Source organism: Anolis sagrei, chromosome 4 (assembly GCF_037176765.1).
Source record: "Anolis sagrei isolate rAnoSag1 chromosome 4, rAnoSag1.mat, whole genome shotgun sequence".
NCBI lineage: Eukaryota > Metazoa > Chordata > Lepidosauria > Squamata > Dactyloidae > Anolis > Anolis sagrei.
In genome coordinates this window covers 37,718,088-38,294,803 of record NC_090024.1, presented here as the reverse complement: position 1 = coordinate 38,294,803, position 576,716 = coordinate 37,718,088, and the positions used below count along the sequence as shown (strand labels likewise).

The 576,716-nt window shown below is 38.5% G+C and overlaps 6 protein-coding genes across 15 annotated transcripts; 4 read left to right on the top strand and 2 right to left on the bottom strand.

Moving 5' to 3' along the window:
* Positions 1 to 125,885: 125,885 nt before the first annotated feature.
* Positions 125,886 to 435,896, top strand: RALYL (RALY RNA binding protein like). 7 transcript variants are annotated; one of them, XM_060775547.2, is made up of 10 exons: positions 125,886 to 126,058; positions 126,955 to 127,041; positions 274,876 to 275,154; positions 380,458 to 380,533; positions 386,757 to 386,789; positions 404,856 to 404,903; positions 406,730 to 406,893; positions 416,956 to 417,069; positions 420,472 to 420,644; positions 430,955 to 435,896. In XM_060775547.2, exons 3-10 carry the CDS (start codon positions 274,899 to 274,901, stop codon positions 430,970 to 430,972), a joined length of 882 nt encoding a protein of 293 aa, XP_060631530.2. In that variant the 5' UTR covers positions 125,886 to 126,058; positions 126,955 to 127,041; positions 274,876 to 274,898; the 3' UTR covers positions 430,973 to 435,896. The 7 variants fall into 7 exon arrangements, with proteins under 7 accessions (XP_060631530.2, XP_060631528.2, XP_060631529.2 ...); XM_060775545.2 differs by having other exon boundaries at positions 126,239 to 127,041; XM_060775546.2 differs by lacking the exon at positions 126,955 to 127,041.
* Positions 435,897 to 468,858: 32,962 nt separating this feature from the next.
* On the bottom strand, positions 468,859 to 477,727 carry SLC7A13 (solute carrier family 7 member 13). Its single transcript, XM_060771692.2, has 4 exons — positions 477,007 to 477,727; positions 474,464 to 474,595; positions 472,896 to 473,260; positions 468,859 to 469,092 (listed from the first exon to the last, which is right to left on the bottom strand). The coding sequence occupies exons 1-4, from the start codon at positions 477,725 to 477,727 to the stop codon at positions 468,859 to 468,861; spliced, it is 1,452 nt and encodes a 483-aa protein (XP_060627675.2).
* Positions 477,728 to 485,647: 7,920 nt separating this feature from the next.
* On the top strand, positions 485,648 to 509,677 carry LRRCC1 (leucine rich repeat and coiled-coil centrosomal protein 1). 3 transcript variants are annotated; one of them, XM_060775550.2, is made up of 19 exons: positions 485,648 to 485,779; positions 488,034 to 488,239; positions 489,175 to 489,240; positions 490,343 to 490,510; positions 490,964 to 491,133; positions 491,685 to 491,885; positions 492,805 to 492,998; positions 493,637 to 493,832; positions 494,452 to 494,600; positions 496,677 to 496,881; positions 497,346 to 497,485; positions 497,648 to 497,849; positions 503,910 to 504,095; positions 505,790 to 505,964; positions 506,484 to 506,647; positions 507,049 to 507,257; positions 507,516 to 507,653; positions 508,309 to 508,444; positions 509,338 to 509,677. In XM_060775550.2, the coding sequence occupies exons 1-19, from the start codon at positions 485,727 to 485,729 to the stop codon at positions 509,458 to 509,460; spliced, it is 3,081 nt and encodes a 1,026-aa protein (XP_060631533.2). In that variant the 5' UTR covers positions 485,648 to 485,726; the 3' UTR covers positions 509,461 to 509,677. The 3 variants fall into 3 exon arrangements, 2 of the variants coding, with proteins under 2 accessions (XP_060631533.2, XP_067323478.1); XR_009631458.2 differs by having other exon boundaries at positions 485,671 to 485,779; positions 508,355 to 508,444; positions 509,338 to 509,409; XM_067467377.1 differs by lacking the exons at positions 507,516 to 507,653; positions 508,309 to 508,444; positions 509,338 to 509,677 and having other exon boundaries at positions 485,671 to 485,779; positions 506,484 to 506,674; positions 507,049 to 507,106.
* Positions 509,678 to 514,749: 5,072 nt separating this feature from the next.
* E2F5 (E2F transcription factor 5) lies at positions 514,750 to 531,991 on the top strand. Its single transcript, XM_060775554.2, has 9 exons — positions 514,750 to 515,045; positions 521,559 to 521,668; positions 523,239 to 523,400; positions 523,933 to 523,976; positions 525,961 to 526,025; positions 527,047 to 527,308; positions 528,330 to 528,518; positions 528,891 to 528,935; positions 531,300 to 531,991. Exons 1-9 carry the CDS (start codon positions 514,893 to 514,895, stop codon positions 531,407 to 531,409), a joined length of 1,140 nt encoding a protein of 379 aa, XP_060631537.2. The 5' UTR covers positions 514,750 to 514,892; the 3' UTR covers positions 531,410 to 531,991.
* Positions 529,402 to 537,027, bottom strand: RBIS (ribosomal biogenesis factor). 2 transcript variants are annotated; one of them, XM_060775552.2, is made up of 5 exons: positions 536,941 to 537,027; positions 534,390 to 534,514; positions 533,639 to 533,755; positions 532,011 to 532,116; positions 529,402 to 530,072 (listed from the first exon to the last, which is right to left on the bottom strand). In XM_060775552.2, exons 2-4 carry the CDS (start codon positions 534,501 to 534,503, stop codon positions 532,048 to 532,050), a joined length of 300 nt encoding a protein of 99 aa, XP_060631535.2. In that variant the 5' UTR covers positions 534,504 to 534,514; positions 536,941 to 537,027; the 3' UTR covers positions 529,402 to 530,072; positions 532,011 to 532,047. The 2 variants fall into 2 exon arrangements, with proteins under 2 accessions (XP_060631535.2, XP_067323477.1); XM_067467376.1 differs by having other exon boundaries at positions 534,390 to 534,506.
* A 4,913-nt stretch (positions 537,028 to 541,940) lies between these two features.
* On the top strand, positions 541,941 to 555,947 carry LOC132774957 (carbonic anhydrase 13-like). Its single transcript, XM_060775555.2, has 7 exons — positions 541,941 to 542,163; positions 547,611 to 547,808; positions 548,413 to 548,531; positions 551,370 to 551,465; positions 552,033 to 552,095; positions 552,611 to 552,766; positions 554,054 to 555,947. The coding sequence occupies exons 1-7, from the start codon at positions 542,133 to 542,135 to the stop codon at positions 554,165 to 554,167; spliced, it is 777 nt and encodes a 258-aa protein (XP_060631538.1). The 5' UTR covers positions 541,941 to 542,132; the 3' UTR covers positions 554,168 to 555,947.
* The last annotated feature ends 20,769 nt before the right edge of the window (positions 555,948 to 576,716 follow it).

Below are 576,716 nucleotides of genomic sequence, written 5' to 3'. Positions count from 1 at the left end.
ATTTTAGATATTTTGTTAAATTTACCTATAGCTCTATGGCTATACATTCAACTACAGAATGCATGTAGAAGCCACGCAGAGTAATCTTTTACACCATATTGGAAAATACCATATTTGTTGGCACAAAATTAAATGGGGTCAGAATACCTGCCATTGCTACTATAACACAGTAACTTCCATTGCCACTTCCAGTGTTGTTATATATATATAAACCCATACTAGAAGTTGATGAATGAGCTCTGACACAAGCACTACACAATCAAGGCTACATTTCGTAGAATGTTCTATAGAAGAAGTAATAATGTGGTGCAGAGAATAAGGGCAATGTTTACTTTGTGACTGTGAAAGTGTGGCTCTATTGGCTAAAGCTGCCAGATAAATCCCAGAAAACCTATATAAAAGCCAAGATGCACCAGCCCTCCAGTGGTGTCTGCTTTATTCAGAACTGCTAATTATAGGAAATTTTGGCTGAAAGAGATTTCTACAAGCGATCTCACCTGCTTCTATACATATTAACATACAATTTCAATAGAGAATATAGCAAATTAATGTTTTGAGTTGTGTAAAGATGATTAATATATATTTGCCATCTTTACACAAGTATAAATAAAATTTACTTTCTATACCCTATATTGCTAAAACTTATAGAAACAAATAAAGTTTTGAAACTAAACACAGATGATGAACTTATGAAAGTCTGCATGATAGGATGGATCTGAAATTTTGAACATAATATTCAAAAGAGTGAATGGGAAAAAATGTGATCCAAAGATTTAATTTATTTTATGTATCATTAAAAAAAATCTCTATAAGATTATGTATAAGATGATGTATTGATAGTACCTTACCTCAAATATGTTATAAAACTGTTTATGAATGTTTCAAATCAATATCAAGAGAAGGGGGGCTCTTTTTTTCCATATACAGTGGACTTTTAAGAAGGTAAAAAGTTTTCAGTCTAAGGCTTACATAGTTTTCAGTCTAAGGGCCAGACTGTAGCACAGCTGGTTAATCATCAGCAGAAATAGACCGTAAGGTGCAAGTTTGAAGTCCGAATCAGATTGAACATCCACGTAAGCAGTTTGAAAAGAACTGAGCTGTGCGTAAAGAAATTAGGCACCGCTTTAGTTTTTTTTTTTTAATCATCTTTATTGAGAATTTTTCTTAAAAGTGAATATAAGTAAAATAAAGAAAAAAGAAGAAAAAGAAAAAGAAAAAGAAGAAAGAAAAGAAAAAAAGTAATAATAAAAAGAAAAGAAAAAAAAAGAAAAGAAAAGACCGCTTCGACTCCCTGGTGTCTTCTGAGGATCTTCTGTCCTTTCTTCTTCTAAGAAGAAAGGAGAAAAAAAAAAGCATGTATAGAAGGAAAAATAGTGAAGTAAAGTTCTTTATTTTCCTTCCAATCTCTTCGTTCTATCCCCTCTCTTCTTCTATGTACCCCTCTTATTTCCACTTCTTTTCTACTTTTTTAGATCCAAGTCTCTTTTTTCTTTTTCCTTAGGTACTCGATGACCTCCTTCCAATCTGTTTCTTTTCTTCCTATTTCTTTGTTTTTCAATAATAAAAAAGTCAGTCTATCCAAGTTGCTCATGTCCAGTAACTTTATTACCCATTCTTCTTCCTCTGGTATCTCCGTTTGTCTCCATTTTTTTGCAAAACATATTCTTGCAGCTGTGAGTGCTAGAAATAGTATTTTATCCTTCTCTTTTTCAATACTGTTGTCATACATTCCTAATAAGAACAGCTCCGGTTTCATTGGCATCTTTATTTTTAACATATTTTGAATTTCTTTTTGTATCATCCTCCAGTAATCTTTCGCTTTTTCACATGTCCACCAAAGGTGGAAGAAGGAACCCTCCTTCTTCTTGCACTTCCAGCACATCGAATTTGTATTATTATATATTTTCCCTAATTTTTTTGGTGTTAAATACCACCTTAATGCCATTTTAATCCAGTTTTCTCTAAGCTCCGTGGCATATGCATATTTTAGTCTTTTTTTTCCAAATTTTTGTCCATTCCGTTTGTTTAATATTTCTTCTTAGGTTTTCATTCCATCTTCTCATATAATTTTTGTCTTCTTTGGTTTCTAATTGCCATTCTAATAATTTTTTGTATATTTTTGTTATTAATTTCTTTTCTGTTTCCAAGATTTTATCCCAAAAATCTTTCCCTTTTGAGAAGCCCAATTCTTTATCTGTTTTGTATTTCTCTTTGATTTGCCAATATTGTAGCCATGATATTTTTTTATCTATAGTAATTAGTTCCTGCTGTTCTTTTAGTATTAGTTCTCCCTGATGAATTTTTAAGATTTTTTTGTATTTTGGCCAATCGTTCCACCCCATACATCTCCTTTGGCTAGCCTCAAGCGGTGATACCCATAACGGTGTTTTTGTATAGAATTTCTTTTTATATTTTTCCCATATTTTTAAAATTGCGGATCTCACAAAGTGATTCCCAAAAATTTTTTCCTTTTCCTTCCCTTTATACCATGTGTAAAGATGCCACCCTCCCCTAAGGTCTATTCCTTCCAAAGTCAGTAACTTCTTCTTTTTTAACAATGCCCAATCTCTTGCCCACACTAGAGCACTTGCCTCATAATAGAGTTTGAGGTCTGGAACTGCTAATCCTCCTTTTTCTTTTTGTTCAATTAAATTATTATAATGAATTCTTGGTTTTTTATTGTTCCAGATAAATTTCGTTATATCCCTATTCCACTCTTTAAATAATTTCATATTTCTTATTATTGGTAAATTTTGAAAGATAAATATCATCTTCAGTAGTATCTTCATTTTTATTGTTGCCACCCTTCCTAGTAAAGATAAATTTTTGTTTTTCCATTTCTCCATCTCTTTTTTGATTTCCTTCCATTTATTGAGATAGTTATTTTGTAACAGATGTAAGTTCTTCGCTGTGAGGTTAATTCCCAAGTATTTTAATTTTGTTACTATTTGTACATTCCATTTTTTCCCTATTTCCTCTTGTTCTTTCTTATCTATATTTTTTGTCATTGCTTTTGTTTTTTCCAAATTAATTTTAAAGCCTGCTACTTCTCCAAATCTTTTTATTTCATTTAGCCATTGATCCAATTTATTTTTTGGGTTTTCTATTATACAGATTATATCATCTGCGAAGGCTTTGTACTTATACTCTTGTCCTTGAATTTTCGCTCCCACCAGATTTTTTTCTTCTCTTATTTTTCTCAATAGTACCTCTAATGTTAATACAAATATTAAGGGGGACAGGGGACACCCCTGTCTTGTTCCCTTCTCTATTTTTATTGTTTCTGTTTCCTGACCATTTACTATCACTTTAGCCTCCTGATTTTCATATATCGCTTCCACCGCGTTTTGGAAGTAAAAGCCCATATCTATTTCTCTAATTAGATGTTTGAAAAAATTCCAGTTTACGTTATCAAACGCTTTCTCAGCGTCTACTGCCATGAACATTACCTTTTTTTGATGATTAATTTCAAAATATTCAATTAGATCAATTATAGTCCTGACATTCTCTTTTTGATATCTATTGGGTAGGAATCCTGCCTGATCTTCATCTATATATGCTGCAAGTACTTTTTTTAGTCTATCCGCTAGTATATTACTAAAAATTTTGTAATCTATATTTAGTAGGGATATGGGTCTATACAGGATAAGATATAGATGGGAGCGAGAAGAAGGTCTAATGGTCACATACAGAGACCAAAGATATTGGATCAAGAACATAGAAAGAGCAAAGGAATTCTTGGAGAAGATAAGAAGAGAGGAGGCTCAGAGAGAAAGAGAGCTGAGGAAGGAAAAAATGAAGAAAAGAGACAAAGAAGAGAGAGAAGGGAATGGAGAAAATGAGAAGGAAGACTATAAAGAGGACAGAGATAAACAGGAAAACAACAATAATCAGAGCAAATCGGAAGGAAAAGACTATAGAGAAGGAGGACAAGGAAAAGGAGGTGCACAAGGAGGTGAGACAGAAAAGGAAAAGGAAGAAGGCAAGGACGGAAAGGAGTTAGAAGAGGAGGAGGAGGAAGGAGAAGGAGAAGAAGGAAAGGAAGACACATCAGAACAAAAAAGACAAGAACAAGAAAGACAAGGATGAATGAGTTAAGAATATACACAAACAATATTAATGGGATTAATGCGCCGGGAAAAAGAAATAAAATCTTTAATAGACTGAGAAAGAAAAAGTTTCATGTCGTGGCGTTACAAGAAACACACATAAAAAAAGACCACATAAAACATTTAGAAAATAAAGGATTAGGAAAAGCATTTATAGCTGCCGCTCAAGAAAAGAAAAGGGGGGTGGTTACATATATAGATACAAATATCCCAGCGGAACTTGCTTTTACGGATGAAGAGGGCAGAATGATAGGAGTTATCATCAAAATCAGAAATCAAAAAATATTAATCTGTAATATCTATGCTCCCAATGATTCGAAAACAAAATTTACAGAAAAACTTAAGAGAAATATAGAGGACCAATCCTATGACCAATTAGTATTATTAGGGGACTTTAATGGGGTAATTGACAGAGATTTAGACAGAAGCAAACAAAATTATGCTATATAAAAAAGTAAAGACAAAGGTAACCTCCCAAAGACAATGATAAGGCTACTAGAAAAATTAAAATTAAAGGATGTATGGAGAATTAAGAATGGGGACAAAAAGGACTATACATACTATTCGGCCAGATTCCAAAACTGGTCAAGAATTGATTTGGTATGGGTATCATCGCAAATTTTAGGGAAAGTGACAAATATACAAATCAAACCCAGATTAGATTCGGATCATTGCCCCATAGAATTAAAAATAAAATGGACAGAAAAAATAAGGAGATGGAGACTCGATGAGAATCTAATAAAAAAAGAAGAAGATATAGAGAAAAACAGAAAGATACTAAAAGAGTATTTTGAATTAAATGACAATGGGGAAACAAATATAATAATGCTATGGGAAGCAAGTAAGGCAGTGATCAGAGGGAACTTTATACAACAAAAAGCAATAAAAAATAAGCAAAAAAATCAGAAAATTAAGGAAATTATGGGAGAAATAAAAAAGGAAGAAGAAAACCTAAAAAGGAACCCAAAGAAAAAAGAAATAACAAGAAAATTAGACTATCTACACAAACAACTAGAACATCTAGAGTTAGAAGAGAGAGAGAAACAGATAAAATATATAAGGCAAGATTACTTTTTAAATGCAAACAAGTCAGGTAAGTGGCTAGCAAACAAATTAAGAAAAAAGAAAGAAAAAACATACATAGAAAAGCTAAAAAACGAAGATAGGATATATACGCAGGAAGAGGAAATAAGAAAACAATTTTTTGATTTCTATAGAAAATTATATCAAGACGAAAAGATTGAACAAGAAAAAATCCTCCAATATTTAGGAAAGCAGAAAATACCAAAAATATCCGACGAACAAAGGGAAATCTTGAACAAAGAAATCTCAGAACAAGAAATAGAAACAGCAATAAGAAATTTAAAACCTAACAAAGCTCCAGGCCCTGACGGCTTATCCTCAGGTTATTATAAAACATTCCAACAAGAATTGGTGCCCTATTTAAAGGAAATAATGAACAATATAAGAGTAAACAAAGAAATTCCAAATTCATGGAAACAAGCAAACATATCGGTAATACACAAGGAAAATTCTAACCCAAAAGAAATTAGGCACCGCTTTAGTGGGGAGGTATTTTACGACACCATTAAAAAATGCCGGCAATCAAAGAATAAAGGGGGGAAATTCTATGATCAATAAGGACTCATCGTCACAGCGGATGGTGCAACAGCACCCCCCACCCCCCATGGCCAGTATCGAGCATAACCTCCAGGCCCTGAAGTTGGAAAATGCCGAAATACCTTTGTCTGTCTGTCTGTCTACTGTTTACTGTGTATATGTGCATTGTTATCCTCCCTGAGTCCCATTCAGGGTGAAAAGGGTGGAATATAAATACTGTAAATAAATAAATACATAAATAAACCTCAATTCCAAAATTTTAAAAAACAGGGAATGTTTCTGCTGAGAAGTATGGATTACTTCTTTAATATAGGATAACAGCTGCAAGAACATTGTTTTCCCTTTTTCTAGAATGGATCAGAATGCTTCTTCCTGAGAGATAGTGGTGTCTTTGTGGACAACCTTAGGTGGAAACATTTTGGTCCTATATGAGCTTGGTATAGGATAAAACTCTACTCGTATACCCCCCCTCCGCCCATGTGTGAAAGTGACCTAATCATGCTGGGTACACCCCATGGCCACTTAATAGCCAGGAGACAGCAGCCTTTCTGCAGCTGGATGCATGCAGTACTGCAGAGGCTACTTCATCCTCCTGTATACTGTTGGACTGCAGCTCTCAGCCACTCTAGCCAACACAGTCAATTACATGATCTGGCAGGTCACATAATTTCCACCCCTGCTTTTTGTGTCATCCATCCCTACCCAAAGCATTCATCTTCCAAGGACCTACCTGAGCAGATACCTCCTCCAGGTCAGTCTGAGGTTCAGCAAAGTTGTTCTCCAGAGCAACAGGATTCTCAGAGGAGGAGAAGGTGGTGGAAGTAAGATCACCAAGCCTTGGAAAAGACCAAGACTCAGACTGATGGCAGACCCCCCCCCCCTTTATAGATGTAGCAAAAGGGGCTTGCACTTGCAACTGTGAGATGTGATTTTGCTAGTGTACAGAGGCTCCTGGGTGATCTCACATTTTAAATAGTATCTGTGATGTGGGCATTTGCTGAACCAACTAAGGCAGAGTGTACGTGTTCATTATTCACTGGTAGAAAATTTAAAAGTCCACCTCTAGGCCTGACCTGGCTACTGTATCTGATTTATGGACTGTTGCTCACTCTGCTAACTCAACCATTTGGACTCTGTTTGGATTTACGGCTTTTGACCTTGGACTGTTGGATATAAGGCATTTCTTGTTGCCATGGTTCCTGGACTCTGAATCAGTGTGAAAACAGGATATTTGATTTGTCTGAATAAGTAGCCTAATTATCTCTGTTTTTAGTGTATAACAGACAATTTTGGGTGACCTTACTTTGGGCATAACTGGATGAGGACCAAGTAAATGACCAGGCTGTTGTCCTGAAGAGCCAGGTACAATTGGGCAACCAAATCCACACCAGACAAAATTGCATCAATGTTTCCTGTACAGCTGCACATTTTTTGTTCTGACCACAGATGTTTTACCATTTTAAAGGAATTCGTAGACACTTCTCCAGCTATTCAATTAAAGAGAGGAACTACATGTACAATGTCTGTTTTCATGTGCAAGCCGGTTTGATGACTGCACAGACCTCGTCCCCAGGCAGATCAGAGCAGTATATAAGGGTATACAAAGAGATTCACTCCCGTTCTCTCCTTTGCAGTCCGAAAAAACTCCCTTAGCTTCTTGTTTTTGAATTTTTATCAAAAAAGAGACCTGATTTTGCATTTTAACCAAAAATCATCAGTCTAGCCACACTATGTGTCTTTAAAGAAGCATGTTTTCTACTGGAGATTTAGTAGGCAAACTTAATGCTGTATTATTCAAATAGGGATAGCATACTCTAACGCAGGCATGGGCAAACTCCGGCCCTCCAGGTGTTTTGGACTTCAACTCCCACAATTTCCAACAGCTGGTAGTCTGTTATGAATTGTGGTAGTTTAAGTCTAAACACCTGGAGGGCTGAAGTTTGCCCGTGCCTGCTCAAAAATGTTTCTATGCATTGTTCTCTATATAACAGGAATTTGCTTTTATATAAATAGATATATTAAATTGTAAAAACAAAAAAGTAATGACATTAAATAATGTCTCAGAAAGCAATACAATGCCAACAGAAATGTGATTTCTACTACAATTAAAACAGAATACCTTCTGGATGAAATTTTGATGTATCTGACTGATACTGTTCCATCCATTCAGCTTTGGCTAAATGTTCTATAGTCAGTTATATAAGAGGTGAGTATCTAATGTCATATATGTACATATCCTTTCAAAGCATAACAAAATCATAATATAGTTTAGTTAAAAGACCACAGGTCCAGAATATTAGGAGATGTAATGGAACGCTATTATAGAACAGTAAAAATATCTCTCAGTTAGCATTCTCATGGCATGCTGAATTCTAAACATAAAGGGGAAACTGTATTTCTTCAGTGTGAGTGCTACTAGTAGAAACATAAAGAATGTGATATGGCATACATTCCACTCACCTGTCATAGACAAATGAGGTCCTGCAGAGACATTATTCCAACACACATGTGCACTCCCCATGCAGCCGCCAAGACCCTATATCAGAGTTGTGTAGTATAGAGGACTGCCAATTTAGTTACACTGTCTCCTTCCTCCAAAGTTCTCAGAACTCAGTCTGGCTCATATGGGATGATACAGTATTTTAGATAGTCAGGCACAAGCCATGTCTAGAAATGGACCAGAAGCCACAGAAGCTGTTTCGACAAGGAAGTCACATGATTCAATTCCAGTATGCAAAGCATGGGAAATCTTTGATTGTGATACTGCCTGGTTGAAAAGATGAGTTTCTGAGGGTAGCCTCATCAAGATTAAACTACAGGGACAGAGCGCCTTCATCACAGTTACGTTTTTATTTTCAAGAAATGGCTATTGGTTAGAGTAATTGGAACACTATAAATAATATTGTAGTGTCTTTTAAAAGAAGTAGTAAAATATAAATGCTTTTTTGTGTGCTCTGCACTGAACATTGTCTGATTTTACTTAAGATTCTAGTAGAAATTTATTTCTGGAATGATGGGGACTAATTGCCTTTCCTAGCAGAAGCCATTAGTTAAAATGGAAGGGACACAAACACATACAATTTAATCACTACCCAAACTAGAGGGGAATAGATTCTTTCTGTGCAAAATAGGGGGTGGGTGGATTTTACATGAAAAACAAAGACAGTAGCCAGCAAAGTGAAGCTGATCAAACTCGACATGAGTTAGCACCCTTAGAGTTAGCAGGCAATAGGGACCTAGAAACAGAAAATAATTCAGAGAAGTTCCTCAATCTGTTCTGTTTGAGAACAATAATTATCACATTTAAGAAATTAATCTACATTTATTTATATCTTGTCTTTTATTTATTTGCTTCCCTGTCACCAGAAGTTTAGTCATTTAGTCTTGGCCAGCAGTTGTCCTCCAAAATGCTTAAGAATAATTGAAGATATTTAGGAATCAGACAAACCCCTTTACTCATCTAGTCCAAACCCTTGCTGATGCTGGGGATCTCTCTGTAATAGATGACCATTTAAAATCTCCCAATAAGTGTCCACCCACTCCCTGAAGAGCTGTCTTCACTCTCTCACTGTTGAATAGCTCTTGCTTTATAAATTGGGGATGTATTCCTTCTCTAGATTTCTTCTTGGAGGAAGTAATTGTCTTTATTGCTGCAAGAAAGTCTATTGAAAAGTAGACAGTTTTCAAATTGTGTTTGAAATTTGAGACTTATTTTGGACCAAATCAATGCATGGATGTTTTCCACAAAAAGCAAGAAAAATGTTTTAAAAATAGCATTTTATGTGTAAAAACGTGCAAATTTTGTACAGAAGAATATGTGCTGAACTACAATGATTCTCATCAATCTAGGATTCTTCTCTTCAAGAATTCTTAATACACAAAATCATGTTTTAACCATATTGAGGGAATATTTTTTAATATTGTTTCCATCCCTATTTGAGGTGTGATTGCATATGTTTCTAATCTCCTTTATTTTATTATAAATCCATAGGTGTGTGTCCTATCCTCTGAAGCTACAGAAAATATCATTTTTCACTTGACTGTGTTTGAAACAGATGTTTGAAGATGGACATCGTAAGAACACATCTTCACTGACCTACTGAATCAGTTTCATATTGACACTTTGAAGAAAGTAGTTTCACCCTGCGGGTGATTGTATAGAAAATCCTGGAACCAGTCTGAGGCCCAGACCACACTGCACTGATGAGCATTAAGGGCTTTCTTTTGCACACTTTCATGGGAGTTTGTTGTCTGGCCCTCATGGCATGAAGCTCGCTTCGAACTACAGGTAAGAGGTGATTCAAGCAATCGAGGTTACCAAGCCAGGCGATAATGGGGGGATTCACTCTGGATCACTACACCCAACACCGGATTTGCCATAATCCATTACAAATCCCCCGCTATCACCAAGCTTAGTGATCTTAATGTGATGAGTCTCTTAGTCTGCAGTCTTCAGGCCATTCATGTCAATGACTTTTGATCTGGAACAAGAACGTGAAAAGTATATGCAGATTACTTCTCGCACACCCAACTGCAGACTGTATTCTCCATTGCTGAAATCCCAAGTTAACTGAAGATAAAATACAAACTGGTTTCATAACACTGCAATAAAAATGGCAAGGTCATCCTTTTATTCCTTACATGTTTTATTATTATGTTTTTCCATAATAACTCATAAATAATAGAACCATTGTAATGAATCTCAGCTATTGAGTTGGCAACGATGTTTAATAGGTGTAATTGCTTTACTATTTTAACCCAAATTTGATTTTTAACAAGATGATACAACTTATATTTGCCCAGCAAAGTTTTTTCTCTAGTCCATCATTCTGCAGGATCATAAGTATAGCTATATACCTAATAAAAACAGGTTTGACTCCTGAATGACTAACAGGATATTGGCTGGTACGCAATAATATTACATTACTTAAAATTATGTAGGTAACTTTGACATACCACATTTGGGAGGCTGAGTGCAGTAGATTTTTAAAGGATATTTGTACTATACTTTTGCTCCAAGGAGCTTCTGTAACTTTCACAGAGAAGCATGGAGAACAGTTTCATGTAATGAACATTATAATAAAAACATACCTCATTTCATAAATTCAGGATATCATGGTATTTATTTGGGCCAGAATTCTGTGCAGGACTTACATTTTCATAACTGGATTTATATCTGTGGAAAGTAGAACTGGCGAGTTTTTTAACATCCATATCCAGCAGAGTGCTGTTGCTACATTGTTACAAAGATGATTGTGCATCTATGCACATCAGATACTCTTGCAGGTGTTCAAATATACATCTTTACAATTTAGTAACAGAATTATTAGCACCTCTGCTATTTAGCTAAGTATACATAAAGATACTTTTAAGTAAAAGGTGTGGTAGGATTATAGCATACTTATTTGTTTCTTTAATTTTTATCCTGCCTTTTTATCACAAATGAAATCTAGGCAGCATACAATAAAATAACACATATGCATGAAATGAATACAGTGGTTCCTTGACTTGCGAGTTTCATTTGTTCTGTGACTGAGCTCTTAACTCAAAATGCTCTTATCTCAAAGTAAATTTTCACATTGAAATTGTATTAATTTATTCTAGACCCCAGAGCCCTCCCTTTTTTGTTATGTGTTTTTAAATAAGAAATGTATTTTATAAATAACAAATAATGTATAAATGCATATTCACGTGGAACATAAAAAGATCAACATTAAAATAGTAGAAGCACAAAGTTGTGGAAAAGAAGCATATTTGAGGCAACAAAATATGTGTTGGCCAGTCTAACAGCAAAGCAAAACCTGCACATTCACATGGAACAATAAAAAAAGGATAAACTTTTAAATAGTAGAAGCACAAGATTCTTGTAAAAATTGCACAAGTAAAAGTGTGTGTAAAGATGAATATCCAGGACAGAATAAGAATTCTGTTGGTGTACCATCCACCCCATTGCTCAATGGTCTTCCTTTTTTTATAATTTACTAGCCGTCCCCTGCCATGCATTGCTGTGACCCAGTCTGTATCTTCCTTCTTGAGCTGGCTGAATTGGTCTCAGAAGTGGTGTTGGCTAGTTATGCTGAAGGACTTCAATATGATGGTGATTAGAGTTTGGACAATTTTTTTTCCTTTTGTTGTCATACTTTCTCAACTTAGGAACTCCCTGACTAGGGAAGCCAGAATAGCCCCCTCCCTGTTGTCCTTCTGGCAACAGGCTAAACATTTTGTATAGGCAGTCTTTTAAAGATGAAAGATTTTGAGACCAAGCCAGTGGGTTCTGTGTTTTATGTACTTTAATATATTAATTGAATTGTTTTATTCATTTGAACTATCTGGAGCCCCCAGTGGCGCAGTGGGTTAAACCCCTGTGCCGGCAAGACTGAAGACCAACAGGTCGCAGGTTCGGATCCGGGGAAAGGCAGATAAGCTCCCTCTATCAGCTCCAGCTCCTCATACGGGGACATGAGAAAAGCCTCCCACAAGAATGATAAAAACATCAAATCATCTGGATGTCCCCTGGGCAACGTCCTTGCAGACAGCCAATTCTCTCACACCAGAAGTGACTTGCAGTTTCTCAAGTCGCTCCTGACACCAAAAAAAATTGGTTTGAACTATGTATTTTTAATATTTATATGTTTAATTTTGTTTTATAATTTACTAGCCGCCCCCTGCCATGCATTCCTGTGGCCCAGTCTGTGTATATGTGTTTTGTGTATGTATATGTGTGTTTATGTATATGTGTGTTTATATATTTGTGTATATGTGTATGTGTGCGTTTGCATGTGTGTGTGTGTTTGTGTGTGGTTTTGTGCATGCATTGTAATGTAATATTTTGGGGTTTTTTTTTTACTTTTTAAGTTTCTTCTAATGCGTTTTTCAGTGTTTTTTGAGTGATGGTCACTCGTTGGCCTGATAGGTATATTGTGTCCAAATCTGATGTCAATTCATCCAGTGATTTTTGAGTTAGGTTAATCCCACAAACAAACATAGGGGAATAGGGGAATGGCAGTGTGGTAGGCATGATTACTACTAGGTATCCCTTACTATGGAGTGGAGCCAAGAGAGTATTGGAGCACTGTTTTACAATGACTCTGGTCTTTCTTAAATGGGTGGACTTGGAAGCCTGTTCAACACTCTGGTCACTTTCCAATGGTGTCCTTCAAGGCCCGGTTGTCCCACGCTATTTAATATTTAAAGGAAACCACTCAGAGAAGTCATCTGGAGTTTTGGGTTTTGTGCCATCAGTCTGCTGAAGACTCAGCTCTGTCTCTCCATTCTATCCAGTTCCAAGGAAGTGGCTCTTGTACTAAACCAGTGTCTGCTGTCAGTAATGCAAAAGCTGAGAGTTAATAAATTGAAACTAAATCCTGACAAGACAGAGATGCTCATAGCGAGTCAGGGTTGAGTAGAGTGAGGCAAATAAGGAAATAGGATTTCCTTAACTAGGACTAAAAAAATAGATTCACAGATTTCAGGAATATGGCCAACTACACCCATTCCTTTTAAAAATCAGACCTGGCTATAGTGGCACATGCCTTGATTGCATCTCATTTGGACAGTTTTATAGTGGTCTGTGTGTAGCCTTTGGAAGTTGTTTTCAAGCTGTCCATACTTTTTTTTCTTGAGTAAACTATAAATCTCTAATTCTCTCATTCTAAATGCAATCTCTTGACAATTAGCAGTCTTTGTTACATGAACATTGAAATCAAATAAAACATTATCATTGCTACATGTTTTAGAGAGGAGGAGGCAAAATGTGGTCATAACAAACATTGAAAAGAAATATTGTTTCCACATTAGTTCGCAGATTTTAAGATTGACGATGACTACTTTGATGTTAAAAGCCCTCTTCTTTCATATTGTCACCTGAATTACCAGACAGCTGCAGCCCAACAATTTTGTGTTTGATGTCAGAAATCTATCTTATAAATGGATTTGTGTCACTACTCCTGCCAAATTCTTCAGCAGAATAGATTTTCAGAAGATACCTCTTGGGAACTTCTTCCTAAATTTACCACAGTTATTTGAATGAGAAGAAATGAAAGTGGGGGCATTTTCTTATTATGCATATAAGAAGATATGAGTTATATTAATTAAGTTTGCTTTTTCTATTTTATTTTTGTTCTCCACTCATAAACATTGCTCAGTAATCTATATATCTTACTTCATTAAGCATGCTTAAATACAAATTAATAGTTAACTCTTTCCATCCATATTGAAGAATTTCCTCCATAGATTTGACTAGATTCTGTTAACAGGAAGCTCTGCATATTCACAGCATACACAAAAAAAACTTTGGATTGTGACCTTTAGTAACAAGTTTTGGAGAAAGATAAAGGCAAAGTAATTGGTGAAGGGCTAGTTCACTAAGCGGAAACCACAGAAATGTTCACTGTCACAAAAGAAATCTATCTTAAGTACAAAAATTATCATGTCTTGAGAGTCTTTGAAATGCATGCATAAAAACATTTCACATCCATGAAAATCACTCTAGAAATCATTGGATTGAAAAAAGTAATTTTAATGTTGAATGGTAAGAGGAAATGAAACAAAACTGGAAATATATATCAGCCTTTATTGATAAGATATTCTCTAATATTATTGTCTCTAAAGTATGGTTCTCCCATTAAATTTATATGTGGTAAGCTGCACACATTATTGTGACCAGTAGAGTTTGAACTTCACCTCTCAGTATCTGGAAGCTGAAATCCAAAAAGTAATGTTTCTAAGTTCTGTTAAACAACATACTTTTCTTCATATTCTTGCAGATCCACAACTCCATATCTTCCAAAATTCAATATATCTTACCACCCTCAAAAAAAGCTTATATTTATATGTCTCCATTTTAATTAACTGTGTTGTGTTGCATTACATGTTTAATTACATGTTCTCACTTTAGATATCATCTTTAATAGATTGTCCCTTTTACAGATGCAAGAATAAATATAAAACAAGGGAGAACTTGCAAAGCATTTATTCATAGCTGTGAAAAATAAACATGCAAAGAAGTATAAATAAGGATTTATTCTTCTCTCAAACATTAGTAACAAGTCTTCTATCCTTAACCTTATGGCTTTAGACTGCAAATGTAGCTTCAGATGATGGAATACTCTGACAGATTATAGTCTAATATTTTGCCCTATGTGTAATTCAATAGTAAATGTTTAGGCTCCTGCAATTTTGTCTGCTTCACTGTACAGTCCCTAAAATGGCTATGGAGCTGGAAAGAGAAGAGGAAGTGCACATAATGTAATTTTCATTTGTTGTTGTTGTTTGTCCAGTTGCTATTTCACACAGCTAAAACACAGAAGCAGCATAGAAAGAAAGACTTCTTTCCATCCATCCAAGGCATTTGTGTCTGCGAAGTAAGCATAGATTTGATCTAGAGTCTAAATTGTGCCAAATAGAAGTGTCTTTACCAGACAAATGATGGGATCCCCATTTAGGCATTCTTAATTTGCAAGTACAGAGGTTGAAGGGAATGCATGTTCCAGATCCAATTCCCAAATGCTAGCATCCTTATATTGACAGGAAAGGTCTACAGTGGCATTTTATACATTTTATTGGCTTTATAAGCCTATCTGCAAGGTAATTGTAGCCAAAGCCCAATGCATTGAATTCAGGGTTTGTGATCTCATGAACCTGTGTGATAATACCTTCACAAACCTTTCCTGACAACACATGCTGGTCAAAGGTGTGGGGTGCACAGCATCCTTCATCTTTCTCTATGCTTATAAATAGTGAACATCTGAATTGGGATTCTGTCTTGGAAACATTATTTTCCATTGCATAATAATATTTGCCTTTCCCTTGAGGTGGTATAACCTGCACGAAGTCTTGCAACATATTTTAGACAGGACTTACAATCCTGGGTGAGATAAGCCATTTCATTACCGTCAATTGATCCTTGTAGTTGGAGTGATTTGTTCTTCAGTGTGAACTGTAGTATTTTACAAGGTACAGTATATAACGCCAACAAATTTATTCCCTCTATACTTTACTTTATTAAATGTAGTATTGATTATTCTTTTCTTTTATCTCTCTTTCTAATTCTGTAAATCTTTCAAACAATGATTTTCAAAGTGAATTATATTGGAACAAACCTTCCTCAGGCTATTTAGAACTTTGTGATTTCAGAGAAAGCCAAAGTTGGGTGTTCCTTTCTATCACTTTCTTTCAGTTTTATTAGCTAGTTAAATCATGAGAAACTGAGCATGAGGTTTCCAAGGAGATCAATCCACAAAAGATTTATTCAAGAGGTAAAACATAATAGGTCCCTGACCTAGGGATCTATTGCTTGCATGAAAATATATAAGCTACTGATAAGACCAACATATTTTTTTTCTAGAACATTCTTCTGATCAGTTGTGATATATTATATAAACAATTAGAAGCATCTTCTGCCATTTTTAAAATTCTCAATCAATAGTCTCCAAACAAACAAAAAATCTCTCTGCCTTCTGTGGAAATAGAACTGTTCCACAAAAGTCCTGGTCTAACACCCAAATCACTACACTATGCTTACCTGAATGCCCCTTCTAAATATAAAAATGTAATGTAAGTGATTAGCATTAGATGTGTTTGAATTACTAATGTATAAAAACCACTGTTTACATATATTATTAATTCAAATATATCAGATGGAATATGAATTTACAACAGTGTGACGCTGTGACACAAAGGACTCTTTAGTACAAGCATCATACATACCCAAAGCTTCAGATGTTGGAGTTGTTCTATGATAAGCACAGTTAAGGCCTTGTTTAAAATATTCTGTTCTTCTGTTCTGTGACACACAGGTCAAGCTGAAAAACATATAAAAATACCATCAAATAAAGGCTTGTGACAAAAATAATTGGGGAAAATATAACCTGCTTATCTCCATATGACCGCTTCATTGCCAGTGCTTGAAAGAGAGGTGAAATATCACTTCCATTCTTCTTACATTGGTGGTTCCAAGAGTACATTCACATATGAAGCATCTCTGAATCTCTTTTGTTACAGACTATATCTCATTTATGAAAGATAGATTTTGACCATCTAGGACAGTAATTCTCAACATGTGGGTTCACAGATGTTTTCACCTTCAATACCCAGAAATCCTAACAACTGGTAAACTGGCTGGGATTTCTGGGAGTTGTAGGCCAAAACACCTGGGGACCCACAGGTTGAGAACCACTGACCTAGGAGCAACCTTTAAGGACAATAAAATTAATGTTCTTCTACCCCAAACCGGTTCATTTACTGTAGATGTGAATGTCTGCCACTGGCATTCTGTGTAGTCTTGAGAGAATCACTGAAAGTACTTCAGAACTTTTAAAGTCTTGTTGGTTTCTATGGGAGGCTTAACTATGTGTCCAAATGTCTTCCTTCAATGGATCAATAAAGCACATAACTTTAGCTAGGACCTGTCCTCTGTCTCTACAGCACTTGATCATTGTAACCAGCTGCAATTCCTACCTCACAGGGGTTCATGTGAGTTAATTAGTTAAATGTTTGTACAGCACTTTGAAATGTGAAGGTCTAGATTAGTGCCAAGTTTTATTATTATGAAACCCATTAAAACACAATGCATTGATCAATTAGCTCAAATCAAAGAACATGTAGCTGCAAAGGATCTAATTAAAATTTGAAAAATAGAATTATTGAAAGCTACTGAAATTCTGCACCACCTCTCATTTCAAATTAGCAGAGATCTATTACACACTGCCTTGCCCTATATTTCTCATGTCACAGGCTGAGCAGCTTGAGGTTTGCAGAAAGCCAATATTTTCCTTTATTTGTTTAAGAGCTCATTAAACTGACTGAAAGGCCCTGTTCTGCAAAACCAAATGGCTTTTATATAAAGTGCCATGAGATTGCTGCCCAGTATAAAATGGATGACCAGGCATGGTATATTTTTCCCATTCATTAAAAGTGATTGTAATTGATATTTTAACTCAGCAAAAGTCTGCATCGGTTCAGCTAAGAGCAAACAGGTTATGTGCAATCTCACACAAGTTTACAAAATCTTGCTGTTATGTCATCATTAATGTCGTTATCATCATCATCCACAAGTTGTCAGGAGAGATGTGTCAAAACTGTGGTAAAATGTCATTGATTATGTTCATAATAGTTGTATGGGTGTATTTTTCTGTAAGTTTGGTTCTTTCTCATTTGTGCATTTCACTAATTTAAAACTTTGTACATTTTGTGAGGGGTTTTTTTTTTGTTTCTACCAAAAATGAGCTGAACAAAATATTCAACCAACTGAACAAACACTTCCAAAGTAATTTGCTTGCTGCTCTCTGGGGAATGAATGGATATTCAAAAATATTCAAATAATAAGTTAATGATGGGTTTTCCAAGTGTTAGGGAATCCTTGCAATTCAGGAATTATTCTGTGTGGAAAATGTACAATTTTTATTTATTTTTATTTATTTTATTTTATTTTATTTTATTGCAGAGAGATTATTTTCCATACAGCAATCAATAAATTAGGTTTTCTCTACAGAACTGGCATTTTCTGCATAAAACATCACATCATTTTTTAGCAAAATTAATCCAAAACTCCAAATAGCCTTTCAAAAGTTTTCAAGGATTTTCCTAAACCAGGGGAAGGGGTTTAAAATAATTTGTTCCAAGACTAAAGTTTGCAAAGATTTATGTATGTTCAATGTCTAATGTTATCCCGAGTTCTTGTGTCTTTGTGTGCAGAATTAAGGTCAGTATAGGCATAACTTGGTTAGCTTTATTGACTTCAGCCTAATATCCATCCAAGTGTGAAAACTTGTACAGAGAATCTATATAGCTGGTTCACCACAGCTATGAATTATCTTGGTGCTGTAGGGCAAGGGCAACTGATGGACAGTACAGTATTACATGTCAGAGTGCAATGAATCTACACTTCCAAACCATAAAAGAACAAATCAAGTTGCCAAATCAGGACAGATATAATGTTCTCCTGATACAGAACCCTCCTCACACCCATGTATGCACATCTTGCAACAGCACTCAAGTGATCATCATTCTGACTAACTTGTGAAAGTGTTGGGGAAAGTTCAAATAATGAAGGGGAATATTTCAAATAATAAACGAGAACTATATTGTGGGCAACTTATTTGAACACGTTGGCCCAAATGCACTGGAAATCATCATTAATTCCAATTGAGAAATAGATCAGGTGACAGACAGACAGCACAGGCTATTCAATCAAGAGAATGGAGTGAGAAAGAAGTTGACTAGACCAGGGCTTCTTAAACCTTTCCCATTCTCACCCCCTTTCTGAATGAGAATTTTTCATGTGACCCCAGGTATATATGTATATAAAATAGGGATAAAAACCAAACATTTCCTAATTATAAGTCAGCACCTGCACGTCTTGCTAAACATGCTGATTTTTCTTTTTATTAAATACAGCTGAGGCAATTTCTGCAGAGGCCACTGTAAACACTGCATGTTGTTGCTAACAAGACTGTTGCCAATTTTTTCACAACCCCAACATTGAGCTATGGGGACCCCATTTGGGATCATGATCCACAGTTTAAGAAGCAGTAGACTAGAGGACCTGTCATAATAGAATGAGATCTTTTTTGCATATAGGTAATACTTTCCAATGTTCTCGATGTTTACATTCTGTCATTGTTTATTCCAGAGATGATGTGAAGGAGCAGAATCTGTCAATCAAATGAGCATCCTAGATAACAAAACACTACCTCACAATTGCTCAGGTCTTTGAGCTTGGCCGTCATTGGCACCAAGCATTAGATACTACAGAAATGCTGCCATATGAAGACAAATACATGCTACTGCTGTTGTGAGGTCATAGAGATTTGGGGCTTGAAAAACTACCAAAATTGACATTAGAAGAGAGGAAGGGAATTACAAGAAATTGCTCCTCTCTTCCTGATATCCATAGTAGAAGGACTGTAACTGGATTCCACCCCCCCCCCCCAAGATCTTCTTTTCAGTGATTTACAATTGTGAAACCTAATATTATTTTGCTTACTGTCACTTCTTTACCCTTCATATATTATCCTGAGTTGTGCTTTACATAACACTTACAAGCAACAGTCAAAATATATCCTTTGATTATGCAGTATTTCTCTTTCAATAAAACCGAGCATCATGTTTACTTTCTTTTCTAGAACTGCATATTAGACTGAAAGCATTATGTATTTTCAGCAATTGCTCCCTAATCCCTTTTCTGCTAAGCATGCTGAAGCCTGTCTCTATGAAAGAGATAACTTTTTTCCATTGACTCTTCACTCTAAGATGTACTACTGTGCTTATATCTTATTGATACTACATTCATCATTTGTTTGCCTTGGCATTTAAGCGGTTTAAACATAATATATACATTCATTCCTTTTCATGTCTATATAAAGCAAAAAGCTTTGATATTTCTTACCATGGAAAAATTAATGGTTTGAGTTCATTCTATTTGCCACTGTAGCCATATCTTTTTGTTTTCATTTATGACTGCAATTTGAAATATTTTCAAAATAAAATGCCTACGGAATGCTGCTGGTAATGCAGTTCCACATCTTTATAGGAGTATGTAATACTATGACAACTTTATCATCACTTCTCTGTTCTGCATCCCTCAGTATTCACTCTCTTTGAGCCAAAGAAACCAATCACAGTCCATTTCTACCAAATGTACAGACCCAATGTTACTTTTTTGATTACAACTTCCCAACCTCCCCCCACCTCCCCAAACTGCATTCCTAGTACAAAAGAGAACAATGCTCCTCTACTCTTAATAATTGTGTTGTTGTTATGTGTACTCATGTTATTTTCAACTTATGGTAAACCTAAGGTGAAACTAACTCAGGAATTGCCTAGTGATTTTCCATAGTTGAGTGGAGGCTTGAATCCCAATACTATCCTGCTCAATACTCATGTCACTGCACCACACTGGCTCTCATTATACTTAGTTAGAAGATGGCATTTCAGAAGGTGTAGCCTGCATGATTAGTAGCATGACTTATGAAGGTTTCCAAAACCTGTTCTTTTGTAGCTCTGTGAACTAAGAGGTATAAGAATCAGAATCTTCCTATAGTCAATAAAAACCTAAACACACTGCTCCAAATTAGAAAATGTGAAATGTAACCTTTTTTTTCCAATATGGTTACAGGCTCAAGAGGTGGCTACTGTCCTTATATTTATCTTACATTTAAACTAGCAACTTCTGAGTTCTTGTTTGTCCAACTGATCGTTCAGGAGTCAACCCATGAACATTACTGCACTGATTACATCTCCCTCCATTGGGCCAGTGGGATCACATGCCAAGAGTGCTCCATCAGCCATGCTGGATATAGTTGGCTCTCAACATTTCCAGGTTTGACTTTTGTGAATTTGATTATTAATATGGAATCTCTAGGTTACCCCACGCAATGCTTTGATCAATTTATGTCAGAGGTTGACTACTAAATTGTGCTGGAAGACTTAGAGAATCCTAGAGAAAGTATCATTGTAGGAATGTCTAAGTACTCCTGCGCAGTATTTACAATGTTGTAAACTAGACTTTTGCTTATAAATGTTGATATTCATATTTATGATTGTAGAACCACTCCTTCTATGGTTCTGAAACTGCAATGCAGTGATTGTGAGGTGGCTGGATGTGTCACCTTTCAACACACTCCTCCCCATTGCCACATAATCCTTCCACTTGGTGCATTTGCCTGGTTTTAAGGTGAGTTTATGGGGAATGGACAAGACACAGATTGAGCTATGTCATCATCCCTATTTTTTTATTTTAGAAATATTACTTGACAATTTATTTATTTATTTATTTCAGTCATTTCTACCCCGCCCTTCTCACCCCCTAGGGGGGACTCAGGGCGACTTACAATTTGGCACAATTCGATGCCAACAGTTACAATAAGATGCAATAGCAACAACACAATAGTTAAAACAAACAATTACTACAGTGCAATACACTACAATCAACTAAAAACCGCTCTATAGCCCGCGTTCATCGAGTTCTAAAATCCGTCAATCCATTTAGCATTGCCACAATCCCAATCAGGCTCCCATATGTAAACAAACTATTTGGGAAACAAGATATAATCTATTCCATTGACCAAGGAGAGGAGTAAACAAAAAGCAAATCATGCACATAGGGAATTCTTATTGAACTCTAAAATCTAATTGGATTAATTCAAGCAGTTGGATTAATTTCTGGAATTATTATTTTAAAAATAAGGGCATGCTTTTTTCAGTATTTAAGAAGATTTGTAGCCTTCCTTTTCTGCTGCCAATTTGGAACTGTTCCCCTTCCACAGTTTTATTTTTCCCTTTTTCTCATGGGTTCTCCCTTCCAATAAGAGAGGCTGTCAAATTATGAAAACAGCTATTCTGATGCCAAATTCTAGTGTCTCTTTCTGCAGACAAATGGGAATAGTCCAGGGAGGATGTGCTGTGGATGCAGCAATGTTCCACAAAATCCTTAATTGTAGCTGGACAGGTACTGAATAGTCTACACCAAATGTCTCTGATGGCATAGAATCAATGGTAAAGAGGAGTTGATCATATAATTATTAGAAAATAGACATTTGGTTTTGACTGTCAATGTCAATCTAGTTAAATAAAATATAAAAATCATCTACATTTATACTTTCTGCAGTATTGCATACTACAAGGCAAGCCTGATCTACTTAAATAAACATATAAAAGTATGGTCTAAACACCTCACTTCTGCAAACTATAGATTTATTTTCCTAAGAGTTTACTAGAGAAATATTGTATTGTGAGAATTGCTACTGATAAAATGAATACTTTGTATATAACAATGCAATATATTAAGAAGCATATTACTTGGAATAGTGCACTTTCCATAGCAATAATCATCTCATTAATTTTTTAAAAAATGAGTCTATTTATAAAAACAACTTACAATTCTGTTTGGGTGGTGTTTTTTGTATTGATCCTCTAGTTCTTGTACAATCATGCTAAAATGGATGATTTCTTTCACTGAAATACTGTTATTACAAGTAACTACCATGCTATCTAACTAATTGTATTAATTAATTGATTGATTATTATGAAAACATTTGCATTACTCTGTCATCAGTTGGCTGTTATTTTACCAAAGGTCTTTTCTGGTATTTTGTTTAGTAAGACCAACATTTATTCAAAAGACATAACTAGCAGTTACTTGGACATCAACTAAAAGAATTTGGGAGTTGCATGTGGCTTCAATCTAAACTTTATTATTTTGATCTTATTATTTTGATCTTTCTTCTTTCAGTCCTGATGAAATCTTTAAAAGTGAACTGAGAACATTTGCAAATTTCCTCATTAAATTATTGCTTTCCAAATGGTAAAATATGATTTCAGCAATGCTACTGCCAGATAGATTTGTAATGGATTCAGCCATCAAATCTGAAGAATATTCATAAGTAGTAGAGAAATTGCAAGTGGGAAGCCACAGGGCCCTTCCAGACAGGGCCCAAACTGTGGGCCCTGTTGAACTTTTACCTGAGGCATCCAAATGAAACCTCAGGTAAAAGAGGATTAATTTGGGACAAAGCAGGAAAACCCTGCTGTGCTGGCATGGGGACACCGCCCAGAACAACCCAGGTTTTTCTTCAAGTGTGGGGACTTTAACCCATAATGAAGCAAGTTTCTTAAACCCGCTTTGTTGTAGGTTTAAACCCTATCTGGAAGTGCCCACAGGGTTCTGTTCTGGATACAAACTGGGACCGGCAAGGGTGGGGGGATTAACTCAGAGGACTAAACCAAGATTCAAGGTGACCTAAACTGATTGGAAAACCACAGTAGAGAAAATGTATTTCAACAGGAATAAATGAAACTACTGCATTTAGGAAGGTTATATTAGTTTGGAGAGTGTGGTCCCTAGAGCAAAGTCTGGGTCGCCTGGACACCTCCAGCAGTCCCCAATATTTTGAAAGAAATCATACTCTATACCCTAAGTGCCCCTTAAGTGATATGGGGGTTGTTTTATTACCCTAGGTTATTTCAGGCTCCAACAACACCCTTTTCCCAAGAAGAATTCATAAAGAAGTTGACTCTAAGCCACATCCCACAAGGCAAACCTGTAACAGGAGGAGATCCTGTTTCTCCTATGCAAATGCTTAGATGCCAGTAAGAGGAAAGTAACTTGCAAAAAAATCCTGCTCATCAACAGTGAAAGAATCGTTATTTGTATCTATAAACTGATTGCACTGAATATATCAATTGCTGAGTAATAATTAGTAAATAAGAATCAGTTAACCTGGGAAAAAATCCCAACACTGCATGCTAGTGCCCCAACAGTGCATGTTAAGTGAAGAAGCAAAGCACACTTTATCATTGTGTTTAAGTTTGGGCACAGCAAAGTAATTTCTTTGCGTATACTCTTCTCTATAAAATATTTGGAAGCAGTTTCATATTAACACTTTGACCTATATTAGAGATAAATTATCTCTCTCATTTGCTATCATACTTGAATATTATTAATGCAGTTTATAGAGCATTTTATTAGATTAATATGTGCATCAGCAGAATTGGCAGATGTGTTTACAAATCAGACATAATGCTGTTACAAATCAGATATAATTACAGGATTACATACTCTGCAATAAATCCATTGATGGGAAAGGGAATTAGATTCTTCCTTAATCACATTTCCTCTCCATAGGATCTAAAACTCCACAGCCATAATCATGCTTGCAGTCAGCAAGTGCTACTAAACCAACTCAGTCAGTTAAGTACGACTGCTGCATAAACTTTCTATCTGGCACTCATTAAAACAGGAGGAAAATCCTTCTTTAGACTGCATGCTTTTTGACCAAATGAAATTAATTTCATGAACCAATTTGCAGATCCACTTATAAGTTTTTTATCCATGCACAACTAAATTCACAGACTTTGTTCAGTAGATGAAACAAGTGACTTTTTCATTTATTAATATTTTGCTTCTGAAAATTCACATTTTGTGGCATTTCACTTCCTGCGGGTTACAGAAAAAGAGTTACTGATTAAGCAAACAACACATTTTATTCTTCCCCATAATGTTATAGCATATTATACAAATATTCTGATTTGGCAGAGACTTTCTGGAGCAATTTTTCTACTGATCAATTTTTTCAGCTGGTCTTAAAATGTCCCAGGTTCTCTCTTCACTTTCCACTGTCCTCCTTTATCCTCAGTTTATTTCTAAGTGCCAAAGTAGTTTGAACTCAATTAATTCAGCAGCAAGGAGAAAGACAGGAGGGGCGGATTATTGTCCTTTTTGCTAAATTTAGGCCAAAAGAAAAAAACCTGCTACAGTCATCCTAACCTTGCTCCATAAATAATTTTTGCTGCCTAAACTACAATATTGTAGTTAAGAGATAAGGAATTTTCTCCCAGGATAAATCAGTTCATCTCCTGCATGGCTGTCAAATTTTGTATTGAATTCACCCTCCTTGATCTCATCTCTTTCAGTCCTTAGAGGTAGTCCTCCCAGTTCCTATTGGAGACCTTCCTGCTGCTAAGTCAAAGGCTATTTGGCTGTGGGGTAAAACACTGGGGAATGGTAAGTCTGCAGCAAGTCTTGGCTCTGGGGATAAGAAGATGACTCTAAGAAACTCTCACTTCTTGCTGGTAATTGGTTCCCAATTCTGGGCCTCAGGTGTAGCACATCTGTGCCAAGTCTCATTGTTGGTGCTGATACTATGAGTTCTACCTGTGGTCACAGTGAGATGTCCTGGGCTCAGATCCTTCAGACAGATTGACAATTCTAATGTGGTATAAGACATAGCTGACTGACTCTGTGAGACCCATCTGGGCCTTACTTGGGTGGTAGACCCTGAAAAGCAGCCCTGTTGAGGTCAGGCAAAACAATGGTACTGTAACCTCCTAATCCTCCAGAGATACAGTCTTAGTTCATGATACAGACAGGTAAAAGTTGTCATTCTAGTCATGTTGTTAAATAGAGAGATTCAAAAAATGTGGGGGTTTTTTGTCATGTCAGGAGTGTCTTGAGAAACTGCAAGTTGCTTCTGATGTGAGAGAATTGGCCGTCTGCAAGGACGTTGCCCAGGGGACACTTTTTATAGCTTTATCTTATACATCTGCCTTAAGATGAGATGTCATATGGTCCAATAGCCACCCAGTTGAATAAGCACAAGCCTCTTACCTGTAATTAATTTATGTAATATTGCAACAGCAGGAACAGGTGGGGGCATTATTTCCCATTGAAAGCTGACGTATTTCTCTGCCTTGGATGAAAAGGCTGACATGGCTGGCTATATAAAACTCCATTTTATACTCTTGCTCTTAGTACAGGCCAGTAACAATGAGTAATGAGCATCTGCCTTCAATTCTGCCAATCAGTCCACCTCCTGTTCACTTGGCTCCTTGGGGATAAGAGGCTTTTCTTGCCTTCTTTGACTAACTTAGTTTTGCTCCTGTTGCCTCTGGTGTAAGTGGTATCTCCCCTGCAGGGATCCACAGAGGTTGTAGATAGTCCTGGCTGCTGGTTTTTTAATCCACTCCCTCAAGAGATGTATTGGTCTGCAGTTTAAGTTGTCAAAAAGAAGAGGAAGAAGAAGAAGCTATGAAGATATGGGCTAGAACCTTTCTTCCATGAAACCCCAGCTGTGAAATGTCCTGTCCTTGGAGCTTTGATTGCAGCTAATGGTGGCTCCATTCCAGTGCTACATTAATATATCTTATTACCAAGGTCTTTGCAGCTTAATAATTTTGTGCAAATCTGCACAAGCTATTTTAATAGGTTAATCTGTTTTAATATGTGACAGTCTGCTTAATTGTTTTAAATTCAAAAACTCTTCAATTGCTTGTATGCACTCTTGAGATCCATCCAGCCTCCAAAGAAAGATTTTCCAGCAAATTCCTAAGCAGCGAATTCAATTGTTGAACAGGTTGAGGCATATATATCTAACTATAGGTAAAGATAAAGGTTTTCCCCTGACATTAAGTCCAGTCGTGTCCGACTCTGGGGGTTGGTGCTCATCTCCATTTCTAAGCCGAAGAGCCGGCTGGTGGGGACGAGGGACAGGGCCTTCTCGGTGGTGGCCCCACGACTCTGGAACTCTCTCCCTCTGGAGGTCAGAACCGCCCCATCCATCCTAACATTTAGGAAACGGGTGAAGACGTGGCTGTGGAGTCAGGCCTTCGAGGAATGAGACAACACCATAGGACTCTGGATGGAAGTGGATATAGATCCATCTTATTTAGGACGACTGACCACTGTAGTTTTATATTTAGTGTTTTTAAAGTTGTTTTGTAATTTGTGATATATGCTATTTTAATGAATGTATATGTTTTTATGGCTGTAAACCGGGCCGAGTCCCTCAACGAGGTTGAGAAGCTTGGTATACAAAATTGTGAAATAAATAAATAAATAAATAATTGTCCGTAGACATGTCCAAGGTCATGTGGTCGGCATGACGGCATGGAGTGCCGTTACCTTCCCGCTGATCTACTCACATTTGCATGTTTTTGAACTGCTAGGTTGGCAGAAGCTGGGGCTGACAGCGGAAGCTCAGCCTGCTCCCCAGATTCTAACCTGCGACCTTTCAGTCAACAAGCTCAGCAGTTCAGCACTTTAACCCATTGCGCCGCCAGGTGCTCCATATCTAACTATAACACATGCCATTTCCACACAGGGAAATCTGTATCAATGAAGGGAGATCTGTCTCATGTTGGATAGTGTCCACCCTGTTTTTCTCAAGGGAGATATGCTACTGCAATATAACATTTGTTTTAGAAGAATTTTCCCTTGCAAACCATTCCTACTATTTTTTTGCTTCTTTTACTCCCATTGCAGATCTCATTGCAGTCACAGTTTTGACATAATTGAATCTAGCCTGCTTCTTTTTCCCTGCTGTCTCAGAAATTAAAACATTTTCATCTTTTCCATGCAAGCTATAACCAGTTAAGTTTTATGAAATGGCAACCAGTGCAGTTTTAATTTGTGTATCTCACTGAAGTGAGAATGTAAGTGTCAGTATATCATTTTCCAGGGCATCTATATCTTAGCTATAAGGGTTTTGAAAAATAAATTACTTTCAAGATCCGGTTACTGCTTTTCCTTGTTATATAAATAAAATAGCATGTGACAAGCCTCTACACATACAGTCATACTCATAGTAGTCGTTTTTAAAAATAAAGCATAAACTAGGCAAATTAAGCACTTCCCCACACAAGAATTGTTGTGGAATGCTATGCATCTTTTATTCAGAAGAAAGTCCCAGGGAGTAGAATTAACTCCGAGTATTTCCAAGGTTAAGAATGAAGCATTAGACATGTCCCTCATATATATAGAAAGAAACAAGAACATAAATTCTTAATTATCACTGGATGACTAGTAACAGTAGAATTCAAGGAAGTTCTTCTGTTGGTGCAAGTAGTCTCAAGAGGAGAAAAGAAGACAACCTTTGCACATAATAAATCTCTATTTGTAGAATTTTCTGCACAGAGACTAGAATTTGCTGCTCCAGCATTAATATTTCTGGAATGAAGTGTTGCTTTCCACACAGGAAATTTTGTTGTTTTTTTTTTTTTGTACAAACCAACCACGTGCAAATTTTGCACAGAGTTAAGTCCCAAAATGCAAATTTCCTTGTCAATACAGGATTCTTCTTGTCAGAATTTCTCATTCCTGGCCTACTTTCCAAATATTTACTAATGTTCTTTACATCCATATACAAGAGATTATAAATTGTCTTGCCCCTAGCGACTCCATTTTAGAAAGTTAAAACACACTTACTTCCCCTTACGCTTTGAGCCCTGGAGGAGAAAGCTAGTTGAATTGAGTTTAAACCTTGCTCCCATTCCACTTCTTGAGCTTCTAGACCAGTGGTTCTCAACCTGTGGATCCCCAGATGTTTTGGCCTTCAACTTCCAAAAACCCTAGCAGCTAGTAAACCAGCTGAGATTTCTGGGAGTTGTAGTCCACAACATCTGGGGATCTACAGGTTGGGAACCACTGTTCTAGACCTAAAGGGTGATTCTAGTGACCCACCTTTCATCAAAGGCACTGAAAATTGCCAAGTCTCCACTCTGTCTTCATCTGATAAAAGTGTTCAAAAAGCTAATTATTCACAATTATATGTCAATTTTACACATAAATAATATGTAATGCAAGTTTAATGAGTCCAATAAAATTCTTTTCAGCGACCACCCAACCATAACTGTCCCACCCAACCCTAACTGAAGAATTTGTACAAAGTAGATCAAATACCCTTTCTCTTGTCAAGGCCAAAAAAGCAGTAAAATTTCTACTAGGCCACCAAAAGCAACCAGATGATACCTAGGATGGATGCGAGGCCAAGAAACTGTCAAAGGCAATGGAAGAGGGGCAGAGCTGGGTGTTACATCCACTCATTCCATCCCCTTTCCTACTCTGCATTGCAGCATATGGTGATTAATTTAAAAAGATATAAATGTTGTTATTTATAACTTAGGTGGTGATCATTGCTAATGTGGATGTGGATGATAAAGCTTGCTACTATATATACTCAATATTTTTACAAGTTTACAGTAGAAATAATATGGATTATTATTATTTTACAGACTGTATACTATTCTGCAGTTGAGCTCTATTCCATTTATAAATATAATATTGAAATAAATGAATTTGATTATTGTTTCTGTGTTGATCGGTTGCGGTTGTCATACAATGGCTGACATTCCTTTAGTGACAGATACAGTATATCAAAAGTCACAATACAAAATATTTCCAATAGTACAACAGACAGCAGTGAAAGTGGCTTACATATAGAGCAACATTATGCACTATGACTATGTGCTGAACTTTGAAATTGTGCATCATGTATTGTGTCCTTCAGTTGCCCATTAAGAATTGAAGTTTTGTGTCTCATGCATAATAGCACATTGCACAATGGCACTCATTCATTGGCATGTATTTCACCATATTACTTTTATGCAAGGGGATTGCATCGTGTTGGCGCAGTATAGCTGAATGCAGATATTTATGCTGAGGAAATGTTGGATGGCAGCCATTATAAGTTTTATGCTTTCGTTGTCCTTCTGCTGTCCTTTTAAATGTCTCTTCCAATACCCCCTTCCTCTCAGTCCCAAGACAACACTTAACATTGGCAGCTTCTATTTAAACTGATTTTACAAATAATTAATGAAGACTGTTTAGCTTCAAACTCCATCTTCCCCTGAGAGAGGGAAACATATAAAGTGGTAAGATGGGGCTCCAGCCATTTGTGTCACTCATAATTCGTACATGTTTTCCAAATATTTCAAAATGATGAATATTCAGTGTTCCAGGCCTCAGCACTTGAAAAGATTACAGCTATGGACAAAAGACTTCCTCTCTTCAGATCACAGACTTGGGTAAAAATTAATTGTTCAGTTCTATCATAAAATTGGCACAACCAGTGAACCACCCCAAAAAATCCATTTGCCAACAAACTTTGCTATTAAACTAAAAAGTTGGTATATTTTTAAAACAAGCTTTTTGCATGTATAGCAACCGTGGGGTTTTTTTCTTCCCCCTCTTATGTCTCAGTTGTTCTGGTAACATCCAAATTACTTTTTCAGTACCTATTTAGATATGAGTTGTTGAAAGAAAAGTGCATGCTGCATCACCCTTGATGGCAGTTTCACAATGTGTAAAATATAAAACTAATCAATTAGGGTTTCAATTGCAATCGTCTTTCAGACACATAGAGAACAGAGATTTGCATCTGATAAATTACTGTTGTGATTTGTCTGGGGTTTTGAATTTCATCATTGCTATAAAATTAAAATACAAAACTTGCTCCAAGGCAGAATGTCATCACTTTAGAATCTAAAACTGAAAAACCATCAACTCTTACCATTAACAAAAATGGAGTATTCTATCAAAATAATTCAATCAAGAAGCAAAAATAAAGTAATTCACAACTGAAAAAAATATATCTAATGGATTTTGAAACTAACAATTATTATGTTTTCTCCTTCCATTGATCTTTTTCTGACTCTTTCATTGCTGATGCAATCTTTAAAAGTGAGCGGAGAACATGGGAAAATGTCCTTAGTCTCTGATATTTAGGTGCAAGATCCAGAATAGTGCTGTGGTTTGAATGTTCGACTATGGCCCCCAAACTGCCATATAATCCAGTACAAAACAGATGATCCAGTACAAAATGAATAATCTGTATTTTATATTCCAGTGTAGAAGGGACCACATTATCTACTTTGAACTGGATTATATGAGGCAAGGATAAGTGCCTTCTGAACAAATCTTGCCAAGAAAATCCAGGGATAAGTTCACATCTTAGAATTGCCATATGCTGGAAAGAACTTGAAGGGACACAACAACAACACACTTAAGTTGCAAACTTCACATTTTTAATTAGTAAATTAATTGATAGCAGTTTTTATGGATTAATGGGAGTAGGTAATTATATCAGTCGGGCTGAATTCAAAGAAATAATATTCGATTGTGATATACTACTAGTGTGTTATTGTCATTTGGAACAAATCAAAGAGTATTAACTAGCCAACAAGTGATAGCTTTATCTATTAAACTATGACGTCCCCGGTGGTGCAATGGGCTAAACCCTTGTGCTGGCAGGACTGAAGGCTGACAGGTCAAAGGTTCAAATCCGTGGAGAGTGTAGATAAGCTCCCACTGTCAGCTCCAGATCCCTATGCAGGGACATGACACAAGACTATCACAAGGATGGTAAAACATTAAAACATCCAGGCACCCCCTGGGCAACATCCTTGCAGACAGCCAATTCTCTCACACCAGAAGTGACCTGCAGGTTCTCAAGTCGCTCCTGACACGAAAAATCTATTAAACTGTTAGTTATTGTAGTTGTTCTTCACTAAACCATGATTATGCACAAACAAAACCCTATCGCCTGAGGCTGCTAACTTATGCATGTTTACCAAAAGTGAGAGTTTATTAAATTTACTTTCAAGTATCATTATGGCATTGCACTAAGAATCAGCAACACTATGCCTAATTCTATGCAAAGTAACCCTACTTTACACTGTGGGTTTTACTTGCAAGAAGATGAAGATAAGATTGCTTTATTATAGTACCACACATATGATTTTCTAGTGAGTTAAATGCTCACATGAGCAGAGCCTGCACATAAATAAACAAATAAACCTTTCAAAGTACATAAAATGATTTGATCATTGGTAACACAGCCCTATATACTGTGTGTATGTATGTATTTACTACATGTATGTGTAACATAAAAGGAAGTCTCAATGTGTTTAGTAGGGCCCATTCTCTACAGAATATATTTATTTAGGGATGTATCCTAAATAGCTTAATCTTAAAATTGGGAATTGGGAAATAAAAAGGTATTTCAGCAGTACTGAACTAATCATGGCATAAGTGACTCATTGAAAAAAGGGTGATGCCTCCCTATAAATAACATACAATACATGAAGTAGATTCATTATCTTACTGACATGGAAGCTACCTGGCTACTTTTGGTAGGCACTCACTTCTTCTAGCAGAGGCATCCAGAAAGAGCCACGGAAGATGAGCAGGTAAATAGATGATTCTTCAGGTAACCTGGTCATAAGCCACTCTTGTCACAGATTCATAGAGTTGAAAGAGATTGTAAGGGCCATCCAAGCAAACCCTTTGCCATGCAAGGATACGCAATCAAGTGTGAGTCTCAACCTAGGAATTTGTTTGATAACATATCAGCTCTCTGGAAGAAACGGTTAGTCTTTCCCTTGCTTTTAGATATTAATTGAGACACATTAAATTATAGCAGTGAGCAAGTGTGGATGATAAAATGGCAGAAGCCCCAATTCATATTCATATTTAATTATGCATAAATATAACGTTACCACAGACTTAATAGTCTGTAAAAAATTCATCAGAATACAGTTTACAACCTTTGCCTAGCAATTTGCTTCCTGTTTTGAAACCTGTCTGCTTTGTTACTCCTTCATCGGCCATGCAGTAACTTTTCCTAAATCTGTTAGGAAAGGTAAATACTACATCATCTAGACAGCAATCTGCATGATTATACCTAGTGAAGCAGCACACTGTCTGGAGGATAATTAAGCTATAAACATGTCTACATAGTTTTAGTCATTGCAGTCCCGGGATGAATGGTTGATTTTCAGATGAGCAAAGAAAAGACTGAAATAAACAGTTACTGCATCTGCTCCTATGAGCAGGTGGATATATGGAAGACAGCCATTTCCAAACACCAATTACACTATCCAAGAATTAATTTTATACTAGGGATAGCTCAGAGATAGCAGAAGCTTTTTTTTTTTTTTTGAAATTATTTAATGATGCAAAATCTTATTTCCTCTTAAATGGATGAGAAAGACAGCCCACACTACCAGTGTGATTTTTTTCAACTCTATGACTCTGTGACAAGAGTGGCTTACCTGAATTATGCACTCCTATGAGGCAAGGGACTATGAAACTCATCACATTAGCTGTCTAACACAGGTGGCAGTGGGGGGATTTGCTGAGCATCACAGCAAATCCATGGGGGCGCAAGGGAATACATTGCCCCATGGCCCGCAGAATAGCAGCACTGCCATCCCCCCACACTGTCTCTTTCGTGTGCTCTTTGCTCCATCACAGGATGCTTCCAGAACAGAATCCCACCAAATGTAGCTGTGCATTTTGTGAAAGCATCTGTTGGGCTCCATCCAGGAACTGCACTCTCAGCATTCTACAATGAATCTGAAAGGCCGTGTGATGAAGTCGTATGCTGTTGGCAGCAGTGCTGCTGGTAGGGTGTACCATGTCACATAGGCATTTGCTGAGGAGTCAGACTCAATGTCCCAAACAGCTGCTGGACAGCAGTATGTGAAACTGGCAGAGGATCTCTCAGAGAGAACAGCAATGACACCATAGCTGACACTTAGTACAAGTTGAACATCCCTTATCCAGAATTCTGAAATTTGAAATAGACCAAAATCCGAAATTGTCCACATGGGTAGCTGAGGGCCGTTCCAGACAGATCCCGTATCATGGGCCCTTTTGGACTTTTTCCTGAGGCATCCAAACAATGCCTCAGGTAAAAGTGATGTAATTTGAGACAAAGCAGGTAAACCCTGCTTTACCACACCATTGTAATACAATGTAATACAATACAATGTAATGTAATACAATGTAATACAATGGTATGGTTGCTGATTACATGATAAATAAATAAATAAATAAATAAATAAATAACCCTGCTTTGTCCCAAATTACTTTGATATTTTATTACTTTGATATTCCACTAATGGAGTATATCACCCTGTGGGGACTGATCCCCAGGTAGTCCTGGGACTACCAAGGGGTCAGTCTCCACACCCATCTCGCTTATTTGGACTTCCAAAAGTCTGGAGATGCAATGAGGGCTTACTTTCTGACACATGAATAAATTGATCCAGGTTTTGGGATTGAAAAAGAGCAGTTTTTAAAATACTTAAAAGTAATAAATAATAAAACATAAAACAGTTATCCAATTAATCACAGAATTTTGGGGCAGCACGTATCACTGGGTGACATCTATTGACCAATAGGCATTACTGCTCACTCTCATCCAACCATCTGCTGGCTAATTCTCACATATCCCTCTGTTACTTTCATTTCTAGATTATGAATTATGGTGCAAAGTAGATGTAACATCCCTATGGGCCAGGGTTGTCTAAAGGCCATTAATGACTAATTGCTTAGTTATAACCTGTTATGCTCACAAAGCATTTTTTAACTTTTTGATTACAATTCTCAGACTCCCTCAGCCAAAAAATACCTCAAAGTAGACCAGAATGCATCAAACCAAAATCAAAATGTAGCTACTGCCCTCTTTGTGTCTATATTAATGACAACCATTCAATGTGCCTATGCCCAAAATGTTTGACAACTGGTTAAAAATATAGGAAGTGGAAAGATAAGTAGAGTTCTAGACAGCTTCGATTTTAGCCAGCTCTCATCTGGAAATGAAATGGTGCAGCTTGCTAGGGAGTTAGGTGGCCTACTTGGCCTCTGCTTCAGCTCCACAGTCTTGATATATACAATTAAAGTCTCAGTTAAAGAAATATGCATTGGAGGCACTATAACATTTAAGCAATCAATGAAAACAGCTCAGCATTATCTATTTCCCATGTAGTACAATTTCAGGAACTATCCCTTATCAGATAAACTATCATACAAACTTGCACCACATTTTAGATTTTGTGCATTGAACTATGGACCACTAAGAATTGCATCCCAATCTAGAAATACCAGAAATATAGACTGAATTTGAAGGCTGCAGTTTGACCTATTTCCTGAAAATATTAGGATGGATTTGTCACCATCCCCTTCCCTGGTTTGTAACAGACTCCATCCCAATTATTACAGAAAGCAGCAAGGTGGCAGGTGAATGTAAAGATTAATCCATTAGAGTGAACATGTTTCTATTTCAAAGTTTGTTAATTTTCTTTCTACTTTGTCAGTTCTAATTTATCACCCCAAACTGAAATGCAATAATTGTACTGGTGTTTAAATTCTAGGATGTAGCCAACGTGGCATTCCAGTTATGAAACTGCTTATAGTGACATTTGTTAATATATTACAAGGTAACACATGTTTGGATCAGGCTTCTGACATGTTAAATTAAATCAAAAGAAAAATTAGGGAAGACAGCTCAGTTGATCTTTTGCAATTATGTTGCAAATGCAAATTAGATTTTTAAAAAACAAATTAAATGGAAATGTTATTTTCACCGGTAACTTCTTTTTTTAAAGTTTGCAAAACTTAAACTATAACATTTGATTTTGTGTGTGTGTGAATGCCTCTATGTTTTTAACTACTATGCTCTGTTTGGGAATGGATCTGTATACCATTAATATTCATTGCTATTTTGAAATTATAAAAGTCTTTTGGACAAACAGGGTTTGTTTTAGCAGCTGAAAGAAATATGAGCTATAACAAATGTAGCATTTTTTCAGTAAGGGTCACCAGAGAGAATCAGGTTAATTCATATACATAACGAAACACTTGTTTTAAAAATAAGAACAACCTCAAACAATGTAAAAACTTAACTCCATTCTCAATGACTATGTAGAAATATTCCCCTGGAGTAATGTTTTGGCATGTCTATTTAAATCCACATATACTGTATTTACTTGAATCTAATGCACATCTTTTTTTTACTTAAGTGCTTAGCCAAAATTGAAATGCGCATTAGACTCAATTGTATATTACAATCATGTACTAAAAGGTGCCTTTGCCCCTCCATCACAATGAAACTAGAAAACCTTCCAGCCTCTGCCTGATGGTGGAGCAGGAGCTTCTCTCACCAAGCTTTTCTCCTTTGTCTCCCAGCTGATTGTCTCCCAGCTGAGAGAGGAGGAGTAATTGCACCCCTTCCCTCCCTGGTCATTTCTCCCCATTCTTCCATTATGAGAAACTGAGAAAAAACAGAGGACTTCTCCTCCTCAAGCCATTTCTCCCCCGGTCTCCCAAATTGGGAAACAGAGGTGAAATTGAGCTGCTTTCCCTCCCTGGGAAAGAGAGAAGAGAGTCAAAAGATGAAGCCAAACCTTCCAAAGCCCAGCCTTCTTCCCCAGCTGGGAGGGAGGGGGGGGAATGAGAGGTAGAAGCTAAAGGGGCCCCACAACTTCTCCCAACTCCTTCCCCTGAAATATAACCTACCATTGAGGGTTTCCCTTTCGAACATTAACTAGCACTGACCTTGCTTAGTTTCCAAGATCAGATAGGGCTTTCCTGTCCCACTTTAAAAGCTGCAGAGTTCTGGGGCTTTGTTCAATGAGCCAAGGACTTCTTTTGTTGAAAATGGGAAAGTCCCTTCCTAAACTATAAGCCAAGTCTAGGACCCCAGCACAGCCTTCCGAGGATGTCTCTACACTACAGGATGAATGCAGTTTGACACCATATTTAATTGCCATGGCTCAGAACTATGCAATCCTGGGAGTTGTAGTTTGGTGAGGCACCAGCATTCTTTAGCAGAGAAGGCTGAAGGACTTGTAAACCACTTTCCCCATGAATCCATAGCATTGAGCCATAGCAGTGAAAGTGATGTCGGACTGCATTAATTCCAGTGCAGATTCAACCGAGGACTTTAGAAACACCTAAGATGCTCCTATACTGTAAGCTTGTATGTTTTCTAGTTTGGAGAAGCACCAGTCCTCTTCGCCAGAGAAGCCTGAAGAGCTTGTAGAACTACAACTTCCAGGATTCCATAGCATTGAGCCAAGGCAGTTAAAGTGGTGTCAGGCTGCATTCATTCTATAGCATAGTTTAACCTAAAGAAGTTGAGACAGGATAAACAGTAGAGGCTCCTTGAGGGAAGGGTTACCTATTTCTCTTGTTTTCTTTTCAATTGTTGGAAAATTTGGTGCCCTAACACTTTGGTTTTTAAAGAAGCAGCTCTAAGCAGGCAGCAACTGTACTGCACATCTTTTCTGGCCAAATTTGAAAATTGAACATGATTTTCCTCCTTCTTGGTAAGGGGTTGGACTGGATGGCCCATGAGGTCTCTTCCAACTCAATGATTCTATGAAGTTTCAAAAAGTGCACTTTTTGCAGCTGTTCATATTTACCAACAAATATGTCTTTTGGTTTTAGGGTTTTGAAAATTGAGGTGCACATTACATTCAATGACACACTAGATTTAAGAAAATATGAGTATATTATGGGGCATAATGAAACATTCACTAGAAATTAGAGGTTCTTTAGGGATCAAATGTCTACTGATGATCTCTGTGCCAGAGGCTATTTAGGCCACAGTTCTATAGATTACGTCCCAGTGATTACGACCCATTGAATTTGATGGACATGTATGTTGCATCATGAAAGAGGAAAATGTGCTACAGTGGATCTAACAAAGAATTAATTCAACCCCTGTCTCAACTAAGGGGAGAAACATTGAACATTTCTCATGGATACTTTTGCGATGAAGGATGTGTCTATTTAGGGACCTCCTTACAGCAGTCCAGTAAGAGATTTCCCGATGTAGGCATATCTTTGGGCAAGTGACAATTAGACCTCATAAAGAGCTAGCCAATCCTACTGTGGCCCATTAGCCAGGCCCTTTCTTTTGTCTGTGTAATTTATGCATATGCTGTAACAGGAAATAATGAAGCATTACTTAGCGTACATTTAAGAGCTAGATTGCGTTAGCCTTAATTTGGCCTTTTGAGATTATTTTTAGCCCTCCATTTTTGGACTCAATTTAACACATTGCAGATTGTGTAAAGAAAGAAAGTTCAGCACATTTTAAAATCCAATTTTACAGTCTTATAAAATTGCCAATTATAGCTTTTTGATGACAGTTCTGATACAATAAGTTCATCCCTGTTTGCATCTTGCTATATTAGACATATCAATGCTGGTAGTTCATTTCAGTAGTGGTTTTTTCTCCACCTTTAGTCATGAATTGGAGAATGTGCTAAAAGAGAAATTCATCTGACAGTGAACATGCATTGCTCCTGTTTTTATCTCCCATATTAATCATTCCCAACATGAATTTATTTATTTATTGTATCAGGAGCGAACCAAGGATACAGTTGTAATGTATTTTTTTTTTGAAATGATTTTTATTAAATTTTCCACAAGTCCACACAAGGAAAGAGGGAGAACAATAAACAAGAAGAAAGAACAGTAGGAAAGGGAGAGGTACACACAAAAACAAAAAACAAAAAACAAAAACCCAACAATACCTAACTAACATCTAATACATACAATACAACTACTCAAACTATTCTAAAATGACTTCCACTCCAGCCTCAGGATCTTTTCAGAATATTTCTTCACCTTAATGTCTATTCTCATCCCATTGTTTTTTCAACTTTCTTTTCATAATCATATATAGGGGACCAATCTGTCCTCCTTAAAACTCTTCCATCATTTCTTCTCAACAAAAAAGTTAGTTCGTCCATGTCTCTTATTTCTTTAATTTTCTTCCACCACTCCTCAATACTCGGAACTTCGCCATTCTTCCAGTATTTGGCAAAAACCATCCTAGCCGCCGTTGTGCAATAGGTAAATAATTTATCTTCATTCTCATCCAGTTTAAAGTCATCATCTGTAAATCCCAGAAGATAGTATTCAGGTTTCTTCTTAAAACTTTTCTTTAATATTTTTTGCATCTCCTCATGAATAATAGACCAGAACTTTGTTGTCTCTTTACATGTCCACCACATGTGGTAAAAAGTGCCTACTTGCTCACTACATTTCCAGCACTTATCTGATACATTTTGATACATATGACTAAGTCTGCTCGGGGTCAAATACCACCTATAAAACATTTTATACCAATTTTCTTTTAGATCCATAGCATATGTATATTTTAACTTTTTATTCCATATCATTTCCCATTCCCCAAAGTGAATGGGCCTTCTTATATTTTCCGCCCATTTAATCATAGAGGTTTTCACCTGTTCAGTTTCTGTCATCCACTGGAGCAATTTATTATATAATACTGTAACCGTTTTCTTTTGCGTTTTTAGTATTCTATCCCATGTATTCTCCTTCCAATCGAAACCTATTTTTTGGTCTTGTTTAAAATATTCTTTAATTTGTAGATAATTTAACCAAGTTATATTGCTAAATAAAGTCTTTAGTTGTTCAAATGATTTAATCTCCATTTTCCCTTTCACTAATATATCCTTGTATCTTGGCCATGTCCTCCATCCTAGTAATCTTCTTTGATGCGCCTCCATTGCTGAAATCCATAATGGTGTTGTTTTATAAAAAAGTGCTTTATATCTCATCCATGTCCGTAATAGGGAGGCTCGCACAAAATGATTACCAAAACTTTTCTCCTTCATCTCTCTATTGTACCATATATACGCGTGCCATCCCACTCTTAGATCATAGCCTTCTAAGTTTAGGCATTTTTCTTTATCTAAAGTCATCCAGTCCCTGATCCAGGACAGTGCACAAGCCTCATGATAAGTCTTCAGATCGGGGAATCCCAATCCTCCTCTTGTTTTCTTATCTATTAAGTTTGTATAGTTAATTCTTGGTCTTTTTCCTTTCCAGACAAATTTCATTAAGTCTTTCTTCCACTGTTTAAACAAAGTTTGACTTCTTATTATCGGTATATTCTGGAACAAGAACATAAGTTTTGGTAATACATTCATTTTTATCAAGGCTATTCTGCCCAGAAGAGATAGTTTCAACCGCTCCCAGTTCTGTAAGTCCTTTTGAACCTTCTTCCAAACTGATTCATAATTGTTCTTTAAGAGTTGTCCATTTCTAGCTGTAATCCAGACTCCTAGATATCTAATTTTCTTAACGCCTTCTATTCCAACCTGTTGTTGGATCTTTATTTGTTTCTCCTTATTCACATTCTTAAATAAAAGTTTAGTTTTCTTCATGTTCATCTTAAAACCTGCCACCTTTCCAAAATCTTCTATTTTATTTATCCAACTTTGTAAATTTTTCTCCGGGTTTTCAATTGTACCTATTAAGTCATCTGCAAACGCTCGTATTTTATATTCAAATTTACCGATTTTTGCTCCTTTAATCTTTTCATCTTCTCTAATCTTCTTCATCAGGATCTCCACTGCCATAACAAAAATCAATGGAGAGAGTGGGCAACCTTGTCTCGTGCCTTTTGTAATTTCAAATTCTTGAGTCACTTGACCATTCACTTTCACTTTAGCCTTTTGAAATTCATAAATAGCATTAATTGCATTGTTAAATTTCTCTCCCATGTCCAACTCTTGTATCAAAATCTTGAAGAAATCCCAATTCAAATTATCAAATGCTTTCTCAGCGTCTATTGACAAAAGGGCAAATTCTTTCTGATGATTGGTCTCATAATATTCCAAAAGATCTAGAACGTTGCGTATATTTTCTTTCATGTGTCTATTTGGTAGAAAACCTGTTTGTTCTTCTCCAATCCACTTACTTAAAAAGGATTTTAATCTTGTGGCCATAATATTTGCAAACATTTTATAATCCGTATTTAACAAGGAGATCGGCCTATAATTTTTAATATCGTTTTCCGGTGATCCTTCTTTATGTATCACAGTTATTTCTGCCTCTTTCCAGGAGTCTGGTACCTTTCGATGTTTCAAAGCTTCATTCGCTATAACTTTAAAAATGGGTATCAACTGCTGTTTAAACGTTTTATAAAATCCTGCCGTAAACCCGTCCGGTCCCGGAGCTTTATCTGCATTCATTTTGCTTATAGCTTTCTCAATTTCCTCTTCTGTTATTTCCTTATTCAATTCTTCTCTGTCTTCGTCTGTTATTTTATCCAACTTCATTTGTCCAATATATTCCATAATATCCTCCTTCTTTATGTCCTCCTTTGTATATAATTGTGTGTAAAAAGTCCGAAACTCCTCCAAAATTTCTTTATCCGTTTTCACGTCCTTGTCCTTGGTACTTATTTTAGCAATATGGTTAATTTGCCTCTTTTTCCTCACCTGGTTTGCCAACCATTTACCCGGTTTATTAGCATTTTCAAAAGCCTGTTGCTTTAAATATTTCATCTGTCTTGATTGAAATTCCAACTCCACATAATTTTTTTCCTGTTTCAATGTCACCAATTGTTTCTCTATTCGTTTAGATGGGTTTTTCTTTAATTCCAATTCTTTTGCTGCTATTTCTGCCCGTAGCTCATTTATTCTTTTGTTTCTTTCTCTGTTCCTTCTTGCTCCTTGTTGAATAAAGTGCCCTCTCAAAACTGCCTTAAAGGCATCCCAAACCACTCGTGGCTCCATTGAATCTAGTCTATTTATTTGTAAATAGTCCTGTATTAATTTCTTAAAATACTCTTTATCTTCTTCCGTTTTTATTAAATTCTCGTTTAGTCTCCATTTTCTATGATAATTTTTTTGATTTACGACCATTTCCAGAGGGCAATGATCTGATAAGTCTCGTGGCAAAATGTTAATCTCTTTCAATTTAGTAGAGAGGTTCTTGGTAGTCCAAACCATATCTATTCTAGACCAGGATTGATGTCTATTCGAGAAGAAGGTATAGTCTCTTTTATCTTTATTTCTACTTCTCCATACATCTTCAAGATCAAAATCTTTTTGCAAGTCCATGAATTTCTGAGGGAGTTTCCCTCCCTTAAGTTTCTTTTTCTTCAAACTTTTATCCATATGACAATCGACGACCCCATTAAAGTCTCCTGCCAAAATCAACTCATCAAACTCTATTTCTTTTAACTTGGTATTTAGGTATTCAGCGAACTTTCTCTTCGGTCCATTGGGGGCATATATATTACAAACCAATATTTTGGAATCTCCAATTATTATTTTCACTGCCACACATCTTCCTTCTGTATCTCTAAATGCCAATTCTGAGTCTATTGAGTCCTTTATATACGTAACCACTCCTCTTTTCTTTTTTTCATAGGCCGAATAATATTCCTTTCCTAATTTTTTGTTCGGAAGGTGTGCCACATGTTTGTCACAGATGTGTGTTTCCTGTAGCATTATTACATCAAAATTCTGTTTCTTCAAACTCCTCCATACTCTCTTCCGCTTCTGAGGGGAATTCATACCATTGATGTTGTTCGAAAAGCATTTTATTTGTCTCTCCATCATGTTATTTTTCCTTTTCTAGTCCCAATCCTGTTTCGCCAAAAGCCAATTCCGCTGTTGCAGTTGCCGATTGTTCCGAACTCTGGCCTCCTTTTTCTTCCTTTTTCCGTGGTGTCATTCTCTGTGGTTTTGGTTCTTTTCCTAAAAAGCCGTAATCCTTTGGTGATTTATATCTTGCCTTTTTTGCCTTTACTCCTTTCCTTGGTGTAGATAGTCTTCTTTCTTCACCTTCCTCTACCTCTACTTCCTCTTCCTCTTCTTCTTCTCCTGATTCTTCTTCTTCTTTCTCTTCTCCTTGCTCTTCATCTCCTTCCTTCTCTTTCATAAGCTTTTCGTAAAAAATCTTGGCCTTATGTTCCGTTGTCAACCAATATCTTTCTTCCTTGTATGTCACCATTATCCCTTCTTTTCTTTCCCACCTGAACCTTATCATTCTTTTCTTCAATTCTTCTGTTAAGAAAAAATATTTTCTTCTTCTTGCTAAGGTCGCCTGTGGGAATTCCTTCAGAACCGCAATTTTCTTTCCTTTATAAAAGATTGGTTTTTTATTATTATTGTAGAGCATCATCATCTCGTACCTTCTTTCTTGTAAATTTCACTATCACATCTCTGTCTGTCTTATTTCTTCTAGAATAAAATGATGATATCCTATAAACTTGATCCACTTCCTGTTCTAATTCATCTCCCTCGCATTCCAGGCAATCTGCCAGAATTTTGATTATCAATAATCTTATGTCTTCTTTATCGTCTTCCATTATATTTCTAAGTCTCAACTGGAAATCCATTTGCATTTGCAGTAGTCTTTCTTGTTCTAATTCCATTTTTTCCCTTTGTCTGTCCAGTCCTTTTATTTTCTGTGTCATCTCCTTTTGCGTTCCTTCGATTTTCTCTTTGGAGGCTTTCAATTCTTTTACTTCTCCATCCAACTGTGTTATTTCTTTCCTTATCTGTCCAAATTCCTCTTTTATTTCTGTTTTCATTACTTTAAATTCTTCTGTCATTTTTGTAATTATACCTTCTTGTTTCTTATAGTATTCTTCATGTTTAGTCTTCACTTCCTCCTTCAATTCTATTTTCAATGCGTCTTGTTTCTCTGATATCTTTTTAATCTCTTTTAAAAGGTTGTCCATTTTAGGATTTATATCCATTGATCCTCTTCGTGACTCTGCTTTACCTGGAGTTATCATTTCCCAATTGCCTCTTATTTCCCAAAGATCTTTGTTCTAATTACATCTATTATCAATTATAATATTGATTTTCAAGGCAGAAGTCTATCAATTAATTATTTGAATTCGTAACCAATAGTAATATAAGTCAGTTTCTTACTTCTTAGAGATCTTCAATTCAATTATTAACAGGTTATGAAACTAATTCATTTACTCATAATATATCCACCTACTAAGATTTAAAATCTAATACTCTAATTAATTTTAATTAATGTTATTTATTTAATTCTAATTTCCCCCCTTATTTAAGAGAATGTAAAAAACCACTCTACTTAATGATATGACATTATATTATCTAAAATCAATTTCGTATAGTAATATATTGACTACAATAGGTTATCAATTTGTTAAAAATATGAATATGTGTGAGAGATCTAAAATTGCTGCTATGCAGTAAATAAAGATATAAAATTTCTAATAGGAAACACAAACTTCTTCCTCTTTTCCTCCACTTGGGAGCGCCAAAATATTAGATTAATCCTTTACTTATCTATCTCTCTTTATGTTTGTTCCTCCAATGGTTATTTATCATCCAATTCTCCTCCTTATTTTGATGCCTTTCGTCTACTTCTCTTCCTGGTCCAATGTCGTCTTCTTCTCTTCCTGGTCCGTCGTCGTCTTCTTCTCTTCCTAGTCCGTCACCGTCTTCTTCTCTTCCTTGTCCGTCGTCGTCTTCTTCTCGTCCTTGTATCTCCTCTCCGTCACTTCTATTAATAACTCTTGCCTTTACACCACCACTTTGCTCCTCCGGGTCTCGCTATCTTCCGAATACACAAATTCCTTCTCTGCCGGTCTATAGCGTTTTTTCTCTATGGTCCAAAATGGCGGCAGCTTTCCTTCCGCCCCGTCACTTCCTCTTTTCACTCCTTGCCGACCCCTCTTGATTCCTCTCTATTTCTTGGTCCACCCCTGTCTCCCGCCTTCCTGTTCCTGCTCCGTCACTTCCTTTACTTCGTGCAGCCAGATTGTTTATAGAGAAGGCTGGGATAGACTCAACAATAATGGCGTCAAGGTCGGTGTTGTTTATCTTTATTTCTTCCGTCTCAGGTTCCCAAGGGAGCCTCCACTAGGATTACGTGGGGGGCTCTTTATCCTCCTTACTTCTTTTATGGTAGATTATAATACATATAAAAATTAATTTCCATAGATCGGCTTATTTTCCATTAATTTGATCGATTTTCGCCAAATTTCCACTCATCCAGATTAGTCCATTTTGTCCAATTTATCAGATCACCTAAGTATAGTTTATAATTTATGCTTCCTTGATTATCCTTATTCTCTGTTTCTTTATTCTTTGTTCTTATTATTTATTTCCTTGTCTTCCTCTTCCCTCCGTTCCTCCCTTCCTTCAAATATTATTAATTTGGGCACCTTCTCCCGTTACCTGGGGTTGGGGTCTTTCTTTTTTCCTTCCCCCGACGGGGGTTTCTTCTATCTTCCTTTTCTTCTATTTTGGAGTGGGTTGGCGGCGGTTAGACAAGCCTCGCGGCTTGATCCTTGCGGGGTGGTTCGCTTCCCCTTCCCGCTCGGACCCTCTCGACCTCTCCTCCTTGAGGGGGGAGAGATCTTTGGGGTCTCAAGCGTCTTTGGGGTTCACGACACCTTTGCACTCAATCCGGCAAAGGGGGGAGCTTTTTTAGCTCTACCTAACCACCACAACGCTGGTCCTCGTCGGGAGCTCCCTCTCGACGAGGCTATCCCGTCGCCATGTCCACCGGACATGTAATGTATTTTTAAAAACCCACAAAGTTTAGAAACTTGGAATTATATGGGGAACATGAGAGATGCTTCCACACAGGACTGAACACATCCGGGTGTCCCCTGGGCAACGTCTTTATAGAAAACTAATTCTCTAACAACAAAAGTAACCAAAAGTGACTTGCAGCATGCAACCAAACAACATGAATTAACCTATAGCAACATTCTACCACTGTAGTTGTTTTGAGAACTGTAGAAATGCATGGAAGCATGATGTCCTTCAAACAGCTTGGGAAACACCTTAAGAGACAAAAAAACCTCGGCACAGAATGTATGCTTCAGTTTCTCACCAAATACTTTAAACTGCTTCCTGAAAAAGAAAAGTCTTTTTTTTACTGCACATTAGCTGAGATCAGAATAGTTAATTTAAAAGGTCTCAACAGTTATTCTGCATACCCAGAGGGATTATTTTTCTTTGAATATCAGATCCTTTGTGCCCTATCAAAAGCTCTAACTGAAATTTCCCTAAACACCAACAATAGTTTTCCATATAAAACAACAGCTGGCATCCAGCAAACATAATTCTAAAACCCAATTGGGGTCTTTGAAACTGTAATGGTTTGCAAAATGCAATGATGATGATGATGATGATGATGATGATGACGATGATGATGATTGTAATGACAACAATGACAGCACAGCAATAACTTTCTATCTGAAAACACAGAAGCATAGCCAAGACTAAGAAATAATGAGATATGTAGCTCAAGGAATGTGTGCACACATGTATACACATAAATACAATGCAAATCGATGGTATGCCTTATAATATCAGAAATTTTTTAATGGATGGCAAAGAAGGAACAAAAAGAACTGGATTCAGTATGTGTAACTGAAGATTTTTTTAAAGTTTCACTCTAGAGAAAAGTGTCTAATACTGCACCAGGATGGATACAAAGAAAAAGCCTAGCCAAAATAAGAATTAAAAAATGACAAGAAATTAAGATGCACACCATAAAATAAAACATTTAGAGAAGCCATGGCTGGTTCCCTCTTGACTAGGGGAAGAGTAAAGATGGGAAGAATTAAAATGGACAGAACAGTAAACTCTTCTAAATCCAAATGTAAGATAAAGCTTAATTAGTGTCCCTATCTTCAGTGAACATTTTCACCTAATAAAATGAGGCAGGGGAGATGCCAGTGGGGGAAGGACATCTCACAACATTTTCACAACATTTGTTCTAGGATTAGAAAGTGAGTCTATCCATCACTCCTTCCCTTCCTTATGATTCTCAGTGTAGACATTTGCATAGAAATGACATTTTCAGGCCCCTTCCACACAGCTGTATAAAATCCACATTGAACTGGATTATATGGCAGCATGGATTCAGATAATCCTGTTCAAAGCAGATATCATCGATTATCTGCCTTGATATTCAGGGATCCCTTCCAGATAGACCCTATATCCTAGGATCTGATCCCAGGTTTTCTATTTATCCCAGATTATCTGGCAGTGAGGACTCATATAATCCAGTTTAAAGCAGAAAACTTGGGATCAAATCCTGGGATATAGGGCCTGTCTGGAAGAGCCCTGAATTATATGGCTGTGTATAAGGGCCCTCGGTGGCATCCTTTGTTTGCCTGCTGTTCCAAAGCATGACTTGCTAATGATTTCTTCTGTCTCCAGCTTTGCTTCTGACAATCTCAAAAAAAGATCCACTTTACCTTTGATACCAATGTAAGTGTTTTGACAAATCCTAATTTAGTTCAGTGTTCAAGGGCCCCTCCACACAGCCATATAACCCAGAATATCAAGGCAGATAATCCACAATATCTGCTTTGAACTGGGTTATTTAAATACACACTGCCATACAATCCAGTTAAATGTGCATTTTATACAGCTGTGTGGAAGGGGCCCAAGATTCATCTCAAACTGAAGCACATTCCAAACAGTTTGTGAACCTTTTTGAACATAGTTTCTTGTCAATATTACTGTACTCATAGAAAATAATATTTGGATGAAACGCTTTCTTGCTTAACCTAGATAGCAAACTCAGTCATTAAAAGGAGATGCTCTTGCTCTTGTTCTGATGCAGCACTGAGAGGTATGCGGCAAAGGTTTTACTACAGATTTAAATTGGTTGTTAGATATTGTTCCATAGCTGCATGGTGCGTGCAATTTGTAAAGGCATTCTTGCTTCAAAAAAATAATGATTTATACTTCAAATCTCCTGAGACATTCACAAAACTACACACACAAGCACTACCCCCACAAATAAATCTTGATGTGAAAATTCTTTATCATAACTCTACATAATAGCTTTTGAAACAGGTCTCTTTCTCACAAACTTACAAATGTTTAAATGAGCTGAGTGAGAGAAATGCATACAGGATAGGATTTTTTTTGTCAAAAAATTCAATTCTGTCAAATTGGAACTGATGGTCTCTGAAACAAATCTGAGGCATTTAGAGATATGACAAATTCTCCTCTGTGAATGAATTTTTCAATATTTTCTGAGAGTACTTGATATTACACTGTCATTGATAGGAAAGTATGCCAATTGCCATGGTATTAGTATACTACTTAGTGCTCAAGTCTACCCAAATTAGATGGCCGTAGTTTGAGATCTAAAGTTATCATTTTATGGTAGTTATTTCTGCATATTCATTAGAGGTGTGCACAGTACCAGTTTCTCCCATTTCATCCATTCTTTCATTTATTTTGTTCCGGGCAGGAGCACAAAACAGGAACCTCACTCCTCGAATGAAAATAAGCTTGAAACAAAAGAAAGCAAGAGTGGCAACCATTTCCTTGCCTGCTGTTTGGCCCATGTGGCTTTCCTCATGCAGCCCACAGAGAATTGCAATCTGCTATTTCCCTCTGAGCCCTGCCTATTGGACCAATCGGAGGAGAAAAACGCAGTCCACCTAGCCTGCTTGCTTGTCTCGCTTCACCCACTGTCTGAGGGGAAAGTATCACAGGAGGAATGGTATCTTTAAAGCCCTGTCTTTAAACTCAATTCTCTTCTGCAGACAGAGGGGAAAAATCACAGAAAAAGTGGTATCTTAAGTCCTGTCTTTGAACCCAGTTTTCTCCTGCAGACCGAGGGGAAGAATCACAGGAGGAATGGTATCTTAAGTAACTCTGATGCTTTTAATCCAGGTCATAATGATGGATATAAGGGCAATCCATGCCATTGCCAAAAATGATGGGAAGGGGAGGGGAATTCCCACCCACCCCTCCATTGCCACCAGTTAAAGTGAAATAGTGGGGCTGGGCACTGGGTTGTGTGTATGGTGTGTAGAATACCTTTGACATTTGGCAGGAAATAATGGTGCCCTGCCCTGTCTCCCTCCTTCTACCGCTCCTGGAAAAGTTAAAGGGCAGGATCGGGGGGGGGGGGGTGTTTTTAAAGAGATTTTATTTATAGAAAGAAAAAAAATCCCTAAAAATTAGGGGATGACCCAAACATTCTAAAATTTGGTGGACTAAAAGTGGGAAATGTGCCCTCCATGTGTGATGATTTTCACCCCTCTAGCCTTAAAATTGAGGGAAAGGGGAGCCCGGGGAAACATGCCCATAGTGGCCAATCGGTCAAAAATTTTAGTATTTTCAGTCATAGAATGAAAATGCCCATTCAGAAAGGCGCCCATTGTTGGGAGGTGCTCTAAAATGAAAATGGGGGCATTACCAATGAAAGAAACAGAAACTGATAGCAATTCTATATAAATGCACAATACTAATATTCATTTCTCTGCTATTGGGAAAGGAAATGTACAACTTGATATGTTCACAGAAGAGGCAACTGCTTTGATCTTTCTTAAATACATCAGGGCAAATAATCCCACATTATATGTGTTGATATGAAGAGGAATGTAAAACAGTACAATTCCTGTTTTTTATTTCATTGTAAAAGCTATGACATTATCAGTAATAAAAAAAAAAGCTGATGTTCCTTACTGTGACAAATAAAAGTGGCCAGGAATTTTCAAGGTTTATGAGAGATTTCAGGTAGACTAAAAACTGAAAAGAAAAAAAAAACAAGCAGAAACGGGATACTTCTTTACTTTCCTTTTGTCAGTTTCAATGTTAACCCTTCTTAAGAAGATTGTTTGCTCTTTTAATTTAAAGCTATGAGTTATAGCTCTACAGGCTGATGATTTTGTGCTTGAAACATAATGTGTTTTGTAAGCTGAACCTATGCAATCACAAATAAACAACCCTGAGTTCAGAGCTGGCAAAGTTCTCATATATCTCTGCTCTTTGTAGGCATGGCTTTCATAATGAACTCCAGCACTTCAAAATTACTACCACACCACTATGTGTGTTTCTGATTTACAAGTTGAAACTCCCTAAAGTAATTGTACTGTGATTTTTTTCAGTTGGACAACCAGATACAGTTTTAAGATTCTGACCTCCCAGAAAATGAATTGATATTTTATTTTGATTTGTGTGTTGTTGTTGTTGCATGCCTTTAAGATATTTCTGAGTTATGGTGATTCTAAGCCAACACTATCACAGGGGTTTCTTGGCAGAATTTGTTCAGAGGAGATTTGTCTTTGCCTTCTTCTGAGGCTGAAAGGATGTGGCTTGCCCAGGGTTATCCAATGGGTTCCCAAGGCCAAGGAAATATTCAAACATTGGTTTCCATGGCTTTAGTTTAACATTTAAGCCACTACATCATGCTGACTTTCTGATTTTTAAGGCAATGATAAACAACACACACAGCAATGCAGTTTGACTAGTAATCCTTTTTCTCTTATAAACAGAGGCAAAATAAGTTTTGTATTTTTAAAATAGGGGAAACTGGAGTTTTGTTCTGCTCACTTTGGACTAGAAAATTGTGCCCTGCACTTACATACATATATGTCACTAATGAGATCCTGCTCAATTAAACTGAACTTTATGATGAACTTTAAATGAGCTAGCCAAGATTCTGAATGTATTGTGGAGATAGGACTCAGCTCCTTGAAAATGTCTTCAAACTTTGAACTAAAAATGAGAGCATAAAAGTAGAAAATGTTTATGTCCAACCAACCCTTGAGTCTCCAGGTGTCCCATTCAATGCATCTTACTTTATCTTGAGTCTATTCCTTGTTTCAGAAATTATTTTTTTAAAAAACCCTTGGATTAACTGGATTCATTCAATGTAGCTGTTCTGAGTTGATGCTATTGCCTGGAATCAAGTGCCTCTTGATAAATACTATGCTGTTATTAATTAGTCCTGGGTGATCCTTTGTGGGGGGAAATGAAAATGACAGCTCAGCACCCAGCAATCAACTGCTCTGGGTTTAATCAATAGTGAGTGCTTTATAGCATCATAATATTAACTAAGCACCATTTTGCACTAAATTGAGCTGATTCTGTCATGTCTCAAACTTCTATGCAAAACAGAGAAATGGGAGACCATAATCAAATCCAAGGCTTGCTGATATATTAACATTACATGAATAAGCATATAATAGTGTGAGTACAAAATCTGATGTATAATCAAGCAACCCACTTAATGGTGAAGATGTCTACAATGGCATTGCAGTGGAAGTGCTGTGAATGATGAGACACATTGTCTCCTGGAAGGAAACATTGCTATTGATTGAGAAAATAATTTGACTACATATCCAGATCTATTTGTATTTTGTTGGCTGGCCTCTACGCTGGTCAACATGGCATCAAAACATAAGATTCTTAGAGGCAATAGTGATTATCACAAACATTGAACAGAGTATTTCCAGCTCCTCTTGGGATAGTAGCCAACCAATGCAAACATTTCTCAGTGGCCAGCTGCATCTATATTACTCTATATAATTTCTTCCTGCATAGTGTACTTTTTTTACTATTATCTCAGGATTGGAGTAGTATTTATATGAACATTTACAATAATAATAATAATAATCATCATCATCATCATCATCATCTTTATTTATACCCTGCCACCATCTCCTCAAAGGGACTCAGGGCAGCTAACATGAGGCCAAGCCCAAATAATTACAATAAAGCAAAATAAAATATGTACAAAACAGACAATAACATCAAATAAAGATGCTTAACAATAACCTAGTAATGTAATAAAATAATGACAATTACATAAAAAGTATAAAATGCAAAAAAGAATTAACAAGGGTGAATTGGGCTAAACTTTGTACACTACACTTGGGAAAAGTCCAAAATATTCAATTTTTTCCATGGACATGTTTTCAATTTTTTAAGAATATGATAAATTCTGGAAATTTATGAATAAATATTTCAAAGTCAAAAGCAGTGAGCATTTTACAATAATCAGATGTCGTGTTTAAGGGGAAAGAGAAGCTACAAATGAAGCCCTTCCTTTTTCTCCTTCCATCTTCAGAAACCTCTTCTTCCCTCTTAGAAAGATAAAGTGAACAGCAGGAAATAATGAAGTTGGCATTTGCACAGCTATAGTGTACCAAATATAATGCTTATCTTTATCTACTGTACTGTATATAATACTTATCTTTTAAATATATGCCAATCTTTAACCAGATAGTGTGTTTTAAAGGAATGTGTGCTGCACAGAAATTGAGGTAATGGTTTTTCCCCCCGAGGGCTCACTACAGTCTGCTCAGAGATGAAGCAACTGGAAAAAGAGCACATGTGGAACATTAAATGTTCCAGCAAACAGTGACTATACTGATCCATTTTAACAACCCATGGTAATTTAAAACATGCCATCCAATACAAGAATTCTTGGACTAACTTTTTCATTTTGCTACTGTGTTGGCTCTTTCTAGCTTACTTGGTAATATCACTGTTATACAGCCATTTGCTTGTGGTACAGAAGTCAAGCTGACTTGATTACCTGAAAAGCATAATATGAACTCTCCATTACACCATTATCATACATTATAATATTCATTAATATATTTCCTGGAAACTAACCGGACTATCTGTGGTCCTTGTAGAAAATGGGTCTTAGTTTGCAGATCAATATATTGTCAAAAGAAGAATGAATCATTCCTTTAAAAGCAAGCAAACAAACAAACCGACAGCTTCATCCCAGACACTGGAAAAATTAAAGGTTTTGGTCATATGATTGGCAGCAGCTATGCATATATACAGAAACTCAAATAAATATCAGTCTTTTGGATTACATACAACCTATGCAATGTTCACATTTAAATGCCACAAAGAAGCCTAATTGCTTGTGACAATATATTGTTTCTTGTGTTCAACAAAGGAGGGAATTGCTACTGTTGCAAATTGTAAGTGGAAGCTTTACATTTTATCATAGCAGCAAGTACTCATCAAAGTTTGTGGTGATATCTGAATTCAATATGTGTTGAAAAATGGTTGGACTGGTGGTGGAATGATATGGACACCCATTTCTTCATTCAAATACTGATACACAAATGCCTGCTTCCAAACACACCCTAATTAGATCAGGGTGACAGACGTAGATGCCAGGGTCAATTGCACACAATTAGGATGCTGATTGTTCTCCCTATATACTGTGCTGAGTCTGAAGTATACTGATAATATTATGAGAGCCATCTATCCTTAACAGAGGATTTGTCTATATGGTCATAATAGAATTATATAAAATATAATAATTACAACATTATATACCTATTAAAAATCCATCATCATATATCATCCATGTTATAAATTCCCAGTGAAATGTATTGCTATTGTAAATTCTCACAACTGTCAAGCATGACATCTTTTTTAAGAAACCCAATAGGCTCTGATATATTAGCAGCTAATACTTTTTCATGAGGCTACTTACTGCAATATAAAGATTTAGTAGGATGTTCACTTGATGAGCACATGCTGATTGTGTTTTGCATTAAAGGGATTGCAAGCAAATGTTACAATCTCCTTATGTTCATGCACAGTTAAACATACTTAAGCAAAGCATTTGTTTTTGAATTAGGGAAATAGGATATTAATCTGCCTTCAGATGATTACAGTATTATATCAGGTATGCTTGTTTTCTTCTGGTATTCACTGTTTACAAATGTCAAAAGGAAAGGTTATACATATTGTAACCAACCACCATTTCCATGCTACCATTAAAACCAAGTCAACTCAATATCAGCTTTCTTGTTCTGATATATACATTTTTGTCAAGTTGCTTTCACCTATAACCCATTTTCTCATGCAGGATAGCCATTTTTAATGTCCCTGTGCTCAGAATAACCTAAGTTATTGGTCTTATGAAAGTCTTGTATATGTGCAAAGAGTTGCATGTGTGGGAATAATGAAGTGTATCTGGGGTTTGTTTGTTGTTGTGGTTTTTTTTTTTTTTTTTTTTTGGTGATGTATTTCCTGGAGAGAAAGTGAGTCACATATTGTATTCCTCTGAAATTCTGATATCACAGAAGAAAACAAAAATAAGGATTGAGGAGCCAAGTCTACAGATTGAAGAAAAGAGATTTAAATAAGACTGGATTGACTAGAGAACCTTAGGTGACCACACTGCATCTTTCCTACCACTGAGAAACCTATCTTACATTCCTTACTTAGGCTGGATCTACAATGTCCTGTATCCCAAGATCTGAGCCCAGATTATCTGCTTTGAACTGGATTATATGAGTCTACACTGCCAGATAATCTAGGGTAAACAGATAATCTAGTATCAGATCCTGGGATATAGGGAAGTATAGATAATAACTTTATTCTTATATCCCACGACCATCTCCCCAAAGGGATTTGAGGTGGATTACTTGGGACTCAGGCCCAGATCCAGACTCAGACTGAATCTACGATATAGAATTAATGCAATATGATATACAGTTGTGGCAAAGGCTCCTGAAAAGACTGAGAGTCCTACCAGGTTTTCTCTTTATCCCTGATTTATCTTTCAGGGATCCCTGATTTATCTTTCAGTGCGGACTCATATAAGTCAATTTAAAGAAGAAAACTTGGGATCCGATCCTGAGATATAGGCCCTGTCTGGAAGGGCCCTGAGAGTACAACTGCATTGTATAATTAATGCAGTTTGATACCACTTTAATTGCCCTGGCTCAGTGTTATGGAATCCTGGGATTTGTAGTTTGGTGAGACACCAGCCCTCTTGCCAGAGAAGGCTAAAGACCTTGTAAAACTACATGATTCCATAGCATTGACCCACGGTAATTCATGTGGTATCAAACTGCATTAGTTCTACAGGATAAATGCACCCTTAGTTATCAGTCCCTGAGCAGAACTGTCTTCTTATTCCATTCATGCTAACTTTACTCAGAAGTCTTTGACTGAGGACCTCCAGGATCCAAGAGATCCTCTTTTCATTGACATTTGTATGTACCTTTAGAAACGCTTCTCAGTCTGAAGCACATCTGTACAGAAACAGCATGCTACAGTAAGCAAAGGGAGGGAGAAAGGCAACCATCAAAAGTTTCTGCCATGACAATGAAGTAGGAATGAACTCTTACAGGGAAAGGAAGCTACAGTCCTGACAATTTCCTTTAGTTAATGGAGCCAAAGATCACCAACACTACTTGCTCATCGGCTACACTCCATCTGGCTCTCAGTACTTCCCTTTGTTCACTTCTCTTTCTTTTGTAAGATCATGCAATCATAAAGAACTTTTTTTCCAGATTGGAGCTTTTCTGTGATCATTGCATCAGTCAAGAAATGTTCACAGTTATCTTTAGGTGGAAATCGAGAGATACCACTTCTGCCCTTTATTACATTTCTATGGTCAAGAGCGCACAGGTGAGAAAATAAAAGGACTATTCAGAGTTGCAGGAGACACATGACATTGTAAATCTTTTTCTGCTGCCAGATCAGGCATAGGAGAAAAGAAAATAATATTTCTCACACCTCTCACTGTGATATACATAGAACAAAAAGCTTAAAATGAAGCCGTACTGCCATTTCAAAAGGTGAAAGTAAGTTTTTGTTAAGTATTTGTAGCAGAGGAAGGAGATGAGACAGAAAAAAGAGAATATGTTTAACAGGCACAGTTAAAATACAATGGCCTTGATGCTAACACAATAAAGAATAATGACTTTGAACTCTGCATGGATAAAAACAAAATTATATATAAGAAGTTGCTATTTTATTTTAGTTATTCTGTTCTATGTAGGTTTGCAGACTGTGTTCTTTCTCTCAATGAATGTCCTTCAGCACTTCATACAGCTGTGCATGCTTTCTTCCTGGATAGGTTTGCACATATTTATAAAAATGCTGTTAAATATTTCAACAGTCAGGGAATAAAATCTAGCAACAATTCCCTGTGGTTCATTAGCTTGGTAAGGATATGTAGTGCCAAAGCCCCAACAAGGTCATTATGTGTTATTATGGGGGTGGGAGCACCTGCAGAATAGAAAAGGTAGCTGTGGCTGAGGGTATAGTCTTTGGGAACAAGGGGGGAAATCCATCAAACTCTATAACTCATACTTTCATGTATGAGAGAAACTAGGACACAGAGAGAAAGAGGCAAAGTGTCTTACATGGGGACAAGCACGATCAACATAGTTAAAATATAACACAATAAAATTCATAAAACAACATCATAAAACAATATAAAATGGACAACATCATAAAACAGTATAAAAGCAACCATCCGGTACATGGCTATGTACCAGGGGTGCTAAGAAACCCCTTTACTGAATTGTGAAAGTGCATAAAAGGACATTGATATTGTATTGTATACTTTTCTATAATATGTTATGATATTAACTGTTTTTTATACCGTGTGTTGATAGCATTGAATTGTTGCTGTTCTTGTTGTTAACCGCTGTGAGTCGCCTAAGAACAGCGGTATACAAATAAAGTAAATAAATAAATAAATTGACAAGAGGGCCCAATGTGCATTGGTAGACAATGCATATCAGTATGTGATGCACATTGGTGCACATGCATTGTGCACTGATTGGACACTTTGCTGGCTCCCCAAAAGAGTAACGCAGCAACAGACCTCTACTGCATACAGACATTATGCAACTGTGCAATTTTAATTTCTGCAGATGTATGTCAACTTACAAAGACTTTTTTTGTCATGTCAGGAGCAACTTGAGAAACTGCAAGTCACTTCTGGTGTGAGAGAATTGGCCGTCTGCAAGGACGTTGCCCAGGGGACGCCTGGATGAATTGATGTTTTTGTCATCCTTGTGGGAGGCTTCTCTCATGTCCCTGCATGAAGAGCTGGAGCTGATAGAGGGAGCTCATCTGCCTCTCCCTGGATTTGAACCTGCGACCTGTTGGTCTTCAGTCCTGCCGGCACAGGGGTTTAACCCACTGCGCCACCAGGGGCTCCTACAAAGACATAATGGTCTCATAGGATTCTGGCAAGTATCATTACTTGTAACATGTTGTTTCCAAGCTCTCCCCTGGAATATAAAACACCTTGGCATAGAGCAGTGCCTAAGCATTGCTTAGGTGTGCTGAAGCACATGGGCACATTGGCTGGGTGGGGGTATCTTCCTGCCAAAAGAAATTTCTACAGTGGATTTTGTTTGTGTGGTTCAATTCTAAATTTGAAGGTGTTCTGTTTTGGAGTGATTCCAGACATAATGATAGAGTAGATCTCCTATGGGAGTTATACCGGGCCTACCTCCTTCAGGACCCAAGAAAGGGGATCCATAACTTAAGTAGCACAGGGTATCATTTGTCCTAAATCCAGCATGTTGCGGTTTATTAGTCTATACGGAAACTACCCAGCAGTCTTCCCAGCTCCAGCCCTTAAGTTGAATCACACAGAGTAGAAGGAAAAAATAAATTTTACTCTTGAGTAGTCAAATATGCAGCTTTACAGAAAAACACCAGCCTTGGAAATATATATAGTCCATTGCAGTAAAATAACTTACAAAATCCAATGCATTAAATTCATGCATTATCTGCTTCTTCCTTGGTAAATAGTCAGCAATTCTTGTAGTGTAGTCCCCTCCGGTCTCTGACCATCTGATCACTCCTCCTCTCTGAATATTTCAAGAAAACTTCTCCTGATATACACTAATCAGGGAGTGGCTGACACTTAATTGCTTAAGTGTCCAGTTGTTCTTCTGTTCTTCCTCAACACACACCTATAGGAGGAGATGATCCTTATCAAAACTTAATATACAAATCCATATCCTGCAACACAGCATTGGCATGGAACATCAGATTGGTCTGTTGGTGTGTGTTATTTCATCTATCCATAGCTCTCTCTGATAAAATTTCACCTTGTCACGTAATGGAAAACCAATATATGCCGCTAATGGCTCACCTATCAAAACTGCCTTCTACCTGCAGAGTTAATTTCCTGTTTTAAATTCAAAATGAAATCTACATTGTTTATTATTTGTGTTTTTCACATTTTTGTGATTAGAAAATAAAACTAATCCTTTTATGACAGCATGCTGCAATTTCAGAAGAGCTTTCATGGTTCCCTTTCTAAATTATCTCACAGAGTGGTCTCTGTTAATTTAAGGATAGAATCAGTGCAGCAAATCATGGTCCCTGACTAATGAGAGACAAGCAATACTCAGGAATGATAGCTTTTCTGGCCTGATTATCAAGAGTGCTTGTTTACTAATAGCTATTCACTGATACTTGTTAGCTGGCAATTCTTTTTGGTAATGTTTGAATTCAGGAGATATTTAGACCCTGTTTTCAAATGTACTGTGGTTTAATTTAAGATACTGTTATTTTTAATACATTCATTTTAAAGGGAAGCAGAAGAAATGTATCAAATGTATGGTGTTAATGTCTAGACCAGGTATGGGCAAACTTGGGCCCTCCAGGAGTTTTGGACTTCAACTTCCACAATTCCTAACAGCCTCCGGCCCTTTCCTTTCCCCCCTCAACCACTTAAGCTGGGGCCTGAGACTTTTAGGAATTGTAGGAGCTAAAGTCCAAAACTCCTGGATGGCCCAAGTTTCCACATACATGGTCTAGACTCATGGATAAAATAGTATAGCTCAATTTGATTTTTTTTAAAAAATGTACAATGCAAGCAAAAAAGACACATTCAAAATCTTGAACAATAGTAGTGGTGACACCTGCTTTGAACTGCCACAGATAGGAGATGGCAGAAGGAGGTGAAAGTTTCTAGCTTCATGCCACCAGTTTTCTAAATATGTAGTTTCTATAAAGCTAAAGCAGCATGAGAGGGCTGACTTGAACAATCAACTGCTCCATGGCCTAGCCTTCTGATTCTTCTAATGTTCCTGCCATCTTTTTCTTTCTTTCCTTGCACTCTGCAGCCACCACAAGCATCCCTTCCACTGCTGGTAGACCCATTTGAAATGTTCTCTTCTCACTTGGATTAAAGCTGGATTTAGATAAAAGTGATGTTTTGTTTAAAACTTGAATTGGTCCCCCATCCTTGCAAAATCGTTTGGTATAGAAAGATTTTTGCATTAGGCTGCCTCTCCAACTTGAAAAAGAAAGAAAAACCCATTCTTCTTAAATGTCACCTGCTTTTATCTCCTAGCTGTGGAGCTTTCCAGAGAGCACTCAGAATGTTTCATTTGGGATTCAGTTATACTGTTTTATAATTTGGATTGTAGTCATGAATTGTTAGACACCTCAAGAAAAGAAAAACTAGAAGGAAGGTGTATGTTCTAGTTAGTTAGTTAGTTAGTTAGTTAGTTAGATAGATAGATCGATCGATTGATTGATTCAACCCATCATGAGCTGTTTTCCTTCTTTCTGTTCACCAGTACATCTTAAATTGGCATGTTACTTGAATTATTTTCTAGTTTTGACCTCTTTCTTTCGCTTGTTGCCAAGACTACCCTGCTGAAGCAAAGGCTGCAAAACACCTATGTAAACAGAGCAATCGTTGCTAAATTAAATTACTATAGTGATATTGCAGTACTTGTGTAATTAATTTGTACTTTAATTACTCTTCTGCAATATGAATATAAGGAATATATTTACTTGTGTTAAGATAATTTTTGGAAAATAAAGAACTGAAAAATCCAGAAGTTTGTTGTCTTAAATATAGAGCTATTCTTTGATTATTGTCTCATGATAATGCAGGTGGGAAGAATGAATCATAGGAAGAGTAATGAGAATGTGCATTTATGCTGAGTATGCAGCTAGAGCCTAGAGCCTTCATTCTAATGGAAGAGAGGTAATACGTACCAAGAATCTGGTAGTTCAACCCATATTAAGAATGAATTTTGGATTCCAGGGCCAATGGTGTGCCAATTTCCAATGCCTTTGCTGTGGCTATCCATCAAGCATATGTACTCCAGCTGTGGAAGTAAAGAAATTAATGTTAAAATACATTGTCAAAGGCTTTCATGGCTGGAATCATTGGGTTGCTGTTAGTTTTTTTGGCTTTCTGGCCATGTTCCAATAGCATTTCCTCCTGACATTTCACCTGCATCGGAACCTCTGAAGATTTTGGCCACAGGTGCAGTGAAACATGCAGTGAAAATGATACGGGGAGTTAGGGGTTCAACCCAATCCCAAAAAATTTCAGGTAAAAAACCCTGGTTTACTCATGAATTTTAACTGGTTGACCAAATCCCCATGTTAAGTCTAAGAGAAGCATATCTTGTCTGTGTTGGACAGGGTTTTTTAATGTGAAGAAGCTTCTTCAGATTTCTGTAACATTGTCGGTATCAACAACTACAAATGAAAGGTCATTTTCAATTGTTAAACATTTTAATATACATAAGAAGCACAATGGGGTGAGAATGCCCATTGAAGTTGATCAGTGGAGCCTGGTTTCTGACAAACATAGTTTTCAAGTGTTTCCAACATACGTTGTGGTATTATTTTATAACCACTAAATTACCAATTAAGAGTCATTTTCTGGGTTTTTTTAGGCTTGAAGCTTTGTAACTGAAATAGAGATGGGATTTGATTAAGTCTATATAAAACTACAGAATGAATCATATAATTTAAATTATTTTGTGTCATGATCATTTTCATGATTCGCTAAAATGTTTCAAACCCTCCCTGACTTTTTTTCTGGCTATGGGCCTAATTATAGGGATTCCATATTGTGGTGAAGAAGTAGTTCTGCTACCATAGGGTAAAGGTAGTCCCCTGACATTAAGTCCAGTCATGTCTGACTCTGGGGTGTGGTGCTCATCTCCATTTCTAAGCCGAAGAGCCAGCGTTGTCCGTAGACACCTCCAAGGTCATGTGGCCGGCATGACTGCATGGAGCGCTGCTACCATGTTAGTATATTAATTGTAAGTATGTGGAAAGTGTATAACCATGCCTGATTTTCTAATTTCCACATTGTTTCATTCACAAATGTGTTGTTGCTTTTGTTGCTATTATACTTCAGACCCCAGGAATTGTGTTTTCCTCACCCAGCCCTGCTTTTATATGAATGAATGTGGATTGTATTAGTATATGAATAACTGTCAATGCACATCAAATAAATGAACTGTGATGGATCCCCTTTCTAGGTAAGTTATTCCAACAGCACCCCTCGGGCTCCTGTTATTCATCTTGTTCACAATTCTACATCTTTCCCCGAGTTTAGCAACTGGACCCTAATATGAATGTAATCCTAGACTGGTTTGGACTAGATTGGATTTGATAGTGTGATTGTTTCTTCAACTCTTCAAACAGATTGCAGAATATTTAGGTAAATTCAGAATTCCTAAGATTACAGAGGCCCAAAGAGAAGACTTAAATAGTGAAATTACAGAAGAAGAGGTAGAGGCCGCTATAAGGAAAATGGATGCAAATAAAGCGCCGGGTCCGGATGGATTCTCCGCAGGCTATTATAAAACCTTTATAAAGGAGCTTATGCCAATATTAAGAACTGTATTGAATGGGGTGTTCCATGGTCAGGGAATCCCAGAGACATGGAACTCCGCAGAAATAATTGTAATTCATAAAGAGCAGTCGGACCCATCGGATGTATGAAATTATAGACCCATTTCATTGTTAAATGTGGACTATAAATTTTTTACAAATATTCTGGCCCAAAGACTAAAAGCCTTCGATAACCTTAATTGGGATTTTTTAAACATCTTAATAAAAGAAATGGATCTGGGTTACCGGTTTATAACAGCAATTGAAGATATCTACAAACACCAAAAGGCGAAAGTGCAAATTAATGGACAAATATCTGAAGAATTCGTGATAGGGAAAGGCTCGAGACAAGGTTGTCCGCTCTCTCCCCTGATTTTTATAATGTCGTTAGAAATTCTGTTGAAAAACTTAAAGGAAGATGAAAACATCAAAGGGGTTAAAATTGGCAAACAGGAATTTAAGGCCAGAGCTTATGCAGACGACATAATAGGGATAATAGAAAATCCAAGAGAAAATATTAAAAATTGGCTAAGCAAGATAGAAGAATTTGGTAAACTGGCAGGTTTTAAATTAAACAAAGAAAAAACTACCATTTTAACAAAGAATATGACAAAAGAAAAGCAAGTAGAATTAATGGAAATCTCGGGCCTCAATGTAGTAAATAAGATGAAATATTTGGGAATTTGGATCACCTCAAAAAATGCCCAGCTTCTTAAAAATAATTATGACAGACTTTGGAAGGAAATCAAAAAAGACCTGAAGAGGTGGAAATTTTTAAATTTATCTCTTATGGGAAGAATTGCCTTGATTAAAATGTCAGTCCTCCCAAAACTATTATACCTTTTCCAAAATATACCTATAATTAGAAATATTAAGAAATTTAAAGAATGGACAAAGGACCTTATGAAATTTATTTGGAAGGGGAAAAAACCAAGAATAAAATATCAAGTGCTGAATGACAAGAAAACAAGAGGAGGCTTTGGCTTTCCCAACTTTCAACTTTATCATGATGCAAGCGCTTTAATTTGGCTAAGGGAATGGATGGCATTAAAAAGAGAGAACCTCCTTACGCTAGAAGGCCATGACCTACGCGTAGAATGGCACGCTTATATCTGGTACAGTAGAGAACAGAAGGAAAAAAACTTTGGAAACCACTTTATTCGCTCTTCATTAATAAGAATTTGGGATTGACATAAAAAATATTTCTATTTAAAAATTCCCCTCTGGATTTCTCCTATGGAAGCCAAACAGAGAAGACTATCAGGCTGGACAATCTGGCCAACATATAAAGATCTATTAAAAATGGCTCAATGGAATTAAAATCCCAAGCAGAAATAAACCAGAGTTTCCCTAAAATCACATGGTTACATTACCTACAAATAAGAGAACAATATAACCAGGATATAAAACAACGTTTTCAAATTAAAGAGGTATTTTGGGATAAATTTTTAAAAACCGAAATGAAATGTATAACAAAACTATATGAAAGATTATTAGAATGGTCTACGGAGATGGAAACTGTAAAAGGATGTATGGTAAAATGGGCAGAAAATTTTAAAAGACCGATAGCATTATGCGACTGGGAAATAATGTGGAAGAAAAAACTCAAGTACACCTATGCAATGGACTTAAAGGAAAACTGGATGAAAATGTTCCATAGGTGGTACTTGACTCCAATAAAACTAAACCTTATGTATAAGAATGTATCAAAAATTTGCTGGAAATGTAATGAGCATGAGGGAACCTTCTTTCATCTTTGGTGGAGCTGTACAGAATCTCAGAAATACTGGAAAAGCATACATGATGAAATGCAAAGAATATTTAATAAAAAATTTCCAAGAAAAGCCGAATATTACTTATTGGGACTGACAGATGCCGATATAAAATTGGATTCAAATGAGGACATTTTGTTTATGTATTTGATAACAGCCGCTAGAATTAATTTTGCCAAACTTTGGAAGCAGAAAGAAATACCAGACAAACTCCGCTGGATAATGAAAATAAATGAAATAAAAGACATGGATATGTTAACGTTTTTATTAAAAAAGAATACAGGCAATATAATTAAACAGACAAATTGGTCAATAATTGATAATTATATTGAAATAAGATATAAAGATTTATAATCGGACAGAGGATATCTGGACACGGCAAAATGGAACATATATATGAAGGTGAAAAGAATTGTTAACTCGCGAGCAGAATCGGAAGGGAGTCCAAATCCCTTTTTTCCTTTTTTCCTTTTCTTTTTGGATTTTTGACATTTGGATTTTTGATTATTACTTTTTTTTCTTTTTTCCCCATTCTTTTTTGATATCATTTTTATGTACTCACTGGTGGTGGGGTTGGGTATTTTTCGATTTTCCTACTTTTCTATCTTCTTATATTATTCTCACACTTTCGCTGTTATTATACAAAATTCAATAAGAACTTTAAAAAAACTCTTCAAACAAAAGTTTTCAAGTGGTGGGTATCATAACGAAAGATTGTTAAAAATCTAGCATATGGCCAACTTCAGTATATGATTACTCAGAATGAAAGTAACAACTCCCCCCACCCCTGAACTCTCCGTGTAACATTTCAGCACATACTCAGATAGGGATCCCTTCCCTTTTGCAAGGGACCTCAAGAGCTAAAGGGGAAAATAGGTTTTATTCCCCTAAATCATGGACAGAAAAACAGTGACCATCCAGAAATTGTATTGCAACTTTTGTCAGTACCAGCCAATATAGCAATGGTCAGAGTAATTGGAGTTGATGCAGCCCAAAAGCATTAGAAGGGCTGAATGTAGACATCTCATCCATACTTATAAGCCTTCATTTTTAGCTATTAAAATATTAGTATTCTACCCTATGTTCAAGAATCCCAGAGTGATACAGTGTGTGTGTAGTAAATTAAACATTATTGTGAATCTTTGTAGTCATTGGTCTTATGATGTGATACTTGGGAATTTCAGCAATGAACAGCCTGCAAGTATTTACACTAACCTGCATACAATTTTGTTGATATTCCTTGCATCTTGTTATTGTAATAGCTAGGAAACAGCGCAGTGAACTGGGAGACTCTTGTTCAAATCTGTTTGTTTGTTTATTTATTGTTTTATTTATAGCCTACCTTTCTTCAAAATAATACTCAAGGTAGCTCATACCAAGGACTGGCAAAAATTCAATTAAAATACAAAAAAACTCATAAATATACAAAAAATACACATAAATATACATGATGATCGCAAATAAGCCCAAAACCTCTGAATTTTTCCCCTGCCATTTTATGAGTAAATAGCATGGAGGACAAGGCAAAAACCAGAGCGACACAAAAGCTAATACGCTTTATGTCAAATGCAAGCTTCACAGCATAACCTTTGGAGCTCAACTTTAGCTCAGGAAAAATCTTATCTCCAAATCCCATTCCAGAAAGATACAATGATCAGTGGTATTGAAAACCTTAAAGCAAAATGAAAAGGGGCACACTCAACCCTCCTTTCCCTGGATTGTTCACTGAAGTGACCACAGCCAGCTCTGTCCTACAGCAGGTTCTCGGTCATGATGTACAACATCGCTAAGTTCTACACAACTGTGATTAAAATCCAGCAGATGATAATTGAGAGTCAAAAGACCAAAACTTCACCTCTGGAATATAGATGGGAAATCAAATATAGACTGATATTTATAGTGTTGGATATTCCCCTCCCCCCTTCCCCCGGTGCCATCCCCACTACCTCCCTTTAGACTGCCTTCAGATGATCTCATGGGTTGAGTTGGGTTTTAATAACTACTTGTATGTGGTTTTTAGCCTAGATTTTAAAATTTATTAAAGTTTGAAGCATATAACCCCTTGGGTTTGATGTGGATGTGCGGGACTGTGTCCACCTGTTATGATCTGGGCATCGACCATAATAAAGTTTATTTGCTTACTTACAGCAGGTCTGAACACAGATCAGAATTGATCTTGGCAATCTGTATCACCAAGGAATTCTTGAGCAAGACATCAGCATACTTTTGCATTCCATTTCTAAGAAAGAGATATTGAATATTGCTATATTCGATTTACTTCTCATTTTTTGACAGGTAACATTAGGTTAGAAGCTTTCAAATAATGGAGAAGAGGATGAATCTACAAATTACATAAAAATGGATGCTGTAAGACATTCATCTATTTCAGACAAGGAAAAGCAGCATTGCAGGCTGGCTCTTTCAATGGAAAGCCAGTAAAGAGAATGGTTGCTTAATGCTTTCCCACTGAATAACCCATTGTGCTGTTAGAACCATGTAAGCCATCTTCACCTGTATAGAGAGAAAAATAAGGACAAACCATTTTAGTGGGGAAGAATGATACTTAGAGGAAGGATTCAGCACCTCTGTCATTTTACCCTTCAAATTGCAAGTACATGTGTGAGTGTGTATAATTGCTTTTTCTTAGAAACTAAGGTTTTCATATACATTTCTGCATACTTAAGTAAAGCAATTCCTTGTCCATGTTGAAACCTAATGGTACATACTCCAGAATTTAAATGGTGTATAACATAAAAAAATTGGAAGCTACATGTTTGTTAAGTATCCAGATGGATATGGTAAGTGAGACAAGTAGTAACTGATGTTCTTCCTGCCCCCAAGACTTGCTATTGGCAGTAAAAATAGATTTGTACAGGTGTGTTTGACTATAAGAGAGCAAGGATTTGTTCTAGAAGGCACACAATACAGAATCCATGATTTAAAAAACCAAAAGATGGAATTAAGCTTAACCAAAGGGAGACAAATGATGTGAGACAGATGGTCGTTTTTCTTCTTTAAAAAACACCACCACCTTTTTATAATACCACACACCAGGCACTATAATTCCTGGCAAGTTTAGCAGAATTACACATAGCTGTTGGAAGGCATGAGGCTGTGGGCCAAGAAAATCTAACCACCCAGGAAGTGAAATAATCACTGTGAAATAGGACTTGAAAGCTTTTCTTTCATATTATATTATAAAGAATATACATAATGAAAAGATTTCTTACAGACATTGCAAACATATGCTTGGCTGTTGTCAATCTTTAGGAATTCAAATAGAAAAAGTAAAGAACTCAAGATTTTTACTTAGAAGATGTGTTTGAGAATGACAACAAAATCCCACTACCCATTCAAAAACAGCTTCCTCATGTACTTGTAGTGATAAAGCCATGGAAACAACATCATATTCATGGTGGTACTAGGAACTTGAACTGTGCTGTGGACTGTATTCCAGAAATATCTGGAGGTCCACATAGTTCCTATTCTAGTATTAAAGGCAACATATGCACCTTAATACAAACACAATGCAACATTTGAAAGTTGTTAGGGCTCAGAGTAGGGCAAGGTATATGGAAAGAGTCACAGATTCATAAAATCATGGAGTTAGAAGAGACCACAAGTGCCATCCAGTCTGTCTCCTGTCCTGTAGAAAAACATAATCAAAGCACTCCTGACAGATCCAGCCTCTGTTTAAAAACCTCCAGAGAAGGAGACTTCACCACACTCCAAGGAGGCATTATGCCAAACACTGCCAAACAGGTCTCACTGTCTACCTAATGTAAAGGTGGAGTCTCTTCAAGTCAAGACCTGGCGACAAATGCAGAGGTGTTCCTAGACCAGCAAAGACTGATCTGGGAAAGAGACATGTTAATCAAGCTTGGGAAATTGCTTATGAAATTAAGTAAACTAATCTAAAGGCATTGCAAAGCTTTCAAAGCAAAGGAAGTTTAAAACTATTCCTTCCTTGCTTGATTTTTGAAATTGGTTAAACGGTTACTTTTTGAAAAGTGGCATATGTCATGGTATAAAACATACCTAAGTAATGACGACTGTTAGTTTTTATCTCAGTTTGGCATCGAATTGAGTTTTAGACTTAACTTTCAAGGAACTGTCCAAGGTTCTGAAGCCTATCTCCACAAATAGGTTCAGAAGCCCAGGTAATGCTTTTAAATGTCAGTATAAAACAAAGCAAATCCATCCCTTTACTAATGTAGTGAGGTCACCCACACCCTGAAATTATAATAAACCAAAATTATTGCTATTACATTTCAGAAGGACTGGATATATTCCTTGCTATATTACAATAATAATGTGGCTTCATACTATGTCTTAGTAGGAGCTCCTGATGGTGCAATTGGTTAAACCCTTGTGCCAGCAGGACTGCTGACTGAAAGGTCAGCAGTTCGAATCCAGGGAGCAAGTTGAGTTCCCATCTGTCAGCTCCAGCTTCTCATGCGGGGACATGAGAGAAGCCTTCTACAGGTTAGTAAACCATCCAGGCATCCCCTGGGCAACGTCCTTGTAGATGGACGAAACATCTATATGCAATTAAAACATACAATTGACAGATACATACAATTAAATGCATTTTAAATACACAGGTCTCCCCCCAGTTCCTCACAATGCAATTGTTCTCTGTTTTTTCTTTGCTGTGGAAGAATAAATACATTTCTCTCCTACTCATATTTAATAGGATATGTGCACTAAATCTCTAACACCCATGAGATTGCAAAAACAGCCATGTATTGAGCAGTCTTAATAAACTATTTCACAACAGGAACTAAGTACACTGGAAATAAATATGCATGAAAAAAATAACTAAATAGCAGACTGTGAACATTGTCAGTTGCGTTTTATAGGAAATGTTTTTATGTCTGTGATTCTGGATTCTGTATGCAAAGCATACTGCTGGTGACCTCGGTGTGCATAGCTGAATGCATACTTCATTAAGAGAAGCCTTTAATTTTCAAGAGATTAAAATAAGTACTTCTGTTAGTGAACAGTTTAAAACTTCTTTATTTTTTGCAGGTGGAAAAAGCTTTGGATGTAACCCCACAATGTGCACTAAGCCTGAAGCCAGCTGTGCAAACCAAGGATAGATTGATGAGCTTTCCAACCTTTTGATCTTCCCATCCCCTTCCAGCTGCTGGTTAGATTGTCTCTTTGGTGATAATGAACTTCCTGTCTACGAGATGCATTTCCTACGGTTACTGCTTCATGGCCAAAAGATACATTTGTTTCTTCTGCTCAGTTGGCTGTCGGGTGACAGCAAAACACATACACCTGTATTTCAACAGGTGCTACTGCTGAGATAATATGTGTTTGGGACATTACTTAGAATAATTGCAATCATGCAGTAAACTTTGTCAACAGTAGAAGCAAACAATGAGATCTGATGTTTTCAAAAATATCCCTGGGAGGGCAATCTAATACACAGAATCATAGAATAATAGAGTTGGAAGAGACCTTGTGGGCCAACCAGTCCAACTCTCTGCCAAGAACCAGGAATATTGTGTTTAAAGCATGTCTACTCAGAAGTAAGTCCTAGTAAATGACTACCTAAATAGTGTGAAACTTACCATCTTTCTCAATGGTTTGCGAACTCCAGAATCTGTATGTGCTCTGTAGCAAATGGAATATTAATGTTCACTCTAGATAATCTCAGTTCAGCTTTTGCTTCTGCAAACAACATATTTTGCCATTTTCTATTTTTTGCCTCTTTGCAATTAACTGCAATAAATCACCACTTGCTTCAGATTTTTAACTTTTGACATGGTTTTCAAGTGCCTTGCTGACTGAATCTTCAGATACTTCACTGTTGCTTTGCTAATGAAATACTGCGAAGCTGTAAGCAAGACCTACTAGCTATTATCTACTGTTCCTGAATCTATTTGCATTCACCAACTAGCTATAGATACATTTATGTGAACATTAAAGCAGACAGAAATGAGAAGAGCTGATAGGCCTGTTGTACCTGCACCATGTTAAAAAAAACCCAGATATCTTTAAGTTGTAAATTATGTAACTCATAAGTAAAGTGGAGGTTGGTGAAACAAAAAGTCATCCCTGAATGTGGGTTAGAAGAAATCTTTAAATGGCTGCTAGGAGGTTTAATTTTTTTTTCATATACTTATGAATAGCTTACCTGACCAAATTGTTTCATTTTACATGTTGTTTGTTCTTTAAAAAAGTTTCCTTGTGATATGTTCAACTTCATTTCTTTTTTTCTTTTTTTTTTGTGGTGTGGAAATGTATGTTTATTCTTTCCATTCTTTCCAAGCGATAAAAAGGGCAGGTAAGAAATAAAATAATAATAATGCTATTTCTGCACCTGGTTCCAATTTTTTTTATGAAAGATGTAATATCCAGGAATACATAATGGAGGTATGGCAATAACATTCTATAAGAATATAGAACCAGTTACGGAGTGCCTATGTAGATTTGTGGAGGTGTGATTCACCTACACCCATCTACTATAAATATCCATGCATATGTCAACTTACTTACTTACTTACTTACGCGATCCCTCGTTGGCCGAGTAGGATAGTCTTCCAGGATCAGAATTCTTGTGAGTCTGTAGGTGGCTGTGGAGCCCTATTCTTGATCTGCATCTTCTTCCGCAGTGAGGGCATTGGTTTCCAGGTGGAAGGTAGTCCCGGTTGGAGTTGGCTTGACGCGCCTTCCTCTTGTCACGTTTCTCTCTTTCACCCTCCACTTCAAATTCTGCAGCACTGCTGGTCACAGCTGACCTCCAGCTGGAGCGCTCAAGGGCCAGGGCTTCCCAGTTCTCAGTGTCTATGCCAGTGTTTTTAAGGTTGGCTTTGAGCCCATCTTTAAATCTCTTTTCCTGCCCACCAACATTCCATTTTCCGTTCTTGAGTTTGGAATAGAGCAACTGCTTTGGGAGACAGTGGTCAGGCATCTGGACAACCTGGCCAGTCCAGCGGAGTTAATGGGGGAGGACCATCGCTTCAATGCTGGTCAACATCATATATATGTCAAGGGGAGATTTTGGGGCCATTCTACAGAGAGGGAAAACACCAATGCTGACTCAAGGGGCTACTGCCACTGCCATTTCCCCACCCAGGCATTCAGAAAGGCCAGAAGTGGTTCCATGGATTAAATTGGATATGATGGTAGTTCTTTCAGGTTTTCCTGGGGTGAACCAAGTTCTCCCCTTTCACTCCTTTTCTGGACAGAAGTTAAGTTATGAATGGGTCACATTGACTTATGGATATTTTTTATTAAGTTTCAACAAAATAATATACACCAACAAAAGGGGCAAAGAAAAAGGACACACTCCAAACAAGCAAACACAGCACAGTCCAAATAAACAATAAAGCTTCCTTCCCTTTGAGATAGAGGTTGCTTTTTTTTACTATAATTTCTAGACTTATACATGATAATATAGAGTACATTAGTATCTCAGAGGAAGGTATATGAACCCCTTCTTCTGAAGTAAATAGTTTTGGGGAAATGTTTAGAGTTACATCTGGGTAAGTTTCTTGGAGAAGTACATTGTTATTTTAACATCAATAGGACATGAACCCAGAATCCTACAGAACTTAATCAAGGACAAGTGCTTCCCAAGGGTGTCCTTGTTTCAGCTTTAGGTGCATTTGGGAATAGGGTACCTTGTTGTTTTCTTTGGTTAGTGTTTCTAATCCTCTCTAATTCTTGCACAGTACTAGTTACGTAAGGAGCATGATGAGTTTCACTGTATATATGACAGGGATGTCTGAATCAGAATGCATTGCATCTTTATATTAGACTGTCAGAACTAAAACATTGTCCTACTTAACTTGTGAAATAACTTCATTTATTTTTCTGAGCTCCCTTGACAGATACATCATAAATTTCTGTTATAAGATGGTAAGTGATAGTTGCTCTGTAGCCTTGTGATTTGCATTAAGTAATATATCTTTGCTCATCAAATCAATACCACTGCAGATTTCCAGATGATGGCTTTCCACAAACAACTCCCATGTTAGAGAAGCAATTAAATAATTGATTTAAAGAAATGTCTTGTATTTTACATCCACTCATTAAATGAAGAAAGGGAAACAAAAGCCCCCTGATGCGAGGCTATTGCAATTAGACGGAAATAATTTGCTATTTGGGATGTAGTCCTTTACAGGATTATACTTACAAGATAAAAATTGCATTATCAAGGATTTTAATGCACATAGAAAGTGTGTCAGGGTTGAGCTTATTATGAAGTGAACATTGTTATTAACTCATTAGGAAAATGATTTTTTTCTACAGGATTACACACTCCTATATAATGAACCAAGCCTATTAAATAATAATAAGAAAAGCAGAATTAAAAGGATAATGTTTTAGTAGTGAAACATCTCCCTATATGAGATGGCTCAGGCTTTGAGATCATCAGGAGAAGCTGTGAGTATGCTGCTAGTTTACCTGTGCATTTCCTTGCTATTAAATCCCACTAAAAGTAAAGCAGTGGAAAATGATTTTTTTCCCTACAGGATTACACACTGCTAAAAGGTTTGGTTAAATAAGTGCAAGATTTTAGTGTTCTCTTCTGATTTGTACCCACTAACATTTCACAGATGTATATCAAGACACATGTAGTCAAGCAACTTCAGAGTGTGATCAAGTTAGCAAGTGTTATTAAGGAATAACACACAAGTTTAGACACGGTTTTGTTTTGCCTGACCATACTGGGAAGAGTCAAACTCACCGCCTCCTCCAGAACTTCAGAGTTAACTGAGTACAAACTGCTTTTGCACTTTGAACTCACTTTGCAGCAACTGAGGTAATTGAGAAAACAACACACTTACAGATATGTAATACTAGGTAACTGTTTTGAATTCACAATTACTAGTCATTGCTATAAAACTACTGCCCTAATTGTAACTGCCTCCCAGACCTACTTTATCTAGTATCACCTGCAAGGGGAGAAGGTCCATTCTGCCAGTAATTGGAACTTGAGGGAATACTGTTTTCATCAGATCTGCAGAGGTTAGGCCAAGACAGGTTGATATAGGATTCTGGCCAACATAAAAGCTCAATCTAAAAATAACTGTTTCTGTTTTGCTTTCCTAAATGGATCTTGAGTATTACTAGTAGAATAAAATAAAGGTCCGTGATTAAGGTCTATACACTTCATGAAAGACATAAAAGAAACCCATTAGCTTGCTTGAGCTTAACAGGGAAAAATACATATTTAGGATCCATCTAGAAATGTTCTTTTTTCCTAGTTAGTCCGAGAGGCGCTACTAGATCTTTTTGTGCTGAAACAGGCTCAGGGTGATTCAGGGTAATATAGTTGAACTTTTACTACCATGAGTCAATGCCATGAAATAGTGGAAGTTGTAATTTAACAAGGTCTTTAACCAGTGTTTCAGTTTGGGAGGTGCTGGTGCCTTGCAAAATTGCAAATCCCAGGATTGCATAGCATTAAGCTGTGGCAATTAAAATGGCATTAGACTTTATTTTTCTACACTGCAGATGTACCCTGTCTACCTTTATTTAGTTGATAACTTGTCATTGAAATAGATTAAGTTATATTTCTACTTTGTAAATATGCAAAACATAATTTGGGGGGGGGGGATTCAGCAATAAAATCACTAATACGGGAGAGATTGGCTCTTGCTAAGTAAACAGGATCACAAGTTCTGCATCCTGTTTAATGTAACAAATGGTGTATGTAGGGAAAGATAACAATTTTGTTCTGTTCATTTCTGATGACACCTTTCAAAAAACAATTAGGCACATTTCTTGAGGCCATCTTACAGGGGTGCTTTGATTGTGTTTTTCCTACATGGCAGGGGGTTGGACTTCATGGCCCATGTGGTCTCTTCCAACTCTATGGTTCTATAAATGATATGGAAACAATCTGAGACAGAAAGCATGATATAGGAGAAGATAATACTTTGGACATTCTGGGTCTGAGTAGTCAAGGCTGTTATAGATCTAGTATTTTTACTGCACTTGGAAATTGACTAATGAAATGTAGCAAAGTGACCTCAAACTGTGATGGTATGTCGAAATGGAATTTGGACTAGAATCAATGTGCTGACTCCTGACTGCCCATATAAATAGCACCTTCTCTCCCTTTTACCCCCACCCCTATCAAGTAGTCCCTCTACCACAAAACACTGGGGGGTTTCCAGTTCTGATGAAGGTTTTGGGAATCACCAGATGGCTGCAGCTGAAAAGGGTTTCGCTGATGACAGCTTTGTCAGCCAAACCACCACTTTGAATTCTGTCCCATGTTTTCAAGCTTAGGCTCCTCAAATTGCAAAGTAATGCCCACATCTTCGGAAAGCTAAAAATTGGTTGAACCTAATTTAAAAGCAAATGCACTGGTGGCAAAACTGCTGATAAAATACAAAGTCTGAAGTTAACCTCTGTTTTAATATAATGTGTTTCAACAATGTACTATTTTTTAAAAAAAATAGAAAACAATGCCTGTGAACTTTCCATTAACTTTTTCTAGGGCGGAATGAAACTGAGAAAGGTACAGCAAAGAGCAGAAGTACCCAAAGGTTTAATTAACATGCTTCAGAAAGGGAGAGAGAAGGAAATGAATATTTAATCATTCTCATAGCCATAAAATGAAACGATTGGCATGTTGAAAAGCTGTAACTTAGAATACAGCCACCCATTCCCCCAAGGCTTCAGTTTACTCTTTATCTTTCAGTGTGAAGTTTTACTGCATCCAGATAGATGGTAGTTCAGGTCAAAAGAGGCATTCAGAGAGCAATTGGACTCCATCGGAGTTGAGGTAATTACAGTATCTCTTACGTGTCTGCCTTTCACACAAAAATGTCAAAATTCATATTGGAAAGCTCTTGAATTATACTTTGTTCATTAAAACTGAGTTCCTGGCTGCTAGATGAAAGGCTCCTAAAGTTATTCTAAAATTGATTTTTCTAACTACTAAAGTATCCTCAGATAACTTGACTAGTAAAAAAATACATTTTCCTCTCTTTGCAGGGAGGGGTAACTGACTTATGATAATGTCATTCACTTTTATGACACTTTCTTAGGAACAGCAGAGTCCAAAATTGAGACTTGTTCCTAAACATTCATTTTATGTGAGAAATGGTTTTGAAATGGTCAAACAATCCACAGGTATTGCAAAAAATTCCTTCCAAAATATGGTAGAGTGAGACCATTGACATACCACTGAATGTATCAATTTAGTGATTGATTTCCTTGAGAAGGCGATTTCCTTGAGGAGGAAAGAGGCATTAGAACATCACAGAAATTCAAAAATATTTATGCTGTTGGTAGAGTGGGGTAGGTGTAAGCAACTGACGAACATTTACATTGATTATAAATACAAGGGGATGTGTCTCAGTAATGCTCCTGGTCAATTGAAAGGAAAATCAAGGGGCGGGGGGCGGAGTCAGCCATGGCTGGGTAAAGACGTGTTCCTGCAGCTCTCAAGCAAAAAAGCAAAACAAGCAGTGGAAAAAATGGGCCGATGAATTATCTTTTGGATTGAAAAGGAGAGGAAAGCTCTGTCTGTGCTGGATGGGGTTACAGTTTCCTGAAATCTCACCCTGCAGTTTGAATGTTTTTGTTAGACTCAACTCTGAGCTCAAATGGCCAGGCTTCAGCAGTGGTAGAAGTGCATTTCCACAGCTAAAACTGTGCCTCCTTTTCATAGCTGACTACAGTCACACATTCCTTGATTACATTACTGCAATAATGGACTCTACCTGGGACTTTTTTGAAAACTAGAAAAATCCATGGTTTCAAAATGCTACAAACAGAATGCTGATCATGGACAATTATAGGGAGCATACACCTCTCTTGTTGAAAGAGATTCTCTGGCTTCTGGTTCATTTCCAGGAGCATTACAAAGTGCTGGTTATGACCTATAAAGCTTAGATTCAGACAATCATGAAGACCTTATGGCTCTGTACAAACTCCAGCCCATCCTCTGTTCGGATGTCAGCCAGCATGGCAATGGCTTAAATCAAGAAAGAGCTTCCTGAGATTGAGAGGGATATTCACAGGAACACATCAGCAAACAAGAATCCAAAAGTGGCAGGTTAAAACCCAGCACCTTAATCAGTGGCTGAGACTGGATGAGAAACTCCCTCCTGTGCATACAGAAGACTGGGAGACCTGGAAGGCTCTGAACAGACTGTGCTCTGGCATAAGATGCAGAGCCAACCTTAAGAAATGGGGCTTCAAAGTGGAGCCCATGACATATGAGTGTAGAGAAGAACAAACCACAGACCACCTACTACAATGCAGCCTTCTTGCAGTGACACCAGAGGCACTCCAAGTAGCCAGCTTCTGGTCAAAGAACATTTAGCATACTGTCAAGTTTTAAACATTGTTTGTGTTTTTAAATACCTGTTAACTGTACCCTCAACTGGCTTCTGATATAAATAAATCCATACAAACTTACCAAAATTCCAAGAGCTACATTGCAAGGTTTTATCTCAGTCCCACCACCATCACAGGGTCACTTGGTGAGGACATAAGGGAGAGCCATCTCAGTGGCTGCTCCTGCCCTCTGGAATGGCTTTCATAGGAGGCTCGGTTGCCCTATCCTTTCTCTCTCTTTACTGACAAGCAAAGTCCTTTTTGTATAAATTCTTTCACCTTTTAACCCGGCTTTTAATGTATAAGCAAATGAACTTCTTGTTGTGTTTTCTTTATTGTTTTAATCTTTTTCTTACTTTAAAATGATTTTATATTATTTTATATAGTGACTTTAATTGTATTTGAATTTGTATCGTGATGAAGCTGCTTTGGGTTTTACTCTGGGAAAAAGGCAACACACAAATGAAGTGATTTAATAGCCAAATAAGGATCAGTGTGAGCTTTCAGGTAACTCGGATACAAACCATCTAACCTGAAGACTAGAATGGAGATCCATTAAATTTAAGTAAATGTAAGCAATGTTTGTGACTTTCTCATTGGCTTATGTAAGATTCAGAATTGTTTGGAAAGAATGTACACATTAAAACCTGTCTCCTATATAATTGTGACATGAAGATGAAGTCATAGTAACAGCTAACACTTCAAAAAAAGGCATAGATCCAGTAACACGTGCACCCAAAAGAAACATTCCTTTTTCATAATTGAAATAGCCTTACATTTGGAGAAACAGATTTCTAGATGGAACTGAGAATAAGTTTCAAAAATTATATGATATAGATGAGTACTTGGAAAAGATGTTTTTTATTATATCTTCCAGGATTCTCCAAACAGAATAGTCAACAATCATTCTGGCTGGGATTCTGAGTACTATCATCCAAAAATAACTTCTGAAGTGGTGAGTATTGGACTTTTTCTTTCTTTTTCCATTTTAATCATTTTAATCATTTTCAGATGAGTAGATTTCTTATAACGTTCATAAGAATTAAAAAAACCATACAGAATGTCAGTTTTACACAGTCCTTCCTACCATCTAATCATGAAGAAAGCAAAAAGGATTATGTTTCAGTAGTGACCAAAAAGATTTTAATGCTGAAAAATGAATATTAGAAAACAATCCATTTAAATGTGTCACCCCTGATTGTGCTTTGGAATCGGGACTCATCTGGCCAAAGTTTTTAAAAGTATTATTTCAATATATTTTAATACCTCCATGCACCAAAGGGTTCTCATCCAGTTCTGCCAGACTTTCTGTTGCTGTTTCTGACACAAAAGCAAAGAGTGGAATATCCAATATCAGAAGTACCATTTGTTTAAATGCCTTAACTAATAGCTTCGTACCATGTTTGTAGCAGATTTTAGAAATACAAATAGTCCTACAGGCAGCAAAGCTTCCACACCACAGGGGACCAGTGAATCAAGCAAAATGGTTATGGTTTAAATATCCGCCTTCTTTGCCAACCAGTGTAGACCTTGCTGTAACGCTTTGACTAAATAGATAGTGTAACAGAAGAAAAGAATCCTCAGGTTGAAGATGCTGAGGCAAATGCATGCTGTTGCATATGGCATATCATCATTACCACTCTAAATTTAATGAAGTTTTAAAGCTTTACATTTCACATCACAGTTGGTCTTGATATGCATTTTACTGTTATTGCTGTTCATTTGCCAAGTGAAGATAATTGATGGTCTTTGCTTAGTGGATTTCTTCATTTCTTCTGCTTTTAACTGCAATGCCTATTCTTTTTCCACATGTGCTTGTACTTTCAGTTATACAAATTGTACATTAGGTCAAATAATTTTCTATTGGGCTTGAGTCATTAAACCAGCAAAGGTCAGGAGTAACTATCTTTCTTTCCCTTACAATTAATTACATATTCTTCTAGAGTTTCCTTGGTGCTCATTGGTTCAGCTCTAGAACATAATGCTATTTCTCTAAATAACGAAACCCTGAATGCTCCCATTCAATAATAAAACCAATTCATACTCATCCACCATGACATTATTTGAAATATTTCACCATTCATACAATTCAGACTGAGTTCATTTCAGTCAATGGAATGAGAGTACTTAGGAAATACTTCAAAGCATCTCTTTAGAGATAATAGGTACAAATAAACTGGCTTATAGAATATGAATAACTGAGAACAGTGCTTATTAATTATGAAATGAAGGGTGGCAGTCCTACAAATTAGAGTTGCAAGAAATAGCATGTTGTGTATTCTAAAGCAATAAGAAACACAGAAAAATAGCATTGTGTATAAAATGAAGTGGTGACATACAAGATGAGAGACAGAGCTGAGAAAAGTTTTTGAACTAAAATAATCAGAATACCCCGATTGGCATGGCAAGTGACCCAGCTGTTTGGATTCTGTGTCCTATAAACCAAAAAAGTAATATTTCTATGTTCTGAGATGAGGCTCCACTTGCTATGGCAACATATGGAGTTGCATTCCAATAAGAAGAAAAAGAAGAAGAGGAAAATGCAATGAAACCATTGATCATATTCTCATCTGCTGCAAGAAAATTGCACAGACAGACTACAAACAGAGGCTCAACTATGTAGCCCAAATGATTCATTGGAACTTATGTCACAAATACCACCTGCCAATATTAAAGAGCTGGTGGGATCATAACCCTGCAAAGGTAGTGGAAAATGAACATGCAAAAATACTGTGGGACTTTCAAATCCAGACTGACAAAGTTTTGGAACACAACACACCAGACATAACAATTGTGAAAAAGAAAAAAGGTTGGATTAGTGATGTTGCCATCCCAGGTGACAGTCGAGTTGCTGAAAAACAACAGGAAAAACTCAGCCATTATCAGGACCTCAAAATTGAACTGCAAAGGCTCTGGCATAAACCAGTACAGGTGGTCCCAGTGGTAATCAGCACACTGTGTGCCATGCCAAAAAATCTCAGCCAGCATTTGAAAACAATAAACATTGACAAAATCATGATCTGTCAACTTCAAAAGGCCACCTTACTTGGATCTGTGCACATAATTCGAAAATACATCACACAGTTCTAAATGCTTGGGAAATGTTTGACTTGTGATTTTGTGATATGAAATCCAGCATATATCTCTTGTTTGCTATGTCATACTGTGTTTTTGTGTCAATAAAATAATAAGAATAATTTTATTTTTGTACCCTGTCTCCATCTCCCCGAAGGGACTCGGGCGGCTTATATACGGCACAAAGTGCTTGGAACACTGCAAAAAATAAACACACAATACAATAAAAACCACAAGTATATAAAATTATTTAAACTCAAAGCCATACCCAATAACCTATGGTAAGAACTGTCATAAAACATGGCTAACCGTAACAAGAAACAGGGGAGTGGGATAGTGCAAGTTGTAGCTCATGAACTAGAGCAGTGGTTCTCAACCTGTGGGTTCCCAGGTGTTTGGCCTACAACTCCCAGAAATCCCAGCCAGTTTACCAGCTGTTAGGATTTCTGGGAGTTGAAGACCAAAACATCTGGGGACCCACAGGTTGAGAGCCACTGAACTAGAGAATGGGATGAAAGTACAGTACTGTCATTAATTGTGAACTGTTGGGGTTAAATATTCTCAAAGGCTTGTCCAAACATCCAAATAATCAATTCCTTCTGAAAGGAGGACAGTGTAGGGGCCTGCCTAATCTCCATGGGGAGGGCATACCAAAGCCAGGGGGTTACGACCGAGAAGGCACTCTCCCTCGTCCCCACTTCTGACGGTGTCAGGACCAAGAGGAGGATGTCCTTGGCAGATCGTAACGCTCATGCAGGAGCATGGGGGAGATGCAATCACGAAGATAGGCAGGGCCTGAACTATTAAGGGTTTTATAGGTGATGACCTGCACTTTGAATTGGGACCGAAACTTATCAGCATCCAGTGCAGCTGGTTTAATAGGGGCGTTCTCCGCTCCCTATTATTAGCTCCAGTTAGCAATCTGGCTGCTGACTTTTGCACCAGTTGTAGTTTCCAGGGTGTCTTCAAAGCCAGCCCCATATAGAGTACATTGCAGTAATCCAACCTGAGGCATGGACCACAGTGGTCAAGTCACAGCTGGTGCACCAATATGCACCAGCTACCTATTTCTTACACAAATGACTTAAATATGCATTAATTGGTCCCTTGAGAAGAGAGTATTGCCAATTCTGTAGAAAGAAAAATGCAGTTAGGTCCAGACTAAAATTACTTACTTACTTAGGCGATCCCTCGTTGGACGAGTAAGATGGTCTTCCATCATGGGTTTCCTTGTGGGTCCACATGTGGCTGTGGAGCCCTATTCTTGCTCTGCATCTTCTTCCGCAGTGAGGGCATTGGTTTCCAGGTGGAAGGCGGTCCCGGTCGGGGTTGGCTTGACGCGCCTTCCTCCTGGCACGTTTCTCTCTTTCACCCTCCACTCGTGCCTCCTCGAATTCTGCAGCACTGCTGGTCACAGCTGACCTCCAGCTGGAGCGCTCAAGGGCCAGGGCCTCCCAGTTCTCAGTGTCTATGCCAGAGTTTTTAAGGTTGGCTTTGAGCCCATCTTTAAATCTCTTTTCCTGTCCACCAACATTCCGTTTTCCGTTCTTGAGTTCGGAGTAGAGCAACTGCTTTGGGAGACGGTGGTCAGGCATCCGGACAACGTGGCCTGTCCAGCGGAGTTGATGTTGGAGGACCATTGCTTCAATGCTGGTGGTCTTTGCTTCCTCCAGCACGCTGACGTTTGTCCGCTTGTCTTCCCAGGAGATTTGCAGGATTTTCCGGAGGCAGCGCTGATGGAATCGTTCCAGGAGCTGCATGTGACGTCTGTAGACAGTCCACGTCTCACAGGCATATAGCAGGGTTGGGAGGACAATAGCTTTATAGACAAGCACCTTGGTCTCCCTACGGATGTCCCGGTCCTCAAACACTCTCTGCTTCATTCTGGAAAATGCTGCACTGGCAGAGCTCAGGCGGTGTTGTATTTCGGCGTCGATGTTGACTTTGGTGGAGAGGTGGCTGCCAAGGTAGCGGAAATGGTCGACATTTTCTAATGTTACGCCATTAAGCTGTATCTCTGGCATTGGAGAGGGGGCGGCTGGTGACTGCTGGAACAGCACTTTGGTTTTCTCGATGTTCAGTGACAGGCCAAGCTTTGTGTATGCTTCTGCAAAGGTGTTGAGAGTGGCTTGTAGATCTTCTTCTGTATGCGCACAGACGACATTGTCATCAGCATACTGGAGTTCTATAACACATGTTGTTGTGACCTTGGTTTTGGCTTTCAGTCTGCTGAGGTTAAATAGCTTGCCGTCTGTCCGATAGATGATTTCCACTCCGGTGGGAAGCTTCCCATCAACAAGGTGTAGTATCATGGCGATGAAGATGGAGAATAAAGTTGGGGCAATAACACATCCCTGTTTGACACCCGATTCCACCTTAAATGGGTCACTTTGGGAGCCATTGCTATCCAAGACTGTTGCCATCATGTCATCGTGGAGGAGCCGCAGGATGTTCACAAATTTGCTTGGGCACCCGATTTTTTGGAGGATGGTCCAGAGAGCGCTGCGATTCACTGTGTCGAATGCCTTTGCAAGGTCGATGAATGCCATGTACAGAGGTTGGTTTTGTTCCCTGCATTTTTCTTGGAGTTGTCGTGCAGTGAAGATCATGTCCACAGTTCCTCTGGAGGGGCGGAAGCCGTTCTGGGATTCTGGGAGGGTGTCTTCTGAGAGGGGCAGAAGGCGGTTTGCAAGGATTCTTGCGAGGATTTTCCCAGCGGAGGTTAGAAGGGAGATACCTTGATAGTTTCCGCAGTCTGTTCTTTCCCCTTTTTTGAAGAGGGTGATGATGGTGGCATCCTTGAAGTCTGCTGGGATTTTCTCGGTCACCCACACTTTTTCTATGAGCTGGTGGAGTTGGTGTGTCAGCGCAGGTCCTCCCTCTTTAAAGATTTCAGCAGGGATCCCATCCGGTCCGCTGGCTTTGTTGTTCTTTTGTTGGCTGATGGCATTGCTGACTTCTTCCAAACTAGGCAGTGCTGCAAGCTCATCCCTGGTTTGTTGTTGCGGGATTTGTGAGAGGACCTCTTCGGCCACACTGGAGCTGCGGTTTAGGAGGCTTTGGTAGTGTTCTTTCCAACATAGTGCAATTGACTTTTGGTCCTTCAGGAGTTTGGTTCCGTCTGATGAGCGTAGAGGCTGTATGCCATGGTTTCTTGGCCCATAGATGACCTTTGTGGCTTTGAAAAATCCTTGAGCATTATGGGTATCTGCCAGGTGTTGGATTTCTTCAGCCTTCTTTGTCCACCAGATGTTCTTGAGTTCTCTTGTCCTTCTTTGGACCTCAGCTTTTGCACTGGCGTAGATCTTTTTCTTAGCAGCACAGTCGATGTCTCTCTGCCATGTTTGGAAGGCTTTCCTTTTCTTGTCGATTAGCTGTTGGATCCCGATGTCATTTTCATCAAACCAGTCTTGATGTTTCTTGGCTTGGTATCCAATAGATTCTTTGCAGGCTTGGATGATGGAGGTCTTCAGTTTGTTCCAGTGTTCCTCAACATTTTCGGGGTGTACTGTGGGTAGATGGTCCTTGAGTGCTGTTTGGAGATGGGCTCGCCTGGAGGGCTCTTGAAGGGCTTGGGTGTTCATTTTGCGCCATGTCTTTCTTCCTTGGAGTCTGCGCTTGGGGGCAATCTTGATAGCCATCGTGGATCGGATTAGCCTGTGGTCGGTCCAGCAGTCGTCAGCACCTGTCATGGCTCTTGTGAGGAGTACGTCACGGCGGTCTCTGGCACGTGTGATTACATAGTCTAAGAGGTGCCAATGCTTTGACCGTGGGTGCTTCCATGATGTCTTGAACTTGTTTTTCTGGCGGAAGAGCGTGTTGGTGATGACAAGGTTGTGCTCCGCACATTTGGTGAGAAGCAGGATGCCATTCGAGTTGCTGTTTCCAACCCCGTCTTTTCCTATGGTGCCTGGCCACAGGTCGAAGTCTCGCCCGACTCTTGCATTGAAGTCCCCCAGGAGAATGATTTTGTCCTCCTTAGGTATCCCCGATAGGACGTTGTCCAGCTGACAGTAGAATTTCTCCTTGATGTCTTCATCAGCGTCTAGTGTTGGTGCATAGGCACTTATGATGGTTGCCCGTTGGTTTTTGGCAAGATCAATTCGGAGGGTTGAGAGTCGTTCGTTGATGCCAGTGGGTGCTTTGGACAGATGTTTCACCAGATCATTCCTGATGGCAAAGCCAACTCCGTGCATTCTTTGGTCTTTTTCGGGCAGTCCCTTCCAGAAGAAGGTGTAGCCTCCTTTTTCTTCCTTCAGCTGTCCCTCTCCTGCTCTCCGGGTCTCCTGAAGGGCTGCTATGTTGATGTTGAAGCGTCCCAGCTCCCTTGCGATGATGGCAGTTCTGCGTTCGGGGCGTTCACTGTCACTGTTGTCCATCAGAGTCCGTACGTTCCACGTACCGAAGTTCATTTTTCTTTTTTGGCCGCAGGATGGTGACCCCACTGGACGCGGCAGTCAAGTCAGGGATAAGTGAGGCAGACTATGTTTAGGGCACCTTTTCTAGCCCCCTCCCCGTGTGGGGTGAGCAGAGTGGGTCCTCAATAGGGCTGCTCAGTCGCGGATACAGCTGCCGAACTACTCAACTGCCTCGGACCTTGAGGTAGAACGACTGAGTCCGTACCCACCGCCCATGTGCCAGTCTGTGACTAGGGGCTTCCAGATTTCACAGTCCTGCCCCCGTCGCCACTCGCTGATCGCCATGGGACTTTGGTTGCTTGGTTTTTATTTTCTTTGGAAGACGCCTGTGCGTGGGTTTTTTTAATGTGTGGAGGTCAGTGCACAACTGAACAACACACAGTCTTCACAGATGAGGTTCCACTGGTGATGTAGTTTAACACAATGACCATGGCTTCTCAGTCTGTTGCAGCCTTCTTCCGCCTTCGCAGCCGTTGTAACATGTGCCATGTTATCCTCCGCCTGCTCCGCCGTTGAGGTCTTTGGGTCTTCGGACTGTGCTTGGTCTGGGACCTCCCCCGCGGCCACTCCTGGGAGTGCACGACTCCAGTTGTTGTGCCCACAGGTTCATCGGAACACGCAAGCCCCCTCACCACGACAAGGTGACAGTCCATCGAGGGGGAGACTAAAATTAGGAGAGTTTCATTCTACTTTGTTTCTTGAGTTCAATGAAATCTAAATTCAGCTGATCCATGCTGATGTACTTACCGAGAGGAAATGTAGAAATGTATGGTTAATGTCATAGCCAATTTTAAGCATGTCAGTTTCTGAAACTATTGGTAATTTATAAGTACAAAATTAGTTTCCTTTTTTCCAAAATAGAGATTTGAGACTCTTGCAAAGCATAAGGTATGGGGCAAAAATATTTTCAGTTAACCCCTGAATGGAGATGTGAATATTTATTAGAACTGTACTACAGATTAGCATATTTATTTACCAAATAACTCACATGTGAACTGTTTCAATAGCAGGCTTATGATCAGTGAACCTACTCTTAGTTTGATTTTCCAGATGAGGTCTGGGCCTCTGTGAATATTTAATCTTGCATGATTTGTTCTACAAACGTGTGATTTGTTGATAGGAACTCGTTTCTGCGCATGAAGATGTGTATGACATCCCTCTATGCTGATTGAGCATCTTCTCTGTTGTTTAGTCATGTACATCAATCCAGTGAAAAGCATCCACTGTGTCTTCTGCAAATAGTAATGGAGCAAAAAACACAGAATACAAGTAATATTCAAGAAGATCCAAGAGTTGTGTACAGAATCACTTCATATACATTCATTAATGGATATATAAATCTGTCACCATACCATAAATCAGAAGATTTTGATGGGCTAATTTGGTTTCACACTGTTAAATGAACCATGGTAATACCAAATGTCTAGAAGCAAGTTAAATGTGTTCTTTATAATAAAGGGGTTTTTTTTTACTTTTATGCAGGAGGGTTCAGAAGAGCTTTACATAACCCTTTTTAAAAACTGAAAGCAGCTCAACAATGCAATATCTAATGGAAAACAGTAACATATATGCAGGCACATAGTAAGATGAGTATGTTCTACAGTTGGGAAATGTTACAACTGAAGGAAATGGTATAGAAGACATGACAAATAGTGGTGTTACCATAGGAGACATAATCATATAGCTTCCTGTGATATCTCATCCAATCTGTTCAGGAAAGTCTTAGTATCAAGTATTATATTTATGTAATACCAATACAGGTAGTCCCCAAATTACAAAGAAAGTAAGTTCTGTAGATTTTTTCTTTTTTGTTTTACATGCTGGCACTTTTTAAAATGTAACTCCAGCCATGTATGTGTGTGTGTGTGCTTTAGATAGCATAGGGAAGGGTTACCACCCTTATTTATTTATTTACTATATTTGTATACTGCCCTTCTCAGCCCCCAGGTTACTTAAGAAGGTTTACAGAGACAACAATTCAACACCATAAAAACATTTTAAACATTTTAAACCATTAACATATAATATAAAACCAAAACAAGATCAATAAGACACCATAAAAACATTTAAAACATTGACATATAATATAAAACCATAACAAGATCAATAAGACATAAATCATTTGCATCTCCTAGTTGCATCTCCCTTGTAGTGTTTTGCTGTCTGTGCCCTTGTTCCAAAGATTTCACCTCACTTTCTGCCCCTGTGATAATTGCATTTGGAAAAAAATGGCTTGCTGTTGAAACAAGGATTGGAGATAAAGCTTCAGAGGAGACACCTTTTTCCCATTATAACTCCTTCAAGAGTGAATTTCCCTTCCAAGGGTTACATTTCTCTCCCTGTTGTCTCATGCTGTTCTTAACTATGAGTCAATTGTAGGTTGAATGTTTGTAACTCAGGGATTGCCTGTACTTATATGTTTGAGAAGACTAATGCATCTAGAGCAATCCAATGTCATAAAAACAATGTATCTACACTATAGTGAGTGAGTAATAGCATAAGATGATCATTTTTAGCTTCAATAAGAGCATAAAGAGTTATAAAGGCATATATTCATTTTTCTGCCAAATACATTTTCTGAATTTCCAAAGCTTCAGAGAATTTTAAGAGACGTTTTTATATTGATCTAATATTGCTGTTTAGAACATTGTTTAAAACTCAGGAGAGCAAAAAATTAAATTTTAAGGAAATCTAGCCAAATACAGCTTGACAGACATATTACAAAAATGTTACTCTTTGGATAAGGGGATGAGGATGTGGAAACTATGACAATCTCAGTGTCCCCTGCTATATTAATCAAAAAGGCCCTTTTAGCTCTCCTCCAGAAGACTTTGCATAGAACGAGGAAAGCCATATATTATGGAGTGGGACAGTTTACTTTCATGAATTTCCTCTGATTCATGTGTGTTATAATCCATGACATAGTCTGCCAAGGTAGCTGCCCCTTGAAAATTATCAATTTCTAATTTCCTTCATGGTAAGAACCTAGAATTTATAAATATCTTGAAATTTTTTGAAATATTTTTGCACTGCAACTTTCCAACTTATGTATTGTTTCTATTATGAAATATATTGAATGTTTATGAATTTATACAATAGTTATACTTAAATCTTTTCCACCTGATATTTACAGCACAAATTACACATATTATTTGTAAAGTTGGAAAATAACCACAAAGCAGATTTTATCAATTCTATCCTCAGAGTTTCAAAAAGCAATTGTAATTTGACAGGGAATAACTGATGAAAACAGAGTTGTATATAATAACTGGGAACACAACCAAACATACTTTCTCCTGCACACGTGTAAATCACCTTAGTGAATATGCTACCGATATCTCTGGAACATAACGAATCTATTGCAATCCATTGGGTTTTTTATTTGTCACAGCTCCAATCAATCAACAGTATGGGCAGACCTATGCACAGTACGAATTATGCAGTTGCTATGTCATGCCTTTGCTGAAAGCAATTTGGTAAACGGCTATGGGAAAAAATACCTATGTGAAGGTATTAATTCTTGGGAAATCACAGAGAAGCTGTCAAACATATTTCAGTAAGCAGTAAATGAACCCTGCTCACACCATAAATCATTAATGTTTAATCACCAGCCAATGCCTCAATAAGCTCACTGGCATGGAAAATCTCAGATACTCAAAGGATAATTCTAGCAAATCTGGCATGCATGGCTGACTCCTGTGCTTAATTACTGTTTATGCACCAGTAGTATCCAAGCATTTGTATGTAATAAATAGAACACTGTCATAGTGTCCAGATGGTTTTAGATTCAAGGCCCAGGGAATATGTTGGAAGATTACAGGCCTGATTTACCAACAGTTCACACCAGCTCTACTGTTGAAACATCATACTAATAACACAGGATTGAAAGACTGCAACAGTGTGAATGAATGCATTATTTATTATTGTTGTGATGCATTTAATTCTTTGTTTAGCCACCATTCATACCATAAATCATGAATCAGTGCATTACACATTATTATAGAGGGACTACTGTTTCTTAAACTGTGCCTTTCCACCACAAATGGGATCCCCTTAGCTCAATGCTGGGGTCACAAAAATTGATAACTATAAAAGGTTTTTGAATGTTGCCCATTTACACAAATCTGTTGGCAACAATATATAGCATTCTGCAGTGGACTCTGCAGAAAATGCTTCAGCTGTACTTTGCAAAAAGGAAAGTCAGCCTGTTTAGCATGCATTGCAAATGGTCACTTATAATTAATAAGTGTTTGATTTGTATATCTATTTTATATACCTTTGTGCTTGACATCACATAAACATTTATTGGGTGGAAAGGGTCACAAATGGAAAAAATAAGTCATGATATAGAGCAGAGATCCTCAAACTAAGGCCCGAAGGTTGGATACAGCCCTCCAAGGTTATTTACCCGACCCTCACTCAAGGTCAACCTAAGTCTGAAATGACTTGAAAGCACACAACAACAACAACAACAACAACAACAACAACAACAGTCCTATCTCATCAGCCAAATGCAGGCCCACACTTCCCACTGAAGTACTAATAAGTTTATATCTGTTAAAATTGTTCTTCATTTTAATTATTGTATTGTTTTTAAGTATTTTTGCACTACAAATAAGATATGTGCAGTGTGCATAGGAATTCATTCATGTTTGTTTTTTCAAATTATAATCCGCCCTCCAACAGTTTAAGGGACTGTGACCTGGTCCTCTGTTTGAAAAGTTTGAAGACCCCTGATATAGAGCATACCTTGTTAGTTCTCAGTTGTTAAGTTTTTCCAGTCCATACACAGTTCAAAGTACTAGTTCTATAAAGCCCTACTCTGCTTTGGGCCAGATACTTACTGCTGTTTCTTACATGATTGTACCCAGATATTGAGGTAATAGATCTAGATAAGCCCTGGTCTGGCTCGCTCCTTCCTTCCTTCCTTCCTTCCTTCCTTCCTTCCTTCCTTCCTTCCTTCCTTCCTTCCTCTCTCCTTCCCTCCCTCCTCCCTCCCTCCTGAATTGAGATGTAAAGGTATTTACTGCGCTTTGGTACTCCAATATTCTGGGTCACCACTGTTTACTTTTTGATGCAAAAGGTTTTTTTTTTTTACAAAGCATTTGTTCAGAGGTTTTCAAAAAAGTTTGCTTTATGGTATTTTTATAATCTGTTCTGCTGTGTTATGCGATTTCTATTGTATGGCATCACATGATATATCTTGTTCTCTAAGGTTTCAGAGACTGAAGAACTGCTCATACATAATTTAAATGATTAATATATATAGTAATAACGTTTTAGTGTATAGTGTGGAACTCTGATAGATAATGTTTTGTAGAGAGTGATTTTGATTCATTCTTTGGCATCTCTTGGATAATAATAATACTTCTCTAAAGATCCTGGAAATATTTCCAGTTTCAATGGACATGACTTGGCTAGATGTATCCATGGCCTAACTAGTGTTATAAACTAACTGTCATTTGTTTAGTTGTTGGTCTAAAGAAAAGAAGCAACTTTGTGCTGGCATGGCACTGCCAAGAGATTTAAATTTCTCTTTCTTGCACTGGTAGTTTGTATGAATTTATTAAAGCCATGCTTTTTGCAATCAGGTAGCTTCCCCAAGTTGCAGTCATAGGGCCAGCAACCTGGCAATCATCATTAGAGTCCTTAGGCCCGCCCCTTTTCCCAGGGTTTTGGAGGCAAAGGAAGACCTTTGTTCAGTCTCACTGTTTTAAGCCTAACAGCAGGACGTGTGGGATTCTCTTTCCCACCTGCACAAAGGCTTCACTTCTCACAGCTCTGCTGGGGGAGTAAAGGAATAGTCTCACAGCTTTTGCTGGGGGAATACAGCCAGCCTTTGCTGGGGCAACAGGACAGTTCCTATAGCCTTCGTGGAGTAAAACTAAAGGACACCTTTCGGCTTGGCAGATCTACAGCAACCTTGTCTGGTAAGGGACCACTCGGGCTATCCATAAAGTAGCTTGGAGCCGGGAGTAGGGGCCTCACGCTACAAGGTAAAGAAAGATTGCCCAGGAAGGGAAAAGAAGATTTCCCTAAGGAAGAAAGGAACAGTTTACCACCAGTTACCTGCCCTTGATTGAAGGTTGAGGAAGCTATTGGTTTTCCAAGGATATAAAGCATTTAATTCATTTGTTTGAAGATTTAAGCCCAAATAAAGAACTTTGTGTTGGGAAATCTAAGGGGCCCTTCAGCTGAGGCACCCCAGCATCCCGTTGGGCATACAAAAGGCATGTCCTGTAAACAGACATTATTGCAGGCCCAGCATGCAACAGCACAAACTTGTTTACATTTATGTTTAAATTCATTCACTTCTGTAAGTTGGACTATTGGTCTTCACTTGATTAAATTGTTCATATTAAAAAATGCCATATCCTGTGACTAAAATGTGATTTTCTGTTCAAACATTTCATGCAGAGTAAGTGACTAACTACATTTTTTCTGCAGAAAACAACACTTTCTACACTGAAACATTGCTGTTTCCTGTGTAGAACGTGAAGTTTTTTGCATAAAAATATTGGGTGTGAATTTTATGCAGAATAACAGGCAAATTGAAAATTGACTTTTAAAACTGTACAGACTCTCATTGGGAAGAAAATCGATTAAACTGATCATTGATTCTTTTGATGAGACATTATAAAAGAATGACATTCCTAGTCCTAATACATTGAGAGAAAACTAAATTACGAAGCACTGGGCTAAAGTTTGCATTTTATATGTCTCTCCCAAGAAGCATTGCCTGAACATCAAGCAAAAAGTGGGTACTAGAAACAATATCATACGAAAGCTGACTGGCACAACCTGGGGATCCCAACCAGATACAGTGAAGACATCTGCCCTTGCGCTGTGCTACTCTGCTGCTGAGTATGCATGCCCAGTGTGGAACACATCTCACCACACTAAAACAGTGGATGTGGCTCTTAATGAGACATGCCGCATTATCACGGGATGTCTGCACCCTACACCACTGGAGAAATTACACTGTCTAGCCGGTATCGCACCACCTGACATCCACCGGGAAGTGGCAGCCAATAGTGAAAGGACCAAGGCAGAGACATCTCCAGCTCATCCCCTGTTTGGGTATCAGCCAGCACGTCAACGACTTAAATCCAGACATAGTTTTCTAAGATCTACAGAGACACTCACTGGAACACCTCAGCAAGCGAGAGTCCAAAAGTGGCAGGCTCAAACCCAGAACCTCAACCAATGGCTGATACCAAATGATACCCCCTGGGCACACAGAGGACTGGGGGACTTGGAAGGTGCTGAACAGACTGCGCTCTGGCACCACGAGATGCAGAGCCAACCTCAAGAAATGGGGCCACAAAGTGGAATCCTCGACATGCAAGTGTGGAGAAGAGCAAACCACTGACCACCTGCTGCAATGCAACCTGAGCCCAGCCACATGCACAATGGGGAACCTTCTTGCAGCAACACCAGAAGCACTCCAAGTGGCCAGATACTGGTCAAAGGACATTTAATCAACTACCAAACTCACACATTTTGTATTTTCTCTGTTTGTTTGCTTTGTTCTGTTAGAAATGTAATATAATTGACTGGCTGCCCTGACACGAGAAAAAAAAATGTTGACTATATTAGTGTAGATGCTGTCCATTCTATGATTTTTACTTGCTTTGTATTTTTATATATTCTGTGTTGCTATGTTGAATGTCCTTATTGTGTTAAATGTTCTTGTTCTTTTTGTTATCTAATTTCTATTTCTTTCCAGAAGGAAAAGTAGACACATACAATACATGAAATTAAACACCACAGGCCAGGCCGGTAGCCAGGATTTCGTTTCGGGGGGGGGGGGGGTGTGAATTTTTTTCAGGGGGGGTTTCGGGGGGGGGCTGAGTTTTGTGGGGGGGGTGAGTCTGAGTGAAAGAGGGTCTAGCCTAGCAAACCTTTTGTATCATTACCCCAATACCCCCATGCATATGGGATATATTGAGTATGGTGATCACATCATGATATGAATAAACATAACAGTTTAAATAATGCACCAATAAGGCCTTTTCGCGAACCACCATGAAAATTTCGGGGGGGGGGGTGAAGCCCTCCGAGCCCCCCCCCCCCCCCCCCGGCTACATGCCTGCCACAGGCAAACCTCTACTGAAAGAAGTCTTAACTTTCTCTTGTTTTGGTCATAGTGAACAATCATGCTCCCGTCTGCACTAACCATTTAACGCAGTTCAAAGCTAGATTCAAACTGCAGAAGTCAGGCAACAAGTTCCCACAAAAGTGCACAAAAGAAAGCCCTTAATGCACATCAATGCTCTGTGATTTGTGTAATTACTATTCAAGCCTAAAACTGATTCCAGAATTTCCTATGAAATAATCTGCACAGTGAAACCACTTTCTTCAATACTGGTTTGAAATACTGCATAGACTAGTCAGTGTAAATGGGCCCTGAGAAATACTTAGTATATGGGGTGAGTATCTCAAATACTGCTATGCAGAAACTTAATTGAATGCCTGGCATTCTTTTATTTCCTGTTCAGGAAAAACTGAAAGAGAAAACTGGAATTTTCAAAGTTTGACAGACTGTCCTATCCCCCTTCTGGTGTTCATTAGCTGAATAATGCATAAGCAGCCATATGCTGACTCCCAAAATATATTTACTCTCAAAATATATCTTAGGGTTGTCATTCTATGCATTGTGTTACATCTTAATAAGATATATCAAAATGAGCCCAATATGTTCATGGATTGCATCTCTACTTTTATACTCTAGGAAAACTAAGATTGTTGCATGAATGGTGTCAGGAAGATTTATTAGGGAAGCGGGGATAATGATAATAATAATAATAATAATAATAATAATAATAATGAAACTTCATTTATATTCTGCTCTATCTCCCCAGAGGGACTCAGGGCAGATTCCAAACATAAAAGGCAAATATTCAATGCCCAGATACAACAACAATACATCCATAATAACAAAATTTATACAACCCAACATATTAATACGAATTATAACTTAACAAACTAAAATTGAACAAAAAGCACAGCATAAGACAAAACGTCAAACATCAAATGGAAACAATAATTTCCCATTTCTTTGGGGCAAATTGATTAATCATTTCTCAAGATATCTATTGAGCTGGTGGGGTGAGCAGGGCACAGAAACGGATGGCAGCTATTAATCAGAGGTATAATGGTAGTATTACTAACTACTATTCCTCCTCCTCATAAGCCACTGTTTTTTGAAAGCGGGGAGGGAAGGGGCCATCTTTAACTCCTTAGGAAGGGAGTTTCAGAGGTGGAGGGCAGCCATGGAGAAGGCCCTTTCTCTCGTTCCCACCAGCCGTGCTTGGGACAGGGGTGGAACTGAGAGAAGGACCTCCTCCGATCTTGCTCTCTCTTTCTCTATCTATCTATCTATCTATCTATCTATCTTCAGTAACACTTTTAGTGAGAAGAAGATCAGGAAGGGGGAAAAAAGAATTGTTACTCTAATTTTGAATTTGAGCTGGACAATGAATTCTTAAGTTTCCAAAACTGATAGATGGTAAGATGGTAAGAGCATCAAAATGGCTATTTACAACTAAAACATACAACTAAATAGAATCATTACAAGCTATCATACTGAAATTCTAAATCAATTAATTCTAAATAACTAAATCAATTGTCTGCTTGCATTCACAGTTTGATTTTTCAGATTTTTTTTTTTTTGCCTGATACTAAAGTCCTAATTCCAAAATATCATTGGATGGAATCATTCTATAAAAGTGTAATTATAGCATTATAGAGACCTTGGTGAATCTGTAAAGAATTCTCTCCTTACTTATAAATGTTGCTTTAATTCTTGATAACTACAGTTTGTATTAATAGGTAAAACATTCATAACAAAAGGAGCCAGTGTGGTGTAATAGTTTGGGCATTAGGCCTTCTTCGAATCAGGCCATGAAGATCTACTGGGTGACCTTGGCCAAGTTGCAGTCTCTCAGCTTTAGAAAAAGGCAAAGACAAACTCCCTCTGAACAAGTCTAATAAAAAAGGTCCAGGATAGATTTTCCTTAGGGTTTCTATAGTCAGAAATGATCAACGGGTTAAGAAAATGGGTGAAAGACTCTCTGAAGGACACAAGGGCATTATAGTTGCTTTTATCCAATCACTGGCTAAGGGCCAATGGTGCAAGAAATATAGTCCAAAGTCTAAAAACAACTGATCAGAAAGCTAGGAAGTGATGCCCTGTGTTATTCTCTCAAGATACTCTGTGTCTAAGGTGGTGAAGGCACTCTGTGGGGTTGTGCTCATCTACATTTCTAAGCCAAAGAGCCATTGTTGCCCGTAGACACCTCCAAGGTCATGTGGCCAGCATGCCTGCATGGAGCACTGGTACTTTCCTGCCTGTTGTTGTTCATTCGTTCAGTCGTCTCCGACTCTTCGTAACCTCATGGACCAGCCCACGCCAGAGCTCCCTGTCGGCCCTGACTTTCCTGCCTAAGTGGTACCTATTGATTGCATGTTTTCGAACTGCTAGGTTGTCAGAAGGTGGACCTAACACCAGGAGCTCATCCCGCTCCCCGGATTCTAACCACCAACCTTGCAGTCAGCAAGGTCAGCAGCTCAGCAGTTTAATCAGCTGCACCACTGGGTCCAAATGGCCCAGTGTCCCAGAAATGGGAAAAATCCTTCAAGCTCCACTAGGCGGCATTTTGAGGCAAATTTGATTATAGAGTAAGGGGACAGGAGGTAGTGCAACCCTCCAATTTCTCTGTGGGGAGAGGCAAATTTGGTCCTTTAACTGCCCACAATTTCCCATTCTTGGCAAAAGCTATAGTTCCATGCAGAGTGTAAAAAAGATACACACACACAAGCATCATATCTCTGGAACCAGTACAAACCTCTAACACAGGCATTCTACCTTTCACTAAAGCCCTTGACAAAGCTGGAGGGCAGAAAGTGTTCTTTAATTACTTCACATCTTTTTCTTTTCTTTTTGCCTCTCCATCACTATTTATTGGCAGGCATTGCAGCACATCACGTGTATATTTCATTTATAGCAGTATTGTCTCTTTAAACCCATTGGATCTATTCTCTATTTGTCTATGCCATCTGGAAACAAGGGACATATCTCATTTGTTCATGTACATAAAATATGCATGATAGCCTAATTCTAGAAATATTTCCCTTCTGTGAAATTATAAGAGTAAAACAAAGAATTCTAGGAGCAAATCAGCTGTGCTTATATGTTCAAGTAATAGTAAGATTAAGGAAACATTAAACATTATGACATTTAATACTAAGGAGTAAGTACAATACATACTTCTTGCACTGACCCAGGTTGACTCAAGTGGAAATAAATTGACTCAAGGGAGAAAAACCTATATAAATTAATTATTATTTAATCATCTCTGCCTCCGGACTCACCAGTACAGTCTCTGTCCCCTTGGTGTTTCATGGCACCAAAATTTCCTCAGTCCTTTGATTATTCTTGCTTGCCATTTACTTCAGATGAGACTTTTGTCATAAATTATTGATGCCAAATTCTGCAATATGTTCTGTCCAACATCCAAGAAGGAGGAAGTAAAAAGATGTATTTTTAAACCATTCTGGGAACATAACTGAAGCGCCATACTTTACTTATTAATCTTTCCAAGTAGAATATTTATATCCAACCCCTTGTTATGAGTTCTCGAGGTGGCATATAATGTAAATAATTTAAAACATTTCCTGATGAAAATTATACATGATGCAAACAAGATAAAAATATATTAAACAAGGCAACAATTCAGATGACATTAAAAGTTGCAACAGTTAAAATCATATACACATAAGGGTTGAAATTAATTGGTTCCCAAAGCTTTTGGTTGAGAAAACAACCATGTTTTAATTGTTACTAGAAAGAAAGCAATGTTGGTGCCAGTCACCATTCCAAGAGGCGGATATTCCACATCTGGGGTACTATACCCAAAATGGCCTTCTCCCATGGCTTCTCACTTCATATTGGCCCTATGTTCAATTAATTCAGTAGGATTAATTTAGTACTTCTGTTTAGCCCTTTATGCCACTCTGCTGCATATTTATGGTAGCATAGAAGCAAAACCAAGAACAATTATAAAAATATAACCAGAATCCTGGAGACTCATCCATGCCATAAGGGTGCTATTTATGTTAACTTTTAAACTCACAGAATCAAGGAGTTGTACTTTGTGAGCTATCTAGTCCAGTCACCTCCTGAGGACAGAATCTCCAGTTAAAGAATCCTCAACAAGTAGCTGTCCAACTTCTATTAGAAGACACCTATAGGGAGAGACTCCACCACATCTCTGGGCAATTACTTCCACTGCACAAGTGCTTTTACCTTCAAGAAGTTCTTTCCAATGTTGAATCAAAATCCACTCTCCTATAACATCAAACCATTAGATCTAGTTCTACCTTCTGGTTCTTTATAGGATAGCAAGATAAGATTTTTTATGGAGTTCATGTCTCATGTTTCCATAAATCATGTGACTAGAAAACTATAACTATTCTCATAATGTTAGTTCCTAGTTATATCTGGGAAGATGGGCTTCACTTCCTGAAATACAAGTATGATTCAAATACCAAAGACAAACTATTATATGTCTTATGTGTACTGAAATGTTTGAAGACTAAGAAGAGAAGAAAAAATAAAATGTCATTCTAATCATAAATGTTAACAGCACTGAATGAACATAATCAAATGCCAGATGTCCATGTTCAAACAGAGATATTTCAGCTACTTAGATTTCAGATACTGAAACCTGCAAATAAATGTTGTGTCACTATTTTATTTAATACATCTGAGTTTATTAAAAATCACCCAAATCCATTTTGTATCTCATGCCCTGAATGTTATTGGCTAATCAACACTTATGAAAATCCAGCCAATCCAATGAATCTACTTCAGTTGGGAATAACAAAGATTAAGTTCTTAGCGTCCAAATCAGATGTTTACAATTTCAGACACATTCAGATTCCTTGCAGTTTTTATTTATTTGCAACATTTTATTTTGAACATGTTGAGCTGCATTAATTTGCATTACCAGGCATAACTAAAAAGGCATACCCATGAATTAAGGTAAGTGAATGTTTCTGTTATTGAATTTTCCCAGGTTTAAAATTAACACCTTTAAAAACAGTTAATAATTTCAGTTTCAGAGGCTACTGAAACATACATAAACAAAAGCTCAGGCAGTCATTAGAGAGAAATAAAAATTAACAAGTTTACAGCCATGTGGAATTATAAATGTTTAATATTTAGCACAGCACACAAGGCACAGTTTGAACATCAAATTCCCCCAAGCATCTGTCCTGAAATATATGCTTTTTGAAATGTCTTTCTGTTGACTCACTGGGTATTCAAAAATATTAGACATTTACATGTTTGAGGATGCCCAGCATTCACAGCCAGCATGAAGGTACAAATCTTAGGATCTACTGGATGCCAAGAGAGTATTGTTGTTGTTATTACATTTTGATAGCCTGGGGCAAAAAAAAGTGCCAAGCTGAGAGGCCACAACAGCTGTCATTCTCCCCCAGCTCCAATATCTTTGACAATGACTCCTTTATTAAGATACAGAAGTATTACAGGGAAAGAAGATGGCAGCTGCTGCAGCCACCCAACTCAGGTAATCTGCTTTCTGAATTTGTTCCTTTGAAGGAAAAAAGAAAAGGTATCCTCAATTTATTGAAGATGGCAAGATAGGTGTTCTGGAAAACCAGCATAGTCATTTCACTCAAAGGGTTCCATCCTGAAAGGAAGCATAATGGGTTAAGAACTTGAAGAAGCTACTTCCTACACAATAAGAATAAAGGGAGGTGCTTAACGTGAACCAGAAGGAAGAGATTTAGGGACAAAGAGCAACTTGCACAAAATCCTTTGTAATCTGACTTTGGAGACATTATCTACAGTTTGGTTCAACTTTGAGAACCCATGGTTTTACCATATGGGATCTATCAATTTGTACTTTGAGGCAGCTCATTGAATTCTCTTCTATAGAGCTTTAGTGCTAGAGAGCTCTGTTACATCTATTTTTAACATTTTAAAAATGTATTTATATCTTACACTTTAGCCAAAGAGCGCCCCTGAGCAAGTTGTCAATTTGACAGTTCCCTGCCCCAAGGCTTGCAATCTAAATAGGAAAAGACAGACAAGGAAAAGGGAATGGCACTGGAGGAGAAGAAGATTAAGACCATCAGATATTGCATCATTTCAATGGCAGGCAACTCTCAGCTCACTTCATACATTTTTCTCCTTGCAGATTTTGTTTTTAGTTCCTTCAAGTCAAATGTAGATGCTAGAATATGTTCAATTGATATAGCTGCCAAGCCAACTAGTCTCTTTTGCAACACTATTGAGTGTTGGGAATTTTTATAAGACTGAGCATTGAGACAATGCATTCATCACTTGCCATCAAGACATATACTGGAATATGAGAAGAACCCTCACAACAAAGAAACATCGGATACATTATCCAAGATTTTTGTTACAGTATGAAAATATGTACACTAAGGTCCCCAGTAACCCATATCTGTGTTTTAACTTATCAGCATTTGGGAAAATATATATTTCTTATGATACTTTGTCATACACAGGAATCCAAATAGAAATTATGTTGCTGTAGCTGTTGGACTCTCTCTTTAACAGTTTGGTAGGACATGTCTATGGGCCTCATTACATGAAGGTCCCAAAGCCTGGGGACAGTGTGAGAAACTGTTGGGCAGCACCCAGCTTCATCCTCTTACCGTGATTGGTCATGGGCTGCCATCGCAGAACATTTGTCCCTGGTTTCCTTCCAAGCTGTACTCAGCTTCTTCAACGAGGAGATGGGTAGTCCCCCATATCCTCAGGATTCCCTTTTAGCATGCAACCAGTATACTGCTGGAACAGAGCCCAATGGAGCCCTGCCAGAAGCAGTCCTGCATCATATGAATGGATTCTAGTGGACTCCATCTAGGCAGTAAGCCAGCAACATGCTAGGATGGAGAAAACCTCTATCTAATGAGGTGGTAAGACAGCATAACAGAAGTCTACCTTGAAACTTCTGCTTTGGTTTTTGTGGCATCTCTTCTTGGGCCTTATACTCAAAATGCCATTTTTTTAACTTGTTCTCTCTCAAATATTAATAATATTTTCTGTAATATCTATCAAAACTTGTCAAAAGTTCTGTGGCAAAACTTGGCTTCTGAATTTAATAGGATTTTGTAGGTAGAGAATACACAGAGGTGGTTTGCCATTGCCTTCCACATATGCCTCACCTCTAGCAAGGGCGATCCTGGATCAAATACTATAAATATGTTGTGATATTTCACTCTTTTGTTGCACTGAGATAAAGCCTTGCAAACAGGTTAGAAATTTTAGAAAACACATTCATTGATCTAATGATTAAAAAATCTATTCCTTGTATAACTGAGTATGTTCATTGATATAATAATTAAACTCTGTTGCTTGCTAATGTTAATTGATGACAGGACAAAGTACTTGGGCAACAATGTAAACATTAAATTTTCTTTTTATTTCAACAACAATAGTAATATTGTTTTCCCAATATAAATGGAAGAAATAGGAGAAATGTACAATAAGGAAATCATTTTTATTGAATAAGTACATTTATGACCTGATAATACAAATTATTTTGGCAGCTCTACCAATATATCAAAAACTTATGTTTCCCAAACTGGTAATTATTCACAACTTAACTCTTAGGAGTAAATCTCACAAAGTTACTTTTTAAAAAATTAAAAAAGAATAAAGTAACATGAGAAAGTAAATCACCACTGCCCTCGGTTACGGAACATCATTTTATAACTGCTTTGTTATTAATGTTTTCAGCATACCATTACAGACTTCTTAAAGTAACTTTCTAAATTCTGTTTCAGAGTTTGTTCTTCCAATGGATTCACAATATTTTCCCACTATTACAGTTTTTGAATCAAGGTCAACTGGTCAATCACAACTCCCACCCCAAACTGAAACAAAACAGATCCAAGAACAGAATTCTTTTTGAGTGGACTTGAAAACACATAGGTGTGAAATATCAATGCACAATTCAGCCTTAAGTCACTATACTATCAATATTTTAAAATAAGTGCAAAAAAACCAAGACTTACAATACTGTCAGGTTCAAAGTTCAATATAATTTCATTTACAGATGAAATTAGATCAATGTTTCTCATACTTAATTTTTTTTTCCACTTGCAACCTCTTTTTGCCTGAGAAATTTTATGTGACCCTAGCTATATAGGTATAAAAATCAAACATTTACTGATAATAAATCAGCATTTGCTACCTTTGCTAAACAGGCTTATTTCCCTTTTTGTGAAGTACAGCTGAAGCAGAGTTCATATTGTTGATAACAGATTTGTTTAAATGGGTGGCCTTCAGAAACCTTTTACTGTTGTCAATTTTTGTGACCTCAACATAGAGCTGAGAAGATCCCATTGGTGAATCGGGACCAATAATTTAAGAAACAGTGCACTCGATCGCCATGGGTATGTCACAGAATTGGACCAAAGAAATGAACAGCAATTCCCTTTGCACATAATGTTTTGTTTAGGCATATGTAGAAGCTAGTTATTGTTGCAGCACAGAAGAAGGGAAAAAGAAGGAACAGAAGTCAGGGAAAGGCAAAGCGAAAGAGCAGCTGAATGAATGTGAGTGAAAGAATGTGGAAAATTCATCATTCACTGTTTGCATTTTATTGTTCAAAAGTTTTATTGTGTAAACAGCCTTGAGGAGGCTTTGCTTGGATTGCTGTATAAACATATTTTAAATAAATTAATTAAAAAGATGAGGGAGTCTGAAGGAGCACTTCATTTATATTCAGTGTTAGTCAGTGAAAGGCACAATGATGTAGATTTTTGAAATGTGATTTGTATCCAGATTTGGATCCAGTTTCCACATCAGTCCAGATGAATCACTCTGAATCAGGAGATCAATCAAATCTAGCATAGCTCAACTTTGGTTAGAATACTTGATAATGTTGTGGAAGAGCAGAAATTAAAAGTTTTATGTACACAGAGCCTCTAGAACATTAAATCCTCTGAAATTGGAGGTTAATGGTGTATTACAACATAGTTATCAATTTCATTTTATTTCAGTTGCTAGTGCACTTCCCTGAACTCAATGATATCTTGATTTATTTCTCATTATTATCAGGGGAACTTGGGAATTATCATTCAAAGCCAAAAATAATGCTATGTAGCTCAGTAAACTATAGATCACACAGTTTATTAAATACATGACTTTAAATGTTATCAGATTAATAGAATTGATTAGTACAGCTACTCCTTAAATCATGATACCTCCAAATACTTTTCTTACATGAGAAAAACTGAAATACAGAATTCCCCTCTAATATAAAATTGCTTTATCACTTTCCAAAGATGGTTCTTATCTTTTTTTTAAATGTTATCAGTAGATGCTGGCTAAATATGCCAAGCCCCGCCTATATCTGCCATTATTTTGTTTATGTCTGTGTCTCTAACCTCTCGTGTTGTGATAGCAAGTCGACAGTCATTATTAGCTATGCGGATCCATCCCTGTCAACTTTTAGTTCCAGATTTTAAATGAACTTTCCAAGGCATTATTTTGAAGATAGGATTTAACATCATGGACAGTTCATTTAAAGTCTGGAACTCTGGTCAGGTTAGCATCATCTGAAGATGTTTATGCGCACACTTTCTGTTTTTTCTTCTCAGTCACCTACAAGTTAAGAAAAAAAAACCTAGGTCCCAAATTTGTCAGGCATTCCATTTGATTATTAAAAATAGATGGTGAGCACTTTTTGGCTTATATCATCAACTGTACTTCCTGCCTTGGCATCCTTTTTATGCCACTGAGTATAACTTCCAGTTCGTCATATTCACTGAAGCTGAATGACAAATGATTACATGTACATTGGGTGAAATAATAAGACTTGCAACAGAGAGTTTAAATCACTTCTACTGGGACTGTTGTTTTCCCCCCTCAACACTTTGTACAGGATCTTAGGCATAAAAAAAATGAAATGCACAAATACAGGATGAGTGACATGCGGCTTGAAAACAGTACATGTGAAAGAGATCTTGTAGTCTTAATAGACCAGAAGTTGAACATTGATCAGCAATGTGATGAAGAAGCTTCAAAAGGCAATGAGATTTTGGGCTGCATCAAAATAACAATTATTATTATTATTATTATTATTATTATTATTAATAATACCCCACTTTATCTCCCTTGAAGGGGACTTGAAGCTGTATATTGTCAAGATCAAAGGAAATAGTGGTGACCTTCTATTCTGCTTTGGTCAGACCTCACCTGGAATACTGTGTCCAATTCTGGATATCACAATTCAAGAGAGCTATTGTCTAGAGAAAAGGAGTAAAATGGTCAAAAGTCTGGATACCATACCCTCTGAGGCTTAAAAACTGGGTATATCTAGCCTGCAGAAGAGAAGGTTGAGAAGAGACATGGTATCCATGTTTAAACATTTGAAACGATTTCATAAGAAAGGGGGAGCAAGTTTGTTTTCTGCTGTCTTGGAGACTAGAACTCAGAGAAAATGGGTTCAAATTACAGGAAAGGGGATTCCACCTAAAATTCCTCGGGGGGGGGGGTTTGTCAGGGGTTTATATTGCAGCAGTTCCATCTGGGGTTTTTTTCCTGACTCTATGAGCTATGGAACTCTCAGCCTCAAAGTGTGGTGGCAGCTCCATATTTGGCGGTTTTTAAATTGAGGCTGGATGGCCAAATGTCAAGGGTACTTTGTGCTTTTCCTGCATGGCAGGGGGTTAAACTGGATGGCTTGTGTGATCTCTTCCAACTCCATGATTCTAGATAATCTTTAGAAATTAACACAAGGATGATGCCCTCTTATTTTACATTTTTAAAGTTTCAAACTTTAGTGGAAGATACTATTTAATATCTTTAGGGCATAAGGGGTTTTCAAAAATGGACAATATGTTCATATAAATACAAGTATAACGATCTGAGCTAGGAAAAAATAATACAAGTGAAATATATGTTAATTACAAGAATGAATTCCAAGGACTTTGCTGAGTACTATGATTATCCCAGTGTGCAGCCACTAAAAAGATGCAGGGAATGATTGTTTCAGATGGTGCCTGGTGTATAGAGTTTGTAATATTCATAATATCGCTCTGATGTGGTGCATGGGTTAGAGTGCTAGATTAGAATATAGGACATCTGGTTTCCACCATGAAGGAAATAGGGCCAGTTACTTCTCAGGGTAGTTGTACAAACAAAATGTAGAGTAGCAAACACAAATATGCATCTCTGACCTCTTTTAACGGCTGTTGCTAATTCAGTTTATATAAAAGAAAGGAAAATTGAAGGTTGATGCTGTGTTTAGGTTTCATTTTTTAAAGCTGCTGTTTTTATTAGTGAGTGTCAGACACACAATCTTATGCATATTTAATCAAAAGTCTGCTGTATTTAATTGAGTAGAAGCAATAAGGATTCATTTCCAAACTTAGTATTGCTGCTTTAAAATGAAAATATATTTTAAACGCAGTTGACCCTCTACATTTGCAAGTTTTACAGATTTTATTTATTCACGGATTTGATTAAAGTGTCCTCACTAGAAACCTCTAGACCGTCCAGTGTGAATCTATGACCAACTTCTGCTGAAAGTAAATTTAATTTTGCTCATCTATTCTTACAGCCTTAAGAAAGAATCTGTCCAACAAACAAACCCCAGCACATATACCAATAGTATCTTGCACATATCCTGCATATGTAGACCATAATTCACCTTTCAATTTGGTTATGTATGACATTCTAATGAAGTAGGCTTTCTGGGTGAAAACTGAAGAGAACTTCTATACCTCTCCAGTTTTCACCCTAGCAACCCCCCCTTTATTAATATTTGTGTATAAGAAGGAATTTCCACAAGTATTGCTTGTCATGTAAGCTATATTCCAGTCAGTAAGTGATTCAGCAACTGTGTGGGTGAACTTTAAGGGATGTTCAGGAATTAATTCAGTCCAACTCAGGCCCCTTCTACATTGCCAGATAATACAAATTATCGAAGCAGATAATCCACATTATCTGCTTTGGACTGGATTATATGAGTCTACACTGTCATATAATCTAGTTGAAAGCAAATAACCTAGATTTTATATGGCAGTGCTGGAGGGACCATAGCCACCATAAAGAGGGTTGAAAAACAGGAAATCAGTCAGGGCGTGCCTGGGTTTATTATTTATCATATCAAAAGCGAATCAAGGGTACCCTTGTAATGTATTTTACACCCAGTGCCTGGGTGATTGATAGACAGTTGTCTCAAGATGCCAGGTGCCTAATAAGGATAGTGTCTCCTACTTAAACAATCACTAGAAATGATACAACATGATACAGACTGAGAGACAGTATCAAGAGCGGCAGATTCCTAGTGATCTGCTTCTTCCCCTTCATCTGAATCTGCCTGCTCCAAAGAGCGAGTTATGGCCGGTGACAAGCAACAGTTGATGAATTTCCCTCTTCTACACAACCATTAAACACAGAGCAGCACATTCAAACTACAGGAAAAGAGATTCTATCTTAATAACAAACTTCCTGATGCCAAGAGCTGTTCAACAGTAAAATATGCTGCCTCACAGTATGGTAGTCTCCTTCTTTGGAAGTTTTAACCAGATGCTGGATGGCTATCTGTCAGGATTGCTTTGTTTATTCCTACATTGTAGGGGTTGGACTGGATTGCCCTTTAATAATACTGGGACCCATTTCAGTTGTTGTTCTGACAACCCTAGAATATATGTTATCAACTTTCTCGCTGTTTCATTTTTTTTAAAGCAAATCATTAAGTATACTTTCTTCCCACTGTGAAAACTTTCCACTAATTAGGAGTTTAGTCAACTCCATACAAATCTTCAATTAAAAATATGGTCAACAAGGTACCAAGAAGTATGATGTACATGTCTTCCCCATTTCTCCTTTATTTCTGTCATTTTCCACCTTGATTTTTATCCATCTTGCTGTCAAGATAATGTTATTTACAAGTGATGAATGTTTTGAATTTCTTTCTTAGCTGAAATAAAAAAATATTGAAATTATGGTAAGCATGTCACCATAATTTCAATACTTTTGTCTGAATATGGTAAATGTGTCAAAGAATGAACAATCATTCTCCGCCTAGAATTATCTTTATTTTAATGAAAGGAGAATGTGCATCACATCAATGAAAAAGAAAATAGAGAACACAATGAAGTCTGAATGCACCTACTAAATATTTACTAAGTGATGGTTGTAGGGAAAAAATAATAATTGCATTTTCTAATAATGTACAGTTTATGATAAACATATTACTAGCAAACAGTTTAGAGGAGAAAAAAACTGAAAATAAATGTCACCATGCTTAAGAGACCAAAGTAGTTCAGAAAGGCTTTTCTCAAATAGCTAAGAATCACTTCAGAATCTATGTGTTGTCAAAGGCTTTCATGATCGGAATCACTGGATTGCTTTGAGTTTTCCAGGCTATATGGAATGATGTCCAGGGTGGAAGAAAGAACTCTTTTGCCTTTTTGAGGCAGGTGTGAATGTTGCAACTGGCCACCTTGATTAGCATTGAATAGCCTTTCAGCTTCAAGGCCTTGCTTCTTACTGTTTGGGGGGAATCCTTTGTTGGGAGGTGTTAGCTGGCCCTGATTAGTCTGCAGTGCCTTTCATGTTTGAGTGCTGTGTTTGGCAGTAAGCAAGCAGATCTTGAAGATGAAAGGCTATTCAATGCTAATCAAGGTGGCCAATTGCAACATTCACACCTGCCCCAAACAGGTGTGTGGACATAATTCCACAGATATATAAACTCCAATTGTCTAGTTTCCAACGGACCTCACAACCTCTGAGGATGCCTGCCATAGATGCAGATAAAACATCAGAAAAGAATGTTATTGGAACATGGCCATACAGCCTGGAAAACTCACAGCAACCCACTCTGGGTTCTGATTTTTAAAGCAAAAGATAGTAACTATAATTCAAATTTACTGACTTAAAGATTTGGTACTACCATCAATCTATCAATCTACCATCAATCTGTCATAAACCACTTTGAGTCTCCCCTGGGGTGAGAAAAGTGATATAAAAATACAATAAAAAATATATCTAGGCATGCCAACATTTCATAAATGAAAGCCAGAACACATGTGTCCAAGAGTGTGGTCAAAACAGTAAAATGTATTAATGAACAGAAACAAACAAAGCATCAGTTTGCTTTTATCCAATTCAATTGGAAAGGGCAATATTCCGTCATCTCCTCTCCCTGTGTGAGTTAATAGAATGCAAAGATTTTTTGCACTTTGAACTCTATTTAATTAAGAGGAGAGGAGGAGAGAGAAACTGGGATAGTTAAACCCAGCTGAAAAAGTGGGATGACAGGAATAATTTGGAAAGTCTGTCAAATCAGAACACTTAGTGGGTATGGCATACAAGTTGTTACTTATCCTTGCTGTCAAGACAGCTGTTTTCCTTTTTCTGTTTGCACTTTGTAATCACACTTTCATCTTGGGTGAGGCTATCCATATGCTTAAATATATGATCACCGACTTGTATCTGAAGGGGCCTATCTCAATGTCTTGGAATTCCATCACATTATTGTGCCTCAGATATCGTTAGTCTTGCAGACAGAAATTGCAAGCTGATGTATTATCTCATATTTACATCAGCCAATGGGAAAAACGTATGAACACAGGCAAGCAAAACTCTTCACTTAATAATTGCCCAGTCCATCCCAGCTCTTGAAGGATAGAGGGTGGATATTTATGACCATTGGTATCCATCTCAAACTCCTGTCACTATGCACTTGTGTTTAGTCTCAATCTGCTGTGAATTATCCATGTTGAAATGGTTGCAGCAAGGGCTATCAAAGATTTAAAAGAAATTGTCAAATGTAGAGGAGTTAGAAGAGACACAGAAATAACCAGGAGAGCCAGCCTGAAGCTGAAAACACCCAAGGCAAAGCCAAGGAGAGTCTGCAGAAGAGAAAGACTCCTGCAGCAGCCTCCAGGAAGCCCAAAAGCATATATGATAACTGATGGCTGAAGTCCAGGAAAAATAGTTGTGGGACCAAATCTTAAGACTTCAAGAAGAATTCAGGAACACTGCTGTAAGGTTTTCAGCATTTAATGGAACAATCAGAATGAATAGTGATTATGCAGCCCTCAGTGTAGTCTGCTGTTATCGTAAATGAAGAGGAATTTGGCACTTGAATTGACAGTTGGTTGAATACAGAGTGACATTCTGACATCCTTAGTTATCCAATTCTGTAGATTATACAGAATATGGTATTAGAAAGTTTTGATCATTTAAAATAATAAAATGTGATGTGCATTCACTTATTTAATATTGATAGAACCTCATTTGTATGTGTCCTAAACCTTTATCTTGCTATTTTTTCCTGTGCTTTGAAACAGGCATAGAAACAAATTGTAAATTTATATATTTACTTATATAGTGGCTAGGTTATCATACAAAATAATCCATGACATAGTTGTAATGCTATCAGGGATGATAGCCAACACCTGTAGGGAAAAGCCAAAACCTGTAGGGAAAAGGTCCGCAAGGCTAAAGCAAAAAACGAGCTTAGACTTGCCAGGGACATTAAAAACAATAAAAAGGGCTTCTATTCTTATGTCAGTAGAAAAAGGAAAAACAAGGAGGCGATAGGACCTCTTCGAGGAGAAGATGGGGCAATGCTGACAGGGGATAGGGAAAAGGCAGAACTACTTAATGCCTTCTTTGCCTCGGTCTTCTCACAAAAAGAGAGTCTTCAACCTCAGCAAGATGGAGTGGATGAGGGATTGGAGGACATCCAACCCCAAATTGGGAAAGAAGTTGTCCAGGAATACCTGGCCGCTCTTAATGAGTTCAAGTCCCCAGGGCCAGATCAACTACACCCCAGAGTATTGAAGGAACTAGCAGAAGTCATTTCGGAACCATTGGCAACCATCTTTGAGAGTTCTTGGAGAACGGGAGAAGTTCCAGCAGATTGGAGGAGGGCCAATGTGGTCCCAATCTTCAAGAAGGGAAAAAAGGATGACCCAAACAACTACCGTCCAGTCAGCCTCACGTCAATACCGGGCAAGATTCTGGAAAAGATTGTTAAGGAAGCGGTCTGCAAACACTTAGAAACAAATGCAGTCATCGCTAATAGTCAACATGGATTTATCAAAAACAAGTCATGCCAGACTAATCTGATCTCTTTTTTCGATAGAGTTACAAGCTGGGTAGATGTGGGGAATGCCGTGGATGTAGCGTACCTGGATTTCAGTAAGGCCTTCGACAAGGTCCCCATGACCTTCTGGCAAGGAAACTACCTTGCAGACCGCATCTTGGCCTACGAGCCCACGAGGACCTTGAGATCATCCGGGGAGGCCCTTCTCTCGGTCCCGTCTGCCTCACAGGCACGCCTGGCGGGGACGAGAGAGCGGGCCTTCTCGGTGGTGGCCCCCCGGCTGTGGAATGCCCTCCCTGCCGAAGTTAGACAGGCGCCCTCCCTTATGGCCTTTCGTAGGAGCCTGAAAACGTGGCTCTTCGAGTTGGCCTTCAATTGAGTACTATATCATTGGCAATGACGACCGGAATGGACCACGACTATGAGACTGACTATGACCCATGATACGACGAAGCGGATTTTTAGTATAAGTATATGTTTAGTAGTAGTAGCACGTTATGTATTGTTCTGATGACTGTAAACTGTCTTTTCTATGTTGTTGTTCACCGCCACGAGTCGCCCCCAGGGCTGAGAGTGGCGGTAAATAAGTGCAAGTAATAAATAAATAAATAAATAAATAACTAGTCCAATGTGGGCTAGGCAAAACTACGGTGAGGTGGATCTGTAATTGGTTAAGTGGACGAACACAGAGAGTGCTCACTAATGCTTCCTCTTCATCTTGGAAAGAAGTGACAAGTGGAGTGCCGCAGGGTTCTGCCCTGGGCCCGGTCCTGTTCAACATCTTTATTAATGACTTAGATGAAGGGTTAGAAGGCATGATCATCAAGTTTGCAGATGACACCAAATTGGGAGGGATAGCCAATAGTCCAGAGGACAGGAGCAGAATTCAAAACGATCTTGACAGATTAGAGAGATGGGCCAAAACTAACAAAATGAAGTTCAACAGTGACAAATGCAAGATACTCCACTTTGGCAGAAAAAAATGAAATGCAAAGATACAGAATGGGGGACGCCTGGCTCGAGAGCAGTACGTGTGAAAAAGATCTTGGAGTCCTCGTGGACAACAAGTTAAACATGAGCCAACAATGTGATGTGGCGGCAAAAAAGCCAATGGGATTTTGGCCTGCATCAATAGGAGCATAGTGTCTAGATCTAAGGAAGTAATGCTACCCCTCTATTCTGCTTTGGTTAGACCACATCTGGAATATTGTGTCCAATTCTGGGCACCACAATTCAAGAGAGATATTGACAAGCTGGAATGTGTCCAGAGGAGGGCGACTAAAATGATCAAGGTTCTGGAGAACAAGCCCTATGAGGAGCGGCTTAGGGAACTGGGCATGTTTAGCCTGAAGAAGAGAAGGCTGAGAGGAGATATGATAGCCATGTATAAATATGTGAGAGGAAGCCACGGGGAGGAGGGAGCAAGCTTGTTTTCTGCTTCCTTGGAGACTAGCACGCGGAACAATGGCTTCAAACTACAAGAGAGGAGATTCCATCTGAACATTAGGAAGAACTTCCTGACTGTGAGAGCCGTTCAGCAGTGGAACTCTCTGCCCTGGAGTGTGGTGGAGGCTCCTTCTTTGGAAGCTTTTAAGCAGAGGCTGGATGGCCATTTGTCAGGGGTGATTTGAATGCAATATTCCTGCTTCTTGGCAGGGGGTTGGACTGGATGGCCCAAGAGGTCTCTTCCAACTCTTTGATTCTATGATTCTATGATTCTATGATACTGTAGGGACAATGGCTCACTGCACTCCTCCAGCTCTCTGCACATTGCCAGGAGTCCCCTGGGCCCAAGAGTGCTACATAATGGAAGACATACCACAAGTTGAATCTCAACTGTAGAAGCTGTTTATTTTAGGCCAAAGCAATAGGGACAGAATGCATGGAGCATAAAAAGGTCTGTCACACCCCCAAATGGGGCTGCAAGGCTTTTATCACTTTGACAGAGAATTAAAGACACATTCTCATTGGTGTACAGTAATCAATCATTTCATTGGTCTAAGGTGACTATACAGATGTTCATTGGTTCTCCATAACTAACAGACAGGAAGGAACATGTGAGATATTGACAATGGCTCAACTATAGTCTATTGCTCTCAGGCCATGAACACTCAATTGGAAAGTATCTATAAGTCAATGCTTCAAGCGGCTGGGAAATTAGGGGAGTACAAGCTAACTAGTTCTGTCCTGGTGTAGTTTTATCCTTGAAAAGTAACTTCCTCTCTGCAGCAACTGTCAGCACTTTCTGCAAAAAAAGACCTCTGAAAATCAGGACATATGGGATTTACAGTCATTGAAAGCACCCATGAAAATTAACTTTTTAAAATGATGTCTACTTCAATACAAGAGCCTCCACGGCCCCTCAAAAGAGGTATTGTACTATAAAAAACAGTTTTAATTTGCGTTGTTGTAGGGTTTTTTCGGGCTATATGGCCATGTTCTGGAGGCATTCTGTCCTGATGTTTCACCTGCATCTATGGCAAGCATCCTCCACAAATATATAAACCCAAATTTCTGAGTTCCAACAGACCTCACAACCTCTGAGGATGCTTGCCATAGATGCAGGTGAAATGTCAGGAGAGAATGCCTCTAGAACATGGCAATATAGCCCGAAAAAAACCTGCAACAATGCAGTGATTCCGGCCATGAAAGCCTTCGACAATACAGTTTTAATTTGTTTTAAAATAAATACATAAACACAGGATATAGGAGGCTCAGTCAAGTCTATATCATCTGAAATATTATTCATGTCTACATTGAATTAAATACTACCAAACTGAGGTATATTCCCAGATAGTATTTGAGGATGTCTGTTAGAAGACCTTCTAATAGGTTGATTATTCTAAAGCATTTTTTAGTTAATGTACTACTGGGAAGACAGAGTAAGATACCAAGTTCATTTTCCACATGGGTTAAAGTCTTGTTCAAGGACATATTTTAGACAGGTTTTTATTATCATTTATGGAGTCAAAAATTCTGGTTGCTTCCAATATTCTTGAGAAGCACTCTATAAAGCACATGAAAATTACTTGTCTTTGGAAAGAGGGAGAGATCAAAAATCTCAGGTCTTTGTGTAAATCACTAGGTATCTGCTGAAGTGCTCAAATACCATGGTGATGAGATAGATAAAAATAAGACAAATTTCACAGATTAAATAGCTAGACCGAACTCCCTTTTATCTATGGAATTTTTCCTTCTCCCAATCTCTTGAGAGTCACACACACTGAATTGACTAGCAACCAATACAGGAACCACATGAAATAAAGTAGACTGTTGATAAAGGTCAGGTTACAGGTATGTGGTTTGATGCCTATGACTTATTATTTTCTTACTACTGTGTCTGAAAACCTGTTCAAATTGCATTTTTTCCTTTTTCTGTAAATTACTACATTGCATTGTTTTCAATCCAATTTAATTTATAGCCTAGATACAACATATAATTCTGATGTTTCCATGTTTTCTATTTTAAAAGACACAGCACTATTTCATTTCTATTCCCTGCATGTTCTAGAAACTGATTTAACTATGCAATGTAAAAAACTGTTCTGTTTTACTATTGAGGTCCTTTGCCAATGATGTATCTTTTGGTTACATGGGTAGATTAAATTTAAGTGCAAAAATTACCTGGGCAAGGAACCAGAGTAATGTAAGAGCAAATTAAATATGATGCAAAAATTATGTAAGTTAAATTAGATATGTGCATCAGACATCAGCTCAGGGTCTTCTTGTTTTAAAATGAGAACTGTCCTATCATTTGTGGCCAAGTATGATTGTTTTCCAAGGGTAGAGTCTTGGCAGTGGGTCTGTAAGTAATATCTTTGCTTTATGTTCAGTGTCTGACATTGAAAATTTCTACAAGAGCTTAGGAAAGGGACAGGCTATATGCAACTCCAAGGCCATTTTAGCAGCTTTCTCCATGCCTCCTCAGCAATATAATCAATTTTGGTTAAATATTGGCTGATAGCAGTCCCAGAAGTGTCTGGGTGTGATTTTAGGCTGTTTTGGGAGGAGGTAAGCTGAAGTGATAATTTTAGAAAGTTTTGGTCTATTTTTAAGGGAACGGGAAGCAAACATGGCAAGTCTTGGGGAGGTTCAACTCTCCAGGGTCCCATGGGAAACTGTTCAAAGCACCCATCTGCTGTTCCTGCTCTAGAAATTGCCACCAATTAGATGTTACTATAGAAACTGGATAAGCTTCTAGCTTATTTTAATTCCAACCAGAAAAGTCTGAGTCAAGCATATTAGAATGCAGAACGAAACTATGACACCAGGTTGATTACATAGAGAAGCTTGCTTCTCAGTCAAACACCGCTTGAATGCATAGCTTTTATACAAGGCCTCCACTTTTTGAATAGGTTTTGGATAAAGTATTCATACACTACTTGAGATTTTGAAAAGACTTATATACATACATATTAATGTTGTGATATCTTTGGACCAACCATATCAAAGATCCAACATGAGTACTGGCATAGTTAATTGTCTACATTAGGTGAACTATTGATGTAAACAATGAGGAATGTAACATTTCTCTATGTAGGTCATTATCTTCCAGGAACCAATAAATAAATAGGCAATAGAGAAGAAGCTTGCTTAATTACACGTGTTTCAATAAACTCAAGCATGCTAATGGCCCAAAGAACACTGCACTGGGAGTCTTATTAAGAAGAGATGTTGACTGGGGGCCCTTCCACACAGCCATATAACCCAGAATACCAAGGCAGATAATCCACGATATCTGCTTTGAACTGGGTTAACTGAGTCCACACTGCCATATATTCCAGTTCAGTGTGGATTTTATACAGCTGTGTGGAAGGGGCCTGGGAATGATCAGCTCAAAGGAGACATAAGGGATGTGGAAATGGATACTTAAAGTAAGGCTGTTTGTTCCACCAGAGAGCAGTCAGGGACAATGAAAGATTGATTAACTGATTAGGCAGATATAATCTTTTGGTCAAATAAAACTGATCAAAACACCAAGTATAGCAAGTAATGCAACATATTATACCACAGCATTGCAGTACAACAAATTACTGCATTTGATACCCTGCCTATTTTTTATTAGGTCAAATCAGGTTGCATCACTTCATAACCCCATACATAGAGATACTCATATTAATAAAGACATCATAATTAACAATTTCACCATGTGATGTTATATGCATGATGAAAAGTAATGTCTCTGGGATTATAGAGTCTATCAGACTGTGTTATTTCACAATTTCACCAAACATGCAGAGCTCACCCTCAATCATATTTAATAAGTGCTATGGTCTCTCAGATTATTTTTCTTGCCATATGGAGTGAGATACTTAATTTATTAATTTATATTCTTTTTTATTTCCAAAATACTGGGAAGGGGAGAGGTTGGAGCTCAGTTTCTTCAAAACAGAATTAATATAAAAATGAAAATATCATCAACTGGCAAATGGAGGAAAAGCAGCAACACAAATGAAAAGGAAAAGGGAACACCAGTAAACCAAAGAGCTTACTACAAAGAACAGGTTTTGTATATGCACACTGAACTTTTACTAAGCAATGGTTGCCGTGGAAGAGAATTGATGCAATTGGAGAGATTTAACAGGCATCCTTCAATGCTATGGAATCCTGGATTGGACACCAGATTTCTTTGGCAGAGAAGGCTGAAGACCTTGTAAAACTACAGCTCCCATAATACTGTAGCATTAAGCCATTACAGTTAAAGTAATGTCAAATTGCATTAAATTCAACAATGTAAATCCTGAGGCACAGGATACAAAAGTACAAATTGGAATAAATACTATTGGGGAAATGATGGGATAGTGTGTTCCAATTCAAACAAATACGTTTCAATAACTTGTTATGTCAGAAACATAAGATGAAATGGCCCATTTATTTTAAGTGTATACATATTTTTCATAAATAAAAATAACTTGCTAAAATCATCCTTCTTCTCTTCTAAGTAACTGGCTGTGGTGCAATTCAAAGTAGAGTCAAAACAACTAAATTGAGATGTCTCTATGGTATGCTATGCTATTGGATCTCCCGCAAGTTCAGACATGTGCAGGACTGGGCTTTCTACTATTGCTATTATTATTAGGGCCTATGACTGGATAGAATGAATTCAAATTCTATTTTATATTTATACTTACTGCTCATGATAGTGATAGAATCTTAAAAGGTAATGAAAATTCAAATATTCATTTACTGCTTATTGTAAACTGTTGCTTGCTGGTGTGAAAATAACTTTTAATTGAATTTTTATCATAAAATTACAGTTTACGATTTTCTTTTTTATGGTACAGAAGCTTTTCCTATCAACAGCCACACACCTTATATGTGATGGCAATTATAATGTGGTGACAATGGGCAGGAAATATTAATGAGTGGTATATTTACAGAATTCAAAGTGATTTGTTGCCCCAAAGATGTGAATTTTTATATTCCAACTGCAGTCTTTAGAAGCCATCAAATATGGATACCTTCTGTGTGGAAGTTAGAAATAATATCCTAGTTGTTAGCATCTTGGATGGTCAGCTTAAGTAACTATCATATCAGAAACTTATATTTCTGTACATGTCTTTCTTGGTTCCAAAATAAGCATCAGTTTCAGTGTACATCAAAGGAATGCACCATCCTTAGAAGAGGCAAATATCTAGAATCTTTTGTCACTCTGGATCATTATTTTCTGTTATGAAAGTAGTCTTGGCTTTATCTTGAATCCTATTGCTCCTTTTCCTCCTCCCACTTTATTTAGTCTGTTTCAAGATGAGCCATTTCAATTTCTGTTTTGTATTTAAAATCACTTCATTTGGGATGGAATCTTAAAAAGGTAAAAAAGTAACAATACACAAAAAGAAGCCTGTTCTTTCTGACCACTCAATGAAAACAAATATATGTTCTACCTATTAGTAACTTTAACTACAAGGTCCTTCTCATTTATATGCTTCTATTGTTTCATCACAATTTCTGATCTCTACCACGTGACACCCTGACATACACATCTATATTGGCTTCACATTTCCTTATGTATCCAAAACAAGCTCACCTCCTTTTCTCCTTTTACTGGTATTTTAGCCAGTTAGAGATTACAGACCACTGCCCCAGTTGGTGAAGGATATAATTGCAGCCTCTAAGCTTGGACTTTATCAACATGTTGTTGACAGCTCAACCAGATTGTCAGGAAATGTTACTTATTCCCTTTATTTTAAATATGGAAACCTGAGCCCTGCATGTTTATGTATTTGCATCTAGTCATTTATATGTCAGGTTTCCCTTCTTGACTTGCCACTTCCACTGATTACGTCATATTCAGTCTCATGCAACATTTCGGAAATTGAATTTCAACAAAATCTACAATATCCCTTTTAAAAAAAATCAGGAGTTAAAAGTCAAGGTAGTAAATTGATTTCACAGTGTCATAGTACAGTATTTAAACTCTTAAAGATAACATTGTTTTAGTGCCAACATTTCTCTATTCCTCTTCCAATAGGCATGATAGCTAAGTTTACTTGGTGACCACCTGTACTATGCCCAGTAGAAACACACAAATAGAAACTATTTTTATTTTCAGAAAGTGCTGGGTTAATTTAAATTGAATCGGAGAATGAAAATAAAGATTTTTATTAAGTAAGGATATATTTAAAATTAGTTTATAATGAAATAATGTCCAGCATTTCCTGAGACTCTTTTTGCATCTGTAGGTACCCATAATTAGACCGCTTTGATGACACTTGCTATGTTTTGGAATCCTGGTATTTGTAGCTTAGTTGACATACTTAGAATTTTCTCTTTAAAGCTCTAGTGCACTAGATCATATTAGAGATTTCTGGTTTGTAGAAATTTCCTGTAAAATTCACATGGGTGTCACATTTTTATGTATAGTTTTCCCTGTGTAGTATTTTTGGAGAAAAAATGTTGCATGAAAACCAGCAATTCATAGTCTTTGATCTGGATACAGCATGTATAAAACATGAATGCTATGTGTGAAGAATATTTTTGGTCAGCATCTACAGGGGGTGTTGGTTGTTTGAGGAGTCATTTCCCATTCACAGGAAAAACTAAAGAACCAAGCACAATGTGTTTCTGCTTCAGCTTTGATCAGAAGCCCTACAAAAATTTATGTTGTGCAAAGATATTATAATCTATTCCAGATCAGTGTTACACTTTAGCAGCTTGAATGTGCAATGTGCAGAATACTTAACTATCGATATATTGAGTTTAGAAAGTTTAGAGAATAATTATAAAATATTAGTAAACAGATCTTTAAAAACAACTTTAAAATTATAGAAGAGAAATAAAGCATTCAAGTATGCAAAGCCCTTCCTTCAATATTAAATGATATTATCCAGACATAAAATTGCTTCTTCATCAGCATTTGGTGAGAGCAAGACACGAGCATGGCCAATTTGAGATGACAAAGACTCTAGTTCAGCACAAGTGTCATGAAACCAACAGTGTTCTCTTACTGCACTATTCTGCTGATAAAATGCGTCAGCTAGCTTCAATCCATCCCAAACTAATATTTGAGTCCCCTTCAGGGTGAGAAGAGCAGGATATAAATGTTGTAAACAAATAAATAAAATTTGATTTGAAAATGAAAGAAATACAATGGATCCCTAAAAAGCATATTTATTGATTTGGTTTCATTGAGTGTTCCTTACTATAGGGAACATATGCTAATGTGTTGGGCAGTTGTTTTGTGCCATTGGTATGTTCATTCACAATAAGCTGTTAGAAAAAGAATTACCTAATCTGGCCTTTTGCATCCTTCAGCTTTTTGCTCATGTATTAATAGTGGTACCCGTGCAACTAAATTTATTCTTCCTTGTACCTTTGCATTGGACCACAATAATGTAATAACTGTTATTGATCACTACAGGTGGCACTTGTAAAGGAATTCCATACATACCAGTATGGGCATTGCATGAAACATAGTAACACAATATGCACTTGCAATTACTTAAAAATTTGGCTAATACAGTTTATCTATGTTATGAAAAACAAATCACAAAATCAGTGTTTACAAAAGGCATAATAGTTCAGATGATTTAAAGTTAACATTGTATTATTGTCTGAATCTCGCTATCTTGTATGGTGGCCTTGACAGTCCTTTAAGTTATCTAGTGGTTCCCTTTCTCTCCAGGGTTATAAATGAGTACTATGACAATAAACCGAAATACAGTAGTAGCCTGCAGCCATAGTGCCATAGGTTGTGATCTTGTCAGATCTTATAAACTAAGCAAGATCTTATAAGCTAAGCAAGATACTCTTGTCAAGACTTATAGCACAGAGATAAAAGGAGGAAAAAATATCTGTGGTTATGTATTTTAAAGCATATGTCAATCATTCCATTCATTTGGTCAGGAAAAAGGACTCCCTTATGAATAAGCTACTTCATCATGCCTATACAAGTATAACATTTAATGCTATCCACTATAGCACATAGATTTCCCTGTCCATCTGACTGTTGTTGTTTTCTCCAAGACATTGAACTCTATACACCCGGTACTTCACATGAATACCAAGGGAGCTTCAGGTATATGCATTTCACTCTATGGTTCTAAGTGACATACAATGTAGATAGCTATGCATATATTTAAATCAGAGTGAAACTAATTCTAAATGATCACCTTGTTCCTTGTCCAAGATGTCTGTTGCCTCAAGCAATGGTCTCTTGTAGGTTACATGTCAGGAGCTATCCAAGGTGCTGAACTTGATCTCCAAAAAGAAATAAAACTGTTCAACATCTTGGATAACTCTTTTACAGTTCAGCATAAAATTCAGGGAGTATTCACCACTTGTACACTGAGCCACCACTTGTCTTAAGGAAAAATCCATAATTATTTTTTATGAATTATGAATTGGTCCAGCCATATTTGCCAAAGCTGCCTTTAACTGAGATACTGCATCTATTCAGAATATTGCCATTAAAATTACTTCAACTCTGTCATGATCCTTGCTTTGAAAGCTGATCATCTGAGTTTGCCCACCACTGGCCATGTTCAAAGGTAGTGGAGTGGATCAAGGCCCCTAAATATTCACAAATTAGAGTTAATACAAATCTGGATTAGAAGCAAGGAATTTCAGTTATGTAAATAGCAAATGTAGGTAATGTTAATGACATATTTTTGAACTGCATGCTTGAATAGTTGGTGAAAACAGGGATATTTTTGCAACAGAAACAAGTCTTTTTATGTTATCATGTTTTAAATGTAAGAGTTTATATGTGGATGCTATTTTAGAGAAGTTATCACTGCCAACAACAGACAAGATGTCAAATTTAAAGAACAGAATATGTAGATATGTCAAACGCTAGCCATTTTGCCAATATGGTGTGAAAACAGCAGGAACTCAAAAAAGGACTATTCATAAAATAGAGACATGCTGGCAGTTATCTGTCACTCTACTAGTGTTTCAGAAACAATGGCTAAAATGCTATAAAGTTACAGAATCTCGAATCTAGTTTACTGAAATTATTCCTTATGTTCTGTAATTTCGTGGAATAATTACCAACATTCTAGTTTCTCAGCATTCAGGACAAAAGCCTACAGACAGCAGATGGATGTATACTGGGAATGGAAAGTAGTACAGGAAGATGAGAAGATTTCAACAGAGAATAAAGAATAGAATCCATTTTTCTACACATTTTCAAAGGCTTTCATACTGTAACATTATGGTGTTTGATTTAAGTATACATGATAACTATGCTGCAAGGAAAAAATGTGACTGTTCAGTGGAGGGATTTCTTCAGATCTTAAGGAAACATTATGCGTCCTAGCCAGCTGTTCAGTGCCTCATGACCTATGCTAGGGCTATATACTATCCAGACCACCAGTCTGCAGCACTGACTTCCTACTGTGTTATTCACCTTTTGAATCAAAAAACAGCACAGCACTGGTTTTGAAATGACTTCTTTGGAATCAGCACTACTTTCTCATAACTCTCCCAGTTGGATCAAAACCAGTGGCAACCTGCACATTAATTTTTCTGCTCTCGCAGTATGCAATGCTATTTTACTATCGTTTCTAACTCTTGATCATCCATGGAACAACACACAGTACTCTTTGGAGAACTTTAAATCAGCCTTGATGTAGCAGTTTTAAAAGTGTCTTAACATGTTTATCTATCTATAAGCATGATGTCATTTGAACCAGATTTACATGCAGGAGACAATTTCAGAGAAACTACAGGCACAATAGTAAAAAAACGGCACTCCAGGTCTGCATAAAAAAATAAGGATCCTATTCGGTTACTATGTTAGCATAAGAACCATTGTTCACTCTTAACAGACGGACTAAGGGAACATCCTAAAACAAGGATGAGCAACTCTAGACGATGGCTGCACATCTTTAATACACCTGCTTCTGCAAACAATTTTTTAAAATGTAACCATATGCCTTCTAGGTGTGTATTGGGACATTTCCACCATATTTTGATGGCTTCCTATAGCCATCTCAGGCCCAGAAGAAGACTTTTCAATAACAAGAAATAAGCCAAAGTCATTTCCTGTTCATATGCTGTTTCAAAAAAGGTTTCTCCTTCACCCAAAGTAGTCCAGTGGCACTGCAAAATGGTGGGAATACCTTCAAGTGCACATTCTGGAGCCATTTCTGCAAAACATTTTTGGTAAATGTTGCAAAAATGGTATTTGACCCCTCAGAGGGTTCCTTGCTCTGCAATTAGCAGAGATGCTCTGACCGCATGGAAGTGGATGAATGCATATTTATAAACAGGATGATTTGGGCCCAAGAAGATCTGGGTCTCCTCTGTGGTGAGATAGAGTGGTGTAGCAATACTGTAAATAAATAAGAATACAATCCTGCTGCTGCAAATGTTACTTATAACCTTACTAATTACTATAATAAAGCAGACCTATAATAAAAGTAAATTTGTCCATGTCAAGATACTATGTATCTTGATAAGTGTGTATCTTAAATGTTGTTCCTATATAGGTTTGCATTCAGAACAGAGCTAGTCCTAAAAGTATCCTTTATACAATTATATAATTTCACATACATAAAAAATATCATGTCAGAAGTGATTTGAGAACATACTGCTTTGAGTCGCCTGAGGGCTGAGAAAAGCGGTATAGAAATAAAGTAAATAAATAAATAATAAATACTGCAAGTCACTTCTGATGTGAGAGAATTGGCCGTCTATAAAGATGTTGCCCAGGGGATGCCTGGATATTTTACCATTCTGTGGGAGGCATCTCTCATGCCCCCGCATGGGAAGCTGGAGCTGACAGATGGGAGCTCACCCTGTCTCATGAATTCGAACTGCAGGCCTTCAGGTCAGCAGTTCAGCTGGCACAAGGGTTTAACCCATTGTGCCACCATAGCTCCTATAAAATAAATGTAAAGATTTAAAATCTGTATTACTAAATTAAGAAAATAGATGTTTTAAGTTAAAATTTTGGCTATGTTCTTTCACTGACTCAAGTTTGTGAAGTGATAAATTGATGTGGTTTGGAATACTGTGTTATCGCAATATTCCAAACCATTAATTGTTTAATACTAATAGATTTATCAGGTACACACTCAATTAAATGATATATCCATGCCATTATGCAATTAGTTTTTTGTTATTAAATAAATAAATGTATTCAACATGAACAGCTATCAAAATAGCTTTATTGTTTTCAATATAGTCTGTTGCTTTCTGGGGTTGCAGAGGTGTTTACAAATTCATGAAGATACAAATTCATGAAGGTATTTTCCCCTTGAAGCCTACCTATTAATATAAAATGTACAGTTCTGCTGTTCATTTCCAACTGCAGTTGATAAGGGAGCAGCTGGGAGCAGTGCAAACAGCCATAACAAATCTACAAAAAGAGCAAAATAACTATTTTTCTTATTATGCATTTTGAACTCCAATCATAAAGCAAGCATTAGGCAACACACAAGTAGAGAGATGAACCAGTCGTTTACTGTCATTTCCTGGGGAGAACTGGGATTAAAAGAAATGAGGGAAATGAAAGATTTAAGTAAAAATGGTTTAATTAAAACTACAAAGTTTGTGAAGTACTTATCTGTATGGGACCAAATAACTGAATAATTTACATACACAAAAATAATTACATTGGAATAGGATAAGAACAAACTAAAATGATGCAACCAATCCATGGTTTGACATGTTAATTACTGGTTATATAAGTGTAATTTTGTAGGCTAATGTTTTGAAAACATATCATAATGTCAACTGCTTTAAATGTTTCATATACATAGTGTAACAAATCCAAATGGAAACAATTATGACCATCTTTATCAGTGAAGAGAGTAGCAAATTAGTAATAAGTAAGGTGGACTAAGCTTCCTATTCCCCAGCAAATTAATTTAGAAATAATATTGATTTCAATTGAACGTACTGAAATGCAGCTTAATGGTCTGTAGCCCAATCCTAACTAAACATAATTAGAAGTTCACTCACTCACTGAACTCATAGGGAGATTGGCTTCATACTGAATTTGTTTGGGATTGCAGCCATAATCCTATTAGTTGCTGTGTTGGCATTGACCGTTCCCCCTTCCAGCAAGCAGAATAAACCAGATCCTGTTGCAGATTTTGCATTGACCTCTTCATATATAATTTATATATCATCTTCAGACTGCTTCAAAATGTTAGACAACGCAAGGAGAGAGATTTTGAATCAGAAAAGTATAAATTATTGCTATTGTTAGCACAATAAATTTCTTTGTGTACATGCAAATGGCATTTTCCAGAAGGAAGAGTAAACCAACATTAGCCTCACGTTTGTAGGATGTGAAAGGGGGGAAGATTGCTAGAACACTGCATGCAGCTTGAAATCCCAAGACAACTTTATAAAAAGATACATTAAGGAAGGGTAATGTGGTTGCATTGGATCCAAGCTTGACTATTGATTCCTTATTTCAGTATGAGACAGTATGAAGTGAATGGTGGTCGATGCTTTCAATTTACATTCTATTGCTGCTATATGCCAATTCTGTATCTGTGTCTGGTGCATTTATATATATGTGTGTGTTTTATCTATGCAATCTATTGTAATTGTATATATTTTATGTTCATATGTTTTTGCACATTTTTTGTACCTAGGCTTGAGGGGGTAATAAATAAATAACTACTACTACTACTACTACTACTACTACTACTACTACAGCACATTGAGCAGATTCCTTCATTCCTTATCACATATGGCTTTTTATAGGATCCACAAATATGGGTCTTTTCTCTGTAGCAAGCATGGGCAAACTTCAGCCTTCCAGGTGTTTGGACTTCAACTCCCACAATTCCTAACAGCCTACCGAAGCCCAAAAACACCTGGAGGGCTGAAGTTTGCCCATGCCTGCTCTATAGGACCCACAATCATGGGTCCCACAGGACTAAAAGAAAGGGCAGTTCTCCCTTCGATTGCTGTCTTGTCTACTCCTTGGAAAGCTGTAGCAGTATCAAAAATAAATCGTTATTTCTACTTACTACATACCTTCAAGTCATTTTCAACTTAAAGCAACCGTAAGGGGATTCCTTGGACTTAAGGTGTGCAAATTGCTCAAGCAGTATAACATCCCACATCATCTGCTTTGAACTGGGTAATATGGCAGTGTGGACTCAGGGCCCTTCCACACAGTCATATAACCCAGAATATCAAGGCAGAAAATCCTACAATATCTGCTTTGAACGGGAATATCTGAGTCCACATGGCCATATATTCCAGTTCAAAGCAGATAACATGGGATTTTTTTTTAGCTGTGTGGAAGGGGCCTCAAATAATCCAGTTAAAAGCAGATGTTGTGGATTATTTGTCTTGATATTCTTGATTATATGGCTGTGTGGGAGGGCCCTTGGTTTTCAGCCCTGTTCCTGGGGTTATTTGTGGCACTGATTCAGAAAATGCATTGGATAGACTGCATCATGCTAGTTTCTTAGGGCCTCTCCATACAGCAATATAATCCATAATATTGAGGCAGAAAATCTCACAATATCTGCTTTAACACTGCCATATATCCCAGTTCAAAGCAGAAAATGTGGGATTTATACAGCTGTGTGGAAGGGGCCCAAGACACTCAGAAACATTGCTGTCTGGAAGGGGCCTTAGATAGGGTTACTATGGTTTTCGATGGGTAAGCAGATCAAGATTGATATATGGCATAATTCCGTATGGAACAATCTAGAGCTGGTATGGGAAAACTGCTGCCATTTTTAGAATCAGCAGATCAGAGTTACACACAAACAGCTTAACATTTGAGGCACCAAAATTTGTGCCGGCCAGTGTTGTTATTTGTAATTGGAAATAGAGAAGGGTGGTCCATGAAGGATAAGTCTTGTGGTGTCTTGAAACTAGTGGAGGAAGGCCACTCATCAAAGTGAGGCTGAACATGGCCTCCAAGAAAGCTTTTCCTGAGGCCCCTTCCACAGAGCTGAATAAAATCCCACATTTTCTGCTTTGAACTGGAACATATGGCAGTGTGAACTATGGGCCTTTCCTCACAGCCCTATATTCCATGATATCAAGGCAGAAAATCTCACATTATGTGGCCACAGATAATCCAGTTCAAATCAGATATTATGGAATCTTCTGCCTTGAATCTGGGATATAGGGCAGTGTGGAAGGGCCCTCAGAAAACCCAGTTCAAAGAAGATATTGTGGGATTTTTCTGCCTTGATATTCTGGGTTATGTGGCTGTGTGGAAGGGCCCTGAAACTTATTCCATGTTCTGCCTCACAGGCACACTTTGAGCAGCTCTTGAGGTGCCTTTGACAAAAGAAGGCTTGCCAAATCATATGCCAAATAAATAGACCCTTCCTCAAAGGGCGAGATAGACGGTGCTTGTGTGGGAACGGGAATCATTTTGGGCCCTTCCACACAGCCCTATATCCCAGAATATCAAGGCAGGAAATCCCATATTATCTGCTGAACAGCTCTCACAGTCAAGAAGTTCTTCCTAATGTTCAGGTGGAATCTCCCTTCCTGTAGTTTGAAGCCACTGTTCCGTGTTCTAGTCTTCAGAGCAGCAGAAAACAAGCTTGCTCCCCCCCCCCCTCCCTATGACTTCCCTTCACATATTTATACATGGCCACCATGTCTCCCCTCAGCCTTCTCTTCTGCAGGCTAAACACACCCAGCTCTTTAAACCGCTCCTCATAGGACTTGTTTTCCAGATCCTTGATCATTTTAGTCGCCTTCTTCTGGACATATTCCAGCTTGTCTACATCTCGAACTGCGATGCCCCGAATTGGACACAGTATTCCAGGTGTGGTCTAACCAAGGCAGACCAAGGGGTTGCATGACTACCCTGGATCTAGTCACTATACTCCTATTTATGCAGGCCAAAATCCCATTGATTTTTTTAGCTGCCGCATCACATTGTTGGCTCATGTTTAACTTGTCCACGAGGACTCCAAGATCTTTTTCACATGTACTGCTGTCCCACTCCCGTATTCCATAGCATTGAATAAATGTGAGAGAAATAAGGTTGAATACTGTGAAAGCCATCCACTACATGGCTCTCAGCCTCCTCCCGGTAGACTCAAATAAAGGAAAAGCTTCATGAGAATCACCACTTCTCTGAATTTTCCCCAGCAACAGCAAGAGTATTCCTCTGGGCAGCTAAACCAGGAAATCCCAACTGGATGGCCCCCCAGGAGGGTCTTCCTCCAGGGGCAAACCAAGAATGGGCAACTTGGGAGTTCCTGAACAGACTCAGAAGTGGAGTGGGCAGATCAAAAGACAACCTGGCAAAAACAGCACTACCTAAAAGAATCCAACACCTTGTGTGATTGTGGAGCAGAATAAACAACTCCGCATCTGTATGCTTGTCCCCAATGTCCTGCCTCATGTACAGAGGAAGAATTGTTGGGAGGCTACAGACAATGCCATTGCTGTTGCCCATTTTTGGTCAAAAGATATTTAGCCTCCTCCGCTCCTTCTATCTTTATCGGTTTTATACTAATTTATGCAATGCTTTTGATACGAAATAAATAAATAAATTCCATAGCATTGAGTCATGGCAGTTGAAGTGGTGTCAAACTCGATTCCTTTTAGTGTAGATCAGTGGTTCTCAACCTGTGGGTCCCCAGATGTTTTGGCCTTCAACTCCCAGAAATCCTAACAGCTGGTAGACTGGCTGGGATTTCTGGGAGTTGTAGGCCAAAACCAGAGGCGGCCCTAGGTAATTTTCAACGGAAGTAAACAGTATTTTGGTGCCCCCCCCCCAACCAATCACTGATATATATTTTCTGTTAGTCGTAGGAGTTCTGTGTGCCATATTTGGTTCAATTCCATCATTGGTGGAGTTCAGAATGCTCTTTGATTGTAGGTGAACTATATATCCCAGTAACTACAACTCACATATGTCAAGGCAGGCCTATAGCCAGGATTTTGATTCGGGGGGAGGGGGGGCTGAGTTTGATGGGGGGGCTGAATCTGAGTGAAAGAGGGTCTACCCTAGCAAACCTTTTGTATCGTTACCCCAATATTTATTTATTTATTATTTATTTAAAAGTTTTGTATACCAACCTTCTCACTTCTCTTGAGGGACTCAGACCGGTTTCCAATCATAGTATCACATACAATCAATAAAACATCATAATACATATTACAGTAAAACATTAAAACAGCAATTACAATCAATAACTATAATGGTCAGTCATCACATTAAAATCGTTGCTCATCATTCTCCATCCATATCTCAGGGTGTTGGCTCACTCGTCGAATGCCTGTCTCCATAACCAAGTCTTCACCTGTTTCCTAAATGTCAGGATAGAAGGGGCGGTTCTGATCTCCAGTGGGAGAGGGTTCCAGAGTCAAAGGGCCACCAATACCCCCATGCATATGGGATATATTGAGTATGGTGATCAGATCATGATATGAATAAACATAACAGTTTAAATAATGCACCAGTAAGGCCTTCTCGCGGACCACCATGAGAATTTCGGGGGGCGGGGGGGGGGGGCGGCTGAAGCCCCCTAAGCCCCCCCCCCCCCGGCTACATGCCTGTGTCAAGGTCTATTTTTCCTCAAGAGTGCCCCTGGGCAAAATCAACTATACTGCAAATGCTTAAGTTGCGTAATGGGTTGAGCTGCCCCTGGCCAAAACACCTGGGGACCCACAGGTTGAGAACCACTGGTGTAGATGCACCCCAAGATTGAAATCTCCCTTCAGCCATGGAAACAAACTGGGGTGACACTAGGCCAGTCACACTCTTTCAGACCCCTTCTACACAGCTGAATAAAATCCCACATTATCTGCTTTGAAATGGAATATATAGAATCATAGAATCAAAGAGTTGGAAAAGACCTCATGGGCCATCCAGTCCAACCCCCTGCCAAGAAGCAGGAATATTGCATTCAAATCACCCCTGACAGATGGCCATCCAGCCTCTGTTTAAAAGTTTCCAAAGAAGGAGCCTCCACCACACTCCGGGGCAGAGAGTTCCACTGCTGAACGGCTCTCACAGTCAGGAAGTTCTTCCTCATGTTCAGATGGAATCTCCTCTCTTGTAGTTTGAAGCCATTGTTCCGCGTCCTAGTCTCCAAGGAAGCAGAAAACAAGCTTGCTCCCTCCTCCCTGTGGCTTCCTCTCACATATTTGTACATGGCTATCATATCTCCTCTCAGCCTTCTCTTCTTTAGGCTAAACATGCCCAGCTCCTTAAGCCGCTCCTCATAGGGCTTGTTCTCCAGACCCTTGATCATTTTAGTCGCCCTCCACTGGACACATTGCAGCTTGTCAATATCTCTCTTGAATTGTGGTGCCCGGAATTGGACACAATATTCCAGGTGTGGTCTAACCAAGGCAGAATAGAGGGGTAGCATTACTTCCCTATGGCAGTGTGGACTCAAGATAACCCAGTTCAAAGCAGATCCTGTGGTATTTTCTGCCTTGTTTTCATTGGACTCCTAAATCCTTTTTTTTATTATTGTGAGGGAGAGTGAACTGGTTGTTTTGGGTCGCGCGCGCGAGAGAGAGAGACCCCCCCCCCCCCACCTTCCTTTGGCGCTTCGTGGGGAAACTTCTCTCCCTTCCTCCCTCCCCCTCCCTTCCCTCTCGCGCCCTCCGCTCAACGGTGCGCTGGAGCGCGCGTGCGCGGAGGGGCGCGAGCCAGAGAGAGAGAGAGAGAAGAGAGAAGTGTGCGTGTGTGTGTGTGCGCGCGCGCGCGTCTCGAGCGGCGCGTGGGGCACCTGCTCGTCTGGCGGCAGCGGGCGGCTGCTGCTCTTCAGCCAGCGCGAGCTTCTTGTTCTTGTTCTGCTGCTACTGCTGTTCGGCTGCTTGTTGCCGCTTCCCGTCGCCTCCTCCTCCTCCTTCTCCTCCTCTTCCTTGGTTGCGAGTTGGGCTCCTCCGGTGGGGCTTACCCCATCCTTCCTTCTTTCCTTCCTTCCATCCTTCCTTGCTTCTTTCTTTCTTTCCTCCCTCCCTTCTTTCCTCCCTCTCCTCTCTCCCCCCCCCCGTGCTGCCTGCGAGTCACGTGCCCCTTGCCTGAGGCAGAGACTAAAGAGGAACCTTAAAAAAATAATTAAAAAAGGGGGCGCCTCATTCCTTCTTCCACCGCCATACTGTATTTTATAGTAACTCGCATTTTTATTCCTTCCTTTTACTCCCGCTCGGTGAGTACCTTTCCGCTGACATTCTTGTCCTCCTTTTTTTTAAAACTCCTTTTTGTCCTGTTTTGGTTTTTTTTTTCCTCTTCCTTTTTGTTTTTGCTGCTTTTTTCCTAAAAACCTCTTTGTTTTCATGGATTTGATCCTTTTTTTTCTGATGACAAGTTTTTTCCCCCTTTTTCTTAGCATGCGATGGTTTAAACTGGGAGCAAAAGGTGTTGCTGGGACTGCAAGAGAGAGAGAGAGAGAGATAAGAGAGGAAGAGAGAGGAAGGAGACTTGGCAGTCCAGCAATAACGTAAATGCCTAGACATGATAACGTATTGATACATATGCAGCAGGTTTTGTTGTTGACCAAAAAAAGCAATGTGAATTATTATGCATATTTTTCAAAACCAAAAAGGAGACAAGAAGTGGCATGTTGCTTAAACTCTCTTTTGCAGAGATTTTTTTTGATGATGTTGTTTTGGGTTTTTTTGGTTTTTGTATATATTGATATGAGATTTGTCTATGCATTTTACAGCAGTGTTTACAAAGAGTTTGTGATCTTGCAATACTGGTGCGAGCCACTGAGCAAGATAATTAATCTTTATTAAATGTTTTTCTTTTTCATTTTGTTTCCTTTTTTTTGCACACCGGGTTGCAATCAGCTGTTTTTCTTCTTTTGCTGTTTTTGATGCTGGTTTATAATGTGAAACTTTTCTTGCAGCTTGGTACTGTTGATCATTTTTAACATTTCTAAATAGATCTCTGTCCATATATTCTAAGAGAGCCCAAGATCATTCCTTCCCCAAATTTCATATTTTTTTCCATTCTTCTATACCAAGATAATTTGATGATGATGATGATCATAATGTTGATAGATATGCCCATATATACAAATAAGTTTTCAAATGATGGCAGTGGAAGGTTTTCCTGGAGAATGAAGTGCGGTTTGGTTTCCTTGTCAACGGAAGATGAAGTGAACAGCCGAACATCTCCCCAGTGCAGGTACTTCAGCTCCTTGTAGGCGTTTCCACTCTTTGTAAATTACATTACGAATTGAGAATTGCGTTACTCTCTTTCCTTCTCTGGAGCCTTTGATGCAAAGCTGTAGGCGATGAAACGAAGATGAAGCTAGGTATTCTTTTGTTATGAATGGATGCAAAAAAGCAGCCTGCTCATTCTGCCGTGGTCATTGAAGCTTGGCTGGTTTTGACTACGTAAAGAAGGCTTACCTGCATTGAATGCATGAGATGCGTCTCACAGTTGGACTCCCGAAATGAGGTTCAGACATTGACAGTGCCAGGGCTGGATTGTGGGGAGGAAGAAAGAAAGATGTTGGATTTTGTTCTTGCCCGCTAGGTGTCTGAGGCAGACCTCACAATAGCATCCCTCTGAGGTTTGTTGCCTCGTGAGCTTGAGACACGCTGCTTCACTCGCTCACAAATAGTCCTGTGTGCAAACCCAAGTCCAAATTCAGGAGTTTCCCCCCAATCAAAACACAAAGGAATGTATTGTTTCCTATTTTTACAGATGTCTGTCAAAGGGATGCAAATTCCAGTGTCAGGAAATGGTTCATTGTTGTTTCATTTTGTTTGTTTTATTCTTGATTTTATGGCAGTGTTCCTGGAGAATTCTTCCTTTCCATTGCAGTTCATGATTTTGGAAGAACCATGGAACTTTGTGACACTCTTAGTTGTTTAACAGTAATGGGTTGTGATTGACAGGTTTAATTATATATGTTTCATCACTGCCCTGCTCCCCATGCCTTTTGAGCAGATTAACACAGTTGGCCATGTGGTCAAAATGGGAGCACGTTGGCTATTTTGTTGAATTTGTGCTTAGCAATTAGAGGCGGTTTTCACAGGATTGGTAGTTTAACATATTCATGCACAAGTGTGTGATGGCATTTCTTGTTTTTAGCTGTATGGAAAACAATGTTATTGGAAAAGGCAATAGTTTCATATATTTATATGGAATTTTATGAAGTTCGGTATAATAATCACATCCATACGAAAAACTTTGCTTTTGTGTAATTGGCAGTGTGTGTCGACAATTGCTTGGTGTGTGGAAATCCAAAACAAAACTAATGCTGCAAAGGCTGTGGACATGTAATATAACTTTTTCAGCAAATATAATTTAAGATTACCTTGCTAAATCAACCAATCTAGCAAAACGTGTTAGAGCAGGCATGGGCAAACTTTGGTTGTCGAGGTGTTTTGGACTTCAACTCCTACACTTCCCAACATCCTGCTGGTTGTTAGGAATTCTGGGAGTTGAAGTCCAAAACACCTGGAGGGCCGAAGTTTGCCCATGCCTATGTTAGGGTAAAGTGCTTTTGGAGTCATACAGTTTTGACTAAATATCTCAAATGTAAATATGTTTATGTGAAAGTGGATCATACATATATGCACATGTTTTTTGTTGAAATATTTACATAAAATATGAATATATTTAAGCTTACAATCTCATATCCATATTCACCAGGGAAGGTTGAGTGCCACTTTTCTGAATAACTGTGCATGTGAGTTTGGGCTACAGTAGTGATGCATCAGTAACAGTGTATACCATGCTATAGTTTAAAAACAAATACTGATACCATATGGAAGAACAGCTCTTTTTTATAGATTCACTTGGGGTTAGTTCCATCAATTTCAGTGGAATGTATATCTTCACCATCTCTGAAGATTAGATAAAGTCTTTTGTTTGGGATACTCATCAACGGTACCTGTTTGGAACACATGATCTTAAAATATCTATTTTAAAATTGTTTGGTCAAGATCTGAGTATATTTTACATTTGCTACATTTATGTTTGAAATGCTTTGACTATTGTTTTTTTAACTAAACAAAACATGACAGCATTCCCTTGTTGCATGTGACAATACAGATATGTTGCCTCAGTGATCTTAGAGATCCATGCTTGTGTGCCATGTCTTTATTCACTCTGGCATTACATTGATTATAACATGTTTCCCACATGTGTAGTAATAATTAGAGACTTGTGACAAATTAACCTTTTGGGGAGGAGAATTCAAAATATACATAAGTTTTAATTTGCATTAGTGTTCTTCATGGTGAGATTTCAATGAATGTAGATATAAAGGTTGCCTGTATGTTTTCACAATGATAACATGGTATTTCAGAGTTGTGGAAAGGAATCTTAGTCAACATATGCACAATATTTTGAAGTATAGGTTGGATAGATGTGTAGCTTGATTTATTTTTTTGCAGTTAACAGAGAGATGCTGATTTAGGCATGCTTAGATTTGTATAAGGTTTGACTACAAAAATATTTCAAAATCCAGTATCAATAATGTTTTTGTGTAATTGTGTATGTGTCTGCAGATGTATATGGATTACATTTTTCTCTTTTGGAAGTTGAATTTTGTCAAGGAGTTGAACTGAAGTTTGGGAATCTGGCAATACTGTTAACTGTAATTAACATTAGTAATTCATAGAAATCTTCCCCAGTATCTGTACTGATGGATTTCCAGTCAACTAAAAGGTACCTTGTAGCAGATTCTCATATAGTTGATAGTTGTGCAGAAGGATGTTTGGAAGTGGCAAAAAAGAAGTAATGCCATTTAAATAACTTTTATTTTAGCACAAGAAGAGCTAGTTGATGTTGTTTTAAAAAGGTGTCTAACTGGAGTGTGTTGTTGAAAAGTCAGACGTAACGGGGAATACACGTATATGGTTAAGGGCCATTTCAACAAGGCGCTGAGTGTCCTTCAGTTACTAAGAGCACTGTACTTTTGAACTCATACAGACTGCAGCATATATAGAGAAGGATGCAGCAGTGCTTTCATGATTGATGATGGCTTGTGTTTTCAGCTTGCTCTTTGAATTAATATACCAATCACTGCAATCCAAACTATATTTGTTTGAATAAAGTCACATGTATTTCTGTAAAACTTAATTTCAAGTACATATATTTGGATAAAGAAGGACTGTGTGCTAATACTTCGTTTGCATAGAACAATATCATGAATTATCACAGTAGGATCGCATGCCTTTTTTTTTTTACTCAGGAGTTAGACTCTGGCATAAATGTGAACATTCAAGTGAAAAACAGGTTTCAATACCATATTGTTATTAACTAGAAGAAACCCATTCAGTCCATCAGATTTATTTGTATGTTGATTTACTACTCAATGGATAATGGATCTATTCTAGTTGTGATCAACTTGGGATCCAGGCTATTGACTGCAACCTATACAGAAAAAAACCTAGAGCTGTATATTACTGTTACTTAACTAGCTAACATTTCACAGCAGCATCATAGTATGTGCCTTGATTGTATCATGTTAGTGGAAATAGTTGACCACAGTATTGAGTTTTGAGCTGACCATTTCTTTAACTGGTGGGATTTTTTTATGGCAAATCACAAGTTTCCACATTTTAGTGTTGATGCCCTTTCCCCATCAGTAGTAAAATTCATTCACACTGAAGGAAGTGTGTGAGGGAGACATCTTTCTAATTCCTTTTTCACCCTTTTTGCTTCCTGAAAAGCTGGTGTACAGAGGTGTCATGGGATCAGAGGTCACAGATTAGCACTTTGATTTCCAAGAATGATCTTGAAATTTGCTTCAGACCCCTCTATTTTATCTAAACTTGATAGATTTCCTCATTGTAGCTGATGGTTGATGGATATGGTCTTTCTCAATAATCATACATTGTGAAATACTGCATTAGGTTTGAATGGCAATTCATAGCCATAAAATATCTGTTTATGATGCAGATGAAACGTCCTAAAATGGTTTTATAGATAGGGATCGTGTTGCCTGCATTTTTAATTATCCATGGGAAATAGTTATGGGGTCTAGCAGGAGGAGCATGTGCACATTGTACATCTCTGAAGCATAAGAAATTATACAAATATTTACTAAAAGGGAGGAAAAACCAATGAAGATCCACTCTCTACTCCTCTACTGCAGGAAACCAGTGAAGAAACCAGTGAAGAACCCCTCTACTTCTACTTAATTGCAGCCTGTTAACTTCTGAGAATGAAAGGAACCCCCTGGTCCATATAATGGTCAAGGAGGATTCAATACATCGAGTTTTCCATTTTTCTCCATGTTTCTTTATTTATATCCATATACCATGATTTAGATTTCTCATCACATCAATACATGTAGGGTGATAGACTTTCTAGTTAATGTGTTTTTGGCTCTATTCTGTTTTATGGGAAGTGAAGAATGGTTGGACATCTCCATTCTCCTTTCTGAGTACACTGTGATAATGCAAGTGTAGTGGCCGATATGTAGCTTTCAGCAGGTTCATACCCCTTTGAACCGTGAGGAGTCATTTTAGTCATTCTGCAACAAAAACTTCATATAATGTCTTTTGATTGTGTATACATATACCTCACATGCTACCTTTTGCGTATGAAACCATAACTTAAGAATTGTCGAAGGCTTTCATGGCTGGAATCACTCAGTTCTTGTGGGTTTTTTCGGGCTATATGGCCATGTTCTAGAGGCATTTCTCCTGACGTTTCGCCTGCATCTATGGCAAGCATCCTCAGAGGTGAGGTCTGCTGGAAATGGGAAAAAGGGGTTTATATATCTGTGGAATGACCAGGGTGAGACAAAGGGCTTTTGTAAGTTGGGCTGGGTGTGAGTCTTTCCACTGACCACCTCGATTAGCATACAATGAGCTGACAATGCCTGGAGCAAACTCTTCTTGAAAGGTGATTAGATGTCCCTGCCTGTTTTTCTCCCTGCTGTTTTGCTGTTGCAATTTTAGAATTTTTTAATACTGGTAGCCAGATTTTGTTCATTTTCATGGTTTCTTCCTTTCTGTTTTCCCATTTCCAGCAGACCTCACCTCTGAGGATGCTTGCCATAGATGTAGGCGAAACGTCAGGAGAAATGCCTCTAGAACATGGCCATATAGTCCGGAAAAAACCCCACAAGAACTGCATAACTTAAGTGTTTGGTTTTTCCTGGACTAATGGTATATTTGTGTGTGTGTTTGTAACAGTTAAAACAGGACAATTTAAAAATTAAAGGCCTTGTCCAACAGTACTTTTTTATTTGTCTTGCATTTAGTCAATGGGAGTTTTTGTAAATGAAAACACAACAAAAACAGGCTATATTATATTGATTGAACATGCTATATAAGTATCAGAAAGGACTTTTAAGCAGGCAAAGTAATTTAACTGAAATATCTTATATTACACAAATGTATGCATACCACTTACACTGGCCTGACATGAATTGTTAGTCCCAACCAAGTAGGCTGACATAATCAACAGAACTTGCATAGTTGACATTGATTTAGTGTGTTTATTCTAGTTTGCACCAATAGGATTTAAGCTACTGTCTTAAGTGCTGCTTAGTTCCTGAGTGTGTTTAAAATTGCAGCTGGATTATATAGTTTTAGTGTCATATTCAAATCTGTTTCAGTATGCCTGAAGAGATGTGTATATAAATATGTAAGTTTTATATTGGTAGTCACCAGAAAAAAAGTTTATTACAACTTTGAGTTTAGATGTGATTCCTATTGTTGTCCAGTTTGACTATATTCATACATTATGTTACTAATTGATTTTATGAAATGAAATATTCCAAAACAAAACATTTTCTACAATGAAATATAGTAGTTAAGAAACAATTCCAGAAAATTTCACAGCCTATGCAGTATATATGAAAGTTTTTGAAGGGTGTGTATGTATGTAGGGGGCTGGGAGGCCAGAGTCCACCAATGTAAGCAGGAAGCACTTTATATGGAACAAGAAACTTATTTATTTCTTTACTTACCGTATTTATATACCACCTTTCTCAGCCTGAAGGTGACTCAAGGCAGTTTAGTCAGAAAAGCAGGAATTGTTTCATTTTTACTGATTCTCCCCTTCCCTTGTTACAGCCCCTTGTATTAAATCACTTGTGGGCAAGGGCCCTTCTACACAGGCCCTAAAATCCAAGAGAAACCAGGATAAAAGGGGTGGTGGTGGTGGTGGCTACATGAAGCTTCCTAAAAATATGCACAGAATTGCATAATTGTCTGCAAAACATGGGTTTAAAATGTGTGCTTAAAATCCAAGATTGGCTGAAAAATGTGCATATTCACATCACTGTATATTCCTGCCCTCAAGAAAAACACACGACTTTGTTGTGATATACTGGTGTGAATTTCTTCAGTGCATGTGCACATTTTAAATTCCCAAAACTGTAAAAAGATGGAGCCACAGACACGCAGGTGACTAAATGGAAGCACAAGTAGAAAGCAATTCCCATGAGAACTCTCTGCAACCATTTCTTTGTTCCCATATTTATGAAATTAAACAGAACTTGAATTTACACAGTGTTCACCACTGTGGCAAGCAAGTGACTCCAAAGGGAAGTAGGGTTTAAGAGGACAAACATAAAGGTATTAGGAGGGTCAGAAGAGATAATGACAAGAGATTTGTTTATGTGCACATTTGTATATCTGCATCAGCGCTTATGAGGTCCACTGCATCTCCGAGAGTGAATTTTAAAAATTTAAAGAAAACTTCAGGCGACTGTCCTATGTCCATTTTGTGGATTTCTAAATCCACTACAAACAAACCTTTCAGGGCACCAGGGGACTGACAGCTCTGTGTTTGGACTTGCTTTCAGGTACCATGGTTTTTTACCCCACTTCTTTGTCCCAGATTATGCGACTGTCTGGAAGGGCACTAAGTCACTGATAGTTCAACTGGACTTCTCCCCTTCTTTCTCCTCTGCAGCTACCTGTGTTATCTGAAATAACTGAAGTGCTTTCCATCCTTCCAAAGCAGGCTTTAACATTATGTAAGGGAATTGCCTCCCATAGTCCCCTACTTCCCTGGAACGGTTTTAGTGGGAAGCAAACCCATTCTGGGGAAGTAAGGGAAGCTTGAGAAACCAGCAGAACATCTCAGGTTCTGGGACCCAAGCCAAAATAAGCCGCATAAACTTTATACCTAAGTTATCATGCTGGCATAAAGTAATATACTTTGGTTTCCCATATAATTTAAAATCAAATAATGCACCAGATGTTTCTTTTACTTATCATATACATATCATTTTTACATATATACATTTTTGATGTGATATTTATTGATGCTATAGGTAGGTACTCCTGTATAAACGGACAAACTAGAAACCTCCTAGCATTATTCATAAAATATTTCAGTCAGCCTAATTATGCGTTAATATGAGGCCTTTTAGAATGGTTGATGTACTATATCATATCCTTACAGGCACTTGGTTTTTTTGTATGAGAAGAGATTGTGCCATTTAAAAGTGATTATTATTTTCTTTCATTTCAGAAATGAAGGCTAATTTCAGTAATTTCTTTAATCTCTTAGAAGCAATTGGGCTTCGATTTGGGATCATTTCTCTAAGAAGTATTCCCTTACACAATAAACTCTGATTTTATAACTCAGTGAGTAACCCATAGACAGTTGACAGTGATAGAATTTGAAGTACTGAGCAAATAGTTAATGGCTAGATAAAAAAAATCTAGTGAATAAATGTTGTTAGTTAAGGACAGCTATTTTTAAACTAGTTGGACTGGACTAGCTAACCCAGTGGTTCCCAACCTGTGGTCCATGGACCACCAGTGGTCCACAAGAATAAAAATATGGTCTGTGGCCTCACCATTACTACACAGTTGACTCAAAACCATGTGGCAACGAGAGCAACTGGTCTTGTGAAACCCTCTTATAGTGCCAAGGCAATGGGGATGTGGGAAGGGGAGAGGCTGACTACTCACAAAAGATGACTCCTACCCCATCAGCTCTAGATGATTAAATATGGTTTTCTGTGGGCGAGCAGATGGTGACTACTGGATGGCATATGTTCTGTATCAGAAACTAGAGCTGATGTGGTATATTCAATGCAATTTTCTGAATCAGCACCCCAAAAAACCAAACTGAATCTAAAGTTGACCAAAAACTGATTCATAACCCTTTTGGTACTAATGTTGGAGAGTAATTCGTGGTCAAAGTGGTCCCTGGTTAAAAAAAAAAAAGATTGGGAACCACTGAGCTGACTAGACTGAGACTATCATTCCCCCATTAGCCTCCATAAACTAGTCTTATCTGTGAAATATATTCAGGCTCTGTTGGCCATACAACAAAATCCACAAAAGAGTGGTTCATTCCTTGACCAACAACAATGTCAAAAATACTTCATGCAAGCTTTCAAAGCTTCATAAGTGGTTTTCTTCACAAAGCTTCACAACCTACCTTTTACTCCTGGATTATTTTTAATGTTTTTGCTTGATGAAGCACCCAATATAGCTTTGAAAGCTTGCACGATGCATTTTCTGAATTTTGGTTGTCCAATATAGATATTTTTCTTTTGTCAATTTTGGTTTTGTAAATCCCCGTAGTAATTTTTTTTACAGTGCTTTGAAGTATTTTCTTATGCTGAAGTGTTTGTTATGCAAAGAAATATTTAACAATGTCGATTTTAAGATATGCAACAGTAAGATATGCAACTGCCTTAATCACTTTTTTTCTATGTTTTTTTATTGTTCGATTTTGTCCTTTAGAAATGAAGTTAAGCTAACTGAATGTGTGCCTGTATTTTAGGAATGTGAATAAACACTCAAATTTCTTTTGGTATTACAGGGAAGCTTTCATTTTACTGGTATGGATGAGAAAATGCATGAAGTGTATGAGAAAACCCAAGTGAAACGCCTTCAGTCTCATTGAAATAAATTGATACATTGGTCCTACAGATTTGACATGAATGAAAATTTGTCTTAGGTTGGATCTAGTTTGTAGAGTACCCTTTAAATTGTTCTGTTTTATTTAAAAGTTTTTTTCTATTTTTTTCTTTTTTCTATTTTTTCTATTGTGTTTTTTTTCTAAAAGCCGAGGATCACATGAACCATAATAAAAAATAAAGGTATAATTAGGAAGTGATCACACTTAAGTAAAGTGATGTGTTATTAAATGTATCTCAGCTTAACCATTTGTACATGAAAGCAAAGGGTGTAAGAAATAGACCAACAAGTCACGTTCACATTTCATTTAACTGACCTACTTCCAGAAATCTTTTATCTACTTTGTTACAGTACTCATACATCTAAGTAATAATAGGACTGCCTAGTTTAGTACCAATAAAAAGGATATATCTTATCACAATCACATTTAAGCTTTTAAAAAAAGTATAATGTGGATTCCAGAATACATTAAACAGCCCAACAAAAACATTTTTTTCTTGGTGTCTTGGTTTTTAGGCCTGTTCCTGGGGTTATTTGGGGTGCTGATTCAGAAAATTGCACTGGATAGGCTGCACCAGCTTAAATATGGTTATCATGATTTTCTGTGGGCAAACAGATAAAAATTGGTGTATGGCATATATTCTGCCTCTCAAAACCTGTAGCTGATAGGGAAAATCTGATGCCTTTTTTGGAATCTGCAAGTCAGATTTATCCAGAAACAGTTCTAACCAAAATGTGTGTTGGCCAATGTTATTGTTAATAGCACTGGAGGACAGAAAAGTTTTTCCGCCTTGCCAAGGAACTTTGTGGAAACACTAAATGCTCATATGCCACAGATAATGAAGTGTGGCAATTTCTACAGTGCTGTGGCTTTTTATTGTTTGGCTGCTAAATATAAACATTACATCCTGCATAACCTTTAGGGTTTTATACATGTAATTTGAAATTATTTTCTTCATTGCATGCTTTCATTTTAGTGCTGTTTGATATTTAGGGTACAGTTACTTCCACATTTATCAGTGAGTCATTTCTACTGAACACAGGGCAAATTACTTTCTAGTAATGATGCGTAATACTGTTAGAACAAATGTATTTATTCTAAAGTGAGCTGCTTTGGAAAGTCAAAGGCTGCACTGGCCACAGAGTTTATTTTGTTTTAAACAGAAGTGGCTGAAAGTCCACTTTTGCATTAAAAATGTTTTGGGGATGCATCTCTCAAAAAATGAAATGAAAGACAAAACTATAACTCCTTGAATTCTGAAAGTGAAAAATTATTTGTTCCCCAATGTTTCTCTGGGTGGAGGGGTAGATAAGTTCTGGAAAAGTCAGCACAGTGCAAATGTAATGTCCATGTGATGGAAGCAGTGATGAGAAGGGAGTTAAATTCCCTTGTGCAATTTTTTACATACATTCAGAATGGCAAAGTAGGGTTTATCAGTGTAAGTAGAAGCCTGTTACATGGATTTCCAAAATGCTTTTGGAAAAGTCCATGTTTCTCTATTCAGTATCCCCGGACCTGAGAAATATAGTATAACAGGAAATATTTTTTAAAAAAACACTTTGCAAGTTACTTGATGGCCATCTGTATGCTACATAATGGCTGAATAATAGCAGGAAAACTTGGAATTTGCCAGGCCTCTTGTGTTAATAAAGCAATTGTGTCTCAATGATGATCATCAAAATATGGGAAATAATAGGTAGTGAGCTACATATACTCTCTGGTAGTTGACATTTAGTTGTTGCTTCATAGATATGGCAGCCTTTCTTACTTGATTTATTAAGAATGCTGATACCCTGTCAATTGAAGAGAGTTTTGTGTATCAGGGAAATAGATATGCTGAATCAATTTTTTTTTATTTTTTTTTGCAAAATACAAGTTGATCAACATTTTTGCATTCACTGGGCAGATTTCTCAGCTGACAGTACCACTGCTTAATGTTAAGCTGCCTCATGCTGTCCAAAGTGCTTTCAGTGGAGATGGTAATGAGCACTGATAAGATAGAGTACAGTGTAATGTGACTAATAGAATACTTTGAATAGACTGAATTGCTTTTCAACAAAGTGGTGTACTATTTGAATCCTAAACTAAAGTGAGACCAGCATGCTATAATAACCTTACTGAAAGAATCTGCATCAACAGGCTGAGAAATCTGATGATTAAGTAATGATATGTACCTGATGGTTTTCCTTATGCGTAGTGAAGAGTTAACTATTTCATAACACTTTTTATGTGGCCAAGCTGTTGAGTTGCAATTAATGTATCTTAATGGAGTATTAAAGGTACAACATTTCACTCTTTATTTAGTTATTGCCATTGTTGCCCTCCTCATTGTCTTCTGTTTAAAGCTCTCTACTTGAGAGAATGTTTCAGAGGCTTTCTCCTTTATCCACCGATTTTTATCCATCCTTGGGGATGAGGGATGGGAACTGCCATATATATTTGTGTATAGGTCAACTTTGTGTATAAGTCAAAGCAACTGAGGTTTCTAAGAGTTGAAGTCCAGAATCCTTGGCAGATTCTTTCTTAACTTTGTGATATGAGTTCTGTATTATTTTTTGTGTCTTCTTCAGGAGTCACTCTTGCATATTGATTTTATTTGCCAGTTCATTTACCAAAGGATTTTTTGCCATTTTTATTTATATTTGCCTATCAAATACCTTTGCATTAATTTAGTAAATTTGGTTCAAATAAATATGTATGTGCCTATCCTCTTATGGCAACCCCATGAATTTCAGAGGTAGTTTTATCAGTTATTTTCTCTGAAATGCAAGCTAAAGCACCTGGTATTTCTTGGCAGATTCCCACTCAAGTACTAAGCAAGAATGATCCTGCTTAACTTCCAAGATCAGAAAAGATTTTCTGCCCTTAGGGAATGTAAGCCCTCTCAAATAGGTGTACCAATTGTTAGAGATTGTTTTATAAAATAGTCAGCAAATGATTACATATAGCACTACATTTAACATGTGTCTTATTAAAGTATGTATGATTTCTGAATTTTATCATATTATATCAATTTTGTATGAAATATTCCCTAAGATCAACACATTGACTGTGCTGCAACCTTCCTCAAGCCACGAGGAGAGGTGGGTAAGAAATACAATTATTATTTGATGCACAACAAGATTAGTACACAGCAAACAAGATCATTATGCTGGCTTTTGTATTCAATCACATGTTGGACACTTCCTTATTATTATTATTATAACTCAGAATATATTTAATATGTATAAAACTAATATCTATTTTCATATCTATTTTAATAAGAAATAATATTTCTTATTAAAATAGATATGAGGACCTAAGTTTAGAGTAGATAGAAGAAATGCAGAGTTGGAGAGTTGTTTTCCCAATTACAAAACATGGTCAGCACTGAAAGGATAACCCTTAAACTCCACTATCAGCATACTTTATGCCAAAATTGAAATGCAGTCACATTGTGTGAAAAATGTGACCAGCAGGGTGACATCACTTGTTGCTTGAGATACAGAATTAGTTTTTGGATTGGTTATGCCAATAGTGTCCTTTTTCTCAAAATGTGTGGGGTTTTTGGCTAACCAAATAAGATTGCCCACTCTTCTGGGATTGTCCAATAGAAGTGGGAATAATTTCTCAGTATGTGTAGTAGTTCAGCATTACTTTACTCTTTTAACATAATTTCAGCCTCTGTTAAGGATTTTGGGATGGAATCCACACATTTCAGAAAGAACAGCACTAAAACTTATAGGTCAGTTAATATTGCTTTGTACAAAACTCTGGCTATGCTCACTGACATTTATGTGGGTTGCAGTCTAAAAACAGTAACATTGCTAAGATTTGGAGCCTCCCCCCCGCCCTTCCACCAAAGATAATATTGAGACAGTCCTGGGAGAAAGATGGAGCCAGATATCTTGTGAAGTCATGTACTGTACACTGGAGGATGGTGTCTCTTAAGTAAATAATAATCTACATCAGTTCAGAGACTGTTCTGTTCTAAAAACCTAATTTAAAAGGAGGGGCTTTGAGAGGGAAACATATCTTGTAATTGTCAAGCAAACTTGATTCACTATAAATCAATGCAGTAATATACTAATTTGCTGAGAATTTGTTATGTTTAGCCCATCCTTATCCTAGGCAGTGGTTCTCAACCTGTGAGTCCTCAGATGTTTTGGTCTTCAAATCCCAGAAATCCTAACAGCTGGTAAACTGGCTGGGATTTCTGGGAGTTGTAGGCCAAAAACATCTGGGGACCCCAAGTTGAGAACTACTGTCCTAGAGAAACATTGCAATAAGGGAGATTTAGGATGTTTGTAATGACAGTGGGGCATAAGGTCTCTATCTTGTCTTGCACAGAATTTGACTTAATTGATTGGGTACTGCACTGCCCTGCTTGTCTGATGAACTTTGAGTTTACAATGTTAGGCCACTTCAGTTTACTAGTTGAGTGAGTTCATATTTCATCATAAGTGTCAAGCTCAGTGTTTTGATGTGGAAGATCTTATGTTACAGTTTGAAGAAAAAAGTTGATGGTCAGAACAGCCAGTATAATACAGAAATGCATTTACAGTAGGATGAAATAAATACTAGTCGAAATGAAAAAGGTATGTGGAAACTGTGGAGCTAATTTCATTAGTGTTATAATTAAATGAAGTGTAACAAATGAATTGTATGTATGTTGAATTACATGATTCAAAAAAAAAAAGTCAAACAGTATTAGGATTTAACTGAAATTTTTATATTACATAGCAAAGTCTATTCTGACCTTTGTTAGCGTTTTAATAAATCCATTTGAAATAATTTCCCATAAATTGTGGTTAGTTACCATAAGGTTCTCTTGGGGTTGAATCTACACTAAAATCAATGCAGTTTGACACCACTTTAACTTCCATGACTGAGTGCCATGGAATCATAGGATTTGTAGTTTGGTGTAGCACCAACACTATTTGACAGAGGAAGCTATAGAGCAGGAGTCCTCAAACTTTATAAACAGAGGGCCAGGTCACAGTCCCTCAAACTGTTGGAGGGCCGGATTATAATTAGAAAAAACAACAACATTCCTATGCACACTGCACATATCTTATTTGTAGTGCCAAAAAACCCCCCACTTAAAAACAATACAGTAATTAAAATTAAGAACAATTTTAACAAATATAAACTTATTAGTATTTCAATGAGAAATGTGGGCCTGCTTTTGGCTGATGAGATAGGATTGTTGTTGTTGTGTGCTTTCAAGTCGTTTCAGACTTAGGTTGACCCTGAGCAATGGCCGGGTAAATGACCTTGGAGGGCCATATCTGGCCCCGGGGCCTTAGTTTGAGGACCCCTGCTATAGAGCTTGTAAAACTACAACTTCCATTATTACATAGTGTTGTGCCATGGTAGTTAAAGTGATGTCAAAAATGGCAATAATTCTAAAGTGTAGTTGCATCCTTATGACTCATCTACTCTGACTGCTTAGGTCAGTGTGAAACAGGCAAAGAAGGAAATTGTTTTACTATGTGGGATATTAGATGGAAAGTCCTGGAACTGGTTTGAGGCCTGAATGGTGCTTATACACACTGCAGGAGCTGACCTCGAATCGGTTCCAAGATCTGCAGCAATCAATTCCAAGGGTGCAAATGTCACCCTGTAAAAATAATCCTAAGTGAACTGATTCAATTTATATTAAACATAAGACCTGCTGTACAATCAGATAGTTTGTTGCATTCCATAACACAATGAAAACACCAGCTTTGAAAAATATACATAGCAACAAAATTAATTAAATTGAAATTTAGCTGTGACAGCATTTAGGGTGGGGGGCATGTGCCTATCTTTTGTATTCATTGGATAAAATTTCCACTGACTTTCTCTGTTGTCAGTAAAATGAAGATAAAGCAAAGGAAAAAGAAATTATAATTTAGAAAGGCTTTAGTCATGGGTAGTCTTACAAATGTGAACAGTATGTGTATAGCGCTTAAGGTATTTGTCAAGACTGAGATTTGATAACCATGTTGAACTTAAACATCCTTATCCAATGGTCCTTAGGTAAATAATTATTTCAATGTTTTCTGGCTCAAAATAACTATGCAAATTTAGTGCAGAATAAGTCATTCTGTCATGTTTGTTGTCATTGCATATTCTAATCAGAGGTTATCAACCCTCAAAATGCAAGATTTGGCCATTTGGCCACCTTCACTATTTGGAGCCATGGAGAAGAAGAACTCAACAGGTTCCTGGAACATCTTAACAGCATCCACCCAAACATCCAATTCACCATGAAAAAAGAAAATGAAGGAAGACTGCCTTTTCTAGATGTCCTAGTCATCCGCAAACCAGATCAACAATTGGGTCACACCGTTTACAGAAAACCCACACACACGGATAGATATCTACATAAAAACTCCAACCATCACCCAAGTCAAAAAAGAAGCACAATTAAAGTCTTGGCAGACCGTGCAAAAAGAATCTGCGAACCCCACCTTCTCCAAGATGAACTGAACCACCTAAACTGGGCTCTACAGGCCAATGGATACTCCACCTCGGACATCAGAAGAGCTGCAAGACCGAGAACAAGCCACAAGAGTAAAGATGAAGATCCACCCAGAGGAAAAGTGTTCTTGCCATACATCAAGGGAACCACTGACCGCATAGGAAAACTGATGAGGAAACACAACATACAAACCACTTACAGACCCACCAAGAAAATCCAACAAATGCTACGTTTAGCAAAGGACAAGAGGGATCCTCTCACCTCTGCAGGAGTCTACCGTGTACCATGCAGCTGTGGACAAGTCTACATAGGGACCACCAAACGCAGCGCCCAGGCACGCATCAAGGAACATGAAAGGCACTGCAAACTACTCCAACCATAGAAATCAGCCATAGCAGAGCACCTGATGAACCAACCTGGACACAGCATATTATTTGAGAACACAGAAGTGCTGGACCACTCTCACAACCACCATGTCAGACTACACAGAGAAACCATTGAAATCCACAAGCATGTGGACAATTTCAACAGAAAGGAGGAAACCATGAAGATGAACAAAATCTGGCTACCAGTATTAAAAAACTCAAAGATTACAACAGCAAAACAACAGAGGGGAAACAAACAGTCACATAAAATCACTCTCAACAAAAGATTTCCCCCAGGTGCTTCCAGGCCACTGAATGCAAATCAAGGTGATCAGCTGAAACATTACCCTGGTCATTCCACAGATATATAAACCCATTTTGCCTACTTCCAACAGACCTCACTACCTCTGAGGATGCTTGCCATAGATGCAGGCGAAACGTCAGGAGAAAAATTGCCTCCAGAACATGGCCATATAGCCTGGAAAAACCTACAACAACCCAATGATCCCGGCCATGAAAGCCTTCGACAATACATTTTTGAAGTGTTAAAATATTTTCTGCATTCTTAATGTTATCAGAAAATCCTAGATATGCTTAGTAGTATATAATCTTCAGTTGAAAATTCCCAAGCAGTAAGTGGAAGGAAAAAAATTGTGAGAATGAGAAGAATTTACCCATAAGCATTTTTGAAAAACAACAACATAGCTTGTTGGAATACGGTACACACATATGCTGATTGTTGTCAATAGTGTGGGCTTATTTATTTTCCATTCAACATGATTTTTTTCTGGACTGAATCACTGATTATATATGTGTTTGTGTGTGTGTTTTTAACTAGAGCTCCCACACAAACAATATGCAGCTTTTGGTTGATACTACTAGAAACTATTTCTTTCCTCAGTAGTGACTCATCACTGCTCTTTGCTCTCTGGCTATGAGGTGACTCTCAGGGAGAGAGAGACATAATCTGTATCTGTCTTATTAGTATGAAAGTAAAGGGAAAATGCGTATTTCAAAGAGCTCAGTTTTGTTTGAACCATGCTAGTTTAAAATATGAATATTGCCTTCATGCATTAAGAAGATGAAATCTATCTACAAAAAGATATCCTAACTTTTTGTGAGCTTCAGAGGCATATTTCCTTTGGAGTGAACAAATGACCCCATGCCAACTGACAGCTGTAAATACATAAAATGTTGAAGCTTTCTTGAGGCATGACATGCAATGCCAACACAAAATCAATACTGTAAATCAATACAGTATATGTGCAGTAGTTACTTAATCATATTTTTCTTAAATTATTACAGTGACGCAGGGAGAGAGAGAATGAGAGATGGAGGTAGCCTTAGAGGCAAATGTTCTGTACATACCAATGGAATTATGCAAATTACAACTTTTGTAACTCATCTGTTATTAGTAAAATTATTTAACTAAATTTAGTTTAAATACTATAGTGTATATTTAATCTAAATCCCAGATTATCTATAAGGCTGCTCATAAATGTATAGAGTGTGAGGGAAGTAATATCAGGTAAAATACTAAATGATAAAAACAGATCTGATTAATTGAAAATTATCTTGGGATGATGAGTTGTACACATGTTAAAAAGTCAGTTCTAGTTTTAGAGGGCTGAGGTAACAGGGTGACCATACAAGCTAAAATTTTGTATTACAACTTATGTTTTCTCAGTTCTCAGGTTGGAATTGTTTGAGATTCTGAATTAAATATTTAACTTCCATAACCTTTAGTATTAAAAGAAAATCCCAAGTAATTCTAGTTTTGACCTTGTAGGGAGTGCAAAATTTGGATGCACCAGTATACTGGATGCACCTAATTTAGGTGAGTTAAGTTGAGTATTCCCTTCCTGTATGTTAATATTTCTCTCTCTCCAAACAGCCAATCATATTTTTTTATTTTTCCTCTAGATTATTAGAATAATTTCAGAGCCACTCCCTATAGTCCTTTTTTGTGGTATACACACACACACACACAAACTAAATTGAAATATGTGGACAATTTCTTGCTTAAATATCAGAGTCTTATTTCTATGGGTATTTTTAAAGGAGTGTCATGATCCGGGGTTTGTTTGGTTTTCATTGAGGGGAAAGCAGGGTAATGTTAGTGGTTTAGATGTTTGCATGAGAATCTGTTTGTATATATTTATGGTTTTATGTCCCAGCATTGAATATTTGCCATATATATGTTGTGCTCTGCCCTGAGTCCCCTGCGAGGTGAGAAGGGCAGAATATAAATGTTTTAAATTAATAAATAAATAAATTCTAGGTAAATCACTTTATATAGTTCAATTAGTGCATTGGTGTTGTATAGTCATATCTGTTTAGGTAGTTTGTGAGACATGGCTACAAATTTCACAGCTATAAGAACATTTTATATTGAAATATGTCGTATCAGTCTTTGGTACTATATAAAGATGGGATTATTTATAAGCTTGTGGTGATAGCAAACCAAGTTAAATCAGTATGTATTTCCTTCTGTGAAAATTTGCCAAATGTGTTGCCTTCATCAGGTGAAAGAAAACATGTGGCTACTACTTTATGGATTATACAAGCAATGTATTTTCTTTTTAAAAAATATTTTTATTGAAAGATTTCAAGGGTGAACCTAAAAAAGGACAAAATCCAAAATGGGATGGGGTTAGGGTTAGAGTTTGGATTAAGGTTAGGGTTGGAGTTAGGGTTTGGTCCATGTTCATTATTTCTAATGTCTTTTCTAGCCAGTCTTCCTTTGTTGGTATTGTATTTTGTCTCCAGACTCTCGCGAGTACGATCCAGGCTGCTTCTGTTAGGTAGACGAACAGCTTATCTGAGTTCACATCCCAATCAATATTAACCATCCCTAGAAGATAGTGTTCTGATTTTAAGGGAATGATTGTTCTCAAGATCTTTTAACATACTTCCTGTATTTTTTCCAGAAGGGCTTTAATTTTTCACAAGACCACCACATGTGGTGGAAAATCCCTTCATAGGTTCCACATTTCCAACATTTGTTGCTTGTGCTTTTTGAGAATTTTGCCAGTTTGTACAGTGTTAAGTATCATAGGTACATCATCTTCATATAACAATGTATTTTCCATAAGGTATTTATAAAATGGTGGGTTTTTTGCTTATCAAATGTAGATGTGGTAGTAAAAAATAATAATCAGAAAACAACTCCTGCAAAGTTTCTAGTTCATTGTTGAAATGAAATCTAAGCTGTAATGGGAATATTGTTTTTTGTAAACATTTTGAGCTTTTACAGTTTTAATCATATTGAATTTCAGATTCAGTATTTTAAAGTTGGTTTTGTGATTTTAGAAAGCACATTATAATTTACCTAGATTACCTGAATCAGGGGTCCTCAAACTTTTTAAACAGAGGGCCAGGTCACAGTCCTCAAACGGTTGGAGGGCTGGATTATAATTTGAAAAAAACACAATTGAATTCCTATGCACACTGCACATATCTTATTTGTAGTGCAAAAACTACTTTAAAACAATACAATAATTAAAATGAAGAACAATTTTAACAAATATAAACTTATTCGTATTTCAATGGGAAATGTGGGCCTGCTTTTGGCTGATGAGATAGGATTGTTGTTGTTGTTGTTGTTGTGTGCTTTCAATTCATTTCAGACTTAGGTTGACTCTGAGTGAGGGTCGAGTAAATGACATTGGAGGGCCGTATCTGGCCCCTGGGCCTTAGTTTGAGGACCCCTGACCTAGGTGGACAAAGGGCAAGATGGATGGATGATATTCTTGAAATGACTGCTTGACTTTGAAGGAGCTGGGGGTGGTGACGGCCAACAGGGAGCTCAGGCGTGGGCTGGTCCATGAGGTGACGAAGAGTCGGAAGTGACTGAACAAATAAACTACAAAAAAATTTCAGTGATTGGCACTTACTAGCACAAACTATAGAAAATGTACCAAGGATGCAGAAGTTATTAGACTATTATGAATACCTAATAGTGTTGGTTGACAGTTGCATTATTTCTTCATTCTATATTTGAGAGACTCAGATATGAAGAAAAAGTTTTAAAATACGAAAAGCCAGCTCTAATTATAAACATCATTAAACATATTAATATTTAACATTATCTTTGCTAAAAAATTAAAGAAGATGAAAACAGGTTTTCCCATGGTACAAAATAAAGATGACTTTCTGCATGAATGAGGACTTATAAATATGATATTATGTATTTATTTAATCCTTTATTCCACTCCTCTCTCAGCCTAGGAGCCCAGGTTGCTGATGAACAAAATAAGCAAAATACAGTTTAAAAACCCAGCTAATTTGATACAATTTTGTTCTCATTTAAAACTATAGATACTTTTACAGCAACTATCCAAACACTTCTTTAAATAAAAACTTATCTTTAAACAAAAACATCTTTCACTGTCGCTAGAAGTCGAACAGAGATGGCAAGCCTAACCTGTGAGAGCAAGCACCAAGAAGGATCTCTAAACCATGTTAGGAAGAAGATTTATGAACCCTGAAATAGCTGACATTTCCACTTTCATTAATACACTTAACATTGTATAAGATACATTACACAAATATTATACTTGAACTTGTCTATATTCCATTTTGCGTGTCTAAAAATGTTAAAGTAAGTCATGATAAATTGCCACAATGGCTCTCCACATGTTCAATTCTGATTTATTTGAAGAGTGCATAACTCCATATACTCTTTGAGCACATGTACACAGACCACTTAATTCAATTTCCAACCAGTATTGAAGAATTGGCTTTACTGTGTAGATGGTTGTATAGGAAATCCTGTTTGAAGCCCGTATGATGATTAGACAAACTACAGAGTACTGATGGGCATTAAGTGCTTTCTTTCATGCACTCTTATGGGAGTTTGTCGTCTGGCTGCTGCAGTTTGAAGCTAGCTTTGAACTGCATTAAATGGTCAATATAGAGGGGGGCTTAGAATCCTATAAATAAATAATGTGGGTGAGTCATGGGGGAGTGATTAGCTTGAAGATTGCCTAAGGGCTGGTGGCAGCTTATTGCAAACCTCACGCAGGACTCTGTGGCAGTATGTGCATCTGTACCACCATTAGAACATCTGGAAATGTTTCCAAAACTACAGGTGGACTTCTGCATTTCTCATCTTTCCTTCTGTGGTTACCTTTGTCTATACTGCCCCTTGGCAGTTGCACTTGAGCATATATTGGTTTATATATAGAGGGGGGGGGGAGGGAGAGAGGGAGGGAGATTGAGATTAATTTAGTAAATCTATTTAGTTGGCCTATTCTAGCTGGGAAATGATAATTGGATATAGCTCCTGATCTATATATGCTTATTCATCTACACCATCACCTATTTCTGCTTAATAAACAATAGGTATGGCATTTTTTCTGTGTTTATAGTAGTAGTTTTTCTATTGTTAATACACTTTAGGTTGCATGCCAAAATATATAGAAAAATGAAAGTACATGGCAATGAAAGGGCTTTCACAGTATCCTTAAAGGAGTAACATTTTCTTGTTTTCCTTTGATATACTTATTTATTGTTTAACTGTAATCTTGCTTTCTTTCTAGTGTATGCAATAAGCAGGCTTTGGAATTCACTAAACATTTTAGCTTTGCTTAAGCTATTAATCTCAGCAGCCATTTATTGGTTTGTATGCTACAAAGCAAGAGAGATTATCCCTTAATTAATTCCTCAGAGGGGTTCAGCAGCCATCATCAACCACAATATAGTTTCATGAATTAATGTTCCATGGAAAATATAATAGAATTCATAATAAAAATTTAAGTTAAAATACTAGTTATAACTAGAAATAATATGGAAGAAATTTGAATATATTTTTTAATTACATCAGACCTAGAGGTAGTAATGAATACGGACATAATCCATTTAAATAATTACACATTCTTTAAAATATTTTCAATTGTCATGTCTTTAGACAAATTGGAATGGGATTTATTCTGAATCATATTAGAAATGACACATTGTAATAATTAAGTAGCAGTTAAATGACCAGCAACATTCCTATAATATTTTGGAGGTCATTGAGACTGGAGTAGTATAAGTAGCCATTGAATCACAACACTATAATTATTTATATGAAAAATAACCATTATATTATTATTTGTTTATTACAAAGATATGAATTGTTGCAGATTCTAAAACCAATGACAAATTTGCCATTTACTTAGTTTAGCTGGGATTTCATCCAACCTGGACATAGAAAGACACATACTAAGAGATTATTATACCTTGAAGTACACTCTAATCTTCTTTGGTTGTGTGATTTTAAATGTCATTTGAAGTAAATTTATAGCAGGCTATAGATAGTCATACTTAGCTTTCCAATTTTATGGCTTAATGGCATTCCTTTGCCAGTACTATCAAATGAACATTCTTACACATCTGTTTCTATTGTATAGTTTAATTACATCTGGAGCATAGTTTCCACTAATATGCTGCTGTTTATGATCAAACTTTTATTGTATATTATTTTAGCCACTAGCGAATATGGCTTATTTAATGGTGTAAGTGTAACTCTGTCAAAATTGCTGGCCTTCTGAAGGAATTTTCATGCCTTGCATGTTAAATGGCAGAGGCATTCTGTTTTAGGTGAAAACAGTTTCTTTAGATCAGGATTTCACAGAAATTTAGTAGAGCATTGTGTGGTGCTTTTGGAAAGCAAGTAACCCTTCTATCAGATTTGTGCTGAGTCTGAAAACTGGAAAATGTGTATATAATACCTAGTATAGTGTCTGTTCCTGTCATGGTATAGCTATAACCTTGGAAATAAAAAAGGTATATGATTACAAACTACTGTCAATAAAAGTGAATACAGTTTGGTTTACAAAATCAAAGTAGTCTGTTGACTTTTGAGACTCTATGTTTTGTAGCAGTTGTTAACTTATGCCAAGTTGTTATTGACTTATGGTTGACCCCATGAGTGATAGACCTCCAAGTCACCCTACCATGAACAGCTTTGCAGATTCAGGGCTGTGGCTGCCTTGATTTATTCTGTCCATCTGGTATTCCCCTTTTCCCTCTGCCTTCTACTTTACCAAGCATAACGTGTACAGCCAAATCCATGTACTCCTGTAGAAATATGGTTTCTGTCAGGGATAGGAATGAGCAACTGTAGAAGATTAGAGGGCTGCATTACCCCTCCCCCTGAAGAACTTGGAAGGTTTCCCCTCTCTTTTCCCTTGCAAAAGAAAAATCAACAACCCCCCCCCCCATCCCTTCAAAAGTTTTCTAGGGGACATTGTGAAACCTCACCAATGTTTAGGATTTAGGGGGCATTGTAGAAGTTCTGCAGGGTTGCCATTGAATTCAGTGTCATGCCACAAAATTTGGCAGCATTGCAGAAAAACAAACTGCAGCTTAATACTAATGGCACCTTGTTTAGTGGGTGCCTTTTTCAGTCTTTAACAGGATGTCTGCTCCCTCAGTGTGTTATCATACATTATAGGGAATTTAGCAAATAGATTTTACCTGTTCTTAGTTGGTGCACAGTGTCAAAATGAAGCAGTGTACATCTGCAGTGAACAATAATATGGGGTTGATCCATGAGGAGAAGTGTGAGGGGGGAAAAGAAGAGGAAGACTGAGGTGATGTTCCATTGTGATTATTTGTTTTCATACCCACTGAATTTATCAATCAGACTCTTCCTGATATTCCAGTCTTCATTAACTCTATGAGTTAATGATAGAGTGAACTGAAAAACCTAAAGGTATTAAATTCTAATATGCAATACTTAAGTTTAATTCTCAGGTCTTCTGGAAACATTTCCAGTAGAACTATTGGGGTTAGGGGGAAAATGCCTGTCAACATCTTGTTTTTTTAACTTAACCTATGTCTCCATAACATCTTAGGCTAGATTATTTTTACACCTCTTAAAATTTAATGGAGGTGGAAACTGCTCTTTCTTGGAAGGAATGGATACAAAATGTGATGGTCAAGTTTAGTAAGTTAGAAGAATAAGATGTCCTGAATTGGTTTGAGAGTCAACAGGACTGGTTAGGTAAAAATCCCAAATGTAGAGAGTTGAATAAATATGAAGAATGGCTAAGTAAACTTAAAAAGCAAGAAATACTGGGAGAAGGATTAATTGGGAAAATATACAGTGGGTTAATAGGTGAAGAAATAGGGCTGAAGCTGTTAGAAAAGGTCTGGGAAGGAGACCTCTGAGAGACCTTGATAGGAAAAGGGTTTTAAAGTGGCGAATGGTCAAGAATCTATCAATGAAATTGAAAGAAAATGTGCACAAAGTCATATGGAGATGGTATACCACTCTGGTTAAACTATATTAGATGGATAGTAATCAAAGCAACCTCTGCTGGAGATGTGGCATGCACAAAGGGACATATTTTCATTTATGGTGGGATAGGTAACATTGTAGGACTAAACATCACTCTGGATGAGGTTAGCCTTACTAATGGACACCACAAAGGGGAATTTAGAAATGGAACAGAAAGAATTGGTGATTATTTTACTCACAGTGATGAGACTTATAATCGCAGGGAATTGGAAAATAGTAACGAATCTCACGCTGGAAGCATGGTATGGGGAAGTATGGAACGTATTCTTAAACGATAAACTATCAATGGAAATGAGGGTGTTCCGGGGGAAACTAACAGATCAGATTTTGAATCATACCGGTCGGTTTTTTATTAAGTATGTTTTAGAGAGTGAAAAAGGAAAACAATACAATCTTGTTGATCAGGAATTTTGGATTTGACATTTGGTTAACGGTTGACTCATACAAGTATGGCAAAATAAAGAATACTTGTTCAGGCCTTGATGTTGGGGTTATGTGTTTGTAAAACGTTCATTGTTTCGTGTTCTGTTCACACTGTAAGCTGTTAATGTATGTAAATAAATTATTTTAAAAAAATCTAATATAGAAGTAGGAGCACAGGTTCAATCAAATGCAACTAGAAGCTCTTGGGTATTCAGGGTTCTGTCATCACTGAACATGCTCAATTCCCATTTTTCTGTTCTGATACTCTACCCCTCTCCCAATTCTTACTTGGATTTGTTATATTTCTGATAACCTTGAAATTCTTCATATGTACCAATAACTCCCTCTTGTGAGTAAATGGTGTCATTTTGGCAACAGAAGGATTGGTACTCAGAAAATGAGTTCAATATGTGATGATCATAATGGCAAATCACATAATGGAATATTCTCTTCTCTATCATTCTCACACACCTTCTAATCTTCAAGCACTTTAGAAAAATCTTGCCAAGAGGATATGTTCCCTAATCATCTCGGTTAATAGGCAGTGATGTTCTGAGTTCATCAAATCTTTTTTGAACTCGCTTTACTGTTAGCTATTACCATGTTCTATGGCAGTACATTACAAGGATCAATTTATTTCATGTCATGTAGAGAGAATGCCCTTTGTTTCTCTGAAGGCTTTTCTGCTCTACAGAAGTAATCAACTTTTTAAGTGATCACACTGTCATGGCTTTGCCTAAGGAAGTTTGAAAACTGTCATTTTTCTAGGTACGAAGAGACACCAAGCATCTGTATAACATCTCTGCGGCATTAAATATGTTTTACTCTGTGAACAGATGTCTAGTATGCATGGCATAGACAACAAAACATTTATAATTTTATATAGGCATAGAATTTTCAACTTAACCATTGATTTCAGATGAGCAAAGGTTGCATTACATAGTGAGATAATTACATCCAATAAAACTAGTTCCATGTTACAGCTTATGCTGTAGGTTAGTGATTCCAAACATGGGATCACCAGGTATTGCTGGGCTGTAGCTATTTGAATTTGAGACTTTTGACACAATTTCCTAGAGCTATGGATCTAGGTTTAGGAACTTTTGATATAGAACTAGCAGCATTATATGGAATTTGTATAAAGTGGTGATATGAGAGTAGGTGTAGCATTCAGATATCATATTCCTAGTTCAAATCTCCCTGCTTTCACACACAGTCTGTAATGTTTCATACTTAATAATATTCACACCCCCCCCTCCAGATATGCAGGATACTTGGAGGTGGGGGAGAACAGTTGGGAGTGGTATAGGAAAAAGAGAAATATCAGACTTTTCTTCACTGAACACTCTTGCATACTTACTTGTTTTTTCTTCTATTTTTAAATCCATAGTTGAAGTAGTGTTTTGTATTGTTGTATTGTGTGTTGAGGCCTTGGCCTTTGTAAGCTGCATCGAGTCCTTCGGGAGATGCTAGCGGGGTACAAATAAAGTTTAATAATAATAATAATAATAATAATAATAATAATAATAATAATAATAATAATTAACAATCTAGACAGTCCCCAAGTTATGAACAAGATAGGTTCTGTAGGTCTGTTTTTAAGTTGAATTCATTAAGACAGAACAGGTACATTTTAAAAATGTAACTCCACACACACACAGGTTTTTGAGAGCATACAGAAGGGTTAACACCCCTGTGGTGTTTCTTATGCTATCTGTGACCCTGTTCAGAAGATTTCACCTAACTATCTGTCTCTGTGATAATTGGATTTTAAGAAATGTGGCTTGTTGTGAAAACAAGGATTGGTGAGAAAGCTTCCTTATGATGACTCTTTCAGGAGTGAATTTCCCTTCCTAGGGCTAGATTTATCTCCCTTCCTGTTGTCTTACCCCCGTTCTTAACTGTGAGTCATTTGTAAGTCAGAGGTTTGTAACTCAGGGACTTCCTATACTTTATTTGCATTTTTTTCACTTTCACAAGGATCCTATGTTCCTAAGCCCAGTATATGTGGAAGGCTGACAGTACTGTTAGTAAAAAGGATTGATAATATAATAGTGTGTGGATTTACTGAGAAATAAAGATGATCAATTATATTGTGCTTGTGTGAGACTGCCCTGAGTCCCCCCTCAGGGGAGAAGAACGGGGTAGAAGCATATGAAATAAATAAATAAATAAATAAATAATATTGTGCATGTAAATATTTCACATCCTTTATGGAGCCACTGAACTCTACACATAACATGAGGACAAAATTGGATCCATAGATACTCTCCATATGAGTCAAATATGTACTTTATGCTCTTTTAAATGAGTATGCATTTTAATCAGTTTAACTTATATTAACTAATATTATGTGTCTATTTGTGGTATTAATTCTCTTCATCCCATTTCAATCCATATGGGGAGGGAGAAAGTATTTTGAAAACAAACAAACAAACAAAAAGATGTTCCTGTTTGTTTTACTTGTGAACCGAAGGATAAAACCTAAATTAACCCTTTGGATAGCAAATCCAATTGTACTGGACATTTTGGGTGGTGGAAGAGAGGGTTATCTCATTCTGTTCCTCCCCTGCTTTAACAATTTAATTGATTTGTTGTTTTTACTTGGAGTCCTTGTGGTCCTTTGTGTTCAGTAGCTGTATGCATGAGGGAAAAATATGTGAAAGGTAGAGAAAATACAATGATTCAGAACATAATACAGTGTCAACCTAATTGTTCCTTTTCTTTATTCTGTCTGAAAACGTCTTGTACATGTGGATAGTTTTGATAAGGGAGCTAATGTAAACCATTTGAAACTGCACACTGTTGAATACTAGCATCCTTATTTTCACTGTGCATTCTATTAACCTTTTTACTGTTGCATTTTTGAGAGTCTTTTATAAATTTGAGTTGCTCTTATAATGTACTCTTATAAATTTGCTGTTCTCTGTGTTATGTTATACCACATGGAATCACTGAATTATAATTTCACATCCATAGAAAAGGGCCTGATTTACAAGTGAGACTGAATAAAATCCCACATTTTCTGCTTTGAACTGGAGTATATGGGAGTGTGGACTCAGATAACCCAGTTCCAAGCACATATTGTAGAATTTTTTGCCTTGATATTCTGGATTATATGGCTGTGTGAAAAGGCCCAGAGTCACTTAAGTAGTCAATTTATGATCTTGTATTAAACTATCTTTAGTGTTCTACTTTTAATTAAATTTACAAGCTTTTCTGTTGTTTCTTCCCCATGGGGTATCTTGCTGATTTCTTGTTTGTATGACAGCTATGTTGGATATGTCCTCCTACAACAGATGCCCCTTAGTGGTGACTGTATACGTAGAATGATCCATATCTGGACTATTCATTTTACCAGGTGTTGGTATTATGATTTCTGTCTTACAGTGTGGATTGAAATATTGATCTCACATACAGCTCTAATGCAGTAGTTACAGAAACAAGCTGTCCATTTAGTTTAATCATGAAGAGTACTGATTGTTGGGTATTTGACTTTACTAAGAAATAATGCTGGTAATTATGAATAATTAAAGATAAAATATTTTAAAATGTTTGATCTTAGCCTATTTTGAAAAACTTTAGATTTTAGTGGATTTTACAAAATATTTTAACATGTTTTCTCACTTTTTAAAAATACTAAAGTATTTGTTTAGTTCAGCTATAGTGATAACACAGTTGCTGTGCTGAATGGTAACAATTTCAGTTTATAGACTTCTGTAAACTGAATGTGTAGCAAATGTGAAGTTCCCTTTTCTATGGTTTGTACTGTATTTTATATCTCGTTGCTATGTATATATGCCAATAAAGGCTTATTGGATTGGAATGGTAACAATACAATGGGCTCTTGGTATGTCAACTGAGGTTTGACTGCTGGATCTCCTGTGGATACAAAGTCCCATTATACAGAATGATGTTTTACTTATGTAAGCTGGCAAAATTGATGTTTCCTTTTTGGAAGACATTTTAATTTATTTATGCAGTAGTTATTTTCAATCTGTAGATTATTGAGTCTATGGATACAGAATCGTTGGATTTATGTAAAATGTTCTGTTTTTGAAAACTTCATATCTGAATATTTTTGCTTATTTTGGCATTGGTAACATGCTTGTTCTCATAATAGCCCAAGGTGAAGAAAAAGGAAAATTAGGAATAATGATAAGTAACCAAAATAATTTTAAAGATCGGATGATACTATATTTGTATTTATTAATTTTTTTGTCAAAAGCATTGCATAAATAAATGAGTATAAAACTGATAAAATAAAGAGAACACAAGCAGCTAAATAATTTTAGACCAAAAACGGGCAACAGTGATTGCATTGTCTGTAGCTTTAAACAGTTCTTCTTCTGTGCACGAGACAGAGCATTGTGGGCAAGCATACAGATGCTGAGTAGTTTGTTCCACTCCACAGTTGCTGCACAGTCGCACAAGGGGGAGGATTCTTCTAGGTAGTGCCATTTTGTCAGGTTGTCTCTTGATCTGTCAACTCCACTTCTGATTTTGTTCAGGGACTTCCAAGTTGCCAATTCTTGGTTTGCCCTTGGAGGAAGACCCTCATGGGGGAACATCCAGTTAGAATTGTCTTATTTTTCTGCCCACAGGGATATTCTTGCTGTTGCTGAAGGAACATTTAGAGGATTGGTGGTTCTCGTGAAACTTTTCCTTAATTTAAGTCTACTGGGAGGAGGCTCATATCATAAAGTAGGTGGCTAGCAAAGTGTTCAACATTATTTCTCTCACAATTGGCAGCAACTTCCCATTGCATATCGGGGGCGGGGGGGGGGGAGCAGGGGAATGCCAGCTAGTTTATATGTAGGTTTAGTATAGGCGTCCTCAAACTTTTTAAACAGAGTCACAGTCCCTCAAACTGTTGGAAGGCCGGATTATAATTTCAAAAAAACATGACTGAATTCCTATTCACACTGGATACATCTTATGTGTAGTGCAAAAAACACTTTAAAACAATATAACAATTAAAATGAAAAACAATTTTAAAAATATAAACTTATTAGTATTTCAGTGGGAAGTGTAGGCCTGCTTTTAGCTGATGAGATAGGATTGATGTCATTGTTGTGCTTTCAAGTAGTTTCAGACTTAGGTTGACCCTGAGCAAGGGCTGGGTAAATGACCTTGGAGGGCTGTATCCAGCCCCCAGGCCTTAGTTTGAGGACCTCTGGTTTAATACATCTTGTGATCATTCTACATGTTTCATTCAGTGCTATATTCACCTGCTTTGCATGGGCAGATATATGCCAGACAGGGCAGACTTACTCAACTGTTGAGTAAGAGAAGGCCAGGGCTGATGTTCTTACTAATTTGTGTCTGCACCCCAAGCACTATCAGTAAGTTTCCACAGGATGTTACTGCATACAGCTGCTTTGTGCTTGGTGTTCACACAGTGTTTCCTAAATGTTAGCATTTGATCTAAGGTGACACCAAGATATTTAGGGTGGGAACAGTGTTCAAGCTCTTGGTCTTACCAGCTAAGTTTCAATTTCCTGTTGGCTTCACAATTACCTAGGTGGAAAGCGCACATTTGTGCTTTGGCAGGGTTATGCTAGGTTAGGTTAGGATGATACTGTATTGATTAAAACACATTAGGATGCAGCACAGCATTGGACAAGTATCTAGGCAACTAGCATTTTTACTAACCAATTCTCCTTCCAGTACACCTTTTGGGATATTCTTGGAATATTTTTTCCTAATCTCACCGATGTGTTTCTTCTCATTTATCTGTGTTGAGCCTCTCTAGATGGGGATTCCTCTTTGGGATCATGTAAGTGTTCAGATCCTGGCTTAATGCCACTATTGCTCTTCACTGTAAATTCATTACAAAAGAAAAACAGCTTGCATTAACATTGTGTAAATACAAACAAATAATTTGCAACAGGAGATTATAAGCCCCTCTAAATATGAGGGTGAATTGTTCTCTGGGATAAAATTCTCCTCAGGCCCATTCATTGGTGGCTAATGGATGGTCCTGGCAAAATCTGAGTCAAAACAAATGGTGGGTGGGTGGAGAAACGAAATAACAAAACAAAAACAGGGACTTGCCTTGTTTAAATTGTGAAAGTGGATTGGATTTGCCTCTGGATGATATACCTGTGCCTACTGGTGCCATTGTGTGGACAGCAAGGTATCCAGCATGTTTTGCAGATGCAAAGAGGGACATCATGAAGTTTGAAAGTACTCCTGATCTCCCCCTTCTGTCTCCACATCCCACATGGCGCAAACCAAGGAAAGAAACAGGGTTTGATTTAAGAGGAATTTCCAAATTTGTTTTTGCCTTTGCTTTAGGATTAGCATATTAATGCCTCTATTTTACACGATAGCAGGTTTCACTATCCTGTTGAAGAAAGCATGATATCCCTTCTTGATATACCTGTTTGTGATTGCACATTTTCTACAGAGCACTATTTTCTCATGCAAGGACTGAATTTAATTGGAAGTGATTTATAGACTCTAAATTTGGTAGATGCATAACTGCTATTATTTAGTTCAGTGTAATTTGCACTTAATTCCTACATGTTCAACTAGATTTTCTATATAACTTATAATAATCACACAAACCGTAGAGGCAAATGAGAGGCTACATTAGTTGGTCAAGAGGACCTTGTCAAAAGTGCTAGCTGAAAAAGAATTTTAATCTGGATCTCTAATATTCAGATCCAGAATTGTTATCTGTTTTCAAACATATCAATTGGCAAATTTCTATGATACCTATCTATAATAGATATATTCTATCTATGATATATATAGACGTTCAACAGTGACAAATGCAAGATACTCCACTTTGGCAGAAAAAATGAAATGCAAAGATACAGAATGGGGGACGCCTGGCTCGAGAGCAGTAAAAAAGATCTTGGAGTCCTCGTGGACAACAAGTTAAACATGAGCCAACAATGTGATGTGGCGGCAAAAAAAGCCAATGGGATTTTGGCCTGCATCAATAGGAGCATAGTGTCTAGATCTAAGGAAGTAATGCTACCCCTCTATTCTGCTTTGGTTAGACCACATCTGGAATATTGTGTCCAATTCTGGGCACCACAATTCAAGAGAGATATTGACAAGCTGGAATGTGTCCAGAGGAGGGCGACTAAAATGATCAAGGGTCTGGAGAACAAGCCCTATGAGGAGCGGCTTAGGGAACTGGGCATGTTTAGCCTGAAGAAGAGAAGGCTGAGAGGAGATATGATAGCCATGTATAAATATGTGAGAGGAAGCCACAGGGAGGAGGGAGCAAGCTTGTTTTCTGCTTCCTTGGAGACTAGGACGCGGAACAATGGCTTCAAACTACAAGAGAGGAGATTCCATCTGAACATTAGGAAGAACTTCCTGACTGTGAGAGCCGTTCAGCAGTGGAACTCTCTGCCCCGGAGTGTGGTGGAGGCTCCTTCTTTGGAAGCTTTTAAGCAGAGGCTGGATGGCCATTTGTCAGAGGTGATTTGAATGCAATATTCCTGCTTCTTGGCAGGGGGTTGGACTGGATGGCCCTTGAGGTCTCTTCCAACTCTTTGATTCTATGATAGGTATATGCAGGCAATACCTAACCAGAATTAATTTTACTCTATTATTAAAATACTGTTTTGTTATAGGGCTATATGGTACAACTCCCCTTTTTACGGTCTCAGTATCCATAAGCCTATATTCCAAAAAATTCCCCTCCTCACAGAAGTGTTGATGGGACTCTCTAAGTCCTCTAGTGCAATTCTATAGTATGCTTTCCAGACCATGTATTGTCAAAATATAAGGTTGCTATTATCCAGTATCAGGTGCCTATGCATGTGTGCATATGTCTTAGAATGTATATCTGATGAATATGGGGATTGTGGTATGGTTTATATTTTAACATTTAGACAGAACTACCAGTGGGTTCAATCTACTCAGATTCATTTCAAGTCTATTGGTTTGGGCAAAAGCATAAAGCATGTGGTTTAAATCACTTGAAATAGTGAAATTTGAATGGGTCTCAGTTTAGCTGGGATTGTGTCTAGTGTTTTTTTGTATTAGCACATTTATGGAAGCCTGTTACAGGAAAGCACACTAATAAGGAAGCAATATTCTAATTTTACTGCTTCATAAAAAGTAGTAATAAAAATGTCAATGTTGTTTTGTATTTCTTTTCCTCTGTTTTAGTCCATGGTATGCTGAACATAGAATGCAATAAATCAGATTAAAGGGAAGTAGGATTTTATAGAATGTGTATATTTCATTGGCAGTTACTTTTTAATATTGATCACAGTATAAATGTACTGTTTTCTTCTAATCTGCGATTTGGTCATCAACATAGGGAAAATACAATTTCGTGGTTGCTTGCTATATTGTTAGCAGATCTGTTTCCCTTTCAAGTCTGGTTTTTCATATACTAAACAATTCTTTCATTGGAATTATTCATATGAGTTAAGTAAAGGTAAAGTTGACATATAAATAGCACGTGATGACTCTGAAAGTAACATGTAGAAAGGGGGAGATAATTGTTAATGTTAATCTCTTTCACCCATCTAATTCTTTTTCAATATATAATAAATATTATCAACCCTTAATGGCGAAATAGGTATCATTCAACCTCCTCATACCCATTACTTTTTGTCTTGCAATCCATGTCAACAGTGAATTACATCTCCCCTTCTCCCTCATTTTAGATCTTCTGATACCCTTTCCCCAAAATCTCTAAAGTTGTAATTTCATCTAATAGTAAATACTTCCTAGGCTTATAAAATCACCACATCTAGGCCCATCTACACAATCAACATCTAGAATGCTACACAAGCCAGGAACAATTAATTATGCGTGGTTTCTGTTAACCTGCTAATTTTTTACAATCCCAAATCAGTGATACACTCTCTTTGTAGGAAAATTAAATGGAACAAGAGTGTTGCAAGTGGAAAATGCAGTGCTTATATCCACCATAAAGTAATTATTGTCAGTGAGCAATAAATGCTATGACACTATTAACTGGTTATTAAAACCACAGCTCTTTATTGATGATTGAGTGTCTCCAGTATACATGGTTTATTGGAGTCATAGAATCATAGAGTTGGGAGGGGGCCCTATAGGCTTTGGAGTCCAACTGCCTGCTAAATGCTAGAAATTCACCTAGGATGTCTTCAGATAGGTAGTTGTCTAGCCTCTTTTTGAAGAAATCTAGAAAAGGGGACCATACTACCTCTTTAGGTAATTGATTATATTGTGACACCTCTTTTACTGTCAAATATGCAATTCCTTCTAATGTTCAATCAACTTAAAACCGGAGCCCCCAGTGATGCAATGGGTTAAACTCTTGTGCTGGCAGGTCTCCTGACTAAAAGGTTGGCGGTTCAAAGCCATGCAGCGGGGTGAGCTGTCAGCTCCAACTTCTCATGTGGGAACATGAGGGAAGCCTCCCACATGATGGTAAAACATTTGGTTGTCCCCTGGCCAAGTTCCCTGCAGATGGGCAATTCCCTCACACCAGAAGCAACTTGCAGTTTCTTAAGTCACTCCTGACACACACACACACACACAAAACCAAACAAAATTTAAACCTTTTGGGCAACGAAGAACAAACCAATGACCTTCTCACTCTGATACCCTTAGATATTTAAAGAGAGCAATGATGTTACCTGTCAGTCTTGTCTTCACTAGACTGAATATTTCTTCAACCTTTCATCTTATGCCTTGTTCTTCATACCTCTTAGCTTTTTTCTGCTCCAACTTGTCTGTATCCTTTCTAAAATGAGATGCCCAGAACTGATCAGAGATGAGAATTGATTGGTACAGAATGTAGTAGATATTATTACTTTTCTTGTTTTGGAAATTATGGTTTTATTAATGCAGGATAAGATATTATTTATCAGACGACAGGTAAGAGGAAGCACTTCACCCAGTATATAATCAAACTGCAGAATATCCTGCTACAAGATGCATCTTTTATTATTAAAGCAGAGTTAGATAAATTAATGGAAGTTAGAACAATAAGTGGGCATTAGTCATGGTGGTTATGTATTACCACCCATACCAAAAACTAGTATGCCTTATTTGCCACTTAGTTGGTGTAAGCAGTTGTGCAATATTGTACTTCTGTTTAGTTTTACATTTTAATTATGTAATTATTTCCTTATTTCTGAGGGAGAAATTGGCAAAACCACTTCTGAGTATTTCTTGTCCAAGAAAATCTATAAATAATGGGATCACTGTAAATTGACAGGTCCACACAAAAACATCTGGGGAACAGGTACACATGTATTTCGTTGATTTGGGGGGTAGAGAATTATCCTTAAACCTGTCCATAATTGGTTTTAGTTGTAAAGCCATTTCTATGGCGAATTAGCTGTACAAAAGTCACTATTTGGAGAATCAGTCTGCAGTGCAGCACAGAAGAGATGGAGGAAATGGTGTGTTGTATGCTTCTGAGATTATTGTGTGTGTGTGTGTGTGTTTTAAAAGCACAAAATTAATGTACTTCTATTGGCACTGTAATCAGTTTCTTAGACTCTGAAAGTGCTTATTTGAAAATGCTGAGACCATCTTCAGTATTTTCCCACCATGGGTAGGAAATTAATCAAAGCCAACATTTTAATTATTCATTCATTTTAAACCTTTAGCCAGTCTGACAGAGAAAATGGGCCTTTCCTTCTTGAACAAAGAAATCCCTTGTACCTCACTTGGCATTTCGTGACCTTTTGAACAATGAGACTGAAAGATTGACATGCTTTGAAAAATCTCTCCTTTAAGCATTCTGACAGTCAAGCTGTACCTTAGCCTTAGGTTTAATGTTAATGCAGAAATACTTCATCTAGTTTATTCATTGCATATATTTATTTATATCCCTTTCATTATGATTTTGTACATTAGACAGTACAGCTGTTTTAATAAAAATGCTTCATAATACTAAGCATTAAATGCACTGACACTAATTACAGGAAGGGAATCGAGGTCAGAAGGTTAGTGTCAGGAAGAAAATATTACTTGAAGGTATCCAGTGCTGAAAAATAAAGAAGGAAGTTTTGGGGTTTTTTTTCCTGATTTGGAATGCATATTAAATGAGACAAAAGAAATGCAGAACTGTCATCAGAGAAATGCTTGAGAAATAAGCTTAGGAAATCCCTGGGGACAACTTTGATGCAAAGAGTACTACTTCTTATGTCTACTGATTTCCATCACTACGCTACTTTATACTACAAGACATGAATAGATTGTAGGTCACATTGTAAGCATGTAAAATGACATTTCATTTTTTTTTAGATATAAGCAACCATCCTAACTCAATAACAGGTGAAATCCATTACTAAAGAATAACAGAATAAATCTCATAGAAGTTAACAAAGTAGTTGTTTTCATTTTACAAACAAATAGTAGTATAAATACTTAGTTATTTCATTGTAATACTAACGTTATGGTTGCAATTAAATTATAGTTAATACTATTCACAACTTGTGCTGATTTTTGGATAGCAAACAATCAGTGCTGCGTGAAAATGGAAGGGTTTCTGATCTTACAGTTCAGATAAATTGTCGTTGACATAAACTATGTCAATGCTAAATGTAACTTATGGGAACATAGTATCCAAAGCAGATACATTTTCTTAATTTGTTTCCTTAAAACAGTGTTAACATTAAACAGTTCTCACTGATGAAATAGGTAATAGTCTTCTGCAGAAAATGGGGGTGAACATTTCTGATCTATTATTTACAGCTACATTGCATGAAAAGAGTGATAGTGAGCAAGTCAACTCAGCATTTTCCCAAGCGGGTTCATGTATCACTACGTAATTTATCATTATGACCAAACCTAGACAATAAAGGTAAAATTCAGGATGGGAGCCCCGGTGACTCGGCAGCTTGCTGTGAAGCCTTTGCTCAGTTCTTTGCAGACAAAGTCGCTTTGATCCGCTCTGGTCTGGATACCATATTAACGGCAGTCTCTGAGGATGTAACACGAGCATCTGCTTGTCCAGTTTTGATGGATTCATTTCAATTAGTGAAACCTGAGGATGTGGACAAGATACTTGGAGGAATGAGGGCAACCACATGCATCCTAGACCCCTGCCCATCCCGGCTTCTAAAGGAGGCCAGAGGGGGATTGGCCGAGTGGGTGAAGGTGGTGGTTAATGCCTCCCTCCGGGAAGGCAAAATTCCAGCCAGCTTAAAACAAGCTGTAATAAAACCGCTGTTGAAAAGACCATCACTGGACCCCACTCAATTCGTCAACTATCGGCCTGTTTCCAATCTCCCCTTTTTGGGCAAAGTCCTGGAACGTGTGGTGGCCTCACAACTCCAGGTATTCTTGGTAGACACGGATTATCTGGATCCGGCACAGTCTGGCTTTAGGCCGGGACATGGTACCGAGACAGCCTTGGTCGCCTTAATTGATGATCTGCGCCGGGAGCTCGACAGGGGGAGTGTGTCCCTGTTGGTGCTGCTAGACCTCTCAGCGGCCTTCGATACCGTCAACCACGGTATCCTTCTGGGACGCCTCGCGGGGATGGGTCTTGGAGGTACTGTTCTGCAGTGGCTCCGGTCATTCCTCGAGGGCCGGTCCCAGAAGGTGTTACTGGGAGACACCTGTTCAACCCCACAACCTTTGTCTTGTGGGGTTCCTCAGGGCTCAATACTGTCCCCCATGTTGTTTAACATCTACATGAAGCTGCTGGGAGAGATCATCCGGAGTTTCGGGGTGCGGTGTCATCTGTACGCAGATGATGTCCAACTCTGTCACTCCTTCCCACCTGCTACTAAGGAGGCTGTCGAGGTCCTGAACCGGTGCTTGGCCGCTGTAACGGTCTGGATGAGGGCGAACAAATTGAAATTGAATCCAGACAAGACAGAGGTACTCCTGGTTAGTCGCAAGGCCGAACAGGGTATAGGGTTACAGCCTGTGTTGGATGGGGTCGCACTCCCCCTGAAGACGCAGGTTCGCAGCTTGGGTGTGATCCTGGACTCATCGCTGAGCCTGGAACCCCAGGTTTCGGCGGTGACCAGGGGAGCATTTGCACAGTTAAAGCTTGTGCGCCAGCTGCGCCCGTACCTTGGGAAGTCTGACTTGGCCACGGTAGTCCACGCTCTGGTTACATCCCGTTTAGACTACTGCAACACTCTCTATGTGGGGTTGCCTTTGAAGATGACTCGGAAGCTCCAACTAGTCCAACGCTCGGCAGCCATGATATTAACAGGAGCGAAGCGCAGGGAGCATACAACTCCTTTGCTGCTGCAGCTAGACTGGCTGCCGATTTGCTACCGGGCTCAATTTAAAGTGCTGGCGTTGGCCTTTAAAGCCCTAAACGGTTCTGGCCAAAGCTACCTATCCGAACGTATCTCTGTCTATGAACCCACCAGGACTCTAAGATGGGGAGGCCCTGCTCTCTATCCCGCCTGCGTCACAAGCACGGCTGGCGGGGACGAGGGACAGGGCCTTCTCTGTGGTGGCCCCTCGGCTGTGGAACGCCCTTCCCATGGACGTTAGATCAGCCCCTTCGTTAATGGTGTTTCGTAGAAAACTAAAAACCTGGCTGTTTGAACAGGCGTTCGGATAAACACTGCAATGTACACAATGAATATAGGATATAGGAATATAGGAACGGAACTATGGATGACGAATTTGGATCACGATTTGTTAATGTGTTGGTATTGATGTGTTATTACCATGTATACTATGTTGTTAATGGTTTTTTAAATTTTGTATGTTGTTGGATTGACTTTTTGCTCTTGTTGTGAACCGCGTTGAGTCGCCTACGGGCTGAGAAACTGCAGTATACAAGCAAAGTAAGTAAATAAATAAATAAATAAAATGTATGGAATAATAACTGTTGCAATCCTGGTACACTTAACTGAAGGCAGATAACACAGTGATTCTCTTCTGAGTATATATGAATATGAATTAGGCTGAGTGGCTAAAATTTTTTTATTAGGGATGGGATGAGAATTTCCCACTTTCCCAAATAAGGTCGAAATCAGAGCTCCTGTTCCCATAGGTGTTATGGTGCCTTTGTATTCTGCTTTCATTAGACCTCATCTGGAATACTGTGTCCAGTTCTGAGCACAACAGTTTAAAAGAGATACTGACAAGCTGGAGGCTGACTAAAATTATCAAAAGTCTGGAGACCATGACTTAGGAGAAGTGTCTTAAAGAACTGGGTATGTTTGGCTTGCAGAAGAGAAGGTTGAGGGGAGATGTGATAGTCATGTATAAATATGTGAAAGGGTGTTATAAGGAAGAGAGAACAGGCTTGTTCTCTGCTGCCCTTGAAACTAAGACTCGGAGTAATGGTTTCAAATTACAGGAAAGGAAATTCCACCTGAACATTATAAAGAACTTCTTGAGAGCTGTTCAACAGTGGAACTCTGCCTTGGAGTATGGTGGAAGTTTTTTTCTGCGGAAACTTTTAAACAGAGACTGGATGACCATCTGTCATGGATACTTTCATTGTGATTTTCTTGCATGGAAGGGGGTCAGACTAGATAGCCCATGTGGTGTCTTCCAACTCTATGATTCTATGAGTAATGATACTCGGTTCCAAACTTTATTTTGCACTGTTTGGGTCTCATCTGAGTTATGGGCACTTTATTTTAGCAAGAGCATAAGCAAACTAGGTCCAGACAAGGACAACATGTGTAATAATAGATATATAGAACAAGGCATATGATGAAAGTTTGAAGGAATTGGAGATTTCCAACTTGGTAAAGAGAAGATAGTTGTAAGACAGTTGCACTCTTTAAATGTCTCAAAAGCTGTCACAGAGAGGTGGGCATGGGCCTATTCCCTGATGCCACAGAAAGTAGGACTAATAGTTTTAAGTTACAGGACAGTAGATTTTGATTGGACATGAGAAGGAACATCTTGGCAGTGAGAGTGATTTTCAGCAGACCCACACTTTCCTCCTTGACCTTAAGTAATTTACTGGACACAAAAACATGGAAAAGACGAAGTGCTGCTTCCACTGACTTACTTGGCTGCCCTCTCACTTAGTGTAGTACATGGCTAAGTAGCAAGACTCTTTGGGTTGGATAATACATTGGTATGGTCTCCTACCCTTGGATAGTTTCAGAAAGGGTCTGAACCTTCTTGGGATGTTCTAGCTGGAGAGATTGCAGGTTGAAATAGATGGGACATGAAGCCCTTTCCAATTCTGTGACTTTAATAAACTAATTATATTGGGGGCACTATTTATCATGGGTAAAGACATATAAATTATAGTTTTAATAAGCAGTTAATAGTGTCGTTGTCTTTATTGCTCACTGACTATAATTAAAAGATATAAAATACTGTATGGTGGATATAAGCAATAAAATTTTACTTATCATGCAGGAAAGGTGCACTGCTTTCCTAACGGAAGTATTTAATCTTGAACCGCAGTTTAAACATCAGCTACTCTAATGACATAATTTATCCCAGAATATTTGTGCTGATGTACACAAAGTTACATTTCTAACAAAAAATTTATGCTGTAATCCTGTTTTGCTCTACAGTACAGGATGTAGAGATTTTAGTGGAAAAGACTATTTTCATACATAATTTGTCAAATTACATGTAAGTGTATATTGTTAATAATAGTGGAGTTACAAAGTTGACCATAGTTGTTATTATTCTAACTTTTTTCCTTCTTAGATAACTGATACTTTGTTCTGGGAATTTAGTCGCTTACATGTAAGTAAGATAATATAAAAATATAAGCGTGGGGGGGGGGGGAAGTGTGAGTAGTATAGAGACAAAAGTAGACAGAGCTGGGTGCAGTTCAGCCTTGTAGTTACCTGAGTCATGTCTCAGGGCAGAAAGCCAGATATACAAAACTCATTGGATTTCCTATCTATATGGTAAAGATAAAGATGGATAGGCTGATGAATACATAAGGAGGTGATAAATAAAATGTAAAACTCTTTCAATAATAATAATAATAATCATCATCATCATCATCATCATCATCTTTATTTATACCCCGTCCCATCTTCTAACAATTGGGGTGTTCAAGAGAGATAAAGCATTCATCAGCTTCCTATGCTATTCCAGAGCTATAGAAATTCTAATGATCATTTGTCGCATTTGTCATGTTGATTTTCATATTCTTAATAGAATAGATTTTTGTATTCTTAACATTGTAACATTTTTTCTGTTATTTATGCACTCACTTCAATCCCAAACTAGCAATATATTTACATTTTAGCCCTCTTTTCCCCCAGAACTTCATGGTAGTTGATTTTTATTTATCGTGTCAGGAGCAACCAGACAGATTATATTACATTTTTAACAAAACAAACAAACAGACAGACAGACAAAACACAAAGTTTGCAAGCTTGGTAGTTGATTAAATTTCCTTAGACCAGTTTCTGACCACTTGGAGTGCCTCTGGTGTTGCCGCAAGAAGGTTCTCCATTGTGCATGTAGCAGGGCTCAGGTTGCATTGCAGCAGGTGGTCAGTGGTTTGCTCTTCTCCACACTCGCATGTTGTGGATTCCACTTTGTAGCCCCATATCTTAAGATTGGCTCTGCATCCCGTGGTACCAGAGCACAGTCTGTTCAGCGCCTTCCAAGTCGCCCAGTTTTCTGTGTGTCCAGGAGGGAGTCTCTCATTTGGTATCAGCCATTGATTGAGGTTCTAGGTTTGAGCCTGCCACTTTTGGGCTCTCGCTTGCTGAGGTGTTCCAGCAAGTGTCTATGGTAGTTGATAAAATTGATTATCATTTGAAGTAGGCTATCTGAGGGTCACTGAACAGCATAATTCATAGCTGACTGGATTTGCACTTGGGTCTCTACAATTCCAGTTTAGAACCCTTAACTGTTACACAGCAGAGTTTGAAATTGTATTGTAACATACTGAATATAGTGTGCTCTGTAGGAAAGACCTTTAAAAAATTTCTCCTTTTTTGCAGATGAGAGAATGCAATTATTCTAACCAATCCCAAATCAAAGAATGGCAGTGTAATTATTATTGACTTTATTTCAAAAGAATCCTGCAAAATCTCATTTCAGAGTGGTATAAGGATTATATATAAATAACAGAAAATTAAAACTGTGAAGCTAAGAAAATAGTAATTCTGTCAGAAGGAAATGAAGTGCTAATTTATACATTTATTAATGTATGAATGTTCTGTTTTGAGATAGTATAGTTTGTTTATTGATTCTAGTGCCAAGGATTAGGTGTGATCTTATATTCTTCTTCTGGCCTTACAAATAATGCTCAATACAGATTAATACGGAACTGCTGATATTTGGAAATCAGTGTTCCAGTCTAATACAGGTAGAGTATAACCAGCATGGCTTGGGGCCAGAGTATAACCAGCATTGCTTTGGATTTCATCCCCTCCCCTTGGATATTCAAGTGCCTGGGTTTGCAAATGTGGACATAATGAAATATCTTGGAGATGAGTCCTAAATCTAAACATTAATTTATGTTTGAAATGTACAGGGTGAGGCAGCATAACTTCCTTTTTTCAAAACTTAATAAAACCCATTGTATGAATCATATATAGGCACATACCTAAAGTTTTGTTTTACGTAGTTTTGAAGATCAAATGAGGTAGGTGATGTCCCCCATTCTCCATTCTCCATACACTGAGTAAACCAATTTCTGGCGTTTGTCATGACTCTTGCCAGCATAGCAGGCATTATGTTGGCAATTTCTTTCTGGATGTCGGTCTTCAAATCTTGTAGGATCCTTGGACGGTTCACATAAACACAAGATTTAAAAAAAACCCATAGAAAAAAATCACAAGGAGCCAAATTTGGAGAGCGGGACGGCCACTCCAAATCCACTCGAAAATTAGACCTCAGCGGCAAAAGCACGCACCTCACTGTTCCAACCATGATAGCAACTGAACTGTGTCAGGACAAAACTTTACACTCTTGCCTCTTGAACGAGACCACTAGCGCTCCGCTATGTCTTCAACCGACTGAATGGCACGCATTTTAAAAAAGGAAGTTATGCTGCCTCACCCCGTACTTTAGAAATACAGCTTGAAAGTAATTTTACCATATTTTTAAGAATTTGGTGCATGAAACAAAGCTTTACTATCTTAGCCACCTATGTGGATAGTTTTGAATTTTGGAGTGTTTCTGATTTTGGAATTCCAGATAAGGAATTCTCAGCTTGTAATGGTTTAAGATTTTTCCTCTCATTTCCAGTTGCAGTATATTCTCTTTTTTTGCTAAATACCTTTGTAATCTGATGGACTCCTCAAATCAGACTCAGCTTGTTGAGATGATAAGATGTCTCAATCATGACAGCTTCAGGAGATGTTATATTTTTAAAGTATAACTATAGTAATTCCATACAAACAAAAACACTGGGTAATATTTTTCTCTGAATTGTTAGTTTTGTGTGCCAATTATACTTCATATACAAGTAATACATTTTGCATTTGAGATGGGCAGTTAATAGCGACAAGTGTAAAGCAATTATGCAGTTTAACGTAACTCCTAAATGTTGGGAACCGTATTGTATGTTAAATACTATGCTTGCTTATCAGAGGTACCATTGACTTATTGATTATGTAATTAGTTTTCTTGAATGCCTAATCAAGGGTGGATGTAGGCATCTGTTACAAGCCTGTTCTGCCAACCCAACATTTAGAGAAGCTTTGAGAATCTTAGCAAATAGAATAGATTTCTTTATTCTACAAGTAACATAGATATTCTAATTTGGCAGACCAATTAACAAACCATGATTTTTAAACCAAGAAATTACTAGACACATTCATTTTCTCTTCAGGTAAAATATTTTTCCCTGTATATGGATCTGAACTAAAAAATCCCAGTTTTAGGGCTTGCACACTTCTTATTGGCCTATTTCATCCCATATCCTCTAGAGCTATTTTTGCTATTTTGAGATATCTGTTTGGAAAGAAATGTGTACCTCATAGTAGTAAGCCTTTGATTTTATTTAATTTGTGAATTGTGATTATTTGCAAAGCATTCCAAGTAAGCCCAGGTTGAGTCGGACTTGTGAGTGTACAATGTAATTGAATATCATTTGTTTCGGAGCATATCACTGTACCTTGCAAATATTATGCCTATTATTATTCAAAATTCTTTTGGATTCAACTTGTGGTGACTAAGATTGCAATAACTGAACTATAAAATCAGATTATATTGATTTAACTGCTGTTAGTTCGATAATATTTATATTTCAATAAGTGAAAATATGTCATTCTTATGTAACCTTGTTATATTTTAATTTAGAGACAATTTATTCAGTGATAAGAGGATTTCCATTGCCAAGAGATATCACTATGATTTATCTCTTGCATTTTTGTCTAAATGCTTATGTTTAAAGTTCTATTAATGTTTCTGTGATGTTTTTGGTGATAATGTTTTGGTAATACCCAGGATAACTGAAATAGCTTCCCAATTTTTTGTAGCTTTCGGGGGGGGGGGGTTGGGGGGGGGAGGTTGCATCAGATCCTTACAGGTGGGAATGGCTATCCAGTGAAGAGGTTTTCAACCTCTTGTTTTCTTATGTTTTGAACTTCACCTCCAAGAACTTTGGCCAAAGTGTTTGAGGCTGAAGTGCTCCATTCTGGACCAAAAGTAGAGCAATTTGTAATTTCAGATTGTCTTATTGTATGAACTCTATCCATATGCATTTTGATTTCAGAACTATAGGGTTGATACACCAAAAATACAATACAATGCAATGCAATACAGTACAGTGATAAAAGCTTAATTCTGTTTAACTGTAACGAGTTTGGGCTAGTACAAAAGATGATGCTCAGCAGGAGTTATTGTGATCATTATTATTCCTGGAATATACTGCATTCATACAATAATTTTCATTATAAAACAGATTACATTGTTATTGTTGGAACTTGCATAATGCACCTAGATATTTTATAATATTAAGAGAGCAGCAAAGGCAAGCAATTGCAAATAAAATAAATTAATTTAACAGCATATTTATCTTTGAGCAATAAGTACCAAGCCATAACATTAATATAAGGCCTGCTGGCAGAGAGAGATTAAAGAAAGAGTCAACCTCCCCCAATCTGTAGGGAGTCTATAACCAAGAACATACTCGCTAGTAGTAAAGGCCGTATTCCAGGTCAATCAAGAGTCAACAGAGAAAGCCACCAGGAGCTGTTTTCTTGTGGACTCCACTCTTCATCACTTCCTTTTATTCTCAGTTCTTCAAATCCTCAAGGTTCTTTAAAAAATGGGTCATTTTCCTCAAAAAAGGTTTATTGGTTCTAACATTTTTTAAATTTAAACATTTATATTCTGCCCTATATAGTCTGTAATCTTAGAGGCGTGCAGCTGAAATCTAAAAAATTAAAATGTAAAACAATGGAAATAATTTAAGCAGATATGTATTAAAGAATTGAAGATATAAAACAGGATTAAAAGGTTAAGCATTGCAAAGTATGTGCATTTTGAAATACATCAGTGAGGATCTCAAAGCATGAATTCTTGACACCAGTCAGGTCTCCAAGGAAAATATTACACAATTTGAGGGCACTAGATAAGAAGGCTCTTTTCCATTGTCTTCTGGTATCATGTAACTCTCACCAGAAGGAGTTATATGATACTTTCACCTACCCAGCATATCTTTATCTTTAGACAGGTGTATATGGAAAGTATTGTGGGTTAAGGTTTTTAGGTCTTTAAATGTTATTTTTAAAATACATGGATTTCATTTTGGAAGCTTATTAGCAACCAGTACAATACTTTCCAGAATGATATCTAAAAGTGACTCCATCCAACAATCTCATTATTGCGTTATTTATTAGTTGTAGTTTCCAAGTCAAAGGGCAGTCTAACATAGAGTGCGTTACAGTAGTCATATTTAGTTGTTACCAGTCTATGAATTATGTGTTTAGGTTATCTTTGCCCATAAAAAGTCCTGGTAGGAAGTTGTTTCAGCAAATGGCCCCTATTGCATTTTGGTTTTTTGTTATACTGGTTTTTCTTATTATTAACTTTATATCTAACCTGCTGTTCACCCCATAGGGATTCAAGGTGGCTCACAATAGCATGACACAGCCCACTAAAATTTAAAAACAAGGCAAATGCAGATATTTAAAAACTATTAAATATTTGTGTCATGAATACAAAATTAAAATGTAATTAAAATACAATAAAATACAATTACAATTCCGTTTTAAAGCTAAACCTCTAACCTTGCTTTAGCACAGCAAGTCAAACACCAGCAGTAGTCAATCTTGTCAGTCGAAAGGCTGCCAGTTCGAAGCTGGGTCTGGGTGAGCTCCTGGCCTTTAGCCCAGCTTCTGCCTACCTAGCAGTTTGAAAGCAAAAATGTGATTAGATAAATAGGTACTGCTCATAAAAAGTGAGGGAGGTATTCTGAGGCACCCATAAGGAATGCCGGTGATTCAATCCAAAATTACAAACTACTCTTCAGCAGGGAGATGGAATTATAGCACCCCCCCCCCCGGGCCGGATCTGATCATAACACCTTCCAAGATGCCAAAAGATGGGGAAAGAATATATATATATATATATATATATATGTTTTATCTGTGTATAATTGTCTGTCTAGTTGTGTATAAAATGACACTGAATGTTTGCCACATATGTATGTTCTGTGATTCTCCTTGAGTCCCCTTTGGGATGAAAAGGGTGGAATATAAATATTGTAAATAAGTAATAATAATAATAAATAACCCAACATCTCATCCACAACATTCCTAGGGGTGTGGATATCTTTCTATATTTGTCTAAATTTTACGATTTCCACAATTTTCTAAATAACTGTATTCCTCTCATTCTTAGCTCTATGGTATATGACATGTTTTGTTTATGAAGAATTAAATAGTAAATTCAGCAGAAAGGGGACCATTTAACTAAATTAGTATACATGTTGGCTTTTTCTCCATGTATTTGGCAAAGGGGAGAAATGGAAAGCATGCCAGCGTTTCCATTGATGTCCCATTAAATGCAAATTAGCTTACTTTTTTTTCATCCCAAGCTTCTCAAGACCTCTTCATGTAGTTGTTGCGTTGTGTTTAAAACACAATGAGCATTCATTATGCCAGTGTTAATCTGCAGCCATTGCACTTGATATAATTGCTGTCTGCTTTAATTCCTGGTTTGTCCTTTTGTAAGCATTAATTACATATGTCAACAACAATCAGTTTAGAAGAAGATAATTGCAGGTATAGGACAAGGTTACTCTGTGAAAATTTATACTTGAAAGATAATGTCTTCATGTTATAAAGTTCTACCTACTGACAGATTCAGAAGTTTGTAATGTTTTTGAAGTTTTAAGCCTCTGTACATTATAATAAATTAGGTTTTCCTGTTATTGTTTCCTTTCTGTCATTAGCTTGCAATCCTGACTTGTAGTCACTAGTACTCCCAATTTTCTATGTTTAGACATTACAGGAAAATGTGGTGAAGTGTGGCATTTTTATCGCATTCAAGAAATCTGGATTTAATTTCATTAAATGCTAGAGTAAATCTGATTCATTGTTTTCTGATTGCATGAACTGGACATTTTAAAATCATGGTAAAATCTTTTCAAAAGCAATAGAAAATATAATAATCTTCCACTAGTGAAATGTATATGTTGCTGGGGTTTGTTTCCAGGATCCCCATGGATACATCAGTCTCATTATATACAAAGGTATGGTAAAATTGTGTCCTTTATAAAAAAATGGCAAAATGAAACTTTGCTTTTGAGCATTTTTTTAAAAAAATAAGTTTAAACTGTGGATGATTGAATCCATGGATATGAAATCTGTGAATATGTTCTATTTTAATATTAGTTACAAAACTGCATTCTTGGTTTAAAGATATGTAAGCATTGCTATAAAATTAAACATTTTATTCATTGAATTTCTATACATGTATCAAAAATTAGTCAATTCTCCATTACAGTCTTTAAAATGTTGATAATTAGTTTGCAACACTTAAGAACAATGGTGTGCAATATATATATATATATATATATATATATATATATATATATTCCATGTTTGATTAAGATTATGTTATTCATTAAAACATTAATTATCATTAACATCCATGAGTCATTCCACTGCTAATTTTGTTACATCCACCCTTTGCACTGTACTGTTGTAGTAATTAAAGATATAATACAGTTACCACTTGTCCTGTTGCAACTGAGATCAACCAGGACTTCATTCATAGGTCTGTCCTCCAGGTTATTTACCTCCAAAGTCTTTTCTTTTGTATTATTTTTGTTAGATTGCAAAGCCTCCTTATGTTGGGGCCATCTAATCTTTCAGTATCTGCACAGTCCTTATTATTGGATAATTGTTATCTAGCAGAAATAGCCAAAGCTAATGGAGTATAACTCTCAGAATCTTTTATTCCCTATGGCCACAGTTACTGGTGAGTGATCTGTACTGTATATTAAAAACAATATTTGTACTCTAAAACAGGGGTTCTCAAACTTTTTCAGCTGCAGAGACCTTCTTGAGCTCCAAGAAATGTTTGCATATTATATTATGTATAGTGTGTGTGTGTGTGTGTGTGGCATGGGTAAAATTTTGACGCATTGTGTTTTAAAATTTGACAGACAGGCTGGGCGAGTGGCAGATGGATGGAGAGTATTTGTGTGAACTAATCGGGGAAAAATGAACAAATTCCTGTGCACACTGCACAAATATCACTTGAAGTGCAAAAAAAAAAAAGAAGAAAGAAAGAAAGAAGAAAGAAAGAACAATACAAACTTTATTACACTGGAAAACCCCAGGTGCCATCCAGCCCAATCCCTATTGCCATGCGGGAAAAGCACAATCAAAGCACCCCTTAAATGGTGGTAGGAAAATAGGGTTTTGGAACAAGCAAGGCAAGTGGAAAAGGATCTGGGTGGTGAGGATGGTGAAGAAAAAAAGGCTTTTGGCAGCAAGGGAGGTGAGGAAAAAAGGGATTTTGGCAGTGAGGGAGGTGGGGAAAACTTGGTGGTGAGGGAGGTTGGGAGCAGGGGGAGCAGGAAAGAGGAGGGAAAGCTTGGAGGAGGAGGAGGAGGAGGAGGAGTATAGAGGAGTTCTCCATAGAGAACACTATAATAATAATAATAATAATAATAATAATAATAATAATAATTTATTTATACCCCGCTACCATCTCTCCAAGGGACTCGGTGCGGCTTACATGAGGCCGAGCCCACAATACATCAGTAAAAACAACAACAACAGTAATTCAAAACAATAAAATAAAACTCATAAACAGAAAATAAGCAGTAAACATCAACAATAACACAACAATGTTTAGAACCCCTGTTCTTTAAAAAATGTTATGTTCTATTTTGTGTAATAGAAATAGAAGTGTCTTATATCATCCAAAGCTATAGATATTAAAATGTATCTAACAAGTTAAATAATTAAGCATGGATATATAAAAAGAGAGATGGTGAAATTATGTGCAGTTCCCAACAAAGACTGTTACACAAGGACGAATAAGGAAAGGCCCATTAGATTAGATTAAAGATAGATTTAGTTCAGAACTGTATTTCCCATGTTAATAATTCTTTCCTGATGTTATAAGTCTTCTCCAGAAACTATTAGTATTCATATTCCCAGAGATACAGAATAGAAAATATTCCATAACACACACAGAGGCACATTTATCCATACTTTTCAGGGTTGTTGTACTACAAAGACATATGTTTGATGGGCTAAATATTCTATATGAACTTATAAGGTGTTTTCCTATGGAGACAGTGACAAACTAGCAGTCAGAGGAATAGACTGGCTAATTAAATTTGTTGGAGTGAAGCTGAAAGTTGTAACATTATCAGTAGAAGAAAGTCTAGCTGTTGATATAAGATATATGAGATGTAGCTCTCTCTCTCTCTCTCTCTCTCTCTCTCTCTCTCTCTGGGAAAGATATCCTTTTTTACATTGTTACAAATATTCCCCAAAAACATTTTTCCACACAAAACTGAATGTCCTTACATATAACAGTTAAACTAAATATCTTGAACCATATAATAACATTTAGAACACTGGAAAAGTTGCTTGTTCTGCTTTTTCCAGTAAATCCACATCACTACATGTGAACCTGAAACTGCCCACTTACCTCTGATCTTTCCAGGTTGTAGCCAGCAGATAGACATGTTAGTTCTTTGGATTATGGATGCCAAAATTCTTCAAAGGAATTGTTCTAATTATAGTCAAAGAAGTAACTATTTCAAGCTTCATCCCAATTTTTCTCCTTACATTTCCCATGTAATATAAATTACCAGCCATCCAGTGCCAAGTACAATTCGGGTTACAACTGAAGTAAATGCCCCCATTCAGGTGGGCTGGAGAACCCCTTTCTTTATACTGACCGCAGAAAGTGGAAGTGCTGTCACACTGTGTAAGCATAAAATCATTGTTTGTTTGCATTGCTAACACTAGTTCTAATCCACTGTGAAGGTAAATACATATTTCTTGTTATTTTAGGGCAAAGTGTAAATGAATATGAAAGGGCTATACTCCACAGAAATCTAAACAACATTTAGTGAGAAAATAAGCATATAACTGCTTCCCTAGAAGGAAATAGAGTTTTCTGAGTTCAGAATGATTATATTCATACATATAATTATTATAACTTAGTACCTAGCAGATACGTGTTGTTCTTCTCTTCTCTTCTGTACTTTGAATGGTACTGAGAGTATGTTATAATTTTTCAGTACATTGAATGGAGAAATATGACAGCAGAAAGCATCTGATAGATTAAATTTGACATGTTTTTTATCTATACAAAATGGATTCTGAACAGCTGGTAATTGTGAATATTTTAACCATCATTTCTATGTGGGATATTACTTCTGCACTCAGTACTAATGAGATGTGAATTGTACTTCATCAAATTGACAGTTCTTATTCCTTTTGATGAGTGAGTGATCTGTATTTTTCAGAGTCCTGGTTAATGGGTTATTAGAAGAACCATTTCTTAGGCCTTTCCAACGAAGAATGGCTTGTGAGAGTATGGAAGAACAATAAGAAAAGGGAAAAAAGACTGTACAAACCCCGCAAACATAACCTTTGGTTTGTTGACTAAATGATAACATTTACTCAGGGGAGAAATGACAACATAATAAATAATGCATTTTGCAAGGTATTTAAAAAGTAATAATTTATAAATTTTAAACAGAATGAAATGGCAGTCAGTGACATTGCAGAACAATAGTAGAAATGTTATGTCAGTTTCTTTTCATTATTTTTAAAGGGATATTACACAGTTAATACAATGATGGAGGAAATGTCATTCTGAAAATTGTAGATCTGTAAGTGCTTGTTGAATGTGTGAGAAAGTGGTAATCCTAGATGCAGGATCCTCAGACGATTTTGGCAAATTTAAGTTTGTATTTCTTTAATAGGTAGTAATGTATAGCATTATTATTAATTATAAGAATAACAATAATGGTAATAGTTGCTACCCATTTTTCTCATATACCATTTCCATCCTGTATTATCTTCACTGGGAAAGCGAATGATCTCAGTTTGTTTCCGGTAATTACAATCCTAATGAGAGCCTGTAATTATTGTCACTAAAGCAGTCATCCATTTTTTCCCTGCCAACACATTTGGAAGTCTGAGCTGGAAATTCCCATGTTAAAAATGTTAATTAGGCAAAAGCAAAAATATTCCTAGTAGTTTCCATTATAAACATAGAAGAGGGTGCTCAAATTGGAAATAGAAGTATTTAAAGAATGATTGCAGCATTAGTTTTATTTTGACAAAGTCAGAATGGTAGTTATTCTGTAGTTACTACAGGTTTATAAAAATAAGCAGCACCAGTGTTTTCATGTGTTTCTTTAAAGCTTCCTTTGCACTTACATTTTATTGTTATCTTTATAAAATAGTATTGGTTACTTCTGTTATCTTAGCTCTGGATTATCCTCAAGCTTCATTCTGCTTGCACAATTAAGTTACTACTGTTGCATATTCACTGTAGCTTATTGCATTCGAAGAAGTTCAGAGACCTATCATTCATCTAGGCAGGGTTCACTAGGCTAGATATATTTGGACAGCTTCTTTGGAAAAGAAAAGCAGTGTGAGTGCATTGGGGGGAGGGGGGGGGCAATTGTAAAAAGCTACTAGCATCAGACTAAAAGAATCCTTGTTCAAGTCCCAGATTCCCTTAGAGGCAAAATGAATAGATAGTGTTGTGTTTCTTACAGCATGTGTCCCCCACCTCTCGCTGCCCCCATCACTGGATTACAATTTAGCTTCCTGTTACTACTCTGTTGCATACTTGTAAAGATACAGTGTGGTATTTATGTCAGAGCTTTTCATTTATCCAGGGCAGGTTTGTTAGAATAGATACTTCACCCGGCTTGTTTAGTTGGGTAGGGGAGGGCATCTGTGGTAAATGAAAATTTACAGAATAATGAAGTCTGCATCTTCTAAGCTTTGCTTAGAATTCACTTACTTCAAAGACACCAAGACCTATAAATACAATAGTAGGTATTTTTAGCTTCACTTGCACATATTAGAGTAATACATTCGGGTGTATGTTCCAGTGAGTATTTCAGGTTGCCTTCCTATCTGTATGGCATTGAAATATGTGCCAAAAATTGTTCAATATATTTGGCTGTATTGTTTCAGCAGTTAGTGCTATATAGGAGAATAATCTAGAATTTGCAGTCTCCTAGTGACTGTAGTGTTTTTTTTGTTATTATTCTAAAGAAGTCAATTTAAAAGATTCAAAACTGTTTCCAGTTTTCAAATTGAAATGTAGCAAATTGTAGGCTTGCCCAGCCCCCATCCACACCCCTGCTTTGTATCATTTCAACAATTATTTATTTATGTATTTATTTATGACATTTATATGCTGCCCTTCTCACCCCAAAGGGAACTCAGAGTGGCTTACAAGTAATATGTAAATGCAATATATTATATTATAACATAACACAATATTAGTTTTATATATTACTATATTGTACTATACCATTATACTGTAATATTATTATTAATATTTCATGCAATATTAAATATATAATTATAATATTGCATTATTATTATTATTATTATTATTAGTTTTATATATTGTATGACATAATATTATCAATATTATATGTATATACAGTATATTATTTTATGTTATTAGCACAGTGCAGGAGACAAGGTGGAACTATCTTCCTGGCCCCTCTCTTCACTCTGTTCCCAGAGCAGCAGTTGGTGCTGGGAAAAGGGACTCCCAAATGATGACACAATACTTATATTTATGAGCCTTGTAAAGTCTTCTAGTAACAACAGAAAATGATCTGTATGATGGCATTCCAGCAACAAAACAGCCACCTGTATTATCGCCTATGAACAGAAAGAAATTAGAATGTCTTGCTAAAATGTCAGTGACAGCTTGGATTAGAATGACAAACACAGGAAAAAAAATCCATCTTCTTCCTTATTTTTTTTTCCTTTGGTTGTTTAGCTGTGGTTAATCGTAGATGTAATTGAGGTTAATTCATATGACCACAGCACCCTATCAATTAGTAAACAAGAAAGCCAATTAAACCAATTAGAATGTATTGGAAATTGGGTACTACCATCTGGAAATTTCTATTGTCAGAATTTACAGCTGTAGTCACTTCTTGGTTTATAGAAAACAAAGTCCCTCTTTTCCTTTTCCACCATGGAACTATTTCAATACCAGCTTAGCAATGACTGGAATGTTGTCTGCCCCAGTCCTCTTGCTTTGATCTTCTCCCCATCTCTTATTTATTATTTATTTACGATATTTCTATCCTGCCTTTCTCAACCCCAGAGGGGACTCCATGCTGCTGTACACATAGGCAACTATTCGATGCTTTAAAACAATGTAGAATTAAAATAAATATTTACAAATAGAAGTATATAATGCATTAAAACATATAAAAACATTTAAAACAATAACTTAACCATTAACCACCCTATCCACAATCATAATCAAGGCCATTCCAATATCCATTCTCTTCCTCTTCTACTGGTGTTTCTGTCCATCCGCATGATTCTTCCTCAGCTATTTCATTGCCTGGCTTTCCTTCCCATCATTACTTGCCAAATTGTTTCCTCATTATGCAAATCATGTTGTGGGTGATGAAAAAGTTGAAGAAGTTGCACACACCTCCAGTACTTCCAGGCAGAAACATTTCTTGCAGAATTGCTTTATAGGTCCTGAGGTGGCTTAATAATTTATTTATTTATTTGCAAAAGTGCAAATTGTTTTGTGTACCCCATAATCCCATTGCTTTTTCATCTTTTTAGCACCTTTTCTCCTTATTGGGTTCCTCTGCTTTCAAGAGCTGGAGGTATTCAACAGTTGAGATTTCCTCATGTATTGATGTTCTGCAAAGCTTGATACACTTTTGAAACAGAATACCAAATTATTACCGAAGTGTGCCTATTCTATGTGAGATTGGCCTCAAAGTTGATTATATATATGTTTAAAATATCATTGATTTTAGTTATATCTTGTCTTTCTCAAAATGGCTTTCAGCAAGGTTAAGGGCGTGTCTTGATACACATTTTCTCCACAGGGGAACCGGGGCAGCTCTGTGGTCATTATACGCTGTATTGAGTTTATTTGTCGTGTCAGGGCAACCAGTCAATTATATAACATTTCTAACAGAACAAAGCAAACAAACAGACAAAATACAAAATTTGTGAGTTTGGTAGTTGATTAAATGTTCTTTGACCAGTATCTGGCCACTTGGAGTGCTTCTGGTGTTGCTGCAAGAAGGTCCTCCATTGTGCATGTGGCAGAGCTCAGGTTGCATTGCAGCAGGTGGTCAGTGGTTTGCTCCTCTCCACACTCGCATGTCAAGGATTCCACTTTGTAGCCCCATTTCTGAAGGGTGGCTCTGCATCTTGTGGTGCCAGAGCGCAGTCTGTTCAGCGCCTTCCAAGTTGCCCAGTTTTCTGTGTGCCCAGTGGGGAGTCTTTCATTTGGTGTCAGCCATTGGTTGAGGTTCTGGGTTTGAGCCTGCCACTTTTGGACTCTTGCTTGCTGAGGTGTTCCAGCGAGTGTCTCTGTAGATCTTAGAAAACTATTTCGAGATTTAAGTCGTTGACGTGCTGGCTGATACCCAAACAGGGGATGAGCTGGAGATGTCTCTGCCTTGGTCCTTTCACTACGGAGTTGATCCGGTGAAATGCAGGTCAAGGCCTATTACTCTGGACTTGACCTACATTACTTGAATTTTCCCAAAACTCCACATTATCAAGTGAGTTCAGGGCCATGCAATCAACTGTGCCACTTTGCATTTGGGAAGGCTGGGGCAACATACCATTAATTTAAAAACTGTAAAATAATTTAAAAGTGTAATGACAAATGTAAAAAATAGCCAAGTACTCCATAAAATAGTCATCAAATGCTTGTTTAAATAAAATGGTTTTTAAGGCCAACCAATATCTTAATGGAATGACATCTCTAGGTCTTCTAGTGATATTCAATGGTGAATTTCCAGTGGGAATCGACTGTAGAGTCATCCTGGAAGACATAGAAAAGGGAGAGACACATTTGCTCAGATTAAAAAATAGTAGTTTTATTTGTGGTGTTTTATTTTAATTACCAAATATAGAGGGCTGATTGAAATTTAATAATGCTTGTTTCAGACTGTTTATGCGTTTGCTTCATTTTGGATTCAGAGTGTTCACTGCATTTAATATAAAGGTATTTGATTGTTGTTCACACTTTTTGTAAAAAGACATATTTGAAGAATTTAATATTTTATTTGCTGAATTTCAACTTCAGATTTGGACATGGCTTGTCTCCAGCTGATATGCTCCATCATTTCCTTTCCTCTTTTGTATACTGTTGGAGATTAGACAACACAGAGAACTGTGGCTGCTTTTAAACAAAGCCAATATTTTATAGTGTTAACTGCACCTGTCATTACATTAAATGTCGTAGGAAAGAAAATACAGGTCCTTGAAACTGGAGGCCATTGGAAACTGTAGTTAAGAGTATAGGGAGTGTGCTTGAAGTTTCTTATTCACGGTGTAGGAATTTCAAGATTCATCATTGCAGCCTAAACAGCCTGAATGTGAACCCGACTAGAGACAGAGACAGAACCCGCCTAGAGACAGAAAGTTTGCTTGAGATAAGCTATACATTGGAGGTGTTGGAGCTCTGGAAAAAAGTTTTTAAAAATTAACTTTGATAACAAAATTTCCATAATCCAGTGGTATTTTCTTTCAGGCGGCTTGAATATTAATATAAAAAGTTGATATTACAGTCTTTGCAGCTAATATTTGAGATAAATGAAGTGTTGGCTGCACTCTTTTTAAAAGATTTATGCTGAGCTGCACTGAAAGGGGTGTGTGAAAACACATTTATTTTAAATATTCTCTTCTCAAAAATAAGGATCACAAGGTAATAAATTCTTGATGTAGTTAACTCTGTCTAACACTGACTCATTTCTCTTAGTGTTAGAGTACACATTTTTCCTTATAATGTTACTTCCATTCTTTTATATATGATGGGATTTTATGTGAACTTCAAGAAACAAACCAATATATATGTGTTGTTAGAAGCAAAGTTATCTTTCTAGGGATACTGAATTTAAATGAAAGCTTTTTGTTCTGCATATGCATTTCACATCTGACACCAAAAGCTGCAGAAAACTAATAAATGTAGCAGGGATAGAGATTGCTTCAAGATAAAAAATTTATTGTACAATTTCAGTGTCTCATTGATGGAAGTTTTACAGGGGGAACATGCATGCTATTGTTTCCAAAATCTTCAAGAGGGTGCCCACCTGAATTTCTTCTTTATTGTTTTAATTATTGATATACCAAAACTATGTCTTGCTCTACAATTTTCAGGAAAATCTAACCTGTAGCTATACTTTGTTGCATGCATAGATTAAAGTGAATTTGGTGACGGGCAGGGCTCGTTGCTAGGTGGCAAGCTTTGCCATTTTTTAAACATGTCCATTGCTACTTGCTGGGGTATATGCTTAACATTTGTTAAGATTTGTTTATTTTTGCTCTGGGAAGCAGAGTGGGGGTGGGGGTAGGGGGGGGCAAGGGAAAATCATTTCCTCCAAGCAGAACTGCTGGATCTGAGTGGACCTAAATAGAAAGGAAGAATCTGGAATCTACCCCCTTCATCTGCTACTACTCAGTGCAAAAATAAACAAGAAAGGATGGTCGTGGCCTTCCTTTCTCATTTATATTTGTACTGGGAAACAGTGGGGTAGAAGGGGGAAGATCCCTGAATCATCTTTTCTGTCCAGTTTATGGTAGTGGCCAAACAAATTCCAGGCCAAGTCCTACAGGATAGGTTACTTGCTCAGAATGAGCATTGGTTGCATGGCTGAGAACATTGCTCTCATGGTTACTTCCCCAGTGGGGCTGTGCCAAGGAAGTGTTTGTCTGGAAAAGCATTACCAAGCAAATCACTTCAGAGGAGGAGAAAAAAAAACCCCACAGTCTCAATTTGAATTTGACATGAGAAAAGCAACACAATTTCTGTTTTGAGGCTGAATAATGAATTACAGATGGATTATTTTGGTGGTGTACAAAAGCTCCTAGTCAGAAAAAAAGAAAAAAACTCACAGGATTTCTTGAAGCAAGCAAAATTAAAAACATCTAATTGATTACTTTGAACCATACTTCAGCACTTTTAAGTGCAAGTAGAGTGGGTTGTTTCTATACTTTTCTTTTCCCTCTCCCTCTGTCAGTGACAGGTTTAATTGGGTCACTTCTTGCTCTCACTATGAGAATATTTCTGATTAATGTTGCCTTTGGTGATATGTGTATATTGCAATAAGTATCTAGAGAAATTGTAGTTGTTCCTTTACATAAGGGGTTCTCAAAGTGTGTTCCATGGAGCCCTTGAGGGTCCACGAAACATACTGACAGGTTCCGTGATTTCCTGCTCCTCCTTCTCCCCCATCTCCCTCACCCGCAAAAGCCTTTTTCCTTCACCTTCCTTGCTTCCAAAACTGTATTTCGCTCCCACCACTCAGGGGGTGCTTTGATTGTGCTTTTTTTGCATGGCAGAAGGGAGTGGAACTGGATGGCCACTGGGGTTGCTCCTGTTGTTGTTGTTCTTGTTGTTCTTGTTGTTGTTGTTACAAAATCTGGGTGACCATCTGTTGGGGTGCTTTGATTATTATTTTCTCACAGGAAATAATATAATGTATAAACTTTTGGGGGGCTCCACAGGAAACTTTTGCTTCAAAAAGGGTTCGGCAGCTGAAAAAGTTTGAGAACCCCTGCTTTACATAGTCATAGAATAGTTCTGTGGTGGACTGATTGTATTCCAAGCTAAACTATAATACTTTGGATACCAGTGAACAAAATCACGATATGTTTAAGCACTGAGTCCAGGAAAAAAAACACCATGTTTTATACACCTCATTTATTAGACAGGTTATTTAAGATAATTAACATAAACTACATCTAGTTTTGCTATTTCCAGTTGATAAATAGATGATTATCCTGAATCAATGTTTTTTGTTGTTTAGTGCTATAAATTCCTTCAATTTCTGTTAGTATCATATTCTTTGTCCTTTAGGCATTTCTTATTATGGCATCATTTTAAAATTATTTTATAGTAAAAGAAATAAAAATAAGATATGACATTATTGTTGGCAAATGCATTTATAGCTTTGCATCCATATATTTGCAGCCAAGTTTCTGATAGTTGTTTAACCTTATGCTAAATAAGAATCAAATTGAAAGAATTGCTCTGATGCAGCATATGAAGTACATCTCAAACTCACCAGCTGTATCTTTGGATGTTTTTTGGTTTGGATTAGCAAAATATAGTAGTATTGGCATACTAAATATAATGGGTAATATACAAAATAAACTGTGGTGGCTGTGTAATGTTCTTTGAAAAATGTTGTATCTGGGTTGTTGTAAGTTTTTTTTGGCTGTATGGCCATGTCCCAGAAGCATTCCCTCCTGACATTTCACCTGCATCTATGGCAGGCATCCTCGGAGGTTGTGAGGTCTGTTGGAAACTAGGAAATTTGGGTTTATATATCTGTGGAATGACCAGGGTGGGAGAAAGAACTCTTGTCTGTTGGAGGTAGGTGTGAATGTTTCAATTGGCCACCTTGATTAGCATTTAATGGCCCAGCAGATTCAAGGTCTAGCTTCGTACTGCCTGGGGGAATCTTTTGTTGAGAGGTGATTATCTGTCTCTGATTGTTTCTTGTCTGAGTTCCCCTGTTTTTGAGTGTTATTCTTTATTTAATGTTATGATTTTAGAGTTTTTTTTAATACTGGTAGCCGGATTTTGTTCATTTTCATGGTTTCTTCCTTTCTGTTGAAATTTTCCATTGAAAAATGTTGTATCAACTTGTTGAATTGTTGCAGTTCATCCTTTTGTCCCAAGCATATTTTCTCTCACAGTTGCATAAGCTTATATTCCAATATTAATGCTGCTTTGGGGGTCTGCTAAAGCCTCAAGCTGTTTACTTCCCACTTTTTATTTTATACTCATGAATCTTCTATATGGCTGCAGTGAAGCAAGTGTCTTTCAGAGAAAAGCAGGATAAAATACCCTTTTTTCTTACTAGAATTAAGGGCAGCAATAGGTGATTGAGCAAACTTTAATAGATACAACACTGAAGTGCATTGTCCCTTGTCAGCATTTCAGTGCCAATTCATCATGTTGTGATCTGTGACATATAGCCTATATATCTCTTCAGAGGGGTTTTTAATAGCTCCCATTGGTGAAAGATGTAGTAGCCTTTAGTGCACATTATTTTTTTATGTCTTGTTATTTCCACACATAAGGGCTGCTGTATTTACTATACAGGTCATAGGTATCTTTTTCATGCTTGCCCAACAAACTACAAACCAAGTGTTTTTCTTTCTCAATATGAATTATAATTTCTTCCTTATGGAAGAATTTTCCTCAGTAAAAATCTTCTTCTGGCAGGAAAACCATACCAGATGGGCTATGGAGCAAAAGATGATAATGATACAACCACATGAGCCAACAGCACTATGTGTAAAGGAAACCTCTAATCTTGGGAACTTTTTGTGCCTCTGCCTATTGAGTGCATGCCAGTTTTTACAAGCAGGTTAAAAGAAATATCTATTTCACCAATCTTTGTTTGTACATATATTAACCAAATGCTTCCAGCCTTCTAATTTTTCATAGCCTTTTTTGGCTGTCACTTTAATCATGTTATTCCAGTTTTGATATATCTTCATTCATTGCCTGTTCCTCTTTGAATTCAGGACTGACTTCTTCCTTTTAAAGCCCTACACAATCAACCTCTTTAAGTCATCATTTCTTTTTGTCTAGCTTACTTCAAGCCCTTCTACACAGGCCCAAAACCTGGGAGGAACTGGGGTTTTTTAACCCAGTTCCTCCCGGGTTTCTGTGCCCAACCCAAACCCTAGTCTAATAATAATGATGATGATGATGATGATGATGATGATGTATTTATTTGACCAGTCTATGACCATTTCAAAATATAACACAAGTAAAAAGACAAGGCAAAAAGGAGAGGACAGCAGCTGACCTATTTACAGCCAGGATCTTATTTTCCTGGTTCTTCTTTCAGGAAATGTGCTCTTTTCTTGATAGCTTTCAGAATAAAAAGGCTTACTCTGATTATGGTGGATCTTTCCTGTCCTTGCAAGAGGAATGTCAGAAGATCATTTCTGTTGGAGGACCTGCAGTTGGATAATACTGGATGTAACTGGACCAAGCCCCCCCTCCTGCCCCCCCCATTTTCCCCTCCAAATCTTACATGAGGTGCCAGCCAGCATGCAGTCCCCTTCAGAGAGTACTCCTGATGTGCAAAAATGACATGTTAGGAGGTGGCGGCGGGAGAGGAGGATAGCTGTGGGACAGGCCTGGCACCTGCAAAGATCTTTACCTTAAGGTCTAGATCTTTGCAGGTGTCAAATTAATCCAGAGAAAACCGATACCTTGGATATCCCAGTTTTCTCCACATGCATCCTGATTTACCTGAGGCGTTGTTTTGACACCTCAAATAAATTCATAATGGGTCTCAGGATATCAGACAGTGTAGAAGGCCCCTTAGATTCTGTGTTCTGGACACTCCAGGCTTCTCATTCAGCTTTTCCTTGGCTCAACTTTGACCCTTTTCACTTGCTGCTCCATATTCCTAACATTGCTTTCCTGAAAATCCGCAGATTGCTTCTTCCCCATTGCTTTTAAATCATAAATTTAAAATGTACTTGTTTTCAAAAGCTTTTGAAAATTTAGTTTAATGTTGTTGTATGATCTTGTATATTTTGTCAGCTTGTTTTATATTATATTCTTTTGATTTGTATTTCTGTCTGGAAATTGGTTTTTTAACAGTTATTTTGCATAGTTTAATATTTGTGTTTCTCCCTATAGTTGTATGAGCTTGTATAAAACAAACAGTAGTGAAAAGCATAACATAGGCAAACCTTTCCAGCTTCCACCTTTTCCAGTAACGTAAAAGAAACTGAGCTACATATAAGGTAGCAGTTCAGAACACTCTGTAGCATTCTTTGGTGGCTGATTATATTATTTTCTAATTTGAGTCCAAATATCTAAAGGAGAAAGCACTTCAGTACCAAACAAGGATAAATCAGAAAGGTTGTGATATTCACAGCTGAAACGCTTGGCCACTGGTTGCTTTAGTTTTCCTATTAGGATTGCAGACTTACACTTTCTGAAGCATACACATAGGTTTGCAGTAGTTTTACCTGCTTACTGCAGATGGCATCCAATATGTCTGCACCTAATTGCACAAATGATTTTTTAGAATTGATAATTCATGTGTCATTTAATATAGAAGCTTCTGCCAATTGCTGCTTAAGGTGTTTGCAGGTGATGCAACACTTTGAATCCTAATGGTATGATCCTGAATTGCTTTTATCAGCAATCTCTGCAGTTTTGGTAGTTGTCAGAAAGCTATAACTGGGATCTTGCTAATAGCTCTAGCAAGATGTTCCAAATCAATTAGCAATGTTTTCTTTTGCCAGTAGAGAAAATTTCTTCTCCAAACAATGGTTGCTATCTTGATGCTGTCACCAGTGGTCTATGTGTGTGCCGAAATCTGAGGCAGGTCACATATAACTGTAGTTTTCTGCATGGCTATAGAATTATAGAGTTGGAAAAGATCACATGGGCCATCCAGTCCAAACCTCTGACATGCAAACCACAAACTCACACAATACCCACACTTCCTCCCTTCTGTCCTGCTCTTTCTAGCTCCTTGCCTGATGCTTTGGCATCCAGGGAACTGGGGGATTGAGAAGGATTCATGATGATTGTATGTACCAGTGGAGGAGGGGCTACTACTCAAACGCTAACGTAATAGCTTTAGAAGGTTCTGAATGATACATTCTTTGGGACAGATAACTCCTTCTATGTGTAAATTGGCGACACAAATATTGATGGTTACATGCAAGCAACTTGTTTATTTTCATTTCCTGAGTAAAATATTGTGTATTTATCCTTCTCAGAATTTCCCGGTTTCGTCCACTGTAGCTTGCCCAACCCAAGTATTGCAGGGTTTATACACTTCTGAGTCTTGTGCCTCACATTCCATGTTTCTACAATAGATGGTGTGCAGTTCCCTTTCACCTCTGATCATATGAATGGTTAAATTTTCTTTCAGCTTGAGTCCAGTTACGCAGTTAGCCACAGCATTACTCGTAATTGTCCTCTATCTTTCCCCAATATTTCACTGAGTAACTTCTGACCTGAAAGCCTCATCTTCTGACACTCTTATTTGAGTTTAGACTGCCTCATTGTAGTATTTTCAAGGTAGAAAGCTTCAGGAGTGGTTTACCATTTCTTTCTTCTGCACAGTACTAATAAGGTATCTTTGAGCAATCCTTTGTCTCATTACTGCTGCCACCAAGTAGCTGTTTGGTAAATTTAGTCTTCGTCCTCGAAAAAAAAAAAAGCCTATATGATCTTGAAGATGCTACCAGTATTGCTCTACCATCTGGATAGCCTCTTGCCTCAAAGGATCATGTAATTGCAGTACTGTGGGCTTTGGTCCGCCTCTTGAAAATTGGTGTGCTTATTGTTTGTAAGTTAAAAGCAAAGTTCACTTCTCGTGACACAGCTATATTGGCTGTGTCAAGAATATTGACTATATCGGAAAGTATCTTTTTATTGCACTGTTTATGTTTCTATTAAACTCACAGCACAGAACTTAAATTTACTTGATTTTCTGAAGCAAATAAATTTCTAGAAATGAAAAAGCAGCAATATTATTTCCCTTAACGAAGCCTATACATTGCTGTGCTGCCTACATGATTTCATATAGATGAGTAAAGAGATAAAAGCTGCATTTAAAGGTTTTCTTCATTTGCAGTCAAGCAATATCAGCAGGAAGTATATTCTTAAACTGGATTAAGAAGCATGTGACAAGCCAAAGAGTTATAAATATATGTATATATATATATATGACTCCAGCGATTTTAATGCAGTAGAATGAACATGAGAAGGAGGCAGTAAAGTGCATATAGTGCTATCACATTTATTCTCCAACCTCCACATTTAGAAGTGGTTGAAAATTTCTGAGTTAATCTGACACATGAAAGCACTCTGACATTTGATGGATGTTCCTGAATTTTTCAGGTGCCATAATTGTAAAATAATGTACTTCTTTTTCAGATAAGTTAAAATATTCAGATAAGATTCAAAGCACTGCAGTGGAAGCTACTACTGGTGTGGCCTGTGCACCGAAACAGCTACTTTTATTTGTTCACATGCTATTTTTAGTTGAAGCAGTTTAACAAAAAAGAATACACCAGTTTTGATGTGGTTGAAGGACAGCCTGTCTCCTATTGGTTTGTTATATAGGATCCCTGGATTAAGAGGAAGGTTGTAAATAAAGTGTTCAGATGTTCATACTGATGTAAGTCAGTTTCTTCTTCTAACCAAGAAAATTTTATTTTCAGAAATCCTTCCAGTTTACTTTGTATTCTAAGTTGTAAGTATATGCTTACAAATATTCTCCTGGGTAGAAATGACTCACTGGCTCTTTGATTTTGATTTACATATCCAGGGAGGTTTTCAGCCATTTAAAGGATTTCAACACTCCATTTCACCCAATGGGATAAAGTGCATTTTTGGAAATGTGCTGATTATCATGTATGGATTGAACCATCCTTAAAAGAATCCCCTGGGAAAATCTGTGCATCTGTTAATGATGACTTTTAAATTTTAGTCTGTAGCTCAAACATATTGGAACTTTAGTACAAATTCTGTAGATTTTATGTCATTTTAGACCTTACATTTCTACAAGAGACTAAAAGAATATTCTAGGTTCACAGATTGTCAAGACTATTTTCTTGATCCATACTTGAATTATCATCTAGTGAGAACCAAGACTTCTTTATTATTTTCGTTGAATGCAGGTACTATTGAGCTCACTGAATTTCAATTTCTACTAATCCTTAATGCCATCCACAGTCATAGTACTGGACTTGAATGGTTCTTAATTAGGAAAGTATCTCTTCAAAAACAGTATGATTACAACTATCCTTTCATATCACTAAACGTTCATGCATTCTAAAATTCAACATATGCTTTAACTTCTCTTGCAGGAAGTAGCAACTGAAAGCATGTTACTTTAATAGGAGTGCTACATACAATAAAGTTATTTTAATTCCATTTACATTACTGGGAACTCAGCTGTTTAACTCCACAGAATTTCAGTTTTTCCTAATGGTACACTTTTGCATAAACACACTACTTCTTCATATAAAAATATTTTCATAGAAGATCAAATATAGCTTTTTTTTAATTCAAATATTTGCTGTAGGACATTTTAGCTATTTGTGACTGATGCACCAAATAGATATTATCTATAAGCAAAATGAGCTTATGCTAATAGCTACTAGTTGTGTATTTCTGAATAATCCTATGTAAGTTATCCTATGGCATGTTGGATCTTGGGAGTCCTTTGAACATGGGAGTAATAAAAAAAGTGGATTGCAAGAAACCTGGCTTTGAAAACTTTTCCCCTAATTAAAACAAAGTATAGCTAAGCACATTTTCTGTTTTAGAAAATAAATTTATATTTTAGTGGTGTGGGAAAGTCTGCGGCTATTTTTTCATTACCTGGCGCTCACTGATATTTTTGCATTGATAAATATTCATAGAAGTATTTTGCACCATTTGAAAATCAAGAAGTGATAAGCTTAGTTGTTGCTCTGAGTTAAAAGCAAGCAGCTGATTAACATATAAACATCTGTATTTTGTATGTGAGTCATCCTCTCCGCATTTCCTCATGAAATGAGGTAGTGTCTCTGCTTTGTCTCAGGGCCCAGACAGACAGACCCTAAAAATGAGACCTGTCACAGTTTTTACCAGAGGCATCTAAACAATCTAAACGATGCCTCTGGTAAAAATAAACTATTTACATACCCAATTAGATCCGGATCTTCCTGAAAGGCCCAGGTCTAATGGTGTATTGGGCCTGTGTAGAGTCACTCCCGGGTCGTCTCAAGGCAACCTTGGGGTGAGTTCCCATAGTCATATTGCTTTTTCGGGCTTCCAAAAGCCTGGAGGAGTGGGATGGTAGTCCCCCTCCCAGCCCCCCACTCCCTGCGTGGAGTCGCTTCAGAATGATGCTTGAAGTGTGGGGGTGGGGGAGGAATGTGTGTGAACTCTCCTCCAGCAGTTTCTTTTGAATTGATTTATTGATTGAATTGACTTACAAATGCTTTTTGAATAGTGAAATGTTTCTTCTCTTCCTCAGATACACTGAAAATGTGTTCTGGCTACCTGCATCTATCCAGTATTTTTGGATATCATTACATTTGCTGTTTCAAGCTGCTCAGTTAATGTCTTCTGTGTCATCCCAAAAGTCCACCACAATTTAATAATAATGTTTTATTATTTCACCTTTCTTTCAGTAAAAAGTGTAAAGTGTGATTTTTACATCAAATGCCTCAGTGTGATACTTGGTGCAAAGTACATAATCAGCAATAGTAAACTAAGTAAAGCATGAATAATGTTATGTTCTGAAACATGTTGTTACTAAATTTGTAGTGGTGTAGAAAGTCTCTTCTGGATTTAAAAAGCCACGCAAAAGGCATATGCACATTTTACTGCAAAAGTGTTAAGTCCCGGCAGTATAGCAAGGCATATCTGTCGCTTCACAATGTATAAGATAATACATGCTTTACATCTGCCAGGTAAACGGCATTATTTCACCATTCAAAATAGTGAATGTTTAATGTTAACCTCTTCTATTTGTATTTCACTTCATTGTTCAGTTCAGAGGTAACTGATTTTTGAGTATGTTTATAGTTAATTTAAGTCCTAGAACTGAATGTTTGCTCCGCCCTGAGTCCCCTTCGGAGTGAGAAAGCAAGCATAAAAATGTTTTAAATAAAATAAAATAAAACCAGTGTCATTGCTCTAGCATTACCACAAAGCCATAGCAAACTACAAAATAGTACAATGTGATACATTACAATCAAACAGGCCAAACTTTCTGCAACAAATCAAAACACACAATTTTCATATGCAATGTATATTAGACAATATATGAAAATATTAAAAAAAAACAACAACAACACAGTGGCAGAATAAAAACTTAGCTAAAAATACTAATGATTCAGTATCTGATGAAAGAAACCCCAGATTGAGTACTTGATCTAACTGTCAGTTTTGTTTGTTTGGTTTTTAACATTAACCTAGGACCCTTCCAAACAGGCCTCAAAATCCGGGGCCTGTTGGGCTTTTACCAGAGGCATTTAAACTACGCTTCTGGTAAAAGCAAATTAATTTAGGAGAAATTGGGTAGACTGCTTTGTCCAGAATCAGTTTGATAACCCATTTGATCCGGGCCTTCCTGAAAAGACTGGGTCTAATGGGTTATTGTGCCTTTGGGGACTGATGACCGGTTACTCCTGGGGGTCAGTCCCCACAGCCATCTCAAACTTTTGGGCTCCTGGCACACACCCCTTCCCCAATCCCCCCCAAAAGCCCTTAAAATTAAAGAAGTTGCCAGGCCACTATTAAGCTGCTCTGGCAGTTCTCCTGATGTGTAGAAATGACAAGCCAGGAGGTGGGGGGGGGGGGAGTAATTTTGCCCCTGCCCTCCCCCCTCACCTCCTGGCACATAGAAACAATTTAATGCTGGCCTGGTACATTTTTTTAAATGTGATGGGCTTTTGGGGGAGGGGCATCTGGGTGTCTTGGTAATAAATAAGAAACAACAACAACAAGACTTTATTTATATTCTGGCCCATCTTCCCAAGAGGACTCAGGGTGGATTCTAACAAACAAAGGCAAACATTCAGTGCCTCAATACAACAAGAAATACAAACATAATAGCACAAAATAACCCAACATATAAAAGCAAACTATAACATAACATCTAAAATTAAATAAAACACAACCTATCAAATAGATTATATCTAGCATAAAACGTAAACATCAGACGACTACCAGGAGGGCATATAGAGATCCCTAAACCAGGAAAGCCTGGGTTTTGGCAGGAGGTGTGTGAACAAAGACCCATGCTGAAGCAGGTTTTTAAAACCACTTCATTGTGGGTTTTTCCCCTGTGTGGAAATGCTCTTAGACTTAATAACCAGGGTGATATGCCTGCTACAACTTTATCTGATAAGGATATAATGCTCTGTGCACTTCTGTAATTACACTTGCACTAGTAATTACAATTGCACTAGTTCCCCAAAGTGGTCACACCAACAAATTTGGCTGTAATTCAGTAATGCCGTTATAAATACATAACCCAGAGTTATGCATTTGTGACTGTTTCTATTCATGATCTCTATGTGAAGGTTCCTTCAACTCCATTAACCACGCGGCTGCTGCTTTGATCCAATAGAATCATTTCCCCTGTCAATTGAGAAGCAGATGACTAATGTTTCCACCCTCCCTTGTGTTAGCAATCTCCCGTTTGAGGAGGAATTGTGACAGGGATCCTATTTCTGGCAGTTATGGCTTGCAGTTAGAACATTAGTCAACTGTTTCCCATTCAACAGGTGAACAAACCATTGTTATGCACAGCGGGTCCTGCTACATGAGTCAGCATATGCAGGAATTAGGTCTGGAGATACTACTTCTCTAAATAACTAAGGTGATTATGTAGCCACATATGTGATAGAAAATTTGGGACATTTTCATGATACCAATATGGTGGGCTTCTAATTTGGAAGAGGTCATTATTTTCAATCCTGCCTCTGCAAAGGACTTTTTATATACACAGTTTTAATAGTAATAAAATGGGGTGGATGGACTAGAGGAAAGATCAACAAATTTCATAATATACAATAATTATAAATCTGTACAGGCAAATCACTTAGTCTTTTTGGAAGTGAACATTTGGCAGCAGAGAAACCAAGACTTGCATGTGAAACCAGAGTTTATCACCAAAATTTAATGTGAAATTTCTCCTGAGTTGAGTTTCATCTAAACTTTCATTAATATTCAAAACCTGAAGGGATACAAGATATAATATTAAAGCAGTAATTAATAATTACTTTGTGTGCTAGAGCTGTTGTTGTGGATTGTGATTATTTTAGTTTGATTAAAGCTTTTGATAATGAAGAGGTTAAACAGGCACATTATGTCATACATCTTCTAGTCATTGTAACTTACCAGTTTCCACAAATTGAAGTTATCTTCTTTATACTTGAGGAAAGAATGTATTTTTCCAAATTTCCAAAACTGATGAAAGCAAGCATTTTCCTCCAGTTCTATCAAATATAAGAGTGCCAAACATAGCTTTTTTCAGTTTCCGTTTTAACATTGTCTGTGTTGCCCAAAAGCCTGACAAGTGAAATACCATTCCCAAGTACTTAAAACATGTTATCTGTTTTAAAAAAAAATCCACTTTTTGTTTATTTATGAAGGTAAGGGTTTTCTGCTAAAAAGCATCATTTTGGTTTGTTTTTTTCATAGTGTCCATTGAACAGATTTTGCTTGCAGTAGTCACCAAACTTTTTGGTATTCTTCTGAGACGTATTTGAGCCAACAGTGCTAGCATTGTATCGTCTAGTTAAAGCAATATTGAAATAACTTTACTACCTACAGTTGCTGGAAAAAATCGTCCCCATAGGCAATCTGCTATATTATTTATATATAGTTTGGAAAGTATTAGAGTCAAGATAAAGCATTGATGAACTTCTTTTGACGTTTTAACAGAATTGGAGAATTGGGCATGAATACCAGAATGGTATAAGTTTAACATTCATTGATTTGTTCTAACAGCCTGCTGTCTATATTCACATTAATTGGTTTTCACCACAAAAGCATTTAGAGATGGGGTCAAATGCAGTTTTAAGATCAATAAATGTAGCACACAGATAAGCAGTGGGTCCCTTAGTGTAATTTAGTAATAAGACATTGCAACAAGAAAAAATGACCCATAGTTGAATCTACTGGTCTAAATCTAATTCATTTGAAAATAGTAAATTGTTTTCAGTTACCCAACATCTAATCGCAGGGAAAGAGAGATGTCTTGCATAAACTAGGCCAATGGCACCAAATAAATATGTTGTTTTGTAATTAGCTGGATCGTTGCCTTCTCCTTTCCTGAAGATGCCACCTATCTATATTCATGTATAAATCAATCTCAGGTATATGTTGAGGGCAGGTTTGGGGGCCAAAAATAATGGATTTTACTATTACCCATGGATAAATGCAAGAGTAAAACTTACGGGCATATAACACACCCATTTATTTATTTATTTATTTATTTATTTATTTGCTATACTTGTATACCGCCGTTTCTCAGCCTAGCCGGCGACTCAACGCGGTTTACAACAACTTATAACAAACAACAGTATACAGTTTAAAAGCATAAAAACATAATCCACAAAAACATAACAACATAACATACATACATTTTTCTTCTCCTTTTTAAAATCCATAGAGGGGACATTCATTATTGAACCAATATCTGTCGTTGTGACTCTTTGCATTGATTGCATAGTATCAAGGTTGAGTCAATATCATGAGATAACCATAATTTGTTCTCCTAGTTCATAAAACATTTTAGTAGTCAGCACATCCTGTATTTCACATTGAAATGAAGAAGGCTATATAAGCTTAAATGAGTTGTAACTTCTATTCGAGCTATGGATAAAGATTTCTTTAACCCATGCTCAACTGGAGCACTAGAGATGCAGATGTAAACTATGTGGCTGATGATCACTTTCGTGTTGTGATCCTACTATATGTATGTCTATATGTATTTGCACATGTTTGTATGTGTGTGTATTAGAAAGACTAAGAAAGGACAGTCAGCCTCACACAAGACAGAGATCTCAATGGAAGTTACTTTGTTGTTGCTAATAGATTAGAAATGTTTTTCCTTGTTGATGATTGGTATTTGTCCCACATAGCCAAGAAAGGGAGTTCTCTATGCCTGCACTGATGTCTCCATAGACCATCTTAACTGAAAACAGAAGTAATATCTGAGATAAAATGTAAGCCTGTGACTTTAACATTGTCAGTTCTCTTCTCATGTATGATTTTCAGAGCCAGTCTAATATGGTGGTTTAACTCAGCCGTGGAAACCGGCTGGGTTCTTAACCTCAGTGAAAGTCAAGGTAAACCCCCACTGAACAAATAGGTTTGTTTTAGGATTGCCGTAAGTTGAAAAGGACTTATCACCATGACAACAATATTTGACATCTTTGCTTGGTGAAGAAGCTAGCTTCCATGGCATACTGTATTTCAGGGGTCCTCAAACCTTTTAAACAGAGGGCCAGGTCACAGTCCCTAAAACTGAGGGCTGGATTATAATTTGAAAAAAAAGCATAAATGAATTCCTATGCACACTGCACATATCTTATTTGTAGTACAAAAACACTTAAAAACAATAAAATGAAGAATAATTTTAACAAATATAAACTTATTAGTATTTCAATGGGAAGTGTGGGGCTGCTTTTGGCTTATGAGATAGGATTGTTTTTGTTGTTTACTTTCAAGTCATTTCAGACTTAGATTGTCCCTGAGCAAGGGCCAGATAAATGACCTTTGAGGGCCATATTCGGCCCTCGGGCCTTAGTTTGAGGACCCCTGCTGTATTTCATCGCATAATAGTCACACTTTCTCCCCCCCCCCTTTTTTTTTTTGGAAAGGGGAGGTTACGACTATTACACGAGGGGAAAAATTGCTTTTTCCTAATATTGAGAGAAATATGCCTCATGCAAACAAATAAAATAAAATAACAGTATTCATATATATCCCATTAACATTGATGGGGTTTGTTAATTCTAAATTGTAGCCAGTATGTTTAACATATTGTTATAATGGCATCATAAACACATGTTTTTGCCTGTATCACAAATGATAATGTTTGGAGAAAAATTATACATTTTTATATATACATATACAGTATTAACTCAAATCTAATGTTAACCTTTTTTGGCTAAATGACATCTCCAAAATTAGGGTGCACATTAGATTCGCGTAATATGATAATCTTAGTGCTGAGCCAAAGCAAAAGGGGAAGCTGCTTCAGGAGCCCCTGGAGCTCCTAGTTGAGGGATGTTATATCTCATTTAATTGTCATGCCTGAATGCCATACAGCGCTGGGATTTGGCATTAGGTGAGGCATCAGCATAATTTGGCAGCCCCCATGATCCCAAACTAAAGCGCCCATGACACAGCACAATTGAGCCAGGGCAGTTAAGGTGGATTCATTCTACAGCATAGATGCATCTCAAGGGTTTTCTTTTCCATTGCTGAAATCTTTGGTATTCTTACACTTTTGTTTCTAAAGAAGGAATCCTAAGCAGGCCTCAACTGTAATGCACATCTTTTTTGTCCAAATTACAAAGAATGTACTTTTTTGCTGCTGTGCATTAAGTTCACTAGCAAATTTTTGGGTTTTAGGATTTTGAAAATTGAGATGCGCATTAGATTCAATGGTGCATTAGACTCGACTAAATACAGGTATGATGGTTCTGAGTTATCCCCCATGCGTGGATGAGCGGATCCTGAATGTGATTCTTCCAAAAATAGGACATCATAAATCTTTTTTAAGTTAGATTTTTCTTTAAGCGTGAATTGACAAGTTTTCCCATGTTGCAATGGCTTCCCTGAAGCCATTCATGAAATATACATCTGTATGGATTCCCTTCTCTTTCCTACTTAAAACTTTTCCCCATTCAATAGACTGAAATATTGGAGAGTGCATGGGAAGGACTGTTTCTTATTTTATTTTTCTATTTTTCATTATTGTGTAGATTTATCTATGTTTCAGGCCACTCTCCAAAACTGTTACTTCAGCTTTGATGCTTTAAAATATTTTATTAGAATATTATTGATACTATAAAAAGACATATAAGGTTAATTACATATAACAAAAAAACCCAAATAATAAAGCAACATACAAACATATATACCTACTAAACTAACAACAGCTACATATACAAACGAACTAACAGGAATATAACTTTTATTGTATTCCCTACTTTTAATATTACTTCTACTTGTTTTTTAATTAAATTAGCCATGATAGCCTAAAATTATTTTTGTTTCCATATTTTTTCTCATATTCAATCAATGGTCGTCATTCTTCTTAAACCTTTCCAACGTCTTTTTATGATACTAGTCAATTTATAATGTCTTTAGTCAGTTTTTGTGCAACAGGGCTAAATGTAAGGTACTGTATATAGAGCAAAACCAGCACCACAACAGGGGGAAGAGTAGTTTCAGTGCTTATTTTAGGTTCCCCTGGAACAGATTGTGCTCTCACTTTTTGCAATTCTACACAGAGAAAGAGGTGATTTGGTTTTTTAAAATAAGAGTTAAAGGTACAGGGCTCATACTGGCCAGTGGATAAGGTGACTTAGATTTTTCTTGGTTGACTTTTTTAACTGAGGGCCATCCAGACATTACCTAAAGGAGCTCCCACAACAAACAGGAGGATGGCCAAATGCCATTGCCTGTAAATTCAGAAGCAATTGCTACAAATGGCAAAAACCACAAGATTTTCAGGTGCGGGAATATCCCGGTTGTGAGCCAAAAATCTGCATCTTCGAATGTCTGTATGTCTCTGCACTCAGAAATCACAGGATTTTGTATCTCGGTTTGTTCCCAGATTTTAGATGTCTGCTCCTGATTGGTTTGTTCCTAAAAAAAAGGTGACAGTTGAGTAGAAGGTATAAACTTTGTTTATGTGCCAGAAACTTCATGAAATGTGTGGATGGCACATTTTCTCTGGCCAGGACAGAGTTGTGGCCCCCTAGTCAATGTTGTACATCTTTTCACAATAAGAGCAATCAGGGACAGGCATGTATAACCTAGGAACAACACCCTGTCTGCACAGATGGCCCTGCAGCTTATATAACCCAGGAACAGAACATATGCAATGATCTGCTTCTTTGCATCTTAAGATTTTTTTAAAAAAAGCCGAAATTTCCGGTGGATGTCCCATGGCAGCCATCTTGGGGGCTGCAAAATCCCGCAACAAAGCAGCAAGTGTGAACAATGAAGGCAGAAATCCTGGGTCTAACAGGTCTGTATGTGAACATCTTCTCAGGTCTTGGTTTTTTTTTTTTTTTTGGTTTTTTTTTTTTTGCTCCTAAACAAAGCATGCGATTTGGTGCTGTCTGGAACTAAGCTTTTTAGACTGGTAAAGGGGTATATAGGGTAGCCCTTCAATGGAAATGTCTGTAACATGCATATTCATCTAAGGCTATATTTTCTTTTTCTTTGGTTTTTTTTTATGCTGAAGACAAGTTTATTAAAGATACTACCAAAATTTTGGCAAACATTAAAAACACAATGCTTCCCTTTTTAATTGGCAGCATATATTAAGACAAAAAGTGACAGGTATAATTCAGTTTTGTGACCAAATAACTTATGATACCACATGATAAAGTGATGGTTTAATTAAATTAAACCAATTAACTGCATGAAATGAAAGTTTGTGCTGTTTAATGATCACAGTGTTCTGTCGTTAAACACATCTTCATTATATTTCTGATAGGAAGAAAAATATTTAAATATACATTTCATGTATGCAATAGTTTCAGTTGCATATTTCTCTTCAAAAATACTTTTATAGCAGTTATATAAATAGGCCACCTACATATATAATTTTATAATTTTGCCCCAAAACTATACAGTTAGTTTTTTTGTAAAGTATCATTTTTTCTTTGATAAAAAAGTTGACAAATTGTAGAAATGGAAATATTTGTCATCCAGAACAGATGTATCAGGTTCATAAGGAAAAAACTGTACTAACAGTTGTCAGTTGTTTCAACATGAATAGTAGACCTATGTAAGAATTTGCTCCAAATTGTGCATACACAAGATACCTCTCTCTCGTTCTCTCTCTCTCTCACACACACACACACACACACTTTATTCACACACACATATTTCAGATACATTAGGCCACAGAATGCATCCCATTTTCATACAACGGGAAGCAGTGTTGTTTATGGAGAGATGGGTTAATACAATTCAGATACACAACTAACAATGTAAGGCAATCATTGCAGTGGGATTGAAATTACAAATACATTTTTCAGTGTGTTTTTCCACAGTTTTGATTCTTGTTACTTTTAATAGTATTTAACATCACTTTTCAATATAACTACAGTAGTTATTTTTCTTCAGCTCATTGATCTTGATAATTCATGTGCTAACCTGTATCTGAAATTACTTCAAATAGCAAAGCATTAGTGAATTTGAACTTTTTGAAAGAAAAGAATGTTAACTGTAAGTAACAACAAAGCATCCAAACATTTTTCTTCCAAAACTTTTTATATTTAATCTACACTGGCATCAGTCTATTTGTAAGGCAAAATAAGGACTTTCATGTAAGACTTTTAAATTTTTTGTTTGATGCTACATTTCATTTGCTTTCTGTGTAGCTTCTTGCTGATGAGGTGAGAAAATAAAGGTAGAGAAAGTGAGCAGTATCTTCTATCCAATTAAAATAAACAAACTAGCATTCCAAAAGAGTAAGAAAGTGTGGTGGTTTCATCAATAAAACTACCTTGTTAAACATTTCATGCTGAGCATTTCTCTCAGTCATTTACCATCCCCGGATCCCACTCAGTTAATTTACGTCTGTCAAGATGGGCAAAGGTCAGACTTACATGTGATAGGATGAACTCATCCAACCATCTTGTCCCCACCATCAGTCTGCAACAGCTGTAATTAATCCCTCCAAAACAGAATTTATGGTCCATTGGACACCTCTCCAAGTTATTCTCTAACTATGTTACAGAGTTCTGAGAGGATATGAGTGAATTTCTCCTCAATGTACTTTACAAATTTGTTATAGGAGTTGGGTTTCTATGGGCACATCTACACTGACCATTTAATGTAGCTTGAAGCCAACTTCACATGGTGGCGGCTACAAACACACGTCACCAAAGCACAGTGCAGTGAAGATTAAAAGTTTTAAAGTGCATAAAAACAAGCCAAGGAAAAGAGCAAGTTGGGCCCTTTAATGTGCTTCAGTAAGTCTTAAATCTAACCCTCATAGTACAGCAAAATTGGCTGTACAGAATGAATTGCATGTTATAGACACTTGCCCCCACGGAAGCATTTTGGAACGGGGGGGGGGGGGTCTGATGAAAGTGAAGTGTGCCCATGCCTGAGCTAGATCTTTGGGGTGTTAAGGTCTAGCTCAGGCATGGGCACACTTCAGTCTTCCAGATGTTTTGGACTTCAAGTCCTTTAATTCCTAATGGCCGGTAGGTTGTTAGGAATTGTGGGAGCTGAAATCCAAAACACCCGGAGGGCTAAAGTTTGCCTGTGCCAAGTCTACCTGGAAGCAAGGGGCTAATTGACTCCCTGGGACAGGAAATTGCAAACCTCCACTGCTAACTCCCCCCCCCCCCCCGAGTCTTATGCCTCTAGAGCACTGGTTCACATCTTGTCTGGAAATGGAAAAAAATACTGCAGGTTCTGGATTTGCTTTGAGGGTAGCTTCTGTAGTTAATGTAATCACTATCCTGTCTCAGACATGTTCCTGTTGTAATTATAGTCACCTGCACAGTGAAACCAGTTTCTTTCAAACTGGCTTCAAACCAGTCAAAGTGGTCAGTGTCAATGTGGCCTTTGTGCCTGACCCCAACAAACTCCTTGCCATTTGCAAGAAAGCAAGTTGAGAAAGAGATACAATAGGCAAAGAAATATTTGTTTGGGTAACTTAACTAACTGCCTCATAGTAGATACTACAAGGAGACCAAACAGATCTTAGATCATTTTTTGCTCTGAGACCTATAACACCTGCATTCCAGCCATAGTCTAGCTTGTTTCATTGTTTATGGATCTTCAGTAGAACACTAAGGGCTATGGCCACCATAGTCTGGGTTACGTGTCAGAAGGGAATTTATGGAATTAATTTCATATTTTTGCTCTACAGATGTGCAAACTTGGAGTGAAGACTTTGTTTTTGTAAGATGTAAAGTAGTTGTAATCATAAGAGGTAAAAGAGTTTTATGCCATAACACCATTTACCACTTCAAAAGAAATTTGCAGAGCTCAGTACCTGCGTAATGCATACTGATGCACTTAGTAAATGCTTTAATTAGACAGATCACTCTAAAAAGGTTTGCGTTGTCATCATTTGCAAGTTAAATTTGCTATCACTGTACAAATTTGAAGAATGATCTAAAGTTTGAATAGATTATTTGTTTTGTTTCTGAATGACTAATGTCTGGATAAAATTAAACTAAATACCATTTTATGTATTTATTTGGTGGATTCATTTTTTGTTATTACATTGAAATAATGGAGTTTGTATCAGGCTGCTTAATGAAAATCTTCAAAATGTTTTATTGTGGTATGTCTAGAAATTATTGCTAGTCTGGAAATTGCTGTGTTATATGTTGTTGTATTTTCCAGCGTTTTAAATCAATTGATGTCTCCATGTGGAAGTCTGTGATGGATTATTTGTTAAGTGTATCTTCATGGGTGTCCTAAGCTTAATATGGAAAAAACAGAGATCTTATTGTTTCAGCCTAATAATTCAGTATTCCTCATTCATGCCCTCCACTGTGTTTATAGAGTTGCACAGTGGTTGCTGTTTTGAATATTGGGAACCTTCAAGTTCTGCTAGATGACCTGTTGTCCTTGCATCCTTTTATTGGGGCAACAACAAGCGCATGTACTTTCTGTCTTTTGGTAATTCTTGTCCTTGACTTTCAAGACTACTCTTCTGACTCTCCAGACTTTGGTTTTGTCACTTGGACTACCAGGATCGCCTATTGTTATAACAGGAGAGTTTATAAAATTGTGTTTGTGTAGCTGTTTATGTTTTGGAGACAACCCTGCTCAACAGCAATTCCCTTTAGCTTGTGCTGGACCTGAGTCGTAATCATCCTTCAATTGAAGACTATACCAAGAATTTATGGAAATCCTGGAAAACATAAATCAGAATTTTAGCACACACAAAGAATATTTTGACTTCTGCCAAATAGGGACAAAATGTTTTGCTAAATACGATATTGAGCCTTTACTTAAATAGAAAAGTTCAGCTACTCATCTTTGGCTACAAGTTTTAACCAAGGATATACAGGAAGCAAAAGAATGAACCAAATCCATGTGCATGAACAGTAACAATCAGTGGCAAATGGAGGAAAATAACAAAATATAAAACATTAAAACAATGCCTGACTACTGCCAAATTACTGTTTGGTGAAGGAGAAATGCCATAATTAATTTTTTTACAAGGTAAAACTGGATAAAACAGTTGAGTTTACACAACACAGCTACTCCCATCTCTATTAGGTCCTCCTCACCAAGGTAACTTCCCTCTATCCCCAAAGGCAGCCCCTGCCAATGGCAACTTTGGCTGTGGTGGGACTCACCACACATGTAGCCCCTTACATCCCCTTTGAGGCAGGGGTGAATGGGATGGCGATTCTGCTATCTCAGAACCAGGGGGCCCAGAGCCTTCTACTTTGGATGTGTAGATGTGTACTTTGGAAAGCAGCAATTTCTTATGTAGAGAGTGGATGATACATCTCAATCATAGATATAATAATGGAATACAAATACAAATACAAATACAAATAATAATAATAATAATAATAATAATAACAACAACAACAATAAATAAGAACTACTGCTCTGGAGAAGTGGTAATGCGTCATCTGTCTGATATGCATGCCTAGATTGTTATGATAGTCTACTAATGAATTTGCCTTTTTGCTCTTTTCTTCCTCTGACTCTAATTTAGAACACTGCTATCCATGTTTATTTGAAATTCCTAATAGTCACCCATTTCTTACCCTCTTTAGGTCCCTTCACTGGTTACTGGTTCAGACCAGGGCCTGTTTCAGACCTTTGGGTATTGTATAACATGATATACCTTATCTAGGAATTTAAGATTTGTAAGCAAAGAATTATAGTCTGCTTCAGTGATATGCCTTTTGAGGCCATGAGCCTTTCAAGATATGGCTCCACATATCTTCCTTTGGACATCTGCCTGGAGGTTTAACACCTTCTTTGATTTTCTGTTGACCCTGTGGTTGCTAGGTTGTCTGGTTAAATATTTTATGTATATTTATAGTGTTCATTTTTATTGTTTTTGTCTCTGTGTTGTGTTTGATGTTCTGCTCTTTAGCAGAAAAGTTGTTATAAATATACAATATTGTTATTGCTATATGTTGGAAGTTACTTTAATATATGTCGGAATATGATTGCAAGAGGAAGTGTTCTATATATTAATTGCTGGGGAGTTGACACATAACCTTTACCCACATGTCATGCTTGTGAGCTTTCTTTGGCAGATCAGTCGATATCCAAAAGGGCCGTGTGAAGAGGTTGAAGGTGTGACTCTTATGCTTGTTAGTTCGTAGCCATACTTGAAATTTAATTATCTTTGTGGCAACATATGTATATGTGATTTGGTCTTTCATAAGAAGAACTGTTCAATATGCTTTTAGCACCTGAAATTACTCTCTAAATTATTCCTTTGCATATATGGGTCTCTACAAAGCTATGTTTAGGTACTTTCATTAAGAGAATTTATTTAAAAAGTCTAGGAATAGTTGTTCGCTGCAGTATCTTTTCTGAATGAATTTGTTTGGAAAAGCTAAAATTTATATCCTAATCACCAAGATAAAAGATTGCTTTTAACTTTATAAGCAAGGATTGTTTTTTTAAAAAAAATTAAGGGAGAATTGTTTAAAATCAAGTCCACTATAAACTTTAAATAATGGCAAATCACCACTTCTAAATAAAAACAAATCCAGGGAATAGTACTCTGGTTAATATTGGGAATTCATTTTTTGTTTACTTTTTCCATTTTTATAAAGATAACCATGATTCCATGCTACCTGTAAATAAAGAAAATTGTCAGTAGCCTTTTACAAAAATATGATTGCTTTGGCTTATGGACTTGGTGTGCTAACTTATCCTTGGGCAAATATTCTGCTTCTTTCTCACCTTGATTTCTGCCTGACTGCTTCATCCCAAGACTGTTTCTGATCACGACTTCTGCTTTTCTGCTCTTTCCATGTCTTCATCTTCTTATTCCTAGGAATACGTCTGCTCTGTATTTTTATAGTGACATGGCCAAAGTGTATATCACATCTGAGCTCACTGTACTCTGACCCTTTGAAACCAACACTTGCTTGGTTTGATAATGCAGTTTCTCATCTCCCATGACCTACAGTGACAGACTCTTGCTATACTCACCTTGGACTTTCAATTCTGTTATCCCTTGGCTGTTGCCTGTGTTCACTCCAGGCACTGATAATGTAGAGGCCACACATGCTGCCAGTTTCTGAAGACTTTACAAAGTAAAAAAAAAAACTTGCTGGTCTGAGATTCATGGAGAAGTATAAATAGAACTGGATATTTGCCCAGTTGTGCATTGTGGTTAGCTGGTTTCAAAGAACATACTTGATGATCTTTGAACTGTTGACTGTCTCAGTAAAAAGCGCTGCTTCCACTTTGCTGCAGCAAATAGATGCTTTACACTGTAGAATTAATGCAGTCTGACAACACCTTAAATAGCATGTCTCAATGCTATGAAATATGGGAGTTGTAGTTTGGTGAGGCACCAACATTCTTTGGCAGAGAAAGCAAAAGGCTATGTAAGACTGCAACTCCTGTGATTACATAGTATTGAGCCACCAGAGTTAAATTGGTGTTGAATTTCATTCATTCTATAATGTAGATGTACCCCAAGAGAGTTGTTGGAAGAGAATTGGAGGGGAGGGTATTTCTATAGGTCTCTAGATAATACTAGTGCCCAGAGGCAATTATTTAACCTCCCATTATCAATGGTTGGCTTTGAACATGGATCTTTCTCTGACTAACCCAACAAGGGCATGGAAGTACAGTGAGTGCAAATGTAAGCTGCTGGTTACTGAAAAAAGAATATGTAGGTAAAGATTTTTTTAAAAAAAAGTTTTAAAAGCCAGAGAGGAATATATGTGTGTGTGTGTGTGTACATATGTGTGTGCTTATATATAAATATTGAGGAGGAAAGAGGAGATAGAAACATCGTTAATAAGCAGGAGTCCAAAGAGAAGTGCCAGAATAGAGACTGGTCCAAGGGTAGTGGTGTTGCAGCAGATACTGTTACCGTGGACTATAAAGCAATTTGAGAGGAATTGCAAGCCAAGTCCCTTGGCTGTGAATTATCTTCTCTCAAAGGAAAGTTACCAGCTGAGATCACAACCCGTAGCAGCAGTTCAAGGCAATGGATTTTTCTGCACTTTTTTCTCATCAGATCTACCATCTCCAAGATCAATACAACTCATGCATCAGAGATGAAGCTCAAGGAAAAAAGAGCAGCTTATCTGACTATCTTTCCCAGCAGCCTTTAAGTCGCCATGAGCAGAAAGGGAGTCAGCTTGGGTGATGAAGCAACTTTTTGGTGAGCAAAGTTATTTTCCAAAGAGGTACTAAAGTTTAAAAGCAACCTCAAGGATGGATGCAGAAGAATCTGTAGTGAACTGCTGCAATATGTGTGCATTTTTTCTCTTGCTGAAAACTTTCTATGACTAAGCTTTGAGCAAGTGCAAACTGGTAACTGTCTTTGAAAGGAAAGTCAGCACACATCTGCAATGGATTGCCACTCTTCGGTGTGTCTGAGAACCTGAAGACTTCCCAGAAAGAATAGAGTTGATTTTACAGAATCAACAGAAAGAAATGCCAAGTAAAATGTAATATCATTGCGGAAGCATCCTGGAGGACAGTCACTGTCAGAACTAGACCATACGCAAGTAATCCAGAACCACTCCACCTAAGCAAGTACTGTCTACTTCTGCGTGAAAGTAATGGTAGTAAAGATGGCCAAATAGGAGACCAGCAACATGAGATGCTGCAAGCTGAGGAAGGAGTTTGCTTAATCACTAACTAAAACAAGAGGAAAAGAAAGATGCTGATCATAGGAGACTCATGCTCAGGGGTATTGAGTGATCTGACAAGATGAATCAATCAGGAATCATAGAAACTACAAGGGCCATCCAGCCCAACAACAGAAATAACTTACTAAATAAATAACCACCTCTCTTTGCAGGCCAACCCCATGCCATGCATGAACACACAACCAAAGCTCTCCTAACGGATGGCCATACATTCTCAGTTTTAAAATGTGTTCTGACCATCTGGTGTGTGTATTCAGGATATCCTTGCAACTTGAGGAAACTCATCAAGAACACAAAGCAATATTCCTTCCTGCTCATTCACATGGACACTAACAACAGTGTGAATAACACTTTTACCTGATCACCTAGGATTATTAAACACTAGGAAAGAAGATGGCAGGCTTAGGGATGCAGGTGGTATACTTACCAGTTCCATCAGTGAAAGGTAGATGATCAGAAAGGGATAGAATGATAATGTAAGTGAATGACTGGTTATCTTTTTTTTTATTATAATTTTTTATTAAAGAGTTTTTTCATAATTACACAGTTTCAAACATTCAAGTCCATATTAATTACAATAAATTGATAATTCTTAATCCTTGCTTTGACGAGGGGGGGGAGAGGGGAGGTCAAAGGGGGTAGGGAAAGGGGGTGTGGGGGGTAGTGAGGGGGGGAGGAGATTGTGGGGGGGTTAAACTCATGCATACCTACATACAATTGGACTTCCCAACAATAATCTGGGGGTTAATTACATCCTTGTTTATTCTTAATCACTAATTTTTCTATCGTGTAGCAGTCGTCAACGTTCAAAAGCTCATACATATAAATTTCTCTTTTCTTTAAGGAATCTTCTAAGTGGGTACCAGTCTACTCTTCTCTTTGCACTTATATCGTATGTCATATTAGATAGCGTGTCTAGTTCCATAAAGTCCTTTATCTTAAGTAACCATGCGTCTAGTGATGTCAACTCCCTCATTTTCCATTTACTCGCCATCACTATTCGTGCTGCTGCGGAGAAATGAAACAGTAAACTCTCATTATTTTTTTCCATTTCAAAGTCCAGTAGGTGTAGGAGATAATACTCCGCCTTCATTTCAAACTTTAATTGCAAAATCCCCTGTACATTTCGATGGATCAGCTTCCAAATTTTTTTGACTTTTATGCAATCCCACCAACAGTGTATAAATGTGCCTACTTTGGTACCACATTTCCAACATAAATTACTTGCACCGTGATGGAATTTTGCTAACCTTGACGGTGTAAGATACCATCGTGTGTACATCTTATACCAACTTTCTTTAATAAATACTGTTTTTGTAAGTGTTATTTTATCTTTCCAAATTACTTCCCAATCCTTTAACAGAATGGTATGTTTCAGGTCCAATGCCCATGAAATCATATTATCCTTAATAAGTTCCTTTTCCGTCCTCCATTCCAACAGTTTTTGGTAGAGGGTTTTTATCACCTTCCTCTCCTTCTCCATTATTCTGTCCCAAAGGGAGTCAGTTGTTGCAAAACCTATCCTGTTGTCCTCCTTGAAGCTATCCGTAATCTGATGGTAGTGAAACCAAGAAAAATTTACATCTAAGGACTTCAGTACTTCTCTTGATTTCATTCTATATTGGTTTTGTACCTTTTCGAGTAGTACCTTGTATGTATACCAGCTACTGCTGGGTATTTCCCTTTTATGGAAGGCCTCCATGGGGGAGAGCCAGAGTGGTGTTTTACTATAAAACATTCTTTTATACTTTTCCCACACCTTCAGGAGCGCAGCTCTAATAATATGGCTGGTAAAATTCTTTTCTATTTTAGCCTTCCCATGCCATAAATAGGCATGCCAGCCCCTCCTTAGATCTGCGCCTTCTAGGTTCAGAAGTTTTTTCTTTCTAAGGGTTGCCCACTCCCTTACCCAAACCAATGCTGAGGCCTCGAAATATAACTGAAAATCCGGTAAGGTCAGGCCACCCCTTTCCCTTGCGTCTATCAGCGTCGAGTATTTGATCCTGGGATTTTTCCCTTGCCAGATGAATTGCTGTATATCCCTTTTCCATATTACAAAATAATGATTGGTTCTAAGTATCGGCAACATTTGAAACATGTAGATCATCTTCGGTAAGATCTTCATTTTTATTAATGCCACTCTCCCTAGTATACTTAACTTGAGCTGCTTCCATTTTTCTAATTTCATAGAGATCTCTTTCCAGGACTGTTCATAATTATTCTTAACTAACTGTATATTACTTGCTGTCAACGTTATCCCTAGGTATTTCACTTTATTGGATACAGTAAAATTTGTGATTCTCTCTAGTTCTAATTGCTTCGTTTTGCTGATATTTTTCGTTAGAAGCTTAGTCTTTTGCTGGTTTATTTTTAGCCCTGCCACTTTTCCATACTCCTGAATCTTTCTTATCCAATTTGTAATATTCTCTGTTGGGTTTGATATTATACATACAATGACTGGTTATCCAGATGGTGTTGACGAGAAAGACTTTGTTTCTAGAAACATAGAATCATAGAATCAAAGAGTTGGAAGAGACCTCATGGGCCATCCAGTCCAACCCCCTGCCAAGAAGTAGGAATATTGCATTCAAATCACCCCTGACAGATGGCCATCCAGCCTCTGTTTAAAAGCTTCCAAAGAAGGAGCCTTCACCACACTCCGGGGCAGCGAGTTCCACTGCTGAACGGCTCTCACAGTCAGGAAGTTCTTCCTCATGTTCAGGTGGAATCTCCTCAATGTTCAGATGGAATCTCCTCAGATGGAATCTCCTCATGATCTTCACCTTTTAGACAAATGACTACTGGCCACAGATGAGCTGCATCTCATGTAGATCAGAAAGGATGCTTTTGGCCAAAGCATGGTGAATCTGATCAAGAAAGTTTTAAACTCCATCTTGGCATGCGTTGAAGCTGATAATTTGAACCTCTGCCCAAAATAATGCTCTAAACACGAGGGTGTAAATTCTATAGGAGAAGGGGAGGATGGAAGCCATAGTGAAACTTGTAGCAAAATAAAAATGAATAAAAAGGTTTTTATATATCTATAGGAGACAAATAAAATGAACTTGTAAGTCTTATTGCAGGAAGATAAATGTGAGAGCTTTCTTTCTTAGAAAAGTCCCTCAGAATAATTTCTTTCCTATCCGATTTGTCATCGATCCACTCATTTGGGCTTCATGCAAATCTACTATTTCTAGTAGATCTAGAAATAATTATACCCAGACAAATAGATTTTCTCCCACCAGCAGGTTTTCTGACTTGGACCAGTTACTTAAACTCCCAGCTATTTTACTAAAGGTATTAATTGTGGTAGTTACATCAAAATAGGGATTGTTTTTTTAAATAAACAACAAAAGTTCCTCTGCAGGGATAAAATCTAAACCAGCCTGCACAGATTTATCAATCCCGGAATTTTGTCTAAAACTCATGTTAAGGGTTCCAAGTACAAATTGAATATTAAAGGAAATGGCGGATATCTTTGCCCATTCAATTATTTTAAAAGGATGAGAAAAAGTATTGGTCAAAATCCATGCTCTTGGTGATGAATTTAAACCTTTTATTCATTTCAAAAATTCTTTAGTAAACCTACAAATAGCCAGTACAGTGAAAATAAATGGGCAGTAAATGTTAACAATGGCCTTGTCAGCAATCATCTGGCTGATCAGTTATATCTGAGTTTAAAGCAATGAATTCCACAGCCAATTGAATATGAATACCCTGCCTGTTTTTGATAAATTCCATGTTAACAAATGTTAACAAATGAAATGTATTAACTAAAAGAGTTTTCAGTATTTTTATATCCACATTAAGTAAGAAACCTTTATGACCATATTTTTGATAGTCTAGGCTTTCTTGAAATGAAACAAAAATATCTTCTTATGCTGTACTTCCCCATCCTTACTTCTAGCTTCCTGCCACTTAGTGAATTATTCAAGGCAGACTTCACTTGAGGTAAATAGTTTGATTTGAAGGTTTTTGTATCTGAATTTGGATGCAACAAGATGTGTTAACTGCTCTGAATGTTAAGTGAACAGAATTGCAGGAGCCTTGCTATTAAGATGGAATACGTTGGCTGCTACTGCTCTGGGGCTGCCATTGAAATTTCAATGTTGTGCTATTTGTCATTCTGGAGTAGGTAGGCATTATGATGTCTGGAGTATAAATCAGCCTGTACAAGGTGTCAAGTCCTGAAGCACTTTGAACATTCTAATCCACTTCAGAGTTAACAGAAACCCCCCCCCCTTTTTTTTTTTTTTTTGGTTTTACAAGCTTTAAAGTTTTCTTTTAAAAAATTAACCCCCTCGCTGTGGTGTTGAGAGTAATGCATATTTTTCAAGATTTTTATGTTCAGTTTGTAAGCAAATACCACCCAAGAGCTTTTTGCATAAGCATGATGGTAATCATGCCTGAAACAACTGTATGTAATCGTCATGCTAGGAATTCATTTTTCCTCATCCTGTCTGAAGTAATGGAATATATTTTAAGTTATGAAGCAGAGGCAGAACTATTGTTCTGTTTTGAACTTTATTGATGGGATTGACATGTTTAAATCTTCTTTGCCAGTAATGTATTTTCTTTATGCATTTAGACATATATATATATAGAGAGAGAGAGAGAGAGAGAGAGAGAGATACACACACACACATACATACACACATACATGCATACATAACATTAGATGTGGATCAGCTGCACACTCTCACTTCCCACTGTAAATAGAAAATCTGATTATAACAAGAAGTTCAATGTTTCTTTAATATTGGTATTGGCGCAGAGTTCACTGCTGCTCCAGTACAATATATAACCAAGCAATTTTGTTTACATATAACAGTCTCTTCAGAATGTTACAGCTGCTGTGACATTGCTCTGCCTGCCATTTTTTTCATTCCTCACCAGACGGAGGTGACAGTAACATGACAGTGGGACGGTGCCAGTTTGCATCATATCAGTCTCTCCAAATGCTTGTCTGGCTGCCTCTTTGCTGGCTTGGTGAAACACTATGTTCAATGTCCAGCTATAAACAAGTTCTGTCCATGTTTTGAGCAAGGCTTCTAATTTTTGCTACATATTTTAAGATTATATAAATACTTATTTTACATCTCACCTTTTCCCCATAATAATAATAATAATAATAATAATAATAATTATTATTATTATTATTATTATTTCTTGTCTGCCTCTCCTCAAGGCTCAGGAGGGTTTACGACTTTGCTAGAATACACATTCATCTAAAATAACTCTTTAAAATACACATATTAAAACATATTTCCACAAAATACATATTGGAGCCAAGGTGGTTTATAAGCAGTGTATTTCACATCCTGTGAAAATGCTGTCTGTTACTTTGTTGCCTTGTAAGATAGTAATTATTGTATATACTTGAATATAAGCCTAGTTTTTCAGCTCTATGTTTAGGCTGAAAAAGCCCCCCCTCCCCCAGCTTATTCCCACCAGGTCCTTCCTGCCAGGACCCCAGTGAGGGTCCTGGCGGGAAGGCATGGGGCTGAAAGAAGAGTTTCTTTCAGCCCCACGCTTTTCTACCAGGACCCTCACCTCTCTGCACAGCAACCCAGCTCTTCTTCCTCTCCTCCTCTCTTGCACCGCATGCACTTTTCTGTCCTCCTTTCTCGTGCAGCACGGGCCTTCCTCTCCTCTCTCGGTGCAGCACGTGCCTTCCCCTCCTCCTTTCAATGCCAGTCTTTCTCACATTTCCTTATTCATATACACACAGCATTTTCCCCAAAATGTATAGTTAAAATTAACTATGGTGATTATTGGAAGGAAACGTAAGCAAATTTACATTGAAGAAGGTTAGAATATTGATTTAATCAGAGTTGGACAGTATTAATCTGTCCTGAGTCCCTCCAGGGAGATAGAGTGGAATATAAATGAAATTATTATTATTATTATTATTATTATTATTATTACTATTACTATTATTATTATATTAAATTAGAGTGCTCAAGGGCCAGGGCTTCCCAGTCCATGACTTCCCAGGGCCTCTTTGTATATCCCTTTTGATGCAGCCCAAAATCCTGTTGGCTTTTTTAGCTGCTGCATTGCACTGTTGGCTCATATCCAACATGTTTTCCACAAAGACTTCATTATCTTTTTTATATGGTCTGTCATAAAGTCAGGAATCACCCATTCTGTATCTTTTCACTTCATTTTTTCTGCCTAAGTATAGTATCTTACATTTGTCCTTATTGAAATTCATTTTGTTAGCTTTGGACCAGCTCTCTAATCTGTTAATGTTATTTTGAATTCTGATCCAATCCTCTGGAATATTAGCTAAGCCTTCTAATTTGGTGTCATCTGCAAACTTGATAAGCATGCCCTCTAAACCTTCATCCAAGTATTTAATAAAGATATTGAACAGTTCTGGGCTCAGGAATGAAACCTGTGGCACTCCATGAAGGCACTTCTTTTCAGGATGAAACAGAACCATTGGTGAACACCTTTTGGGTTTGGTAGCTTAACCAATTACGGATCCACTTAATAGTAGCATTGCCTAGCCCACATTTGACTAGTTTGTTTGCAAGAAGTCATGAGGGACCTTGTTGGAGTTCTTACTGTAACAAAGATATGCTATATCCATAGAATTCCCTACATCTACCAAACTTGTAACATTTACCTACATGGGTTGGTTATTTGTTTGAATTTCTCTTTAGTGATTTCTGCCCTTTTTATTTGTTGTGCATGTATCTTTTAAATTTTAGCTCAGTTAAAAAATTGACATCTATTCTGGTTGTTTTACACTTCTATTTTTCCCTCCTTACTGGCACTCTTTGCAATTGTGCCTTTAGTATCTTACTTTTAAGAAACTCGCATTCATCATTGACTCCCTTCTCTTTCAATATTCTTGTCCATGGAATCACACTCAATATTTCCTTACATTTTCTGAAGTCAGCTCTCCTAAAGTCTAGAATGCGTGTTTGACTTTTCTTAGTTTTCCCCTTCCTTTATATCACAAACTCTAGGAGCATATAGTCACAGTAGTGACCTTGTGCAGCTTCCACTTCACTTGCTACAGTTGTAGGTTCATCAGTGAAAAATTCTTCCTCAGAGGAATTGGTCATGTTTTCACCTCTTTGCACAAACATTCAGAGTTCTGGTTCTATTTCTGTGACCTTTTGTTTTTGCTTATTAACAGTCTCTTACTGTTTTAAGAGTTTCATCTGTAACCAAATTAAGATTTGCTTTTTTGTTTTTGTCGGATAATGTCATTTTGGATTCTTCCCTTACAATGTTGTTTTACTTGACTCGGGGGTTGGTCCTCTGGCTCTTGATGAATTAGGCTTAATGGCATAGGTCTCTTTCTACGGGCCTTAAATCCTAGTGAGATGTTCTTCGGGTTGTACTGAGTTGGTATATGTTAATTTTTTAGTTTGCTCTCATTTTTGGTATTCACAATTCATGGAGTGTGCTGTGATCTATTCCTGATGTTGTTTTAGCAGAAGGAGTGCAGCTTCTCTATCTTTTGCTCTCAATTATGTAGATTGTTTGATTTGTGTACTGGTCATCAGGTGATCTCTTTCTATATATTCATAAAGGCAGTCTATGTATTTATTTCAATTGAATCAACAGAAATATGGTAAAGCAACACAGGCACACAGATACACAGAGGAAAGTAAATGTAAAATGAGGCTAGGGAAGAGGTAGAATTTGGTGGCCTTAAATTTAAGGCCACCATAATGAATAATATGTGCACCATAGATTATATAGCAATAATAACAGGACATTATTGTAATCTATTAGATTAAAACATAACTTCATTCTGGATTTCTTCTGCACAGAAGCAATTATCTTGGGCTAGATTGAAAATAGTTGTTATGAACCATTTACTTCAGTGTTTGCTTTTCCTTCTGTTACAGAGTGTAAAATAAAGTATTAAAGTAACCAAACAGAAAGCTGACCTTCATTCTCAATCTCAGGCAGATAATAACCACATTTTTTCTATTTTGTATGATAGAAGTAATGGATGGATAGGAGTGTGTCTGCCAAGAAGCCTTTTGAAAAATACTGCAGTCTTGACTGTTTAGTATTCTGCAAGGCACAGAAATATTTGCTGTTTGCTGAGCTCATTCTTGTTAAATTAGATTAGGTAGTTTTAACGGTACAAAATGGATTTCAGTATCTTTGTTTGCTAAAAATCTTAAAAAGCTGTTTATAATATTTTCAAAGTTGAAAAATACTTTTTCTTTAGTAGCGTTATTGAAATTTAAAAGGTTCTGTAATTTTATTAAAAAGAGGTATTATAAGCTCAATAATAACATTTTAGTTTATAAAAGGGATATTTCTACACTTTTGCTATGTAATAAAATGTAGTTATTATCAGATAATCATACCGAGCAGAATTCAAAGGGCTGGCTTTAGTCTGTAAAGCCCTAAACGGTTCCAGCCCAGCTTACCTGTCTGAACACATCTTCCTCTCAGTCCCGCCTCCTTCTCTGTGGTGGCCCCTTGTCAATGGAACACCTTCCCCAACAAAATTAGATCAGTGCTCTCCCTCGTGGCTTTCTGAAGAAGAAAAAACATGGCTGTAGGATCAAGCATTTGGGCAGTAAGCAGGACAAGAAATGAATACAGATTATGAGCAATTGTTATTTTATACTGGAATGGCCTGGACCATGCTTCTGGATCATGTGATTTTAATGTTTATATTAATATGTTTTAAATCTCAGTGTTTAAATGTTGTTTTATGAATTGATAGTTTTATGTTACTGTTATTTTATGTTAGGATTTCATGTTTCGTAAGGCATTGAATTTTGCTGTGAATATGTTGGAAACTGCTTTGAGTCGTCCCCCCTCCCGGGGTGAGAAAAGCAGTCTATAAAAGAAGTAACTAAATAAATTGATTGATTGATTGATTGATTGATTGATTGATTGAAATGTATAATTTGCCTCTTCTATATCATTTTTCCTGTATCTAAAGAACAGAGAGGGTTCATTATTTGCTGTCATTATTCAACTTACAGTGACCCTATAAATGAAAGACCCCTAAGTTACCCTATCATCAACAGCCCTGTTCAGGTCTTCAAAATACATGGACATGGTTTCCTTGATTTAGTCTATCCATTTATAATGTAGGCTTTCTCTTTTCCTACAGCCTTCTATCTTAGCAAGCATTATTTTTTAATGAATCATGAGTCTAAAGGAGGATAAACTCAGTTTAGTCATTTTGGCTTCTAGATTTTTTGGTTTGCTTTGCTTTGGGATCCATTTCTTTGTCTTGTTAGCAATTACAATATTCATACATTTCAAATCACTTGGTTTTTTTCTTTCATCTTTCCTTACTTACCAACTTTCACAACCATAAATGGCATGGATCTGCCCTAATTCATTGGGAAGGTTTATACTGAACTGTTATTCCAGGACTGATCTGGCATGACATAGGCTGTGCCAGTTGCTTCTTGCCTGCAGTTAAGTCAGCTGGAATGCCAGAGTGATAAGGGACGGGGAAGGGGGAGAGGAGGAGTTGATTTCATATAATGGACACTTAGCCTCTATTGCCTTTTCGTATTCTTCCTTGACAATATCCCTGGCTTCAATCCAGAGTTTTTCTGTTTTCTGGTCAATTAGGCTTATTAGTTCAAATTCTACCAGGATGGTTCTTCACATTGAATTTTAACAGAATGACTGGTTTAATGTTCTTTAGTTTTACTCTATCTTTGATATCTTTCACTCTATCCTTGATATATGTTTTAATATGTATTTTATACAAATACATTTTTATATATGTATTTATAGAATGTTTACAATGTTTAAGTGTTTTAATTATTTTATGTCTTGCCTTGAGCCATGAGGAGAGGTGGGTAGGAAATAAAATTATTTATTTATTATTATTTTACTGACACAAAAACACAGTATATCACAGCAAATGAGATCTGTATGCTGGATTTTGTATCAAAAAATCACAAGTTGAACACTTCCCAAGCATCTAGGATTGTGTGACGTATTTTCGAATGATGCGCGCAGATCCAAGTAAGGTGGCCTTTTGCAGTTGACAGATTGTGATTTTGTCGATGTTTATTGTTTCCAAATGCCAGCTGAGATCTTTTGGCACGGCACCCAGTGTGCCAATGATCACTGGGACCACCTGTACGGGTTTATGCCAGAGTCTTTGCAGTTCGATTTTGAGGTCTTGATAGCAGCTGAGTTTTTCCTGTTGTTTTTCCTCAATGTGGCTGTCACCTGGTATGGCGACATCAATAATCCAGACTTTTTTCTTTTCCACATTTGTGATGTGTGGTGTATTTTGTTCCAAAATGTTGTCAGTCTGGATTCGAAAGTCCCACAGTATTTTTACATGTTCATTTTTCATGACGTTTGCAGGTTTATGATCCCACCAATTCTTTACTGCTGGTAGGTGGTACTTGTGACATAAGTTCCAGTGAATCATCTGGGCTACAGAGCTGTGTCTTGTTTATTTTTATTATTATTATTATTATTATTATTATTATTATTATTATTATTATTATTATTATCTATAGGCCATGGTTTATGCCACAATCTGTTCCTAGTCTTGTTTTTGAGGAGGGAATGGGGCGTCTCCATTATCTGCAATTATGTAGTTTATTTCAATTTTGTATTGGCTGTTAGGTAATGTCTATGTATAGAGTAGCCACTTCAGTTTCTTGAAGAATGTGTTTTTTTTAATGAATAAGCTATTGGCCTTGCAAAACTCATTTTTCTGCTTCTTTTCTTGATTCTAGCCAATTTTTCTATAGTCTTTTATTCTGCTTGTATTTCTTTCTTCTGCATTGCAATCAGCTATGATTAACAAGTCTTGTTTTCGAAGACATGGTCATTTCATCTGGAATATCAATGTGTAAAAAGATCTTATAGCATCTTAAAAATGAGGTTGATAGCATAAGCTGCAGCTGAGGAGGTAGACTTTTTGAGAGGAATGCTGCTTTGGCAATATAAGTAATTGCCTGGAAAAGCAGTGAAGTTTTCTTATCTTATCTGGAGGTTTTCAAGCAGAGGCTGGATAGCCATCTTTCGGGGGTGCTTTGTGTTTTCCCACATGGCAGGGGTTAGACTGGATGGCCTTCATGGTCTCTTCAACTCTGTGATTCTATGATTCATTTAAAGATCTCTTCTTGGATTTTTTTTGGTAACTTTGCCAATAACATAGTACAGCGTCATTCCATAAAGACAGCTTGTCTAAACAATTTGATTTAAACTAGTTCTACGTCATTGACTCCGCTAATTTCATGTTTTGATTATTTGGTTAACATGGATATGCAAACGATATTTTCACAATTTTTACTACATCTGTGTTTTTAACAATGTTCTATTTTCACATACACCCTCCCTGTTAATTTTTCTTTGAAATATACTTATCACCAGGAACCCTTAGTGTATTCTGATCTAGGTCACTTCAACATTACTCTGTACATAAAAGAAGCCTCTGTGATACTTGCAGCACATAAAATAATCAAGCATGTGCCCTCAATACAACTGACATCTTTTCTTATTATTGGATACTCCATAATGTATAGCATGAAGAAATAGCTTGAATAGACTAAATTTGATACAAAGTAAAACTAAGCCATTATGTACTGTATTTCCTGGAATATAAGACTACTTTTTACCTCAGGAAAATCTTCTCAAAAGTCAAGGGTTGTCTTATACACTTGGTGTCATCTTATGGTGGGGGGAGCTCAAAAACGACCACGGCCACATCCTGTCATATGCAGTGACCATATGAAAGCAGAAACTATGGTGTTGTACAAGTATGGTAGAAGAAAACCCACTCTCCAAGATTCATGGAAAGAAGTGACTTAATGTGGTCCCAGTGATGAGGTGAGGGGGCACCTCACTGGGAAGGTGTAAGTGCAGAGCAAGCTGCAGGCATCCAGGACGCCTGGGTATGGGGAAAAAGAGATAGAGCAGTGCTGTGCACATAAAACACTCCTCTTTCACCCGACTGGCCCACCATTGTATCCTATTACTGTACCTCCTTCTCTGCCTCTCAGATCTCACTCTTGAGGACTGCAGTATATACCAAACTCTATATTTTAACTGGAATAGTTAGGGGTCATCTTATACACCCAGTTGTCTTATACGTTGAAAAATACAATATTTATGGTTCAGAACAGATTTTGATTATGTTACCTATTTGATGGCAATTTGCAAATGCATTCCAACCTGGGTCATCTTTGTCCATAGATATTATATTTCAAGATATATGGTGGAAATTAAGATAGAAGAATGGTACAAGGAAATTTGGAAATTAGCAATAAATGACAAATTAACATGCAATTTAAAGGTTTAAAAAGGCCTAAGGAAGGATAATGATTTTGAAAATATATGGAAAATATTTATTGAGGAAACATTAAGGAAAGAAGATGGGAACCAACCCCCCCCCAGAAGAAATGAGGTTCTGGTGGGAGCCCAGTGGGTTTTCATGTCTAAGAGGGGATTCACATCCTGCTCTGCAGAATGTAGTCCAATACTCAAGGTACCATGCTAGGTGATAATTATGTTTTAGTAAAAAGCATAATTTTTTCAAATGCTTGACAGTTTCAAGGAAGACAAGGTGGTCTGTGCCAAAACAGTTTTATTGACTGTCAGGACGAGTTTTATAATGTTTTTCATCATATGCAACCACCAGCAATTATATTTTTATCATCTGTGCTATCTGTCAAATTGAATTATAGCATATCATGTTCATAAGAAGCTACAGCAAGTTAATAAATTGACATCACTAATAGTATACTGTACTTACTTTCAATTTTTGATATAGCTGTGAACTAAACCATTTTCGATGCAGGATGTAAGTAATTGATCTTGAACTCAATTAAAATCAACCAGCAGTGATCTCACTTCAGTCATCTTCCTGTTATTTATTTCAGGTTTGTGATTTTTGCATATGCAGATAAGAATTGCTGTTGGACGGTCACAAAATACATTGTGAGATTATTTTTAACCTTTTCCCATAGTTAACTTCAGTTTTTTGTTTTCCATTTCAGCACAGTTTTATTTTATTTTTCTATTATTGCAGGAATACTATTTCCAGTTTTTCTTAAAATCATTTGATGGGCTGGTCATGCTTTATGGCTTCATTACATGGAGAATACTGTATATACTCGAGTATAAGCTGACCCGAATACAAGCTGAGGCACCTAATTTTACCACAAAAAACTGGGAAAACATATTGACTTGAGAATAAGCTGAGGGTGGGAAATTCAGCAGCTACTGGTAAATTTCAAAATAAAAATAGATAACAGTAAAATTACATGAATTGAGGCATCAGTAGATTAAATGTTTTTGAATATTTACATAAAACTTTAATTTATGATAAGACTGTCCAACTCTAATTAAACCATTATTCTAACCTTCTTCAATGTAAATGTGCTTTCGTATCATTCCAATAATCAACATAGTATATTTTAACTATACATTTTGGGGAAGATGCTGTATGTATATGAATAAGGAAAAGTGAGAAAGACTGGCACCAAGAGAGGAGGAGGGGATGGCACGTGCCTCGCAAGAGAGGAAAAGAAGGAGGGCTTGGTTGCTATGCAGAGAGGTGAGGGTCTTGGCAGGAAGGCATGGACTGAAAGAAGCTCTTCTTTCAGCCCCACACCTTCCCGCCAGGACCCTCACTCGAGTATAAGCTGAGGGGGGCTTTTTGAGCCTAAAAAAGGGGTGAGAAACTAGGCGTATATTCAAGTATACAGTAATTATTTCTAATGTTGTATATCCAAACTTTCTTTCTTTCTCCTCTGAAGTATATATATTAAACACTTTAACTCACTTACAACAATGACAAAAACATGGCATTTTCCCCAATAATATTGTTCTTCAGAGTAGAAAAGAACAGATGTAATTCAAAAGGAATTTCAGATATAACAACTGAAATATAATTCTATATATGGTTTCTAGTTCTTTGTTTTCTTTTGTTTCCATTTTCTTTGCCAACTACTACTAAGGTTATTTGCAAAAGGTATCATTTTAAATGCTGTCTGAATGTACGCAGAGTTGTAAAATGAATTAATTAGGTTTTCAGTGTTCTGCTCATTTGTCGGTTAGATTAAGCAGGATGGATTAATTGCTAAAAATTTTTTGATCAATTGAAAAAGCTGTCCTAGTTAGCAGACATCAAAGAAATCTAAAAATATTTTGTGTGAGTAATATTAAGAGCTTGAAAAAGTTTTTCTACCATTCATTTTCAGAACCTGACAGGCAATATGACCATGCTGCATGAGGAGAGATTGGCTCTAGCTTTTCAAGCAACTTTTCCATGTTTTTGAATTAATGCTATCCCCTACCCAGGTTTTTCTGGAGCTTGGTATGGAAAACAACCTTCCTTGCACAATTCTTGTAATACATGTATCAATGCATATTTTTAAAAGTATGTTAAGGCCGTTACGTTGTATACACATGAGCCCAAATTCTTTAATGATTACCTCTTGCTTTTCATAAATGATCCACTGTTTGCTGTAAAGAATATGCCATACCATGCAATTAGACAAAGATATTATGTTTGATAAGTTTCTTCTGTATTTAAGGCAATTATATTTTATGTGGTTGGGTTGCTAGTCTTATTAAGATGTGGGTAAATCATATGTCCTCTCATTTATCTACTCTGGAAAAGGGAACAATGCATTTAAGGAGCTTTGGATTATTCATTGTGGCTCAATCGATAATTATTTGATTTTAATTAAAATACAAACGAGCACAACATCATTTGTATGATTGTGTCAGTGCTGTAACCTTGTGGGGATTCAGCAAGCACCTATCTGTTCGCCGAATGTTGTCAAGCAGACTTAATACAAGTTGAGTGTCTCTTGTCCAGGAGTCTCAAATACTCAAAAATCCAAATTATCAGCATGGGTTGTTGGGATGACAATTTTGCTTTCTGAAAGTTTGATGTACATAGACTTTGTTTCATGCACAACATTATTAAAAATATTGTGTATATATGTGGTTGAATGCTTTCATGGCTGGAATCACTGGGTTGCTGTGAGTTTTCAGGTCTGTATGGCCATATTCAAGAAGCATTCTCTCCAGACGTTTCACCCACATCTATGGGCCTTGGCCTTTGTAAGCCGCATTGATAATATGGCAGGCATCCTCAGAGGATGTTTCTGGAACATGGCCTTACAGCCCGGAAAACTTACAGCAGCCCATTGTGTATACTATTGTCTTCAGGAATATCTGTTTCCGGTCTCAAGCATTTTGGATCAGGGATATTCAACCCATAAATATCAGGACACTGCTGTAGTATAGTTGGGATTTGCAAACTCAGTTTTTGTTATCTGAAACTGAAGGAAATCAAGATATGAATGAATAGCCACAATAAAATATCTACTTAATCATTCATGTAGCGATTCAGCACATAGTATTCTCAGCAATGTGTGTTATCCATAAGAGTGACTGGATGTTTGCTTACTGATATAGTTTCCCCTATGTTATTTAATCTCTCCATTAACTATTTTTTTTCAGAAAAAGAAATTTTAGTTTATTCTCTCATATCTTATTTCTCATAGAACAAACCCTTTATGTTGTCTTTTTTTTTTAAAAAAAAAAACTCCATTAACTAAGAATGTTAATATTAAGAAGTTAAACACAAAATAATGTTTATATGTGTGTATGTGGTTTTGGGTGGTGCTTTGTAATTTATGAGTACACCTAAATTGACTCATACCGTTATATGAATTACTAAAATATTGTGACAATGTTATCTAAGGGTGCATCTACACTGTAGAATTAATGTAGTTTGGCAACACTTTTAACTGCCATACTTAATGCTATGGGAGTTGTATTTTTGCAAGATCTTTAGCCTTTTCTGCAAAAGTGTGGGTACCTCACCAAACTATGAAACTCATGATTCCACAGCATTGAGACATGGCAGTTAAACTGGTATCAAACTGCATACAGACACACCCTAAGCGACACAGGCCGTTAATTCTCTGAGCAGGATAGAGAGATAAGTATGGGTTTCAGTAACATGCAGACAACTGTCACTTTGTGTTTGCCCCAACTGGAACATTTCAAATATGCAGTGCATCTGCAGAAATAAATATATAAGATCCATTAGCAATGTATTGCTCTTTCAAATATGGATGGGAAGAGAGGGCAAGACTGGTAAAGAGTTTTGAGCAGTAAGAAAAGGTTGTTGGCCTAGTTTACTTTTACTTGCCCAGTATGGGAGACAGGGAGAAAACAACAGCAGGATGAATTTTACAGAAAGGAAGGGGATTCCTTTGCTTACTTTAAGGAGGGAATGAAGGAATCTATTTACTTCATATGGCAAGCCTGCTGGATCACAGTAGGAGATCAGCCACCTTCCACTCTACTGATGTGATGTTTTCCATCTGGCAAGCCTGTTTGAGAAGACACAGCTGAAGAACAAAGTGATTCTCTGTTTCTTTCTGCCTGGGTATTCTTTTGAGTGCAGCTCTCATCTAATAGTAAGCCAGATCATCTCAACCAAGTCCTGTTGGGATCAATAGTTACTACCTTATCTAATCCCTCAGAAGAGTATCTGCATTATATTATTAGTCTGGAAAGGATAAGCTCTGTTTTTTGGTGCTTTAAACATCTTTAAAACTGGTGATTATGTCATCTCTGTAGGAATGCATCTACAGTCCTTCCCTTTGGAAAAGGCTCCCTCTGTTTATATCAGTTCCAATTTACATCGCTGGTCCACGACTACACTCCCAACATAGTGTCATGGGCTCATATCTGGTATGTCCAACACACCAGAACACGTATGTGCCATGAGTTCACAGCCAAGGTCTATAAATGAAAACATTTGGGGCCCTGCGTGGGAAAGAGTGTGATAATGCGAAAAGGCTCAGACTGGAAGACCTGGAGGCTGTATGGAGGAACTTTTGGATGTTTGGGGAGTGGGGCTTTTAGGGATATTGAACTGAGAAGTTGCCTGAGTTTTCTTCATTCTTATTTTTGCTGTGAACTAACAACCTAGCCATAAAGAAATTTCCAAGATTTTCTTGTGAGTGAATTTAATTGCTGTCAAGGTTCTGCCATCATCACACATATACTGAGAGTTATCTATATAGACAATCCTCGGATTCCCAACATCCTACTTATAGTAAAGAAAGGGAGTGAGACAATAGGATCTGAGAGAAATCTACCCCTAGGAAAAGAAATTCACTCCCAAAAGAGTTACCACGGGGAAAAGATGTCTCAACTGAAGATTTCACCAATCCTAATTTCCACAACAAACCAATTTTTCAAAATCCAATTATCACAGAAACAGAAAGTGAAGTGAAATTTTCTGACCAGGGGCACAGACAGCAAAGTAAACACCACAAGGGTGTTAAAGGGATGTTAATCCTTTCCTTTGCTATCCAAAGTTAGCTTGGCTGGAGTTACATTTAAAAATGTACTTGTTCTGACTTACAAAAAAATCAACTTAAGAACAAACACAGAGAACCCATCTTGTTCGTAACTCGGGGACTGCCTGTAAATAGAAAACAATTTTTAGAGGAGGAGAAAAGTAGTTTCTAAGTTGTTGCGAAGAGACAAAGGTTCAGAAGTGTGCAGTGTTTTGTCAGTAATGTTGAAAAAATTTTAAACTAGATTTTGTATGATTTAGAAGCATAATATCTGCATTGTACCTTGTATCTGAAAGAAAGGTTTTCCAGTGTGTTGTATTATGACTAAAAGAGGCCTGCCTTTTAAAACTTCCTATGTGTGCACAAAAATATAACCATCTGCTAAAATTATGAACGGTGCATTGGGTGAGTTTAACATGTTGAAAGGAGGTCTGAAGGTCAGATGCTATTCGGTAGCAGTGGTGTATTGCAGGGAGACGTTAAGGTTTATCCAACCATGTTGAAAAGCTGCAGTGAGTGTATAACCATCATAAAAGTAGGTCAGTTTGTTTTCCCCCTTGATGTCCATTGGTGGTAGGGTGATGGGGAATTAGAAACATAATGTTGAGTTTTTATTTTAAAAAATTGCTGGGACTGGAATGCTGTTGTTTTACAAAGTTCACTCTGGCAATTTTAATTGCTTTTAAAAAATCTATTGTGGGAATGCAAGAGAGGAAAAAAAACTTGGAAACTGCCTTTCAAAAATTAGAGCTGTTGGAGAAACAGAAGAGGAAAAGAGAAAGGAAATGTTGACATTTTTAATTCTTTTTATTTATCATATTAGCAGACCGAGACTACAGTTTTAATGTATTTAAGAAAAAAAAACCCCACTAAGTTTAAGAACTTGGCATTACTCTAAATTTCCTTTGACCAGTAGCTGGCCACTTGAAGTGCCTCTGGTGTTGCTCTAAGAAGGTCCTCCATTGTGCATGTGACAGGGCTCAGGCTGCATTGTAATAGGTGGTCTGTGGTTTGCTCTTCTCCACACTCATATGTCATGGACTTCACTTTGTGTTCCCATTTCTTAAGATTGGCGCTGCATCTCATGATACCAGAGCACAATCTGTTCAGCACCTTCCAAGTTGCCCAGTCTTCTGTGTGCCCAGGGGGGAGTCTCTCATTTAGTATCAACCATGGATTGAGGTTCCAGGTTTTAGCCTGCCACTTTGGGACTTTCATTTGCTGAGGTGTTCCTGCGAGCATCTCTGTAGATCTTAGAAAACTATTTCTTGATTTAAGGCGTTGGCGTGCTGGCTGGTGCAATACTGGCTAAACAGTATAATTTCTCCAGTGGTGTAGGGCGTAGACATCCTTTGATAATGTGGCATGTCTCATTAAGAGCCAATCCAATGCTTTAGCGTGGTGAGATGTGTTCCACACTGGGCATGCATAGTCAGCAGCAGAGTAGCAAAGAGCAAGGGTAGATGTCTTCACTGTATCTGGTTGTGATCCCCAGGTTTTGGCAGTCAGCTTTCATATGATATTGTTTATAGTACCCATTTTTTGCTGGATAGTCAAGCAGTGCTTCTTATAAGTCAGAGCGTGATTCAGAGTGACTCCCAGGGTTGTGCTGCAATGCTCCAGTAGGATTCCTTACAGGTAATCCTCAGAGCTTGAGATGCTTGCCTGTTCTTAAGATGAAAAGCACATGTCTGTGTTTTAGATGGATTATGAATTAGCTGGTTTTCCCTATAATAGGCAGTAAGAGCACCTAAAGCTTTGGAGAGTTTCTATTCAACCATTTCAAACCTCCCTCTTTGGGTGGTGATGGCACGATTATCAGCATAGATGAAACTTTTTAGATTTTTATTGCTTCTTATTCAGCTGAAAACAAGAAAAGGGGCTGATTCTGTTATCTTTCTTCTCTCCTCTTCTACTTGATTATTTGTTGGTTGTAGAAAAATGCACTCTGCTCTTGACTCAGCAGCTAACTGGAGCATTTAAAAATTCTTCAGTAAAGTTATTTTATTATTACTTTGATAATGTACTTCTGAGCATGCATTTTGTAATGATCTTGAATGTAAGACTATGACTCATGATAAAGGTATGAGTGTCTGCTTGGCCATGGAAACTTTGAGCGCATAATCAACATCATAGGAAAGCAAAGGCAAGTACCGTGATACCTTGAGTTAAGAGTTTAATTTGTTTCATGACTGAGCTCTTAACTCAAATAGCTCTTATCTCAAAGTGAACTTTCCCATTGAAATGCATAGAAATAATATTAATCCGTTCCGCCCTATCCAACCCCACCTCTTTTGTTACATGTTTTTAAATAAAAAATATTTTATAAATAACAAATAATGTATAAATGTACATTTGCATGGAACAATAAAAAAGAAAGATCAACTTTAAAACAGTAGAAGCATAAAGTTGTGGCAAGGAAGCACATTTGAGACAACAAAATGAGTATTGGCCAGTGTAACATCAAGGCAAAACCTGCATATTCACAGGGAACAATAAAAAAGAAAGATCAACTTTAAAATGGTAAAAGTATAAAGTTGTGGCAAGGAAGCACAAAATGAAGAGGCAGAAGCATCATTTTCCTCATACTGTACTCGTTCAAACTTCCCTCCCTCTCTTGCTCTCTTTCCGTCTCTTACTTCATGAAGCCAAACATACCAGGAGTAAAAACCACACAAAATCAACTAACCCAACATTCCTCAAACTGAATAAGAGCAAAGGGGACAGCAATCTCCCAAAGTGGACAAGACCACGAGGCACGTAGTCTGCTCCCTTGAAGCCCTAAAGCCTTGTACTCTCACATTAGTGCTTCCTCTGGCACTAGCTCTAAACTCAAAATGCTTCTGTTATGTTAAAGCAATATCCGAGCCGACCAACATCTCTTAACTCAAAAACACTTTTAAATTGAAGTGCTCTTTCAAGGATTCACTGTAGCTTCTGACCCAATCTTGCCAAGAAAATTCCATGATAGAGTCAACATAAGTCAAGAATGGCTTCAGGGCACACAACAATATTCTTCCTGTCTTTGCAAACTTCCATTCCAGCTTTGTTCAGAACTACGTTTTTGTATTTTTGTTTCATGTACTTAAATAAATAAATACCCAAAGAAATGTCCATTGTGCTGTGGAGCTGAAAACTCAATGTACATTGTCTTTGTGTAAATGAAAAACAGTTTTCAGTCCAATTGCATATGCAATTGGATGCTTGAGCTGAGATGCCATATGGCAAGACATTTGCCTGAATGCCATTTGTGTAATATTTACTAAGCAAATTTGATTAGGATTCCATTTGACTGAAAAAGCAACTCAAAGAAATCAATGAATGAGAAATTATTATTGAAAAACAACTCAATATTACTAGAGTGCATGAGAAGAATATTGAAGGGTTTGAGCACAATGTTTAAGAAAGGAACACAGATTAATAATAATATCATCTTTATGCTTAGACCCTATGTACATGTTGGAGTAAATTTTACTGAAGCTGATGTGATGTATTTTATTAATATTCACATATATTATTATGTTTTTGAAAGCTCAGAGATAACTTCTTAATTATAATCATCATCATCATCATCAAAATTATTTCTTACCTGCTTCTTCTCATATCTCAAGGGGGATGCAACACAGCCAAAATACATATACTAAATATATAGTGCAAAGATTAAAAAAATGATACCAGTAGAATCCAAATTTTGAATTCACAGTTCAAATTGATTGAGTATGATGTATTTCTGTGAATGTGACAGTAGGGCTACTGCAAGCACAATGACCATCACTAGTGGTGTTAAGTGATTGCCTATGGCAATCTTCCTTTGGGGATCTAAACAATGCTCTTGGTTAGGAGTACTCCTCAGGGCATGACCAAACCTTTACACCTCTGCAGGTAGCTGGTCCAGTGGCCTCAAGTAGGGTTGCTGGCCTGGGATAACCAGCCTAGCCAGCTTACTTATTAAATCCAAGATGACTGCTTGCACATTTGCCTGTTTCTCTCTCCCCTTTGATTCATCTTAGAAGCAGAGAATAATAGAATTGGAAGAGACCACATTGGCCGTCTTGTCCAACCACCTGTCATGGAGGAAAAGCACAATGAAAGTATCCCTGACAGATGGCCACCCAGCCTCTGTTTAAAAGCTTCAAAGGAAGGAGCTTCCACCACATGATCAGGTTCTTCCTAATGTTTTTTCCTAATGCTCAGGTGGAATCTCCTTTCCTGTAATTTGAACCCATTGCTCCAAATGCTAATTTCCAGAAAATTAGAAGAAAACAAGCCTGCTCCCTCTTCCTTATGACATCCTCTCACATATTTTTACATGGCTATCATGTCTCCTCTCAACCTTTTCTTCTTTAGACTAAACATACCTAGTTCTTTGAGACGTTCCTCATAGGGCATGGTCTCCAGACCTTTGATAATTTTAGTCCCCCTTCTCTGGACACCTTCTGCTTGTCAATATCTCTGAAATGTGATGCCCAGAATTGGACACAGTATTCTAGAGAAGGTCTAACCAGAGCAGAATACAAAGGCACCATGACTTCCCTCGATCTAAACACTATATTCCTCATCAGCAACAGCATTAGCTAACACCCTTCCTTTAACTGTTACCTACCATGTCATTTGCCCCTCTGTTCTATTTCTAGTCACTCTTGTTCTGCCTACCATGTATTAGCCCACCCATTTTTACCCTACCAGTGAAATAAAGAAATACAACAATTCAAGGTTGATTTTAAGGCAATATACTATTACATCAGTGAAGCCATAATGAGTGTTTTAATCTACACATCTAGAACTTCTTTCCTCATGTATTTATTTCCACTAGTGCTGTATTTTGAAATTAAAATAATGATTAGGTTCAGACACAGACTGTCAATTAGTTTTTACCTCCCACTTGGAACGCCCAAATTTTACATAGCTGTATCCACTAATTATAATCTAGGTAAAAGTCCACAGAAAATTCAAGGAGAGACTGGATTCATCATGTACTGAAATAGATATATTGTCTATGAAGTGATTAATAATTATGCCTTGTTAATTGCAATATTAAAGCCATTGGGATTTGTTTATTCACAATGAAATAAATATACATTGGAAAGAACTACTCATTATTTTGGAACTTTGACACTGAATTAATTGGATACTTTAATGGTCCTGCAACATTTTCTAATTGGAAAGTTGAAATATGTATCTATGTGCTGTTATTGAAAATCTTGGATCATAAATGTAAATAAGAGTTTTACATCTGATTAGGGACCACCTCCAGTTCAAGAACATTAATATGTTTGCAGTTCTTTATCCTTTTATGCAATATCTCTGTTGGTAAAGTGCCAAGGACATATTATTGTTAGTTTCTTTTCTGATGTTTTACACTACCCACTGATTGGTAATTAAATTTTTTGGATTACCCCTCCCTAAATTCTTCGGCTAGAATGGTAGCTGGAGAAATTTTAAATTCATAACCTTTTTCCGGTGTTCACCCAGAATTCTTATCTGTTTGTTGGTCATGACAAGGGCAGTTTGTTTCTGTCTACCAGTGATACTTAGGTTTCTGAGGTCACACACACACACACACACACACACACACACACACACACACACACACACAAATGTATGCTTTTCCTTGTGTTGGTTATTGGTTTTCAAATGATATATTTTTGGAAATGAACTAGAATTATGTTGTTTAAATATATTTAGATATTCAGATATCTGTTCATTGAACTATATGTTCTCTATTTCTCTTCAACCCTCATCCCAAACATTGCAGCTGGTTTCCACACTCCATGAATGTTTGTGGTAAGCTCTGAAACCTGATAGAGATTGAAAGAACAAGAACATCTTTCATTCATATCATCCCATAGGCAGAAATTTGGTTATGACTCATTGTTCAATACTGTCAGCTGTATATCAAGTGAGAGCTTATGCCTTCCCTTACAATTTTGAGCAGAGATACACATTCCTATTTGCAGTTTTGGTGGAGATGAGGCAAAAATCACAATGTCACATTATCTTAATTGCTCACAGAGTTTATACAGAAATCATGTTTTACCTAGAGCACTAAGAAAGGTTTTAGTCATTGCAATCCCAGTTTAATTTTATTGATAAAGTATATAACTCTATGTTTTCTCCTTAATTACAAGATGGCTACATCTACAAAACTGCTGCATCTACTCTTTGTGCACCCTGTGATTTGAATTAATGAAATCAGCATTTTTGCAAATGAAAATGATAATACTAAGAGTTATTTGGGCACAGCAAGATGGAAACAGTACAGAAAGCTTCTTCGCAGCAGGGGTAGACAGAAAGAAATAAACTAGAATTGATTCCTCTCTTATACATTAAATATCAGCATATTTGAAATACAGTGGAATCTCAGGTGGATACTGTTTTACAAATAATGAACAATAACAATTTTATACATTTGCATTAATTATTCCATTTTGAGGCGCCTGAAGTATTAAGGCAATTTTATCTACTTGAGTTGCAGACTTGACAGTTTAAAAAACACAACAAACCAAAAAGAAATATAAATTGTCTAAACGAACTTTCAAGCATATTGGCTTATAAATCTGCAGTTCTTTGATCACTGTGGTGTGCAATTAAAAATTAATGTTTGTGAGTTGAATTGTCCAAAACCGAGACTCTAATCTTTTGTAACCTTGCTTGGAAATAAGCCACAACTTCAGAAGGATTTACTTCTGAATAAATCATGCATCAGATTGGCTATACAAAAGTATACCTCAGTTAACATGTGGTGTGTTTCTGGGCATTATTTTAACAGAAGATCAGAAAACCAGAGGAAGAAATGTTATGAAAACAAAAGAGAAAGTCTCTCACACCGTAAAAAGGATCTCAATAAGTTGAAACCTTTTATACACCTTACTCATGTGTGTGTGTGAAATGAAAAACAACCAGATGAGGTAAGCTATGCAGAAGTAAAGGATTTTGAAAATTCTAGAAATTGAAACTGTCTTCCAAAATGTATCCTGGGATAACTTTTCATTTCAGCACCCTCAATTTTTCATTTAATTTATAGAGTTTGGTGGCTAATCCTACTGATTTATATAACATACTGAAACTTACTCATGATGCAGGCTTATTTGTTTCCCCGCTGTCTCTCTATTTTGCCTGCTCAATAAGAATTGTGTTGAGACAGAGAAACTTGACAATGTGTTATGTGTTAGGTGCAATGGCCAAATATGTCAGATGCATTCACATATGCTTTCCCTTAGTATGCTATAGTGTGTAGGAAAAGGGAGGATTCCATCATTTCTTAACTAATACATGCTCAATAAGTGCATTATGCAACAAGTTTCTGGCAATGCTTGCCATGTTTTCCAAACCAAGGAGTGAGGAAATGGCTTCAAGCCTACAGGCTGGCTGGGAATATTGAAAAGTCTTGTGAGATGTTAAGTCCCATGAGACTTCAACTAAGATCTGGTGCACTGTTTGCACCAGATCTCCCAGCAGATCTCCCACCAGAGTCTCACAATGGCATAGCTACCTCAAGACGTACCCCAGGCTTAGGTCGAACAGCCACTTGGCCAGACCTTGAGGTTTGACAAAACATGGCCCCCCTCTGAGAAGGCACTGGGGCCTTGTTTTTTTCTATATAGCTGCTTTTTACCTTGCCTAGTGTAGTCAGGCATACTCACAACTACAATAGAATCCACTAGAGAACAGACATCCACTATTTCCAGCTCCAATTTTGTTTGGAACCATAACCAAAAGTCCCTATTTCTTCATCCCTCCTTAAGTATCCCCATGATATCTGTGATGCTAGGCCAAAGAGGAGAGGAAAAGGGGATGAGCTGGGAGTCATAAAACATTTTTACATAAAGGAGCTCAACTGCCAGAAGCTTTGTTAACTGAGTCATACCTATATTCCAAATCTGAAATTAGAAGTGAAATTGAAATCACAAGACAACAGAAATTGACTGTCTTCTAGAATTTTGTGTGTGTGTATGGTAATAGAAGTGTGTATGGCCCTTTAAGTTGTTTGGTTTATTCCCTAATTTTCAGTCTATAAATAATACAAATATAAGGGTTGCCATGCTGATTATGGCACATTACAAAGTCTGTATTTTGCTAGTATTTGTACAAGGTCAACCAAAATAGGCATGAAAATCTCTGCAAGCTTTCAAAGCTTCATCAGGGAAAGATATTAGAAAATCATGCTTTATGTGGTACGGGGAGAGGATATTGAAATCATATAACTTGCATATTGCTTGCTCTCAGATAATATATGAGGACTGTCTCCCATGGCACTGAACCCATTGGAAACAAAACAATGAACATTTGCTTCTCCACATCAGAATATATTTTAGCATTCATCTGAATTACTGTCTTAACTGCCTAGGTGGTTTTCAGATAAAATATGCTCCTTAAACCTAACTGAGGATGTGTACAGAGGGCCCATTCCAGAAAGGCCCAAAAATGCTGGGCCTGTCACACTTTTACCTGGGGCATCCAAACAATGTCTCAGGCAAATGTGAATTAGATACTTGATAAGACCTGGGTCTTAGATCCAGACCTTACCTATCCTATGTGGATTGGGCCCAATGCACACAGCCATTTCAGTTTTTTCTGGCCTCCGTGACCCCAAAAAACCAAGAGGGCACCCACCCCTCCCCCAAAAAAACCTGAAAAAAAATTCAAAACTTATCTGGCCACTATTAAGGTACTCCTAGAGTCCTCCTGGCATGTAGAAATAACACACCAGGAGATGAGTTGGTGATTTTGTTCCTTGCCCCCCATCTCCTGGTGTCTCATTTCTGCATGCCAGGAGGACTCCAAGAGTACCTTAATAGCAGCTAGGTAAGTTGTTTTAAATTTTATGGGCCTTTGGGATGGCTTGGTGCCATCCTGGTAGCTTTAAACCTGCTTTGATGTGGGTTTAAGTTATGTCTGGAAGCACCCAGATATAATGAATGAAGGTCTTCTGCCAGACTTGATGATCAAGATACTTATTATTGTTTTTCCTTCAGGTGCATATATAAAAAGCTATCCCTATTTTTTGTGCAGTATCTCGATAAAACCCACTATAGATTTTCTTTAGGCACTTGCCAGTGAGAACATTCCAGTTGGATACCAGTTTGATTTGGCTAAGCCTAGGGCTGCCTGATTTGACTTGGATCTCAGATCTGAACTGATATTCAATCGGCTCCGGCTCCTGCGCCCTCCTCCTCCCCCTCCTCCTCCCAGCTGTGTTGCAGGAAGTGCCAGGAGGAGGAGGAGGAGGGAGCAGGAGCCGGAGCCGATTGGATGGCGCGCGCGCCATCCAATCGGCTCCGGCTCCTGCGCCCTCCTCCTCCTCCTCCTCCTCCTCCCAGCTGTGTTGCAGGAAGTGCCAGGAGGAGGAGGAGGAGGAGGAGGAGGGAGCAGGAGCCGGAGCCGATTGGATGGCGGGCGCGGGCGCGCGCCATCCAATCGGCTCCGGCTCCTGCGCCCTCCTCCTCCTCCTCCTCCTCCTCCTCCTCCTCCCAGCTGTGTTGCAGGAAGTGCCAGGAGGAGGAGGAGGAGGGAGCAGGAGCCGGAGCCGATTCTGCGCCCTCCTCCTCCTCCTCCTCCTCCCAGCTGTGTTGCTCATGCCGCCCCTTCGCCCCGCCCGCCCCATTTACTGTTGGGGTGCTTGGGAGCGCCAGATTGGCTCCCAGGCACCAGCAGCACTCAGCAGCCTCCATCCCATTAACGACACGAGCTGAAGCTCGTAAAATATATGGGGCTGCTGTTTCGATATTTTTAAACCCTTCCGGGTTTAAAAAAGTGTTTTGATATCGCGTCGGATATGGTAAAAATAACGAATTAATAACGAAATAACGAACAAAACCGCACAGGCCTAGTATCTACTCATCTTACATTGACTATTATAATCTCTTTTAATCTCTGTCAGATGCAGAGTATTTAATCTATATTTAATTAAAATCCTTTGCAGCAATGTGGTCAAGTAAAGTCCACATATGAGGCAGTTTTCCAGGGTAGAGTGTGTTAGAGCAATGGTATGGCACAAGTATGGTAGTAGCCAAGAAACAAATAAAGCAATGGACCTTGTAATTTTTAAGCAAGCAGCAATATAGCCAATTGTAATCCAATAAACTGCTGATAATTGGTTGTGGGTTTTTGTTTGGTTTAATTTTTTTTAAAAAAAACTGTGACTGGAAAACTAATAATGTACTGTTGAAATAGTGGAAGAGAAACTATATGTGTTAGGTCAGGAAAGCCAAACTCATTTTTGAAGGACTATTGAGAGGCAGCGTTTTTAGCCTAATTTCATTGTTCTCTGTGTTTTTCTTTCATTCATGTGGAAGCAGACCAAGTTTTTTCATCATATTAAACTATTTGGCAGCTGTTTTTGCATTTCTAGTGATGTCTAATTGGTGTGTCCCTGTTCTCACTATCAGAACTCTAGCCATACTGTTTGCCAAGTTATTTTCAAGCATGGAATTCACTGTCCTGTAGTTTTAGATTTAGTGCACTTAAAGAAGAACTTATTAAAATATTTATTCCAATTTTTTTGCATGCCTTCAATTTATGATGAGCCTGAGATAAACCCTTGATTGGATTTTCTTGGCCAGATTTGTTTGTTCTTGCCTTCCTCATTGGTCTCACTTTCAAAGCTTCTGGGAAATCTTTCGTTATTTGAAGTGGTAAACATTTCATCCTGAGTTATACAAGTGAAAATCCTGTAGTAAAGAAAGAAAAGGATTGTTTTTTGCCTAAACGGCTTGCCATTATGGACTTAATTATTTAAAAATGGATGATTATGCGCTCTCATGGCTTGCAGACAGAGACATGGAGTTTTATCTGCTTGTCAAGCTCTCCGTTCAGTTCAGAACCTTGGACAGCAGATAATAGGCTGCCTTCAGAGTACTGACTTCTACATGTAGGTGGCAATGGAACATGTGATGGAGGAGGCAGGGATAGCACACTCATCCCCTCAGGTATTTAATTGTTTTTGTTGTGTGCGTCATGTTCACTTTGGTTTTTGAACCAATTTACTTAGGCTCTGGCTTTCTTTGCAGATTCAGTCTCATCTATCATACACTCTTGTTGTTTTCCTACTACCTTAACCTTTTGCCAAAACTATTCCAGTGAGTCATATTTTCTCATAATATAGCCAAAGGTTGCCATGTTGAATACATGTTGAATATATAAGATTTAACTGTTGGAATAAATGTAATGTCATTCTCAGATATTCAAGTGAAACCTGTAACTTTGTCCAAAATGTGCCGGCTGTTGAATATATGGTTCATGGAGATCATTTTTATTTGCATGTAAGTCTTCTGAAGCTAGCAGGGATGTACTATGGAACAGCTCCAAACACCTACTTGTATATAGTATAGACTGCAGTGGAAAACACATGCCCAGATGTTTCCAAAACAAGAAAAAAATAAAGATCATTAAGCATTTGGGAAAGAAAAAGAAGACTGCATCACAAATTGTACAGCATTATATACATATATATTAACTGTAACATACAATAAGTATTAATAGTTCATCAGACCTACATGGAGTCACATTAAACAGCAAATGATTAAGCCCTGTCTATTAAGCTGCATCATGGATAGATTAAGTGTCAAGAGCTATAAATAGCAGTGACAAATCACTTGCTGTTTATAATGAGAAGTGTATGACTGCTGCAAATTAAAGCTTCAGTTGTCTTCTTTTTCATTCCCTTATTTAGAACAGACTATAAAATCTTGCATATGCAGTGTAATATATTTCCACTGAAATCAGTAGCAGTCAGACGTCCACATTTCCTAGGGTTAAGAGCAGAAGACCACCAAGAAAGTGGAAGAACAAGAAATAAAAAATCCACAATTTTTAGCCTGAGAAACCACCTCTAGAAAAGCGGAGGTCCTCCACCACTGTATTGAAAGACCTAGAGTAGTGTTGCCCAGCAGGTGTTTTGGACTTCAACTCCCAGAATTACTGCCCATTGGACCAGGTGGCTAAGGCTTCTGGGAGTTGGACGCCCAAACCTCTGGAGGACCACATGTTTGACACTTCTGACCTAGAGTTTCCTAGAGAGGAGATTTTAATTAGATATTTGAATAATCAAATACACAAATGTCAAATCTGCAAATGTGGAAGGCCCACTGTACTTTTCAGTAGGATGTAGCATGTGCTTTGTAGGTTATGTCATGTGAATGAAATTTTCCTTAAGATATATTTGTTTTCCATTTTTTATTACTATGGTGGTTTCTTATGTCAACACCATCCATAGTTACAAGTATCTCACATTTATTTCTGCTTGAGGCAGGAACAAAGCAGTGGACAGCATTAGGTGCTAAAGACTATTGGGCAGGCTGTGGAACCCCAACATCTATATCACTAAAGTCTGTAGAAGACGGAGTACTACTTCTCTTGCTGTTGGGAATATTGTTCCATGTTTTTTTCAGATACTATTTTGAATATGAAACTTTCTCTTAAGAAGCATGTACAGATGGCTTCTAAAGTTTGTAATTCTGGCTTCATTCTCATGATTCACCTGCACAAAACTGCTTTATTTTCTCATATGCTCTTTATATTTTAAGCATGGTATCTTCTCAGTGGAAGCAAACATTCCTGTAATTATTATCATTATTTGACCATAGCTGTAATTGTAAAGCTTTTGTTATCTGTATGCAAATCTCTACCCCCTGTATTTAAGTCAGACCTTTGCTGCTGTGCCCACTACAAGGAACTGACAACTGCAAAAAATAAAAAGGGAGCCACACAACTCACTATGAAGTGAATTTGTGGGTTGGGGTGGAGCAGAGAGCATCAGACCATTTTCTGTGTGCCATAGTAGAGAAGTTTGGAGGAGTGTGCCACATTGGCATAGTGGCAACATCTTCTTCCCAGGTGTCTGCTCTGGCATGGCTTTGGCTGGGAGGCAGGAGCTGCCAATGAGATGGAAGCTGTTTCAAGCTCATTGTCTGTCTGGGCTGACAGGTAAGGCATAGATATAGATTTAATTCTACTCAAGTTGAGGGGGGCATGTTTAGGCTTCTTCTTGCCCACATACTTGCGGGTTGACTTTGGAGTGACATCCCACCCACCTATCTGTAATTATTTTTTTGTTGTTACTTGAACATTTACCAATGTGTTTGGGATTTTTTTTATTGTCACAACTTTGGGAAGCAGTCCTTGATCTGTGACATTAATGTCCCTTTAGGATGGAGGATGGGAGTTCTCTTATGGGACTGTGTGTGTGTGTGTGTGTGTGTGTGTGTGTGTGTGGCAGAGGTTTTTCTAGCACAGCTCTGAGGGGCAGACATCTTTCCAGCAATCTGGTGGCTGGGACAAGGACTACACCTGTGGTCTCTGCTATTGCAGTTCCTTTCCTGTCATCCTAAGACAGTGGTTCTCAACCTGTTGGTCCCTGGATATTTTGACCTACAACTCCCAGAAATCCCATCCAGTTTAACACCTGTTAGGATTTCTGGGAGTTGAAGGTCAAGACTTCTGGAGACCCACAGGTTGAGAACCACTGCCCAAAGGGTTCTAGCAGCAGGCCAGAATATCAGGTTCATTGATCAACAGATGTGTTGGTCTAACAGGTGGATTCTTGACCAATGCTACTCTCAGCTGTAAACAATAAATGTGTGTCGACAACGTCGCTCCACAACAATTAACATCAGACAGACAAATCAACTAACAACATATATAACGCCTCCGTTAAAGTCAGATCCATTCTCATAGCCATTGTGCCGTTCCTATGTTCAGTTACCGTCTTCCTTAGTTAGTTGCATTGCTTAGCCAAACGCTTGTTCGTAAAGCCAGGTCTTGACCATTCTCCGAAACGCCAGCAACGAAGGTGCCTGTCTGATGTCTGCTGGCAAGGCATTCCATAGCCTCGTTCTTCCCATCTCAACTGACGATTTTGTTTACATTAAATGATTGGATCTCTGGAGCTATAATGTGTTCTGTTGTAGGGTTTTTAAAGGTAACAAACTATGTTTATACTACAAAACAATCAAGACTATATAAAACATTATTAGTATACCAAAATGAAAAGGTATGATGATATGAATAATTACATTTATCAGACATTATTTTACTGAGATTGCCTTGAAGACTGTAATTGAGATCAGGTGTTCATTGTGATGTGTGTTAGTGAGCATAATAGATGGAAATACTTCATGCAGAGTCTAAAATCAAAGGCCCTGGGGTGTAATTCACAAGATCAAATCTTAATAGAACTGGCTTCTGTTACAATATATACACACACACCTAGAAACCCAGATCCTTAAGGAGGGGAAAACAGTAATAATGATAATTTAGACAACTGGAGGACACACAGGGGACTCTTGCACATATAGAAAACAGTGGGAGTACAGTATTTGTAGGGTTGCTACCTACTGCACACACAAAGACTACACCTATACATTTGGAACTCAAAGCAAAAAATGAACACAATCTAGTATTTCCACTATCTTAAAAACCCAGTTTCTGTGTTGGCACAAGTTGCTTCTTTCTATAATATTTTGTCTGCTAGGGCTAAAAACCAGCCCTTTATGAACATTTTCTTTTTGCCATATACATATTCATAACTAAATGTAGATCATGTATAAATAATAATTTCCCAAAATACTGATGTTAACTGTTTGACTAGAATATAACAGCCTCATTAATTAGTTCCCAACTATTACATTTTTGTTGCCTTTCTTGTTTTCTTTCTTTCCCCTCCCAATAACAGTTGTAGACAAAATAATGGAAAGAACACAATAGATTTACACTATCTGGTGGTGAATTTTAGTGGTGAATGCTGATAGTTGTGTAGCCAACATGAGATAATGAAGAAAATATGAAGAGATGTCAGACCATTATGAGGCTGGACCTACACTACCCTATATCCTAGGATCTGATCCCAGATTATCTTCTTATCCTAGATTATCTGGCAGTGTAGACTCATATAATCCAGTTCAAAGCAGAATGTGGGGTCAGATCCTGGGATATAGAGTAGTGTAGATCCAGACAGAGTTGTAGTTGGGTGCAGGGGAAAGTGGAAAATGAGGAGTGAAATTTGTAATCCTGAAGAAGCCACAGTGGAGCCCCAACCAGGGATATTTCTATTGGGCATGTACTGTATATTGTAACATTTGGGTGAAGACCTGTTTGTAAATAAAATACTATGATCCCTTATTATCTTGGGAATTTCGAATGAGACATTCTGAATTGTCATCAGAATAGCAACTGCAGTGGTCATTTGTCTGTGCCAATTTGAGCCTTTAAGATTAAGTTGAATTACCCACCTGAGTCAGATTGACATCAGTGAAGACAGTGAAGGCACCATGGTTTATGGGACTTTCTCCCAAGTATTTATGTTTGACCCCTTTGGCTATAATATTCAAAAAGTGTTTTAAAACTGGCTCACTTAGAATGGTTTTTCAATTATGTTTGTTGATTTTCTTTTGCTTTTCTGATCTGCAGATGTTTTGTTGTTAGGCTGTGACATTTGAGATATTATTATGCTGGCTGATCTACATTTTGATATATTGTCAGTCTTTTATGTTTGTTGAATTTCAAAAATCTTATTTCAATGTTTTATTATATTATGGTACAATATATTGTTTACATAGTGTGTATTTTTATGTTTATACTGCTATTTGAACATGGCTTACAATTTTTGGAAAATATAAATAATTGCTGGATTGTATATTTTACGTGCAGATCCCCTGCCAGTTAAAAAAAAATGTTTGTGATCAAACCGGATGTGAATTTTATAAAATAAGGTCTAATAAAAGTTCTAAGCTTTTGTTATCTGGCTGTTTATATTTATAATGAAGGAAGATGGCTTTAAAAAAAGAAGAAGAAAAAAAAGATATCAGCTAAAAAGGCCCATGAGTCTTGGAGAGACTTTGACAGGAGAAATCAGAAGTGTGCAGTCCAATGAAGAATTAAACTACTGGGAGTAATAATATGGGCTGATGCACTCAATATAGCAGTAATGCCTTCAGAGAAGGAGAGGAAATAATTCAGATCCTCTAGGCTGCACTGAAGCTAAATACAGTATGACATGAAATAGGAGCCGTGCTCATTATGTCTGATTGCTAATTACCCCTTTGAATGATTCAGTTATGCCTGCTACTAGATAATTAGTTTAGTAATTTATGGCTGCAGCACAAACTAGTACTTTAATGTTCACTGCACAATTTCCACAACACCTACCATTCAGATAATATTGCCTCTTTTTCATTCAGTTTTAAATTGCTTTTTCTGACAGCCTATGGGGAAAAGCAGAGACACCCCCACTTCCCAGTTGTCACAGTTTTAGCATAAAATTAGGTACTTGTGAAATTAGGTGCTTCTATGCAGCAGAATTCAAACTTAAGCAACACAAAAGGTACCAAGGAATTTAACTTGCATCTTGGTTTTTTTTTAATCAGTATATGATACAGTTTTAAGAACCTTATAAAATTTGTATTTTGCTCTGAACCAAGATACTGAATCCATTACAAATCAATAGAATAAAATGTTTTGTTTAATAGTTTATTAAAAAATTATCAAGATTATATCCCACCTTCTTTTTTATCTTCTTTCATACATAAGATCTAAGGCAGCTACATTACATCAAGATATTGTGGTGTTCACTATTAATTATGGCCCTTGAATTCAGTGCAGTTCAAACTGCATTGTACAGCAGTGTAGACTGGTCCTATGAATGACTGGTGTTTCCGCCTAATTGTGAGATACCCTCCCTTTGCATGCCTGTTTGGCAACAACATTGCTTTCGTTATGGTACCATCTCAAAATGTGACTATTAAAGTATTTGGCCTCATTGCTTCATTTTGAATTCTATGCTTAGGGCTTATTGTTGGAAATAGCAACCTTTCAAGCCTTCACAATTTGTTTGTTAATGTGTATATTTGTTAACCTATATTGTACGTATATATTTATTTGCCAGGTTGACTGTACCTCTTTGGTGTGGGAGAGACTACAGACATGTGATTGTACAGAGCATGTTCAGACTCCAGACTCCATTTTGTTATTCAGTATGCTTTTGGACTTCAGTGGAAGTAGTTTGCAATTTGGTCTTATGCAAGAACAGTTTACTATATGTTTCCTTTGAAAAGCAGTGAGTACAGTTATACAGCTTGGACTTTCATAAGATGTATACTTATGAAAGACTTTGGACTATGGACTACTAATTAAGAATGATGCCCTCTGTCCTCAACACAGAGAAACTACATCCTATCTATAACTGAACTTTAATAAGAAATGTGCCTGTATGCTAAATTAATACAAGATGTTTATGAGTAAACAAGATATATTACTTTTTAAAGAAGGTTTTGGTTTTTGTCCCTTTTTCATGTCAGGAGCAACTTCAGTTTTTTCAAAGTGTTGACTTCTAACAAGGTCACACCTTTCCTTGACTAGTGGTTTTCAAAGGCTTGTCTCCAAATGTTCATGGAAATTCACATTTGCTTAATTCTGCCATTGAGTGCATAATTTTTCCCCTCAGCTCATTTGTATCTGGACCCTACTGTTGACTAAAGAAGCTTTGATTCTTCCCAACTGTTGTGGTACCATGTTGATTTAGGTCACACATACCTGCAATTCAGAGCTTGAAAAGTTACCTTTGTGCAGACTGGATATTGTGATATGCTGAAGCCTTATTTAATTGAACAGTAATAGGATGATATCCTTGGATCCCAAACACTTTCAAATGAGTTTTACCATCTAAATTGATATAAAAACCTACCAGAGGAAGGAATATAATTATTCCAGCTCCACTTGTGTTCCTTGTTTGCTGATTTTGTCACTGAGAATTTGTCACAAACAGCAAAAGCCTCATTATCCTCACCTTTTCTTGTGAGAGTCCCATTATTTACCAGAGCATTCCAGTAGGTTTTTAATTGCTTTGCTCTGTTGAAGACCATTCCCTCCAATGTTTCTCACACCAAGAAAATGCATTATCTGTGGCTTGCTCTTAGAAACACATTGCTTGTTAAGGAACGCATTGTTTGTCTACACTTGTGATGGTCTGAAAGATAATTTCAAACTCTTCGTTGAATTTGGATTTCTGTATGCATGTGGAATCTGTTCAAACCAGACAAATTAAACCGAATCCCTCCCACACACAAATAGCAGTTCTTCTAGTCCACAAGAGAAACAAAAACAACATTTATAACTAGGTAATAGTTTATGCCACAAAATATACAAGATGGACTTTAAATCTTGTATACTTCAACTGCAGATTTTCTGGGTTTTGTTTCTTTTTGTGTATGTGTCAGGAGCAACTTGAGAAACTGCAAGTCACTTCTGGTGTAAGTGAACTGGCTGTCTGCAAGGACATTGCTCAGGGGACACCAGATGTTTTGATGTTTTACCATCTTTGTGGGAGGCTTCTCTCATGTCCCTGCATGGGGAGCTGGAGCTCACAGAGGGAGCTCATCCGCACTCTCCCTGGATTCGAACCTCTGACCCAGATTTGAACCTCTGATCTATCCTGGGTTTTGATGCAGACCTATAAATATTTATTCAAAATCCAATGGAGTGGGAGAGGATAGAATTCTATATTTTGATTTTTATTGGCTGTTTGTATGATAGCTGTACAGTATTTTTTGGTTTAACAAGTCAGCTCTTATTATTTACATTTAGCAGGAGACTTCCTGTCGTGATCTTTCTTTCTGTGGCAAGTTAAAGGTCACTTATGGATCTATCCTTGTGCCTTGTCAGGCTGAGATTTTGAATGGGTATGTGATGAGCTAAACAAGAATTCAAAAAACATTGAGGATTGTTGATATAAGCCATACAATATTATTCTTGTCAGAAACCTTGGGGCAATTTATGGAAAAGAGCAAGTGCCTGCTGGTTGGTTGGGAAGTGTCAGCTTGTGTACTTGCATGTTCAATTCATCACACTAAACAGCTCCAAAAACTGGTAAGGATGGGATCCCCCAGCCTTTCATAATTTTTGTGTTCTGATTTATGTTTTGGATGATCTCCTGCAGAGCTTAGTATTTCTGAGTTAAGAATCAAAAGAAAGAAAAGATCTACACTAAACATTGGATTATGACAAGCTTCTTTGCAGAAGTAATTATGTAATTTTCTTGTTCAGGGACAGCAACTGAGATGTCTAGAATATCGAAGTGAGAATAAGACCATTCTCAAGTCAGTGCATTAGTATTCCTAGCACATTAACACAGTTGCTGACAAATCAGTTGGGACTAGCAGGCAAATATTTAGATTATCAACATGGGTTTTTCCTTATGGGCAGCAATGCAGATTATATTTGCAGGCCCTATATTATTCTAATTTTTTTTAGACATTATGAGTTTATCAGGCTTACTTTATCATTGCTGTTTTGTTTTCACTGTAATCCTGTAAAATAATGCACATAGATTTGTACCTGTAGCAAGCTGCATTGTCCTATTAGCCAGAATTTACCAGGCTTGGATCAATGTTCTAAAGGGCAGCCCTTACAAAAGTTGGTTGTTTTTCTTTTTCAGCAGACATAAGGAATGTGTTTATTACAGAATGAAACTATGCCCTTTATAGCTAGCAGTCTTGCTTGAAATATTAAATGGGTCAAAGAACAAATAAATGTTCCCCGACAGGTTGGGTGCAGCAGTTTGCCTTTTATGCAGTTTACTTGTGCACACAACACTGCTTCCCTTTTTCTTTTGATTTCCAATGCATCATTTTGACCTTTCCAGTTTTGTGCAGAGTGATCGCCAGGAGTTATTTTACCCACCAGCCTGTACAGTTTGCACATGGCAAGAGAGGTATTACCAAGGTTTCTTTTAATGTCATTTTTCAGCCTTCCTACAAGCAATTAAAAGACACCTGTGGATTTGTTGAAGTACATGGGTGGCTTTTCAACATGTGTACTTTGCCACAGAAGAAACATATGCAGCAGTAATAGCCTTTCTGTGAACTCTTGTAGAAAACCCTATATATGTGGAACCTAATTATCCCAAAACAGGAAGGCATTCTCTTTGGCTAAATTCAATGTACTCCCTTCTGCTGTACTGGAGGGAAGATATAACAAAGTACCATACGATGAACGCCTATGTCCCTGTAAGGCTGAGGCAGTGGAAACTATGGAGCAGGTTTTGTTGTCCTGCTCTTTTTACTGAGACCTTTGTAAACATTTTATAAATCCAATTTTAGAAAGTTTACTAGGGAGATTGGTAAGGTTTTATGTTGATTATCTTTTGGCTTACCAATACCCCAAAATTACTGCTAAAGTTGCTAGCTTTTGTGCATCAGCAATAGCTTGACAGCGCAAGATGCTGTCACAGTCTTAGAATGTTTTAATATTTCTTCCAGTTTTTACTATTGTCATTTTAGCATATAAATATTTAATACCATTTTAACTATCATATTCAATACTGGGTTTAAACTTTGCTTTTGACATCGTTTCTTAATACCGAAATGTATATGTTTCTATTCTGACATTTGTACATTTTTTTATGCTGGTCATTGACCATTTACGTGTGTGTATGTGTGTGCACTCGCGCGTGCATGGACTGGCATGTGTGTGCACATGCATAGGTGTCTTCAGTATAAAAAATGGGAAATGCATACTTGAAAGGACTGTATAAATCAAATATTATAGAAAAATTGAAAAAAATAGTACAAGATAAACTGTTGTGCATGGACATTGAATAAGTTTAAAAATACCTTCTACATTTTGTTTCAGACCCCATCTACACTGCCATGTAATGCATTTATAAATACTGCCATGTAGTGCAGTGTCAATGGGACCTCAGTCACATTACTTGAAAGTCCATTATCCTTACATTTAATAAGTAAAAATGCTTAGGATCTCACACAATGGATTAAAATGCATTGCTTATATTATAATTTGCATTATGATGGTTTCACTAATACATTTTAACATTTGCATGCCAATGTGATTCCCAGATCAGGGGGAACTTGAGATTTTTTTTTAAAGTCAAAATCTAAATTCTAATAGCAGGCTCTTGTGATATCGCAGATTCAGACCTTTAGTCACCATTGCAACAACCCAAGGGTGTCTCTGCCAGTGGCTTAAGAAAACACCTTAAAGACATCAAAACCTGAAAGCCTGGGAATGCTAAATACAATGTGAAATAAATAAATAGCAATGTAAATAGTTAAAAAAGTTTCACAGTTTGAGAATAAAACATTGTGACAGTTACTACATTATTGGAACTCCTGGGGTGTATAGAACAAGATACTTTTGTAAAGGAAAGGATTTCTTTAAGCTCTAAAACAACATGATAAGCAATTTTGAAGACCCAGCATGTGCAGCAGGAATGAGGAAACTAGTCTGTGGGTGGCATTCAGGATCCTCTGCAGTTTGATTCTATTCAATCCTCCAAAGCTCCCAAAATTAAAAAAAAAAAAAGAGGGAAATTGCCCATTAAATTAATCTATTGTCATACAGAACAATATTGGGTGTCATGTATTCTAGCATCATATATTCCCCGATCATCAGACTTCCCAAATTACCAGAAAATGCTCCCAAATGGGCACATATATCTGAAAGATTTCTGCACAACTTCCACAGCTGCCCATCCCGTTGCTGTGGTGTCAGTTGAGATTGGATAGAGGAAGATGGACAGCTATCATCCCATGAGAAAGGTGGGATATAAATAAAATAAAACTCACAGTAAGTATTCTAGGGCATGATAGTTGGTTTACAGTGATAGGCAAGTATACTAGGTGTTCGGAAGGGAAAGGCATAGTTCAGACTTCTTTCTCCTTATATAGTAATAAAAGTCTCCGTTCCAAGTGATCAATTCACAGATTTCTACCACTATATACCACATCATACAAAGATCTTCTGTTGATGGGAAAGTAATAAAAACAACCCTTTACTTATTTCACCTGGCCCTGAAACTTCTCTACACTAAGAAATGTAAGGAGCACTATAAAACTGACTGTAATACGGAAGAGAGAAATCATAGTTTTATTCAAGGGTCACACTTGTTTAAACACTAATGGTAAATATATTGTTGAAGGCTTTCATTGCCTGACTCACTGGGTTGTTGTAGGTTTTTTGGGCAGTATAGCCATGTTCTAGAAGCATTCTCTTCTGACATTAGACAAGATTTACTAAAATGCTTGATTTATTTTTTTTTAAACCCTTTAAATGTAGGGTTGAGCTTTAAATGAAAGGTTATGTTGTGTTGCAATGTTTAGATGTAAAAATAGTCTTTAAAATAATAGATAAATACATTCTTAAAGAGTTGAGGAACTGTATCCTTCCAAATTAAAAATTCTCAGTAACCATTACGAGCCATTACTTGAATGTACTTTCCTCAAACTATGTGCAATGTTTCTAGTAGCAATAGGCTCTGAAAGGAATTTTGCAGAAGTGGGAAAGAAGTTGTTTCAATTCTTCCAAGATATAGAAAAAGATGTCCTCTATTTAGCTTTGACCCAAACTTTATTAGGCATAAAATGTCACCATCTCACATATATTGTGCCCACATATACAATGGTATCAAGGCAGATCTTATTTTAAAAGGTCCAACATGGTCCCTTATCCAACACCTTTCTGGGTGGACTGATACTTCTAAAGACTTTTCAAAGGCAGTCCTCATGTAGAGCACTGTCTAGATGTCAGTATTGCACTTGTCTGGCATATTGTTTTATGACAGTGGTTCCCAACCTTTGGTTCTCCAGATGTTTTGGACTTCAGCTTTCACAATTCCTAACAGCTGGTAAGATGGCTGAGATTTCTGAGAGCTGAAGTCCAAAACAACTGGAGGAACAAAGGTTGGGAATCACTGTTTTATGATATGCATTTAGTAAACTGAATACGAACAACATGGACTTAGCTTCTCCTTACTAGAAAGGCTGTTTAGGATTTTAGTTAGTAAAGAGAGGGTTATAACATAATGCAACAGTTATTTTAATGTGCCCCTTTAAATTGTCATTAAAGCCTGACTGTGTTAATTCTCATTCAGAGAAACCCTTGTAGCCAATGCCTTTTGAGTTTGTTGGGCTTTCCTGGAATTTTATTCTGATATCGAAGTAGTAACAGCTCCCAGTGTTTTAGGATGAAATTTTAGATTAAAATGGATGTTCATGGGGATTTGGATATCCATGTATTTTTTCTACAGTCTGTTAAGACTTCAAACGGAAGGCTCATGTGAATAATATTTGACCTAGGATTTTTTTTTTTGAGACCTCATTTTATTTCAAGGGCATCAGAGGTCAAAAGTACCTCTTTTAGATCTTAGAGAAATAAAACTAAAAGAATTCCAATTGTATTGCTCCAGTGTAATTGGTTGTGTGCCTTCTTAGAAGTTAATGAAACTGAGCCTGGTGCGATTTATTGTCAAGTGACTGCATTAACACCTTTCATACATTTTTTCAAAGAGTTGTTGCATGGTAATTTGTGATATATATTTATTAAATGAGCTTCAACTCAAGTTACTGCTAGAAATTATCTGAGTTGTGTATACATAGAAAAAGAGGTTTTTTAAATGGTCTCTCTTGCTTTCTCTGTGAATATGTGAGAATATTTGAGCTGTTATTTAAAAACAAACAAGCAAACAAACAAAAACTGGAAAGAAAACCCCTCCATATTTCCTTCTGTGACTACATTAAAAGTGCAGTGACTTATTTGGTAAGCGCATATGTATATGAGGGTGCAGTTTTGCTTCTGTAGATTCAATTAATGCAACATATATTTCACTGATGAAACAGGCCTAGGAAGTAAAATTTAATTTTTGCAAATATATTCCCAGAGCAAAGATACAGAGTGTTGTCTGATTTTTTTAAGGGCATGTTAATGTGCTTCAAATGAATTATTTATACAGCAAGTGTCTGCAAAAGAAAAGCACAGCTTGATTAGAAAGATGGCTTTATGTAGTTGGACACTGTTTGCTTCCTCTGGAGGCACTGAGAGACCACATTCCGGAACCTTGAGTCAAAATTCTCAGACACCAGGAAGTATGTATTGAACAGCTGCTTGAAAGGGTTTTGACCATATCTCTGAAATTAATCATGTATACAAATGGTAAAAATAAAGAATTGTGGATGATTATTTTATGATTATATTGAACCTATCTTACACATTACCTATAACATTTTACAAGGAAAATATAATAGGGATGTTGCACCTTGTATATATGATATGTTCAAGGATGTCTTATTAGATAGTTAAATACATTTGTATTGCACGGCAATACCGAAATAATTATTGCCCGGACCAATCATCATATTAACTGCAGCACTCTATGCATTATAGTCCTAAAAATAATGTTTTAACTAAAAACGGCTAAAATAGCAGTCAGATTTTTCAGATGTGGGGTATTCATTCTAAGGAGTACCCCCACACTTAGATGAATCTATTGAACCTAAGGAAGAAACAATGGCACAAATAAAATAAACATATGCATTAAAACCACAAGATTACAATATTATAAACCTTAAAACCAATTATTAAAACCACAAAATTTATTTATTTAATTTATTTACTATATTTATATCCCGTCTTTCTCAACCCCGAAGAGGACTCAAGGTTGCCTACAGCAGAGGCAAAATTCAATGCCTTAAACAATTCAACCAAATCCAAAATCTTAATCTATGAACTATTCCATATAACTGCACTGAGTTTTATTGTCCAAAGCCATGTTTTTAGTTTTTTTCCTAAGGAGAGAGGTGATCTAATTTCACTGGGGAAGGAATTCCATAGCCGAGGGGCCACCACTGAGAAGGCGCTGTCTCGTCCCCACCAACCGTACCTGCAAAGGAGGTGGGACCAAGAGGAAGACCTGCTCTGCCTTCTTCTGAACCTTTTCTTGGTTTACTTGCATGCGGGTTACCTGAGCTCCACAAAAAAGGTCATGAAATCTTTACTGTGTCTGAAAACATATCTGGATTTTGTAGGAAACCCTTTTTAGGTTTGATCCAGTGCCTTGCCATGAATGCTAACAAGATTAACATGCCATCTCCCATTCCAGAATGTTATGCAATCAGCCTTCCATATTTCCATTATTATGATCTCTTCAGGTATTTCTAGGTTGTCCAGCATGACTTTATGACATAAGTTCCAGCAGAGAACTGAAAAGATTCCTAGACACAGTTTTCTCAGCTTAAAAAATAGTAGTTTTTTTATTTACATTTTTCCATTAACCCCCTTAAAATTAGTGGCCTATTGTACTAGCCAAACCATAGTTGAAACTCACCAGCCAATTTTATATTCCTTTAGATTTCAGAAAATTCATTACAGGGTGAAATTTCATTGATGTTTCTCCCACCAAAAGTGGCTGGATCTGGACCTGAATGGACATTCAAAATATTAATTATAGCTGTACATTTATAAAAAAATACATGCATGTCTACAAATACAAAATTAATGTTTTATAATGGATTGCGTTAGAAATAAGTGACCCACATTAGATATTGTTCTTGTGTGTCTTCAAGTTTGTAGCAACCCTAAACCAAACGTATCTTGGCAAGATTTGTTCAGAGTAGGTTTACCTTAGCCTTCCTTTGAAGCTGAGCAAATGTGACTTGCCCAGTGTCACTCAATGAGTTATCATGACTGACCAAAGATTTGAACTTTGGACTCCACAGTTGTAGTCCAGCTCAGTTTACTTTTAAACTGTATTATTACAATGTATTGTTGAAGGCTTTTATGGCCGGGATCACTGGGTTGTTGTAGGTTTTTCCAGGTTATATGGTCATGTTCTAGAGTTCCTTTTGGCTGCGAGAAATTGTGGGATGGTATCTGTGTCTCTGCAGCATAGAAGGAAAGTCAGGGAGCACAGTAGATGTGCTTTCCTGGTCCTTAGTTTTTCCAATTTTTGTGTGTCTTGGAACAATTTCTCCCCATAGAGATGTTCAATGTATTGTCGAAGGCTTTCATGGCTGGGATCACTGGGTTGTTGTAGGTTTTTACAGGTTATATGGCCATGTTCTAGAGACATGGCCATATAACCCGGAAAAACCTACAACAACCCTGTATTATTGCAACTTAGAGCAGACCTGGTGGCCAACATAGCTGAAACCTGTGTGCTCGATAGCTAAAAGGCATAATCCACTGTTGGAAATATAAATATCTACTATCCCACATTCGCCACACATAAATATTTTACTGTTCAAAATACACATTTGTAAAGGGCTACAATTGACTCCCAAGTATTTGGGCATATGGTCAACTTATATTAACTTAGATACCTTATCCACATTCCTATACCTATGTGATCGCTCAGCTTTCTTCTTTCAAATAACAGTACTGTGTGTGTGTGTGTGTGTGTGTGCATAATACTATAATATTCCATCTCCCTAACTACTAGGGCTGGGCGGTTTCGTTCGTTAATTTTGTAATTCGTTAATAATTCGTATTTAAAGTGGCTTACGATCCGATATTGAACCATTCAGGAGCAACTAAAAATCGAAACGAATTTTTAAAATTTATTTCGTAATTGTTTCGTAATTGTTTCAAAATTGTTTCGTTATTATTTCGTTATTATTTCCGTGTGTGTCTGGTGCAAGTTTTATAGTTGTTGTTTGTTTTATCAGTGATAAAAAAATAAATTATCACACCAACAGTCAACAACAGAGGGAGAGGGAAGCTTCAGAAGTTCCCCCTGTCCCATTTGGAGGGTTTTTAGCATATTGTGCAATCGCGTCCGCCATTAACGAATCGATTCGTTATTGTTTCGAAATTGTTTCGTAATTTCCGAAATTTCGTAAATATCGAACTTTTTTAAAGAAAAATTTCGGAATTCTTTTAAAAAACGAAACGCAAAAACCCCCTAAAAACGAATTGAGTTTAGAAACAAATTTTTCCGTGGTTGCCCAGCCCTACTAACTACTGTCAGTTTTGACTATTTTAGCAAACAAAACAACAGGTTTGTCCACAGATCCAATTGTTAAGCAGTTATTATTTCCAGCTAGAATGAGTTCATGAAATCATTGGGAACTTAGTAAATCAGCACAATGTAAGTCCCATTAATTTATTGGACCTGTTCTAATTGGGACTAAATTGGATTTATATCTTGGGTTCATCCCAGTTATACACCATTAATTGGATTTGGAATTAGCTATGCTTTGTATAGATCAAATCAATTGAAATTATCTTAGAACCCTTGGATATGACATAATTATATGGCCATGATTACACTTTAATTGCCGTGACTTTATTTTATTCATCTCAGGATATATAGTATGCCAAGGCTCTCTGTGAGCTCTCTGGCAAACTACATCCCCAAAGTCCAAACATAGAATATCATTGGATGCAGCCATTCAGCTATAGTGAAATCATTGTGCTATAACTGTGTAGTATGAAAAGAGCCCAAGTCCGTGGTTAATTTAAGTCCCATTTGTTACAAAGAGACAAATACAAGTGGCTCTAGATCCAGTCCTGTCAATTTTCTTCTTATTCAATGGCACAGAAGGGGATAAGAATGCATGGAAAACAAACAAAAGTGAGCACAGCTAAAAGTGCAGAGATGAGCTCGCAATAAAGTTCCTCTTTCTGAGTTAAAATGCCACAAGGAAGAGATGAACTTTGTGTAATTCTTCTGTCTCCCAAATGTCATTATTGGCTACAGCTTCACCAGAAGAAATCAGAATGATCCATAGTTTACCTAATCCAATCTTACTCTGGTTTTGTTTCATGTATTCTTCTTCTTCTTCTTCTTCTTTTTGTACTTATGGGTATGTATTTTTAGCTGCTTCTAGTTAAAGCAATATATTTCTGATGCAATCAAGCATTTAGGTACCTTCTCTGTTACAACAGCCACTGCCCAGATGATGTGTTGCTACTTCACAGTAATTTCAAAAATAACAAGAACATAATAGAACAAAATAACAAAGTGAATAAGAACTTTTCACCTACACAATTCACACCAACAGGATCACTTTTCTGGAGACCTACACACTACATTGCACAAAAGGGGCCCTGTCATTCCCGAAAGTAAACAGGTCTTGGTAGTAGGCGACTCCCTCCTTAGAGGAACGGAAGCTGTCATTTCCAGACCAGATGGGATGGCTCGAGAAATATGCTGCCTACCGGGGGCAAAAATACACCATATCACTCAGAGGCTCACCAGGCTCCTCAAGCCCTATCACCGTCCTCCCCTCATGTTGATTCATGTAGGAACCAATGATACTGCAAGGCATACGTTTCAAAAGATCACAAATGATTTTCGAGCTCTAGGAGAAATGCTAAAAGAATGTAATGTACAGGTGGTCTTTTCATCCCTCCTCCCTGTTGTAAGACACGGACCCACAAGAGCCAGAAAAATAGTACAGGTCAATGACTGGCTTAGAAAATGGTGTCAGGAGGAACGCTTTGGCTTCCTCGACCATGGCCTGCTTTTCCAGGAGGATGGCCTACTGGCAAGGGATGGGGTGCATCTCACACAAGTAGGAAAACACCTTTTTGCTCACAGACTCGCAAACCTCATTAGACGCACTTTAAACTAGGTCCACCGGGGGAGGGGGACAACAGCCTTGCGAACACTACTTTACCCATAATGTCTGGGAATCGCCAGAAGGCTAAACGGAGGGCTGCACAAACACAACAAGGACCAAGTACCAAAAGCACAATAATCCCAATTAAACAGCTCAAGGGAAGATCCCAGGGGCTCACATGTCTTTACACTAATGCACAGAGCATGGGAAATAAACAAGACGAACTCCAACTTCTAGCACAACACCACAAATATGATATCATAGCCATCACTGAAACCTGGTGGGATGACTCCTATCGCTGGAATGTAGATATCGAGGGGTATAACCTCTTTCACAGAAACCGAACAAAGGGGAGAGGAGGCGGAGTAGCCTTATATGTCAAAAACTCTTATGCTGCAGAAGAAATTCAAGACAGCAATCTAGGAAACCAGCTTGAAATCATCTGGATAAGAATCAAGGGAACTGGGACTCAAAAAGATGTCGTTGTAGGCGTCTACTACAGACCCCCAAGCCAGGAGGAAGATCTTGATGAAGTCTTCTGCCAACAGTTGACCAAACAGGCACAGAAAAGAGATGTAGTAGTCATGGGCGATTTCAACTATCCCGATATTTGCTGGAAAACAAACTCGGCCAAGAGTACAAGGTCCAACAAATTCCTCGCTTGCCTTGCAGACAATTTCATGGTCCAGAAGGTAGAAGAGGCAACAAGGGGATTGGCTACTCTTGATCTCATCCTAACAAATGCGGAGGACCTGATCGATGCGGTCGAAGTGGTAGGATCCTTAGGGGCAAGTGACCATGTGCTCCTGCAATTTGAGGTACAAAGGAAGGCCGAAACTAAGACAAGTCAAACCCGCATTTTGGACTTTAGGAGAGCTGATTTCCAAAAAATGAAGGAAACGCTGAGCAGCATTCCGTGGACACAGATACTAAAAGACAAGGGAGCTACGGATGGATGGGAATTTCTCAAGAGTGAAATACTCAAGGCGCAATTGCAAACCGTGCCAACAAAGAGAAAAAATAGGACAAGTGCAAAGAAGCCAGAATGGATGTCCAAAGAACTTCTAACTGTGCTAAGACACAAAAGGGACATGCACAAGAAGTGGAAAAAGGGAGAAATCACCAAAGAAGAATTCAAACAAATAGCCAACACCTGTAGGGAAAAGGTCCGCAAGGCTAAAGCAAAAAACGAGCTCAGACTTGCCAGGGACATTAAAAACAATAAAAAGGGCTTCTATTCTTATGTCAGTAGAAAAAGGAAAAACAAGGAGGCGATAGGACCTCTTCGAGGAGAAGATGGGGCAATGCTGACAGGGGATAGGGAAAAGGCAGAACTACTTAATGCCTTCTTTGCCTCGGTCTTCTCACAAAAAGAGAGTCTTCAACCTCAGCAAGATGGAGTGGGTGAGGGATTGGAGGACATCCAACCCCAAATTGGGAAAGAAGTCGTCCAGGAATACCTGGCCGCTCTTAATGAGTTCAAGTCCCCAGGGCCAGATCAACTACACCCAAGAGTATTGAAGGAACTAGCGGAAGTCATTTCGGAACCATTGGCAACCATCTTTGAGAGTTCTTGGAGAACGGGAGAAGTTCCAGCAGATTGGAGGAGGGCCAATGTGGTCCCAATCTTCAAGAAGGGAAAAAAAGATGACCCAAACAACTACCGTCCGGTCAGCCTCACGTCTATACCGGGCAAAATTCTGGAAAAGATTGTTAAGGAAGCGGTCTGCAAACACTTAGAAACAAATGCAGTCATCGCTAATAGTCAACATGGATTTATCAAAAACAAGTCATGCCAGACTAATCTGATCTCTTTCTTCGATAGAGCTACAAGCTGGGTAGATGCGGGGAATGCCGTGGATGTAGCGTACCTGGATTTCAGTAAGGCCTTCGACAAGGTCCCCCATGACCTTCTGGCAAGGAAACTAGTCCAATGTGGGCTAGGCAAAACTACAGTGAGGTGGATCTGTAATTGGTTAAGTGGACGAACACAGAGAGTGCTCACTAATGCTTCCTCTTCATCTTGGAAAGAAGTGACGAGCGGAGTGCCACAGGGTTCCGTCCTGAGCCCGGTCCTGTTCAACATCTTTATTAATGACTTAGATGAAGGACTAGAAGGCATGATCATCAAGTTTGCAGACGACACCAAATTGGGAGGGATAGCCAATAGTCCAGAGGACAGGAGCAGAATTCAAAACGATCTTGACAGATTAGAGAGATGGGCCAAAACTAACAAAATGAAGTTCAACAGTGACAAATGCAAGATACTCCACTTTGGCAGAAAAAATGAAATGCAAAGATACAGAATGGAGGATGCCTGGCTCGAGAGCAGTACGTGTGAAAAAGATCTTGGAGTCCTCGTGGACAACAAGTTAAACATGAGCCAACAATGTGATGTGGCGGCAAAAAAAGCCAATGGGATTTTGGCCTGCATCAATAGGAGCATAGTGTCTAGATCTAAGGAAGTAATGCTACCCCTCTATTCTGCTTTGGTTAGACCACATCTGGAATATTGTGTCCAATTCTGGGCACCACAATTCAAGAGAGATATTGACAAGCTGGAATGTGTCCAGAGGAGGGCGACTAAAATGATCAAGGGTCTGGAGAACAAGCCCTATGAGGAGCGGCTTAGGGAACTGGGCATGTTTAGCCTGAAGAAGAGAAGGCTGAGAGGAGATATGATAGCCATGTATAAATATGTGAGAGGAAGCCACAGGGAGGAGGGAGCAAGCTTGTTTTCTGCTTCCTTGGAGACTAGGACGCGGAACAATGGCTTCAAACTACAAGAGAGGAGATTCCATCTGAACATTAGGAAGAACTTCCTGACTGTGAGAGCCGTTCAGCAGTGGAACTCTCTGCCCCGGAGTGTGGTGGAGGCTCCTTCTTTGGAAGCTTTTAAGCAGAGGCTGGATGGCCATTTGTCAGGGGTGATTTGAATGCAATATTCCTGCTTCTTGGCAGGGGGTTGGACTGGATGGCCCTCGAGGTCTCTTCCAACTCTTTGATTCTATGATTCTATGATTCTTTGAGAGTAGAAGGTAGATGTGGGAGTGACAGAAATGGCCACTCAAAATGACCTGAAATTAAAATAATTTAAAGGTGGTTTTTATGTACCACCATAAAATCTGATTGACAATTAAATGATACCTCATTATTGTGGAGCCTGCTTAATGTGAGCTACATCAGTGGCAGATGTTGGATATGTTCCTTGGAAGCATTTCAAGGTTTCCCCAGCTTGGAACTTGAGTGGCTTAAAACAATTTTTAAAAAATCCACAGGATACATACATCATAGTGCAAGAAATTCCTCTGAAACTTGCTCAGTATATGCAATAATGTGGACAAAGTTTTGCCAAATTATGTAAGCAAAACACATGATTCAAAATAGATAAAACATGCCATTATTTGATTCAAGCCTGGATTCTTCCTTCCAAATTAGGTCTGGTGACAAAAGTCCAGCAATTCCCTACATTTCTACTGAACATTAAGTTTTCAGTGGATCATAAAATAAGCAGCTACTTGTTTTTTTCAACATTACTGACCTAAATAAAAACCAGCTACTGTACATCAAGTGTAGAACAAATCATAGCATCAGTGTCAAGCCTTTGGGCGAAGATTGTTAGTAAGAATGATAAAATGCACGATACATCACCACGATTCACTTCTTTGCCTCAAACGCTGCTGTTGCAAAAGAGATAAAACATATATGTTTACACAGAATGAATTGCTACACCTAAGGACACAGAATGACAGAGAGGCAGCATTGTTCTGTGACAACAGTATGGGGAAACAAGCAACAGTTCAGTGTTAGTCTTAGTAGCGTGATCACTCCTGTGCTAAGAGTTTTTAAACTGGGAAATTGTCTGTATAGACCAGCTTATTTTATCCAATTGGATCCTTATTTGGTTGGCCTTTGGCTGTAGTGCATTTGTTGTCGTTTAGTTTCTTAAATTATTGTAAAATATAAGTGACCTCTAAAGGACTATGGATGAAATTTGCCTTTGTTTCAAATATTTCTTGTTCCTCCAGGAAACTAACTCCTGAAGAGTAGGGTGGTATTTAAATAAGTTATGTACTGTATAACTGTACTTGAAAGTCCATTGAAATTAAAACTATGTTTCAACAATAGGACTTTAAACATGAGAATTATGTGTTTTATCCAAATTCCCATATTTATCACAAGTCTAATTTCAGACTGAGCTTCTGCTTTTGAGGTTCTGGTTTAAACCTTCTTAAAGTCTGGTTCCAAATGTTGGTTTGTATCTTTAATTGTAATCTTTCATGCATCATGATAGGCGATTACTCTTGGCTATGGTTGTCTTCCAAAGGCAGAGTCTTGGCGGTGCATCCAGAATTGACTATGAAGATCTATTCTGAATCCACGTGGTTTTTAACATATCCATTTCTATCACCCATGAGCCAGTCTGAAGAAAAGGGCTTCCAGATTTCACAGTCTTGTCCCCATTATCACTCAGTGATTGCCATGGGACTTTTGTCAGTTTTGGTTTGTCCGGAAGATGCCTGTGTGTGAATTTGTTTTATGTGTGGGGATTGGTGTACAATGACCAACGCACAATCTCCACAATAAGGGATTATAATCCAATGGCATTGATACCATGACAATTGGCAGCCTCTTATCTGTTGCAGCCTTTGTCTGCCTTCAAGCCATTGTAACAAGTACCATGGTATCATCTAACAAGCCATTGGAGACTTCCTTGGATCATTTTATGTAATGCACAAGACACAATGTAGTTGTGGTCTGGTTGGCTAGCTGCCTTCTTCCACTCAATGGCCAGAGAAATTGCAGTTGAAGGTAGTGGGAGAGGCTCCCAAAGCTGCTGGATGAGACACGATGTAGCTGCGTCTTGCTGGCTGCATCCCTCTTTCATTGTATATACTATCCATACCCCAGCCCACAATACATGGCTCTTTGGAATCGTGGGAGCTTATCATTCAGAATGCTTGTTGAAAAGAGAAGGAGGTTTAGAAATTTAATAAAAGGCCAATTCTACTAGGTACTGTGAAAGACACAGTGCAACTATAGGCAGGAAACATTGTAATACAATATAGCAGGGTTGCTGCCTCCATTGTTGGTATAAAAGAAATAGTTTAGTTGCCTATGAAAATTACCAGATTCCTTGAGGAAAATGCCATCAATGAAAACTCCAAAAACACAGTGCCTTCAAAACTTCTCTGAGAAATAAGGAGGATCCAACTTCCAAAAGCACTGGCCATCTTGCTCAATGGTCATGAATTCTGAGAGTTGGAGGCCCAAACATCTGGACAGCTGCAGGTTGAAGATACCTTGTGGGTTGTTTTTGAGCTCAGCTGTGCCTCAATAGGACTAGATAAAATCTGATTCTAAGCCTTATTAATATTAACATCTAAAGGGTCATATGATACCTATCCCTATCCATATGATACATATCCTTGTTATTCATGATGCAGCTACAATATCTTAATATTCTTCAATTTGATTCATCTTTCCTAGGTGAAATAAATTAGAAATAAAAATATTCAACACTGGAATATAGGAATAATTTTAAATTGCGAGCACTGCTGTAGACAAATTCTTTGAACTAGAGTTTTTGAAAAGCACAAATATAACATGTGATTTCAAATGCAAATTGACTTAGTTTGTTGCTTTGATTAATTGACCTCCTTTGAATTAATTTTCACACTTTACATGTTTGCTTTCTCTTAAAACCTGATTTATTCATGACATGCTGCTCTCTCGTGCTTTGAGATAGCCTCTATTCAGGCATTTTCAGTGAGATAAAACTTTCCTAGTTTTAATGAGGCTTCTGATATATTCCTTTTGGGTCGGGGTGAAGTCTACTGGGTATTTCAGAATGCTGGAGAAAATGTGTCTACTTAGGAAAATGTCATTAGTTGAGGTGTCCAGGGGAACCAGTCTCATAGAATTTCAGTAAAAATGAAATTTACAAGTAGTGCTTCATTTACAAGCAAGGGTTGTTTGTCTTTCCTAGCATTTCTTTATAAAACACAAGTAACTCAAATAATATGCATATTATGCAAATAACTTCTGCATAATCATGTCTCATTTTTTTTAAAGTCTTTAGTTCTGTTCTACTGAAAGAATAGCACTGTAGCTTCATGTCACGCAGAATTAAAGAAAATTGGATCCTGTCATAAGGAATTCTTATTGCTGTCATTACAGGTAGTTCTTCCATTTTGAGCAATTAAAATTTCTGATACGTATCAGTAAGAATACGTTTTATTGTGAATGACTTAACCAGAATGAAGGATGGCTCTATTTGCTTGCCAATTAATTGGATTATTGCTCCCAGGCCACCAATATAAAAATTAAGAAATGCATCTTCAGCGGGATAAAATGGTAGCTTGTAAGTGAAGTAGACTATCTATTTAATTATTTATTTGTCAAATATCTTTCTCCCCAGATGGGATCCAAGGTAGCTAATAAAATATTTTCAGTAGATATTCATTTAAGGAGAGAATGTCTACAGGACATGTAACTTCACAAGTAGCTTTGTATTTATGTTTTTTATAAGGTCACAAGCCCAGTGGGTTTTTGTGGTTCAATGGAGATTCATGTCCTGGTCTCCTGAGTTATAATCAAAGACTCAGGGGAACACAAATCAAAATTCAGAATGGATCATTATACTTCAGGCTAGATATGTGTGAGAATTTCCTTTTTGTTCCTCATTTTGTTCTAAGAATTTGCCAAGTGTTTCATTTTCAGGGTGGAAAGAAACTGGTGTTTAAAAATATGGCTACAAGGGACAGTAAAACATATATTTGAGGTACCCAGGTTTCTTCTCATTGACCCAAGTCATCAAAGGTGAATATAAGGTTTTGGAAGGGTAAACATATGATAAAACCTTGTGGAACGTTATAGTTCTGTTTCAGTAGACATTTTGCAAGATATCCATGATGTGTGTCTGTGGATATGTGTGTGTATGCTATCTCAGCCAGTGATTGAAAGAGATGATGTGTAGGTATAATCATACCAGTTCTGTCTTTCTCAGCATTTTTTACAGGACTTGAACACTGAAATATGTAGTCAATTCACATGGTTTTGCACGCAACCAAGGGCTGATTGGTTCTGGCAAGCAATAGTATTTATTCACACTCACACGCACACACACACACACGCACACACACTCAGAGAAAGAGAGCTATATAACATTTTTATCTAATACAAACAAATAATTTAATATAAGTAATCTTAAAGATAACCACAATCAAAGTCACATTATTTGGATGATTAGTTAGGATACTGAAATCCATTTCTATAAATAGATAAGTGTAATGAAGTGCATTGAATGAAAGTGTGATGCAGCTATTCAAGTGTGTTAAAGTAATACCGTAGTAAAAAAGTTTTGTAAAAAGAAATGTCTAAATTTTTGTGAGGGCAGTTCTTAGAATACCTTTGCTATTTTTCCTGGCTTCCCCCCCCCCCCTTCTTTTTATACCTAGAGCATTATGTGTCTGGAAAGATGCTCAGTTCTTATTGGGGTATATTTCATTCTCCTCCCTCATATTATTTCTTATACTTTTGTAAATAGTCACATTATTGTGTCCTATCAAAACATGGACTGTGAGCTGCATGCATAATTGATTCAGTTATATACTTAAAGCAAAAAAAAAATGTCTAGCAGAGCATTGCAACTATGGGGTAAGTGGTGGGCATGATCTCAAGGGTTTTAGAACTAATGTAAATGTTTCCACTTCATTACTCACAATGGAAGAGAGTTTTAACGGCCTGCATTAATGAATGGATACCCCTCCTGAAGACATGCTACTGGTGATATTCTAATGATGACATAATTAGAAAGCAGAAGAACCTCATGGTGAGAGGATTGCCTGTAGTCAAAACCTATAAGCTTCTCAGTTCAGCTGTGTTCAAATTCAGGATTAGTGAGCCATAGAAAGATCAACTGTATGGTGTTAGTGAAGATGTCAAGATTATCTATATTTTCTAGAATTGCCTCTTAACAGCTGTAGTATATGGAAAGATTTCAGGCTCTACCTTTCAACAGCCTTTTAAAATAATTGTTCCGTCAAGATAATATTTCTTTATATATTTTTTTCTTAAAAGTCAAGTGACAGGGGAAATTAAATGATGCTGTTGAAATGCAGTTGCCTTATCCTTAGGGAGGATTCTCCATTCTTCTTGTACTAGTAGTTTTATGTTCTTGTTAATGGTTCTTCCTAAAGGTAGGAAAAGAGTGCCTTGTACAGAATAAACGTTTTATGAATCTGACTAGCAGGAGCACATTCCGAAATGACGTTATAAAATGGTATCTCAAGGTTTTGTTTTGAAAAAGTAGACTATATATCTGCCTTCTTTTCTTCTTCCCACATCTTTTTTCTTTCTACATGGGTTGATCACTGCAACCTCTATTCATTTAACCTTCCGAGGTGTAGAATCTCAGCTAAATTATACATTTTATAAATTACTCCAAAAAATAAACCAAAAATTTAAAAAAATATACAATACATGTAGTCAAACAGCTCAATTTGCCTGTGAGATAAAGTAATGAACATTTTAAATACAGTTGGAGAACACAAAAGTATAAATTATATTAATCTTGGCCTGGTACAGGAAAAGCTGTTTTGGAAGATGTGCCTTACTATTGAAACCCAACATCTTCTCCATCTATACATAGTTTATTGTATCAGCTGTCAAAAAGTTTTACAGAATTTTATATATTGCTTTAAACTGAAATGGAAAAGGGTTCTCATAATAGAATAAATCATAATAATAAACTTTATTTGTACCCAAGGGACACAAGGCAGCTCATGACATGAATAAATACAACAACAACAATTCTTTATTGATTAGTCAATTTGACCATATCAAAACATACAAAAACATACACACTTGCCCATATATACAGTAAAACCATATATGAATACAAGGCATCCCGGCCTACTGGCCTGTCAACCCACTCCTAAATGATTGTGCAACTACAAGATAAAAAAATTAAAAGATTAAAAATTGATTCATTCCTTAAAGTAGGGTTTGGGCAGGGGCGCGGGTAGGTAAAACTAATGAATAAATACAGTAAAATACATAAAATAAACAAATAATAACACAACAAATCAATATTAAAGCAAACAAGATATTCCAAAACAGAAGTAAACAAATTAACAGTAAAATTATAAAACAAAAACACAAGTCATTCCTATGAGTAAAAAAGGGCCTATACTCAAGTTGAGTTATATCCATATAAACAAAGATCTTGTCCATATTTAAGTGTTGACTAATCATTGCCAAAAGCCTGTTTAAACAGATATATCTTCAAATCCCTTCTTTGTAAGGTTGGTTGCTTGTTTAATCTCTGGGAAGGGGCATTCCAGAGTTGTGGGTCACTATTGAGAAGGCCCTCTCCCTCATCCTACCAGCCTCGCTTGCGATAAAAGAGGGATCAAGAGGAGGGTCTCCCCAGCCATCATAAGGCCTGAACAGGTTCATAAGGGGAGATGCAGTCACAAAAATAGGCAGGACCGGAACCATGCAGAGCTTTATAGCTAATAATCTGCACTTTTAATTAGGCTTGGAAGCAAATAGGCAACCAGTGAAGTTGTTTCAGGAGGTGGGTCGTATGATCTCAATAACCTTTCCCCATCAGCAGCCTGGCTGCCGATCTTTGTACTAGTTGAAGCTTCCAAACCATCTTCAGAGGCAGCTCCACGTAGAGTGCATTGCAGTAATCCATATGAGATGTAATCAAGCCATGGACCACCGTGGCCAGATTTGGCTTTTTGAGGTAGGGTCACAGTTGGTGTACAAGCTTTAATTGTGTGTAGGCCCTCCCACCACCGCTAACACCTGGGCTTCAAGTGTCAGGAGGACCGCCAAACTGCAGACCTGTGTCCTCAGAGGGAGTGTAACACCACTGAGCACAGGTTGCCACCCTATATCCCAAATGGCTCATAATCTTCCTGTTAGTAATGTAAGGTTATTTCCGAGAAAATGGCTAAAAGAAATAGATACATGAACATTTTTTATGACAGCATCAAATTAAATAACTGTAAGATCTGCATTATTTAAAGAGATAGAAGAACTGTCAAAACAAATGAGATCTTTTCACTAGTCACAGAAAGTTCATGTTAAATAGAACTGTAAGGAGCCCATATGTTTTCTTTCAAGTTCATTGTTTATTGTGTTTTCTAAGCGAGGAGAAGCAATATACTTCCAGTTCCAAAATCGGCAAGTTTGGAAGTCTATTTTAAAATGTTTCAGTGGTAAGACATGATAAATTAATTCAGCATTATAATATTTTATCTCAATATTGTTTGTGTTGCCATCACACCAATTTTTAAGCCTCTTGGGTGACCTCAAGTTAATCTATTATTCTTTAGTGCTCTCTTTGAAGTATAGTATATTGATGGATGTAAGGCAAGGTGGAAGCACCATTTGATAGCTTCTTTAGAAAAATAATATATTTCATGGAATTTATTGAAATGACAAGTGGGCAATTAGTGTTTATTAGGAAATATATTATACTTCATCCGATTAAGACATTGATTTTTTTAAGCAATGATGGCCAAATTCTTGTCAACTCAGTTTGGAACCAGTGTGTTAATTATGATCTTTATTGGTGAGCTTTCAAGAATAGTTGACTTTATTTTTTGAGGATGCTCTTTATACTGTCATCTTAGTAAAATTATATTACTGGTATCACATGCATGTATTTTATTATGAGCACTATGTAAAACATAGCTCCCATAACATAGTAGAAAGCTGCTTAGAAATTTGCTGATATACCAGAACAAGTGATGGGTTTTTATACCTTAATGGGGGTAATGGCTACATAAAATATTTTCAAGAAGCAATCAAAGCTATTATTCCCAACAGAGAATAACTCATCAGAGTGTGTTTTACTTCTAGTTATATGGGGTGAGCATGTTGTTCAAATTAGCCTATTAGATATTTATCAAGGGCAAGGCGTAGGCCACAAAGTGCTTTTGATTTATATGACCATAAGTATGTCTTTTTGTTGTCAGTTTGGTGCATAGTAACCATTAGAATAGACCTGGGTCCCCAAACTTTTCAAGCCAAGGGCCAGTTCGCAGTCCCTCAGACTATTGGGGGGAGGGGTTGACTATAGTTTGGAAAAACATGGGACAAATTCTTATGCACAGTGCACATATCTTATTTGTAGTGGGGGAAAACATGAGAGAACAATACAATATTTAAACTGAATAACAATTTCAACTATCATAAACTTAACATTTCAGCAGAAGATCCAGGGGCCATCCAGTCCACCCCTCCTGCCATACAGAAAAAGCACCTCTGACAGATGGCCATTCAGCCTCAATAATAATAATAATAATAATAATAATAATAATAATAATAATAATCAGTAGAGGGTTGCAACTCACATTCGTAATTAGCAAAGCTACTAGATCTGTGTATGGCATGTGTGTAGAATCAGTTCTTCCAAACAATGATTAGCACTATGAGGCCAAATCATAAGCCTAACCATAGATATTGTATCCCAGTCCATCTATTTGAATATATGTTTATCCTTTGTCTCATTCAGTACTTATTTGTGTGTACAGAATTAAAGCAAAAGGCAATACCACCTGAAGCCTATTAATACATGCCTGTGCCATCTTCATTCTATTCCTCGTGATGCACTCTCTTACTTCCTGAAATGCTGAAAGCAAAACATTGTAATCAAGATAACTTGTGCAACACAAACAATTATCTTTTGCCTGGGTTATTTACATACTTATTTTATGGCAGATAAAAATATATTTGGAAAACTTCGATTAAATAGCAAAGTTTAAAATGTTGAATATAATAAATATTTTTAAAGGCCCCGAACAATAAGCAAGCTTTCTTAAATGCCTGCCTATCTCTGTTATTCCAATAAGTATTGTACTCTGTGAGTTATCTTGAATACAGAAATGACCCCGATTTCAGGAATACGTGCCTGAACTTGCCATGGAAACAAGAAGACATGGATATAATAGCAAACAGTGTTGAAATGAAAGAATTCCACTACAAGTTAGTATAGAGTTGCCTTCTTTTTGTCATCTTAGAAAAAATAACAACAAAGGATTCTTTTCCTTTCCTTCCCCAAGCATTCATTAGAGCAAAACACAAAACACAGTGTGATTATCCACATTGAATGCAACTGTACACATTATTTTAGATAACCAAAAAGAAAAATAAGAATGAACAAGGTAACTTCAAATGTTTTTGGGAACCCCCAGGTACTAAGAAAAGGTTGTATATTATATACTGTTATCAGTAAAGTTTTATAGGACATAGAGTAATAACAGCAGTGGAGATAGAAACAGACAGGAAATTATGTATCCTGTAAGCATTTCAACTACAAATGGGTTTTCAGGTTGCAGTACAACTTTGCTAAATGCCATTATATTGGGATGTTGTGGTGTTTTCATTTGTTTATTTTTGGTTTGGAACATGACCTAAGATGGTTAATATTATCAGGATTAATTGTCACTGTAATTTGGCTATTGGGACAGGGAGAAAGAGGAAATGCTGGTCTAATGCAGTATATCTCTTTTGTCTATGGTGGTAGAGGGAAAGGACTAGATGTTTCATTACAAGTGTGGCAAAAGTAAGGAACATCAGAAAACAAGTTTAGCTGACATTATTCAATCTCTAACATGATTGCACTTTTAAACAACAACTTTAAATTGCATTATGTGCAACTGACTATGTTTTCATTGAATTTGATTACACACTGATTGCAGATGTTCTTCAGATCAACTCGCGCTTGATTGTAGGTAACATTTGCCAGATGTTGCAAAATTAGAAAAGAGAATGTCAAGACAAGGGTAAATGCTGGCTGTCAGAGAGATTGCAACTCGCCCACTTGCTAATTTCACAAATTAAGTCTTTAATGCTGCAAAGCTTGCCATTGTTAAGAGGCGTCTTCTCTGGTGCTCTTGTCCTGCTGCTCTCTGCTGCTCTTAGTTGTAAAGCTTACAAAAATACTCTGTCTTTTCTTTCTTTGTGTGCTTATTAAATCAAATCCTATTCATGCAACTCCTATTCATATCTTTGTCATTAATGAATGAAGAGGCTATTTCCTTTAAAATTAGAATGTATATCCTTATTATAAGTTTGAGAACAGTGATGCTGTAATTTTACCCATTTTAAATCAGAAGCATTTTGTTGCAATTAGAAAAATCTCTATGTGGAAACACCCTCCCCCCCCCCCCCTTTCATAATTGGAGATGCAAAGCCACATTGGTAGCTCATTGGAGAGAAGATTCAGGGATGATTCAATCAATGATTGTGGCAATTAAAATAATATTCCACAGATTAGCACATGGAAACTTTCAAAACTTTCCCAAATCCTTGAAACAATTAGAAACTAAAGTTTGGGAACCTTGGTTTGTTGATGATCAGTGTTAATTCATGGAACACATACACCAACAGAGGGAAAGACAAGTTTACAAATTATTTATTTTGTGCTACATTTATAACCCACCTACCATAAGTTCAAGGTAACATATAAGTAGGTTTCCTCTATGCATGTGGATGGGTCAGGATGTGAGAAAATGATCATCCTGTATGTTTCATTAGTAGGGACTAGAACGGAGGACCTTATCATACTCTAAAGTCGGAAATGGCTTTCCCGTAGGCAAACCATGGCTTTTGAGGGCTGGATTCTTGCTGTTTATTTGTTCAGTCATTTCAGACTCTTCGTGACCTCATGGACCAGCCCATGACAGAGCTCCTTGTCAGCCGTGGCCACCCCCAGCTCCTTCAAGGTCAAGCCAATCACTTCAAGGATACTACCCATCCATCTTGCCCTTGGTCGGCCCCTCTTCCTTTTTCCTTCCATTTTCCCCAGCATCATTATCTTCTCCAAGTTTTCCTGTCTTCTCATTATGTGGCCAAAGCACTTTTCCTCTAATATTCTTCCCTCCAGTGAGCAGCCGGGCATCATTTCCTGGAATATGGACTGGTTTGATATTTGTGCGGTCCAAGGCACTCTCAGAATTTTCCTCCAGCACCACAGTTCAAAAGCGTTTATCTTCCTTCACTCAGCCTTCCTTGTGGTCCAGCTCTCGCATCCATAGTAGCAAATAAAATCATGGACCTTGACTTAACACATTGTAGGCAGATGACTCTTCCCAATCCATAGAATATACATCTATGTCACTGTCTTCCCTTTTCAAGGGAGGGAAGAAATTGTGCAGGACTCCACAGCTTCAGAGCCTTATTCAAATATTACACCATTGTCATGAGTGCTAACGTTGCGTAGTTCCAGTTTCCCCCTCATCCAGCCCCCCCCCCCCAATGATCTGCTCTCATCCAGTTTTCCCCCCTCCCCATGAGATCTGCTGTCATCCTCTGCTCTTTTTTTTTCTTCCCTGTTCACAACTATATCACATGCAAACATTGAATGGTTAAGGATTTAACTTGATCCTGGTCCTTATCCTAAAATACATTGTAAAGCAATTTTCTTTTGTATGTATACATCACTGTGGTTCTTAGTGGGATTTCAATATTAAATGAACACCATCAACACTAGAAGGTTTTCATATGTACTATTTAAATGTGTTCTTTGAATTTGCCATCCATATAATCTTGTCCAAGAAGCTAGATGGAGCATATATTTCAAAAGATTAAATATGTAAATAAACAAAATGAAATCTATTTCAACAGTTCAAGGAGAACAGAGTCATTCAGAAGAAATAAATATGCTGCCACTGTTTCGCTCATATTAAGACTGCTATTCATTTTAAATAGAAATAACAATAAATGTGTCATGCTTCCACTCTGGCAATGTTAAAAAAATGTTCAAGTTTCCATTATGGAGAAATAGTAACATGTAAACTACTGTCTCCCTTCTGTATGTTTAAGTTCACTGTTTGTCAAAAGCTCCAAATGACTCCCATTATGTGGAAGTTAAACCATGTTCTCTCAGTATATATTACTTCATTCTTAAATTTTCACTACTCACTGAGTCCAAAGACAAGTTGCATACATTTACATATAGGAGACTGTAGTTCATGTTGACAGATCGCTCGTTAAAATTAGATGACAGATATCTGTAATTACTAAAAAAAATGGGTATCACTCCTGCTACACTATAGCGACTTATAACTTCAGAATACACACTAACTAAAGATGGATGTTGAAAAATGCACTCGCTTTTTAAGATTGTTGTAATAATCCAACAGGCATCTTTGGTAACAGCAGTTGAAAATAATTCTTTCAAAGTAGTCTAATATTCAAGGACATTGCATGAATATTTTTCCTTCAGCTTCATTCTTCTGATATTCTTTTGGGTGAATATGTCATGTAAACAGATGTCAGATTATAGGGCTTGCTTATTTATTTTACTTTGAATGTTTGAGACAGTGAACCCTTAAGAAAGAACTAAAACTTCATTTGTTATGTACAAGTAACAGCCACACATTGAAAAATGTACATTTCTCTTTTTAAAAGCCAGAACATGGCTTCTAGCCTTACATTTTAGCCAGTGTATAAAATTTTATAGGGTGGTATCCAGGACTGATTTTAGCTGAGGTGAATGCATTTCAGATGACTAATTGGTAGGTGACTTAATGTGCACCTTGAAATATGCCCATTAAATGTTATCATAAATGTATTATAAAGTCATGCTTTAAAATATTTCAGTCCATGACTGGGAATCTTAAATCTTCTTACATTCTTTTCATTTTCCACATATCATAAGGTCATTTGCTGCCACTGCCATTGCATTAGCCATAGAAGGAAAGCACCAAGTGCACAGCAGTGACCAGACAACACCATGATATAGTGCAGTTCTCTGCACTGTGTAGAACAGCAAGTAATGCTTTGCTAGAAAAGAAGTACACTTTTATTGCAACTCCCATCAGCTCTAACCATCACAGGAACCTGGGAGTTGCAGGCCAACATCATGTGGTTTTCTAATAATGATCTATAACTACAACTCTAGTGTTGCCTGTAGAGCATTGCTTATAGAGTTCAAGAATTGTGATAGGACAAAGACAAACTGATTGCAAACAACTCTGTCAGCAATGGACAGAGCTAAGTTGGGAAGGAAAGGAAAGTTGGGAAGAAAAGTAGTCAAGGCAAACCAACTACGTATATCCCAATGTGTATGTGGTTATTTATTTTATTCATCATGTCAAGAGCAAACCAAAGTGTTGTATTGTATTTTTTAAAAACACAAAGTTTGCAAACTTGGCATTCTATTAAATGTGTATGTGGTAAAGCTATGAGCTACTTAGGATAAGGATTTAAGTTGTAGTGTCATTAGAATGTTTTTATGTAAATATTCCAAGTATGCCTATATAGTCATTTCAGAGCCTATATCAGAGTAGAGGCAAAGAAAAGATAGGGCTGAAAACACTGCAAGAAAGAGGCATGAATAGTTATCTTCTACCTCAGCAAAATAGAGCTCTGCAGTGGAAACCTGAAGCAAGGTAGAACCTTACAGATTTGGATCCCTGAAACCTTCATACATTGGGACTGATATCAGGCTGAGATACTTTCTGTTGCTCCTTTTTCATTGTATTTCTTATTTCATTGCATTGAGCTTTGTATTGGGGATTTTGGTGTCACTATATGCTATATGGTCATTGTAATTTTCCTATTGCATAGATTATATTCTGTTTGTTTGCCAATCACAAAATCACAATACTGCTGCAACGCAATATTATGTAATATACTTTAATTCCTGCACTCACGTTCCATGGGAATTAACCTCCTGGGTTCTCTGAGCAACGGCAGGCAAGACATGGAGATGGAGAGAAGGGCTTGTAGGTTTATATACTCTTGGACTCAACCTTGAACCTAGATGTCTAAGTTTCAGCAGTAGCTGCTCATTCTTCCAGAAGTTAGATCTGGCTGCAGTGACACGTGTCCTAATTACACTCAATTTGTGCAATAATAATATAATATACTACACATAGGACTGCCTGTGGAACTGCTTGGAATTTTCAGCAGGTCCAACATGTTGTGGACTGCTGACTATGATGTTACAGGGATCACAGAACTCCCGAGCTGCAGCAACCCCACTATCTGTTGTTTTGCTTCTGGGCACAATTCAAAAATGCTGTTTATGAACAAACTATACAGCTGAATATGGGCATTTGTAGCTATCAGAGTCTTTCTTTCTGTAACCTTCCTATTTCTACATGTTCTTCCTGTAAGGCATGGTAGCCATAGCTTGGCTAAGGACCTTGGTTGCTGGAGGTTTCTGGAATTTATAGTACAAAAAGTACTTTTTCCAAGCTCTACCAATGAGACAAATTAGGGACAAATGGTATTTGGGTGTCCAGTTTAGAGCAAAATTTTGTAGATTTCCTTACACTTTAGCCCCAATTTTTGAAATGGAATTAGAATCCTTACATGCTTTCTGAGAAGACACATGAGAATTGTACCACTAAATGATTAGGCACAGTCCATGTTTGCATATCCGAAAGCAGACAATTGTTGTTATATGCAGATCATGAACACATTTCTTAGCCATGAATCTGTGAACAACTCCAAACATGTCTGCATTATGCAAATCCATGTTGTTAGTGGGGTGAAATATTTATTATGAGTTCTTTCTTATTACTATGCAGATTTCTGTCTGCCTCTCTTCCTTTTTTAGCCATATGGAAATTTAAACAATTGTATTATAGTTCCAGCCTCTAGGCAATCAAATCTCAGTTATACAAACATTAATATAATTCTTGCTTTCACAAATTTCCACAATACATTTGCCTATCCACATATTTTAATATAAGAATAACCATCAGGCAAATCCTTCTCTTTCTGATGGAAAATATGGTGTATTTTGCAATACTAATTCTGGCTACAGGAAAAAAAAATTGTTCAGGATCCTATTCATACTTTATTGAAACCTTAGCAAAGGAAAACTGAATTTAAAATGTAACATTCTTCTGAAATAAAACATCCAAAGTAATATGTATTTATGACCCAACAACACTGTAAAAAGCTTTCTGATCTACTTAAAACAAAAATGCAAATTCTGAGGGGCTCATCATTATCTGCTGAGTTACAATCTTGTCTCTATTTACCTTAGAAGTAAGCCTTGTTGCATTAGGTGAATAGGGATGAATAATATTATGCAGTAAATTTATAACTGTTCGTTAAAGTATAATTAAATGATCCTGAATACGCATCCTCTGTTTATTAAAGTCTGGGGGGTTTTTTTAGATCAGGTTAAAGTCTTTGAAAGGAGCATAGTAATTGCTAAATGTTGGATACTTCATCTAAAACTGAACATTGATATATCAATCCCCTATGACTTACTGATATTCTTCTGTTTTTGATGTTTAAAAGTTCTTTGTTTTGAATGCTATTTCCCTCCTTCCATTAAAACTGCATAGTATAAAATGTTGAATTGGGAGACCCCACTTGGTCAATGAAACCTGCTAGGCAGCCTTGACCAAATCTCTGCCATTGTCCATCCAGATAAGAGAGATTGCTAGATGATCTAGCCAATATTGGTCTAGATACAATTTGCCAATCCTTGGCTAAATAGTAACAAGTCTTTCAAGCATATGAAGAACCTCTTTACCTAAGCATGATGAAGGCTTGCTGAGGGAGAAAGGGGATGCTGACTGAAAGTCATTTGTGTACATTGAATTGCAGCAATTAACTGTTTCTGAATAAATAGGGCCAGGTCTGGTCAATGATTACATGGAAGATCACTTAGGGCAGTTGCAGACAATACTTTAATAATGCATGCCCAGTCAGGTTTAAAAAACCCAATTGGGCCTGCATTACAGTTCACACACACCCCAGAAAGCTCATGCTTTTCGGGGGGGGGGGGGGGGAGGGATGTCTAGATGCCCTACCAGACCTTCTGGCAGGACACCTGGATACAAAAGAAAATCCCCCAGAAAAGTCTTAAAAAGAAAAAAATAACTTACTCAGCAGGTATTTCCCTGCTGCCAGCCCTCTCCTGGGACGTCAAAATGACGTGTCAGGAGAAGAGGGGCCAGGAGTGATTTTCCTCCTCTCCCCACCACTTTGTTTTGGTCAGACCTCACCTGGAATACTGTGTCTAGTTCTGGGCATCAGAGTTCATAAAGGATGTTGACAATCTAGAACGTCGTCAGAGAAAGGAAACTAAAATGGTCAAATGTCTTGAAGCTAACCTCTATGAGGAGCAGCTTAGGGAACTGGGTATGTTTAGCTTGGAGAAGAAAAGGTTGAGAGGGGACATGATACCTATGTTTAAATATTTGGACAGGATGTCATATTGAGGGGTCAGGCTTGTTTTTTTCTGCTCTAGAGATTAGGATATACAACAATGGATTCAAATTGTAGGAAAAGAAATTCTATGTAAATATTAGAATGAATTTCCTGAAAGCAGTTCACTAGCGGAATATGCTACCTTGGGATTTAAGTGGAATTTAACCCCAACCAAAGCTGGATGTCCATTTGACATGAGTGTTTTGGTTGTATGTTCCTGCATGGCAGGAGAATGGACTGTATGGCCCTTGTGATGTCTTCCAATTCAATGCTTCTCTGATACCTCACCCAGCAATAGTGAGATGCTGGAAACACAGCAGATATTGGGGGACAAAACAGATATGGAAACCAAGTAGTCAAGGAGAAAGCATCTGAACGGTACTAGATTTGTCACAGACTTGGAAGAGAGCCACACAAGAAACCAAGAGCAGAGGAAGTAGAGGTAGTCAACAACCTACACAGGAGATAAAAGCATTTTCAGTCAGAGGGGGAGTCAAGGAAGAACTTTTGCCAAGATGTGTCTCCTTATCTCATAAGCCACAGTTTTCCCACTTCTTTCATGCTCGGGAGCAGCTTTAAAGAATATGCTGTTCTCTGTAGCAGAAGTGGCCTGTTTGACCTATCTGTAAAGAATCTGCAGCCCAGCCAAAAAGGGAGTTGGTCCATCCAACTCAGAGAACAGGATTCTGAGCTGTGTAATGATAAGGGACCAGTTAATATATAAAGAGCAGAATTTCTGGTTATGCCATGACGAAGTCAGATGAACTTTTATCCCATTGAGGAATTCTAAATTATTCAGATAGTTTTGTCCATGTCACTGGGGCAGGTTTTTGCCTCTGCAAGCATGTATAGCAGCATCTGACCTGCATTGAAAGCTGTTGTTGCACTCATGGTGTTCTTGGTGAAGTAATCATCAGCTGATTACACAGTACTGGATATTGAAGGAAAGTGGGCCAAAGCATGAATATTTAACTGATTTCTTTAGGATTCTTTAGGATTTTGCAAGCACTGTTATTCCTGTTTTTCACAGATTTAAATCTAACTTGGAGAAGGATAGGATCTAAAATATGACCACAATGAAGATGTATATATATAATCATTACCCTGTAAGAATTGTTAGGTTCTTAATTGCCCTATAAATGATCTTTTTCTCACCAGAGGCATTTTTCAGTATTTAGAAAGTATGTGTCATTTTGCCATTTGTTATCTACTTGGCTAGAAAATGCAGAAACCATATGGTTTGCTTGAAGATAATGTTGACCTCTGGTTAAGTGATAAGTAATATACTTGTAGAGAATAAAACTTACATATATTTTGATTTCTATATTGCACTTGCATGTTTCATAGTGTGGAAATGGACTTAGTGCAAACTATGTAATACTGGAAATGCATCTGACTCCTCAATGCTCAAAAGTAATGCCAAATTGGTAGAATGTATTCAGGAAGCTTACGATAATAATGTTGTAAATAGGAGTTGATCTGTTAATTGCCATGGAATGCATGACATCCTGAATAGTTTTACAAGAAACAACAGTGTAAACCCGAAATCAAAGTATTGAACAAAAATATGGAATGTTACCCATTTCAGTGGTTCCATGTCTTTGTTTCTCACGTATGGCAACCCTAAGGTGATATTCTTGGCAAGGTTTGTTCAGAGTAGTTCATTTGTTTGTCTTTGCTGCTCTTTCCTATGGCTGAGCAGAGATTCAGGCCCTGGTCTCTAAGATCATAGTCTAATTCTGGCTCTACACTCATTTCGGTAGAACTACATAAAGAATCCAAATATTTCTCATGTCAGGATCTCAATACAGAAACAAAAAGGCAGTCTTAATGTGCACATAAGAGCCGACTGTGTGATTTGACAAGAAGTAGCCATTCTGTTTCTACCATTAACATTTTCAGTGCTTTGTGTTTTGTGTGTATGTGTTTTGTTTGTTTAATTATTTTTCTAAGCTACTTCAAAAAGCAATTGCTAGTTCGTAATGGGAACAATATATATTGCATTAAGTAGCTTTGTATATAGGATGGTCTGAACTATTTGCAGTACTTAACAGATTGGGAAAGATAGTGTGTACTGATTGACAGGTGCCAGCTAAAGAAAGAGCAGCTTTCATCATCGTTATGATTTGCTCCCAATCTGGCCTTGAATGTTCATTTTATTGGAACTCAATAATGTTTTATTCTCTTACTTTACTCGATGAAGACAGATGGATATTTAAGAAGCCAGGAACTGAACGCTCAGGCTAATTTTAGATAATATTGGTGAAGTGCTAAATTTATTGGGCTTGATTTATGAATAACATTTTTAAATTCATAAATATGTAGGATTTAAAATTGGCTCTTGATAATACTCTATAGAATATTCACTGTCCCATTCTTATTGTCCATCATCATTGGACGATATATGCCTTACAGATTTAAGTCACAGTGTAATGTTTTTTTTTTTTTTTGCATGTCTATTCAAAAATATGTTTCACTGATTTCAGTTAGGCTTACACCCAGGTAAGTTGCACTAGGTCTACAGTCTTAGTTGAGAATGTTAATAAAATTATATATTCAATCAGGACTCAGGATTCTCATCTAAACATCAATCTTTATCATCTTTTTTTAAGGGCTGAAGTCAAGTGAGCCAGTCATGACCGGCAAAACACAGACCAGTAATGTAACCAATAAGAATGACCCCAAGTCCATCAACTCAAGAGTCTTCATTGGAAATCTCAATACAGCCATTGTCAAAAAAGGCGACATAGAGGCAATCTTTGCGAAGTATGGAAAAATAGTTGGCTGTTCAGTGCACAAAGGTTATGCATTTGTACAATACATGAGTGAGAGGCACGCAAGAGCTGCTGTAGCAGGAGAAAATGCCAGAATCATTGCAGGACAACCACTTGGTAAGTAGCTAAATGCTCTACCATATTTTGATTCATTGATAGTTCTGTCTATTCCTAACATGATAAGTCTTCCAACTGTCCATAACCAAGGCTGAATCAGTTGGAATGAAATATTTGCTGTTGTGCTTTATTTAGACTTTTTTTTTCATTTTAGTAGTGACAAGGAATCAAGAAGCCCTTATAAACCATGAAGGAGAAAGTATAAGGCTCCATGTTGAATTCTGAGGTGTATATATACAGATTTGATTTATACTTTAGTGTACTTGATGTGAGTATTTAATATCAGTTCATAGGACTAATACATAAACAAAATAAATCCCAGTGAGGTTTAAAGTTGGCTTCCATAATGAAACTATAGTTAGTTCTCACTTTGAGGTCATTTTGCACTCCGATTATTGAAATGAGTATTGGTTTCCTAGCTCCACATGGCTGCATTAGAAGAGAAAAAATAATGGGATGAGGGAGACATGAACTCAAATTTCAATGTGCCTTTTTATTAGCATACTAAATCGTTATTAGAAACAAGAATAGTGAGGCTGGATTCCTCCAGGTACTTGAACTCAAACTTGCATTATCTCTAACTGTTACTAATTCTAACAGAGTTGAAGGGAATTTCAGTTCAAAAACTTCTATTAGGCCACAAATGTATTATCTTAGGTGGAAAATGATACCCAAATTCAGCCTATCATACACAGATTAATGTTTTACCACTAACAAATCTAATATACATTTTTTATTCATTTTGAAGATTCTAAGGGTTAGGTTGGTGCTAGTCTCCTTGTAGAGAGAAAAAGCAGAGGGTAGACCAAGGATGTTATAGAACATCCTTGTAACTTTTTAGGGTATTATGTTTGTTTTAATGAATTGTTTATGTTACATTTCTTATTTTAATGATGTTGTGAGCCACCTTGGGTCCATATGGAGAAAGGCAGCATAAAAATTCCAGAAATAAATAAATAAATAAATAAACTACTACTACTACTACTAATATGAGAACTGCATATCTGGAGGCGATTGGAGTAAACTGTAGGGGTGACGCAGATATTTGAACTGGCTTGGGATTGTGTAATAGCTGGTCTATTTTAACCTTTGATTTAACCTTCATTTTTAATATTGGTGGTTTGAAATTTTATCCTGGCATTTTAATGATGATATTTTAATTACCTTTCAACTTAATCAAGTTTGAATGTATGTTAGTTCACTATTATGGGAGTCTTAGGATAGTGACGTTTCTGTTTTTGTCTTTACGGTCAGTGGACTAATCAATAAACTTTGCTTGCTTGCACTACTAATACTACTAATACTACTACAACTAATAGTAATAGAAAGCTACTGTTGTTTATCGATATATGGCTTAAGTTTTGTTTCAAGGATAGCTGGAAGATAACAAAAAGCAGTGTTATGACATATATTTCTGTGCCACTTTTTAGATTTTTATAGAAAAAGAAAATAACAGCACATACAATTGAACACAGCAAAAAGTAGGACAAATGTTTAGCTACTATTGCAAGAGCTAAAGCGCCCTGCCCAAGGACAAAGTGTTCTGTTTTTGTTATCTGCAGTGTTTGGGCTAAATGGTATTCTTTACTAAGCATTATAGCATGCATCATTCAGAAGAGGTGTGTTAATCTGAGGATTTTATAATACCTGTTAGCACCATTAAAATATATATCCTGGCTCTTTGTTTGTAGAAGATATGATCAGTTGCCATGGTCAAAAGAAATTAAGTTGATGAACATGCTTGGTTTTCTCATTCTTATCATACTTCTTGAAGAGTTATTTTGAAAAAGTCATAAATTACCATTATAGTAAGCTACTGTTATAGTCACCATGTTTAAAAAATAATCTTTACCTTTCTTAGAATTGTTCAACGTAGTTACTTTCTAGTTTCTGGCTTATGGGACAAAACACACTGCTCCCTTTGTACTCAATTATCAATCCAATATATTCAACAGAGAACCACATGCTCTTCTTCCTACACTTAGTGAGATTAAGTCCCACATAATTTTAAAAGATACCAATACTCACAAATGGAAGTTCTCTCTCATTAAGTGACAACTGTGATTTAATATAGCTTCATTATTGGAAACAGGAGTTAATTACAAACGAAGTTTAGACAAGTAGTATTTGGGCTACAGCTTCCAAAATTATGCAGATAAAGCAGTTGTAGACAAATGTTTTGATAGATTATGAATGACATACAGTTGTAGTATTTGGCCATACCAGTTCTTTCAGTATGATTTAAAATAGACTTGGTAACCACTATTTGTATTATTTATATTATTGTATTGAAAGTAAGTTGGCAGGTATTAAATTTTCTCCTTCTCTGTGCGGAGCTGACCCTTCGTAGACAGAACTTTGTTTAATAGCAGTCATTCTTTCCACTCGAAGTAGGACAGCTATTCTTCCCTTTCGAGTTCCACTCTGTCTCAGCACTTTCTGCACACTGGCTGTTCAACCTTTTGAACCATTTCATCAAATATGTTCCCTTTCTTTTGGGATACTTTTTTACCTGCGTCTTTCCATCATGACAGGGATGGTTATCCTCACTGATTTGCAATAGATCATGAATGCTGCTCTGAATCCTTCTCAGTTGAGGAATTTGGGGTTGACTTCATGATGGGAGCAAGCACCTTCAGGGCATACTCAGAGGGCAGACCAAGGACCATAGCTAGTCTGTAATCTATTGGATTGTTGTTGTTTCTTAATTGATTGAAATGGTTTTATAATTGCTTTACATATTGCTTTACATGGTATAGATCCATCATACCATGGATCTATCCAAGGGTTAAATAAAGATGGGTGGGTGAGTGAGTGAGTGAGTGAGTGAGTGAGTGGATGGACGTCTGCTTATTTTTCTTCTGTACTTTGATATTTCTCATCTTCATAGACTTCTAGACATTGATAAGTTGTCTGGATTGAGTAACATTTCTTTGCTATTTCTTGTGCCAGTGTATTTTTAGATTTGGTTTATTTCCAAATACACACCAATAGGTTTCACTTACAGCAGAAGGTACTAAAGACTCTCTTTTGCAAGATGGTGCTACTATGATGCGGGAGGCATATGACTGGCAGAATCCTAAACTGGATTGTTTCTCAAAATATCTAAATATTTTCTTTGTTTTCTAGCATTTGAAAGTTCTTCCCAACATGCAGTTCTAAATGGGCTCAGAAATTATTTTGTAGGAGTTAAGACCAAAAAGACCTTTTCTTAAATATGTTATTCTAAAATTAAGTGCTGTATTTCAAAATCCATGTATTCCAGGAGAAAGTCTAAGGAAGATACATGTAGACTCTCCTGAACACTTCATTTTGGGGGTGGGGTGGGGGTGGAGGGGTGGGGTGTGTGTGTTCATATTATTTTGTTTTATCCTTAGGGGGTCAAAGGTACATTGATAGACATATTAGCCAGTATTTTATTCATTAATGTGATTATGTTAACTGAAATAAGGCAATCAGAAATGTGCTTCAAGAAGTTTTATCCAGTCTGCTCTTCTATAAAATTCATTTAGGAATTATGAAGTGCTGTAGTCATTAGCATGCTGGTTTGCTGCCCAGAAATCATATATTTCATTGAATGCCTCTCATAGCAATTGTGTAAAAACCAGCAAGCTCTATTGTGTTACTTGTCTCTTGATTTATAGCAATTTATTTGTGCTTACTTCATATCTATTGTTTTATTGCCATTTTTTTAAAGTGGAAGAAAACTACAAGTTAAAAAGTTTTAATTAGATTTCCTGGGGAAGGAGAGTAATTAAGATGACTTAAATACATGGAAAATGCCTATATCCCAAAGGCACAAGATCCTGTTCGATTCTGGAAGCTAAACAGGGCTAGTCTTGGGATGGGAGATCACAACCCACACCAGGAGCTGTAGGCTATATTTCACAAGAAGGAACTGGGATAAGCATCTCTTTCTTTAACAAGGACTGGCGTGAATGATCAGGTGCCTTGAAGACATGTATACAGACAAATACTTGGGCACATCACCTTTTTCAATAATTACCAGACTTCCCTCCTCCTTCAAATTTAAAGAAGTTTTGCTGTAAAAAAAGAAGATCTTTTCCAGCTCTACATTTAACCCAGGGTCAAAACACATCTACATAAATGTGCCACAGTTATGGGAATATACATGAAAGCCTTCCAAATGGGAATTAACAATATTAGAGGATAAATTAGTTTCTTATGAGGTTTCAATTCCAGTTTGGGGTCTGCAGTAGGTGTAATTTAGTGTGGTGTAATTGGAAGTTAGTGTTAAGAATTATGAATTTTAATTTTCATGAGAAGTACCATATTTACTTGAATTGTATGCGCCATCGAATCTAATGCTCATCTTAATTTTCAATAACTTGAAATTAAAAAGCATATTTGCTGGCAAATGTAATGTGCAGCAGCAAAACGTTCTTTTTTTTTTTTTTTTTGTAATTTGACCAAAAAGGTATATGTTACAGCTGTTGAATACTTAACCTTCTTTAAATACAAAAGTATTAGAATACCTAAGTTTCCAGTGATGGAAAAGAAAACCAGATAAACAGCCCTTCCTTCAAACTGCCTCTACCTCTTATTCTGCCTTAGCTTCCTTGGGGTGCATCTATGCTATATAAGAAATGCATCTTGACACCACTTTAACTACTTGACACCATAATATGGAGTCATGGGAGCTATAATTTTACATGGTCTTGAGCCTTCTTTGCCAAGGAGTTCTGTGTCCATTCGGAATACTCCTAACAGAGCCCAATGAGCAACATAGGGTACATTCACACTATAGAATTAAAGCAGTTTGGCATCAATGCTGCTATTATTATTATTATTATTATTATTATGTTTATTTATACTCTACTTTTTCTTTCCACAAAAGAGACTAAAAGCAGCTTACATTAAGATTGAAAGGAATGGAGGAAGATGGGAAAAGGCTTGGTTAACCAGCAGCCTACAGGGTGACTTCTACATGCAGGTGCCTCTTCACTTTCATTGGAGAAGGCAAATGGCTGGTGCCCGTTGAGAGGCAATGAGGAGGGAAAGAGGAAGAGATGGAACACATGCCTTGCTGCTGCTACTGCCGCTACTTCCCAGCAGGAACAGGCAAGGAAGAGAAGGGGGAAGAGGCATCTGAGGTACCTAAGAGCCCCACAAATCAAGAGAGGGAGGCAGCCAATTTTGAGCACCAACAAATCTAATGCACACCCTAATTTTGGCAAGGTCATTTAGCCAAATAAAATGCATTCGATTCGAGTAAATACTGTATTTATTAATTGAGGGTGAGAACCAATCACATAGAGCACCCATAGAATCCTTTAACATATGGTACATTTGCTGTACATCTTAATCCAATCAGAATATAGTAGTCAACGGGATATGTCCAAATATTCTTTAGGAGAATTTCATGGATGAACATGACCTAGAACAAGTTCGTTGTATAATCTTGTTCCTGCTGTGTGTTAGCTATCACTGAAAAGGTTGTAATCCTGATTTATAGTGTTTCATTAGCTATTTTTTCTTATTTGGATAACTTGAACTGTGCAGGCTGTAACAACAGGCTTACCCAACACTTAACCACAATCAGCCTCATTCACAACTACTGTTGCTGGCAGTCCTGCACCAAATTGTGATGAAGAGTGGTGGGACTTGCAGTCCAACAACTTCTAGAGGACTGCACTTTACCCACCCCAGTTGTAGACCATGAGACACCACCATAGGGGCAAACTGCAGTTGATAGTGAAATAGTGCTAACAGAGTTTCCAAACAATAACCTTCTGCTTCCACACAAAATCATAATACTGGTTGTAATGGAAAAGCTAATTATAATGGAGGGTTTTTGTCTATGTTTATTAGTATTGATATTGTGGCAAGGGCAGTCAGGAGCTGGTTACATTTGATTGGTTGTTGTGTTACTATGGATACATAGCCTTTGCAGTAGAAATGTATCCATTTTAGAGTGGCTAGCAAGAAAGGGGGCGGGGCTAGTTAAGAAAGAGGGAACATTTTAAAAAGTAGAGGAGTCTCTAGCCAGGAGCTAGAAGGAAGAGGATCGGTATTTAAGTTTGTAGCTTCCATCATTATACTGAAGTAAAGAAAAAGCTAATATAAGTCTAAATTCTCAGTTAAAAGGAATCTCTATCTCTCACATGAAACTGAGAGATAGAGATTCTTTTGGGGCTAAGTTTTCAGTCAAACTATTGCCAGAAGAGAGTGAATAAAAGCCATAAACTAGCTAGCCAGCCCGGAGGGTGAGGAGAAATATATTCTGAAGGAGAAGAAAGTGGCTTAACAGAGTAGAAATAAGATAAACTGTTTTAAAAGTCATATAATAACATTTTTATGTATTCAAAGGTGTGAAAGACAGTTGCATTAATATCCAAGTGGAACTGAAGTAAAGTACTTTTGTAACAGATAAGTTTATGTGCCAAATAATTCATAAATAAACATTTCTTTGTTTCAACATATGTATTAAAGTCTCATGTCAAGTTACAGGACTAAAATTATATGGCTGGAAATCAATTGGAGATTACATTGATGTAACCTGTGAGGAGACTTTGGAAGCTACATATTGACTCCAGGTTTGGGTTACACATTGAAGAAATATACACGGACATCTAAAAATTGCATCCTGTAACAAATACATATAACAAAAGGCAACACATATACAGAGATTGTGTTTTTCAGGCGTGAGCTACAAGTCAATGAGTTTGTGAGGTTCGATTCCTCACTCTCCTCATATCACCTCATCTCCTCATGTGTACATACATGTATGTTTAATGTAGGCAGAGGTGGAATATCCAAGGTCTTGGTGTACAGCCTCTTGGGAATGCCCGCCCTGTCTCATTACACTGGTCCAATGGACTTTTGATCCTAAGTAAGTATTTTAAAGAGTATGAACCAGAAATGTTTGAAAGCAGTCTTTTTCTAAGGCCGCAAATTCAGATTGCAGCTGTTGCTCTTGCAACTGTCACACTTTTGCATGCTTTGTTAGATGACAAACCTCATATTCAAGATAATCTCAGAATAAAAGGAATACAGTGTGCAAGGACTCTAGGAGATAGAAAATGACATGACTAGTTTCTGTAACAAATAAAATTTCAGGCCATCAGATGCATGATTTTGAAGTAACTCTGCTATTGTCAGTGTTTTTCATATTTCAGTGACTTTTTGACATAATTGCACTGATTCAAAACTGTATTTATATCCCCTTTTAATATGGGAAATCATTTCTACACACAATGTGAGCGATTCTGTAAGTTTTAGAGCATGATTATACTTCAGTGTTTGCAGATGACGATATCTGTGCACCTGCTTCCCTTAATTAAAATGATCAGAGTGGTTGTTAGAGGTGAATACTTTTTTTAATGTGCATCAGAGCTCCTCTACCTGGAAAGACACTGCTAAATCATACCAAATATTTTTAGAATGCTTTACTTACATGATTTAATAGAGATGGGACAGTGGGACTATTGCAGCCAATTTTCCCAACATACGGGTCAGAAAGTACAGTATATCTGATGTTTTCAAGCGGTAGTAAACAGATATGGAAATAGGTCCTGTGGGATCTGAATTGCAACACTTTTATATTATTGTAAATCAATTGACAACCAATTACTGCAATGCAAAATCACCATGACCTAGAATTTAACAGTAAGAATGCAAACTTTTTTGTGAGGATCTTTTTAAATGTCTACATATATTCCTTAGTTATTGTTAGAAGAAACAAAAAGAAAGTACTGCAAAGTTCAGCATGAAAATATTCAGCTCCTTTGTAGAACTAACAAAGAATGGACTAGGGCTCCTTCCGTTTATATTTTCTTTAAAACCAATAAATTAGTTCCTCTGCGGTTTTCTTCCCGTTACGTCTCTGTAACTATTATTCAAGTACGCTTGCCTTCAGGTCCAAATTAGACAGAGTCTCCACAAAACTGGTGAGCGCACACTGACGTACAACCTCAGGTAAAATAGTGGATACAGATAATTATTTTGGACAACACATTCTATTGCAGAACCTCCTGAGCAGTACAGAAGCCCTAAAGGAACTTTGTAAATCATGACAGCCCTAGAAAATGTGCACAGTGTGGATAGGTGATAAAGAACACCTTTAGCAAGAGTCCAGCATGTCCCTCTGTTATAAATTGAACTTACGTGACAGTAGAACTATTTTCTCCTTTCCTCACTATGTGCTTTTGACTTGTTCGTAGTATCTCATGCCTGCAGTGGCTTTTGGAAAAGAATCAAAGGTTTCAAAGCCTATAACCTCTAGGGTTGATCTATTCATCAACATATACTGAATATCTTAAATAGCATTAGTAATATGTGTTTATAGCCATGTTTTAAACTCATAATGTGAAAAAAGAAAACTACGTACAACAAATGCTTTCATACCAGCAAGGCTGTAAAATATTCAGGCATCCTTTTAAAAAGTAAACAGTTTACAAAACTTGAAGAAAGGCAATCCCAATCATGTAGTGATCTCTACAAAACCACTTGTTATTGTAGTTGCTGATATAATGAATTAATGCATGATTTTCAAATATCTTACTCATGGCTCCTTTTATGTCTACATATGTCTACACCACAGATACATTTCCAAGGATGGTGCAACAATACTTGGTTGAGGAGCAACATGCGGTATTATAACAAATGGCATAATATTGTAATATCCACAAAATGTATTGCATTAATAATAATAATAATAATAATAATAATAACCTTAGCCTGCACTTTAGCACAATCAGCGCTTTTTTTTTTTTGTCGTGTCAGGAGCGACTTGAGAAACTGCAAGTTGCTTCTGGTGTGAGAGAATTGGCTGTCTGTAAGGTTGTTGCCCAGGGGATGCCTGGATGATTTGATGTTTTTATCATCCTTGTGGGAGGCTTCTCTCATGTCCCTGCATGAGGAGCTGGAGTTGATAGAGGGAGCTCATCCGCCTCTCCCCTGTCGGTCTTCAGTCCTGCCGGCACAGGGGTTTAACCCACTGCGCCATCGGGGGCTGACAAAATCAGCGCTGACAAAATTAGAATCTGTCAGCTGCAAAAGGCCACCCTAATAGGATCTGAACGCATTATTGGCTAATACATCACACAGTCCTAGGCACTTGGGAAGTGTCTGATGTGTGATCCAATACAATAGCCAGCAGAGTGATCTTGTTTGTTGTGTAATAATCTTGTTGTGTTTCAAATTATTATTATTATTATTATTATTATTATTATTATTATTATTATTATAGAGCAACTATCATGTTCCCCCTGAGGGTCACACCACACAGTTTGGGAACTACTGAATTAATGAAAAATTAAACTCATAAACAAACTTCACATTATAGCCAAAGCCAGAGTAAGGAAAAAAAATCTGCATATAATTATTGAAATAGTACTGGGTAATTGAGAGTGATTGTGCGAAGGATGGGGCTTGGGAAGGATAAAAGGAAAATACATTTTGTGGTGGGGGCCAGCCGGGGGAGGAAGACCAAGTGTCTTTGGATTTATATATGACATGACATCAAATAAAAAAGAAACTGTTGTTGAAAATCTTCATAGTTTCCCTGCTGGCCAGAGGTTATACCATTACTCTTCCCATGAAGGAGGGGAAAAGTCCACACAGGCTTAAAGTAATTTATTAATTAATCATTAGAGAGTAATCTGAGATCCTTAAGCGTTTATTTTTACATGCATGATGAACAAAATTGTGGCCTAGAAACAATGCATCACAGATCTTAATTTAAGTTTAAATTCCCACTACATTTCTGTTGAAAATCAGTGAAATTCACTTCCCCAAAATGTGTTTAAGATTGGGGTTTAAGCAAGTTTAAATCTAATAAATCACTGTTATTACTATTGCTTTATTCTGTATCATTTTGATACATTTGTACTCACTTGAGGCATTGAATGCTTGCCTTTTTGTGTGCGTAAACTGCCCTGAGTCCCTTCGGGGAGAGAGGGTGGTCATCAAATATATTATTATTATTATTATTATTATTATTATTATTATTATTATTAGGATCTCATTTAAACTGCCATCGGCATTACAGTTTAAAGTAAAGGCATTTTCCTTTAAATAGTCGTATATAAAACTCTCCCTTCTGCCCCTTGTTTGGATTTGCATTAAGATTGAAGTGCTCTTTCTAACAAAGCTAGTAAAATAAAATCAACGTTGAAGACCTTCTCTGCACATGCATGGATTAGGCTTTAACAATTGTGAAAATGATGTTGAATTTAGAAAAGTAACTAGTTGACTTTGCATTGCCTAGCTGCTTCTCAGAGTAATCATGCAAAATTGCCTTTCTCAAAATATAGTCATATGTTTTGTACAGGATTTGCAGCTTTCCCATTATGGCTTAATATAATCATTTCTTAGTACATACTGCAGGGGATGTTGTAACAATGAACTGAAATAAGTTTTCAATATGTGTTTTTACATTAAGTGAAGATAGAGACTTTTTAAACTTCAGGGTCAAAGAAAGACATGATTAGGTGAAAATAATGGCAATCGTCAGGCTTCCAGCAAATACTTTTCCAGTAAGTCTTAATGCAACAGCTGCACAACATGTCCCTTGATTATGGTTGATTCAAATCTTTATTTATTTAGGTAAAAGCAGCTTTACTATTTTCCCATTCCTCATGACCTTTATGTCTCATTTAGTCTTGAAATTGACTGCTGCTCAGCATTTTCCCTCCATACTAAAAGCTGTTACTCTGCAGGGTTTATATTTAAAGCATGCCAAGCAGCTATTTGCTAGGCTGGAGGGGGGAAAGGGCTGCCTGTCATGCCACTTACGGGCTTTATTTATTTTAACAGTTGCTTGGGAAATGGTCACCATCCACACGTGATGGCGTGCACAGAAGGAAACTATTTTATTTTCCTTGGGGTTTCACCAGTTTTGTATTTAAATATTTAAAGCCTTTGATATAGAGGGCATTTTCACATATTGTGCTTTTACCAGGGCTGAGCAGCAAAGTGCAGAGTTGTAAATCCAGGACATGGTGATGGCTGAGCCAGAGGTAGCTGAATGTCAGGTTTTCTGAAATGTCCATCCCAACATCTGGTGTTACAGCCTACAATTCTATATCAAGCCTAGTCTTATCTCTCCATATTGGTCCCAGTGAGAACAATGTAAAGCTAATATAAGAATGTGCCTACCTAAGAATGTGACCTAAGAATGTGACCTCCCCAAAGAAAGTAGGTGAATGTATTTGTATTTTTTCAGTCTTATAAATAATTACAAAGACTATTGTGCTGGGTGCTTAATCTCCAGTCATATAACTATCCTGAGATTCTAAAATTTAAGGTTCTTGTAGGAGGAATGTCAGTGTTGATCTGATTCCTAGACAATACTTTTTTGCAGCCTTAGGAGTTGAATCTACTGTAGAGTCTCACTTATCCAACCTTCGCTCATACAATGTTCTGTATTATCCAATGCAGTCTGCCTCCCACCCAGAATAATGTCCAGGTTGGGAGAAAGAAAGAACCCTTGTCTGATGTATTGTCGAAGGCTTTCATGGCTGGAATCACTAGGTTCTTGTGGGTTTTTTCGGGCTATAGAGCCATGTTCTAGAGGCATTTCTCCTGACGTTTCGCCTGCATCTATGGCAAGCATCCTCAGAGGTAGAGAGGCTTCCAGGAAATACTTCCAGTAATACTTTCCCAAATACTTTTCCTCACTACCTCTGAGGATGCTTGCCATAGATGCAGGCGAAACGTCAGGAGAAATGCCTCTAGAACATGGCTCTATAGCCCGAAAAAACCCACAAGAACCTAACCCTTGTCTGTTTTGGTGCTAAATTCATAAGCACAGTAATTACTACATAACATTACTGTGTATTGAACTGCTTTTTCTTTCCGTTTGTTGTAAAACATGATATTTTGGTGCTTAATTTGTAACATAATGTAATTTGATATTTAATAGGCTTTTCCTTAATCCCTCCTTATTATCCAACATTTTCGCTTATCCAGCATTCTGCTGGTCCATTTATGTTGGATAAGCGAGACTCTACTGTATATAGTTTCTGCACTGAATGGTTTTAATTCTCATCAGTTTGTCCCAGATTAAACGTCCCTAAACTAAGGCCCACGAGCCAGATATGGCCCCCCCAAGGTCATTTAGACTGTCACCCCAGCTCACTGTTTACCTAAGCTGTTTGAAAACAACTTAGAGCTGTAAGTAGAGAAATTAGGTACCGCTAAAAAACAGCAAGGAAGTTATTTTACGACACCATAAAAGAAAAAAAACCAGAAAATGCTGGTGGCCAAAAGAAAGAAGGAAGTCCTGACAGCTCTTCATCATAGAGGATGGAGTGACAGCACCTCCCTGTGGCTGGAATGACCACAACCTTCAAAGGCACCAAAATACACCTCCTTTCTATTTGTTCTGTCCTGTTTATCCAAACAGCATTGAATGTTTTCCTCATATGTGTACTGTGATACACCCTGAGTCCCCTTGGGGAGATAAGGCAGAATATAAATAAAATGTTATTATTATTATTTCCTGTCCTCTGCCCTAAATTTTATCAGTCAAAAGCAGGCCCACACTTTCCATTGAAATACTGGTAAGTTTATGTTGGTTAAACTTGTTCTTCATTTTAAATATTGTATTGTTCTTTCATGCTTTTTGCACTACACATAAGATGTGTAGGGCAAAAAGCATGGGGAGACCCTGCTCACGCTCCCACCTTCCTCGCAGGCGCGATTGGTGGGGACAAGGGAGAGGGCCTTCTCGGTGTTAGCCCCTCGACTCTGGAATTCACTTCCCAGGGACATTAGACATGCCCCAACGTTGGCAGTCTTTAGGAGGAGCTTGAAAACATGGTTGTTCCAGTGTGCCTTCCCAGAATAAGGAGAACTCTCAGCAATATGCCCTCATAATTGCACTTTAATACTGACTTAGGATGGATTGTGTTCCCTCGTTTCTCTCTGAAAAATCCTATCCCAGTTACATTTTACCTGCTCACGTCAGCATATTCTCAATTTTAATCTATTACATTTGGCCCGGCCATTTTTAATATGTCATTATTGATTGTTGTTTTTGTTATGTGATTTATATGATATGTATTTTATTGATTGTTTATTAATGTTGTGTTATTGATGTTTGTTTGATGTACTTCGGGCTTGGCCTCATGTAAGCCACACCAAGCCCCTTGGGGAGATGGTAGCGGGGTACAAATAAAGTTTATTATTATTATTATTATTATTATTATTATTATTAGTGTGCATATGAGTTAGTTCATCTATAGTCCGGCCCCCAGCAGTCTTAGGGACTGTGAACTAGCCCTATGCTTTAAAAGTTTGAGGACCCCTGTCCTAAGTACTTTAAGGCTTTACATCTTTCAGCCTGTCTGCACTTTAGAGTCAATATAGTTTAATACCACTTCAATTGCCATGGTCCAACACTATGGAATCTTAGAAGTTGTAGTTAGGTGAGACAAAAGCACTCTTTAGCAGAGAAGGCTAAAGATCTTGTAAAACTTTAGTTCCTGTGATTTTATATAATTGAGCCATGGCAGTAAAAGTGGGGTCAAACTGCATTAATTCTATAGTGTAGCTATACCCTTCAAAACAGCAAATGGCCCTGTGCTTCCACAAAATCTGATGTGCAGTCATTCTTCCTTTGTTTGTTCAAAGCTTTCCCAGTAGTTATTGTTTACCTGAATCTCCTCTTTTGTCTTTACAGTTGTCAAATATGTATGTAAGAAATGCTACTGTATATTGCTGCAGCTGAGATAAGATTTTTTTTCACATCTTTGCAGTTTCCACACAATCCCCCCTATTTTTGTGTTTATTAAAGCTTCATTAGATCTGCAGTACAGAAAATTCATACCAATTGTACTGATATAGGATTGATGCTTGTAATTCTAAGCCTTATACAGAACAAAGCAGATTTCTGATTGTGTAGCATTAGTTAACCATTCATGTTTCACAATGAGCAACAGTTGTTTTCTGATCTGTTTGACATTCTGCGTGGGAGAACATTGCTTCACTTGAAAAGATGCTGATCACAATCTCACATTTCTTTCAGTTGATTTGCTCTTGAGGTTGTGCTTTGAAACTCACTTTTCAGGCACAATGGTTTTAGAAGAATTGTTCACAGATTGTCTGAGATTGTTGAAAAATTGTTTGATAGCTCTCGATCCAAGTTTTATTTCTCTAGTCTTTCAGTTCATGGGTAAGCCTGTATCTGAAGTTTTTTGTGAGCTGTCCTATGACTATACAAAATTTAAAAAATGATAAAAGAAATAATACAATAGAACTAGAATGACTTCCAATCAAAAGAATGTTTCAAACGTAGAAGGATCACTAAATATTTATATGGATCTTAAATGGATAACGCAGACAATTGTGAAATTAAGCTTTAAACATTTCATATGTTAAAAGCAGCAACTAAATATAAGAGGATGCAAGAGCATGACTGCATTGGAAAAGTCAGAGATTAATGCTTTCATAGCATTTGAAATTACATTAGGCCAGTCACGTTGGTAAAAATATTTAATCTCATCATGTTTTCCTGTACAAAAGACAGAAAGTGGGGTTAGATCCGACTATCTTTATACAGTCCATGCATCTTATCACCTATAAAACCCTACATGGTTCAGGACCTGCCTATCTTGGCAATCAAATCTTCCCATATGAATCTGCGCAATCTCGAAGATCTGGGGAAGCTCTCCTCTTGCTCCCACCTCCGTCCCAGGCACAGCTGGTGGGGACGAGAAAGAGCGCCTTCTCGGTGGTGGCCCCCCAGCTCTGGAATTCTCTCCCCAGGGAGATTAGGTTGGCACCCACTCTTTCCCTCTTTTGCAAAGATCTAAAAATATGGATGTTCCACTGTGCTTTTGATTAGATGGTTCCCCAGGAAATTTTGGCTTCCACCTAATATCTAGTCCTTGCACTTTTCTACTGTTCCCTGCCCAGAGATGTAATGTTCCGCCCTCTATTGCCCTTTATCCCTAATTTTGCCATCTGGTATTTGCACTTTATCCATTACACCTGTCCTCACAACTGATTTGCACCACCCTGCCCACCCAAGCCCAGAAACTTCTACTATTTCAGGCCACTGGTTGTTGCTAGATGCTTGTTTTTAAATTGTGTCATGTAGTTGTTTGTTTCATATTGTTTTATGATGCTATTTTATGAATTTTAATGTGTAATATTTGAACTATGTTGATCAGGCTTGTCCCTGTGTAAGCCGCCCAAGTCCCTTCGGGGAGATGGAGGCAGAATACAAAAATAAAATTAGTATTATTATAAGATTCTGGGAGAAAAATAATTTTATAGGTACAGAAATTTGACTGAGGCCCTTTCTGCGCTGCCACATAAAATCCAGACTATCTGTTTTAAACTGGATTAGATGGCAGTGTAAAAGAGGGGCCTGAGAATAGGAAACTTTTGGTTTTCCAGAAATCTCAACCAGCATGGCCAACTATGATAATTATTAGTCTCAACTACCTAAAGAACCAAAGGTTGCTTATGTGAAGAAACAGCACATCAAGGGAAAAGCTGAATATGAGCAATTCTACCCATAAATATTGTCACTGTATGTGTGTGTGCACGTGTGTCTAATGGTCCTTGAAGTATGTAATTTAAGATGAGTAATTTGAATTGATCCCTATCAGTTTTCTGATAGAAAACATTTTTTGAAGTTGTGTTCAAGTGATGTATTTGATATACTTGTGTTGTGGATTCATTTTTTTCATGTATTTTCTCTTCACCCTCAATAGTGATATGTCTGCTAGAATATTTCTGTCTCTGAATGTTGTTCCCTAGAAATCAATTAGCATTTCATTGTGTAAATGCTGCTGCTTCCATGATTTTTTTCTGTTACATATTTTATTAATCCCTCTGTAATTCACATAAAATATCACAAGTAATGTAAAAATAGAAATTTGATGGAAGGTAACATTTTAAGATAATTGCACTTGAGTTGCAAAATTACTCAGCAATTCACATAAATTAAATATCATGTCTACATAAGTGGGAAATCAATTAACTAATCATAATTAATGTAACTCAAAAATCCTATGAATTAATTATTACTGTATCCACAAATATTAAAAGATTTTAAGATGAGGTTAACATCCGAAGTACATATTATCTAATTAACCAGTGATAAAGGTCCTTGTATAGGAGGGCAAGAGACACATTATCAGGAAGGGAAAAACAAAAAGTTTTGAAATTCACAGCAAAAAGAGATTTTTCTAATGATCTGCTTCTCTTATCTGTGATTTGTCACCTACCCATGACCTGGAAATGGATTTTAAAGAGTTCTGGGGGATAGAAGTGTCATCATTATTATCAATGCGGAACCGTGTCTTCATGAAGACAATAATCCCAATTCTAGGTTCCTTTGAAAATGTAAGAGTAGTCTGTAAGATCTATTCCTTGGTGCAGAAAAACAGTGCTTGAATGAGCAGTGAGAACATAATCATGCAATAAAAGTTGGCATAGAGGTGGCCCAGAGTATCTTCTGCAAAATGAAAAATATAATAAACAACGAAAACTTGAAATTAGCCTTCAGAATGCATACTGTATGGTAATACATATTCTTAGATCTGCCATATGGCCATTTTAATCAGTTCTACAGTATGGAATTGGTAACATGTAACACATGCTACTATAAAATGGAAGAAGAGAGAAATATTTGAAATGCAAATATAGCACATAGTTGTGAATGGCAATAATTTTCAAAAATATTTATAAAATGTTCAAATAACATGTTTTTTGAGTGTAGAGAAATCCTGATGAGCAGAATTCTGGATCAAAGAGAATATTGACAATGCAGGTCTTATTCTGTGCAAAATCTTGGTGTTTGTTTTGAAAATATTTCTATATTTTTATATCAATCTTCATCAATGAATATGTTTCCTTTTCCCCTGTTACTTTTTATCCTTCAGGGGTATTCATTATTATTACACCATATACCTTTCAAAACTTTTAAGTACCGATGAGTTATCAGTGGTTCCCAACCTTTTTTTGACCAGGGACCACTGTCCAACATTAGTACCAAAAGGGTTATGAATCCGGTTTTGGCCAACTTTCAGTTCAGTTTTATATTTGGGGTGCTGATTCAGAAAATAGCATTGAATAGAGCACATCAGCTCTAGTTTCTGATATAGAGCATATGCCATCCAGTAGTTGACATTTGCTCGCTCACAGAAAACCATATTTATTTATTTATTTATTATTTACTGTATTTGTATACCGCCTTTCTCAGCCTATCGGCGACTCAAGGCGGTTTCCAACAAAACAGTATACACAGTATCATGAAACAATTTAAAAACATTACAATTACATAAACCACAACAGAAATAAAAACAACATCATTGGCGTCTCCTTATTGTCAAACATTGTCCAATTCCATGGTCAGTCGTCAATTTCCTATATCATTTATCCATATCAGTTACTCTGTGTTTGTGAACGCTTGCTCAAAGAGCCACGTTTTGACTTGCTTCCGAAACGCTAGGAGGGAGGGAGCAGATCTAATCTCTCTGGGGGGGTGTTCCATAGCCGGGGGGCCACCGCTGAGAAGGCCCTGTCTCTCATCCCTGCCAAACATACCTGAGACAAAGGGGGTACTGAGAGCAGAGCCTCTCCGGACGATCTCAAGGTTCTAGATGGTTCATAAGGAGAGATACGTCCGGACAGGTAAGTTGGGCCAGAACCAACTTATTTAATAAGCCTCAGCACTATAAGAGGATTTTGCAAGACCAGTCACTCTTGTTGCAATGGTATAGTAACAGTGAGACCACAGACCATATTTTAGTTCTTGCAGACCACTGGTGGTCCACGGGCCACAGGTTGGAAACCACTGAGTTAGACAGAAGGACATGCACTCCAAAACCATTAAGTAATACTTTCCATTCTTTGTACAACAAAATTATGGTACTGTTTAAAATAACTTCTGAAGTCTTGTGAACTTGATAACAACAGCAAGCTGTGTGCATTTTCAGGCACTGGCACCAATCTGATGATAGTGTCTGAATCATGGCTGCAGCTCTTGACATTCGCTTTTCTGTGCACAGATGTAGGTGGACAGTTCAGTCAATAAAGAGCTATTCTTCCTAGCCCTGGCTCTCTGACACAAGAAAGCCTTGTTCTTCATACAGGTAAATCTCAAAAGAACCTCTCTGCCACGATGAATTATAGACTTGGACATCTGTTCCTTCTCATTAATCAAGCTTGGAAAAATTGCAGAAAGAAATCATGACATGTCTGTCTGCAGTTCTGGGCTTGGCGTGAGATAAGATGAAGTAGGCCCTGAACCATGAAACATGTCAGTGTGTAAATTGTCTTTAGCAAATGTTGATATATTAATTTTGTGAAAACTTAAAACAGCTCTTCAGCTTTTATAACTTTAAAAGTGGAGAATTAAATGAAAAAACAAGGAGTGTGTGAAACAGCAGAAATCTGATGTGTTTTCATTTTGGTTTTGTGTTGTCGTCCCCCCCCCCCCACCCCCACCCCAGTTATGGTTTGGAAAGATTCTGGGATATTAGGAGGGGGAGCTATTCAGATTGGTAATTCAGGATCTGGAGTTCTGTTTCCATTTTGGGAAGAATCTTACCAAAAACAGAATGGGAGGGGGACCCGAAATTCGAAATGAAAACAGAACAGATTTCTGGCTTTTCTCATACCCCTACAATCAACAATATATACAAATATATTCTTAGTACAAAATGCTGTACTAAGAATTAATGACACAAACAAATCAGATCCAAAATATGTTAAATAATTAATGCCTGTCCAAAATCAGCCTTTGTATAATGGCTTTTCGCTGTATGGATATAGATAATGGAAAAACTAAAAACAGGCTCAGATACAGGAGATAGAACCAGAGTTAAATGCTTTTAAAACTTGTTCGATTCAATACATTCAACATCTCAGCTAGATAGCAGAAGATGGAGAAATGATGCCAAAGAGGTTTCTCAAAGGACAGAATTCCACACATTTTGTATATATCTACAAAACTACTATTCGTTTGTTGGGCCAGCTCCACTGGCTGCCGATTAGCTTCCGGGCAAAATTCAATGTGCTGGTTTTAACCTTTAAAGCCCTGAACAGTTCTGGCCCAGATTACTTGTCCAAACGTATCTCCTGCTATGAACCATCACAACGCTTAAGATCATCAGGAGAGGCCCTGCTCTTGATCCCACCACTCTCACAAATGCGGTTGGTGGTGACAAGAGACAGGGCCTTTTCGGCAGTGGCCCGCCATCTGTGGAACTCCCTTCTTAAGAACATCAGGTTGGCCACCTCCCTCGTGTCCTTTAGAAGACAACTGAAGACCTGGCTCTGGGGCCAGGCGTTTGACTAGATGATAGTGACAATAGGAAAAGGAACTTTGGGTTTGCGATATTGGATTCCCGGCTTGATTTTTGGTTTTACTGGCATGCTAATATTATTGTTAAATGAATTTATTGGTTGGTTTGTACAATGTTTTAAACTGTTTTTACTGTTTTTACTGTTATTCATATTATGTATATGTTGTATATGTTGTAAGCATCGCTGATGCCTATATGAGGCCGCCCTGAGTCCCCTTTGTGGGGAGAAGGGTGGGATAGAAGCATATGGAATAAATAAAAATAAAATAAATATTTGGGTACCTTATCCTGGCAAATTATTTTTTTAATCTTGAGGCCACCACCAAGAACGCTCTGGTAGCTGCAAGATGGAATCTCATTGTGGATAGTAGTATCATGCACACCCTCAACTGATAATCAAAATTTATAACTAAAATATTGTTGCATCACCCCATGCCACACTAAATGTACCTATTAAAATAGTAGAATGATGAATAGCCCCCCCCCTTATGATCTGAAGCAGGTTCATATGACATAATAGGGTAATTTGGATAGCCCGAATTCAGCTCATATAGAGATGTATAAGGTAGTAACAATGGTTTTATCTTATTTCCAGAAGCAGAAAGGAAGCCAGTGCAGTTTTTTAACATGTGAGTTGTGTGCTCCCTATAGCTGTCCCTGGCTCTTTGGACCACCTGAAGTATCCAAACACTCTTCAGGTGAATGAAGTTTCTTTCTCAGCTATTCTGAGGACTTAAGTAGAGTAGCTTCAAACCAATTTGTATACCAAATGATCATTCTGAAACGTTCTCAAAATGCTCCATAAGGACTGTAGCATGAGTAAAGTAACAGTTCAGTGCTACTGTGGAAAGAAATGTTATTGTATTCTCATTGTCTTCAAGTGTAACTCATTACAGCTAAAACATTTTGTTGGTGATGATTGCCAGATCCTGATTATCTTGCCTCCAAAACTTCTCTATAGTTCAAGGCACTCTCTGTGGAGAGATCTATATCCTTCAGATCTCTGTTGGAGACTGTGGTGTTTTGTTACCAAGATGCAGGGACTAGTAATGCCAAGCCATTAGATATGCTAACCCTGTTTGGGAATGCGCTTGTGAAGGAAAATTTGGGGTCAGTGTAGTGTATTAGAGCAGATCAGGGTTGGAATTCCAGCTCAGCTATGGAAACCTACTGGATAGCCTATTAAGTCAGATTCTCTCAGTCTTAGGAGAAGACAAGGACAAACCACTTCTGAACAAATTTTGCCAAGGAAATCATGCAATAGGCTCATTTTAGGATCACCATAAGTCATAAATTGCTTAAAGAACAATGTGAACAGCATTGACTTGAACAAAAAAAGTATTAATATACATACATACATACATACACATATAATATACATATATGAAAAATGTATTAGTATACATACATATACATATAATGAAAATCTTTACAGATGACAGGATATGTGTACGTTTTATTTTTAGAAATTGCAACCATTGTTATCAAAGGAAAGACTATACTCTGATGCATGAAATGGCCTTGTCTTATTCACACTTTTGTTAACCCTTAAAATAATAATTCAAAAACGGAATAATTGTGGATAGAGCCACCAGATGAATTATATGTTGGTCCTTCGTTTACTATTGTATCCTTGTTTCCACAGTTATGTTTCCAGTGAAATGCAATGGCAAAGAAGCATGGGAGATTTTTCAGAGCTCAGATACAAGAGGTGTTTAGGGCATCCTAGCATATAAGATCCAGAGTTTGACTAAGGCAGTCTGATTTTAGTTCCTCTTCAGACACTGTTAAAGCAATGCTTCCTACTAGGGCTTACATCTGCAGTAGTTTTGTGCAGTGATTAGCTCCCTCTTGACAAACACGTTGCTCCTCCTTTTCGAAATAACACTAATGCTGAGCCTGAGAGATGTGTTTACTTTGTCTGTTGGTGTGAACTGCTCTTAGCTTATTGCTGGTGGGCAACTATGAAAACAAAGCAGCACTCTGCCTGCAGAAATTGTCACAGAGGGATGGGTAAGATACACTTTCAGCAGCACAAGCCTAATTAGATTATGATAATATGTGGTTATATGATATTTTATCAGACTTGGAAGGAGGTTTTCCTTGTAATTTCACTAGTTTCACGGTTTGTTTCTTTTTAGATTTCTGTATTGTATTTTATTAAAATATTTATATCCTATATCACAGGACCTCATGGAGTGATACAGAAGAAATAATTTTGAAATAATTTAGGAAAGAAAATAAAGTTAATGAAGAATAAATCATACCATGTAAAAACTCTGAAACAATTCAACAGCTAAATCAAATAAACCTGCATAGTTTATCTTTGAATTATGCTGGCTCCACTGCTGGATGACTGGATATATCATCAAATGCTCCACACACAAAACAAGTCACTTAATTATCTGTATCTATAACAGCTTCCTTGCAGAGGTCACTATGACATCTTAACTTTCAAAATACTGGAAGAATTCACAAAGGTTAGGACTCTAAGTATCTTTAAAGGTAGCTAAATTGGATTTCCTTGTTTAGAGATAACTTATATCTGAAACACAGCTGGTGGAAACACATCTATCTTGCTCTTTTTTTGATCTTCCGGGCTATTTGGTTGGAGATGCTGGTCACATAATTTACTTGTGCGGATTTTTGTTTGATCTAGAAAGTCAGCTTTTATATTCTTAATTTATATAGTGTGAAATCTTCCCAACCCAAAGAAAAAAAATTCCTTGGGTTGTTTTAAATATTGATTACTACGGCATGAGAAAGTGCTGTAGAAACAGAGTGTTCAAGAATGTCATTATTTCTGCATTTTTCTGCACTAACTTAATTCCACCTCCAGTACTGACAAAAAAAATTGGAACACAATTATCCTTTGTTTTTTTTTTTTGCACTTTTCAATCTGTTGCCATACAGTTCTCTGTTCAAAGATATATGCAGATGTCTCTGAAAATGTGTATTTTGGTTAAATAACAAGGTGAGATCATGCTCTATGATACAATATAAGAAAGTAGTGTTTTATTATGGAATTTCACACAAAAACATATTTTCTGAAACAGCATGTGGGAAAAATAATGTAAGTTTTCAAGCAGTTGTAATTTTAAACAATGAGGTTTTTATCCAGTTTTTAAAGATTGATGTGACTTTGGAACAGAATGAATGTAACATGCAAAACTAACAAACTGGAAATTCATCAATTTAACACAGAAACACAGAGCTACGTGGAGTAGGATTTACTGTGAACCAGAGAATAAAAACCAAGACTGTATGAAAACAAAATCATTCGTAATCTTAGTGGGAAATTTGCCTGGTAATTATTGGGTTGAAGTTGATGATTTCATGTAAGATTTAAATGAACAGAGGTTTCAATGCGGAAAACATTGTGAGGAGAAGGGCAGGATAGAAGAATATGAAATAAATAATAAATAAATGGTATCACATATATGACTTAAACTTTCCTTCACAAGTTGCTAACAAAACACAATCAAGCTACTCACTTTCATAGAGTTTTAGGGACACAGAACTCCCACAAAAATGGGGAAAACATGTGAATAAATATCTCCTCTATTTTACATGAGAGAACACATCTCTAGAAATGTCTTAAGTCTCCCAGGGTAGTTGTATGGTCAGATTCTGCTAGTAAGTGACTATAGAATTACCTTGGAGTACCTTGAGTTTTCTAGAAAAGCATTCTCTCTAGGAACTCTAGGTGCTTCAGTACAATTCTGGTCAATTTTTGGCAAAGTTCACCATTGAATTGCACTGGAGGACTGGAAAGTTTCCAAACATATTATTCAAATTGGTGAATAATCAAATCCACAAAAGTTAACTCAGCAAATACGGAGTGCCGACTGCAGTCCAAAAAGTGCACTTTTCTGGGGGGAAAGTAAATACTTTTGCAGCTCATTTTTCGCAATATTTTTTGCCGACTCAAGTTTAAATAACAAATGTGATTGAAGCCAATTCAGAAATGTGTATTTATGAGCAAATATACAGAATCCCAACATTAACTGGGTACCTGAAATATTTGAAAGATCTGGTTCAAAACCAGATCTTTGAATCTCTATTATCAGAAATTCTTGGGACTATTTTTTTTCTTTGTTAAAAAAATGGTATGCCTTTATTTGCATATACATAGTGAATGAGGGAATGGGGGGGGGCACAGAAAGAGTGGTAAGGAAGGAGATATTTGGTTACACAACCCCTTCTTTAAAAAAAAACAATGTCCCAGATGCTCCCCTAGCTATCAGCACACTTTCCACCTTTTAGCAAAGTAGCTGGAAAGGGGTGGGGAAATCTTTCCCCATGACTCAGCTGGTGAGTCTTTTTTATTCTCTCTGAGCTGCATACAGGCAGCAGCCAATGAGATTACTTTGCACTGACTCTTAAGGCTTCTAGGATGTCTGTTTTACCGGAGCCTTGTTGAAGCAGACAGCCTTTGATCAGATCTTAGAGTTCTAGGTAAAATATTTAAGAAAGATAAGAGCAAGCTGAAATAGATGAGAGCAGCTGAGATGGTAGAGTGTGTCAACCAAACACTATGAAGAACAGTTGAGGGAACTAACAATGTTTAGTTTGAGAAATGATGTGAAAAGCATGTTGAAATATCTGAAGGCCTGTGACATGGAAAGCTTGCTTCCTGCTGCTTCTTAGATTATAACCCAAACCTAAGTGTTTATATTACAGGAAAGGAAATTCTTACTAAAAATTAAGAAAGCTTCCTTGGTAATAAAAGTTATTTGACAATAAAATAGACTTGTCTTATTAAGTGGTGGGACTTTCCTTCATTGTAGGCTTTTACACACAGATTGGATGATGATCTCTCATTGATGTATGAGTTATAGATTTCCGAGCCAGCATTGTCCATAGACATCTCCAAGATCATGTGGCCAGCATGACTGCATGGAGCGCTGTTAACTTCCCGCTGGCATGGCATTTATTGATGTATTCACATTTGCATATTTTCGAAAAGCTAGGTTGGCAGAAGCTGGGGCTGACAGCAGGAGCTCACCCCACTCCCCAGATTCGAACCTGTGACCTTTCGGTAAACAAGTTCTGCAGCTCAGTGCTGTAACCCACTGCACCACCATATGTTCCCTAGTCAGATGTAACATGATCATAGCAGAACTGAAAACGCTGAAGAACCTCAGTGGATCTCAGTTCTTATGGCATTGTTTCACACAGGAGGGGGCACACAGTATCCAGATATTTACACAATTGAGAGGTTATTGGATTGGGGCTTACCTTGGCTACAGAGGCACAATTGAAGCAAAACACACCTCTCCCTTTTAAAAAAATATCCCTTCAGAATTCTGTGAAGCAGCTGTGTTATTGTCCACATAACTATTTTTATATACGTCAGTATCCTTCCTCAACTTTAATTATTAAAGTTAATCATTCCTATGTCAGAAGAGTAATCAATATCTGCCTGGTTAGAAGTGTTGCTATAATATCCAATAATATATAGGTATTTTTAGAAGTCACATTTCAGAAATAGCCAAAAGGAAAAGTGGTGTCCACAAGCTGCGAACAGCCTTTTAAGGCTGCGCATGGCTGCTAATGGGTGGCCTGCCTTTTTGATGTCCCATCCCACCTACCCTGCATATGTTTCTTTGGATCAATGGTTTTTATTCACTTTTGTTCCTTTGTCACAACTTGCAGGCATGCAACATGGGTCCTGGATCTGGCTTGCTTATTCCGGGGGTGCGACAGGACAGTGTTCTGGTATTGTGCCTGTTGGAAACAGCAGCACCTCCTGGTGTGGTTAAGCAGTAACAGCCAGCAACATTCTGCCCAATCCCTGATCCAGGACCCATGCACGGTGCCAACCCTGACTTTCTTCTATGAACAATAAACAAGTTGTGGCCTTTTTGTTATCCCAACACTGTGTGTGTGCTGTAATTAGGTTGTTAGCGGGAGGCAGTAGTTGCACATGCCCATATAAAAAATGGTTAACCAAGGACATAGCAACATGGAAGAACATAACTAAGTACATCAGGGAGATTTAGCTGAACAATCTAGACTCTGAACAACCATCAGCTGAAACACTGATTGACATGTATAGTGATTATTTTTCGTCAGTCACTGGCCAGACTAAATTTTCTTTTTTTCATCATCCTTCCTTGGTTCTCTTTTTACTTATTGAACTTTAGGTTGTACCTATAGCAGCTGTCAGGTATTTTTCCCAAAGGAGGTGCAGACTCTCTCACGCAGCCATTATCTGACAGTTTTGAGGTTCCCCCCTGTAGAGCTTATGATGGAAAGGCTATCAGACAAGCCGGCAAAACAGTTGCAGTTGCCACAGCATTGCACTTCCTAGTGGGAAAGGGAACAGTCAGTCTCAAAACACTGGTCTGACTGACACTATCCAACTGTTTTGCAAAGTGTGCTCAAAAGTTCAGACAGGGAATAGTGTTGATTGACTAAAGCTGAGCAAAGGCTAAATGTCAGCCTTTCATGTCTAAACTTGTTCCAGTTCTCTTAACAGGCTGACAGATGAAGTGATGTCTAGAATGAGGACTGACAAAAGAAGTAAAGATTGAAGGAGAGTGTAGAAGAGGATGGCTGCATTACGCATTTAGAAGTTAATCCAAGGATTAGATTTTTAAAACGTATTGCTCATACTTTAAATCAGGATACAATTAATACATGAAAAGGAGATCAAGCTAGTACTCCCGTGGTATGAAATTTCAAACCAAATAAATGATTTATAGTTGTCTTAAATCCAGTTGTACTAGTGATCTGCTCTTGTTTATGCTGTGTGATCTATACTGTTTACTCAATTTACTAGGGGTGGAGATATTTGCGATTACTTGCTTTTGTGATCCAGAAAATGAGTTTCCCAACACTCTGGGCATGTTCCCAGGAACACAGAGACATTTTTTTTTTGCAGTTTTTGCACTGTACTCACATATTCTAAAGCTTTTCAGAAAATTATTCTGCATAGAAATACAAGGGATAAGGTTTGTGCCAAAACCATGGGATTGGAACAGAAAATACATTTTTCATGCAAGTTTCCAGACTATGTTTTTTGTCTACGAAACACTTGTGTGGAATAGTTTGCTGAAACCTTTGGAAATTTGGAAGACGAACCCAACAAAAAAATCCAAATACTTGGGCTGTGAGGTCTCAAGGTGGCAATCTAGTAATTCATTCTGGGACAAAGAACCAATTATTGGTGTCTGTTCAGAAAAAAAAAAATCCTAAGACTGGTTTGCATCTGAGAGTTCTATCCCATGGGCAGAACATACCTATTCCTGAGTCGGCAGCAACAAAAATACAGAGAACTATCATTATTGCCTTGCTTTTGGGTATTTCCCTCTCCTGGTATGCTAGGATCAGTAGTGCATGTTGCTACTACTTTCCAGGTGTACACAAAATGATTCCAGATCTGCAGAAATCTAATGCCCAGGCCACACCACAGACCCACAGTCCAAGCAGAGGGGACCATGTTTTCCACTGTAGAATGAGACACTCCTTGCTAAAAATGGGGGACCACTTGTTTCAGACATCTTGCTTCCTCTCCGCTTTGAAATTAATTGAGCTCTTTCTTTTTTGGTTATCTGAATCTGCCTAGTATGCTATATTGATTTATAGATGGGTTCTCTTGAGAGTGGTAGATCCTTAATCAACAGAGCCATGGGCAGCTGTGAAGCAGGGAATAGCTGCGAAGGGGTGACAGTGGCCATCAGATTGGGATTAGATTTGCCATCCCCATTGCAATGAATCTAGAAACTGAATGATGTTTCTAGGATTTTATCATTGGAACAGAAATACGATATGAAAATTTTTATTATCTAGAGTTTGCTTTCCGCTCTGTAAGACACAGACCACAGCAGGTGCTATCTTTCTCATTTTCAATAAGTGCTGTGAATGAAAACATTGTTTACCCTCAGATGGCACTAAAAAGCAGAATAATTGCATTCCTAAAACTTGTGCAGAAATATAATCTGCTAATGCTACCTATCAGAAAGCTTAATAGCTATTAAATCCTGGATATTTTTTTTTGTTTAAGGTGGAGGTCATAAGGAGTTCAGGAGCTTTGTGATGATCATATTCCATAACACACTTCCCATATTCATATTTAAAGGGATTAAAAAACTGAATGGAGAGAAATGCATCGTGTTTTGCCAAAGAGGAAGCAGAAGGCTATATTTGCATATTATACACTTGAATGCAAAGCCATCAATCATTGTATTATCTGTACATTGAGAATGATAAATGGCTTTCATTGTGATGAGAGAATTTAATCACATAGAGAACTGAAGAGGGCACACAGCACAGACGCTTCATCTGTGCAGAAGCAATACTTTATCATTAGGAATATACCTCTAAGCTTGGTGTGAAAACAGCATACCATTTACCATCCATTTCCATACACGTGGCGATAACTTTGGAAAAGGTCACAACTTGGAAAGAAATGCTGAGCCGGGATTTTAGAAACTGTAGTATAAAAACAAATAACTTTTCCATTGTTTGCAAACATTTTTTTAAAAAATCAGATGGATTTTATGGAACAGAAAAGCTTTAAACCTCATTTGCCATCCCTGTAGCATATTAAAGTATGAACATACCCAATCTATCTAAATGAACAGAATTTAGGGCTTGAATTTAGGATTTTAGCAGTTAATCAAATCATAGATTTAAAAGTTTATTCCTAAGAAACAAGACCAGTTACAAGCCTTTCCCAACTTTGTTGCCTCAAATCTTTTAACAGAGGAAGGTGGGGGCTGAGGCTGAGAACATCTCTTTCCAACGCATGTGTTTTGCTGTTAAGCTAAAGACATTATTTCAACCTGGAAATCAATATGGATTTTACCCTTTGAACTCTATGGAAATGACTATTGTGAAAATCTCAGATATCTCCTCTGAAGTAAAGGCAAAAGGTATACCTCTCTCAAGTTGGTAGCTGGAGGTCAATGCGTCTTTTCTCCATTTGATTGGAGTTTCACTGGATTCTGCTCCGTGCTCTTTGCTGTTTTCTCTTTATACACTTTCTAAAGGTAATCTTATCAGTTTGTATGGGTTTCGATACCATTTTTATGCTGATAAGCAGCTTTATATAGAACTTTAGAACTTTTTTATGGCATCCAACACAGTAGTATAATGTCTTTCAGCTGTCTCAGCATGAACACTTCATCATCACCTAAAATTTACCATGGTAAAGACAGAACTGTTTATTTTCCTTTCATAACCTTCCTTACAGCATGGATTCCCCATCACTTGTTAATAGTGTCCCCAATTATCCTGTGAAGGATAAGTGATTTATTTTTTTACTCTTCTTTGTGTTTTGTTCCTCACATTGAGACTGAATTAGTTATGTCTCTGTTCTCTTTATAACACTGACAATAATCTGAGCTTTTCTTTCTGTTTCTCCATAGTCCATGTCTTGGTCAATTTTTGCCTTGATTATTGTAGTCTTCTTTGCCTAGTCTTCCATTATCTCACCTTAATCCTCTAGTTTTCTTCCAACATTCTGCTAAGATTTTCTTTTGGGACCATAGTTTTGATCGTGTTACCCTACTTTTGATATTTCTTCTTTTGTTGCCTATTTCTTCTCGAATTCAGTGCAAGCTTTCATCATTCAAAGCACTATACAACCTTGCCACCACCATCTTTCATCCTTATTTCTTTTCCTGGACTTGCTTGTATTTGTGTTTTAGGAATTATAGGCTTCTCACACAACCAATAGTTTGTTCTTCCTTGGCTCATTTTCACCCCTTTTCACTCACTGATCTCCTGGAATTTTCTCCCTGAACATTTGTAGACTCTTCCTTCCATCGTTGTTTTTAAACTTCAATTTAAAACTTCCTTGTTTTTCAGATCTTTCAGAACTTTAGTTTTATGTTGCTTTATAATATTGGATATTTAGATTTTATGTATTTGTCCATATAATAGATTATGATGATATTTCAGTCTTTCTTTCCTGCCAATTTTTTAAGTTGAGAAAGAAAAAAAATCTCCCTTTGAAAAACATTATTTTGATACCATTTACAATAGTTTCTACTGTTAAGTCAATAAAAGCAAATGCAAGTAACCTCAAACATTAAGGAGAAACCACAGCTATCAAAGGTGGGGTAATTTGGCTAGCATAATAATGCTGCAAACTGTCCAATGAAGAATCTTTGCATCTCTTTCTGTGCTCTACAATTGTAGCTTACAAGCTTATATTCCCCTATGGAGCACTAAGTTGGAGAAGTTGATCAAGGAAACATAAGAAGTAGCATGACTTTTGCTGTGCTGTGACAAAAAGAAGACATTAGAGGGAGACCAACCCCTTTAGCTCATGGCCTGATTACATTTCGTGAACCCAGTGAAGTTTTCACCTTTCATTTGTCATTGGTACTTGCACTCTCCATCTGCTCTACCTGCTCATTTTATCAGAGAACACAATTCAGTCATGTAATTCTACTGAAACTTGTTTCTTAAAGAATTAGGAATCACCTTGCTCTCTTACAGCATATAATCCCACATGTACCCAAAAGGCTGCTCAAAGAGACTGTAGAGCAAGTTCATGGTGCTGTGGAGCTCTACTGCATAAGAAGAAGAAGGGAAAGGGAAGATTTGATTCCACTCATGTTGAATACAGAAATTCAACATTGGATGTGGAAGATAAATATGAGATGGTTCAGTTGTATATGAGAGGGCCATTGGATCTTTGTTTATGGTTGTAAACTTGATGGGGTGTGTGTCTGTATCTGTGCACCTTCAGGTCATCTGTGGGGTTGTGGTGACCCCATACATTTCTTGGGGAAAGAATATTCAGAGGTGCTTTTTCAGTTCCTTCCTCTGGAAGTCTACAACACCTTATACTCATTGGCAGTCTTCTATCTAATTACTAACCAGGGCTGACACTGCATAAATTCAAGATTAGATGGGATTTGGTGCCTCTAGAATGTTTAGGTTAACTGAACTGTTCTAGATTTATGACACTAAGATGTTATATGAGCCTCATTGATAGATTGAGGAAAGGAAGGTGTGGAATAGAATTATGCCTTTAAAACTGAGAAGAGGCAGGCCTTTAACAGGAAGAAACTGGATTTAAATCAACTAGGCTTGGGAGTAGAGAAGTTGAATAAAAGCACAAGATAACACTGAACAGAAGGGGAACAATAGAGACACAATGGGTGCTTTCACACTATGGTCACCAAGCTACAAATCCCAGGGTTTGATAGCATTGAGCCACAGCAGTTAAAATTTTGTGAGATTTTTTCCTAGCAGCTTTACAGTTGTTGCCCTTTTATTAGTATACAATGCACACAAGGAGTGCTTTTTGCAATAAACATTGAAGTGTTGTGATGTATTGGTAATATCCTTTTTTCATTTTATCCTCTTCTAATACCTATAGAGGGCCACTTTGCTTAGCCAAACATATTTAGAGTCAGGGAAGAATTGGTCACCAAATGTAAACTTCAACAATACATCAGTCATCCAGTTACTATGCCCTGAGTCATCTTCAGGCTGAAAAGGGCAGGATAAAAGTGTGGTAAATAAATAAATCTTATTGCTGCCTTTACAAAGTACTCACTAAAAATCTGTACAGTTTGAGATATATGAAGTTATGTGCATGCTGAATTCTTATTAAGAATCTGAAGGCCCAAACACAGGGCCAAAACCCATGATGGGCTGCGGATCAGGCTGAGACATTCAAACACCTGAAAAGATCCAGACCTTATGGATCTTTGCAGGTGTGGGCCCTGTGTGTATTGAGCCTCAGGACTGCCTTCCACAATCACAAGGGTCAATCCCTCCTGAAATTCCAGTCAGTCGGAGCCAAAGAACCAGGATGGCATCTCCACCCTCTTCTCTCAGCGCCCTATTTTTCCCCTAAATGTTTTCCCCTTGATCTGCAGGTCTTTTGGGTTAAGCTCCTGATGGGTCATCGACCCAGGAGAGCATCTACCAAAATTTGGGGATTTGGGCCCAGTGTGTGGCCTAAATCCTTAGAGGAACTGGGATTTGAAATACCAGTTCCTCTTGGGATTTAAGGATGTCTGGAAAAGCCTTGACTTACACTTAGCAATTTGTTCTCATCCAATGTCATCAACTCAAAACAACATCTTGTTAGGGCTTCAGATCAATGACTGGGAACCTCCTATTCACAGGCATTCCCACATCTATGTTCAGGTGGTTTGAAACGAGATAGTTTTGACTCATTTCCTACTGCATTCACAGGTGGAGATATGGACAGTCTCAATCTGGGGTGTTTAGTTGGAGACTAAACACCCCAGAGCCAGTCTATAACAGTATTGGAAAATATTCAAGAGTGCATGTTGGTATTTTCCCACTACTCTGATTAGATAAACAGGAGAATGAGAGGAAATGATGATTTTTTTCATCTAGTACAATCCTACAGTACTTCTGCAAGATTGTAGGAGAATATATCCTATGATGGAAAATAGTCCGCAGAGTAGCTTTTTATGAACTATATGTTTCCGCATCTAAATCTAAGGCCATAAAACTCTTTATTACATGTGTAAAATGGTTGTCACCGAGGAGAAAACTGAGGTCGAATGAACTGCGAGGAAATTGAAAATGTTCCAGAAAAAGAACAGCAAATGTTGCTAATAGATGTGGGAGGACCACCTCAGTTGCACAAAATAGGAAGGAAACAGCTAGGGATGAAAAATACTGATATCAGTTTATCAGAGTCAGGATTTGCGCAAATATATTGTACTGGTGTATGTGTGTGTGCTAAATCCAAACTCTATTAATTTTTCCCAGATAAACACGCTGAATCAATTTTTCAGTGATGTCAATATAAATCCCATGGATCGTTATCTTTATGCCAATTAAGACTAACAGTAGAACACAGGTCTTTGTCCCCAAACAAGGAGATGCAAAACTAACATTCCTGTATTAAATATTTCCTTGTAGCTCAAGAGATGGCTTCCTATTAATAGTGTAAATTGAAGTAGGAGTTTGTGAGTAACACAGGATAAGTGTTTTGTTTTGTTCAACTTGAATGTGGGCATAAGCCACTGAGAATTTTTTGCTTCATTAAAATAGAAGAGTTTTAGTTTAGCCAACATGCAGTAGTCACAATGTCACTCCCTCCAAAAACATTGTGGTTTTTCAGGCGGGGAGAGACACAACATGGACGAAAGGTTTGGTTTTTATTTTAACTATTTTGAGGTATGTCTTTTTAAAACAAGGAAAACAAAATACATTACATTAAACAGTAATCATTATCATCCAGATGAAGGTTGTCATTGTCTGAGTACATGAAAGCAACAGTATGAATACACTTCTTTTGTTCTAGGGATTATCTTAAAAAAACAACTTTTTATTTCAGTAGGCTCCACTTTTCATATGAGTCCCATTTTGGTGGCTAAACATACATGTTTTAACATGCTGGGGGTAAAAAAAATTCTTTCTGTTTTGCTGTTTGTGCATACTCCTTAAGATACTCTTGTTAGAATGACAGTTTACCTTGCTTATTGTAGGCAAGCACAGATTACTACCATAGGGTCAAGTAGAGTAAAAACCATCAAAAGACTTATGTCTTCCAGCAGGCCTACCCAGTCAGTTTTAAGCATGGATTTTAAACTTGTGCCCTTTGTTTAATCTCTGTTTTGTGTATTTTAATATATATTTTATAGAAATACATCATATATATATATATATATATATATATATATATATATATATATATATATATATATCTCACAGAAATACATGTTAATATGGCGGGTAAGAAATAAAATTATTATTATTAGAATAAAATCCTTCTGTTTTTTTTTTCTTAAGCTTTATTTAAATGTTTAATCTGGACATACTGCTGCAACTTTCCTTTGCCATCTTCCCAATACCAATGCTGCAAAAACAAAACAAAAAAAAGAATTTTCAGTTAGATGGAGGACAAGGAAGAAAAGAAGGTTGGGCAGGCATAAAACAATATTTAAAAGAACTTCTTTGTCAAAGGCTTTGTTAATTAAGATATTCCTGTACATACATCATAATAATGAAACAGTGCTATGAGATTGTTGTCTCACTTAGTTGAAAGTAAATCCCACTTGGGTTAAATTGATTACTTACTAAAACCAGCATTTCTCAACCTGGGGTCACGAGGGGGTGTCAGAGGGGTCACCAAAGACCCCTCTGTTGGTCATGGGGGTTCTGTGTGGGAAGTTTGGCCCAATTCTGTCATTGATGGGATTCAGAATGCTATTTGATTGTAGGTGAACTATAAATCCCAGCAATTACAACTCCGAATGCCAAGGTTATTTTCCCCAAACTCCACCAGTGTTCATGTTTGGGCATATTGAGTATTCATGCCAAGTTTGGTCCAGATCCATCATTGTTTGAGTCCACAGTGCTCTCTAGATATAGGTGAACTACAACTCCAAAACTCAAGGTCTCCTGCCCACCAAACCCTTCCAGTATTTTCTGTTGGTCAATTTTCTGAGAGTTCTGTGCCAAGTTTGGTTCAAGTCCATCTTTGGTGGAGTTCAGAATGCTCTTTGATTGTAGGTAAACTATAAATCCCAGCAACTACAACTCCCAAATGACAAAAGCAACCCCCCCCCCAACCCCACCAAATTTGGGCGTATTGAGTATTTGTGCCAAATGTGGTCCAGTCATAAGCAAATCATATAATTTGTGCTTACTTCCGTACAAATGAAGTGGCCTATCATGCAATAATACCTTCAGTATTGTGTTTGTTGATCAGCAAGTAATGTGATTCTGGTCAAATTTCCATGCCAATAGATGCGATTACAGCTAAGTATACATAAAATAGCAAATAGCATTCCTTGATTCCCTTGTTTGAAGTAGAGAAAATTATCAGGAGGATCACTTAGTACCCATATGTATGCTAAAATAGGATCGGGTGGGAAGAAATTTTTCATTCATTTAGACTTGGTTCTGATTTGATTCCTTTGTCTGACATCCCAACTTCTAGATGCAGCACTTTGAAATAAATAAAAAGCACAGAGAAATAGACATCTTCAATAACTTTCCAAAGGTTCACACACAGAAAGCTTTCATTAAAATTAACTAAAAGAACACTTAAGGGAGAAGCTCAGCAGAATAAGACAAATGAATGTATGAATTTTAGTTCTAGTCCCTCCAGACCTGAGCAGAATTAGGCCTGGTTATTTTACAAGTTATGAATTAAATGTGTTCTGTCTCATTAAGACTTATATGTTCTCTTCACATTATATGTATCACATTGCCAGAAAGCTGACAGGAAATATGGATTATGGATCATTATGCAGCATATTTATAGAAGAGAGTCTGGGATTTACGCCAGTTGAGTTCTGATGAGCTTCTCTGGATGAAATCCAAATCTTTCAGTTCTTCTGTTCTGTATTTGTCAGGTTACCAGCATTTTGGCCGTTTAACTGTGGTCAGAATTCAGCCTGTTTGATCACAGATAGTTCAGCATTGCTCTGAAAATCTACAGTATATCACATATGGCCTGAACATAAGAGTTTCACTGTTGACAACTATTGCATTCGTTGAATGGATGCTGTAGCCAGCATATCAAAGCACAGAACTAAGCTGATTCTGAGCTTTGTTGATTCAAACCTTCAGGTTGTTTCCAACTTGTGACAACCTTCAGATGGCTTCTGATGGGGCTTTCTTAGCAAGATGTAACTGGGGATAAAGGTTTACCTTCGCCTTCCTCTGTGGCTGAGAGAGTATGACTTGCCCAATGTTACTCACTGGATTTCCTTGGCCAAGCAGGGATTCGAATCCTGGTCTCCAGGTCATTACAATCCTTATACCCTGCATTAAAATTCCTGCACCGGCTGAGTCACCATCACCATGTTCACTGAAGTGTCCATACAGAAAGCAGAAAAACAGAAAGCCTGTGATGGAAATAAAATATGAGACTTTAAATGGGAGGAACCTGACATGCACTTCAAATGGGAGGAACTTTAAATTTCATCTTCTCACAACAAGAAAAATATATCTGGGACATTTTGTAAATAGCCCAGATCTATTTGACCTAGCATTGCCTCTTTCTCCATATGGCATATAACTCAGATACTTTGTGGATAGGTAGCTTGTACATCACAAAGATACACTAACTGCTCTAAAAAATTATTTGGGACATTTAGTGCCCACCGGCTTGCTATACTCCTTGAGGTCTTTAGGTTTTATAATACAATTTCAGTTTTAAAAAGCATCCATATGGGGTTTTTTTCTTTCTTTTACATAAGTCGTTATTGCTGCCATCAGTCAGATCATGCACATTAAGCATATGTCTGGAACTGGGGTGTCTGGAAATTCTCTGGATATTTCATTAAATCTTTTGACAGTTGACAGAAAGGTTCTGTATTCATGGGAATGCAGTGTTCTGTGCTTTCCAGCAAACCATTTTAGTATTGATTCAGCAATAAAGTTCAGTAGGCTTTAGAAACAAGGGTCATTCAGTTCTGCAAAAAAGGAAGGGTTTATATTCTTTTCTGCCCTCTCTTATTCTTTTTTCCTTTTGGAGTGTCTCTGCACAGGTTCTCCCTCCTGATCTGCCACAGGAAAATCTTTCAGCAGCCACGATAGTTATACAAGGTTCAATGATCTAAAGGTCACTCTCCAGTTGAAATTTAATTACTACCTTGTGAATCTTTGCCAATTTCTCTTAATTCTTTGTTTGACTGTGCCTTCTGTGTCTCCCACTGTGGTTTATGACACCGTTTGACCTGAGCATTTCTGAAGCCACATGGCCTAATTTAAAGATGTGAAGTTGAGTCTTATCTCTGTCTCTTAACTGCTTCTAATAGAAAAGCAATCTTTTTCCTGCCACAAATACATTCTCGTGGAGAAACTAGTGTGCTGTGGCCAATTTCTCACATTTCAGATATCCATATATAATATTACTTTATTTTAATCATTTTGATTCTTAAGCCTTTCTTCCCAATAAGATTTAAAGGTGGGCAGGTCAATTAAATTTTGGACAAGCAACAGTTTTTTGGAGCAATCCTATCACATGCTCTTACCAGGGATACCCAACATCAAGATCTGAGTTGATTTGAGTGGATTGCCTCTTTGCTTCTTTTCAGCTTTACAATTTTATTATTAGCATGCAGAATTCATTTATAATGAAGACAGCAATATGTAAAGTTTATTCTAGAAATATTAATCCCATTTATTTACAAGCAAAATAAAACGTTCTGTAAATATATGTGGGAGACTTTCTCTTTTTAGAATACATTTGTTCATTAAAGTGTTTGTAAATATATTTGGGGTCTTTTATCTTTTTAGAATACACTTATTTATTAAAATGTTAACCCATAGCAAAGATGGAATCATTGTTGACTTCCAGATTACAGCGGTACACACTGTAGTGGAACTACTAAGCATATCACCAGCTTCTGGTCTTAATCTAAGATAACACCTCTTTTATAGGACCCTAGAAGTTCTGTCTTTGAATTATGCAGAATATTATGCACACTCATTTTTATTTGGTCATGTTTAATTCATTTTTCCAACAGAATACTTGCATGTTTCACCAACTGAAACCAGAGTTCTTTAATTCATTGCTGAAGCCATGATAACAAGAAAAGAAATAAATAGGTCATTGAAGACTTGGCCATTCAAACTGAAATCCTGTATATATTTGTTTACATGAGAATAACCTGTGATATTTAGTTACAATATTACATGCTAATATATTTTTTAAAAATATTTATTGAGATTCAAGGGTAAATGCCCAATATCCTTCTGTGGTTTTGGGTTGCAGTTCCATTGTCAAAGAGATTATATACGTATATGCTTTTATTTCTACATGGGGTTGCCTCTGAAGACTGCCCGGAAGCTTCAACTAGTTCAACGTTTGGCAGCCAGGCTGCTCACTGGAGATGGGTACAGGGAGCATACAACGCCCTTGTTACGCCAGCTCCACTGGCTGCCTATCAGCTTCTGAGCACAATTCAAAGTGCTGGCTTTGGCCTATAAAACCCTTAACAGTTCTGGCCCAGTTTACTTGTCCAAACGTATCTCCTGCTACCATCCACCTAGGTCCCTAAGATCATCTGAGGATACCCTGCTCATTGTCTCCCCATTGTCACAATTGCATCTGGGGGACAAGGGACAGGGTCTTTTCTGTGGTGCCCCCCCCCGGCTATGGAATTCCCTTCCAAGTGAAATTACATCTGCTGCATCCCTCCTGACCTTCCAGAAACAAGTAAAATCCTGGCTATGGGATCAGGCCTTTGGAGAATAGGCTGACCTACTGACATGTTGACTTATTTAGAACTGATGGACTGCCCTTTGTTTAATGATTTAAATCAGTGACTGCTGACTATTTGTTGTCTGTTTTTATATTGTTTTTATATTGTTTATACTGTTTATACTGTTTTATATTGTTGTTAATATTACATTGCTGTTAATTTTATATTTATATTTTGATGTTGGCGTCATGGGGTGCTGCTTTGTTAGCTGTCCTGAGTCCCTCTGCTGAGGTAAAGAAAGGATGGGATATAAGTGCCCTAAATAGATAAATAAATTTCTGAGAAACTTAACATTCATTCTCAGCCATAGCAGAGCACCTGATGAACCAACCTGGACACAGCATATTATTTGAGAACACAGAAATGCTGGACCACTCTCACAACCACCATGTCAGACTACACAGAGAAGCCATTGAAATCCACAAGCATGTGGACAATTTCAACAGAAAGGAGGAAACCATGAAAATGAACAAAATCTGGCTACCAGTATTAAAAAACTCTAAAATTAAAACAGCAAAACAGCAGAGGGAAAACAATCAGGGACATCTAATCAGCTCTCAACAAAAGATTGCTCCAGGCACTTCCAGGCTATCAAATGCTAATCAAGGTGGTCAGTTGAAACATTCACACCTAGCTCCAGCAGACAAGAGTCCTTTGTCCCACCCTGGTCTTTCCACAGATATATAAACTCATTTTCCTAGTTCCAACAGACCTCATTACCATTGAGGATGCTTGCCATAGATGCAGGCGAAATGTCAGGAGAGAATGTCTCTAGAACATGGCCATATAGCCCGAAAAAACCTACAACAACCCAATATTCATTGTACTCAGTTACCCTGTGAAGTAGCTCATTCACATCTTATGACAATTTTACTTTTGAGGAATTATATCTAAGAAGGCATGACCAGGCCAAACCACTAAAAGAAGAATTAAAACTTTAATTTAAGGCTACCCAATTCAGAGTTTAAGGTTTAGGCGATAGATCCCAGTGCTGTATTCTTGATTGTGTGTATGTATTAACAGATATATGTGTGTGTTGATATACTTACTAGGCTTGTGCAATCCAGGTAAACCACAATCTGTTTCAATGTCCTGGATTTCGATGGGAGTCCCCATAAATCTGGTTTTGATCTGGGAAGCCAAAAGATTCGTTTTCTATCTGGCCTGTTATGTGTGTGTGTGGGGTTGGGGGGGGGGGGCTTCCCAGGCTCATCTTGCCACACTTTTAGGCATTGTTTGTCCTTATACCCTTCATTGAGACCTGAATTAAAAGTATTTTTCTCCCAGGCCTGCACCATGCCATGCACTCTTTCAAAGGCATTTTAAGGAGGCTTCTTGAAGCTGTTTCTACTCTAGAGGAGAGGCACTGCAAGCAGGTGCTCATGATTCCTCTTCAGGGCCTGCACCATGCCATGTACTCTTTTCAAGTTATTTTAAGGAGGCTTCTACTGAAGAGGAAAGACATTGCAGGCAGACATGTATGCTTTGTCTCCCAGGCCTGCACCACTCCATTTACTCTCTCCAAAGCATTTTAAAAAGGCTTCCCACTTCCAGGTAAGGAAGAGCAATGACCTGGAGCTATCCTACCCTGGGCTTCCTTTAAAAAGTCCTCCCCTTTTCTTCTAGCAGCAGCCTCCCTCCTACACTTCACTTATAACAAAAAGCAGCTGGTATTCATCAGCTGCTGTTCTGTTGGGGCAGAAAAAACATGGAGCAGAGAGCCCTTGCTGTTACAGCCACCCGAACAAGCTGGACCAGCCAGATTAGCTGAAAGGAACCAGGCAAAACAAATCTGGTTACCCAAGAATGCTGTTACTGTGAAGAACAGCTATATCCATATAAGCTAGATGATATTGATGTAGTATGTATTTCTTAAAATAGTGCTTGGTTTTTCTGAGATAGTAAGACTTATCTTACAGATTCTTAATTATTTATTTTGATCATTGATGAGTTAAATAAATTATTTCATTTTAGTACTTCAAGAATATGTAGATATAAAAAGTTTTTACTGTCCGTATTGATATGTTTATCATCACCACTGATATCAACATCATCATTGCCAATATTAGCATAAATTCTGTAAAGTAGTATTTAGATGATATAGGTGTAGACTTTCCCCATGGTTTAGATACCCTTATGTTTTCTGAACTACTGTTTGTAGTAATGTATGACGAATATATTTTGATAGAAATAATATAACAACTCTACAGATTGTTTATTATAGCAGAAACAAGATGCAGTGTGTTTAGTCATAATCATTGTGCGTAGGTTTTGTTGTTGTTTTTCCAAGGAAAACACTGTGAAAGCATGTGATATTTGAAAGTGGGTGAATGAAAATATTCTACAAAATCCTTTGGTGCCATCCTGTGGTATAGGTGAGCAGTACATCTCCTTAATTTTCATGAAGGTGTGTTAATTACAACTCAGGCTTTCCCTCAGATGTAAATCCTGCTGTGCTCACTGCAGCTTATTCTTAGCTCACTGTACATAAGATCACACACTTTGAGTTTTTAATTGAATGTGTGTATATGTACTTATGCTTGCCTGCATACACAGACATCTTTCTCTTTCTAGGTCCCCATCTACACTGAGTCTACATTTCCTGTTAAACTGCATTTGGAAACTGCATTATATGGCAGTGTAGATGGGACCTCAGACTCTAAGGAAATGGAAGCAAGTTGCTATATACTATTACCATTTCTGTACATACAGTGTTTTCTCTAGAAGAAGAAGGAGGAGGAGGAAGAGGAAGAGGAAGAAGAAGAAGAAGAAGAACAACAACAACAACAACATTTTTGCCCAAGGCAAAATACAATTAAAAACAGAACAATAACAAATTAAAATAGCATAAAACAGCATAAACAATCATAAACAAGCATCAAAAGCAACAGCAGACTAATTTTGGAGGGGGGGGAGGAGGCGAACTGGTTAAAGGATAGGGTGGTTCAATAAGGTGGATAGAAACGTGTAGTAGCATAGGAAATAGCATGGAAATAGAGCAATTAAACAGGATCAATTCGGCTTAACTTATATATATATATATATATATATATATATATATATAATGTAATTAGGGACTCTTCAAAGGTTTATTCGGCTATAGTTATGACTCACCAACCAGTGTCTCAAACATCAACCACTCTTTTCTCAAATCCTATGGTTGAAAAAGTATCTTAAAGGTGTAGCACATCTGTATCCTCTAGTTGTTCCATCTACTCTTCTTTGATTACTGTATCTGGTCCTCTTGCAGCTAACACACAAGGTGTTGAGCCCTTTGCATCTATTAATGAGTGTATGAAGACACTAGAGTATACATAAGTAGCTCAAAAGGATTGTTCATAAGCTGTAAGAGGACAAGGGATTGTGACCTTGGTGGAGTTGGTAAAGTCAACCCTAAGGTCATCACTGCCAGAAGATGGGAGAGTGAGCTCACTGCTTTTCAGACTTATTATCCAGTTCTTGTTTTCCATTGAGAAAAGATGGTCCTACAACCAGACAGGTCCATAGCCAGAATTATGATTCAGGGGGAGCTGAGTTTGATTTGGGGGGGGGGGGCTGAGTCTGAGTGAAAGAGAGTTTACCCTAGCAAACCTTTTGTATCGTTACCCCAATACCCCCTGCGTGTGATCGGATCATGATATGAATAAACATAACAGTTTAAATAATGTACCAGTAAGGCCTTCTCGTGGACCACCATGATAATTACGGGGGGTGGGGGGTGGCTGAAGCCTTATTGAACCACCCTATCCTTTAACCAGTTCGCCTCCTTCCCCCCCAAGCCCCCCCCCCCCGGCTACATGCCTGCAACCAGATATTCCCTTTCTTTAAAGGAGTCTCAAATTTCCACCTGACACTGGACATTGTCCCTCCTACTTTCTATCCACAGTCCCTCTACTGTCACAACATACAGCATGTGCTGTCCTTTTATGGGCACCTTCATTTTTTTAAACAAATTGTCCGTCTGCTATATTGTGCCTACAAAGGGACATGTTTCTCCTCAGTGACTCTCAAAACTGATAGTACAAGTGATACAACTCACATGTGAGCTGGCAAAACAATGTTCTGGTGGGTGTGGCTTCCTCAACAGCTCGGTTTCTTGGCATTACTCTGCCTTACCTGTCTAAATCTGCTACATGTTCACAGATGCCCATATTTATTTATTCAATACTATAAACTAGACAGTAGAGCCAAGGAAGGTGCGCAGTTTAGATGTACTATGCTTTTTGCTGTTCTTTAGTGATCTGACCCAACATTCTCTGGTAAGCTTCATAAAATCATAGAATAATAGAGTTGGAAGAAATCACAAGGACCAATTAGTCCAACCCCCTGCTATTCAGGAAAAGTCCAATCAAGATACCCCTTACAGGTGGCTATCCATCTTCTGTTTAAAAGCTTCCAAGGAAGGAACCTCCACCACACTCTGAGCCAGAGAGTTCCACTGCTGAACAGCTCTTACATCATGAAGTTCTTCCTAATGTTCAGGTGGAATCTCCTTTCCTGTAATTTGAAATCAGTGCTCTGAGTTCTCATTTCCAGGACTGCAGAAAACAAGCCTACTCTCTCTTCTTTATGACATCCTTTCACATACATGGCTATCATGTCTCCTCTCGACCTTCTCTTCTGCAGGTTAAACATACACAGTTCTTTAAGACACTCCTCATAGGGCATGGTCTCCAGACCTGTAATCATTTTAGTTGCCCATCTTTGGACACCTTTCAGCTTGTCAATATCTCTGTGCTGCCCAGAATTGGACACAGTATTCCAGATGAGGTCAAGCAAAGCAGAAATAGAGAGGCACCATGACTTGCCTCAATCTAGACACTATACTCCTTTTGATGCAGTCCAAAATCCCATTGGTTTTTTAAGCTGCTGCATCATATTGCTGGTTCATGTCCAACTTGCTATCCACAAAGACACCAAAATCTTTTTCACATGGACTGTTGATGAGCCAGACATTCTGTATTTTTGCATTTCATTTTTTCTACTTAAGCGTGGTATCTTACATTTGTCTTTGGTGAATTTAATTTTGTTAGTTGGGCCCTGCATTCTAATCTGTTAAGGTAATTTTTAATTCTGATCACGTCCTCTGGAGTATTAGCTATCCCTCCTAATTTGGTGTCATCTGCAATCTTGATAAGAATGCCCTCTAAACCTTCATCCAAGATACCTTCACAGGCATCCATGTGTATGAGGCACTGGGACAACAACAAGAAGTTGCTAACCTGTAACTGGTTCTACAAGTGGTGACCTATGTCCACACACAAACCCGCCCTACCTTCCCTCTTTCAGGTCTCAGTATATTTCAAGTGAAATTTGAAACTTGGGGATAAGGTGGGTTTGTGTATGGTATCATGGTCTGAGACATGTACAGGAGACATGGCTCCTGCCACATTACTGAATTCTAAAACGTTTGAAATGGGAGTTCTTACATAGCTGCAAAATCTTATTTGTGTGAGGGCGCAGGTGACCACTCAACCACAGTTATAGGTAAGCAACCTGTTCTTGTGTGTAGATATATATGTTCATGTTGCCTATTGACTTCTGGCAGTTTTATGAATTTCTTATGTTAAGTTTTGCCAGTTCCCTTCTCTGAAATACGGCTTGTGGTACCTGGTATTTATTAGCAATCTCCCGTCTAATGTACCTGCTCAGCTTCCAAGATGAGATTAGTACTCATACCATTAAGGTAAGTAAGTGTTTATAGGGTTGTTAGTATAGCTTCTTGTAATACATGCTGCTCTGACCTGATTATTTTGGCCTTCTAAAATGAGAATAGTACAAAAACCTTTTTGGGAACATGCATATTTATGCAAGTAGTTGATCTAAATGTGAATATAGCAGAACTAAATTTTAACACTACTAAATGCAATTTATGGAATTTCATATTGGCAATATGATTTCAAAGCAGATATATTTCAGATTTGAGTGCTTCCTTGCATAAAAAATCAAAATAAGCATCTTTATTATTATTAATTATTTAATAATTATTTATTTTAGAAACAAAAATTACATAACATATAAGTTCAAACAAAAAACATTATAAACCAAATATACAAATTGCACACTACATAAAAATATATATAACAAATTAATAAATCACAACATATACCATTAAAAAATACCTGAACCTCCAGCCACTGAGGTTATCAATAAAACAAATTGTACTAAGAGCCTAAAAACATCATTTCCATTGGGCCGTGTAACAACCAAGTCCAAAATAGCATTCGGAGATGGATATTCCCAGTAGCTATCTGTCGGTTGCGTATTATAAGTAATCAGAAAAGGTCTGCTTCCTCCAAAAGGTTTTAATGTGTAAATGAAAGGCCAACAAGGAGAGGGCTGATCGCACCTCTCTAGGAAGGGAGTTCCAGAGCCATCAGGCCACCACTGAGAAGGCCATCTCTCTCATTCACACCAATCATACTTGTGATGGTGGTAGAAACAAGAGAATGGCCCCTCCTGATGATCTCAAGGCTCATGTAGGCTCGGAGGAGGAAATGCAGCCCTCAAGTATGGCTTGGTTTTCTTTCTGTCTTTCTTTTGAACAGAGATCATTCCAATTGCTTGCTTTCAGTTGGCTGAAAGGCACATCATATTTATTGGCTAGAAAACTTTATGTCATTTAATTCCTAGCCAGCATATCTTTATCAAATATGCCTGATTTTCAAGGAGTATAGGAAGAGCTCAGGAAACGAATATCTAGGGAAGAATAATGAATCCAGAATGTGGAGGTATTAAACTGCAGCCTGGTGTTCGCTTGTTTGGATATCTAGGATACATTTTCATCTTAATATGACTGCTAACATCACATAATATCTACCAGATGGAAGGTTGAAGCAGAGACCACATTCCTGATTTGAAATGTAATATCTAGAAAGTTCACTAGATGGCAGGGTTTCTTCACATTTACATCAGGCAAGAACTCTTAGATCTAGAGAGAAAAAGAGATATAGTATATAACTAAGGCTGGATCTACATTGCCCTATATTCCGGGATCTGATCCCAGATTATCTGATTTGAACTGGATTCTTTGACTCTACACTTCCAGATAATCTTGTATAAACAGATAATCTGGGATCAGATTCCGGGATATAGGGCAGTGTAGATCTAGCCTAACCTGAAAATGTAACTCTTCATAGAATCATATAATCACAGAGTTGGAAGAGAACACAAGGGTCTTCCAGGCCAACCCCATGCTGTGCAAGATGAAATAGAGAAGAACCAGATTTAATAACAGTATTTCATTACAGCCCATTAAATTTAGTTTGGAGATCACATATTATACTTAAGCCACACAAACAATTTAGTTTTTGTTTGCCCAGTGTCCAGTTTTATCAATGCACTCATAGAAGCAGTTCACATGAGCACAAGTGGGAGACAAGCAGTTCACATGAGCACAACCCTTTAAGCCTCCACAACCTAAAAACTGTGCAACTTGAAATTGAGGTATCACTAGTAGTGGATACCTCTGAAACTCCATTAAAAATAAAGAAAATCAAGCAAATCCAGTGAAAATGGAGACTGAAAGTTATTTCCAGGTTCATTTCCAACTTGTTTCCAATAGATGTGGAGGAGAGACTGGATACGAAGTCCTTTGCAGTTGATCACTCTTGATTTTGGCAAGTGAAAACGAGTGCTTAAAAAGGCTGATGTTATAGTCAAGTGACTCCTTTGTTTACCTTGAGATTCCTGATGTTCACATTGACTTAAATCCAATGAAGATTTGAAGTCCATTGAAAGGATGTCCAATTCTGCACTGTACTCCAGCCACATTTTATATAAGAGACACAAATAGCCAACAGCTGTAGGGAAAAGGTTTGCAAGGCTAAAGCACAAAACGAGCTCAGGCTTGCTAGGGACATTAAAAACAATAAAAAGGGCTTCTTTTCTTATGTCAGTAGAAAAAGGAAAAACAAGGAGGCGATAGGGCCTCTTTGAGGAGAAGATGGGGCAATGCTGACGGGGGTAGGGAAAAGGCAGAACTACTTAATGCCTTCTTTGCCTCGGTCTTCTCACAAAAAGAAAGTCATCTTCAATCTCAGCAAGATGGAGTGGATGAGGGATTAGAGGACATCCAACCCCAAATTGGGAAACAAGTTGTCCAGGAATACCTGGCCGCTCTAAATGAGTTCAAGTCCCCAGGGCCAGATCAACTACACCCAAGAGTACTGAAGGAACTAGCAGAAGTCATTTCGGAACCATTGGCAACCATCTTTGAGAGTTCCTGGAGAACGGGAGAAGTTCCAGCAGATTGGAGGATGGCCAATGTGGTCCCAATCTTCAAGAAGGGAAAAAAGGATGACCCAAACAACTACCGTCCGGTCAGCCTCACATCGATACCAGGCAAGATTCTGGAAAAGATTCTTAAGGAAGTGGTCTGCAAACAAATGCGGTCATCGCTAAAAGTCAAAATGGATTTATCAAAAACAAGTCATGCCAGACTAATCTGATCTCTTTTTTCGATAGAGATACAAGCTGGGTAGATGCAGGGAATGCCATGGATGTGGCGTACCTGGATTTCAGTAAGGCCTTCGACAAGGTCCCCCATGACCTTCTGTCAAGGAAACTAGTCCAATGTGGGCTAGGCAAAACTACGGTGAGGTGGATCAGTAATTGGTTAAATGGATAAACCCAGAGGGTGCTCACCAATGCTTCCTCTTCATCCTGGAAAGAAGTGACGAGCAGAGTGCCGCAGGGTTCAGTCTTGGGCCCGGTCCTGTTCAACATCTTTATTAATGACTTAGATGAAGGGCTAGAAGGCAGGATCATCAAGTTTTCAGGCAACACCAAATTGGGAGGGATAGCCAATACTCCAGAGGACAGGAGCAGAATTCAAAACAATCTTGACAGATTAGAGAGATGGGCCAAAACTAACAAAATGAAGTTCAACAGTGACAAATGCAAGATACTCCACTTTGGGAGAAAAAACGAAATGCAAAGATACAGAATGGGGGATGCCTCGCTCGAGAGCAGTACGTGTAAAAAAGATCTTGGAGTCCTCATGGACAACAAGTTAAACATGAGCCAACAATGTGATGTGGTGGCAAAAAAAAGCCAATGGGATTTTGGCCTGCATCAATAGGAGCATAGTGTCTAGATCTAAGGAAGTAATGCTACCCCTCTATACCGCTTTGGTTAGACCACACCTGGAATATTGTGTCCAATTCTGGGCACCACAATTCAAGAGAGATATTGACAAGCTGGAATGTGTCCAGAGGAGGGCGACTAAAATGATCAAGGGTCTGGAGAACAAGCCCTATGAGGAGCGGCTAAAGGAGCTGGGCATGTTTAGCCTGAAGAAGAGAAGGCTGAGAGGAGATATGATAGCCATGTATAAATATGTGAGAGGAAGCCACAGGGAGGAGGGAGCAAGCTTGTTTTCTGCTTCCCTGGAGACTAGGACGCGGAACAATGGCTTCAAACTACAAGAGAGGAGATTCCATCTGAACATGAGGAAGAACTTCCTGACTGTGAGAGCCGTTCAGTAGTGGAACTCTCTATCCCGGAGTGTGGTGGAGGCTCCTTCTTTGGAAGCTTTTAAACAGAGGCTGGATGGCCATCTGTCAGGGGTGATTTGAATGCAATATTCCTGCTTCTTGGCAGGGGGTTGGACTGGATGGCCCATGAGGTCTCCTCCAACTCTTTGATTCTTTGATTCTATGATTTTTACCTTTTGTGTAAACCCAGGAAATGTATCCTAGAGAAAAGTAATCAGATGTTCTATAGATCTTTCTGTAAGATGCTTTTAACACACCAAACTTGAAAGCATATAAAAACATTGTCTTGTATGTGTGCAGAGATTTCTCCTTTGGTATGCTATGAAAATAAGTGTCAGTTTTAGAATCAAACAAATCTATATTGTATAGAGCTCCAAAATAATACTTTCCATATGAAATTGTTAAATTTTGCCTAGATTCTGGGTTGTTGTTTTTTTCAGGCTATATGGCTATGTTCTAGAGGCATTCTCTTCTGACATTTCACCTGCATCTATGGCAAGCATCCTCAGAGGTAGTGACCTCACTACCTCTGAGGATGCTTGCCATAGATGCAGGCAAAACATCAGGAGATATTGCCTCTAGAACACGGGTCCCCAAACTACGGCCCATGGGCCGTATGCAGCCCGCTGAGGGCATTTCTCCGGCCCACGCAGCATGGTCTGGCCTGGCCACGCCCACCTGGTGCCGCTCCGCCAATCGCGGGAACCCTCTGCTCCGGCCGCTCTGCTCGTTTGGGAGGGAGAAGCCTCCCAGGTGGGTCCTCTGGAGACCACAGCGGCTGGAGCAGAGGGTTCCCGCTATTGGCAGAGCGGCGCCGCGTGGGCATGGCCAGGGAATGGCGGCATTCCCTGGCCGCGCCCACCCGGCGCCACTCCACCAATAGCGGGAACCCTCTGCTCCGGTCGCTCTGCTCTCCACGGCCACAGGGCGCGTCCCACTCCACTCCTAGCCGTGCTAGGAGTGGAAGCCAGGAAGCCAGGGGAAGGCAGGCTTGGCCCGGGGAAGGAACAGGCGGAGCTGCCCTGAAGCTGCGCCACCTGCCCCTTCCCGCGCCTTCCCCTGGCTTCAGGAAGCCAGGGGAAGGCAGGCTCGGCCCGGGGAAGGGACAGACGGTGCTGCCCCGAAGCCACACTGCCTGCCCCTTCCCCCGCCTTCTCCCGCCTTCCCCTTACCTACCTTGCACAGCCCCTTGTGTGAGCCAGACGCTCGCACTAGCCATCCCCTGCCATGCGTTGCTGTGGCCCACATGGCTGTTCTGTGTGGGAGGTTTGGCCCAATTCTATCGTTAGTGATTGTAGGTGAACTATAAATCCCAGCATCTACAACTCCCAAATGTCAAGATTCTATTTTCCACAAACTCCACCAGTGTTCACATTTTGACGTATTGAGTATTCTTAGAGTTTGGTCCAAATCCATCATTGTTTGAGTCCACAGTGATCTTTGGATGTAGGTGGACTACAACGCCAAAACCAAAGGACACTGCTCACCAAACCCTTCTAGTATTTTCTGTTGGTCATGGGAGAACTGTGTGCCAAATTTGGTTCAATTCCATTCTTGGTGGGGTTCAGAATGCTCTTTGATTGTAGGTGAAATATAAATCTCAGCAACTACAACTCCCAAATGACAAAATCATTTTTTGAGTGAAGGACATACATTGGGTTGTTAGGTGTCCAGTGGATTTTGAGTTCTGTTAATCCCACAAACGAACGTTACATTTTTATTTATATAGATTTATTTCCTATATTTATGTTTTTGTGATTAATCACTATGCTTTATGTTCAGATTGTAACAAAAAAAAATACATCATGCACATCAGATATTAACATTACTATTCATAACAGTAGCAAAATTAAACATGTGCAGTGTGCATAGGAATTTGGTCACTTCAAAAAAATATATAGTCCGGCCCTCCAATGGTCTGAAGGACAGTAATCTGGCCCCCTGTTTAAAAAGTTTGGGGACCCCTGCTCTAGAACGTGGCCATATAGCCCGAGAAAAACCTACAACAACCCAGTGATTCCAGCCATGAAAGCCTTCGACAATACTTTGCCTAGATTTAATTGCTACACTCAACTAGACACACTGAATAATTTGCTCAATAATAAATTAACAAGTATATGAATTCCATTGGGTTAATGGGCTAAACCAATGTGCTTCTAATGGTGAATAATTGTTCTCATTGGGCAGATATAGTTCTGGACTCTGGAACATTCGGAAACAATTATTGCTTGTTCCCACATAGCCTAGAAACCAATGGTCTAGGTTAGTTGGGATGAGCAATTGGATTTATGTCAGTGGATTACAAACTATATTTCTTTTAAGCAAAATGTGTTCTCCGTTTAGGTTAACTAATCATGAGAAGAGAAAGGCATTATATTCCTTCTCCCCAATCTCAAGTTGTTTCTTTGCTTATTGATTTATTTAAAACTTTTATATCCCGATCTTCTCACCTCTGTAGAGGGACTCAGACTGGCTTACAGCAAGGATTCAATGCTACTAATACAAGTTAAAACATCATACAACAATACAAGATTAAAATACATATGGATAAAATACATATATACCAAATCGCTAAGGTAAAATCATGTTCAACTCAGTCCACATATGTGGTCACTCACTCTGTGATCAGTCTCAACCATTATTCTGGGAATGCTTCATTCCATAACCAGAATTTCTCTAGCATCCTGAAGAACAAGAGGGCGGGAGCAGATCTAATCTCACTCAGGAGAGAGTTCCATAGCCGAGGGGCCACCACAGAGAAGGCCCTGTCTCTCATCCCCACCAAACGCACTTGCGAAGGTGGTGGGACTGAGAGCAGGGCCTTTCCGGAGGATCTTAACGTCCTTGATGGTTCATAGGGGAGAATACGTTCGGACAGGTAAACTGGGCCGGAACGGCATAGGGATTTGTAAGGATTGATATGAAAGAAATCCATGGGTATGCTGTGAGAGAATGAAGCATTAAATTAGACATAAATTTCTTGTTGCACAATCTCCTCCTGCTCTTTCCCCCAAGAGTATTTATCAGCAGGAAAACAATGCCCGGGGGGGGGGGGGGGCGGTGGCTGTTTAAAAGCCCCCTTCCCTAAATTGTCCTGTCATGCATTAGCGGCTGTTTCTCAAAAAGAGAAATGTTCAAGGATAAGCAATTTTTGTTATGAATAGCAGGTTATCTTTTGGCACCAATGAAAATTGCAATGCATTGTGATGTATAAGAATTCCCGGCATCCAAAGGAGTACTTGTGTATGCAGAATCAAATGAAACCCAAACACCCAGAGCCAGAAGACACAAAGTGAATTTAAAGGTTAGATAAAAATAAAATACAATGATTCTTCTGCGTGGTACTGTGAAATCCACACCTGTGGTATTTCCCTGCGTCCACGCAGCTGACTCGGATCTTTCTTGAAAGCTTTTCCTAATTAGGGACTCCAGCCCCGCCCATCTACTCCTAATAAAGCCAGGCAGCGGGGCTTGGAGCCTTAATTCCTTTTGTCCGCGAAAGCAGCAACAACTCGGTGTTCTCTCCTAAAACAACTATTGGTTTGACTCAAGGACTCCAGTTTGACTACTCTAACAGACAGCAATTCCAACTTGTGTTCTGGGAACTTTGTTTATCCTATTTAGGCTAGTGGGAGGACAAACCCACTCCCTTCCTCTAAAAAAATAAAATAAAAAAATGCCGTGTCCTCTGAGGCGCAGACTTTTTTGCCTTTGGCAATGGGCAGTAACTTACCTTCTTTTTCTTCTGTTCCCCTCGCTCAGAAAGCAGGAGGGAAGAAGACTTTTACCAGCCTACCACCCCTTACAGACCCAGGAACTGGTAGAGCTTGTGGCAACAAACTGCCACTGTGGCTTTGTGCCAATAACTTTGTTTTGGGTTGCAGCCACGCCTCTCAGCTGTCTCTGTTTTTTAAGGACAGCTTGCTCTCACTGCCCGTGCTTTCCCTGCCCCATTTACCCCAGCAGGCAGTGGACGCTGCAACGATCCCTGCCATGCTTTTGCCCCCCTCAGGGGAGGGGAGGCTCAAGGCAGCCACGCCACCTGTGTGAGTGATGGCTAGCCAAGGCTTTGCCTCCACGCCCATGGCATATAACGCCTTGGAGGAGCCTTTGGGTTGCAACAATTCCTGCCATGCTTTTGCCCCCCTCAGGGGAGGGGAGGCTCAAGGCAGCCACGCCACCTGTGTGAGTGATGGCTAGCCAAGGCTTTGCCTCCACGCCCATGGCATATAACGCCTTGGAGGGGCCTTTGGGTTGCAACAATTCCTGCCATGCTTTTGCCCCCCTCAGGGGAGGGGAGGCTCAAGGCAGCCACGCCACCTATGTGAGTGATGGCTAGCCAAGGCTTTGCCTCCACGCCCATGGCATATAACGCCTTGGAGGGGCCTTCGGGTTGCAACAATTCCTGCCATGCTTTTGCCCCCCTCAGGGGAGGGGAGGCTCAAGGTAGCCACGCCACCTGTGTGAGTGATGGCTGCCAAGGCTTTGGGTCTAAGCCCATGGAATATAACTCCTTGGAGGAGCCTTCGGGCTACTATCCTCCCTCTGCGTCATGCTGCCTGGGAGCTTCAGTGACGGCTCAGACTGTAAGTACTGTGTCTTTTGGGCCCCATCTCCACTTGGCCCATGCCTCAACAGGTAGGTTGCTACTCTTTTGCATAGACAAACTGCACCCTCCTTTCCTTTTCAAGGATTTGTAGTCCCTTCTTTTGGTTTTCAGGAGTTTATTAAAACTTTTTCCTAAGCTCATTCTGGTGCTTCCTTCAGCTGCAACCAGTCAATGAGTCTGATGTAGATTCTGACTCCTATGAGTAGCAGATTTCTCCTACTCTTGAGGAGGATTTTTCCATCCCAGCTTCCTTAGGGGATGTGTTACCTAATTTTTCCTCCTTGATTGCTTAGAGGATCTGCTTTTCTCAGTTGAGCAACAGCAGAAACAAGCTCCAAGTACAGTTCTCCCAGCACTTCCATATTCGCTTAAGCTTGGAGAAAAACAAAGGGCAACTCCTGTATCTGTGTCTGGAATTTCTAAGTTTGTAAATGCACTTTACTGCATACGCACCTCTTCAGCAGAGTGGTTAGTTAAGCCTACTAAACTGAACTTTATTGTGGTCAAAGTTGTTTAATCCACTGTGATAAGAAGATCCACCCCACTGCTAGCCTACTCACTTGCATGATTCATTACTATGCTTGTATGGCAGCCTATCAGGTGCTCTTGTGGCTTAGCTCAGCACCTTATTTGGATCTTCTTCCCCTACAACATCAACAGATCCCAAGGGCTTTCTGTCAGTAGTATCTCACCTTAGCTTCTCATCACAACGCTACGGCTAAGCACAGCACCGATACAGTACTAAAGGTGTTTGCTGCTGTTGCAGCAGCCATCCACCAGCATGTGTAGATCCTCTACCCTCTCCAAAGAAGGCAGAGCAATGGCAGGATAACTGCCCATGGCAGAACATAGCCTGCTTCTAAGTTTGGCTTTTTACCACAATCTAGCCTAGATTGTGGTGGCCAGCCCCTCAGCTTAATTATCCAGGGGTGACAACAAACTAAAGGGAAGAAGTAGATCAGGGCCAATAGTTTTTTCGCATGCATTTTCTCTTCTTTCATAGCCTCCAACCCTTCAGCTCCAGTTTTTGGAGCTCCACCTTATCATTTTTAGATGCATGGCATTAGATCTCTTCTCACTCATGGGTGTTGGAGATTACAGAGCATGTTTATGCAATTGAATTTTTCAAACTGTCCCCAGTAGGGACTCTACGGGCCACTCCTCCTCCTGTGTTCTAGCAGGAGGTAATTACTTTGTTTCAAAAGGAGCAGTAGCTTCTTTACCTCTTTCTATGTTTCCTTCTTTTTCCTTTTCCCCAGCTGTTTTTTGGTTTCCAATAAAGGCAGTGGGCTTTGGCCAGGTTTGGACCTTACAGGATTTTATGCATATATTGCATATTGCAAATTTCAGGTATTGTCATTACCAACCATCCTCCCTCTGTTGTCCAGCAAGACATGGGTCAGGCTTTTTCATTTCAAGTTCTTCATTCTGGTATCTCCACAGCTCCACAGGTGTTACTAAGGAGATGGCTGTATACCGGTTCATCCCTGGGTGCACGGGGTAGTAGTTTACCCCTATATTTCTGGCTGGTTGCTGGTGCACAGTCCTGTGAGTATCTACAGAGGAACATTCCCTTTACTCTGTCTTTATAGCAGACGCTTGGTCTTTTTATCAACAAGGTAAAATCTCTTCTTCAGCCTATCCAAACAACCAATTCATGGGCCTGTATTGGACTCTTGGCATGCAAGGGCCTACTTGCTAGCAGACAGGTTTCTGAATCTGCATTCATTAGCTCTTTGAGTCTGGCAGACGCCATACATCCATGCCAAGGATGTCCAGTGCTTTTTGGGACACATGGCATTCGCCACAGCTGCCACTCCTTTCTCCTGTTTGCACCTTCGGCCTCTCCAGAATTGGTTTCTTCGGGCACTTCATCCCATGCAGGATGAGCCCAATGAATGTGTCATTGTCCCTCTAGCCATCTACAGGTCTCTCAACTAGTGGACTCATCGCTCCAATCTCTGTGTGGGCAATGTTAGCAACCGACACTTCCCTCTCAGTGTGGTGAGCTCACCTCAAGGGTCACACCATCCATGGTCCTTAGGCGGCCATAGAGGGCATGGAGCACATCAACTGTTTGGAGTTACTCGCAGTAGAAATGGCACTGCACCTTATCTGTCATTTGCTCATGGACAGTATTGTCCAGCTTACCACCACCACCACGATTGTGATTTGCTTGCCCTCATCATCAGAATCTGGGACTGGTATACCATAACCATCAGTGCCATTCATCAAGAACTCTCTTGCTGGCTCCCTCAGTCAGACAGTTTATACTGACCACTAATGGTCCCTTCATCCTTCCCAGGCATGGGAACTCTTTGTCAGATGGCACACTCCCCTTCTGGACTTGTTTGCCTCTCCCGCCAACATGAAGTGCCAATTCTTTGGAGCACGTCTTGCCTCCACCAGACAGGCTGTTGGGAGATGCCTTCCACCTGGATTGGACATCCACCCTCCTGTACATCTTTCCACTATTGCCAGTGCTGTCCAGCGTGGTCTCTCGTCTTCAAGCAGAGCAGGTAGATTGCATTCTCATCACACCATGGTGGCCCCGCCAGCCATGGTTTGTCATTCTGCTCCAACTTGCAGGCAGCTGTTACATTCAGTTGCCACTCAGGCCAGACTTGCTGGCTATGGGCAACAGCCCAGTCCCGTACTCCCAGGTCATTCAGTTCCGGTTGACGGCGTGGCAGCTCCAGCCTCAGCCCTCTCTCAACCAGTAAAGGGCATTTTGGACCTTGCCCTGAGACCTGCCACTAAACATTGTTACATTTGTAAGTGGTGTCATTTTTGCATTTTTTCACAAAAGCAAGGGGTTCAGCCTCTGTCTGCTTCCACTTCCCTCCTCCTGGATTTTTTGATCTCTCTGTCAGATACAGGACTCTCATTATTATTCTTGAAGGTCAATCTGGCAAATATAGATTCGTTTAGAAGCGAGCATTCTCTTCCCTCTCCTTTATCCGATCCTCTTGTAAAGAGATTTCTGCAAGGCTTTAGAAATTTCTGGCCCCAAGTAGGCCTGTCCCCCCTCTTGGAGGTTGGAGGTTGTTCTTTTCGCCCTTACGAAACCACCATTTGAGCCAATGGCCACTTCTGACATGTTCCATCTATCATGGAAAATGGCATTTTTAGTGCCTATTACTTTTGCTTGTCGCGCTAGCGAGCTTATGGCTCTTGAGTCGATAGTCCTTACCTGAAATTTCATAAGGATGTCATGCTGGGCACAGACATTTCCTTCTTACCTAAGGCAGCATCATAGTTTCATATGTCTCAGGACATTGTCCTTCCAACCTTATTTCCAAATCCTTCTACTCCCCTGGAGCAGTCTTTGCACCTTCTTGATGTGCGGAGGGCTCTTGCTTTTTATGTCCACCGCACAGCTCCATTACGGAAGTCACTACGACTTTTTGTTAAGTACCGTAGGGATACTGTGGGCCTTCCTGTTTCTACCCAGAGGTGGCGGCCTGGATAGTTGCAGCTATCCGGCTAGCTTGTGAAATGGCAGGACTGGACTTACCTGTTCAGGTCCATGCTCATTCCACTAGAGCATTGGCAGCCTCCATGGTTTTTTTGCACAGTGTGCCTCTGCATGATATCTGTCGGGTGGCCATATGGTCAACACCGCATACTTTTGTCTCCCATTATAAATTGAATTTAGCTGCCAAGAAGGAGACGGCTTTTGGGAGAGCAGTACTTTTTTCTGCACTAGCATGACACCCACCATCCATGGGACTGCTCTCTAGTCTACCACAGGTGTGGATTTCACAGTACCACGCAGAAGAAAGTAAGGTTGCTTACCTGTAATCATGTTTCTTCTAGTGGTAACTGTGAAATTCACACAACCCGCCCATCCTCCCCACATTCTGTCATGCCTTTTATCTCCGACTGTCTTTCGCGGTACGGAATTAAGGCTCCAAGCCCCGCTGCCTGGCTTTATTAGGAGTAGATGGGCGGGGCTGGAGTCCCTAATTAGGAAAAGCTTTCAAGAAAGATCCGAGTCAGCTGCGTGGACGCAGGGAAATACCACAGGTGTGAATTTCACAGTTACCACTAGAAGAAACATGATTACAGGTAAGCAACCTTACTTTCACCCTCCTGACCCAACAATGAGCTTAACACAGTGGTTCTCAACCTGGGGTCCCCAGATGTTTTTGGCCTACAATTCCCAGAAATCCCAGCCAGTTTACCAGCTGTTAGGATTTCTGGGAGTTGAAGGCCCAAAACATCTGGGGACCCCAGGTTGAGAACCACTGGCTTAATGGAAGGACTGCAGGCTTCCTTAAAGGCAACAAAGAGGCCAGGGCTATGCATGTCTGGGATTGGATTGGCTGCTGGCAAATGGGAGTCATGTGGCTGGATGGACAATAGAAGTAGGAGCTGCTCAAGTCAATGCAATAGTTTGGCCTCCATGAGTCCATGATTTTTTTCCTGGGCTTTTAATAACTGTTTGATGACATGGAGGTTAATATTATCACAATAATTTATTCTCATGTTGTTCTGTTTTCTTCATGTGTTGTTGGTTCTTCTTATCTGTCTCCTGTATTTTTAGTGTGGTTAAAGAGTTTGAATTTGTTGTAATTCTTCACCCACCAATCATTTTTTCTTGGCCTTATCATTACTTGTCTTAGAAACATTTAAATGAAAACCAATTTTAAAAGATTTTAAATGAATTCAATCAACTTCTTCATGTATAAAAAAATGAAATGGTCTACCCAGCATGTTATCTTGTATTTAAAAGTTATGCTTCCAGTTTGAAAAGTCAGCTTCAGAACTGAAAAGAGAGATAATATACTGACAAAGAAGAAAAACAAATTGCAGATATAAAAGAAGGATTTTAATCACAAATCCTTTTTGCTTACAAATTATCTAAAGCTTTTGTGGTAATGTGAAAGTTCTGCATTGTTCCCAGTAGGTGGCAGGAGAGATATAGCAGTGATTCGAAATGAAGTTCCTTATTTTGGAAATAGTCAGGGTGTTGCATAGTGTAATTCATCTTTCTCAGGATGTTGGCATTTTGATTCTGTAACTTTGATCATCATCTGGTATCCTGTGTTTGTTAATGTTTGGAGAGAACTGTGTTCCATTCTGTATGAAATAACCATGAATTGATAATACATCTTAGCCTTACTGCCCTCATAGTATTGTTAGAAATAAAAAGAAGGGGAGAAAAGCACAAGCACCATTCTGAACCCATTGGAAGTAAGTCAAGACAGGGGATGAAACAGACAGTTCAGACTGAACCAGTATTGTCATAGTCAAATATCTTCCAAAAGGCCACAATAGAGTGGACCACTAATCTATCAGACCGCCCCTCTCTTCTTTCTCCTCCTTAGTGGAGCCTACATGCTCACATTATGCACAAGATAGTGTTTTGGGTTTGTTTCTTTGGGTTTTTTTCTTCTTTTTTGTGGTGACAGGGCAGCAGTTGTCACTATCTGCTTTCTTTTTTATTGGTTCTCTGGCTGTCAAGCATATGAGTGGTGGGAACAATGGAGATCATAGAATCACAGAACAATAGAGTTTGAAGAGACTACATGGGTCATATAGTCCAACTCACTGCAATGCATGAAAATCAAAGTACCCCTGAGAGATGGCCATCCAGCCTCTGTTTAAAAGCCTCCAACATAGGAGCTTCCACCATACAGAGAATTCCATTGTTGAACAGTTTTTATGGTCAGGAAGTTCTTTTGAATGCTCTGGAGGAATATCTTTTCCTGTAATTCAAACCCATTACTCTGAGTCCTAGTTTCCAGGACAGCAGAAGACAAGCCTGCTCTCTCTTCCTTTTAAAAAAATTATTGCACATAAAAGGTTTAACAATTATATAGCCATATATAAAACATAAGTTCACCATTCTTATGTCTATCCATTTTTCCTTCTTCTATTTTCTTTTATTTTCTTTCATCCCTGTGCTCCCCTTCTCCAGAGCCATCTCTTCTAAAATCCCACCAAAGTTCAGTTCTTCATGTAGAGGTAAATTCCCACCTTCTTTTTCAATCCTTTGTCTAAAAACCTTCTCCAGATACTTTCAAAGTCATTTTTTCCATAGTCCCTTCTTAAATTTGATGTTCTCTAGATCTTTGATCATTTAAGTCACTTTCATCTGGACACCTTCCAGATGAAAGTGGTGCCCAGAATTGGACACAGTATTCCAGGTGAGGCCTAACCAAATCCGTATAGAGAAGCACCATGACTTCTCTTGATCTAGACACTATACTCCTTTTGATGCAGCCCAAAATCCCTTTGGTTTTTTTAGCATTGTTGGCTCATGTTCAACTTGTTGTCCATGAAAGATCTTAATAAAGATGTTGAACAGTACGGGGCCCAGGACTGAACCCTGAAGTACTCCATTAGTCACTTATTTCCAGGATGAAGTGGAACCACAGGTGAGCACCCTTTGGATTCAGTTGCTTAACCAATTACTGATCCACCTAACAGTACTATTGCCTAGTCCACATTTGACTATGTTTGTCAAAGGACGTCATGAGAGACCTTGTCTTACTGAAATCAATATATGCTGCGTACACAGTATTCCCTGTATCTACCAAGCTTGTAATTCTATCAAAAAAAAAAAAGAGATAAGATTAGTCTGGCATGACTTGTTTTTGAGAACTCCATGTTGACTTTTAGTAATCACAACATTTCTTTATAAGTGGTTGTAGGCTGCCTCCTTAATGATCTGCTCCAGAATCTTTCCTAGTATTGATGTCAAGCTGACATCCGGTAATTGTTTGGGTCCTCTTTATTTCCCTTCTTGAAGATAGGGACAACATTTACCCTCCTCCAGTCTGCTGGAACTTCTGTTCTCTGCAAATTCTAAAAGATTATTGCCAGTGGTTCTGAAATTATTTCTGCTAGTTCCTTCAATACTCTTGGATGTAGTTCATCTGGCCCTGGAGACTTGAGTTAGTTTAGAGTAGCCAAGTATTCCTGGACTACTTCTTTACCTATTTTGAGTTGCATTTCCCCTATTACCTCATCTGCTCCATATATTGCTCAGGTTGAACATCAATCTCCTTTCTGGAGAAGACTGAGGCAAAGAAGGTGTTGAGCAGCTCTGCCTTTTCCTTACCACCTATTAGCATTTCACCACCTTCTCCATGCAGAGGTCCTACAGTTTCTTTTTTAGTTTTTTTTTTTCTATGGACATATCCAAAGAAAGCCTTTTTGTTGTTTTTAATTTCTCTGGCAAGCTTGAGCTCATTTTGTGCCTTAGACTTATGAACTTTTTCTCTACATATATTGGTTATTTGTTTGAATTTCACTTTGGTGATTTCCCCCGTTTTCGATTTGTTATGGGTGTCTTTTTTTAAATCTTGGCTCAGTTTAAAGTACTTTGGACATCTATTCTGGTTGCTTTATACTCCTCTTTTTCTCCTTGTTTGCAATTGTGCAGCAGGATCTTGCAACAGTGCTGGTGAAAAAGTTGAGAGAGTGGGTACTTGAATGTGTTTTATCCAATTCCCCTTTGGACAAGGCTGCTAATGAACATAGCAGTTGGTTCTGTTAGGTCTACTGGACATTAGGATTTCTTTTTGAATGAAATTCTGCATGTTGCACCATAAGCTAGTTTGAGAAGTTATGGCTTTCCTTTTCTAAATAAAAGTTGACTACTTGATGTGGGGGAGGCACTCCTCAAGAAATCTGCAGTCCAAACTATTCTTTTGAATTTGATCAACACAGACTGTCTCCACATGAAAAGGAAGCAATTTAAGCACTCACCAACCCACACAAAATATCTCAGCTCCTGCATAATACTGAGGCATGAAGATGGGGGTTTTTTTGGGGGGGGAGGGTCTTTTATAATTTGCCTGAATATTGTCTGCACGCAGAATTAAAAAACCTTTTGACTTTGTGAAGCTAAGCACACAAGCATAGAAAACATGGAGGGAAGGCAGGCTGATGGATCACAAAGTGCCAAAAGCTACTCAGTTCAATGCTCCTTTGTGTCCTTGCAGCAAAGCAAGAGTTTTTTCATCTTTCTATTCTGCATATTTTACAGAAATGACCAAACACCAGTCTCAAAAATGTGCCTATCTGTCTAAAAACAACAAAAAAAACCCTTGCCTTTGGCACTGAGACTGTGTATATGTGCACACACATTTTGTCTCTTTGGGTTGTTTGTTCCCCTATTGTAAAGAATTGTTTGAATCCTTGCTACCATTCTGCTGTTGACTATAGTTATAATGATACCCCATTGTGAATACTTCTCTCATGAAATTGTTTAAGACACAGGCAGACCAATGTATATTGTTGCATTGTAAAATGGTTGGTTCTTATATAACAAAGCTAAAGTATAAAAGCACGTACGGGTGTCAGACTAACTAAAGAATGATTTATGAACAGGTTTTCTCTGAAACATAGATTTGACTAGGAGGTCTGCAGAATTATTGAAAAGGCTTTCCCGGATGAAAGTGAAGTGAGAAGTGAGAGGCATTTAATTAAAAAGCCTATCAAAATGTGTCAGCCAAACACACAGCAGATACCTGAATACAGCTATACATTAAGTTGCACTGTCAGTACATTACTTTTGTTGGTTGGCTCTTGCATGCAGACTCCTACAGAAAAACAAAATAATAATTCACTAAAACGAAAACACTCCTTTTCTTTCTCCTAACACATATTCATTAAGAAGTTGAGGAACTTTTTGGTGTATTTCCAAAGGAACTAGTATTTGAAATGCATAAATTAAATTTGGACTTTTGCATTTCCTGTGATAAAACTTGAACAGATTTTGCAAAGTAGTTCACCAAAGTATATACCTTTTTGGGATGCTATCATATTTCAGGTCAGTCAATCCAGAAATCACATAATCAACACGCATGATTTGACCTTATGAATAAATATATTGTGCAACAGTTTCAAAACCCAGGCAGGGACAACACCCCTAATTTTTTTGGAATTATTGATACCTGACACTCTGAAAATAATGTATTTCTGAATTTACACAGGCCTCTGGAGCTTGTGGCACTTTTGGGGGTCAATGAGCTACATTCCTCACCTTTGGCTTGGTTGGCAGTTCACTTCATCACACTAGAGAAAAAATTCACTTAAAATCTGGTTTCTGCCTCCTGCAGAATTCTGGAGTTTGTAGTTTAGTGAGGCTGTTAAAGACTCCTCCCTAAACTACAAACCCCAGAATTCTGTAGGAGGCAGAAACTGGATTTTAATGGATTTTTTCCCCTCTTGTGTGATGAGAGTACTTCAACATCTGGATGAATCTGATTTCTTTTCATCAGTGGTCCACTAATCTTAATTTGTTTCTTTGGCCAAGCAAAAATGTATTGTTCACAAACTCTCATCTCTGACCTTCTTTCTGAATTTAGAACAGATGCCTCATTTTGCATTGGCACAGGACCTTCCAAGTTCAAAAAGCCCAGCGCACATGGAAGCAAACTAATATTCCTCACAAGATCAAAACCACATAGTCTTAATTTGGTTCTGTGATTCCTTGGTGTTCTGAACTTCAGGCATAAACAAGCCCAAGACAAATCTCAGCCTTCCTCCCAATCTATGGATTTATCAAGGCTGGGAGGAGTGCATAGGCGCTTTGGGTTTATCATGGTGACCTGATTGGACATTCTTTCATAAGAGGAGAACTTTTGCAGAACTCCATTGCACATGCTCAGATCCACAGAGTTTGCAACAAAGTGAGTTGCAAACTCAGTTCACGCAATACAGTGGTCTATCAAATCAGGCACCACTCTTGCTCTGATTTTCTTGGCTGTGAGATGCACAAAGAATTAGTGGTATGGTCTAGTTTACATTTGGACAGTTATTTCTTTGGAGTGCAACTTTTGTCCCAAAATTATTTTTACAAGCTTTGGTTTTGAAGAAGTGTTCTCCCTAGCATTGATCTGGTTGATCAAGGTCATAAGTTTCCAAATTATTACAAAGAACTAATTATGAAATCCCCTGATTTAATCAGCTAACTGCAATCACAATTCATATATCAGTTCTATTTATAATATTTCAAGCACATCTTTTTAGTGAGCAAGAGAGAGTGTGTAGTGGCTAGTCAGCCATGGAAACCTCCTGGGTGACCTTCGGCAAGTCATATTCCCTCAACCAAAGCAGAAAGGAGAGACAAACCACAGTGAATAAATCTTGCCAAGAAACCAGCATAGGATTGCCCTAAAATGGAAACAACTTGAAGGCATGCAACAACAAATCTTTTTTCAAGTTGCCAAATTGCTAAAATACTGCACATACCACGAGGAAACCTGAACATGGTTTTGCATAATTTATTGTAGAATAATTAAAATATGTATGTGAAATTACTGCATATTAAAATAGCATTATGTTAAAACTATGTGACGCCTTTAAAGTAGCATAAAATATTTTTTTTCTTTTTGCATATGTGAAATGAAAGAGTTTTGACATATAATTAGCTCTTTACATCTTTAAGCATACTTAAAGAATCTTTTTAAAGTATCGCTCAGCTTTACATAGCTAGTTCAAGGTGGATGCATTTAACTTTGCAGCAAAATCACATGACTGTAGTCCCTAATGAATGCTGATTATAATTCCCTGTGAATTATATTTTTAAAAGTGTCTGTTTGGCAAATATAGAAGATGGGTGTCTAATGTGAGAAGGTAAAACAAAGATGAAAAATCAATTAAAGATGTATTGCACATTCTTTTTTCTGAAATTCAGTTCTGTCAGGCTCTCATATTTGACTTAGAAATAGTAATTTCTACTATGAAAATTCCAAAAATGAATTATGTAGTGGAGTTCGTTTTCAGGCCTTTTAAAATTGCTATCAGACTTTATAAATCTTTGTTTAAAGAGCTGTTTTATTAACCAGATTTTTTTGTTTGTTTTAAAAGATCTCCTTCCCTCATTTTAATGGCTATGTGCAGTGCCACTACAAAGAAACACCTTAGACCATGAAGTGAAAGAACTGTGCTAGTGTGTATTGATCCCCAACTGAACCGGCATCTTAGGATGCATCTGTACAGTAGAATTAATATAGTTTGACACCACTTTGATTACAGTGGCCCAGTGCTGTGGAATCCTAGGAGCTACAGTTTGATGAGGTAACAGAAGTCTTAGACAAAAAAGGCTAAATACTTTGCAAGATGACAACTCCCATGATTCCATAGTGTTGAGCCATAGCAGTTAAAATATTTTTAAATTGAATTAATTCTACAGTGTAGATGCAGTTAGTGTCCCCCTCTTTTAAGTTTCCATGTCTTGTTTTTAACTGTTCTTTTGAAGATTTCTGTTCTGAACTGGTCCCAGATTTTTTTGGTAGGGGTAGGTGAGCCCTTAGTGACATGTTCTAGAGCAGTGTTTCTTAACCTGGGGGTCAGGCCCCCTGGGGGGTCACAAGGAGGGTATCAGAGAGGTCACCAAAGACGCTCAGAAAACACAGTATTTTCTGTTGGTCATGGGGGTTCTGTGTCTATTTCCCCCAAACTCTACCAGTGTTCATGTTTGGGCATATTGAGCATTCATGCCAAGTTTGGTCCAGATCCATAATTGTTTGAGTCCACAGTGCTCTCTGGAGGTAAGTGAACTACAACTCCAAAACTCAAGGTCAATGCCCACTAAATCCTTCCAGTATTTTCTGTTGGTCGTGGAAGTTCTGTGTGCCAGGTTTGGTTCAATTCCATCTTTGGTGGAGTTCAGATTGCTCTTTGATAGTAGGTTAACTATAAATCCCAGCAACTACAACTCCCAAATGACAAAATCAATCCTCCCAACTCCACCAGTATTCAAATTTGGGCATATCATGTATTTGTGCCAAATTTGGTCCAGTGAATGAAAATACACCCTGCATATCAGATATTTACATTACGATTCATAACAGTAGCAAAATTACAGTTATGATGTAACAACAAAAATAATTTTATGGTTTGGGATCACCACATCATGAAGAACTGTATTAAGGGGTCACGAAATTAGGAAGGTTAAGAACCACTGCTCTAGAGCAAACCAAAAGCAACTACACATTTATAGAAAAATTGAGAACCTTTAAGGAAAACTTTTATTCTAAGCAAGCAGTCTCATATTAACAAAACATTATCTTGTACACCAAGGCACCTTCCTTCAACTGTCACTTAGGAGTAGCTGCAAAGTTACAAAACAGCCTAAGGCATATTCAATCAAGGTTAGAAGGAACATAAACCTTAACACTATTAGTTGATCATTGTTATTCTTCCTATTAGATGGTGTTCTTGGTCTTTATGTTTCCTGTCCATGGGAAGCTAGGAGGGGTAGGCAGTGCCTCCCCTTTCTCTCCATGAATCCCCAATCTCTATTCAAAGACACTGAAACACTCTCCTCCAGTCTCTAGTGTTCTGTAACCTCTTATCTGCAGATAATCTAGGATCAGATCCTGGCACATAGGGCAATGTAAATCCAGCCTCAGAATCATCTTGAAGCTTCCACACTTCTCTCCAATAATTCTCATTGGTCAATTGTATCCCTAATCTCTGCTGGCCCTCCAAGATGCTGTCCTCTAATAAATGTAACTTAAGACCATAAAATTATGAACTTCTTTTTACCTAGTTGAGAGACTATGCCCCTCACCTGTGCTGCCGAGGTAATGAGAGAGCTCATTAACACAAGTGTATAGCATAAACTCTCCTAGAGCAAATTGTCTGAGGTTTGAGACACTTAAACCCATTATTAGTATCTACTTTATCTCCCTATGTTATTTGGATGTGTGTGTGTGTTTTTAAATTATAACCATTTTTAGTTTCTAAATGCAAGTTATTGAAGAGACCTGGCAATCCAGATCTCAAATCTCAGATCAAAGTCAGTGTTCATAATAAGACAGATTTGGTTGGAAAAATCTGGATCAAATCAGGCTCAGTATCACTTGCTGGGAAGGATACATCAGAGACAGAGGCAAGCTATTTCTGAAAAATCACAAAATCTATAACTACTGTAATTACAATAACAATAAAACTGCATACGATTGGCTTCATGTTTAAAATGGCAACTGCTGAGAGTTCAGAATTATAACTATAGTTATTTACTTTAAAATAATGTTGTAAGGTCTGAATAAAAGATATGGTTGCATTGATATCCTGCTTGTGGTCTTCAGTGAACCACTGTTCAAACAGAAAGCTAGAAGAGAAAGAAGATAAACTTTAAAAAATTAAAAATACCCCCCCCCCCTAAAAAAAGAGGGAAAAGAAAATATAAATAGTTCTTCTTTCTCTTCCTTCTTCTAAACTTACAATTTATTTTATGGAATTTTAAAATGCTATATCTATCTAAGATGTACCCCCCCCCCCTCTCCACAATCCCTTAATAAAATATTAATAAAAGAACCCCAGAGAGCTGGAGTATGTAGGCCTTTGATCCAGTTTCAACCATATAGTATTATATTCTCAAAACAGGACCACAGCACTAGGATCTCAATAGTGCTCCAAGGGTCATCCTTCTTTTTTTAATTGAAGACAGGAGAGCCCAGATCTTGAGTAAATAAAACCACATTTAATATTTCATGCCTCAGGTACCTATTAGTAGACAAAAATCTAGAGAATTCATGTGTAAGCAAGAAAACATTGAAGACTGTCAAAGTTGTAAACATAACCTTGCAGAAAACTAAGTTAGAAGACGAATTCTGAACTAACATGCTATTTTTATGTGTGCTGAGGGTTTTAGGGTATTTGACTATGTGGCTCTCAACCATAGTTTAAAAAATTCTTCCCTGAATATGGAAAATACTTGTTTTAGGGAATAAAGTAAATTCGAACTCTTCTCATAGGTTAATATTCTACAGGAAGGAGAGCATTTGTACATGTATTCAACATGGGTTTTGGCCCAGTAAGGTGATATATAACATGATCTTTCTTAACTACTTTCAACTCAGCCATTCTTACTGTACCCTTTTCCTGGTGTACATTTCCACATACTTAAGAAAATTATTCCACTGTGTGGTCCATTGTTTGTTTTTTTCTGCATAAGAGATATTTATGAAAAGCACTAGCCCCGTGGCCTTCAAAAGTCTGTCTGACTGTTCTTTCCTAAATAGTATGAAGAGCATAACATCATCTGGTATCAGAACAGAACATCAGAGTGGATTGACTGAACCTTAAAATATTTTCTACGAAACAAACTCTTGTCAGACAAGAGGAAAATCAGGGCTTTTTCGCATGTCTAGTTGTAGTTGAAGCCCATCAAGACCTTTAAATTGCCTCCGAATTTCCTCATCACTCATGTCAAACTGAATTGCTCAATTCTCTAATTAGATGCCAAATGCAGAATTGGTCATTAATTCTAAGTGTCAAAATCAGACTCTTGAAAATGATCCATTTTGATTGGCCTTCACGCTTTGGTTGCCAGTTGGAGGGTGTTTCAGCGTTCTTGCATGCATATGTACATAACGCTCTCTCTAGAAAATTTCTTTTGATGAAAGCAGCATGCAGATGTTTCTCTGCTGTTGCCGTATTCTTGTCCTATTGGGAAGACACCAAGCGAAGTTGCAAAATACAGTTATGGGCCCCACATATTGCCTTTTCTTTTCATGCAGCACTCAAAACTTCACCTCCAGTTATCTACTTTAAAATCTCATCCCATCTTTTCTGTTTCTTCTTCCTGTGTCCTTTGCATTAAGGTGGCCATGAGTCCTGTTGTCCACAGGACACTCTTTGAAAGGATGTCAGAAGACAATCATTAATTAGAAGATGAAAGGCAGTCCCCTCTAGGTCTGGTTCAAAATAGTAAAGAACTGTAAGATAAGGAATTGGGGACCTTGATGTTGCACATCAGTCATTAAGCATGTAGGCATAGCCTCTTGGTCATAGCCCTCCCCACTATCCTGAAATACATGCAGCTTGTGTATCACTCCCTTCTCTACATCACTTAGCTGAATATGGACATTGCAGAATGGCTCAGTTCTTTTTCCCACAGTTGTAAGTCTATTACTAAGACATGCATCCCTCAAGTGAATTCCCGCATTGATTCTTATAAAAGAAAATTACAATTGCTAATACTACAACAATCTCCAACAACATTTACTTCATCTGGAGGATCCCCAGAGCTAGACTTCAAGCTGAAATACCAAACAGGGGGACCAGCTCATTAGAAGCAAAGAAAAGTGTGTCTTTCCTCTTATGCTACATAATCTACCTCCTCTCACTCTCTTAACCATTCAGCATATTTGTGCAATTTCTCTCCTGTACAATCCAAATCTGTCACTCATTTTGCTTTTCTTACCATATTCCTAACCTGACCTTCAAGACATCTTGTGAGACACCTCAAAAATATATAGTATAGAAAAACTGAAACAGCTTGAAGATCCTGGCAAGTGGAATTTAGAAAAAGTATTATTGGACTGCAACCCCCAAATGCCCAACTAGTTACTGGCTTGGAATTCAAGGAGTTGTAACTCTAAAAGGTATTTTTCTGAACTCTGGAAACAAATAATTTTATTCTCCCCTATCTATCTATCTATCTATCTATCTATCTATCTATCTACCTACCTACCTACCTACCTACCTATCTATCTATCTATTCATCTATCTATTTCTCTGTCCGTCTGTCTATCAATCCATTCATTCACCCCTCCTTTCCCCCTAATTTAGGATTAAAATAATCTAAGAAATAAAACCATATACAATATAGGTAAAACCATACAAAAATTAATGTTAAAATGCAATTAATTTAGCAATAAGATTGAATCAATTTAAAACATACCTTCAAGTTTAAGATATTTATAAAAATAGTACAGCACTAGCAAAAATAGTACAGCACTTTTTTTAAAAAAAAAAGTCAATTGCAAAAGTCTGTCAGGAGGGGAAAAAGCATATGCATTTTGATATCCAATTTTTACATCCAATTTTGTAGTGGCCTTGATGCAAAGTGATTTTATTTGCAGCTTATAGCAGCATAGCGAAAGAGCTCATCAGTGTGCATAATTGCAAATAAATATGGTGGGGGAAGGAAGGTGGAGAACTGTAATTACATGCATGCATAATGTCTTAAGTTGAAATATGCTGAATAAAGACCACATATGGTTGATTATGTGTATTTTGATACCATTTGGTGACTGGAGGTCCAAGGATATAAGGAAGTGAATGACTGTAGTATGTCATCCACTTTTGTGAGGGTTTAAGGAACCAGGGCCCATGTGAAAATGGGAAAAAACATCACTTTTTTCCCCTGAGAGAACACCACTCTAGCCATCAGTGCAGATTATCCAAAGTTCCACTGGATTCAGTTGGATTTCATTCTCCAGAAATGTACTAACTGTTGAGTTATTTGCTTGGAAATGTTTGGATTGGCTCATTGTCCCTCAAAACAATTGGAACCATTGTTTTATGGAGATATATTAAAATGCATTTTCAGAATTCACTCAATTTAAGATGTAGTATGTTGAAGCCTCAAGTCTCTCATGCCATTTTTGGTCTCTGGCAAATATCTACTTGGGAAGAGTTTGTTTAATCATGGCTACAGTTATCTATTCATCTTGTAGAATGTTAAATCTTTTAGAACTTGTTATATACTTGTTTTAATTTTGCAAGTGCTACTGAACTTTTTGAAAAAATTGATTCAATAAGCTCTAATAATTCAAGGACTATTAAGACTGGTAACTTGCCATAAGTATTTAATAATAGATTTCAAGTTTAAAGCATGATGACTCATTCCTTTTTATGTCTGTGCATCTATATCTGGATACATAGCTTGAGAAATATGTCAGTTTTTATGTTAAAAAAGAAAATATTGGCTATGCAATTAAATAGTGGTTATGAAATTATGGCTTGAATATAACTATGTCAGACTTGCTATAGAAATGGTCAACAGTCCACATGTTTATATGTGTTCTACCAATTAACCTATGTAATATAGAAAAGGGGTTGTACTATAATGATTTAAGATGTGATCCAAATAGTCTGTGGTTCACATCTCAACTCATTTATGAACTTGATATGTGGCTATCAGTAAGCCTGTCTCAGAGCTTGGACAACCTCAATGCTTGCAATGTACCAAATACGATATATTTTCTGCCTTCCCCAGTTTTGGGTCATTTTTGTTTTCCAATACTAATATGTATATGTCATAAGAGATCTTTTTCCCCCAAGTAATCTGGAAGTCGTAAAAGACCTTTCCTAAGGGGAACTGGCAAAATTGTCCTCTATGTCTCCTAAACAGAGTGGAGAACATTTCCGTTTTTAACAAAGTGAATGACTTTCCCTTGAAGTCTTCAAATAAATCTGGGAAGTCCATAGCTTGTTCAGAAGAAGGACCAACAAGTGTGGGTGATATTCCCCTTGGAGTGTACACAATCACCTTGGAATAACACCCCTTGTCCAAAAGAAGGAACAGGAACCCATTGCAACACTCCCAGTTTATAGAATATTGAGTGTACTATACATAGCAGTCATAAAAGGTGTGGCTGGACTAACTGGAGGAAATGGAGGAAATTGCCTCTCTGGACAGTGTGACATGAGCAAGTAGCACAGACAGAAGATCCAGAGCAGAGCATACCAGACACATTCGGAACAAAAAATATTACAGAGAACTATATCAGTATTAATTAGCTGAAACAAGCTTACCAAACAGAATGGGCAAAATTTTTATCTTATCTCTCAACATTTGGTAATTTGAAAAGAAATTTATCAGAGAAGAACAAGTGCCATAGTCAATACAATGTATTTTATGGTATCTTGAACTTTGAGTACCTAAGAACAAATTCTGATATTTTTTTAAGGAAAGCATCCATTTTTTAAAAAGAGTTTGGTCAGCCTCCAGTTGTTAGTTTCAACTAAAGCAGAACAGTTGAATCAAAAGAAATTTGGTAATTTAACATCCATGTAACTTCCATTGGTTTAGGCTTTTATGTTTAACCATGCATATGTGTCTACTCAGAAGTAAATTCCAATAAGTTGAGTGCTGCATTGTTCCTCATATAAATATACAGGATGGCAACCTGCAGCCCGAGGGAGCAGCTTATTCCTGTTTGCCTGGTTTAAAAGGAGGTCTAGAAACAATGGACTTATCCCAACTATAAAGAGAAATCAACCATTCAAGAGATAATAAGGAATACAACGTGCCATTCAGCGATCTCCCCTCCCTCCCAGCACAGAAAAACCATAAAGTATTTTGGTGGCGATCAGGAGAACTTTGATTTCCCCCCTCCCCCCCCCCCGGGCCGGTCCTCACTGAATGTGAGGCTAACAGTGAAGAACAATGCAATTAACCATATATGCGTAGTCTTATTATATACTACAATAATAATAATGCTGGTAATCTTAATGAGAAATGCATAGCAGCTGCTTTTTGGTGGATTGCATTCATAATATCTAGCGGTTGCCAATTAATTAAATTTTGCTGTTATCATTGAGAACTATAATATAAAGGAGAAAACCAATTTGTCTGCTTCAAGATAAAAGCTAATCCCTTTGTTGCCAGCACAACACCTGGAAAAGTCTCTAATCAAAATTCTATCTTAAGCATATTAAGTGCTTTATTTATTTATATTTCTTTATTTACTTACTTTCAAATCGTAATAGTTAAAATGGAAGATAAATTGAAACTCGCAGTTAATGGAGAAATATTGAAGTTCCATTATCTGGAGCAGAGTTTCCTTTTAACTAGAACTGTTTCACCTTTCAGAATTGACTTAATGTTTCCATTTTCTTATATGTACCCTTTGACAACCTGAATTTAAATCTTGATTGTTTATTAATACACTTTGACAGTATTTCTTCAATTGAAAAGACAGACAATTTGATATAGAATTCAAACAGGTTAATTTTACTGATAAAGATTATAAGGACATACAGATTTTCAAGCTACTTGGTCAGGGTTTCGCAGAAGCTCCAGGAATATAGTTATTATTGTTTTAGATCACTGTGAAGATAATTCAGACTTGGAACAGCTCATATCCAGCTTAGCCTTAGATGATATCACACTAGATGACAGTTTTTTGGGAACTGAGCACAGTAAGCCTTTTTTCAGATTGGATTCTAATCTCTATATTCATGAAGTTAAACAGATACCTGTGCTATTTCACTGAGTATAGATTGCAGTTCAGAAATGCTTTGAAAACATTGTTACCAACTATTTGATCATACACCGAACTTATGAACTTTTCTGAACTAAGTGAGGGGAGCACGCAAAATTAATTGTGTGGGATGCATTCTTAGTTTTATCAAATTACTTTCATCAGATGTCAGTGCACCTGATAACTCTCATGACATAGGGTTAGGTGTCTTGGGATTTCACAATCCCAAAATCATATGTAGGAAGGGAGTTATATATCAGCTCAGAGGCCATGGAACTACATTTTGCAGCATCTCAGGTAACTAGCTTCCTTCCTTCTCCTATGTATTTTTCCTCTTTATGTGTGTTATTTTTTTCCAGATAGTCTGAATTTGAGAAAAGACTTGATTAATTGCGTTGTATTGATGCATCCCCCTCACTTTGTTTGTTTCTGGGGTGATTTGAGAAACTGCAGGTCGCTTCTGGTGTGAGAGAATTGGCTGTCTATAAGGATGTTGCCTGGATGTTTGATGTTTTACCATCCTTGTAGGAGACTTCTGTCATGTCCCCACACTGGATTGCCACTTCGTTGTGGAGGGTGGTCTTCTGTGCACCAGTAAACCTATGACCAAATGCAGTGGCAGTGTTAGCAGCAATGTCACACGAGAGGAACCAGACAAAGAACGAGCTGAAGAAGTCCTCAACTATGGAGCAAGCAGATGATAACATGGCACATGCTACAATGGCTGTGAAGGTGGACGAAGGCTGAAACAGATAAGAGGCCAACTGTATCAACAACTGAGCAGCCCTATTGAGGATCTACTCTGCTCACTCTATATGGGAAGGAGGCTGGAAAAGGTGTCCTAATCAATGTCTGCCTCATTTACCCCTGACTGGACTGCAGCGTCCAGAGGGATCACCATCTTGCGGTCAAAAAAGATAAATTAATTTTGGAGTCTCCACCATCAACTCCACTGGATTGGCCATGTTGTCCAAATGCCCAATAATTGTCTCCCAAAGCAATTACTTTATTCTCAACTTAAGAATGAAAAATGGAATGTCAGTGGACCAAAGAGATTTAAAAATGGGCTTAAAACTAACCCAAAAATGGCATAAGTATCAAGAACTGGAAAGCTCTGGCTCTTGAGTCTTCTGACTGGAGTTCAGCTGTTACCAGAGGTGGCCCTAGGTAATTTTCAACAGTAAGCAAACAGTATTTTGGCACCCCCCCCCCCAACAATCACTGATATATATTTTCTGTTTGTCATGGGAGTTCTGTGTGCCATATTTGGTTCAATTCCATCATTGGTGGAGTTCAGAATGCTCTTTGATTTTAGGTGAACTATACATCCCAGTAACTACAACTCACATATGTCAAGGTCTACTTTCCCCCAATAGCGCCTTAAGAGTGCCCCTGGACAAAATCAACTATACTGCAAATGCTTACTTTGCGTAATGGGTTGAGCCGCCCCTGGCTGTTACCAACAATTCTATAGATTTTAAAGACATGGGAATAGAGGGCAAAAGGCAGAAACGAATAAGGTTCATCAAGCAAATCCTTGTTGTGACTGCCTCCACTTGGAAATCTATGTCCTCAATGGGAAGGACCATGTGGATCCAGAACAGGCCTTCATAGTTATTTGTGGACCCACTGCCAAGACTCTTACCTCAAGAAGACAATCATACTTGGCCATTATTCCTACATAATCATAACAGTGTTCTGTGTAGAGTTCAGAGTGACATACCTGTCCTATTAATTGTTTTTGATATCATTTCTTATATGAATTCTGTAGGCTTTCTTCATACTTAGAATCAAACTAAGCATTAAAAGGAATTAATACAGTATTCTTCATGATTAGTGTGTTCAACCTGCCACAATGTGATTTCCTTAGATACTTGTCTAAGCAATCAGACATGTAAATTGAACTCATGATTATGTTTTAGTCATCAAAGATAAAGCAAAAGATATTAAATACAGACAGAGAGATGGGGAGAATGATAGCATGACACCTCTTCTAAAAACATGTTAAATACACTGACTCAAAAAACATGTTAAAGGTATTGACCCATCCACATTGCCCCTATATCCCAGGATCTGATCCCAGATTATCTTCTTACCCCAAATTATCTGGCAGAGTAGACTCATATTATCCAATTTAAGGCAGATAATCTGGGATCAGATCCTGGGGTATAGGGCAGTGTAGAAGGGGCCTTAAATAAGGACTCACTTATGATTACACTGTATTTCTTAGTTTTCTCTGATAGGTTTCTAGGAAAGAGGGAAACAATTATTGTTAATGGGCATAAGTATGATGCTAGTTCCTGGCACAATGAGGGAAAATGCAAATTCCCCACTTCAGATTGCTTTAGGTGGGCTGGTATAGAGGGCACACTTTACCCTGTGTGAGGTGTCCAGTGTCCACCTAAGGCAGCAGGGCACTAGAAATGGTTTTTTTGTGGGGGGTTTTTGTCATGTCAGGAGCAACCGCGCCTGTTGTGAGAGAATTGACCGTCTGCAAGGACGTTGCCCAGGGGATGCCTGGATGATTTTTGATGTTTTATCATCCTTGTGGGAGGCTTCTCTCATGTCCCCGCATGAGGAGCTGGAGCTAATAGAGGGAGCTCATCCGCCTCTCCCCGGATTCGAACCTGTGACCTGTCGGTCTTCAGTCCTGCCGGCACAGTGCTTTAACCCACTGTGCCACCAGGGGGCTCCTACTAGAAATGGTGAAGGACCTACTACCTCTCCTGAAGTAAAGCATTGGCAACAGCAACAACAAAACAAGACATGTGGGGTACCCAGGGCCGGTTTTTCCATTACGCGAAGTAAGCGACCGCGGAACACTTTGTTTTTCCCAGGGGCGCTCATGCGCCTCCTTAAATGCTCCTCCAATTGGGCCTCGTCCCACGCGCGGTGGCGGGGACAACGGCAGGAGGAGGCAGAAAAGCTGTGCATGGAGCAAGAGGGAAGGGAAAGGCGCGCGCCTCTGCTCTTCCCCTCTCGCCCCACATGTGCCTTTCCTGGCGGCAGAGGCAGGAAAGGCGTGCGAGGGAGAAGAGAAAGGTGCACGCCTTTCCCTCCCCTCATGCCCCGTGCACCTTGTAGAGCGGCGAGAGGAGTGTGGGGCAGCAGCGAGGCTTGGCCATCTCCTTCTCCTCTGGGCGCTTCTTCCTTCTCCTCTCCGTTTAGACACCTCCAAATGGAGAGGAGGAGGAGGAGGAGGAAGACCCTGGAGGTGAAGGGGGGAAGACCTCGCTGCTGCTGCTGCTCTGTTTCATCCTCCTCTTCTCACCTCCTTCGAGGCGAGGCATGGAAGGGGGCGAGAAGAGGGGGCTGGCACAGAGCAGCAGCAGCAGCGAGGTCTTCCCCCCTTCTCCTTCTCCTCTGGGCTCTTCCTCCTCCTCCTCTCGGTTTAAGCACCTCCAAATGGAGAGGAGGAGGAGGAAGAAAACCCTGGAGGAGAAGGGGGGAAGACCTCGCTGCTGCTGCTGCTGCTCTGTGCCACTCTCTTCTCGCCCCTCTTCTCGCGAGAAGAGGAGCGTGGGGCAGCAGCAGCAGCGAGGCTTGGCCATCTCCTTCTCCTCTGGGCTCTTCTTCCTCCTTTCCATTTGGGGATCTCCAAACGGAGAGGAGGAAGACCCTGGAGGAGAAGAGGGGAAGACCTGCTGCTGTTGCCCCACTCCATGCTCTTCTCCGCCCTTTGAAGCCTCTGCTTCGCCTGGAAGGCTCAAAATGTTCCAGCAGCATTCTCTCCTGACGTTTCACCCACATCAGTGGCAAGCATCCTCAGAGATTGGGAGGTCTGTTGGAAACTGACTCGCCCCCATTTCCTTCTCAGCTTTGGAATTATTACTATTATTATTATATTTTATTATATTTATTATTCTATTTACAATTATTATTTATTACGTTATTATTTTTAACATGAATTATTTATATTTATTAGATTGTTATGTGTTATAAATGGCAGGCATCTTCAGAGGTTGGGAACTCTGTTGGAAAAATCTATTATTAAATAGGCAAGTGGGGTTTATATATATCCCTGTGGAATGATGTCCAGAGTGGGAAGAAGGACTCTTGCCTGCTTGAGGCAAGTGTGAGTGTTGCCATTGGCCACCTTGATTAGCACTGAATGACCTTGCAGCTCGATGCCAAGTTTTTAAACTTTGTGTTTTCTATATACATTACAAATTTACCCTTGGTTTGCTTCTGATGCAGCAAATAACCTTGCAGCTTCAAAGCCTGGCTGCTTCCTGCCCGGGGGAATCCATTGTTAAGACATATTAGCTGGCCTTGATTGACTCTTGTCTGCAAGGCCATTGAATGCTAATCAAGCTGATGGGATTTGGAGTACCTTCAACTGATTCAGCTCAGACTTCCACAGACCATTAAAACTCCCATTAATGACAGATCTGAACCAAACCTGGCACACAGAACCTCCATGACCAGCAGAAAACTCTGGAGGGGTTTGGGAGGAATTCACAGTAATAGGATCCTAGTGTTGCAAGAGACCTCCAAGGGCCATCCAGTCCAACCTCCTTCTGCCATAAGGGAAAAACACAATCCAAGCACTCCTAACAGATGGCCATAGAGACTCCGCTTAATAATAATACTATTATTAATAATAGTAATAGAATCATAAAGTAGGGAGACCTCCAAGGTCCATCCAATCCAACTTCCTTCTGGCATAAGCGAAAAGCACAATTGAAACACTCCTGCTAAATGGCCATTTAGACTCATAATAATAATAATAATAATAATAATAATAGCACCCTGGGGTAGTGTGGTGGTATGCAAAATAAAGTAATGAGAAGCAGCCAGAGATTTTTTTTTTTGTTTGACAGACATAGATTGGATTAGTATGTGTTTTGCTGCCAAATTTGGTGCCAATTCGTCCAGCGGGTTTTGAGTTATGTTAATCCCACAAACGAAAATTATATATTTATTTATATAGATAAGGTTATTCTATCTTTAGTCATCTCAGTGGACTTACTTGTTGTGGTCCAAAATATTTTATTTTCTTTGGAATTGCCATGCATTCTAGAAGAAGTCCTTGCAGAAAGGAAGCCGTTCGTTCCGTAAACACAGAATATTTATTTGTGTGTGTGATGGAATGCATTGCAATTTGCAATTCCAAATGAAATAATATATATATGTGTGTGTGTGTGTTCATGTATGTATGTGTATGTATATGTATGCATGTATTAAGGGCTGTTCTGTCTTCAATTGTCTCAGCGGAATTGTCATAATGCAAAGATCTTGTATTTTCTGTGAAACCTTTGTGTCATACTTGTAGATCAAAAATAACAACAAAAACTTAAAATTGTTGCCAAGTTTAATAAAATATTTGCATTTAAAAAACATTAATTTGTGTTAATTCTATGTAATGTAACTATATGAACATAATGTAAGTAACCTTCTGGTTTTAAGGTAACTCTTTATTCACCTCTACCTTTTATTTTTCAGTGATTGGTTTTTGTGGGTTTGGGGGGGGGGCAAAATAATGTTTGCTTACCATTGAAAATTACCTAGGGCCGGCCCTGGGGGTACCACATGTCTTGTTTTGTTGTTGCTGTTGCCAATGCTTTACTTCACCCCTCCTCACTCAATACCCTATTACCATGTTTTGTTTTGCCTGCTTATATAATACTTGAAGTGACAGAGTCACTGAGCAACCAACATGTTTTTACACAGGGTTGACACTTGACATAAAGACATGCTAGGCACAGCTGGCCTCTAAAATGGAGTGACTATTCTGAGAAAACACAAAGGTAAGGAAACAAGAATGGGAAGGCAGCAAGAAAGATATGCTGTTGGCAGGAATGCTAATCTTTTTGCATCAAGTATGTATGTGTATGTACCTTATAAAGTCATCTGTCACTGGGACAACCCATGAGTCCCATAGGGTTTTCTTAGGCAAGGAATATTTAGATGTGATATTGGCTATTCCTCCTATGAAATATAGTGTGATATTCTCATCCACAGGGAGCTCTGATGTGGGCTGGCCCATGAGGTCACGAAGAGTCGGAAGCCACTGACTGAATAAACAACAAAAATTCTCATCCAAGTACTAACTAGAGTAGACCCTACTTAGTTTCCATATCAGACAGGGTCTGATGTCTTTAGGGCATACTGGTGGCATGATTCATCAGTGCTTTCCTTTCCTTTAAGTTGAATCTTTGTCAGTATTCTTGATCTGACCCACTCCCTTCTTTTCTCAAGTTTGTCTAATCTGCCATGTGTATGCACAACACTTTTCTGAAAGGTATCACTTTCAGTTATATACATGTGTGAACCAGAATATGTAGAGAGAAAGGTGCTAGAACACCCTCTGCTCCATTCCAAGGGAAGCTGGTTTTTTGTTTGACCCCTTTCTTTTACCAGCACATAGAAAAGCAAAATGGAGATGGAGGAACAAAATGAAAACACTCCAAAATTAACATTGAAGATAGCAGAACACACAGTTGAAGACACAAAAATGTGTTTTAATATTTTTCATAAACTTTTGACTCCTTTCTTGGCAGCCAGTTAGATAGCAGAAGCAATCTGTGAATTGAAAAGCAAGTTCACTATCAAATAGGTTTGACATATGGTATGAGCCTTAAGGAAATTTTCTGGAGAGTCACATAAGAAAAAAAATCAGCATCGACAGAAGTGACAGTGGGGGATTATAAAGAATTGTGCCCATATTTATACCTATTCAGCCCTCACTCTTCACTAACAAAACTCCCTTGAATTTAGCTGAGTGGAAGAAATTAGTTAAATACTTTTCATCTTCAACTACATATGATGAGCAATGCAGCAGTGATCAAGTGAAGCCTTAGTTTGGAGGATAACTGTGAAGTTGTGATCTGTAAAAAGATGTGTACTTAGCCAATCCTTTTTTATTTTGAACAGTTTTATTTCTACTGCTTTTTCATGAACATGTCAATTTTATACCCTGACATTTCATACATGAAAAACAGAACTGTGTGACCAAATAAAATCACAATGTGGTCAGATTAATGAAGTTTATTAGTGAGAAAGAATACAAAAGCTAGGAGAGGCTGCAGCAATTTGCTTTTGCCTGAACTTACTGGGAAAAGTAAGACTTGTTGTCTCCTTGCTTCTCTCTTTGCTGAATTAACTAAGTGTAAACTACTCCATTTGTAGCAATTGATGTAATGTGGGGGGGAGAGAGGAGGAAAAGGTAGCTGAAAAGTAGGACAACAGAGGATTAATCAAGGCAGTTAAGAGTACAGTTTTTCATTACTAGTATGTATGTGCTTATTTACTTACCAACAAAGGATCTCTTCATTGGATACATCTACACCATAGAATCACTGCAGTTTGATGCTATTTTAACTGCAATAGTTCAATGCTATGGAATCATGGAATCTGTAGTTTGGAGAGGCAGAATGAAGCAGATAGTGTTTGAGGATTGGGACATCCGTAGGGATACCAAGGTGCTTGTTTATAAAGCTATTGCCTTCCCAACCCAGATATATGCCTGCGAAACATGGACTGTGTGCAGACATCACACTCAACTCCTGGAATGATACCATCAGCGTTGCCTCCAAAGAATCCTGCAAATCTCTTGGGAAGACAGACAAACAAATGTCAGCATGCTGGGAGAAGCAAAGACCACTAGCATTAAAGCAATGCTCCTACGCCATCAACTCCACTGGACTGTCCATGTTGTCCAAATGCTCAAAACAGTTACTATACTCCCAACCGAAGAACGGAAAACGGAATGTTGGTGGACAAGAAAAGAGATTTAAAAATGGGCTTGAAGCTAATATTGAAAACTGTGGCATAGACACTGAGAACTGGGAAATGCTGACCCTTGAGCATTCTTACTGGAGGTCAGCTGTGACCAGCAGTGCTGTGGAATTTGAAGAGACACAAATGGAAGGAGAAAGGGAGAAACGTGCCAAGAGGAAGGCGCATCAAGCCAACCCTGATCGGGACTGTCTTCTGTCTGGAAACTGATGTCCTCACTGCAGGAGAATATGCGGATTAAGAATAGGGCTCCACAGCCACCTACAGACCCACTGCCAAGACACTACATGTGGAAGACCATCATCCTCAAACTATGAGGGATCGCCTAAGTGCAAGACCCGTGATAGCATTGATCCATGGCAGTTACAGTGATGTCAGACTTGAGCCACTTTGAATCTCTTTTAAGGGAGGAAAGTGGGATATAAATAAAAGAATAAGAATATTGCATTACTTCCACAGTGTAGATGCACCCTTTGTCACTCATCATGATCTTTAAGGATGAACACTGAGTCACCCTGTGAAGCTATACAGTTGTTACACCACGAAAGCAACACAGTTCATTTTCTTTTTCCTTTGTAGTATAGAGGTTTCCAAGTGAGGTGCTGTGTATCACAGGAACAGAGGCTGAGGCAAGGTTCATTGTGCCCTCAAGTTGCATGGGAGGTAGTGGAGCCAGGAATATCTCCCCAAGATTGGGTGAGAATGGTATAGCCCTGGCTTTGAGCAGAGACGCTGCTGGTTACCTTCTGTCAGTGAGCAACTGCCTCACTGCAAAGCGGAAGCAGAGGCACTCGTCTCTTTTGTCTCACTGTGGGAGAGAAGTGTCTCTTGGAGAGCAAGATTTCTTCAGAATGACTATGTACAAGAGCAAACGCAGGAGCCAAAGATGTAAGTAGCCATAATTCATTCATCTCTCTGCCTTGCTCTATATAAACTAGATGGCTGGGGAGGAAACATCTCCTAATTTGATGGAGAACTATGCCTTACTTTCTTCTGCAGTGGATAAATTACACAAGTGGGATTTTCAGTGCATTTATACCACAGTATCGGTATTATTAGGTAAAGGAGAGATCAGAAGAATGAGAAATAAGCACACTTGTTACTATGGAAACCATCAGCAAGCAAGTGACTGCTTTATAAAACCAACAAGGAAATAGAGATCAAATGCAAGTTCACGGCAATCCTTTTACAGAATATAATGACTGGATAAGTAAAGGTTTTGTCCTAAAAGGGCAACTGGAGAGCAGTGGGAGGGAGCGTTATGTTATTTTATGCAAAGTGACTTTAGGAAATTAGACATTAAGCTGTCCTTGTTTGTCGTGCACTGTTTTTGAAAGGAAGACAGTAATGAAGAGCGAGAAAAGTCAAGCAAATGTCTGTGAACTGAAAATTAAAATCTTTTTTTAAAAAAAACACATCATTAGCACTTGCATTTTCTTCTTGTTTCTCAAAATAAATACAGCATCAACTGTAACATATGTCAAATACAGCTACTTCGGCACATCTGAGACAAATGCACAGACTCATAGGGTTCAAACTATCAAGCCGGTACTAGTGTGTAGATGATTAAAAAAACAGCAATGTATTCAATAGAAGTTTTGCCATGACTTCAATAGGGGTGCCCTTACAGGCACACAAAAAAGGATGAAAATGGAGAGGGAATTATCCTTCTTAATTGCTGGAACATAAGCTGGGTAGGGAAAGAGAAAAGGCAAATGAATGCAAATATATTATTAGCTGGAGGTTTTTTCCCTTTCCCTTTTGTCAAAATATTAAGTTCTGTTTTTAATTCCGTTTCTCTCCATAAAAGCTTCTCTTTCAACTTAGAAAATAATTTTTCTGCTCCATTCAGCAATAACAAAGGGATCTCTGAGGCACTTGAAAAGGCCATTAGCCATTAAAAAAAATCTAAAAGCATCTGAATGTGTGACATTAGGTACATTAGGTACACCCAGTTTAATGTTGTTCCAAAGTTAGTTCAATACAATGTTTACTCCTAATTAATTCAGTGGGAGCTTGGTAAATTAGTACTTGTGCAAGTCCCATTGGTTCAGTGGATCTACTTTAGTTCTGGCTAACATTTGATTGATTCCTTCTCTTTTTTCCTTTACACTTGGTGCCCTGCTTTTCTTTAGCCTATTTTCTGAAAATATACAGCAATTTGGGGTCATGAACAACTGTGTTTGGATCCATTTTGTAGAACCTTAGCCAGCAGAACAAAACCCCAATGGGGTCAATAGCAGGAACTCAAAGAGAGGTCATTCAGAAATTGGGTGAGCTGGGCTAACATGTTAGAAGTAAAGTGAGAGGAAGATGTGTGGAGACAGCTAAATATCTGTGTGTGTTCAAGTCATTTCTGACTTAGGCTACTCTAAAGTGAGCCTGACACATGGTTTCCTAGGGATGCGAGTGTATGACATTCCCAAAGTCATCCAGTAGGTATTGATACTCTGGCCTCCAAAGTCAAAGTCCAGCACTTAAGCCACTACACCACCCTGATTTAGTATCAAATCATTTGACTTGTTGGAAGGAACTTATGGGAAAGGGAAGCTAGCAAAGTGTATAGCCATACACTTCAGGGCTGGAAGGTTTGAGGCACTGATGATGTGATGACTATCAAACAATATATGAGCTTAATCTGTACCTATCTCCCAACAGAGAAATGGGTTGCCGGTTGGATGGACTAAAACTGGTCCAGATTTGCTAAAGCTTTGAGTTTTCATTTCTTCGTGTATGTAGTTAGCTTGTAAAATACACACTCATTTGAGCTCTAGCACACTTAAATGCAATTTCTGCTTTCTTTTGTCTGCCTGTCTCGATTTTTATGCTATTGTACATTTTCATTTTGCTGTAATTCCCATAAAGGCATTGAATCCTATCTGACCTTGGAAGCCAAGCAGGAGCAGCTTTGGCTTGTACTTGGCTAGGAAATGGCTAACAAATACCAAGTGTATAAGCTAAGCTATATTTCCAAGAAGGAAATTGGCAAAACCATCTCCAAGTATTATTTCTCTAATAAAACCCTATGAAATAGATGGGGTTGCCAAGTGACTTGAAGGCACATGCAAACACCTACAAAAACCTTGAATAGTGCCAATATAATAAAAGAACAAGACACCTAAATTTTAGAAAGTAAGTAAATAATATACCATATTATCAATGAACAACATGTTTGAAGCAGATTGGAAGAGCCATCTTAAGAATTTATAATCCTTTCTATTAAAATAACAATGATTTGGACATTTCTTTGAGCTATTCCCACAATATCCAGTTCTTTGCTTTTTCAATCTCATCCTGTTACTTAACTGCAGTAATCTTTCTTATACTGTTATCAGTTCTTTAATCTCAAATTGGTTCTGTATTTTATCATCTCTGCCTAATCCTACAGGTAAAGTTTTGTGATCTGTATTATATCTGTACCTTTTGCTGACTAATAATAAACTCCACTTTTGTAGTCAATGCTTGTACAAGGTTTTCTGTGAATAGGAAATATTATAGAGTTTCTCAGACCTCATTTCTGGAAACATCTTGCTCCGTTCATGGAAATGACCATTGGTCAATATATCCTATTAATATTTTGAGATTTATTTTTCTGCATAAGTGATTTTAGTGCTTAAGCTAACCTGATGATTTTATTGCAATTTGAATGGTTTAATAAAAAATCCCAAATATTGTTTTGCTCATAAAATTGCATGACACATGAAATGGGAAAGAATTGCAAATAATGAAACTTCAAATATACATTACATTTTTTCAAGGACTGCTGCATATGAATATGTAGAATAGTAGAAAATCGGGATAGATTTACCCAGAGGCTGGAAATCAGAGCATTTAACATAAAGCACAAAATGGCTGAGCTACTAGCAATAAAACCACCACAATTTATACATTTAAAGCCAGTGGAAAATAGAAACCAAAAATGTAGAGGTAAATTGTAGGCAGTTGCTTCTCTTTGAAAAGAGAGAAGCACCAGCACTCACAAGACCTTAGAAAAGAGAGAAGCACCAGCACTCACAAGACTCACAAGTCATTTTCCTAGTTCTAAGGCTGGGAATAATTGCTGACATTGGAAAGGGATATTTAAAGAACTAGATTTTCCCAATATGCTATGGTCATTCTAAAAAAAAATGCAAAAAAATTCTCTTGCACTGAGTCAACATTACTGGTATAACCTGTTAGTGTGGGAGACAAGCCCAGTGCGGATTGACTTCCTTGATGTTATGTTGGTATTACTAATCAATTTTAAATAAACCGGCTACATCATATTATCTGTAGAAATGAGGAGCAGCTGGGGCGAATCTGTTGTCCCGCGTGCCATTCCCTCACAGCAATGCTAAATTGTGCTGGCTCGAATGGAGCCAACACAACATCGGAATCATCCTCCATGCTTCCAATTGGAGTAGGGGTCTCCACAGGAAGTTCCTCTGTGTCACATGATGGACAGTATGCCCATCCATCTTCTGGCTGGAGTAGAAGCATTGTAGGACACTTCCAGGAGTAAGTATGATAAGGTCAGAACATGATTATAGTAAGGGATGTAAAACTTGTATTGGATTTACATGTAGGCAGTCATACTGGAACTAGAACGGTTTCAATGGCTATATTCTACATATTCATTTATTTATTTACTGTATTTGTATACCGCCTTTCTCAGCCTATCGGCGACTCAAGGTGGTTTCCAACAAAACAGCATACACAGTATCATAGAACATTTTAAAACATTTAAATTACATAAACCACAACAACAATAAAAACAACATCATTAGCATCTCCTTATTGTCAAGCATTGTCCAGTTCCATCGTCAATTGTCCATTCCTATATCATTTATCCATATCCGTTTCTCTGTATTTGAGAATGCTTGCTCAAACAGCCATGTTTTGACTTGCTTCCGAAACATGAGGAGGGAGGGAGCAGATCTAATCTCTCTAGGGAGGGCGTTCCATAGCCGGGGGGCCACCGCTGAGAAGGCCCTGTCTCTCGTCCCCACCAAACGTACCTGAGACGAAGGCGGGACCGAGAGCAGTGCCTCCCCGGACGATCTCAAGGTCCTTGATGGTTCGTAAGGGGAGATACGTTCGGACAGGTAAGTTGGGCCAGAACCGTTTAGGGCTTTATAGGCCAAGACCATATGACAAAGTTTGGACCTCAAGCATAAACATCTACATGAAATATTTTTATAAGGCTGATTCTAAGTGGTATGAACAAAAATAATATATAATAGGGCAGGGAATATCTAGAGAGCTGTTCTAGAGATTTTGTTTCCTTCTTTATCCAACTGACCAAATACTTTAAATCTGGATCTCTCATGGAAGAGGAAATAACTAGAAGATAGTATGATAATAAGCCATACTTACTATCATACATAATTATGGGATCAAGAAAAACAGGTCATTCTACATGACCTGTATTTCTTTTGTCCTTGAGAATGATCTTGAAACAACTTCTTTCTAGATTTGGAGTGTTTAGTTACTTTGCCAAACAATGACCCAAGTGATTTTGCATTTCAGTTGGCCAACAAAGATATTGATCTTTTTGTGGATTTTGCTGTATTAATTTCAATCCAGTTTTCTAGTTTGTGTACGTCCTTTTGAATTCTTCCAATCCTCCAATATTTTTAGTCACCTCTTCCATCTGCAGGCTTGGTAAGCATTCCTACCCTGTCATCTAAACTATTGATAAAAAATATTGAAGAGCAAGGACCCTAGGATACAGCCCTGATGCATTCCACTTGTAACCTTCTTCCGTTTTGAAGCAAAACCAATGATGATGATGTTTTCAGCACCATTTTCCTACCAATTAGGGAGCCATCTAACAGCGTTCCTATCTATTCCACATTCAACCAGTTTGTTAATCAAAATTCTATGGGAGGCTCTTATCAAAGCTTTGCTGAAATTCAGATAAATGACATCCACAGCATGTAATAAACTAGTGGCTTGATTGAAAAAAGATATAAGATTTGTTTGACAGACGCATGCTGGCTCTTGCTGATTACTGCATTATCAGTTTGGATCAAAAGGACACACATAATAAAGGGAGAAATTTTATTGCTGGTGAATCAGGTTTGGAGCAGAGTATTCAGCTAATCTCAGAAGTAAAATAACAATAAAATGATGGTGTTTCATGGTTGTCCAAGCAGTGGGTTTCTGGTACTTTTATACTACAATCCAGTGATTTACAAGAACCTCATGATAAGAACACAAGGACTTGTTTCCAAACATTTATCCCCTTAATCTGCTCTGCAGGATTGGAAAACCTTCCAGAACAAGGTTTTGGATATCTTGGAGGTGGTGGGAAATGAAAGAACAGTGAAATACTGTTATTGGTCAGTGAGCAGCTCATCACTGTACTGAGGACATGAGAATACTCCATATTAACTCCACATGTCCCACCAGTTGTTTTGACTTGGAGTATTTTTTTAACAACCCAATCTTAGGTGTGTTGCTTAGAAGGAAGCCTGCTAAGTTTGAATTGCATTCCTTTATTGATATTCAAATTTATACCCTGCAGGATCAGCCCCAGTGGGAGTACACTATCCAGCAGATAACTAAGGTCTAAAAGGTGATTGACAGTGCTATTAGTTAAATGTCAAAAATTTCCATGTTGTCTGGGGAATTCTGAGAGCCACAGTTTGAAAATTAAGGTTCTCAAATTCTAAGTCATGGAGTCAAATACTTCATTAATATAGAACCAGCTGTACCATTTGGAAAGGTAAGAGAAGTGCCAAAGACAGTCGATTCTAAAAGCCAGCAAAGACAACCTCCTGGCTATTCCTCGTGGACTCCATAGCTGTTCCCCTCCATAAGACCATTTCTTCCTGGAGCTTCCTAAGTTGACTTGGTGTCTCTGGTTAATTGGAAGGCATTTTCACATTGCTAGTGTTTCTAGACCAGGCATGGGCAAACTTTGGCCCTCCAGGTGTTTTGTACTCCAACTCCTCCATAACAATCTATAGGTTGTTAGGAATTGTGGGAGTTGGAGTTCAAAACACCTGGAGGGCTGAAGTTTGCCCATGCCTATTCCCAACTTGCTTTAATCACGGGTGAGAATGGCCCCTTGTCTTTCACATCTGGGAACAAAATGTTTTTACTAGCTCTGTCTTGTTGCCTTGTATGAGTAACTGAATAGAAATTTACTCAGCTCTTGTTAGATTTATGAAAGTGGATATCCAATATCCTGGATGTAATTGAACACAAATCCTAAAAGTGACTCATTATTTTTTGCCCTCTTCTAATCTCAGATGATTGTGTGCTATGCAGGTCACAACCTCCAGATTTTATCCGTGTTTCAAAGGAACAAGCCTATTACTTCTTCTCTGCTATAATATTAAGTTGGCATTACTGAGTTCTCCATGTATATATTAGAAGCTGAAAATGCCTCAAGTTGTCATAGCACCTCCATGTATTACATTAGTGGTAATTATAAGTTTCCACAGAATAAAAACTGTTTTCAAAGCTATTTCAGTGAATGAAGTGAAATTTTAACCAAAAAAATAGCAGCACATTGAAGACATTCACTAATTAGGAAGAACAGATTTTTCATTTATTTGCCTTATGTAAAACCACCATTTGTTTATTATGCTCTTAATTTCATGACACATCAGACATTTATATATCCATAAACTGTATTTGTCAGGTTTGAGCACAGTCCATACCTCCTTGTGACACCATATACTGATGTTTGCTGGTCAGATACAGATACACCTTTATTAAAGCATTTCACATCCCTTTTCATAAAGCCCATCCTTATGCTCTTTCCTGCTGGAACTAGCATAAAAATGTCTATCTCTTTTTTATTGACTATTCTAAAGCCTTTGACTGTGTGGATCATAATAGATTGTGGCAAGTTCTTGGTGGTATGGGGATACCAAGTCACCATGCCTGTCTCCTGAGGAATCTGTATAATGACCAAGTAGTAACATAAGAACAGACCATGGAACAACAGACTGGTTCAAGATTGGGAAATGAGTACGGCAGGGCTGTATATTCTCACCCTACCTATTCAACTTGTATGCAGAACACAGCATACAATGTGTGGGGCTTGATGAATCCAAGGTTGGAGTTAAAATTGCTGGACAAAACATTAACAACCTTAGATATGCAGATGATACTACTTTGACGGCTGAAAGTGTGGAGGAGCTGAGGAGCCTTCTGACCAAGTTGAAAGAAGAAAGTGCAAAAGCTGGGTTGCAGTTAAACATCCAAAAGACCAAGATTATGACAACTAGACTGATTCACTGTTCAGTTTCTGAGGTAGCTTCATATATTCAGTAATAAACCAAAACCCTGGGATGCCTCCTTGTTGAAAGAGTCATTTGTTTGATTTATTTCAATATGGTTATTTTGCTTTTTGTAGAATTCTAAACAAAAAGCTGTTTTCAGAGCTCATAATGATTACTGTTTAAACCTCTGTGTTATACTGATGAACCTTAGTTCTCTGAAAAAACCCCAAATCTAATTAATACATATCTCAAAGGAGCAGGGGCTCATACACACTACACAGTTAAACCACTATCATCCCACTTGAGTTGCCTTGGATCTGATAATTGTGAAGAAGTCTCCCTAAACTGCAAAGCCCAGGATTCCGTATGATAGAACCATGGAAGCTAAAATTGAAAAAAGCTCTATAATTGCATAGTGTGGATGAGCCCCAGCTTTAAGGAGTCCCTGGCAGTGATCAGAGAAAGAACACCCTTAAACCTCAAGGTACACAAGTATGTCTTGCTACAGCTGCATGCAAATTAGAAGCTAGGACGGAAATCTATGTACAGTGCTCAGAATAATTGGCTTTTTGGAAGGAATTGTCTTTGGAAATAAACTGGCACCTGTGCAGCTGAAAATAACTAAGCTTTCTCTCTAAATCTCCCAAGATGTGAAATGGCATATTTCACTGAAATCAAACAGAATGGAAATGCAAAATGAACCACCAGAAATGAAAAGTGTGAGAGGGGGAAATATATATGTGTGCATCTACATTGTAGACTTAATGCAGTTTCACACCACTTTACTATAAAATGCTATGGAACTCTGGAATGTGTAGGGTGCTGAGGTACCAGCATTATTTGGAAAAGTAGGCAAAACCCCATGTAAAAGTACAACTCCAAGTAGGTACATGAGTCCTGATTCATGGAGGGCAGTACTCTATTTGGACCCCTGTTTGAAACACTCTTCAATCTTAGGGTTGCTGTGAGTTCTCCGGGCTATATGGCCATGTTCCAGAAGCAGTCTCTCTTGACTTTTCACCCACATCTGTGGCAGGCATTCTCAGAGGTTGAGGGATCTGTTGGAAACTAGGCAAGTGGGGTTTATATGTCTGGCCATACAGTCCGGAAAATTGTAACCCAGTGATTCCAGCCTTGAAAGCCTTCGACAACACATTCTTCAGTCTTAATTTAAAGATAGAGAGGCAAGGTGCAAGTGTCTTGCAATCCATCACCAGATATATTGTCGAAGGCTTTCATGGCTAGAATCACTGGGTTGTTGTAGGTTTTTCGTGTTATATGGCCATGTTCTAGAAGCATTCTCTCCTGACTTTTAACCTGCATCTATGGCAAGCATCCTCGGATAGTTCCCAGATAGCAGACTGAACAGGTACAGTCTTCCCTATGAGAGAGATTTTATACTTTTAATTTAATTAATTACTTGTATAATTGTGCATATAGACATATGAACTGGGACAACCAAAATATTCAAGTCTGTTTTTGTGTTCTGTCTATCTGCCTGTCTCTCTTTAAACCAACCATAACTGGAACCTTGCTTGAAAGCAAGAGAATATCACTGAGTTGGGGAAAGCAGCATAATTTAAAGATATGTGTTTTAAGTCAGAACCTGCCTGGCTCTGGGTAAAAAGCAATGCTCTAAACCCTATAGGAAAGCACTTCCCTGATACAAAGAGTGGTTCCAATATAGGAGAATGTTTTCATTATGTGGTTGATAGCTGTGTGACATACTCACAATAATCATTGCCAAGATATGATGATCTTCCAAAGATTCTCTCATGAAGGAAAGTTGTAGCTCCTGAATAGTAGCAAATACATCCTCCGTTATCATCATCAATCATCATTATCATCAAAAATGTTCACCTTTCTTTTCCACCAGAGGTGATTTGTCTATTCTTTCAGAAATGATTTTAAAGAGGGTTTTTTTCCCATAGATCATTGCAACCTTTGTAGGAAAAGTATTTACAGCCTGCAGTAGTTTGGAAAGCAGACATTCAAGTGTGTCTCAGTTCTGTTGACAATTTAGAATGATAGCAGAACTCTTCTGACTGAACAAATGCAACTTTAGGATTAATGGCGTCTGTATTCCACAGACAATATCCCAAAGGGTTAGACTGACAGAGTTGTAAATGAGTTTAGAGAAAGATTTCTCATCACAAGGCTGGGGTAATATTGTCTCCTTCACACATAAGCACTTTTTATTTGAGTTCATCCCAACATGCCCTTGCAAGCCTCACATTGTCGCTGCATTTATCTGCAAGGTCACATAGTGGCCTCTCCACAATGCCTGTGGTTTCAATTATGGAGGGCTTGCAAGAATTTGGTAACTGATAATAAAAAGGTTAATAGGAATTGCAAAAGTATTTAATAGAGCAGTTCTTAAAATTCATTATTTCATCTAGTTACTAAGGTGCGCATATACCAGTGTTGACAGAGAGAGATGCAGGGGTATTAAAATTGGTAGGTTTATATTCATTGCATTCCTCATAATCCCAGCAGAATTCTTGCCTCATTTTCTGCATCACATTACAAGACCTTTTCTCCTCTCTTCTGAATGGTTGGGGGCAGTGGTTGCCGAGGAAAGATTGTGAAAGTATCATTGTGAAAGCAGACTTGTACTGCTTTCGTCTGCTTGCATAATACTGTTTTTTAAATTCAATGTGCATGTGCAAACACATTACAGACAGAGTTGCTTCAACAGTGCAGATTTTTTTCTTTCTTTTATTCATTTTTTTTACAATGGGATTGTCCAATGTAGACATGTATTTGCATAGTTTTGGATGGTGCATAACTATTGGTCAATTAGTGGAGAATTTGGACAAAACAAGTATGAATTTACTTTTATGAAACGAATGCAAGTTCAGTTGTGATAATCAAGACAAAATTTGGGGTTGTGCATATTCTTGGAGACATCTTCTTCTCTCTTCACAGAAACCCCACTAGTAAACCAGCCCTTTGGAATAAAAATTAAATATATTTCATTTTAATTTTTGGAAAACTAAGCCCACCAGGTCCATGCAATTAATACATGAGGTGGGGCATAAGGAAGGTTCTGGCCCAGCTTACCTGTCTGAACATATCTTCCACTATGACCCACCTCAGAAGGAGCCCCCGGTGGCGCAGTGGGTTAAAGCACTGTGCCGGCAGGACTGAAGACCGACAGGTCACAGGTTCGAATCCGGGGAGAGGCGGATGAGCTCCCTCTATTAGCTCCAGCTCCTCATGCGGGGACATGAGAGAAGCCTCCCACAAGGATGATAAAACATCAAAAATCATCCGGGCGTCCCCTGGGCAACGTCCTTGCAGGCGGCCAATTCTCTCACAACAGGAGCGGTTGCTCCTGACATGACAAAAAAAAAACCACCTCAGAGGTTAAGATAATCAGGGAAGACCCTGTTCTCAGTCCCTCGCAAGTACGATTGGTGGGCACAAGAGACAGGGCCTTCACAGTGGTGGCCCCTCTGTGGAACTCCCTTCCCAATGAAATCAGAGCAGCCCTCTCCCTCCTGTCCTTCAGGAAAAAAACTCAAGTCATGGTTGTGGGACCAAGCATTCGAGCAGGAATTATAGAAATGCAATAATGAGAGTAATTTTAATGTGACTGACAAATGGACAGACCTTGGACTATGATTTGAACTTGCATGATTTTGATTGATGTTTTAATAATTGATGTTTTAGTTCTGTGGTTTTAATTTCAATTGTTATTTTTGGAATTGCATGTTGTTGGCATTAAATTGCTGCCTGTTGTGAAGTCACTCTGAGTCCCTTTAGGTGAGAAGAGTGGGATATAAATGTGGGAAACAAGCAAACAAACATTAGTACTTAAGTTGAGAAGTTTCAGAAGCTTAATCTATAGTTGAAAATATAAGGTTGGCAGGTCCTTAGGCATGGGCTGTTGTTCCCAAACGTTGCTATGCTTCTGAGGTCTCCAGAAAGGAAAAAAAGAATCACAGTGGCACTGAAAGAGGGAAAAGTCTGGTTTTTGTATGCAAAGTGGTTTTGTTTCCTGGGCACCCATCTCCAACTAACCAGAACTCTTTGGATATGTGTCATTGTCTTTGCGTGTGTGTTGGATTCCTGTGCACTGTTGGTGAATAAAAAAAACCCCAGGAGTTTGGGGAAAATATTAAACAGGGATTATGAATGATAGCACTTCAGCTGGTTGGATCATTTGGTACAAGACAAGAGTGCAATGCCAGCATCACAACTTGTACAAACCCCAATAGTAGTGCCACAGAGCCTTGAGAGAAGGAAATTCTCAAAGGCTGACAACAGAATTTCCCAAAGACATAGATACTGCATTTATGAAGAAATTCCCCACATCTCGCATATGCTTTAAATGAGGATGTATGTCATGTGAGTCTGTGTGAGCAGAGCCAAAACAGAAGGAATTTCAGCCTCCTGCTTCCGGGGTATAGAGCAGTGGTTCACAACCTGTAATCCGTGGACCACCAGTGGTCCACAAGAACTAAAATATGGTCAGCGGCCTCACCATTACTACACCATTGCAATGAGAGTGACTGGTCTCACAAAACCCTCTTATAATGCCGAGGGTCATTAAATATAGTTTTCTGTGGCTGAGCAGGTTGCAACTACTAGATGGCATATGTTCTGTATCAGAAATTAGAACTGATGTGGTCTAGCCAATTTTCTGAATCAGTACCCCAAATAACCAAACCGAATCTAAAGTTGATCAAAAACTAATTTGTAACCCTTTTGGTACTCATGTTGGAGGGTGGTCCCTGGTCAAAGTGGTCCTTGGTTAAAAAAAGGTTGGGAACCCCTGGTATATAGCAACCTCTCTTCCAGAAACTGGCTTGGAGGGACATCAATCTCTATCTATCTGGTAAAGGGAGAGAATCCAAATGTTCTGTAAACAGTAGAAAACATTTTTATCAGTAGTAGGCTGATAAGAGCAGCTGCATGAATTTTTACATGTAAAGCTGTTCCAGATTGGTTCATTTAGTTTTATATAAGAAGCTCATGTGGTTGTAAAGGTCTACTATACTAAGCTATGCAAGTATCTATGCATTCTGAAAGCTGTATAGGGCAACCTGAATGAGCTTCTTGCCATTATGTCAAGAGTTACAAACTCACTATAAGCTTTCTGTCTCCTAAATGGGAGTTTTGTACTTTTAAACTGGTATCAGTCAGATTAAACCAGCCAGCTATTAATAATAACCGTAAACTCAAATACGTCATATATTAGGTTTAACATTTTTTTATTCTACAACAGCACTGTTCCCCTTTCTTTATGGTTACAAAGAAAGATGGCAGTTGTGCTTAACTGCCTTTATTTCATTCTTAGTACCATAGTCAATTTTCCTCTCCTGTCAGGTTGTCAGCCTTTATTCCTTTACATTCAATTGCAAAGCAGTAGGTCAGTGGTAAATTGTATCCTTCACAATTTTAAAGGTCTCTTCTTTCTTTCTTTCTTTCTTTCTTTCATTTTTTGGGGGGGATTGCGTATGAAATACTTTTCATATAAGTTGCAAAATTAGGGCATGTTTTGAAGAAAGCACATTTGAGCAATAAACTGAAATTATTGTTCATAGATATATCTCTTAAAATGAAGAAACATCAGTGGTGACAGATGCTAAAGAATTGCACATATGCTTTCTTTAGCAGTCTCTGTTTGGGATTAAAATATTTGTGTATTTATTTTATGATTTATTTACTTCATTTCTACGCAGCCTTTCTCAACCTGAGAGGGGACTCAAAGTGGCTTACAAATCTGGCAAAAATTTAATGCCGCACAAGTAACAATAAAACACATAAAACAATCCAATCATACAAACAATTAAAACTCATACCAATCTATCAAACAGATCAAAAACCACATATAAAATGCTGAGTGATGGTCTCATATCCAAATCATTTTCCAAAATCTATAGTCCTATAGTCCATTATTCAAACCATTAAAGTCTCATTCCATAGTTTCCTATTCACCAAACGCCTGCATAAAAAGCTAGGTCTTAAATTTCTTTCTAAAAACCAGGAGGTATGGGGCCTGCCTGATGTCACTGGGAAGGTGTTTCACAGCCAAGGGGGCACCACTGAGAAGGCCCTGTTACTTATCCCAACCAATCGCAAGTGCGAAGGGGTTGGGACAGAAAGCAGCCCCCCCCCAGCCAATTTTAAAGCCCTTGTAGGCTCATAGGGGGAAATACGTTTGGACAGGAAAGATGGACCAAACAGTATAGGGCTTTAAAGGCTAAGACCAGCACTTTGAATTGGGCTCAGTAGCAGATTGGCAGCCAGTGGAGCTGATGTAACAGAGGAATAGTATACTCCCTGCATACCGCCCCAGTTAGAAATTTAGCTGCTGCCCATTGGACTAGTTGAAGCTTCTGGGCCTTCTTCAAAGGCAGCCCCATGTAAAGTGCATTGTAGTAGTCAATGTGAGATGTAACAAGACAATGGACTACCGTGGCCAAGTCTGACTTCCCAAGGTATGGGCACAACTGGTGCACAAGTCTTAATTATGTGAAAGCTTTCCTGGCCACCACTGAAACCTGAGGTTCCAGGCTCAGCAATGAGTCCAGGAGAACTCCCAAGCTGTGAACCTGTGTCTTCAGGAGGAGTGTAACCCCCATCCAACACAGGCTGTAACCCTTATACCCTGTTAGGCCTTATGACTGATCAGGAGTACTCCCTCTTGTCTGGATTCAATTTCAATTTTTCCTCATCCAGACCATCACAGTGGTGAAGCACTGGTTCAGGATCTGAACAGCCTCCTTAGCAGTAGGTAAAAAGGAGTAATAGAGTTGGACATCATCTACGTACAGATGACATTGAACTCCAAAACTCTGTATGATCTCTCCCAGCTGGCTTCCTGTCGATGTTAAACAACATGGGGGACAATTTTGAAGGATGTGTAAGGAAGGAAACACATCACTCTCCTCACTCTATGATTTGAACATACAAGCAACATAGAAAGAAACCATGTACAAGTCATTCCCATTGACCCTGATATTATATGGATCCAGCAGCAACTGGTTGCATCCTTGTTAGTGTGGTGGCAAATTCGTTTTGGGTTTTACTCCAAATTTTGGAGATAGTGTCCAGGGTGATTAACCATATTTCCAAAAGAAATGCAACATCTCTAAAATTCAATCTAAACCCTCACTAAGATCAAAAGTATAACAGTTGCTAAAGTCAGAATTGGCACTACTAGAAATCAAGCCAAGGTCATTATCCCAGTGGTATGCCATTACCACAAAGATGGGGTTATACTGGGGCAGGAGAAAAGAGACATAAAATAAGAACTACATTCAATTATATATTGTTTAAGGAAATGTTATGGTGATATTCAAGCATTTTAATCTATCCAGCTACAACCTAATACAGTGAAAAGGGGAAATGAGAGGCTCCATCCATCTCATCTCAATTTTTGGCTCACCTTGTTTTCAGATTCAGTGTTTGTAAAATTCACCATATGCTATCTTCAGCATGAACATGTTAATAGTAACTATTTTACATTATTTATTTGTATTCTGACTACTGTTACTTGTATTCCACATGAGTAGGTAATAGTATGTGCACATTTGAAAGGTAGTATCAAAGAGGGAGTTAATGACCAGTGAATGTAAGTGTCCTATGTACCACATAATTTTCTTATGACAAATCGAAAGTTTAAAACTATAATTTCTTTTGTGGATTAATGCTCTTCTTAGGTGTAATTTTGCTGTCCTTGAGTATTTTTGAAAATAGTGGCACTTAAGTCAATGAGTGGAAGGGGATATTTTGTTCCATCACACTTGCTCTTGAGAAAATTGATGCTTTTGTGTTTTTACATGTAAGAACATGATTGCTTGGATTTTGTGACTATCCTTTCTTTTTGTTTCATTTTATTCAGATTGTAAGTACAAAATATAGAAATGCATATTTTTGTGGCCTATCATAAAAATGTGATTTGACCAATTGGCATTTTAATGGACAAACAGTCATTCAGATATCAGAGTTCCAAGCCGGAAAATCCTTACAACTCAAACCACCATGTCAAATAGAGCTCCAAAATTAAAGGGGGTGAGCATCAGGACCTTGCTAAGTGGTTCTGGGCACCACTATCTAAGAGAGATATTGATAAGCTGGAATATGCCCAGAAGCGGGCAACTAGAATGATCAAAGGTATGAAGACCATACCCTATGAGGAGTGCCTTAAAAAGCTGGGTATGTTTCACCTGCAGAATATTAGGTTGAGAGGAGACATGACAACCATATATAAATATGTGTAATGATGTCATAAGGAAAAGGGGGCATGCTTGTCTTCTGCTGCTTTGTAAACTAGGACTCAGAGGAATTAGTTCAAATTATAGAAAAGGAGATTGCACCTGAACATTAGGAAGAACTTCCCGACCATGAGAGCTTTTCAACAGTGGAAATCTCTGCCTCATAGTGTGGTGGAGGGTTTTTGGAGGCTTTTAAACAGAGGCTGGATGGCCATCTGTCAGGGGTGATGGCTTCTGTCAGGAGTTCATATCAGCATGAAATTCCCTGTTTTATGGGAGAAAGGGCTCTTTATTTATTTATTTATTTATTTATTTATTTATTTATTTACTATATTTATACCCTGCCCTTCTCACCCCGAAGGGGATTCAGGGTGGCTTACAAACTACAGCAAAAATCCAATGCTGCATCATGCACATAACAATGAACATACCATATAAAATTATAAAACAATTAAAACAGTAATACAGATTAAAAGCTTACAAGTCCCACATCATGATTTTCAGACATCATAGATTTCCCATAGTTGTTATACAGAATCCTAGGTTAGAATGATATAGTAACTAAAGCCCTCCCTCCCTCACCCTCCCTAGCAAGCAGTCACCCGATTCCCTCCCCCTCTCCTTGACACAACCTAAATTCCTGATAAAATATGGTCTTATGGATTATCATGAGGTAAGGTGGTACAAAGTGCTACTGTGCGAAGATATGAGGTTAAGAGTACAAGGTGCCAAGATTTTAAAGCAGTTAACCATACAGTGAAGGGGTGTCAATATTGTGTACTGGAACTTAACTAACAACAATTAATTCTGTTATAAATCAAAATAGCAAAATAGCAAAAATACAATGACCAGAACCCAATCAGAAGAACTTGCTGGAGATGTTCCAGCCTCAGTTTTTATAGCTGCCTCTCCTGGAGTGGGTTAGTCACTCCCAGCTGGAAATGGCCTGGGGTTGCAGTCTTCCTCATGAGGAGCCCCAAAGCCAGGAGCAGGAGAGCTTGCTGGAGATGTTCCGGCCTCTTCTATCGCAGCCACTGTGGCTTCTTCACTCCTGTTAGAGAGCCCAATACCTTATTGCGGTGAAGTGGTCTCCTCAGAAACAAAAAAAACATGTAGACGCAAAGCTGTTTGTTCCAACTGGAAGGCTTTTCTTTCTCAAGTTGCAGTAATAGTACAAATACTAACACAGTATGTACAAACACTCTTTTTCCTATCTCCATCCTTCAACCCTTATCAACTCAACATAGGGTTGCTACAAACTTATAGGCAACAGTCTAGCACTCAGCTAGCACACTCCAATTACAGTGAACCTGTGGTTAATCCTGAGACATTGATTCTCTTAGCACTTAAAGGAATGCTGAGGAACATACAAATCCTGACCCCTTCCAGGTCAGTGGTGTGGTGAACCTTCTCTGGGATTTATTCCATGCATTAAAGAAGCTATCCAGGATGCCACTAGGTTTGATATCTTGGATAGTTTCTTTAACATCTAAAATAAATCCCACAGTGCATTTACTCCTGTTATGGATATTCAGATTTTAACCCAGTCCTTGAACCACCCAGCAAGGAAACTTCCATTTGTGTTGACTATATTTATGTCCATTGACTCACTCAGTCCTTTATCATACAATTAAAAACCCAAGATAAATATTTATAATCATTACATGAGCAGTGGCAACAAACTGCCCAGCATACAGTTCCACACAAAAGGATACAATTTCAAAGAAATGTGTTACATAAACTTCTTTCTTATTTTGTTTAGATGTAACTTAAATCTAATGTGAGGGGATTTGAATTACCAATCAACATTCAACTTCCAGAAGAAGCAATTGATGATGCAGGGCTGACCCTAAATCTCATGAAATAACTATGACTACAAACTAGATGCAGTACCGATGTTGACATCCATTGCCCTCTTCTAGTTTATATTCCATCTGAAATGACAGGAAGACTTTCTGTTTGTGTCTCCTTCCCTCCCTGCCTCTTTCTATATGACATTTCTATTAAGAAAAGCACAATCAATGATGTTTGTTCAGCACCTCGGAAACAGCTTCTGTTGATGTCATCTCTTAGATAACAAGGCAGTTGCACAGGTTTCTAGTTCAAAATGGAACTGGCCACTACTATTGTGATTGATTGCATGTTGGGAGGCGTAATGATAGACTGAATCCATCTCTTGCTGAACAGTAACGTGAAGCTGAAATAGTTTATGTTAGCATCATATGACACACTGCTCGTGTTAATTTTTCCCATCACCAAAACATATTGAGAGTATACCAATATTATAACCAAGGTCTGATCATGTTTTATTTTCCTATGTTTGTTTTAAAACAGAGCTGTATATTTCTTGTGTAGCTTCTTGCAGTTCCTCTGGACATATGGTTAGGAGAGGAATGATGGAAAAATCCAAAGTGTCAGATGTCATATTACACCCAAAGCTATAGTGACAGGCTGGGACAAACTTTTTGATCTTCTCTTGGGTTCATGAGGATGGAAAATCCTATGTGTAAATGCAGATGCTTTGGCTGTCTATTACTCAGGATACAATCCATTGAACTCACTGAAAAATTCTAAATGGCAGGGTTGAAAACTTGGAGAGCTTCTACCAAAGTAAACAGCACGACGTTTGCTTCATTTGAGTGCCTTCCCAAAATGAGCTGTCTACTCATCTACCTTTCAGTCCCTTCCCCAACAGAAATATCTACTCCCTGCAGAAAGCTTCCTGAAATGTTATACTGATTTTGTTTGTTGTTTATGAGGATGGGAAGATAAGCATTTACTCGGAAGAAGATATATCACAAAAGGCAGGGTATAAATACTTGTCTCAGCATTTGAATACTAAAGAAATTTATCTTCTATTTATTGACATATCCAGGCCATTATCACACAATGAAAATCCAAGGTAGATATTTATAATTGTTACATAAACAATAGCAAAAATACCCAGCATGCAGTTCAACACAAAAGGACATAATCTACATAGATGCACGCAGAGAGATACATACTGTGCCGGATTGCCTCAGTCAAGCTACTTACCAAATTGATTTCTGTTTCTATATATAAGGAACCTATGTGTACTGGAATTTCTTGGGGTAGAAGGAATCATACTGGCAAAATTAAGAATGATGTTTTGCCTAATGGTTTGGGTCTTGTGGCAGCATTCAATAGGACAGATTATCAAAACTATTTTTATTTCCTCTGCTGTTCAAGTCATGGCTTTTATGGTTCACAAAAGTTAACATTCACAATAGCTGTCATCTGTGGCTTCTATTTCCACAAGGAAAGGGGAGAATACAAATTGTTTCTATGTTATTGTGAAAAGTATTGTGTCATTGTATGACAACACAAACAAGGCAGACATTTGAGCAATAACTGTTAACCTGAATGTGTTGTCAGTTCCAGAAAAGTGTCGTCCTTTTAGCTCTTAAAATGTTTTTGGTAAGAGCTTGTAACATCTTGAAAATGTGCACAAATGACTAGAACTCTTCCTGCCTTCCCCATTCCCTTTTGAATTCACAGAATTCTTCTATCGAGTCAATGGGAAGCAAAGCCAGTAGCTCTACTCAGAGATGATATTAAGGAAAAATACCTTCAGTGGAGACATGGTTATTTTTTAAGAAAATGTCTTCTGTTACTAATGAATTGTGTTAATTTGGGGCTTGATCAGGATCCACAAATTAAAAATTTTGGAGTCCATTGAGGGGGGATCCTAGAACAAGCCCCATCAATTACCAAGGGCTCACTGCAGTTCAAAAGATTTTCTCATGTTAATGAAAGCCCAACACTAAATACGGGAGATGTTTTTGTCTTCTGTTTCCATTGAAGCCCACAATCGACAGGAAGGGATTGTCAAGGTCACCATTGCTGAAAACTCTTTGGATTTATACCAGTGTTAGACTTTTTGTGGAGATTGTGCTAATGCAGCACCCCATTATGCAACATTTCCACAACTGGATAGAGTTGCTAGCTACTCTGTCCTTTTCTGGACCACAAACAGGAGAGCTCTGCTTTACCATTGTTTTATTTGGTGGATCTCTTGCATCTTTGTCCCACATATTAAAGAGAAACTCTGACAATGTTTCTCAAGGTTGAATGTACACCTTCCTACTCAGAGAAGAAGCCAAAGGTGTGATTGCAGAAACACATGCAATTTGCTAGACAAAGAAGATTATTACTTACAGGGCATTTTACAGCAAGCTCCTCACATCTCGTGGCTAGACAAAGGGATGAGAGAATAGATATCCACTGGTTTTCAACAGAAAGTGTTTGATCCCTATGTTTCCTGCTATACTCAGTTGTTCAATTGAGGAGTCCACCATGTCTTCTCTACCTTATTGGACACTGTCAACCCAAGTGACCCATTTAATCCCTCATGCCTAGTTTGGATTGTGCCATAAAAACTGAATTATGCAGGAATCTATAACATTTCTTTTTGATGATATGCATTACATCATTTCCCTCTATTACACAGTTATATAAGATTGCTCAGATAGTGATGTCAGGATTTTGCAAATCATGAATGGAGGAATATTGACAGAAATTACCATTCCAAATTCCCTCTTCCACCTGTGGGTCTGAAGGGCCAGCAAACCACCCTGAATTGTGAAAGAAGTGCTGAAGAATGGAGAATCACTGAAATGGGGCACAGTTTAACCAGACCTTAACAGGGAAGATGTCCCCACCCAATTTTGGTTGTTTTCTTCCTAATCTCTCAGAATCTGTGGAACTATTAAGTACTCTCAGAACTGCAGGTAGCATCTTTCTCAAAGATGGCCATTGCAAGATTCTTCCAGACAGATTCTATCTACTCAAGATGTCCATTGCATCCTACACTGGGACTCCCCTTGCTGAGCCATGCTTGAACAGCAAGGTCTACCTGAGTTCTGTTGTATCTTGCATTATTGACTTTGACTTTGATTCCACTAATTCTATTTTGCCCTTGGATTGTTCCTCAGCCCTGGCTTCCTTTATAAGATGCTAGCTCCTCATACCTTTGTATACAAACCAACCTTCACTTTCAAACCCTATTTCATGGGATTTTTTGTAAGTTAAGTTAACTTCAGGAGAAGAGGTGAGGTGAGAAAGCTCTGTGAACTTCTTACCATTCTTGTTTCTTACTTGAATTACACAGCATCTGCTTACCAGTTCTCTCCACAGTAGGAGGCACCTCCTTTTAAAAACTATTAACATTCTTCTGTGACATTGCATCATATGAAAGGTTACACATTTCTTATTTATTTATAGGTAGGAAATGTAATTTTTAAAATTACAGTTAAATGTACCATAATTAAATGATAATTTGTGAACCACTTGATCTGTACTTTTATTGCAAAATCTTAGTGTCTTTAACAGTTGGGGGGGGGGGGGTTTAAGTCACAGTACTCCTTCACTAAAATCCCTGAAGGCATCCTATTCTGTCTGACTTTGAAAACTAAACAGGATCAGCCCTAGTTAACACTTAGATGGAAGATCACCAAGGAATGCCAGGTGATTGTAGGCTATATTTCAGAGGAAGGAGCTAGCAAAACTACCTCTGAGCACTCCTTGCCTGAGAAAACCCTACCAAGTCCATGAGGTCTCTATAGGTTGACACTCGGCCCCCTCCCTTGAGGGGTAGAAGGTCTCTGAGGTCTTCAGGTTATGCCGTCTGGGCTTCGCGTACCCCCATCACTCAATCCGGCTGGGGAGGGGTTGCTCAACCTGGTCGCTCAAATGTGTTGCCTCACTGAGAGCTTCATTGAGGTGCTCCTGCCACCATGCTGTCCCATCGGAAGTCTCAGATTGAGAGCTGTCTTGATGGTATGGACACATGTACGCACATGTATCTGGAGACATGATGTTCATAACAGAAAGGCCTTGCCTGTTATCACCCACTTGCAGTGAATGGGTTGTGTGTCCTCACACAAGGTCTCAGAGGTGTTCTCAACTGGGTCCTGTGGTAATAGTCCATTCCTAAAGCAGATTGAACCTTGACTGATCATCCATATGGACTGAACTTTATTAGGTTTATATCCCTGCAAGCATAGACAAATTTCAGACTGATGCCAACTGCATTTCAGCCAGGATGCATGGCTGGCAAATACCTTGGGTAAGAGCTAGGCTTATGTGATCTAGAGATATTCTTTACATATTTAGCACCCACAGGTCTCTGTTACCTAAATGGAGCTCCAACCTATATAAGGTTTTTAAATCATAAACGGAACTTAGAACTAAGTATAGAAATTGACTTAATGGCCTTTGTGATCTCTTCCAACCCTGTGATCCTATAATTCGATTGACTATATGGCAGCAGAATGATATAAGAAATTGCCACTGTCATCTAATAAATTATATACTTTCATTTTTTTTAAAAAAAAAGTTAAGGTTTTTAGGAAGGACAGGATAAACTCAAAGGCAAATTAAGTTTGCCCAGATAGCTCTGGTCTTCTTCTTCTTCTTCTTCTTTTTTGGAACAATGCTTTTTCCTATGCTACTTGGTTTTCAGAAATGTTCTTCATATTGAGAGTAACTCCATCGCATTATTCAGTTTTACATATAGAAGTCTATAAATGCCGAACCATAAGAAATAAACATCAAAATAGCACTGACATGTTGCTAAAAGGCATGAAGCTAAAGTATCTAAGAGTATAGTGAACTGACCAAAAATCTGTTAATGGAAAAGAATAACCAAGGAGGAAATTATGGAGATTAATGCAACAGCCCCAGTTATGTTTTTCCCCAAGTTAAATTCATAAATATTGATTCCCCCTCCCAGCATATAGCCTAGCTTTTGAAGAGTGCGTGGTGAAAAATCAGTGACCTTAAAATTGTCATATTAACATATTGTGGGAAAATGTAATTATATAATAAAAGGTCACAAGATGAAATTCCCAATGTAATTGCAATATACAATCTCAAAATCCAGACGGAAGGTCTGCGCAGGTAATAATATCCCAGAAATTTCTTGCAGTGGTAAGAGAACTGCCACTGGTTATTATTTTCTCTTTTAAAGAGATAGTTTTGAAAGCATCTCAGCTATATAGTCAAAACTGCAGAAGGAGGTTTGACCTTTTGTTTAATAACACATTTCTTTTAAAATTGCAGGCTATTGTACAGGAAATGATAAAAAGCCAACCTTCAAAATCTCATGACTGTGTTGTTTTATTCAGACAAATATCCCTATACATGAAACATCTCACTGGATTTTTCCCAAGGTAGAGTGACATAAAAGTCAAGAGTTGCAAAAATCAAATGTGTCCTACATTTAGAAATAATCCATACCTGTGGTTTTGTAGAATAAAAAGCAGTAGTTCAACCTTGTCAGCAAAGACATGAGCACAGCTGTGAAAAGGACTAAGCTCAAAATGTTAATAGTAGGGTTCTCAGATTGTCAGACCTGGGGTGCATCTACACAGTAGAATTAATGTAGTTTGATACCACTTTAACCACCATGGCTCAATGCTATGGAATTATGGTAGTTTTAGACTTATAAAGTCTTTAGATATTTGCACTATTCCTTGCCCAGCCCTTTTATAGCTTGGTTATGCCCATTTTAGAAATCTTGATGATTGTTTTTGTTGAACCTAGTCTGATGGAGCTCCAATGTAATCTGTTCTACCTAGCAGTAACCTGCCAACCGAGCAGTTGAAAAACATGCATATGTGAGTAGATGAATAGGCACGGTTTCGGTAGGAAAAGGCAAGGAGACACTGCAAACAATCTTGCCGGCCACATGACCAGGAGTTGACAATGCCGGCTCCTCAGCTTGAAAATGAAGAAAAGCACCTCCCCAGAGCCAGAGATGAGCACCGCCTCCAGAAGCTGGAAATGAAAGGAGAAGCCTTTGCCTTTGTGTTGTTGTAGGTTTTTTTCGGGCTATGGTCATATAGCCCAAAAAAACCTTACAACTACCCAGTGATTCCAGCCATGAAAGCCTTTGACAATACAGCTTTTGCCTTTGTTTGGGTGTCCCATTGTATATGATGGTAAAGGCATTGAATGTTTGCCTATGGATGTAAATGCTGTAATCCGCTCTGAGTCCCCTAGGGGAGAAAGGCAGAATATAAATAAAGTGTATTATTATTGGGTTGTTGTAGGTTTTTGGGGCTATATGGCCATGTTCTAGAAGCATTCTCTCCTGATGTTTTGCCTGCATCTGTGGCATGCATCCTCAGAGGTTGTGAGGTCTGAGGATGCCTGGCATAGATGCAGGCGAAACATCAGGAGAGAATGCTTCTAGAACATGGCCATATAGCCCGAAAAACCTACAACAGCCCAGTGTTTCCAGCCATGGAAGCCTTCGACAACGTGTTGTTGTTGTTGTTGTTGTTATTCTATTTTGTTATGACTTGTTTGTTTTATTTTATGATGTTCCTATTTTAATATGTTTTGTTTTATGGATTGTTTTTGCTTTTATGTTTTGTGGACTTGTGTCCCACATATAAGCCACCCTGAATCCCTTTGGGAAATGGTGGCAGGGTATAATAATAAAGTAGTAGTAGTAGTAGTAGTAGTAGTAGTAGTTGGAAGCCTTTTTGTCAAAGGGTACATCTCCCTCACTCACTACAGTTTCTATGACTCCATGGCATTGAACCATGGCAGCTAAAGTGATATCAAACTGTATTAATTCTACAGCATAGATGGAGCCCTGGACTTTCTTCTCCAATTTGCAAGGCAGGAAAGAATCTCAGTGCAAGAGTAGTGTATTGAAATGTTTATTTCATTCCTTCAGCATGGGAAGCTACATTAGATTTGCCACCTTCTGAGTTTGTATTCTTGTGAGCCACTTGAGGTGGGAACTGTACAAAGGAGCCACTGTGGTACAGTAGTTAAGACTTTGAACCATGGTTGAGGAAACTTCTTTCCATATAAAGTGAAATAGCCACTTGCCAGTGGTAAGCTCAGGTTCATCTCTCTCTAGTGACAACGGTTATTGGATAACTTTGGTACAACCTATTTCTGTCTTGTCCTATAGAGGTTTTGAAAATGAAATGAGATGGAGGAGAACTATCTATGGAGCCTTACGAAGATCAGTAGGATATTAATGTAATATTTTGTGGGTTTTTTAAAAAATCATTAAATGGGGCTCCACAGATTGCATTTGGTCATCATTAGCTATGCAGACAGAGGTGGCATGCTGAGCACACATCTGGCATCTAGTTAAGATGCAGGACCCACACAGGGAAGCAGCCATGAGAAGATGCTTCACAGCTGTCTCTGTGTCAGTTTTGCTGCATTTCCTTTCTTAGTTTTGGCTTTCTTTGCAATAAGAGAGGGAGATTCCAGTGCCACACATAATGCTGGGTACAGGCATCACCTCCTTTAAAATGGTTGTCAATTAGCTATCCTTTCCCAGAAGAAGAGGTGGTTATGACTGGTTTTTTTGTATTGCTGCATTTTGCTATTAGTAAAGTGGTTATTACCACCACTTTAATGGAGGCCACCATGAGTATTTAGTTAATCCTTTCCGCATACACGAGTCTGTGTGATAGGAATGTACAATGCAGTTAAGATGATTAGTTGCCTTTTAGTACCATAAAGTTAATGGAACTAAATTGGCTTAAACCCAAGTACTTTGGCTTAAGTGGTTTATGATTTGAACAGTGTGTATATTAAAGCATCGATTCACCCATTGTAAAATGGTTCTAATCCATTTGAAGTGTTATATGATTTCTTTTGCAATTCAGCCTCAAGAACATTCACAGTCTATTCAGAGTGCAAGGGAAAGAGTAGAAAATGAAGCAAGGAAAACGATCAACTAAAGACAAAAGTGGAAATTTAAGATAGGTGGAGGAAGAAGAAAAAGTGAATGCAAGATTCACATTGCAGAACTATGGCTCAATTTAGTTCCATGTTTTGTTTACCCTGTTGATAGTGGTTGATGTTAGTCTCTCAGAAAAGATTTTGAAAAGGCAATGGGAGAGGAAAGTCCTCAATTTAGAGAGGCATTCCTGTATAAATTTCAACAAAGAAAAATTGAAATCTCCTTATGAAAAGAAGGAGCCCTGGCTCATTGTCAGGACATAAGGTTTTCACAGAAACGGTTTCAAGTTTACATACCAGCTTTTTCATATGAGGCTGAAAAAGATGCTTGTTGCAAACCATGGAGAGCTTCTACCAGTCAGTACTAAACTAGATGATCCAGTCATTTGACTTTGTGTAAGATTCCTGAATGTTTGCCTTGGTGTAAGCCTGATTCCTGAATGTTTAACTGCCTAGATTCCATGCTTGTCATCTCATTAAAAGGATCAGAGAAGAGATTATGAGAATGGCCTTTGCACTTTTGTCAGAGAAATAAAATGGTACTATCTGCTTTAAAACTACTGCCTAATGGCCCTGTTAATGAGAAGGAAAGAAGTTAAGACTTGTTGAAAGGATGAGTTTGGCAGAAAAAAATATATAAAAGAGCCAGGGAGGCAGAATATTGGCCGTGTGGTTTTTATAGACTCATTTACAGGCAGTGAAAAGCAGATTCAAATTTTTATGTATATGTTCCTCCCTCAAAATTGATTTCATTTTGCAGAGTGTTCTTTGTGCTCTCTGTTGTTTTTTTCTGTCTCAGAACACTAATTCAAGGTATGCAATATGTTTGTTTTCAGACATCAACATGGCAGGAGAACCAAAACCATACAGACCTAAGCCAGGAAACAAGCGGCCACTTTCAGCTCTATACAGGTAGGCTGATCTGCACATTACTATACTCAGGAACAGCCTCTGTGAATTTGGGGACACATTCCCTATGACAGGTGAATGAATGCAATTCACTTACTTGAGTATCTTTCTGACAAGAAACCTCTTTTCCAGCCATGTCAAGGAAACAAATAGTTCCAGATCTATCACCCAGTTCATTAGGTGCTGCAGCTGACCTCAGTTGAGGATCTTCATCCTGACTTCCATTCATTCTGGAATGAACATGTCTGGAACATGATCTTACCTAGAATCAATATGTTTTGATTTATTGTGAAAGCAAAAAAAAAAGCCTCTCACTAAAAATCAAGATGACTAAACTGAGACTATTATACTTTGGACATACCATGAGTCTTGAGAAGGCAAGACTCATTACAAAAAAGTAGAAAACGGTAGGAAAAGAAGAAGATTGTATCACAGGTGGATACAATTAAGATACAATTAAGAAAGTCGCCACCTTGAGTTTGCAAGACTTGAGCTGCTGTTGATAAGCAAGGTGACTGTAAGGTATCTCCTTCCTAGAAATACCATGCATCCGCAGTGACTTGATGACAATTAACAACAGAAAAAACAAACAAATAGAATTTGTAAAACTGGGTATAAGACTCCCACTGCATCATCCTAGTCTCAGAACCATTTGTTCTTGTTCTTGGTACACTTGTCCTCAGTGTAGCTTTTCTAATTTTAAACTCTTGCTAATAGTCTCTCTTCACTAAGGAAAGAGTTGGTAATTTAGAAATATCTCTCTTTTCAGTAAGGCAAGAGATGTTGGATTACCCAAGGGTTTCTCATCCCTGTAAGAGGCTATAGTTATTAGTGTTATAAAGGAATAAATAGCCTTAAATCAGGTGTTCCACATACTTTCATATGAATGGGACTGATTAATAAACTGATTTTTAGTGCCACCCTTTTTTAGCTTGGAAAAGTACGAAGGTACTCAAACAAGAAATTGCAGTGCAACCCCAGATGTCCATGGATGAGGTCAACTATCTAGATCAGGGGTCCTCAAATTAAGGCCCAAGGGCCGGATGTGGCCCTCCAAGGTCATTTACCTGGCCCTCGCTCAGGGTCAACCTAAGTCTGAAACGACTTGAAAGCACACAACAATCCTATCACATCAGCCAAAACAGGCCCACATTTCTCACTGAAATACTAATAAGTTTATATTTGTTAAAATTGTTCTTCATTTTAATTATTGTATTGTTTTAAAGTATTTTTGCACTACAAATAAGATATGTGCAGTGTGCATAAGAATTCATTCATTTTTTTTTTCAAATTATAATCCGACCCTCCAACTGTTTGAGGGACTGTGACCAGGCCCTCTGTTTAAAAAGTTTGAAGACCCCTGATCTAGATCCATGTCAGTCTGGTTTCCAGTGTGGTCTGTTAAATGAGGCCCTTGATCAATTTGGTCGTGGATTTATTCCAAGGAACGATGCAGCTCACTAATCCTCCTCTTCCTATTTGCACAATTACCTCACTTATGGAATTCACTCCCCGGGGAAATTAGATCAGCAACATCCCTCCTTTCCTTTAGAAGGAAATTAAAAACATGGATTTGGGGCCAGGCGTTTGGACAATCTGGCAGATAAATAAAGGACTACGATGACAGATAGGAATAGACAATGTGGAATGAAGTATGGACTCTGAGTTGCAAATCTGAGTTGGCGAACGCTGAGCATGAAATTGGTTTATTTATTGTGATATATATATATTGATTGTTTTAATTGTTTTAATTGTTATAACTGTTTAATTGCTGTTTTTATACGTTTTTGTATTATTGTGTAGGCATCAAATTGTGCCTGTTTGTAAGCCGCCCTGAGTCCCCCCTCGAGGGTTGAGAAGGGTGGGGTAGAAGTACACGAAATAATAATAGTAAATAAATAATAATTAAACATTCCACCCATTAGCCATTATTACTATGACTAAGTTACTGTTAATTTGTACACTCTTCTGAATACGATATTGGTCTAACCCTTTCTCTATCCTTCAAATATGAGGGTATTCCAGGAAAAAGAGAATCATAAATTGTTGTTTGTTTGTGGTCTTCTAAATCAATTTATGGCAATCCTATCTTAGGCTTTGCTCTTCCACCAGTGAAATCATGAGACAACATCATGGGTTAATTATATGCAACTTTTATTATATGCTGCCAATCAATTTCTGTGTGATCTACCAACCAAATTTAAGGATTTAAACATAAACTTGAACTTGTACATGAACTTGCTATGTCCTAACGTGAGGCAGTGGCAAGACAAAGGCAAGACACCACAGCCCCTGGATGCAACCTACATGTTGCTCCCAAGGGGACCCATAAGGTAAACGGGTGGAGGATTCAGCTTCGATCTCCTCCTATGGTGCACACTGATAGATGCCTGTACCTATTACACATTTGAAGCCTATTTAGGACCTCCTTTCCCAATTTGCCATGGATTAATAGTGTAGGGTAAGTGAAAAACACTCCCAGAACCTAAGGGGGGAGAAATTCCTACCCGGCTGCAGTGGTGACGTACAGTGTACTTATGAAGTACACTGTAGAGGAGGCGGGTGGGTCGGTCAGCATCACCAAGAGAGTGAAGTGGGTGGGGAGCACGCTCTGGCTGACCCTGCCCATAACAAGTCTCAGACAGGACTTCTTTGCCTCTCTCTTCACTCGAAAGGAGCAAAGCGCTTCCCCACCCTCATGCTGAGGACAGGAAAGGAATTTCCTGGCAAAATTTGGAAGAGGTTTGCTATTTCCTTCCTCTGGAGCTCAGAAATTGTGACTTGCCCAAGGTCATCCAGTGAATTTCAATGGCTGAATGAAAATTTGAAACCCTAGTTTCCTGAAGTTCTAGTACAGCACTTAAGCCATGGTATCACATTGCCTCCTACATCATAAATATGAGGTGCATTTTATCAGCAGAGTAACACCACATTGTTAGTTCCTTGCAAAGATTAGCAAGGTTTTAAAGGATAAGAATGAAAAAAAACTCTATCTTGCAGATTTCTAAGAGAAGCAGCCTTCTTTTGTTTCTGATTACAAATGGTACTAACTAGCTGTTTGCATTAATACTGTCAACACCATTTTGCTAAGCTGGATCTGATGGGCTCATTACAGTTTGTCGATGTGTAATGACTTTGGCACAATTCCTTTGATGCAGGGTATAAAAAGGTCATCTGGCATCAGATCATTATTGATACTGTTAGAAGAGCAGTACTTAAAGATGACAGTTGGGCATATATTTCCCCACACCATCACTGTTGATCTCAGTGCTCAGTGCTTTATCCGTATTGATCTGATTCAGTAAAAGGCATCAAGTAAGCAAATCTGTTGTTTTCTCCCAAACAGCTGCCAAATGTTATATTCTTCAAGTGCAAAAGTTCAGATCACAAAATAAAATAAGGCACGCCAGGGTGAAACGTTGGTCACAACTATGCTTTCTTTCTAAAATACTCATACATATATTTGAAAAGCTAGATGGCCAAAAGAAGGGCAAATTATGAGATTAAATTGGTACAGGGTGAAAGAAATAAGGACATTGTGCTCATAGGAATTTTGGGAGTCCCCATTGGCTCAATGGGTTAAACCCTTGTGCCAGCAGGATTGCTGCCTGACAGGTCAGCAGTTCAAATCCTGAGAGAGTGGGTTGAGCTCCCTCTGTCAGCTCCAGCTCTCCATGCAGGGATATGAGAGAAGCCTACAACAAGGATGCAAAAAAAAATTTAAACATCCAGATGTCCCCTGGGCAATGTTCTTGCAGATGGCCAATTCTCTCACAACAGAAGCGACAAGTCACTTGTGACTTAGGGAAAAAAGCCCCATGAAATATTCCTTCAATCCCTATAGCATTGCAGAAAGTAAGACACAGAAAGCCAGTCACACTTGGAGCTGTTTTATTTGCTGTGTCTGCATTCCCTTGGTAATGTTGGTGTACTCCCTATCTTGAGATGCCCCAAATTGTTAAGTTTCTGCATTGCTAAAAATTTGGAAACAAGCAGTGCTAGTTTGTTCTTTATCTGTGAAGTTGCAGTTTTTCAATAATGTTAATTTGTGAAATAATTGACCTAATAGTCAATTAGAAGTATATTACAGTATACACACTTTTCCTAGCCACAGTAGTCTATGTGGATTAAAATGCAATACCATTCTTCATGAGGAATCAGCCTGAACAATTTTGGTGGCTGATTTGTAGTCCAATAACATACGTACATGTATACAAAAATATTCCTGCCTAGGCAGTGTTGCAATTTTAACACCTTTATTTTAGCTTTATTACATCGAGTTACTCATTTAAATAGAAATCCATTGGAAGGGCAATAGATAATTGCTTTCCTCTATTGCCTGAAACACTTTAAAGTAATTTACTGTTATCACCACAAATCACCTAAAACCATTTAGTCAAATACAGTGAGAGAGGGTCAAATTCAGGGCAGTCGTATTTTCAGCAAATTGAATCTCAGTTCTTGAGAATGGATTTCAAACAGGTTTTTAATTGCAATGCTTTATCCACAGGCCATCACACACACAAAACTTTTTCCCCCTTGGAGAAGCAGATATCCAATTATATCTTGTATCAGAATATTGATGTCTTACCTCTTCTCTTGGTTATAAAACTTTAAAACTCTCAGCTTGCTTCTCTTAGACTCCATTATGGATAGAAATATTAATTTTGTCTTTTATTTGTTTCCTCCATTTCCTTTGGTACAATCAAATATAGACCTCCCCTCCCATTTTATAGCAACCCTCCAATGGGGTTTTAGCCTGTTTCATTTTTTTTTAAAGTCTGACTCACTGAGTTTCATGACTGCGGAAAGTTGAGCCTGAGTTTGTCCTGTCAGAAGTCTAATATCTACTTACAAATCTCAATCTTTTGGGTACATGTATGTACGGCATTGAATTTTGCCTTTATAATGTGGGAAACCACTTTAAGTTCCCTTAGGGCAGTGTTTCTCAACCTGGGGGTTGGGACCCCTGGCAAGGGGAGATTGCAAGGGGGTGTTAGAGGGGCTACCAAAGACCATCAGAAAACACAGTCTTTTTAGTTGCTCATGGGGGTTCTATGTGAGAAGTTTGGCCCAATTCTCTCATTGGTGGAGTTCAGAATGCTCTTTGATTGTAGGTGAACTATAAATCCCAACAACTACAATTCCCAAATGTCAAGGTTTATTTTCCCCAAACTCCACCAGTGTTCACATTTGGTCATATTGAATATTCGTGCCAAGTTTGGTCCAGATCCATCATTGTTCGAGTCCACAGTGCTCTCTGAATGTAGGTGAACTACAACTCCAAAACTCAAGGTCAATGCCCACTAAACCCTTCCAGCATTTTCTGTTAGTCATGGGAGTTCTGTGTGCCAAGTTTGGTTCAATTCCATCATTGGTTTAGTTCAGAATGCTCTTTGATAGGTGAACTATAATCCCAGCAACTACAATTTCCAAATGATAAAATCAATCCCCCCGCCCAATCCCACCAGTATTCAAATTTAGGTGTATTGGATATTTGTGCCAAATTTGGTCTAGTGAATGAAATACTGCATATCTGCATATCAGATATTTACATTACAATTCACAACAGTAGCAAAATTACAGTTATGAAGTAGCAGCTGATATAATTTTATGGTTGGGGGTTACCACAACATGAGGAACTGTATTAAGAGCTCATGGCATCAGGAAGGTTGAGAACCACTGCCTTAGGGGGAGAAAAGTGGTATATAAATGTAGTAAATAAATAAATATTAAATCAGTTCAATAATAAACAAGGTTTTCTGCTTGGGAGAGATCTTGCTTTTTGGCAACAGTTTGGACAGGCCTTGTGTTTCCTGGTTGTCCTAGCAACATTAGAAATATTTTAAAAGTATACACAAATTATCTCAATCTCGACAAGAAAGAGTATATGACTGTGGAAAAAATGGTCAATTCTCTCTGTGGCCTACACTGGCATCTAATTGAGCGTTTTTTCAGGGTGAGGAGTAATTAGTTGCCATATTACCTTGTTGTAACAAAAATAAGAAATATTTTCATATTTAAGGTACTATAGCCTGTCATAGACTATATCCAAAAGGTTCTTACACTTTGTTGGAAGTGGAAGATTATTGTATATGCTGCTCCATTCACTTTCCAAGCCACCTAAGTGTGTACATAATTTCCAATGAGATAGGCTGCAATCAAATGTGCACATTGTGCAGTGTTTTTAAATGCATAAACAATGTCAATGTTATTTATATTGCAGACTTGAATCAAAGGAGCCTTTCCTGTCTGTTGGGTAAGAACCTTTTCTTTAGAAAAGTACTTCTCACTGGCTACTTAGTTCTCTTCACAACTTTTTTGTCAACAGTTTGGGATTTTATTTCTAGACTTTCATTTTTGCATACTTTATGCTGGGATTTTATGTATATGCATGAAGCACTTAAATTGAACATTATTCTCAAATTATACTCAGCTGTATGTAAATTCTATTTTCAATTATTTGTTTGCTAAATGTGTCGGTCCTATCATAGAGCAGTTCTAGTTCATTTATCAGTCACTTGTTTGCATTGCCTGCAGTGTAAAAAAAAATAATGCTGGCCAGATGTTTTCTTAAATTTATTGGAAATGAAAAGTATTCTACCCTCTTACAATGTCATTAACTTTCATTAACCATAAACATGTCAGATGCATCTTCTAGCTTTTATTTCCCATTCTGTGGACTTAAAACATTAACATGGATATATCCTTCATAATGAAAGAAGTCAATAGAGCATGGGATCATTTTCTCTTCTCTTGGTTGGTTGTATTATTGTCTACTTTGTCTATTTCCTTGTCTTCATCCTACATCTCTTGCCTAAAGCTATTTTGTGTTCGTTTTTTCACAGAGTTGAGGAAAATAACATTTTAAATGTCTACTCCCAGTCTCTGTGATTTGTAGTCCCCCATAAAATTAACTTACACACACACACACACACACACACACACAAAACATAAGCATATATATGTACACTACCCTTTTGATCAAGCCTTTTTTTTTCCGGTGCGCAAGTATCAACTCAAACAACAAGCCCCGAACATTTGTCCTACCCTCCCATTGCTTGTTCTATGGTTCAACTCTTGCTGGTGGTAGTTGCCTCTTTAATTTCAATGGAGAATGAAAAGAATTGTCTTCTTTATATAGAGAGACCAGGGATGGGCACTGTGTGGTCTTTAAGATGTTATTGGATAGCAATTCCTGTGATTCATCACTGTTAGCTATAGTGATTATTGCTGATAAGAGTCCAGTCCAGAAAAAGCTGAAAGCTCACAGGTTGCTTTTTGCTTTTGTTATTGTTTTCATTGTTGTTGTGTGCCTTTTGGTATTGTTTCCAATTCATGGTGGCTCCAAAGTAGATTTATCACAGTAAGATTTATTAGAAGAGGTTTGCAGTTGCTTTTATCTTAAGCTGAGGGAGTGTGATTTACTCAGATTTTCTGTCTCAGCAGAGATTCAAATAAAGGTCTTCTGGAATTCTAGTTGAAAGTCCCAACCACTATACTATGCTGGCGTACAGATTGATTAGCCCTGAATGATAAAAGCCCACACATTTATGGTCTCTACCATAGCAACTCCAGACATTATGCTTGGCCATAATGGCTTATTTGCTTAACCTGTTACAGCTGTGCATATCACTTAGATATATTCTATCCATACATGTTATACCATTATGAGAAATACAAGCATCCATGCAGACATAATTTCAGATTGCCTTGTGATAAATCACTGCGGTCAGACGTAGTCTGTAATTATAGTTTCTACCAGTTTACATAAGATAGGTTTGTTCTCCATTACCCTGGACACTAATTTCATTCTGTCACACAGCAAAACATAAAATCAGCAAAGTAAGTGAAAGAAATCTATATGATGGAGCAAATTTTAGGTCATTTTTAAATTTTAGACTGCCAAATTCCTGTAAAACAAGCATATTTTTAAAAAATAGTTTTTATTATCCTCAGTTTGGAGGTGGCCTACTAGCAACCAGGCGAGTTATGGAGGTGTATCCACACTACACCATTATAGCACTTTAATGCCACTTCAATTGTTATGGTTCCATTCTATGGAATCTTGAGATTCGGTGTCTCTTGCTAAGATTTTTTATTCTATAGGGCAGAGAATCAAACCACATCTTTCTAGCAGGAAAATCTCAGTCACCTTTTTATAAAATTTTGTTGAACTATCGAGCAAAAGTGATTAAATGATTTCATGCTAAGAGACTGACTTTTTTTCAAATAATAGACAATTTTACTAAAAGGCTGCAACATGCAAGGGTTTTTTTCTGTATCTGGAGAACATGACAACAGTCTCAGATGTATGAATCACTCTATCAATTCATTAGATCAGAAATTGCGAGAGATGCTCTTCCATTGATACATTTCACAGGTCTTCACGAGAGATCATGAACAGTACAAGAATGAGAAGATTTTAATTTGGGGTGATGGCTCAGAGGGGATGCTGCTGAAGTTCTTTCTTATGTAACTTTCCAATGTTATCCCCCCCCCCCCCCATGACATCTTCCATCTCTATTCATTGGGAGAAGGAGGCAGAAAGATTATGCAGCTGCAACTTATCTTTAGATTACTATCTCTAGAAACTGTCTGTTTAGAACAGTGGTTCCCAACCTGTAGTCCATGGACCACCAGTGGTCCGCAAGAACTAAAATATAGTTTGGCGCCCCATTGTTACTACATTGATACAATGAGAGTGACTGGTCTCGCAAAACCCTTTTATAGTCCTACTATAAGGGTTAAAGATGGTTTTCTGTGGGTGAGCAGATGGCGACTACTGGATGGCATATGTTCTATATCAGAAACTAGAGCTGATATGGTCTATTCAATGCAATTTTCTGAATCAGTACCCCAAATAACCAAATCAAATCTAAAGTTGATCAAGAACGGATTCGTAACCTTTTTGGTACTAATGTTGGAGAGTGGTCCCTAGTGAAGTCGTCCCTGGTTAAAAAAAAAGTTGGGGACCACTGATTTTGAAGCACTCACAGGATGTCATTTTTGCATTGGTTTTCTGTAGAATGAATGCTTGCAGGTGGCTATGCATTGTGTAATAGTTGGTCGAATCTGCCATATATTGAGGGCCTTCCCTGCTTAACCATGAAACTGTGCCAGGTATTGATCCTTGCATTCTGGAATCACCCCACACTTTCAAGATAATTAGGAGGCGTGTAATGAAGGAGGTGTCCTCAGAAATCTGGCTAGACATAGTCTGAACTGGCCTTGGCAAAAGCACCACTGTACTAATAGAATAGGTCTCCTCTGCAAATCATCTTCTGAGCAACAGATGCTTTCAATATACTACAGTGGGTTTTCAGTGGAAAGGCTGAGCCAAGGATACTAAAACATTCATATTTGGTTGGAAATATAAGAAGTCTGCAATTAAGAACAGAGGTGGAGTGGGAGTTTTTATATATGCATTTTAGCTGCTGACGAAGACATCAAAATAGCTGAATAATAATGGTTTTTTAAAAAGCATTAACAGATAAACTGGAAAATAAATGAAAAGTATGTAAAATATAAATTAAAAATATTGTTCCTGTCTCCATTGTCTTGCTTTTCTTTCTTTAGTACCAGGTATTAAAGTAGATGTCAAATACAGGCTTAGGTCTTTCTGCTTTTTTTAATGAGTCTTAAAATACTGTGAAATATTTTCAATCTAAAGTTATTTTTGTAAAACGTAGAATTTTTGTTTTTATTCCTCCTAACAATACATACATTTGATTTGTTGTTGAAGTAACTTGTTGGTATTGTCATTTCCATTCTTATATCGCTATCTCTGCTTCAGTGTGAAATGTTTTACCCTGTTAGAGGATTTTACCAAAAAAAAAAAAAAAAACGATTAGGTATGAGAACTATTCAGTAAGATGTATGTGTTTTATATTTTTAATTGGAATATTGTTGTTTTTAAATGTTGTAAACCGCAATGAGTCGCCGTTTTAGGCTGAGATATTAGCGGTATACAAGTGTACTAAATAAATAAATAAATAAATAAATAAAATAAGAGTTTTGTTCTAAGCATAGTCATTGTGAGACCAGCCTCAGCCCTGTATATAAGTAAGATTAGAGGTGGAAAAGTAATGTGTATTGATTTTAAAACAGATTTATCCAAACTAGCTTGCAAGAATACTAAGGAAACATGCCTTTCTTTTCATTGGGCAGAATCTTTATTAGACTCTTTTCTTTTCCTTTCTTTCTTTCTTTCTTTCTTTTCTTTGCATTATATGCAAATAAATTTGGAAAACTAAATGTTACTTTGGAAAAGTGGACAGAATATGTTTTAGTCAATATGGGAAATATGTACAAAACTGTATATTAAAATAAAAAGTTCAACCCCACTCAGTTGAACAACTTTTGGCCAGTTTCCAATCTCCCCTATTTGGACAAAGTCCTGGAACATGTGGTGGTCTTGCAAATTCAGGTGTTCTTGGAAGAAACTGATTTTCTAGACCCATCACAGTCTGGCTTTTAGGCCGGGACATGGAACTGAAACAGCCTTTGTCTCCTTGGTGGATGATGTACATCAGGAGTTTGACAGGGGAAGTGTATCCTTGTTGATTCTCTTCGACCTCTCAGTGGCCTTCAATACCATTACCCATGATATCCTTCTTAGATGCCTTGCCAGAATGGGGCTTGGAGGCACTGTTTTGCAGTGGCTTCAGTCCTTCTTGGAGGATCATTCTCAGAAGGAGTTGTTGGGGAACACCTGCTTGGCCCTGGAACCATTAAGAACCCCATAGGTCCCGCAGGGCTCGATATTGCCCACCATGGATTATGGATTAATGTAATTAAGCACTTTATATGTTTTAATTTGTTTTATTCTGTGTGCTCATATGTTTTAACATCTACTTGAAGCCACTGGGGGACATCATCCAGAATTTGGTAGTTCAATGACATCAATAAGAAGATGATGTCTATCACTCTTTTCCACCTACTGCTAAAGAGGCTATTCAAGTCCTGGACTGGTGCTTAGTGTCAATGATTGTCTGGATGAGGATGAACAAATTGAAACTAAACCCAGACAAGACGGAGGTACTCCTGGTCAGTTGTAAGGCCGAACAGGGTATAGCGTTACATTCTGTATTGGATGGGCTTGCACTCCCTCTAAAGATGCAGGTTCACAGCTTGGGAGTTCTCCTGGACTCATCACTGAGCCTGGAACCCCAGGTTTCGGAGGTAGCCAGGGGAGCTTTTGTACAATTAAAACTTATGGCCAGTTGCACATGTAGCTTGGGAAGACAGACTTGACCACAGTAGTCCATGCTCTTTTACATCTCACATAGACTACTGCAACACACTATGTGGGGTTGCCTTTGGAGACAGCCCGGAAGCTTCAATGGGCAGCAGCCAGATTCCTTACTGGAGCAATGTACAGTGAGCATACAACTGTTGCGTGGCTCCACTGGCTGCCGGTTTGCTACCTGGCCGAATTCAAAGTGCTGGCTTTGGCCTGTAAAGACCTAAACGGTTCTGGTCCAACTTACCTATCCGAACACATCTCCCCTTATGAGCCAACTAGAGCTTTAAGATCTGCTAGGAAGGCCCCGAGCTGGATTCCCCACTCTTTGCAAGCACAATTAGTGGGGATGAGAGATAGGAGCTTCTCAGTGACGGCCCCTCGGGTGTGGAACTCCCTCCCCAGCTACATCAGGCAGACTCAATCCTTTCTGGTCTTCAGGGAAAAAAAATAAAGACCTGGTTCTGTAAGCAGGTATTTGGAGAATAAGACATTACGGATTTCAATATAGTCTGGATAAGGATTATGAACAAGGATTATGGATTAATGTAATCAAGTAATTTATATGTTTTAATTTGTTTTATTCTATGTGCTCATGTGTTTTAACTGTTTTATAGTTGGATGGGATATGTTTTTATTGTTATGTTCATATGCAGCATTGAATTTTGCCAGTGTCTGTAAGTCACCTTGAGTCCTGCAGAGTGAGAAAGAAGCAAATAAGTAAATAAATAAATAACTTGCCTCTACTTTAGAAAACTGTTCTTGGTCTGGTAGATATATATTCAGTCTTATTCTTGATGAATGAACACAGCTAGTCCACCACTGGCTAATAATGTGGCAATGCAAGTGTATGTTATGCTTTATCACAAGGAAGGGGAGATGAAACTGCTGTTTTGAATGGCACGCAAATACATGAAGATCATTTTAGACATATTCTTTGTGGGAAGATCCATTGTGAAGACACAGTTTTCCTGTGTCTCAACTTACATTCATTTGCTAAAATGCTTAAAGAAAGAACTTGATGAAGCATCCGTGAAGGAGAACACATATGTATTCATTAGAAGCTCATAAGATCCTGTAAAAGGCCTTTAATTCAAAGAGGATTTACTCTTTGTATGTAAGTGAGATGCCACTGTGTTTGACATCCTAGCTCTGTCCAGCCCATTTGTTTCTGTTCAGTTTATAAACTCTTTTTCTTAATTATATGCTGATTAACTTTTACTCTTATATTTTATTAGTATTGGTTAATCTGACATCTTTGTTCTGTATAGCTTAATATATACATTTTAATAGTGTATTATATTTTACAAGGTCATGCTGGCTACGTGACCTTGGAGATGTCTATGGGCAATGCTGGCTCTTTGGGTTAGAAGTGGAGATGAGCACCACCCCCCAGAATCAGACTTGACCAGACTTAATGTCAAGGGGAAACCTTTACTTATATTTTTCCCATGTGTTTTAACCATGTTATGCCCTGGTCCCAAGCTGTGAGGAGAGGCAAGTAACAAATAACAATTATCATTATCTTAATGATCATGATCATCATCATCATCATCATCATCAGAGTATTTTGTTTTTGAAGACTTAAAGCAGGGCGTTCATGTTTAGCTGTTGCTTGCGGTAAACACTTATACATGTTCGGAAAGCCAAATGGAGTTAATATTTAAAAAAACTATATAACATATAAATAATATTGTGCATGTTTGGTATAACAAGTAATCGCTTTTATAAATGTTTTCAAAACATAGTCTCAATAAATGTTATTTAAGTGTTTAAAGAGATATTTGGGGAGATATTTTATTTGGAGAGAGGTTCTTATACCTCCATGATGTTTGAAGGATGAGTGAGTGGCATGCATTTTGTTTAGGGTCGTTGGCATTGAAAGAAGAAAAGAGATGGAGCAGGTCAATTGGAAAACCTAGTGGCACATGACATCAGCAACCATTCTGTAGTGCAGCTTTTCCCAATCCAACAATATTAATCTCTATCCTTCTCCCACTTTATACCTAAAGTTACGCTTAACCAAACACACCTACAGTAAGTATCTTTAATCATTAACATGTGGTTCCTGTCTCTTCTAGGAAAACACTTCATATATAATGTTCACAAAATCTGCCACAAAGACAGGCATCTTCAACTAATTGAAAATATTTTAAAATAAAAGAATTCCTTGGTTGTGACAATCTAATAAAGGGAGCTTTTACTGTCTACAGAGCAGATTAGGGTTTTATTTTTAAATCCACATAGGGGGAAATAATTCCATGGCATGTTTGCAATTTAATTAATATAATCATGCTCCCTTTTTATTATTTTGTAAAAGGGCTATTACAAGTGTCATTATTACTAATGAAAGCCTCTAATTTATTTTGCTCCGTGTTTTGGCTGAATCAAAATTATTTAAGCCTTTTGAAGTTTTAGTTAATTTATAGAACCATGGAATCATAGAGTTGGAAGAGACTTTGTGGGCCATCCAGTCCAACCTCCTGCCAAGAAGCAGGAAAATCACATTCAAAGCACCCCCAAAAGAGGGCCATCCAGCCTCTGTTTAAAAGTCCCCAAAGATGGAGCCTCCACCACACTCCAGGGCAGAGAGTTCCATTGCTGAACAACTCTCACAGTTAAAATATTTTAACTGAGAGAGCTTATGTGACCTTAATGAGCAAAATACTGTTTAGAAAAAATATAATAGGGCAGATTCTGGAAATGGAGGGTGGACCAATCCCATTTTCTTCCATTAGATGACAATGCTGCATGTGCCATATACTGTCGTAACACCTTCTAACTACCCTTATGTCTTCAGGTACACCGAGAAAGGTTGCTCTTGTGTCCTCAGTTGAAATCAAATTCACATTTTGCAAAATCAGATTCACATTCTGCCAAGCTCAGCAACAAGGAAGGGAAAACTCCCTTTGAACAAATCTTGCCAAGTAAATCTTGTGATAGGTTTTCCTGAGTCACCATAAGTCAGAATAAACTTGAAGGCTCAAAGCAACAAATGTGATCTTTTCATTTGCCTCAGGTGGCAGAGTACATCAGTTGCATCAACAGTAGTTGTATCTTGCCCATATTTCATCATATTGCAGTATCTAAAGAAAAGAGATGTAATTTTTCACTTGCTGTGTGCCATGCCAATGAAATCATCTTTCCCTACAGATGTTAGCCCTACTGATAATTTGAGCTTTTTGATATAAATGGCATATTCTGAGCTTTACAGGCACACGAGAGACTGTAGACTGGGTGAAATTTTTAGTCTTACTAGTATAGTAAGACTAGGATAGTAAGACTAGGATATGTCTTAGGTGGAATATCTATATGTCGATTCCAGTTCATGAAACACCAGTGTTTTTACTAAATTATGGATGGATTGGGATATTACGCAGGAGGAAAAGGGTAGATTGTAGTTTTAACTGATAATATTAATGGTGTTAGCATTTCAGGGGAATTTGAATGGAGCTTCTATTTCAGAGTCTTCCCCAAGAGCCTTTAGTTGTGCTTCTGTTCATTTAAGCAATGAGCTAATATAGAATAAGGCATTTAGCAATAGACAGCTGTCATGTTGTGGATTTTTTTTCAAGTTACAAGTTAGAATTGTATCCCAGTGTAAATAACCACTACTTCATAAAATATACTCATCTTCTCCCAGATCAATATTTCAGAGCAAATAGTAAAGTATACATTCATGTGCTTAAAGTGTTTTCAAATTTTCAGTCACATAGAGGTTGTACTTGTCCAAACTGGTGATTAAACTCAGGGGTATTATCTATGATGTTGACATGGAAGGTGTGGTGTAGATTTCTTTTCCAGTGGTTAGCATTGAGCCAGGTGTTCTGCCACAATATATTTCACCCATAAATTTGTGTAGAATGCCTTTAAAACTACAATACTTTTTCTTACAATACTCTAGGTGGCACCAAGAGTAGCTGTATCCACATCTAGATGAATCTACAATTTCCCGATTGTAGTATTTATTTTTATTAATTCTATAAAATAAAATAATGTGTTTAATCCTGTCCTTTTGCAAAAATTTCAGGACAGCATACAATCAATTTTGGGTAAACTGTGTAAATTATTCTTATTGATTTAATTTGTTTTAAACAGACTAAATTCATATCAAATAACACTTAAAACAAAATCATTTAAAGACTGATAAAGCACTTGAAGACTATTTAGAAGTATAGTGTCTATTTCTTTCAGTTTGTATCTGTTTCAACAATATGGGATTCCTCAGAGGATTTTAATTAGGACAACAATGCAGAGCGAGAGGAAGAAGGGGAAAATCCAGGTTCTAGCGTGGAAAGAATTCAGGATTCACTTAGCACCTTGGACAGTTCTGTTTAAAGCAGATAGACTTTCATCAAGAAGATAAGTATTCTCTGAGATCCCATCTGATCTTGGAAGTAGGGTCAACCCTTGTAGTTTTTGGATGGGAGATCACAAATTAATACCAGTTCCTATGGGCTATATTTCAGAGAAAGGAAATTGCCTTCTGAATATCCCTTCCTTAAGAAATCCCTACAAAATCAGTGGGGTCAGCATAAGTAGACAAGTGACTTAAAGGGAGAGATACATACACGAGGAACTCAAGTATTAGTTCAGTACTAAGCAACATGAGGGTAAACCTTCAACAGAGCTGTAGTTTTGCTGGATGTCCAATTATGCTTTAATGAGAGTATGCTTTGCATTAAGAAAGTGGAGTGGCTCTAAAATGACTTGAGTAAAAAGAGAGACCATGGTTCATCCAAGGCACAGGAAAATAGCAGAGGCTCCCTGGACCAAAGAAATATTAACACATTAAGTTCCTCTCATATCCTTTCTTTCTGGGATGAAAAAAAAAATCTAGGGTTGAAGGCAGTTCCTTCATACCAATCTGTCTTTTGAATTTCTAACTTTATCCATTAAGATGAGGAATAAGTCAAGAATTGTGGAAATAAATGTTAGGTTAATTTTGAAGGAAACATCTTAATGCAGTTGTATGAATTAGCCGAAAAACATAACCCAGAGTCCACATTGTGATGATATATCCAACAGGCTTTCAAAGCTCACAGGTTTCTTCATCAAGCAGCAGTAGTATACGAGCAAGGAGAATGAAGAAGTTTGTGAACTTTGAAATGCAATGGGAGTTGTAGGAGCTCTTCTTGCGAACTCCATGAAAACGAAGAATCATATGACATTGGATAATCACTATTCCTTTATTATCAGATTATCTACTTTGATTTCCCATTGACCCAATTCAGTAGATGTCCATACATCAGCTTCAGGGTAGGTTCTCCCCTAAACGTTCACTGCAAGTGCAATTGGCCCAAAACTACAAGAGAAGGCGGTCCTCGGAGGCTCCATGAAGGTTTCTTGTTCTCTACAGGTACCTAACTTTTTCTGTTTGTTCTTTTGCTGCTCTCCTAACTCTGTACATCACCTCTCTGACTTCAAGTGGCAGACCCAATTTTCTTTGTGTGGGTGTTGTGCCATAGGTCTTTGACCCATTAGGAAGAAGATGGAGCTGTACTGCTCCATCTTCTTTCTTGCCTTCCTTCCTCGCTCCATCTCTCTCTCTCTTTCTCTCTTCTTTATTGCTCCATTTTTTTCTCCCTCCATCTTTTTATACTTTGCTTTTTCATCACTGCATACCTCTGAACAAAATGCATAGTTACTCAGCTAGATCCTGAATTTCTAGAGCCTGAAATTCAAGATTCAAGTGACATGTAATCTGTCTAACTGTTCCATGAGTGTGAAATGTATTTTTCTCTATTTTAGAGGTTTCCCTGGCCTTTTTTTCAGTGGAATCAGGAAATAGTGTTTTCCTTTACTGGTTCTAAAACATAAAATCCTTAAGTATTATTTCCAAGCTAATTGCAGCCCTTCATCATATAGCAAAGTAATATTGTTAGCAATGGAGTTCGTGTCTGCAAATAAATTAATAGCTTCTCTGATTATCCCAGAGTCCTTTATGTGTGTATTTAATCAGGCACATTGACTAAAGAGGAAGAGACAAATGAAGAAGCTGTGTTTGGAGATACATAATTGCACATTATGAGTTTGTAGCAATCTTTTCATAGAATCATAGAATAATAGAGTTGGAAGAGCCCACATGGGTCATCTAGTCCAACCCCCTGCCATGCAGGAAAAGCACAATCCTTGACAGATGGCCATCCAGCCTCTGTTTAAAAACCTCCAAGGAAGAAACTTCCACCACATCCGACCCAGAGAGTTCCACTGTTGAACAGCTCATATGATCAGGAAGTTCTTCCTAAAGTTCAGATGGAATCTCCTTTCCTGTAATTTGTACCAATTGCTCTGAGTTCTAGTTTCAAGGGCAGCAGAAAACAAACCTGCTCCCTCTTCTACAAAGGAGACAAAAGAAATTTCCCAAAAAGGTTTACAAAAACATGAATGAAAGTATATAAAACAGCTTGTATGGAATTGCATCCAACTAGACCTCTGAACAATGGCATGGATTTTGTCAAAAGCAAAAGTGTGAATTGTTCTGCTTCCCTTTGGAGATCCTATGTTCTCCCTCAAAATTTCCTCCATGGAGTTACAGGACTTTGCAGAGAAGGAGGAGAAGAGCATTATGTAAACAGGAGCCTTCTCGTGCAAAGTTGGATTTCACCCATTTGTTACGGTTGCATGCCTCCTTGGATGTGAGGGCGATCTGGCTGCAACATCTGTCACCCCATTGATTGCCAGGGTTGATTCGGCTGATCTGGCTGGCTAGGCGGGTGTCCCCTTCCTCCCTCACCGCTCCATGTGCGTCCCTCCCGAAGCTGCGCACTCGGTGGAAGAGGACAACGTCCCAGGTATAGAAGGAGTGTACCGAGGTCTCCAGTCTTCGGTCCCGGGTTTACGATAGCTGCGCTCCCCTGCTAGAACCTCCAAACAAGCTCAAGGTTGCATGCCTCCAAATCATTTCTAGCTTATGATGACCCTAAGACAAACCAATTCCTACAGTCTCTTGGCGGGGGGGGGGGGGGGTACTGCATTTCTTTGAGATGGAGCGGATATGGTTTGCCCAAAGTCAATCAGTGGATTCCTGTGGCCAAGCAGGGTTTTGGACCATAGTCTTCCAGGATTCTGAAAGCATCACACACACAAAAATTACTCATTGAAGCTAAGTGGAAAACAAGCATTTTTTATGACAGATGTAGTTCTGCTATTTTTCTGTTGAAGTCAGTTGTCATTCCTCATTGGCAAAATGGTCATTCTGTTTTCCACACTGGTCTATAATGGCAAAAGAATAAAGTCCCATTCATGAATCTAAAAAAACAACCTGTTCACCAAAGCTGTCTATAGTCATTTTTTTCACAGTCGTTTCTTGTTCATGTTTATCTTCAGTAGTGATTATGTTTATGTTGTAGAAAAAGAGGGAGGCAAGGAAAATTAGGTTATGAGAAGAAATTACCAGTACAAATAAATGTGAAGAGGACTAAACAGTATTATGGCATCATAAATTAGGGATTCAAAAATGTACTTTTAAGGCAACAACTCCCACCAGCATCTGCCTTGTATAGTGGGAATTATAATTTTAAAATGTTTTACCATAAAGACAAACATGCGTATTGTGGTATTCGCTTTTGTGGACTAAAAACTTCATGACCAGATGTAGGCATGGGAATGAGCTTCCAGATTTCTTTGTCTACCTCCTGGGGAACTGACTTTGAAGGTTAGAGAACCTGGTTTATATATGACAACATTGTATGCAGTGAATGTTTTATAAAGCAGAGGTTAAGATCATATGGGGAGGCCCTGCTCTTGGTTCCGCCTCCTTCGCAGGTGCAATTGGTGGGGACGAGAGACATGGCTTTCTCAGTGGTGGCCCCTCAGCTATAGAACTCCCTCCCTAGCAAAATGAAGTCAGCGCCCTCTCTTCTGATCTTTAGGAAGAAATTAAAAATGTGGCTGTGAGACCAAGCTTTTGGACAATAAACTCAGTGCAATAAGTGAAATGGAACAAGTGCAATTATGACCAGAAACGCTCCTGGACGATGACTTTGGATTGTGTGGTTTTAATAATTGATTTTAATGTTTAGATACTTTAACTCTGTGGTTTTTAATGCATTGTTTATTTTATTTGTATATCTGTTGTATGCGGCATTGAATTTTTGCTACTTGTAAACCACTCTGAGTCCCCTTCAGGGTGAGAAGAATGGGGTACAAATATAGTAAATAAATAATAAATAAATACAATGTGGTGGAAGCTAAGCTGAAGAGATAGGGTATATCATTGGTGTAGTCAAGTGATGGATGTAATTTCTCTAATTTTATTCATGATTTTTTAAAATAAATCCAACTCTGTATTTTTTTTAAATGTGCACAAAAACCCAAGTAAATAGAAGTGTTAAGTCCAGAAGAGTCCCTGCTGTGTGGGTTTGTTATCTGAAGCGAAATGTTAAGGAGTAAGCACATTTCAAAATGTTAAACCCGCTATCCTTTATACCAGTAGTCTGATTTGAATTCTATCACATTAATCTGTTGTGTATATAGCTGGTGTTGAGGCAGGGGACTTACAGAAAGAAAAAAAATTAATACATCTGTTTATCTGACTGTGATGTCCATGTATATTTGGACTTAAGTTATTGACAATCTTGTATAACTGATAAGTCAACAAAAGCCAAGCTTTTGTATTTTAGAGGAATTCGGTCTTCTTTTTATTCCTTGTTACTTATTCTACAGAAAATGAGAAGTCTGTACTCCAGTTTAAAATGAAAAGAGGAAGAAAAGCAGCTCAGCCTTATATTATTACGCCAGGGAATGTAGACAATTGTGTGTGAAAATCGGATTCAGTGAATAATGCATTGTGCTATGCCCTTAGGTAACTAGAAATGGAACAGTCTTTTTCTGTCATAATTTGAAATGTTATTGTTTCGTTTTTCAAGTTTGTTTGTTTGGTTGGTTCATTCTCTTTTTTTTCTGTTTTCATGATTATGTAAAAGGAGAAGCTTGAGGGTAGAAAAGAAAACCTTTTTTAAAAAAAGGATATGATGAACTATTTCAAAATGTCAAGATTCTTGCCTTGTTTATATTGTTTGTTCTCTGGCCATCTCTATAAAACTGCAAAGCATGGAGTCTGCACCCAATCCCCGACTGCTCAGGTCCATTAAAGGAAGGAGTTGTTTCCAGTACATATCTGCCACAAGGTGAACTATCCTAGAAGGAACTGCTCTCTTTTCGTATACTTATATTGCCCTTGAATCTCAAACACTTTCTGATGGAAGTCAGGGAGTTTCTAGAAAAGTCCTAGTGTGTAGTAGCTATATAGTGAGGGAGAGATTGATGTAAATGCTATTGCACAAGGAAGGACCTATGAACAATAACAACATATTTTAGTCCCTTACCATTTTTCACAGATTGAGAAAGTAAAGAAGGACCACAAGAGTAATCTTGTCCCACCTATTCAGGAATATAACTTTTCCTGAGTCTATTCAACTTCAGTTGATTCCTCCAGTGAATTCCAGACCTTCCAAGATTTGAAATCTTTCCAATCAGTCCGTTCCATTATTGAACAGGTTAGATGATTATTCCAGATACTTAGTTGCCATTTTCTTTTTCATCATTTGAATCCATTGGCTCAGGTCCTGTCCTCAGGAAGTAGCAGAAAGCAAACTTACCCTACCTTTCACATGATAACCCTTCAGACTTTTAAAGGTTGATTGGTATCATTTCACCTCCCCATCATCTGAACTCAAAGTTCAGCATCCATGCAATACATTAGAAGCTTGACAGTTTTGAAATTTAGTCTGGATCTACACTGCCATATAACCCAGTTTCTAAATCCAGATGATCTGCTTTGAACTGGATTATACGAGTCTACACTGCCATATAATCCAGTTCAAAGCAGATAATCTGGATTCAGAAACTTGATTATATGGCAGAGTAGATAGAACTTTAGTTGCACTTTTTGTCTCTGCTTCAACGTGGTCTATCTGTCTTCCGATATCTGTACTGAGTGAAATCAATTGGAATATCAGCACCAATACACAAATATCTACTTGTGTGGAGGGGCTCTTTTGTAAACACTCCACTTTTACATGGGTTAGGGGTGCAGGACTCTTGTGAAAATGGAAAAAACATGTCTTAAAAGGCCCCCTTTTTTACCTGAGAGTAAGCCTATCTAGAAATTTCTAGGTCTTCCAGAGCAACACTGTGCTCCACTTTCAGCAAAGGATTTAGAGATCCTGGAAAGTGCATATCTAATCCAATATAAAATGTTAAACCTGCAAATAGCCCACCTTTATGCTTAAAGTTTGGATGTTTAGTACAAAGACATAGGGTGGTGCAAAGATGTGAGTTAACTCTCACCTTATTGTTGTAAAGTTTTACACATAAGTAACATATGAATAGAACTTTTAGCTATGGTATATATATGTCCCCATTTCTTTCTTTCTTTTTCTTTAAAATTTGCTTCTTTCTGGAAGAAAATCTTAGCATATTGAATCCATCTCCAGACAGCCATGTTCATATGGTGGAAACATATGCATTGCCACAGACTGAAGAAATATAACATCAAAATAGAGGGCAAAAGAGGTTGTAACTTCACATGATTTTTGCATCTGCTAATGCACATGTACAGGTGCAAATGTGGAAATAATGATTATAATTTAAACAAGATGAGAATGTATCTCACTTTAATGGCTCCCTTCTGTTATTATTCCAATTTCCTTGCCATATGTTAGCTGTTTATAAACAACTCCATGACTCTAAATCTCCATTTTTTATGCTTTTTCCCCTTCTGGCTGGGAATGATAGGAATTGTTGTTTACTCAATTTGGTAAAGTACTACAACGTGGTATATACTATGTATTCCAATGCAATTAAGTTCTCTTCCCAGTTTGACTAGAACAAGGGAGCAAGAGAGAAGACCTTCTGACTATTGATTCAGCCAAGGAGGTTGTCCTGCTCATCCCACAGTGTTAAATCCACCTGTTCAGAAAATATTTCATCTTCTGAGACTGGATTTCATTACCTGCCTGCCATTTGTTGTTGTTGTGATGTGTCTTCAAGTTGCCTCCAATTTATGGTGAATCTGTCACAGGGTTTTCTTAGCAAGATATATTCAGAGGAGGTTTATCATTGCCTTATTCTTGAGCTAAGAGAATGTGACTTGCCTGAGTGAGTTTCCATGGCTGAGTGAGGATTCAGACCTTAATCTCCCAGATTCAAACCATGCTGGCTCTCTTTCTGGTTACTCATTCTTCAGTGCTGGCTTTTTAATATCATCTGTTATATTTAGCACTGCAATTGTTTTAAAGTTGTCTTATGGATGACATGTATATTTCTTCTATATTGCTAGGTTTGTTGTTTGAATGGTATTTTATGATTCTTGAAACCTTCTTTCAAGTACAAGAAGAAAAACAGGGTATAAATATTTTAAACAAAACAGATTCAATTTCTCATGAATCAAAGTATGGTTGCTATATATAGGAGTTAAAGATATTTAAATGTAAACAGTTCTCTTTCAAGACCAATAGAATGGCAACTAAAACCATCACATCCTGAAGTACAATCTGCAGAGAATTATTCAAAATGACATGTCACATTTATTAGAAATAAGCAAAAGCAGAATAATTACCATTACCTGAAATAAATTTAAATGTATACATGAAATGACTGGTAGGATATCAGTAGTAGACTAGCAATTAATCCGGTTCTGGTATACAAGCACAACAGTAATGGCAAAATTCAGACAGCATAACAGTTTTGCAAAAGTTTTTGCATGACACAAAATGGTGACTCCAATGGAAAGATCAAGGAGACATTTTGTGAGACCAAATCAGTGCTTGAAGGCTTGAATTGCCAGGACTGAGTGGGATATGAGGGAAAACGTTATGCCTTCCCTTTTTTTTGAGAATAATAATAATAATAATAATAATAATAGCTTTATTCTCCAATATATCACACAGAGTCCTAGACACTTGAGAAGTGTTCAACGTGTGATTATATACAAAAGCCAGCATTGTGATCTTGTTTGCTGTGTACTAATCTTGTTATGTATCACATAATAACTTTATTCTTATACCCCACCAACATCTCCCCGAAGGGACTTGGGGTGGATTACAAGTGGGACAAAAAGTTAAAAAAAAATAAAAGCAAAAATAATCAATAAAACAAAAAATAAAATAAAATAGGAGCATTATAAAATGCAACAGCCAAGATAAAACAGACTAACATAACAAAATAGAACAGATTACATTGGAGCTCCATCAGACCAGGTTCAACAAAAACAGTGACCAAGATTTCTAAAATGGGCATGGCCAAGCTTTAAAAGAGCTGCACAAGGGGTAGTGCAAATAGTGTACCATAGGGCCAGCGAAGTTGATGAAAAGCAAAACAGAGCGCAATCTGGCGACTTAGGGACTGGGTATGTATAACTAGGGACTAACCATTCAATCTCAAATGCTTGCTGGAACAGGTTTTCAAATCCCTACAAAAAGAGGACAGTGTGGGGGCTTGCCTAATCTTCCTGGGGAGAATGTTCCAAAGCAGGGGAATTTGTGGCTAAAGCTTGAGTCAAAATGATACTTCTATATTTAATCAAGTACTTCTTTTAATATTTGTAAATTAAAGCATCCTCTGTAAGTCTCCCTCTCTGTCGGAGCTGTGTGCAACAGTTGAATTACCTAATGCAGTAATGGTTTTAATAATGACAGAATGAGACAGTTACTACGAAATAAAGGAAAATAAATATGTTTGGGAATATACTACTTCAGCTAACAAGGTGGGGATTTCATGGATCTTAGTGGAGGCAATATTCCCAAACCCATCTGGGTGGTTAAGATAGGGACAGCTTGACTTTCTGATAGTTGAATAGTCAAAATTGTTAAAAATATTGTATAAAAAAAGACTGCATGCTATGTGTATAATTGAATATATAAAATACAAATGGAATTTGTGTTTAAAGTAGGGTCATGTCTCCAAAATGTAAAATTATGTATGTATATGCAAATAGAAGTCTTCCAAAATTTGAAAACATCTGAAATGGGTCAGATTAGGAATATTTAAACTTTTTTATCCTTTCAAAATGATGCACAAATTAGTTTAGGTGTCTCTTGTGTCACTTTGTGTAATTTTGTCTTCTTCCTTCTGCAGTGGCTACGTCTTTGATTATGATTACTACAGAGATGATTTCTATAATCGGTATGTGTAATTTATATTTCTGTTTTTAGATATATATATATATATAAAGTATACTTGCAATATGTCTTGATCAGTAGATCAGAACAGTTTCCTTTATGAAATCTTTTTCCAGACAATGGGGAGGATATTTATTTGAACTGAAGAGAATGTACAATTTTAAAAGAACAGAACAATTAAAACCACACAAAGTAAATATTAAAATGGAGTTTAATGAATCATAGTATATTAAAAGTTCAGAATTATATTTAATGAAATACAGTTAAAATATTTAAACATTATTGAAAATGAGTAAGTTTAAAAATAAGAGAGTTTGTCTTACTAATTACATGAAGGAAAACAATTAGAATTTGTCACCTGAACACAACGGCCAACCACATACATAGCTCATGTTAATTTTTTTGTTAAATTTTATATTTTTGTATAAATATTTTAAGCTGGATATCCCATTGATAGTCACTTCATTTAGAACTAGTTTTGGTTCAAATCACTGTATAAATTTATAACTTCTTCACTGTATGTGTATTCCAAAGTAATACCCTCACAAGTTCCAATGAACTGGAAATGCATTTTGTTGTTATTGTGTGTCTTTGAGTCATTTGCAATATATGCTGACCTCAATACAAAGCTATCATCTATCACCTTCCAATTCAAATTCTAATAACGTAGTCTTTTGTGTGTCCAGGTAGGAATCTCTCATTCAGTATGAGCCATGGATTGAGGTTCCAAGTTTTAGCCTGCCACTTCTGGACTCTCACTCACTGAGGTGTTCTTGCGAGTTTCTCTGTAGATTTTAGATAGTTGTTTCTTGATTTAAGGCATTGGTGTGCTGGTTGATATCCAAACAGAGGATAACCGTGCTTGTGATGGAGGTGGGAGCGAGAGAAGGGCCTCCCCGGAGGATCTTAGAGTTCGCACCGGTTCATAGATGGAGATGTGAAAGAGAGGCAGGGCCTGAACCGTTTAGGGCTTTATAGGTCATTACCTGCACCTTGAATTTGGCTCTGCAACTTATCGGTGAAAAGCACACAACTTCATTTTAGATGAATTAGGAATCAGCTGGTTTTCTCTGTAATAGGCAGTAAGAGCACCCAAAACTTCGAGGAGCTTCTGTTCAACTGTTCCAAAGCTCCCTGCTTGGGTGGTGATGGCATGATCATCAGCATAGATAAAACTCTCTGTCCCTTCTGGCAGTGGCTGATCATTTGTGTAAATGTTAAACATTAATGGAGCAAGCATGCTCCCCTGAGGCAGGCTGTTCTTCTGTTTTCGCCATCTGCTTCTCTGGCCTTGGAACTCAACAAAAAGCTCATGTTATGTAGCAGATTTCCTATGAAGCTGATGACATTTCTGAAAAGTGAAATTAATCTATCATCCTTTAATGAAAAAGTTTCAGCCAATCCATGATTCAGGACTAGTTTTCTTATTACCAGATACATTACCATGAAGTTAGAAAAGTAAGACGTTGAAACTATGAATGTCTATGTGTTTGTAGGTGTAAGTGTGTACTCGTGATTATTAAATCCACAATGTACCTGCACAGTTGAAATGAAAATATGTAAAGGAGAGTTATCATTTCACAAATGACGACAGTCTGTTAAAATATTTTTCATGGAAATGAGGACATTGCACTTGGTTATGTCAGAAATGCAGATACACAAACTCTTCATGCACAAAGGTCCTTGGAATCACATTTAATGTCGGTGTAAGCTGTTGAGATTTTCATTTTTTTTAAATCTCCTAGAAAGGAGGATATAAAGCCTGCGAGATTTCCTTGACACGATAGCAGTATAAAGTACCATGGCACTTCTATTTTCATTTTTTTAAAGGTTGTTTGATTACCATACCCGGGTCCCTGCACCGCCTCGCGCTGTAATTCCATTAAAACGTCCCCGGGTAACAGTAACAGCAACTCGCCGAGGAAAGGGGGTGTTTTCCATGAAAGGTGGATCAAGATCTACATCAAGTGGAACTTCCTCATCAGGATCAAAATGTGAGTTCAGCATTGTATCAAGGAGAGTAGTCAGTATGCATCTGTGTTGCATAATGCAATGTGTGTCGATATCTAGTTCATGCTATCACTTCAGCTTTAAACGCACAGCAATATTTAGATAGATGGACTTTAAAAAAAACCCAAAAAACAACCCTATGTTAATTGTAGTGAAAAAGAGATTTCAGAGGGCAGTTTGTAGCTCTCTATATGTTGAATTGCAAGTGCTTTTCTAACTAGGGTTATTGAGAGTTAAAGTCCAGAAAGATCTCGAGGGTCCAAAGGTGCCCACTTTTCATGAACAACAATCTAGTTAGTACCGTTTGGTTATGGGCATGTTCTTCAAACTATCATTTCTGCTAGTTCTAAATGTGTGAATAGATTTTCCAAATACATGTTTCTTTGCATACTGGATTTTGCTTTCCTCCAAAGATCTTGGAAAGTGCACATGAAATCATCACATTTGACATTTATAACAACTTTTGGACCTACTCAGAGGTCCAGAGGTTGTGATAACAGCCTTGTCAGGTGAATAAATGCTGCCTATGAGTTGGAATTTTGCCATTATTGCTCCCCAGGAATCTGTCATATAAAAACTATCTTGTGTGTTTAATGGCTGTATGATTTCACCTTTGTTGTTCCCAACACAATGAGGCAATGGTAAAGATTACTTCACCCAGGTTAGAAAGCAACTAAAATGAAGAAAACTTGTCAGTCCTTTGTATTTGAAAGAAAGCTTTATATTTGAAATTAAATCCTTTAAAAAACATTGTGCTAATTAAAGAAAACAGTGAAGTTTATAAAATGGGAGGGGTTATTTCATTGTCTCAAGACTGGCTCTACCTCAGCCAGGAAAAAGGAAAAAACAGTGATGCTTTATTATTTCCTTATTACTGCTGCATTTTTGTGTCAAAAAGATGAGAAGGAGAAGATGTAATGTTAGAAATGCAGATACAAACTCTTCATGCACAAAGACCCAGTCGAAGGCTTTCATGACCGGAATCACTGGGTTGTTGTAGGTTTTTTGGGTGGTATGGCCATGTTCTAGAAGCATTCTCTCCTGATGTTTCACCTGCATCTATGGCAGCAATCATCAGAGGTTGCGAGGTCAGGTCTCACAACCTCTGAGGATGCCTGCCATAGATGCAGGCAAAATGTCAGGAGATAATGCTTCTGGAACATGGCCATACCACCTGAAAAACCTACAACAACCCAGGAGAAGATGTAGTTTTTTTATTTGGTTTTGTTGTGGGGTTTTTTCCCCCGGGGAACACTAGCCTGACCAGTGTTAAGCACCTTGAGGGAGAGGGAGTGACAGCTTTTGCTGCTTCCTTTCTTGGGCATAGCCCTGACTTGATTCCCTTTTGTTTCTTAACCATTAGCTCCAATCTCAACATATTTTAATGACATAAATATATTCACAAAAGGCACATCTAGAAAATCTCTCATCAACTAATGCCATTAAGAAATGTTATCATTATTTTCTCAGGAATAGATACTATTGGACTACAGGTTTTATACTCTTAGCAGACATACCTTGTGACATTCTTCCCCGATGTGGCGATAAAAAATGTTATTTCCCTTTAAATCAAAGCAATTGTTACTAAAGTGATACCTAATTTTGTCCTTTGGGCAATGCATTTCCTCTTCTTTCATAAAGTGTCACTATTCTTCCTGTAAGAAAGCCACTAAGAAGACTATTGTGCTGATACATTGTGAAGCGGCTGTAGTAGACTAATGCTGCTGAAAGACATTGCTTTGATATGCCAAAGCAATATGTACGTACCAAAGGGAACACAATGTGTCCTTTCAGAAGCTTGCCTTGTCATTGCAGAATATTAGAAACTCTTCACAAAACATTGTGTTTTCCTGAATTGATGGAAACCTAACCTTCACGCACTGGAATAGAACATTTTAGTCCTCCCAAATCAATGTTCTTGTGTAATTTTTACAAAACAAGACTTGCAGTGCAGGGCAGTCTTTGCATTGTGACCTAAAGAGGAAGGAGAAAGAAAAGAAGTGTTGCTGTTTCAGTGACATTGTCTGTAAGTTACCTTGAGATGGTTTGGAGGATAGGTTTACAGAAGGGGAGAAGAAGGAGGCACCTACAGGTGACACATGGTCTCCTTACCATGCTTTTGAGGTCCCCAAAATTTCCCAATTATGCCATGTGTTTGCCTTCACAGGCCATTTTAGGCCCAGGAAAGATCTGTTTTGCAACAGGAAGTCACGCAAGAGCTCCAAAGGTCTCATCTGGGCCAATAACGTTCCAACCAAGTTGCATCCCAGCACAGCTAGAGGGACCTTTGGAGTTATTTGAAAGTGAAAAACTTTGAAGGCAATGGAAACACAGTGGGGAAACCCTATAGAGGACACTTTCCCAAACCTAGACATTACTCATACCTGCTTTCCACCAGTGAAGGCTAATCAAGACAACTCCCAGAAGCACTAATCACACTGGCAGCAAAAAAAAAAAAAAAAAACCTGTAAAAGAAGAAGAATAAAAGATGGTTCTATTTTGGAAAATGTTTTTTAAAAATTGAAAATCCATCTGTCAGGTCTGATGCTCACATGTTCTTTTTTAAAAAGCAGAGGGTAATGAGAGGACTAATTTCCTCAGGAAGTCTCTATATAATCACTGCTGGAGATAGATTTGCATCCTGAAGCAGGAAAAGCATGTGAAAAGCATCCAAAGGTTTTACCTTTGGTCGGAGACAATAAGTCCATTCAAAAATTTAATCCCAGTTTAACAGTATAGGCTACATTTAGTATTCCTCAAATTCACAATATATATCATATGGATTTTGAAATGTGATATGTACACATGTTTCCACCTACAAACAAATCAAATAAATTGATTAAAGCAAAATTATCTCTGGGCTCTTCCATACAGGGCCCATAACATGGGAGCTTCCACGGTTTTACCATAGGCATCCAAACAATATCTCCAATAAAACTGAATTAATTCAGGACAAAGCAAGAAAACCCTGCTTTGTCACGAATTAATTTTACACCTGGAAAGACTTGAATCTTTCATAAGACCCAGGTCTTTCCAGGTGTGGGCCCAATCCACACAGCTGTTTCAGGTTTTTCTGGGCTACTGGAGCTCAGAAAAAACAAGACAGCAACCCCTTCTAAGACCCCCCCCCCCCAGAAAAGATCTAAATGTTAAAAATAATTACTCACCTGGTTGCCATTAAATGGTTACCAGAGCCCTCCGTGCCAGGAGAGTCAGGGAGAGGAGGAAGATTGCTCGTCGTCCACCCCCCTGGCCCAGCACATCATTTCTATGTGCCAGGAGAAATCCAACAGCAGTTTAATGGCTGCTGGATAAGTATTTTTTTTATTTTTAGCCCGTTTTTGAGGGGTTTTGTTTGATGTCTGGGTGCCCTGGCAGAAAGTCCAGCAGGGCATCTAGACACACACCCCAGGAAAGTGTGGGTTTTGGGGGGATGTGTGGGGACATTTACCAGTGCCCAACCGGGTTTCTTAAACCTGGTTGGGCACATGTTAAAGCCCTGTGTGCAACAGGCCTCTATGAACCCTCTGTTTTTTTCCATTGGGAACTGGGACATTCCTGCTGTGTCTGTGCTTGACAATTATTACTGTGCCTCTGACAAGTATTTACCCATGAGTTTAGTGTTTTCACATTACTATAACCAGAAATATTCTAGTACTCACTGCTTATGATACAGATTTTACATTTATTGGTGTTTTAAAGAGTTGGACCCAGTTTGAAATTGCTATATCTCTGCAACCATAAACAACCTATGAATGAAATCCTTACTACTTGAAAGGCCGGGGCATAGATTTTCAACTGATCACCATGAAATGCCTTTCTCAGTGCACAGACAGCCCTAGCCTGAGTTATTTGTAACAAAATGGAGTTTATTAGGCTAACTAAAGCAGATCAGCACACAGCTGAACCCTTTGAACATTATCAGCACAGTGGTTAGTAAAACTTGTTAACTGGATAACTCGTTAAACTGTAACTTTCTGTGTGATTTTAACATGCTGCCATTGTGAAATATAGTGATTTATTTATTTATTTATTTACAGTATTTATATTCCACCCTTCTCACCCCGTAGGGGACTCAGGGCGGATTACAATGCACATATACATGACAAACATTCAATGCCAATTAAACATAAAACATATATAGACAGACGCAGAGGCAATTGAACATTCCAGCTGAGCCCAAGCTTTTTCCAGCTTCATGAGGGTATCCTGGATTCTGGCTTGATTCCAGCCACAGGGGAGCTGCCGCTTCACCATCCTTTGATAGAATACTTTGATGGAGTACTTCCTCATTCTTCTGCAAGGGGCTGGAAGATTTTTATGGTTTTGTAAATTAGTTAAATTAGCCTCCCCATATAAGTGGGACATAAATTTCCTACTTGACAGATGCAACTGTCTTTCAGGCTGCATATGTCAACAGCAAGCTAGATGAATGACTGGAAGCTCACTCTGACCTGGGCTAGCTTCAAACTCATGATCTCTCAATCAATAGTGATTTAATGCAGCTAACTCTCAGTTAACTGCACCACAGCCTGGTTTTAAAACTAGGTCCATCATTTCATAACACCCTGTATTTGGGCATGGTTAAGCAACCCCCCAATTTGTTTTTTTTTTTCCTGCATTTAGTAAATATGCTAACATTAAAGACTGGTTTCTAAGCAGTTGTTCATAAATTGCACAGAAATCAATCACTTTTTTCTTTCTTGATTTGCACTGAAAGTATGTCACAGCAGAGCTTCCCCGCAGTGAGATCTTTGATCTTCCGAAGTCATTAGGAGTTCACAGTGGGTGAGATTTGCAAGTCCCACTTCCTATATTAGAATAAAAGCAGGAATGATGGCCATTTGCCTGTCATTTTCTTCTTCTTTGTGACAGATGAACTCACTCCTGAAGCAAAAGCTGAGTGCTATTAAATTTAGACTCTGCTGAAGATATTTTCCAAAGTGTGTTTCTCAAATTATCTGTTTCTAAGGGAGGCCAGTCTCTATTATTTTCCATGTGGATCACCACCACCCCATTCCCCTTACTTCTCCCATGCACACTCAGTGCACCCAAAGCACTGCTAAACCCAGAGCACTATAGAATGAATAAAGTTAGCCAGCCAACCAACACAGTGGCTACTGCTGCTCTTTCGGATCAGCAAACAGCAGCAACAACTAAACCCTTACAGTAAGAAAAAGAAATACATCCTGTAAATCACTGCTTATGGTGAGACTCATTCTTGAAGAACTGTTGAAGAATATCTCATCCACCTGGTTTCTCCCACATTTTTTCTTCCCTCAACAGGGTGGATACTTACAAGAGCTCTAGTTAGATTAGAAGAAGTAGATTGCCATAATAAAGACATCAACAGATTACATACTGATAAAACACAGTTTGGACTCCAATTGCTTTAAGGCAGAATTTTGATCTCTTTGAATTAGGTTTGAACATTATGCAGCGGCACAAAAGAAATACACTTTATACACAGAACCTCAAAATACGTCGGGGAACTCAAAATGCGTTTTAAGCAGGCTGGGGAGAGAAATGACTTTCATACTTCACTTCCTCTTGGAATTGGTTTTTCTCTCATATTCTCTGCTATCAAACCTTAAAGGGTGTTGCAGGAAGACATCGTTATTTCGCTGATTTGAACAGAAGGCTACTCGGCTGTGCATAGTGCTTATTAGAAGCTTTCTTGAAGAAAAAGAAGATGCTTCATAGAGCACTGCATATCAAAAGAAAAAAAAATATTCCTTTTACTAGCTTATCTGCTTATCTCAAAAGGAAGAAATTCATAGGTGGCATTTTTGTTATTCCATTCTATAATCCTCTCCAAATAAAATAGGAACTTCTTTTTTTTAAGTGAGTCTTGCTAGTAATACAAAAAAATTAGTAGTTCCTAGAATCAAGTTTACATTTCTGTTAGGTCATCAATTCAATTAGACAACCTTATATATGCCCTGCAATAATGGAGAGGAGGTGTTTCCTTGGGGCGGTTCCAGACAAGCCTTTATCCCAGGAGAATCTGCGTTTTAATAACACGCATCTTCTTAGGGGCCCTTCTGCACTGTGTGCTTTCTGGAGTGGGTGTCCACTCCAGGAAGGAACGAGGATAAAGTGGGGAAGACAGGAGTGATTTCCCTTCTCCCCCCCCCCCCCCCCAATTCTCCTAGCGTATCATTTGTACACGCCAGGAGAACTCCAGCAGCCAGCCCATGGAGCCCAAGTGAATTCTTTTCTTTCTTTTTTTTACTCTGTTTAGGGGGCTTTTTGGCCTGGAAAACAGTGGGAATACAATCTGGACTGCAGCCCAGACACTGGAAGTAGTGGGATTATCCCGCGCCTTCCAAGAAGGTGCAGAATAAACCCACTATCAAATTAATTAGCCACAAACCAGGGTTTTCCTGTTTTGGGGTGAATTAATTCCAGTTTGTCCAGGACGTCTTCTGGACAGCCCCTTTTTATTGTGGAAGTTTCCACGTTAAAGGGGCTGTCAGGATCCCCTCTTGATCTCCAGTTGCTTAGGGCCATCAACTCCTTATATTTGCATCAGTAGCACATTGTCTTCTTTTTTCTTTTCCTTTCCCCCCCCCCCCCCCTTTTCTGGTGGTATTAGGTGTTGCATTTTTGGGCGAGTTGTTCTTTAACTACTTGGAATGCTGGCTATTCCCACTTGTAGTATATGGCTACCACATTACATTTCAAATGAACACTGGCACCAGACATGTTTAATGTAACTCTATTTTAAATTGCTTTTAGGGTATTTGTTGTAACATTTACTTATGTTTTAGTTATTGAATTGTTTTGTTTTGTTATTTTTCATCAGAATGTTTAATTCTTTGTCATAAGCTCACTGTTATTACTATTGCTTTACTTCACCTGAGGCAATGAATGCTTGCCTTTTTGTATGTATAAACTGCCCTGAGTTCCTTCGGGGGCGGGAGAGAGAGCAGTCTAGAAATAAATAAAATTATTATTATTATTATTATTATTATTATTATTATTATTATATAAGTCAAATCTTCCACTATGACACCTTAATTCAGGGCCAGCCCAATTAGCACTTGGCTAGAAGACAACCAATGAATTTCAGGTCCTATAGAATCATAGAAGAGTTGGAAGAGCTCTCTTGGGCCATCCAGACCAACCCCTTGCCAAGAAGCAGGAAAATCACATTCAAATATGATACATTTCAGAGGAAGAAATTAGCAAACCCAGCTATAAAATTAATGGTGTTGCCATAAATAACAGGCAACTTAAAGGTACTTGCACAAACACTCTCAGCCTTACATTGATCAGAAGTGACTAGAAGCTTAAACATAAGTCAGCAAAATGTTTAGACAAAGATTCCAGAAACTCAACACTTGCCCTGTACACAGGCAGTAGGACATGGGATGTTACTCTCATTCCCTTCTTCAACATTCTGCACATGCTCAATAAGTGTTCATTTCAAAGAAGGATCTTCTATTGCTTGGATACCATTCTTATCCCACTCAAGACCTTTAGCATAGGAGTAGATTGCAATTCCCATAATTCTCTCAACTCCTATGAGCTGGTTAATAGCTCTCTATTAGTGCGTATGTAAAGTATGCAATAATACATCCCAGGTCATATATGGATTTTATATGAAAGTGCAGAAATAATGCAGGAGATCAGTTTGTAGAAGTAGCAAATTATTAATGATTATATCTTGCTACCCTAATAAAGTTAAGTGATTTGAATCTTTTAAATCCGACTAATTGCAAACCAGCATTTTTTAATAAACCCAGTGACTTGAAAAAGATATCTTTCCATCTTCATCAGATAGTTCCTTTAAAACCATTCATGTAGCAGCTTTTTTGTAGTTTTCTATCTGAAGCAGATGTTGATAGCTGTGTTGACGTTCCATGATCCATTTTACTTTCTACCAGAAAAAAATGAAACAGATGTTCCTAGAAAATTTGTGTATGTAAAAATTGGAAGTGGAAGAAATACTAAGCAGTTTTCTCATTATTCTGTTTATGATTCGGTGTAGACAGCTGAGTGCACAGTGTTGTTTTCATACATCAAGTTCTGCCTCTGTAACTACTTGCCAGGTTTTTCATCTCAGTATAAGACAGATAGCTTGATATGATTTTAAATAGGGTTACAATGAAAACAAGAGGAAGAAAGACTATGTGCCAAAAGAAGCTGTCAGCATGCAGACTGATAAATTACTAGGTTGTGTTAAAGGGAGGCAGTCTTCAGAAACATTTTCATATAAGTCTTTCACGCATTGTATCTAAAGTGGAACGTGGTATTCACCTCCCTTAGTGAGGTAAGGGCAGGGCTTTCTAACAGGTGCCTCATTTGCCCTTAACAGTGACAGCACATCAGTAAATCAATTTAGCTCTTTAAATGACCTAATTTCCACATGACACATCAGTCAGATCCACACATCTGACTGATACAAGAACAATTGCCCTTACTCGGAGTTGGCTTTATTTTCCTTCAATAGTGTCATCTCAGAACTAAATACTGTTAGCGGTAAAGTTCCATTCACTGCAAAATTTTCGGTTGTAATTCTTCAGTATTCTCAAGAAAAAGCTATTCATTTGACATTTATTTATTAAAGTGTTTGTTTTAAAACCAGATAATCATAAAATCATAGAGTTGGAAGAGGCCTCATGGACCATCCAGTCCAACCTACTGCCAAGTAGCAGGAAAATTACGTTCAAAGCACCTCCGACATCCAGCCTCTGCTTAAAAGCCTCCAAAGAAGGAGCCTCCACCACTCACCAGGGCAGAGAGTTCCACTGCTGAACAGCTCTCACAGTTGGGAAGTTCTTTCTAATGTTCAGGTGGAATCTCCTTTCTTGTAGTTTGAAGCCATTGTTCCACGACCTGGTCTCCAGGGCAGCAGAAAACAAGCTTGCTCCCTCCCCCCTATGACTTCCCCTCACATATTTATACATGGTTATCATGTCTCCTCTCAGCCTTCTCTTCTGAAAGCTCTTTAAGCTTATACATGGTTATCATGTCTCCTCATAGGGCTTGTTCTCCAGACCCTTGATCATTTTGGTCACCTTCCTCTGGGCACATTCCAGTTTGTCAACATCTCCCTTCAAATATGGTGCCCAGAATTGGACACATTATTCCAGATGTGGTCTAACCAAGGCAAAATAGAGGGGTAGCATGACTTTCTTGGATCTAGACACTATACTCCTATTTATGCAGGCCAAAATCCCATTGGCTTTTTTTGCCGCCATATGATATTGTTGGTTCACATTTAACTTGTTGTCCACAAGGACTCCAAGATCTTTTTTAAAACCAGATTTAAAAGATGCTTACACCACCAGAGAATAATCCTGGTTTTAAGCACCAGATGCCATACAAAACAAAACATTCTGAGTTCAAAGGGGAACAAGCCAGTCGGACAACCTTCAGAAGGCTATTCCACAATAGAAATGCCACATCAAAGAAATTCCTATTGTTCATACACACCAACCTATCCTCGTAAGTTGACAGGACACACAACATGGCCTCCATTAAGGGTCTCAGATCTCAGAAGGTTTATATGGGATAGGGCAATTCTTCAGGTCTCCTGAACCCAAGCTGTTTAGGGCTTTGTGAGTCAGGACCATGATTTCACAAGCAAAATGCAAGCCTGTGCAGTTGATACTGGTTTCCAGGAGAATAAAAAACTGAATGGTAGGCATGACAGGAATATTTTCAGCTTTTTCCTTTGGAACCCACCCTTGAAATAGACAAATACTTAGCATGATGTTAGCTGTGACACATTCTAATGTCCAAAGTTGTGATAGTCTTCTCTGTTCGAACTAGTATAAAGTTTTCCATTGCTATAGCCTTATATTAAAAAAAATGTCAAAAGTATCTGCTATGCACAGGATGTGTTAAATATGCAAATATGAAAAATGAAGAGGGAGATGTAGTTGTTTTGAAGACTAATTCACTCCTAAAGTAATAATATATTGAAATCAAAACCTATGCTTATACCTTTAGCTAATAGAGAGATTGTGCTCTGCATTAAAATTAATGATTTGTTTCCTGATTGGGGTGTCTTTTTTGTTTTTTTTTCTGCTCAGTGAAGTCAGATGAGTTGCAGACAATCAAGAAGGAATTAACTCAGATCAAAACAAAAATTGACTCTTTGCTAGGGAGACTAGAGAAGATTGAAAAGCAGCAGAAGGCTGAAGCAGGTAGGTGAAATGATCTATAGCTCTTGGCATCTTATTAAACTGTTAATTAATTCATTGCAAAGTTATCAATCATCTTGCCAGTTGGAGAGACAGGGGGGAATAAACTCAAGAGATACTGTAATTTCAAATGTAGGACTAGAAGGAGGCTTGAAGGAATTTGCTTCTATGAACATCTATAGCAGCTGGCAGGTGATTTAAGATTGGGCTTAAATGATTGAAGGTATGCTCTGTACCATACTACAAGTGAATAAGTCCCATTAGGTTGATGGCCTAAATTCAGCTGCTAGACCCAAGTAGACCCACTGAATCAATGTAAAGGGTGCGAGTTGATTTTGCATTCAGTGCTTTATGCTCTATTTGAGTTTGGAATAAACTAAATTTAAGTCAAAGAGACTTATTTCTGTGTATATGTGTACACAATTTCTACACATAGTACACTCCAAATTCAATCCCTGATGGCTCCATTGAAAAGATTTGTGTTGCAGACAGTAGGGAATAGTCTCCATTAACTCCTGAAGGATGCACACATTTTGGCCAAACGTTTTTTTAAGGTTAGAGGGGCCTTGGTGCTTAAAAATAGGTGTCACATACATTCATCGTTTTAACAAATGATGACAGTCTTCTTCTCAATTGGCACTGTGGTGTCGTTTGCTGAAAATTAACTGCTGAAAACATGCACTAAAATAAGGCCCTGGTGTAATTTCAAATAACTTTGATAAGTGGTACATGCAGTTCTGTGTATCTTCTTATATCACAATGTTAACACAGGTTAGACAAATTTCAATAAAAGCGAAGTCATGAAGCCGCAAAATAAAGCATTCTTCTTCTAGTAAGCTTTGGATAGAAAATCTCCATTAAGTCAGAGTCAACATGAAAGCAATTATTATGCAAAAGAGCCTCAATGAGAGCTGAGATGACTGTCTAATTTTCATGTTTGGTGAATCCATTCAAATACTAATCAGATATTACAGAATGTGCATTGAATCCTAGACAAATAGGCATCTCAAAGCACATTCTTTACTACTGTGATATAGAAACCTGCTTTGTAGTATGTCAGACCATTGGTCCAACTAAGTGCTTCTGTCAGACTCTGCATGGTGCTTCTGCCAGACACTCTATCCAAGGTTTAGATATTGGTCTGCTTGCCTTAGGTCTCTCTAAAAAGCTGACCACTTTTCCCCAAAGAGGGCACTAGTCCAGTGTTTCTCAACCTGTGAGTCTTGAGGGGGGTTTCAGAGGGGTCACCAAAGACCATCAGAAAATGCATACCTTTTGGCAGAGGAGGCTGAAGATCACTCCACCTGTCCTTCTGTTCCTTTTTGGTGTTGGTGAACTACAACTCGCAGAATTCAAAAATAGCCCCCCAACCCCACCAGTATTCAATGTTGGCTATGTAGGTAGTGTGCCAAGTTTGGTCCATTGTGGGCTGGGTTCAGAGTGCTCATTGATTGTAGGTTAACTATAAATTACAGCAACTACAACTCCCAAATGTCAAGGTCTATTTTCTCCCAAACTACACAACATTTGGGCATATTGAGTTTTTGTGCCAAGTTTGGTCCAGATCCATCATTGTTTGAGTCCACAGTGCTCTCTGGATGTAGGTGAACTACAACTCCAAAACTCAAGGTCAATGCCCATCAAACCCTTCCAGAATTTTCTCTTGGTCATGAGAGTTCTATATGCCAAGTTTGGTACAATCCCCTCCTTGGTGGAGTTTAGAATGCTCTTTGATGTAGGTTAACTATAAATTCCAGTAACTACAACTCCCAAATGACAAAATCAGTGCCCCCCTAACCCCACCAGTATTCATATTTGGGTGTATTGGGTATTTGTGCCAAATTTGAATGAATGAATGAACGAATGAAAATACATCCTGCATATCAGATATTTTCCTTACGATTCATAAGAGTAGCAAAATTACAGTTATGAAGTAGCAACGAAAATAATGTTATGGTTGGGGGTCCTCACAACATGAGGAACTGTGTCAGGGCATTAGGAAGGTTGAGAACCGCCTCAGTAGTCAATAGAGACCATTCTTGAATCCAAGTTTTTCTCATTATGGTCCTAAACATGGCAGAGAAATATCTGTGCTAGCTCCAGGCTTTGCAAATGAAAGGCCTTTGTTTTGGTTAGGTGCCTTTCCAGTTGCTGCTGATGTCTTCAATGTCAGTGAGGAGGCGATTCTGCTCCAAGTTATTAATCTGAACTTTTCAGGTGCTATCCAAGTTGCTAAATCTATTCTGAAGATATGGTTTAGCATCTCAAGTCACCCTTTTAAAGCTCAGAATGAAAAGTCACTAGTTGTTAAGGGATCTGCCCCAATACATGCCCCATTTTCTTTCTTTGGAATCATCAAAGGCTTTTCACATTACATTACTTGAATAAAACTACTTCCTAGAGAGAGGAATCCACCCACTTTGTAAAAATTTGTGGACTTTCTTGTAGATATGCAAATGTCAACCCATGCCAGTGAATGGCAAAAGTAGCCATTTTTATAGTAACAGGCCATTTGGAATTCCTAAAAATTCAACAAGTATCTTGGAGAAAATGGGGGGAGGATGGCTGCTCTGATTCTTCCCCTCCTCTGTTCTGAATAATCCATTTGAGCTTTGAATTGTAGCTGAAACAAAACATCAAATTTAAGGTGAGTGAAATGATAAGAAATGATCCCTATTAATTTGGTGCTGCCTTAGTTTCCATGGAGGAACCCTGGAGATACAGAATTCATATTCATCTCAACTTTGAATTATTTAAATGTGTCTAGACAGACAGTTTATTTCTTGTCCTTTTATTCCTGTGCCTTGAATTCCTTATCTTTAATTAGCTGAGAAGTTTTTATGTTGGACTCAAGAATATACTTTAAGAATTGGTAACACCTTCCTCTGCTTTTTGTTGCCAGCTTTAAAGCAAATTAATGCAGAAGACGCTGGAGTATAAACACCCACTTTCCTGTTCTTTTATAGAAAAACTTAAAAACAGTGAAACAGACCTTAGTGATGGATACAAAACACAATGAAAGCTTCCACTTGTTATCTATGTGTTTGCAGTATTTAATGTAAGCACCCTCTGCTGAAGTCTATTTAGATTTCTTGCCCCCATATTTTACCATTTACAAATCCATTATTTCCAAGTCATTTCAGATCACAATGAACCTTATTTATTTCTTATTCAAGGAGCACCAGAAGTGAGGACAATTTCAAAGATTTGCGATTGTATGCTTGTAGTTGTCAAAGAAGACAGACATCTTACTATGTCTGTGCAAAGTGTTTAGCATATGAAAGGAATTTTTTTGGATTGTGCCCCAGGGATAAAATACAATTTGCTGTCATCTATCAAAATTTGAATTCCAAGGAAAAATTGCTTTTATTGAGCCACATTCTGGTGTTTTTCTTTTTCTCACAGAAGCCCAAAAGAAACAAATAGAAGACAGTGCCGATTTGATCCAAGATGAGTGCATATCAGAGAATGCTGACAACTCTACCGAAGATCCTATGGAAGGAGGCCTGGATGGAGATGGAGAGGAGTTGACTGATGGCATAGAGGAGGATTTTGATGAGGATGGAAGCAATGAGCTGGTAAATAATTATGAAACAGTGTGTGGCATGCAGCATGATTACGTTGCAATGACCACAACAGAAATATGATAGTTATACTGTTAGAAAGTTTAGGGGTCTGTTGGTGAGAAGCTCCAAAATCAGGGCCCTTTGTGCAGAGTCTTTTTTGTTAGATAATTTTCAGTACATTAAAAAAAAGAAAAAATACACAGACAAACAAAAAAAAGAGGAGAAAGCAAAAGAAAGAAAGAGCCCTTCCACACAGAATATCATGGCAGAAAATCCCATATTATCTGAGTGTGGACTCCAATAACGCAGTCCAAAGCAGATATTGTGGGATTTTCTGCTTGATATTCTGGGATATGTGAAAGGGCCCAAAGAAAGAAAGAGAGAGGGGAGGGGGGGGGGTTACATTTGATTCCCAACATTTCTAATGACATCCTACTGTACTAAATAACTTTTCCAATGATAAATACTATTCATACACTTCTTCAGCATAGGTAAACCTTTTTATCTATCATGGCTCTATGCTCTGGAATCATGGAAGTTGTCGTTTTACAAAATCTTTTTTTTTTTGGGTGGGGGGGGGGCACCAAAGAATGATGGTGCCTCACCAAACTATAAATCCCAAGATTACATAGCATTGGACCATGACAGTTAAAATAGCGTCAAACTGAATCTACAGTATAGACTCATGTAAAACAGTTCAAAGCACATAATATGAGATCAAATCCTGGGATATAGGGCTGTGTAGATCTAGTCGTTGATGGGATCGGAGAAGTTGGGGATATATGAGAGTAGATTTTGGAGGGCCATTTTTTTTGTTGCTGTTGTTGTTCTCATGTGCTGAACTCAATTCAGTAGATTACCAAAGATGTTGTGATGCAGTAAAGGGAGCAAGTGGCTGCAGTCACAGGTTCAAAGTGAACTTCCTAAATTCCAAGATGAATTTTAAAATATTTTCTTATCAGACAATTGCTTGAATATGTTCAGTAACAGTGACAGCTGCTGACTCCCACATCAGTAAAACAATGAATCTTCTCAGGTCTTAGCCTGAATGTAGAAAGAGCCACCAAAAATGTTGCTGATGCTGTTTTGAGGATAAGTCAGAACAAAGACCAGAGTAGATTACTATCCCAAAACATGGAATCCAACACTGTCAAGGGACATCATAAAGTGCAGCCCCGTGCTCTTGTTCATTGAATAGGCCTTCAACATAATGCAAGCCTCTGCCAGTTTCATAATCCCATTTACTTTAAAATAACTTAGTTCTCAGTAGAACTCACTTTTAGCTAATATGCTTAGGATAACAACATGTTAGTCTTATTCACAGCACAGTTGGAGTGTAGACCAATTTAGTATTTGCTGAAGGGAATGGGATGAAATCAATTTAGAGTCTGATTTCACACGCATTAACTCAAGTCTCCCTCTGTTCCTTGAGGCCAGCTCTCAAGAAAGCATGCGTAGAACTGCAATCTGCTTCTCTGTTGCTTTGTCTTGAAGCCGTTCTTGGTGATAAAATACAATTTGCTTTTCTCTGCTCTGTTTGCATTAACACCAGTCCAATGTCAACAGGAATATATTCCATCACACGATAGAAAGGGATGTAAATAACCTTGCTGAAGGCAAGACTGCCTTGTCTCAGTGTACTTCTTAATAAAAACTGTAAGGAAGGATCTCTGCTGTTCTCTTGGAAAGGAGTGGTTTCGTGTAGATGTTGAAAAGCTTGGGGGATAGAATCAAACCTTGTGGGACTCCACAGGAATGGCCAGGGGTCCAAGCAGCTATCCCTTAGTGCCACCATCTGGGTCTAACCTTCCAGGAATGAGCAGAGTCACTGCAAGGCAGTGTCTCCAAGTTCCATCCCGGAGAACAGACCCAGAAGGATACCATGGTCGATGGTATTGAAAGCTACTGAGAGCTCCAGGAGGACCAACAGGGATACCTTCCTTCTGTCTAGTTCTCTGTGGAGGTTATCCACCAAGACAACCAAAGTTGTCTTCGTCCTGTAACCAGGCCTATACCCAGACTGTGATGGATCAAGATAATCAGTTTCATCCAAGAATCCCTGGAATGGATTAGCCCCCATCTGCTCTAGAACCTTGTCCAGAAAGGGGAAATTAGAAATAGGCTGATAGGTGTTTAAGGATCCAGGAATGATTTTTTTTTTCAAAATTGTTCTTAACAACCGCCTTTTTCAGGGATTTTGGAATTTTGCCCTGTCCCAGCGAGGCATTCACAACCCTTGTAATCCTTTCGGCCAATCCCTCTCTGGCTAGTTTAATAAGCCAGAAAGGACAAGGGTCTAGAGCACATGTGGTCACCCTCACAGCTCCAAGAATCTTGTCCATGTCATCAGGCTAAACAGAATAATTTTCTTCAGTTGATACTAGAATACTTAACACTGTAAGGTTGTATTGGACACCTATAGCAGGAAACTGCATTTTTTCTTAATCATTCAATCTATTTTGCACTCTTTTCAGGGCACCCACAGTCCTGTAAACAAGACAAACTCTATTTGGCAAAACTCCAATTGGACAATATTCCAAAACCAAGAAAGCAATGGGCGTAGATCAAGAATTAAAGCAGGAGGTCTCAAATATAATCCCTGGCAACTCTGTACAGAAGTAACCTAATGAGTCTTCTTCTCTGTTAGTGGGCCCTGGTAGACTTATCCAATAACTGCAGAAATCCAAGTAACAAGCTCACCCTGCTTAGTTTCCAAGATCAGACCCATTACAAACAGTGAAATGAAGCAAAAGAAACTGGTTGGTCCTTGTCTGGTAGTTCAGCAGTTTTATTCCTTGACTGGGAAAGCTTTGTATGAATAACACAGAACTTATAAGTCAACTTCATCTAAAATGATGATGGTATTGAGTTTCTGAATAATAGACATTTTATCCCTGCTGTTTCATGCAAATCTTGCATAATAGTTATTTCAGGCATTTGCTGCAGTGTAGGTAATTGCTAGCTATTATTGTGTGAAATGAGATCTGTTCAGATTATATCAAAAATACAATGTGCAATACTTTATTGATTTAGTAGTTGTGACTGCAGGCCTATCTGTCATGGCTTTTCTTTGTTTTCTGTAAATGCTTTGTGTTGATCAATAGATTTGAATCACAGCAAATAATTGTTGCCCTTTGTGAACAATAAAGGTCACATCTGATTAATTACTTGACACAACATAGGTAGATGAGATCAAAAGGAAGGGGAAAATGTCCCGATGAAGAAAAATATGAAGTCAATAATATACACAATTCAGTTACTCTTGAAAGTCATTAGATAAACTTTTGTGATTATCACTAGATGACTGAAAAGAATCAGACACAGTGGGTTGTGCCAAATGGCGTCATTCCACAAGTGCAAAGTTTATGCCATTTATTATTAATGATATTAATGCTAAGAATGTAGTGGGAAGGTGCTTTATGTGCCACATCAATTTAATGTCAAGTTTTGGATTACATTTTTAAGATTTATAAAACAAATTCCAACAGAGGTGAATTGATAACTCTCCACCCCCTTTTTAAAATATAGGTCTCTCTAGGTCAGCAAGCTCATCTAGGAACACACCCTAGATCAAGAATATTCCCCCATTTACCAACCTGATATTGAGTAGCAGCATTTTCAGCCAAGAGGGAGACTTATTTCAATTAGACACAATTTGGAGGCAACCCACATTCAATGGCTTCCTCCTCTCCCATGACAATAAGACTTCTTACTATTCCTTGAAGCCCCCTGGTGACACAGTGGGTTAAACCACTGAGCTGCTGAATTTGCTGACCAAAAGGTTGACGGTTCAAATCTGAGGAGCAAGATGAGCTCCTGCTGTTTGCCCAGCTTCTGCCATGCTTGCAATTTGAAAACATGCAAATGTGAGTAGATCAATAGGTACCACTTCTGCAGGAAGGTAATGGCACTCCATGCAGTCATGTTGGGCACATAACCTTGGAGATGTCTGCAGACAACCCTGGATCTTCAGCTTAGAAATGGGGATGAGCACCACCCCCCAGAGTCGACACAACTAGACTTAATGTCAGGGGAAACCTTTACCTTTACCTTACTATTTCTTGAGAGCCAGAGTGGTTAAATGTCCTTCCATCAGCCAGCTAAAACCTTTTTATTCAGAAAGAAAGAAGTTTATTAAGAAAACAGTAAATAATGAAAAAGGCAGGTTCAGAAATGAATAGGCAATAAGTTATTCCAAAATAATCAGAATAGGCAATCATCAAGGTACATTCAAAATCCAGACTTTAAACATTTTTTCAAAATAAAATCCCTAAACTCTGAAAATAACTTCTCAATTTCCAAAAGGTAAAAACAAGATACTGCAATCCAAGGGTTCCAAAACTTGCTTAAAGAACTATAATCCAAAGTCTTGAAAACATGAACAAGGAACTATAATCCACCTGAGGCCCCTTCCACACAGCTGTATGAAATCCCACATTATCTGCTTTGAACTGGATTATATGGCAGTGTGGACTCAGATAATCCACAACATCTGCTTTGAACTGGATTATCTGAGTCCACACTGCCATATAACCCAGTTCAAAGCAGATAATATGGGATTTTATACAGCTGTGTGGAAGGGGCCTTAGCAACTAGCAGCATGGAGTAGACCGGCAGTGGCAACAGCAGGCAGAAATGCTTCTCTCTTCTGTAAGGATAGTGGTGGTCACGCATGCCTGGCTGGTGTGCAGTATCTTCTGAAGCTGTCATGTATCTAATGAATGACAAAGGTGGAAGGGAGAAAAGTACATCATAGCATGAAGACTTGAAGACTATCCTGACATTCCCCCACTTTATAACGTGTCAGATATGCAGCATGACACCCAACAATTTTACTGTTCTTATTTTGTATAAATGAACTACCACAAAGCCCTTGTCCTTAACTTGTTTGTTTTGGCTGTCAATTGTTCCAAAGGAAAACTTGTGAGGCATTGTGCTGGATTTAACCATATTCCTCTCACTGGTTTAATGGGATTTCATGTACAACCAAATCCACTGTATGCTGCTTTTCAAATAAGCAGAGCCACCTGGGAGGATTTCCTTCACTCTCCACCTTCCTATTGGAAACAAAACAAATACTTTCCAACTCTAGGTGGAAAAATTAGGCTGCATGCCACCTTTTGTTATTTTAAATCTTCAGACTAAGGGGCCAACATGTACAAACCAATATGTCATCATATAATATCCCAGAACAGGTTTCTGTGTGCTGTATTTGTTCAAACGCCCACATCACTCTGGCCTCTCAGGGAAAGAAATCAGCCAAAACAGATCCATTATGTTTAAGCATTAATGTCTGGTGACAGTTGCTCCTTCCATATTAAAACTGCCCACTGGTCTATATTTTGAAGGGGAAAGAGAAGCCAAACGCTACTCCATCATTTCTAAGTATTAATGACTATTCCCTCAGACAGTTGGGGGGGCTGGACTACAGTTTGAAAAACAAATGGGCAGATTCCAATGCACACTGCACATATCTTATTTGTAGTGCAACAAAAAACACAAAAATGCAATATTTAAAATTAACAATTTTAACCAACATAAACTTACCAATATTTCAGTGGGAAGTGTAAATATGTGAGAGGAAGCCACAGGGAGGAGGGAGCAAGCTTGTTTTCTGCTTCCTTGGAGACTAGGACGTGGAACAATGGCTTCAAACTGCAAGAGAGGAGATTCCATCTGAACACGAGGAAGAACTTCCTGACTGTGAGAGCAGTTCAGCAGTGGAACTCTCTGCCCCGGAGTGTGGTGGAGGCTCCTTCTTTGGAAGCTTTTAAACAGAGGCTGGATGGCCATCTGTCAGGGGTGATTTGAATGCAGTATTCCTGCTTCTTGGCAGGGGGTTGGACTGGATAGCCCATGAGGTCTCTTCCAACTCTGATTCTATTCTATGAAGTATGGACCTGCTTTTGGCTGATGAGAGAGTAAAGGTAATCAAAATTGTTGCTGTTGTGTGCCTTCAATTTGTTTCAGACTTAGGAAAACCCTAGCCTAAATTTTAGGGTGGGGGGTAAATGGAGGGCTGGAGTTTGGGGATCCCTGCTCTACTATTTGAGGGAGAGAAGAGCAGCCAAGCACAGCTTTATCTTGCCTAAGCATGAAGTGGAAGTCTCTCCCTCTATACTCCAATTGCTGTTGTAGGGGCCCTTCCACACAGCCATATAACCCAGAATATCAAAGCAGATAATCCATAATATCTGCTTTGAACTGGATTATCTGAGTCCACACTGCCAGATAATCCAGTTCAATGTGGATTTTATACAGATGTCTGGAAGATGCCTTGAAGAGCAGCCAGCATCTCATGAATATAATCCCTTATAGCATACCATTTGCATTTTGTTCCGCCTTTCTCTTTGCCTGGCGTTATCTTTTGTGTGTATTGTGTTGGATTTGGATTGTAAGCCTGAGGGTGGGGTACTCTCAAATTAAATATTTTAAGACATCTGGGAATCTGTTTGGCTGAAGGATGTGTATAAATACACTAAATAATTGAACTCTCAGTTCTGTCAGCCACAATACCTAAGTATCACTCACCTTCTTGTTCTTACTCTGAACCTCTAAAGGCATCTTCCTGCATTTGACATAGAAAGCTAGACATTTGAATTAAACTTCAGCCAGAAGAATCATATTAGGTGCCTTTGTATAATTATTTATAGAGTTTGGAAATAATTTCTTAAAAGAAACCACAGTAACTGTAATCTGTTGCTTTTATGTACAGGGAAGCATAATAGTATCATTTGTATGAAATAATGTAACAGCCTATAATGTGTCTATCCAGCCTATGAAAGCTTATAATACATTCTGTTAACTGGTAACTAAATATTTTTCATTTTTATATACCAAGGGCCACTGGAGTTTAGTTCTGGGACCCTCCATGGTTAACAAAATATTTGGATGTACAAGTCGCATTATGTACAACAATGTCATAACATGGTATCCTTCATACAAATATGGCAAAATCAATGTTTGCTTTTGGTATTTATTTTGGGAAGTAGGTATTTTCAAGCTGTGATGTTTGAATCTATGGCAACAGAATGTGTGGATATTAAGACATAACTCTATGTTATTCTGTCTCTTGTCTTCAAGAAAGCATGTAAGTCATGAGACAACTTGCATATCCAGAAAAATCTAAACTTGAACTAACTATGGCCTATTGCAGGGGTCCTCAAACTTTTCAAACAGAGAGCCAGGTCACAGACCCTCAAAGTGTTGGAGGGCCGGATTATAATTTGAAAAAAAAATGAATGAATTCCTATGCACACTGTACATATCATATTTGTAGTGCCAAAAACACTTAAAAACAATACAATAATTAAAATGAAGAACAATTCCAACAAATATAAAATTATTAGTATTTCAATGGGAAGTGTGGGCCTAGTTTTGGCTGATGAGATAGGATTATTGTTGTGTGCTTTCAAGTCATTTCAGACTTAGTTTGACCCTGAGCGAGGGCCGGGTAAATGACCTCGGGCCTTAGTTTGAGGACCCCTGGCCTATTGGATTCCTCAGTATTCAACTATATTCTTCCTTAAATTGTAAACTACCATATTGATACAATTTCCAAATCAATCTACTTTTTTGTGATTGAAAGTAACTAGGAAATCATGACATCTTCAATGTTCAGTAGGTGCTCTCTGTCAGAATTCGGTGAATATAATGAGTTTTTCATTATCAGTTTTGAGCAGCTGCTCATCTTTTGGGGGCATTTCTCCATTATTACAGAATTGTGTGTTTCATCATTTATCAGGTGAACAGAATTCTTCTGCTAGGTGAATAGAGGAAAGGGACATTGATGTAAAAGCATTTGTGACCTGAAACAGGGAGTCAGGAAAGAACAGTTAATGTATGCATCCACACGTCTGAACATTTTTCCTATAATGCATCTCTTAAGTCATCCTTTCCTTTTTGCAATTTGCCAAAAGAAAAGTACTACCGTGAACAAAACTGAAAAGAGAGAAATGCACCATAATTTGCATGGAAGTCATTATTAATGAGAACAAATTCCAGGGAAATTCTTTAATGCACACAGCTAAAAACAGGTCCAGCTTTATTGCTATTCTTTCCCAAATGCACTAGTGATCCTTGTTCAGTCTTTCCTGCCAATAATTTTCAACTCCATCACAATCTCATTGTCAGTTGTCTTGTGCTAACAAATGCAGAAGATTTATTCATTTTGCTCTTTATCCAAGTGCCCTACTTTGAAACAGCTTATGTTCTCTCCTCTTGGTGTCATTTCCTACTTGCTATTATTGCTTTTCTGTTCCTTTTTTCCATTTTCTCCCCCCCCCCCCCCCTCAGTTCCCCAAAGACATCTTTGACATTCAGCTGCTTCCAGTTAATCCATTTTCTTCCCAAATAATTCCTATGGCTTGTATCTTGAAGAAAACTGCCCTTCAGATACTGTTCTCTAAATATATGCAAATTATGATATGGAGAGTGTACCTGGCTCACTTTTCCTAAAGCTTTATTGCAGTGTAGTTATCTCACACCTTTTTGAGCCATTGGACCAGTGTTCAGTAATTAGCCATGTTTTGTTCTACTATCTTATCTATGTAGACATAAAGTGGTGCAAGTAGCATTTATTCTTTATTTTTAAAATTGAAGATCTATGGAATACAGGGTTGCAAACATGGAAAATTACCATATTCCTAGCCAGACTTATAGTGCAGCTATTGTATATTGTCTTTATGATATCAGAGCTTAGGAAAAGAAGTTCCATGATTCCCTGAGTTACTGCCTGCTTCTCTTTTCAAGCCAAAGTATAGAAGAAAACTGATTTTCAATAGGAATAGACTAGTGAATAACAGCAATATTTCTCCAAAATTATAAGCAATAGGGTTTTTTATATTTAATGAGTAGTACAAGGCAGTAGAGTTCAGCTCAACTCTAGATCCTGTTGAACACAAGAGCAGATTAACAATGGAACTCATTGCCTAGGAGGCAATGGGCTTCTTCCTAGAGGTCTTCAAACTACAGTTTTCCTGGGAATGACTTTGGATTTGTGTAATTTTAAATGGATGTTTTTATAATTGTTTTAATTTTTGTAATTTTAAATGCTATTATAATTGTGCTTGGCATCTAATGGTTGCTGGTTGTGAACTCTCCTGAGTCTCCCGATCCCTCGGAAGGTGAGAAGGGTGGGATACAAATGTTTGAAACGAATAAATAAATTCTCTAGCTCTGGATTTCTGCACCATTGGACTAGATGGCTAATGGGAGCCTCTCCCACTGCTTTGGTGATTTCTAAAGTGTGCTTCATAGAATACATGAGTGCAATGCCTGTATTTTAGTCATTCTGAAGGTTCTTTAAATAAGAATTTATCCTTCCTCATCAGATAAATCTTGGTCTGCCAGATTTTGGCCAATGGGAACTCCTGACAGCCCCATCCAACATAATCAATGGCAAAGAACATTGAGAATTGAAATCATAACCAGAAAGATGCATTTTGCCCACTCTTTACAGACACATTGCAGTAATAAATCTAATATGCATGAAGGCTAGCTGTGCCACTTAAAACAATCACTTTAATGCTATAAAAATGGGCAATTGTTTTTGAAGTGTTGATAACACATCAGGGTCACTGTGATGAGGAATCAGGATGGGAAAATAGACCAAAGTGTCACTTATATTGTATCTGGACAAAGACTGAAAGATGTATAAGAAATTTCATACTTAAGGAGCTTCACTGTCAACATCATTAAAGAGCCATTGCACTCCTGAACAAAGATGAAGCTAGAGTTGAATTATGTCGTGTCAGAAGCGACTTGAGAAACTGCAAGTCACTTCTGGTGTGAAAGAATTGGCCATCTGCAGAGACATTGCCCAGGGAATGCCCACATGTTTTACCATCCTGTGGGAGGCTTTTCTCATGGCTTGTCTTGTGTATGGGAAGCTGGAGCTGACAGATGGGAGCTCACCCCCTCTCACAGATTCAGGTCAGCAGTTCAGCTAGCACAAGGTTTAAAGCACTGTGCCACTGCGACTCCTTAGGGTGTGATTTCCATTGAAAAGCTGTTGTTGGAGAGAAGGATGAAGTCACTATTCCCTATATTACTGCACTAGAAAACAAATCAAGCCGAGGACTCTTTTTAATAGAGCTTGAAAAGGTTATATTTTGAACCACAATTCTCAGAAGCCTCCAACCAGCATGGCATTCTCAGAATTGTGATTCAAAAATGTAATATTTCCAAGCTCTTAAGAAAGACAAAAGACACCGAGTAGACCAATTTGTAGAATTCATTATTCATTATTTAGTTCAGTTCATTTTCTTCTGTCACTCCTGTTCAAAATGCTTTCAGACTAAAATATGCATTTTATGTTATAGTTTCTACAGATAAAATGAATTGGGAGTCCTATCCAGCCACTGTGGAAACCGAGAAGACTGACTTCTCTGTCTGGAAATGTGACCTGCGATTACTTGCCGGCTGAGAACACCTTTAACTCAGTTTTTGCAAAGAACTGAAATTACTCTTTGAAATGGAAGCAACCATTCAAAACTTAGAAATTCCATTTCTTGTATGTTCTAAAGCTGTACAATTGTCAGATTTTTATGGTTTAGATTGTAAATGTGTTTTTTCCTGGCTAATTATTGGTATTATTTTTTTAATTTTGATGTCAGAAAGCCAATTACTTGTATGATAATAGGAAGGACATATTTAAAATGAGGAAGACACTGTATACAAATGTATATTTGTAAAAGCTATTTTTATGATTAGCATGTTTTATGGTTCATTATATTTAAAGTCAGGTGATATTGCACTTAAATGTTTACAGCATAATGAAATGAGATCATCAAAGTTTTATGATTCAATATGTTAGCTGTATTTTAATTATTTGTATTTATTTATATTCCTGTTTTAAAGCAGGTACATTGATTAAATGGAATCTTAATGGTGGGTAAATAATATTCATGGCTGGGGTTTTTCCCCCCAAGCTATCATTATACCATAATGGATGTGATGTTCTGCGCTAGTTCTGTGCAGATTGGGAAAACTTCAGATAATTTCAATACTCAAATTTACATCCTCACACCTAACTAAAATGCAAATTTCCCATCTCTTCCAACTCTGTCTTGGCAACAGATAAGTCCACTGGACAGCATGGATAAAAATATTTCAAAAATCCTGTTAATACTTCCAATATTGCTGCCACATTAAAAAAACTGATATGGTTGGTTTCATATCTACTCTTCAATCCATTTTTTTCTGGATTTCTATTATATGATTATTTTGTTATATGGTTGAAAGCTATAGTTTGAACTTATTGGTACTTTAACCACAAATCTCTGTATCAGTTTGTCTCATTGTGTCCATTCCATCTCAATATGATGCAAAGAGAACTTTATATTATGCACTGTACTTCTCTGAACTCATTTCTGATCCCTGAGGCTATCAGATTTTCTCCGACTGATGCTTGAAATTAGAATACTTCCTACGACTGCAAATTAATTCTTTCCATAGTTCCCCTGAATAAGCTTTTTTCCCTCCTACAAAACAAATCGGTGATTTTTGCCTCATTTGTTAATAGGAGTGTCTAGATCCACCTACAGTCTATGGCTATAGCTGCTTCATTACCAGAGAAAGAGACAACTGACAGTTTTGAAAATAAAATTGCACAGACCAATTTTGTTTTATCACCTTAATACCAGACTGGTTCAAATATGATTCATAGCACGATAAGAGGTACCAGACTGCTAGAAATAGGACATTTTTAAAAACAGTTGGCACGTCTAAGGGTTATTTTGTGAAAGGATATTTTAAAGGCATTCTTACAACCTTTAAGGCCTTTTTCTGATGGTCAAGATGGCATCCGGAACACACTTACATCACAGGGCCAGGTCTTGTCCAGTATTCATTTTATAATAATAATAATAATAATAATAATAATAATAATAATAATAATAATAATCAGACTACAAGCAGAGGCATAACACCATTGCTGAGATGATTCATTGGAACTTGTGCCACAAATACCATCTGCCTAAGACAAAGAACTAGTGGGATCACAAGCCGGAAGAAGTTACAGGAAATGAACACGCCAAACTCCTCTGGGACATCTGGATTCAGACAGACAGAGTTTTGGAGCATAATACTCCTGACCTCACAATCGTGTTAAAAAACAAAGTATGGATCATCGATGTCACAATCCCAGGTGACAGCAGGATTGCAGAGAAACAACTGGAAAAGCTGACACGATACGAGGATTTAAAAATTTAACTGCAAAAACTCTGGCACAAACCAGTAAAGGTGGTCCCAGTGGTGATCGACACACTGGGTGCAGTGCCTAAAGACCTTGGCCTGCACTTAAACACAATTGGCACTGACAAAATTACCATCTGCCAGCTGCAGAAGGCCATTTTACTGGGATCTGCACACATTATTCGCGAATACATCACACAGTCCTAGACATTTGGGAAGTGTCCGACGTGTGAACCAATTCAACAGCCAGCAGAGTGTCTGCTGTGGACTCATCTTGTTGTGTTTCTAATAATAATAATAATAATAATAATAATAATAATAATAATAATAATTTTATTTATATTCCACCCTCTCTCCCCAAGGGAACTCCGGATGGATTCACAACAAGAGATGGCAAACATTCAATGCAGATCCAAATTCATAAATAAAAAAACAAAACCATGTCCTCAAAAAACAATATTCACAGCCAAATTATACTCAAAAAATTAAATACATAATAGTCAACATTAGACATAAATTATATAAGCAACAGTTAACATTCATTTAAAATAATTATTAAAATATTATGCAGCCAATAACACCAGTGTGGTCAATGGCACCAACTAAGCCAAAATCAACTAAGTCAGAGTATGGTCACAGATTTGGAACAGTTATATTGATTGGATGAGAGCTTCTAATCAGCCTCCTCTCTGTATGCTAATGAACAGAAATAAGTTTGCAATTCTTTTTATTTTTGAAGGAGAGGAGGGAGGGGCCATGTTTATTTCTTTAGGGAGGGAGTTCCAGAGAAGGGGAGCGATCACGTAGAAGGCCCTCTCTCTCTTTCCCACCAGCCGTGCTTGAGACAGGTGTGGGACAGAGAGAAGGGCCTCCTCCGATGATTGCAGTGTCTGAGATGGTGTATATGAGGAGAGGCAATTTGACAGATAGCCTGTAACTGAGCTGTTTAGGGCCTTAACGGTAATAACAAACACTTGTATCTAGCCCACAAGCAGACCGACAGCCAGTGGAGCTGCTGCAACATGGGAGTGGTTCTCTCCCTATGCAGCGCTCCTGTTATCAGACATTGATGCATGGCATGCATACTGTGGGACACACATAATGTTAGGGGAAAACCTTTTGCTCCGTATGTGATATGCATTCACTCAATGTTTGCCCACCATAATAAAACATATCAAAGGGGCTCTTTAAAGACATTGGTACAGATGATGATGCAGTTTAGGAGAAATTTCACTTTATTCACAAACATCTGAGTTGTGGGATTTTTTGTAGTGCCAGAATGATTCCTTTCTGTAAATTCGTTCCTCTGTTATATTCACTGATGATCCTACTTCACAGAGCACCTGTGCTACTCACCTTTATGGAATAGGATAATTTGTGTATAGTAGGCCCTCCGTATATATGGGAGATTGGTTTGAGCCCTCCATTCAATACTGGAAAACATGGATGTTCCAGTCTCTTATATAAAAAGATATCCTTTTCTCCCCCACCCCATACATACAACCACTACTGTGCACACACAAACCTCAACCTCTTCAACCCACCTTGACAACCAGTTCCCTCTTCCACCCTGGTCATGCACTCTTTATCAGCCTACCATTTCTTATGTGCACCACGAAGGCAAATGCCAAATGCAAGCATGAGCCACGTCTTCCCCTCCCTTCCCTTCCGAACCACCTCAATGCCTTCTTCACCCTCAGCTTCCACAACAGTGTCCTCATGACAGGCTAAGGGAGAGACGAAACATCATGCAGTGCTTTTTATTCTTTTAAGACTGTGGCTTTTGTTTTTAAAGCATTTGAATGTTGTATTTCTATTACTATTTTTGATCTCATATTGGTTGAATCTACAGATCAAGAGCCCACAGATCCAGAGTGCCCTCTATACATTTTCCAAACATGTTTTCCTTAATAGAGAGACAGGGGACAAGAGAATAACTTGTTGATACAGTAACTTAAAATCAATCTGAATAACACCAAATTGGGGAAATGTTTCTGATTAACTAGAGCTGGCATCCTTTTAGTAACATACGCAGCCATAACCCCAACTTATATCTCTGTGTGTGTTTATTGCAGAGGTATGGATTCTCATTCTCCCTTATACAACAACCAAAATCTCTTTTTAAAAACCTTGGCCAGAATTTAGCTATGTTTGCTTGACTACATGCTGCATCCTTTCAAATAGTGAATATGGGTGGGGAGTAGAAGTAAACATCCACCTCTGAATGTGTAGCTGGAATCACAGTGACAAACATCCTCTGGGACTGATCAAGGATCCCGTGAAATTCTGGAGGATCACATTGTCACTCTGTATATCTCCCAAGGCACATGACTAAATGCTATGCCATTCACATCCACACTTCACTATTAGCAAGTAAATACAATTTTGAGGAAGTGCAGTCAGGAAAAGTTGGACTTTGTGGAGAGGAGATGGGCAGAAATTTGCACCTGATAGCTGGTCTTTCTTTGTCCTATAAGCTATTTTTGATTACAGATGCCAAGGATCAAAGCAGTCCTCTCTGTGTTCAAAATGTTTTATATTGAGTAATATTAATTTTGCATGTATATCATCCCATTGCACTATTACAGCATTTGCAATAAAGCAGGCTGGTACCAATGCAATCAGTGGTTAGAAAAAGGAAATGTGGTGTGAAGTTTTGTTTTGTTTTTTATTATGATCCATTCTCTTCTCTGCTGTGAACATGTGCCCACAACCATCTGTTTGTAAGAGAAATCAATCCAGATGGCTGTTTTATTGTAACCTCAATTTACAATCTGATCAGGGCAACTAGTTGTTAATCTTTCTAGATTCTTGCAGTGTAGCACTGGAGCTTTTCGCTGAGAAGAAAAAAGAGGAGTTGGATTCTTAAACTATGAAAAACGTCATAACCTGAATAAATTTTGGCATTTTAAAACCAATATGATTTCTTTTTTAAAGAACAATGGATATAAAGTTGAAATATCTGCCCCATGCCTTCTTGTGTAATCACTCATGATGGTTTTGTTCCAAATGTTGTAACATAATTTTTACATTCCTGTAAATAAATATTTTCTCTGATTAATGCATTAATTGCCTTTTGTAGTTCCTGATTCCTTGGGTTGATTCTGAAACTAGTTTACAAAACCAGAAGAGTGTGTGTGTGTGTGAAAGAGAGAGAGAGAGACCATAATTCCTGGGTGCTATTGATTAATGCCTCACTGGACAATAATGCTAAAATCTTCTGGCAACTTGCATCAGAAGCCTTGTAATCCCCCCCCCCCCCCTAGAGCCCCAAGCAATTTGAACTCATTGTTTTATGTTCCTGGATGCACCAACTCTAGAATTAATGCAGTTTGGTGCGACTTTCACATTGAGCAATGAATGATGGCTCCACGGTATGTGATTCTGGGAAATGTAGTTTGGTGAGGCACTAGCATTCTTGGGTTGAGAAAGGTGATGGCTTTGTAAAACTACAATCCCCATGATTCCATAGCATTGAGCTATAGAAGTTAAAGCGGTATTAATTCTACAATTTGTAAATGTATCCCTAGTCATTGGAGCAATGGGAAACAAACTTGCTCCCTCCTTAATATTGCATCTTTTCAGATATTTAAACATGGTTATTATGTCACAAAGAATTGCATTTTTTAAAAGCTGCAGAACTAAAATGTTTCTAGAAGGCCTTGAAAGTCTCCCTGCTAGCTATAGAAAGCCTCGATGAACAGCATGGAAAATGAATGGAAATGAGTGATGGGAGGGAAGCAGAATGAATGAAAGAGCTGGGGACAATTATGGAGTAACAATGATTGGTAGCAATACTTTCTCAGTATCTGGGGATTCGGAGAATCATCCAAAGTTCAGGACTCTGGATGTTATATCATTCAACTTGTCTGGACAGTAATTTACTTCTGGAAAAAACTAAAGTATGATATGTATTAGACAACTAGCATAAGGAATACAGCACTCCGGAAATGAAAGAAACTTTATTTCTGGCTAGATAATACTTAAATATTTAGAAGAATCTTTGTCCTTTGAAAGCGCTGAGGTATCAACGTTGGGGTTTTCACATGAACAGGTGTTAGTGCTATCACTCCTGTGAAAGTTGGATCACATTTTATAAAAATGATTGGAATTATTCCCACTGAGATTTCTCACACACAGAAGGGAAAATGTCAAACTATCTGCAGAAATTATCTATGATTGTTCATCTGAAGGTTATTCAGACATTTTGAATCAGCACTTCTATTTCAGAGGTTCCTCCTCATTGACAAAACAATTAACATTTCTGAAAGAGAGATGTTTAAATATGAATTGGGCTCACACATGGTATCCTTATTGGAAACCAGTTTCCTTTTCTGTAAGCAAATTGACCTGAACTTCACTCTAGATAAATAGCATAGGAGACAGTCAATACTGTAGGATGTAGGCAAGAAGTGGAGTGATTATTGTTTTGGATAGTGCAGTTCTTCTATGTAGGACCCAATGGACTATGAATAAATCATTGTCTATGTTCAAAGGAAGTCTAAAAAAACTTCAACTTATCATAGTTAGAGCATGTCAATCAAAACCATGTGAATTTAAGCTATTCAGCTGGTTTAAAAACAATTCAAATGGGACTATCCTAAGTAGGTGAGCAGATCAAATGTGAGCAGATCAATAGGTACCACTTTGTTAGGAAGGTAACAGTGCAGTCATGCAAGCCACATGACCTAGGAGGCATCTATGGACAATGGCAGCTCTTCGACTGAGAAATGGAGATGAGCACCACCCCCTAGAGTCGGACTCACCTAGACTTAATGTCAAAGGGAAACCTTTACCTGTTATCCTAAGTATGATTAAGTCTGGGTTTAACTTGGTAATATTTGCCCAACTTATTCTGAGAAGCCTTAGTCTTAGGCAATACCTCATAGCCCAAGGATGATGGTCCTTCAAGCTTGATGTCTGGGTGGTGGGTTTGTAGGTAGCTGTAGAACCCTATTCTTGATCTGCATGTTATCCTGCAGCGAGGACATCAGTTTCCAGGTGGAAGGTGGTCTCGGTCAGGCTTGAGGCACCTTCCTCTTGGCACATTTCTCCCTTTTGCCCTCCATTTGTACCTCTTTGAATTCTGCAGCACTACTGGACGCAGCTGACCTCCAGTTAGAGTGCTCAAGAGCCAGGGCTTCCCAGTTCTCAGTACCTATGCCCCAGTTTTTAAGGTTGACTTTAAGCACATCTTTAAATATCTTTTCCTGTCTGCCAACATTACTTTTCTGTTCTTGAGTTGGGAGTATAGCAACTGCTATGGAGATGGTTAACAGGCATTTGGACAAAGTGGCCAGTCCAGCAGAGTTGCTGGCAGAGGAGCATCGCTTCAGTGCTGGCAGTCTTTGCTTCTTCCAGCACACTGACATTTGTCTGCCTGTCTTCCCAAGAGGTTTGCAGGATTTTTTTTGGAGGCAATGCTAATGGAATCATTCCAGGATTCGAATGTGACATTTGTAGACAGTCCATGTTTTGCAGGCATATAGTAGGGTCGGGAGGACAATAGCTTTATAAACAAGCACTTGGGTCTGCTTACGGATGTCCCATCTTTAAACACTCTGTGCTTCATTTGGAAGAATGCTGCACTTCCAGAGTCAGGTGGTTTTGTATTTCAGTGTCAATGTTGACTTTTGTGGAGAGTTGGCTGCCAAGGTAGAGGAAATGGTCAACATTTTCTAGTGTTACACCATTAAGCTGTATTTCTGGCATTGCAGAGGGGTTGGTTGGTGACTGCTGGAAGAGCACCTTAGTTTTCTTGATGTTCGATGAGAAGCCAAGTTTTTCGTATGTTTCTGCAAAGGTGCTTAGAGTGGCTTGTAGGTCTTCTTCTGAATGTGCACATACATTGTCATCAGCATACTGGAGTTCTATAACAGATGTTGTTGTGAACTTGATTTTGGCTTTCAGTCTGCTGAGGTTAAAATAGCTTGCCATCTGTCCGATATATGCTTTCCACTCTGACAGGAAGCTTCCCATCAACAAGATGAAGTATCATGCCCAACTTATTGCCCAGCATAGCATAAGAGTTCCACAGGCAAGCATCTGCTGTAACTTCCCACCCACTTCTCACCAGTGGCCATTTTGTGGCTGGTGAAGAAGAGAGAATGTAAGAGAAATACCATAACTATATACAAACTAATGGCATCTTCCACCAAGATCCACAAGATCACATCAAGAAGCAAGTAAGTTCCACCAGCAAGTTTATTTAAGGAAACAAGTTTTAGAAACCAACTGCCAAAGTCTGCATTTATAGGAGACAAAGTAGTTTTTGACAACAAATGAGATAAAATCAATTGTGGTGATTTCAAGGGTGAGTTGCCTTTTAGAATTAGTTCTCTTTCTTTCTGTTTACTGGAGGATTGTTTTGAAGTCATTGTCAGACTCTCCTTTTTTTCCCTAGTGCAAAATCAACTGAGCAGAAAAACAAACCACTTCCATTGGAGACTGTTTAATGCTGGTCATTTGGGCCAATTTATTGGAAGTGTTGATTTGGGTGACCCAGGATGTGTGACAAGGTATCATAAGAGTAGCAAATCAATAAGAAAGGCAGAAGAAATGGAATGGGGAAAGGCTCCACGTAATTGCAATCACTTTGAAGATAAAATATAACACTGATTGCTCTCTCAGACAGAGTTCATCAGCAGAGGTGGCAAGAGTACTCCAGAGTACAATATAGCTTTTGAAATGAAATATAATCACCAGCCCATAGTTGCAACAAAAATGGCCCTTACAACATGGCTTGCTCAATAGTAAATGGGGGACTGTTGTTACATGGCATCAGCTTTGCTGGTGTTTTGCTTCACCAAGTAAAATATGAGGGCAAAGATACTTGATCCTTTCTTTTGGTCAAGCACCTAGAGATTTCAGTATGTTCACACAACTCCTGTGCATATCTCCTTTAAAAGTATTTGGTAAACTGAACCCAGTTAGAACCATTGAACTTCTCATGTCACATTTTGGTGCTGTGTTCTGACCAAGAAAACAATGATCAGCATCCTGTTGGAGAATAAGCACATTATAACAATTTAGGCGACTGGACTGACCTTGAAGGACCTTGAAGGAGCTGGGGGTGGTAACGGCCGACAGGGAGCTCTGGCGTGGGCTGGTCCATGAGGTCACGAAGAGTCGGAGACGACTGAACGAATGAACAACAACAACAAACAATTTAGGCATAAGTGGTGGTAGCTATGGGCTCAGCAGCCATATAGGATGCAAAGCACTGGAGAAATGGGCTGTTCAGGGTATTTCCAGACAGCACTTATTCATGGATTTTAGTGAGGGGCAAAAAATCCGGGGACTTCAGGAGAGGTCCACATACAGACCTGTTCATCCTGGAATTGCTGCCTCCGTTGCCCAGACTTCATGTTTCATTCCGAGCTTTAGAGGCTCCCAAGATGGCTGCCGCTGGACTTCCACTGAAAATTGACAGGTTTTTTTTAAAAAAAACAACCTCATGAGATGTGAATATGCGGATGTGGGGTGATTCTGATATGTGGATAACCACAAAAGTTCCATTCTTTTGCCCTCCAGACATTTTGTTAACTATTTCACACACAAACAAACTTCATGAGGTATGACTACTGCTGCCTAAATCAGCAGTACACAGACAGGAACACACACTTTTAAGCCAGGAACAGAACTTTGTCATTATCTACTATTGTTACAGCCTGGCTGCCTGGCCATCTGTCCAGACAGGGTTAGTAGCGTACTAGTGGCATAGAACAACAGGGTGATGTTCCTGGGTTATACATGTCTGTCTCTGATTGCTCTTCTTGTGAAAAGAGGTACACATATAACATTGGCTAAGGGGCCACAACTTTGTCCTGGCCAGAGAAAATGTGCCCTCCACTTGTTTCATGAAGTTTCTGGCACACAAATAAAGTTTTTGCCTTCTACTCAAGTTTCACCTTCTTTTCAGGAAATGACCAATCAGGAACAAGCATCTAAAACACAGGAACAAACCCAGATAATAAATCCCATGATTTCCGATTGCAGGGACATACAAACATGTGAAGATCCGGATATTTGGCTAAAACCACAATATTCCTACACCTGGAATCTTGCATTTTTTGCCTTTTGTTGCAATTACTTCCGGGTTTACAGTGAACAGTGTCTGGCCACCCTCCTGTTTGCTGCAGAAGCTACTGGGATAACAGTACTGTCTGGATGGGCCCTCAAATATAGATTTGTATCCATCTTTCCTTTGCCAACCCAATGTAAACCTTGACAAAGTGCAACAATTCTCATAATATACCAGTGGGATTTCAAGCAGTGGATATGTATTTAATGTCCAAGTTGAACTGTAAGATTATTAACTGGGAAGGAAATCCATTGAGTTCAATTCGGCTTCTTCTCCCTTTGTGTATTTAAGACTATTGATTCAGTGATTTGCTATAGATCAGCAAGCATTTCTGATTTCAAATACTTTAATGATTGCAACATTTTAAAGGAAAATGATTCGAATGAATAAACTTTTGTGTAACCATGAATCCTGAAATCCCAATGCTCTTCACCTGTGAAGTTTGAGTATAATGCAATCCCTTTAACCATGGAACCAATACATGCAATATCACATATCCACAGTTTCACTTATTTTCTTACTACTCCCTGTACAAGCTATACTTTCATTTTATTTATATCCTACTTACTCCTTTGGTGAGTGCGAGTATTTTTACATGGCTTTCCTTCCTACTTCATACTCATGGGAAATAGGTCAGACAATGAGAATATCTCAGTGTGGCAGGTAGGACTAACCAGGGATGCCACCTTGCCTGCTCCCAGCCTCATGATCTTACAGAGGAATGAGAAACACCCACTGGCCCAGCAATATGCCTACTGTGAGTGGCAAATTGAGAGCATTTAGAAATGTGGTTTGGTAGCCAAAGAAATGGGGTAGGCACAGTTACAAAGCGATTTTTTTTACAAAGAGAATGCAAACACTGAAAATATTAAGAGTTTTAAGTACTAATTATTTCCTTTTAGCATTGTCTCATTCTTTGAAATGCTAGTAATTTGGATACCAAAGTCTCTATTAAATCCTCTGCAAGGAATCTTTGAATGACTAGTAAGGCCCTTCTACACTGTCATTTAAAATCCAGATTATCTGCTTTGAACTGGATGATATGGCAGTGTAGACTCAAATAATCCCGTTCAAAGCAAATAAACTGGATTATTTGATTTGATAACCAGAATTATATGGCAGTGTAGAAGGGGCCTGAGTGACTCTAAAAGGGAGGATCTGGGAGATAGAAGATGCAGGTCAGTTGAAGTGATATGGAGATTCCAGAATTCTCAGTTGGGCCTAATTTGGAGCAGAAGACTTTTACCCAGGATTCATGTATCTGGTTACTGGAATCCTTGCCTGTCTCCCATTGCTGGCAGGATAATCCTCATAGTCTGGAGAAGCAAGAGATTTACGATCTCATCATACGGTGCTAGATTTGGTGGCAAATGCCGATCTAGCCCTGGTAATCCATGATGTTGTGCTAGATCAGTGGGTGAAGGGGGGTGGAACTGGCATGCTGCCGCTGCCCTGACAACATGGGAGGTTTCCTGTGTTACCATTCCTTTAATAGGGGAAGCCACACACTCCACGTGCGCACCACACTTCCTCCTGTGTGAAGAGCTGCTGGAGGACCCCACCAAAGTGGGGCATGTGAAGAGGTGAACTTGAGTGCCACAGAGAGCCAACGCCAAATGTATGATGAGGTGATTAGAGGGTGCCACAAGATGAGACTCTACAAAAAGGAAAACAGGCAAAGGAAAGCCATGATATAATTGTTGTTAAGCACTCTTTCTCATCTTTCTCGGTTTATTTGTGCTTTTGCTAAATCTCTGAGGCCCCTTCTACATAGCTGAATAAAATCCCACATTATCTGCTTTGAACTGCAATATAACACAGTGTGGACTCAGATTACCCAGTTCAAAGCAGATACTGTGGGATTTTCTGCCTTGATATTCGGGTTAAATGACTGTGTGGAAGGGTCCCCAGTCTATTCTAGCTTTTAGCAACTTACCCATGTCCTCCTGGGATCTTCATCCTGAGACCACATACTTGCATAGTACACAGACCCATCCTGAAGATACTTTCAGTAGTTCCTAATCCAAATGTCTATCTGAGGGCCCTTCCACATAGCTATATAACCCAGAATATCAAGGCAGATAATACACAATATCTGCTTTGAACTGGATTATCTGAGTCCACACTACCATATAATCCAGTTCAACGCAAATTTTATACAGCTGTTTGTGTGCAATATGCACATTTAGGCTATGAGCTCTAGAACACACAGATAAATGTTTGTTCTTAAATATTTAGGTGATTTTCACATATGGCTCTTAGGGAACAGTAATCAATTGGTGTCATTCCAATTTCATGTGTACCTTCATGTTGTTTCTTACTTATGGTGACTCTGAGGGCCCTTCCACACTACCATATAACCCAGAATTATCAAGGCAGAATAACCTGCAATCTCTACTTTGAACTGGAATATCTGAGTCCACACTGCCAGATAATCTGGGATAAACAGAAAACCTGGAATCAGATCCTGGAATATAGGGCGTGTCTGGAAGGGCCCTAAGGTGAACCCCTCATAGGGTTTTCTGGGGCTTAAGATGTGTAACTAGCCTAGGGTCACCCAGGAGTTTCACAGCTGAGCAACCTTTCAAACCTCATCCCTGTTGTAGTTCAAAACTCAAAACACTACACCACACTGGCTTTCAGTACCATTCCTAATAGATGTTCATTTATACAGACATATCTGTTCAGTTTGGGACTTGGTTCCTCAAGTCCATCCTGAAACATAGTCATGAGCATCTACCTGAAAGCTTTACCTATTTATGAAGAAAGTTTCTCAATGCTGCTTTGAGAGTCTTATTTTTGGCAGCAATTGTTTCTTGTCACCCAGTTTGACATCCAAGATTATTCCTAACGATGGAAAACTAGAAAGGACAGGTTAGGATCTTCAGAAAGCAACCACAGCAGGGCATAGCTATTACCATCCTCAAACAAGATAAGAAAATGAAATGTCACTAATGGAACATTTGAGGCACTGATCAAAAGTGTTAAATTAGAGCTGACATCCATTAAATTATATCCTCTCTTCATTTGTGTAAGATCTTGGACTTCGGTCATTATGACATGCTCTGTACTCCCAACAGAAATAAATTAACTGAAGCTCTCCTTCAAGCTATTGCAAAACATAGTCCTATAAGTATCATTCTGCCCAGCAGGAATTTCAATTAAAAAGAAATTACTTTAGACCCATTTTCTCCAAGTCTAAGAATTCAAAGCCTAATGGAGTAAGATCACTTCTCGGGAGGTGCTGTGACATCTGCTGGAGAACTACAAAAGAAAAGATGGTCTCTAAACCAATATTTTCTGCAATGGAAGATCTACTTCCAGTGTTATTTTGTCAGATCTTGCTACTTCTTATGTTTCATGATCTGAGCTAGGGCTTTTTGGTGTCATTTCTTCCCAATTATTTTTGTTCAAAGGCTGTTTCCATGAAGTCTAACAGCTCATACATTGCTTCCCTGAGGGTTGCCAATGATGAGGCTACTTTGGATGGTTGACTTTTAACTAGGATGCTACAAGTCTTTAAGGATAGGTACATGAAAAAAGAAGTCCCACTCAAAGATCAATGCAGAAATTCAAGGTGAGCACAGTCCTTTCTGTAGCTAGTATCTCTAAAACTGTTCTCACCTTGAAATTGTGAGACATTTATGGAATCTCTCCATCACTTTTCTCAAACCCAAGAAGTTGCTTTAGGTATGGAAAAGAGGAAGGCAACAGCAATTGATAGCCATGTTTTTGGGAGCCATTTTCTTTTTATAAGACTAGATATCCCAGAGGGAGACAGTAGCATCAGTCTTAGGGCGCATCCACACAGCTCGCAAAATACGCGAGTTCCTGCGCTTTTACCTGAGGCGTCCAAATGATGCCTCAGGTAAAAGCAAATTCATTCGGCACAAAGCAGGAAAACTCTTTCAAAAGACCCAAGTCTTTCCAGGTGTTGACCCTGTGTGGATTGAGCCCAGGGATTACATCGCGTGACTTCTGGGCCCAATCCACACAGCTGTCTTGGGATTTCTGGGCTCCTGGGACATAGAAATGAAACACCGAGGAAGGAGGAAAATTGTCATTTCTACACGCTGTTGCTAGGAGAGGGCCAGCAGCAGGGGAATGGCAGCCGGGCAAGTAATTTTTACTTTGTAAGGTTTTTAAAGGTTTTTCGGTTTGGGTTGTTTATCCCATTGCAAATTGCTGTTGCTGTTGTGGTGGTGGTGTGCCTTCAAGTAGTTTCCAGCTTACAATGACTGTAATGCAGACCTATTTCAAGAATTTCTGGGGCTGAGAGTGTGTGACTCACCCAAGGTCACCCAGTGGGTTTCCATGATTGAGTAGGGATTCAAACCTTGATCTCCAGAGTTCTCATCCAACACACAAGCCCACCCTACCATAGTGATTCTCTAATTAGAACACACCCATTCAATCAATTAATTTAACATATTGATAAATCCAAGGTTTGCTCTAATTAAGAGTAACAATAAATAATGTTCAAGTGAACTGGTTACACTAATTTTATTTACACAGCCAGAAACTTAATATGATCATTATGCAATGGCCAAAAAAGTACAATTACGTGTTTAAGAGAATTGATACACGACACAGAGAAGATTCCAGCCTCTCTTTGTCTCATAATGGGGCTAGATAGGGTTATACTCTCCCTGATGATACAGGTTCACAGTTTGGGTGTATATCAGAATTCAGCATTGAACCAGGAGGACAAGAGTTCTGTGATGGGTTTTGCACATTCAATTGCACTCATTCCTTGAGATGTCAGATCTTGCCATGGTGGTACATGCATTAGTTAATGTCTGTTTAGATCAGAGGTCCTCAAACTAAGGCCCTGGGGCCGAATATGGCCCTCCAAGGTCATTTACCCGGCCCTCATTCAGGGTCAACCTAAGTCTGAAATTACTTGAAAGCACACAACAACAGCAACAATCTTCTCTCATCAGCCAAAAGCAGGCCTACACTTCTCAATGAAATACTAATAAGTTTACATTTGTTAAGATTGTTCATCATTATAATTATTATATTGTTTTTAAGTGTTTTTTGTAGTACAAATAAGATATGTGCAGTGTGCATAGGAATTCATTCATGTTTTTTTCACATTATAATCTGGCCCTGCAACAGTTTGAGGGACTGTGACCTGGCCCTCTGTTTAAAAAGTTTGAAAACCCCTGGTTTAGATTATGATAACGCCCCCTATTTGTGCTACCTTTAAAGAGTATTCATAAAGTGCAGCTGGTTCAAAGAGCTGCATACAGATTGCTAACTGGGCCTGGTTGCAGGAAGTGTATAATAAAACCTGACACATGAGAAAGCCTGTAGTCAAGTGACTGATTTGCTCTGCTAAGATTGCTCTCCAGGTGCCCAGTGTTGATGGTCAGCTTCAAAGGAAGAGTACTCTCGCTTTCATCTGTTTTTAAACCAGACTTGTTCAAGGTAAAGGTAAAGGTTTTCCCTTGACATTAAGTCCAGTCGTGTCCGACTTTGGGGGTTGGTCGTCACCTCCATTTCTAAGTGCCGGCATTGTCCATAGACACCTCCAAGGTCATGTGGCCAGCATAACTGCATGGAGCGCTGTTACCTTCCCACCGGAGCAGTTCCTATTGATCTCACATTTGCATGTTTTTGAACTGCTAGGTTGGCAGAAGCTGGGGCTAATAGCAGAAGCGCACGCCACTTCCCGGATTCGAACATGTGACCTTTCGGTTAGCAAGTTTAGCAACTCAGTGGTTTAACCCACTGCACCACCGGGGGCTCCAATCTTCCAATAAAGACAACCATCCAATAAAGAGCTATCATCTGGAAAACAGAACACATGGCTATCTCATCAAGTGAGCCGATTACCAGCACACAATTGAATATATGTGTAACTGAATGCATGGGGCTGGCATTCAGTAACATGAAGCTGCCTCCCAATAATGACCTACAGTGTGACAATCAGAACCAGGTCCCTTAACAACTCCATATTCTGCCAGATTGCTGACAAGAGAGCCTTGGAAGTCTCGTTCTGGAGAACCCTGATTGCCCGCAGAACAGATCTCCATCACTCAGTGTGGCAACTGGCTATTAAGGGAGCAGGGGCATTTGTGATCATGACAATAGTACCAAATATGAATCCCAGTTATTAATATTTAAGTCTTGCTTGCACATTTGTAGCTGTTCAACTGGATGCCAGCCTGTATTTATACCCTATCTTTCCTCCAAAGAACTCTTGGTTCTTTCTGTCAGCCCCACATATCCTCATGCAACCTTGTCATGTAGGTCATGCTAAAAGAAAGCAACTTAATCCAAGGTCAACAGTAATTTTCATGGCTAAGTGGGTATTTAAACCCTGGGTTCAGGCAATGACAGCATGAAAGCTCCAGAAGACAATTGGCTAAAAGGGAATGTTTTTCCTTCTGTGTCAGAAATGTCATTTTTTATGTAAAAATCTGATCTTGGTGACCTACTTTATTTAATGAGCACTTGCAGCTCAATGTAGAGCATAACGAAACAGACGCTTGCATATTCCTGGAGGTTTGATAATAAGAAGGTTGCAGCTTGCACAATAACAGAAATTGTACAAATACAGAGAAACCTATTAGAAATACTTTTGTGAAGGTGAACGTTCAAGGTCATGCTTTCCCAATAATCTGTAATTTTATGTCTTAATATCCCATGTAAATTCTACAGGAAATCAATTTGCTCAAAAAAGGAAGGGATAATCAGAACCTCTCTTTAATACAAAATGTTTCCTACTTCAAGGTTTTTTGATGAAGCTCTTAATATTGACTGTGGCTTCCTGTTAGGCTTTTCTTTGTGCTGAATACTCTTTTATGAACACTTTGATTATTTTTCAATAGGCAGTTTTACTCCTTCATCGTTTTTCTTACTTAAGAGCTCTTGCCAACATTTTGCTGCATTGTAAATGATTAGCGCCTTTAATGGAGTGAAAGGTAGGGGGACAATTAACATAGAGTTGGAACATTACACTTGAACAGAAGTGGCACGTCCACTAAAACGTATTCCTTAGGCAACAAGACTCCAGTTCTTCTTAACCAAGGCACAAAGTCAGTTCCTAGCACTGCTCTTTCCTCAGAGGATATGTCCCTGGACAGGTTCAACTGAATGTCACTGAATCACCATACCTCTAGTCCAGTGATTCATTGTGCCCCCGGTAGTGCAATGGGTTAAACCCTTGTTCAGGCAGGATTGATGACCAACAGGTCAGTGGTTCGAGTCCAGGGAGAGTTGATTGAGCTCCCTCTGTCAGCTCCAGCTCCCCATGTGGGGACATGAGAGAAACCTCCCACAAGGATGGTAAAACATCAAACATCCAGGTGTCCCCTGGGACAATGTGCTTGCAGACAGCCAATTCTCTCACACCAGAAGTGATTTGCAGTTTCTCAAGTAACTCCTGACACACACACACATGCACACACAAACCCATACCTCTAGCCCAGTGGTTCTCAACCTGTGGGCCCCCAGATGTTTTGACCTTCAGCTCCCAGAAATCCTAATAGCGGGTAAACTGGCTGGGATTTCTGGGAGTTGTGGGTCAAAACACCTGGGGACCTACAGATTGAGAACCACTGCTCTATCCTTGAGAAATCTCTATGTTCTCCAATGTGACTCTATGGTAATTTCCAAGGAAATTAGAGGTGCCTTGGGAATTCCAGGGAAATCATTATGTACTTGTGTCTCAATGCTCGAATATTACAAATGTTCCCCAATTTTCTAAACATGCATAACTAAGTAGTGTCTTCTGACCCACACACCTGCCTTAATAGCCAGCAACCACATTGGGTGATGAATTCAGTTTCTGATTGGGAAGCAAGACTCCCTCCTGGCAGTGAGTGATGCTGGAACAAGGGCTGATGACAAGGATCCTATTTCTGCTTGTTGCTGTTTCACCCACATATTAAGTGGGTAGGTGGAAACATCCTCTTCACCCTAATTAAAAGCTGGATGGATCTGCTGCACCCAAACTGTCTGTTGTCTTTTAAAGGCAGGTGGAGTAGCATTTATGCAGAATAAGAATCCATAATTCAATCAGTTGTAGATTTCTGGCTCCAAATATGCATCTACACTATAAAAATAATGTAGTTTGACACCACATTAGATGCCATGGCTCCATTAGATGCCATAGCTCCATGGTATAGAATCCTGGGAGTTATAGTTTTATGAGATCTTTATCCTTCTCTCCCCAAGAGTGTTGATGCCTCATCAAATTGCAAATTCCACAATTTCATAGCATTGGTCCAAGGCAGTTGAAATGCTGCCAAACTGCATTAATTCCACGGTGTAGATTCACCCTGCATCATGAATCCAAACTGCAAAACTGAGTGCCAGACTTCGTTCCTATTAGATTGTGTTTTTACACAAAAACAAAAAAGCAGACAGATTTCAGTTGAGAACCTGGGCAGCCTTTTCTATATGATTTCACCCCATCTTTTGAATTATCAGAGCATGGAATTTGCTTTCCGTCAGCCAAGCAAACCATAGATCAAGAAACAGAAGCAAAGCTGCAAATTGCTGTGAATGACTGATCTGATGTCTGTTGAATGAAGGTTTGATAAGTTGATATTATTACTGCCCCACAGCTTTTGTGGCAGGTACATCAAGTAGCAATTTTGCCTTCAGAACAGCTTCTTTTTTTCTTCCTAATCCAATATAAAATAAGTCTTGCATCAAGACATACTTTTTGCCTTAAGTCAGTCTATTTCTCATGTTGAGAGTCAATGGGATGCAATGGTAGACTCCTGGATCAGAACTTGAAAGATCCAGGTTCAGCTTCCCATTGAGCCAAGAAAATAATTGATTAACCATGGACTAAAGCACACGTGTCAAATGCAAGCCCCTTGAGCTGAATCTATCCCACAATGTCATTTTATGTGCCCCCTCCCCAGATGCTGGACAACTCCATCATTGGACAACATGATTAGAACTTATGGGAGTTGTGATACAGTAACATGTGGAAGGCTGTAGTTTGTTCTGTTTAATCAGGATACTGCAATTTTAATTAAGATACAAAGTCTGTGGGTTTGATTTTGAAATGTCCTTTAATCTTTCCCCAACCTCAGAGCCACAAGTCCTATTGGGTTGCAATTCCTAATAGCCCCAGTCCATACAGTAAGTAATCAAAAGTGATGGGAGTTCTCGTTCTATAACAACTGGGGACGCAAATTGGGTAAAAACTAAAGAACACCTACCATTATGTTTTTTAAAAAGGTTGTCCTCTGCATCCATGGTTTCAACAGTCCTTCGAAAGCAACCATAAGGCCGACGTGGCCCTCAGTGAAAATGAATCTGACACCCGTGACTTAAAGCCTGACCTACTTCACAAGATAAGATTCTTATTGTGCCGTCGCGCCTGGGGCTATTATTCTCAACAAAGGAGAGATGGACGTGTCTTCTTTCCCCCAGGGGAGTGCTTCTTGCCCTCCTTTAGGAAACTGGAACTCCCAAGAACCCAAAACGATGTAAATAACTCAAAACAAGTTTTATTTGTCACAAAGTCATTTCTTCAATGCAATAAACTGGAAACTCTAGGGGGGGGGGGTGAAGGAAAACACACTGTATAGTCTCTCTTAGTCCTGGGTCCAAGGGTTTAGAAGCTGAGAAGCCTCACCAGGTTTCCTCTTCCTCAATGGCTGGCAATGCCGGAGCAAAATCACAGCCCCAGTTCAAATGGCCTATTTTGAAGATGCAGGATCTTCCTCTGATGCCAAAAGAACTGGCTTGAAGGCGCCTGGGTCTCCTCAGTAGTCGTCCAGGATGATCTGGACATACAGCATGAGTCCCAGGGGTAAAACCTCAGAATTGGTGCTATGAGGTAACTTCACAGGGTCCTATAAAAATGAAGTCTGTTACTCACGTCCATGTTGCAGAAACTCTCTTGGTAGAATGAAAAGAAAGAGGAAGTTCTCCCCTCTTGCAGGAAGAGGTGGAGCCAAACAGTGCTGATTGACAGCTACAAGTAACCAATGCATACAAATATACAAAAACATGGCAAAAGGGGCAGGATTAAACATGATACAACAGTTTACATCTTACAATTAACAGTTTTATATATAGGTGGCGCCACTCACGCCGTCACACTCCCGGCCTAGATTTTCGGACTTTCGAAAATCTAAACAAAAATGAAGTTAAACACCTTTAACTTTTATAACTCTAAGACTGTAGGTCTTGAGAAAATAACACAACCATATCGCTAATAGGCCTGTCAAATAAGGAAACCCTTTCATTTGAAACGACCTTAACTTGGGCCTTGCGCACTCTATTGTCAGAGCTAGGATATACTTTAGACACAATACCCTTAGCCCATTGGTGTCTAGGAGCATCCTTTTGTTTAAGTAACACCAAATCTCCAACCTTCACGTTGACTGTTTCATGTTGCCAAATCTTTCTTTTCTGTAGTAAACTCAAGTATTCCGACTTCCAACGCTTCCAAAATTGGTTAGCCAGGGATTGGACGCGTTTCCATTGGGCTCTATATGACCCCTCTGCAACAGGCAACATGATATCATTCCAACCCAGAACCTTTTGAGTCAAAATTAAAGCTGGAGTTAACAACTGTGGATTGTCTGGGTCACTGGTAAGCGGGGCAAGTGGTCTGTTGTTAATAATGGCTGAGATTTCAGCCATGAATGTGACAAACATTTCGTGTGTGAGATGCTTGTGCTCTGTTAGGATGGAGCTGAGTATCCTCCTGCAAATACCTATCATCCTCTCCCAGGCACCGCCCATGTGGGACGCGTGAGGGACATTGAACATCCAAACTATTTGCTCTTGGTTTGCGAAATCATGGATGGTTTCATCCCTTTCAAATAGGGCCAGACAATTGAGCTCTTTGGTAGCGCCTATGAAGTTGGTACCACGGTCAGATCTGATGGTCTTAACGGGGCCTCTGATTGCTATGAACCTTTTAAGGGCATTGAGGAAGGAAGATGAATCCATGCTTTCAATTATCTCTATGTGTACTGCTCTAATCACAAGGCATGAGAAAAGTACCGCCCATCGTTTGGAATTGGCGCTACCACCTCTAGTTTTCCTTACAGTGACCTCCCAGGGTCCAAATACATCAATACCGATGTGAGAGAATGGGGGGTCTGTAGCTGTTCTATCTGGTGGTAAATCTGCCATAAGCTGACTTTGACAATCACGCCTAAGATGTCTACATTTAACACAATTGTAAATCACTTTACCAACAAGTTTACGAGCATTAACAATCCAAAACCCATGGTTTCTTAGGGCAGACTCAGTAAATGTCCTTCCCTGGTGTTTAACCTTTGCATGGAAATGCTGTGTTAACAGCAGAGCTATGTGGCTATGGTGTGGCAAAATTACAGGATTTTTAACACAGGATCTAATCTTTGCTCTTTTTAGTCTACCTCCAACCCTAAGGAGACCTTCATTATCCAGGAAGGGGTTCAAGTCCTTTAAACAACTATTTTTGGGCAAGGATGTTTTACTTTCTAAACAGGCTATTTCTTCTGAAAAACAATGTCTTTGAGTGGATCTCAAGATGACTGTTGAGGCTCTAGAAAGATCTTGGGGCTGAATTGCACCACTGTTTCTGGTAGTGATGTAATGTATGAGCCTGGCAATGGCTGCCTGAAGTCTAGTCCATTTGCTGAATCTTTCAAATTTGGCTGGATTTAAACCTTGTCCTGGTGAGTCTTGGCCATCGATGGTAGATTTGCAAGACTGAATTTCTGGCAACACAGTGTCTTTGGGCACTGCGATGCTTTCTGGAAAGGAAGGATTTTGAAGACATTTGGGACCGGTGATCCAAGATGACTTAGACAACTTTGAGGCTGATGTTCCTCGAGTCGCTACATCTGCCGGATTTTCTGAAGTGGATATGTAATGCCACTGATTGTAGTTGGAACTCTTCAGGATGGTGTTGATCCTGTTTGAAACATAAACTTTATATCTGTTGGTGGTGTTTTGTAGGTAACCTAACACAACCATGCTGTCTGTGTGAAAGAATACCCTTTGAAACAATTGTCCAGTTTCTTCTCTGATGGTTTGACTCAACTGAGTGGCTAAGACAGCGGCACAGAGTTCTAATCTGGGTACTGTAGAGTCCATGGGTGCTATTTTAGCCTTTGACATCACAAATCCTGAAGAGCAGGTACTGACGCCTCTTTGTCTGGCATATGCGACTGCAGCGATGGCCTTGGTGGATGCATCGCAGAATATGTGCAGTTCCATGATCTCTGAAGGTGAGGAACTGTTTGCTATGTACTGTCTTGGCAGTTGTGTGTTTTCTAAGCCTTGTGCTTGGCAAGTCCAATTCTTCCATTGTGACATGAGATCTTGGGGAAGCTCTTGGTCCCAGGTGAGCTTGCGCTGAATTGCTTGTTTGAAAAGCAATTTGGCTGCGATGACCACTGGAGACACTATACCCAATGGATCGTAAATGCCATTGATGGCAGACAACATAAGTCTTTTGGAGGTGACTCTGCCCAATTTGGGGGCTCTTAAAGTAAAACAGTCTGTAGTTACGTTCCATAACAAACCTAGACTGGTTTGAGCGTTCAAGTCTTGAAACAACTTTGATGCATCCTTTTCCACCAAGTCTTCTGGTGGGAAGGCCTGAAGTATCTCTGGACTATTTGAATTTATCTTGTGAAGACGGATGTTGGCCTTGCTCAGCATTTCTTGAATTTCTTTAACTGTCTTTGAAGCTTGTTGCGCAGAATCAAAGGACGTAAGAAGATCATCGACGTAAAAGTTCTGGTTGACAATCACTGATGTTGATTGGCTAAACAAATGGCCAAATTTGTCTGCAGTCTTTTTTAAACAATAATTGGCAACTGCCGGAGACGGAGTGTTACCAAACACGTGAACCCTCATCTGGTATTCGGTCACGTCAGAGAGGGATTCAGTATCTCTAAACCATAAAAACTTCAAGAACTTTCGATGTTCTGGGCAAACTAAAAATGCATAAAACATTTTGTGTATGTCGGCTATTACTGCATACTTCTTTTCTCTGAACCTTAAAAGAACTCCAAGCAGGCTGTTAAGCAAGTCGGGGCCTTTAAGAAGAACATGGTTCAAAGCTTTGCCTTGACATTCAGCACTAGCATCAAAAACAATGCGGACTTTGTCGGGTTTCTGAGGATGTGTCACTTTGTGGTACGGCAGGAACCACTGCTCTTCTCCCTCCGCACATGCACTGGCTGGCTCAGCGTAGTTACTGCTGAAGAGGTCTTCCACAAACTGGGTGATCTGGGTTTTCACCTTGGGATCCTTTAACATCCTTCTTTTTAAGGACAGAAGACGATGAAGGGCAACATCTCTGTTGTTGGGTAGAGACGGTCTTTCTGGCTTGAAAGGTAGAGGCGCAATCCAATTACCTTGAGGGTCTTGAGTGACTTGGTTGTTCATCATCTCAAGGAACTTCTGTTCATCTTTAGAGAAGGCTGTTTGCTCATCTCTCTCTGTGACTTCGAAGATGGAAGAGTAATCAGGCATCACTCCCTGGCAACAAACTGAAATGTGGCTGGCACATCCTTGCATTAGTGAAGGCCTTTTTGTGACAGGCTGGAACATCTTGTTCAGGCAGACCGGACCTAACACCGTCCATCCTAAAGGCAACTGCTGAGCTATGGGGGATCCCTTAGGACCTTCAATCTGGTTGCTAACACGGAACAGCATGGGACAGTCTGCGCCGATAAGCATGACGATGTCTGTTTCCAAGTCTAAAGCTGGAATTAGATCTTGGATGCCTTTGAGATGAGGATGGGCTTGTACCACCTCCTTTGTGGCTATTTGTTCTTTGTTTCTGGGGATCAGGCTGCATTCTATGAGGTCAGGAAGTTCATAACTGGCCTTTTGTCCAAAAGGCGAAATTTTGAACTTTGTCGCAACTCTGCCATACATTTTATTCTTTCCTGAACAAGTGGATATGGTGTACTCCACTGTCTTGCTGTGAAGGTCGAACATGTCAAAGAACTCTGGGGTTGCAAGAGAAGCATCACTTTGGGCGTCCAAGGCGACGTAGACCTTTTTTCTGTTCCACGGCTGCTTGTCTGGATACACCTCTGCCAGGCAGATTGGGTGGCAAATCCTGGGCTTGTTGCTATTTTGGCATAGCTTGGTGCAGGCAACAGCAGGAGCCTTGAGAGCTACCTGAGGTTCTGCAGGCCTTTGATCATCTTTAGCTTCTTCTTTGACAGAAGACTTTGATTTTGCTTTGAATTGAGTAGAGTCGAAGTTGTGCATTGCAGAGCAATGCTTGATGCTATTACAGTGTTGACATTTCACCTTCTCCTTGCAGTCTTTGGAGAAGTGAATAGTGGAGCCGCAACATCTATAGCACACCTTGGCCTTTTGGACTATTTGGAGCCGTTCTTTGTAGGGCTTCTTCGCGAACTCTCTACATTCAGCTAGGCTGTGTGGCCGTTGATGAATGGGACAGGTGATGCTGTTGTTGCTGACTGGTTGAGCAGAAGCTGGAGGAGTAGTGTCCGTCATCTTGACACTCAAATTCCTTTTAAGTTCTTTGCCCTGCACTTTGTCTTCTTTGGAGGTCTTTTCAGGCTTTAGGCCTTGGTACAAAGCAGGAAGACCTGTTTGAGGGTCATTCCTCTCACGAGCTGCTTTGGTAACGAAATCCACTAAAAAGTTGAAGGGCGGGTATATATTTGCATTTGCCTCCTTGTATTTGAACACCTCTTTCCCCCAAGCTTCTCGAAGGGGAAAGGGGAGTTTGCAGAGAATGGGACTTTGCGACGTGTGCTGGTCCAGACATGCCAATCCTGGCAGCTCTGGATTTCCTTTGGCTGAAGCTAGCTCTAACAAAAGATCACTGAAGTCCCAAAGCTGTTTACAATCTTTCATCTTTAGCGACGGGAATCTGTTGAGTCGATCCATGAGAGATGCCTCTATTTCGGTGCTCGCACCATAGCGCTGGTCCAAACGAGACCACGCTGTGGACAATGCTCTTTGGGGGTCTGCCACATGAGCAGCATAAAGTCTCTTTATTTGCTCGGCTGAGCTGGGTCCAAGCCACGCCATAAGAAGGGACAATTCTTCGTCAGCTTCTAGCTTGAAATCTCGGATGGCCCTCTTGAAGGTAATTTTCCACAGAAGGTAGTCTTCTGGCCGGTCAGTGAATTTCTGGACCCCTTTGTCTCTGATGTCTCTTCTTGGATTCCGCAGGAGGGATCCCAATTGTGAATCCGGTGTGTAGGGGTACATCTGAGGAGTCTGCTGTGGTGTGACAAAGTCAATGTTCTTTGGTTGAACACGTCTCGTCACGATGGTAGGAGTTGCTGGGTTCAGAAGATTGCTGGCAGGCAACACCTCTGAAGCTTTCGTCCTGCTAGGGACAGTTGGCTTGGCATGTAGGGATGGATGTGGTGGTTCACTCCCGGCCATGCCCTGCCAATCTGAGGGGATGACTGGATTGAATCCGATGGACACTGGATCCTGTAGAAAGATGTCATTCTTTGGTTCCCACGCGGACAGGTGGTATTTTTGAGGCTTAATTGCAGGGATGGACTCTGACAGAGACGATGGCACCCTCCCGGCCATACTTTGCCGCACTTTGGGGGAATAGGCTGGCTTTGAAGCCGCGAACACTGGAACAGGTGAACTATCTTCCGGATGGTCAAAAGAAACATGACCCTGCACTACAGGTGGTTCAAGATGCAGGTGTGCTGAGACCTTTGCTATGGGCTCTTGTGATGGCAGGAGGCTAAGGTTTTCTTGTGTTAGCTCCTGTGATAGAGCTTTGGCTAAAACGTTGGCCCTGGCTATCTTTTGTGCTGTGTCTCTTTTTGCTTGGAGCAGAGCTAGGTCCCGTTGTAGCGTATCCTGCTTGGCCTTTGCCACTGCAAACTCTATTTCTCTCTGCAGTTCCTGCTGGGCTTTGGCCTGTTGAAGGAGGAGCTCCTCCTCGTCAAAGGCCAGGCCTTGCTTAGCCATCTCCGCAGACGCCTCTGCTTCCAAAACCTCCTTCCTAATTTCTAAACGAATAGCCTCTCTGCTATAATAGGCTGCCTTGGAAGATGTACTAATAAATGAGTGAGCAGATTGGGAGGAACTGCTATGCCTAGATGAATGTTTGGATTTAATGCTGGCAGCCTTAGAGGAACGCTTAAGCAGACTGGATCTAAGGCTTACACATGGGGAGCCTTGAACCCTTTCCTCTGCACCTTTGGATAAGGAACTAGGCTCTGGTTCAAATAGAACCGCGCTGTAGCGCCTCCTCTCTTCCTGTAGGGTAAAAGAAATTTCTTTAGCTCTATCCAAAGACTCTGGGGTATTAATTTTGTTCAGTACATAAATTATTTCCTCTGCAATAGCACTTCCATCATTGAAGGCCTTCAAAAATTCTTGTTTAAGAACTTCTTTTTCCTTTGGGCAAAGAGAAGCCTTAATTGACTCATATAAGGTGGGTAAGTTTCGCCAAGCCCTTTTAAACCTTTGTGTAAGTTGGCTTTCCTGCTGCAAAAAACCGAACATGGCCTTCTCTGTGGGATGCCTTTCTCTGACAGGGTGGGGGGATTTGACTCTAACTTGTGGGACCTCAAAGTTTTGACTTGCCATAATGCAAAATTCAAAGGAAACTTAACCCACACTTTAAACAGTACAAATGCAATACAATTTAAGCATACAATGAAAAAAGCACACAAAAAGGCAATGCAATTCTTGAAAAGACAATTACAATAGTTGTTTTCTTTAAAAGGTAAACCTTGCTTTGTTTAGCCTATTGAAGGCTCTCAGGAACTGTTGCTGGGCAGACTTCAAGTGAAGGCTGGCTCCTCCCACCCCTCAACCCTGGAGGGCTGAAGGCTGGCTCTGCAAAAAAGGCGGGAAGTGCAGAAGGCTGGAGACTTTGCAAAGGCTTGCTTGCTTCTGGCTGGATGTTGCAATTACTGTAGAAGCCTTGCTTCTGGAAAAGGGCGGGAATCTTTAGAAGAAACAGTAGCTTGCAGAAGATGGCTGGAAAAACCCTGCAAAAGTATCAATCCTGCAGAGAGCTGGAGGCTGTGCAGAAATAACAGTAGCTTTGCAGGTTTGTTTGCTGCAGCTGCAAAGGCAGGTTGTTACAATTTACCCACTTCTGCAGAAGCTTGCAAGGAGCTGGTGGAAACTCTGCAAAAGTATCAATTTTGCACAGAGCTGCTGGCTGGTGCAAAGGCTGGTTGCTTTGCAATTGCTGTGACTTGCTTGAGAAGCAAAAAAGGCGGGAACCCCAGGGAAATGTATCCACTTTGCAAAGCTGGGCTTCCCCTCTGAAGGCAAAGGCAGGCTTCCTTTTGATTCTATTTTTTCTTTAGAAAACTATAAGCTTGGCAAAAATAAGACCCTTTGGCTCCTTCTTTTCCCTTTTTGCACTTCTGGAAAAGAAGGCTTCTCATAGCACTGTGCCGTCGCGCCTGGGGCTATTATTCTCAACAAAGGAGAGATGGACGTGTCTTCTTTCCCCCAGGGGAGTGCTTCTTGCCCTCCTTTAGGAAACTGGAACTCCCAAGAACCCAAAACGATGTAAATAACTCAAAACAAGTTTTATTTGTCACAAAGTCATTTCTTCAATGCAATAAACTGGAAACTCTAGGGGGGGGGGGTGAAGGAAAACACACTGTATAGTCTCTCTTAGTCCTGGGTCCAAGGGTTTAGAAGCTGAGAAGCCTCACCAGGTTTCCTCTTCCTCAATGGCTGGCAATGCCGGAGCAAAATCACAGCCCCAGTTCAAATGGCCTATTTTGAAGATGCAGGATCTTCCTCTGATGCCAAAAGAACTGGCTTGAAGGCGCCTGGGTCTCCTCAGTAGTCGTCCAGGATGATCTGGACATACAGCATGAGTCCCAGGGGTAAAACCTCAGAATTGGTGCTATGAGGTAACTTCACAGGGTCCTATAAAAATGAAGTCTGTTACTCACGTCCATGTTGCAGAAACTCTCTTGGTAGAATGAAAAGAAAGAGGAAGTTCTCCCCTCTTGCAGGAAGAGGTGGAGCCAAACAGTGCTGATTGACAGCTACAAGTAACCAATGCATACAAATATACAAAAACATGGCAAAAGGGGCAGGATTAAACATGATACAACAGTTTACATCTTACAATTAACAGTTTTATATATAGGTGGCGCCACTCACGCCGTCACACTTATCGTTTTTGTCTGAGGAAGAACCCAGAGAAGCTTTGAAAACTTGCATGATTTATTTTATGCATTTTGGTTGGACAAGAAAGGCATCCATCTTTGGTAGATTTTGATGTATCTTGCTGCATTTACTTCAGTACAGTGGGCCCTCAGTATCCACTCACTGACCATAACCTTGAATACAGTGGTTTCAGGATTCCCTGGATACCAAAATCTATGGGTGCTCAAGTCACATTATATTCAATGGCATAATAAAATGTGAAACCAACAAGGACCAGAGACAGCTTGATAATCTGTGAAATGACATGAGGATGTCCTTATAGTAGGATTTATAACAGGGAGTTAATGATAATATTTGAGTCCAGCCCTATATTATGTCCCAGATGATATTTCTATTTTCAGTTAAGAGGGTCTGAAGAGATCTCAATGCAGGCAGAAGTCATCCCTCCTTCTTGTCGTAATATTTTGTGAAATCTGCAGTTTGCAGTTTGGGTAAAGGCAAAGGTTTCCCCTGACATTAAGTCTAGCCGTGTCTGATTCTGAAAGGTGGTGCTCATCTCCATTTCTAAGCTGAAGAGCAGGCGTTATCCATAGACACCTAAAGTCATGTGGCTAGCATGACTGCAAGGGGCACCTATTGATCAACTCACATTTGCATGTTTTCAAACTGCTAGATTGGCAGAAGCTGGGGCTAACAGCGAGAGCGCATCCCACTCCCCGGATTTGAACTGTCAACCTTCTGGTCAGCAAGTTCAGCAGCTCAGCAGTTTTACCTTCTGCACCACCAGAGGGTCCTTGGGTAAGGGAATCTATAATTCTCAGTCAGATCATTCTTGGGCTACATTAAACTACAAACCCCAGAATTCCACAGAATGTTGTCATGATAGTTGAAATGGGAAAAATAGTAGTGTAACACTGCAATGTGATAAGGATCTTAGTCACTTCTCAGCTTTAATATTTGTAAACAAATCTACTTACAAGAAAAATTAAACCTACTTTATTTATCTGTTTGTGTGTATGTGTGTGTGTGGCATAGTGGTGTGGGACTGGTTGTTGTTCATTTTCTGCTTATGAATATTAGTTACTCTTCTTGTGAGAGATGGTACTATTTCTTGCACTCCCCAGCAATGTGTGCATATTTTTCCAGTCAAAGGATTGCAATCATTCACATGAATCTATGCAAATTTAAATATCCCAAATGCTCCACAAGTCTTGAAAATATGTGACTTTATCCACACATTCCTCAGTTTATATCCCAACTTTTGTCTAGGTTGGGACTCAAGGAGGCTTCCAAAAATACAGAATTTCACAAAATATATATCGTGGAAGGCTTTCATGGCCGGAATCACTGGGTTGTTGTAGGGTTTTTTGGGCTATATGGCCATGGTCTAGAGGCATTCTCTTCTGACGTTTCGCCTGTATCTATGGCAAGCATCCTCAGAGGTAGTGAGGTCACTACCTCTGAGGATGCTTGCCATAGATGCAGGCAAAACGTCAGGAGAGAATGCCTCTAGACCATGGCCATATAGCCCAAAAACCCCTACAACAACCCAAAATATATATCATTAAAAACATACAAAGTAAAGGTTACATAATGGCAGGTTTGAAACCAAATCTTACTTTAAAGCAGATTAAAAACATTTCCATGTCAAGGCATGCTTTTGTTTTGCAACAATTGCTGAGAAATGACAAACTGATAACTTTTGTCATGAATTTTAAACCAAGTGAACTTCTTTTCCATCCTGCAGTTAAGATTATTTTGACTCAGATTAGCATGTATCTTGTCAAAGAGCAAAGTGCCACTAGAAATGTGTTGTGTTTATTACTGTTGCTATAAAACAATCTCTAGACCTTATTGGTTATTAAATCTGGTATGCCTGTTGGTTGAGCATTCTTGTGTTGTTGTTGTTGTTGTTAAGTATTCTAGGAAAACATTTATGAAAGATTCACTGTCAGATAAAGGGACATAATTCAATTCTCCGAGAAAGCAGACATTTAAAAACCATTTGAAATGTATGATCAATAGCATGGTATATCCATTAGAATGATGAATAGTATGCCAAGGAAACAATATCCTGTTGCCTCCCAATGAAATTCTCATCCTTAAATCTTTTTTCTTAAATCATAAAGATTGAGCAGAAATATTTGTAACAAATGAGCATAAATTGTTATTGCCTTCTCCGTGGACTTCCTTCTACAAAAGATAGGACCACTGCCATGCAAGTAATGATCTAGTTATTTTGAAGAGTACCATTGTCGCATATGCTACTCCCACACACTCTTTGTCATGAAGGAAAGATAGAATTTTCCACTTACCTTGTTCTTAAATGTTCCGTGATTCACAAAGATGGGAAATAGTTTTCTAGGGCATTCATGTGAAAAGACACACAATTCAGTGCTCTTTTATAATGCTACAATTAAGGTTCAATTTGGGAAGAAAAAACCTAAAACTCGTTCTGATATGAAATAGCCACTTAGAGGTACATATTCTTCTCTAAAAAGGCCTTTAGGGACAGGTTTGGGCACTGAGTACATGTGGATATCAGGTGAAAGGATTATGATAAAAGATAAAAGAATTGCAAAAATGAAATGATTCGCAAAATGGGACCTGAAAATAGTCTTCCCGAGCTTTCTTTTTGCCTCCATTTAAGTATTACTATTTATTCTTTCATATTCAAAGCATTATGGCTCTGTGTAAAAGGGGTTCCAATGTGACTTATGGAGTTCAATAATGCAACACCTTGATGATTACAATCCAAAAGATATGCCACAAAAAAGGCATGTGAAGAGGAAAAAAAACTTGGGTACAAAACTGTATTTTAAAGATCCTATGCAGGTGCACAAACAAACATAAACAATAGTTGGTCCTTCCCTTTTTTCACACAGGACAGAATTTTCCAGTGACCTATTTGGGGCAAGTCCAACACCAAAGAAGGTTTCTTGGTTTTTTGTTTTGTTTTTTTAAAAGCATGTGTCCAGGACAACAGATGCTATGTAAGGATCATAGAATCATAGAATTATAGAATCATAGAGTTGGAAGAGACCTCATGGGTCATCCAGTCCACCCCCCTGCCAAGAAGCAGGAAAATTGCATTCAAAGCACCCCTGACAGATGGCCATCCAGCCTCTGTTTAAAAGCTTCCAAAGAAGGAGCCTCCACCACACTCCGGGACAGAGAGTTCCACTGCTGAACAGCTCTCACGGTTCCACTGCTGAACTAGCTTCCCTTCAGAGGCTTCTTCGTCATTTGACAGGTAAGGAGCTTCTTGTACTCTGGGGATTTGGTAATGTTGTGGGCAGGGCCGTAGCCAGAAAAAAAGTTCGGGAGGGGTTGAAATTTTCAGGGGAGGTTTTTGAAAATTTTGTGGGGGGTTGAAACCTGCCTCCTAGCTCACGCTGAAGCAAAGAGCACAGCAGGGGGCAGAGCAGAATTCAATAGCCTGCAGCTTCGCCCCTGTCATCCACCTCCACCAAGTCTGGCCTCCTTAATGAGAGCATTCAACACCCCCCCCCCAACTTGGCTGCTTCACTACATCAGCTATTGCTGCAAGTAATGACAGTGTGAATAAATTGTCAATATTTGCCTGAGATAGTGCTTGCAGTTCTGGAGGGACTCTTGATTTTTTGCATCTCATAGACTTAGCATGGGGATTTCGGGGGGGGGGGTTGAACCCCTAAAACCACCCCCTTGCTACAGGCCTGGTTGTGGGATGTTAACAGGGCCATAGCCAGGAAAAAAAATGGGGGGGGGGGTTATCAAATCATGAAAAGTACTTCCACAACACAAAACAATTTAAATTGTGTGGTTCATTCTATAATATGATTTTTTTATTTTAGTTACAAAGTTTCAAGTTTAAAATAACTGACAATGACTGTTAATTGGTAACTTATAGTTACAAAAGAATACCACAATGTCTGTTAGAAACACGCGAAAACTGTGTCAATACACTTTGACAGAAATCAGGCTCCACTGATTAAGTCTAGTCAGTCTTTCTTGCCCCATTGTGCTTCTTATATATGTTTTCAAACATTTAGGAGTTGAAAACAACCTATATATAGGCATAGCAATGGAAAACCTACTATCTGGAAAAGAGGATGGGGAGGAAGGAGGGAAAGGCCTAATTCTCCATGAGGAATCTGCCTCCTGGCTCATGCTGAAGCAAAGAGCACATCAGAGGGGAAGAGCAGCCTTAAATAGCCTGCAGCTCTGCCCTTGTCAACTGCCCCCACCAAGTCTGGTCTCCTTCATGAGGGCCTTCACCCCCCACCCCCCACCCCCCCACCCCCGGTGCCTTAGGCTTTGCCTGCCAGTTCTGGGTGGGCTAACTTGGTTGCTTCCACTATATCGGCTATTGCTGCAAGTAATGACAGCATGAATAAATTGTCAAAATTTGCTTGAGATAGTGCTTGCAGTCTGGAGGGACTTGTTTAATTTTTGCTTTTCATAGACTTAGCACGGGGATTTGGTTAACCAGTTAAAATTCATGAGTAAACCAGGCTTTTTATTTGGGGGGGGTGAGCCCCTAACCCCTTTCATCCCCTTGGCTACAGCCCTGGATGTTAAGATAGGGTGGTAGTAATGCTTGCATAGAGTGAATGAGCTTCAGGAATTAGCTTGGCCTTTCCTTATCACATTTCCTCATCTGCACCTGAAAAAGCCTATTTACATCTTCCCTAAAAGCAAGAATGAGAGATATGTATCCCTCTGGGTGATATTGAATTGTAATTCCCATCACCATTGGCTATGCTGGCTAAAACTTATGGGATCTGCAGTCCAACATCTGGAGGAGCACTCAATTCTATTTATGGGAATGTGCAACCTTTCAGAAATGTGTCCCCTCTTGCGGCTCACAGTGTGAAAGCAAAAGTCATGCATTCCAAAATAGAAAAGCTCTCTCAAGTTTCTTTCCTTCAGGGCTCTTTCCTCTTTTCCTTATTAAGCATGACCATTCTTCAGCCAGCAGTTTCACTGTGAGTTGTGTAGCATTTAATTCCCAGTAGCTTGAGGGGAAAGCAGATTGACAGCTATTATTCGTAATCCATAACAAATCCCACATAATCTTGGAAAAGTCTGAATAGAAGTTAATGAGCATATTAAAATTGTGTTGACACATGCGCACAGAGGCTTATTGTTTGTTTTAACCCTGACTTCAAACCACAGTCTATATTTCCCTTTGCTTTCAACTCTCAAAAGCAAAGGAGAGGCATATATTTGTGGAAATGCAATTTTCAATTCCCCGGAGAAGGTTCATCAGCAGGGATCTGAATTTTTGAGAAGGCAGACCAGAAAATTGCCTGCAACTGTCAGTTGCAACACACCCAGAGAGAAAGAGAGAGATATATAGAGAGAGAATATAATTGCATATGGTGTCCCTTACATGGACAGAGTTGTTGCTTGATCTGTAATTTAAAATGTACATCAAAAGGGTTGGTTTCTTGAAACAAGAGGGACTTGCATATATTGCCTCTCATCATATATTCCCTTGAAAATGTCTCGTGGATTGAAGCAGAAGAAAGGTGGAAGCATCTCATTGCAAAAGCAATTTAAGCAGCATGTTTAAAAAGGTCACTAGACTGACAGGCAGACATTTTCCATGTAGCAAAGGTTTTCTTTATGAAAGGTTTCTATATAAAAGCCTTCATATTTTATGATGGGAGTTGCATCCCAAAAACATCTGAAAGTCCACCGTTGGCCCTCCTTGGTTTAGGTCAAAAAAAAGATGTGCTCCGTTTTTATAATGCACCAAAGAAATCCCACTGTAATGAATCACCTATGTTCCATGTTCAAATGTTTTGTTCCAGAAAAGTGTATTATTTCTCTGCTTAGATTGAATAAGAATTTCTAGCTCTGAGTTGTGTGTTATTGAACTCAGCCAAATATCCAATTAGTCGTTGAACTGAAATAGTGTGTGGGGAAAAACAATGAAAAGCAATGCACTTCATGTGAACGGAGATCAGTTTCTATAGATTCTTTTAAAGTGCTGGTTCAAGTTAAAATTGCAGGGGAGCAAAGTCGTATATCTGAGGATTTAGCAAAATATATTTATTGATGCCATCTTTATAACCTGGACCGTGGAGTGGAATGGTTCAAATTGAGGCCATCAGAAAATCATTGAGAACATTCTTCACAACTGATGAATGGATAAGAAAATGACAGCAAAATGACCAATGAAGTTCAGTGAAGATCGTTTCAAACATGATGGGGATTATATCCACAACTGCAGGTGATTGCTCAGAAAATAGATCTTGGGGTCATGGTGGAGCAGCCAGGGAAAATGGTGACTAAGGCTATATCTACACTTTAGAATTAATGCAGCTTGGCACCATCTTCACTTCAGTTGTGTAACTTGATGCTATGGAATCATATGAGTTGTAGTTCTGCAAGGTCTTTAGCCTTCTCTGTCAAAAAGTGCAAATCCCAGTATTCCATTTCATGGAGCCATAGCAGTTACAGTAATGTCAAATTGCATTAATTATACAGTGTAGATGCATTTCATCTGTGCAGGAATTGTGAAAAAGGCAAATTCCATAGATTAGACTCTTGAAAGGGGGACTAAAACTGCCTGTATCTTAATTGATATAGAGGAAAGCAAGGTTAGATCTTATATTAGAGAGAGATGGCTGGCTTGGGCATCAGATTTTGAGTGACATGAAAATATAGGAAGTTATCACTTATTGTGCTTTTATTTTCATAGAAGGAGCCCCTGGTGGCACAATGGGTGAAACCCTTGTGCCAGCAGGATTGCTGACTGACAGGTCAGCTTTTTGAATCCGGGGAGAATGGGTTGAGCTCCCTCTGTCAGCTCCAGCTTCCCATGCGGGGACATGAGGGAAGCCTCCCACAGGATGGTAAAACATCTGGGCATCTCCTGGGCAACATCCTTGTGGACAGCCAACTCTCTCACACCCAAAGCGACTTACAGTTTCTCAAGTTGCTCCTGACACGAAAAAAATCATAGAAGGAAACATGTGTGTCTGTGTCTGTTCGGGTGCAAAATAACTTGGTCAAATGTATTATGTACCTTGGCTTGGAGGTGGGTTGGGAAACAATGGTTCTTCCTGCCTCAGACAGCAAAGGGCCTCAGGTCAGCCTGGGTTTCCAGCATCCTATTAGTGAACTACATGTGAGACACAGAAGGTGTGCAGTGGATCCTGCATTTCCATAATGACTCAGTACAGAAGTAACACATTCCAAATATAGTTGTCCCTCCCCATTATTTGGGTAGATTTAATTATTTGTGGATTTGATCTTGAGTTGCTCCAGCATTCATCTATGGTCAACTTCCACAAAAAAATTGATCACTGAGTGCACTGGATGACCCTGTGATTCCTGGAAAGGAGTTCTGGAAAGGAGTTCATGTGGTCCTGTGTCCCATCCTGGAGAACATGGAGGTCTGACCATAATGAGTTGTTTGTAACATTTGCAAAATTAAAGCATAGCTAAAAGTTATTACAATTCTGGAATCACATCATGCTTCTTAAAAGTGCCATGGTAAAATAGACATTAGTATAGAACACACTTCGCATTTTGATTTTTAAAAAGCAACTAAAATAATTCCTTTACTTATTACCAATCAAAGTGAAAGTTTAAAGGTTTAAAGTCCTAGTAGCACTTTAGCACAATTAATACTGCTGCACACCGTACTTTAATTCCTATGCCCCTCCTGCCATTTCAGCACTTTTAACCTTGTACCCCTCTCGCCGGCTGAACCAGTTTTTAATATGTCTTGATGTATTGTTATTGCTGTTTTGCTAATTTTTTGATTTGATTTGCTTTTTGATGTTGATTTGCTTTGTTATTACTTGTTATGTTTTCTATTGTATTGTGTGTTGTGGCTCCGGCCTGTGTAAGCCGCATCGAGTCCTTCGGGAGATGCTCGCGGGGTACAAATAAAGTTAATAATAATAATAATAATAATAAAATCTAAATATAATAATGAACTAAAATGGAATTGAGGGATGCAGTTGTAACTTGTCTATTTTAAAAAGTACTTTCTATCCTCTGTGTAATACTATCGCAATTGTTGATGTATTCCCATTGATGTTTGCTAGAAGCAGATAGTCGTTTTTGTGTTGGGAGCTGCAAGTCCTCTTTGTTTTTTTTTTGGGGGGGGGGATGTAAATGAGCCATCCAGGGTACTGAACTATAATCTCAAAATAGTTTCAGTACTTTGGTAACTCTTTTCAGTCTAGAACAAGCCAGTGTTAATTTACAAGCATACACACACATCTTTTTAACACACACACCTATCATTGAATTGTTTTCTGTGAATACCTGATGCATATATATGGATCCCTTTAAGATTACATATTCTAGAACAATGGTCCAATTTTAAAGCCATGGCAATATGACATCTACAATTTAGGAAGGGTGATCTTGGACAAGTCACACAATTTCAGGATTAGAAGTCAAAGGCAAACCCTGTCTGAACAAATCTTGCTACAGACCTAGCAATATTGTAATAATTTTCAGTGAAAGCAAATTGCAGACTAAATCTTCCAGGCTGGCTCTATGGTATGCCAGGAGCAGAGACCAGATAAAATAATTGTGTTCAATCATGAGTCCCCTTTGGGAGTAAAGTGGGGAATAATAATAATAATAATAATAATATCTACAGGTAACAGGAATCTTGCCGGGAATGTAAGCCTTGTAGATATAAGGGCCTTACTGTCATTTGATTGCATTGTTCTATGAAGTCTCTGAAGAATTGGAAAACAAACAGGCCCCATCTTCAATATGACATCCTTTCAACCCATTACAATAGATTTGCATGACCATTTTAATTGTTTTTTTTCTTCCAATGATGGTTCTTACAAGTACCCCATGATAGAAGTTGTTGTATGAAACTCAGGTGGAACTCAGCTCTTTTTAATGTACACATATAACATTAGTTTGTCAATATTATGATTGAACTACATGGACTATTTATGGATTTCATTTCAGATGGATTTGAAACCCTTTAAAAACAAACTCCACATTTAGAGTTCTACGAATAGGTCATTCACATGCACGTGGAACATTTAAACTGTATATTGAACGCACTAAGAATAACACTGATCTGTTTATTTAAAATGGCCATCTGAGAACAGAGTATATATTTCTCTTTCACAAGATCATTCTGACTGCAATTTTATGCATATTTACCTGAGCACAAACCCTTTTGACCCCAGTGGGAGATATTTTTGAGTAAACACGCACAGAACAGTGCTGTGTGTGCACCTTATTTCATAATGAGATATTATTTCAAGAAGTCTCCAAGCAGCAGTCCCACTTAAAGTTGTAAAACAACTGGAGATTTCCCAAGAATTCCTTTGATTTGGAGAAAAGTAGATGAATGGAGATGAAAAATGGTACTAAATCAGCACAGTTGGGCATAACATTTAATAAGCAAAACTATGAGTGATGTAGTTAACTTACTTAGGCAAAGTTGTTGGTATAGCTGTAGCCTTTTCACATAACAGCAGCATAAGAGCCCCTATCCCCAAGGAACTTACAGTCTAAATTTAGAGAAGATGGGAAGACAAAGGGAAAGAACTGGAGGGAAGTTAAAAAAAAAAAGAATCAGAGAGAAAAGATCAGTGCAGCTGAACATATATTTTGCTATCTAATTTTTCCACCATAGAGGCCCATAACAGATAACATTCACATCTGAATGACTAGGAAATTGATTGATTGATCTAATCAATTAATGAACAAAGACCTTTATCTTGGATCCAGAAGATGACTCAAAGGAGATCTACTTTTGGGCAGCTGGAGGGAGCTGCCAGAAATGCCATATTAAACTGACACTATGCTGGATCCAAATACTGTTCATTTCCAATTAACTCTCCAAAACATGCACTTTTGCCATTAGTTGGATTTGCTATCAGCAGGTGAAACCTCCAGCAGCAACTGCAGGCAGCAGGTAATTTTGTCAAAAAATCCAAAATGTATTTTAAAATGTACAAAAGGCAGATATAAGAGAAGTCCGCCAACCATGAAAAGGAATGCATATACATACTGCATCTTTGGAGACCAGACGACAGGCGCTAAAACTAAGAACAGTGAAACTGCCACCATCCCGAAGGCAACTGGTAAAAAAACCTGCAAAATATATAACAGACATTTTGAGAATTCAAAAGTCAACTATATGAAAAAAAATCATTTATGGAAACAAAAAATATTTTTATATATCAATCAAATAGTTTTACTATACAAGGATTGACAAAAAGGCACAAAATACACAGAAGAGTACCCTTAGAGCAAACAAGGAACAAAAGACACCAAACAAAGTCCATCATCATGTTCACACAAAGAGCAAAAACAATATGAATTATCTACAATTACACATACAATTGGGGTGTGTGTGTCAGATTAGCCCTTTGAGTCTCTATGGTATTTTGTTTGAATATCAAGCAAAAGGTGGGTGCTAGAAACAATATCATACGAAAGCTGACTGGCACAACCTGGGGATCACAACCAGACTCAGTGAAGACATCTGCCCTTGTGCTATGCTATTCTGCTGCTGAGTATGCATGCCCAGTGTGGAACACATCTCACCATGCTAAAACAGTGGATGTGGCTCTTAATGAGACATGCCGCATTATCACGGGGTGTCTGCGCCCTACACCACTGGAGAAACTACACTGTCTAGCCGGTATTGCACCACCTGACATCCGCCGGGAAGCAGCAACCAATAGTGAAAGGACCAAGGCAGTGACATCTCCAGCTCATCCCTTGTTTGGGTATCAGCCAGCATGTCAACGACTTAAATCAAGAAATAGTTTTCTAAGATCTACAGAGACACTCACTGGAACATCCCAGCAAGCGAGAGTCCAAAAGTGGCAGGCTCAAACCCAGAACCTCAATCAATGGCTGATACCAAATGAGAGACTCCCCCTTGGGCACACAGAAAACTGGGCAACTTGGAAGGCGCTGCACAGACTACGCTCTGGCACCACGAGATGCAGAGCCAATCTTAAGAAATGGGGCTACAAAGTTGAATCCACAACATGCGAGTGTGGAGAAGAGCAAACCACTGACCACCTGCTGCAATGCAACCTGAGCCCAGCTACATGCACAATGGAGGACCTCCTTGCGGCAACACCAGAGGCACTCCAAGCAGCCAGATACTGGTCAAAGGACATTTAATCAACTACCAAGCTTGCAAACTTTGTGTTTTGTCTGTTTGTTTGTTTGTTTGTTTTGTTAAAAATGTAATACAAATGTCTGGTTGCTCCTGACACGATAAATAAATAAATATCAGAATTCCGTTACTTCCCCTATAATCTATTTCTGTTAATGTAATTGAAAGCTGCAGAAAGATCAATAAACCCAGCAAAGACATGTTTGTTGTTTTCCTTAGCATATTTCCTCATAATGTGACTTAGTGTGAAGCATTGCTCTATGGTGCCTATACCCACTTCTTAACTCTCCCTGTTCTTTATGTATAAATGGATTTTCTTGTAGCTAGTCTGTTACTTTAAGAAATAGGCGTTGAGCATATATGTATATATATGGATACAGATGTTGCTTGTGCTTTCAGAAATCTATTTTTGGATATCAGTGACAGGGACTGAAACAGCTCAAGGCAGTCTCTCTCCTGAACAACACGATACAAACCATTTCCTCCAGATATTCTGAGTACTTAATTATCACTTGCAGTCCCTAGAGACTGTATAAAGAGTAATAGAATTGTTTCTTAAAATGTGAGGCTTGGGCTGAATTCTTATATCCACTTACATGGAAGCAAAATTTGATAAAAGTTTCATATATATATATATATATAAAGAGAGAGAGAGAGAGAGATCCCAGAATCTCCCAGCCAGCATATGACCCTTAGCATCACTTACAAACACATTTATTACAGTCAGCCCCCAATTCTGCAGGTTTTACTTCATGTTGTTGCTATCTGCACTACCTATCTCCAAGATTTCCCCACTGTGCCTCTTAGTAAAGAATAATATCAACAGGTTTTCTCACTACTCAGGATCCACGCCTACCTCTTGTACACTTTTTCTTTATTCCTTGTAGGTACTTATGTTTAGTCTCTGTTAGTCATTTTGTCATGTTTCATGGACAGACCTTTATAATCAGTTTTCAAAAACAACCACCTCCAGCTTTACATGCATATTCTTTCAAATTTTCAGTGAAATCATAGAATTATGACAGCTGTTTTTAAAGCTCATGAATCCTCTGCATAAGGAAGGCATGATTGGGTGGATAGGCATTAACACATTATTTTTATCTTTCTTGGATCCAGTCACTGAAATGATGAGCTAGAAGTGAAGGTTTTCGGTGAAGGAAAGAAAATAGAGAGTGAATGGATTTCTGACTTGCACCAATAGATTTCAACATCTACATAATGCATCCAAGTGGAAGATTCTCTCTTTTCATTTGCTGGCTGGGCAGTTCTTGGAGTGACAACCCCAAAAAGCCACAAGCCTACTTCACTAAAATACTGGAAGGAATGCATACAGATCGGAACAAAGCCTGCCAAAATAATAATGGAAGCTGTTATCTTCCATTATTATTATTATTATTATTATTATTATTATTATTATTATTATTATTTAATCATCCTGCTTTTCCTCCAAGATTGGGATCCAGAGGAGCTCCCAACTTAAAATCAATATACAGGCAGTCCCTGAGTTACAAACATTTGTTACAAACGACTATAGTTAAGAATGGGGATGAGACAACAGAAAGTGAGAGAAATCTACCCCTCAGAAGGGATATTCACTCCTGAAAGAGTTATCATAGAGAAAAGGTGTCTCCACTGAAGTTTTCTCACCAATCCTTGTTTCCACAAAAAGCTAATTTTTACACAATCTAATTACAGAGACAGAAAATGAGGATAAATCTTCTGAGCAGGGGCACAGACAGCAAAACAAACATCACAGGGGTGTTAACCCTTTCCTGTGCTATCCAAAGCACAGGAATATGTATATGTATATGTATGGAATTACACTTTAAAATGTGATTGTTGCAACTTGCAAAGAAATTCAACTTAAGAGCAAAACCTATAGAACATATCTTGTCCGTAACTTGGGGACTGCCCATAATTAAAAGCATACAAATGTAAATATTCTACTTGAATAGATTACAAAGAGTATGCCAAGTGCATTTTCCTGATTCTAGATGGTGTTCCTTCACAATTTCCCCTCATTTCCCTTCAAAAGCCTTTGCTGCTTGTTCCCAGCACCAGTCCTTCATGCATGCCCAACATAACTATCCTGTACTAAATATGAAGGTCTGAAGAAAGCACAGCATCAGCTCAAGTTGCAGTTTGGGGAACATACAGAGATGTAACTACATTTAAATAAATTAATGGTACAATCTCCCTTCTGACCTTCTTCATAGTCAAGGTGCGAAGGATGGGACCAACAACTCCATCTACAAGTCCTTCGTTGTTAGATGTTCATAGTGCCTAAATATCCTAATTGATGAGGGTAAAGAAGACATTTCCTCCCTCCATAATTTCATAGGATTTTTTTCTACATAATCTCACCTCTTATTTTGAGGTCTGATGGTTTATGCAAGCCATGTCAGCTTAAACATTTAGAAAAATATAAATTGGAAGAAGGGTCACGGTTTGATGACAGAGCAGATGCTTTGCCTGCAGAAGTTACTGGATTTGATTTGTGACATCTGTGGTTATTACTATCAGTAAAAGGACTCTGTCTGCACCACTTGAAAGATTATTTCCAAGATGGACTCAATATTTTGACTAAGCATAATACCGTTTCAAATGTTCCATTGAAACCAATGAAACTAAACTGGCTTAAGTATGGGAACAAAGTGGCCCTGGTGTTTATTTGCACATGTGAGATTGCAGTATCCCCACAAATCCATAACACATTGCTGTTTTACAGCTTTGTAACTCATTTTCATTACTTCGTTCTCACCTTGTATGGTCTGTGAAGATCAGGTTCTCGGTATCGGAGGACTATCAGGCTGGTGCATGTTAATCCAGTCATGAGCCAAATGGAGAAACTAAAATAGTTGGTTAAAGTGATTAGATCTGATGGGATAATAAAAATGGATGCAATAATAGTTGAGAAAATCATGGCAGGTGCTGGAGTGCAGTACTGGATGTTAAGCATGGATATTATGCTGGGCAAATGTCCAGATTGACTCCCAGCGTAGCTTAACCGTCCAAGTGTAAACACACTGCTGTTGAGGGCACCAAATATTGAAATAGCCACAGCTGTAGGAATCATCCAAGCCACTGAGGGGATTACTCTGTTAGCCCACGTAACCGCTACAGCAACTGCAAGAAAATAGTAACATTATTAAAATAACTAAACAATATGTTTAGGACATAATGCTACCTGAAGTGTTAAAAGAGGCTTTTCTGTAATAATGTGTGTTCTTCCTCACCTCCATATTTTGCATTTAGTGTGCTGTATTTTGTGATTGGCCATTGGAGGATAAGCATGGGGTTAATTTACTGAAGCATGCATCTCTGAGAAAAATCCCACTATGGGAGGGAAGGAATGAATGAATTACAGGGAATGCACATTCCTTCTTATATCTATTTTGAACTAGATGTGGATAGAAATGTCTCGATAGTCTTTCTAGATCAGGGGGAAAGTGCCTGGAAAAAGAGAAGAGTCTGAAGCAGACATAGGAAAACTTTGGCCCTCCAGGTGTTTTGGACTTCAACTTCCACAATTTCTAAGACATGGAGGGTCAACATTTGCCTGTTCCTGGTCTAAAAACTAGGCACCTGTGTTTTTGCGAGAAAAAGAACAAATGTGGTTCAGGTCCAGAATTCTAAAGTAGTAGATCTCACATAGGATGTCCATATTATAAAGGGGAATAATCCTGTGACTTTTAGTAGCTGCATGAAAGATAGAGCAACAGAATCTTATAGCACCATAGAGACTACTTCTTGGAGGTAATTCCCTAGAAATTATGCATTACTGGAAATTAATTGCTTCCTGAAATAACAAGGTATAATTTATATTACAATAGTAGCATAGCAAAGCATTCCTTCTTTTGCAGTATAACTGTAACACTTTTTATTTAAATTTATACTTAGAAGATACATATTTAATTTAAATTTATACTTAGAAGATACACATTGTACCACAATACTAACAGTATTTCGATGTAAATAAAAGCAATGCTTTAAAGTTACATTTGGAAAATTAGCAATAAAATAACAATTGCAGCTATAACATTAACTTATGCCCCTGGAATTGCAACTAGAATACATTACTTTCAACAAGTAATTAATTTAGTTTTGCTATAGTCTAAAATATTTTATTTGGCTTAAGCTCTTGTGGACTTCACTTGCTTTGTCTCTCTAAGAACGTCTAGGTCCTCTACAGGCAAATTATGGCACTTCTGTTACAATTCCATTTACACCCTGATTTACCTGAATTTGTGTCATAATGTCTGTATTATCTGTATGCTAAGTATTATCATTCTTTTTCACTTAATCAAGATTATAAAACAGTAATCCTACCTGAGGAAACCATTTCCTTTGGTGTGAGAACTGTCAGGTACGAAATATTTACCAGCAAATAAAATATGGTTACTGCAGGAACTGCAGTCATCACAATCCAAGGAATGTTTCTGTTGGGGTTTTTCACTTCCTCTGGAATATATAAAGTAGACATCATTCCAACATATGTATTTCTAAATAATATAAGTCATATACATAAGGACTATTTATCAGACTCATTGTTATATTCCTTCTGTTGTTTTCCATGAAATGAATCTGGTAACCTGCATAGAATCCTCATACTCTCAAGTAGATCTTATTTATTATTTCTAGTGTGATTTACCTCTCATTAATTTTTTTAAATTGTTCAATAGGGTCTGCAAAATGGAATTTAAATGGCATATGAGGCGTCCACTTTGATTTTCCTATTCATGCTTCCTTTGTCATTATTTATTAGTTCATATCTTTAACTTCTGTATTACCCTTCTCCCCAAAATGGGAGTTTTATCATAAAAGCATGCAAAGCTGTAGTTGAAATGTTCAGTTGTTAGGAAGTGATGTTTTTGACTGACTAGACTGCTTTCTTGCAACAATTCCTCACTTTTTAGAATGTTCTGCTCAAAACAAAATGTTGTGTTCAAAAACTTTGCAATTTTTACAAAAGCAATACTTCACATTTTTTCACAAAAGAAGTCCTGGATATAAGAATAGTATTTTAAAAGTGCATTAAATTATCATTTAAAGGAGATGTCTTTTTGAAAAAATGTTCTGTATCCCTACATCTACTTCCTGGGCTGGCTGCATTGTGATCAGCAATGATGACAGCAACAGAAAAATTAATATAAAACTAAAATGGGGTATCAGACAGTTACATATGACAAAAATATGCAAGTATTTTATGAAACAACCTCAAACCAAATTTTGTGTGTTAATGCACAGATCTGAAACTAATAGGGGTGGTGTTTTTTTTTTCTAGTAATTGGAAAATTCCAGATATTAATTTGTAAGGTATTTCCTGAAATGAAAGATAATAGGATAGTTCTGGGGCAGTACTCAATGTTTCTTGAAAAATCGTGTGTACTGAAGCAATAAACTGGAGTCCTGAAACCATCTGCGGCACATACATCATCATTAAGAGCAACTAAGTAGGAAGACATATCTCAGTTCCTTTAGCACAAAGGTGGGTAATTGCATTCTCCAGGCATTCTTGGAGTTCAATTCCCATATGTCTTCCCCATGATAAACAGTAGTGAGGGATTATGAGGAGTGCAGTCAAATGAATTGGGAAGGACTACAATTGTGCATTCTTTTTACAACATTTCTACTCCTTTGAACTGCTGAACTCTTTCCACCAATGGTTTTCACCATCACTTTGGAATGTTCTAGATGAGAAGAATGTAATTTTCCTTATCTCAGCTTCTTGATCTTGGCATCAAAATACATCTACTTCACAAGACAAACAAGGGCTGTTTAAGAATACATTGGATTCAATAACTTGGCTAAAAATATGTGTACATCTAGCCATCAAAAGTCAACCAGAACTTTGTACCCTGGATCATATCTTGTACAATACAGCTGGATCAAATAACAATAATAACATTATTTACAACTTCCTCCTTTTATTTTGAAAAGCTTTAATAAAATCGTTAGACGGGGAGGAAAACGAGAGTAAGAAGATTTTATGCATTTATAAAATGGTAGAAAGCATTTGTTTTCTGTATCATAATTTCCGAGAATAGCAGTACAGGTTGAGCACCACTTATTTGAAATTTTGAAATCCAAATACTCCGAAATCCAAAAGTGTCCATATTGGTGGCTTAATTAGTGGTGTCTTTGCTTTCTGATGTACTTAAACTTTGTTTCATGCATAAAATTATTTAAAATAGGTACATTCCGTCTATATATGAATAAGGTGTATATAAAAACATAAATGATTTTCATTTTTAGACTCGGATCCCATATCCATGATATGTAATTATGCATGTATTCCAAAATTATACAAAATCCAAAACACTTTTGGTCTCAAGCTTTTTGGATAAGAGATACTCAACCTGTAGTGAATTATCCTGCTGAAAAAAGAAAAAGGTGGAGAAGGAGAAAGAGGATGAGAAAAACGACAAGGAGAAAGAAGTATATATCCATGCAAGATGTTACAAAACATACAAATTCACAGCTAGTGGAAAGTTACAGAGATACTTTCACGTGACCCAAACCGATTCCAAACTACCCTAACATGAAGCTCTTCTGCATTTGTTGGCTTTGCTATTTCAATAGGGTTCGGATAAATTAAATGTCATTTTCTGCAGGGGCCAAGAAGCTGGTGCATTGTGTTCATGCACAATGAATTAATTCTTCAGAAACTGCTTAAGAAACCCACTTTCATACATTTCCCTTCACTTGTTTCCTAAGCCCCACAAAGCCCTGCTTCAAGACTGTAATAACAGCCATGGCAGGAATATGTTAATAAATTGGAATTGTTCCAATACACAGGGAGGGAAAATTCCAAAATTAAAGATATAATAGACAGCATAGTTGCTAACTAACAGAAAATGTAAGAGTGATACCTGCCAAATAATTGAGAGACCACCAGCCCCCGTATGCATACAGTCCTTGGAAAAATGCTTCGGCCAGTTGTGCAACATCAGGAATATCTGCATTGAAGGCGTTCTCAAACCTTGCCAGGTTTTCTTTTCTTCCTTTTATCAACAGGACGATCCCACCGATTGCAATTATAGACAGAGCCAACATCTTCAGGATTGTAAATACTGTTTGTACCCAAGCTGCCATCTTAACGCTTCTCCCATTGATAATCCCAAGGAACCAGACAACAGCCAGTGCCAAGCATTTCTTGAGCAGTTCTGGAGCCAGGCACTCACCATAGAAAGGCTGGATGGCGTACTCAGCAAACAGTAATGCCCGGGCAGCATTTGAGGCCGGTTTGTTGAACATTGCTACCCACAAGAAGATGAAAGCCAAAGGAGAGCCAAGGGCTCTCTTGATGTGGCTGTATTCGCCTCCAGAAAATGGTAGAGCTGTGCCAAGCTCTGCATAACACAGGGCACCCATCAAAGATATGATGCCACAAGCAGTCCAGATAATCAATGCAATTCCAACATTGAGCACTGAATATTTCAGCACCCCAGTAGGAGAGACAAAAATCCCTGCCCCTACAATCGTCCCCACTACAAAGCTAACACCTTCCAAATATCCTATGGTTCTTTTGAGCTGTATCTTGCTAGTTTCATTCATTTCTTTTACCGATTTCCCACATTCATCTTTCTCCATGTTTGTTGTTCACTTCTGTGATTTTTCACAGAGAATAATAAGTAACCTGAGGATTTTAATATCTTTCTCCCCATACCCTTTCCCCTGGATGAAGGGAAACAATACTTGAATGATTTACAAGGTCATTTCAGACAAGTATCCTTTCAGATTTCACAAGAACCAAGCTGATGATTAACCACATGCTTTCAAGAACCTGTCCAAGTTTTCAAAAATGTGTCACCAAACTGAAGCTGCAGCCTTGTGCTTAACTACCTGGGAATGCCTGCCATTAAACTCACTTGAGCTTGTTTACTTCAATCTGTTTACTGATACTTCAGGATATTTACTTAGATTAAGAAGGCCCACTTAACTGTTAAGTTCCATTAGGCTACTATTTATATCTGACTATTCTCTGATTTCTACTTACCTGGCAAATCGTAGATTTGCGTGAAGTCTAAAGAAGTGCTCCAACAGGCGCTAGAAAGGGGAAAGAGAGGGAGAAACTTCAGTAGGCAATGGCCTGGCCCATGTAAACTAGACACCCCAAGGGCCTGGGGCTGTTTTTCTCATGTAACAAGCTTTTTGGAGAATGCAGAACAGATATGTCCAGCTGATAGAGACAGGAATGGATGAATGCATGTGAAACCACTGCTGATGCACAACAATGCACCTAAATTGCACTGAAGACTATCTCTGTGTATTGTGCATTGTGCAATGAGGTTGTGTACCTACCTCTGCGCCCATTTACTGCTTTTCATATTTTGTGCTTTGGTGAAATTTGGTATAGGCATTGTGTCATGTGAGCACAGGATTGCTGGATATTTGTACTGTGCAAAGCCAATGTAAGATATTGGCACCACATCTACCATTAAGCAATGTGAGGCAGCAAATTTGATTCATCGTGAAAGGAAGGGAATAGTTGGTTATTTATTATTATTATTCTGCTTTTACTTCCATGGATAGGGAGAGATTAGCTGGAGTTTTTGCACCAAGATTTTTAGTTTTGTAGTTCTGAAGGTGGAGGTCCATGCTCATCATAGGCTACCACTTGTGCCCGAGAATTATTGTCTTCCAGAGGTAGAGTCTTGGTGGTGGGTCTGTAAGTGACTGCAGAGACCTATTTTGGATTTGCATAGTCTTTCACAATGAGGACATAGATTTCCAGATGGAAGGAGGTCCCAACAATGGTTTGCTTGATGCACCTTCGTCTTGGGATGTTTTATCCTGTATTTGTGCCTCTTCAAAATCCATAGCATCATGGGTACCAACTGATCTCGGTGTTTATAGCACATTTGTTTAGGTTTTCATTAAGACCATCTTTAAATCTCTTTTGTTGTTGACCAACATTCTGTTTTTCATTCTTGAGTTGAGGAAAAAAAGTCCACAAGGTGGAGAATCATGGCTTCAATGCTGGTGGTCTTTGCTTCCTCCAGAACGCTGATGTTTGTCAGCCTGTCTTCCCAAGAGATTTGTAGAATTTTCCAGTAGTTGAGAGTGTTAACTTTTGTGGGCTACCTTGGTAGAGAAAATGGTCGATTTTTCTTACTTACTTACTTAGGCGATCCCTTGTTGTCCGAGTAGGATAGTCTTCCAAGATCAGTGTACTGGTGGCGGGTCCATAGGTGACTGTGAAGCCCTATTCGTGATCTAGACAATTTTTCTAGCTTTACATCATTAAGATTTATTTCTGACATAGCAGAGGGATTGGTTGGTGCCTGCTGGTCAAACACTTTGGTTTCCTTGATGTTAAATGAGAGAACAAACTTTCCATGAAAGTGTTTGTTCTGTCACCACTGGGTCCGAACAAAATGTCTTTATTCTATAGAACGCACACTTTAAACCCAGTGGGAAGCCGGGGTGCCCGAAGAGAGATTGTTAGAGACTTCCAGAAGTAATGGGCTTTAGAGTATTTAAAAGTACAACAAAGTCTTTATTAAGGAACAAATCTTCAAACAAAACTTCACGGCTTTACTATTCAAGTCTTTAAGAGACTGGCACTAACTTGGTTTGACTGTACTATCTCATACGGAAGAACTCTTTATAATCCCTCCCAAGCCGTCCATCACCTAGGCCTCGCTGGTCTGGGTAATACTGCCGATCCCCAAATGCATCTGGAAACCGAGTAACCTACCAGACGAAGCTAGATGTTTAGCTGGAATTCTGTGGTTCTGCAGTGATGTCCTGTGGAAACTTCAGGGCTGTTTTCCCCTCTGGTGCTGTGAGGCTGAGAGGCTGTGAGCTCTCAGCCAGAGCCTTTGGGACCTTTTCCTTCTGTTTCCCTGGAACTGGATGGTCACTGGATGACCCCTGGATGGTCGCTGGATGGACCCCAGATCACCTTTGGATGATCCTCAGATGGCTATTTCTATTTCCCCGGAAGGTTTTGAGAAATGAAGCCTTTCCTACGGGACTAGCTCATCTGCATCCTATAGACTGGCTTCCTTGTGTGACTGACTGAAAAATGGCCCCTTCCCTCCAAAAACTCAAGAAGGGGCGGGACCAGGGAACCTAACTATAATTGGCAGGTGGCTTACCCTATGATTGCAGCCTATAACAGGAAGCCACCCTGCCGCAAAATCCCAACCCTGGGATTGCAAACAAACATTAAACACAACAAATAAATCTGGAGCTCCTGGAACAGCTGTTCCAGAACAGTGTTTAAAGTGGCTTGCAGATCTTTCTCTGAGGGCCCTTCCACACAGCTATATAACCCAGAATATAAAGGCAGAAAAATCCCACAATATCTGTTTTGAACTGGGCTATCTGACACTGCCATATATTGCAGTTCAAAACAGAAAATGTGGGGTTTTATTCAGCTGTGTGGAAGGGGCCTGAATGGCTCCATGCTCAGCTATAACTCAGGAAGCAGAATGTCTCAGCCTTGTTTCCTAGGCACAAAATATATTTTCTATTCTCTCAATTACACTGCCCAGATCTTATGCTTTGTAAAACAAAACAAAACAAAACAAAAACACCTTCTTCTATATTATAAATCAGATGCTTATGAAAAGCAATTCTTCATTGTTAAGAAATATTGTTTATCTTTTCCATGGTAATTTGAATTCTTAGAAGTTTCTTCTGGGTAAGATACATAATAAATAAACACATAATAGAATTTACAGGAAGAAGAATTTGTGCCTGCTTTCTCTTTATTTCAGGACGAAGTTCTGCATCAAAGTATTTTCTAGATTTAGTAGATTCTAACATGTTCAGTCTCAGAGCAAAGCTTCCTAGTGGATGCTTAAGGAAGCTTGGGTCCCATGTCATTAGATTCAAATTCTTACAACTTACGGCAGCCATTCATAGGAGAGAAATGATACGTGGCTCATGATACAAGCTGCAACTTCCACCATCTTTGACTGTGGACTGGGGAAATGGTAAAATAACAATATATTGTTTTAGGTTAATGCTTGGCATCTAGATATTTTAAATTATTATAGAGTTCGCAAAGGGTTAAACCGCTGAGCTGCTGAATTTGCTGATGGGAAGTTTGGCAGTTTGAAATCGTGGGACGGGATGAGCTCCAACTGTTAGCCCCAGCTTCTGCCAACCTAGCAGTTCGAAAACATGTAAATGTGAGTAGATCACTCACAGCCTTGGCGGGAATGTAAATGGCGCTCCATGCAGTCATCTGGCCACATGACCTAGGAAGTGTTTACAGACAATGCATGCTCTTCAGCTTACAAATTGAGATGAGCACCACCCCCAGAGCCATAGATGAGCATGACCCCTAAGAGCCAGAAGGAGGAGCCTTTCCCTTTATCTATGTTTCATTGTTTCTAGGCATTGAATGTTTGCCTTTGTGTTGTTTATGCTGGAATCAGCCCTGAGTCCCCTTGATGAGTTAGGGAGGAATACAAATAAACTATTATTATATTATTATTGGAGCCCCCGGTGGTGCATTGGGTTAAAGCGCTGAGCTGCTAAACTTGCTGACCAAAAAGTCACAGGTTCGAATCTGGGGAGCGGTGTGAGCTCCTGCTGTTAGCTCCCAGTTTCTGCTAACCTAGCAGGTTGAAAACATGCAAATGTGAGTAGATCAATAGGAACTCTTCAGCAGGAAGGTAAAAGTGCTCCATGCAATCATGCTAGCCACTTGACCTTGGAGGTGTCTACAGACAATGCCGACTCTTCGGCTTAGAAATGCAGATGAGCAACAACTCCCAGAGTCGGACATGACTAGACTTAATGCCAGGGGTAAACTTTTACCTGGAGCCCCTGGTGGCACAGTAGTTTAAACCCCTGTGCCGGCAGGACTGAAGACTGACAGGTCGCAGGTTCGAATCTGGGGAGTGGCAGATGAGCTCCAGTTCTCCATGTGGGGACATGATAGAAGCCTCCCACAAGGATGGCAAAACATCAAAACATCCGGGGGGGGGGGCCCTGGGCAACATCCTTGCAGACGGCCAATTCTCTCACACCAGAAGTGACTTGCAGTTTCTCATGTCGCTCCTGACACGACAAAAAACAAAACAAAAACACTTTACCTTAACTTTACTTTATATTATTATTATTATTATTATTATTATTATTATTATTATTATTATTATTCACCACAATAAAAAGTGGAAGAGAATATATTTGAGATAATATTTGAGATAATTTACTTCAACCAAACATCAATGTTTCACCAAATATTGAGAAACACAGTAAAAGCTATTGATACAATGAAAATGTTATTTTTTTCTATGCATAATTTACCTAAATCTGCCAGCAGATAAGAAATATCTGATTAATCAAATAGACATGTTTCCTATCATTTTCCCCAGATTATCCATTTCACATGACATATGGTCATCAAACTTTACTGATTCCTTATTAATTTAGCTTCAGTTTTCCTTAGATCTTAGCAATACATCAAGGACTTCATCTGTCCTGTTTGGGGGAAAACAGACCAAAACAAGCCTAGAAATACCATCTGTTGCAATATTATGTTCCCTGGTGATTTAAAAACCATTTGTCTTTGAAGTGTTTTCTTATGGCCTTTTTTTCTGCCTTTATAGCACCATCCTATGAATATTTACTCAGAGAGAAGTTCTGCTGAATTCAATGGAATTTATATTCAGGGAAATGTGTATTCTATCCCCACTGAACACAATGGGATTCATCTCTAAGTAAACATATGTAGGATACATGGTGGAACCAGAGTACAGAAAAGTCCTATCCATATTTAATCAGAAGTAGCACTTCCAAGCTAGCTGTTGAAGTCTCAAATGTATTTCATGAAAATGGATTTTCAGGCTGTACAAATCTGAGAACAACAACTGAGAAGTTGTAATGCAAGACTATTTAAGGTGTCATCCCTTGTTGTTACAACTCCACTGGTTGCTAGTCCATTTCTAGGAACAATTCAAAGTACTGTTGGTGATTGTAAAGCCCTATATTTCACTGTAGGCTGCTACTTCCCGGCAGATGTCAGATGGTGCAATACCAGCTAAACAGTATTAATTTCCCCCAAGGTGTGGGGCGTAGACATCCTGTGATAAAGCGACTTGCAGCTTTAGATTTGAGCTTTTTGAGTAGATTTAATTGGCATTGTGTTTAACCTGTATAAAAACCACCTGATGACATAAAGGACGGGGCCATTCCAGCTCCCACGTCTGGGAGCTGCCATCAAGAAGGCTCTGTTCTGCCATTCTTACCTCTTTTAAAGGAGAAAACAAAACAAAAACATAGGCATAAACTGTTAAAACAAAATATACATTAAATTCAATTTAAAACCAATTCAGCTCTCTTCTTCATGCAAGATAAGCTGCTAGGGGCAAAGATTTCAATAAGGGGCCTGGACTATTTGGAACAGGCTGGGCCAAGGCTAGTGCAAGGAGAAGGGAAAAATGGGGCTGGCTGAATGCTACAGTACAAGGATCGGTCTCAGCAATGGCCCTACTAGGGCCACTCAATTCCAGGGCCAATTAAAGGAATATAAAATGCCCTCCCCATAGAGGTGAGATCAGCCCCTTCGCTGATGGTATTTCGAAAAAGGTTGAAGACATGGATGTTTAAACAAGCATTCGATTAATCTGGTGCAACGAAATTGATGAACAAGGACTGGTTAATCACAGACGACGAAATTGGATTGCGATTACAATTAAGAGATGCATTGGATTGTTATTGGTGGCCCAATAATATTGTGTATTGTGTATGTGTTTTTATGCTTTTTTAATGGAATATTGTTGCTTGTCGTTGTGTTGTAAACCGCGTTGAGTCGCCGATTTAGGCTGAGAAACGGCGGTATATAAGCACAGTAATAAATAATAAATAATAAATAAAAAAAGGTCTTGAAGTACTTTGGCCACATCACGAGAATAAAGGGAAGCTTAGAGAAAACAATTATGCTGGGGAAAATGGAAGAAAAAGGAAGAGGGGCTGACCAAGGGCAAGATGGATGGATGGCATCCTTGAAGTGACTGGATTGATCTTGAAGGAGCTGGGGGTGATGGCGGCCGACAGGGAGCTCTGTGAGGTCATGAAGAGTCGGAAACGACTGAACGAATGAACAGCAACAACAACAAAGGTCTGGCCGGAAGGTGCCCTCGGGTGGCAAGGAACTGGGGAATGGTCCTAACTGTTGGACCAAGGGTTTGAGACTTGAGACTAGTCATTATCGAAGGCCTGGTGAAAGTTCTTACGGAAGGAGGTGAGGGATGGGGCCAGCCTTATCTCCTTAAGGAGGACATTCCAGAGGCAGGGGGCCACCACCGAGAAGGCCCTCTCCCTCGGCCCCACCAACCAGGCTTGGGACAATGGTGGGAGAGAGAGGAGGGCCTCCCCGGTGGATCTTAAGTATGTGAGAGGAAGCCACAGGGAGGAGGGAGCAAGCTTGTTTTCTGCTTCCTTGGAGACTAGGACGCGGAACAATGGCTTCAAACTACAAGAGAGGAAATTCCATCTGAACATTAGGAAGAACTTCCTGACCGTGAGAGCCGTTCAGCAGTGGAACTCTCTGCCCCGGAGTGTGGTGGAGGCTCCTTCTTTGGAAGCTTTTAAGCAGAGGCTGGATGGCCATTTGTCAGGGGTGATTTGAATGCAATATTCCTGCTTCTTGGCAGGGGGTTGGACTGGATGGCCCATGAGGTCTCTTCCAACTCTTTGATTCTATGATTCTGTTCCTGTTCATAGAGGGAGATGCAATTGCGAAGATAGGCGGGCCCTGAACCGTTTAGGGCTTTATAGGTCATCACCTGCACTTTTGAATTTGGCTCGGCAACTTATGGGCAGCCAAGTGTAGCTGTTTCAATAGGGACGTTGTACGCTCCCTATAGTTAGCTCCGGTTAGGAGCCTGGCTGCCACCCGTTGTACTAGTTGGAATTTCCGGTCCGTCTTCAAGGGCAGCCCCACGTAGAGTGCGTTGTAGTAGTCCAATCTGGATGTAACCAAGGCGTGGACCACCCTGGCCAAGTCAGACTTCATGAGGTATGGTTGCTACTGGTGCACGAGTTTTAATTGTGCAAAGGCCCTCCTGGCTATCAAGGACACCTGAGTATCAAGTGCTATTCCTACCAAGAAATTGCATTCTACAAAACTGCATTGTAAACATTGTAATTGTTCTACAAAACTGCATTGTTCTACTCTTTCTAGCTCTATGGTCTTCAAGGGGAGGATAGTTCCACTTTAACTGCCACAGCAATGCATGCTGGTACTTGTAGTTTAAAGGGGGGGCATTTAGAATTCTCATCCAGAGAGCGCTTGCGCCTCACTAAACTACAAACCCTAGAATTCATCTGGGTACATTCGCCTCTATTCAGGTGTACTGTAGTGTGCTGGTTCTTTTGAACTTCATCTCCCGGAATTCCTAGTCATTGGCCGAGCTGGGCGAGTCTTCTGGGAGTTGAAGTCCAAAAGGTGCAGAACGAAAAGGATCCCCGCCTTTTCGTTCTGATAGGTCCTCCTCGTCCTCCCGTCACGCACCGCGCCGCCGTTGCCTTGGTGGAAGCCGATAACGGAGGGGAGGGAGGGAGGGGTTTAAAGTGGAAGGCGGCAATCCCGGCGGCTGCGGTTGGGAGCCGGAAGTGGGGGCGCATGGCGGATCCTAGGGGAGAGGAGCTCAGCCTTATGGACAGAGGCATCAAAAGGTGGCTGATCATGCCTTGCAAGGGATGCTTTTTAAAAAGGTTCAAGGAGCATTTGAAACATGCAGGGCGTCTCAAAAATGTGTATAGCTTTCACAGTTTATAATTCTGGATTTATGTTATTTATTTGCAGCCTTCCTCAGCTATGACAATTTATTATTATTATTATTATTATTATTAATTATACATCCTTCCATAATATATACTGTTCTGTTTATAATTCTGTCTTTTATTTTATTTTATTATTCATATGTATCATTATATTTATTGTTGCATTCTTCCCCAAAATATATAGATTTAACAGTTTATTATTACCATTTTTATTTGTATTTATTCAATTTAATTATCTATATTTATTTATTATTTTTGCAACCTTCCCAAATGTATACAGCTTTGACAGTTTATACTTAGGGGTGATAATGAAATATGATGTATATACTCAGCTTGATCAGTTTATCAGTTTTATCATGTCTTATGTATTTACTGTATTATTATAAGTGTATTATTTTAACTTTCTTTGTGGAGTGTGATCAGGTTTTGTCAGGCCTTGTTGTTCTGTTTCTTATTGTGATATGGCCTAAGGGCTAATGAATAAAATTACTACTACTACTTAGGGGTTTTGTTTTGTTTCGTTTTGCACACTTCCTCAACATACGCAGTTTTGACATTTATGATTTTGGAATTATTATTATTATTATTATTATTATTATTATTGTGAATCCCCTTTGAGGAGAGAGAGAGCGGGGTATAAATGTAGTAAGTAAATAAATAGTTACCATTTTTGCAACCTTGCCCAATGTATACATCTCTGACAGTTTATACTTATAGATTTTTTTTAATTTTGCACACTTCCTCAATATATACAGTTTTGACATTTATGATTCTGGAATTATTATTATTATTATTATTATTATTGTGAGTCCCCTTCGGGGTGAGAAAGGGCGGGGTATAAATGTAGTAAATAAATAAATATTATTTCCAATTCTGGGATGGGGACAGGTTTTGCATTCCTCCCTCCTTTCTTCCATTATTATTATTTGATACACAACAAGATTAGCACACAGCAAACAAGATCACACGTTGGACACTTCCCAGGTGTCTAGGACTATGTGATGGATCGGCGAATAATGCATGCAGATCCGAGTAGGGTGTCCTTTTGCATCTTGCAGATGGTAATTTTGTCAATGCAGATTGTTTTTAAGTGCAGGCCAAGGTCTTTAGGCACTGCACCCAGTGTGCTGATCACTAATGGAACCACCTTTACTGTCTTGTGCCAGATTCTTTACAATTCAATCTTTAAATCCTTGTATCGTGTAAGCTTTTCTAGTTGCTTCTCATCCATTCTGCTGTCACTTGAGATTGCAACATTGATGATCCACACTTTGTTTTTGGTTTTTTTCCCCCCATGATCATGAGATCAGGAGTATTGTGTTCCAAAACTCTTGTCACACAAATCAAATCATTTATTTCAGTCATAGACCAGCACAGGGAATAAAAGTCAGTCCGAATTCAGAAGTCCCAGAGTAGTTTGATGTGTTCATTTTCTGTAACTTTTTCTGGCTTATGATCCCACCAGTTCTTTGTCACGGGCAGATGATATTTGTGGCACAAATTCCAGTGGATCATCAGAGCAACGGCATTATGCCACTGCTTGTAGTCCGTCTGTGCAATCTTCTTGCAGCAGTTGAGTATTTATTTATTATTATTTTATTTATTTAGAGCTTTTATAACCCGGTCTTCTCGACCTCCGAAGAGGGACTCAGGCCGGCTAACAGCAGAGAATTCAACACAAATATAGTAAAGATAATAGCATCATAATACATTATGTTATCCATCATTTCGTCTGCTTCCTTGCAAAGTCTACACTTGGGATCTGTCGTTGACTTTTCAGTTCTGGCTTTGATGGCATTTATTGTAATTGTTTGTTCTTGGGCTGCAAGAATCAGTCCCTCTGTCTTCTTTTTCAAAGTTCAATTTGTGAATCGTATCCATGTTTTTTCCTTGTCAATTTTGCTTTCATTTTTTTTCAGGAACTGTCCATGGAGAGCCTTCTTTTGCCAGTTTTCTCTGCATTATATTTTTACAGTATTCACTCTTGGTTTTTGCACTTTAAGCAGTTTTCTACTATTGATTTCCATCAATATTGATATTGACCACTGCATGCTTTGAATGCTTGACAAGTGCTATATAGATGCTTCTGATGACTATGATGCTTCAAATGGAATATGCCCTAATGTTGCTTGCTTTTCATTTGTAGTTTAGCAGAATTATCTTTACATCCGAAGCTCCACACGCTCAACCTGCACTGTAACCAGATCTCCAGGATTGAAAGGCTTGACCACTTAGTGAACTTGCAGCACCTGGATCTCTCATCCAACCGCATTTCCTGCATCAAAGGGCTAAGCTCCCTTGCAGGCCTGCGAACCTTAAACCTGGCTTGTAACTTGATTACAAAAGTGGAAGGTTAGTCCTTGCATGGATCATTGTTCTGTTGCTTGTGTTTAATGTTACAGTTTTGGGGTTGCTTGTGCAAATCCTCTTCTACACACAGAACAGCTCTTCATATTTATAGTAGTGATTGAGATCCAGGGAAGGAGAAATTGAGATGTAGTTTCTACTGATTTTCCTTTGCTATCTCCACAATATTGTAGAATAGGAATAGCAACTTTGGTAAGTCTGGGCACGACTTACCTTGGGTTCTTCTAGGGCATTGCTTCTTAAACTGTTAGTTCGAATTCTCGGAACTACTCTGCTTATGGGAAGTATGGAGACAAATCAATGTCTCACGACCTTTTTACAACTTGATTCAAGTCTGTTGAAAAGATCTGTTTTCCACCTGATTTTGCAATTAATTCTGCGCATTAATGGAAAAGCTAAATTAATATATGCCCTGCAGGTTTTGCAAATAATAATATTTTGAACAATACATGCAACCATTTGGGAATGATAATTTGGGAACAATAATTACGATATTTGGTATCGTAATTGACATCTCTGCTCATTAGGATGACCACTCCATTGTCCTTTGATAAGTGTGACAAAGGAGCTCCAGCCAGAAACGGTGGTAGGATGTCCTAATGGCAGCCAAATTGGTCACTGTTACATCTAGGAGAGATCATACTACACTGATAGTAAAATCACTCAGCTAGCTACCAGATAGTTTTTTAGGCAGGTACAAAGTATTTGTTGATGTCTTTAAAAGTCTACATGGTTTAGATATGGGTTCATATAGGATTTTCGTCTTCTATAGAATCTGACTTATAAACTCATGTCTTCAGTCACACTGTCAACTATTAATCAGAGGGCTTCCATGCCGTAATCTTTTCTTGCAGGCTGGTGCATTCTTCATCTCTTGTTTTATATAGTCACTGAATCTTTACTTTTTAATCTCTTCCTAGGATTGGAAAAGCTATTTAACTTAACTAAACTGAATTTGTCATACAACCAGATACATGACATTACAGGTAGGAAATTTTCAGCCGATCATTTCCATATCTGTTCAGCTATTACTGGGACCTATTGTTAGATAATTAGTGTAGCATTAGGATCTTCTGTTGAAATCTCAAACAAATGAACTATTTTTAGCTTTGAGATTAAATCTTGACTGTATCCTGCTGCAAGTGATTGTTTGAACTATATCATATTGTATTTTGAAATAGATTGATATGATTTAATAGAATGATTGTTAATTAATTTATCCAAGCTTCTGTTCTAGAACAGTCCATAGAAAAATGGCTTTATGTACATAATCCATATAAATAAGTTTCCACAGCTTTGTTACAGATGTTAGGGTTTGAATAAGACTTCAAGTGTTGCTGCTGGACAGATACTTCTTAATATATTTTTTCCAATAATAATAAAAGGCAGTGTGTGTCTTAGAGCCCTCTAGCTTCAAGAGCACAAAACCAAGACTGAAACTTGGCAAGTAGACAAATGAGGCTCTAGAATTGTGTTCCCATATGCTATTTGTTTTTTTTAAGCACTTCACTTAAATTTTTGGCAGAGTTGCGTGAACAACTCATAAAGAGCAGACCTATAGGCCTGTCCTGCTAGTGAGCAACTACATGCCAGGGGAATGAAGTGACCAGACTTGGAGAATATTGAGGGTGCACCATTACAGCAGTGGTGAAAATGAAAGTTATTTGAGAAACAGGGTGCTTAGAACCAGCAGATCATGTTGGTCTTCCTTTCATACTGATATACAATGCTGGAAAAAGTGTGACCAGTAGCATAGACACATTTAGCATTCTACTAAATGTGTCCAACTCTGGAAGTTGATTAATATTGCTTGAAGGCTTTCATGGACTACTTTTTCCCAATTTTCTAATAAATTTTAGCTATTTTAGAAATGGAAAGGGAATTGATATATTACACCAAATCTGGACTAGAGGAAAACAATTCCATCAATTGGATTTACCCATCTGTTGACACACCATTCATCATTTGGTTGAAGGAGTCTAATTTAGTGGAAAATAACCATTCTTTGTTACTTAACACAATTGCTTTAAAAATATATTGGCATCTCTTGAAAAACGTCCATTAAGATATTGTTTCTGGTTATAACAGGACTTCTATCTCTTCGTGGACCCAGTTGTAAAATCAGTCACATTGAGCTTCATGGTAATTGTATAGACAACATTAACCATTTGCTTCAGTGCCTGAGTGGATTACAGTACCTGAGCAACCTATCTTTAGAGAAGAATGGAAAAAGCAATCCAGTGTGTTCCAAAATAGGTAAGAATGGTGCTCAGGATACAATTATGGGTTACTCGGCAGATATTGCCTTGTCTTGTAAATATTCCTTCATGGTAGCAAAATGGGATTAGATTCCTTCAGAGTCATTTCCAACTCTGTGGCTATCCTCTAGCATGTGAAATCAAATGGATATTAAAAAGGTTTAGAGAAGGTTGCCCACATGAAAGGACTGCTTTGGATTTGGGAACTGCTGTTCTCATTCAGCATCTGCTTGGCCATCCCGGAAGCAGAAGGGAATTCTTGGTTACAAACCCATAATTCAGTCTGTCGATGATTTTAAGTTTTTGTTTCAGGTGACAAAATGAAATGTTCTTTTATGCTTTACAGTAAAGGATATTAGCAACACTTTCAGAGATCCTTTCCAAAAAGTTCAAATCTCAGTCCTTCCTTGGAAATTAATAGAGGAAGTAATATCTTCAATATTGTTTTAAGGTTATAGAGATATCCTCCTTCAGGCTTTACCACAGCTAACTGTCCTCGATGGAAAAAATATATTTGGTGAACCTGTAAACTTGGTGGAAGCAAACTCATCAGATTTAAAATGTTTAGAAGGTCTTTTAGACTGCTTGGCATCATCAAGTTCTCCTACAGATGACGAAGAGGTACTGTGATTGTATATTTCTTTTTTTTATCCACTGAAAACATACAGGCAGTTCCCAAGTTACAAACAAGATAGGTTCTGCTGGTTTGTTCTTAAGCTGAATTTGTTTGTATGTCAGAACAGGTTCATTTTTAAGTGTAACTCCATCTATCTATCTATCTATCTATCTATCTATCTATCTATCTATCTAAGCTTTGGATAGCATAGGGGAGGGTTAACACCCATGTGGTTTTTGTTTTGCTGTTTGTTCCCCTGTTCAGAAGATTTCGCCTAACTTTCTGTCCCCATTGAAAATTGGATTTTGAAAGAAAAAAAAAAGGTTTATTATGAAAACAAGGTTTGGTGAAAAAGGTTCAACTGAGACTCCTTTTTCCCATGATAATGCTTTAGGAGTGAATTTCCCTTCTGAGGGGCAAGTTTCTCTCACTTCCTGTTGTCTTACTCCCGTTCTTAACTATGAGTTGTTTGTAAATTGGATGTCTATAAGTTGGGGACTGCCTGTATATGTTTTCCACTCTATGATTTACAGTTTGCTTCTTTCTTGTTAAATAGACTTGTGTTAATTTACCAGTGCTAACACCTCGTATTGATCAGGTGTTGGCTCAGTTTCACCAACGTGCAAATATACCAAGCTGGCCTATCGCTAGTTCATCCACGGAGGTCATATCTTCTTCTGAACCAGAACTAACCAAATGTGACCGCGACATGAGACTAAAAAAACTCGAGGATCAGATATCACTCCTACTGGAAAAGGTAACAAGGTTATTACATCTTCCAACCCAGCTTTGCAAATATTTCTATGGATTTGTATTTATGTCTCAGAACAAAATCAGGAGAACACTGGAAATTAATATGAAAATCTAATAATACTGTCTTTTTACAGTTACGTAAGCAGGTGAGAAAACTGAGGTACATATTTTTCTGTTGCTGATCTCTCACAGCCTCTAGATGGATTTTCTGAAACAACAAGCTCTTGTCTTAATTTGTACCAGTATGAAACAATTGGAGAAAGTAGAGCTGGATCTTGTCTTTTCTATCTCTGCTACTAATTTGCCATAGTTTTATTTGCCTATCTCTGCTACTTATTTGCCATAGTTTTCTCATTACACTTCCATTTACTCAGTGCCACTACAAGATCATATCCAACATCTAAACAGAAAGGTTTCCATTATGTGATTTACCTATAATTTAGAGGATGTGATTGAACAGCCACCAACTTAACTGAAACAATTGACTCTTTTTTCCACCTCATTTACCAACCAAGTCTCACAATCTTTGAATATGCTGTGGGTCTGAATGGGCATTAATGTGTGCTCCCATTTCAGGAAAGAGTATGCTTAACAAAGCCACTTTAGCTCCTGCAGTCCTTTAATGAACAACAAGGCAGATTCTTAGTGGCGGGAGGGCGGAGGCATTAGCCTGTATCTTAATCAAAAGTGCTGAAGCCCTCAGTTCAGTTTATACACATTGTGACTTGAAATAAAATGTATATCTTATTTAGCTAGTTTTTAAAAAATGATAATGGATATTTTCTTCTGAAGTTCATATATTTTCATACATGATGCTGTTATGTTTGCAGTATATCCAACCTTTATGACAACAGATTTTTCTTTCTAAAATTGATTGGTCTCAAAATCAGAAGTGATTTTGAGCATAGCTCTTTTATTTTTAGGTAACTAATTCTTCTCAATCTGGCATTGCCCTGAATGTTCTCAAAGCGAAAAGAGAGACAGATCTTACTTCAGAGAGTGATGGGGAAAGTAAAAAAGGGAACAGGAAGGTTGCTAAAAGAAGCAAGCTGCCTACTTACCGAAAAGCAACTTTACCTACCAAGTACCATTCTCAAAAAGGCAAAACATCAGACAGGTAATTTCATTCAGCTATGGCTGCTTCCATGTTCACTTTCATTCCTTTATCTATTTATTTGGTGGGAAAGCACTGCTGAATTCAGTAGGGCTTAATTTTGAGTAGGCATGTTTAATAAGCATATTCTAAGTTGCCTTTAAGATACACACAGGTGGTACCTATTAGATCTTGTATATCATCACATAATTTTGCAGGCAACTCTAAACAAGCTTCTCTTGGAAATAAATTCTCTAAGTTGAATACCGATATATATTGGTTTCCATGTTAATTGGATCAGGGTTGGAGTGAAAAACCAGTTGGTTCCTTGTTGCTGATTATAATTTCTAGTCTATCTGGAGAATAGGCTTATTGTTTTTTAAAAAGAGGTTGTAATGATAGGAAAATATTGAAGGAAATGATGGGAAAACGTTGAGAGCTCAACAATGGCTTTGTGAGAACTGCATTTTCTACAATACAATTAACCATTAGATTGTCTGTAAAAGGTATGTCTGCAAATATGACTGCAAACATCCTACAATTGCTTTTATGTACTTGAATGTATTTTAAATATAATGATGTGTTAAAGCTTACAAGCCCTAATTTAAGAGGTTGGTGTGTTCCCGTTTTTATCTGTAAACATGTAATTTGTGTCATTTTAGAGGAGAAGAACAAACTGGCAGAAAATCAAAAATTCCAGAGTCTCATGCCAAAGAAGATGAAACATCAAGTCCAACTTCAGAAATCCCAAGCCTGGAAATAGTTGGGAAGTCATCCAAGAAACTAACTGGGCAGAAAAATGAAATCAAAAAACTAAAAATCATGGATTCTAACACACCCGAAGAGTCCACTTACAGGGTAACCATATTCCAGTGTTTTGATTCAAAGATAATCATGGCCTTTCCATATATGTTTAATACTTTTCTCAATACAAAAGCCATACTATGTTGGAGAGAAAGAGAAGTCTAGACTTCCACTAATCTCTGGAAGATTTTTTTTTCATACTGAAGAATATTCAGACAAACACTTTGCTTAGAGTATAACATGGCTAGAACTGATCCTGTGTAGACTTTGGAGCTGATAACCGTATTTTTATAAAGCTTAGACAGAAATTTTGGAGTATACATCTGTTTTGCAAAGAACATTTCACCACATGTTTATTCTTTGTACAAATGAAACTGGTTAACTCAAACCGGAATCTTGGCACCTCTAATAAATGTGCTTAAGTGTTTTCTTCTGTTTACAAAGGCTGTTGAAGAAGCAAAATCATCCCCCTCCCCGTTTCCACAATATTTTTTTGCTTTCTTAGGAGAAAGCAATCCCTATACCATGCTGGTCTGGCATCACAGTTTCAAAACCCTACCTCTAGTGTAGCAGCTTGCATTGTCGGAGTAATGGGCACTTAATGTATGCTATGCCAATTAACTAACTAATTCTAATTTCTCCTCCAAAATGTGACTTTTTATTTTTGGTTCAGGCACTAATTCAAGAATTAGATCAGGAAAGAGAGAAGAGATGGAAGGCTGAAGAAGCTGAAAAGAAAATGAGAGAAAATCTCAAACTGCTGCAGAATCAAGCCAAAGAAGAAAATGATATTAAAAATATGGCAGTATATACTACAGACAGGTAAAGGACAAACACATTTACAAGCACTTTACCAAAAAAAAAAATTCCATGCACTTTTATGATTTTAGTTAACAGAGAAAAAACTTAGAAGCAGTAAAATGTAATAGATTCCAGTCAGTACATGTAGGTTGGCCTGCAAATAATTCATAAGGCAATTTCAGAATAAGTAAGCTGGAATATTTTTGAATTTTAGTGCTAACTTTCAGATTGAGAACAAATAGTCACTAAGGTGGGAAGACAAGAAGAAAATTTGTCCCAATGCTTTTGTTAGGCTTAATGTTAGGAATATTACATTAAGTATTCATTTGAGTAATTTTTAAGTGAGAATCAGTGTGGTATAGTGGTTTGTGTAATGAATTAGGGCTTTGGACAGGATTTGAACCTCGCTCAATGATGGAAAACCATAGAGGACCCTTAGGCAACTCACACTTTCTCAGCCTCAAAGGAAAGCAATGGCAAACAACTTTCTGAACAAATCTTGCTATAGAAATCCTGTGATAGGGTCACCATAAGTTGGAAATGACTTGAAGGCACAAAATAACAATTTTAATATATTTTCAGCAAATGTTTGTTAACTCCTGTGCATTTAAAACACACAGTATATTATTTGCTAATTCCTGCACAAATTTACATGCTTAAATATAGTGATGCTTTCAAAAAGGAATATTAGTTATTTCAAATTTTAAGCATTTTCCTCTGATGAAGAACATGCCTACTCAAAAGATGTCAGAATCTGTTCCTTATTTAGCTGCCTTCACAATCTGTACCTACCTCTTTAGGAAAATAATTTGGGTAATTGGCCTATTTCTTCACCCTTTTTTAAAAACCACCTTCACATCTTTAACAGTAGAAAATTTCTCTTTCTCTTAAGATAAAATAAAGTTGAAGTCATGGTGTAGCATCAAACTTTTTCCATGTGTTCTTCATGGCAGCAGAACATTGGGCATAGCTTCAGTGAATAGATTTGAATTTTGTTAAGAACACCTAATAAATATCACCTGTTACTGCGCTGATTTTTTTTTCTTGTCAGGAGTGACTTGAGAAACTGCAAGTTGCTTCTGATGTAAGAGCATTGGCCGACTGCAAGGAAGTTGTCCAGGGGGTGCACTGATGTTTGATATTTTACCATCCTTGTGGGAGGCTACTCTCATGTCCCCACATGGGGAGCTGTAGCTGACAGAGGGAGCTCAACCCGCCCTCCTCAGATTCGAATCACTGAACTGTCAGTGAGCAGTCTTGCTGGCACAAGGGTTTAATCCATTGCACCACCAGAGCTGATAAAACGCATGTCTTGCATGCTGAAGGACCCAAATTCAGTCCCTGCCATTTCCAGATAGGATTGGAGGGCCACTGCAGGTTAGCCATGGCAAGTTGACTAGTGCAAATTAACAGAAACATTTATTGAGAGAGATCAGTAGTCATGGAAATGCTGTGATGGCCTAAAGTCAGTATCCACAATGTTAAGTCCAGTATTTTGAGGCAGATGAATAAACCCCTATAGTTCAGTGGTTCTCAACCTGAGGTCCCCAGATGTTTTTGACCTACAACTCCTAGAAATCCTAACAACTGGTAAACTGGCTGGGATTCTGGGAGTTGTAGGCCAAAAACATCTGGGGACCCCAGGTTGAGAACCACTGCTTTAGTCAATATAAACACATAATCTTAACCAAATGGCTGAGGAATGATGAGTTAAATATTTACTGTTCTGAGTCCTGAACTTTGAGTTCTCTGTCTTTATTCTTCTGAAAAGTCTCCCCACTTCGAAGCTTCCTTTTCCTGATATGTTAATACAATTAATTTCTGTGGTTGTAATGTTGAAAATAAATCTAGCATTTGATTTCATTATGCTGTATGGCTAAGGTTAGACATTGTTCCAAACAACGATTGGGGAATATAATTGTGTTTTGGCATGAGACCTGCATCAGCAAACCATCACAAAAGTTTCCCTTTGCAAAAGAAAGCAGAATGGCTTCATTTCATTTATTTTTAAAATGCCCTTAGTGCGCCAAAGTAGCTTCATTGCTTAATTTTAATGAAGATGGACATTATATGTTTATTGTTCATTTCCTCCTCCAGGCTAAGAGAGTTGATTTTAAGAGAAAGAAATGCAAAGACAAAACTTCAGATTGATGCTCAGCAATTGAAAGAGGAAATAGGAAGACTTAGTAAGGAATTGAATTGGTCAAAGCAGAAGGAGGAAGATCAGCAGCAAACATTGCAAACTTTAGAACAAAAACTGTCCAAAATAGAAACACAAAGGATACAACAACAAACTTCAGAGGTACCGTCTTTTTTCATTGCAGGAGGGAAAATATGGTTTATTGGTGCTCTGATGGTACATCTTTCATATAAGAATTTTAGCAGCTGCAAATCATGCAGATATGACAAAAGTGATATTTGTTAGGCATAAAAGCCTTAATCTTTCTTGATAGCCAGTCACCTTAATTGTTTTGTGGGTCATATTAATAGATAAGTTGTTTTGGTATGTTAGAAGCCTGCAAGTCTACATTTTATTACTGGACCAATGAACTAGATACTCATAAGAACAAAAAGCTGTACTGGATCTGACAAAAGACAAAGGCAATCCAGCCTTCTTTTCCCACAATGGCCGACAAGACGCCTCTGGAAAGCTCATGAACATGGCATATAGTAAAATAATCTCCCTGATCTGCCAAAAATTGTACTTAATAATATCAAACATTGACTGCTGTGATTTTATTTATCTTGATTTTCAATATAATACAGATAAAACAAATTCAAGCTGCGGAACTTAAAGCTACAGCAGCTGAAAGGGAAGTGCAGTTACTCCGAATATCTCTTCGGCAACAAAAGGAGAAGACACAACAAGTCCACGAGCTTCTCATGTTAAGAGAGAAAGAACACAGGTGTGTGCTTTCTGACAATCCCATGAGTGAAAACAAACATGGTTATTTATAGGTGATGAAGCACTGTCCAGTTTATTCCCTCAAATGTGGTTTGCCTGAGTTGGACTTGTGTATCAGAAGAATCCATTTAGTTTAGTATTTATTTTCTTTTTTTCATTCCAGAAAAGAACTCGAAACTAGGGTTACATTAAATGGCTCAGAATTCCAAGAAGCTCTGTCAAAAGAAGTTGCTAGAGAACAGCAGAGGCATGAATACCATATCAAAGAACTGCAGGAAAAAGTGCACCAGTTAAATCAGAATTATAAAGATTTAGAAGATGAGTTTCGTATGGCATTAACTATAGAAGCCAAAAGATTTACAGAGGTAAGAACTTCTTTCATTGCAGGGCATATAGAAAATGTAATCCTTTTTAATAATAAGAAATTGAGAGTTATGTTTTTCAGAACAATCAATCAGGAAATAAGAATTAAGGCAAAAATTCATTTTAAATCTGATTTAAATTTTTAAAAATCATGTTTGATGTAAATACTTACTAAATAGACAGGGCATACTAAGTGGCTTATGTAAAGTACATTTTCATCCTGCCTTTCCACACACACACACACAAAAATCATTAAATTAGTGAAACTATTAAAATACCACTAAAAAGTATTGATTTTAAAATCTGAGGGCGTCATTGCACAGTTCTTTTTAATCTTTCTTCCTAGGCCTCTGGAGGCAGAGATCTTACCATAAAGAAAGATATTGACCTCAGACTCCCCACTCCCAAGTCCCTCCAATTCTTCCTGGGTTCCCTTAACTTTCTGAAGTTAGAGAAAGGGGGAAAATGGGCAGACTAACACATGAAGTTGGGGAATTTTTTTTTATTAAGGCTTAAGATTTCACAGCGCTCTGCCACACATCAACAGGTGGTTGAGATTTATCATCATCATCACCATCAGATTAGTTTGCAATGGAAGTAGTAAAGATGATCTAGAAATAGTGTTGGAATACTAAATGCTGCTTTTCTCTCACTTTATCTGTCTAAGGCCCCTTCCACACAGCTGAATAAAATCCCACATTTTCTGCTTTGAACTGGAATATATGGCAGTATGGACTCAGATAACGCAGTTCAAAGCAGATATTTTAGGATTATCTGCCTTTATATTTTGGGTTATATGGCTGTGTGGAAGAGCCCTTAAATGTGTAAGTGCCTCATCACTCTGCTTATATTGTAGGGATTGATATCAAATGCTATTTTTTATTTACTTTCACTTTACAGTTATATCTTGCCTTTTATTCAGTTAGCTCAAGGCAGCATAAGTGGCTGTCTTCCCAGCATCTTCTTACAACAATCCTGTCAAGTGAGATTTAAGGGCCCTTCCACACAGCCATATAACCCAAACTCTGAAGGCAGAAAATCCCACAATATCTGCTTTGAAACTGAAAAAGATCTGAGTCCACATTGCCATATATTCCAGTTTAAAGCAGATAATGTGGGATTTTATTCGTCTGTGCGGAAGAGGCCTAAGAGAGTGTGAATGGCCATAATGTACTCAATGATTTAATGCTCTCCTCCAAGCTACATCCTCCTATTCTTCAAACATAAGTTGTTTGCCTGTTTTTTTCAACTTACTTTCCATTTCTAAATTTTGAGTTGACATTTCCAAATGGGGACAATAGTCTTTCTGTACCACTGAAGAATTGGTTTAGCAATTGTAAGTAGTCTGTTTCCAGGCGTTTAGCTAAAGACTCCTCCCAATTCATTAGATAGAGTTTCTTTTAAATAACTTATTCTTCGCTGTGATTCGCTGAGCAAAGTGTGTCTAACCATCTATGCTGCTCCACCCCCGAGTTATCAACTCCGGAAGCCTATCCGCTGGTTTACCAACCGTCTAGAGTCTCATTAGAGTCTCACCGGGGTCATAGCAATATTAACTAAGATCGTATAATATCAACTAGCACTTTCCGATAGTTTGTTTGTCATCTGTTTCATTGCAATAAGATCAAGTTAGAACATCTAGGCGCCCGCCTTCTGCTGCTAGACTGCACCAGCACTTTCACCCCTGCCCTGTCCCTCTGTGCCGCACTTTATACCACTAAGTAGAGCACTTTAGACCTAGCACTTTATTAACGTGCCTTGAATGTGTTTTGCTGCTAAGTATTCTACGATCATCCTCGCTCTTTGACGGACTGCCTCTGAAATCCTTGCACTTTAAGAACTAGTTATATTATCATTACCATCTGCAGTACGGTTACCCATGTGGCCCCCTGCCCCCCTCTGGATACTGTTTATGTTGCTCTGGTGTGGTGGAGGGGGTGGGAGAGGAGGTAGTCCGGAGCATGAGATTGAGAGTGTGGTGGGGGGAGGGGAGGTGGGGGAGGGGGGATGCTGGCAAGAACCAATAAACTTAACAACAAGCATAGGAGAAAGCACTCTTATGGCTCAGAACTGCGGCATGGAGGGGGGGAGGTGTTCCACTAGCCGAGGGGCCCCCATAGAGGTCGTGGTGGGAAGGAGGAGATGCGGGAGAAGGAGACCTCGAATTCGGCCTGATTCGGACCGCTCTTCCAAATTAACTATTCCCAATAGGTCTCCTAAGGTAATTTGGTGTAACCAGGTGAGCGGGCCCTCCGGCTTGAAGGTGGTGTTGTTGAACGCCAGGTCTGTCAACGGGAAAACAACTTGGATCCAGGACTTAATCCTGGAGGAGCGGGCAGATCTGGCGTGCATCACGGAGACCTGGTTGGATGAAGCGGGGGGCGTAAATCTCTCCCAGCTCTGTCCTCCAGGGTTCTCCGTGCAACACCAACCAAGAGCCGGAGGACGGGGAGGCGGGGTCGCAGTGGTCTATAGAGATACCATCCATCTAACCAGGAGCCCCATCCCGCAGACCACAAATTTTGAATGCGTCCACCTGAGGGTGGGTGACCGGGACAGAATAGGGATTCTGCTAGTGTACCGTCCACCTCGCTGCACTACAGTCTCCCTACCTGAGCTAGCGGGGGTGGTCTCGAGCCTGGCGGTGGAGTCCCAACGGCTTCTTGTGCTGGGGGACTTCAACATCCACGCCGAGGCAACCCTCACAGGTGCGGCTCAGGACTTCATGTCCGCCATGGCAACCATGGGGCTGTCCCAAAAAATAACTGGCCCCACCCACTGTGCTGGACACACATTGGACTTGGTTTTCTGCCAGGGATGGGAGCAAGGTGGCGGTGTGGAGGAGTTGTCCATCTCTCCGTTGCCGTGGACCGACCACTTCCTGATTAGGTTTAGGCTCACTGCGCCCCCTAACCTCCGCAGGGGTGGAGGACCCATTAAGATGGTCCGCCCCAGGAGGCTAATGGATCCGAACGGATTCCTGATGGCTCTTGGGGAGTTTCCCGCCACCGCGGTAGGCGACAATGTCGAGGCCTTGGTCGCTCTCTGGAATGGGGAGATGACCAGGGCTATTGACATGATCGCTCCGGAACGTCCCCTCTCAAGTAACCGAGCTAAACCAGCCCCTTGGTTCACTGAGGAGCTGGCAGCGATGAAGCGAAAGAAGAGGGTTCTAGAGAGCGTGTGGCGATCGGACCCAAGCGAGTCAAACCGAGCACGGTTTGTGTCCTTTTTGAGGGCATATGCCGCGGCAATAAAAGCCGCAAAGAAAACTTTCTTTGCGGCCACTATTGCGTCTGCAAAGAACCGTCCGGCGGAGTTGTTCCGGGTTGTCAGAGGTCTTTTAACTCCCCCCTCCGGTGGGAGCCCTGACAACTCGGCAATGCGCTGTGAAGCATTTGCTCGGTTCTTTGCAGACAAAGTCGCTTTGATCCGTTCTGGGCTGGACGCCACATTAGGTGCAGTCTCTGTGGATGTGACACAAGCACCTGCTTGTCAGATTTTGTTGGATTCTTTTCAGTTTGTGAAACCCGAGGATGTGGACAAGGTACTTGGAGGAATGAGACCCACCACGTCCATCCTAGACCCCTGCCCATCCTGGCTTCTTAAGGAGGCCAGAGGGGGATTGGCCGAGTGGGTAACGGTGGTGGTTAACGCCTCCCTTCGGGAAGGCAAGATTCCAGCGAGCCTAAAACAGGCTGTTATAAAGCCGCTGTTGAAGAAACCATCACTTGACCCCACTAAATTGGACAACTTTCGGCCCGTTTCCAATCTTCCCTTTTTGGGCAAAGTCATGGAAAGCGTGGTGGCCTCACAACTCCAGGTATTCTTGAGAGACACGGATTATCTGGATCCGGCACAGTCTGGTTTCAGACCGGGACATGGTACCGAGACGGTCTTGGTCGCCTTAGTGGATGATCTGCGCCGGGAGCTAGACAGGGGGAGTGTGTCCCTGTTGGTGCTCCTGGACCTCTCAGCGGCCTTCGATACCGTCGACCACGGTATTCTTCTGGGACGCCTTGCAGAGATGGGCCTCGGGGGCACTGCCCTGCAGTGGCTCCGGTCATTTCTGGAGGGTCGTACTCAGAAGGTGTTATTGGGGGACTCCTGTTCAACGCCACAGCCATTGACCTGTGGCGTTCCTCAGGGTTCCATCTTGTCCCCCTTGTTGTTTAACATCTACATGAAGCCGCTGGGTGAGATCATCCGGAGTTTCGGGGTGCGGTGTCACCTGTACGCAGATGACGTCCAACTCTGTCACTCCTTCCCACCTGCTACTAAGGAGGCCGTCGAAGTCCTGAACCGGTGCCTGGCCGCTGTAATGGTCTGGATGAGGGCGAACAAACTGAAATTAAATCCAGACAAAACAGAGGTACTCCTGGTCAGTCGCAGGGCCGAACAGGGTATAGGGTTACAGCCTGTGCTGGACGGGGTCGCACTCCCCTTGAAGGCGCAGGTTCGCAGCTTGGGTGTGACCCTGGATTCATCGCTGAGCCTGGAGCCCCAGGTTTCAGCGGTGACCAGGGGAGCATTTGCACAGCTTAGGCTCGTGCGCCAGCTGCGCCCGTATCTTGGGAAGTCTGACTTGGCCACGGTGGTACACGCTTTGGTCACATCCCGCCTTGACTACTGCAACGCTCTCTACGTGGGGCTGCCCTTGAAGACGGTCCGGAAGCTCCAACTAGTCCAGCGCGCGGCAGCCATGTTGCTAACAGGAGCTGGACGCAGAGAGCATACAACGCCCCTGCTGTCTCAGCTCCACTGGCTGCCGATCTGCTACCGGGCCCAATTCAAGGTGCTGGTGTTATCCTACAAAGCCCTAAACGGTTCCGGCCCAAAATACCTGGCAGACCGCATCTTGGCCTATCAGCCCACGAGGGCCTTGAGATCATCCGGGGAGGCCCTTCTCTCGGTCCCGCCTGCCTCACAGGCACGTTTGACGGGGACGAGGGAACGGGCCTTCTCGGTGGTGGCCCCCCGGCTGTGGAACACCCTCCCTGCTGAAGTTAGACAGGCGCCCTCTTTGATGGCCTTTCGCAGGGGCCTGAAAACATGGCTCTTCGAGCAGGCCTTCAACTGAGTGTATTGAATTGACAATGGAATGAACTAGGACTACGGATTTTGGCTATGACCCCAGGACTTGACGAAGCGGATTTTTAGTGTGTGTATATGTTATGTTGTATGTGTCTGGTCTGTGTCGCCACGGCTCACTGTACACTGTCTGTTTGGTTGTTGTTGTTCACCGCCCCGAGTCGCCCTCGGGCTGAGAGGGGCGGTCAATAAATGCAAGAAATAAATAATAAATAATAAATAAATAAATAAATTATCAAAATACAGTGGCAATACAGTTCACCACTAGGTCTTAAATGTATTATGAATTACGGTATTTATCTTTTACAGTTTTTTTTCTTTATAAAGTAAAGCCGCCTTCTTAAGAAGTTTATACATCCAATTTTAAGAGAGACGTCTAATTTTTATTTTTTCAAACTGTTGAAATGAATGCCAAGCACTCATACCACTGAAATGCAAGCTAGTACTGAGAACTCAAAAGTGCATCTTCAAGTTAATATCTTGCCATCCATCAGAAGTGCTCACAGTGCTCTGCTACACGTCAACAGATTGTAGGTTTTTTATTCTGGACAAAACAACAAAGAGAAGGCTGAGAGGAGATATGATAGCCATGTATAAATATGTGAGAGGAAGCCACAGGGAGGAGGGAGCAAGATTGTTTTCTGCTTCCCTGTAGACTGGGATGCGCAACAATGGCTTCAAACTACAAGAAAGGAGATTCCATAAGAACATGAGGAAGAACTTCCTGACTCTGAGAGCCGTTCAGCAGTGGAACTCTCTTCCCCGTAGTGTGGTGGAGGCTCCTTCTTTGGAAGCTTTTAAACAGAGGCTGGATGGCCATCTGTCAGGGGTGATTTGAATGCAATATTCCTGCTTCTTGGCAGGGGGTTGGACTGGATGGCCCATGAGGTCTCTTCCAACTCTTTGATTCTATGATTCTAACTGTTATAGTGGTACACTTTTCTCTCAACTTTTTGTTCATGCTGAAATAGGTAAAAGAAGCCTTTGATAACACTGCCACTGAGCTGACTGAACATAGGCATGCTCTTGTTCAGTCTCAGCAAAAAGAAAAGCAATCAGCTGCACTGGTCCAAGAGCTGACATCCATGGTGAAAGAACAAAAAGCTAAGATTACAGAACTGATTAAATTGAAGCGAGAAACAACTTACAGTCTGAAAGTAAGTATTTTTAGTCTTGTATCCTTTTTTATATATGTGCTGCATTTTATATAAATAGAAGGAGCCTTGCATTATTTTTCAAAAACCTGTGCAGGGCCATAGCAACACGTCTTCGGCTCTGCTGCCTTATAGCTCCTGGGCAGGGCACCTCCGTGGCCCCACAGCCTCGCAGGAAGAGTACTTCAATGGCCTAGCTGCCCGCTGCCAGCGAGAACAACACCTGTGTGAGGCCATAGCAACACCTATTGGGCTCTGCTGCCATCCTTCTCCTGGGCAGGGCGCCCCCATGGCCCCACAGCCTCGCAGCAAGAGTACTTCAATGGCCTAACTGCCCGCTGCCAGTGACAACAACACCTGTGTGAGGCCATAGCAACACTATTGGGCTCTGCTGCCATTCTTCTCCTGGGCAGGGCGCCCCCATGGCCCCACAGCCTCGCAGCAAGAGTACTTCAATGGCGTAGCTGCCCGCTGCCAGTGATAGCAACACCTGTGTGAGGCCATAGCAACACATATTCGGCTCTGCTGCCATCCTTCTCCTGGGCAGGCCGCCCCCATGGCCCCACAGCCTTGTGGCGAGAGTATTTCAATGGCCTGGCTGCCTATTGCTGGGCACAGTAACACCTGTGCAGGGCCATACCAATACTTCTTTGGCCCTGCTATCTTCCAACTCCTGGGCAGGGTGCCTCCATGGCCCCACAGCCTCATGGCGAGAGTACTTCAGTAGCCTGCCGGCCTGGCCATAGCAACACGTATTGACTCCTTGTGTCTTTATTGTATAAGATCAAGACCAGAATGAAGCCCAAAGAAAATACCGCACAAATCAAAAACAATTATAACTTGTAAGCCGCTCTGAGTTCCCTTTGAGGTGAGAAGGGCGGCATATAAATGTAGCAAATAAATAAATATAACAATATAGATGCACATCACGTTAGTGCTCTTCCGTTATATTTTTAAAGAAGTAGCTATGTTAGTCTTGTAACATAAAAAAGAGGAAAGGAGAGCAAGGGGGAAATAGAACATAGCAGCACCTTTAAGGCTAACTGGTTTTTATTTTTATCACAAGCCCTCATGGATATAAATCCACTTCTTCGGATATAGTATAGAACCCAGATGTTTTGACCTTCAACTCCCAGAAATTTTAACAGTTGGTAAACTGGCTGGGATTTCTGGGAGTTGTAGGCCAAAACACATGGGGATCCACAGGTTGAGAACCACTGGAGAATGATATTAAAGTTGGAAGCCGGATGTCTTTTGCCATAAAATTTCAAAAGACTGGGTGAGGTGCTATGCATTTTTCAGATATTTACCATGGTTAGTTAGTGCTGATATGTCAAATTTTGGAACATGAGACTTTAATATCACTCTGATTAATATCACCTGAAGGAGTGGAATTATAACCACAAAAGTTCATGCTAAAATAAGAAAAGGTTACTCTTAAAAGTATAGCTATGGCTGTCCAGAAATTGCTGAGCTACAAGGCACACCATCCTAGGCCTTTGACAATAAGCACTAGGGAACCTGTGAGCGACAGTCCTGTGTTATCTGTCTCATCTCTCTGTCATACTACCTTAGGTCAGCCAGCCATTATTAGAAGCTACAGCACATCAATGAATAGCTCTGTAGCCACAGTGTATCCATAGAGCAGCTTTTGGAGACCCTCACCTAAAGTGATTTTCTTCTGCTTTTTTTAAAAGAGTCGGATTCAAACACTTGAAAATATGGCGGAGGAAGATAAACAGAAGACAATTCAACTTGAGCTTCTTAAACAAGAAAAATCGAAACTTATTTCGCAGATAACAACCCAAGAATCTATAATTGATGGATTAAAAGCAGAAAGGAAACTATGGGGAGAGGAGCTAGCACAGCAGGGTAATCATTCAGAATGATCTGTTTTGTCACTGTAGGATGTAAATGAAGAATGGAGCTGTAACTGGTGCTTCTGTGATAACTCCCTGCAAAACTAGTTTCTCATGACACTACTAAAGCATATTGGCAGCAAAGCGTAAGTAGTTGTGGCATCTAAGAGGCACTGATGCGAACCCAGCATGCTCCTGTTGAGAGGTGGGGATGTCACACATGCAACTACTTTTTGATTTCTGAAATCATCAAGGTATCTATCCCACTACACCTGTCTGTTGTTATGCTGAAAACTCTTTAACAATTTTAAATGGTTGCTGTAATAATCTGTACACTGCTTTTTAAAAAGTCTGTGTTCTGAATGGACTTCCTGTAGTATTTCTAGGGGTGTTTGGAAGATGGTAAAAAAGCGGGTGGTGGGTTTGCTCCTTTTTTCACTCCCTCAAACTGATTGATTAGTTTGACAGTCTACAATACTGAAATAGCCAAGCATTTTTGTGTGTTTGTTTATATTTGTCTGTTTTGTATCAGGAGCTTCTCTTGCTCAAGATCGGGGGAAACTGGAATCCAAAATCGAAATCCTATCTGCTGAGAACGAGGCTCTGAAAAAGCAAAATGAACGTATCAATGATGGATTAAAGATAAAATCTAAAATAGTGGAGGACCAAACGGAAACAATTAGAAAACTGAAAGAAGTAAGGGGTGTCTCAGAACTCTACTAAGTAAGAGAGACTGAGTTAACATTATTATACAGAAACAAAGATATAGGGCAGTTGTTGTGGGGGGGGGGGGGGGGGTGATTGGATGTTGTTAGATTTTAAATCCTGTTCTCTATTCAACTTCTCGATGACCCCACTTTCCCTAGTCCTGGTCTCCTTTCTGTTACTGTCTATTATGCGAATCGTACTTTTTAAAAATGGAAACAAATTTTGCATCCAGTCCTGCAATAACTAACTTTTAATAACATTGGGTGGTTAATTTGATCCCTGGCATTCTATTGATTTTGTCTTTCAGACTTGTAAAAAAAAAAAAAGAAAGTATTAAGAACTGTTAGTCTCACAGCAGTGCAAATTTGCTGATTTGGAATATTTTAAAGTCCTTACAGGAACGAGATGAACGAATAAGAAAGCAACGTGAAGAAAGTACTGAAATCCAGAAGAGACTTCAGGCACAGCTAGAAGAGAAAGAGGCACAACTGGATGACTTTGTGGAAAAGTTAGAAAGGCAAAATGAGAGAAAAGAAGAACTCAAACAACAGTTGCAGGAAAAAGATATGGAGCTTGAAGCAATTAAGAAATCTTATAGGTGAGTAAAAGTAGTAACATTTTCCATACGTGTTAAAATACTGTGTGTTACATTCAGGCATGACAGAATGATTAGATTCTCTCTCTCTCTCTCTCTCTCTCTCTCTCTCTCCCCCCCCCCCCCCCCCGAAATACTTGAAAGCCACTTCTTGGAACAGTGAGATTTAAATCTAACAAATAAAGTTGGATGTGATTTCCCTCCTTTGTGCATTGTGAGCAGTCCCTGAAACCAATTCTGAACGTGCCCATTATGTTTCAGTGCAATGAATAAGAAATGGCAAGATAAAGGAGGCTTATTGAGCAAGTTGGAAGCACAGGTTAAACAAATGAAAGAAAACTTTGATACCAAGGAAAGGCAACTGATTGAGGAACGAGATAAAAGTCTTCAAGCACAGAGGTAAATAAATATATCAGCATGCATAATGGTAACCAAGGAATTTCCTAAGCACTCAGCATGTCATGTTTGCACAGATTGATTGGCTTCATTGAAAAAAACATTCTAAGCTGTAAAGTTTAAATATCGACATGTCTGGAGCTTAGTAAGGTTTTCCCCATGTATCAAGTTGTATTTTATTTTATATATAATTTCACATTGTATTCGATTGTGGGTTACTTATGGAGATCTTCTGCTAAAACAAAACTATTTTGCCTATTAAACTACTATGTCAACCTGTTTAAGCTGTCCTTTAAGGAAAAAGGAAAATATAGGTTGGGATAACATAGTCCAAGTCCAGGACAGGGACTTATTGAATAATGATTAGAAATAAGGAATAAAAGCAGAAGATCACACTCCGTGTGCATCAGCATCAAGCTTTGTTAATGTTGGGATTCAATAAATCAGGATTTCTGGTGTGTCATGTAAATGTGGCTATTCATTTCAAGGTGGTGAGAATTAGAAGGGATCTTGTATAAAAAGGATTACTAAACAGTGTGTGTTTCAGAATACTGGAAACATACTGAAAGTTTTCCATCCTTACAACTTAAGACATAAAATAATAGCAATATAACTTGGTGTTACCATAAAGAGATTGGAAGGTGCATCTTGTGTTTAGGGCATTAACAGAAAAACTGCATTCTGTGGATGATGCTTTCCGGCAGCAGCTTGAATCAACACTAGCAGCACATCAAGCAGAATTGCTCCAGCTTGCAAATGAAAAGCAAAAACAGATTGTGTCAGCAAATGAAAAGGTAAAGTGGGAAAGCCTCAAAAAAATATACATGTGTAAAAAGCAAAAGTCCGCCTTGTGATATCATTTTGTGTGTGTGTGTGTATTCTTTCAGAGTGAGAGAGCTTATCTTAGGAGCTTTAAAAGTAAAACAGAGAGAGAGAGCGCTTCTAAGCACCCATCTTAGAAGTTTTAGAGGTAAAACATACCGCCTTGAATCCAACCTTGGATGAATTAATGCGTGTGTATGTGTGTATTCATTCTAGGTTGGATTCAAGATGCCATGTTTTACTTCTAAAACTTATAAGACAGGTGCTTGTTTTCTGCAACAGATTGGATCAAAGCTGACAAAAATGTTTTAATGATTTAATATGCTCTACTTGAAGGTTCCTTATACAATTTTCTACTAGATTCTAACTTTTTAGAATTGATTCTTAAGTGGGATCTGACAGAAATCAACATAGATAATATCTCAAAAGGAAAGTTTCTAGATGCTTGAGAATAAAAAATCCTGGAAAAAGTGTATCTACTGTTTTACTCTTTCAAACCTATTTTTGGGATTGTACTATAGTACTAAAGGTGTTATTTCATTTTAGCAATTATGCCTTTTAAACACAGCAATTGAGTTTTTGTGCATGTATTGGCATTGCTGTTTCAGAAAATATAATGGAGATTTTTTTTTTTTTTTTTTTTTTTTTTGCTTTTAGAAGCATATCTTCAACTGGTTTTAAACCTTTCCTTATTTTTCCGTTATATTTTTTTAAAATGCACATTCACAGCATAGAAAAAAGATTGCAAGATAACTCCAAATGAACCTTTCAGAAACCAAATGTATTATAAGTGCATACTAAAGAATGACAAATTCAAAGAAGCATAATTTATAACTAGCATTTAAATTTCTAAATTTTATCTTAGGTTTATCGGGTTGAAGAAGAAATGCGTCAACTGCTGCAAGAAACTGCAAGCAATAAAAAAGCCATGGAAGAGAAAATTAAACGACTTACAGTTGCGTTGAGAGACATTCAGCAAGAACTGTGAAATACACACAAAAAGTGAAAATCTTTCAAGAGTTAGACACTACATTGATGGAAATACTTAATGAAACGGCTCTTACAGCCTTGGAATTGAGCTTTTTTGGGAAGACTTTTCACTGGGAGAACTATATATGTGTGTGTGTACATATATATATATAAATCAGGAGTTACAGTTGCACTTTATGTACAATATTTTTTAATAAACAATGTTCTTTTGTTAAGATGTCGTTATGATTTTTTAACAATAAATTAAATACTGAACATTCTACTACAGAACTATGAATGATTGAACTGAAAGCCATATAAGTTATATAAGACCTTAGGAATCATTCAAATTGGTGACATTCCCTTTCTTGGCATTTCAATAGGCTAAAAGTGGTTGTTGTACAGAACTAGGTCATCCTTATGGTTGTTCAGGTAGTTTTACAAGGTCTTTTGCCTTTTTCAGCCACATGTTCTAGTCCTTCAATACACTAAACACCCCAGGATTCCTTAGCATTGGCATTTAAAGAGGTGTCAAAGTGCATTAATTCTACAGTGTAGATGAAGCCGCAGACTCCTGGAGACCTGGGTTTGCATCCTCGCTTGGGCACGAAAACCCACTGGTGGCTCTGCAGAAGTCACACTCACTTACAGAGTTATATGCTCCTTTTCTTCCACAACAGGGACCCAAAGCAGCTTCCAACATTTAAAAATACAATACAAAATTAACCACTGTCAATGTGTAAATACATAAACATTGTAAACAATCACATAGTACTTACACAAGCATTAAAAACAATATGCATTAATTGTGTTGACCTGTAATATTTTATTGCCCTTAGCCACCCTTAAGCCTTTCTGCAAGCCCTTTCTGAACAAATCTTGCCAAAAAAAAACTCAGTGATAAGATCGCCATAGATCTGAAATGAACTTCAAAGCACACAATACTCAATGCAAGCTTGTAAAATCCTGCTAGCTCTATAGAGTTGCAATCCTTTGCCTCTATGAAGACTGAATGGCATCCCCACATAAAGGATGCATCTACCCCAGGCGTAAGCAAACCGTCCCACCAGGTGTTTTGGACTTCACCACAATTCCTAACAACTGGCTGAAGTCCAAAACACCCAAAGGGACAAAGTTTTTCCATGCCTGATCTACATCATAGAATTCATGCAGTTTGGCAACACTTTTACTTCCATGGGTCGATATTAGGCAGCCTTGGAATTTACAATTTGGTGAAGCAACAGCCCTCTTTATCAGAGAAGACAAAAAGACTTCTTAAAACTACACCCCCACACCAACCATGATATAGCATTGACACCACATGAACTGCCAACTTCATAAAACTACAACCTCCCATGATGCCATATCATTGTCATAGCTCTATTGTATGAAAATCATGGGAGTTGTAGTTTTGCAGGCCCTTGAGTCTTCCCTTTCAGAGTCTTGCTGGTGGCTCACCACATCCTAGAATGCCATAGCACCGAGCCTGTGGCAAACTGAGGGCCCTTCCATACAGCCATATAACCCAGAATATCAAGACAGAAAATCCTACAATATCTGTTTTGAACTGAAGTCTGTTCCAAACAGCCAAATAAAATCCCACATTATCTGCTTTGAACTGGAATATATGGCAGTGCGGACTCAGATAACGCAATTCAAAGCAGATATTGAGGGATTTTCTGCCTTGATATGCTGGATTATATGGCTGTGTGGAAGGGTCCTGGGTTATTTTGAATCTACTCTGCCATATATTCCAGTTCCAAGTAGATAATGTGGGATTTTTTCAGCTGTGTGGATGGGGCCTGAGGCACCTAAAGTGGGATTTTCAATTTGGTGAGGCAGATAATCATAGAGTTGGAAGAGACCTCCTGAGCCATCCAGTCCAACCCCCAGCCAAGAAGCAGGAAAACTGCATTCCAAGCACCCCCGATAGATGGCCATCCAGTCTGTTTAAAAGCCTCCCAAGAAGGAGTCTCCACCACACTCTGGGGCAGAGAGTTCCACTGCTGAACAGCTGACACAGAAAGCTCTTCCTAATGTTCAGTTTTCAAATTGGTGAGGCAGAGAATCATAGTGGTGGATGAGACCTCTTGGGCCATCCAGTCCAATCCCCTGCTAAGAAGCAGGAAAGCTGCATTCAAAGCACCCCTGACAGATGGCCATCCAGCCTCTGTTTAAAAGCTTCCAAAGAAGGAGCCTCCACCACACTCCGGGGCAGAGAGTTCCACTGCTGAACGGCTCTCACAGTCAGGAAGTTCTTCCTCATGTTCAGATGGAATCTCCTCTCTTGTAGTTTGAAGCCATTGTTCCGCGTCCTAGTCTCCAAGGAAGCAGAAAACAAGCTTGCTCCCTCCTCCCTGTGGCTTCCTCTCACATATTTATACATGGCTATCATATCTCCTCTCAGCCTTCTCTTCTTCAGGCTAAACATGCCCAGCTCTTTAAGCCGCTCCTCGTAGGGCTTTTTCTCCAGACCCTTGATCATTTTAGTCGCCCTCCTCTGGACACATTCCAGCTTGTCAATATCTCTCTTGAATTGTGGTGCCCAGTATTGGACACAATATTCCAGGTGTGGTCTAACCAGAGCAGAATAGAGGGGTAGCATGACTTCCCTGGACCTCGACACTATGCTCCTATTGATGCAGGCCAAAATCCCATTGGCTTTTTTTGCCGCCACATCACATTGTTGGCTCATGTTTAACTTGTTGTCCACGAGGACTCCAAGATCTTTTTCATCCAGTCTCTATTTAAAAGCCTCTAAAGAAGGAGCCTCCACCACACTCTGGGGCAGAGAGTTCCACTGCTGAACAGCTCACACAGTTAAAAAGCTAATGTTCAGATATTTATATATGTCTATCAGGTCTCCTCTCAGCCTTCTCTTCTTCAGGCGAAACATTCCCAATTTTGAACTGGGTTATCTGAGTCCCCATTGCCAAATATTCCAGTTCAAAGCAGATAATGTGGGATTTTATTCAGCTGTGTGGAAGGGGCCCGAGGCACCTAAAGTGGGATTTTCAATTTGGTGGGGCAAAGAATCATAGAGATGGAAGAGGCCTCATGGGCCCTCCAGTCCAATCCCCTACCAAGAAGCAGGAAAACTGCATTCCAAGCACTCCTGACAGATGGCCACCCAGTCTCTGTTTAAGTCTCCAAAGAAGGAGCCTCTACCACACTCTGGGGCAGAGAGTTCTACTGCTGAACAGCTCACACGGTTTATTTATTTATTTACTTTATTTGTATACCGCTCTTCTCAGCCCTTAGGCGACTCAGAGCGGTTTACAACAATTTAGGTATACACAATACAAAATCATTAAGCATTTAAAAGCAATAGCATCACAAATCATTAAACATCAATATTAATACATCACTACATCAATATAACAAATCCATCAGGTCTCGTCAATGAAATCAGAATCCAAACTCGTTATCCGATATTCCGTGTTCCGATAGTCAGTCAATCAATCACATTGCTTAGTCGAATGCCTGTTCAAACAGCCAGGTCTTTACTTTCCTCCGGAATGCCAGCAAGGAGGGGGTCGATCTAATATCTTCAGGCAAGGCGTTCCACAGCTGAGGGGCCACCACTGAGAAGGCCCTGTCTCTCGTCCCCGCCAGGCACGCTTGTGAAGCCGGCGGGATCGAGAGTAGGGCCTCCCCAGACGATCTTAATGTCCTAATGATTAGAAAGCTCTTCCTGATGTTCAGTTTTCAAACTGGTGAGGCAGAGAATCATAGTGGTGGATGAGACCTCATGGCCCATCCAGTCCAACCCCCAGCCAAGAAGCAGGAAAACTGCATTCCAAGTATCCCCGACAGATGGCCATCCAGCCTCTGTTTAAAAGCCTCCAAAGAAGGAGCCTCCACCACACTCCGGGGCAGAAAGTTCCACTGCTGAACAGCTCACACAGTTAGAAAGCTAATGTTCAGATATTTATACATGGATATCAGGTGTCCTTTCAGCCTTCTCTTCTTCAGGCTAAACATGCCCAACTTTGAACTGGGTTGTCTGGGTCCACACTGCCAAATATTCCAGTTCAAAGCAGATAATGTGGGATTTTATTCAGCTGTGTAGAAGGGGCCTGAGGCACCTAAAGTAAGACTTTCAATTTGGTGAGGCAGAGAATCATAGAGTTGGAAGAGACCTTGTGAGCCATCCAGTCCAACCCCCAGCCAAGATGCAGGAAAACTGCATTCCAAGCACTCCTGACAGATGGCCACCCAGTCTCTGTTTAAAAAGCCTCCAAGGAAGGAGCCTTCACCACACTCTGGGGCAGAAAGTTCCACTGCTGAACAGCTCACACAGAAAGCTCTTCCTAATGTTCAGTTTTCAAATTGGTGAGGCAGAGAATCATAGTGGTGGATGAGACCTCATGGGCCATCCAGTCCAATCCCCTGCCAAGAAGCTGGAAAACTGCATTCAAAGCACCCCTGAAAGATAGCCATCCAGTCTCTGTTTAAAAGCCTCCAAAGAAGGAGCCTCCACCACACTCTGGGGCAGAGAGTTCCACTGCTGAACAGCTCACACAGTTAAAAAGCTAATGTTCAGATATGTATACATGGCTATTTATTTATTTGTTGTGTCAGAGCAACCAGTTCATTATATTACATTTCTAAGAGAACAAAGCAAACAAACAGACAAAATACAAAACTTGTGAGTTTGGTAGTTGGTTAAATGTCCTTTGACCAGTATCTGGCCACTTGTGGTGCTTCTGGTGTTGCTGCAAGAAGGTCCTCCATTGTGCATGTGGCAGGGCTCAGGTTGCATTGCAGCAAGTGGTCTGTGGTTTGCTCCTCTCCACACTCGCATGTCGAGGATTCTACTTTGTAGCCCCATTTCTGAAGGTTGGCTCTGCATCTCGTGGTGCCAGAGCGCAGTCTGTTCAGCGCCTTCCAAGTCGCCCAGTCCTCTGTGTGCCCAGGGGGTAGTCTCTCATTTGGTATCAGCCATTGATTGAGGTTCTGGGTTTGAGCCTGCCACTTTTGGACTCTCGCTTGCTGAGGTGTTCCAGCGAGTGTCTCTGTAGATCTTAGAAAATTATGTCTAGATTTAAGTCGTTGACATGCTGGCTGATACCCAAACAGGGGATGAGCTGGAGATGTCTCTGCCTTGGTCCTTTCACTATTGGCTGCTCATGGCTATGAGGTCTCCTCTCAGCCTTCTCTTCTTCTCTTCTTCCAGTTCAAAGCAGATAGTGTGGGATTTTATTCAGTTGTGTGGAAGAGGCCTCCTCCTTCAAAACACTCCCTCCCCCTTTTTTCCCCTTCCCTACACAAAACTCGGTCGCCCTAGCAACAGTGTCGTCACTTCCGCTCTACCAAGCCGGTGGGCCGCGAGGGCTGAGGAGGCTCGCTCTCTCTCTTCGCGTGGCGGCGGCGGCGGTGGAGGGGAAGTGAGGCGGCCGAGGAGGAAGCGTGGGAAGCCCGGGGGAGACTCGAGGCGAGGGCTGCAGCATGGCGTCGCTGCTGGGCGAGCCGGTGCCCAGCCCCAGCCGGGAAGGAGGCAGCCTGAGCAGCCGCCGGCAGGAGAAGAGCCTGGGGCTCCTCACCGCCAAGTTCGTCTCGCTCCTTCAGGAGGCCAAGGACGGCGTGCTCGACCTGAAAGCGGTGCGTGGGCCTCCTCCAGCCCTGCTGCTCTCTCTGCTGGCGTTAGGCCAGGCACGGGCAAACTTCGGCCTTCCCTCCGGGTGTTTTGGACTACAACTCCCACAATTCCTAACAGCCTACCGGCTGTTAGGAATTGTGGGAGTTGTAGTCCAAAACACCCGGAGGGAAGGCCGAAGTTTGCCCGTGCCTGAGCTGCATTGCTATGTAGTAGTAGTTTGTGGAAGGCTTCTCTACCAAGAGTGTTGTTGCCTCGCCAAACTACAAATCCCAGCAGTCAGTTACTTCCACGACTCATTGGCATCCTTGGAGTTATAGTTTGCTGAGCCACCAGCCTACTTGGTCAGAGAAGACTCAAAGGCCAAAGCATCTTCACTGTATAGAACGAATGCATCACTTTAGCTGTCATGGGATTCTAGGAGTTGTAGTTCGACAAGAAAAACGAAATGCAAAGATACAGAATGGGGGACAATGCCTGGCTCGAGAGCAGTACGTGTGAAAAAGGTCTCAGAGCCCTCGTGGACGACAAGTTAAACATGAGCCAACAATGTGATGCAGTGGCAAAAAAAGCCAAGTTCAATATCATTATTAATGACTTAGATGAAGGGTTAGAACGCATGATCGTCAAGTTTGCAGAGGACACCAAATTGGGAGGGATAGCCAATACTCTAGAGGACAGGAGCAGGATTCAAAATGATTTTGACAGATTAGAGAGATGGGCCAAAACTAACAAAATGAAGTTCAGCAGGGACTAATGCAAGATACTCCACTTTGGCAGGAAAAACGAAATGCAAAGATACGTGTGAAAAAGATCTTGGAGTCCTTGTGGACAATGTGATGTGGTGGCAAAAAAAGCCAATGGGATTTTGGCCTGCATCAATAGGAGCATAGTGTCTAGGTCCAGGGAAGTCATGCTACCCCCTCTATTCTGCCATGGTTAGACCACACCTGGAATATTGTGTCCAATTTTGGGTAATACAATTTAAGAGAGATATTGACAAGTTGGGATGTGTCCAGAGGAGGGCAACTAAAATGATCAAGTGTCTGGATAACAAGTCCTATGAGGAACTGCTTAAAGAGCTGGGCATGTTTAGCCTGAAGAAGAGAAGGCTGAGAGGAGACACGATAGCCATGTAATACGTGAGAGGAAGTCATAGGGAGGAGGGAGCAAGCTTGTTTTTTGCTGCCCTGGAGACTAGGGCACTGAACAATGGCTTCAAATGACAAGAAAGGAGATTCCATCTGAACATTAGGAAGAACTTCCTGACTGTGAGAGCCGTTTAGTAGTGTAACTCTCTGCTCCGGAGTGTGGTGGAGGCTCCTTCTTTGGAAGCTTTTAAACAGAGGCTGGATGGTCATCTGTCAGGGGTGCCTTGAATGCAATTTTCCTGCTTCTTGGCAAGGGGTTGGACTGGATGGCCCACGAGGTCTCTTCCTATGATTCTAAGCCTTCTCTGTCCAATAATTCCAGTGCCTCACCAAACTAAACTCCCACAATTCCATAGCATGGCACCATGTCAGTTTTTTCCCCCCATGTCAGGAGTTACTTGACAAACTGCAGGTTGCTTCTGGTGTGAGAGAATTGGCCGTCTGCAAGGACATTACCCAGGAGATGCCCGGATGTTTGATGTTTTACCATCCTTTTGGGAGGCTTCTCTCATGTCCCTACATGGGGAGTGGGAGCTGACAGAGGGAGCTCATCCATGCTCTCCCCAGATTTGAACCTATGTCCTTTCAGTCCTGCCAGCACAAGGGCTCCGACGATGTGGTGCCAAACTACATTAGTTCTACACAGTGCAGATGCATGCAGCCAAGGTGGGCTGGTGGCTCCGCAAACATGTGACACTTCTTTGACCATGTCATTTTAAGAAGTGTCACAAGTTTGCTGAGCCACCAGCTCACTTTGGCTGTGTGCACCTGCACTGTGTAGAACTAATGCAGTTTGGTACCACTTTAGCTACCATGGAATCCTGGGAGTTGTAGCTTTACAAACCTTCTCTGTCCAAGTTTGCCCCTTCTAGAATGTAGAGCAGACATGGACAAACTTGGCCCCCCACGGTGTTTTGGACTTCAACTTCCACAATTCCTAACAGGCTTGTAAAACTACAACTCCCAGGATCCCATGGCATCTAAAGTAATGCCAAATTGCATTCGTTCTATACAGTGCAGATGCACCCAGCCAAAGTGGGCCATTGGTCCAGGACAGCATATCCCAACCTAATACCCACTGGATATTTTAAATTGTGATGTGGATAAACCCCAGATAATGTGACCTCTATTGATGGATCAAATATCTGGAAGATACTTGGTTGGGGAGAGCCACCCTAAAATCTTTCCATCAATAGGCTGAACATGTTAATTGCAGAAATATGTGTGTGGCTGCTGCATAGGGCTGTGGTACCCTTCACACAATTTACAGTACAGGGACAGTGTAGCTAACGTGCAGAGCCCTGGAGCTAGAGAAGAAGCAACATCAGAGGCAGGTCTAAGTTTGTGGAGACTTCCTTTTCTTGTTGTGTGCATAGGAATGCTTCCACAATTCCTAACAGCTGGTAAGCTGGCTGGGATTTCTGGGAGCTGAAGTCTAGAACAACTGGAGGACCAGAGGTTGGGAACCACTGGGTTAGAAGAAGGAACCCTAAGTTTTTGGACTCTTCCAGTTCTCTGTTTCTCACTGTAGAGCAGTGGTTCTCAACCTGGGGTCTCCAGATGTTTTTAGCCTTCAACTCTCAGAAATCCTAATACCTGGTAAACTGGCTGAGATTTCTGGCACTTGTAGGTCAAAAACATCTGGGGACCCCAGATTGAGAACCACTGCTGTAGAGACTTTTGTGTAGAATGCTTCAGTCCTGGAGTTGGATAGGAGTTGAATCTATTTTCTTCTTGTGTGTATGTGTGTGTGTTTTATTTAGTGGCCTAGGGCATCTTGTTTTCAGATATGTCCAATTGGAACCATAACTGAACTTTTCCCTAAGATGTTATGTGGCTCTAAAATACTTCCAATGTGGTTGGACTGCAATTCCCAGCACTCTTAACCATTGAGTGTTCTGGCTGTATTGGGAGTTGAAGTTCTACATCATCTACATGGCTGCATGACTTACTGTCCCGCTTTACTAGATAAAGATTTTAAAAGACTAATGGCTATGAAACTATGAATAATCCATGGCTGATCTGATTTACAGTGGTTTTGTTTTTAGTTCCAAGAAAGTCTGCAGTTGGGATAGCTGCCCAAAGTAATGCAGATTTATCCAGAAGGAAGTCCCTCCGAGTTCAGTGAAGCCTGTATCCAAACAAACATTGCTAGGATTAACCCATTAGAGGAAATTTGCTATTAAGTCAATCTTCTGCTCTTTCTGAAATGAAGGATATTTTTATCAACTGTTACTTGTACTAAAATTCTATTCTCCTCCACCTGGAACCAGTGTGACATAGTGGTTTGAACATTTGACTGTGACTCTGGAGGTCAGGTTCAAATCCCTGCTCAGACATTAGAAGCCCCCTGGGTGATATTTGGAAATTCATATACTTAGCCTCAGAAAACCCTGTGATCAGTTCATCTTAGTGTCACCATAGGCTAGAAATAGCTTGAAACCACACAACAACAGGTGCTTCACGAACTTGACCGTTGAAGATTCTGCTTCTGTGATGGAAAACCATCCAAAGGTGGCTTGCTCTACCATTTGTGTAATTCATATATAGACTCAGTTTATCCAATCAATGTGACAAATTACTCATGACAAACACCACATCAATGTGAATGACAAGTAGCTTGGTGAGGATCCAACCCAAAAAGTGCAAGCTTCTCCCTATAATAGTAAAGATGTAAAGATATCTCATGTGAGAGATAGTGGATCAGCCATATTATATGTACTTGTTGGGAGCTAATGTGTACAATTTTTATTTTACATTTTTTGTTGTCTTACTGTGGACCCAGGTGCTAGATTAGGGGTGCTACATTTGTTGGTATTGGCCCTGCTTCCTAGGACTTTTGGTAAAAAGTAAAAACACATAAAGGACCAAAGTTTCCCTATCTTGCATTACCATATTCAGGTTTAAACATCCTCCTTTCAGACAGATCTTTCTAGGTTGCTGTGTACCAGGTGACTAAAATTCAGTCACGTGACTCATTCTGATTGGAATTGGGTGTGGGATTCATTTCTACACTTACTATTGGTCCATCCATACCATTGTAATTGCATAAATGTGTGTATTTGTATAGTTGAGGAGTTTTGAGGCGTGTAGAAGACATCAGTAAATACTATTAGTTGGCATTCATTTCATGGTCTGTTAATATTACATTTTCCTTATGTCCCAACTACACACTCACTCTATCCATATATTATACCATAGGAATGTGGCTGCACCAGAATAATTTTTGAGAAGGGGAAATGCATGGGCCATGTAGCTAATCTGAAGTGCACTTTTCTTAATCTGTGTTTTGGGACAACAAACAATGTTGGTAGACACACCTGTTTTAGAAAATATATGTTTCAAGATGCATTGGGAAAGCAGGTGTATGCAGCACCAGGTGATTTGTTTCTGGATATTTTTGATCAGACAAATATATCATGGTAGGTTCCAAGTATGTACTGAAACAAGTTTTAGAGGGCCGTGTTGTCCTGGGGATAACCTTTGGATAACCACATACTAATAGTGGGCAAAGCCAGAGCCAAAAATATGCAAGGCTGTGCATTTCTGTCTCTACATTATACACTCCTCACTTCCTCCTCACCCAGTAGACTACCAGGACAGAAATGAAGAGTGGATCTACACTGGAGAATTAATGCAGCTTGACACCACTTTTACTGCCGTTTTGAGCCTTCTCTGCCAAAGAGTAAGATACTACAACCCCCAGGATTCTGTAGCATTGAGTGATGACAATTAAAATTGTGTGAAATTGCATTATTTCTACAGTAGATTCACCCAGACTTGTCTTTTCAGAGTTCTGAACTGGTCACTGTAAGCAGACCTCGAGACAGTATTAGCTGTATCTATTGTAGAGAATGAGTAATCAGTATATTTAAGTGTTGCTTGCTCCAAAGTTTTTTTTGACAAGCTTTGAAATACCTACTTTATGACCAACACCTATTTACACCCAGTGAAAGAGTAGAATAAACAGCTGTGTAGTTACTGAAGAAAGTGAAGTGCAGCATGTCAATACCTATTAAAATACACACTGTAAGTATCTATAAAATGTTTTTCCTATTATGCATAATTAAAACCCATGCTAGAAATACATTTGAGTTTGAATTTCCAAATGTTGATCATAGAGTACAAAATTCTAAACAAATCCAGCACATCAATATATTGTTGTTATCTTTATGGTGCTATTGGTCAAAGCTTTTTTTGGATTTTAGTCACAGGTGCTAACCTGGAACTCATGTAAAGTCAGACTTTTGAATTAGACTTGTGTTTGTGGCTTTAAATAATTAACTGTTGACGAAGAGGGAAGCATTGGAAATGTTTGCATATCTTTCAGAAATTGAACTGAAATGTAGCTTAAGATTGCTGCATCAGTGTAAAGTTGAAATGTAGTCACAGGGTGAAACACCCAGACTTCCATTTCTTGATTGTTTTGTTGTTTGTTTGCCATACGTTATACGTTGTTGTTTGTTTGCCATACTGTACCTATGTGGTAGAGAATAACTAAACACAATCTTTCACATTGTGTTGTTGTGGGCAACGTTTGTGGTGCAGAATCAGGCAGATCGTATCTCCAAAAGTTTTCATTGGATCCATGGCAACACAAAAAATTAAGGCTTCGAGTTTAGATTTCTGATCACGTTGACTCTTACTTGCAGGTTGAACTTTACTCTCCTTCTTCTGTTATATTTAGCACCAGCGTGGATAATAGGTACTACAATAGATACTAGAGCATACTTGAGCATCTCTGGATTTTACCAGTTTCTCTCTTATTATTTGTCATATACACAATAGCCATAATATTTATTCTTTTGCTTAACCATTACCTATCATATTACAACACAGGAATGTGATAATAGCACATTATGACACAAGAATGTGATAATAGCATAGCAAGCAAGTCCATAATAAAATTACATTTAATTTAAAAGATGTGAAGGAGCCTATTTTCCTTTGCTGCTGTGAATTGTCATACCCTTCACATTCCTGTATTCCATTTCTAATATTTTAAAGAAAATGGCATTTCCCCCACATGTTGCTGAAAAGAACCATCTTTTCAACTCTCTCCCCTCCCTCTTTCCATTTCTCCACCCAGTTGACTCATGCATGGATAACTTTCAAAGAACTCATTCACATGTTTCTTGAGGCATATTTTGAAGAGGTCATTTGTAAGGTGTCTGTCCCTGTTCCAGAGACAGAAAGGGTGGTCCGAGACATCTAATTGCACATCTGTGGCTGTGGCAGGTTGAAAATTTACCCCTTTGGTCTTGTGATTAGTGTTCCCTTGGAGACGTGTACAGAGGCACTGAAGCTATCTAATGAGCCTCACCTTTTGCCCTTTATTGTTCTTTGTCTCTCTTTTTCTTTTACCAGGCAGCTGATACACTTGCAGTAAGACAGAAGAGGCGGATCTATGATATCACCAATGTTTTGGAAGGGATAGATCTCATTGAAAAAAAGTCAAAGAACAGCATCCAATGGAAGTAAGATATACATACTTCTTTACAAAAACATTTTGTTACACAAGATGTGGAAGATAATAGTTTTCCTTTGCAAAGATCAATTTTATAATCATTATGAGATGTATGTAAGAATACAACATGTTGATGACCCTCATCTATATATTCTGGTACTGTGTTATTCAGATACAGTTTGGCAGATACTGGAAGTTTGTTTAAGAGAACTGCAAACCCTTAGGTACCTTGAAAGCCCCCCTGTACAGAATCAGTCGGTTTGCTTATTTAGCTCAGTAAGTTAACATTGACTTGTAAAATTTCAAACTGGAGATTTTGTTGCACTTGCTTGGAGGTGTCTAGGACCTGGGAGAGAGGAGCAAGGGGTGGATTCAAACAATCAAGATATGGCTGGTTTGGGCTGCCAGGGGAATGAAAAACAGAATTTCAACAGGGAGAAATTTACGGTACTACACTATGGCAATAAAAATGAAATGCACAGATATAGGATGGGTAATATCTGTCTTGAAAACAGTACATGTAAAAGGGATCTAGGAGTCTTAGTAAATCACAAGCTTGAACACGAGTCAACAGTACATTGTGGAATCTTAAAAAGCCAGTGCAATTCTAGGCTGCATCAATAGGATCAAGGGAAATTATAATACCACTCTATTCTGCTTTGGTTAGACCTCACATAGAATAACACTGTGTTCAGTACTGTGTACCACAATTCAAGAAGGATATTGACAAGGGTGGACAAAAGTTTGGAAACCAAGCCCTGTGAAGAACAGCTAGGGAGCTGTGGAGGTTTAGTTTGGAGAAAAGAAGGCACAAAAGGGACATGAAAGCCAAGTTTAAATATTTGAAAAGTTGCCAAAATGAGAAGGGGAAAAGCATGTTTGCTGCTGCTCTGGAGATTGAGATACAAAGTAATGGATTCAAACTGCAGAAAAGGTGATTCTACCCAGATAATAGGGAAAAAAGCTAATTGGCAGTGGAATCTGCTTCCTTGTGGTCGAGCCTCCTTCCTTCTCTGGAGGTTTTTGAACAGAGGCTGGATGGCCACCTGTCAAGGGTACTTGATTGTATGTTCCTGCAAGGCAGGCTGTTGGACTAGATGGCCCTTGGGATCTCTTCCAACTCTATGGGTTTATGATTCTAGGGTTTGTTCTCCCCTCCAAGATGAGGTCAACCGTTTCTGCATTGCCTGAATCAGCTCCATCCTCCTCCTCTCCCCCTCCAGTTAGCTGCTCCTGGGATTTGACAGGGTTGGGGTGTGGGAGGACATAGGTGTGCATGTGGGAAGAATTATATTAGTGCTCAGTATAGGATTTCTGCTATTGTATCTTGACCCATCAGAATCTTCATTTAGAGGAAATCAAAACGCAGTCTTTTATCACAGACTGATTTTCCCCATTGTTTTCCTTCAGCAAAAATGTGCTGTTGGGTTTGGTCTGAAATGTACGACTCTTTTTCAAAGCATACATGTAAATAATACTCATTGAAAGATTTCTAAATCACTAATGCTAAAGTATTTTAAGCCAATGTTACCACCTTGTATCTATGTCAATATTGTTGTTGTTTTTTGTTCTCTTTGAAGAGGTGTGGGTGCTGGCTGCAATACAAAAGAGATTGTGGACAGGTTGAGATACCTGGAAGCCGAAATTCAAGATCTTGAATTAAAAGAAAAAGAGTTAGATCAGCAGAAAATATGGTTGCAGCAAAGCATAAAAAATGTGAAGGAAGATTCTGAGAATAAACAATATCCTTTAAAACATTTAATGAGAGTTTTGAGAATGGAGTGATTGCAATGTTTCTTTGGTAGTTGATCATTGTTTACTTGCCTGATCCTATACATGTTTCCTAAGGAGTATGCCGTGCACTGTTCAATGCCTGGGATACAAGAGTTGAAGGCAGTGTTCCAGATTTCTTCCAGAAACCCACACAGTGTTCTCATGTGCTGGCCATTCAAATGCAACTACTATAAAAGAAGGTCTGTCAGAGTTGAATGGCATTATGGGGCTGGTAAAAATATCAAAAAGAAATGTATTGTACATAGCATCTTTACTTGAGGTTTATTCCTAAGTAAAAACGCCATAGTGAGTTTTTGTCAAAACCACATTTTAAAAAAAATGATGGTTCTGCTATGTTTAACTATGTACTTCCAGCCACTGCTGCATTTTATGCCAAACAAAAGATTCAAACAAAAATTGCAATTCCTCTTTGAAAATATTCCAAGTCTAATGTTGTTTTATCATAGTATTTTGAAAAACAAATCCTTGACATTGGTCCACCTTTTCATACATCACCCATGAAGACATTTGTGATTGCTTCAATGGTAAGTTGGTGGACAATATGATCACTTTGTGGGGGAAACCTGTGATGTTGACTTAGTGGCCCATAGGCTTTGTAATTAGCATTATTGGTTATTCAGAAATTGAAGTTAGCTGCATCTTTTCAGAAGCAATGAGGTTGTTCAAAGACAGAAATATAAATATCTTACACCCCCCCCTCCTCCCCCCAAAAAACTTTCTTTGCCCTTTTGCAGAAGTGTTTCACTATCTCAAAATGTTGCATACTATCATCTGATGCAAAAGAACTGGAATTCCAAACACACCCCTGTTAATGAAATAAGATCTAATAAACCTTATTTGGCTGCTGAGTAAATATATTAAGGAGAACACAATAGTTAGTGGTTCTTGGCCTTCAACTCCCCGAAATCCTAACAGCTGGTAAACTGGCTGGGATTTCTGGGAGTTGTAGGCCAAAACACCTGGGGACCCACAGGTTGAAAATCACTGCAGTAGATGATGATATTATTATTTTTATTATATAACACTATCATTGTACCATTTGTAAGAAGAAATAAATTTAATGTGGATTTCTTTTTTCAATAAATGTTGTGTTTACTTTATCATACATTCATATTTTATGCCAAACCAAGTTGCATATAACACATTTTTCTTAATATAATAGAGGTTCAATCTGCACAGGGTGCTAATAATGGCATTTTCCTTTTTTAAAAAAAATGCTTACAATTCTTTTCATGGCTTCAAAATTTTAGAAATGTTACACCTCTGTGGAGAATAAAGTGGACAGAATACAGAAATGTGATGTCGCCAAGTTACAAAAAAAGTGGCCCTCTTCAGGAAAACTAGTATAATGGTATGGCTATGTGTGTTGGACTGGATCTCTGATGGAGACAAGGTTCAAATGCCCAACTCAGCCAGTGTAAACTACTGTCAAGTTTCACACTCTCTGCCTTAGAATAAGACAGTGGCAAACCTGGAAATAAACCTTGCCAAGGAAACTCCAGAATAGGTTTATCTTAAGTTATCACAAAGCAGAAACGCCTTGATGTTACACAATTAAAATAGCTTCTCATAAAGCATGGTGCTTTTAATATAGATTATGTTATGTTGACAACACACTCTCCTATACATACAATCCTCATATCTGCTTCCAGACACTGTTAAGTCTGATTCAGCTACCAGTATTTACTTGAGTCTAATGCACCATCAAATCTAATGTACATCTCAATTTTCAAAAAAAGTATTTGCTGCAGAACGTAACGTGCAGCGGCAAAAATGCACTCTTTGTAATTTGGCCAAAAAATATGCTGATTACAGTTGCTGCCTGGTTAGAATTTCTTTTTTTAAAAATGAAGGTGTTTGAACATCAAAGCTTCCAGCAACAGAAAAGAAAACCTATGATGTAGAATGAATCCACTTTAATTGCTTTGGTTCAATGCCATGGACTCATGGGGGCTGTAGTTTTACAAGGCCTTGAGCCTTCTCTGCCAGGGAATGCTGTTGCCTCACCAAACTACAAATCCAAGGATTGCATAGGATTGAGCCCTGGCCATTGAATTAGAGATGACGTCCCTCAAAGAGATGCTCCAGAAGCAGCTTCCCCTTTTGCTTTGGCTCAGCATGAAGGTTACCATATTAGACAAATCTAGTGCACACCATAATTTTGACCAGGTCATTTAGCCAAAAATGTGGGCATTAGATTTGAGTAAATACATCGTTCCATCTATGAAGGCTTGTCATGTGAGCTGAAACACTTGTTTTCAGTCATGGAGACTGTCTTCTCTTACACGCTTAGAAGTAGAAACATGGGGATAAAGTATAGGCATGTTGTGCTCTCTTTTCCACATACTTGGGCTAATTAAATCTAATTACATCTGAATATGGCTTCTAGGAAGTGAATGCACATGTATATGATTTCAAGCTGAGGATACAAATGTGTACTGAATTAATTTTATAGCATTGAGAAGTGTGTACAAATCCTTCTGTTAACACGTGGCAATTCATAATCAGGGGATACACTACTAGCAATCCAGGCACCTTCTGGCACACAGTTGGAGGTTCCTGTTCCTCAGGTGGTATGTATACTCAGCTTTTTAAACTTGATGGATTAGCAAAAGAAAAAAGTGGATGAGGGACAAAGTTTGGTTCCAGGCAGGATTTACTTGAGGAATTTGTTTACATCTAGTTTTATAATCATCGTTTTTGTAGCCCCCAGAAATTGTAAAAGTAACACTCGTTTAGTTTCAATCTTTTTTAAAAATAGTAAAATGCATTAAAACACACAAAAAGATGACTAACATTCCCAATATAACAGGCATCTAATTAAGTTTGAAGTTTCCTAAGCTGCTGGGAAGAATGCTGTAAAAGCGAAAGGGGAATGTGGGTAGTATTACAAATGCAAAACATGTTGATGGGGTGAACGGGCATTAGTTCTAGGTACAAGTCTTTCCTTATTGTTTTTTCACCTCATTTGGTGAGTATTGTAGCCTAAGAAATTCCTATTGTAACACCCCTTATCATACCCATATTTTGCATTTCTGTTGCAGGTCAGTCCCTTACAAACACGAGGGTCTTATATGGGGAAGGGACATTGATCAGAAAAAAATCTCTTGCCCAAAGATTCTCCATGCCATGCAATACATGGGTTTCATGTAGTTTCTGACATACTAGGCTTAATTACTGGAGCCCCCGGTAGTGTTGTAGGTTAAACCGCTGAGCTGCTGAACTTGCTAAGAGAAAGGTTGCAAGTTCGAATCCAGGGAGCAGGGTAAGCTTCTGCAGTTAGCCCCAACTTCTGCCAACCTAGCAGTTCGAAAACATGCAAATGTGAGTAGATCAGTAGGTACCGCTCTGGTGAGAAGGTAATGGCTCTCCATGCAGTCATGCTGGCCACATGACCTTGGAGGTGTCTCTGGACAACACTGGCTCTTTGGCTTAGAAATTGAGGTGAGCACCAACCCCCAGAGTCGGACACAACTGGACTTAATGTCAGGGGAAAACCTTTACCTTTACCTTTTAGGTTTGATTACTAACCCAATGCCCACAGCTAATTCAACTTGTAACTTTACCTTTTATCTGCCCTGTATTTCTCTCAAGGGACAAAAGAAATACCAGATCAATCTCAAGAGTAATTCAGGGCCTATTCATGTGCTGCTCATAAATAAAGAGTCCAGTTCTTCCAAGCCAGTGGTTTTTCCTGTCCCTCCACCAGATGACCTTCTACATCTTCCTTCTCAATCTACAATTCCCTTGACTCCCTCTAAAATGGATGCAGAGCCTCAGACGTTACAAGAATCTGGAACTCCAAATCAGGAGTTATCTTTGTCCCAGACACCAGGTGCAGATATGGCAACAACAGGTACAGTTAATTATGAAATTTCTTCCATTGCTTGGATTAGTGGAATTATGATCATTCGAACATAACTGGTGCTTATATGTGACACTTCAATGTAGCAAAATTATTCAAAAACTTCTTTCTTGGAATTAAATGCAAAACATTTAAATGGACCTAAATGCAAAACATTTAAATGGACAAAAGTATATTGTACCTGGATTTCCTTGTTACTCCTGTATTGTTTTCAAACATTCTGTATTAAATGATTACTAGAAATGGTGTATGGTGAAAGGACTTTCAAACAAAACCCGATATGTTTACAGTTCACTTTTTAATCACACAATTCCTGAAGTCATACTGAGTATACTAAGATCTCCTCTTCCCTAAGCATACTTTATTCCTTTCTAGTAGCTACCTGGGAGTTAATAGATGTCACTAGAATCTGATGCATCATTTTCCTGGGAGTCCTAAAGGTTTTCTAGTTAAAAGTGCATTGTTTACAGTCAAACCCTAACTCAGATTGTCAGGATAATTGAGGCTCATAAACCACAGACTGATAACCAAAGTTTCTCAGTTTAGACTCAGGAAGTTAATTATGATTTTTTTATTGCCTCTTTTCTGATGGGCAGAGATGGTTTACAAATAGAGAGAATCCCATTTCCGTTGTTAATACATATATCCCAAACATTTTTTTACTACTGCAGAATAATATTGACATCAATTCAGTTATCATTATTACTGGAACACTATACAGGTGGGCTGACATTAAATATTGTTGAAAGTAGAAAATGTGGCTTTCCAGAACTGTTGGAAGGTAAGAGTGTGCTTTGCACATATAGATGACAGCTGTAAACAAAATGCAAACTTTGTATGCCTAAGAGTGGCTTTTCAGTTATATCCTGTGTGTTTACTAATGTGGCAATTTTTATAATCTTTTCCTCTTTGGATTGTATATCAGTATTATAGCAGAATCGCAGATCCCATATTGTTAGTCTGTTGTGGTGAAGCATATCAATTTCTAAGGCCAACTTTTCTGCTGTTACAGACATCAGTTTACAAGACATCCCAACCCCTGAGACGTTCTGTGCCAGCGTTCCCAGTTCTGAGCTGTACGAGAGCCTTGTAACAGAAACTGTGACGAGCCCAAATACTTGTCAGTCGTTCATTCCGCTAGATGTTAATAGTATTCTCAAACCCAACCCATTTGACATAACAAAGATGGATGAGTCTGGAGGTAAAAGAACATCCTTTGAAATACTAATGTTAAGGTTTGGAAGGTTCTGAGGGGGTTTTTTAATTTAAAAAGATAAATCAGGGTGCTCTTCATAACTAACTTGAAATTTTATGTTGTATGTTGAATGCTTTAATTTTGTAACGCAATGTCAAGTGGAAAGCAGTTTTCTCCAGAAACATACTACAGGATATTATTAGTAAAAAAATTGAAGTCAAGAGAAAAGATTCAGGAACTTTAAGTAACTGAGCAGCTTAAAACATTTACTTGATTTAACTACAAGAGCAAATTAGTTGTTTAAGAATTTTGTAACCTCTGCATTATTAGGTAATTTGATCTTACTAAATTTGCAAATGTGTTTTTTTTTTTCAATAGGCATGATTAACAGTGACATTATTGATGAACTGATGTCCTCTGATAGTAAGTTTATTTTAATAGTTTTCTGAACATTCTATGAATATTTATTTCAAACATTAGTTGCATTTCTAAAGAGATGTACAGTGGTATAGATGCAAGAGCTGTCTTTTCATGGAAGGTGGTTCTATCTGATTTTACAGACACCAGCTCAACACATTGAGGAAATTTCCCTAACTTCTTTAGGGAACAAGAGTGAAAAGGTCTCCTTCTAAGAGCTGTTTGCACAAGCCTAAATCTGGATCCAACTCAATATACTTAATGTTTTAGTCTAATGGAAACATCCTGCATATGGGTTGTTGTAGATTTTTCGGGCTGTATGGCCATGTTCCAGAAGCATTCTCTCCTGACGTTTTGCCTCCATCTATGGCAGGCATCCTCAGAGGTTGTGAGGTCTTTATTCTGGTATAATTCAATAGATCCCTGATCAGATCAAAAATTAATAATATTTAAAGTAAACAAGCTCAACAACTATTTGTGAATTCCTTTACCAGTAACAAGATAAAAATATTAAATCATATCATGCATATTAGAGGCATATTTCTAAAGCAGCCTTCCTCAGCCTGGCAAAACTATACATCCTATTATCTCAATGCAATACAGCAACAAGTTGGAAGATTTTTTAAAAAACTGAAATTGCAATTTGAAGTGAATAACCCCCCTTATTACTTCTCTATTAAACACGTTTCAATTCTCGTTCACATGTTTAGCATGGGCGATGATTTCCCTTGTGAAAACCTAGCCACATTTCTATTTTTAGAATATTTTTATCCCACTCTTCAACTACAAAGTTTGGCATACTGATTGTTAATTTGACAGTTTCCTGCCTTCAGGCTAACAATCTGAATAAATCAGATTGGCAATGGGGAGGAGCTTTTGTCCGCTTCCTCCCTCTCTCCAAGGCCAGTAGCATGGACCTGATGTAGCCATAGCTGCCTCTTCTTCTTTTGCACTGTGGCAAATAGAAACATGTTTGGTCTTCAAGAATTTGTGAAATATCTCTTGCTTGCCTGATGATTAATTACAAGATCTTGTGCTGTGTAGATTTCCAATTCCACCATGGATATTCCTATTTTTCCTGACAATTTTTCAATCACCCAAATCGATTTGAGGCTGGTGTGTGCTATCTCTTCCACTTTATACCTGGAGACAAAAAAAGTAAACTTTTTATAATTTAAGAAAATGTTTTCAGTAGTATATTCAAAGCCATTTTTGTTAGTTAAAATTTTACATTAACAGCCTCAGTTAACTATTTGGCATTCCACGGTTCTAATTTTATGTGACAATACAAGGCCACCAGCCCTTATTCTAGTATGCTTACCCAGAAGTAATATGTGTTTGGAATTGCTTCCACAAAATTAAAGTATGAGCTAGTGCACTTCACATGGTAATCATAATGGTAGCTGCAATATTGGAATTGGAGCTGCATTTTATAGTGAAGAAGTGTGCCAGCTTTAGTTCCTTGCTGAGCAATTTATGCATAAAAATGGGACCAGAGGACTGAACAAAGAATTGAATCTGGGACAATTACTACACTTGACTTCAATTCTTTAAATTACACCTAAAGAATGTAGGAAATAACTTTAGATGCTCCTTTTCAGTGTACTTCAGAGGATATTTGCACTGTGGTTGATAGATTGGTCTCCAATTCAAAATCAGTGTTTGAATGAAACCATAAGCAAACCTGTAATCACATCAGCAACAAAAATTGTATTAGCTCATAAACCTGCATCTCTTAATGAGAAATATTTTTTTGTTTACACTAGCCCCTGCTTGACCTTTGTCCTTAACAAAAAGTTGAAGGTACTATGTATTCTAATAATTTCATAGTAGTCTTAACAGGTAATAGAATAGGATATTCCACACCTTCTCCCCCCAGACAAAACAGCTCTTGGAAATGTATCATGGGCAAAAGTAACCGGAATAGTGGGGCAGAAAATAATATAGTTGTATCCATATTTATGACAAAATTATGATATTAATTACAAGTTTCTGGCCCCGCAGTTCAGAGGTGTGCATTAAGATAAATCAATGTGATTTGCAGTAAACTAGCAAAGGTTTTCAACTCCTCTTAATTTTTTCAGAAATTGTAACAAGATTCCCTTTTCTTTTTAAATTGTGGTGCTGAAGTGAAGCTAGCTTGAGGAAAACAAAAAAGAGGGGGCACTTTGGTTCTGCTCTAGTAGCAAAAATTAATCTCTAGTCTTAACATGACTTGGATTTGTTTTTATTTTATTGCTAAGTTTATTCTTTCTGCATCTGGTTTAATTGATTAGGTGCTGGATTTCTAGTTAAAAAAGAAAGTAGATGTAGCAAGGATGTTGTGGCCAAAGGGACTGTGATTAAATTTGGAAACTTTTTTCCTTGCAGTTTTTCCTCTCTTAAGACTCTCTCCTACTCCTGAAGATGACTACAGCTTCAACCTGGATGACAATGAAGGCATTTGTGATCTCTTTGATGTGCAGATACTGAACTATTAGATATGAAACAGCCAGATTGCCTCATCTACCTCTAACTACAATATTTTAGACTTTCTTTCATAACACAAGTATTGAAAATAATGAATGTAAAACTTCTGTAATTCAACACTGGGTACACATCATCTTACTGTGATGAACAAATGTTACATTCAGAAAAAAGAACTGGCGTTTAAATGCAGTGGATGGGATGGCATTCAGCTGTTATGGTACTCCAATACAGTTACAGTACAATACAGTATTGTACTGAACTGATCACAGATCTCTTATTTGTTCAAAGAGATAGCTGTATTTGTTCAGATTTGGTCTCCCTGGGAACAGTCATTCTAAAATACAGGAATTGTGTCTGAAAAGTCCACTGCCAATTGTAAAAAGAAGGGCATTTATTAGAGATTACTCCATTTTCTTCAGTGAACACTGATAATATTTTTATGGAGTGCCTTTTTAATAGCACTTTAAGTTTCTTCCCTTTTTTTACTTCTGACATTCCATGTTCCTAGATATAGGAAAGCACTATTTGTAACAGAGTGCCAATACTTGTACATTAAGAAGATCTTTAAAATACAATAAAGAACTATACAAAAAGTTGTCATTTTTTTTATACCAGAGATGGAACCTTGATGCAGACACATCCTTTTGCACTACAACTGAGACAATAAGTTAGCAGCAGCCTCCACGTTGGCTGGTTCACCTTCCATGGTCTTTGGAACCTGAAGTGGAAAACATACACTGAAGTACAAGATAGGTTCTGTAGTTTTGTTCTTAAGCTGAATATGTTTGTAAATTGTGATAAGTACATTGTTTAAGAGTAACTCCAGCCAGATAGGTAGATATAACCAATCCTTGGCACAGACAACAGAACAAACACCACAGGGGTGTTACCTTTACCCTATGCCATCCATAGGGAAGGGTTAACATCCCTGTGGTGTGTGTATTGCTGTCTGTGCCACGGATAGGTGATAAAGATTCAGTTGAGACACCTTTCCCCCCATATAACTCTTCCAGGAGTGAATTTTCCTCCCTAGGGGTAGATTTCTCTCCCTTCCAGTTGTCTCACTCCATTCTTAACGGTGAGTCATTTGTAAGTTGGATATTTATAACTGTAAATTGGGAACTGCCTGTATTGTAAAAAATATATTTTCTTTGAACTCTAACCAGTTTTCCTCAAAACAGTTGCTACAGATAAGTCACTGATAGCTGAAGACAATATATACTATGGTATAGTATACAATATACGAATGTACAGTATAATATAGGATATATACTGTAGATATGTATATATGCAGTACAACTTCGCTTTTGATATGTCAACAATATATAAAGACAATGAAGAGAAATATTAGAAAATGTTCTGTGAAAATGTTATCTTCTCCCACTCCCTGGGGTTTCCAATTTGTACTTCTGCCAATGTTTCTGGGATGGACTGTTTCTTTCATAAGCCTTCTAGCTAAAGACCAGGTTATTACTTAAATTGTTTTCTTCCATTTCCTCCAACAAAATCTGTGGTCACTTGCCCTTGATAACCTGTCATACAACACTATAGCAAGTTGTCAAGAGTAAGAGGTCATCTACTCTATGCAATTCAGCCTGGTGTAAATGTGCCCCACAACAGCCCCAGACCTAGCATCAATGTTTACACAACAGCAGAACACAGCAGCTCCTCTTCTTCGTGTCACCACTGCTAGCTAGCTAGCCACACAGCTCCATAAAAACTCCGGGGTATGACAGGCACCCTCGCCAGTGCCAGAAAGGACACCCACATGACCAGAAAGAAAGAGAGATTGGCTGGATGCATAGGCATTTGGGCCCGTTTTCCCTCCTCACACTGGCACCCAGTTCTGATGTCAGCAGATGCACCCAGGATGGCCAGAAGCTCTCATGGAGCTCCATGGTCAGCTTTGAGGTGCGGAAACATGGCCACATGGCAGCAGTGTCCCATCTGGACAGGTTAAATCAGACTTGAGCCAGCAGTCCAGACTGCCCGAAAACCATTACCCAAAGTGGGGCAAATATGATTCAAAGCTAAAACACTGGGATAAATATTGGAAGTTTGTGCATTGCCTTCCATTCATTGTGAGGCTGGAGTTTTTGGCTTGTATAGATGAGCATGCAGCTAATCTTAACAATGTAAAGAATTGAAGGTCTTGTGCTTTAAAATTCTGGGTATATCAGTTTATGAACTAAAGATACAGATCAAGGGGACTGGTGTATAAACAAATGTGGTTTTGTTACCTGAGTTCGCTTTGAAGAGTCTGATGCAATCGCCTTTGACAATTGTTTAACTTCTTTTTGAACTTCTGTGAATACTTTGTTCACTGTATTAACTTTCTCATCATTCACAATATTGATCTTTAGAGAAAGAGAGAAATACAGAGATTTTGAATTTTCAAGAAGCTACTATAATAGTTTGACCATGTAATAACTGTACAAATTAAATTAAATCATATTTTAAATCACTTAGAACAGAGAATACTCTTCCTTCTAGCTACATTACAGGTTATGAGGTTGATATTCCAGGTTATGAGGTTGATGTACTGTATGTTGCATGGGTTCTTTGAATATACAACATGCTATAGTTCTTGAGAAAAGGGTATCTACTTCTGCTCCACCATATCTGTGCCATCCCATACTCAAGCTGGCAACAGAGCAACACAATTACCTCTTTGGAAATGTATTCATAGAATCACAGAATTGAGAGAGACCATATGAGCCATTCAGTCCAATCCCCTGCCATGCAGGAAAACACAATCAAAGCACTCACGATATATAAGGAAGCAGTAAATTGGGTTTAAGGCTAACTTGAGCATAAACCCTCAAAAGCAAAATCCAAAGAAAAATATCAGCACCAAACTGAAGGTGGCAGTGTATTCATGTTTAATACATTTAAGATGACACTTGTTGGATGACAGAATCCTAGAGTTGAAAGAGACACCAAAGGTCATCCAGCCAACCCCCTGCTGTGCAGGAAAAACAAAGCACTTACCTTTTTCAAACTGGTTGTCACTGGCTTTGTTTTACTCTTAGCTTTCATTATTTTTCTGTTGGCCACGTGGAATACATTCATTTGCTTCTGACCTTTCGCCTTGTTCTTGCCCATTGCCTAAAATACTGATAAAATGCATTTTATCTGTTTTATTATTTTTTTAGAAATTCAGTAATAATGTTTTTGCTAATAATATTCACAAGCTCCCTCAGTTTTTTTTAAGGTTACTGCAGCCTTGGATCTCATGCACACTCCTCTATTTGCAATATAGTAAGGGGACACATTGGCAAATAAAAATGCACAGAAGCAGACTATTAGCAGATGGTATAAGCCTGACCAAATTATAAAACTGCAGTACATTGGTCAGGATCCTATAGTTACATTCAAATGATCTGAATACGATGGTGTCTGGCTGTTAGCAAAACATTTTAAAAGGCAGTGGGAGGAAACCAGCTTCCCAATAGATGACCGAGGAAACATTAAATACACAGTTTGATTTGTTGCCTTGTCATGCACAATGAAAGAATGTGCAAGCCTTAACTCTGAGATGTACTTTTTCTATGTGTCATTTTAAAAAAATTGCAGGTTGAGTATCCCTTATCTTAAATCCTTGGGACCAGAAGTGTTTTGGATTTCAAGGCATTTCAGACATCTATATTTGGACAGGGACTCAAATATAAACTTTTTTTTTTTTGTCGTGTCAGGAGCGACTTGAGAAACTGCAAGTCGCTTCTGGTGTGAGAGAATTGGCTGTCTGCAAGGACGTTGCCCAGGGGACGCCCAGATGTTTTGATGTGTTACCATCCTTGTGGGAGGCTTCTCTCATGTCCCCGCATGAGGAGCTGGAGCTGATAGAGGGAGCTCGTCCACACTCTACCCAGATTCGAACCTGTGACCTGTCGGTCTTCAGTCCTGCCAGCGCAGGGGTTTAATAAATAATAATAATAATAATTAACCCACTGCACCACCGGGGGCTCCTAAATCTAAACATGAAATTGATTTATATTTCGTACAGACTTTAGATCCAGCCTGAAGCCAATTTCACACACAAAATTTAGATAGGTAGATAGATAAGTAGATCTTGAAGCAAAGCTGATACACACTGAATCACTGAAACACAAAATTGTGATTATCTCTGGCTGGATCTACACAGCCAACTGTATTATATGGTCAGCGTAGACCAGGCATGGGCAAACTTGGGCCCTCCCGGTGTTCTGGACTTAAACTCTCACAATTCCTAACGGCGTACTGGCTGTTAGGAATTGTGGATGTTGAATTCCAAAACAGCTGGAGGGCCCACATTTGCCCATGCCTAGTGTAGACCCATTTAGCACCATGCTGTGCTGACCCATCTAATGCAGTCTGAACTGCACTGAAGGAGATTATAGAGGTCTCCATTTGACCATATAATGCAGCTCAAACAGCATTGCATGACTTCAATGTATTTTATTTATCGTGTCAGAAGCAAATTGAGAATACAGTTACAATGTATAAAAAGCCACAAACAAGAGTTAAAAACTTGGCACTATGCTATATGTCCTTTGCCCAAAAGCTGGCCACTTGGAGTGCCTCTGGTGTTGCTATGAGAAGGTCCTCCATTGTACATCTGGCAGGGCTCAAAACTGCATTGTAATAGGTGGTTTGTGGATTGCTCTTTGCCACACTCGCATGTCGTGGACTCCACTTTGTGGCCCCATTTCTTAAGGTTGGCTCTGCATCTTGTGGTGCCACAGTGCAGTCTGTTCAGTGCCTTCCAAGTCGCCCAGTCTTCTATGTGTCCAGGAGGGAGTCTCTCATTCGGTATCAGCTATGGGTTAATAATAATAATAATAATAATAATAATAATTTATTTATTTATTTATTTATACCCCGCTACCATCTCCCCAAGGGACTCTGTGCGGGTTACATGAGGCCGAGGTTTTAGCCTGCCACTTTTGGACTCTTGCTTGCTGAGGTGTTCCTGAGAGTATCTTAATCTCAGAAAACTATTTCTTGATTTAAGGCTTTGGTGTGCTGGCTGATATCTGAACAGGAGTGAGCCAGAGAAGCCGGAGGTATAATGAAGTCTATAGGCGCTTCCTTCCATTTTGTGGAGAACTTGCTGCTAAGGGTCCTTCCACACAGCCATACAACCCAGAATATCTGCTTTGAACTGGCTCAGACTTCAGTGTAGTTGGTGGCCTGTAATTTGCTCTTCTCCACACTCGCATGCCGTGGACTCCAACTTGTAGCCCCATTTCTTCAGGTTAGCTCTGCACCTCGTGGCTGTGGCTGGTTCTACATGACCCAGCCTCAACCACTCACATAGACAATTTTGGAGGATTTCAGATAAAGGAGTTCTCAACCTGTACTATAAATCACAGCTGAGTCTGTTGAGGCAAGGAGTGATCTGATCCTTGTAACCAGCCAGATGAGAAGCAAAGGGTGCATCTACACCTTATAATTAAAGCAGTTTAGCACCACTTTGAATTTCCATGGTGCAAGGCTAGGGATTAATAGAGGGTCCCGTTTCAGTGTCTTTAGCCTTCCCTTTTAAATAAATAGTACCTACCGGCTTAGAGTGAAGTGTAAAGCCCAGTCTTCCCTGCGTAGACAGGCTTCCCAGTCTTCCTTACTCTGAGCAACCCACGTGCGGCTGCGAAGGCGACCTGCGTCATTCGAATGCGCCGGGAAATCCCTTCCTTCCTGGACGCACGAGGAGGGGGAAGGGAGGCCCGGTTGCCAAGGTTACCAGACGCCTCCCTGGCCTACTAACCCAAGGAGTGACCGTCATCTATCTATCTATCTATCTATCTATCTATCTATCTATCTATCTATCTATCTATCTATCTATCTATCTATCTATCTATCTATCTATCTATCTATATGAGATCTAGAGATAGATATAGAGATAGATAGATAGGTAGATAGATTAATGACTATAAATCCTAGCAATCAAAACTCCTAAATGATATATATGATTTTGTCATTTAGGAGTTTTAATTGCTGGGATTTATAGTTCACCTACAATCAAAGAGCATTCTGAACTCCACCAATGATGGACTTGAACCAAACGTGGCACACAGAACTCCCATGACCAACAGAAAACACAAAGGGTTTGGTGGGCATTGACCTTGAGTTTGAGAGTTGTAGTTCACCTACATCCAGAGAGCACTATGGCCTCAAACAGTGATGGATCTGGACCAAACTTGGCACAAATATTCCATATGCCCAAATATGAACACAGATGGAGTTCGGGGGAAATAGACCTTGACATTAGTTACTGGGATTTATAGTTCACCTACAATGAAAGAGCATTCTGAACCCCACCAACGACAGAATTGGGGCGAACTTCCACACAGAACCCCCATGACCAACAGAAAATACTTAAGGTCATGCAGTCCAACTCCCTTCACCAGGGCAAGAAAATGTAATCAAAGCTCTCCTGAGAAAGAACCATCCAGCCATAGATATAGATAGATATATATGATACACACACAGAGAGATATAGTATCATAGATTTGAAAGGGACAATTATATGTTGCCTGTTCCAGAGTAGGCAAACCATACAATCTCCACATCAACACTGACAAAGAAACAGCAAGAAATACTATTGTCGAAGGCTTTCATGGCCGGAATCACTGGGTTGTTGTAGGTTTTCCGGGCTATATGGCCATGTTCTAGAGGCATTTTCTCCTGACGTTTCGCCTGCATCTATGGCAAGCATCCTCAGAGGTCATGAGGTCTGTTGGAAGAAGGAAAATGGGTGCTTGCCATAGATGCAGGCGAAACGTCAGGAGAAAATGCCTCTAGAACATGGCCATATAGCCCAGAAAACCTACAACAACCCAGCAAGAAATACTGTTTACCCACAAGTAGAAAGACATCACATAGATTAGAAACCAGCACTTTCTCATTACTTTATTTTCCAGATCACCACAGCAACAACCGGCAGGGGATGGCTAGTCTACATAAATAAAAATGTAATGTTCGTTTGTGGGATTAACATAACTCAAAAACGACTGGACAACATGACACCAAATTTGAACACAATACACCTATCAGGCCAATGAGTGATCATCACTCATAAAACACTGAAAAACATGGTGGAAGAGACTTAAAAAGCCAGAAAAGCAAAAAGATGCTACAGCGCATGTGCAAAAATGGCCTAACTGCCCACTGCTGGCCATAGCAACACCTCTTTGGCCCTGCTGCCTTACTACTCCTGGGCAAGGCGCCTCCATGGCCATACCGCCTTGTGGCGAGAGTACTTCAACAACCTAGCCGCCCGGCCATATTATTATTATTTATTATTAACTTTATTTGTACCCCACTAGCATCTCCCGAAGGACTCGATGCGGCTTACACAGGCCAAGGCCTCAATAAAACAACAGCATAGCAAAAACACATAATTTAAAGCAAATCAAACAATAAAATAACAGCAGTAAACAATAAAAACAATACACCATAACACAATAAAACTAGGGCCGGGCCGAATGTAATGGGTACAGATTAAAAAGTGTTGGGTGTGACAGGTGGATGTAGGATTTTAGGGTAAGTGCAATGTGCAGACCATCTTAAAACCCTGATAAAGTGCTTCTGGGACATATTACTGGAGTTCCTATTCTGGAAAGGCACATCGGAACAGCCAGGTCTTCAAACTCTTCCTAAAGACTGCCAACATAGGGGCTTGTCTGATGTCTTTGGGGAGGGTGTTCCAAAGTCGGGGGGCTACCACAGAAAAGGCCCTGTCCCTCGTCCCCACCAAACGCGCTTGCGACGCAGGTGGGATCGCGAGCAGGGCCTCTCCGGATGAGCGAAGAGAACGCGTGAGTTCATAAATGGAGATGCGGTCACGCAGGTAGGCAGGTCCCAAACCGTTTAGGGCTTTGTAGGTGAGCACCTGCACCTTGAATTGGGCCCGGAAAATGAACGGCAGCCAATGGAGCTCCTATTGAATGACTCCTTGTGTCTTAATTGTATTTACATCAAGACCAGAATGAAGTCCAAAGAAAATAGCGCACGAATCTGAAACAATTATATCTTGTAAGCTGCTTTGAGTCCCCTTCAGGGTGAGAAGGGCAGCATATAAATGTAGTAAATAAATAAATAAATAAATACAGCTAGTCATGAATAAACTTCAAAAGAGGATTTACATTGAAAGGAGGATGTAACTTAGTTGGCACTTTTCCACTTTATGGCAACAAATAATTTTATTATCTGCTTTGAACAGGATTATATGAGTCTACACTGCCATATAATCCAGTGCAGTTAATCTGGGTTATATATTTTGTAGATGGGGCCTAAGACCACTTACCAAAGTTTTGGTCCAGGTGATATTTGGCACTGGCTTTTTCATGATTCATTTCCTTGCGACACTAACCTGTATGTCTCACCTTACATTGCAATATAACAGATCAAAGTAAATAATCCACATTATCTGATATGAACTGAATAGTCTATATTGCCATATAATCCAATTGAAAGCTGGATTTTATATGGCAGTGTAGAAGGGGCCTTAGAAGAAAGTCCTATAAAGTTTAATGGTGTTTATTCCCCAGGTGATTGTGTACAACTTTACTGCCTCCGTGTGCACCTACACTGAAGAATGTGAATGCATTTTGACACCATTTTAACTGTCATGGTTCAATGCTATCGAATCATGGGAATTGTAGTTTGGTGAGGCACCATTACTCTTTGGCAGTGAAGGTTAAGGCTAAAGACCCAGGATTCCATAGTACTGACAGTTAAAGTGGCCTCAAACTACATTAAGTCTACAATGTAGATGCACCCTTGGTCACCTACACTAGATCAGTGTAGCCCCAGGCTTATATTAAAAGTTAATTCACAACACTGTCATATTCTGATGGCTCAGAGTCAGTTTACCATTGTGGTCCTAGTTAGAGTATGTTCCCAATATCAAGTGTATGAATGACCTGCTGGGTGGAGTGGGGAATATCTTATCTCTCTGGCCAGTAGTTTCCTCATTATCTTGCAATTCTCACATATCCATTTTGTGCCCATCCTTTTCTGTGTTCTCAACAATGCTATCTCTCTTACTGTCTTGGAACTGTAGAGCAATAAGAAGCAACAATGGGCATTTAAGCATATTCATTTCACACAAACACAACACATGGCACTTTCTCTGGACTATCTCTCCTACAGCGTTGGGCACCTGCTCTCTGATATATGGTTGTCTGAGCTGCATTGTTTTGGGGAAGGTCAGGATAGTCTATAGATAAATGGTCTTGTCTTTTTCAGTAAGGATCCTTTCATGATTCTGTTCAATAATTTCTGCCTAAACTTGGAAAATCACCATGGCATATTAGAAATTAATTTCAAATCAATACTTGGCCCTCTTCTACACTGCCACATAAAATCTAGATTATCTGCTTTGAACTGGATTATATGGCAGTGTAGAAGGGGCCTTAGAAATCATGGATCATTAGACTTTATGAACAGGTCAAATCATTAGCGTTCAGGTGCATCTACACAGTAGAATTAATGTGGTTTGATTCCACTTTAACTGCCACAGCTCAGTGTTATGAAACCCTGGGAGTTGGACAGAGGAGGCTAAAGACCTTGGCCCCATCTACATTGCCAAATAATCCAGATTATTAAAGCAGATGATCCACATTGTCTGCTTCAACCTGGATTAAAATCCAGATAATCCACATTGTCTATTTCAACCTGCCATAAAATCCAGATTATCAACTGAGATAATCCATACTATCTGTTTTGAAATGGTTTATATGAGTCTAGACTGTCATATAATGTCTAGACTGTCATATAATCCAATTCAAAGCAGATAATCTGGATTTTATATGGAATTATAGAAGGGACCCGAGTCTACACTGCCATATAATCCAATAATTCAAAGTAGATAATCTAGATTCTATATGGAAGGGTAGAAGGGGCCCGAGACGACACTACTGTATAATCAAGTTCAAAGTAGAGAATCCAGATTTTATATGGAAGCGTAGAAAGGGGCTGAAGCTACACTACAGTATAATCCAGTTTTTAAAGTATATAATCAGAATTTTATATGGAAGCGTAGAAGGGTCTGAGTCTACACTACCATATAATCCAGTTCAAAAACAGACAATCCGGATTTTATATGGAAGTGTAGAAGAGGCCTGAGTCTACACTACCATATAATGCAGTTCAAAGCAGGTAATCTGGATTTTGTATGGTAGTGTAGATGGGGCCCTTGTCCAACTACAACTCCCAGGCTTTGAGCCTTGGCAGTTAAAGCGGTGTTAATACTGCATTAATTCTGGATCCCTTGCTCCTAAGAGGAGCAAGGGGTCCAAAATTAATTTAGTTTGACACCACTTAAAACTGCCATGGTTCAATGCTGTAGGACCAATGGGAGTCATGGTTTTACAAGAACTCTAGCCTTTGCTCTGCCACAGAGTGCTGGTGCCCCACCAAAACGTAGGACTCCCAGGATCCAAACAGCATTGAGCCAAGGGAGTGAAGATGCAGTGAAGATGCACCCTTGGAGGGAAGGGCTCTCCTTCTCCTCCCAGTGACGCAGGTGGGAGGGTGTGGAGGGAGGGTCTCTGCTTAAATAAGAGGCGCCTCCAAGGCAGCCTCACCAAGCTTTCTTTGCCTCTTCCCGGGACGCCTGTCAGGTTGCTTCTCCTGTCGCCCAAAGAGACGGTCCTTCCTCCTCCTCCTCCTCCATCCTTCCTAGCATCGCTCTTCCTCCTTCATCCTTCCTCATCACCAAAGTTAGCCAACTTCTCCTTCTTTCCAGCCATGCTGCACTGGGGCTACGAGGAGGACAACGGTGAGCAGAGAGAGAGACTTTGGGGGGGGGGGGGTCTCTCTGCACTTCAGCCGGGAGGGATGGGACTGCAAAGATAGACCTATTGGACATTTGGGGGGATTGGGGGTTCCCATGGTTATAATTTGGTTTGCTCCCCTTTGGATGCTTTATTTGCAACTTGTCTGCATGTCCCACTCGTTTCTGAACCTATAGATACAGGCATGGGCAAACTTTGGCCCTCCAGGTGTTTTGGACTTCAACTCCCATAATTCCTAACAGCCGGTAGGCTGTTAGGAATTGTGGGTGTTGAAATCCAAAACACCTAGAGGGCCAAAGTTTGCCCATGCCTGTATCTATAGAAGTTTGACACTTTGACACTACTTGAGAAATGGGTTGGATGATCCTTTTCCAAGGATAGTAAATCACAGGGCAAACCCATTTTGCCAAATTATATTTTAAAACATGATAGAAGCAGACTGATTTTGAGCACTGGTGTTACAGCCCTGTTTCCATGAGATAAAAGGGGTAATTCTGTATGTGGCAAGATTAAAATGACTGCTTTTTCTTCAGCTGAAACTTCTGGAGGGGAGTATTTTGTCATTGCTGAAATATAATCTGTTTTCCTCATTGCAACTTTGCACTAATGATCTATTTTCTTAATTATTATTGAGTACCAGAGTTTTCCCCATTACCATTTTTGTTACCATCTAAACTTTGAAGTTATTGTTGATTTCAAGGCAGTGCAGTTTACAGAGGTGTTGTAGGTTTTTCGGGCTATATGGCCATGTTCTAGAAGCATTCTCTCCTGAAGTTTCACCTGCATCCTCACAACCCAGTGATTCCAGCCATGAAAGCTTTTGACAGTGCAGTTTACATCTTTTTCTGGTTACGCTCCCCCTGAAGATGCAGGTTCACATCTTGATCTTGATCACTATGAGTCCAGGACAGATCCTGGACTCATAGCTGAGCCTGGAACCTCAGGTTTCAGTGATGGCCAGGGGAGCTTCTGCACACTTAAAACTTGTGCACTAGTTGCGCCCATACCTTGGGAAGTTAGACTTAGCCAAGGTTGTTCACACTCTTGTTACATCCTATATAGACTAATGCAACACACTGTACATGGGGTTGCCTTTGAAGACTGTTTGGAAGCTTCAATTGGACCGACAGGCAAGCAGCCAGGTTAATCACCGGAGAGAGGACATACCTCCTGTTGCACTAGCTCCACTGGCAGCCAGTCTGCTACCGAGCACAATCCAAAGTGTTGGCTTTAGCCTATAAAGCCCTAAACGCTTCCAGCCCAGCTTACCTGTCCAACGTATCTCCCCCTATCAACCACCTTGGAGATTAAAATTGTCTGGAGAGACCCTGCTCTTGGTCCCGCCTTCCTTGGAAGCACAACTGGTGGGGACAGGAGACAGGGCCTTCTCAGTGGTGGCTCCTCAGCTATTAAACTCCCTCCCCAGTGACATTAGATCAGCCCCCTCCCTCCTAGCCTTCAGAAGGAAAGTAAAAACCTGGCCTTGGGATCAGGCTTTTGGATAATAGGCCAGTGCAATAACAGATTTGGAATTTGTGCAATAACTACTGAACAGCTTTGGACTACGATTTCTGGTTAGCGTGATTTTAGTACGTTTTAAAATGCTTAATATGTATACATTTTAATTTATTTAGGCTTATTTTTTTGTATGTGTTTGTAAGGCATTGAATAATTGCCATATGTTAGCTCCCTTGATTCCCTTCTGGGGTAGAGAAAAGGTGGGATATAAGCACGGTAAATAAAAAAATAAAAATAACAACAACTTTAAAGTATATATTGTGATTTCTGAAATATAATTTGTTTTCTTCTTTGCAATGTTGCATTAATAATCCTTTCCTTAATTATCGAGTCCCATAGTTTTTCCTCTAACATTGTGATTTGTTACTACTTGGAGTACTTTGCAATTAATTGCAAGATGATGTAGAATTTATATCTTTTTCATAGTACAATTCAAAAGAATTATTCTGCCTTTTTATGTCATGTGTGACTGTTGTTTATATTAGAATGCAAAAGAGGAATTGAACACATATTGTGGCCAATGTAGTTTTACCTTCCTATTGAGATTTTACCTTCCTATTGAAAGTTAACTCTGCAACCATGCTATCTGCAAGATTCTGGGAGATATAGTCCAAAAAAGTAAGTTTCCCAAGCGATGTATTGGAGCTTGTTCCATTGCAGTAGCGGAACTTGGTTCCAGTGATTTCAGTGCCAGCTTCGTGTATTTTCTGGGATTTTGCTCCTGCCATCCATCTTGGGGGGAAGTGGGAGTGAATACAAGAAAGGACCTGAGAACAAAATAACTTCCTTCAGCAGCTGGCATAGGCAAGCATCATTACAAAACTCACATGGGATAAAATATATTCTTTGTAGTTGCTCACCTGTTCGTTGGGGCAGTCTTGATGGCCCTTTCCATATTACTGCTAATCACAGTATGGGTATGCTGTGATGGGTTGCTGATGTTTCACGCACATCTATAGCAGGCTTCCTCAGACGTTGTGAGGTCACACAGCCTCTGAGAATGCCTGCCATAGATGTGGGTGAAACATCAGGAGATAATGCTTCAGGAACATGGGCATACAGCCTGGAAAACTCACAACTGGTTTTCCAGGCTGTATGAAAGCCAGTGATTCCAGCCATGAAAGCCTTCAACAACAAAAGGTCTGTGATTATATTCTTTGCATCAAGGCTTAATTGCTTAAATCATGGTGCTAAGTATCCGAGAATGATGATGCCTATGAAAAACCAATCTATATAGTAAGTGTGAAGAATATTTTTATATATTTTCACCCAAATGCAAACACTCCTTGTAAACAATATTAACAACTTCTATTTATATATATATATAAAATAAAACCATCATCCCATAGTCTTGAGTGTGTAAGATAGATGGAATTGTTCAACATTACTACAGGCCAGGCATTGGTAAACTTCAGCCCTCCAGGTGTTTTGGACTTCAACTCTCACAATTCTTACCAGCTGTTAGGATTTGTGAGAGTTGAAGTCCAAAACACCTGCAGAGCCGAAGTTTGCCCATGCCTGCTGTAGGCCACATTGCTGTTGTCTAATCGTGATTCAACAGCAGGATCAATGACGTTGGCTTAGTAGGCTGTGCATCAGAGATAAAGTTTTGAAACATGGTATTCGGCAATATGTTGAAGGAACCACAAACACATTAGTTGTATGCCCTTTTAATAATATATGGAAGCTTAATAAGTTGTGTCTCTATATGTGCCTCAATGTCGCCTCTTGACTTATGGCAACCTTATGGTTTCATAATGTTTCCTTAGGCAAGGAATACTCTGATGTAGTTTTGCCAGTTCTTTCTAGGGCTTCTGCTTTTATGAACCTCTGTATGCGATTAATACCTCAGTTGCATAGCCAAAGATTAATGCTGAAAATTTTAATCTTAGAATAATACTGGCTCCTCACTTTAGAAGATTCTTGTTTACCTGTGGGGGCAGTTGATAAACAGCAATCTCAATAGATTGGAAGAATGGAAGTTCAGCAAGATGTGGTTGTGTGTGTTTCTGCATACTTGTTTGCAAATGCATATGCACCTGTGCATGTATATGTCCATCCATGTATGGGTGGCTTCCATTGAGTTCAGATGCTGCCTATAGGGCTTCGAAAAACCCCTTTCCCTACTTAAAAAAATGTATAGTTACTAGAACCTTGGTTTCTGGGGGATTTTGGTTCCAGGACCCCATGCAGATAACAAAACCTTTGAATGTTGCTAATGTCATACTATATACAATGGTATAGTAAAATTGTTGCCTTATATAAAATGGTAAAATCAAGTTTTGTTTTTTGGATTTAAAAAAAAAATATTTTCAAGCTGTAGATATGGAGTGCTGTCTGTATTAGTGCATTTTACATTGCAGTTACCATCTTTAAATGTAAGATGTTGACTGCATCCTGTGGAATTTTCTGAACATAATAAGTATGCAATTGCTGTCTAGATCTTTCCTTGATTCCACTGAGTATAAACCAATTTAGACGAACCTGTGTAGACTCATGTAGTATATGGGAAATGCTGGTTAAACTTCACAGTGGAGAGCGAGCATTATTATGTAAACACTTTACATACTAAAGTGATTTATAAACAGGACAACCTTCCAGTAGAAGAGTATAAATTGTATAACGCTGGTATAACTGGTGGATTTCAAGACTAATTTGACTGGTGTGGAACGCAGTTGGAAAGATAATCTTGGTGCAACAGACACACGTTTGACGTAGAGTGGCGTAAGCTTCCTAGATAACCTTAGGCAATGTGACAGTGGTGCCTTCTCTCAAGAATTACAGACACGAAGTAGATCAAGATATTGTTATTGATAAGCTTGCATAAGGATTACTCTGATGACTCCTCAATTAGCTTCTGATACGATAAATAAATACTCTGATAACTTATATGAAGGATGCTGAATAAATGTAATGTGTTATGTAAATTTCCCAAAATCTGTAATTGTTCACATGGGTGTCTGAAATAGTGACACCTTTGGTTGTTTTTTTTTTTGGGGGGGGGGGGGTTGATAGTTCAATGTGCACAAACTTTGTTTCACAAACAAAAGTATTTGAATGTCGCGTGAAATTACAAGGTGTTTATGAAACATAAATGAATTTTGTGCTTAGACTTGGGTCCCATCTCCAAGTTGTCTCTTCAGGTATATGCAAACATTCCAAAATACGTATGATCTCAAGCATTTCAGATTAGAGATACTCAACTGCTTTCCCTGTTGATGTTTTTCCCAGTCAAAAATAATTTCAATATGTGATTTGACATGTTTAGGTGCATGTTATTTTCAATTCAGTGTGGAAACAGGTCGAAACTCTGTTACAAAGGTCAGGTTTTAATGCAGAAGGTCCTAGGCTCAGCTCCTTAAATCTCCAATTAATGCTAGGAAACATTCCTACCTGTCAGTTTTGACAATACTGAACTTTAGAGACCAGTTGTCTTATTTCGCATGACATAAAGTAAACCCCTGAGTTATAAATGCCTATCAATCTGAACAAAGTATTGTTGTTGTGCAGGCTACACAATAATCAGCTGATGGGTGGATGTTCTCTGAATCTTTTGCATGTGTGTGTTAATTTCAGGTGCCTGCTGCATTCCTTATGACCAGAATGCCTGGAAGTAGGCAGAAAATGACCAACCTTAATGTTCTAACCCGCATCCTTGGGTATTTAATTCATTAGAATTAAGACTTATTTATGTAGAGAGCTGCCTTTCAGCTCACTAAAGACAACGGGGTTGGGTACTTTTCACTTTTTTAATTGCCCTCCTTTTTAAAAATAAATTGAATAATATTTTTTAAGAAAATAAGAAAATCCAGGTAGGTTATTGAGATTATATTCACATACGACAATTCCTTTATTTTTCTGATTGCATTGAATGTATTTTAATAAACATTTTTTCTACTGCAATGCTTCCTAGGACCCTCTCATTGGAAGGAAGTTTTTCCCCTTGCTAATGGAGACCGTCAATCTCCCATTGACATCAAAACTCAAGAGGCCAAGTACGACCCCTCCCTGCGTCCTCTCTACCCTCGCTATGATCCTTCATCTGCCAGAGTCATCCTTAACAATGGACATTCCACCAGTGTGGAGTTTGATGACACTGAAAACAAATCAGGTTTGTTACATAGCAAATTTAAATATGTTAGTGTGCAATCTTCTATTAACAACGTTTTCCAATTTTAACCTGGGCTGGCACTGCATTCTATGAATTGTAATGCTACTAATCTCTAGGGAAGATTCATTTACATTGCCTTTGATAATTTGCCCTTTCAGAAGACATTGCTTGTTAAAAATTCTCTCTTGCTATTATATAAATATGCTTCAGTTCAAATGTGTGGCATGCATCCTCCTTGAACATGATTCCATCTCATCCACTTACCGGTAGCTGAACAATTTCCTTTTTTAAAAAAAGAGACAAGACTTCATTTGTCAAACACAGCTTTCTCTTTCTATCCAGCATAGTTGGAGTCTTTGTTTCTCAAAGTAGGTTTGATTTCGTGGGAAGAGTTCAAATTTCTTTTCCCCTTTTTGTCTGTAATCACTCAGTTATGTCCTAGACATCACTGGTCCTCAGGCAGTAGAAAGATACACAAGGAAACATTTCATTTTCCCAAAGCTCTAAGCAGCCAAACTATATATAGTTTGTATATATCTATATCTATATCTAGCTTGTATATTTAGTATATATAGAGGTCTGTGTATGTGTTTTCTCTTTATAGTGCTTTGTGGTGGTCCACTCATGGGAAATTATAGGCTGCGCCAAATTCACTTCCATTGGGGATCTAGCGATGACATTGGCTCTGAGCATGCAGTGGATGGAACAAAATTCGCAGCAGAGGTAAAGCATTCCACTGAACTGTATAGAAATAGTTGTGACTTTATCTAGTTGCATCCCTCTTCGCATCCCTGCTTTTTTTCTTAAATGACTAATTTCCACAATAAAATCATTATTTTTTGCCGCTGTCAATTTCATTGTTTTGTGCTATGCAAATAAGAAAAGAAGTGCCAGTAAGATCAATTTGGTGGTTTGCGATCATGCAGCAAGACAGAATTTATTTGCACAAGTTCACATAAAAAGAATTTAATGTGCTGTGATGAGCTTGAATATCCAGATTCAATGATTGAGTCTGGCTATTTTAATCTGGTTGTTTTAAACTTAAATCCATCTTGGCTTAGACATTTTCTGTTTTGTTTTACACAGCAATTATCAGCATACTGCTCTAGTGGTAAATCTTACTAGGTCAGAGCTTTCCAAAAATTTCATGTTGGTGATACCCTTAAAATATTCATGATTTCACAACATAGTAATTCAGTTTTACTAGCAAACCGGAGGTTAAACTAACCCCTTACAAGTAATACCGACACATACATAAATTGTAATAACAAAATGTATGAGTGCACAATATTGCATATGAAAACTTTTCATTCATATTTTTAAATTTATATGATTTGTAAGATAATAGCATACATTTCTAAGATTTTTGTCATTTATTAGTAACAATTAATAATAATAATAATAATAATAATAATAATAATAATAATCTTTATGTATATACTATCTTCCTGAAGGGACTTGGGGTGGCTCACAAAAGCACTCCAGAGTGCCTCAAAATGTTTGGAGAGTGGAGGCTAATCTAATCTCTCTAGAGAGGACATTCCAAAGCAGGGGAGCCACAACCATGAAGGCCCTCTCTCTCGTCCTCGCCAACTGTACTTCGGATTGTGGTGGGACCAAGAGGAAGGCTTCCCCGGCAGATCATAGAGCCTGCAACAATTTAACATGTGTAACACTAATAACTACTGAACATTTTACTGAGATGTATGAGATTGATGGGGTGAACACATTTTTGGAATATTTGATGAAATGTTGGATAAAGACACCCACATTTCATCATCAAGCATTTTTAAGCTTCTGCACTTCAGTAGTATTGCTTATTTCACATAGACTCTGAGGTTTCTAATTACATTTGTTCAACACATCTACACACTGTGGCCAGCACACCAATGTATCATGGCACACAGTTTGGGAAGCTCTGCACTAGATGATGCTGTAAGGCAGTGGTGAGGAAAGTATGATAATTACAATTTTGTTGGATTCACACTCCTACCATGCTAATCTTTAGCCATGCTGGCCAAGACTAAAGGACATTGAAACCCAACAAAACCAGGAAGATTTAAGAATTTGTTAGACTGAGGCAAGATATTTTTAAAAATATTCTCTAAGAATCATTGTTCACATACTGAAATTATACATAAATAAAAATGTCAAAATATTGCCTCCTTCTTTCAACTCTTAGAAAGTGTAAATGACTTCCTGTTAACTAACGTAAAGAGGGGAAATATTGCAGCGTTCTTATTTTTAAAATGGAGTTGTATTCTGAAACTAGATTTTTTTCTGAAATGGAAGTACTGCATTTCATGTGGTGGCTGGGAAATGTTGATAGGTTAAAATTAGTGGGGAAAATCATTGGAGGTGACATTTGCAGTGTTTAAAGACTTATGTTTTCTGCAGGAACCAGGTGAGATGGAATATAACGAATTATTAAGAGGTGCTTAGAAAACAAAATGTTCCAAAACATATATAGCTGGAAACCAAATGGATGGAGACTCTACCTAGGAATTTGTAGTCAGTCTAACAATGTTTCCCACTACTGCTTATAAGCATCATCAAGAATCCTCTAGAAACCTTTGTTAATTAGAAAATGATTCTGGAGTTGAAAGAAAGAGGGAGAGAAAGAAAGAGAATCAATATAGATGGAGGGACCACTGAAAGTTTGGTGATTAGATGGTAGTTTTCAGTGTAATTTGATAAAGAAGAAAACTCTTCGGGTCAAGAATGCACCTCTGCCAAATTGGCACATGCAAGAAGACAGAGCTAATCTGCAAGTCCAAGACAACGCGGTTCCTCCAGATGTTCTTTATGAGCCAAGATCGCAATATGTTGGGGCAGTTCATCCACTGGAACCAGGTTTCTCCAACAAATTGTGATATGGGAGTATTGATGACAAAGATGATGATGATGATGAAGAGGATGACGCACAAAAGAAACAGGCCTTAAAAGACTTCTCCAACAACCTGTGGTGCAGGAGCGGTGGTAAGACAAGATACATACATCCTTTTACAGAGAAGTCACAAGCCATTGGGAATGGGCATCCCCACAATGTTTGAGATGTTATTGGTGTTTATTGTTTTCCAAGAACATTTGTTTCTTTTTGGTAAACTTCATAATATCTTAAAAGTGACACAGTCCTGCTTTTTAATGAAAACTAAACATGCAAATGTTGACATACCTTTACATGCTCCAGAATACAGAATGATTTAATGAACTGAGCAGTCTCAACTCATATATCATGGTACCTTTCACTTCAAGAACATTTAAACGCTCGATCTAAGGATTATACAGGGGAAGATATGGGTGGGCTCCTGACCTGATATGGGAAGGACTGGCATGTGAATGTGCCAGGGACTGTTTGATTGTTTTGGTAAACATGGCCAATGCTAGGACTGACTAGAATGGATCTTCAGAGCCTTGGACCAACGTGCGTGGAGCTTCCAAAGGACTTCATTGACCTCAAGATGGCTTTGGGCTATGTAATACACTAAACTACCTCTTTAATAAGGGTTGTCTGAACTCCATAGGGTAATAATTAATAGCAGTTGTGTTCTTCCTTTCCAGCTTCATGTGGTCCATTGGAATGCAGACAAATATGCCTCATTTGTTGAGGCTGCTTTTGAGGCAGATGGATTAGCAGTCATGGCTGTTTTCTTAAAGGTAGGGTAAGCCTCTTTTTCTCCAAAAAATGGAAAGCGGAGTTGCAAATATATGGGCCAAATTATGTTTGTGAGCCAAAATATATTAATGGGGAAAAATCACTCTGGAATACTTTAATACATTTGTGATTCCTGAAAGACAAAGTAGAATTTGTCACGAATGGAGTTACAGTTGGGGAGCAGAGACTACTCACCAAGACCTTCAAGCAATGGTATTATAAGGAGGAGAAAGGAGAGCAGTTCCCCATAAAATATAATTTCCATAGATTCAATAACACTAATTAACTGGGATGAGCAATTAAGATTTATTTTTCACCTTAGAGGCCAGTGTGGACCGGGAAGTGATTTAGAAATGTATTAAATAAATACATGATTCACCTGAGATGATGATTATTAAATAATAATATTTTCATCTGTCTAGTTTCAGGGTGAAAGTTATATGCTTTCTTTTTATGATTTTCAACCCTTTTGTACTTCTGAAATATTTGGATTTGAAGTAATTATTGTATTGCAAAAATAAATAAATTTTGAACTCTTTGCAAAACAAATGTAACATTTATATTTTCAGCTCGGTGAATGCAATCCACAGCTGCAGAAAATAACAGACTTTTTAGATGCAATTAAAGCCAAGGTATAGTATTTCTAAACCTTAAAAACCAGGAGATATTTAACTAAGAGCATGGGGCAGTTCCATTGTCTATTATGGATTCTTGTTCTTTGTGTGCTTCTGTGGGCAATGCTAAATTTTTATACAGTGGGCTCTTAGTATTTTACTGAAATTTGGATACCAAAATCCATGGATGCTCAAGTTCCATTATAGAAAGTGGCGTAGTAAAATGGAGCCTCATATAAAATGTCAAAATCAAGGTTTGCTTTTTAATATTTGTTTTTTTAAATATTTCCAGACCGTGGATGGTTAAATCCATGCATTCAGAATCTGTGGATATGAAGGGCCACCATTATTAAATTTCCCCTTTTATACTCTGCTTCACATTATAATCACTATGAGTTCTACTTGCTTATTCAGCAGCTAGAAGTAGTCAGTGCTCCTCATTTAGAAATCTAACTTCAAAGTATAACTGTAGCGATATGATTGTCTTTCCTCCCTTAAGGTTCTCTTCTTTCCCCCTCTTTCTCTTTTTAAAGGGCAAACAGCACAGGTTCACCAACTTTGATCCTTCGTGTCTGCTTCCCCGTTCTCTGGACTACTGGACATACCTGGGATCTCTCACAACTCCTCCTCTTCTTGAAAGTGTCATCTGGATTATTCTCAAAGAGCCTATCAATGTTTGTTCTGAACAGGTATGATTTACTATTATTATTATTATTATTATTATTATTATTATTATTATTATTATTATTATCTAAACAAGATGAGTCCACAGCAGACACTCTGCTGGCTGTTGTATTGGATCACACGTCAGACACTTCCCAAGTGTCTAGGACTGTGTGAAGTATCGACGAATAATGCGTGCAGATCCCAGTAAGGTGGCTTTTTGCACCCAGTGTGCCGAATACCACTGGGACCACCTTTACTGGTTTGTGCCAGAGTCCTTGCCGTTATTATTATTATTATTATTATTATTATTATTATTATTATTATTATTTGATTTTCTCACTAAGAATAGTAAGCTGCCATTCACATATATGGAAGAAAGTAAAATTTACCCTTGGAATCTGACTAAAGGGTGGCATAAGAATACATGTAGCGCCTATATTAGACCTTATATATTCAAGTCTAGAATTTTTAGTATTTTTTTTACTAAACCCAAACATTTTATATCATTATAAATACTGTACCTTAACTTTTATTAAATAGAAATCATTCAATTATTTGAGCAGAGTGGCAAAGGCAGAAGCACGTTCATTTCCAGGAGAACTTAAAAGAAGCACTGATCCCCTGTCTCTACTTCTAGCTTTTCTAATGTCCCAGTCAGAAAATGGCAGTAGTGCTGGCAATTTTACTTCTCCGTTGAATGGATCTGCATTATGTGGTTGCTTCACCTACACAGCCAAGTTGTGATCCCATCTCATGTGGGCCTCTAAAGGGCCATAGGAAGATTTTGGGTTTTTTTAGTAATTTTAAAAATGCAAGGAAAGGATAGTAGGCTCAACTTTTGAAAGAGTTAAGTGTTCAGGAACCCTACAAAAATGGTAAAACTGTGAATACAAGGGCAGCAGGAAATTGACCATGGAATTACTCTGGGGGACCTAAAGAGCCCTAGAGAAGTTTTCTCTAGAAAAATCTAAGTCCTTCAGCTCAACTCTGTGGTCAGTTTCTGGCAGAAGTAGGCCATACAGTCACTCGGGGGGGGGGGGGGTGTCTAGAGATTCCTTAAAAGAATATATTCAATCCATGAATAATTAAATCTGCAAAGGTTAAACCTGTAAATGTGGAGGACCAACCATACACCACTTTGTGGTCCCATGGGTGGTCATTGTGGCCCATCAGCCTCCAGCAGCTATGTATCCCTTGATCATAAGTGTTGTATTTCAGTTATGCTAGGAGGACTACATGCTCCATAACCTTGCTGAGTCCACAATGTTTCTGTATTCCTGTATTGAATTTTATACCCTTTTCATTCACAGCTCTCGAAATTTCGCAACCTTCTCTACACTGGAGAGGGAGAGGCTGCCTGTTGCCTGCTGAAAAATTTCAGACCACCACAGCCATTAAGGGGCCGTGAAGTGAGAAGAAATTAAAGGGAAGGACAAGAACATTCATAGCAATAGCTGAGATTATTCAGGAAGCAAATCTCACATTATCTTATTTTTAAAAGAAGAAAAAATGATACATTTTAATTAGGACACAATTAAGTCAATCTTAAGCATTTAAAGTCCTTTCAAGGAATTTAAAAAGAGATTTTATGAGATGTTTATATCTCTCATTGAATCGGATAGGGCATGAAATTCTTAAGATTGTCTAGACTGTGATCCTATTTTTATTAGGTAAGTTAATATATTTTGCTCAGCTGTTTCAGTTACTCTTCAATTTAATTATAGTGGATAGGAAGTCATTACTTAAGACAAAGAATAGAACTGGTGAGAATTAATTTGAGGTAAGATGCATTATATTGTTTTGGATTAAGAAAGAGTCACTTACAGTTAAAAAAATAGATGTGTTCTGAGTTGGAACCATTGAAGCAATATTGCGTTTAGCTGAGTTAGATTTCACACCCTACAGAAAGCCTAGCAGCATATTTGATGTAATGGTGCTATTATATCTGAATTGGATCAGTATCCATCGGAAATATCTTTAAGTATGGGATAGGGCTTTGTTATCTGTTTGGATCCCTTTCAGCTCATCTAGGGACAGAACTCAGGATGGTCATTTTGGATTACAATTCCCATAATCCTCAAACATCATGACAATGCCAAAAAATGACCATTCCAAGATCTTGTTGGGACTGTAGCTGATTCCTGGAAAATTATACTTTTCATCAGCCTATCTTCCATAAATCCTTTGCACTCTCAGAAACATGAAATCTCTGGGTATTCTTTGAAGGAAATTAAACCATTCAGTTAAATGGTTGTTTTCCAAACCTTCTTGACAAGAGACCATATTTAGTAGTCAGCGTGATTTAAGTGTGATTTAGATAGTGTAATTATTAAGAATGTATATATTTCTCACAGTATGCCTTTTTCCAGAATTCCTATTCAGTTGTGCCTTTTACTTCTTGGACTCAATAAAATCAAATCTAGATATGTTGAAAAAATAAAAAAATATTGAAGGAACACTGGTTTTGAGAGTCCCTAACTGCACTTTAACAGTAGAGATGTTTTAGGCTGGATCTACACTGCTATATAATCCAGTTTCAGAATGCCAATTAACTGCATTGAACTGGATTTTATGGCAGTGTAGATCCAGCCTTAGTTCCTTGGGTTGAAACAAGAGCTCATGAAAAAAATCGAAGTCCTTGTTACACATGATCAGGTATTGTGTGGATGCTGTGAATCTAGGTCATCTTTGCAATGTGTATCTGAAAATGTGGCATGACAGTCAGATTAGTTTTTTCCCTACTCTGAGTAGTAAAGTGGAGTTGCGAGAGAGTTGCAAGAGATTTGCAATGGAAATATAATGACTTGCGAATCTTTTCCTCTTGTTCTTATTAGAGGAGACATGGGTTCATCATATCCACACACCCTAACTGTAGCAAGGAATTGGGAAAATCAGCCTAAAGCTACAGAGTATTATGAAGAATGTGTGCAGGAATGATGGTAATGATGGTTTGGATGTGACACATTTTCATTTCTAATCTAGAATTCTACCTAAAGCATCTGTAAAGGATTCTGTAAGAAGATACTTGCATCAGAGCAGGAAGCAGTGTGGGTGAGGTTATTGACATTATATCTTTTCGCATTCAATGGCAATGGAGTAGGGAGAATAGACACCAACATTTATAATGTACAAGCAATAAACTGATATTTTGCCTCTGGTTTCTTATTTAGGAATTATATCAAAATAAAAACAAATAATAATCTATATCTTTCAGACTGTGTTTTAGTTGTTTCTTTGAATCAGACGGGTTTCTTAGTTTGGAAATTTTCCTTTTTTGTGCAGTAAATGGAATTTATTAGAAACTAACATTGTGACTCTATGATACAAATCCCATTGAAGCTAATGAGGGCCAAACTCATTCTTTAAATCATTATTGCTGTTATGTAATTTATTTTTCAAACATGCACATATTAACTAGAAGCTTACTTCCTCTGAACTTCCTGACTGACTTAAGACATCACTTGAAAACTCGGGCACATGAACCTTTGATTTTTATTATAGTCATGTGTTAACATGATACGCTATAAATAAAGTTTAGTGTATTCAAAGGATTCTATAGGACAAAGCTGCTGTTCCACGGCAGTTGAGCAATCAAAGAAAACATACATACCGGGGTGAGCAACTTTGTTATCACACCTCTCTATAATCACACAGTTGTGCCAATTCGCCAACCTGTGGTCCTGTGATTGACCTGCACATCCTTTTAACTCTGGCTTCCCACAACACTGCTGCTCTGTAATCACACACACACAAACACATATTACAGCAATTGTGGACTTTCAGCAGTGGTTAACAAAAAAAAATCCCCATGCAAATAGATTTAAATAAATTAGCCAAAACACAGACAGCTCGGGAATAACATGAAGGAAGAGAGAGAGGAGAGGAATCCCATCCTCTGATGTTACTATTGGCATGTCAGCACAGAAGTAGAATTTATCTATTACACCAAGGTAGGTGATGACAGCATTCCAGGAGCGCAAACTATTGATGGGTTTTGGGAAGAGAAGGAAGACTTGCCACAGGATGCAATGCTGGTTCGCCTACCTCATGCAATAAAGTTCAAACAAAATGGAGATGATTTTTCCACAAGTTCTTGTGATGCTTGTTGCATTATGTTTTGACTTTGATATCAAGAAATATTTCCATTTGATTACTACATTGTTTGAGCTCAAATAGAACTGTTTTCTTTACTTATTTGCTAGTAAACAATTGCTTCGGATGAATCCATTTTGAACAAACCAATGAGTCATGACAAGCCTACAATACATTAGAAATGGTTCAGGAGCTTTTAACCTGGCAATTCTAAGAACAGATGCCATGAACTTCAGTTTAACTATGGAGCCCCTGGTGGCGCAGTGGGTTAAAGCCCTGTGCCGGCAGGACTGAAGACCAACAGGTCGCAGGTTTGAATCCGGGGAGAGGCGGATGAGCTCCCTCTATCGGCTCCAGCTCCTCATGCAGGGACATGAGAGAAGCCTCCCACAAGGATGATAAAACATCAAAATCATCCGGGCTTCCCCTGGGCAACTTCCTTGCAGACAGCCAATTCTCTCACAACAGGATGCTCCTGACACGACAAAAAAAAAAAGTTTAACTATCACACAACTGTCAGTTATCTATTTACTCACTACACTACAGTGCTTCTACACTGACATAATGCAGCTTGAAACCAGTTTGGGCGAAATCGGTGATCAGGTTGACAGGTCTGGAAGTGATATGATTCCAAAGAAGCGATTACGTTGAAAATCAAACCTAGCCTCAAACTGCTTTGCAGGTTTTGCCCATTTCCTGGAGAAATGCACATCAGCTCACTCAAAGCATACTGGGTGAAAAAAGGAAAATAACATAAGAAGAGATAATCAATGACTGCTCCAAGGGGCTCAATTATCCTCCTGCTGCCCAGTCATGCCCTTGGAGTGTTTTTTGGCAAACCCCTTTGGGAATCCTTTATTGTACTTTAGCTGGAACAGGTGTCTACAAAATGCTCCACATTTTGCAGAGCTGATTTAATCCTGGATTTGGGATATTGTACTTGGATCAACTGACACAGAATATGGTTTACATTAGATTTTGTGGCTTGGTAAAATGTGCTGTTTCCCATTAATCTGTGCTCCAACATGCATTAGGAGTGTGCATTTATGTTAATTTTGAACTGCAATATATGGTTAGTGTAAAAGGGTTCTACGTTACAAGTGATAGCGTGAATACAATACCCGGCATCATATTGGTTAGTTGAAAACAATGTAGACTTCAGTCACTTGTGAATGATGAATAGTCCATATGCTTTATTATTTGATCTTTGTTAATTAACAGCAGGTAGATATTTAAAAGGTTCTTGAAGTGAAAAAAGTAGGATGTGCACAGTTAGAAAAACACATATTTTGATTTTATTATTTTCCAACCAATAGATGTCACTATAAGCAAAGTAATGTTTAACAGATATGTGTTATCATAGCCGGAGCTATTAAAATGGTTTTAAGATGATCTTTGGGCTACTACTTAAACACGGTTGAGAGTATGACACAGACATGGATAAAACCTGACAGGTTCCTTGTCACCCTTCTTTTTGTCGCCCAAATAGTAAAGATATGTGCCCCTGCTACAACTCATAATTTATACATTGTTGAGACCAAAGCAGTTTAGTTGCATTACGCAGAAAGCTGTAATTCTATATCTGATAGCTGGGGTCCATACTTTCCTGGTGTAGGAAAAAATATATCTTAAAAAGTGTTTATAGTTACAGCAGATAATGTTCATTCTCTTAACATCTAGTTTGACCCTTGGTACACTGGAGAAAATAGAAACAATGAAAGCATAAGAAAGTGCTAATGATGCTCAACCACCGGCATGCCTGAATATTTCTCATTCGTATCTTTGCCCCAGCCTTCTGTCCTTCTTGAAAACATGCTCAAAAGATTCTCCTTTGTCTGGAGTAGCTTTTGAGTGTATCGGAGTAGCTGGGTGGGGCTGTAGCAGTGTTTCTGCAGATAAAGATACAAAAGCATTAATAGTGAAAAATTATCATGTGCTGCAGCATTTCACTGATAAAACCTGGAAGACATGCGGCAAAACAACATCAAAGTAAATTAGAGGGTTATTAATTAAGAAAAAGAAAGCCAGGAAAGTCTGCAGCACTTTGCTTTTTCCTGAACCTACTGGGAAGGGCAACAATTCTCCCCCTCCTCTCCCTCTTATTAAGTTAAGTAAGTACTTTGAACCCATTTTGCACTAATTGGACAAATGAGGAAAGTGTGAGGCCCCTGCCACACAGCTGTATAAAATCCCACATTATCTGCTTTGAATTGGGTTATATGGCAGTGTGGACTCAAATAACCCAGATCAAAGCAGATATTGTGGATTATCCGCCTTGATATTCTGGGTTATATGGCTGTGTGGAAGGGTCCAGAGAAGAACAGAAAAACTGGGACATTTTAAAAACAGCTAAAAAAAGTGAGACAGACGAAAATTCATTGAGACTCCCTATTCCAAACTGGTATAGTTGAAAGTTATGTATTATGTTAAGCGATTCACAATTTGATTTTTTTGTAATAATATAAATTCCCTGGAATTAGGGGAGCTACTTAACACATGGACTGTGATTAACAGACCCGTCTTTATTTTTATTCCTCCCTCTGGTTATAAATTAGAATTCTATAGTGGATTGTAACTCAGCAGCCTCTCCCTCTATTCTACCTTGGGCATTTCTGACCTCTAAAGTGTCCACCTTTAAGAGAGCCCACTGTTACAGGCTTTTTAATTTGGTTTGTGTTTTTAAATGCATTTTAACTGTACCCTCAACTCGCTTCTAACACAACAAATAAAGTTAATTTTTTTCAATATTGCCATTTCTGATAGGTATGTGTTTCTTCTGTTGCATAAAGATCAGCCTGTTTGCTATACTTCTGATATACCAGTTCAAGCCAAACTAGATGTAACTATCCCTAGTTGGACAAAATTAGACACCTTCAACTACTCCTCAAGGTTAAGAGAAAATTCTCTGCAGTGTACAGTAGACCAGACATCAGATGGAAAAATGGTTCAGACAGTGTGCCTCTTGTCCCTTCTACACTGCTATATAAAATCTAGATTAACTGCTTTGAACTGGATTATATGGCAGTGTAGATTCAGAATCCAGTTCAAAGTAGATAATGTGGATTATCTGCTTTGATAATCTGGATTATATGGCAGTGTAGAAGGGGCTTCAGAGTGGTTCAATCGCAGAACTCTCTTTTCCCTCCAAAGGCCATTCACACCTCGATAAACCAGAATGAGAGAGAGCAATATGTGTTGACAGACTAAAACCACCAGATAACTTTCACCACAATTTTAATTGCTTTAGTGCAATATATTCTAGCAGTAACTTCCAGCTGTATTGTTCTCAATGCTGTATTATTTCCCTTCAAAAACAGTTGTTTCACAATCTGCCCAGGTTTTTAACACTTGTTCGACATCTTTCGCAAGAACACTGTCCTGGAACAGTTCTCCCAGTTTCATTCCTTTGAATAAAAGGTAGCACCTGAAAGTTGTAGAGTTCCTTCACACTTTATACACTGTTGTTGTTGTTCATTCGTTCAGTCGTCTCCGACTCTTCGTGACCTCATGGACTAGCCCACGCCAGAGCTCCCTGTCGGCCGTCACCACCCCCAGCTCCTTCAAGGTCAGTCCAGTCACTTCAAGGATGCCATCCATCCATCTTGCCCTTGGTCGGCCCCTCTTCCTTTTGCCTTCCACTTTCCCCAGCATAATTGTCTTCTCTAGGCTTTGCTGTCTCCTCATGATGTGGCCAAAGTACTTCAACTTTGTCTCTAGTATCCTTTCCTCCAGTGAGCAGCCGGGCTTTATTTCCTGGAGGATGGACTGGTTGGATCTTCTCGCAGTCCAAGGCACTCTCAGAACTTTCCTCCAACACCACAGTTCAAAAGCATCTATCTTCCTTCACTCAGCCTTCCCTAAGGTCCAGCTCTCACATCCGTTGGTTACTACAGGGAATACCATGGCTTTGACTAGGCGGATCTTTGTTGCCAGTCTGATGTCTCTACTCTTTACTATTTTATCGAGACTGGACATTGCTCTCCTCCCAAGAAGTAAGCATCTTCTGATTTCCTGGCCACAGTCTGCATCTGCAGTAATCTTTGCGCTTAGAAATACAAAGTCTGTCAGGGCCTCCACATTTTCTCCCTCTATTTTCCAGTTGTCAATCATTCTTGTTGCCATAATCTTGGTTTTTTTGATGTTTAGCTGCAACCCGGCTTTTGCGCTTTCTTCTTTCACCTTGATTAGAAGGCTCCTCAGCTCCTCCTCGCTTTCGGCCATCAGAGTGGTGTCATCTGCATATCTGAGGTTGTTAATGTTTCTTCCAGCAATTTTTACCCCAGCTTTGCATTCATCAAGCCCCGCACATCGCATGATGTGTTCTGCATACAAGTTAAAAAGGTTGGGTGAGAGTATGCAGCCTTGCCGTACGCCTTTCCCAATCTTGAACCAGTCTGTTGTTCCGTGGTCAGTTCTGACTGTTGCTAATTGGTCCTTGTACAGATTCCTCAGGAGAGAGGGAAGGTGGCTTGGGATGCCCATCCCACCAAGAACTTGCCACAATTTATTATGATCCACACAATCAAAGGCTTTAGAATAGTCAATGAAGCAGAAATAGATGTTTTTCTGAAACTCCCTGCCTTTCTCAATTATCCAGCGGATATTGGCAATCTGGTCTCTTGTTCCTCTGCCTTTTCTAAACCCAGCTTGAACATCTGGCAGCTCTCGCTCCATGTATTGCTGGAGTCCTCCTTGCAGGATCTTGAGCATTACCTTACTGGCATGAGAAATAAGAGCCACTGTACGGAAGTTTGAGCAGTCTTTTGCATTTCCCTTTTTTGGTATGGGGATATAAATTGATTTTTTCCAGTCTGATGGCCATTCTTGTGTTTTCCATATTTGCTGGCATATGGCACGCATCACCTTGACAGCATCATCTTTTAAGATTTTAAACAGTTCAGCTGGGATCCCGTCGTCTCCTGCTGCCTTGTTGTTAGCGATGCTTCTTAAGGCCCATTCAACCTCACTCCTCAGGATGTCTGGTTCTAATTCATTCACCACACCATCAAAACTATCCTCGATATTATTATCCTTCCTATAGAGATCTTCTGTATAGTCTCGCCACCTTCTCTTGATCTCTTCAGCTTCTGTTAGGTCCCTGCCATCTTTGTTTCTTATCATACCAATTTTTGCCTGAAATTTACCTCCAATGTTTCTAATTTTCTGGAAGAGGTCTCTTGTCCTTCCTATTCTGTTGTCTTCTTCCACTTCCATGCATTGCTTATTTAAAAATAGTTCCTTATCTCTTCTGGCTAACCTCTGGAATTGCGCATTTAACTGGGCATATTTCCCCTTATCCCTGTTTCCTTTTGCTTTCCTCCTTTCTTGGGCTACTTCCAGTGTCTCAGCAGACAACCATTTTGCCTTCTTGGTTTTCTTTTTCTTTGGGACGTACTTTGTTGCCGCCTCCTGAACAATGTTGCGGACTTCTGTCCATAGTTCTTCTGGGACTCTGTTTACTAAATCTAGTCCTTTAAATCTGTTCTTCACTTCCACTGTGTATTCGCTAGGAATGTTAGTGAGATCATATCTAACTGGTCTGTGTATTTTCCCTTATCTCTTTAGTTTTCTTCTAAATTGAGCAATAAGAAGTTCGTGATCTGAACTACAGTTATATACACTACAGCCTTCATATCTATGGGATGGTATCAGTGATTCTGTTTATCCATGTCTGACAAAATATGTCCTTTTTAGGCATTTTCCAGGTTCCCCAGCATGGCTCTATAGTATTCTTGGGCCAGAAACCTTTCACTTCAATAGGTTTCGTATGGTCTGTGGCTTCACTATATTGGCACGAAGTCCAGGGACTTATCCAACTTGAATATGGGAGTAGTACTTTAAAGAATGGTGATTCCATTTTAATTATAATGATGGCAACAGAATTCAACAATTTGCAGATTCTGCTGGATAGAGAGAGTTGTTTAGAATTTTCCACCAGAGAGCTCTAATGTCACACCAAACTTTAAATCCCAGGATTTCACAGAATCCAACCATGAAAGTGAATGTGGAATCATAGTACCTTAAATGTGCAATGAAAAATGGCTCTTAGTGATCAGAGTGACAAGCAGATACTTAATAACACAAAGAAATATTTGGATACCCCATCCTATTTGGGTTATATGAATTATTTTATCTCATTTCCAGCTTACTCCAATATGAAACTTACTGGCAACATGCTGACTATGCTGACTGGGGGATTTTGGGAAAGGTAATGTAGGAAATAATTCCATGATTGGGATTTAATCCATTACTTCATTTAAAAAAATCAGACCATAATTTGCCTTTACAGTAGTCTCGCTTATCCAACTTTTGCTCATCCAACATTCTGTATTATCCAACACAATCTGCCTCCCACCCGAATCCATAGCTGTTTCAATACATTCAATGTTTTGGTGCTAAATTCGTAAATACAGTACTACATAACGTTACCGTGTACTGAACTGCTTTTTCTGTTGATTTGTTGTAAAACATGATGCTTTAGTGTTTAATTTGTAAAATAATAACATAATTTGACATTTAATAGGTTTTCCTTAATCCCTCCTTATTATCCAACATTTTTGCTTATCCAACATTCTGCTAGCCCGTTTATGTTGGATAAGCGAGACTCTGCTGTATATCCAAACTGTTCAACTGTGGTTTAAAAAATCGTACCAGACTGAGGTTGGAAATCCAAATGATCGTTTATAATCTTGGTTTGGAAGGAATATGTAGCTTGCTCACCCCAACCCTCCAACACAAAGTGGTTTGGGGAAAAATATCTGAATTGTTTTATGTTACACCTACAAGCAGCAAACTGCTGTTTCACCAATGTCTCTCTATCTCACCCCACAGTCCATAATAATACATTTAGTATGGAAGTAGGCCGTCTGCCAGGCGACATTTCCAGACAGCAGCATCTTCCATGGGGCTGTGTGGTATGGAGCCCAGTGGTGTTGTATTAACATTGGCTTTCTTTGCAAAACTTGTTCCATGCAGCCATTCTAAAAATTCTGAGCAAGAGCCAAACTATGCGAGATGTGTTTTTAAAATGCAGATCTATTCCTGTCAGATGTAATAAGGTATGTGTGTATATAATATGGAGCACAGAGTGCAAATCCAGTGCAAATGCACTTTCGGGAGAGTGTGCAATAGGAAGGGATGGGTTCTGCAGTCATCTTCTTTACAAATATTTTGCACTTTCATCTCTCTGATGATGTGGAAATATAATTGGGACATTTAAAGGCACAGTTATTGAGATCAAACATAGTTTCTGACAACTATTAGCTGCAACTCATCTAGAGAACAATTCTATCAGGACAAACAAATTTCCAAAGATCAGTTGGACTTGCGCAAGAGAAATTTTAAGTAAGAGAGGTTGTCTGTATTTCAATGGGATGAATCTGTAAAGGGAAAATTGGGAGGCTGCTTTGTCTGATCTGGAAAGTAATTAAAGAAAGTCTTCAATTTGCATATGATCTGTCAAAAGGAAGTTGAAAAAAGAAGGAAACAATTTGGTTTAAATGTTAGCAGGTAGAGCAGATGCTTCAGAAGTTAAGGGATTTGCAGTCATCAAGTGACAATTAACGTCATACATTGTCCATATCCCTGCAGCAGGAGGCACAGTTGTGCGTGCAAGTTCATGATACAGCAAGCCATGAAATGTCTGATGAGAACACCAAGTCCCAGTCCTTGTTTTCAGCCCCAGTATCCAATATATGCAGTAAACGTAGTGTAGGACTGATATGGCTTAGGGGGCCTCCACCCTCGCCTGTATGCCAAAGGTGAAGAGCTTTGTCACTCCTGCAACTTAACTAGTTTTGAGCTACCTGCCACAGAACCAAAGTTAGAGTTCCTAAAAGCTGGGGTAATTATTATAAAAGCATACATTTTATGAATCATGATAACCCCTATCACGCTTAACTCAAATCACTCTCGTAAAAAGTAAGTTTCCCAAGCACTGAGAAAGATCATGGTTTGGGTTTCATAAAGATTTTGAAAGTTCTTTCCAAAGAGCTTTTCTTCTGTATCCATTATTCAGTCACTTTAATTTAGGAAACATTTATTCTCTCAATGTTGGTGAACACTAGTGAATTGACATATTGGTAAAACACCATACCAGGAGAAATGATTTATCATTGAGGGACTATTTACCGAAGAAAAAAATTAGGGGGACTGGAGGAATCTTTGGTATCCAAGTGAATTGGACAGTCATTAAAAGGCATCACATGAGCTCTACTTTCTTTATTTCTGAAATAAATCATTATTGGAACACAATATGCTATTTTATTAGATAGTATTACATATACCACGATATGTAACAGAGGTGCTAGGAAACCCCTTTACTGAAATGCAAAGATACATAATGCGATACCAAAAAGAATAACTTCATAAAGAGTTGTCCTGCAACTCCTATCAGATAATAGTGAAGGATAATTTACTTATTTACAGTATTTATATCCTGCTCTTCTCACCACAAAGGGGTCGATGCTAATATATTATAATATTAGCATACCACAATATTACCATTATAGAATCATAGAATCATAGACTCATAGAGTTGGAAGAGACCTCATGGGCCATCCAGTCCAACCCCCTGCCAAGAAGCAGGAAAATTGCATTCAAAGCAACCCAGACAGATGGCCATCCAGCCTCTGTTTAAAAGTTTCCAAAGAAGGAGCCTCCACCACACTCCAGGGCAAGAGAGTTCCACTGCTGAACAGCTCTCACAGTCAGGAAGTTCTTCCTAATGTTCAGATGGAATCTGCTTTCTTGTAGTTTGAAGCCATTGTTCCACATCCTAGTCTCCAGGGCAGCAGAAAACAAGCCAGCTCCCGGCTCCTTATGACTTCCTCTCACATATTTATGCATGGCTATATGTCTCCTCTCAGCCTTCTCTTCTTCATGTCCAGCTCTTAAAGCTGCTCCTCATAGGTCTTGTTCTCCAGACCCTTGATCATTTACAGTATACCACTATACTGCAATATTAGTAATAATATTACATATAACATAAAAATTATTATTATTATTACTATATTGCATTATTAGTATTATATTGTATTAATGGGAACTTTGGTCCAACAACTTCTGGAAAGAAATGCTGTTCCCAGCCCTGAAAAGAGTAGCAATATGTTATAAGCACTCTGAAGAGATCTGGGAAGTTACAGACCTTAGTTCCACCACATTTTTAAAAAGTGGCACAAAAAAGGTGTCTAGTACCAAGTCTGTTACTTTTTCCCATAGAGATAACGGCCTAATTCATTAGGAGAATTGTCTCATTTTGCTCTCATATTTCCATGGCAGTCTGTCTGTATAGCCTTTTATAATATATGAAAGTAATTGGATTATCTGACCAGCTGTAAATATAGGGATGGAATTGCTGAGCAGCATTCTAATTATCTCAGTTTATTCAAAAATTAAGGGCTGTAAATGCAGGGCTTTACATAGATATAATAGGAAATAAATCTAATAAGTCTAAAAAGGAGGTCAGCCCCAGATAGTTTAGCAGTGACACTGGAAAGCCTGTTTCAGATTACAAGCAGGGAAAGTGTTGCTGGCTGCCACCAATCTCCAAATGTCATTAGCACCCTGTGTTCTTTCAAGGTTCTACATTGTCTAAACATGCTTGCAATTTGAGATGTGTTCATTTATACTTAACAGGTTCTTTTTAGAGGGGGTGTGTGGTCACCTCCAAAATACACTGAGCACCTCTAATTCCTAATTGAACGAACAAGAAGTTCTTCTATTGCCTGTGATTACAAATAGTCTTTGCAATGCAACAAGAGTGAAGAGTGTTTCTTTTTCTTTGACAGTTTTATTGTCATAATAGAAACACCATAAGGTCTCTGTCTTACTGTATTTTTATAACATTTAGTGAAGTATGCAGGTTCATATGGGAAAATTTGAACAGGCTGGAGAACAGATACTTTGCAACTCCACTTTTTCATGTTTGCAGGGCGGGTTTGCAGTTCACTCAGGACAGTTCCAGACAGGGGAAAAGTCCATTCCGACCCAGATTTTAAAAGTCCAGGTCATGTCAGACTTCTGTCCCCCACACCGGTAAAATACCCCTGAATCAGCCTAGAAAACATGAGAATGTTGTCTGGACTGCCCTCTCAGAAGTCCAGGACTTCTAAAGGGGCAGTCCAGACACTGGCCATACTCGATTAGACCCAAGTCTTCCAGGATGACTCTGGCCTAATCCAGTATCAAATTAATTCACCAGAAAGCAGAGTTTTCCTGCTTTGTGGTGAATTAATATGTTTTTACATATTTTCCCATATGAACCTGCATACTTCACTAAATGTTATAAAAATACAGTAAGACAGAGACCTTATGGTGTTTCTATTATGACAATAAAACTGTCAAAGAAAAAGAAACACTCTTCACTCTTGTTGCATTGCAAAGACTATTTGTAATCACAGGCAATAGAAGAACTTCTTGTTCGTTCAATGGAGTCATTTAGTGGAGTCATTTAGATGCCCCACATAAAAATCCAGGAGGGCAGCATTTTCTACCCAGTGTTGATGTGCCCTTGGGGCCCTTATACACTATATTAAAATCCAGGATGCACTGGGTTAAAATAACCTTCTTCCTCCTGCATTTGAGTCCAACCCAACTCCAGGTTTTCCCTAAGGGGATGGGTACATCCAGCCACCCCTCCCCCCCCAAGCTCCCCATTTGGGCTCCGAAACCTACCCGAGAGGCTTGCCTGGCCTGCCCTCTCCCAGGCCTTCCCCACCCAGTGTGTGCCCAGACCCCCTCCCTCCTGGCCCGGCCTTCCTGGCCAAACCGCATTGCAGCCCCAAGGCAAAAATTTGTCCATGCCCGCTGTAGACTAAGATGGGCATCCTGATGGTGCACAATACCATCATAGCTGATAGTTTTAGGAGAAGGGGAAAGGCCATAAGCATTGAAGGAAAAAAGGCATTGGAGAAATAGGCTGCTGGGAGCCATAGTTTTTTCCTGCCTGCTTTTTCCTTATCACCCCTAACATTCTTCTGGTCTAATAGAGCATCTTAAAGTGTCAAACTAAATGGCAAGATGTGTCAAACTTGAGGTTGTGTTGGTTGTATTGGAACTTGGATCTACCGTATTAGAACCACATTTCCTGCTATGACGGTAGGACAGGCATGCACAACCTGTGGCCCTCCAGATGTTTTGGATTATTTTTTCAGAATTCCTGATAATTAGACAAGCTTCTGAGGGTTGGAATCTCAAACACCTACATGGCCACAGGTTATGAAGCCCTGCTGTAGGGGCGATGGCAAAAGAGATCTGGCTACTCCAGAAATGGCCAGCTTTCAATGGAAAAAAATAAGCATCTAGCCTAGTTATTTCTAGAAATTGAAGGAAATGCATACAAACATTATATTCACTTATATCATTAGACATGGTGGAGATCCTATATGAAAAGCCAAAACATAAAATTCAGCCTGAATGGAACTACACAATGTTTCCTCCTCTCTTCCTACAACACTCACCTGTTTCTTGAGGGATGAATGGGGCAAAATGGTGATTGTCCCCATTGCCAGAACTTCAACAGAACTTTGATGGCTTTCTTTTGGGAGTGCTTCAGTTATATAGTCTTTCAGTGCCATGATTGTGATTGTAATAATCTTTTTATCATCTTTCTCAAAACCAGTTTTTAGGCTGACTCTTATCTTGTGAATACAAATTGTGATATGAGAAGTGAGAGTGAGAACACCATGCTCTAGGAAAAAGGAACATCAAAAGGTTCTTGGTGGAAGCTCCACTCTCTGGTATCAATGTGACCCCAGGGATCAATCGGCTTAACACACAGAAAAATTGAAATGCCAAGCTTAAAATCTGTCCATCGTCTTTACTTGCTCAAAATGCAGACCAGGCCACAATAACTTGTTATTGCTGTTTACGATCTCTAGTTGGTACACTTCCTTCTGGTATCAGTTTTGTGCAGATGTCCCTGAATGACGTGAGCAACCGTAGATACCGCCCTGGATATTTCATTTGCATCATTGCCCATGCTGGATTGGTCATCACACATCATAATGTAACGCAAAACTAGGCAAAGTGCAGCACTTGATCACACCCAGCCCTTCATAGGTGTTTTATTTTAACTAACTTAGGCCCCTTCTACACTGCCATATAAAATCAGGATTATCTGTTTTGAACTGGATTATATAGCAGTGCAAACCCATATGATCCAGTTCAAAGCAGATAATCTGAATTTTCTGCTTTGATCATCTGGATTATATAGTAGTGTAGAAGGGGCCCCAATCCTCCAAAAGATGAATTGCTTCTTCTAGTGGCCTCCAGGAGTGTTGATTTATCTTTTAAATAGGTTGAAATCCTTTCAATAATTTAATCTCTTGCTTTTAAAATTAGAAGTTATGTTTGCTCTATTAGCATATCTAGTCCCTGACTTCTTGTGTTTGTAACATTTATTTTAGTTTAGTTTAATTTATTATATGTTTTGCTTTGAATGCTCTTAATTTGTTTTCTGGCATTGAATGATTGCCATTTTTGTTATTTCTTGTGACCCACCCTGTGTCACTTTGGGGAGAGAGAGCAGTCTATAAGTGAAGTTATATAATAATAATAATAATAATAATAATAATAATAATAATAATAATATCTTAAGAAATGATGCAGCTTTTTTTTGGAAGTCTCTTACTAGGGGGAGAATGTTAACATTTCTCATTACTTCCTTTGAAAAGGACATTAGGGAAGAATTGCATCCCTTTTCCACAATCACAAGAATCTCTCAATCTTTCAGCAGTTCCACAATTACAATTCTCATCCATCTCTCTCGGGACATCATAAGGCCCTGCCTTCAACCTGAGATTTTAATCCTTTAAAAAATCAGGGAATGTGTGGCTTTTGCTGTTGATCAGGCAATTCTACCTGGATTCTTGATTTAATTTTTCATTGCATTCCTTTTTTAGCCCAATCATTGAAAGAAGGGGTTCTGCTCTATTAAGAGACTGACCAATGCATTCTTAAGAAATGACATCACTGAGATCAAACAGGCTGGAACCAAATCACCTGTAATTCTATAATAAACAAATGTTTACAAATAAAAGCCAGGAGGAGCATAAATCTTTTCCTAATTGACAGATGGGGATCTAATCTGGAAAAGCATGTTACAGTACGCTTTACTCTATCAGATAAGTATGTTGCCATATCTTTTACTGTATCGGTTAATTGATGTCAGTTCTCTGGGTGTGAAAAATATTTGCTCAGTGTGAGTGAGCAAGGCAACAGCTGAGATCTTGGTGGTGTAACTGGCTGGAAGAGAAGTGACCTTTCCCTGCTTTCTCTGCCAATCCTTTAGGTAATCCTAGAATCTCTCCTCCTCCCCTTTAATGTCGTGAGCCAATTGTGAGTGGCAGGACAACTGGTCAGCCTGTTCAGATGCAAAACAACCACTTCATACTCTCCTTTGAGGCATCCTTTCCACATTTTGTACTCAGAGATATTTTTGTTTGCGTCCTGATCAGACATCTGAAAAAAACCCAGTTGCGTTCAAGGCAAAGGCAGTGGGAAGCTTTGACATTACTAGAGTGGTGAATTTACTCTGGGCTTTAGTCCAAGCTTCAAAGCAGCTGTCCGAAATGCTTCAAAGGAGTCGTCTTGAACAGGTCCTTTAAAGTTCAGACAAAAACTTGGAGCAGGTTCATTGCCTTGATTGAGAAATAAGGGGAGAAGAGTTCACGCTGAATCTTCAAATCAGTGACAGATCAGAGTGGTTTATCTTGTGAAGATCTGTCTTTTATATGCTGGACCTATTTTTAAAATTTGGGGCTCAACACTAGCAGCCAAATTACAGGCAGTCCCTGAGTTGCAAACATCCAACTTACAAATGATTCATACTTAAGAACAGGAGTGAGACAACAGGAAGTGAGATAAATCTGCCCTTCAAAAGGGAAATTCACTCCTGAAAGAGTTATCATGGGAAAAAGATGTATCCACTGAAACTTTCTCACCAGTCCTTGTTTCCAGAACAAGCCAAATTTTGCAAAATTCAATTGACACAGGGACATAAAGTGAGGTGAAATCTTCTGAACATGGGTACAGACAGCAAAACAAACACCAGGACGGAGTTAACCCTTTAGGTATACATCTGACTCCTCTAGGCTCTACTTCTAGGTGCTGCTTGCACCAACAGAGCCAGCCAGAAGTAGCCTTGCATCATTTGATGGGTTCTGGGGGAGTCTTTGCCAGCAGCATGCTGGCAGCACCAAGAAGCACAGGAAAGATGCTTCTGGACCAGCACGTGGTGGGTCGTAAATGCGGTAGTGTGTCTATAATCAGTTTCCACCGGTCATGCTGGAGACCTAGAGATTTCAAGAGGAACATCTCTATAGGAATCTCTAAGTACTCTAATATGAATTTATGTTCAGCTTCCAGCCAATATAGATCTTAGAGTTATGCTGGAGGATGTAGAAATTTCTAGAGAGAATTTCAGCAATTTTTTATGTATGTTTATTCACTTGGACAGGGGTCTTATACATTTAACCCCAGTGAATGTAGAGAGCTGACTTAATTAGCATCTCCTTCCCCATCATTCTGGGCTCCTTCTCTAAATTAAGGGCTATCAAATATGTCATTTGACTCACTAGAAAAGACAATGATGCTGAATAAGGTTGAAGGGACTAGGAAAAGAAGACAATATTACAGGTGGATAGATTGAGAGCCAGTATGATCTAGAGACTTGAGTATTGTAATGCAACTCTGGTGACCAGGGTTTGAATCTCCATATGGCCATGGAAATCCATTGGTGACATTGGTCACATAATGCAGACTCAGCCTCAGAGGAAGGCAAAGAGACCCCCGCACTCCTGAACAAATCTTGCCAAGAAAACTCTGTGATGGGTTGTTCTTAGGGTTTCCATAAGTTGGAAATGACTCGAAGGCACACAACAACAGCAACAAAGACTAAATTAAGAAAGCTACAACTAGAGGCGGCCCTAGGTAATTTTCAACGGTAAGCAAACAGTATTTTGGTGCCCCCCCCCCCCAAAACTAATCACTGATATATATTTTCTGTTTGTTGTAGGAGTTCTGTGTGCTATATTTGGTTCAATTCCATCATTGGTAGAGTTCAGAATGCTCTTTGATTGTAGGTGAACTATACATCCCAGTAAGTACAACTCGCATATGTCAAGGTCTACTTTCCCCCAAGAGCGCCCCTGGGCAAAATTAACTATACTGCAAATGCTTACTTTGCGTAATGGGTTGAGCTGCCCCTGGCCACAACACAGGGCCCTTCCACGCAGCCATATAACCCAGAATATCAAGGCAGAAAATCACACAATATCTGCTTTGAGTTGGGTTATCTGAGTCCTCATTGCCATATAACGTAGGATTTTATTCAGCTGTGTATAACGGGTCCCAGATTTAGAAGATATGAGCAAAGCTGTTGATAGAAAGATAACTTGTTGGTCCCTCATTCATAGAGTCACTGTATGTTCTGGGAAGAAGGAGGAAAATACACAAATTGATAATGATGATGATGACAATGATATTTGACATTTTAGCCACATCACTCATAATGTACATTAATGTATAAATCAATGTATTGTTTGTCTGAGTATAATGTTTAAGGGGAGGTTCTACATGGGGTCAGGTTCAACATACATTTGCATTGATTATACTAATTAGTGTTTGAGTTGAATGATAACATTGTGCCCATGCAAAGTACTACTCACTACCTCTGAGGATGCTTGCCATAGATGCAGGTGAAACGTCAGGAGAAAATGCCTCCAGAACATGGCCATATAGCCCGGAAGAACCTACAACAACCCAGTGATTCCAGCCATGAAAGCCTTCGACAATACACAGTATTACTGTTTGTTTTTTCCAGCTCCTGGAAAAATGTTATAGCTCAGCTCTTCTTTTGTAAACCTAAGCTGAATGTGAATACCTTATATGTTAAATACTGATAAAAATTTATTTTTCAGGATAGCAAAAGACCAGTTGTAATTAATACCCGTACTACCTTCTGATAAAAACAATGGCAGAGAGAACTGTAGACCAACACATTTGATTGATGCATATAAGCAATCATGATGAGCCACATCTTAGCCCAGAGGTTTGAAACAGATAAGCACTAAAACAGCAGATGTGGAGGCTTGGCGCAATTTCAGTAGCAAGTGCTGCCCTCTGCTGTATCTTAGGGAGAAAATTAATTTTAAATGAAACTGAAATGTTTCTCAGGTTTTCAAGTTCCTCAAATATATATTAAGGTAACCATTCTAATAATACATATGTAAATGCAGTTTTAAAAAGTTTTTTTTATTAGTGTACCTTTCCCCAAAAGTATAAAGCAATTGTATAATGGCTACCATCTTTATTGCAGTTACTGAATTTTATCCTAGAGTTACTGCTCTGTATTCACTAATGTGTTGAAAATGATACATATTTATTTATTTATTTATTTAGCACGGGACCTAAGGCGGTTTCCAAAAACAAAAGACATTTTGCCCCCAAATCTAAAAACAATGACCAGGGTCTTGTTTCATTCACAGGGTTACCATAAGTCTTGCACAAGACCGATCCAGAAATAGGGTCACAACTTGAGCTGGATGGGGTTACACAACCCCTGAAATCCCAGGTTTGCAGTTTGGGGGTGATTCAGGACTCTGCCTTAAATCTGAAAGCCTAGTTGGCGGCAGTGACCAGGTCTGCCTTTGCACAACTACAGCTTGTGCACCTACTGCTCCCATTCCTGGAGAAGCCTGACTTGGTCACAGTGGTACATGCACTGGTTGCATTCCATTTAGACTACTGTACATGGGATTGCCCTTGAAAAGTGTCTGGAAACTCCAATTTATCCATAGAACAGCAGCCAGTTTACTAACCTGAGCTGACATCAGGGAGCACACCACTCTCCTGCTGAAAACAGTTCCATTGTTTCCAGGCCCAATTCAAGGTTCTGATTTTAACCAATAAAGCCCTGAACAGCTTCATTCCAGGTTACTTGAGACATCGTGTCCCCTTATACAGGCCAAGTAGACTTCAGACGCTTTTGAACTCTGGTGTTGGAGGAAAATTCTGAGAGTGCCTTGGATTGCAAGAAGATCAAACCAGTCCATACTCACAGGAAATAAAGCCCAACTGCTCACTGAAGGGAAGGATATTAAGGCAAAGATGAAGTACTTTGGCCCCATAATGGGAAGACAGGGAAGCTTGGAAAAGATAATGATGCTGAGGGAAATGGAAGGAAAAAGGAAAGAAGGAGACCAAGGGCAAGATGGATGGATGGTATCCTTGAAGTGACTGGCTTGACTTTGAAGGAGCTGGGGGTGGCCACTGGCATGGACTGGTCCATGAGAGTTAGAAGGGACTGGACAAATAACAGCAGGGTTCCTCAGCCACAAGGTGGAGCTAATAATTCAACAGTAAAAGATGTTAAGACTTTCTCCCAGAAAAACTACTGATGCCACAGAAGAGTTCAGATGGACAACATTGCATGGATCACTTGTCTACTTAGAATAAAATAATAAGATAAGGTATTTTCCCATTATGATTGAGAGTCAGCAGCACGAATCATTTGATGGCAAATAGTCTGGAAACCTATCCCTATTGGGGACAACTTAGGACACTGGCAATGACTCCTTAGAGAAGAGAAGATGGAGGGGTAATAAGATAATCATATTTAAATACCTTCAGGGATCCCATATAGAACATGGAGGGAGCTTTTTTTCCTGTTGCTCTAAAGCAATGGATTACAAGAAAGAGATCCCACCATATTAGGAAGATCTTCTTGATGGCAAGAGTGGTTTGAGAGTAGAATAGATTGCCTCTAGATTAGAATCTAGATAAGCCTCAAGGCAATTTTTATGCCATACGTCAGCCAGAATTTATTGTAGAATTGCCTTTGCTAAGAATTTGCTAGGCACTCCAGGGCAACTCTAGGATAACTTCTGGCAGGAGTAGTTCATTTTCAATGGGGTTTATGATTATCCATGGTTTCATGTTTCCACATTTAGTTCAGGAATGTAGCCTTCACAGATACAGTGGTCTTACTGTATTGTATTTCCGTTGATCAGAACAGCTGGCAGCTACTAGGCTTGTTTTGGTTTTTAGTCCAAACTTTAAAGGAACGATCTAAGGTGCCAAACATATTTTTGTGGATAGGAGTCAGCTCCTTGGATAGCATATTTCAAGTTCAGATTTAAACCTGAGTTGCCACCCCGCTGACATGCAATCCACCAGCTGTGAGTGCCAAACATAACATTGCCACACATTTTTGGGAAGTGTCCTTTTAAATTGTTTCCCTTTTTCTTTTTAAAAGAGTGTGCTATAGGAAGCACCAATGCAAACTCAGTCAAGACTGGAAAACTGATGAGGACTCATTGGTGTTTGAAAAAACCTCCCCCTCCCCTAGTTCATTCTCTCCTGGTATGTCTCGTGCTCCATCTTTTTTATCTTGTTTGTAATGCTCAGAAGTTTTACATGACAGTTGTATTTAGGATGATGATAATGAGTAAACCCTATGTTCTTCAGGGAAGTAAGATACAGAGATAATGAGAGATGATATGAGTTTCTGCCTATTACTTTTTTGTGTTATGTCTTCAAGATGTGGCAAATGTTTCTAGCCAAGTAATGTTCTGGCAATTTAAGGAGATTTGCAATAGAAGATTGTTGTAATGCAACCATGTCAACTGTGTCCATTCCTGGATGTCTCATTTGGCCATGGTAGGAATAGCTTTGTAACATCCTACTTGGATTACTAGAACATGTCTCTGTGGGATTGTTTGGAAATTTGGAAATTTCACCTGGTACCCAAGCCTTTGATCAGGCTAGTTACATGAGATACACAGCATGTTATACTTCTCATAACAGCACCAACTTGCTATTATAACTGTGTTATAATAGCAGGTTGATGCACATGCTATTTTTGATCTTTGAAATCCTTCATGACATGTAGGTGGAGTGAGTGGCATAGCCCTTACCCAAATTGTGCTTTCTGTAAAGTCTCTTGTTTTCTGCTTCCTTGGAGACTAGGACGCAGAACAATGGCTTCAAACTACAAGAGAGGAGATTCCATCTGAACATTAGGAAGAACTTCCTGACTGTGAGAGCCATTCAGCAGTGGAACTCTCTGCCCCAGAGTGTGGTGGAGGCTCCTTCTTTGGAAGCTTTTAAGCAGAGGCTGGATGGCCATCTGTCAGGGGTGATTTGAATGCAATATTCCTGCTTCTTGGCAGGGGGTTGGACTGGATGGCCCATGAGGTCTCTTCCAACTCTTTGATTCTATGATTCTATGATTTTCTGCAATGGCTCTCTGTTTAGCTTTTCAATACATTGCAGTCTGTTGCACTTATCATGCCTTTGATGCACGATCAGCATCAAAATGCAAAATTTACCACTTTCATCTAATATGAAAATAATACATTTGCATGCATGTCTCACAAATACTAACACTACAGTAAATAATGTACACATAGAAGATGTTTGTATAAAAATGTGTAGATATATTTTTCTACAACAATATATACTTAATATTAATACAATGCTGACCATCTGATGCATGATCAGAAAGTGAAAGAGAGAAACAAAGTGCAACCCATTGGTTATTTATCTTCTGAGATATATGGTAATCCAACAATTTAAAATACGATTCTTCTGTTCTGCCTAATGGAATGGAACACCAAGTGTGAACTACTTTGAGCTTGAGTTTTAGACCCTAATTGTATTTCCAAAACTTTGTCTAAGGCTTGGAATGACTGGAGAGATCATGCTATTAGTACATTACGGTGTATTTAGCAAATGATTAATTTCAAACCAGGGTATTTTCATCTTTTGTTCATGGTTTTGTTTTGCAAAGAACATCATTTGAAAAAAGGAAAAATCTCCTTAACTACACACCTGGTAAATCTCTTCCCTCATTCAGGATCCTTGCAAGATTATTGCCAG

What these genes read in the sequence shown, in the direction of transcription:
- RBIS (XM_060775552.2), bottom strand. Translation starts at nt 534,503, where the DNA reads ATGGGCAAGAACAAGGCGAAAGGTCAGAAGCAAATGAATGTATTCCAC. An exon ending in TGACAACCAGTTTGAAAAAG is followed by an intron (nt 533,756 to 534,389) that starts GTAAGTGCTTTG and finishes CTTTCTCTAAAG; the next exon opens with ATCAATATTGTGAATGATGA. An exon ending in ACTCTTCAAAGCGAACTCAG is followed by an intron (nt 532,117 to 533,638) that starts GTAACAAAACCA and finishes TTTCCACTTCAG; the next exon opens with GTTCCAAAGACCATGGAAGG.
- E2F5 (XM_060775554.2), top strand. Translation starts at nt 514,893, where the DNA reads ATGGCGTCGCTGCTGGGCGAGCCGGTGCCCAGCCCCAGCCGGGAAGGA. An exon ending in GCGTGCTCGACCTGAAAGCG is followed by an intron (nt 515,046 to 521,558) that starts GTGCGTGGGCCT and finishes TTCTTTTACCAG; the next exon opens with GCAGCTGATACACTTGCAGT. An exon ending in GAAGATTCTGAGAATAAACA is followed by an intron (nt 523,401 to 523,932) that starts ATATCCTTTAAA and finishes ACATTGGTCCAC; the next exon opens with CTTTTCATACATCACCCATG.
- RALYL (XM_067467378.1), top strand. An exon ending in GAGCCTTTCCTGTCTGTTGG is followed by an intron (nt 386,790 to 404,855) that starts GTAAGAACCTTT and finishes TTCCTTCTGCAG; the next exon opens with TGGCTACGTCTTTGATTATG. An exon ending in TTCCTCATCAGGATCAAAAT is followed by an intron (nt 406,894 to 416,955) that starts GTGAGTTCAGCA and finishes TTTTCTGCTCAG; the next exon opens with TGAAGTCAGATGAGTTGCAG.
- LOC132774957 (XM_060775555.2), top strand. Translation starts at nt 542,133, where the DNA reads ATGCTGCACTGGGGCTACGAGGAGGACAACG. An exon ending in TGACACTGAAAACAAATCAG is followed by an intron (nt 547,809 to 548,412) that starts GTTTGTTACATA and finishes TTCTCTTTATAG; the next exon opens with TGCTTTGTGGTGGTCCACTC. An exon ending in GAACAAAATTCGCAGCAGAG is followed by an intron (nt 548,532 to 551,369) that starts GTAAAGCATTCC and finishes CTTCCTTTCCAG; the next exon opens with CTTCATGTGGTCCATTGGAA.
- SLC7A13 (XM_060771692.2), bottom strand. Translation starts at nt 477,727, where the DNA reads ATGGAGAAAGATGAATGTGGGAAATCGGTAAAAGAAATGAATGAAACT. An exon ending in AAAGGAAATGGTTTCCTCAG is followed by an intron (nt 473,261 to 474,463) that starts GTAGGATTACTG and finishes ATTTTCTTGCAG; the next exon opens with TTGCTGTAGCGGTTACGTGG. An exon ending in ATCTTCACAGACCATACAAG is followed by an intron (nt 469,093 to 472,895) that starts GTGAGAACGAAG and finishes TATATTTTGCAG; the next exon opens with GTTTTTTTACCAGTTGCCTT.
- LRRCC1 (XM_060775550.2), top strand. Translation starts at nt 485,727, where the DNA reads ATGGCGGATCCTAGGGGAGAGGAGCTCAGCCTTATGGACAGAGGCATC. An exon ending in CTCCTACAGATGACGAAGAG is followed by an intron (nt 491,134 to 491,684) that starts GTACTGTGATTG and finishes CTTGTTAAATAG; the next exon opens with ACTTGTGTTAATTTACCAGT. An exon ending in AAACAACTTACAGTCTGAAA is followed by an intron (nt 504,096 to 505,789) that starts GTAAGTATTTTT and finishes TTTTTTTAAAAG; the next exon opens with AGTCGGATTCAAACACTTGA.